At 39.2% G+C, this 573828-nt stretch overlaps 2 protein-coding genes across 2 annotated transcripts; one reads left to right on the forward strand and one right to left on the reverse strand.

Moving 5' to 3' along the window:
• Positions 1 to 42576: 42576 nt before the first annotated feature.
• On the reverse strand, positions 42577 to 358324 carry DPYD (dihydropyrimidine dehydrogenase; the record flags this gene model as incomplete). The annotated part of the gene is made up of 23 exons (XM_079535506.1): positions 42577 to 42747; positions 44967 to 45107; positions 52704 to 52847; positions 86253 to 86432; positions 104219 to 104361; positions 128330 to 128449; positions 129351 to 129471; positions 144507 to 144590; positions 148257 to 148325; positions 169312 to 169476; positions 196353 to 196568; positions 203743 to 203927; positions 211665 to 211875; positions 215651 to 215820; positions 218973 to 219080; positions 256132 to 256219; positions 259360 to 259441; positions 263024 to 263220; positions 270630 to 270791; positions 281777 to 281864; positions 318803 to 318885; positions 338240 to 338350; positions 358286 to 358324. The coding sequence occupies 23 exons, from the start codon at positions 358322 to 358324 to the stop codon at positions 42577 to 42579; spliced, it is 3078 nt and encodes a 1025-aa protein (XP_079391632.1).
• A 160778-nt stretch (positions 358325 to 519102) lies between these two features.
• SNX7 (sorting nexin 7) lies at positions 519103 to 545839 on the forward strand (the record flags this gene model as incomplete). The annotated part of the gene is made up of 9 exons (XM_079535638.1): positions 519103 to 519270; positions 524305 to 524487; positions 526139 to 526249; positions 526571 to 526735; positions 527471 to 527672; positions 529219 to 529418; positions 532671 to 532757; positions 539424 to 539576; positions 545759 to 545839. The coding sequence occupies 9 exons, from the start codon at positions 519103 to 519105 to the stop codon at positions 545837 to 545839; spliced, it is 1350 nt and encodes a 449-aa protein (XP_079391764.1).
• Positions 545840 to 573828: the final 27989 nt, after the last annotated feature.

A 573828-nucleotide genomic window follows, 5' to 3' on the forward strand; every position in this document is an offset into this window, starting at 1 on the left:
CACTAATACTGAATTTATTTATTTATTTAGAATGCATGCTCCCTCATTTCACTTTCACCTTCTGCAGTGAAGTCATGCTTCTTGTGGCTGTGACCCCAGAATCAGTTGCTAGAGAAATAAATTTGGTGGCACAGATTAAATCACGGATTTCAGCACAGAATTGAGTGCATGGACAAAGGAGAAGATAAGTGCCTTTCTAAAATAGATACATTTATTAGAAACATCCATTTGTTTTTGTCAGCTCTGTTTGAACAGATTGTTCCAGAATCAAAATCTCCACTTAATAGAAATATATATATATATTTAAATTTTGCAGTGATCTTGTGCTCCTGGGTCTTGCCTAGTTTCCACTTAGATAAGCTGAGAGGTTTATGCTACTTTCAATGGACTTTGTTTAAAACTTCTGTTAGAAACTCCTCGTGTCTGGCAATGCTAAACTGAGAAGGCAGTATTGAAAATAGGAGTTCGTCATGTAACTCACTTTCAGAGAACCCAGATCCAGAGTGTGCTGGACTCTGCTTTTCTATTCTCTCAGCCTCTCTTAATTGCAAAGGGAGATAATCTTTTCCTAGAAGCACTTAGAACAAGATTTTAAACCATGAGTGCTGAGGTATCAGAGTTCCTTTTTACCCAAATATCTGGAAATATGCCCTTCCTTGTGATGTTCCTACACAATTTTAGCACAAATGTAACAATTATATTTGCAAATGAGAAAAATATATTCTGCAATAAGACTTGCCTGGACTGCAAATTAAAATGTTTAAAGAACATCATTCTTTAGTTCTAGGCTCACCTGTAGTGGAATGTGATTTAGTAGATTCCTTGTCTACTTCTTGCTCAGCATTTGCTGTCTAAACATAGGATGTGCTGCTCAGGTCAATGTGCTTGCTTTCACTGTTAGGGAGAAGATGGCAGCTCTGAAGGGAGCAGGATGAAGCCAAATACTGAACTGCGTGCTGGAGGCTGCTGTTGACTACAGATGGAGTTGAAGTGATCAGCTGAGATCCACTTCTAGATGGGTAAAGCCAGGTGAGATGCATACTACCTCTAGAAAATGAGGAATGTGTTTGGAAACCTTTCTCTCTGATCTTCAGGAAAATACAGGCTAAGAAGCTGCAGTCCAGCTGTCAGACAGAAGGTTGCATTCTCACTGAAAGTGGGTTTGATACTTAAAGGGGAGATGGATAATTAAGACTTCATCTTCCAAAATATTAAATATTGATTTGTAGACATTTAGAAGCAGGCTTAAAGCTCTCCTGAGAACTGGCAGCAACTGTAAAAGATTATAAAAGATTTTAGTTCTCCATGTAGAATTTAGCATTTATTTTTTGTTTAAAATTTATGAAACGCGGGTAAAATAAATCAGGAGGTAATGTCTGGTCCTCTCTGTGCCTACAAGCCCTGCTGCATGTGACGTGGATGTATGGTGGGTTTTTTTTTTTTTTTTTTTTTTTTTTCAGTTTTGTATTGGCTTTTGGTTTATTGAAGTGTCAGGGGGTTTATAAGCTCTTCAACTCCAATTTTTATTGTTTTATCCAACTACTGTCACTTCTTATCAGTATTAAAGGCAGAAATCAAAGCACAGGACCCATGGGAAGCGACGTTTCAAATGTACACCATTGCTTTTCTTTGTCATTGTTCTGAACTATGCACCCTCTGCTCCTGACAGCATACAAGATAAGGAGTTGAGTTCACACTTTGTTAATTCATTTGTGAATTAAACAAAGGTTGTTTTTTTTGTCTTTTAAGCTAGAATGTTGTTTGTTTTTTTCCCCACCTCCCTACTTCTTTTTTTTATGATTAGGGGCAGTTGATGTAACACAAGAGGCCCTATACAGGACATCTTTGCCTTAGGCAACCACTTCATCTTCAGCCTTCCACTAATTTTCAGTTGGGAACGTACATGCTTGCATCTATTGAAGGAGGCAAAAATAAAGTATTCTAGCGTAGCTGTTTCTTACAGGTGACTTTCCCTGAGAAAAAATGACCCAGCTTTATTAATTGGGTTAGAAAACCTGGCTCTAAGCATGGAGTTTGTTGCTCTGAGTCAAGGCAAGCAGGTACTGAGCTGCTGTGCATGGGACACAGCCGTGTGGAGAGTTTTATCTGCGAGGTTACTTGGATAGCTGTGCCTCTGCAGGATGGAAGTAAGTTGAAGAGGAGTTGTTAAGAACTTTTTTTGCTTTTACCTTTTCTTTTTAGCCGTCTGTGTGATGGAAACCAAAATGAATTTTACCAGTTCATTGTATTTGGTTTAACAAGTATATTGAATTTAAGAGATGACATTTTCTGTGTTTTCTTCACAGTAGTTTCAAGTTGATCAAATCCGTTTCAGATTATTCCCTAGCTTATGCAGACTCACTATAAATAAGTGTAAATGAAACGTGTGTTCATTTTACCACTGGCTCCATTTATTAGGTTTTAAAGGTGCGTTTCCACTATGCCATCAAGTGAGGTGAAGGGGGGAAAAAAAGGAAGAGCAGTGAGAGAAAATCTATTTGAGAGTAAATTGTCTCTTTGCATATGTGTTTATATAGATATATGGGTTTACGTGGGTAATGGCAATGGCACTGATAGAGCAGAGCTGTTTTAGCATTGCAATGACAAATCAGATGACACACTTCAAAAAAAAAAAAAAAAAAAAGAAGTTTGTTGGAGGCATGATTATTTCCTATCTACAGCAAATGGAAAATTGACTGAGATGAGAGAAAAAAGCAAGTTAAGGTCCAAATTGAAACACTAAGTTATATACGTGTGGCAAGTAAGAAGTAATTAAAAAAAAAAAAAAAACCTCACTAATTTTAAAGGGAAGAAAGGAGAGTTAATACAATTAAACTCAATGTTTAAATCTTACTTAAAACTCTGCAATTGTCAGAAGCAGATATTTCATTACAAAGATGCTGCAGTGGCATAATCAGGGGGAAAGGCATTAAGGCAAGGCAGGCAGATCTATACATACACATTTCATATTTATTTTTAAATAAGCATACAGGATATTTTAAATCCTTGGAATTAAATGAAATTCTTTACCTTCTTTGACTATTTCAGCTGGGGTATTGAGCCAAGAGGGAAATATGCTTCATGTTATTTTCATTTTGACATTTTTATTGTCAAATGTTGTGCACTGAGTTGAATTTTGTTGTGCTCAAGTTTAGATATTTGAATCTTGAGGTCTTTTTATTCATCCTGTCATCTGTCATTGATGTAACTGACTTCTGTGACAGCACTGACAGAATTTATCCAAGAGTTTGCTTGATGATACTTTATAAAATCAAATATAAATAAAAGGGCCCATCATCTGGGGGATATGGAATTGGAAGCCAGTGGGTGTTGATGGTTCACATTTTTACAAAGAGCTATTCAGGAACTCACCCAACCACTTCTTACAGATTTATCTCTTTTTGTGTATGACCATGTTCATATTCCCTTCAGGTTGAGGTGCAAAATGTCATGTTTTTTCTTTTACTTTTCTTGTTCTTTCTTTCCAAAGACCTGCCACATGATCAAATATGTACCTGCATTTTTTTCCATGACATTTCAGAAATACTAAATATTGTATTCTGGTGATAATGCTTTCCCAAGAAGGAAGGAGATGGCCCATTTAATAATGTATACTTCATTTACAGCATGGAGTGTTAGCCAACTACTCGTGATGATACCTCTTCCAGACATAATACTGTTATATGCAGTGTTCTGACTACATTTTTAAATAGAACAACAACTGAATGATACATTCAAAATAATTCATGGAGAAGAAATAGAAGTATTTCAGCATGGGAGAATATTTATGCATTATTTAACAGCAATAATGTTTGAATTCATACATTATGCAAATGCCGTTGTAATCAGGAAAATGAAAGAACTTGGACTGCTGCAACATCTTTAAATCTACCATTAGGTACTTATTTGTGCATATCATTTAATACTGCACAGCGTTACAGTATGTCACTTGAAGAGAGTTATCAGATACCAACAGGTTATAGAAAAGAAAGCTGATGAATTCCAGATTGCTGCTTTGATGCTAATACCTATAAGTTTATCAGCAAACAAAAGTAAAGGTTTTAATGATAATTTACGTAAAACTCCTCTTGTGGAGACAAGTTACTGGGGTTTTACTTGCAGTTCACATTTTGCATTGTGATCCTTGCCTGTGCTCACCCACACACAACAGACCAGCAAACAGTGTGGGCTGACACAGAAAGAAAATTCTATTTATTTTCTTAATGTATCAGCAGCTCAGTCCCTAACTATCAAAACCAGCATGCCTGCTCATCTAATGCCAAATAGCTTTGGCTTAGTTTCCTATTGTCTTCAAGATAAAGTATAAAAATATCAAATAGCCTCTATTTGATGAAAGGCTTTTATAGACCTTCCTTCTTACTACTTAAATGAATTTTATCTTTGCTTAATTAAATATAGAAAACTCATGCATACATGTGTGTACTTGATTGCAGCATCCTTGAGTCACTTTTCTTGTATGTACCATTCTTCGTGATTTTGCAGTTTGAGTGTGCTTACGTGTCTTCTGTGGGAAGAGGAGCAATGGTTTGCCATGAACACTGCCCACCAAATTGGAAGTAAGTGTTGCATTGAATCTTATTTATTTCTCCTACCAAACTTTATCCATCTTTAGTGTTTTGAGAGGGCAGATGAATGAAGAAGGAGCTTCATAACCAGCCATTGTCTCTGCCAGGTGCCTTCTTGCCTTTTAGATCAACATTTGGGAAAATGCTACTACAAGCAGTCCCAAAGATTCATAGTGATGGAAGGTTTTTCCCCTGTAGTCCATGAGTGAACAAAATTTCTTCCAAAACTGTGTTACAAAACACTTAATTCTTATTAGTATTTCTGTTAATGATAACACTGAGAGCAAATAGAATTGAAGAACATCTGTACAGAAGTGAACAAACCATTTTTAAATGAAAGTGGCCCATCGCTTGTCATGGAGTTATTTACAGAAACGGTTAGTGGAGATAAATTTATATTCTGATTTCTATGTTTTATGGCAAGCAAGAAAATTTGCATGCATATGCCATCAATCCAGCATGTCTCATAAACACTATATTCATGTAATACCTCAGAAAATACTGAACAGATCTTCCTGCAAGTGAGTGGCATTTGGACTCAGTTTGGGTACTCACCAATTTGAATCCAGTCCACAGCATGGAATTTTTACTGTGCTACAGTCTTCCAGAAATTACTACTTTTTATGGCAGGCTGGATGCAATACAGTTTGCTCCTCCATCACAAAGACTGTGCCAGGGCTTCTGTTGTAAAATCTCTTACTAACAAGAAAACACAATTCAACCAATATATTGTGCTCCTGGCTAAGAATTGGCATACAAAAATTCATCCTGGAAATTTTTACTAGTGGCAAAGAATAGTAACTTATCAGAGTGCAAAATAACGCATGAACTCCCTTTTGCTGAGCGTTAACTAATTTTTATGGCATTGTAGTAATCAGTTGTTGTAAAGCTGGCTTGGAAAAGAGAGGGACAGTAGGATACAGCGGGCACCAATGGTGCAGTAACAACATGTACTCACTCCAGTGCCAACTGGAGATCACCAGCTGATAAGGGCAGCCCCAAGAAATGGGAGTGTCCTCATTTCAGCTGGAAAAGAGCTGATTTTTCCTTTGGAGTATCTGGTATGATTTGCTTGAAGAGAAAAACAGTGTCAATAATACACTGATCTTTCAGTGTGCTGAGAAGTGCTATAAAGGGCCAAGAATGTTGCAGTTACTGAGCTTCTATTGTCATGACAGTGAGGTGCTGAGAGGGGACAGAACCAGAGCAACTGACCTGAACAGGCCAAAAGGGTATTCCAGTAAGATATGGCATCATGGAAAGCAAAAAAAAAAAAAAAAAAAAGTGCACACACACAAACATGCAAGTTCTAACCAGAGGAAGGGTGTGCTTTGCTAAGAGAACACACCCTCTTACTGCAAAGTTATGAGCTGTTAAGCTGAATATACTACATTTCTGTAAATTTAGAAGAGGGTCTACTAAATGATGACCACAAATTGTACAAAGCCAGAAAAGACTGTGTAATTTGTTTGAGATATTGTTTAGCAGTTGAATAGAATGCCTGCATGTGGAAAAGGATCTCCAGGTTGCCTGCTTTCCTTAGGCCACCTTTTTTTCTTTCTTTCTTTCTTTCTTTCTGATTGTAGAAAACTGATAGTTTCTGATTGTACTCAGGACATACTCCAAAATCCACTAAAGTCAACAGAAAAATTACCTGGTAGCCCCCAAACACAATTTCTGTGATTCCTCCTCAAAATCATCAGTATCCATCCCCAGTATGCCAGAATAATTGTGTAAAATTAGCTCTGATATGAAAATCGGCACTGACTTCAAAAGATACCCCAGTGAAGCATGGTAATTTTTGTTTAAAGCATGATCTTAATGCATGTTAAGTTTCAAGCTGATAGCTTACATATTCTTATAGTGAATAAATAAGTGTATTTATGTATTCCATGATGTAATGGTAATCTCCCATATGACCATCTGACATTGTTTCTTCTAGGAAGATATAATGAATGCATCTTCTCTGCATCACAAGAAAAAGGCTACTCAATCTTAAGACAACATTTTAATCTCAGTCAAAAAGGGGCATCTTCAACATAAGGCTGTCTGCAGTCATGGTATGGCTTTCCTAACTTTGCTATTTCCTTTGGGCTTTATTTAGAAACACTTTAGCAACACTTCCTAAAACATGCAGATGTTGAGGCTTCTACTAACAGCATTATTAAGATAGCATCTTAATTCTTTTTTCTTTGGGGGCAATATGTTTCTCTTCCAGTTTATTATGGCAAACGCTGTAATTTCCACTTCTTTCAGTATCTGAAGCTTTCTGCTTTAATAAATGCACATATTAGATGCTATTCTTTCTCAGCTTGATAGGTGTATAGTGTCAGAAAAAAGAAGGTCACAGTGATGTTAAATTTGCTGCTGAGTAAAGGATCAGAGTGCAAATGAAATCTTGAAAGATGGGAAATGAGAATGTGCAAGTGTAAATAATGTATTAATTATTGACAGCTAAGGGACCAAAGACTCCTATTTAGTAATGACATCTTCATTGTCACGCTGCCTGACAATATCTCAGGTATTTTTACTTTAATAAAAGGTTTTCCCCCCAAGACAGTAAGTATTTCAATTTTCCTGTGTAGCTTTATTGATATTTTTTATTTTCTTTGGCTTTTCTGTATCTTACTGTATGCTAAGTCCTTGATTCAAAAGGGAACTGGGGGGGTAGTGAATTCCCCCCGGCAAGAGATTTTAGTACAATACAAAATATTTTTTGTTATAATAGATCACAATATTGAGGTGCAAATGGAAATTCCTTGTTGCTTGTTTATGAAAGTTAAAATACAGTTTAGGCAGAGATGTGGGTTAGGTAAGGGCTTGGTTTTGTCAGCAGGACTTTATGGTAATTACTTGTGCTTAGTATGCTGGAAGCTAAATTGCTTTCATTGTGGCTTCCCACGGTGGTCTGCTTTGCTTCCCCAGCTCACTGGAGCCCACCTGCAGGCAGCCCGGGGCTGGGGAACCCTCTGTGCAGTGCCCTGGAGGACAGAAGGTGCTGCTGAGGGTTGGGGTATAAAGCAAAAGGAGAGGTATTTACTGCAGGTGCTCTCTCTCCAGCCCACTGATTGCATTTTCTCTGTCCTTTCGGAATAGAGCTGGGTGACTGTCGAATCCTATTATCTGATAAAAAAAAAAAAAAAAAAAAAAAAAAAAGGCAGGTTCTGGTCTGTGGAATTATTTATCACGTTTCTATTTAATTAATTGTTAGGGATAAATTCTTGCATGTGGGAGGATGGGAAAAAAAACAACGACAATCAAAAGAATTCTAATTCATTGTTTTCAAAACATTGTTTTGATGGAATCAGAAAGACGGTTCATCTGAAGAAGTTCAATTTCTTTGCTTAAGAGATATTGAAGTTTTTACATAAGATACAACTTATGAAACATTTGCCTGAGATTTCCTATGTGTCAGTTGCACACAGCCCAGCTGTGTTTCCAGCCAACAGTGCTGCTTACCTGTGGAGCAGTGCAAGTGTCTCCTGGCCCGTGGTTCTGCTGCTGAGCTGTGTGGGGAAATAGCCATCTTGTTACAGGGTGCTCCCACCTGCATAGCCTGCTTCCAAGGTGTTACTTGTAGGTGTTGACACCACTAGGAGAAAATATGCTTCCTATTTATGTAAGTCTGTTGTTTCTTACAGGGCATGTCTCAAACGTTAACAAACATCATATTTGATGCTTCTTCCTCTGCCCAAGAATATAACTTTATCAAAAGGAAATTTCCTACTCATTTGAGCAGTCTCCATAGCAACAGCGCTGTACACCTGTGATATATGGGCACAAGCCATTACAACCTATGAACTAGCTGGAGTGAGCTGTGCCCCACCCCCTGCCAAAGCCAGAGTACGTCTCCCATGTATCCATGGCACCTGGTTCTCCGTGGTACGTATCTGCAGTCCGTGCGTAAGATTGTCGTGTTTGGAATCAGTGCACTTACATTTAGTAAATACAAACAAACACGCCGCTTACATGAAGTTATACACTTGCAAATATTCAATATATTCCTCTCCTGAGGGAGGACTTTATAATGCAAAAATTATACAAAAATAAAAGCTCATGCTTACAGTTGCTTCTGTAAGAGTTTCCTAATTCAAAAAATTCATAAAGTGCCTCACTCTTGCGGATCTGTCAACCTGTTAATAGTATATCATTAAAAAGAGAATAAAGCAACGCATGCTGAATTATTTAAATATTGTTTTAATAGTAAACTGGAAGTAATTATGCACCTTTGGCTATCAATATTGCAAAGAGCCTGTTGCCGTTCACTCTGTAACTTTTAGTGAAATTGAGCTCACTAGTAAGAAACAAATGGTTGCATTTTAAAGAAACCCAAAATTATTTCCCCAGGTCATTCATAAGGTGGGTCATTACACAGAAACATTTTCTTATGCAAAGGAAGGAGGAAAAAAAAAAAAAAAGCAAGTAGCTTACTAATGCAATGGAAATGGTGTTTGGAGCTTCCTGAGTTTATTAGCTTATTTAAGAGGAGGCAAATCGCAAAGAAGATGCTTGTTTGAAATACATGCTGTATGAAACCCTACATAATCATGGGCATTACTCTTCAGTGTATATGTATGGCTAAGCACAGTGCTTCCTGCCTGTTCCTGTGTTCCTGTGTGTGTCTGTGTGTTCTCATCTTCATCTTTGCTCTCAGATTTGCCTTTGTTTCGTTCTTGATTTGGTATTGCCCATTACTGAATGCAGGGCAAGCAAGAAGCAAAAGGAGTGAAATATGATGGAAGATGTGTGCGTATTTTCAAAACCGATAGCAGGCTGCCTGATTTTTTTTTTTTAGTATCACTCTGTGTTGCAGTGTTTTTTTTTTTTTCTCCCCAGTTTTATTACACTTCTCATTTTTATGCCAGTGGTTGTAGGCTTTCTGCTCAAAGAGCAAAATCTCTTGTCCTTGTTCGGCAAACAGAGTGGATAATATTGTTCTCCTCTTGTTGGGGAAGGAAGTCAGGGGCTGGTAACTCACATCACGTAGGCTACAGCCATTGAGGCAGTTTGGTTATGGTTGGGGACTGGAAGGGAATGGAGTTTTTGCCAGCACTTTAAGGATAGGAGACAACTATCTCCCATTATTCTTGTTTTTTATAATAACTATTTTTTTCCTCAAGTGTAATTGTTTTCAGGTTTTCTACTAGGAAATATCTGTCTTTTATAAGCTGCTAATACTCTGCTTTAGGCAGAACACAGTGCTTGGAGCTTATGGAGCCTGATTTCAGGGAAACTAGCAGCATTATTGATTTTCATTGGGCTTATTAGGATCAGCGTAACATGCACTTTTGCTATACTAGATTGTATTTGGCTTTCATCATGAAATCTCATTACACTAAAAAGAAATGGAAACAAGTTATGCAAGTAAAAGATTTTTCAGAATACTATAATGAAATTACTTTGCATATGTGAAAACACGCTTCAGATGCAGGTCGTTCAAACACTGAATGCTTCTGGTTAGATTCTGCTCTCTTTAACTTTTGAAAATTAAGAATAGAATCTCCAGCATTAGTGGAATTATTTCAGATTCATGCTAATGTAAATGAAGATCTAGCTCGGTCCTTGAGGTAGTCATGTTGTCTGAATCCTGAGAGTGAATCAGTGGGTTCCCAGGAAAAAGAAGCCCCACTTGTTTGCTTGCAGCTAGGGTGGAATGTATTATAGCCTTATAGAGATGTGTGAATTGCCTGTAGTGTCAAGTGCATGCTCCTTGTAAACCCCAAGCCAGGATGAGCAATGGACAATAAGCTCGTTTTCACCCTTTTGTTACAGCAGGGCATTGGCTTGTTGCAATCTGTCTGATGATGGCAGAGGAGGCATGAGCTGGCAGCTCAGCGTTGGCAGCAAGTCACAGATTCTACTCCCATTTGCCAGGGCTGCACTGGGAGGTAGCAATGCCATCCTCCTGCATGGGGTGGCAGCAGGCCTGGGGACATCTCCATGGGCAGACCTTGTCTCATGGTATGCTGAGCCAGTTCACAGGACTGAAGAAGAGACTTTTGTTCATTGGCTTTATTCTTTCTTTTTTAAGCACTTTAAATTGGTGGAATGGAAAACATTTTCCCCAAACCTATAGTTATTCTCTAAGAATGTCTCGAGATTCTTGGGCTGTCAGGAAAAAATATCCCCTGGCTTGTTTTGATGGTGTCTACTAGAATTTCATGTTTCCTAGTGACTAGGATGATATTATTTTTGGAAATGTTCTAAATTTGATTAAAGGCATGTTCTTTTGAGAAGGTAGGGAAAATTAATTTTGAAGAAATATAAAAGGTTATATTCAAGCTTCCTTTTCAAATTCATTAGCACACTTCAGATCATTGAGAACAATCTACGTAAGGAACCAAAACCAGCAGGCAGCACTCAGTTATAAACAGTTATACAGATTAGATGTCAAGAAGCACAAATTCAAGATACAAAGCTGCAGCTTCGAAGTTACCTGGAAAATCACCTAAACTTAGCATCAGTCTTTGTATACCCAGTTTTTGGGTAGATTTGAGTCCTTCCCTTTTTTTTTTTTTTTTTTTTTTTTTTTTTTTTTTTTTTTAAACAGAGAAACTTTTGTATCTTTAATATCCTGGGATGGATTGATCATGTCTTAAGCTGGAAAGCTCTTTTCATAGTTTTTCAAACATAAAAAATAGATTCCTATAGGGGAAGGTCTCCTAAATATACCCATGATTGTCTTATTTGTGAAAGGGATTTTCAACCTGCTGACCACACTGCTTTATGGAAAAGAGATCTCTTCCATTGTTGTAAATGACACTTTCCTCTAATGCTACAGAATAGTAATAAAAAGTGCCTAATCCATCTGATTGTCCAGCAGTCCAACAGTTTCCTATTGGACTTGGCAGACTAAATGAAAACAATTAGTAAGACATTTCAAGTAGAGACTCTCCTGCAAATACTCACATTCATGGATTTTAATATTAAAATAAAAGAGAGAATTGCACATCAAAAGAGAAGTCATCTCATTTGCTGGTGCAGCTCAGGGAGACCTATTGCTGATGTGTAGCAGGTGAGATTTAGTTCTCTAAGTGCAGGTAAGGGCTTCATTCAGATCTCAGCTTTAGAGTCAAATTAACTGAGTGAAGAAAGCGTCATCTTTCTGACCTCTTTCCAAACAAACGCCGCAAAAAGCTGCCTGAAATAAGGTAGCTTACTAAGGCGATGGTAACAGGTGCTATGGGTAGCTGCTGGGATTCTGTTTAATATTAATCTAAAATAATTTAAACATCATCTTAATAGCCTTATTTTATGTCTCTTATCTTGATTTTAAAAATTGGAGCATTCCCCTCAGTGCAGTTAATAGGGTCAGTCTGTGAGCCTGTGCTGGTTACCATGCCTTCAGTCATGTGGAATCCAAACAGCCATTATAATTTGTTTCTAAACAGATCAAGAGCTATTTACCATCTCAATGTTTTGTGCACAGCTGGGTGTCTGGCAAACATCCAATATCCATTAACATTTAAAAATTAGTCCCATAATGCATCTTTTCTGTGGCTTGAGGAGTATACACACTGACACATGTTGGGAACCAATTATATTTGCACCACCATTAGTCTGGCTGCATTCAACTTCCCAGTAAATGAGGGCTAATTTAGTTTCCAGAATGGTGTATCTTAAATTCATGCAATGACCTTAGAGAAAGCAGAGTATCTGAAGATATAAAGAGGAAGGAAATGTTCAGAAAGAATAATGCTTCCTTTTTTCTACCAAAAACATAAGAGTGTGTTATTATATATTCCCAGCATCCATGCCTGTCCCTGAAAACCAGATTTCTCTAATTCAATACTTCTAAAATTTGTAAGCAGGATTTATGTAAGAAGGAATCAGATCGATACAGTAAACTCCAAGACCTCCTTGCCCAGATCAAACCTGCTAATGGATCTTTTTACAAAAGCAATTGAAGGCCTGCTTGTAGCAGGTCTGACTCTTTGTGTTGCCAACTGGTTTTAAGTGTTCTATTTCCCACCAGCAAGAGAAAATAAGTAATACAGGCTTCACAGTAAGTGCTACCTACGCTGCTTGTAAAATATATTATAACAATGCCATAAAAATGAAGTGACCTCCACAAGTAGCAGTTTGGCAAAGAGATTTAATGAAAACAGAGGAATTCAAAAATATTTCCTGAGAATTGTAGTTTGCCAAACCTCCACTGCCATGGTAAATTCCTTCAATAATATCAGGGGTGAAATGGGGTGTCTAGTTTGGCTGGTGTGTAAGTGAGAAGAGGGATTTTCAACACCTTTCCTTGCAGTGTGTCTCTGGGCAATCAGGTTCTAGACTGATGGGCTTCTGCTGACTGCTGCAAAGTGCTGCACCAAGCTGAGCTCAGCTCGCTTCATCTGTGTCACGCTGCTTAATAAAACTAAATTGCTCCTGCAAACAGAACACTGCTCTGCAGCCTTTTGGAGTTCAGACATGGATCAAAAATGTAATTGTTCCTCAGAATTCCTCAGAAGTTAAAAACTCAGGAAAACAGGACTTAACTAACTGGGCATAAAGCAATCCAGCGAAGCAGGGTCTGAGTGATGAGTGTGTGCTTCCTGCTGCAGCGGTGAGCACTGAGGTACCTGTCCTCCTGGTACCACTGTCGAAGCAGAGCAGCTGAAGGAGCCTGGCTAGTGTCAGGCTGCAGGTTGATAAGTGAGTTTATGATGGCTTAATGTGTAAAAATATTTACATACCTTTACCATGCAGTATTTATATGTGTAAACAACTTCTCCCATTAAGTCGGTACAGTTCAGAGCTGGCCTTTGTCAGGTACTGCATCAGCACTCTTTTTCCTGTTTTTGGTTTGTGCAAGAAGTAGCTTTTTGATGAAATGTCTCCTTGCAGATGCTCTCTTGAAACCATTCATTGTGCAGTTAGTATTTACAGATGCTATTCATACTGCATTTGTCTCTAAATACATAGCTTTGTGCTTTATTGGTTTCAGCGGAACCCATGCTTGTAGTCCACAACAATAATATATTTTCATGCATCATTGGCAATACAAGGCTTCATTTAGACTATTGATTAACATTCCGATTGCATTAGGACTTGTTAGCTGTTCATACCTTTTTATTGTTTGGTGATTTCAAGAATTGACCTTTGCAGATTTACAGTATCCTAAGCAATTAGCCAGTAATAGATTAAATTAATAAAGAAGATTCTATCAAATCTGAGGGCTTCACAGATCTATCATTTAATATCCCTGTCCATTTCTTTGCATCATGTGCAGCCCCTGTTGCTAGCAGAAGCCCAGGTACGACAAACCCTGCAGGAGGCTCTTGAGGTGCACTCAGGAGATGTTGCTGAGAGGCACGATCGGCTAGCTGTGCAAAAGGTAGGCATGAGGGGTGGCAGGAAGGCTGCCATGTTTTCTTTTTCTGTCTTGACAGTCTCTTTTGTTTTTCATCTATGGATTTAACAAAACAAAACTCAAGCTAATTTTAATTTTTAATTGAAGTCAATAGCTTATGTTTATACTGATGTGTTTGGTGCAAAGAAGAATAAAAGAAAATACAGAGAGAATCTTGAAAGAGAAATGCATTTCTCCAGCTTAATTATTTAGTTTCCAACTAAGAAACAGCTCTGCAGAGGTTGATTATCCTTCAGGGATATGTTAGAATAAGTGAACAATTAGCTTGATTTTCTGTTGAATATGTAACTTGTGACTCAGTATGTGATCTATTAAAAAGATGATAATTCCTCTTAAACTATGTGCTAATATACTTGGAGTCTGTTACTGATGGTAAGAACTAGTGAAATAATCTTTTCCCTCATCATAAGAGACAGATTGCTGTCTTGTTGCACAATCAACGGGAATTTTAGGTCTTCTAAAGGGTGTATTGCTTATGCACCAAGGAAGAGAAAGGTAAAGCTTTCCTGTTAAAATGTAAACTGGCACACTACACAACGCTTCAGTGGCTTGAGAGGTGACTTGGAGAGCTGAATGTGTTAAAGGCTGTGGAGGGAGGCAAGAAAGGACATGGCTTGCTGTTAGCATTGAGCCACCAGAGGTAGACCTGGCCAAGACAGAGCTGTTGCTGGGGCCATCAGGCAGAGGTGCAGTGCCAGAGGCTTGGCATGGCCTTCACTGGACTGCAGTTAGCAAGAAAAGCAGGACTGCAAGGGAGATTTAAGAGTTGTATAGTAAGCACATTTCCGAAATACCACTACTAGTGAAAACTTGTACTGCTGTAGCGTACTGCTCCTGCTTCCATCTTGTGGATGGGTTGTAAATATCCAGACCACTGAGCCATTTTTTTAATGTCTGCTTCTGTCTTGTGGCTGGACTGAACACAGAAATTAACAAAATATCCAAATTTCACACGAGAAAAGCAGAACCCAGTTTTGTGGTTTGTTTGTTTGCTTCTTTCTTTCTTTCTTTCTTTTTTTTTTTTTTTTTTTTTTGTGGTACTGTGAGATGAACTTTACCACAGGGAGAAACCAAGATGTTTGAGCTTAAAAATGAGCTTTATGTAGGTGACTTGCAGGAAGACAGAGTTTGCAAAAGTACTGCTAAAATTCCTGCATACATCAGTGCCACTTTGCACACCTCAGTCTGTCAGACTACACTCCTTCAAAAAGCATGGAGCTGCGCTTGCCTGACATGGGCCTAAATTAGAGGGCAACCAAATTTTGACATTGAAGCTCCCGTGGTAACTGAAATCTTGCTCCTGGTCATATGTAGAATCATCTCAGTTCTCTCAGGACTGAGCAGTGTGGTATTGAAAGTGCGTGTCTTCATCTGCAGCATGAGCCCCGTGTTTTAATATACCACGACAGCAAAATCTGGGACTTGTCACTTCAAGGCCAGACTACTCTAAATGCTTTCTAAATCTTCCCAGCACACTAATGTAAGGGAGGAAAAAACCCAACCTTTGTTTTCTTTCCTGGAATTGTAGCAGAATGTTAAATAATCCCTCCCACACTTAACTTTTCAATATCGGATTCAAGGTCCTACATTAAAAAGAAGCAGTCACTGATGCTGATGTGGGCGTAGGTTGGCTCAGGGCAGTCACCAGCAATTGGCACACAATGGCATGGCCACCTTTGCCCCAGTCCCACAGTGTTGGAGGTAGCCTTGTTGGAAATGTGCCTGCATGTAGGGGTCAGACCAGCCTGCCTGAGAAGCCTCATCCACCTCCTGTGGCTTCTTCTGATGCTGAGGGGCCTTTTGGACCAGAAACTTGCAGGGTGGAGGTGTGCCAGGGAGCTGGTGGCTGCGCCTTTGGAGCAATCTACTCCAACTTCCCTTAGTTTTGTTTTGTTTTTTCTTTTTTTTCTTGCTATTTTAGCCACCTCATGGTGTCAGGAAGATGCCATGCTCCAGTTGCACTGCATCCTGCTGCCATGGGCTGTGTGCATGCAGCAGCATCACCAGAGGAGATGATTCCAGAGTCCAACACCTGAGCACGGCCCCTCTGTCCTCAGCACCACGCCCTGCCCTCCGGCTCCCACCTGAGGATTTGCTCCCAGATGTTGTGTCACAGAAGTCATTGGGAGGTAAAAGGCACATAGCCTGCATTTCTTTTCCATTTAAAATGTATAAGACGGCAGCTTTTTTCTGTTTCCCTCAAAAGATCCTCTCTGTTACTCAGGGCATGCAGCCTGAGAGGCAGGGGCTGGCGCCATTCCTGACCTACTGTGATGTTACTTTTTGGCTTCCATTTTCTGAAGGAAGCCAGTGATGAGGGTGAAGCTTGGAGGGATTCTCTGTGCTGGGGCAAAGTACACCTTGCTTAGCAGTACGCATCTTCTGCAGTTACTGCTTGTAACATACCTTTTCCTTTCGCTGTGGCTGTGCTCACTGACAGAGAAGGGCTCCAATCCCTCCCAGCTGTGATGTGCGGATACTGACACATCACAGAATGGACACATTTGCCCCGAGCATGATTTTGTTTGTTTTGGCTCAACTCCATGGATGGATTAAGCCCTGGTGGGGTAAGCAGAGGCTCCTGAGGAAGTTATGGTACATATTGGAGGCCCACTGCCTCAGAGAGCTGTGCAGCATGGCACACAGGAATCTGGGTTCAGGTGTGGGATCTGGTGTGAGATGGCACTGCAGAGCCACTGTGTTGGCCAGCACTTGTTTGTCCATCTACTTCCTGTAAAGCTGAAATTAGCTAGCGGGAAAGGGTCAACCTTTTTTTTTTATTATTATTGTTTTTTCATTTGCCTGTTTTGTTTCCTGAATAGTGATACCTGTGGTAAAGCAGCACTTGGTTTAGCTTCTGTATCTCATTGTAGAGGAAAAATTTTTCATGATCACAAAGGTTTTCTGACTCACTTTGAGGTGAACCATGCATTGCTGCAGCTTGTATCTCCACTCTTTAACAGTGTGTGGTGAGATCACTGCCTTGTATGATACTAGAAATTGTACTTGTATGTTTCAGCTTATTCCAGACTGGAATTTAAAGGAAGGCTCTTGCAGAGTACGTCTGTGTAAGTGTGCTGAGCTGAGGGTAATCAGTTGGAGCTGCAGGACCAGTAAGGATCATCTCTGCCACACATTGGTGTTAGCACTCTTAAACAGTGACCTCCCACCATCTGCCTGGGAGACTGAGTTTGATAGCACTCAAGTCCTACAGCTCCTTTGTTGCTTTTCTCTCAGTCTTTTTGGGCTACATGAGCTCTAGGTGTATGAGAAAATCTAGGAATGGTATTCTCAGGATAAGAAAAATTAAGTTTTCCACGTCATAATCTCAGCTGCAATCAGACATTGGTTTTCTTGTGAAAACTGAAACTTTTTGAAATACGGAATATGCTAACAGACAACTGAATGTGTGAGGTACCCATGAAAGGCTGCAATGAGCTGCAGAGCAGAGCTGGGATCTGTACCAGTACCAGTGACCAGTGCTGAAAGCCCTGCGGTCAGGGCACTGAGCAATGGGGCTGTGCTAGAGGTCCACAGCACACACACTGCATTGCTTTTAAAAGTTTTTATTTTACTCTTGAGGAGTTAAATTAGCATATAAGCCATTGCTATGTGTTTATGTTGAAATGTTACAGTGGAAATGTTCTGACCTGGGAAAGCTCAAGTACTCATTTTTCTTTAAAAGCTTTTGTAGACGAACTATGGCTTATTTCCTGTTGTGTATCTAAGAGGCTTTGCTAAGAGAGTTAAAATTGAAAAACAAGAAGAATATAGAAAAATAGGACCTCTGTCTATTCAGATTGATTCAGGCTTAAAGGTATGTTACAGCTGCGTTTTCTCATCAAGCATCTCTTTCATATAGAATAGCAGAGTGAAAAAAGTGCAAGGGTCTTTTCGATTCATTGAAAAATATATTTCTAATGTTTTACCAGAGTACTGAAAGGTGTTCCAAGGCAGTATGGAATTATATAAACATACATATATACATATAAACTTTATTAGAGGCGATTGTGGAGGAAAAAAGATGAATATAGAATTACTGTAAATAGCACAAATCCATTAAAGCATGCAAGTGCTAAGAGGCTTTTGTGTTGAATAAAGGTTCAAAAAACCTAAGGTTGCTTCCAAATACAGAACTAACCTGTGAGTTTGGATTTAGCACTGACTGGGCCTGTCACATTTCCCATTAATGAGGTTCAGCTCTGAAGAAAAGGAGAGAATAAAAATGGTCTGTGTGATGAGCTGTGCAGTGAAGTAATTGGATCAAGCTGAGACATCGGTGGCCTTTAAGAGCAGAAGAGGAGATTAATAAGAGAGTTGGCATATGCAAATAGTTTGTTCTATTGAATTCTTTCAACACAGTTTTTATCTTTTTTTTTTTCAAATTAGGATAGGCAGAACAATCGGGTTGTGGGCTCTGGGAACATTACCTATTTTACTTCTCAAACTGGTAGGACATTGGTGGTTACACCCTTACTGAAAGAAAGACCTTTCCATGTTGATTTTACCACAGAACTTTGGGGACCGTCTCCTGTGTGCCCCAGTGGCTGTAAGAAGGTTTTGAGGGGTCTGAGTTTTGGAGTGAGTGCCTACAGGAGGAGTTAGGTGAGAGCTGCACAGGTTGAATTCTGGCAAGTCCAGAACCATCAAGTGGATCTAGAAGTCAAGGCAACATGTGAAGCAGGAAGATTCTCTGTGGATGTTTTCCAGCTCTTATCAAAAGTTTACAGAGCATATGTCTAAGTGTAGTAGAAGTCAAATTTAAAAGATGCCAAGGACTAGTTTTTCCTCACGTGGCTTCTGAAGTGACTCCACATTTTACTCTATAAACCCTGAGCATCTGGGATTGGACCATTCCAGGTCAGCCAAGACAATACAGTTCTATCCCTGCCTATCTGCTGGTGCCAGTCTGCTATCCCAGCAGTGTAGTTTGATACAAGACCAGTGTCGTCCTGTCCTGTTCATTTAATCTTGTAGAGAAAGTTACCTTCATTAAAAGTCTGAGTTTGACATTTACTTTTCCACACACATAGGATTTCTAAAGCTGCATCCTGACTCCTGGCCCTCCCTTTACAGCTCAGCATCCAAAGTGCTACAGGCTAGCTGTACAGGGTAGGGGGCAGCAGGGCAGGGCCGATCACTTGCACCCCTTTAGGACTTTCTTGTTGAGTTAGTGAGCCTGCTGGTTGCCATGGGTGCACCCCGGCAGAAGGCTTCAAGCACAAAAACTGTGAAGACCCGTGCAGAGGTCCCGAGCACACGCAGCAGAAAGACAGTAGCCAAGAAGACGGTCCAGAGCCAGACTGAGGTCTGGTGCATGCATAGAAGAGAGAACAACGGTATGAAGTGTGTGGCGACTCAGAGATACCATCACGAGATGCTAGTGTGCAGGTCACTGGCTGTGTGGAGTGCCGCAGCCTGGCCTTTGCAATGCCACATGAAGGAGGCAGCACTTGTATAAGGTGTGAGCAATTGAATGACTTGCTCAGCCTTGTGATTAGCCTGAAGGAGGAAGTGGAGAGGCTGAGGACTATAAAAGAGTGTGAGAGGGAGATTGACTGGTGGTGTCAGTCCCTCTCAACCTCAGGTTCTCGGCACACAGACGAGGCTCCTCACGGAGCACGTCAGCCCCTGCCATCTTACAAACACCTGGTAAAGGGGAACCAGCCAGCTGACAGCATTTCAGCAAGCCCCCTGTCCTCTCTTCCCCCTAACAGCAAATTGAGAAGGGAGGAGGAGTGGAAACGGGTACCTGCTTGGCGGAGGAGGCATCCCCCATCCCGACCATCCCCGGCTCCCCAGGTGCCTCTGCGTAGCAGGTTTGAGGCCCTGGAATTTGAGGGGGGGACGAGTGAGAGTGCGGAGACAGGTTCACCCGTGAGGTTGCCTCAGGCGAAGCGGTCGCCCCCAAGCCTCAAGACTGCTTCTACCCGTAAGGACAGAAGGGTGATTGTCATAGGCGACTCCCTTCTGCAAGGAATGGAAGGCCCTATATGCCGGCCTGACCCTACCCGCAGAGAGGTGTGCTGCCTTCCTGGGGCACGGGTCAGGAACATTTCAAAGAAAATTCCTGGGTTGATTCGGCCTTCAGATTATTACCCACTTTTAATAATTCAGGCTGGCGGTGAGGAAGTTGATAAGGAAAGCCTGAGGTCTATCAAGAAAGACTTCAGGGGAATGGGGCGAATACTTGAAGGTGCTGGGGTGCAGGTGGTCTTTTCTTCTATGCCCGTGGTGTCAGGGAAAGGTACAGGGAGGATCCAAAATACCCAACTCTTAAATAGATAGCTTAAGAGCTGGTGCAGACGCAAGAATTTCGGCTTTTTTGACCATGGGGCAATTTACACTGCACCTGGCATGATGGCTGCTGATGCATGCAGCCTGTCCCTGAGGGGTAAGAGGATCTTAGCTGAAGAATTAGCGGGACTCATTGACAGGTCTTTAAACTAGGAATGAAGGGGGAAGGGGACAAAATAAGGGCTACTGGGGGTGAACGAGTCATTAGAGGGCTTGTACCAAACTCCATGGGCAATGATGGCAGAGTGCATAGGGAAGGAGTAGGGCAGGGGGATGCTGGGGATGCTGCTGTTCTAGGGGATCCTAGATCCCTTATAAAGGTGGTGAGACGGATAGCCCGGCTGAAGTGCCTTTATACCAATGCACGCAGCCTGAGTAACAAGCAGGAGGAACTGGAAACTGTGATGCACTCAGAAAATTATGACCTTATTGTTATCACAGAAACATGGTGGGATGACTCCCACAATTGGGATACTGCCATCGACGGCTATAGACTCTTTAGGAGAGATAGGCGAGGTAGGAGGGGTGGGGGAGTTGCTCTCTATGTCAGAGATTGGATAAACTGTGAGGAGCTCCCTACGAGAAACAGTCAGGAACAGGTTGAGAGCCTGTGGGTTAGGATTAGAGATGGGACTAATATAGGTCAGCTGGTGTTAGGGGTATACTACAGACCACCTGATCAAGGGGAGGCTGTTGACGAGGCTTTCTTGCTCCAGATGCGTGAGATGTCTGGCTCACGGGCTCTTGTCCTGGTGGGGGACTTCAACCATCCGGACATCTGCTGGGAAAACCACCCGGCGAGCTGCAAGAGCTCCAGAAGGCTCTTGGAATCCATTGACGATAGCTTTCTGGTTCAGATATTGGACAGACCGACCAGAGGTGAAGCGTTGCTGGACCTGCTGCTCACCAACGCTGAGGAGATCATCAAAGGCGTCAAGGTTGGTGGCTGCCTGGGCTCCAGCGACCACGCCCTGGTTGAGTTTGTGATTTCAAGCGATGTGGGCCTGGCAAAGAGCAGGATCAGGACACTGAACTTTAGAAGAGCAGACTTCAAGCTACTCAATGGATTGCTGGCCAAGATCCCCTGGCGTGCTGCCCTCAAAGACAAGGATGTTGAGGAGAGCTGGCTGCTCTTCAAGGATACCCTCCTGGAAGCACAAGAGGTCTCCATTCCTCTGAATAAGAAAGTGGGCAGGCGAGGTAGGAAACCGGCATGGCTCAGCAAGGACCTGCTGAGAGAACTGAGGGCAAAGAAAGGGATGTACAAGCTCTGGAAACAAGGCTGTGTCACCTGGGAAGAGTACAGGGATGCTGTCCAGACTTGCAGACGTGGGATCAGGGAAGCCAAGGCGCAGGCAGAACTGAACTTGGCAAGGGACGTGAAAAACAATAAGAAAACCTTCTACAGGTACATTGGCCAGAAGAGACAGGCCAAAACGGGTGTACCTACCTTGGTAAATTTAAAAGGAGAAGTGGCTTCAACAGATGAAGAGAAAGCTGAGGTGCTGAATGAGTTCTTCACCTCGGTCTTCACTGGTGGCCAGGACTCTAGTCTTTTTCACGTCCCTGAGCCCTGCATCCCCAAACCTCTATGTGGGGACCAAGGAGGTAAATCCCTCCCCACTGTAAGGGCAGAGCAAGTCCGACAGTGCCTCCTTAGACTGAATGAATACAAGTCTATGGGGCCGGATGGCGTGCATCCCAGGGTCCTGAAGGAGCTGGCTGAGGTGGTTGCCGAGCCGCTCTCCATCATATTTGAGAAGTCGTGGCTGTCAGGTGAGGTCCCGGACGACTGGAGGAAGGGTCACGTCACTCCCATATACAAGAAGGGGAGCAGGGAGGACCCGGGGAACTACAGGCCGGTGAGTCTCACCTCCGTGCCTGGGAAGATCATGGAACAGATCCTCCTGGACAACATGCTCGATCACATAAAGAATGAGCATGTGATCCGAGACAGCCAGCACGGCTTCACCAAAGGAAGGTCATGCCTAACTAATCTTGTGGCCTTCTATGATGGAGTGACGGCATTGGTGGACAAAGGGAAGGCGACCGATGTCATTTTCCTGGACCTGAGCAAGGCCTTTGACATGGTCCCCCACCACATCCTCATCTCCAAATTGGAGGGAAGTGGATTTGATGGGTGGACGACCCAATGGATAAGCAATTGGTTGAAAGGCCGCAGACAGAGGGTGGTGGTCAATGGCTCTATGTCCAGGTGGAGGCTGGTAACAAGTGGTGTCCCCCAAGGGTCTGTCTTGGGACCGGTGCTCTTTAACATCTTTATCAATGACATCGATGAGGGAATTGAGTGCACCCTCAGCAAGTTTGCTGACGACACCAAGGCTGAGTGGTGCGGTTGATACGGTGGAAGGAAGGGATGCCATTCAGAGGGACCTCGACAGGCTGGAAAGCTGGGCTCGGGTGAACCTAATGAGGTTCAACACAGCAAAGTGCAAGGTTTTGCATTTGGGCCGGAAGAACCCCAGGCACCTGTACAGGCTGGGAGGAGTGGTCCTTGAGAGCAGCTCGGCAGAGAAGGACCTGGGGGTCCTGATGGACGAGAGACTTAACATGAGGCAGCAGTGTGCTCTGGCAGCTTGAAAGGCAAGTGGGATCCTGGGCTCCATCAGGAGAGGGGTGGTCAGCAGGGACAGGGAGGTGATTGTCCCTCTTTACTCGGCTCTTGTGAGGCCCCATCTGGAGTACTGTGTCCAGGTGTGGAGCCCTCAGTACAAGAAAGACATGGAGATTTTGGAAAGGGTCCAGAGGAGGGCGACTAAGGTGATCAGGGGGCTGGAGCACCTCCCCTATGAGGGCAGGCTGAGGGAGTTGGGCTTGTTCAGCCTGGAGAAGAGAAGGCTGCGGGGCGACCTCATTGCAGCCTATCAATACCTGAAGGGAACCTACACCCAGGAGGGGAGTAAACTCTTCAAAAGGGCTGACAATAGCAGGACTAGGGGAAATGGATCCAAGTTGAAGGAGGGAAGATTTAGGTTGGATGTTAGGGGGAAGTTCTTTACAAGGAGAGTGGTTAGGCCCTGGAATGGGCTGCCCAGGGAGGTTGTGGATGCCCCGTCCTTGGATGTGTTCGAGGCCAGGTTGGACGGGGTCCTGGGCAACCTGATCTAAATGTGTATGTTTGGTGGCCCTGCTAGGCAGGGGGGTTGGAACTACATGATCCTTGAGGTCCCTTCCAACCCGGGTGATTCTGTGATTCTGTGATACAGGCTAGCTTACCTTATTAACACCATTTCCTATGGGTTTTGCATTCACAGAGACTTAATTTTAATTTGAGTGAGAGCAGAAGTGATAATGTTTTGGACAAGCAAATGAGCAGTTTACTAATCATTTACTAGCAAACCCGTTTTAATAGTAAAACTGGTTTTATATTTGTTTAGTGTGTCTGTGATACCATGTACTGTTTCTCACTGGTGGTTTTAAAGATTGCAGAGGTTGCACCAGGATGTTTGCCCTCTGTGCTCTAAGCACTTAAAATATACAGCAGAAAAAAAAGCTCAAAACATTGACAGTGACATTCTTTGCTTTTTATTTCTTTTATTCAAAAACTAAATGTAGTATTTTCCACTGTATAAAAATGATCGACATTCCAAAGTTGCCACCAATGACATTCTTGAATCCTCAACACTTCTCAATAATTAAGTTATTCTCACACAGCTTCTTCAGGGATCAAAGCAGTGCAGTTACTGCAGCTCCATTTCCCAAGGAAAGGAGAGCCATGCTCTCACGCTATAGACTTGTTAGCTTGCTGCTTTTCCTCTTTTTGAACTTTTCAGCTGTACCACAGAATTTCAAATCAACCTGACAGCATAAATACCTGAAAGACAGCAGGCTACCTCAGGCTTTGTGGCAATCTGGTGCCACCACGTAAGGATGTGGGGATTGGCACTGCCGTGAGGTGGCAGAGGAAGGGCAGAGCCAGGATGGCCCCTGGGGGATACCAGGGACAGCTGTGGTCAGAGCACGTGTGGTCAGCACAGCAGCAGCCTGGACGCTGCTCCCACAGGGGCTTGTCTGAGAGGGTTTACCCAGCAAGGAGATCAGGCAGTCGTCTTCCATGTCCTTCAGGTGGCCCATGATCGGTTTGTAAATAAGAACTGAAACCATACACGGTATTTCAGTGGATTTTTATCTCAATTCTTTTTTGGGAAGAATGAAAATATAATAATGTTATCACTTGGGAATGTTTAGAAAGGACTGCTGGCTCAAATTAGGCCTTTTATAAGCTCTAGATATTTATAACTATTTCAGTTGTTATGACTTTTTGTTTTAATGAGATGCAGTGCAGTCATTCCCAGTGAAGGCAGTTAAATAAATAGCGTAACATTTTGCCATGACTCAGTTTTTCATTCCGAATTATTATTTGGTCCATACTGACAGAAAACAAGATATGCTGAGAGAAACGTTGGGATGCTAGCGGTGCTTATGTATGCCCTTCTTACCAAGGTGTGGCCTAAGTAGAACAAGAAAACTCTTCTTATATGCAGAATTTCTGTTACGCCTTTGTACATAAGTGTTTGTAGGAAAAGAAAATGTGGATGCCCATCTCCACGTTATATTATATTACTATAATATTAGTCCTGTACTTTATCAAGCATTATTTTTTAAAGTGGTTTTGCCAAATAAAAGAACCCGCAACACATGAATCCTTTTTCACTTGTTTGACAAGTGCAGCCTATACCACCTCCAGCAGCACAGGCTCCGAGTGCTGATCCCCTGTCCCCAGCTCCATGGCAGCGGAGCACAGCCAGTGGTACACTGCCCCTTGTGTGTCATGTCTTGCTCCTGTGCCTCTTCTGTGTAGGCAGCAACAGCATGGCATCTGTTGGGGACATTAGCATACCCAAGCTGTATCCCTGCAATGCTACTAGACAGTATAAGGAATGTATTACCATGATGTGGTGACTTCCATTTGCATTTCACACTTTTAGCTTTGCTTCACACATTTCTTCCTCTCAGACATGATAAAGGGAGGAAGCGCTCTATTTCTTGTCAGGGTGGATGGATGGCACCCCTAGAAGAATATGCATTTGAAGCAATATGTTCTGCATCACTGACGTAAGCTAAGATGCTGTTAAGGCCCAGGCAGGTTTGTTTTCCCATTCAGTGCTAGCAAGCAGGGCACTCAGGGACTCGGTGTCCTTGAATTTAAAGAAGATTGAAATGTTGCATTGTTCAGGCTGAAGGGAACACGGATGGGAGTAGAGTGATTCTGGGGGCAGACAGTAAACACTTGATTGCAAGTGCGGTGTGAGCTTGGCCTACATTCTGAATCTCTCCGTGGTCTCTTTTGCTCACTCCATTCATATTCTCTGGCCCTTTCATCAGTCCCAGATTTGCTCAGCACCTTCTGCCATATTTTTATTTAGGTCTGTAATGCTGAATGTGCATCTCGATGGAAGAGCAGTTCATGCCTGAGCATTTATGAATGAGGAATGCCAGGGTAGTAGCGTATACAACATTATTTCTTTGTCAGTGCTTTGTCTTTTTAAGGTTGAAAACTGTCCTCATGGGATTCATTTGATAGACTCTGAAGTCATCGTTTAGTACCACTTTCCAGGTATCCAAATTTCAAGGTGCTGACATATTTCTGGATTTCTTAAAGTGAAATGCTACCCTAGCAAGCCCTGTCTCCTGCCCTGCCCCAGCTGCGTCCATCGTTTCTGTTGCTGGCCTCTTTCGCCTGGGTGCATCCCAGCTCTGAGTGCTCATCTCCAGCCCCATTTGTCATGTGCCAGGTCCCCAGCTTCTCCCTGTTTACTGCTTTTGTTGGAATAGCTGCCAAAACCTGCAGAGAAAGCTGTAGTAGAGCTCAATGTAATTCCTTTAAATATCCAGATTTTTCAAATCTGGCATTGGAGACCAAGAAACTGGAAAAATCATAGTTTAAGATAAGATGGGTAAGGAAGAATTTTTTTTTTAAACTGATATTAGACAGAAATAACCAATTTTTATTGCAATGGATTGCTCCTTAGTTCCTTGCTGAAGCCATGGGAAAGAAATGGAGACAAATTCAATGCAGTGCATTTTTTAATAGTGTTTTTTTTTTTTTTACATATTCACAGTGCTTATCAAATACTTTGTTCCTGCAGAAAGTCTCTAGAACAGTAAAGCGTAACTACATGCTTGAAGAGACTTCTGTACATTGAAGGGATGAATAGAATGGCAAACAATTATTACTTATTTAGCCTTTTGCCCTTTACATACAAACAATTTAGTCAATATCTTATAGTCTAACTCTAAGGTATTTGATAGATATATCTTTGGGAAGGATTATCCCTTAAAATGGCACCTTATAAATGTGTAAACTAATATTTGTTACTGTTTGCATATAAATGCATGAAATACAGAGCATAAAGAGTGTAAAATGAGTGGTACAAACCATGCTTTGATGTCTTCACTCTTTGAAAATAACAGCATCTGCCAAAGCATCTTTAAATTTCAATCAAGTTCTCTAGGATGGGCTTACAGCTAAGCCATCAGCCCCATGCAATTCCTGCAAATATTTCCCTGCTAATAGCTGCTACTATCACCCTTGCCATTTGGCTGCATAATGTGCAGGATCCTGGAAAAGATTAAAAATATCTCAGTATAGAAACCATCAACAGCTCTCTGATCTTCATTTTATGTATCTTTCAGGGACTGAAAGCAACACAGTGCTTGCATTTGCCAAAGCTGGAGAAAACATCAAGGCACCTGATAGTGAATTGCAGGCAGAGTGTCTTCAAGCCAAAAAAATGGGAGGGATCTGATCCGTGGCTCTGCTCTCTGGCCATGCTCACACTCCAGACGTGCCTTTCTTATGGCTGCTTAAAGACGTGTTCAGGCCTAAGCAGAAACCCTACACACACTGCAGGCTTGGGCAGAGTGGTTGGAAGCTGCATGGAAGAAATGGATCTGGGGGTGTTAGCCGACAGCTGGTTGAATGTGAGCTAGCAGTGTGCCTAGGTGGCCAAGGCCAATGGCATCCTGGTGTGTATCAGAAGCAGTGCAGTCAGCAGGAGTGGGGAGGGAATCATCCCCCTCTGCTTGGCACTGGTGAGATCATAGCTCGAGCACTCTGTTCAGTTTTGCACCCCTCACCAGAGAGGGGCCCAGGAAAGTAATTGAGATCTTGGAGTGTGTCCAGAGAAGGGCAACAAAGCATAAGGCTTATGAGGAGCATCTGAGGGAACTGGGATTGCTTAGTCTGGAGGAGGATCAAGTAAGAACCTATCACTCTCTACAGCTCCCTGAGAGAAGGTTGTGGTGATGTGGAGGTCAACCTCTTCTCCCAAGTAACGGCAACAGGACTAGAGGTAATGGTCTTAAGTTGTTTCAAGGGAAGCTCAGGTGGGATACTAAGAAAAATGTATCCATAGAAACTGTGGTCAGGCTTTGGAACAGGCTACTCAGAGAAGTGGTGGAGTCACCATCCCTGAAGGTCTTCAAGAAATGTGTAGGCAGTGGGGTAGTGTGCCTGGACAGCTTCCTTGTGTCAAAGGGCAGCACTTCCACTGACTTATGCCTCTTTGGCCTACAGTAGGTGCATCAGGATGACCCTGGAGGGTGCTAGTGGCAACATCACATCTTCCTGTCCCTCCATAGCCAGGCGTCGGGGGCAGCTCTCCTCTTGTACCTCTGCTAGGAAATGAACCAAAGTGGGGCTGACTGGGAAATGATTGCTTTGATGGAGTTAATTTTTTTTCATAGAAAACAATAGACTTTTGTTAAATTGATGTTGGATACAGACCTGAACATTCTGATTTAAAATGTTTTGCTTGGAATCTTTCTATTTTAGAAAAGGAAGCAATGATTTCACTTAAAAAAAGTTTATTTAAAACTTCTTGATTTAATATTGACTACGGTCATCTTTTTTTAGGAAATAATATAAACAACCATGTTTATCTTGCAATTTAAAAGTAATTACAAGCTCAACTGCTGAAAGGAAACAGACACTGGTCTAGACAAAACAGTGTCTTGCAGTGAGTTCTAAGAGGCAGCCATCCTCGCTGCTTCAGCAAGTGATCTGAAAACAGGAAACTTTGGACAGTTACGTTACCTGGTGATACCAACAGATGATGCAGTGAATAGAACATCATCACCTGTTAGGACACCATAACACAAAATAATTGACCAGCTAAGATTCAAAGTGAAAATAAGAAAATAGTCCAGATCTTTAGGAAAATAAACCTTTGTTTTAAATGAGCACAATCCTCCTCCTGTAAAAATGTTCTGCAATCCTTTATTGCACTAGGCTGGCAGTATGGCAGCATGGTCCAGCTCAGCTGAACTCCAAAGGAGTGTGAGCATTTGATGGCATATCGGAAAGCACAGCACAGGAGAGAAAACAAAAGCAGAATGCAGAGCAGTAGCCCTGCTTCTGTGGTGGGAGGAAGGAAATGGTTTCTCATCCAGCCACATGGGCTGGGACACCAGCTGGCTCTCTCTCCTTGGGGCTGCATGGGGTACTTCCATCCCACAGGGCTGGCAGTTCTCAACCCTGTACTGTGTTGCCTTGGGGACCTTGGGAGGAGAAACCTCATTGGAGACAACAGAAGCCAGCAGCAGGAGTACTCCTCTTGCATGTATCCTCCTGCAGCCATCTGCAAAAGGCAGAGAGCTGCGTGTTAGGTGCGTTACTGAGATGGTAATGGGGAAAAGGTTTGCATCATTCCTTTAGGCAAGGTTCTGCTGCAGCAGAGTTGAACTGTATTACTAAAGGCATCCAGAAGCCAGTGAGGCTGCTGGTGACCAGTCTCTGTGGGGCAAAATCACGGTGTGAGAGTTTACAGCCAAGATAATGTGCTGTGGGGTTGGCAGTGCTACAGGCCCCAGCCTACTGCTATGAGCACAGAGAGTTGCTGCCCGCCTTCTCCTAACAGGATGAGGTGTTAGGTTGGGTGGGAATGGGTTGTCACTACCCTGTACAGCCCTTGTGGGTATCTTTAAGGGGTTGCTGTTGAGGAGAACATGAGCTAACAGCAAGCATTGCTTTATGAGCAGTACACATGGTAAACAAGATTATCCATAATGAGATTAGCCTTCGCCAGGCTAAACCATGGCTGAGTTCATCTTGCTCTGAGGCAACCCTAAAGCAATTGCAGCACTAAGTGCATGTAAACATACACACAAAAAAAAATTAAAAAGAGGCAATTGGTTGGCACAGTAAGCTTGTGGGCCCCTCGCTTCAAAGGAAACTCTGTGTACCCACGTTAGATCTCCATCAGGATGGATGCAATTTCTTTGGAGGTGCTGTTCTCAGGGAGCAGTGCTGAGAGGCGAGACCCAGCCTGTGGTCTGGGAACGGCTGTGGCCTCCTGGCAGGCCCATGGCACGCAGAGCAGCAGGCCTCCTGGTGTGACTGATGTCCTATGCACTTATGCCAGCCATTAGATGTCTATGGCCTTATGGTGGTGCAAATTAAATTAAAATCTGTTTCCGTCATGCTGTTGCAATGAAGGACTGATCTGGTGGTGTTCTCAAGCCAGCATGGTTTGAGCCATCCAATCTGTCCCAGTAGCCCCTGCTGTGAGTATAACTCCCTTGGCCTCAAGATCCTGCTACAGTTGAACGTGCAGCAAAGGGAGAATGGCTGGCATTTTAGCAAACATCGTTTGCATCCTTGCTGCTACTGCTTGCAGGTTTTGGACTCTTTATTTTTACTTGGTCAAATCTCATTATCAACCATCAACTTGCTGATATTCAAAATCCAAAGTAATGTGATGATTTGTTTCCCATCAGATATTAAATGGATATTTTACTTTCAGTAATTAGTCTTTTAATGCATATAAATTCTCTTTTTAACAGAAGAAAAATATGACCTAAAAGTCTTTAATGCCAACCTACTCTTTTTTTTCCCCTGCTTCTTTTCACTAATCACTGTGTCTGTAGTGCCAGACTAAAATTATGCTGCTTAAACTTGGTAGAGTACTGGCTCAACAGCAAAAATGGGAAAATAAGACAGAGGAAAGGAGTGGAAAGCAAAAAACCGTACAGTACAGCAGGAATGCTTTTCTATTCCATTTCATATTATGCAGTGTGCAGAAGCATCCAATTTGATAAATTGACTCAGAACAAACTGCTAGCGAGAGAGCAGGAATAAAAGCAGACACCAACCTGCTAATAGACTCAAATTAAGTGAACTTCTTGCTAGCCCCGCCACCTTCCCAGAACAGTGCAAAGCTGAGAGTCAGGCACACTATCAGACAGTGTGTGTGCAGGGCTGAGGCCTGGCCTGGCCATGGGGTGGGTTGCAGTGCCCTGCATGGGCACCCTGATACTGTGCCCACAACCGGTAGTCACTGGTTGCCTGAGTAGTGGTGCCAAGAAGATACAAAGAGGTAGGGCAGTTGTGTGCATTGGGTTGGCTTGGTGCAAATCGAGAGTGTGTGTGTGAAGAGGAGGTATTTGCGTTAGTATTTGTGATATTTCTCTTTCTCAGAAGCCCTATTAGTAATCTCCCACTTCAGCACTTCACTTGTTGGTTAGTCCCCATTCTCCAAATGCTACCATGTCACAGAGGGAATATCAGCCCAGAAATAATTAGTATGGCAATTTGGCACTCACTCTGCAAATTACATCTAGCAGTTGCATGCAAAACTGTCTGGAAATAATCTGGTGTTTATCAAGAGTTAGTTTAGTAATGGAACTTTTTGTTACTGTTGCTGTTCTGTTGAAGTTTGTGGCTGAGGACTGTTGCTCTGTTGCTGATGCAAACATTTTCCAGCAAGAGGTAGAGATGTTAAACCTTTTCTACATCTGTTTGTTGGAGTGAGGTGTCCTGACTTAGTATCTGTTCAAAATACAAGTGTTCTCTGACAGTTACTCTCTGGAGCTCTGCCAAATTCTGTATTTTATGCACATGATAGATTATTGGAGCTCTTCCTCCTCTAATTAACCATTAATAGGTGCAGAGACAACAGTGAGATCTCCCACTACTAAGGTGGCTGCTGAACCTAAGCTGAACCATAATGCCTCCTGGTGCAGAGGAGCAGTGGTGCCAGGAAAGGCTAGAAGCCACTTCTGGAACAGGGGGCAGCTTTTATTGCTGAGAGGTATTGTGCCCTTGAGCTTGAATTTGAAACCTCTCCATCCATAACAAACATTTTTAGGACAATGGTGAGAGAAGGGCAGATTAGACTTCCTTCTGCCAACAGCCCCACCTTGGACCAAAACAGTGCCTTCAGCAAATGTGGGTTTTGCCCTACTCTGCAGGTGCTCTCTCTGGAGAGCTGCAGCTGAGTATGCTGGCCCTGGCCCAGCCCAGCTCCCAGTCACATCACTCAGTGTCCCCAGCCAGCCTGTCCATGGCAGCAGGAGCCTTTGCAGCACATCTGGCTGATGGGATTTAAAGAGGGGAATAATAGACAGTGGGCTCCCAACCATGGAAAATCCAACATCCTTGTAACATGGGTGGTACTAAGGTGTGAGCACTCATGGATTGAGGTGTTGGTCTAATTGTAATACTTTTCTTCTGGCAGCCTTTAGCTCCCTTCAGATTAGTGGTTCCTATAATAATTATGACTGCCAAATGAAGGCATCTGTAAACGCTAAAACTTGCAAGCTCTTACCAAGTTCCCAGCAGTCCTGTTTGTGAGATAAGTTCTGCATCTTTCCAGCTGACTGCCAGTAGAAATGCCCTAGTGACTGGCATGTGCCCTCTCCCCTTTCTCCAGAGCAGCCTCTCCTGTGCTGTCCTGGTGCCCCCCCCCCATTGGCCGCTGGGCTCCCTGGCACGTGCATGCTGGTGGCCTTGGCACGGTGCAGTACACTTGTGCCGGAGCCTTTCTGTAAACATGTTTTGGCAAATACTATAAAGGAATCATTTGACAACACACTCATTTGAACCCGAAAGGCTAAAGCAGAAGTGACAGCATAGCATCATCACTCTGCTACTGCCGGCTTATTATGTTTATTCAACTTATGTTGTTATTGAATTAAAGTGATATTTTTCAATTAACAAGTGCAGCAAAGAATGAAACCCTCCTAGCTCGTTCCTTTTTCTCTAGCCATGTGTACAGCTGCTGCAGGGTGCCCAGGCCGTGGAAAATGAATGGAGGGGCTGAGGACAGAGCTGGGGCATCACATGTGTCCTGTGGCCCTGTGGAGGGCTCTGGCTCCAGGGCATGGCAGTAAGCTGTGACCCAGGCACCTCCAGCCTTGTCTGGACTCTTGTGGAGGCTGTTGGACCCAGGGGTCATCCTGTCACCCTGCTCCGAGACAGCTGCTGGCTTCGGCAATACACAAGGTGATGTTAATTTTGATTTGGAGTGTGCAGTAATGAGCAAGCAGTGTGATTAATGCATAAAGCTGACAGAATGCACAGGTGTCTTCAAAGAAGCAGAGTGTATGAGGTCAAGAAAGATGTGTGGGGTGAAATGATGTTTCAGAAGCAGAAAGCACGCCTGGCTGACTCATGAGCTGAACTGTGCAATAATCACAGGTAATTATTGCACACTAGCCATCAGAGTATCTGCATGCATGCCACACTGACCTGCACTACAGTTCCCATTTTGGCTCTGGCATTCTCTGTTCACACTGCAGAACAGAGATGAGGAACCATTTCTAACAGAGTCAGTATTCAGGTTGTTTCCCCATCCTGCTCCCAAAGGTGGCATTGAGACATGTCCTGCAATGGTGAGGAGAGCCACTGACTTCAGAGCAATGGAGAGCGAAGATGCCTTTGTGTTCACCCTGAAATACATCTGTGCTACACTAATATGCTTCTGAATCAGTGGCAGGGAGGTTGCTTACAGTCGTGCTATTTTTACTGCAGTGAAAGCAAAGGAAGGCATGCAAGGCTGTGAGCACAGGTAAGGCAGGGGTTATGGGTTACTGGGTACAGCAGGCTGCAGCCTGTGGGCAGAGCAGTGAGGTTGAGCCCTGCTTTGGGCACCACAGTGGCAGCAGCCTGGGGAGTTCACTCAACCCAGGGGCAGCTGCTGGGGCTGTCTGTGAGCTCTGTCGCGGTGGGGAAGCAGCCTCAGCACCTCTTCTTTTGGTGCAATGAGGGCCCGTGTGAGGTTTGGATTTCACGTCGCTCCCATCCCTTGGTACTGTCCTGATGGGTCGGTGTTGGTGGCAGTGTGCTGATAAGTGAAGAACATCACATAGAGGGATTAGATCCCTAAGGGGTTGTTTGAATTTGGAGGATAGCACAGATTTTTTGTGTTATTTTCAGTCTTCAGTCTAGACACAGGCCTGGCCTTGGAAGAGGAGCAGATCTACAAGCTGGTAGTTTAAGGGCAGGAAATTCATCTTGTACAGTGAGTAGGGATTCCTTGGGCCCTAACAGCCATTTTGTTACCCCCATGACAGGGCTGCACACAACTTCAAAGCAAAGCTGGCTCTCACCAGGCAACTCAGGGGCACATCCTTTTGTGCTGCTGACACGCACCCCCCCCTTCAAAGCTAAGCTTTGGGCTGCATACATTACAGACAAAGTATTTGGAGCTAGCCTTGGAGCTAGATCCACGGATAGCCTTTTATCAGTGTTTCAAATGACGTGCTTAGAAACATAGCAATGAGTAATAATTAACATCTGTCTAGACCTATATGAAATCTGTACTATATAGAACATACGTATATAAACATGTCTATATTGCAGATGAGTACATATAAGGCACTGTTTATACACCTAACATTTCATGCAGCAAAATACCATTTCAGCTTAAGTAGCATGAAGTCATCCTCGTTCTGCTATAATACAGACATCTCTCATCTATTTTTAGCTCCGTCTGCCCAATTCAGCAGCACTGGTAAAACAGTAACACTTTCCTTTCTCTTCTTGTGATGCTAATTTTATTCTGGTATCCAGACCCTTGCTGGCCTCTTGCTTCATCCACACCCATGTGGACTGGAAAGTTCAATTAACGTAATGAATGGCCCCACACCTGAGTTGTTGCAGCAGGCAAAGGGGAGCTCTGCCAAGTCCGAGGTGCTGTGGTGAGCTACCAGGGGGAAGCAGTTTGCTTCTAAGGCCTCAAATCCTACTATAGATAACTGGGATGAATCCAGGCACCCAAGTAGAGAAAGAAATCTCTCTGAATTAGTTACTCATCAGTGTGTGCTACCCTAACCTGGAGGTTACACCTCTCTTCATTACTGAAGGGCAATGCAGATGGCAGGGACAGGCGATATTCGAATATTGATGTAAGACTGGAGAAGCGATGTCTGTCGCAGCACAAATGTTAGGATCGCAGGTACCGCTGCAAGCCCTCGGGCTGTTGGGGAAATAGTTAAGCTTGGAAAGTTCTGTTGCACCGAGTGCGCAGGCTTTCCGCGGTATTGGCTACGGGCTGTAAGGCAGGAGGTAGTTTGCATCTCGCGTTAGACTGCTTCTGCCTCCATTACCCGAGCCCAGCAGTTAGCGGGGCACCGCGCAGCCCGCAGCCGCTGAGCGGGCGCTCCCCTCTCCTCTTAGCGGGACCTGGAGAAACGCTGCCCTCTGCTGCGGGAAAGAGAGGCGGCCGTCGGCGCACGCCCGCAGCCGCTCTTCCCCCGGCAGCGGCGCGGCCCGGCCCGGGGCTGGCTCTGTTCGTAGGCGGCTGCCGGCGCTCTGACAGAGCCCTAGGGCAGCAGCCGTCGGCCATTCTCCGTGCCTGTTGCTGGGCTGTACAGTGTTTTTAGTGGCCCTCGTTCTCACCTGGTTGTTTGGCTTTGGGCCAGCCACCACGGCTTGATTTATAGAGGCTCCGCGCTAGATGGTGAAATAATATTCAGCTTGGAACAGACGCAGCGTATTGTTCAAGTGTTAATCAACCATACAACAGCCCTCAGGAGAGAGGCAAGCAAGTTTTTAACCTTCATTTTACAGATGCAGAAGGAGGTTAAGAGACTGCCAGGTTCCCCATAGCAGCAATGCTGATGGTGGGCACTGTGGCTCTGGGCAGAGCCGCTCATCAGTCCCGGGGGTCAGGAGCCTGTGCCAGGGAACAGGGAAGTGGCTGTGCAGCCTCATTGTTTGGGTGCCTTAGCTTTAAATGCTGCTATTTCTTCTCTTGCCTGGACAAGAGGAGTTCCAATGGGCTGCAGGTGAGGGCCCCAACCAAACCGCTCTGCCTTATTTCTCAAACATTGGAAGCACCTATCTGTTATTTTAAGAAGTGCCATGCTGTAGTGAAGGATAGGAGAGAATTGCTAAGGTTGAAGAAAACCCACAGGCATGTATGCGTCCTCGTGCCACTGCTAGCCTCTGTGTGCAGAAAGACCTCTTCTGTTTGGCTGCAGTGCCGTTGGAAACCACAAGCTCTTTGTTAACCACTAAAGGAGATGTTCTTCCGGCTAAACTTGCACCAAATCACAAGTTGCCCAAAAGTAGGCTATTGATTCAAAGGCTTATCATTAACGCAACATTCACTCATTCCAATGCCTCACCTCCAGCATCACAGTGAGCGCCAGTAAAATTAAATTAGTGCTGTGCTAGTGGACAGCTGGGAGAGTGCTCTCAGTGCACTGAGAAACAAAGGCAGGAGGAGGATGTGGCCCCAGTGCTGCCTGCAGCACGCACAGAGCCTTTGTGCTCAGGTGCTGTGTGCAGGGTGGGCTGTGGGCCTTTCCCTTCCCAGCTGCATAGCGGACTGCTCCGGGGGCTCGGGGCACATCTCACACAATGAGCCACGTAGGAGGAAGCACTTACCATGTAATTCAGGTAGGGAAAGCAGCACATGTGAGTGGCATAGAACCTACCGGCCCTTGTAGATTATATGATTTATACATTCACTCAAACAGCAATGAATGAGCAGTCTTACAGAAGGCAATATGCTATTGTGCAGTTACTTCTATGCCTTGTTTTTTTTAATGAAAGGGATTATACATTCAAAGTTAATTAACTCATTTCTCAAAATCATTTACACATCTGCTCTGTTTCCAGTAAAACTCCAGTTTCGCATTAGTAACTTTAGAAATCTATGAAGAAAAAAGAAGAAGACAACCAACCAACCCAACCTCCTGCATTAGCTACTCTGTTTCATTTGCAATGACTTCAGATGTGGAATTGTTAATACTAATGAATTTCACAGGCTGCACTTTGGCCCATGAATTTGCATCAGTCCATGCTTTGGAAGGGCAGTCACTTAAGTACTAGCCTGGAACCGGTGTCTGCCTGAGCATGCCACTACCAGGTGGCATGTGCCAGCTGAGGAGGTCTCCGATGGCCGACTGTGCCCTATCTGCCTTGGTAGTCCTGCTTTTCATCACTTCTACTGGCCAGAATCTGAACTGGAAGGGAGTGTGGGAAGGGGCATGCCTCAGCACAGCCACTCTCACGCTGCACCAGCTCAGCGGGGACAAAGCACAGAGGAAGGAGAGAAGTGGCCCTTCTTGAGAAGAGCAATGTAAACACAGGCTGGTGTTGCCTCTGCCATGCCTCATGCGTGGAGCACTCCTGCTTCCTTGTGCTAATGGTGAGCTTACTGTTTTAATTAAGCTATTATTTCAATAACCATCACGAAGTGTGGGCATGGCTTGGGAAACATTAAAACCAGGGTAAACAAAGAATGTAGCACTCCATCTGCTTCTCGCACTGCAGTTCAGCACCGGGAATGTTTGGGCAGCACACACAGCTGAGTACTGTCAGTATTTGCAGTAGGACTCACCACGCCAAGCCCAGCCCGCGAGTTGTGCGTGGGCAGGGGGCCTTCAGTATTTTAAATGATTTGTTCTTTTCTGTTGTGAAGAACACCTCGGCTTCCTTGTGCCGAATGCTGCCTGTGAAGTCTGCTTTGCCACTTAAGGGATGCTAAATGGAAGCTAGCCAATGAAACGGAGGTAAATTTAATTACAAAAATATAACATTCTTCAAAACCAACAGCTCACTCTCTCCCCAATGAGGAAAAATTAAAATAAAAGCCCTTTGGAAACGCTGAGGAAATATCAGGGGCTGAGGTGAAAGGGACACAGCTTGACAAGTACGCTGAAAGCTGAATGTGGATTACCCGTGAGTGCAAAAATGAATAAATGTGTTTTATTCCATTATATTAATGAAATGGTTAATTCGGTTGCTATAGCAACGAAGAACAGCCTTGCTAAAAAGCTAAAGGGCTATACATAATGCCTGCTACAAGGTCTCTCTAATTCTAAAGCTGATTTTCTTAGCTACAATAGAAGTGATATGTGTTTTCAATATCATCTTAAGCTTTTGCATCAAATCCTGAAGCTAATCCAATAAATAGACTGGTAGCATAAAATAGCATATATGTTTGCACCTCATAAAACTTACAAAAGGGGCTTACCTACACACAATCAAAAGAAAAGATCGATAGAGTGCAGAGTGAGGCTTTTTAAAAGACCGTTCTTCATGCGATGGTGAAACAGCAAATATGTACAATGGGAAGTTCCTGCAATTACACATCACGTGACTGTGCAGGAAATCACTGCAGAGCTGCCTGAGACACCAAGACACAATTTTGCTGACCGCCTCGATACATATTTATCCTTATGCAAAGTAGAATTTATTTCTGTTTCACTTGCATTTCGTATTATTTTATCAAATAATATAAATAATTCTTAAAGGCTTCAAAAAAGGAATTCCACAGTCCTGTTTTTGTTCTAACATCAAAGTGATGCAAGGGCTGACTGGGGCCCTGCAGCAGCACAGAGGACAGACTGAATCTCACGAAGCCAAAGCAGAGCACGACAGCCCTGGGCAGCCCTTGCATCCCCTACGTGGGGCAGTCAGTACCATATGGCCCTGTTGCCTCCATTGGGATGGGGATGGCCATGCAGCCAAGCATCTCTGCTCCTCGCTTTGCCTCTCTTGTTTGCGTCAGAGTTGTCAAACATACTATCACTCACCCTTCCTAAAATAAATGAGAATGCAGTACACCCACACGAGTGGCAGAAGCCTCTGACTGTCACCAAACTCAGACTTACAGATCTCTGGTGTGTACCTGCACAGAAGTGCTGCCTCTTATCTGCAGGCCATCTCATCTGCACAACAATGGGAGTTTAGTTCCCCACAAACCCTATTTCTCAACAATTACATGTGGAGACTTCAGAGACAAGCCCTAACCCTGTCTTCAGTGAGCAGAAGGAGGGCTGTGGCTCCGGACCAGGCAGGTGAGAAGTGTGGCCTTGGGGAGGCCTGCAGGCACAGACAATGTGTGCTGCCCATGGAGGCATCCAGTGTGCTTGCTTCTTTCTTGGCTGAAATGCAAGCGAAGAACTCCTGAGGTGGCTGGTAGTCATACCAAGGAGCAACCTTAACTGTGCTGTAATGTCATGTGCTTGGTGTAAAAAAAAAATGAGCTGGGAAAGCCCAGCCACAAAGGCTGCAGGCACATTCTCTTCAAGAAATGACCACAGAGTGCACAGTTCCTCAGAAAAGAAAAATGGCAACAGCAGAGACAAGTGACCCAGATGGCCCATAAGCAGCCTAATTAACTGAAAGGCCCAGCAGCCACACTACAACTACCAATCCAGCTGCCTACAGATTCTGCCAGATTGCCAGATGTTGCCAATGAAAACTTATCTTGCACAGTTCATCAAAGAAGTGGAGCATCCTAGTGAAGGGAAACTGTTGCCAATAAAATAAATACTTTATCTAAAAAAATATTTTCTACTAGGAAATGTCGAAAAATATAAAAATTTAACGTGTTCAACCTCACTGTTACAGTAGATATACATACAGAATGTGTTGGCAGGATCTTCTTCTTGACAAGAAATATCCATGCTTACCATTATATTTCTAAGGCTACAGTCTTGGACTGTGTTAAAAAAGGTAGTTTTATGAAGCATGGAGCTGCTGCCACTCAGTTGGGGTTTGGCTAGTTTGCCTGGAAGTAGCAAGTTCTTTTGCCACATTGAGATAACAAAGCTGGAGGAACCAACAGTGAGAGAAATACGTATGGGAAGATGGGGAGAGGGATGCAGGGGCAGTGAACGACTCTGGGGCTGCTGGCTGCCAAGCTGTCTCTTCCATGGGTGCCCTCTCCTGTGTCCTTGAAGAGACAATGCAGAAGACTCCAGACAGGTAGCCTGTGTGATTCTCTTGCCCAATTTTAGGGACCAAGCAAATGGGCGTCTGCAAACGAGTCCTCCTCCTCCAAGAAATGGTAAAGCATCAGAGCAGTGCGCAAATACATTGGCTGCAACGCTGGAAATATAGGCTGCCCATCAGGTTTGTGCACAAACACTGGTTTTAATTTTGCTAAGAGACCAAATTAATGTTTCATTTCAAATCATGAAAAATACATATTTTTAAAATCCTGTGTAATTTTTCAAGTGCAGCTATTATTGTTGCCAGTGCTGTGCCTTGGAAATACTGAGTATGTTCATCCTAGAGGCCAAAAACCAAACTGCCTCTATAGCCTGTTAGCAAGGCAAAACATCTCTTTTTCCAATGAAAGTGTATGAGTGCACTGGGATTCACACAAGCATATTTGGCAGACTTTTCAAGTATTTCTTGGACTGAAGAGCATGCACTGAACATGGGGAGCTTTTTCTGCTCAGGAATATGATGTGAATAAGAATGTGCTAGTGCGGCAGAGGAGGATGGGCTGTGGCATTTCTATCATTATTTAATTTGTCAAATACAGTTTACAATATTTTATAACAGTTATCAAGAGGACGTGTCTAAATGCTGTGAGGGTCAGGGTTGCAGTATCTGGCTCAGTATGCCTTTAATAATACATAATTCCTTAAATGTGCAGATAAATCATTGAAATACATGAGCTTAATTTGGAACCTTTTATGCTTTGAAAATTCATATCCCTTTTTAAATAACTGGCTACAGCATTTGCAAAATAGACCAGATTTTACTTGGACCAGATTTTACTGATTTGTTTCCTTGTTCTTGAATGTGCTCAGTGGGATGGATTCCCCAAGATGGAGGTATAAACCTACAGAACCCAGGTCTTTTGTATCTTCCTCTACCCACTGTTTACACCTCATCTGACTGATGTGTTAAGACCTGCAGGAGACCTAAATGTGGCCATTTCTCTGAGTTCCAGCAACACAGAGATATATCACTGACTGTCAGAGGTAGAAATTATCCACATTCCTTCAGGAATGCATTTCCCAAAACTGTTAATGGACTTGGGAGAGGAAGAGGGTGGGCGGGAAGAAAGAAATCTGAACAATATAACTTGTTATTCCTCTTTTAGGTTTTGTTGTTGTTGCTGTTGTTTTTTTAATGGAATTATAGTCTTGTTTCTCATCTTGACCCACAGAATATCACTAATTTTCCAAAGATTACTTTATAGCAGTTTAGGAACACTGGATATCCTGGGAATACTGATTATCACAAGAAAAGCTCTGTTTTTTTTTGCTACATTTGCGATGTAAAAGAAGTACCTGTGTTTAGCCACTTAATTGAATCAGGTCTCATGGCATCCTCTGTGTTTGAAAGGAGCCATGCTACCAGATGTGATGTTTTCAGTAGAGGAAGGGACAGCGTTTGAAGATTGTGATAGGATACCAAGTAAGAAGTAGGTGGTAGCAGCCTGGGATAGGATAGACATGGGTCCTTGTGTCTGCTAACTGAGCATATAAGAGCTACCTGCAGAAAATCTGGATTTGATTTTTTTCCTGCCCAGCTCAAGAGCACAGGTACTTATCAACCAGCTTTTCAGAAAGAAGACTGAGACTACCCAGATCTCGCCCCAAACACCGAATAACTTGTTCTCACTCTGAGTCTCCTATTACTCATGTGAGAGAAGGAGCTACCAGAAGACCAAGAGCTTGAAATGAGTTTCAGGCAAATATTTTTTAATCAGTACAAGTATCTGTTTCTACTCAAGCGTGAAGAATTCACAACTGTGAGGAGAAGTATGAAGACAAAGCTATTAGTGGAGACTTAGGGCTTGAGCCTGCCAGGGGATGTCACAAGGTGAGCCTTCAGCGTGGGGAAAAGGATGCAAAAGGAAGACACGTCAATGGGAGACAAAGAAACACCAAACAGGGGCAAAGAGCGTGCTGCATTCTGCACTACAGGCAATTAGTGGAATAATGTAAACGTAAATTAACTCATTAATGATTCCTGGAGTGCATTATAGAGATCACGAAACACCATCTGACAAGTCTCTGAAATAAAATTCTGCTTTGTAAGTAATACAAAAAAAAAAACACCAAAAAGTTGGTTTCAATATTTATTTGTAATTTGGAGCACAAATCGTAAACCAGGAAAGTTGGAATATTTTTAATCAAAGCTTTGGTCGATTACAATATGGGGTATAAGAAATTGAATGAATAGATCATTTATTATTATTATGAAACTAAAGGCTTTATGTTCTTAAGTGGAGTAAAGCTGACAGCAATGCATTCATATTAGAAAGTTCCTACTGTGAATGAAAAATGGGTTAATACTGAATTCAGTGAAACAGACAAATCTGTACTTCTTTTTGGTTGTGAAGTCACGGTAGCGATACGCAACCACTAACTATGAAGAATTGGCAATGGGGGAAATCATCTTGCCAGTTTGCCCTATACACGTATGTTTGGCAAACGTGGTTTGCTGGGTGTGTATTCCAATTGCACCTAATCAGATCTCTGACCTGTATCATGTACATTCCGGAACATTAATTGGCACAATTAAAAAGTTATTTAGAGGATGAGCTTGGAAAAAACATGTTGTCCCTTCTCCAAATCCTAAAATGAAACCCGGGCTTTGCAATAAGCTGGTTTAACTGTTTGTAGATAGATGTTACAAGTGTTCACTGGGGGAAAAAAGTAAGGATGACGGCACCCAGGCAACACCAAATCTGAATAGTTCAGCATGTGTCAGGGTACAGCAAATTTATTCTTATTAAGTGACTGGTGTGAGAAAGAATTAGAAAGGATTATAAAAATACACTACCATATGCTGTAGTAGTTGAAAGTGATTAATCCAGTTCTTAAATCCTATTTTAAATTCCCTTTCATTTCTTCCCATAGAAAAATGGAAGCAACATTGCTTTGTTTGAATGCTGTGTAGTTAATTACATCTTCTAAGAAACTCTTTTAAAATGAAATGTAATGTTTAATTACAAAATGCCTCCTTGAAAACTGTTAGCTTGTACATTGATTTGTAGTTCATTAAAAATGGTTTCTTAATTATATTTACAGCCAGAAATTACATAGAGATTAAACAGCCTACAGAGGACTTTTGAAATTACGGCACAAATCGCAAGGAAAAAGTTACATTTCAGACAGTGGACAACTGACAGCTACAACCACCTAATTGCTGCCTTTCTGTAATTTCAGAACCTAATTGTCATAAAAATAATAACTGGAAAAAAAGACAGTTCACTGTAATGACTCCCAATATCGCTTTTTTTTTTTCATAAAGGTTGATTTTGAGGTTTAATTAGAAGGCAGATCAGTGGCGGTGAGGCAGCGCAGGGCCGGCACGGCTCAGCACGGGGGGCTCAGGGCCAGGGGCAGCCCTCGCCGGGGCTCATACGGGGTGGTCCTGGGAACCATGCGGATGCAGTCGATGATGGGGCAGACGCTGAGGCACAGGGTGCAGCCTGTGCAGCTGTCTGTGACCGTGGGCAGGTGGGTTTCGGCATCAAACTGGATAGCCTGCGGATGGGAGGGTCACGTTATTGATGCCCCTTGCGGGAAAGGTCAGAACCGCTCCCATTTCAGTGCCTGCATTTCCTGCAGTGCAGCTCTTGGAGACATCTTGGCGCGCTCCGGTGCTGCAGCTATAGCAACTGTTGGGCTGGCAGGGAAGAAGCCCCCTGACTCTCTGCAATTAGGAACGCCATCCCAGCCTCCAGAGCGGGCTGTAATGGATGACTCCGGCCCCTGCAGCTCAGGCTCACAGGGACGATACCCTGTCCAGAGGCAGTGTCAACACAGTCCTCTGCCAGGGAGCACCGACACACAGCCGTAGCCGCAGAGCAGTGCTGACAGCAAGCACCTCTGGGCTATTCTGGTTTTTTATTGTCAGCAAAGCACAAGCAATTTAATAAAAAATGGGGAGAAACACACCATGTTGTGCCTTCTGATTATTTTCCTTTGCAAGTCTTCGAAAGGACTATCTGAGTTTTGGGCAGGCAGAGCTTTCTTTCTTTCTCACATTTCCATGCAGTGAATCCTCATTACCAATTAGTGTGATAAGTGAATTTGAATGTGAAATAACAATTGAAGTCTCAATGAAATAAGCTCCTGGTATAATGGAAATGGCAATTAAAAACATAAACAAAAGCATCACAAAACCGCAAAAGCTCCAGTGTCTAAGAAACAAGCCTAGGAAAGTTTTAAAAAAATAAACAGTAGAAAATCTAAGAGTTTTAGGAAGACAAGATCTTTCCTGGCCTGGAAACCAAACTCTCATGTATCTGCAACCAAGCTGGGCCTGCAAACGTCCCCAGGTACTGCCAGCAGCTGGGGAGCAAGCGGGTGGGTCTGTGGGGCAGCTCCAGGGCACACCTGTGGCATTTGGGGTTTTGTAGGGGGAGAAAGTGATGAAACGGATGCAGAAAAAGCAAGGGCACAAAGTAGGTACAAAACACCTTGAATCTGTGTGTTTTAATTCAGCTTGAGCACAAAGAAAACTTTGGTTTGCATTTACGTTTCCTTCCTTTCTCCCCAGTAACAATGTGCATCATTAAGGAGTTCGAAGAGACGGAGTCCTGGACTGCAGTGCCACCTTCAAGTTAGGGAAAGCTCTTCTGCTGGAGCCCTACGAGATGGTAGCTCTGCTGAGCAGTGTCGATATTTTGAAACAAATATAAGCGGATATTTTGAGGTATCTGTGGCTTCTGACTTCTTTGCAATTAATAATTTCTTTGCAATTCTCTGCAATTAATTTATTTGCCATTTCCTTAAACATTAAAGGAAAAATACTTTTTGTGCTAAGCACCTCCTAGGCTTTTACACTTTGGTGCCTTCGATACTGATTTTTTCCAGTTACAGAGAAGTAAGCTGCACTAAATATGGACACAGTCCTTTGCTCTCCAAGAACTATAGTCTCCCTTTTGCTGGGAAATGTGACACAAGGCCGTGAAGATCGCAGTGTCAAAAAGAAATTTAGGTAAAGACTACTCTAATCATCTAATCTTGTAGAAATGCAGCATTGGATTTCTCATATCAATGGAAAAAACATGTCTATCTTTGTTCTGACAGTTGTTTTAATCACAGGAACTGATTTTAGATGGGCAAACTTCCTTCTTTGGCTGTGTGTAGTTAAGTAAGTCATCAGACAATATTGATTAAACTGAATTAAGGAAAAACAAAAGGTCTTGGTGTTCTGAGGAGACTCACTGCTCAGTTAAAGTGTTTGTCTTTGACAAATCTTTCTTGTAATGTGATGAATGGAAGAAATACTGTGGAAATCATTGTTTAATGCACAATAGATTCCACAGAGACCCTGCTAAAGAACCTGTCCCCTTATAGCCCTCCTTAAGATACTGAAAGGCTGCTCTCAGGTCTCCCGGGAGTTTTCCTGTCTCCATCTGACCCTTCTAACATGGATCTCCTTCATTTTCTTCCTCACCGGAAGAACCCTGTTTCCACTTGTGGCAAGGGGAGGCCAGGAAAGTGACCCAGAGTAGAGCAGAGAGACGCGGTCCCATCCTTGAATAGTCCTCCAGGAGAAGCTGCACTGGGTGCTGCGGAGCAAACGGCTCTGACAGGGCTCATATGGCATAGCCTGGGAGCACACTGGGGTGCAAATGCGGTGTTTTAGACATCTGCTTTTGCCACCTGCTCATTAACAGAAGGTGGATTCTTTCTTCCCAGCAGCAGAAAGATAACTCATTGTGCCTTCCTGCTAATTACAGCTGTGCTCTTACCTGGTAGCCGGAATCATTACAGGTCATGTAACATTTGCCACAGTTGATACACATTTCCTCGTCAATCAGAGCCACAACTTGCTCTGTGTTGCAGAGCTCACCATATGTTCCAATATACTGCAGCGCTTTTCCAATTACATCCTAGGGAAAAAAAAATTATTGACTCATTTAGAAGATACCTAAGCTGTTTCTATAGCTGCACAGGAGCACTCTCTAGTACTTTAATATAGAAAAATTGGCCAGGCATTGTGAGGATGTTTATGATTTTTCTTATAAATTTCCAATTTGTCAACTCTCAAATATTCTGTAAAATACAAAGAAACCTTCATAACAGTACATTTTGAATGTAGGCAGCAGCTTTAAAAGTAAGTATCTGTATACAAATACATTATACAAATAGCTTACATATGTGGTACCTTTGAACATACTATTTTATCCGTCCATGTTTTACCATTACTGTGTGACATTTCAAGAAACAAAATGGTGCACAAAACAGGAGTGCCATGCTGCAGACAATCTGACCATCCTTGGTCATTTTGCATTAGCACAGATTTGAGAACTCAGCAAGAAAAGTTCGAATAAACCGAGAATAATAATTGCTTTTCTTTCTTTAGTAAGAAAGATGCACAGATGACATGAAGATCATCAGATTATTCCAAATATTGTACAGAAATAAGATGTAGGTCTTGTTCTGCAAGTTTGGGTTCAGTTCTTTTAACTACATAGGAAAGGTTTTTTTTTGGCATCAAGTGTGCACACCTGTGCTGCAAAAATAAACGTGCATGGCAGACGCACACAGTGTGGGTACACACCATAAGAAGAGGACGTGCCCTCTAAAAGAAATTGTTGGGGACCTACCTGACGCAAATCATTTCCTCTTTATGTAATGGGAAACTGCACAGTTCAGTGACAGTTCAACTGTGCAGAATGAAAGGCAGGAATGGGACAAGTCCCAGGTTCTATAGACAATAGATATCCCTCAGTCAAATCAGCTTAACTTGCGGAAGTATAGCACAGATGGTGAACATCACTGCATTTTACAAGATTCTCTCTGAGGTACAGTATTCCTTGCCTGGATATCTTCTGAGTTTGCTAAGTATGCTTTGACAACAATTCTCATGCTGCAAAACAAGCTAGATTTTAAGTGCAGGGTTCTACATGGTTAAAAAAAAGTTGAGCTCAATAAATTCACATTATGTGATGCAAGAATACATTCTACATTTGCTTTAAAAAGGGGCATAACTGTTAGATATTTCAAAAATCTTACTGAATTTTAGGTGCACAGACCTGGCTTCAAAGTCATGCTGCTGTAATAAATGAAGAAGTCATTATGATTTTAATTAGGGAAATTGATAAAAGTCAACTGAAAAATGCTAGAGATCAAACCAAAAATGAGAGACAAGTCTACCTAGAACTACAAGCTTCAAAGTACTTACCCTTGGTCTTTCGCTGGCAAGAAACATGATAAGAGTTTGTTTTCATATTGTTTCTCAGTCAAAAAAAAAAAAAAACCAAAAAACTACCAACCGTTTTCAGTGTCTTCTAGCACACTATAGTTAAACTGTATAATTTGTAATCACACACAGTGCTCACTATAGTTTTCAATTCTCAAATAGAAAAATGAAGATCTGGATTCCAGTACCTAACATTTTCATTGCATATGTTGTTCTGGGCAGCCTTACTTTCAGATGAACTAAGAATCACCAATCCTTCCTATGCCACATCAGAGGAATAAGGTAACACACAGCTTTATCAATGTTAATTCTAAAGAAAAGCTTTGCTACATGGATTAAATATAGAAATTGGTTCAACCTTTTCTTTCTGAGATTGCTGAGAGCTTTGAACATCGTCTCCATTTGCCTGGCCTTCATCAACTAAGTTACAGTCATGTCTTTACACCCTGAGATAAATCTTGTATCTCACTGGATGCAATGGTAGGATCTATGAGGTTGCTGTTAATTTCTGCTGAGGTAGGAAATTCAGCGATATCCCAGAAGAAGGATAGCGAAAATATACTTTTTTTTGTTGTTCCAAAAATGTTCAAATTTTTTCTCTGTGCCAAATCCTAACTTGCTTACAAGTGACATACCTTGGTTGCATTGAGCCAACGCTAAAAGCCTTCCAGTTCTCTGCAACACATAAAGAACATTAATGTTCTTCCAGTATAAAATATCTATGGCACACTGCTTAAGGCAGCATGATGAGTGTGGACAGATGACTGCAATTGAGCAAGTTATCACAGCTTAATGAGTTAGCACTCATCAACAGAGCTGTGCAAGCTGATTATGTGCACGGTCCAAATTCACTGCAAATTTGGAGTAAAATCTGTTTGCTTAAACCACTGTAAAAGGTCAATTAACTACTTTGAAAGTGTTTAAGCTAATACTTTTTGCTTTGCTATTGCAAAGGGCTAAGCTTGAACACACAGCCCTTTCGCATACCTCCTCTGATGAACACTAACTCAATCAAACATAATTCCTTAGGAACTGCTCGTGCCCCTGTGTTTTCTTTTTCTTTCTCAGAAGAGTTAATGGATTTACTGGGAATTGTTCAGCAGTTTTCAGGTTGCTACAATTCTCAGGTTTCTGCAGTCGTCTGTATCTGCTGAAAAATTGTACTTGTCAAATTCAGCTCCTGTTTGTTTCAAGTCTCATGTAGGCTTGTCTGTACCATACCTGTTAGAGGTTTCTTTGTGATCTACTGCCCTCAGCAATGCTAAGTACCCTGTAAGCCTCTCTCCTGTGTATACAGCTCCCAAACACTGCATGGCGTGCCACGTTTGTTGTCTACATTTACGGGAATGTGCTTCTGTCTTTTAGAATCTGAAGGAGTGATACAAAACCTTTGCAACATACGGAGAAGAAGCTTTCCATTGCCTGCTCACATTTTAAAAGGGTCTACGCGGGAGATCCCTGATAGTGAAGGGCTTTTTAATCTAACAAAGGCAGACATTTAAACAGCATAGGTAATTAACAATTTTTTCAGGGAGTTGCTGGATTCACATTTGTATACTTTAAACATGGTTTGGACGTTACAAAGGCCAAAGCTCTGGCAGGTTGCAGAGAAGGGCTGCTCATATAATCAGGGGGTGTAGAGCCTTGCTTACAAGAGAAGACAAAAAGCGCCTAACAAGATGTTTAGCCTAGGAAGATGAAGGCAGAGCAGGAATATGATGTCACTTTATATATGCACCAGGGAAGGAAAAGAGCTATTCAAGATAAGCAACAATGTTGGCACAAGAATGCATGATTATAAGCCAGACATGAATAAATTCAAAGCTGGAAATTAGAAAAGGTTTCTTTTAAGCAGGAAAGGAGTGAGGTGGTTAATGGCCTTCCAGAGAAGCAGCTGGGGGAAAGGATGGAAACAGTCCAAGATTTAGGATACCATTAGGTAAGCTCAGGAAATGGTTACTAAGCAGAACATGATCAAAACAGATTTTTCCAGCTATAAACTTACAAAGGAAATAGCAAAAACAATGCATATGACATGGTGATTTCTGAATTTGTAAGCAAGTCTCACTTCTCAAAGCTCACAAAATACCCTTTTGGGGACAGAGAAACCCAAAGAGGGAGGGTGCTGACATTTTGGAGGCTTGAAAGCGATTTCAAATGACTGTGTCAATGATTTACTTCTCATTTGTGCTTCTGGATGCTGCGTCTTTTATGCACTTCCTTCTCTCAAGGAGAAAGCACATCTTTATCCATTTGCAAAGTTTGAAGACTTTATTGACGAAAATAACACTGGTACTTAAAAGATGTTCTGCAGGTGCACTCTTTCACAGTGTCTCGAGCTATCTCTGAGTTTCTTGCTCCCATTGAATCATAAATGTTTGGAACAAAATAAACAGTGCAGCAAGAAACAATCAGCTTTCACAGTTTAAAAATGCAGTTTCACTCCAATAAGAGTCTGTCTAAAATGGCACTATGGGATTCCACACTTGGTATATCTCAACGGCCTCCAGATCAAATTTGCAGTGTTTACAGTATAATGTTTTTTTTTGTGCCAAATGCCAGACCTGCAAACAGAAGCCAGGTTTCGAACGTCAAGCTGTGCGCTTCTGGCTTGTACATTACCAGCAGCAATTAACAAAAAAATGAGGAAAAATCTGGAAGTTGAATTTAGCCCTAAGTGACACCTTTGCAATCACTGGGACCTAGAGCTCTCATTTGGTTACTGCTGTGCTGTCCCACTCTTCTCAACAAAACTGTACCGAATGAAATGGGAGAAGAATTTAGTCCCTTAAATGGAACTGGCAGGGAATTCAGTTGCTATGGAGAGAATCAGAGCAGAATCCATTAGTTTTATGTTACTAATGAGTGCAGAAAAAATTCATTTTGTCACTAAGCTAAGCAGATGTGGTTTTGAGTATACACAAGGAGCAGATCTGTTCTGTAGGATATTATTTTTACAATGCTACTTTTACTACCATAGCTGTATTTCTAATGTTCGTGTATCAAACATTTAATTGAGATTAGCGTTTCATTAGCCATCATATTAGTAAACCTATATTTGTAAATACAATTCACAGCTTAGGCGTAGCTCACCCTGATTCATGCAGATTCCACTGAAAAAGACCGCGTGCTCTGGAGATGCCAAACATCACAGTCCTACTTTAGTCTCCATTCAGAAGGCCATCACGTAATGCAGGCACTGTGAGCATCTCAGTGAGCAGGTCCAAGGGGTGCACATGTGCTCGTCCTCCTACGACATTTTGCTTCAGCACAAAACTCTTAGCATGGCCCACCACGTTCAGGAGAAATGATCACTCAAAGCTGACAGCAACAGCAGGTAAAGAAAGCAGGGAAATCTTTAGGTTAGTAGAAGTAAAGGCCTGCTGGTTGTGAGCAGCAGTCTGTCCCAAGGACAGGTCTGTGAAGCATAAAAGGAATAAACAGTCAGATAATTGGTGACCAAACATTACAGCATTGGCTCTCAAGCACAAGAAACTAGATTATTGAGAAATAAACCACAGAAATCACATAAGGAATAAAGATTAAAGAAAGAAGGTGGTAACCTGAGGATGGCAAATACATATGTGGGACCCGTGCAGAAGTGCAACAGAAAATAAAAGATCTGGGGCATATATCCACCATATGAAGTATAGAAAAGCGAGAAAGGAAGAAAAAAATCTGCTGAGTGTCAAAGTATGCAGTTTTGATTAATACTGAAAAATAGAGAAAATAAAGGGAAAAGCCATGGGGAAAGCTATCCAAAAATTAAATTAAATTTTGGATAATCACAGAGGATTTTTAAGTCTATAAAAAAGGCATTTTGGCAGCACGAGGACTTTAAACAAATGTTGGAATTTACATATCACCAAGCCAACAGCAGATCAGACAGATGAGGGAGTTCTGGGCAAGCATCAGGAAATCTGCAGCACCCTTTCAAAAATGCAGCCAGCCAAACCAAGGGTCGTGGCTGTTGCATGGGCAGCTGACTCCTAGGTGCTCCCAGCTTTTGGTCATATCACTGCTCCACAGGGCTGTGGTTGGGCTGGGATTAGTTATTAGAGCTGACCATTCCCACTCCCCTGATATGCCAGTCTGAGCTAACAGAATGTATTCTCCTTGCTGTCCAGAGGGTCAGCCAAGACGGAACTGCTTGGAGACAGTTTGGGATTTGTAATTCTAAATGTGAATACTTCTAGGACAGCTACAGATAAATCACTCAACTCTGAGCTCATCTGCCTCTCTGCAGAGAATCCCTGATCAGGGAAGGGTATCAGATAAGTCACCTTTTTTCAGTAAGCTTCACTCAGCTTCTGTAATGAATATTCTCAATCTTCCTGGCAGATTTTTTCCACAACGTGTTATGGATGGGTCATTTAATAATAAATGTTATCAACGCATCCTTTTGTAGAGTGACAAGCTCTCTAACATCAAGCAAAATCCAGGTATTCTGTTATTTCTTAGTGGATATCTCTCATTGCTGTTTTTCTCATTATGATTAAAGCATACCCTTCTAAGATGCTAATGCTGAAAGATTGTCTCAAATCAGCTGCCTTCTAATTGCCAGTCTTTTTCAGTCTTGTTTAACTTAAATGAAGGTGTGAAAAAGAGTCTAACCCAATTTGTTTTGGCTGAGAAGCTCCTCAAAGCCACCACATACAAAAGTATACAGTGCCTTCATGAACAAAAGTTTTCGTTTTTGGAATTCATTTTCCTCTTCCCTGCAGTAAGGCCTCTATTCTTTTTAACCTGTCTCTGAGTGCTTGGCTCTTTTTTGCTTTTGTAGTTGGAACTGGGCATGATAAATTATTGACCTCAACTTATTATTTATGTTTTTTTCAAGTCTTTATGTCTGTTTTTCCCTTTTGCTAAAATTTTTCCATCATTCAGTTTATTTGCTTTTGGACAGTATCGGTTGCTTTGTTTTTTTTTTCTCATTTTCTGCTGTTTTCAGAAGCACACTATCTCATCGAAAATGCAGTTATTGGCTGTTGTTTCTTCTTTCTCTTTTCTCCTACATCAATACTTTCCTGCAAAGAGAATAGAGCCATAAAACCTCTGAGGTCAAGTAGGCTTTGAAAATGTTCGTCATAGTGCAGGGAAAAGAAAAAGTACATTGCTGTTCTTCGGGACTTTTCATACACATAAAGAAGGGAACCTCTGCACAAAAGGAGGGGAGAGATTTTCAGTAGCAGGACTCATACCAAAATGATCTGTCCAGAATTGAAGGGAGGTCTACAGCAGTGGCAAATAATTGAAATTAAACAAGGTGACACAAAAATTCTCCTTAGCTTTTTTTTTTCAGTTCTAGCAGCTAACTTGGAAGGCTGCGCATGGCAGTAAATGTTGCAAAATTTCCTTGGGAGTTACATAATTTGAGCCACTGTCTGTGTTGTATGTTATGTTTACTTTTTGCAGGAATTCATACAAGACTGATCACACAAAGTTACCTATCTGTGAATCTGATATTCTTCCATATCTGATAAAGACTGTTAATAACTTCAGCAGATATTTCCACATGGCTTCATAAGAGAGCCTAAGGGAGATTGCTGATAAAAGTTTTCCTTTTGTATTTAATTATTTTTGCCTGATTTTTTTTTTCTTCTGTTTAAACATGATGTTTAAGTAGGTTTTAAAGAGAGTACCTAGAATGATTAGCTGATGACATTTAATTTTATTGGCTATTTAAAGGAAGGGAAAAGTTCCAATGTATGGACTATGCAGTAGATGGGGGCACAGGTTTTATTTTCATCTTGACATTTACTCATTGCAGAGGGTGGATCAGTTCCTTAGACAAACATCTTCCAGCATTAAAAGTTCAGTTTGAAAACCTAGGACTCAGCTCTCATGTGTATCGAACACCAACCTTTTCCACTGATTCTACATGAGAGATGGAATTGTTTAATACATCACAAATAATCAAGAGATATCACACAAAATGGAACTCATACTGTCGTGTTCAAATTAAGAGAAATTTTTAACAATTCAACTTCATTCTTCAAGGCATTCAGAGTGTTCTACAATTACTTTTACACTGCCTGAATATCTTGATTTTGAAAAATGACGTTAGGAAAACACCTATACCTGTACATCACAAATCATTTCCCATCGATTTTGGTTAAAAGCTAGAAAGTCTGCATAAATAGTTGTCTTTGATGCCCTCTAACAAGCTTAAAAGCCATAATAACTAAGTCAAACTGCTGGAAATGACTATGCATGTCAACTGCCTGATGGCTGATCACATCTTACATATAAACATACCCTTTTTTTTTTTTTTTTTTTTTACCTTGATTGCTGGGATGGGCTTCTTCGGAATGAAATGCTTTTTTTCAGGAAGCACAGCAGCTGTGCCTTGTTCCTTCAATTTCATCTTGTTCTCAGCTATAATTTTTTTGCGTTGTTCCAAGTAAGGCCCAAAACTGGGTAGTTTCTGAAAAGAAAATCAGGAAACATTATTAATATACTCAATAAGAGGGCATAATAAAATGAGTGTTGAGTGAGATTTGCTTCTTACTCAGGAGATTGAAATAAAAATCTGTGGGACTGTACCAGAGTGAGAAGTGAATAAAAATCAACCATGAGTTCATTCAGGATCTGACTTGAAAATCAATATTGAAAATTAAAATATTAATATGGTGCAGCAGAAAAATAGCTGAATTGCATGTCAGTGTCCAACAGACTTCCATTTCCTTACTGCATGCTTGCTTATATATAAAAATGTACCATGTTAAATAATTCAAATGTATAACTTCATTTCTATAGAAAGTGGAAAGGTATCACAAGACTATCAGTTTACTTAGAAGGGCTCTAGCTGTGTTTGAGACTACTTGTGTAGCTATTTAGAGATACCTGTGTATTTTAAAAGCATACAAACCTGTATTTCAGGTTCTGATACATCAGGTTCTGATGTATTTCAGGTCTTGCCCTGTCAAAGTAATGCTCACAAACTGGCTAACCAAAGTAAGGCTCAACAAACAAACAGAAACACATTCTAATCTCATCATTTATCTCCATGAAACACTTGTAGTTTTCTCTGTGACATTTAATCCTTGAGTTCAATCAAGCAAATCCTAAAGGAAAATTTCACTAAACTGCAGAATTCACATGTCACCCAGGAACATGGAAGTGCTTGTTCAGATTTCATAAACCTGCCAAACTCCCACATTCCTGAAAGAAAAAGTCCCTTTTTTGGCACAGCAGATATACGAAGAAATCTAGCTGACCACTCACAGATTTGATTCAGGTGAATAAATAATGGTAGAAAATATGGGTTTTTGCTTGATGCAACAGACTGTGCCCTTCTTGCCCTGAAACTATTTCTTCAGACTGCAAAAAGAATTTTATCCATCTGACTAGGGCCTGTTCAGAAGCTACTGCAGTACTGCAGAAACTAGCAGGTAGTAACAGGGGATACATAGCCTCAGTAGTTGTAGCATTAATTCACACTAATAATACAACCTCAAAGAGCATATCAAACAAGTTACAGTACTGCTGTGGTTATCAATTTTTAAAGAGGGAATTTCAATGTGAATTTTAAAAACAGAATTATTTAAAAATTCAGAAATTATTATTTTTTTAAATGAAGTAAATCCAGAAGAGGATACACTGCTTCACAAGAGAAAAATTCCTCAATGAGCTGTCAGTCAGGATATCCAACCAAGGGACCTCAGGCCTCTTGTTATGACAAATAAGAGCTTTCCTGGCTGCTAGGTTTTTGGCACACAGACCAAAAGTGAGGTCCTTGAAATGTTTCCCTGCTTCCCAGACTTGGTCTGTAGCTGCAACAGATTTTTATCTTCGGGCCAGAACATGCAGTCTCATGGTGATCTCCAAAGGAGACCTGCTGCAGGCTGGGAATGCCGTATGCTGGGACAATCTCTCAACCTAGGTAAATGCAAGACCAGAACTGAGGTGATGCTGCAGATCCCAGACACCATCTGTCCAAAATCTAGCTATAATTACCTGAATTTGCCCAATGATACAAAGCACTTTTTTCATCTGTTCAATGGGGACTTTGTTCCTATATGTCATGTTCAAGGGCGCCCTTAAAGATATCAACAAATCCTTCTTTTCTGTGCAGTTGCCATACATTTGTGATTCATGTTCTTGGAAATAAAAAGGTCTAGGATAGCTTAAATTAAGCTTTTATATATTACCACAAACAGCAGTAACATAGTGGCCTTATATACCAAAGGAACTAAGTACATAGAATTATTTTTATAAGGAAAATGAGTAGAAGTAAAAAATTTGTCTAATTTCAGTCTAAACAACAAGCTTTAAAGCACACAAACAAAGATTGGATTCTTTATAAAAACCTTTAAAAAGAACCTAAGACTTTTAAAAGAAATCTAAAAAAATACAAACTTTGATAGAAAACATTCATGAATACCTGCTAGGCTGCATCAATTAGAAACATATTTTGGCTACAAACAAGCAGTAACTGTGCCACTATTTTGTCTCCATGATGTATGTGCTGATGCCAGCAACTTTGGGCTTGAAAATGAAGCAAACCTGATGACAAAGCATATTTGGACTCTTTCCTGCCTAGCCAGGAACTGAACTGCAGAATAGGTAGCAAAGCTAATTTTGCTGAAATTTTCATTAAAGTAGTAAAGAATAAAAGACAGTTGCTCATGGCATGACTGATTGACAATCAACTTTGGGAAGTATGGCCAAGTCTCTGTAGAATAAAGCCTTTATTTTTCTATTCTCTTAATGTATACACAATCTCTTACTTACTACAGATACAAATGTTGAGCTCATTGAAATAAAATAGGTGATTTGAGGATAAGTACAGAAAGACAATCCATTTTGTTATATAAACAGAGGCAATTAATTCTTTTTCTAAGAAGCAGATTTTTCTATCTGACACAGCCACTAGTTGGAATGTGCAAAGGTTGCTCTGAAAGTAATGCCTCCTATTTGATTATGTTGACCCACAATGTCCGAGGTGGATGTTGGTGGTATGACAATTGAGGTTGAATGTTCCCATCAATATTCCATTTCAGTTTGCTGCTGTGTAACAGATGGCAGCAGAGGGGCAGCCTGGCAGAATGGCATCTGTCAAGTGCGTATGAAGCAAAGGTGTGTCACTGGATTCCTTCCTGTCCACTGACATTCATTGACGCTTGCAGAATGTTTATGGAAACCAAGGAGAGGATGTGAGCACAGTGAGATGGTGGGTGGTGCATTTCAGCAGTAGTCACAGCAATGTGAAAGACAAGCCATGTTCTGGATGACCTTGCAAAGCTGTCACATCACGAGATGAAGAGTGTCTCAGTCAGCTCAATTGTGTGTATCAGTGGATTATGAACAGGGAATTGTGTAATGAGCTGAATATTGGCTTCAGTGCCTTGGAAATAACGGTGGCAAAGTTGGAATATCACAAAGGTGTGATCCTTTTGAATTTCCTAGAATCTAGACAAATCATCATCTCTGACTGCTATATTGTAACACTGACTATACTGAAAGCTCAAACTTCCAGGGTCAGACCAGAGAAGAAGGCAACCTTTCTCTTGCAATATTATAATTTCAGGGCCAAACAATGGAGCACATTGCCAATCTTGGCTGGACTGTCCACCATACCCATCATATATTTTGGGTTCCTTCTTTTCAAGGCAATGAAAGATGGACTATACAGGCAACATTCTCCCAGCAATGATGCTGTCATAGCAACAATGAAACAGTGGGTCACCTCTGCTGGTGTAGATTTTTATGAACACTGCATGCAGGCTCTTGCTCATTGGTGATGAAAGTGTACAGCTAATGGTGGTGACTATGCTGAAAAAGAGCATTTTGTAGCCAAGAATTTTTTCTATGGAATTTTGTTATCTTTGTGGTCTTTGTAGCTGCTGTAGTTTCCATGGAAATATGGAGGAGGCATTACTTTTGGAGCAATCTACATACCACAGATATTTTGAAACGCATCCAACACCATCAGTACCATATCCATATTACTTCAGATGTTTTGTAATGACATGCATGTTGAATTAAACTATATAAAAACTGTGTCTTTTCACACTAAGTGAAGTGATTATTTATTTAGAATACTAATATCCAACCTGCGTTTTTGCTGTGCACTGCTCTATTTCCATCAAGAAATTGATTAAATGGAATGTAAAATAATCAATGGAACATCTAGATCTTCGTCCAATCTCAGGCATGCACAATGAGCTTCTACTGTCTTAACAGAAGATGACTGTGCACCCATACAAATGACCCGGTCATTTTGTGCTTAGAGTTTAGTGGTTCACAAGCAGCTAAGCCAGATTTCATCAAACAACGCTGAAAAGCAGTAATATTTTCTATAACAATAAATAATACATGAAAATGTAGCCTCAGGAGCTTGGGAAGGACTTACTGAAGGTTCGCCTTATGAGTAATGCACAGATATAGAGAAGGCTGATGAGACCTCTTGTTCAGACCTGTAGTTTCAAGCAGTTTTCAGACAAAGACCATATGAAATGGGAAGCAGTATTTTAACAAAGTGAGTTTCCAGATATAGCAGAAGTGAAGATGTTGAAACAACTGCTAAAGAGCTAAATATTTAAGAAATTTTAAAATAAAACCACCTCTGATCATTGTAGGGGATATCTTCCAAAGCACATGGGGGGATTTAATGGCACAGTTCCCAATGAAAGCACAAGAAAAGTGCTGGTGATTTAAATCCCTGCTTGTTTTTTAATTCTTTGTGCTCTATGTCTTGAAATTTATTTATTTTCCACATATCTCCACATCACCAAATTCTTTGTACACTGGTATCTTTGTGACATCAACATCTGCCTAGAAAAAAACAGTGTGAATATGTGGATCACAGCGAGTGTTTAGAAGATTGCAACAAGCAGAGTAATTAGATAATTCTTGTCTGCTTATATATCTGTATCAATGATGTCTATAGCTGCATTATTCCTATCCATCTGTCTCTATATAGCCATAATTTAATGTGTTTCTATTGCAGAGGATAACATCAATAATGGAGCCAAAATAAATATATTAAGTGGTTTTGTTTCATTGTTTATAACTGCATTATCACAAATCTGGAAGCTTGAAATATTATGCTGAAATATTTTACAGAAAGAAAGAAAAAATCCAACCCTCCCTGCTAAAGACTTCCAAAAGCTGCCTTTTAACTAATGAACTGTATAAATCTTCAGCAACATTGTGATTTTTGTTTCAGTAGTTTCTCCAGGGATTCATCATTGATGAATTTGTTCTCACCAGAAAAGCTAAATCCTACTCATTTAGAGATAACAGTATCTTCCACTAAAACTGTCTCTATCCAGATATAAAAAAGCATTACTCTGCCAATAGAGAACTGACAACATAATGAATCAACAATGAAACCTTAAGCCAGGAGAGCTTTAAGGTGAATAAGTCTGTTTTGATTATAATTTATTCATGGATCAATCTAAAGGTAATTGAGCATATTACGAACTAAAAAAAGTGCTTGTTTCCTAATGGTAAAAACCAGAGAGTATCTTTCACTTCAGATAGCTGTAATTTTTATGAGTGCACCAGCAAGTAGTGTAACTGAATTGGAGGTGGAACAGGCTAGTAAACAGTGCAATATGCTTCAGATAACCAAGTCTTTAAAATTGATATTCTCCTTATTCTGGAAAAGTCCAGCTATATCCGCATGCTGTAGTCATCATTTCTTTACTAAGGAGATGTCTCCAGCTAAGGGGCTGGATGATACCTGCTGTTAGAGAACCCAGATTTCTGCTAGCACAGGGATTCACCATCCTAAACCAACAATAGTGAGCAACAGTTTCCTACAGTACTCCAGCAGTTCCTGCTCATACAAGCTAATGAGATGAGGCACTGAAAAGGACACTGGAAATTAGTAATTTTCATGAAAGGGATTTTCAGGGAGAAGTGATCACAACGTAAATAAAGAACTTATAGAAGCAAATCTCACAATCACTGTCACGTGGGGATTTGGGATAGCAATATCTGTTAGCCATGAGGCAACAGGATTTAAAAATACTATTTCCCTCAAGGTTAAAGAATTTCTCGTTGTAGCAGAAATGCAAATTCACAGCCTGAAGCAGTGATTGAGCACTTGGTGAAAGGCAGGGCCAACCCAGGGGAGTCAGATGAGTGACTGGAAGGAGTGGAGTCAGGACCCATCCTTTCCCAGACCACATTTAAGAGCTGGCAGTGGAGGCAAGGATATCTTGCTGGAGATCCCTCTGTACCCAAGGCCTTCTGAAGGTAAGTAGCTCTTTTCCTACATTTCTGTGTCCACAGCTGCTGAATTTGGACTCATTCTCATTTGCTGTATCCAAAGACTTTTCCACCCTGCTATTATCATGGTACTTTCCATTCCATTATAGCATTACGCTCATGTTGAATGTATGAGGTATGTCTGAGGTACGAAGAGGTGTATGCATTCATTGTCTAAATTCCTCTTGTGCACTTCTAATTTGTAAACAATTTTAAGTGATGCTGTGATGTTTCTCATAAATCTGCAAGTAGATTGGAAGCCAAATTGTCTTATATAACATACTTCACGTTTTTCAAGTGATGTTCCTGCTTGCATATAAGAAAACTAGGTGAGAAAAAGAATGAAGACTGAATACTGTTTAACAAGCCAAATTGCTAAAAGTTCAAATGATGTACCGAGATACTATATGCTCACTGCAATAGTGATGCAACAAACAAAGGCCACAGACTCTGTAGTTATGCAAATGGGTGGATAATGAAGCTGGGGTTGACAGCTATACATCTCCCTGGCCTTGAAAAACTGGGGAAATAAGCAGCTGAGTGGGTAAGAACTAAGATGGAAAACTCCTGGGAGGTTTCTCAGTCAAGGACTGCCTCAGACATAGTGAGTATTATGAAAACTGCAGACAAGAATGAATAGCTTTGAAGGGGGTAATAGGTGAATCAGGATCCCTGAAACAGGGAGCATGGTACAGAAAGGCAATCAGATAAGGGAAACATTAACATTTAAGCAAGGTAGGCAGCTGCCCTCACCCAGAAGCTATGAGAATTTAAATCAGGTTTGTAGGGGTGATTTTATAAGCCCTCAGTACAAAGGTTTTAGTAAGGCGTGACCTCCATTTGTTCATATGGAAAACTTTCTATATTTGATGCATATAGTTTTTCAGAGAAACCAGTTTCTCTGATTTACTTTTAATGATTACTCAAGTTGCTTCTGAATCCTTCAAATTTGTTTTTTTCCAAAGTCAAATATGCTCAAAATGTCTGCATAAATCTAGAAGCCTTATTATGTGCTGCTACATACATGTGCCCTGACTCCACCTTATACTGCATAACAATTCCCCTTCTAGTGGCCTGCCTCCAGCCTCTTGCAACTTTACAAATACCTTTGGTGAAGTTTCCTGATGTAATATCTGCCTTCTTGCTCTCTGAGAATACAGCAAAACTTAGCTCTAACATTTCCAGAGAGTTAGGAAGCACAAAGTCCCAGTAGCCCAGTACCGAACAACAGCAATAATAACAATAGCAAAATCTTGTCACAACGTCAAGTACCTTGAGCTTCTTCTGGAAAGATAAGCAATAAAGCTAAAAGCTGAATTCTGTCCCAGCAAATGTAAATAATGTGTATTTGTATTCATGGATATATGGGGAAAGCATTTTGCACAAGCTTTTCCCAAGCTAAATTCTCTTATATGCTGTTCTGTGTTGGCTTGACAGTTCTAATGGATGGGGCTTTCCTGAACACTACACAGACTTTGCCTATGTCATGCAGGAGTCATCCAGATGCATGCAGACTTCAAGTCAAGCCCACATACATACTGGCACACTGAGATGCCACATTGTGGCATACTGGTCACATTGGCAAGCTCCACTGGGAATCCCACCAGGGGCCTCCCCATGGCACACAGGCAGGCAGTGTGTCATAGGGAGGACAGGACATGTCTCTCTGTCAGCCTCCAGCTGACAGAGTATCTTAGGCCAGCAGAAAATTTGGCCTTTGTATCAAAGCGCTCTCACTGCTGAGAGCTGAGTCATTATTGGCATCACTGCCTTTAATTTAATGATGCAGAACAGCCTGCAAAATAAAAGGCAGAACAGAATATTTCTGCAGAAAAAAAAAAAGAACTCTCTCTGCCTTTCAATTATGTTGATTCTTTTCCTTGGAACTTTTATTTGCTTTGTAAACAGTGTTGTCTCAGTAATCTGTAATTACTGCACATAGTCTGTGTGTGTACCACCACATTTGGTTACTCAACTATTCTGTCCACTCTTTAAGCCATGATTATTTAAAGTGAGCGAGCTCACCCCCAACCCTGCCGTAATTCTGAAGCTAAACGCAGCGTTAATGTGTGTTCTAAGAAAACACACTGCTGTCACCTCACCAGGAGATACGTGGTACCATGCTTGAGCATACTGATAAAATCATTACTGAAAATAACAATTATTTCTTCTTTCATCATATCTCTATCACTGCCAAAGTTTTCTCTACTAGTTCAGTATTGCCAATGAATTATTCTTCATGTTCTACCTCAAACACCTGGTTTTTAGAAGCTTATATTGAGTGAAATAAAAGATTTTAGGATTATGGGCTTACTATAGTGCAGGAAAAACTTACATTCCACAAATGTATTGAAGTCTTTCTGTCATGAAATATTCATCAATAAAACAAAAAGGAGTTAATATTTGAAGCAAGCTTAGACATTTACAATCAAAAGCCAGGATGACATAGATGATAAGGAAAATGCTACCTTCTGGGTTGAAGAAAAGATACCGATACACACTACTGTGCTACTTCATGAACATCTGGCAGTCTGTCACTTAACAGACAACAACATCTTCTCTAAACAGAAGAGCCTTGAATTCATCAGGGATTCCTGTAGTACAGTATGTGCTTAACTTAAGTACCTGCTTTCTGTGATTTCCATACATTACCATATTCATGACACTGTGGAGTGAAAGCATTCTTCTCACTCTCTAACCAGTACATGCAAAAGAAATTAAAACATTGGCAGGCACTTTGTCTCCAGTTTGTTGGACATGTGAAGAAAGGACTTTCCACCCATTTATGCAGATGAAATTCTGTCAGCTAAGCAGCAGCGTAACAAAGATGTCAGCAGAATGGCTATTAGCAAATATCTGACAGCTGAGAAAATACAACTATTCAAATGCATTTAGGAAATGTGGATCTGTATCAGTTGCCTTAGCACTGGAAAAACTTGGTGCAAATAACATTTTGTACTTCTACCGGTAGAGAAATAGAAATACATCAATCCAGCACTCAAATTTCCATGTGTATGTATATACTACACTGTTTATATCTGTATTTTCAGCTTATGTGCTTCCCATATCAATGTTGTAAATTACCTGATCACCTGAAAAAATGCCACTGCTAGGCACTTATAGCTGCTGGTAATTGAGCTTTTCAGAACAACCACAAAATCACCTGCTTCTTTGGGTTTGACCATCCTCTTCTGGTAGTAAATTTACTGAGGAGATTGTGCTCCAGCAGTACCTAATGGCTGTCCATTTTCTCCGTCCTTTCAAAGAAGCTTTAGAAGTCTAGCCATACTATTAGAAGGAAAAAAAGAAGTCTTTCCTTGCAGCTGTGAGAAGGCATGAATATCCCTGCTTGTACGGCTGCACTGGTAGCTACCAACTGTCCTGTCCATCAGAGATGCTGCTGGCCCAGCCAAGTGAGTGGAGCTGTATTTAGCAGACTTTGCTAATTCTGGTTGTGCTAGGTACCAGAATCAGCCTAGCTCTGTTTCAAGAACTGTGAAACTGTATCCAAAGTGCCTGTACAGTCCACATAACCTGTTAAAATGTTCCTTGAGTAACCTGATGTACCACACAGCCCGAGTGCAAATACACTCTGCACGGCTTACACAGTGGAAGTCTATGTTGCACCAGGGATGTTTGTAGGAAAATGTAATATTTAATGAGTCATGCCTATGAAATATGTGCTGTCAGGGGAATGGGAGACCAGGCAGAGTGAGTGACCAGCACTACCTCTTCCAACCTCTGGAAGAACCCTAGATTTTGAAAGCCATTCTGTGAAGCTCTGAGTCTATTCAGTAAAATAACCGCTGTTGTCACTGGGCATAAAGAGAAGTGCATTTTCACCATTGTTGAGTGTATTTTAGTTACAGGTTTACTTGTTAAATACTTTCTGCTAGCACAGGTAAACTTGCAAAAGAGGTAGGAGCACCCATGTTTTCCACTGCTGGAACCACTGCGTATTTGTTTCTTTCTTTATTTTAAATGGAAGCTCCAGATTTATTATCAACTTGCCTACTGTAAGCAGAGCATCATTTCAATAAATCTACCACATTTCTCTGGTAAATTACACACCACAAAACTAGTCATATATTATTGTATTAATAGATTAATTAAGTGCAAACCATTACTAATAATTTCTTCTACCACTTCAGCTTCATTGTAATCCATCTCTTGTCAGAGGAACTACAGCTCTTATCCTCCTTCTGCACAGATTACAATGCTTTCCTTCATTCATTTCTCACACAGTAATCCTTCCATCTTTACCTCACAAAATCCTAATTTAAATGTAAAGTATTCGGTTCAGATAAATGAGCTCTAGTGAACTCTTGAAGTTAAGACCAAGAAAACCACCACTATCTTTTAAAACCTTCACTCAACAATACAGTGTTTTTTATCATCACCTCGATAATCTAAGCTCACTAAATTTCATCCTAAGAGTCATAATACAAATAGTTTTCACATTAATATTAAATGCTTCCATACCTAGATAGTCCACCTGAATCAACGGAAGAAAACCTTGAATGTCCTCTTATGAGGAGTTTGGGTGTTCTGGCTTGAATGACACCTTCCAACAGCTTCCATGTGATATTAAAAAAATAAAATAAAATACAAAAATACCTGAATATATCCAGATTGTAAAATTGGAATGGTCCACCAAAAGAATCTGAGGATAAGCAATTTTGACAATGTGAAGTTATTTAAACTTTAAAAAAGATCTGCAAATAAATAATTGGTTAACTATTTATAAGTAATATTGTATCTAACTTGCTGCCAGAATAAAATACCAATAATGTGTTATAACAGTGATACCTTCATTAAACAGGGATAAATGTTTTATGTATCACCATCAAGCAGTGAGGAGATGCCAGTGTGTAAGTACCAAATTGATGCTATATAAAAACCTAAGTTACACAAAGAGAAAAGTACTCATAGAATCAAACTTCCAAGTCTCCTGTAGTGCTTCTCTTGCACGGTTATCTGCCTTTATAACAGCTAAAGTGTGATATCAAAAGTATAATTATATTCAGAAAATGACATTACAATAGTCATATATTCTAAAATGCTAACTTGATTAGATTTTCACTCAAGACAATTTGAGGGAGAATTTGAGTTTTAAAAATCTAATCTGCAAATCATTAGACATACATGTAACAGGCATATATCACTGTATTTTTAAAAACCAACTTGTTTTAAATTACTATAATAGCCTTAAAATGAGTTCTGAGCATCTTGTTACTACAAGACTTTGCTCATTTGTATGCACAGTTAGGCTTGCAAGTATACACATTCAGTTTTCACTCTGCTATTAACATGTAACCACAGTCATATATTGTTTCAACATGCCATCCACTTTTTCACTATCATTTGATCCTTACATGTATACAACTGATATATAGAACCCCTGTTCTTTACATAAAATCTTGACTGTGTGTTCATTGGGCTTCCCTTCCCTTCCCTTCCCTTCCCTTCCCTTCCTTCCCTTCCCTTCCCTTCCCTCCCCTCCCCTCCCCTCCCCTCCCCTCCCCCTCCCCTCCCCTCCCCTCCCCTCCCCTCCCCCTCCCCTCCCCTCCCCTCCCCTCCCCTCCCCTTCCCTTCCCTTCCCTTCCCTTCCCTTCCCTTCCCTTCCCTTCCCTTCCCTTCCCTTCCTTCCCTTCCCTTCCTTCCCTTCCCTTCCCTTCCCTTCCCTTCCCTTCCCTTCCCTTCCCTTCCCTTCCTTCCCTTCCCTTCCCTTCCCTTCCCTTCCCTTCCCTTCCCTTCCTTCCCTTCCCTTCCCTTCCCTTCCCTTCCCTTCCTTCCCTTCCCTTCCCTTCCCTCCCTTCCCTTCCCTTCCCTTCCCTTCCCTTCCCTTCCCTTCCCTTCCCTTCCCTTCCCTTCCTTCCCTTCCCTTCCCTTCCCTTCCTTCCCTTCCCTTCCCTTCCCTTCCCTTCCCTTCCCTTCCCTTCCCTTCCTTCCCTTCCCTTCCCTTCCCTTCCTTCCCTTCCCTTCTTCCCTTCCCCCCTTCCCTTCCCTTCCCTTCCCTTCCCTTCCCTTCCCTTCCCTTCCCTTCCCTTCCCTTCCCTTCCCTTCCCTTCCCTTCCCTTCCCTTCCCTTCCCTTCCCTTCCCTTCCTTCCCTTCCCTTCCCTTCCCTTCCCTTCCTTCCCTTCCCTTCCCTTCCTTCCCTTCCCTTCCCTTCCCTTCCCTTCCTTCCCTTCCCTTCCCTTCCCTTCCCTTCCTTCCCTTCCCTTCCCTTCCCTTCCCTTCCCTTCCCTCCCTTTTTTGGCAGCTTAAGAGAATCAGTACTGCACAACAAACAATGTAATTCATATTCACAAAGGAACTCCTATCCTGATCCTAAAACCTTTTGCACGTGGATGAACTCAAAGCATGTGGGGAGTTATCTGGGGTTAATCCCTGGAGGAAGAAGGACCACGTCCCACTGTCTGACCATCGTCCACTCCTCTTGGACACACGCAGTTCCACCTGACATCATCACATAAGTTACAGGCACCCAATGGAAAGTTAAACAAAATCCCCATCTTCCGTGCTGTTTGAAAAAGTCATGCCTTCAGCTGTTCTGCACCCAGATAGTTCCCATAACATACCTCTTTGTGGATGAGAGATCGTGCAAACCCCACAAGCTTCTGTACACGGAAAGAGTATTTTAATATCACATCTTTTAAATTCTAAAAAAAATATTCTTTATATTCTTGATATAATCTATCTTGCTAAAGTTATGCCAGATATTTATAGTGATCCAATGTACAGCTCAAAACTATCATCTATAGATAGATCTACAAAAAAAACAGAAAGGGAAACAAAATTTTCTTAGTGCAGCTTCTGTACATTAATGCTGCCTACAACAAGGCTGCTGCTATAAAGGTCACAGATAACATAATTTATATTATTATAGATAATCTGAGTCGTCTGTGTGCCCACATTTTTCCCTCTGTATTTTATAAAGGCGTTGTGTATTCTGATGGATAAAGCTCCTAGGAGAGCTTTAGTCTCAGGCTTGGAAGGCAGGTGCGGTCACCACACGGGAGATTTGTTGCTTCTCCTCCAGCAGGATAGGAACATTTCCTGCCTCCAGAGAAGATGCAGTGAATGACCTTGCATGAGCAATAAGTTTGCTCTCACACATCTTTCTTTTTGTGAAGACCGCTTTGATGAACCACTCAGCACATCAGGACAAGCTGCTTCCTATCACTGGGGTGTCCAGGAGTGGGGTGGGCAGGGAGATGTGCAAGGTAGCAAACCACATGGGTGGCCTTCCCATACTCTTTGACTGTGGGAAGTGCCTGGAGCACCTGCTGATGGGGAAGGGGAGAGGGAGAAAGCTGTGAAGAGAAGCAGGAGTCATATAATTATAGTGGTTGGAAGGGACCTCTGGAGATCAGCTAGTTCAACCCCACTGTTGAAGTAGGTTCCCTAGAGTAGGTGACAAGATGGCTGGTGGGGCTCTGCTGGGCAGCAGCAGCACCCCTCTGTCCCATTCATCTCCTGTGCTACCACAGCCACCTCAGGCACTGCCTGCTCCAATGTGACCTGACGGAGAGGCTTGTGCTCCTCAGCCACCATTTCAGGCTATCTGCAGACTCAGACAAATGTTTATTTGAGCTCAAACGCCAGAAGACAGAGAGAAAGAGAGGGCACCTCACTCCAACCTTTAATCTTTCTCCAGATGGATTATTTTTTTTCAACCTCTTATTTTGAAGCAGAGTTCTCTAAATTTTCCTGCACACGAATGTGTTTATGCAGGACTAAGAGAGCTCACTGTTGTGACATTCCTCAGTTACGTTCAGCTGAGATGACATTATTAAATGTGAATATAACCACTCCCCATCCTTAACCTGGGAAACATCACAAACAGAACTTAGTACTTATTACTAGAAAAAAAAAAACAGAATTCAACTTACTTGGCAACTTGGTTTAGAGGATTAGTCTGTCACCATAATACTGCAACAAATGTGACTTGCTAGCAGCATAAAGTGTGGGTGGGCATTTTTCTGCACAGCCTGCCTCTCACACAGCTGTTGGAGCAGTGTGAAGTTTCACAAGCCAGCTATAAAGATTTTCAATGGGTTGTTCATCAGTTTGTTCCATTCTGCTGCCAAGCCCTGCCACTTTATCCATTTCCTTTGCCTCCTGCTCATCGTGTGCAGACATAGGGGGTGACACTAGAAAATATGTTCACCCACTCCTACTTTATACAAATCAAAAGGTTTCTTCAATGTGGGCAGCTTGTGCTCGAGTCCATGATTTATCTTCAGGGAGAGGTTTGCTATTAGCAGAGTCCTTGTTTCTTGGTGGTTGTTAGCCTCTGGATTTCCTTTCTTTTTTTGTTATTCCTTTTACCACTGCCAGCTGTAACGCTTTTTGAGGCAACAGACTCTGTCTTGACATCAGTACAGCACCAGGCTACTGTGAGTCCCATTTTTCCACTGGAGATGTCTTGTCTTGCTCTTTGCTGGTTTCTTGAAAAGACTCAGCAATTTCAGTTCTTGACTCAGTTTTTTTACCATTTGACTTTCTGCAAGGTGATGATTGTGATAGCAGAGCTAAGAAGTAAACTAGATTTATATCTCCAGGTTATTTGCATGAACAAACCAGAAACATCCTATGCTCCACAGTTTCAAAGTGCAGTTCAGGTAGTGGGGAGCCACCCCTTCTGCAGGGATTGCTGCAAGGTGTCTGTTAAGCCACAGAAGTCTGACTGATACTAAAAGGTCAGGTTCTGAGATCTGCTATTTGAAAGTCAATTGCCCTACTTTTCCTCACCGTCTATTGAGAGCATAATGAGTCTTTATGCCTTTCCCTTCTGTTAAGCCTATGTTTCTCCAAGGGTAATACACAGCTCGATGCTCCCAGTATACAGTCCTGCTTTTGAATGGAGGATTCTGTCCCAGCACAGCTGTGGCAGATGCACAATGGCATTTGTGCTCAGTGATTTAGGTGCTATAGCCTGAATTCAGTATTGTAGACTTCCGCTCACCTGCAGGGTTGCAGTATTTCAGGAGGCTGATGGAACTTCCCCTGCAAATATGGCCAACGTGAAAGATCGATAGGAATTTAGCTCATTAGGCATGAGCTAAATCTTTGCTTCATTCAAGCAGGGTTCTTTGTAGCCCCTGCCTCAAACTGACAAATACCTGGCTTAAATAATATTTATGCTGAATTCACTTTTCTTTCCTATTTCTATTACTTTGAAAATCTGACATTCTTGTTCAACAGTACTGTTTCTATGCATACCTCCCTCAAACAACAGTGCCTCCAGCACCCTGCATCCTGCAATAAAATGGCCTCTGCATTTGCATGCTGCAAAGCTGCGCTGTGGGATATTTTGTACAACTCTGTTATGTGTGAGAAGACTGCAGGGAATTACAGTGGTTATATTCATAGTGTGGTTTTGTTTAGTAATCACCTCAGGAGACTGTACAGATCTGAAAAGCTTGGAATAGTTCTGTGAGATGGTTTATGAATCCTACTAATCTTCAAACTGACTTATCCATTTTCAGGTGTGGGTCTATCCTGCATGGTTTTTACTTTTTAGGAGCTAGGTAATAGCCTTTGGGAGGTCAGCAATTATCCCAGTGCTCCAGGAGTCAAATGCAATTTCATCTCATTTTATTTCATTTTAGATTTATTGCCTTGGTCATTTCAAGCAGATAGATGAGATTGTAATCATGACCTGCTACAGCTTTTGCTGTTCTGTTTCTGCATCTGTACAGCTATGGCAGCAATCTCAATAATCCTCGTTTGCTCTGCTTGCTTATATTGGTGGTATTTTTTACAGAAGGTTTGATCTCAGATTACTTTTTCTTCCACCTGTATTGCCCCCAAAGGTTGCTCAAAAGGTTCTGAGGTAGTTACTTTCTTTAATTCTTATATCTAATAATACATTTGCAAATATTTCAGTGTTGCATCAGAAACTGACACTACTTGTACTTCTGTGAGTGGTAACCTGCAGGTCTGTATATTACTTTGCTTGAATTGCTTACGAATATGCATATGTGCCTCTCTTTACAGCTGGCTGGCCTCCCACGTCACCTGCAGCTCTGGAAAATCTCAGCAATGAGACTTAAGTCCTCCCTTCTCTAAGCACAGAGGATGTTCTATTAAGCTAGAGCTCCACTGGCTGCATCCATTTCTAGCTCTTTGATGCTGGCAGGATGTTCTAGACCTTTAAAACACCATGCAAACACTGCTTCAGGTATCTTACAGCTTACTGCCCATTAAAGTTTTCTGGCTTTTTGCTTCTGACTTTTATGAATTTCTTGCCCCAGTTTAGCCACATGCTTCATTCATTCTCTTGTTTCAGTTAAAAGCAGTGTATCTGTGTATTATTATTTCCTGGTATTTTGTAATGTGTCCACTTCTCTTTGGTACTGGTCTTGTAATTTACATTGTACTATGGCTTTGTCGATTGTTCTATTGTGTAATGGTAATCTATATTTGTTTTTCTGCAGTTGCAGATTCTCACAGAAGACCTACACAGTCTCTGTTATCTAACATTTACAGATGCTCAATTGGCCAACTGGCGCTCAGTCTCTTCTCTGTTTCTGTGCTGCTGCTCTCAGTTTAAAGTTCATGCTTGTGCAAATAGTACCAAAATGTTTTTTGTTTTTTTTACTGTTTTGTAGTACATCAAAGCCAGATACATTCAGAAGTAAATTTTCTCAGTCTGTTTTCTTTCTACAATACATTTTTATTTATCTATTTTGCTATTGTGAGCAAGCTTTGGTGAAACAATTTTCTTGCTAGTCCATAGAATTCCATATGCAAAAACACTACCAACTGAAGCATGGGCTTTCCTTCTCCGCTTTGTGCTAATGCATTTATGCTTGCACAACATCTTTCCTGGTCTAAGCAAACATATTTTCTGCGTGGTTAACAGCTCATGTCTCTGCTCCACTGCTGGCTGGCCTTGGCTTGCTCACTAATTGCACACATTAGCTCTGCATCGCTGTGGTGCTGCTGCATGAGCTCTCCAGGAGCCACCACATTAGTGGTTCAGTTTAAATCAGGTGTACACTTCTGAAGGGAATGTCCTGATTATCCCCACATACAGCGCTTTGGTTCTCAGTGCAGAGCAGTCTCAGAGAGCACAAACTTGGATTTTATTTTGGATTAAATGAAACCTGAATGTGTGCTGCAGCAGCACTGCTAAAATGAGCTCAAGCTACTAATGGGCATTTAGCTCACGAGGCCAGACTAGAGCTAAAACACAGTAAAACCCCTCTGAAACACATATTGTATGGACATCAGTCTATAGCAGCACCCATTTCATTCTGCAACTCCATTCCTACTTGTCTGCACAACTTCTTAATGTAAAAATAGCTTCTGAGGGCTCTCATTTGAATTACTGCAACTTTGTCCTACTCTTACTTACAAACCGAATTCATCCATTAGAATGAATTCAGGGGTTAGCTGTCTTATTCTATTTAGAAAGGTAGTGAGCTATAGTCTTTCTAGACTATCCATACTTGGATTAGTCACATCATACATAAATATGTGAATTAGTCACACATATACTACATTACATTAAATTCTATTTTATTTCAGATAGCAGATATTTTTGGAACGCTTCTAAAAATTCTCACTGGTTTTCTTGATTTTGGAGCCTCAGGCTGTGAGAGTTCTTTTTCCCAGTGCAATTTTCACAAACTCCCAATATAGCTCATTTTTATGTCCATCTGTCCGTTGTTCGTGCCCACTCATATAATGCCATAATCACTGCTTCTCCCTTTCTCCCTCTCTCTCGCTTTAATACTGTTGTAAGAGTCTCAGTCTATATTCTCAGTAGTAAACAAGTCTGGAAGTGTTCCTGGGCAAAAGGGTGCTGTCATCTATCCTAAAAAAGTGTTACAACATTTTCTTGTCTGCTCCATGGCCTGCACTCACTATCAGCATCCCAGCAATTCCTAGAGAGGCTTTGGAAGTCGGCATGCTCCAGGAGCTGCTCCCAGCAGGCAGCCTGCCTGCAGCCAACCTGCTTTGGAGACTAACAGCTTCTGATCATTGGCACAGGCTGCATGGTGCCAGCTGGCCTCAGTACCCAGGAATATTCCCGGGCACGTTTAATTTGAAAGTACAGTCATCTCTCTACTTTCTGAAGTTAGGTGCCTACAGGAATCTAGTCACTTCTGATGTCAGTGCCCAGGCAGATTGAAATAAAACACTGTAACATCTAACTAGTTTCAATAAATGTAATTCCTTGTCATTAGGGACTTCCTGGAACCAAACTCACAAGACTTAATTTATAACCATAGAAAGTAAGTCCTAGCGTGGCATTATTTAACATAGATATCACTGCAGTTTTTAACATTTAAGGACACATTTTTTATCTTCAAAAATGGGAGAAGTGTAAACGTCATTTTCTTTTTTCAAACAAACAAACAAACAATAAAATGAACAACATTTCAGCATAAGCCAAAGTCTGAGATATATCTTCAGTACAGTCCTAAAGTAAGCTGCTTCTCCAGGTGTGTCCTTGAGGTACATGATTTCTCAATTTACACCAGGGATTCCTTGCATAATCTGCATAACGCCAATGTACTATTAATTTGGAAGCAAAGCATCATCAGGATAGCATTAAGTTTTCTTTCAGGCACATTCTCACAGGTATTAGTGGCACTAACACTGGCACAGATAGATTAAAAGGTAATAATATTTTAAATTGATCTCTAAGTGAAAAGCAGTTTAAAAAACATAGTGTAGCTTCCTCCTTTCATGGGAACTCAGTTTATTTAATATAATTTGCTATTTTTTTCCTTAGAAAAAAGTTGCTTCAAAGTCTTTGTGTATTTTCCCCTGTAGAAATAAGTTATAGTGGGAGTTCACTGATTCTTTTTATAACAATAAAACAGATCTGAGCTATGCCAAACACTTGGCAGGTTCTAATGGCAATACCAGGAGTATGGACAGTATTGGAGGAGTAGCCCTGCCACCTGGCCTGTGTCTTCAAGAATAAGAAATACTTCGAGAATTCTGGTCTAATGTCTTACTTTTTCTCTGAAAATAACACAGATTGAGCATGCACAGAATCAGCCTGGGCAATGGAATTGGGAACTAATTTTCATTTCTTTTCAGTGTTTAATTAGGTTTTTTGAGCCTGCCTCTCATGTCTGTTTCAGAAGACAAAAGAAATGAGATAAAATGGACACTTGCTACATATTGCTGTCTCCTCTTGCAAAAGTTTTATGCCACCTTCATCACTACAATAGTGTCTGCTAACTAATGAACTCCACCTATCTTACATGGCTCACCTGCTCTCTCATTTCCATTACTCCTGTCCTCTCTCATTACCGGACAGGCTGTTTTGTTTTGGTAAGATTTTGCTAATTTCCTTCCTGTAAAAAGAAAAGCAAGCAGCAGTGCAGATACGCTCCTGCAGAGATAAGGCAAAGTTGAAAATGTGCCTTTTAGTCTCAGCATGAAAGGCAAAAACACTAATTGATTCTTAAATTCTGTGGGAGCTTGTGTCACAGCTTAGGACATGCCCTTACACCACCTCAGTCACCTTGGACAGCTGTATTAGAAAAAGAGCACTGCTGAAGATCCAGCAAGCACATGGAATGAATGGAGTCATGGAGTACAGTCTTCACCCTGAGTTTTAAGCTAGTGTGTAAAAACCAAAGGATCTTTGGTACTGACTGTGCTGCAGAAAAGAACAAGACCTTCCTTGCTGTTCTGTCCTGGGACAGCTCACCAAGGGCTGCCACACCACCACCATCCCAGTTTCTAGCTTGTGCTGGGAGGTGGGGAAAAACAAACATGCTGAAAAAGTGGAGGTGATAGAGGAGGTTAGCACTTCATCTGAGATGGCGGATGGGTCTTCCCTTTAATAGGTGCTGAACCTTGCTGCTGAAGTGATGTGCCAGAAAATGCTGGGAATCCAGCCTAGAAAACAGAGGGAGGATGGGTCTGGTGAGCCTGCTGTAACTCATGCTTTTGAGCATTTGCTGCACACTAAAGTTTTCTAGGAAATAATTACAACTGCTGCTACTTTATACTTTCTTTTGCCTCACAGTGGAAGGTAAATCACTGCCATAAATCCTTCTATATAAATGCAAAACAGAGCTAAAAATGAAATTGATGTCACAATTTTAATTTACCTCTTTCGTTGTTAATTTATACGCAAGCAGTGTGCCATAATTTTCCCTGGAAAACAGTCTAATTCATTTTAAGCATCCTCCCATGAAAATCAGGTGCAGGTACTCTGGGTTTCATGTTGCATTTTTGTATATATTAATGGACGTATATTATCTCTTTTTTTTTTTTAAGTTGTGGAAAAGAACGTACCCCTATAGTGAGACAAAGCAATGTAGATTTCAGTGTTAATCTGAAGTTTCTGCTTGCTGCTATATAAGATGGAAAATAACCTAAGTAGCCATCTTAGAGTCTTACTATCCTTATGTATATGTGCTATCAGGAGCAAAAATAAAATCAAACTTTGGCCAAGCTCCCTTCACAACTAGAAACTTGGTTCCAGTGAAAACCACTAAGCTAAATGTTATCTTTCAAGAATTCCTCTAGAACTTAAGCCCAGACAAACACTACAGCATAACATTTTTCCCTCTCTTTCTAAAGTACGCTTTACATGCAGTGGTCAGGACCAGGACATGAGATCCACCAGCTTCAGGACAGCAGGTTTCATGGTGAGGTGGGCAGGAGCTGGCAGGAGTGCCATGCAAGCTGAGCCAGGAACAGCCACTATGGCTGTTGTGGGACAGAAAGCACTGAAACACAGTGAATTCTTTTCTGTGATTTCCATGAGACTGTTTTCCAAGAGAAGAGTTCATGTGTATCATGCTCCATCTTATTTTGGAGAGAAAAAATACCCACAATTTGGAATGAAAATTTTGAGGTGCAGAAATTCTATCTGGGAAAACATAGGTAAACTATGCTACTCTATGTCTAGTCAGCACATTATCCTGCTGCCCACTTTTATCTTTAGAATGATCATTTTGTATAACATTCACCTCTAAACAGAAACATGAGGGCAGCATGACCGAGACAAATCATGTCGTTTTCTCTGCTGGGTTTCCAGAGAAAGAGGACAGATTTTGGTTTGAAACTGATTTCAGATTAAACAAAATATCTACAATTAGGACACCACCATCACTGTATTTTATCTTTCATTGTAACGTTGCTTAATTAATTAACATTTCAATATATGTGAGTGAAAACTTTCATGTCTCAGCTAAAATATTTTCGCAAAACCATTCAAAACCTTTAAAAATAATCAGAATCAGATTTATACAGAATTAGCTAATACTAAATAGTTTTCAGCAAAGTTCTGAAACTATGTGTATTTAAACAAATGTTTACAGTTACTGTTAAAATCAGATTTCTTCTTAGTTTTCTTAACTCTAAAAAATAACTCTACCTCTTCGTAACTGTAATGGCCAATTAGAAACCAAATGCTAGGAAACTATCCCAGCCTAATATTTTAATTCAGTTCAATAATTGTTCAATACTTTCTATTTCTTTGCATTATTTTTACTTTATTATCCTTTTATAATACCCTCAAATATATCTATAAAACTTTACAGCCCTTTTCTAGAGGCATATGGTGTATGTTGTGAAGAGAAGCGTGTTTATGAGCTGCAAGAAAGGAAGAAAATTATATTGCCCTTGTGGGGCTGAGACAGAGAGAGCTGACGATAGTTATGAGCAGAGGTACTGTTGTATCTACCACTACCTACCAAAGTCTTAATTCTCCAAGTTTTCATTGCAAGAGAATTGTCTTGGACACTGCACTATGGAATTACCTTGTAAAGGACTGATAGCACTGTACAATCTTCTGGTGCTCGAAACTGAGTCACGTAGTGCTGCAACACAGTCCCTCTGACTGCAGTACCAGGCTAAGCGGACACACCTTGCCTTGAATGAATTTTAACTGAACTGACATTAATTTCACTAGAGATGGGGAAGTCAACATTCAGCACACCTAGGCACTTTTGAAGAGTGACTTGTCGCATATTGACCCAGCTCCACTTTCTAAACAAACATCAGTCAGTAGGAATAGGCTCTAATAGCAGAGGCTTTGAGTTAGATGTCCCTAAAGGTTTTGGTCACAGTTCTCAGATCTGGGTTTCTAAAACAAACTTTCAGAATGTATAAGAAGCAAATCATGTTTTTCTAAATGAAGGCAGACTTACGAGCTTTTCAGACTGTAAGTTCATCCTCAGTGTTGTAATAAATAACTTTGCAAACAATTCACACTATGTAGACTAAAGTACATCAGAGATAAACAACAGAAAAATAAATTAAGTCTTACGGAAAACTGTAAACACTAACTTTCTCCTCCATCTGCTTTCTCTTTATAATTAAGGCCAAAATCCAGCAGGCGCAGAAGTCCACCCACAGATCAGACACGGAAGGTCAGAACCATGCTATGACAAACTTGCTAATAAAATGCCTGCAGTCTATCAAATAAATGATTATGACTCTGCTGTGAAGAGAAAGAGAGGAATCCTGGAGCATGAGACAATAATTAAATGTGCTCCGTACCACCCAGAGCAGCAGCCCCAGAAGACCATGCTCCCTCTTCCCAGATGCTCTTTTATAAATGTTGCTTATGAATACCACGCTGACGCTACATTCACCAAAGGATTCTTGGTGCTATTGCTTTAACAGGTACGTTTAGAGGCTTCACAATGTCATTTATGCAAATATAAATGGCATGTGAGTTGTTCATAGCTTAGTGATGCATTCCGAGTAAAAGAAAACATGTAGAAATATTTGTGCTCACAGGGCTTTGTGGTTAATGTTGAGCTTCCTGGTTTTCATAATGGAAATGGAAATTTTTGAAATGGACACTTCAAGATGTCAGAAGCTGTCAGCAATTGAAAGAAGGCTCAGTAAAGGTACTGAAAAAAGGCTGGTGAGCCTGGGTTAGACTTCTAGCCTGGAATTGGAAAGGATGCATTTTTAGCATATCTTTTATATCTTGCATGAGAACATAACTATTCAGCAAATAGTAAGTAATGATTAGCATTTAGGATGCATTGCTCTATGGCGTAAAGACGGGTAATATAAACAGAATTATAATTGATAGGTTCTAGAATTGATCTATTTTAAACTCAACTGCAAGGTCTTGGATGTAAAAAAGATGTAGAAAAAACATGCACTATTTCAGCACTTTGCTTCTGGGTTTCTTATGAATCCAGACACACTGTATAAAATAGCAAGGTATTTGATAATTTTTATGTATAAATAAATCAGCAACTTGGAAGAGATACTACATAGTAATAGCAAAATACGCATTAATTATTCCAAGCAGACAAATAGGAAAGAGACAAAATGTATAACAAAAGAATAGATATGCAATATGACATATCCTGAGTAATGTATGGGCTATAAAATGACTTAAACTCAGTAGTTCCAAATGTAGCTATCAAAAACAGAGATGTGGCATAAAGAACAAAACGGAGCTATTTCATTAAAACTTGTCTGCTGAGTTGAATGAAGGGCGAACAAGGTCTTACCTATGTGAGGATTAGACCCACCTTCTTAATAACAGCTAGTGGAGGTGTTCTTAAACATCAACCATCGGAGTACCCAAGTGCAATCAGTCTGAATGAGATCCCAGGAAATCAATAAAATTCTTGCCAGGCCCCTTCAAACTATTATAGAGCCTCAATGTGCTACAGAGCTGCAGATTACAGGCTGGCTGTAATTGCTCCCTGGAACAACCCAAACACGGTTCCAGGGCCTTAATGAATTCTGTGCAGCATGGATAGGTCAGCAAAGTACAGAAACCTCTTTTCTCAACTCCTACATGTAGAAATGGTGTGCCCAACGTTTCCTTTCACTTACAGGAGGCAGTTGCAATGAAAATAAAAATGCGTGGCAAAGATCATAATCAAGATCCTTAAATATGTTCTTAATCTTTAAGCAGAAGGACATTTCAATTGCACACTGCCAGGTACAGTTGGCTCCAATGGTTTACACTGAGCCACTGAAACACTCTGTTAGGATGCAGTGGCTTCCAAGGATAGCTGCTAGGGCTCAGCTGAAATGCTCAAAGGGCCATATGCTAGCACGTGCATATCAGACAAGAAAAATCTAAAGCCCAGCACATACACCTGGCAACCTGAAATGTCTCCTGGCAGGATTTTGCCAGACTTCATGCATTCAGGTCTTAAAAGTCCTCCCTCCCTTTAATCTCAGCAACACAGCATGAAGCCTCCATCACTTCAAAAAGACTTGCCTTCCAATCAGGATATTTTTTCTGCAGCTTTTCCTGAACACGTCCTTTTCTTTCAATTCAGTGTTGGCAGAATTTTCATTCTACATCATAAAATTCCTTACTCTCGATTGATTGTAAACTTCAAATATTTGTAGATTTGAGTTCTTCACCTGTTATGTTCCTGTGCATCCTTTAGAAAGAACATACAGTCACTTTCAAGTTTAGTTTCTTTAGCCTCTCCCCATAAGTCACTCCTGGATTTCTGATACATTTGTGCCTGTGACTACACTTAGGGCTCCTAAATAAACCTGTTCTGAAAACAAGAGATGTTTTAGTCAAGAAAATAAAGTGAGAAGTCATAAAATCTCTCTCAAAAGTAACCCAAGAATAATACAGTTATTAGAAAACAGCCCGAAAAGCAATATTTAGTCTGCTATAGCCAATTCTACAGATTTTGTTTTGTTTTTTCCTTATGTGAGCATTGTGGCTCACAAAGCACCTTTCTAAGTAGACAGCTTCCTCAGGTGCTTGAGAGGTAATTTTGTTTCAGAGTCTAAGATCCCAAGTCTTTGCATGCACATCAGTAAGTGCATCTGTGACTAGTACCACAAACAAAATGGAACATGTAAATAAATGAAGCATTTGCTAATAATAGTTACCTGGAGGTACAGAAGAGACATTTTTGTTTGGCTAGATATTTGTAAGTCATCTGAATATTGGCAGGATATAACCTGCATCTCCTTAACACTACACCTCAGATAATATCAAGTATTTTACCAGTGCTTAATGAACAATAAAGGTAGTTAGAACTACTGCTTAGAAATACACAATATTGTTTATAAATGGCTTGGCTCACTAGGGGTAGATTCTAGAGGAAGAATTTCATATCATCAGGTCCTCAGACTTGTAATTATAGCTTACATTTTGAAAGGCACAACCTTGCTTTCACAGATGAAATTTGCATCAAAATCTGCACTTACAAAATCAGAGAATGGTTTTGCACATATAAATTAATTGCTGACATTTTCTGGTGCTTGAACTGCAGACAATTAGCTATCAGTCACTACTGACCGGGGCTTTGCCCAGCAAGGATGCAAATGCAAAAAATAAGGCTCTGTGACTAATACCAATCCCATGAATACTGCAGTGTCCTAAACATCGCCAAACTTGGTGAGTTTCAACTCACAAAGAAAAATCTCTTTGGCTGTAAAAGCTGATACAAAACCGAAGGTTGGAAGAAGAGGGTGGGGGAAGGGGAGAGAGAGACTGATTTGCTTTCAATGAATATGAAAAAGCTGATCTCTGCCATTGAGCAAAATTCTTGCACCAGCAAGTGCTGACTGATTGCCATGAGGAATGCTTTATCACCAAGATCCAGACACCCTGTCATATGGTGATTATTATTCCTGTCATGACCCTCTGGTCATCAAGCCACAGTGTCTTTTGTCACGAAACAACTATCCAATAAGGAATAATCTAGGAATAAGCCTGTGGCATAATATCTTCTACTTGCTTATACACACAGCAGGAGTAGGAAAATCTTCTTCCTATGAGTTATTACCTGCTTTAATCCACTTTGGAAAATAGCAGTATTTCCTTAATTTTGTGAAGCACGCAAACATATTTTTCACAAGCCACAGCAAGCTGAATAACTCAGCCCAGAGCTGAAATAAAATCTCAGCGTTCTCTGAGGTAGAGACAAACAGTCCAACATCACCATCAGATCCACACAGAAATTATCAAACGTTCCCATTAAAACTTAATAAGGACATGTAAAGGCTGAATTGGGCACCATCTTGTTCTGCTTTTAATCTCACATTGTCTACAAGGCCGAGGTCTGGCCTAAATCCTGCTTTTGGAGCAACAGCTCTGACACACAGGAGTAATGCATGTTCAAAGCCCCAACAAGCACATGTACCACCTACCAATCTTAGCTCTGTTTTCATTCCTAAATGCTAAAGCAACACTAAATTCTTCCCCATTATCCATATTAATATTATCTAACTATATAGTTCTGCAGAACTCATCAGAGCTTTTGTGCATTATTTCCCTGACTTTTCTAATTCTACTCTCTGAGAATGGAGCCAGCGCTCTGCAATCACAGACAGCACACTGCACTGAAAGCATCCCAGGAGGAAGGGCTGGACAGCCCTGCTCCAACAGCAGACGGGAGAAGCCATGTCTGGCCATGCCAGCCAATTCTTTTCACGTCTTTTCTGTCCTTATTGCTTATGTAGATCACCTAACACAAGGACTGTTTTGAACAGTTTTATCCAACCAGCAAGATAAGTAACAAATACAACAATACACACGCAACTGTACAGAATAAAAAATTAATGGTGTTAGAGGAGGATGATGCACACAGACATTAAGTGTGACACTGGGGAGGAAGTGGGGGTAAGTGCGCATGGTTAATATGAAAAGATGTCAAAAAAAAATGAAGCATAATAATAGTGCAATTTATCCTTGCTAAACGTACTGCGCCGTGCTATAATTAAATATGAAAACCTAAATTTATCTCTATGTTCGGCTGTCATTAACTTAACAGGGAGTGCACATGTTCTAATCTAATGGCTGATTTTTTTCTCCATGTGCAGCATATTAAAATGTATATTAGCCTCAAGGTGCATAAACACAAAATAATAGACCAAAGGTTTTGGCCTGTGGAGAAAAAAATCCATGCTCAAAGGCCGTCAAGTAGCTGGTGAGGCAGGGGAGACACTCACTTAGCCTCATTAAGCCAAAGCTCTCTTTTGCTTGTCTTTTGTTCTGCATGACAGCAGCCTCTTTGTTGTATAATAATTCATTCCAAGTTCGTTCCAAGCTACCGAAACTGGTGAACTGTGGCCATTTTAATGAGCAGTATTGGTGGTATGCATAATCTGGAAGCCACGTGGACCAGGCAATCACAGAGCACTGCAGCCAGCAAAATGAGATACTGTCGAAATCACAAATTTGTCAAGTTGTTTTTGGACAGGGTATTATAATAAGCACTAAAATATGCATCTTATTACTCTGCATCTGCCAGTCAAAGATCACTGTAATGAATGCATGCTGCAGGGTATGACCAGGCCATTTTCCTAAGTAAAACAAACTGCAGAGTACAAAAAAAAGAATTATGCATTTTTGGCAGTGCCTGGATTTTTTTTTAAATCCTTTTGCAACAAGAGCTGGATTTTCCCGGCATGGTGTCTGTTGCCAGCAGTGAAAGCACTAAAACCAACACAGCCAAGGAGTTAATGTGTATACACTGTTTCTTAATAGCCACATTCACTAGCTGTGAATATCAAACTTTAAACTCAGTGCTTAAAGCAAATTTAGCATACAGTACATATAAAACCTACAAAGATTAAACTTCTTACCTTTACCTTAATAATCCTAGTTCCTTTTGTTTTATCAACTTCTACTGAAAATGGTTTCTCTGTTAGGGAAGATACATTTTTTATAAGAAACTGTGGACTGCATAAGAAACAACACTGTAGATAATCACAACATAAACTTCCATAATAGACCTGTTAAGAAAAAACTAACGTTAGAGAGGCTGTTTCTTCACATATTGTTTAGGTTAGTGACTTTTATCTAGCCTTGCAAACTCTGGGGGATTTATCAACAATAACAAAGCCACGTGACTGGTACAGCCAGATGCAGAAGGTTGCTCTGCTAGTGCTCCCTGGACCACTCCTGAGGATGCTCCGCAGACAGACCATCAGACTCCCATGGGGAGCCATGTCTGGGGAGGCCCTTCTCCACCCTGAGAGAGAAAGTGAAGAATGGAGAGAGGGGAACAGGAGGAAAGGACTTAATTTTTCATCTGTCTGCAAATACATTTATGTAAAACCGTATTTTTGGTCAATCCAACAAGCTAAAATAGGCTAAAATAGCCCCTGAGTGCGCTGATGCACAGTCCCTTTAATACCCTAAACAAAGAGCCCTTCTTTATCAACAATGACTTACACCTAGAATCATACAATCATTAAGGTTGGAAAAGACCTCTAAGATCAACTAGTCCAACCATCCACATACCACCAGTACTGTCCACTAAACCATGTCCCTTAGGAAGCTGTGACTGGCTAAAATCTATATTTCAGGTGCAAGCATTCATGAATAGGAAATCGAATCAATAGCATCAGCCTAAAATTCATCTATTCTGTCTGAATCTTCAGAACTGCTGATGGGAGTAAGGGAAAGGTTTGTTTTGTAATGTGACCTCTAAACTACCATTTGATGAAGCGGTCTGCGTTTCTGGCCAATGGCAAGTGCTGTAAACAAGAGGGCAGTTCTTCACCACTGTGGAAAACTGTCTTCCCAAACAACAGTTCACAAAGGGCACTTCCAAATATAAGGGGTGATCACCTCTGCTCATTGAAGGTGGTCAGAGGTCTTGGAGAATCTGAAAGCAGCCAAAACTTAGTGCATGCATGGCAACAGTGTCCTTATGTAGCTGGCAGTTTACTTATATAATAAAAGAGCCGATGTAATATTTCACATGAAGCCTTGAAGGTTTTGCAAAATTTTCTCTTTGCCCTGTAAAAGCCTGTTTAGATTTGACTGCAATAAAGTTAAAATTCAGCAGGCTTCTAAGAATCAGCTTCTAGTACCCACTGATATGCAATGGAGAGCATGTTTAGTCATAACAGGAAGTCCTTGTATTTAGAGAATAAAATGAGCAGTCTGTTAAATTTAAGTTACAAGAATTTTCTAAGAAGTTCTTACACTGAACTGTGCATGCTCAGGATCACTCTCTTTCACCTCTTCACTGAAGACACTGTCTATGTTTTTACCAGATATGGAGTTTATGTTTGCATTACAACACAATCCCAACAGATGAAGATGATCACTAGGATAAAGAGTTTGTTTGGGTTTTGGATAATTCTGAAATGTAGACACTTCGGTTGTTTTCCTTTTTAACCTTTAAATACAATCAAACAAATGCCATTGGTTTTCAAACTTCTGGTGCTGAAGAAAAGGTATGAAATGTCTGTACATATTTACTCTTTCCTATAAACCCATAAACTGCCACATGTACCTGGCATGTGCAGAGACCACTGTGTTAAGTATGATTTTTATAGCTGACATTAGGTGGAAGTTTATAGAGAAACACTTCTGTTGCCATCAGCTGACACCAGTGTATTTCTTGGACATAATCACTTCAGCTCCCTGGAGTAAGATCAGTGAGCAACTAATAAAAGATTCCTGCAATAAACAGACAAGGTGAGACAGTGACTACGCAGAGGAGATCAAATTGCACCTCTGGGGAATATTGTACCCTGTCTAGATGCCTAGTGCGAACACAGTTATCTTTATCACTCCTGTTGATATATCTTCCTAGGAAACTCAGAGATATTATTCCAAAACACAATTCAGTTAATTTGGAATTATGAGATACTGTAAATGTATAAATATATTAAAAATCCCTCTCTTAAGCAGTCACCCTAATAATTTCAGGTTATAAGAGCATGCTTAATTGTCTGCCTCATTGCATCATGCTCTGATCTCTATCTAAATTCATGATGAGGCAAACGTGCTCTTACGAAAGTTCTTCCTTGACGGAGTCAGTGAGAAAGAAGTGTGGTGTCACCATTACCTTGCCACTCTCTCATCTCAGTGTCTATATTTGCAAGCTGAGATTATAGCTGAGGCAAGCTGACAAGGTTTATTTCATGCATTCAATGGAAAGGTGATTCAGGGGGGATATTAATGACAGCCACCTGTGTCAAAGTTTCAAATGTCAGGTGCTCTCAGAAAAAAACACCTAAACAAGCCATCAGAAAAGCAATGAGGAAGGAAGCCCTGAAAACTGGCTTTGCCCACTTTTGTGAGGCTGATGCAACATGCATGCTAGGAGTGTCTTTGGAATGGCTGTGGATAAGGCTGCAGTCCTGGTAAAGTGTGAAAAAAATTAGTGGAGCTATGCGAAGCTATGGAAGCCAGTGAATAGAAGCCACAACTGGGTTTAGCATTTCTAAGTAGGAATCTCATTGATATGACAGGTAGTGTACTATCACAGGTCACATCTTGGGACAATGGCAGGTACTGACTGCAGCAGCAACCACTGCATTAGCAAACACAGAATGCTAATGTTACGGAAGAGCTATTGGTAAATATACACCAGCTGCCTCAAAGACGATGCATTCAGAGTCTACAGACCAAAAAACACATTATGCAATGTTGCAAAGCCAAAAAGCAGCACTTGAGTTCCCAAAATATTTGTCAGAGCTATGATGCTTCTCATTTGTTAAGGGCTTGAAATTATCAGATGCAAGTATTTCTAGCATTAATGTAAAAGCACAAATAGGTACTGATCAAAATCATTCCCCTTTTAGACGAAGATGGGTGTGTCTGCTCTTAAACTGCTTATTCACACCACTTAGCACAGCATTTTTAGTACTCTTTCTGTTTACAAAGGAAATGATTGTGATAAATGTAACAACCAACAGAGATAACTGTTCATTTGGCCGTTTATCTGGTGTCTGCAGGGCAAGACAGCTTCGCTTTGATGTCAGGTGCTCTGCTTAGAAGAAAGTGTTTATCATTTCATTGACTCTGGTCATCAAATACTAAAAAAATTCATGACAAAATTCTACTGTGTCACTCTCCTGTGGCAACACTCTGCACTCAGCATCTATTTGATGCAGATATGAGGAAAGGACATGAATTATCTAAAGACTAGAGCACTGCTATATAAAAATATGGACATTAATATTCAGTATTGCACTGTGAGTCCACATAGATACCATTATGAACGTACTTAATAAGGAATAGGCCCAGTCCTAATTCTGCAATAGACTGAGGACTGGGAAAGGCTTAATGAACTTTTATACAATCAGAAAGCAAGTGGTTCTCAAAGCTTTTGAAAATTATACTTGTTCCACAGTTCCTTATCATTAAATTTTCAATTGCCTGAATAATCTCTATGTTTCCATATGAAAATCAATAGGAATTTCATCACCTACAAAATGGAGAATTGTTCCTTTATATTTTTACGTTTACTGCAAATAAATCAACATTTTTAAATGGAATCTTCACTTTTTAAAATGCAAAACTTCATCAGTATTTGCTGTTTAGCTTCTTAAGGGGTTTTACCAAAGAAACTGCATTTCATCTCACAGTACTGCTAAGAGAAACTTGGACATTTCCTTGGAAGTTTTTAATAACTGGAATGAAGGATTCTGGCTGTCACATTTTAGTGCACGTGTAAGATATGGTCATACATTATTTTTATCAATGAAAACATACACACCACATCAATAGGCTATCTCCTCTTTTTCAAGAGGGAGTAGGGGTGTGCTTTTCAGTGAATTTATTTTAGAAAGAAAGTCAGGAGTACATGTTATTACTTGCTGCCAAGCAAGCTAGATACTTGTATTTGAATCTAGATGGAACTGCAATACCTAACTGAATTTGCTAGGCACAAGTACATGAAATCCAATATTGATAATAATTTATGAAGGTAAGAATACTGATTCCTATAGTATTGCTAACTTAGTTTATGATAACATAATTAGTTACACTAATAACACTGCTTAGGCACAGTGCAGCTAATTATGATATTATAAATATTAATGATATCAAGCCTTTGTATTTGATTGCCCCTAGTAGGATCATTTATCACAGTACTTCCTTTTACCCGTCTGGTGTTATTTTTCTTCCTTTTCCCTTGAATGCTTATTCTTGGACAGTCATCCTGAGCTTCAGTTTAAAAAATATCACTGCTTTATCAATGGTGCAGCTTTATATTTTATTTAGTAGCAATGATCCAGTGATATAATTCTATGCTAAGGGCAATCAAACACAGAATTGGTTATATTCTGAATATCTTGCCCTTTTTAAATGCCTAAAAAAGCCAGCCAGCCACGATTACATCGGGCTTTGTTTTTCATTCTTTTTCATGTTACTCGTTTCAAGTTAAGATTGCTTTGAATTATTAAGTGCTCCCTTAAAGCATCTTTTCACACTACCTTTTTCAATGTTAACTATTGATTTAGTGACAAGCAGAAAATTATAATCTTTTTCTTATTCAAAAGGACACTAGAAACATCTTTGTCAATGGCTGTCTGTTTAGTAAAATGCAAACTTAATTCCAAGAACAGAGAGTGCTGCTTTAAAGAATTGCAAAAAATCTGTGTCACATGAATTGAAAATGCTGTATTTCTACAGGTGTTACAGAAAGGAAGTTTGGATATAACCCTCTGAGACTGGCTTAACTGCTTAGCTTAAGTAGATGAAAATGAAACTGCTTATATCTTCTTTTATTTTTAAGCAGTGTATTATTCAGAGCTTTAGGAATGGGATTGTCTTTTCTTCTGAAAGGTAATGTTATAATTTTCAGAGCTCCACAGAGAACAACAATTCCGGAGTCTCTAATCTCCTGCTAAATCCAACTCCAGTCATCAGCAATGATAAGCAGAGATTTGGAGGCATTTGACACTCCAAATCCTATTCTTTTGTAATTCTTTACTTTTTACAACATTTTCAACAGTGTTATATCAGATTTTTAGAAGGATAATCAATAGGCATGATGTATAACTGAAATCAGTCTTCAAAGGGATCCCCTCTAGTAACCAGAAACAAAAGCTCTGCCTCCCCGCTGTGCAGATATTTTGCTTAAAGCAGTAGGCAGCAGGGCGTCAGTAGGAAGCTGGTTACACCTCCCTGCTTCTCAGCGAGGATCAGCAGGTGTCCTGGTGTAGGGGTGAGCAGCACTGGGGCTGCTGCAATCTATTGTATCTAGCAAAAATCTCCAAAGATGCTTTTGTAGTAGGGAACTACTAGAGCAGAGAGGAGGGACAGTCCAGAGGTTAGGAATTCACGCAGACCATAGTTTACATTCCTATTCCACCATTGACTTTCTAGATTTAAATGATCTCATGGAATTTATTAAATCATTCAGTTTTTCTGTTCATCATCTGGACCTTCCTGTCTTGTAGTAGGTATGGGAGTCAGTATCCATGACAGACCACGAGGTGCTCAGGCATGATGACTGTAGGATCATCTCCTACTTGATGGAGCGTTCCAACTATCAACTTGGTTGTGACAGAAGCTGTTTCAGATGGTCAAGTCTAGTGCTAGGGGCCTTTCATATCGCCTGAATATTTCATTATGATGGAACACCCTGGCACAATATCAGTATCTGTCTAAATAGAGTTGAGTTTCACTAAAACAAGCAGTCCAGAAATTGTTCCAAAGCATTTGTTATTTCACATTCTACACATTAAAACACTACTACAAACAGAGTGGAGACATCATATTCAGAGTAAAAAGTTATCCCATATCAAGGCATTTCAAGTCTGCCTCCTTAAGCTGCCCTTAGATATTTGCTAATACACTGAACAAAAAAAAACAAAAACAAACAAACACAAAGCAATTAGCAGAGACTGTGTACAGTGAAGATGGAAATGCATAGACATAGAGTTATACAGGAATAACAATGATACCTTTCCTATCAGATCAGCAATACTGGATACCGGTTTTCCTTTCTGATGGCGCATGGTTGCAGGACTCTGTCCATTCCAGTCTCCAAGTTCCTCAATGCTTTTCAGGTAAAGAAGAGCTCGCAGTCCAGTGCAGTAGTCATCAATAACAGTGAAATCTTGATTCTGGATTGCACTGCACACCTATGAAATGTAAGTCCAGTTATCAACAATGTCCAGGCACAAGAAGAGCGAGCACAAGAAGTTAGCAAACTTTTTGGATTTATTGATTACTAGATGACCCTCATAGCAACTAAACTGGCAAAGAACAATTGGTATTTATTGGCTGCTTGCTCCTATGTCAGTTCAGGAGAAGAAAGGACTGTGTAACTCCGATTATGTCTAGGTTTCCTGATGGAAGACTTTAGACCAGATCTGAAGGCTGTTTAGAAGCAAATCTGTAGGCCTTGCCCTAAGAGCAACCAAAGTGCAATTCCAGGACTCTGCAGCACACACAGATGCTACCTGCATATGCTGCGTATTCCCTAGCCTGCTTGTTTGGGAAGCACAGATAAATAGATTTAGACTCCAATCAAAGAGAGATTCTGTAGACCAGCCTTCCAGCTCAGAGAAAGGTTAGTCAGAGGAGGCTATTCAGGATCACAACCATTTGGGTTTTGAGTATCTCCAAAGACACTCCACAACTTCTCAGGGTTTACTATCCAATTGCCCTTACAGTTTTTTTCATATATTTAAATTGAACACTCTGTATTCCAATTTATGCCCATTGCTTTTGTCCTTTCCCTGGATATCACTGAAAGGATACTTTAGGTGCTTTAGAAACACAGGTAGCAGTATAGCTTCATAAGCATACAGAGCAACAATCCCTGATGTGCAAAGCTTAACATTTAGACACAGAACTACTGATAGCATACAACTGCCTGCCTGACAAGTTGCAAGGTTTTTTTTAAACTACCCTGTGGGTATCAGCTCTGATTGAAAACCACAGAGATCCCAACTAAACTGACAACAAGTGAATAAAATGCTCCAACTCCTCTGAACACATTCTCATTAGCTAAATCCTAACCCACCAGCGGAGAGATACAGGGTTGGTTGACTACTGCTAATTGTCATTCCCTGGAAATACTCATAAATTCCAGATGTGTCAGTGTTTTCAGATTCTGATTCAGCTTTTATTCTAAAAACTAAAAACAATGCTCCTGATAAAACTGGCATTTACATACACACATAATGAGCATAAAATTGAAATAGCTATCTATCGATCTTTGAACATGAATGTATGGATGTGCACAAATGCAGGCACACTCTTTGGATAAGAAAATATACTTCAGACCACGTTTGGTATCAACACAATAATACAGGGAAAATTAAATGCAGGAACTATATAATTCTTTTTCATATTTAAGATATGATAATACAACTTGCAAATTTGCAGAAAGGTGCACTTCACATTGTAAAATACCATACACTATTACTATGCAAGAGAAAAAATAAGGACAAACTACAATTTAAGCAGAACATTTTCTATGCAGTGCATTTACATTATACAAAATCTGTTTTTCTGCAGAAACAGCGTGGGCATTAATTAGGTCTGCTATGCCTTCCTCAGACTTCAAGACTTTTTTATTATTATTCCAGAGAAATTACAGAGAACATCCTAATAATTTCTGGTACAGGATATTTAACTGCAAATCTCAACTGCTGCTTATTTAAACCTCTTTGTTCACCAACAAATTTTCTATTATTTTTGTGCACAGGTACCCCTTTTATTAACTGTGGTTAAAAATACTAAAACTGTAAAAAAAAAAAATCAGTCAAAAGCCACATTATGTCACTTGAAATAAGTTCAGGCACTGTTGTCAAAATCTTGAAGTATTTTGACAGGATGTATACACATGAGATACACTGGAGGATACCTGTAATAACCTTATAAATAAGGAGGCTTTTACTGTTTTCTATCTTATGGTGCAGTGTTACGAACTGCAACAATATAAAAATGTGCAGAAGATGATATCACACTAAGACTAACTGGGATCAATCCGAGTTCCATGTGCATTGCGCTGCTTGACTTTAGTGGGAAGCCAAGAAGGTTCCAGAACTGAAGGCAAAATATAGTTGTTGTTTTTTTGTTTGTTTGTTTAAAGAATGTAAATCACTGCACTGAGGAAAAATATTATCTGAAATAGAAAGTCTTAGAAACTGAATTAGCTAGTGTTTTCAGACAACCTCGTTCTTCTATAGAAGCCTTATGACTATGGTGCCCAATGGTGCAGATAATTCCCCAAAGACATGCTTTTCACTGATTTCACTGTGATAAAAGCAGGGGAATATTTTTACAGGCTTTTCCTGGAACAAGGAATATTCAAACATCAGTGCATACAAAACCAACAGAAAGAGTTTTGGTCATGTTTCTGGAGAATTCCAGAACATTTTGAACTTCAAAATTTCTTAGGCTGTATATATCAGATGGTGATAGTTGTGTTTTAGTCTTATAGTATCTTCCATTGATCTTCCAATCAATGCAGAAGGCTTTGTTGCCTTTTAGAAGGGGTTGAAAAAGAGAAAGGGGCACTGCACAATGTTAGCCAAGACAATTTCTACACTACAGAGATAGCTATTTAGCATCACACCTGGCTGCCTCTGTTTAGATGACACTGTGCCCCCTTGTCAGCACAAGAGAGGTGGCAGGGCAGCAGACTCAAAATCCAGGAAAATCTCAGAACTGAGTTGACCTGTCTCACACATCACCAGTGCCCCTGCTTTGGTCCTGCTGATTGCAGTGGGAGCAGGCGTGCTCACTCTCCTCGCAAAGCTGAACGTTGAACACTCACTTCTGCTGATATCTTATTTTACAGGTGTGAAGAGCAGCAAAAGTGGTCCAGCTATAGCTGTATTTAAAATGGAACTGCCTTTTGATTGCACCATCATTTAATGTCTTATTAAACCACCTCAACAGGAGATTAATGCAAACAGGGTGCTACCCTGACAGATGCTGTCAGTGCCTCATGCTTGAACCTGATGGAGAGCAGCCCTGTCTGTCGTCGTCCCCCCGTTAATATCAAGCTTTTCAAGACTAAACACAGTGAAATTTATTTCCCTTTAGATCCTGAAGCAAAAGCCTAAACTTCACAACTGAGCACATACGAATGGTTATATTGCTCCAGACCAGCAGCCCAAAACCTGTGGCCAACAGAAACTGCTTATGGACAAGAAGTGGGTTGCTTATTTGGTTGAACATCCCAGGTTTTGGAAAGCAAAGGTGCTGGGACTTCACGTGGCAGAGACAGCATCTGTTCAATGTCCCTTGGTCCTGCATAATTCAAGTGAATCACTCTTGTGAGTTAATTAACATTCAGCAGTGCACTGACCCAGGCATTCACCTGAAACAGTTAGGTAGAAAGTAGCCTTTTCTTCTTCAGAAGAGGAAGGTCCTATAAGTAATCAAGGGCTTTGTGACTATGTGACATCCTTGACAGTAAGATCCCTTCTTTTTACCTAATTCAGACTCCTCTTTCTTTCCAGCTGTTATCCTTTGCTCCCCAAAAGAAATAAACAAGCCGACATACTGTGTATGATCAGTAATACTGTACCCTTAATATTCTGAAATATAACTGTTCAGCATAAGTTGCAATGGTAGGTAACAATTCTAATCTATACAGACACGTCTGAGATACTGAAAGACACACAATGCCTGCTTTGCTGCTGGTAAATCAAACATACACAGCATGATCTCATTGGGGAACGTGGGTGCGAAATGAATCACAGACTAAGGCTCTAAGTAAAACTGCTCTGCAGAATGCAGCAATGGAGGAAACATTCAAAGGTCCATGCTGATGTCTTGCATACAAAATGACCTGTCTGCTCTATTACTACATAAACATAAATAACCAGTCTAGCTTTGTCAAAGGATCTAGAGCCATTACAAATCTTACTTGAGGAACTGGAGTAAACTGTCAGGTTGTTATTATTGTGTAAAAGGAATATTACAGAATACATGATTTTTTTTTAATCATTCACATCAATCTGAAACTTTTAATTTGCATACTATGAAGAAAAAGTTCATTATCAGTGACAGGTTCTACTACAGCAGTTATACAACACTGTAAGTGCCTCTGCTTTTAGCAGAATCATTACACAACAAAGAGAAGGCAATTTCTGAAGTCTTTCCTGAGACAAATCCCTTAAGAGATCTGTGTAAGAACTTTAAGGTTTAGCTCATAACCAATATTTCTAGCAGGAACAGGAAGAATATCCCCACACTGCATTATCATCCTGCCCAAACTCTGGCATAAGCCAGGTGGCTGTATGCAAGACCTGTGCCATTCACTCAGTGCTCTGAACAAAGCGGCACTGAAGCATTTCCAGCCAGATCATCCACTGAAACAATTTCTATCCAGTGCTTTTCTCACCTTTTCCAATGGAAGATGTTGCAGATGACAGAATAACTTCTATGAAACTAGAAAGAAGAAATCAGCAGGTCACAGAATCAGGTCTGTTTAGTAACGAGTTGCTTTTCAAGAAGTCTTCTTGGTGTGATTAGATCTGTGAGAACAAGAGCACTGCAATGTCTAGCAGCAGTCATGCTCCTATTTGAAACTGTCTCAAGATCACTGTTAAATCCCTTTGCATTTGTGGTAGGTGGTTTAAGAGACAATAGCTTGGAGAAAATTTTATTTTTTACACCCTCTGAAATATATACATGTAGCTCTCTTCAGAATACAGGTGTAAAATAATTATCATCTTTAAGAAACCAGAAATAACAGTAAGGAGATACAGAGTAGAAGTAAGAGGCAGAAGTAAGAAAATTGATGGGTATATATTTGTATACAGAAATGCAAAGCACATAGTTTGACTGTTCTACCATATTAGTTTCCATTTGCTGTAGCTGTACAACATCAAAGCAGTGATGCTCTCATATACTGCATTTAGTGATAATATAATGGGCTAGCAATATATAAATAAATAAATAAATAAATCAAATAAATAAATAAAATCAAAGTGAGAGTTTCTAAGTAGTTTCCTGGCAATTGAGACAGCAGGCTCTTTCATCTGTGCTGTAACTGTGGCAGTGCATTGATTTAAACTCCTTCTGAGATCTCAAATGCTTTTATATTCTTAGGTCTTGCTGGCTGCTTTCTTTTTGCTTTTTTTCCTCCCTTCAAATGATAAAATTCTAGCATTTAGCAGAATGCCATCTTGCTTCCCCAGAAGACGGAGACTTATTTCAGCTTTGGTTCTAAACTGCACAAGATCTCTAAATAAAATAGCTCTCAAAATGCCACCCTATTAGGAAATCAGTCTTTGACTTCACAGTTTCTAATATTCTTATCATAGCAAGCGGATAAACAAATATTATTCCTCTTGGATACCCAGGAGAGGTTTTACAATGAATTAACATTTATTTCCTATTAATTTGGCTGTCTTTGAAATATCCAAATGGTAAAGAAAATAATTATGCACTGTTTTGATTTTATATTATAATATATATTCTATTTTAGCATTATCTATCACCATTTTACAGAAGCTTTCTTTTTCTACTAAAATGCTTCCTGATAACTACTGAAGATATAAATCCTCCTTCCTGTTAGAGAAATATTTATGAATGACTCTAAGGTGTATTTCAATATACAGTTCAGGCTACTGATTTTTTTGTTGTTGTCGTTCTTTTTTTTTTGTTAGCATCTAAGGACTAAGATACTGGTGGAAGAAGACTGAAAGCATAAATGAATGCATGGTGCTTCAGGAAGGATGCTATTTTTGCCTATCTACCTACCCATATAAATCAACAGCCTTTAGAAAATTAATGTTATTGTTGTGGGCAAAAGCGTGATTTTAATCTGGGGAAGATATACATAAAATTTTAAAATTATTCTCAGTAGCAACTGGGAAAAACTGACTCAACTAGAAGGGAGATCTTACTGGGCCATGCAATCGATCTGCTGCATAGCCCTTGGCTATGGAAATTACAGTGTATGCTTTCCAGCTCCTCTACAAGAATCTACATGTGCCCAGACATGCAAAGCAAAAAGCAGTACACACTGGTTGCCCAACACAGTGCTCAGAATAAAGTGGAAAGAGCTGCTACCTGACAGAAAGGAGACATAAAATCTTCTCCAAGGGGGGTTTCTGTACTTACAATCTTCAGGATAACAAAGTCCATGGAAAAGCTGCCTATGTAGTGGTGGTTCTTCCTCCTCACGTCTCAGTGAGCACTAACTTAGCAGTACATGAAATGCATAGCCTAAATTATCCTTTCCATCAGTAATTATTAGTTTTGCTGAAGGGTTGTAGGATTAAGAAATATTAGTGGAAGTGGATTATCAGACAAGGTGGTGCACTCTCTGGAAAAAAAACAAGATTCTTTGTTACAAAGAATAAATTTGTAACTGAGCGAAAGCTTTCCAAATATTGATACAGTACAGATGGAATGATTTGATTCATTCACATTAGCTGCTTAAATGACTCTAGAGATATAGGTTAGCAGATGGGATGTTACTTAACAAGGCTTCAGCTACTGGATCAAGATGCAAAACTGATTTGGATGATGGCTGATAGCCTTTTTAAAACGTTAGAATTGAGCTACATGAACTAATAAACTACTGTTTGTTCCAAAGTCCAGGACAGCTTTCAGAAAGCAATCTGGTGGTCTTCTATACTGTATCTATGAATGTCCTGAGTTGTGGGAAAAACAACAAATCTTTTTTACTGAGTTCTAGGCCTAGCATCCTAATAAGCAGAGGGCTTAGTGGCAGCACTGAAGGGGAAACATATAGCAGAAAGATTCAAAGATGCTAACTGCTCTGTGATTTGCAAGTAGGCAACCACTCACATGCAGGCTTAAGAAACCTATATAAAAAAAAGACTGAATGGTAAAACATCATGTGAGTGTCAGTAATGAAATATTCTAGTTATTTTAGTTATGCGAAGAGAGCTCATCAGTGAACTGTTATTCTAATCAAAAGTATAGGCTAATATCAGTAAGTAATGAAGCTCAAAATGAGCTCAAAGGAGATGAAGGTCTTCAAGAAAACTTGCAGGATAAGTGCTCTACTTCTCTACAGCTCAGATCCTCTCTAGTGCTGAAGTGGTATTGAGCAAAGCAGAGCTGACATTTAACGAGGATGGGCGCAGGCAGCACAGGTAAGGGAAGCAGGCAGCTGTAGGTGGGCAGCAAGAAGATGCACACAGCTCACTGCAAAACCACAGAAGCCTGCTGAGATAGGCTGTGAGGAAAAACTGCCTTAGCACCAAGGTGACATCTTTGCTGGGACCCTGAGTACAGGGCACAAACCTTGTCTAGCAACCCTGGGCACTAGTGAGTAGCTAGCAACGTCAGAGAAGAAGGCTAGAATTCACTGGCATAGCAGGAGATAAGAGCACTGTAAGGGAGCTATTAGGCATGTTATTCGATGCATTAATTCATAGCCTGCTCCAAAGTACCCTTCCTCCCCTAAGTCTTCTATGACAATTAATGCATATTTCATCTAAATACCTAAACTGGACATTTAGAAGTGGGAAACTGGTACTTATCAAAGGATTCTGAGTTATACAGTTCTGTATCCCAAATATTTGAGAAGAAAAATGCAGAAGAAATGAAGAATTTTCAGAAGGCTCCCTGTGATAATAGTATTTTGGCTAATTTTTTTTTTCTCCTGTCAACCATCCCTAGAGGAATGGTTATATTTCCTTATCTCACTAGAGCATTCTGTCAGTACTTGGAACAGCAAAGTGGATCTTTATGCAGTAGGTGGGCAAATACACTGATAAAAGTGCTGATCGTGATCATCTTCACCCAGAAAACAAATATGATTCCACATGCCTTGAGCACTGAGCAGTGTGGAGACAGCCTCATAATCAGCCATCTACAGCAAATTGTATCACTGTACTCTAGATCTATAAAATGAAAGATAGCGTTGAAAGCAGATGAACTAACTCCCCTGTGTAAACAGTGCAATCACATGCACAGGCTCTCCATCTTTAAATATATTTTGAATATCACTTCATATTTCGTTCGTTAACACCTAAAGGTCTCACCTCTCTCTTGCAAGTTGTGTTGTGGAAAATGAAATCTTCCCTTCCTCCCAGTGGTTCTGCAACTGCTGGCACAGAATCAGGAGCTGTGCCAGATAGATGGAGATTTACTCAACGCATTTCAATGTCCTATATCCCTCCAGTTCCTCAAAAGGTATTTCTAAAACAGGTATTAGTTAAATTGCTCAGACCCAGAGGTTTGATGTCAAAAGCCAGACAGCCCCATAACACATTTGGTCAGAAGTCAGTAACATTTTTAAGATTATTTACTTATTTATTTACTTTGTGAGCTAAACAACAAAAACTCCATCCTGTCTTGACTGGAGACAGTAAGCTTTTCCATTTTTGGAAATGCCTGTTTGTCAGAAGCGAGAGTGGCTCTAGGTAGACACGCTTTTCAGAAAGGAACTGTATCCTGAAAAAATGTGTGGAAAAAGTTTCAGAATTGCCAATATGTGCTGTTTGACAACATGAAATGCAACAGCCCCATTTAGCTTTAAAATGTCTGTTTTGCAATCTAAGTTAATTGGAATGAAATGTCGAAACTAAAATATGCTGCAAAGCGATTGAAACAAAATTTTGATTCACTTAAATAATATTTTTTCTTTAACACACTTTTTTAGAAATCTTATTATCAGTTAAAATGAAAAAGCATTTCCATCATGAAACTTTCCTGTGACAGAATAACTATTTCTTGGTCATCGGCTTCTCCCTGTGCATCTTTCTTGTGGCCTCTTATCTGCAGGAGGGTAAACACATCGGCAAGGCAGAGGCTCATTAATGCGTAGAAGATTCAGGTTAGAGCCTCTGATTTTTTCAACCCAGGACAGTGAATCAGGCTCAGCAGGGGCTTGAACCCAGATCTATTTTGATTAAATAAAATTTGTCAATGAGGAACAGTTTCCTCAAAGAAGTTTTTAACAAACTCTAATGAGAGCCATCTACTAAGGGACGTCATCCTGTGACCAGAATTCTGAAAGCTTCCTACTTCTCCAAATCAAACAGAAAAGCAATTTTTTCATTTTGGAACCTCAGTTCAGTCCTGCAATGATTAACCCCTCATCCTTGTGAGTCTTTCTCTCTACTACTGTCACATTTTATTTCAGTTAAAATTACTTTCATCCTTTATCAGCTTGCCTGTACGAATTTGTGCAGCAGCTGCTGTGTCCATTGAAGAGTGAGATTCATGTGAATAAAATAGTTCTGACCCTCTGAGTCCTCCATGTCTGAGATAAAAACCCACTTCCACATTTCCTTGGGGATTGTTTTACCTATCTCTGTCCAAAAAATAAATATCAGCAAGAAAAGCAGTGACATAACTCAGATACTGAAGGAAATTAAACCTTTTCTTAAATGTACTGCCAGCTTCAGAAAAATGGTTTCTCTGTTTGTTTCTTTCATTCAAATCGCGTGGATAAAAGGGCATCTCTGCAGACAGATCAAGTTGTGTCAGAGGGCTTATGCTGTAGCAAGAAAAATACTTCAAAAGGCATTGGGGCTCCCAATCCCAGATTGCTTCCTCCATCCTGGGCAGAAAAAAAAGACTCTTCTACCTCTGAGGGAACCAGTGGAATGGTCACCTGGTCTTGTTAAACTGCAATCAGCCCTGCACCAATCCAAGCTGGTGCACAGCCCACAGTCTGCAGGATCAACAGAGCTGTGACAATACAAAATGGAAAATTTCTTGCTTGCGTACATTCTTTGTACGGCTGATAATGTTTCCCAGAAAAACGTCTCTGACAGCACAGCTTTGCAATCCTGAATGTTTTGCGTTTTCCCTTGCAGGAAAATCAAGCCCTCTGCCAATACAATAAGTGTAATTTAAAAGAAAATACGGGAAATTCTCTAATTAATGGAGATGGCAGTAACAAGAAAAGAAACTCAGCATTTTCCACTGTGCTTATCTTTCCTTCTCTTTACATTTTCAATATCCAGTATGAGTTGGATATATTTTCAGTTTGATTTCCAGTCACTTCCATGTTGAAACCCAAGAGTAACTTCGTCTACAACAAAACTAGAAAGCCAAATTTCTTTTGAAAAGTCATCTCCATGTTGCTTCTACTTTGTAAACTTCTAAACAAAATCACTTGACATCAATTCACACCATGTCCTTTTATCTGCAGAGAGGACAGGTCTGTGCTCGTTCAGACAGTGGCAGTGTGAATCCACACCAGAAGTGTGTATCCACATTAAAAATAGAAACAGCATTGAAAGGAGAAAGAGTATTGTGGATCCTTGGGATACGGAGGTAGAGACAGCGCTGCTAAAGCAATTATTATTTGCCTGTCTTCAGCTCTGAAGTCACCAAGCCACCAGACCCAGGGTGGACACCTGGGTAGAGAAGGGAAGGGGAAACTCAGTGTCCCCAGTTGCAAGAGTGAGGGACAGATCCTCTGCAGGGGCTGGGAGCAACTGCCACAGGACAGCATTTGAACTAATGCTCCATTGAGACCTAATTTTTATTAAATAATTATTACCATTCAGTGATAGTTAAACCTACTTTGCATGAGAATCCATTATAAGAATGAAAAATGGCAATTGTTATGGAATGAGCTTGAATTCATTCTTACAAATTTATGAAATAACAATCCTATCTATGCAGGCCTCATTTACTAGCTGGTAAAATGAGTAGAAAAAAAGGAAAGCTAATAGAAAAATCCCTTAAACAGCTCCAAACAAAATGTAAAACTACTGCAAAACTGCACAAAATAAAAGGCGTTGTTAGCTTGGAGTTCAGTCCAGAACTTTATGACATGATGATTTGAATACTGAACCTTATCATTAAAAGTGGCAAAAAAAATAAAAGTAAACATCAATAATGAAAACCTGTTACAACCTTATATTTTTATCTATGACCAAGGAACTTTCTAGAATTTTTTGTCTGAGAAATTGAGATTTCCACTGAAATGAATTCTCACCAGCAATTAGCAATTTCCATTTCAAGTATATTTAACAGAGCAAGTGTGGCAGTCCTCTAATGACTTTTTTTTATTAACAAAAGAAGACAGACAGTTGAGAACAGGTTGAGTTTCTCTAATTAGCAGTGAGCAGAGAAAAAAGCAGAAAATAACGAAATGTTTATTAGAAGGATCACTGTATGTATCTCTGTCCCAACTTCTCTCTCTTTCACATCCCTTTTTCTTTTGATTTTATTTCGACATGTTCAAACAGCACTTTGTTCCCTCTTTTGTTTCTCCATGTACTGCAAATTTCAGCTCTGCAAAGAAGGGCCACTCCATTCAGTGCCACAGCCATTGAAGACTTTTTTAAGCATGCGGCTCTGTGAGCAGCAGAGCTAATGATACCTGGCTTCCAGCAGGTCTGTGTCTCCTGGTTGGGTTCTCTGACGTCTAATAAGGCGTGACTGCCAATTAAAGGCTTTCCTGTGGCTGACACAGCCCTGGCAGTGCTGTCCCATGTGGATTCTCAGAGGTCTAATGGAGGTGAGCCTATAGCATGATCGTTCTTACAGTGAAGGAATGCAGGTACAAACTCTCCACTGAGTGACTTTTTCATTTTTCCAAAACTTGTTATTGTAAAATAGTTTCTATCTTCTGCCAAATTTCAAATAAAATGGCTGCAAAGTTCCAATGTGTCTGAGGATACTCAAAAGGATGTACAAACACATTGAGCTTCTTTGGGAACACAGGCTTTAGCAGTTTTTAAATCTCTGCTTCTACCTGAGGATATTCTTATCTAAATCAAAAGACTTACATGTGAAAGGTGTGTTTGCCTTAAGTGGCATTTTGCTTCCTTAAAATTATTGGTCTATAAAAAATATTAAAAATATATAAAAAATAAAGAGCTATTTTTTGAATCTGTCTGACTCTCAGTTGTACAGTTCTGGCGACCTGCATCCAGCAACCTATTCGTTGGCGAACAGCTTTGTACAGGTTTTGTTCTTCTACCCCGAGCCACAGTGTGCATCAGGTGTGTGCTGCCAACTGATGCTGAAGCACACCTGTTCTCTGTCACCATGAGCAGAGCTCTCTGAGGCAAACCTCCCTGCCAACATAACGAAAAACCTCTGTTCCCCAGTGCAGTGTATGGGTGGCAGGGGCTGAGTGGGGTGGGCAGGAGAAGCCCAGCCATAGAGACTGCACCCTGTGCTCGAGACTTGCCTGCAACCTGACTTCACATTCCCCACACAGAGCTGAGATTAGACACAGGGAATCACTGAGCCCTTCTTCTGCATTCAAAGTCACTGTTATTCAACACAAGATGAAATAGTTTTCAAGGTAGAAATTGGAACTCCAAAACAGTGGGCCTGTTCTATCGCTGCCCTGCTCCATCAGCCCTGTGATTATGACCTCTTACTCCCCATACCACTAAAGGGCATAAGCAATAATTCATTTCTGGATAAGATATTTTTGGCCTCAGCTAGTCCGCACTTATCTCAATATCAATGCCTTCACTGACTTGAGCAGACACCAAGATGTGCTTAAAAAACCACTAATTAAGTGCAAGAGAACTGGCTCCCTGTTTCACAGTTCTGTAGCCTATAAAAACATGGAAAAATTGCATCAGAGACCTTAAGAAGAATTAAAAAAAAAAAAAAGGGGGGAAAATATGGTAAATCATTACAGGATACATTTACTTCAGAGATTTTTTTTTTTTTTTTTTTTTTTTTTTTTTTTTTTTTTGTATTTTTGCGCTTGGGGATGAGAAAATGACAGCATTTAAATATTAAGACATGACATAATCTTTATGACTTTTTTCGTATCATTTTAGTGATTATATTTTCAGAGCCTTGCTTGTGTTTTCTGACATCCAGGACACTTTATATCTCATGGAAGGGTTCCTTGCAGGGTTTCATATTTGTACAAATAGAATAAGACCACTCACTCGGAGTTCATATCCTACTACTTTGCAATGGGAAAGCTTGTTTATTCATGCACAAGGGGCCACCCTCTGTTATAAAATCTCCCAGCTAAAAACTTCAGTAAAATGCCTGCTGAAGAAAAAATAATGATCTAACTGTCCCAAATCCCTTGAGACTGGCTCCACAGAGGTACCAACAAGAAATCTTACAGAAAATGTTACAGAAAATACAAGCAGTCTCATAGAAACAACTGTGTTCCACACTGGGGGCAGATTTTATCTTGCAGAAGCAAAAAATGGTGGTTTCCCATCTGGAAAATATTTCCAGAAGGGGTTTTGATCTTGGTCTGACCCCTGAGATGCCATGCAGAGCTAGCATGGAGAGGAGGGCACGGACAGAGCCAGCCTCACACAGCTGCCCCAGGGTACAGGCACTCCCACAGCACTCCTTGCCTGTGACAGCAGGTCCTGGTGCAAGGAGGGTGCAGCAGTACACATTGCCTTGCTGCACTGCTGCAGTGCCTTCACCCAGCCCTGTTCCAGCTGGATGCCATGAGCAGGTCTTGGGGTGACACTGATGGCTGCTCTCTGCCAGGTGGGACCATAGAAGAAGGCAGTAAATGGGTGGATTTTCAGTCTTGGCTGTGTGGTGGAAAAACTGGGGACAGGTATGTTGTCCATTTTAAAAGAACAGAAATATGCTTGAAAAGAAACACATATTCTTTTCAAGTTAATGACTAAAATTTGAGATTAGCGAACGTGTTCCATACCAGAATATAATGTTAAAAGACTCTGCCATGAAAAATGTATACTTCAGAAAGTACCCCTTTGTTCTACTTCTTTTTTTTTTTTGTTACAGCTGCTAGAAATAATGACTACAGAATCTCTTTCAACAAAAGGTCATTTATGTCAATGGACAGAACACAGAGGATCAGATCACCTGCGGTAATTGCAAATTAATGCTCTACTGCTAATGCATTAACTACACAATATTGATCTACAATTGAATCATACAGGCTACTGTGAAGTGATTTTTACTTTAATATTTTTATGCTTTTATTGCTTTTTCCATAATGCATTTTCTCTTTCCAGTGGAATTTTCTATAATTGTCTCTATTTTTAATTTCCTACAGCAAGATGACTTTGAAAAATGCAAGTCTGCTTCAAAGCCTTGTAAAAATCTGACAAACCATCAACGTGTCATGCTAAATCATATACATGACGCAAAAGATGCAAAAAATTCAATATACATCTTATTTTGATTAATTGTGGCTTTAAAAAAAAGCTCACTTATAGAAAAAGCACATATTTCAGCCCCACTGGAAGCCTATAGTAATGAACTGTACATCAAAAAGTTGCAGCTAGACATCTCTGGAGCTCTGGAGCTTTGTGTATATGAGGAATGCAGGATTGGATAAAGGAGTGCACGACAGAGTTATTTTTTTATTCCAAGCTCATACTTAAAAGGCGTTGCAGTTTGGGTGCCTCACAAAGAACTACCATCCTAAGGAATCAGCTAAAATATCACAAAAACATTTCAGCATTTTACTGAAAAATGTTAAAAAATTGTTGCTTTTTTCCCTCACTATATCATGATATGGAATAATACGGATAAATTGCTGTATAAAATTTTAATTTCAGCTACAACTAGCTACAGTGATCCAGTGTGTTTTAGAAAGCTGATGCAAAACTTCCTCACATACAAACATTTTGTCAGTAGTAGCCTAAAATGCTGCTCTCTGTTTTCTAAGGCTGGAGACAGAATGCACAGCGAATGCTGACGTTCTTTCCCAGAACCATTCCCTAACATACCTGATCAATACCATTTGAGGCTGTTAGAGTATGCATCAAAATACGGGTTCATCACCTGACTCCTTACTTGCATTCCCGTGTACTACAATTTTGTAAATGGAAAATTAAGAATTTCCATTTTGTTAACAGAAAATAAATCCCCACACTTTAAAAGAAAAGCTATTGGAAAAAACAAACAAACAATGGAGAACTGATCACAGGTGAAACAGCTGCAGAGGCAAACCTGATCTTGGTTTTAATGGGGGTACATTTATTATTCATAAGCTTCTTCTCTAAGAGAGACCACATGGCAATTAAATCAACTCACACAAAGCCTTTGTATTTTTCTTGCTTCTGAACATCATCCTCTCATGGCAGAGAAGACACTGGACTCTTGTCCAGGCAAAACAAAGAGAAGTCAATGGCCACAGAAGCACCGCCATCCTGGGCTCTCTAGCTGTCCTCTGCAGATGGATCACTGCAGTCTGTGCTGCTTAATTATATCAGGCATGTGTTTAAATGCTGGATGAACTGACAATTTGCACCCCATTAAAACATAGCTAACAAGGGCACATCCACACACTGTTCTTTGTAACAAGGTGGTGGTAGCAGGGCCGGTGGGCAGATTCAGGTTTTTAGCTGGGAGCAGGTGAGGAGATTGCTCTCATTTGGCACAGCTGAGTGCAGAATGCATGTCCACACTGCCAAAGCCTTGGCTGTTTGCTTTCTGCCTCTGGAGCAGTCTATCACTTTTGCTGAGAAAGCAAAAGTGACCTGTCAAAGCAACAGGAGTTTTCACTGCTCAAGACAAAAGAACTGAGGCATTTGGTACCAAGGACGTTTTAAGAGAAAAATTGGGATTCAAGGAGAAGTATGTTAGGCAGCTATTTGTATGACCTTGACGTCAGAAATAACTCGTTCCAAAGATAACTTGTGAAGATGAGGTTGCCTTCTTCTGTTTATCACAAAGTATCTTGCCTGTGCAGCAAATGGATGTCTCAGTCTAGCCCCAGAGAAGTGCATTCCTTGTATAAATGTCTATACAAATTACCTGTTTCCCTCACTTTTCCATTTGCCTTTCCTTAGATGAGAGAAATTTATGGCATACTCACAATCTAGCATGACGTTTTCTAAAGACTTATTTTTAAATAAATGTAATTGAACTAGTTCAGACCCTTACATACGCAGCACTTTTACAATCCATTTATTTCAGATAAGTTCAAATGACTGCCTTACTTCAGAGAAACCAAAATAAGCCACTCAAATTGAGGATGGATTTGATCTAGAGGAGTTTTAAATCAGTTCTGGAGCTGATTAGACTGGTGAAGTCTGAATATAGTGAGAGTTTTTTCATCATCTCTGGGAAAAGCCAGAAAGGAAAAAGAAATTATTCTCTGAAGCATAGAATACCATATAGATCCATTTCTGGAAGCTAGTTCCAGAGAATGTAAATATTAGTTAAAAGAAAATAATAATAGTGCATCTAAAGGGAGGCTAAAGGAAAGAAGGGGACAAACTCCTTAGCAGGGTCTGTAGCGATAGAATGAGGGGAAAAGGCTTCAAGCTCAGGGACAGTAGATTTAGGTTAGATATAAGGAAAAAGTCTTTTACAATGAGGGTGGGTGAGGCTCTGGAACAGGTTATCTAGTGTTGTGGTTGATGCCCCATCCCTGGAGACTTTCAAGGGCAACTGGTAATCTTATCACAAAAGAAAATTATCTTTACCATTGTCTCATTACCAATGGTGCACAGTAGAAGAAAACAAAAAAAAGAAAAACAAAACAAGAAAATAAACAGCTACACAGTCTATATAAAGGAAACATACATAAAAGACATTTTAAAACTTCATTTTTAGTCATCCAGAAACAGATGTAGTAGAAGTAGAACAGAAAATCATTCTGTTATGTGTAGTTGAGATCATGTAACATTGTAATTGACAAAGTCATCAAAACTGGAGCATTATTAGCAATAATAAATGAAATACATAGCACTAAAAACATTCCCTTGCCAATCCTACTTCTTTGTTGACAAATGCTGCTCTGTAATTTGTACCATTACTTAGCACTTAAATTGAAGCTCTCAGAACATTGTGTAAAAAAGGTAGGTCTTGTGTTTGTTCATGAGAAAAGAAGTTTGAAGCATTCTCAAACAAACTTAAAAGATAGGAAATAGTATTAACAAAGCTAAAAAAAATGTAACAAATCTATAGAATACCAGTTGTCTTCCACTTCAGCTCCCCAAAATACTAACTTTAAGCATATTAAAAAAACAAACAAACCAAAATACCAAATTGCCCTAGAGTTTTTAATTATTTTTAATTGATATAGTGAACATGTGACTACTGTCAGTTGTCACCATAGCTGTGCATAAACTGAATCTAACACTGAATCTAATTCTTAATGTTGCAGTGAATTGTGAGAATGAAACCACTCCAGTCATCCCATGGAGTGACACAAAGCCAGTATCTACAGCTGCTGTTGACTTTGATGGGAACTCCACATAGAGGGGGACAAGTACCTACCAGAATATAGTGCTATATAATGGAACTATCTAACTTAACTACCATGCGCTCCTTATCGATCTGTCTAACATATGCTGCAGTGCTGCCCTGACATACCTATTAGAGCAGATAAGGGGCTGATTTCCAGCCAATTTTCTGGTATCCACATTAACAAACAAGATTCCTTTTCACAACAGGGACTACCTAACCCAGCCAGTTTGTTCAGGGCTTCACACTAACCCATCAGGCAAAGTAAACAGCTTCAACCACTGTGTGCAATCCAAAACCTTACTCAATACTATGGCCTGCAATAACAACCCCATATGCAGGAGGTGCAGCTCTGCACCTTCTCTTACAATAAGCATGCTTAAGAGGCACAGATTCCCAGATTAAGAAAAGTTACTTTAAATTGACTCCCAGTGAGACTCAAGTAATGTTTTTTGATATACTTCTCTCCTTGAAAAGGCTCTTTGCAGAAGACATAAAACAAGAATAAAGGATGATTGAACAGCTCAAGCTTAACACTGTGTAGGCCTTGCTTGTATGGAAAGGGAGAGATGTTTGAAATTTAAATCCTACAGATTATAGAAAAAAGTGATGACATACTCATGGACAGCCTTTTCCCATATTGCTATTGTAGCATCCAAAGTCTTCTGTTGGAAACTCCAACTTAAAATGAATGTCTTTTGGCAAAAAATATGTCTAAAACTTGAAAACTGCTTTCAACTGTTGAAAAAAGGCCACTATGATAATATTTGAAAGGAAGATACATTATAGCTTTAATTAAAGTTATTTTAATTTTAATGTATTAAAGAAATAAATATACCTGTAAAACAGAAGCTCCACTGTGCAGAAACTGGAGCCCACTTTCAGCAGAGTCAATACCTCCAGTTGCTAAGATGGGAAATCCTGGAAGAGCACGGGCTATAGCAGACACTGCACGGAGCGCGATGGGCCTAATAGCATTTCCTATAGAAAAACAGAACATTGTATTAGCAGCATCAGAACACCCCCTTTACACTCCCTCATGGTAGAAAAATCAGGAAATTACATTTAATTATGAGATGCAGAGGTTATATTAATTATAAAATGATATGAACTGGGTTTCAAGTGGTATCAGTGCATGAAAAGTATTACGAACTTGGGTGAAATAAACCAAATTGCAAAAAGATTTGGAAAACATTGCAAAGCTGCACAGCATTTTTGCTGTTGCTCAAAACAAAGCTTAGCAATATCTGAGACAGAAAACAATATTTTACCATACACTGTAGACAAAAGAGATCTATGCTTTTACATAAAGAATCAGGTTGGTTTTTTTTGAGCACATATGTTGTACAAGTAAGAGGAAGCATCCCATTTCTTTATGCCTGACTAAAAATTGTTTAAAAGCACCATTTCACTGCACTTGACACTTCATCTGTCATTTAATATGTTTTCCCTTTGAATGTTTGTAGATTCAGATAATCCTTTAAGTAAGGCCCCTTAAACTATTAACATGACAGTCAGAAGCTCAAAAGAGTAAATTCATTTATGGTTGAATCTCCAAGACCACAGCTTACATTTTTCAAATGCTATATAGAGGCTGAGTCAGACAACTCCCTGCCACATTTAGAGGAATTATGATTAAAGTCACAATTTGGCTACAGCCTATTGATGGTATGCAACTATTTTAAATACTCATATAAATGCTGCTTTTTAATTGATATATGACATAGGCAGTTGATACATTTAGCAATTTATTTTTAGGCTATTTGGGATTTCTCTGAAAAATTCCCGCATTCTTAAAAATTCTACATTATGTATAGAGAATTTTTAGGATTATTTCATGTTATCATTGGAAAACACCGTAGTTTAAGGGAGGGATACATTATTCCCAGAGGAACTGTCTGGCTGTCAACCTACACAAGGAAATGGAAATATACTGTGTCAGGTAACTTGGGGAAACGCTGCGATGTAAAATACTTCTGAATACTTTTCATGGGTATTGTTATAACCTTTAAAGATTTAACCTTCTAGAAGGGCAAATAACCAAAGGGTAAGAAAAAAAGAAAACCAACGCAATGAACAAAGCAAGTGGAAGAAGTAACCACAATTAAAAAGTGCAGGAAAAGAACAAATGTAAGATGATGCATCACAACTCTGCTTAAATGCCTGACAAATGTCCTAGTTTTTTCAGACAAAACTTTCTTCAACCCGGCTGATCTGTGCTGATATAATTTCTCTACCTTTTGTGAAGCAGAAGGACCACAGTTTGCCAGCCATTTAGTAAAGGAGATGACTTGTCAAGATATTTCTCCATAGCAAAAAAATGGAAATTTGGTTTGTCTTAACCATTAAAAATATTCTGCGTTCAGTTCACATTGCCTTTTACAACATACCACTGTCCCTCACTACAACTCTAGCAGACAACGTTGAATGAACAGGTGATCCTGGCCTATTGGTATTATGCACATTCACATTCAAAAGCTCAGCTAAGCAGTCTCTATCAACAGCTGACCTGGATTCAATAACAAATTGCCTTCTTAAACAATGGTATCTTCTGGCTTAGGACAGACACTGTTCTCAACTGCCAACCTTCCATCAGGACTCATGTGATATACTCCAGTGCCCATGCCAGTGACCAGGACTACTCATAGAATTTACACAGATAGTTCTTGCTGTTTTAACAGAAGCTACAAAGGGAAATGATGTTTTCAGCTTATAAACTGCAATTTTCTTCAATGGGCAGCCTAACCCAACATGAACTATCCTTTAGTTTTGATGGGATACTAAAGCCTAGTTCATAAAAATTACAAATCTCATTAAAAAAATAAGGAATCTAAGTATATAACAGAAAGGATCACAGAAAGGAGCTGGAGCTAAACAGGAACTTTGTTCTGGATGATAATGACTATTTGTCATCATTTGAGCTAGATCAATTGTAATGAGTTTCAAAAAGGAACAGAACAATTCTCTGAAAAAGGATGAATGCTAGTACCCAAACAGCAAATATTACAACAGAATTGATGGACCAGTCCTAAAGAAAGACCTGAGACAAAAAAAAAAAAAAAAAAAGTAACCTGGATGGTACTTCTGATGAATTTACTTGTAAAGTCTTTCAGAGGCCATACATGCTAAGACATACACTACACAGCCAAGAGTATTAAAATAATCTCAATGAAAAACACCAGCTTGTAAAATTTTTCCATGTTTGAAATTGAGGCTACAGATAAGTATTAGTCTTGCTATATTGCTTTCAGGCACTGACACAGCTACTCCAGTATCTCACTGTGATGTGGTAGTTATTTTTCACAAGGGTGAATGTACGCAGAAACTAGAAACTTGGAAATTATGTGTCTATAGGGAAATTTCTTCCCAATCTGCATGAGCTAAAAACTGACATATGAATTGAGACATGAAGGTTTATATTCTTTCATCTGCAATGTAACTCTAAGAGTTTGCATTCTATCAGTTTTTAAGTCTGACAGATCCTTGACCTAAATTATATCCCACAGAAAAGAGTTCCATAAGAAAACATTTACAGGATATAATTGTTCCTTTTCTCAGTCTGATTAAATTAGCCACCTTTCCACTTAGATGAAGTTCTCTGTACCATGGTCAGTGAAGAAAAAGGAACAAATGACAGTTTATTTACATTTTCAGCACAATAGATAATCAGAAAGGCCTCCAGTCAGCCTAACGAAAACAATTACATGATTTGATGAAGCCTAGTAGATGTGGCAAAGAAACTTAGAACTTCTTAAGGAACGCATACTTTTTAGAACTACCTGCACTTGATATCCAAAACATAAGTTATTACTTACATTTGGTAATTAGTAAGCCGGTGAAAAATTGGTACAATCACAAAAGTATTCCATTCACCTCTAATTCAACTAAATTAATTTAAAAACATTTCAGGAGTGCTTCTGATGAGTGCAAATAAGTGGCCCTACTGACAATTAAAGGGTTGACTGAGGTTCAGCATTCATCTCAGCATTTTTCTTCCTTAGCATTTGAGTCTACAGAATACAACAGAACACAAAACCATTCTCCTAGATGTTCATCTTCATCAACAGTTCAGGAGCTTCCTTTCTGTAATAAAAAGCACTGTTCTGAAATACAATGTGGTTTACTTGCAATAGCAGATGGACTGCCTAGTGAAATGGTGAGAAAACCTTCAGATTACAGAAAGAATAAAAAAATGTAGTGGAGCCAAGTTATCAAGAAAGAAACAAAAAGAAATAAAATAGGTAATGAATTTGACCTAGAGTTTCTATTTTCCTGCATTTTCATTAGAATATCATAGAAAGGTGATAAATTTAATTACAGAGATTTGTGGAGAAGGAGTTTTTAAAAGTGAAATAAAGGAGATTTAAAGCCAAATTTTAAAGGAGTTGTAAGTACTGGCTGGAATTTACAGAAAGTTATCTGATAAATCCAGTGGTATTTTAGAAGCTGAGATCCAAATAAATCCATTTGAAACAGACTTCATATACTAAAAAATAAGTGTTCACCACATACTTTGACATGCTGAGACCTGTAATTTCAATAGCTAAGCACCCGTAGCAAGAAAACTGCTGGTATGGTACTGTCTTGATAGCAGTGTTACAGATGCTACTAGACACTACATATGTTTATCATTTGCCCTGCTATAAAATAGATTTAATAAACAAAGTCAATTTATCCAAACCTAAAACAAGGGGTGAGATTGAAAAAAGAAGACAAAATTATGTGGTGGAGATGCCATGCTATTTTATGTCGAACACTACTCTTTCCAGTCTCTCATTTAGAACAAATACTGTTACATAAAGACTTCAGCAATGAAAAACTGTATAATGCAAAAGTCCATGATCCATTTTCTAGCTGTACAACAAAGTAGGGTTTTGTTTGTTCCTTTCTGTTTTTCTTTTTTTGTTTGTTTGAATAAAAGATCAGATTTTTCATTACTATCAGGGACTGAGATAAAGGAAATTCAAGAGGCAGAACAGACTGCAAAGTAGAAGCACAACATACACCAGTCAAAAACCTTGACTAGTTCAACACAGGTAGGCAACGCTACTTTTGTCCTAAGGACACAAGCTGATGGTAAACTGATGAGAGATATTCTACCTGCTTATTTGTTTGATCATTTAATTTTCCATAGGAAGTAAAAAAACACTTTACCAATGCCAGAAGACATGTTTTAGTAAGACTTTATAATTCCTTGGAACCTCTGTAGAACTCAGTTCTGCTAAGCACCAAAAACGTTCACTCAATTGAGGCTTGAGAGCCAAACTTAATACCTTCTTCAGAGAGAAAACTAATGTTAGCTTCAAACAACACTGTAACTTTGGAAGTTCTGAGAAAATTCAGAACTTCTTGACCCCACTGATTCACCCACGGGGAAAAAACATTCTCAGGAATCTTGAACACTGGGCTATATATTGTCACTTGCAGTATTCTGCACCAATTTGAAGTCTAAAGTCTTTAGGATAACTGCAACAGCTCTAAATAGTTTAGTTAAAAGTGATCCACAACCAACAGAATTGAGGTGAGTTAGTTCAGACTAATAACATGGTGTCTGAATTTTGAAACAGTCTGAATTGTCTTTATCAAACTCTGCATCTACAAGATGGACAGATTTACTGGAAAAGGACACTCACACCTTTGACACGCTTTGGTGAAAGCAAACATTGTTATCTATGGTTACTAAATGGAATAAAGATTAATTTGGATCATAATTCTCCCCATTCCGCACACTGCAAAGTGAAATTTATTTTTAATTTGAATTATGTTATACTACAGTTCTGTTTTACAAATTTAATATCAAATTTAAACCACAAACCGTAAATATTGCAGAGAAAAATAAGCTGATACAGAAAGCAACATTATTTGTGTTTAATAAATTATCGCTAAACTCTGTGCTACCAAAATAATAATAGTAATAATAATAATAATCTGAGCAACATCACTCTCCTTGTTTCTCTAAATTCATTCTCAGAAGACAGCTGATGTTATTATCTCCCTGACAGATAAAATTAATACAGCTAATGACAACAGAAGCCAATGACTTCAAATACCAGATTTGGGTGAAAAAGCTTTACACAAGGGAATTGATATGGGAAAGTACAGGCACTCTAGATGAGCAGTCCAATCCTGCAGGAAGCAACTAGATAAGGAAGTTTGAGAGTTATGAAATAAACACAGAAAACAGATCTTTTGAAGAAATTTTGTGCCAAATATGTGAGCTGCCTCAAACTGGTGATCACAGTACCATGTATACATCTATTACCTGTATCTGTAAACAGTCAAGGGAAATGTACTGTACATAAAAAATTCATTTGCACGACGTTTCTTGCAATTATTGCAATTATTCTGTATGTTCTTTCTCTCTCCCACCTGTAGGTGGCCACCATAAGCTACACTTATCAAATAACTCATTAGCAGGGTTTTCAATACTGTCATATCCAGATAATTAGCAATTTATTTAAATAACCAATTTCTGTGGAAATAATTGCCATGGAATGCCCTGAACCTACTTTTTATAAACTATAATAAAAGTGTTAAGATAATCCCTGACATTTGCAAATGCCATTAGTTCACCTTTCCTTTTGATAGTGCTGTGGCATTATGTTTAAACAATTACCCGATAAGGCAGCAGTTTAATGAAACAGTGTAGCAGGCATATTCTTCAAAACGGCCAGTGAATGCATTGATGTAGGTTGCTCTGAAAGTAGTGCCTCCTATTTATTTCCTTGGAATTTACAATGGATGCGAAGAGAACTGTAACACTATTTGGCAGAACAAATTCTCAGCTGCAAAACACTCCTCAACATAGTCACCACCATTTGCTATGCATTTTCACCAGTGATGAACAAAGAGTCTGCATGCTGCACTCGTAAAAGTCTACATGGCCATTCAGAACATGGCTTGCCTTTCACACTGCTGTTGCCACTGCTGAAACACACCACCCACTGCCTCACTGTGCCCACATCCACTGTCTGGTCTCCATAAACATTCAGCAAGCATCAATGAATGTCAGTGGGTGCCATTTCTTTCCACATGGAGGAATTCAATTACACACCTTTGTTTCACACACAGTTCCACATCTGCTGCCATTTTGTCAAACTGTCATTCTGCTGCCATCTGCCATATAACAACAAAATATAGTGGAACATCGGTGGGAAGGTTCAGTCTCTACTACCATACCACTATCATCTGCCTCTGATGTCATGGGCCAATATCATAAAACAGGAGGCATTACTTCTGGAGCAGCCTTCTTTATTGCAGAAGAAAATCCAATGAATAAACATTCAGAAGGAAAGATGATCCACAAAGAGGTCCCAAAATAGGGCACTCAATATTCAGTGCACTAAAAAGTACAGGGTGTGCCAAATAGCAAGCTCACGACAGACCTTGCCAAAGCTCTGATGGTACACAGCCCAGTGTTTCTTGACTCAGCTTAGGACCAGGACAAGAGTCCTATCACTGTTCCTTATGTCTTTTACAGCCTATTCAGTCCATTTTTACTTACTCACTGTCATTTGCCAACATCAGTAATAATAATGCATGATTTATTCTGGCTCTGGATATTATCCATTAGAGATTTTATTCGTTTAACAAATAGATCATTTGAGATGTTAGTCATCTTATGGCATAACAGTAAACCCCATCTTCAAATCAATGGCTGGCTAAGATTTCATTTTTTTGATAATTTTTGAAGGGTGGTACACCAACTCCTCCAAATCAATCAAAAAAGGTTCTGGTGACCATAATAAACTCAGGATTTCACCATTTTTTAATATCACTGCCAACTCTGGTTCTAGCATCCACACTGACTGATTGCATTCTTCTAGTTTTCGTTAGCATATCATAACTACATATAACATTCATGTACTGGGATGGTGCATATTTTCTCCAATAATTGTTTCCCTTCTTTTATTTTCCTTTCTTTTTTTTTTCTTTTTTTAATTAATTTCAATGCTTACTCATCATTTGATTGTATTTGGAATATCCTAATAATAGTAATAATAAAAGTACTGCTGATGACTGAGGTGTACTCCCAGCACAATACAAGGAAAAATATATGAATTAGACTAGCATCGAAAGGAGATGGACCATCTAAGGAGTACTGTCCACACTTACTAGACAAGACCACTGCAACTATCACAGTAGCACAAAGAAGCTCATGATAAATTCTGCTGAAAGACATGTTACCCTCCAGCATACACTAAGATTTCCAGCCCATCCATCCCAGTGCAGAGGCAGTTGTGCTTAACTCAAAATCCAGTAGAAGTGCTTGTAGCTGTTTACCCAGAAGCTTAGAGATTTGTTCAAAGGCACGGTTGCCCCTGTCAGCTTCAGAAGCAGTACTGCCTTTGTTTGAGACAGCCTTAACCTCCTCAACAAACAACTACAGTGGTCAACATGACCCTGGTGCCAGGAAGCAGGATGTGTGTGTGCCCAAGCGCCTGCGTGGGTACTTTAGTGCACACAGAGCTCAGGTCATACAAAGACAATGTAGTAAGGACATGCTGGCAGAGTGGCAACTGACTGCTGAGCTGGACGTTGAGGCTCATTTTAAAAATAAAGACATTACTGAAAAAGGTAGTAATGATCTTTGCAGCTTATCTACAAAACCTGAAGCATACCTTGCACTGTTCAATACCCATTGGTCCAGAAAGTCCCTTACAGCAAAGGAAGCAGAATGTAAAAAAGTACAGCAAACTAAAGAAACTAAGAACACAGAAACCTTAAATGAGTATTTCCCCCCCTCTTCACATAACCCATTATCATGCTTATCTCCTTATGAGGTTTACATATTTTATTTCATCCACTTGGTACTACCCTGTAACATGAAATTATATGTATGGATGTATTTGTATCTATTTATATACACAATATACATACAAAATATATTAAAAAAAACACATTGGATGGCACAAACAAAAGTTTTGTTAAACAAGTTACTTCAGTTCAGCTGAAAATACAGTATTTGCAGGTGTAATAGCATGTGTCTATGCACACATCTGCCATATTATTATTGCATATCTATATAATCTGTGTGAATATATATATACATGCACACTCAGTAGATATATTTCCATATTCACATATACATAAAACAGTGGATGACACGTCCCCTGATAAAACCTGTTATTTCAACACTTCAAGTGAAAAGTGTTAAAATAAATGGCTCATCACATACAATGTGTTAAAATAAATGTTTATTTCAGCACTGTGTGTATCATAGCCATTTATCTCAACACTTCCCTTTTCTCAAGACTCACGCAACCAGAAGTAGGAGAACTGATAGTTTTAGCTAAGGTAGTTGAAGCATACAGCCTTAGTCACCTACTTGCCATAGGATGAGTAGGAAGTTATCTGACACTTTTTTTTCTGCTGATAAAAAAAGAGAAACTAGCTACCTTGATTATTCATGGAGAGCTGCACGTGTCTACAAGCAGGTGGGGCACATCATCATTTGGAAAGATAAATAGGCACACCAGAGTCTGCTGAGATATGTGGAAAGCAAGCTACTGCTGTCAGGGTAACGTTTAGGAAGGAAGAGTAATGTGGTGCCTTTTGGAAATTTCACTTTGAAGCTTTTGACACAAAGTGATTTGGGCAGATAAAGAGTCAGGTGAACAAGAATGAAAACCAGAGCAGTTCATAATGAATGCTGAAGGTGATATGATTTTTGATGATCAAATTATGAGCAAGGAGAAAACAGCTGATAATAGTTTCTTGGAAGGATTCTCCAAGTCTCAAGATTTGTCTTATTTTAATACACAGTCTCTAAGATCTGGGGCAAATGCTTTCCAACTTTTCCAACAACTGCTAGTTTAAAGTACCAATATAGTCATTAACGTGTTAAAATGAGATCAGCATGTCAACTTGTTCCTACAAGCTGAGCTTGGGCACTACATTTATGGTGGTGTTAAAGTAACATTACTTTCCTTCTCTGCCTTATTCTGGGAGGAAGGCACAAGAAACTCACATTCCCTAGCAGCCTCCACTGGAGCTGGAGGCCACTCTACTTTTATAGATCAGTTTCAGTAAAGTCACATCTAGGGTGAGGGTGGAAAAATTTTAATTCTTGAGCAACATGCACAAATACTCCAAAAAGTACACTCCCCTAAGAGCGTTATTTATGGTCAACTTGCTGCAATATTTTCTTACGGCTTTCCTCCTTTGAATAACTCAAAAAGCCTTGCCTAGGCTCAAGCAAGACAGCATGGCCTTTAGAAGATAAACACTTGGTGGGGAGGTTCTCACTTTTTTTTTGTCGTACATTTCTTTCACTGAAATTGCAGATCTGTGCAGAGCACAAATCCACAAACTAACAAAAAATTAGTGAAGACTTTGCAACCAGCACACCCTGTCAGAAGACTGCTTTGCACCCAGGCAATGAAAGAATGACACCACAGTTCCATCAACTCACAATTAAAGTCACTGCCTCAAGTCAAGCCATCCCGCAGTGCTAGTTGCCTACATTCAAACATCACTCTTCTTGTAAAAGTTGTGTTTGTCCAGTGTCATATTTGGCAGATAACATACTATATTAACTCAGTAGCAGAACAGTGTACAATGCAATGAAAGTTCTGTGGAATTAAATAAGGAAATAAATGTTTCTTTCACTCTTTCACTTTCTTCAGATGTGATTTGTTCCAGAAAAAGGAGGTATCATCACTCCTTTGAAGGCACTGTAGGTTATGAGATTGGCCCTCAGAAGCTGGCAACATGTAATAAAAGCGCTTTACTCTTAAACATCAATCAGTTTCAAGCGTGGCAGTTGCTCACAGAATGGTAATAATGGAAATATTCAGCTAATAACTACTGTAGACATTAAAACACTCTGACAGATGTGAAGTACTCCTTACACAACCAACACTTTCTTATAATTACAGTTTTATAACTAGGTACATAAGTTTCTAAATATTTAGTTCCTTACAACTCTGTATTTTTATAATGAAATTTGCATGACAATACTTCATTTTCTGTAGAAGAAAAGGCCCCTCCGCCCCCACAGAGTGTCAATATCTTGGCATTAGCTGAGACCTTGGCTGTGCGTGGTTGACAGTTGTAAAGAAAAACTTTTTCTTCCATTCCTTCTTTTTAATAACCTTCGCAGTTACAAGAGGTTTCATGCCACTTCTCTAGCTGAGAGCGTACAGTGAGCTGAACAGCTAATGTCTTAATGGAAAGCAAAATAATAGCATGTCCGTGCTGCGTAAACCATCCACGGCATAAAGGAAGCACATACCTTATTTGCGGAGGCCTTTACTAGCTCTGGATATATAATCAAGGGCTAGTAATTAAAACACGTTTATATCAGTCCTGCCTTTGTATCAACCATGCAACTCAGTGCTGATTTCAAGATGAAATTACACACCTGCATCTTAACACTGCTTTCTGCATTAATAAAAAATAACAGCATTAATAGGCTTAAACACTCATTTGTTTTATGTATTCAGAGCAACAGAAGGGGATGCTAGGGAATTTAGTGTGTTGCTCTGTCAGATCATTTTAATTGTTATCCAATGAGGGCAGCTCAGAGGGTGAGTATGGGACTTAATTTATGTACTTACTCATCCCCTTGGCTTCCACTGAAGAAAAATGATAGTAACACAGCCCTAAACTGCATTCACTGGTCTTCAGTGATCAAAGTAAAGGGCAATTAATGCAAAGCCAGGGACCCACATGTGTTTGTTGATTTTAAATACTGCTCAGAGCACACATAGCTGCTACCACAAAGAAATTAATAAAAACAACCGCAATATTTGGCACTTACGCAGTGTCTTTTAGTAGAGAATATCAAAATATCATACAAAGTTATAATACTTTTATCTCAAAAGAGAAAAGAACAGGAGGAGACCTGGAGAGGAAATGTGTGTGTGAACAGTAATTTCATCTGGAGAGAAGAGGCAGCATGCAGTCCTCCTGGTTACAAATCCTTTGTACCAGGTCATCATATTGCTCTTTTCTCTAAAATTGTTGGTAATTTAAGCTATACTATTTTACAGATAACCTCTCTAAATCAACTCAAGCAGGCTGCTCTTAGAACTAAATTGCATACTAATGTCCCAGACCTTGGTACTTTATTCTGTGCATTTTCATGGGTGAATTTTTATGCCCACTCAAAACACAACCTTAAGCTCAGAAGTCTACTTCCTCACAGAATAATGCAGGATTGTTGTTACTCATATTTCCCACAGAGAATTATGTACCCCTTCCTTCCTGTTTTCTTTTTAATCTAAAATAAAACATACCTGAAAATTGATTCACTCAAGGGTAATATCTTTGGGTAAAACTGGCTCGCTTCCTTGTCCTTGGTGATGGAGAATTATGAGGAATTCTTAAGTTTTAAAACAGTGAATATAGACACGATAATGAAGAGATTCCATTTGCATGGGCTATCACTAACGCAATGCTGAGCGTGGAGTGCTCAAAGAGGAAGACTCACAAAAGCATAAATGTTCCACAGGAAATTCTAACACATCTGCTTAGCACTGAAAAGCCAGTATTTTAGTCCAAAGCACTAGAAAGCATAGACAAGTGCATTTTTGGAATCAAAACAAATGCTGCTAATTTAAGGAATACTATGAAGCACACAAAGACTGTACAGTGCCATATGTTGCACAATGCATCTGGTAATCAATTTAGTCCACATGCCAAATTTACTAAAGCCCAAATAGGCTTAAGTTCTTTATTCAGAAATTCAAAAAGTAAACCAGAAACATTATAAACATGCTGCACTTACAATTAGGGTGGGAAAAAAGGTGGATTTTTCTTTTCAGTTACATAATATAAATAAAAATTAATCTCCTAAATTATATCCCATAATGAATACATGCCCAAGCTTCACTTTTGATCAACAGCTTTTACAGCCTCACAGTTTTAGGACATGGTCTGTTACCCAGCATAAAAGAAAAATGTGATTTTTAAATTATTTTACATGCAGTGTTTGCTTCCGTTCTGAATGTTAGAAGTCATGAAGGTTCTATGCTGTCTTTTGTGATTCCATTCACAATACATTACTGAAGGTGTCAGCAAACACAGATGCACAATGTGTTGCTGTCCTAAATCAAATATGAATCCAAGCTTACAGTTTTAAAAATACAGTGGAAATCCCTAATATAAGTGGTCAGTGTCACCTATAAAGCCAAAATAAATGGAGTAGGATAATAGTTTTCAGATTTGGGTTACAGTGTCAACGCAGAGACTCGAACTGTGCTACCTCACCAAGCCAGGTCTTGCTTGCCAGAGCATGCTTGTCAATATTTAGCACCCAGGGAGTGTGTCACAAGCCTTTACAAAAACTAGCTTAAATACAAAATACTATAACAGCTGCTGTGATCCTTTTCCTAACACTGAGATTAAACTGCTGAAATTTGTTTTGAGCTTTTTAAACCAGAAAATGTGTGCCATATACCTACTGTAACAAGAATATGAGAAATGGCATTAAGGGATTGCAATACTGTTATTAGGGTTTATTAAAATACAGAAGAACACCAGATGCTTTACATTAGCTGACTGAAAGATATTTTAACGTTAAGCACACAAGTATCACTTTCTATGGTGACATCAGATTATAAAATGGAGTATGCTAAAACCAGAAACATCTGTGTTTTTAGGAAAAAAGTATAATCCGCACCAAAAAATGATGAATCATGAACTTGCCTAAAAAATGCAAGCCTAAACTATCTAAGCCATTTGATAGGAGTACCTAAATTAAAAATATAAAAACCTGATGAAGTCAATGGAGAGAGAAAAAACCTTAGCCCTGAGAATGCCCATCTCTTCCATAGTGACAAGGCAGAAGAGTAAAAGAAGCCTCCCAGACACATGCATGTTTCCTGGGTAAATGGTGAATGAAGGTGTAAGCAACCTCTTCAGTCTTTCAATAATCTTGATTGTATCAAGTAGCAGGCACTCTTAAAATAATTCTTAGGGAACCACCAGCTCCTCCTTGGAGGTCTGAATTCTTTAAATCCCGTCTTTTATGACTTCTGAAGAAGCTCCTTAATTTAAAAGAAAAAGCAGCTGATTCTTAAGTAGCCTCATCTGGTAACACTTTCCCTGAAAGTGCTCCTGATAAAACAGAACTTATCAGGGACTAGAATGAGAAGATTTATCTCAGTACTCGCTATTAAAATCCAAATAGCTCTTGAATGGGCATATATTCAAAAATCAGTTAAAACGCTGCCAAAGCTGGTGTAATCAGTACACAGGCATCTTGTCTAACATTAATGGTGTAAGCATAACAGTAAGTGACGAAGAGAAACAAGGTCAGCCCAGTCAAAATGTGGACTAGAGTAATCATACACACTTTTGAAAAACAGTATGTCACTTGGGAGGGCCATGAGACATAGATAAACAGCCAGACACAACCGTAACACAGTTAACAACATCCTCATTGGCAGGTCTGCTCGTGGAACAAAGGAGAGTTTTTCCTCTTTTTGAGCTGTCAGAAATGAAGTTCTTCACAGCATCAGCCTTACCTCTATGCTGAGTCAGATGTGATACCACAGGTTTATTCCCAGACCTCATTGGCATTAAAAACACCCTTCCTACACACATCTGCACCATGGATTTGGGCATCTCATTCTGAAACAATGTCTGCTACACTCAACAGTTCTCACTCAGCTCTCAAACTAAATAATGGAGGCTAAATCCCTCATTCAGAGCATCCTTTGGGATTTAAAAAGGACTTTGCAAAGATGGCCATACATTGCATGTTAATAGGGAAGATATTTGCAATTATCTGGCAACATAGATATTGTAAATTGTGCATACATTGGAAAAACAAATTACTACAGCAGACTTCCTGAAAGATTTTGTAGGAGATGTTTCTATATACTGTTTGCAAGCACGATATTTGTATATCTCCTATCATGCAATGACATACATGCATGAAAATACACAATAAAATGCAGATCCTTTACCTGCCTACTATACAATTGTTGCATTCTTTTGCAAGGCAAAAAATAAAAAATAAAAACGAGGTAGTTGTGAAATACTTTTTTTTTTCTTTTCATAATAACCCATGAAGGGCGAAGTAATGTCCACTGAAATACAAATCCAGGTTCTTCCAGTTAAACAAACCTGCTATAATTTGCATTCTGCATTTCACATGTGAGGTTGACTTTAGGATTTATTCATAACTCGAGTAGGACACTAAAAATACAGAATGTTAGTAGGATTTAGATGAGTAAAAATACATTCACTATGGTTAGTTCATCATAAATCATAGCAAACCAGCACTGTGAAGGTTTCTCCTATGTGGAAGCAGGACAGCAGTAATAACTGTTTTGGCATAGGTGGATGTAAAGCAAAGCCCTGGGTTAGTTGTTCCAAAGATCTACTCCTTTTCCGCAAAATCCCTTGTATCTGATTGTCAGAATATCGTGCAACTAGATTAACTTAGGCATGTTCAGTTTCTAAACACTTCCTGATTCAATTCTAAAACTCATCAGTCCAGAGTTTTGTAGGTAGGGAGAATAATGGGAACTCCCAACACTCTCACAGTGATGTTTAAGACACTGGGGTTACCAAAGCTACTGAGCTAGCGAGGCAGAGGAGCCAGCATGCTGCACACAAGTTGGGGTGTACTGTCCAGAGCAGTGATATCTTGAGACAGTAGTCAGTTGGCCTTTCTTGATGTCCCACAGGAGGGAAGGATGAACAACATAAGCTTCATGGTAACAGGTATCAAATAAAATGACATTTTACAACCTTTTTGTTAGCTCGTATTTTGACATTAAATATATAGCAAAATCTTTATTTTTCAACTAAATCAACCCTGCAACTGATTCAGATACGAAGTCGAAAGAAAAATGGCAAATGGCAGAAAAGACAATTATAATCCCTGCACAATCCAGCAAGTAGCTTCTATCACCAACATATATTCACATAAATTCGGAACCAGTTTCCTTTGTCACATCTTTCCTTCTGCGTCCTACATTGAAACTCACTAAGGTCTCATAACCTGTATTCACATCTGAATCCATTGCACAGCTAATGCTGCAACAAAGCTTTGCAACTTGAACACTGCCAGCTAAAATAACCTTCTTGTGCTCTAAACAAGTCATATGTTTAATTGTTTAGAATCACTGCTTCTATATATAAAACATTCTCCTATATTGTCTGCAGCAGTTAGAGCAGAAGGCTAGACTGACTTGCATGACTGCTGGAGACTGGTCAGCATGCCAGAGTCATCCTTCCTCCCACTTCCTAAGTTGCCACTGAGATATCATAAGGCACTCAGTTTCTGCAAGTTATGCACACTTTTATAGTGAGCAAAACTTTTTACCAGGCTTAGGTCCATTCTCTGAAAGCAGATATGCGTTTCCTTTGTATGAAAGACTTCAGAGTTGTCTCTCTACCTTGCTCAAGGTAGACCTTGCTAGAGTCTCTCAACCTTGCTCAAGCTGCGTTTGGGAATTAAAATACATTTTGACTTCACTGTGATTATCCACGGAGAGAGGTGAGAAAGATCAGACTGAGAGAGCTGCTGAGACTTACTAGTAAACAAACTCAGCAGTGAGGGCTTTCTCTATTTTTATCATTTTAATTATTATCTATTTGAAATTATTGTTAATATTTTAATGTTTGTGCTAGAATAAACTGAAAAGTACTTAAATGGCAAGTAGTTTTCCAATAAATAATTCATTAGATTTTTTAAATGATTATACTTAAATAACTTTCAATATGAATTGTATGTTTTTATGAGAGAAATACATGTTTTTGTCAATACAGTGATCTCCTAAAGATATGGCATGAAAATACCCTGAGAGATATTTCTGTGAGCAGTTGCTTAAAATTGGATGAGGTGATCATAAGAGGAAGAGATAACATTCTCTCCTACACCTGGCAGACACAGAAAGACAATCAACCAGTGCTGACAAAGACTATGCTAACAGGTTCAGTCTTGATATTAACAGTTATTATTACCAGGTCATAGCACGCATGTGGTACATTCATCTCTGCCCATTACTGCAAACAAGTTTCAATTCAAGCATCTGTACTATCAGCCTGCTTTAAAATGCTTCCACTTTTCTCTTAATTCATCTATTCACTTCCACACTTTGTTAATGAGAGTGTCTAAACAGTTAACTGCAGAAGCATTTTTTGCTTACCCATGGCAATCTCCATGATCATATGAGCTTCTCCAATCCTTTCCAGTTGCATCTAGTTGTGTGCAGAATAAAACCACAAGCTCTTTCATCCATGCTTGGACAAGCTAGGTCATAGTTTTTCTCTATTTCTGCTTTTTTTTCACCATATTACATCTGAGTAAAATTTACAGATTTAGCTGAATCATCATCTGCATCAGCCTTCGGCAACTATCAGTAAGATCTGAAATCCTAATGGTTATCTACTCATAAAAGCAAACAAACAAACAAACAAACAAAAACCTAAACACCACAAAACACATTCTTTTGGGAAATGAATTGTTTCACCTGGACATATTACATACGACTTTAATGTAAATGGCAAATCCTGTGTGTTCAACAGCAGTGGTTTAATGAAATTACAGGCTATTAAAGCAGAAGAATATGCCCGGTTGCATTTTAGAACACCGTACCAGCAAAGGTTAATGATGATTTGATGGTTTTCTAGGAGTTTTGAACAAATACTGGCTTTTAGTCTGAGAGTAATGCTGGACATTTCTGTCTGATGCTCAGGGATTCAGCCAACTAACAGATACATTTGGTGAAGAATCTCATTCTAGTCATGCCCTCCCTTCCTAATTTCCCTTTTCACTGTTTTGTCGTCTTTGCCTGTTCCTCAGGGAACTGAGTGATTGATAGCCTAATCCAATGACTGTATTACAGCTGCCTCAACTTGGACTCTTTTCCTTATCATTAGCAGTTAGCCTATGGTTAAATTCACAGCTCACTGCTTGGTACAGCCCCTGAGATTTAAGGGTCTGGCCTTTAGAAAATATTTAACATAAAATTGAAATCTTGACATACTGAGAATTCAGTTCTCTGCAAGGCTTCTTTAATTAATCCAATGTACTGTACCATTGTTCTATATGAGACTGTGACATGGTGAACTGTTACTGAAGCTCACAGAGATGTGTAATTCTAAATTAAACACTCTTTTACATGTACTACACTGCATTTGTTTCCCAGGTACAAGTGCACGAATGTGAAAATTTAAATGCAATTTATAACAATAATAAAACACAAACCAATTACATTTCAGGAATAAAGACTTTTTACTCATTTCAACCTCAGAATGAGGGATTTTTGAAGTAAGAGAAGAAAACATGGCTTTGTTTAAACGCTTTGTGAAAAGACCTACGCTTCATTCTTTTTCAGGACTCATTTAATCTTTTGGCAAATGAAATCAATTACGATCATTTTTAATCAGCTACAAATGGCACCTGTGCTAGAAGTGTAAAGTGTTTTCTTTGTAGGAAAAAAATTAGCTCAAAAATACTAAATGCAAAGAAAATGTGCCTAGTTCTCTGACCCTATCTGGAAAATAATACTTATTTATAAATAGCCATGGAAGGATGTAGACCTTGATCTACGCTGTAAACCTTTGCCCTACTTCCAGTCAGTCAATGAGCTGCAAGCTTCTATGAAAATGGCAGCTGAGTCCCAGATGAAAAATTATGCATCTCATAAACTGCTATTCTGCTGAAATGTCAAGCTATGGCAGGGCTGTACCTCAAACTCAGCACTTGGCATTTTCCTTCTGTCTGCTTTGTTGCCATGAAGCAAACATGAACAGTGAGGATTTGTGTAGGGCAGGTAGCAGGCGAGCTCCCTGTCAAAAATCTATTATTAGGGCTCTGATCTCTTCTACACAGACCAGTGACGGCAGAACTCTAAGAGAAATCAGACCGCTGCAAGGACACCACAGAAAACAGAAGACTCTTTATGAATACTGACATAATATATGCAAATAAGGGCTTTTAATGGCTGAGCTACATTTAAAAGAAATAATAAACCAAAATTAAAATCGTACTATGATGTATACTTGTTTTCTTGTTCCCATCTAAACTGTTTTATAAATATATGTTAATATAAATAGCATTTAACTCTCAGTAAATATTTACACTAAACAGAAGTGCATATGCATATATATATTTTGTTTTATTTCCAATGATGGGCAGCTTTTCATTCTCTGGTAATGACCAAAATCAACAGAGCAGTCACTGAGAGAACTGTGATTATGACAGTGAATACTCTTGGTTATTGTTTTTTTTCCCCACTTTTCTTTTAAAAGGCAGCTATTACTATTATATTATTAAATTTACCTCTTTCAGTTTCGATCATACATTTCAGATTATAATATATGCTCCTATTAATAATGTCAATTATTCATATAATGTATATAATTTATGAAATAACACCTGAAAATATTCCCTTAAAAGTCACAAATGCTGTCTGATAGTATTTTTGTGTGTGAGGTTTTTTTTTTTTTGTTTGTTTGTTTTTAAGAGACAGCTTCACTAATACTTCAAAGGTAAGTGAAATTAACCACCTCTGCTGATTTTCAACAATTATACTCTCCCCCATTTAATTACAGAATCTGCTAGCCAGCTATATTCTTTCTGACCTCTCTTGGGGTCAGCTATGAGAATAGAACCACAACTTTCTGAATCTCTCTTGTTTTGGAAAACATACAAACATGCACACATTAATATGCTGCACCATATATCCATGCAAATAATGTCAAAATGCTACAGCACATAATAATTGGATAAATCTGTAACAGCACACAGGCATGAAGTGTTTCAACTATTACTGTAAAATCCTGCAACATTTTTGCAACAAAGCATTAATAGGATACGTAGTGAGTGCACAGCAGAGAGATATGCTTTTAACCTAAGTTTTTTGCTAAGTCCAGTCTATGGTTTTATAAATTTATTCCCTAAGGATCTGGATTCCAGACAAAAACAAAGAAACAAACACGCGACAAAGAAGAACAAAAAAACATGGAAATTCACACAGAAGCTCTATTTTGCTTGGAATAAATATCCTATAGTGCTGCAATGTGATGTGTGATATAAAACATATCTGTAATATGGAAGTACGGTACGAGTGCTCACAAAAAAAAGCTTTCTAAAATTAAAATAAATTTAAAGGAAATAAATGTTAGGAAAGCATGTAGCTGCTGACAGTATGTTAGCATTTCTCTGGGAAACCTGGCATCCTACTCTAGTACCTACAAAACACATTTTCAGAATTATATATATTTATACCGATGAAATAAACTCTTTCAGAGACGGTGATCATTATTCATTGTGAGGATAAATAACAGTATTAGCTTCTTTTTAAGAAATGAATACTCTGTACTGCATGCATAGAAGAATCTAATGTATTATATATTCTCAAACCTGAAATACTGCTGGGTCAATTGTAAAAGCTCCTTAATGGAAATCAAATGATGCCTCTACTTCTGCAGGTATGATAGTAATACAGTCTAGGGAGCCATATCTTAATTGCAATGTTTTTCTTTCATTCCAAGGGCTTATTTCCATAGCTATGTTTTGGAGGCTTTATCAGGACATTTTCACTTTTTCAGTAAGGAGTACTTCCTGGAAACCTATAAAAAAAAGGATGAACACCTGGCCCCTTTAACTGCATTGTCCTCTCATGTAACAGGTCCACAAAAATGAGAAGGGCTACAGTAGCCCTTGGGCTCAGCTGAAGCTCTGTGGTGCCAATTAGAAAAGAATTTTCTTCAGAAAATACAAATTCGTCAAATTTACTGCGACTTTTTTTCCCTGCAAAGATTTTCTGGCACCAGAAGAGAGGTAGAAAGTGCAGAAAAACACAGGAGATTTCACCATGTTCAATAGTCAGGGATAAACCTTGTGTCCAGGAGACCCGGGTGGGACTCACATCAGGGATTTAAAACTCGGTCTCCCAAATCACACAGTCATACAGGTCAGCAGGCTTTGCTACAGATACTGCGTATCCTGTGAGAGCTGTTTCACTTTGTATTAATAATTCAATATTTGCAGGGAAGAGGGGGAGATAGAGAGAGACTAATTCTACAGTCCAGTGGCCAAACGCTCACCTGGGATACTGAAATCCTCCCTGTCAAAACCACCCACCACACAGCAGGGTAGGATGGAGGAAACAGCCGTGCTTCTCACAGTTTAGTAATTTTCAGCTGATCGAATTATATCAGAACAGGAAGGTCACTTCCTGAGCACTGGCCGGGAGGCAAACACTAATTGTGACAACTTTAAATTAATGGGGTTTTTAACTAATCTCATTAAGTCTACGCATCTTTGAAATACTTATGCTAGAACTTAAAAAAAAAAAAAAAAAAAAAACAGATAAATGAATCTTTTCCCAAAGACAATTCAGAATCTAACTGTTTTTTTAGTTTTTATTAATGTTGGACAAACCACAATAAACAACCTGTCACTTAAAAAGCCAATCCCTTTGCAGGGGTGATCTGTTCTAGGAAGAAGAACAACAACCTTCCTGCACTGCTGCCTCAAATGCAGCTGATGAAGAGCAAAGAGGACAAGGGGAAGGCGCACATGGAAAATCTTTGTTCAGTACATCACCATCTATGAGCACGTTTTTAAACAGTGGAAAGTAGGGAAGACTGCAAGTCAAAATGTCAGGCTGCTGCCAGGCAAGGAGATTAACAGACTTTCATTATTTGCACTTCTATGGAAACCTTCATCAAACTCACTAGAGTGTTACACTCACCTGGAGAGGGTAAGCCGCACTGTATTAAGAAATGTGTGGCCATTGTGAATTGATGACATGGTGAAGAACAGCTGTCCTCTAAGTGCCCAGCTTCCACAAACACTACACAGCCCCGCTGCCGGGTCCCTGGCAGCGCTGGCCACCATGTTGCTCATCCCTCCCAGCAGCCTGCTTCAGGCTGTCAGCAGAATCCTTCAGCCAGTGGGCAGCAGCCAGTCTACTGCCCTGTGTCTGAGCGTAGAACGTTGGCCTTCGCACTGGGAGCTGAGGGTAACCTCAAGCATTCCATTGGCCACCTGCTGCCACTTCCACTGCAGTGTCCATGGTGAAGCACTGGCACAGGTTGCCCAGATGGGAGAGATGGTGGGTGCCCTGTCCCTACAGACATTCAAGGTCAGGCTGAATGGGGCTCTGAGGAACCTGATGAAGCTGTCAGCAACCCTGTTAATTGCAGGGGAATTGAGCTAGATGGCCTTTAAAAGCCTCTGACTTTTTTGGGGAGTTGGGGAGTTTCCTACAAGTCATATATAAAGATAGTGGGGAAACACAAGATAAACTTCTTTTAAAAAAAAAAAATAAATCCAGCTCAATCCAGCACCAAAAGTCCATTATGAACCATTCCTCACAACCAAGTGACCCCAAGGGCAACCAGCTGCAAGCTGCGGTGGGTTTCCAGACCCCGACAGGTGCCCTCATGAGAAGGCTGCCATCTCTTGCAGCCATACCACACTGCACTGGCAGTGCAACAGCCCTGTAGGTGCAGGACCTCACCTCATCAGCTCCTGTGCTGTAGGTCCCTGCCACGTAGGGGCCAGCTCTAGGCCAGAAGAGAAAGAGAATCCATGCAATTGGAAAAAATCCAGAAAGCAAGACACAACTTGGCTGTGCTCTGTATCTGCTCTAGATTTTTGCTCACTGGAAAACATAAAACAGCCGTGCTTTGGAAGAACATGCAAAAAAATCCCAAACTTATCACTTCTGTAACAACATTGACTTTCACTACACTGACTTTCACTTAAAAATGAATTATATCTTGAGAGGAATTATTTGAAACAAACAACAAAAGCTCATTCACTATATCAGACAATACAGTGGAACAAAATAGAACAACAAGTTTAAACAAACGAAAATGGGAAAGCGACTTTTGTGTGAGGAGCACAAGGCACTCTCTGGGGAGACTGTAGGCACGTAGGTGGTGTTACTGCCATTTAGCTGACAGGAGAATGGCGCAGCAAAAGGTCAAGCATCTGCCTGCAGGCCATGGCCAGGGACAGAGCTCAGGACCATGGTCGCCCGCCCCTTGCTCTGACAAGGCCAGTGCTTTCCCATTTTTTGCCTTCTCACAAGCATGCTAGCTCTCCTGATTTAAAATTGCTGTCCTAGTTTTGAAAATTTGTATACTATTATACCTGATCACTGAGCAGGAAATACAGCGATGTGTGTGCAGCATCTATTGAATTTATTGGCTATGTGGCTTTCTTTCGCACAATGAGTTGTGGGATTGGAACCTACTGATGTCAATCAGTAAGAACCAGCAAGAAACCTTTATTTATTTGTCTGCAACTGTACACTCTTTGAAAACAGCACTTCCAATGTTTTTCATATTTTTTAAATATGCATCAGATTTGCATCATAGGTAATAGTGCATTCCAAAAAGTCACCTTCTATTTCCTTTGATATGTGCAAAACTTCAGGAAGAAAAATACATTTCTATACTTACATACAAGCACCCACACATTATATAAATAAAAGAAATGGAGAACTTTTCCTTGAGTCTCATTTATAACAGAATTACAAAACATGGAAATGCTGAGCATCCAGGTACCACTATAACTTACACTACATGCATGTTTTAAATTCATGACATGAGACACACATTTCATACGGCAGCCATCTTATAGATTTTATTAGACAGACTTATGGTTGGAAGGATTATTCAGAAATTGCAACTTAAATGAGAAAATGTGAATGGTCTTACTTATATAAAATACTACTGCAATAGTTCTTTTATTAATTTTTAATGCACAGCACCCACTGTGACCTCCTTTATTCTTTTCCTGTCAACATGGCAGGCTAGAGAAATTGAAATGGGCTGTAGCCATTCTTTCCTTGTTCCCCTTTTCCTCCCACTTTGCATAATATTAAAATTATAACATCTTATTGGACTGTCACTGTGAAATAATCATTATGCAATAGGTATAACATTTTTTTTTCTGATTGTTATCTGTCTCTTGCCTTTTAGCATTCTCTAAAAAATTCCAAATTCCATGCAGTTATCTAAGGCAATAAAGCAATTTTACAATGAACATACTTGTCTGAATTAAAGTTTGTTTAAACGGTGTCTTTTGCTGCATTTCTTATGGTTCTCTAAGGATAACATCAGTTGCATAAAATAAAGCCTTTTTTTTGCCTGTTTGATTTTTTCTGATTATGTTTTTGGGGTGCAGTGAGAGGCGGGCCTGATAAAATAATGTTTGACAATCATGAGGACACTATTACTTCTGTTACATTTATTTACTGCTACCTCTATCACCAAGGAGACTAATCTCCATACCAGTGAAGTCAAGAAGTTCACAGTATTGTCTTTGCAGGGCCAAGTTCATGTTGTCACAGCAACAGAGTGCATAGGGTCAATAGATTAATTCATTAGTGTGCAAAAGCACTGAACTGGAGTGTAAGAGTTTTGTTGCTGGTTTTAAAATTAAACTGTGAAGCAGATTTGGAAATACAGTCTATGCAAGTTCTGAATATATATTTCAAGGAATAAACTACAGAAAATGCATATATTTGCCTAATACGATATATCATTTTTCCCACAGTAGGAAGAGGATGAAATAATCTACTTTGAAGAGGTGCATTCAGTGGGAAGGCAGGAGGATAAGCCAGAGTTCGGGCTATGAAATATACACTGCATTTGGATTGTTGATATTTCCTCCTACAATGCCCTTTCATTAGCCTCTGTCTAACGCGGGGCTTGACAATTGTGACAGAATGAAAAATTTGAGGAAAAGCAAGGGTCACAAGAGAAGAGATTTTGCTCCCTCTCCAGTGACCCTATCACAGTATTCTGATGCAGCGTTTTTACCATTAAGGAAAGGGCAACACAAGAGCCTTCACACTTAATCTGTTCCATCTGTCATGACTATTAGAAACATTGACCAGCAGTGAGCTTTAAGGACTCGGTGCGACTGCAGACATGATATTCTAGCCCACTACAAGGACCTCCTGATGTTCTGAAAGCCTCCAAGGAAGCAGTATGCATCAAAAAGGGCAACACCTACCTGACACGCCACCATATGTGGTCCTCAGTCCTGCACCAACTGCTGGCCAAGGTGTGCCGTCTGCTTTCAGTCCCATCAGTCCTGACACTGTGTTGGTGGCTGTAACACCATCTGCGCCACCTGTGAAAGAGAAGGTCAGTCACTTTTTGTTAAATAATGAGTATAAGAACAAGAGAGGAAAAAAATACAACAGAAAAACGGTGAAACTGTAAAATAACTAGAATTTCAAATAAACAGCTGAAGACAGAAAGCAACAAACTGTACAGGGATGCGCAGAAGTGTCCTTAAAACCAGTCCAGAGCTGACAAATTTAACGTTAGCTTTTCAGCAGGCTGCATCAGTTGAAAGAGGTGTTAAGGTTACAAGACTGCACCAAGGAAATAGGGGGAGACAGGCAGATCTCTGCAGTTCAGCTGTGTGAGTTGTAATCTACTACAGTGGCTGTTTGACACTGGAAGGTACCCCAACACTGAGGGCACCCCCTCCAAGCTGCCAACAGCAGCTCTTTATTGACCAGGCAGCCCTTATTCTATGTTCTTACTGTGAGAAATACTCAACAGATAAAGAATGACTATTTCTAAGAGATGGATTAATAAACCTACTTTTAAATTAATTTCCTACCCTGCTGTATTTTAAGCTGTAAGGAAGGAAAAAAATATATATGCCCTCAAATGTTGCATCTCATTTCTCAGGACACACTATTTTTACTACTAAACATAAGAATAAGGGAAAGTTCAGTGGTGTGGTAAACACATATGAAAACAATAATAGAAATATGAGTGAGCAAACAAAATTATGTTTTAATGTTAATCTAATATAATTCTCTTTATATATCACTGTATTCTATAATAAAACGTGAACAAAATTAAGAAACATTTGATCACAGTATTCATCTAAACGTCAAATAAATTGTTTTCGTATTTAATTCTGTTATCTGTTATTATTTCTGCAAGTCTCCCATGTCCCCTCCACATCCAGCAGATTAGTAAATCTGCACAGCTTGTGCAGTGGAGTCAGTTACCTTCCTGTGCAGCCATTGCAATATTCACAATATCAGTGACATTTGGGGTCAGCTTGGCAAAGAAAGGAATCTGAACAGCTTGTCTAACCCAGCGACAGATGTTCCGCACCAGCTCTGGATCCTGTTCAAATAGGTCAGATAAATATAGAACATAATTAAAAGTAATATGAACAAAAGGTATATCAAGGCAATAGAAAACACTGCTATAAGAGGCTGTACTGTGATTTTCTGAAATTACACGTCGGGACCAAACATCATCTCACTAGTTAGCTTATTTAAGACACATCTAGTAACTGCATATTCATTACAGAAAGGTTAGCCCATGAAAAGAAGAAAATTTCCTTTTTTTGCACAAGACAACAACATCACAAAATGTTCCCTTGCCAGAGTTGGGAACAATATATTTTGGAGAGAAAGAGAGTGTCCTTATCCATATATTTTAAATATTACTATTCAACTTTAATGGCTTACTTTACGTAAGGTGAGATGAAAATAATCACAATCATGTCAAATAATGCAATTCTGAGTATTGGCTGATTGTGCCTTGATCAGAACAATAAGGATGAGTCAAGGTTGAAAGGCTATCAGAATGTAATTCAGCATTTCTGGACTCTTTTCTGACCAGGCAGACTAACTCGGGACATCCAAAATGTAAATGAAAGATCAAAATCTGCTCTTTTAGAGCACAAAATCAAAATCAGTTGTTTGCTTTTTATGACTTCCAGGCATTTGATTCACTTATGGGTACCATGCAGACAGTAATCTATCCTCTGCTATCCTCTGCAATGAAAACACCACAGTGAAACTGACACTGTGATTCTGGCACACATTCTGGCTCAATTATTCTCCAATATTATTAGGGTGTGTGCTGCTGTTTTTTGTTTTTCACTTTTTTTTTTTCTCCCCTGTTGCCTATTAATGTTTTTCAACAAATATCTTAAAATTTGCAGCACTAAAGCATGTAGAACATGATGCACAATCTGATTCAAGAAAAAGAACTGTTACAAGATTTACTACAAGTATAACCTGTGGGTAGGTTAATTGGTATTGCAGCAATTATTTACATTTGCTAAATCTTTATCACTCTCACAGATAATTAGGTCTGTCATAAAAGAAAAATTCTCTCCCATTTGGATATTGTAAAAATTCAGAAAGCTGCATTGTTATGAAAATGGGATAAAGCTAAATGAAGTTTAGCTTAAAACAATCCAGTGCAGATCAAGAATCTTTTCAGTTTAGTGAACACACAGGTAACGTTCTCTTGCTGTTTTTGTCATTCCACATCAGCAGTAAAATGCAAACATAACATACAGGCTACATTCAAGAGAGTACACAGTGCTGGATGTGAATAGTAAAATCTTGACTTAGCAGAGCCATTCCAATAGAAATGGTCATCTCCCTACTCATGAGCTTCGATGAAATATGGATGAACACTGCACTGGCAGTATGAAAGTAGTTGCATCTTTGACTTTAATTTCTCTTTTAAGATTTCTTGAGGCTCAATGCAGAAATGAGAGACCCTCTAGAAGATGTGAATTGTATATTCCTTATGTAAATAATTCTCCTCAGAAAACCCCACAATAATGTTGACACTGCATAACTCCTTATGCTGACTTCATGATGGCTGTAGTGCTGTCATATAAAATCTTATTCCAACACACATTAACACTTTAAAATTTTAGTTATTTTAATCTGCATTCAACAATAACTCATTAACAGACCTCTTCAGTTCACATTAGCCCATTTTCCACCCTATCTAAGACAGTGTAGCCAGTCCTTAAGAGTTCATCTTTGGACAGAGAGGGATTTGTAGAGTTCACACTAGAAGACAGCTTTTGAGAAAGATTTAAGTGATCAAAAAGACAGAATTTACTTCTAAGTGCAATAATTGACTAAAAAATTATCCCAATTTGAAATGCAGTTCTAAATTTAACTTTTCTAGGAATTTTTATTTTTATTATATTCAGTACAGTTTTAAACTCAGGTGCAAAATTAACAAGGTAAATAACCTGATACCAATCACTAGTTTTAAAGCGGTCATATACAGACTTAAATTTACTTACATATTTTGCTGATTCAGGCCAATTTACAAAGTCCATTTAATCATTCTTAGCAGAGACTGGATTTATAAAACATTCAAAGGATGAGAATATAACTTGTAAGGAAATGGACCCTGAGGCACATAAATTAGGTTACAAAAATCTCCCCTAAAAATACTTATGTCACTGCAAATGCAATATAAATAACTATAAATACTTCTTTTTTTTTTTTTACTCCAATTCAACTTTATGACAATGCCTGTAACTTTTATCATGATAAAAATGATTTGTGAAGCCTGCAAAGTTAAGAAGCATTTTCTAAATGGCTTGATACGTAAAATCAGCTATATGTGCAGCTATGAGCTGTAAAAACAATTGGGCATTTTCATTTGCAAATCAGCAATCAACTAAAACATTATTCTGCTTAAGCTAGTCCCTTTTTTAACGCTTCTATTATACATATTTAGGTTTTTAAGTTTTGTTATTAATGATTATGCAGTGCAATTGATATAGAATTTGTACCACAGTTTTGCTGCTTGTGTTAATCCGGAATGACCAAATACTTTGATGGACTTGAACATCTATTGCTACCACCCTTAATTTACCTGCTGCACCTTTATTTTTGTTTGTTTTTTAACCGTCTAAATGAAACTTTATGAAGTTACTGTCAGCTAAGACATAATACTGATTCATGCACTGTATCTACAGGAATCTGTTGGTAATTTAATGTCATATGTACTCTCTTTTGGTATGAGATGAACATCAGTGTGTTTTCTGTCTTCCTGTTCTTAATCAAATATTGCTTGTTTATTCCAAAGGCACAGGAGATTTTAATGTTACAGAGGTTGTCTTTTTACTTCCCCAAACAGCAGTACAGATTCATTTTTTCCTGAATATTCATTATAGCCTTGGGCTAAAAGGAGCTTTTAATCCTAACTACTCATTGCCAATGGGTAGATATACTAGAGGAAAAACAACTAGTCCCCTTTTTTTTCTAAATGATCACGTGATATCTTTAACTACAACAATACCTATAAGTACTCAAAAAATTAAAGCAGCAAGTTGCCTTCTGATTATATTTGGCATTGGTAATGAGATGAATCCCACATCCTATTGTCCCTAAGGCAGATACATCCTGAATATTTAACAACGAACATGAAAATGCTATGCAGACAGTATGTAACCCCTCCATGTATTTCATGGAAATAAATGAAACTATGAAGAGATTACAACAGAAATGTCTGGCTGTACTAATTCTAAATTTCAGAGGATTCATCTTGCCTTTGAATTAATTTAAATACCATAAAGTTGATACGGGTTTCTTATATGTGGTTGATAGTCAAGTGAGGTGGCGAGTATCCCTCCTCAGTGCAGTCTTGTGGTGACAGACTTTCCTTCTGTAGTGGTTCTCCAGAAAATAAATCCTGTATTCCTCATACACCTATTTCCACTGGAGGAATTTTTTGTGATGTGACACTTGTACACCACAGTAGATACATTTTCCAAAATAGTATGGATTGCTACAGGACATGGAAAAAAGCTTTTATGTTCAGGAATGATGACACAAAATGATTTTGAGTAAGAATTTGCAACATTGGGCTTTTAAATTTGAATCATGTATAATTCTCACTATTTCATTCAACAATAGACTGAAAAGGATGGGTTAAATCCGTTATCAACTCAAGTTCTGTTTGAGAGCCCACTAGGTCTGACATGCACTCTCTCAAAAAGAAGGAAGGAGAAAAGTCTCCGCCATCTGCAGCTACCATGTAGATTTTCTTAGAGGCCATGCTATATTTTCCTTGTCAACGTTACAGTGGCACTACCTCCCACAGTCTGCAGTGTGAGCAGGTGTTGGTGAGATACATTTGCAGCAGCTTTAATGAGGGAGTAATGACAATTCCTATAGATTACTCATCCATTCAATTCACTCCATAAACTAAAAATGTAGATCTGGAGAAAAACTTTTTACAGAGATCACATATATCCTATATATCAAGGCCATAGGACTTGATAAGCTGATATGCTTTTTTTTTTTCTTTTTTTTTTTTTTTAATGTCTATCACGTATTTCATTTCCAGATCAAAAATGGAGCTAGAAAAAAAATTAGGAAGCAATAAATAAGTAAACAAACAAATAAATCTCAACACTCTTCATATGTGAAGAATTACTGTTTTGTCATTCCTTCAAATATGAAGGAAAAATTAAAGTGTGGGAATTTCAGCTTAAAGCATTTCAAGTTAGAATCTTTAACAACCATCTTTTTCCATATTATTCTCACTCTTTTGCACATTGTATGGAGCAAAGATTGCTTTTCTCCATTATCCTCTGAAATGCCCAACATTGCCCTCATAGAACTGACTTAAATACAGAACTGCAATCAATCAGCAAAGGAGACATTTCTGAATATCCTAGTTAATTTTACTTTTGTTATCCTAGAGAGGGGCGCTTTAGTTTGTGTATTCATACAATTTCAAGCAATTAAAGCTAAAAATTTGTTTGAAGACTGTCAATTTAATGGGAAGGATTTCCCAAAATAGAAGACAAATAACTCTCGTCTGAAGAAAAAAAAAAGTTTCATCATTTCTCAAGAAATTTGACAGCTTTTGGTCAACATCTATTGACCACAGCTGTCAAAAAGAAAAAATTGAGGCAGTTTAAGTCAAGGCAGGAATAACAGTTTTCACAGTTGTATGTGAAGATACATAAACAATGAATGCTCTGAAAATAACGCCCCTTATTTTATTATATTGGCCCATGACATCAGGGCAAATGTTGGTGGTATGGCAATAGAGGTCAAACCTTCCCATCGATTTTACATTATATTTTGTTTCCATTTTGCTCTATCTGTTGTAGTTTCCAAGGAAATAAACAAAAAGGCAACACTTACGGTTAACTTACCTATGTGTATGAATATATATATATGTATATACACACACACACACCTCTTTGGAGGAAGAATTTCTAAAAAAAATCAATGATGAATGTAAGAAGAATCAATCAAGGTCCACACTGTCACCATTTTGCTAAGCTTTCAGAGTGATAATATGCACCATGACTACTATTTACTGCTTTAATTCATGAATATACCTATCTTTTTTAAAATGCTTTTTTCCTTTAAGAAATACTCTAAGAGAAGTCTGCTAGGTAAATGTATGCATTTACATATATATACTTTCACTTACTGTCGGTTCTTTTTATGATATGAATAAAGCCAACAAATCTATTATATCTTTAAACTGAAGAGATATCATGTGGCTTCTATGAATAAGCTTGTAATGCTAATGAAATAAGCATATATTTGCTTAGAAAATATGGTGAACTAAAATGTAGAAACATAGCTTGGAAAATTCTTCTTAGGTTTCCCAGCTTACGTTCTCTCTTTTCGTTACAAAAATTTCATTTATGCAAAAACATCACCATTTGGAAACCACATACAGACTCCATTTGTGTTTATATTTATTTCTATTTAATTTTATTTCTATAGCTTAAACTTAAATTCATTCATATCATTTACTATACACTTTATCTATCTTTGTATACTACGTATTTATTAAAGCCTCTTAATTTGTATCTGCTTTTAACCATGCACAGTTCTAAGCAATAACCTCATGACTTTATTCAAAAATTATTTATTTTCTCTTTTAAATTATATGAACTGAAAAAGCCCTCCCTCTTAGCTTCATTCTTACATGCTAGGACATCATTACTTTAAAGTGGAGCTGCAAGCATGGCATTGTGATTTCAGCAGCTTCTCTTCAGATCAGTCATTACAAGTTCCACTTGAGAGAGCCTAATGTAGATTCTCCTTTTTTTTCCAGTCGTACCAGTGTGCCACTGAACAAAATCAAGTCACTCAAGATTAGGTCCAGGCTTTGGTCATGGCTGAGCAGAGAAGTCAAAGCTCTGAAACCAAGTCTACACTAGCAGAGATAGCAGAGCAGGTATTGAGAAAAGCCAGTGATACTACAGAGACTACTGTATTTCTCATAATTAGGCTACTTCAAAAATTTGAAAAGAAATTTGGTGCATGTAAATAGAAAACAGCTAGCCAAATCAATCTTAAAAGGCTAACAAAATGTTTTCATAGAATCTGAATTTCAAAATAAGCTCCAACTTCAGCAGATTTCCATCCTGTTCTTTCTTGCCCTCATTTGGCATCACAGTCACCATTTGTTAGTTCTCCAGCTCTTCAATTATAAGGTTTAAAAGATGTTAAAAGCATAGTAACAAACAGCCTTTGATCACCTCTCTCTATCCCAGATGAAAAAAATAGGCACAATAAATTGTTACAGCATTTCCTTCTTTTAGTACACTGCTAGATATATGCCAATGAACAATGCTTAACAGTATGTTAAGGAAAAACACTCCAAACCCACCCACAGAAAACTGTACGGATAAGTGTTTAACGTATTTCATCTAATAGCATCCAGTATTAACATAGGTCAGTATCCAAACTCAAAAATACATTTATCAAAGGGCTGTGTGGGAGATCCACTTTGGATTCCTTATTAACAGGATGGTACTCCCACACTTCTTTCACAGTCCTTTTCTTAAGGACTGTGAAGATAACCAACATGAAGACAAGGTCAAAAATGAGCTGGAAATTTTTGATTGACCGATACACAACAGTACAGAACATAGGCTTGTACTGGGGGTGGAGAAATGATAAGAGGGATGTCAAGATCAAAAACAAGTGAGACTGGAAAGGTTTGTGGCTGTCTCTATTTAGTCAGCTTTGCAATTATTCTCTTTTTCATATCATGTAAAAGCTTTTTTGCTTTCTCCCCACCACTGAGAGAAAGACAACTGAATTTATTTTGAAAACTGAGTCTTATTTTTGAGTGGATGGTTGAACCATAACATTTTTCTTCATTCTAAATTTCTTTCTTTTTTTTTTTTTTTTGTACATTAAAAACGTAATCTAAACAACCAGAAGAAACAACATTGTTAAAAAAACAATCTACTTTTAAAACAAACTACAAGGCTTAAGAAATGCTATAGGTATATCTAATTGAGATAGGTCAGCTAAAACTGTAGGAATCACTATTTACAGCTATTGATTTTAATGCAACATAACAGGACTCGGACATAACCATTATTTTTCTTGGTTGTCAGAATAGAGGTTAATAATTGTTGGCCTGAAAGGGTCAAACACAGACTGCCAATTCAAATCAGATTTTGTTCCGATACCAACTGTGTCTAAACCTTCAATGAAATATGTGAAACAGCATACTTACCTTTAATAAGCATCTCAGAGACACTAACAAGGAAGATTTATTTATCAACAGTGGTGGTGTTGATTAATATGTACAAATGCTTTTATGTCCTTGACAAAATATTTTATCTTGGTAGTTTCTAGCAATCAAAATATTTTTTCTCGTATCACTGTAAAAAGCAGTACACAGAATGATTTGACAATATTTCACTTCCTTAGTTCACGCAGAGTTTACCTTCTAGAAAGCATAAAGGTCTGATAAGGTTTACATCACAGGCAAAAAAATTTCAAAGGAAAGCATATAGCTTGAATGTGCAAGTGCTGCAGCTACAAGTAGGTTTTGCCTGTGGTCATCTTGGTAAGCTCTTTGTCCCTCTTCTATAGCAAAGAGGCAGAAAAAAAACAGAAACTTGAAAAAACAAAAAACAAACAAATAAAACAAAATAAAAAAACTATATTCTGAGGATTTCCCACCGAGTTTTAAAATAATAGTCATATGGGCTCTAATTCAGATTTGATCTGCTGTAAATAGCAAGCCCTCTAGTGCACTAATTTTACTAGAAGGTGAGGCAAAATTTTTCAAGTATGAATCTAATCCTGAAAATCTTCCTTGTAGGCAGGGAAGAAACTTTGTTAATTACTTTTATCAAATGGTAGCATAAAACTTTGAGCATAGAAGGAAAAGCTATTAACATGCACAGTGTAGTTAACTTTTATCGTGCACCAAGATGAACAATCTGAAACTGCTTTGTTTTATTTGCAGATAGGTACTTACTGCTGATCTTTTCTTTTCCTGTGTACTGGACATGCTAGAAACAAATGCAGCATGTTATGTAGCAAACACGGATCCAAAGGCAAAGCAGCTGACAGGATCAGTAAAAAGACAAACACTTAATGGTTGTAGACCACAGACCCGAATTTTCTATATTTCCCTTTTCTGAAACTTTCTCAGTGCATGAAAACACAACTGCATGAATAAGTACAGGTTGCCATTTGTTTTTTAAGAAAATCATGCTTTTCCTTCTTTCTGGAAAGCACCAACAATATATTCTGTCACAGTTAGGCCACTGAAGTGCCATTAAAACAGCCCAAATCTTTTTTATTTCTTTTAAAAAGAGTAGTAGCTCACTTATATTTTGGAGGAACTGACCTTCTTTTTGACACTTGTTATCTATAATGTGAACTTCAGCTGAAATGCTTCCATCACAGTGAGACTGAAAATAAGGTTATCCTCAACTTACCATCATATCTTCATGAATTTCAAGAAAATAGAATAATTTTTGCATTTTCTAAGAAAACTGATTCTATAGAGAATGCTTTCCATATGCAAACAAAAATCATTGCACGCAAAAAATATGCAAATTTTTTCAACACCCACACCATGTCTTTAAAACACTGCAGTAAGGTGGTAGTGCTGTTAACATTTCTTCCCAGTCTATAATCTCATTTTTATTTTCTATTTTGAGTTTTGAGAAATTCAATTAAAATTTTTTCAAAGTAATAGGGGTGGATTAAATGTTGTCAAACAGCAATGTAAAATACAGAATGGTTTTCTGATGATGAAGTTATTAAACTATGCATCTTAATTCATTGCTTCTCAAGTGTATGAAAAACAGAAGTCTTAAGACAAAATAGCAATTAACAGCCATAATTCATTATTAAGCATTGTCTCCTTTTATGTGCTGCAAAAAAGCAGAACACACGAGCACTAAAAGGACATATGGAACTAAAGACGTGGAAGAAATCCATTTAAACCGCGACATTTCCTCGCCCCTGGATCCCACGAGACCAATAGGAAGGGAATGGAAGACAGGTCCCAAGAGAGGTGGCTGAGCTCACCAACCAGCAGTGACCACACAGTCAGGAAGCTCTTTCTCTTGAGAATCAGCCCACAAAACACACCTTCTGGCTTGAGAAAAAACGTGCATGAGTTGAAAGAGGGAGCCGGCAGCAGCCTTTCTCCTCACATGCCCCCCATCCCCTCAGCGACATGATGCCAAACACTCTGTCCCTGCAGTGCACCAGGGCCTCCATGGGCCTGTTAGCACTTTGCTGCAGAAGATCACCTGGGCTGGGTGGCCCTTTGCTCTCTGACCAAAGTGCAGGACTGGTGAACAGCTCAAGGAGAAGCAGCGCATGCCATCACCTCTGCCTGCAGTGACAAATGAGCAGCACCGTCAGCACCTCAGCTACAAAATCCTTAGTCTGAGTCTGCACCTGGAGATCTCACCTCCTGCGTCTGACCGAGCTTTCCTATGCTCATACCCATCAGTTAAGGCAGTAGACAACTCTTCTTCTCTGCTCAGCTGCCTAGTTTTATGAAACTTATGGAAATGCAGCATCTTTGAAACAGTTTCGTCTGTGAGAGATTTGACTGAAACAGGTCACTTGGCTAAAAGGTGCCCCAAAGTAACAGAGTGGACTGAAAGACATAAAGGCAGTTATGCCTTATTCTCTTAAGACCCAAAAATGATAAGAGCAGTCAATGCTGGAGAACAATACAAAGCCTGAAACCTCATCACAATCATCAACAGTAACCACAGTTCAGTTACATGGGATTTTGGGGGGGAGAATGCTATCACTGCTGTTACAGCACAGCACAACACCACCCTGCTGTACTTTGCATTAATTTATTGCAGTAACTGATACAAAAGAGGAGGAACTAATTCTGCCTGCAGGACTCAATGAATTATACTTAACCAGCATATTATTGTAGGGTGATACTAGAATGCCACATGAACGCAGATATAATCAAATTCTGTTTGGGGCATCATTTATTTAAAATACTTCAAGCTCCTTGCTGTCAGAGCAACAGCGAATTATCATGCTATGCTGTGCACTTCAATTAAGAAACAGCCTCATCTTTCCTATTTCCAAGGTACAGCAGAGCAAATCTAATTGTTCCATGCAGCTAGTTTTCATCTTTCCAGAGTAACCAGGGCTTTTGTTACCCTTTTTTTTTGTTTGTTTGTTTTGTTTTGTTTTTTTTTTTTTGTTTTCTTTGCTTTTTGTTTTTTACAGACTTCTCTTCTTCTGAAAGAGGCAATGTGGGCTTTTATGAAACTTGCATCCTAATTGCAGGCAATAAACACAAACACAGCAGCAGAGCCTGTAGCAAGCAGAGTTTAAGTAAAACAAAAATAAAGGTAAGAAAAGATCTACGAAGCAAGCTCATTTTACATGTGATCTGAATAGTTAACTAACCAGGATCTACATTTCAGTGCTCACAAGAGAAATATATGTCTCCTTCAATATAAAATAAGAAAACCAAACAGTCTCTCTAACCTATAGTTTTAATGCTGAGATAGGCAGATATTTTATATATTAGAAGTTCGATTGTATGACTAATTAATGAGAAATATTTATCAGCCAGGATGTTATTAGTTTTTAAAATATTTGTTCATGGCATAAAAAAATCTCTGTTCTTGTACTTAGGCTTAGATATTTGATTGTCTTTTTTTAAAAAGTATGGAAAGTTCCTGTCTGCTTCGGAAATGCAACTAATGTGTTCAACTTGAGATCTCTACTTCATACTGAAGATCTCACCCCAGTGAACAAGTATTTGTGCCTCCCCTTATCCACAAATAGGTCGCTGTCTCTGATAAAACAATGCAATACCTTTTGATAGAAATTCTGTAGAGTGAAGCCACAGAAACACAGAAATGTTGGTTTGAAATGACTTGTGGAGGTCAGCTAGACCTAGCTCTGTACTGAGTGAGAACAATGCCAACAACAGATGAGGTTAGCTACAGCTTTACCCTAAGCCCTGAAAATTCCAGAGATGGTGGTTACACAGCCCTGCCGGGCAGCATACAGCAATGCTGGATTGCCTCCTGGGTGAATTTTTTCCTGATGCCCAATCTGAAACATTCAGGCTGCAATTTGTTCCTTGCTATATCATCTGCAGTACACCTTGCCTACTTCATAGCTACTCATCTGGCAGCTTTGTTACTGCCTTTCCAGTAGCTGCAGGCTGTTCTGCTCTTTTTCTCCATGTTGTTTTTCACTCTCCGTTTGGCTACAGAGACTTACTGATATTTTCAAAGTATTAATGTATCACTTGTCCCACTCAATTTTCTTGAGATTCTACCTATATGCACAGTGCAAATACTAAGCCTGGGGTTTCATCTGTATGGCAAAGAACAACACAAAACTTAGCAGGAATGCAAAATAAAACCGAGGTTATTGACTCAATTCAACTATTTATTCATTCTTACCAGAACAGCTGGAGGGAACAGTTGACTTTTGGACTAAAACCAAAAAGTCAAGCATTGAAATTTGTAGATTTCACATCACAGTAATGGTCCTGAATGTTTAATGCCACTTCTTAAGATTAGTAAAAGAAAAAAATTGAAAGAATCTTTAAATGAGGCAAAAAGCACATCACAAATAGAGCACCTCAAAAGTTAGACACTGTAATGTGAGTGCTACCTTCTGAGGCATTCAATTGATTTATTATTTTTATAATTTTCTGCTACAGTTACTTCAGTAATAAATTATGCTGTTTTTTTTTTTTAATAATCTGCTGTTCACCATATTATCTTCAGGTTTACTATTCAACACATAACGTTATTTGACGCACAGAAAATCCTTGCCTTGGTGTTCTTCAGGCTAATGATGGAAATTCTGTTACAATTTTTAGTGATATCAAACTTCTATACAGTTGCAGATTGTTATGAAAGAACACAAACCTTGACTTTATTATCATTAATGAGCATTAGTAAATATAATTGACATTTTATACAGAACCAGCTTTAAGTAACTTACTGGCAGCGATACAGATGCCTCTTAATATTACCCTCTGGCTAGCGGTGCTGCTTAGGCGCCAGAGTGTCTGCACTAATGACTTGGAATTAAAACCAAATAAAACCTGAGAACTGTAATTCAGTATAAAGAACAACCATCCTTAGCACCAATTCTTTTTATACATTATTTGGATATGTCTGAATTTTTTAAAATTTACAGTGGGTATAAACAGCGGAAGTGTTTGAGAGTAGATAAAAAACCAAATCCAATGTTCCCAGATTTCTACGTTCCCCTTAGGCACACCACAGGAATTGAAATGAGGAGAAAAAGTAGACAGTATAATTAACCTTTCCTTTACCTTTAGGAAAAAAAAAAAAAAAAAAAACAGAAAAAAAAATCCAGAAAGAAAAAGACAGAAGAACATTTTAGAAATTAGAAATAGTAAAAATATGCATGCATGTTTTTCTGTCATTACTCTTAGCTGAGTAATTTCTGTAGTTTCCTGAGGATTTTAATGTGCTTCGGCATGAAAATGGACCGAATAAATTAGAAATTTTCCTATGAAGATGTGGAATATTTTATCAAACAAATTTAAGAGAATCTGCTCTACTTGAAATCTGCTCTATCTCTCAAAATCTCACACCCCAATTTCTAGATATCTCACGTTTGTTTTTTTTAGTGTTCAGAATATATCTGAGCCTTTTGCCCCACACATTACTTTTATATGACCTATTTGACTTCAGCTCAAGGGACAAAAAAAAAATTACGCATGGAGCCAAAATGGTTCCTAGCACTTTGGCATCTATACTGGGGTCCTCCAGGACCTCCACACTGGGTAGACCCACAAGGGCTACCATTCATCCTAGCATTCATCATTATTTTATCTGGTCTATCCTCATCCTTTGCTTTGATAAACTACATTTAAATTTATTTTAGCCAATTTAGTGGAAGAACCTCCGTATTTGGCCCTCTAAGGATCACTTTTATTCAGTTATTTATCTAAAGAGATAGATTCTTCTCTAAACTCTCATTTTTAGTAAGACATCTAAAACAGCATTAATAAATTTAAGTGAGGTAGTATGTATTAAGCATTCAAACGAATATCTATATTGTATGGGAAAGAAATATTGTTATACAAACACACACACACACACACACACACACACATATATATATATATATATATATATATATATATATAATGTAATCTTCTTGCTTTGGATCTGATTTCTTGCTTTGGATCTGATGTCCTCCAAGGAGAGCCACAAATCCACATGATAGCCCTGAATGCTCAGATTTTGCATTTGGTTCTCTGATTTTACAATAGCTGAAAGATATGTAAAAACTCATGTAGCCAGACAGCTCCCTACTGACTACATATTCAAGCAACTTCACATGCATATATTATTCTAGCCAGTGAAAGCAAGAAATAGCGCATGCCAAAAAGGGGAAAAAAAAAAAAAAAAAAAAGAGAGAGAAAGAAAAATTAAAAAAAAGAAAAAAGCCTCCATGCTTGAAATGAGCCTATTTCAGCACCCATGTAAATTTTCAGGACACTCTCTGGATAAGTGCAGCCTTCTAGTGAACAGTACTGCAATCTCATGTTGAGACAATCCAAACTACTGGGTTATGCAGTGCAGAGTGAAGGGTGGGAATTCCTTCATAAATTTATAAAAATGACCACTACAGCTGTTTGTTGTTAAACAAGCTTTTGAAAAAGAATTAATAACTGTTACTATTTTACTAGTGTGGTCCTGGAGGGCTTTTATAATTTGCTTCTCTCCTGTTTTTAATCATAACTTTGGAAAATAACCACTGGCTATGACAAGCATCCATATTACTTTCATTAAATACAATGATCTATAGCATGGAATTGATTGGCATCATTTTGATAACAAAAATAATAAATTAGCTCCATGCACTGTGTCTGTCAGTACTGTTATGATAAAGCTTCAGCTAAAGTGTGCATGCTGCTGCTTTGGAATGATTACAGCTCCTATTGTCTTCCTGCTAATAGTTTTACAAAGTTAATGGTTTAGTTATCCAACCATACCATTCAAGTTTTATGTTTAGCTGAGGAAGTGAGGATGAATTAAGACGTCTACTAGCACAATTTGATGAACTGAATAGTATATGTTGATTTTAGCACATGCAATCACGATTTCCAATCTTCATTTCCCTTCTCTTTCTTTCCTCATCTCAAAATGTAGCAAGATGGGAAACTGAGTACTCAAAATTCAAGTCAAGCCAAACAAATGCTCAAATACACAAACTCGTTATTACCCTTTGGAATGCATGCAAAGGTAAACAGACTTCAGACTTGTGAAAATTTAATGACCAAACTCCAGAAAATCTCTCCTGGTATCCTATGTGAACCAAGATTTTTAAGAGAATTTCCAAGTTCACTTCTGAGCACGTTTCTGAACCAAAACAAATTTCAAACTATGGGCAAAACATGCAAACATCTGAAAACTAGAAAAAGAAAGGAATATGGGAACAGGCTTTGGAGCATGCTTGTTTTCTTTTCGCAGGCAAAATAACATGTATGCTCCCAAATGGAATTATAGGATGTATTGAAAAACTGTATATCATGTTTCTGCATGACAGAAACGTGTGATATGGATAATCCCAATCTAAACTGTACACATTCATCAAATCTATAGGTTATACAATGCAGGCTAATAAAAGAGACAAAGTTAACTGTAGATGGCACTACCAGAATGTATGCTCTGTGATTCAAGAGTACATTTAGGTTCAAAAGCAAAACATTATAAAATGAAATGCCTGTATATCTCATGTCCTTCAAAATCATTATTGATATAGGCAGTTTGCAGCAGGTTGTGATCTCAAAGATATCTACAGAGCTCTGCAATGAAACCAACAAATTCTGTCCAGGCACTTTCTGGAAATTATTTGTTTTTATATTGTTCTCTGTCGAATACATAATGCATTTTTGTTCTGAGCAAAACTAAGCATTGTTTATATTCTCAGCTTTTTTTTTTTTTTTTTTTAAATGCAAAATATTTAAACACATTCAACCTAAAAATCTCAGGCTAGTAATCTGCTGCCTTTGTCTTCCCCTGAAGTATGACTTGCAATGTGTTGGTGTAGAACTGCTGAAGAGACACAAAAGAGATTGCTGTTGCAACCTACCTGCCCACAGGCCAGGCCCATGCCTCTCTCCCCCATACCATGAGGACATGATAGATTTAACTCCAGTGCATCTGCACCAGCAGCCTATGCAACATGCAAAAGAAAAAAAAACCACAAACAACAAAATTAACTTTGAGTAACCTACTCTTTCCTGTGGCATTTATTTCTAATGTTAAATATATTTCTTCATATATTATTCTCCTTAAGATAAAAAGAGAGAGAGAGAAAGCTGTTGTGATAAACTGAAAAAGAAATATGTTGGCCATTACAGGGAAAATTTTCAGACATTCATATGGCTTTCCAAAAATACAAAGGAAACTAAAGTGAAAATAATGTAAATGACATCACCATAATAAAGAGTTTGTTCTGCATAATGCTAAAAACAAAATATACTCACAGTGCCTTATTCCAGCAGTAAGGGCAAGGTTCGGGAGTCAGTGACACAGGGAATGGCAGCTCTGAAGAGCTGGGGTTGAGGAATAAATTTCCCCTTTCTGCTTTAATGCATTTTTTTTTTAGATTTTGTTCAGATGATTGCACTGTGCTATACGTTTTGTTATTAAATATTTTTGTTTCTGAAGTCGAGCAAGATTATTGGGAAAAGTGCATGTATGCTAATTTCTCTTACCATCCTCTATTACCTAAAATAAAAGGGAAAAAAAGCTGTGGTGTACACTGGTAGCACACAAACACACTTCGCTGAATTGCATGGGCCTGAGCTATGGAGCTCTCTGCTTATGTTCTGAATGGCTGTAGCTGGCATTTTGCTTTGCATTTGCATTTTGTTGTTGCTTATTGAACTTCTGCCTGCTGCATGGCCAAGGCCTCATAGTGCCCAGCGTAAGGAATCACAGGAGCAGCCAGAACGCACCTGAGGTCCTTTCTTGCCTGGCTGCCCAGCAGGTCAGGCCACCCTGCAGGCCCAATGGCAGCATGGTGACAGGACGACTGTGTGAGCAGGTCATGGTCCCCAGGATGCTGCTGAGTCATGGAGGCTCCCACTGGGACAGCCTCAGCATCGCCTCCTCCACAAGGCCTCAGGCATGTGATAAAACATGCTGCCCTTTCAAAACTGTGCAGTACCCAGTGCCTTCTGTGGAGTGGGGGCAAGCAGCAGCCTTGCAGCAGAAAGGTATTCTACATATGGTGCATGTTATTGCGTGCACTTGAATAATTTCTTTTTTTCCTAAAAGGGGCAGCATAAATACAAACAGATGAAAATATTTGTCTTAAAACTGGAGGGCAGAAGAGAAAGAGGCACAATTCATCTCAGTCAGCTTAGAAGCACCGGGGCTTGTGTCAAGCACATATCCCACAAAAGATTTCATGGTCAATTGGGTAAATACAGGTATAATATGGACTACCATTGAAGATCACCAAGGCACTTAATTATAATGTTTAATTTCACTTCCCTAAGTCCCCAAAGTGATTTTTTCCCTCATAGGTTTAAAACACCCAGACAACAGTGAAGTGTCTTCCCAAATAGCCGTATGAGGGTTTCATACACTGAATAAAGAAGAAATGATGTCCAAATGTACATGTTCAGTTACATGGAAACAAAAAAAAATCAAATGTCCCACTCTTGTAATAAGTATTATAAACATGTAGGTCTCTCTGAAAGTAATGCCTCCTATGTATTTCTATGGAAAGTACAAAAGATACAAAAATCACAATTAACACTATTTAATAGAGCAAATTCTAAGTGACATAATGCTGTTTTCTGCATAATCACCACCTTTATCGGTGCATTTTCACCAGTGATAAACAAGAGCCTACACGTCAGGCCCATAAAAATCTAACAGCAGAGGTGACCCATTGTTTCACAGCTGCTATGATGGTGGTGCTGCTAGGAAAATGTTGCTCATGCAGTCCATCATTCAATGGCCCAAACAGATGGAAGAAGGCAGTACCAAATCCTGACTGTTTGGTGGGTGTGGCAGGACAGTCCAGTCATGATTGGCAACGTGCTCCATCGTCTTCAAACTTGTATAGGGCCTGGCCTTATCATGTTGCAAAAAAACGGTCATCTTCCTTACTGGCCTGGCTGTGGAAGTTTGAGCCTTCAGTTCAGTCAGTGTCATGATGTAGCAGCCAGAGTTGATGGGCTGTCTGTGTTCCAGGAAATCCAGAAGGATCACTCCCTTTCCTATCCCAAAAGACAGTGCACATCACTTTACCCACTAAGGGCTGCATCTTGAACTTTTTCTTCAATGGGGAATTCACATTCCCCATTCACCTTCCAGGCTATAGTGGTGACACCATGTCTCATCACTAGTAATGATGCAACGCAGGAAACCATCACCTTAAGACTCATATTGGTTCAACTGGCCCTGGTAAACTTACAGACTGTGGTCTTTCTGGTCCTGCATGAGCACTGGTGCGATCCACCTAGAGCAGACTTTGTGATATTCCAATGTTGTCATAGTTTCTGACACATTGGAGCTGATATTCAGCTCTACATAGTTCCGTGTTTGTAATCCGCAAGTTCATGTGGATGAGCAGTTCATTTTGTGGTGTGACAGCTGTGTGTGGCTGTTCAGAAGGTGGCTTGTCCTTCATGACTCTGTCACCACTGCTGAAATACACCACTCACTACACTCACATCCACTGTTTAGTCTTCATAAACATTCAGCAAATGTTGAAGCATGTCAATGGCTCTTCTACATGGAAGAATTCAAGGGTATAACTTTGGGTCATACACATCAGATGCCATTTTGACAGATTGCCCCTCTGCTGCCATTTGCTACACATCAACAAAATGCAACAGAATATTGGCGAGAAGGTTCAGCATCTATTGCCATACCACCAACATAATAACATAGGAGGCATTACTTTTGGAGCATCTCTTGTCTAATACTTACAAAACATATAGATTTCTGCTAATACTATCAATAAATTAAAAAAAAGCAAACAAACAAACAAAACACATTTTTTCTTTACCCAGTGTGTTAGATCTTCATTCTTTTTTTCCACTTTAAAACATGTTTTTATTTCCAGTAGATAGTTTAATCTATAAGGAAAAATCTGTTTCACCTAAAAACAAGAACACTGTGGTACATTCAGATATTGACACCTTTCTGAATGAAAGTATTACTGTGTTAATCAAATATTTCTTACACTATTCCCTATGGACACAAGTACATGTTTTTAAGTAGGGTTTTTTCCTTCAAACTGAATCAAGAATTCTGATGCACAATCTCTTTCTGTAAGATTGGATTTATATTATAGGAAGAATGCAGGCTGCTATTATATATGTTGGCTTTCTCTGCTATCATTTTTGAAAGTATGTATTAAAACTAGAATAGCATTAAATGAGCCTTTTATACTTTAAATATTCAAGAGTTTTATATTCAAAATTTCTTTTGGTGCTGTCAAACTAGTGTGCCTGTAGGCAAGGTAAGATCAAGTTAGGTTCTCAAAGGTAGAATTAAATTTTATCATGGCATCCGTCATAATATACAGTTTGCTTAAAATGCAAATAAAAAGTATATAGATTCAAAGACTAAAGGCTTTCCAGGTACAGCTTAAAAATCCAAGGGACCATTTTTATGGAATAGATTTACTTTAAATTTACATTTCCATCATTTTAATGAAAACATAGAATAAACAAATTATAATGGATGTGCTTTAAATACTCATTTTTCACTTTGAATCTTTTTTTTTTTTTCTTCACAAATTCCATGTTACAGTTCTTGTTTTTAAGGAGAATAAGGAAAGATAGATGGAACAACACATTTAGGAAACCATTACCTCAGCCATTTTTGAAAGTTCAGTCCAGTCGTCCTTGCTATAGCTGCACATGATGCTGGCAATCAGGATCTAGAAAGAATATAAAGGCAATAATTTTCAGCAGCGCTATCAGATCCTTTAACACCATACTTCAGCGTAATTCTGAACATTAACTACCTACATGTAGAAACTGCTAGCTGCATACACTAGCAAGTATAATGAAATAGAGTTCTACATTTCACTGACAATTAGAAAATGCACAGGAAGTTACATTCTCTTGAGCACATAGAACCCGACAAATCAAACAAAGGCAGTCCTAGAGAAAAAGTGTCAAGCCTACTCATTTCTGAGGTCAGAGCAATTAAACTATTTACTATTTATAATAGACAAGAAGTAGTTAGGGCTTTTCAGAAATGAGTAAGATGTAAGCGTTGAGAGTTTATTGTCTGAAGTGACAACAAATGACCCAATATTCCAGCTGAATTCAGGAAATATGGACACACCAAAAGCAGCCCTGAAATCCCTTGCTATGCAAGTTGAGCACTGTGACAGGCAGCTGGGAGTATTTGGTGTAAATGAAAACGGGATGAGACTTTGAGGAAGTAGGGAAAATCTGGAAGGGTCAAGAGAGAGGCAGGAAACTTTGAGTTTTAAACAAAAGGGGTTCCCAGGTTTCATGGTTTCAGTTCCCCAAGGACAATTTCTGTATGTTGCCCTACCACCCCACTGCACACAGCACCTTCCAGGTCCAGCTGCTGTTTGTAACCATGGCTTATTGTAATACCTTTGCTGAGGTTAAAGTTTTTTGGTGGATCACTCTGAGTTCAAAGAAACTGCCAGAAATGAGAGAAGAGAAAAAATTTGGCCACATTCTTTCCTGTGTATGAAAGATTTGCATGTAGGTTAGATTCACAGCTTTTTTTTTTTTTTTTGACAGACGAAAACATTGTCTCTTATGTACAATACTTTTGTGTATTGCGAATAGCTCTGTAGGTAAAGTTTATGAAACAGAATTTGCTCTCTATTACTCTATATTATTATTATTTGAGATAATTTGAGTACTCAGAGATAAACACAAATTTCTTTTAAAAAATTCTAATAATTTCAAAACCACAAATCATTGTGAAAAATCAGTTTATGAAAGGGTCTATGAGAATTTTAGAGTTAAAATATGCACTATCTGGAAGTTAGCTAGAAAGTATATCTTGTCAAATTCACACTTCTTATGCATTAAATAAAGCCAAAAAAAAAACCCACCAAAACAAACTCAGACACTGACAACATGATAAGGATCTTCACAGATTGCAGACATAATCCAAAGTATATCAGAAATCTACAAAATTGAGCTTTAGTATATACCAAATTTTTCAGCAGGGAAAGTTGTAAGACAACGGTGATTGACTGTATTCACAAGTAGCTGAGTTGGGTTATGCCAAGTATAATTAATGAAATTTGAAAATTCTGCTGGGAGTGTACAAAAGAGGAGGGAACAAGATCTGTGTTGTTTCAAAGAGCCATTAATTAAGACATGTTTAATTAATATTGATTAGTTTTAGCATTCACGTTGAAGATTAAGTAGATACTTTTGACAGAAGCAGTGGTTTACAACAAAAATAAATGAAAGCAAACATTACATTTCTACTGTGTACGTTCACATGAAAACTATGAGCTCAGAGGGAATTAACAGAAATTTAAATATGGTAAGAATTTTATTCTCTCTTTTTTTTTTTTTTCCCTGGTGTTCTCATATCTTGAAATTGAACTCAATTCCTAGGTGGAGCACCCCGCACTAACAAGCTGTCCTTCCTCAAGTGGCTGTTCTTCCGTCAAATGCCTCTACAGCTTTTTCATTTGAAAAAAAAAAAAAATAAAAAAATAAAAAAAACCTAAAATAAAACAGCAAATTATATGTGGACATATAGTGGCACTGCCTGTGATGCCTGAGGTCAGAACCTACTCATAAATCTTATTCAGGCATTTAAGAAGGAAAAAACAGAATATGATCTCTTATTATTTACAAAAAGAAGTGCAAGGCAAGTAACAATAGGAAATGATAAAAATCAGTGGCCTTATTTGAATGTAATAAAATATATCACATTTCAGTTGATTTTTTTTAACAGCTTTTCAAAAGCATCCCTGCCTGACAAGCCATGTACCACATTGGAACCCCTGGAGCCAGTATTCCACAGCCCACCAATGCATGGCTCTGTGCAGGAGGTCCCCAGGCAGCACAGCCTTCTCTTGCCAGATCCGCAGTGGCAATACTGATCTGAGTTTATGTGCAGTTGTTTGAACCAATACTGCAAGGCGAAACAATGCCTTCCTGCCTTACAAAAGGGGACTCTGACAGATCTTCCAGTTCTGCCACTGAATTGCGGTGAATGGTAAATGAAATGACTAAATTGCAGCTTTGTCATTGCTTGAATGAGGGCTGCTGTAAAACTGTGCACTACTGAAGCACAGTGGGATCCCTGGCCCATTCCTTACTCCAGATCTGAAGCTTGTCTCGCTTGTTCTCCTCACCCAAACAGCTATTGAGCCACAGTGCAGAGACACTGCCGCACTGCCCTGTGCCCACCCAATCAGAGAGATGGTCATCACTATACAAGTAATGGGCAGTGCCTCCTAATATCTGTAAAGGGTCAGATACATGCTTGTGACATCTGACCTTATTCTCTGGAAGGGAATTTATTACTGAGGGAAGATCTAAAAAATAAAATTTTTGGTGGAGGGAAAGAGATGGAAAGGGGAAGGTATATAATGTACCATTTAGACATGATCATGATAGCAATATACTGTAGTTAAGCACATAGTAAAAAGCTACATTTCACACAATCCTGTAACCCACACATTAGTAGCTATTCCACTTAAAAGGACACCAACAAGGTACTTTCCACAGTATTTAAAATACTTTTTCTCCGTTTATAATAATCCCCCTGAAAGCTTAAACTAGAATCTATTTCCATGAACAAAACACGGAAACATTCCGTGAATGTTTTTCTTTTCCATTATCTCAATATAGATGTCTCATATTAATGCAATAGCATTTAAAAAAAAAAAAAGATGAGATTCACCGTTACATATGTTTTCAATGATCTTTCTTCCATAACACACCCAATTCACTGCAAGAGGTTTCAAAAACAAAAGGCAGGAGAGAAAAAATAACTGGGCCCACTTTTGATCAGTTGATCTTGAGAACATCTATTTAAAGCCAGAAAACAGCAGAACTCTAGGCAGACAATTACCATTTGTCCTGTACTGCTCTGTAGGGAATAAAAGAGTTTCAGGACACTCAGAGTCTGAAAAACTCTCAGGGGGTTGGATTTAAGTGAGAACTCTGGCAATTCCTGTAAATTTAAGAAAACATGATCCTCTATCCTCATGCCTTCTAATATGGGCTCTTAGCTATTCCTAAAGGCCCACAGCTGTTTCTAAACCATTTTTCCTGGCTTGTGCATGATCTACCTACACTTAAGGGAGCTCAGACACCCTCAGCATTTCTGCTTCTCACTGATACACCAGGTTTGAGCATCAAGTGTGTGCATGTGATCCATTTTTACACTGCTGCTGGCTTCAATTGGTGCCTCATTCCTATTACTCAAACACTTGCAAAATCCCCAGGATTTTGTTTTTGATGTTCACAGTCCTTGCTGAAACAGATTCTGAGCACTTTCATTAGGAGATTTTTCCCCTGAAAGCTGTAAAATCAACAGGAGTTTTGAAGAAGGCAGAAGGATTAGTTTTGTGACGGCTACCTGTTTGGGAGAGAAAGATGTGAAACAAGATTAGTGCTCAGACTGAAGGCTACATGAAGACTCAGATTTCAAATAACCACAGAATTATTCTTGATTGATCTAAACTTCAGAAGCTATTTGTGATTTGGTCAGATGGAAAGATAGCAATCTTCCTTTCAAGACATTTTTCTGATTCCTACATACCACAGCACAGCCTTGCCACATGACCTGCTCTGTCTGAACAAACCTGAGTCTTCTTAACCAGAATTCCCCAGGAGGAAGTATTTACTGGGAAGAAGCTAAGCACTGAACATACTATCTGTCTAAAACAATAGCAAAAATAAAATATTTAATTCATCACTCACCAGAGGAAAGGATATCTACAGCTACACCAGCAAATTAGGACAAGAGTTGCTCTTGGTAGCTGAACTACTATGTCAAACCATTAAAATCCCCAATGTCTGAATGAGGATATGCGCCCTCATCTCTGACCCACATCCTCCCTCACCCATGCACAGCAACAAGTTGGCGCATTTGCAGCCTTTCCTGAAGGTCCAGCACATGCGTAGGTGTGCGCCAGAACCCTGGTCATAAGTTAACAAAAAACAGTTGACTGAACATTCTTTAGCTGTTTCAGTGAAACAATAAACAACGCTGCAAATATCTAACTGAAAAATATTCTTGCTGCATAGAGACTTTTTTTTTTTTTTTTTTTGTATTTGTATACTAAAATGAACAAATGAAACCTAGGCCAAACTCTGATCTATCCCCCAGCATCCCAGGACTTCAGGGGTTGGGAGAGATTTTCCACCTCACTGAGGCTCATACTGCTAGTCTGTTTTTGAAGAACTATAGAGTCATTACGGTTGTAAAAACCACTAAGATCATTAGCCCAAACATCAACTCATGTCTGTGACTGCTCTAAACCATGTCCCTCAGTGCCACATCTACCCTTTTCTTAGAAACCTCCAGGTATGGTGACCACCACCTCCCTGGACTCATTCCATCATCACTCTTCCAGAGAAAAATGTCTTCTAATATCCAACATGAATCTCCACTGGCACAACTTAAGGTCATCACCTCTCATCCTATCACTAGTTACCCAGAAAAAGAAGCCAACCTCCACCTCGATGCAACCTCCTTTCACGTAGTTGTAAAGAGTTATAAGGTCACTCCTGAGCCTCCTCTTCTCCAGACTAAACAATCCCAGTTTCCTCAGCTGCTCCTCAAAAGACTTGTATTCCAGACCCTTTAACAGCTTCATTGCCCTGACTCCCACTCTAGCTCAGCATCAGAAGTTGCAGCTATGCCACATTTTTGCCAGCAGAGATTTTTAGAGCTTAATTCATCTGCCACTTGCAGCAGTCTGCCGCTTTTCCAAATGGCCACTGGTTGATGAAATAATCATCCATGAGCTCACCCAACCAGAGAATGTACAGAACGTTTCTAATATATACCTCACAAGACAGAGGATTACTTCAGTAAATATTCCATATTGCACAAACATGCTTAAACATGCAGTAGTGAAAAACAGTACGGGCACAAAGACATATGGTTGTTAAGTTGACCCTCTTTAAACCAGCTCAATTTTGATGCTTTGTAGACTTAACTAGGTTCCTAACTAGGTTATCTACACTTTCTCGTAATTTTTGATTTGCTGCAGAACTGAAATAAAAATAAGCTTCTTATTAAAAACTACCTAGAACATCAAATCCCATTCAATAGGAAAGTTAACAATTGTAAACCCTGTCATGTCTCTGAGAAGCAGAGGAATTATCTTGTTATCAATTTAATAATGGAACACTGAAGTAAATGATGCCATCCACTGAAACCAGTAACACTGTATCTCCTGGGAAATTCACGTCTGTAGAAAATGTCAATCTAGATGGATGTGGACATATTAAACATTATACCTTCAGTCCATAAATCTATTCTTTCTATGCTGCCTTAGTAAAAAGATTCTGCATGATGATAAAGTAATGAGGAATGTCTTGACATTGCTGACCCATAATTCTCTTTCTCTTCTCTCTTCTCTCTTCTCAGCAAATAGAGAGTAAATATTTAACAATTGCTAACTATCCACTGTTTTACTCCTTAACTTACTACTAAAATGCATTTAAGATAATTTGAGTAAACAAAAATAAGACAATAGGGGATATTAGTACAGTTATTATGTAGATTTTTGTAGAAAACCTCTTGAATAAAGCCCTATCTTTAATATATGACTTTATATTGAGCTCTCCACTGTATTTTTCATACTGAAGTGAAAGTAAGATACAACAGATGTACACAAATCGGCCAAACATTATCAGTGGGCAAATATATTTGGAGAAGTTGATGATAGGAGTACAAAAATATTATCATTTGCTCACCCTATGACACAGGCAAAGTCAGTATGAAGAGGAAATAACAAAGGTTTTCAGGCTAAATAGAGGTGCTCATGTTCAAAGGCAATTATTTTCTTATGATGACTCTACTTCTATACTACGTATGAGATTTCATATATTTAGTTATTTAGTGGATGTTGGTGATGTAGGATCTAATGTCCTCAGAGAAATTTTAAAAAGCCTACTTCTTTGGAAAACAACGGAATGCTGTGGCTTTGACAGGAGCACACAAATGCACACAGAATTGTAGGAGTTGGAAGGGACCTAGAGATATTTGAGTCCAACCACCCTGCTAAAGCAGGTTACCTATAGCAGGTCACATAGGTACAAAGCTAAACAGATTGCCCTTTAGGATTGGCAGCACCAGTAGTAGAACAAGGGAATGGCTTGCTGTAACTGCAATGTAATTGCTCTGCCACGTGAAACCCGGCTCTGCATCAGGTGGCACTGGGGCAGGAGTAGAGCTACACTGTCTTTGGCCTTACTAGTACACATAAATGTGAAGACAGAGATACCTCTCACAGAAGTGGCTGCTAAATGAAAAGCTAAGTTTTCATTAAAACATTTCAAGAGAAACTTATCAACTTAGAATACAACTAAAAGTAAAGTGAATGGACAGAACAAAAAAAAAATCTGATGCACTTATAGCTCTCACACTTGAAGGTACTCTTGATTAAGACATGTTAATTCTTGAGGCAGGATAAGTGACCCTGAAATGTAAATTCTCTAGACAAATACCTAATGAAAGAACATGTAGCTCTTGTAGAAAGCAGTTCACATATTTTGTGGGATTAAAAAAGTATGTCCATTTCATGACGGACTGTTGAAAATTTCAGTGCCCTTCAAATTCCATTGAAAATTATCCATGCAGCTGAAAACTTTGCAGAAAATTCAGCAGAATTGTTAGGATTTCATTTTGGACAAGGAAAACAACGTCCAAATTTTAGTCTCTTCAGTAAAGTGTGAAATTGAATATGAGTGAATAGAAATTACTGAAAGGAAATAGCATTACTGAAAGGAAAATATTCAAGTTAACAAAGGCAGAATCCAAGAGAAGACAGATACTCATTTTCAGCCATACTCCGAGCAAAGAATATCTATAAACCCTTGTGTGTATGCCATACCCCTGATGTATTTCTGTACCTTCTGCACTGTCTTAATATAAAGGGAAACCAGAGGAGGCCAATACAGTATTGGAGTAGCTAATGGACAATGGGTATATCTAATTCTATATTTCAGATGCATGCTACGACCTGTATCAAAAGCTTTACACCAGGATGCTGACACACTATTTTTCCTTAAAAAACACATGGAAAAAGCACTCACAAGAGGCAACACAAATTTGTTGATTTTTTTTTCTTCCATCTATAGACACTTTTTTCTCATCAGATTTTTTACTGAGATATATCCACAGTCCTTTTTATAACAGTTATAACAGTACCTCACTAATTGTTACTGTTTATTCTCACAGAAGCATGAGCAACTTTCTGCAGGGTGCCCCTCTGAGGGGGAAACCAACTGGAGATGAATATGTGCAAGGGCTATAGCCTGCTCCAATAGAAGGAATGAGCAACCATTAGGTGAAAGGTACTCTAAGATCCTTCCTCCAGTTCCTCCAGGCTCTAATTCCTTCCAGAAGCATGCAGATTTCATAAATTTCCCCTATTACTTAGCAATAAAGCTGCCTAATTTATTAGAAAACAAATTCAGTTGAAAATAAAAAGAGACAACATGTACACTGAATAACTTTGTTAGAGTTTGCTGACTCCTGCATTAAGTCAGCCAGCAATTCCCCAGGACATATCTGTCTCTTTCCATCCCCAGGAAGTCCATCCTCTCTATTCCCTTGTTCCATCACCCCCAGGGCTTCCTTTAATTCGCTTCCTTGGATTTGAAGGCTCAGGAAAACTAGCAGACTCTGTGCAGGTAGAAGAGGAAAATGTAGCTTAGATGAGGAAGAAAAAAACCCTTCCTCCTCTTTACACTCTACAGCTCTGTGATTTACTTCATCATGTGACATTGCTAGTGCCAAAACAATGCTTGCGAGCAATAAGTGATTTTGTCAGCCTAGTTGCATCCTCCCCAGCTTTTCCACTCTCTCTTTGCTCTATTACTGCTGTAGCAATACTCTCAAAAGCACCAATAATTACCTGATTTTTCACAACCAGTTCTTAAGCTATGCGATTCTGATAGATGAGGGTATGTATATTCATCAAGATGGTGTGCAGGAACAGGCTGTAGGTTTTGTCCCCTTTTCAACAAATTATCTGAAGGCTTTGCATGCCAGTTGTGTGGGAGAGATCTGTTGATCTCCTAGCTGTTTTCTCCTTTCTGGTTAGGTATCTTCATAAAGAGAACTTCCTTGCTCCACAAGATCTACCTGCTCAATGGGACTGAAGGGAGACAGACTGTAAGTGTTCACAAGGTTGGAAACAAGATGTTTTCAAAGGCCACAGTGGGACCTGAGGGGTGCATCTCCACCAGAATTTCACTGAGAATCATTTACAAGAAGTCCTTCTGGGTTACTTTCCCACTGAGCAGTACAGCAGAGTGCTGCAGTGCACTTAACTACGCAACAACAACTGTTCTATCATGTTAGTGATGCTTCATTTTCTTGTGACACTTTGCCTATTCTTCTAGAACAATTCTGCTGAAGATCACTTAAAATTGCACTTCTTTGGGTATCTTCCCTGAATCAGTATTGCTTTCTCTGAATGTTTTGATTCCATAATCACTCTGCTTTGAGCAGAAAGTTGGACTAGCTCACCTCACTTCCTGAGGCCCCTGCCAAATCTCAGTTTTCAGATGATCCCATGAACACTCCCTGCACAGATATGCATGGTTTTCTTCCCCGATTCTCTTCAGAATTATCTCATACTCTTGCATTAAGCATAAAGCCACCTATCTTTACCAATTCCAACATTGTTGAGACATTCCCTAGCAGAGGACCCTGCTGCAGTCTTGCATTTGTTCAAACACGTCTTTTATGTCTATATTTTGCTCTCTGTTCTCTCACATAAACTTCAGCCTATCATCTCTGCTCCCTTTTGAGGTCTGCTTCATTGCTGCCTGTACTGTTTCACTCTGTGGTCTTGCAGGGCCAGTTAATTTTTCTTCATTGTTATCTACTTCTGGATTTTGTTCTCCCTCTTTACTGTGTACTAAAGCAACATTCTTCAGTTCTACTTCTGCTGTCACAACCTGAACCAACGCAGCTCATTTTAATAAGAATCAGCTGTTTCAGAGACAGAGACCCGCAACCTAGCAGAAAGTCCACTTTCACAACTACAGTGTACCATTCACCTCCCTCACACAACACACAAACCTCACATTGCAGCAAAGCAAAATACCAGGCAAAAAATACCAATACTTCACTCACTCCTCCTCAGATTTCACCTCTCCAAATGAACATCACCTCTCATCACCTGGAGGAAGACAACCAGTTCTCATTAAGCTCACATTAATGGGAACCCTAGGCTTATTTAACAATACACCTGTATCAGTAGAGGTAATCCTGCGGTGCCTCAACAGCGATAGACAGCATCAGACTTTGGCACAAGTGAAGTGCTATGAGTTTTATAAACGCTATCTTGAAATTTAGGGCTATGACTTTTCCAAACCCTAACTCCTAACTATTCTGCATAGGCTGAAACAATACATGTAATTACGAAAATGTTAGGTATAAAGATAATTAAGTGAAAATGAAATTTGGAACAGGTTGGAAACAGTCAGCTTAAAAAAGAATAATATGTAAACATAGGCCAGCGAAAAACATTTTTTCTGAGGAGCTGAGACTGACAGGCCCAGCAGCAGGGAACAGAATAGAAAAATAGTGCTTGTTTCTTACAGTTCATATTGAACTTCAGCGACTCATAACAAAGGATGTATTTAAGTCTACTTGAACAAAACCTTGGTTTTACTTGTTTTAAACATTTAGATAATAGGTACATACTGTCACATTTTCCTTTGCAATTAAATAACTGTTCCACCTCCACTAGATATGCACCCATGGCTTATACATACAAAAACATTTCTATTGATTTAGGAGTTACCTAAATCAGAGCACCTGCAGCAACTGACTATTTCAGAGCTCTTTCAAATTCCATAAAATACCAGACTAATACCATAAGGTGGTATTAGTCTGCTTTTTTTGGGCTGGCCACCTAATCTTACTTGTTTACTACTTGCTACCTAACCATAACAGTGAGTACAGTTCATTACTTTCAATCAGAATTTTAAAAAGGACTTGAATATAAAAGCAGAGTGAACTGATATCTAGAATATGGGAATGTGACACCTACAAGAAGTTTCATGACTACAGTTTTGTAGAAGTTTATGATCACAGTTCTTAAACTTGGTGTGCATAAAAAGTTAAGAGGATATTAACGGTGTTCAGGATACAGACTAAGATCAGTTCAGAGCCTTGTAAAAATTCTGCTTATCTACATCTTTCTCTGAGGATAAATATACATACATACATAAATATTAAACTCTTATTCCCATATTTTGAAAGGAATTTGAGATCTTTTCACAACCCCCCTTACTAGAAAGCACCAGGAGCTGGGATAAGGTCCAGCAGCTGTCAGTCAGAGAATGGCTCCAGCTGTGGTGGTGCCTTTGCCTTTCTGGTCTTAGCTGGAACATGCCTGTGCAGAGCTAGCTCTCCTCCTGTAGTGCAGTTCATATTGGTGAAACAAACACTTTACTTGATCCTGAATAAAAATAAACTCTGTGATGGTATAGCTGCATCTACACTAGGGTTCTGCTAGGACAGTAGTTAGATGTGATTTTATTTTTAGTGTTTCTAGCCTACATAAGTACATGAGCAAGACTTTTAAATATAGATCTAGCCTTCGTATTTTTCTTCATTAGAGCTCTAGCAGAATGCCTAAAATGCAAACCACATCATAGAAATTAAGTGCAGAATATGGGCTACAGTTACCACATACACTTATTACTTTTACCAAGTATAAATTTGCTTTATTAGCATTGTAGTATACAGTTTGTAAAAGAGAAAAAAGCAGAATTATCTAAATCATATAAGCTCAGTGCCTCATAAAAGACTAAAATCATATCACAGCCACTAAAAATGAATGTCGCAGCTGCTGTGCATTTTAGAAGATCAAATTTGGTAATGTAACCCAATTGTCTATGAAAAGTTTGAAACAGAAATGAGGAAAAGTACTAGGGGTGGGGAGAGGTAATAGTGCTAGTGGAATTTTGGCACTTTTGAAAAGTTAAGAATTTAATTTTGATATATCACTGATTGCTAATGATTTAAAACCAAAATTTTTTGCCTTTTCTTTCTTTTTTTTTATGCATGATGCAATTCCATTTTTTGCTGTTTATGGAGGACATTTCTAGAAAGAGTGACTGCTCTGTCTTACACACAGATTTCGCAGATCATTTTGTAGCACTTCATTGTGTGCACAGTACCCTACAAACCCAAAAAAGCAGTAAAGTCTTTTTATTTTCTGTAAATAATAGTCTATACAGAAAAATAAGAGGAAGTTTAAGCCTTAGTGAGATGAATAAAGATATACAACTATTCATGTCATGGTCAGCAGAATTACATTCTAGAATATTTTTTTTTATCCTCTTTGCATTTTTACATTTAGTGCATCTCCTTCATTGAGATTTCTGATTAATGACCACTCTCATCTCTCTTCAAATAAGGAATTTTTAGCAATGGCAATGGCCAAAACACACCCTGAACCAGCCCCAGCTGATGCTGGCCATTAGGGAGTTTGTCTTTTCCAATAATCATGAAGATTGGGTCATTTTCTAGGAGATAGCTGGTGAAGTATTTCAGAAACTGCTTTAATTTTCTCCTAGTTCTTACCCTAAGGCTAAAGTTTTAAAGATGAGCTCACAGTCCTCACAGAATTGTGAAAATTGTTCTTTTCTTTCAGAGATCAATAACTCTCTCTCCAAATCAAAAGGATATTCTTAGCATACGTACGAATAGTTCTCTGCCTTACTGTGCTACTTACTATTTGTCAAACCATAGCTGTGAAGGTAAAACAAACAAAATAATTCATGGCTTTATAATGTACATAGTAAGAAAGTACAGCTCTGCACAAAACTAATTTGACAGGTTTCTCAACAAAGTGGCTGTTTCCAAGTGCAGAACATAAAAGACCTTCTCACATTTCTCCTCAAGGTCCTAATTTGTCACCACCAACATGTACATTTGAATCAGTGATTGTCAGAATCTCTCTGAATTTACTGTGAGGTCATACTTTCATTACAAATTGCAGTCTGCTGAAGAAGGTATGTGCTTTATAGAAATAAAATTCTCTTGAGTTGGTGGTAGGAATGTGTGTTTCCAGTCTTTGCCAGATTAGCAACCATATTCTTAAAAACAAAACCCATTTAGAAGGAGATTAATATCGTGGCAGTTGGGACCAATTGATCAGACACATAGTGCATGATCGGTTGAACACACACAAACACACATTATTTCTGGGTACATTTTTAGCAGACTTCCTTGTGTTCCTATACATGAGATCATTGATGGCAACCATCGCCTTCTCTAAATAATTTCTTCCAGTAGGTTTTTTTTTTTGTCCCTTTGGCATGAGTAGTGCCCTCTAAGAGCAGGTCCCACAGTCACTGGGAAGCGTGCAGAAGCATATCCTGCCACTTCCTTCCACTTCTCCCTTCTGGTTCCAATCCGGCTGCTGAGAAAAATAAATCTGAACTGCAGCCTATTCAAAACATAGAAGTGAAATGAACCAGTACTGTGGCATAGTGAAGGTTTTTTCTTTACTCTCTCTTCCTTTCCTATAAATTCTGTGTTTGATATGCTTTATTTCAATGTTATTGAGCATTAAGCTGAGATTTTCATAGCTCTCTCTGCTACAACTTTAGTATAGCTAGCTTAGAATCAATCACTGTATATATAAATTTAGAACTGTTTTCTTCTACGTGCATCACTACATTTGTCTTCATTTAATTTTATCTGGCAGTTCATTGGCCAATCACTCAGTAATGTAAGATCCTTTGCAATACCCTTATAGTTCAGCTCTTATTCTTTGCCTACAAGACTTACCATTACCAGCAAAGTTTACATTTTTTAAATTCTCTCTCTTTTCCAGACTGTTAATAATTATTTTAAATAGCATAGAACACAATACAGATCCCCAGAGAACTTAACTGCAGCTCTATTCAGTGTGAAAATTAAGTATTCCTTAATATTGTTTTCTGTCTTTAACTAGTCATATTTTCATGTGTATTTCTCTCCTGTGATCTTATAGCAGCTTTCTTTCGAATCTTTCAGTGAGGGACCCTGTCAGATGCTTTTGGAAACCGAAGCTGCCTTCATCAGCAGAATCTCTTTTGATCAAATCACATTTTTTAAGGTATGGCCTACCACAAAAGCTCCTTCCTCACCTCCCCCTCCCCCCCCCATCCTCCTTTCCCCCTTTTGTTTTTTCCTTTTTAGTAATTCCATTGTTTAGAAGAGCATTTACAAGTTTGCATGCAAGGTCTGAAGATCTCTCCTGGAATAGAAGTGTCAGCTGACCACTTGCCAGTCCTCCACTACTTTTCAAGCCTCAAGCAAATTTGCTACAGATAACAATATTGTAAAAATCAGAAATAAATGCTGATAATAGATAAAAATTTTCCAGTACTATCTCATTTCTTCACTAACACATAAGCGTCAAGAAGAAGTTAAAGTCTACAGAATCATATTTTGAATCTCAGTCCCATGTCTATTAATATTTTGTTCATATGATGTTTGAGAATTTATTATGAACTGTGGAAGTGCCTTTCCCAGAAAGTTTTCTTCCTTATAAGAAAATGTGGTCTCAAAAGCCCAATACATCAACATTTCTGTTGCTAGCTTCTGTTTTTGTTCACGTATTTTTGAAAATAGAAATTGCTGTGCCTACAGAAAAGGACTTCTGGTGTAAACCCAGTGGGTAAACTGAAGTTCTCGATGAATTCCTCCGTAGACTGCAAAGAGGAAAATACGTTCTGCAAGTTCATGAGGAGCTGAACAGGTGTCAGGAGAAATGAGGACAGCCTCAGGAGCTGGGAGAGTGAGAACTCCCAAGGAACATGCAGAGGTGTATTTTTCAGCTCTTCTTTACAGCAGCTCTTTTCTCCCCTTTTCTAGGTAGCATTTTTCATTCTCCTTTTTCACTGTGGCGAAGGATGAAGGCAGAAAGGGAAGGTAGTTGTATGTTCCATGCTCTGAGGTCTCTTCTTATCTACCCATCACAGTGGTCACAGGATATTGATAAGTCTTGGCCATTCTTGCACCCCCCTTTGCTAGGGACAATAGATTTAGTCCCTGGGCAAGGTAGCTAGTATGAGCACTTCATTGCAACCTCGTCCTCCCTTTTCAGCTAGGATTTCCTCTGATGTTAAGGGACTAGGCCTGCTGCCAGCTTTCTGTAGTGAAAGGGATCTTTTCCATATGGTGAATTTAACAACTGCTGTGTGGGTTTTTTCACCTCCTACAAAGCATCCATGATGGTTGGCTTTAAGAAATTTAAGCTGCAGCAATAACAACTTCTGCAGTTTTCAGTGTGATTAGTGAACCTGAAAGCAGAGAATCCAGGTAGCTGCTCTGCACTGCTGGGCAGTTCCATGATAAGCAGTTGATGTACAAGGATCTTCTTTGGGGCATTTACACATGGCATTTGCAGTCCTCATTCAGGTCTACAGCACATGGTTGCTGCTGGCACAAGGTGAGGTCCACATGGGAACAGCCCCACCTGCTTATTTTCCTCTGAGTTTGTAGATACATCTTCCACAGTTAAGCTTGTCAAGGTGTCTGTGACTTTTCAAGCGGATACATGTATGCATCCACTGGAGTATAAAATATGGTTTCCCTGTGTGGAAAGCTATACCTATCTATACCAGCCCAAGAAAGAACAGGTACGTACGGAAAAAAGCCAGCTGATGATTTGACCTTCATTTTTTCCAAACATGACTGCTGAAAACACGGAGAAGGTTCTGCCTTTCACTTTCCCTCACTACAGAGATTACAAACGTTGTTCTGAATTCCAAATATAAATGTTAAAAAAATTAATACAGTACATAACCCGAACCCATCATAGTGACTGCTATGCCAAAATGTAAATAGTGTGTACAGCACACAACACCACACAGACCTCTAAACACTCACCAAAAGTAAAAGTCATAACAATGCCTGCAATAATATTCAAATTATCCCTAACATGCCTACTGAGAAAGACAGGCTATACCTGTTCTCACAGTAAAAATGTGATGCCTATGAATCCTCTATATATTAAAAAAAAAATTTCCAACCTATATCCCTTTTACATTTCAAAGAAGAATCATAGGAAAGATTTTTACAGATACATTGGTCAATTCCTCCCAGTAACCAGATTATAGAAGGTCTACTGTTAGTGCAGACAGAGAGGGTAAAAGTTTACAAATAATACAAATGTTTTTCATTGTACTAGTTGTCTTGTTTCATATCTGCATAGATAAGTATAATGTAATATAACATTACTAAGAACTTCAAGACATTTTTAATCATTTTTTAGACAATGCTGCAAATAAGTCAGTTATCAGCCTGGAATCCAATGATCTGCTCTTCTCACTCACACTCTGGCATGGCTATTCCTGACAGGTGTTCCTAGGACGTTCTGAACAAAATTGTTGAACAAAAATATATCTTTAACAGTTTCAGCCTTGAGAAGCTGCTCTCTGCTGACTAACTGTCAGAAGGACTGTCAGCAACATTCCGCGTGCAGCAGAACAAACATTAGGAGGACAAGATGTTTCAGATTAGTTTTGGGGTCCTAAAGTACTGACTGTTTCTGGCAGAAGAGGTTTCTCAATTCAACACGTCACGACACCAATATCTGAGTTACAGAATCAGTGTCACAGCTGACAATCTGGTATCCTATATAAATTCCTTAGAATCATACAGCAGCTCAAACTCATTCATGCTCAGAAAGGAGATCAAAAATTTACTTCTAGGACATCAGTATACAAATACAGCAATACTGAAAAATACTCAGTACGGCATCTTCCAAGATCCCAGTTCTTCATTTTTCAAATTTCTCAGATATTTTCTGGTTTGTGATGGACTTCTGTCAGCCCTGTGGTGAATGACATTTCCCAAGCAATCTATTTTTCTTCTTTAAATATCATTCCAAAGGCCTTTATCAGCAGTGCTGTAACCTCCCCTGCCTGCGCTCAGACACAAACAATCTATGTATTGAAATTTTTTAAATGAATTTGCTTACTTTTGGGTACCAATTATGGGTTTGGGAAGGTGCTGAAAGACTCTCTGGTAGTTGTGCCCACCACCATCACCACAATAATTGGTAGATAAGTGTTTCACTGCTTTCAGACATTTGTCTCCTCAAGTTTTTCTCCCCAGTGCAAATGCTGAAGAGGCTCCAGGGTGATATGAAGCCCTAAAATCTTTGACTAGCTACAAGGTATTGTAAATACACAGACCTGCTTATGGGAGTGGAAGAATAGACATCTGTGTAAGTAGCTGATTAACCAACTCAAACGAGCAGGCTTAGCTATGATAAGCAAAAGTTTTGGATGAGGGCCAGCTTGTAGGCTTTTTCTGAAGAAAAAAGTGCTACCGGCAATATACCCGATTCCTCTGCAATCACCAAAAATGATTCTCCAGACTTTCAATTCCACTGTGCATACAGCTCCTGGTTTTACTGGCACATATAGATTTATTGCCATGACAAGTATTCACAGTTCCCAGCCCAGATAACAACTACGTTGTAACTGATGTCAAATAAGTGAATATTAAATATCAGCAATAAGTTCTCTTGCAAGGTTCTGTAGTCCTTTTTCAGCCAGTTTCTACTGATTATTATAGCTTGCAGACTTGCATAAGTGATATTTTGCCCTTCATATTCTTTGTTCCTGATCATATCACAAGGTGAAGTCTACTTGCCCAAATTCATATTTCTTAAGTCTCCTGTTTCTTGAATATATGATAAAATACCATTTTGTCTAGGAGTACACCAATACAGTGTACAGTCAAGTAACTCCTCAATAAATAGAATATGAAAGCTAGACATATTACGACATCAGTGTTAGATCTCTTGTCCAGCTATCTAAAGCACTTCAAATATCACATGTCCAAGCAAACAAATCCTCAGGGAGCATCCACGCATCAAAAACTGTAGGGAAAAAATTACCCATTCTTGCCCTTTCCTAAATCCTATTCCTGAGCAGAATATCCCCCTGTTTAGTTTTGGTCAGCTGTCCCTGCTGTGTACCTCCAGGGTCATCTTGCCTGTTTGCTGTAGGGCAAAGGAAGAAAACAGGAAGGCCCTGACACTGAGCAAGCACTGCTCAGCATGAGTTGAAACACTTATGGGTTACCAACAGTGTTTTGGTCACAAATCTACAATACGGTGCCACACCGCCTGCCATGAAGAAAGGTAGTTCCATGCAAACCAGGCCTGGTACATCAACAAAAGAGGAACTCTTCACCAGGAAGGGAGAAAGAATGGGTCTGTTGTGGGCTATGTCTGCTTGAGTCTTTGGAAAATCTCTCATGGCCATTTCAAAAAACTCAAAGTAGACCTCAGGTGAAGTCTTCCTTGTGCTCGTTATGATGTTGAGGTAATATTTGTATTACACAGTGGCAGCTTTTATTGATCTTGCCCCAAGTAATCCCCCTACAGCAGGAAGGAGTGAGAACAGGCTACCTGACTACTTGAGGTTGCAGAAGACATTTATCTCAAACAAGTGCCAATTAGTATTCAATCAGAAAAGTTTGATTATCAGTATTTTTCCTTCACTTTTTTTCTTGAGCTTCAGATTAATATACCATGTGACAAATAACTTGCTACCTTTTGGGAGGGAGATGCAAAATTTACCAATAAGGGATCAGCTTTCCACTAATTCAGAAGGGATATTTTCCTATTATATTTAGGACTGTGAAGTTAGTAACATCACTGTTCTGAGTTTTCTCAGTGCCAAGTTCTCAGCCTCTAGCACTAAATTAAAAAAAAAAAAAAATCAATTTTAATCTGATTATTAATTTCAGAGAATGATAAATCCTATAGTGTCAGATACTCTATGTGGTTCTCAAAATAGAGAAAAATAGAAATATTTCATAGACGCATCAAAAAAATTCAGTTAACCATGTAAGGAAGATGCTTGGATACAACAAAGGCAGGCCAATATACATAAGTAAACACAATATCTGGGAAAGAAAAAGAGATGACAAACAGAAAAAGACCTATTTCTTTTCACTTTCACAGCTCTCTGACTGAAAGGATGCTTTCTGGGCATACAGGAGATCAGTGGACACTTTTTCATGCTACCTACTTTGAAAATTTAACTATAAACAATGATGAATAAAACCATATGTTTTAAGTGGTATCAAACAAGTTGCTAAAGTAATAGCTCAATGAGAGGACTGAAGTAACAGAAGGAAAACAATCCCATCTTTAACTGCAAATCTTAAACAGAGAAGCATCTAATGTATTATAAAGTATATACGTTTATTGGGCCTGTGCTGCGAGTAACACCTAATTACTTAGTTTCTGTTGTTATGGTTTTCTGGAAAAAGAAACAACAGTAATAGTGATATTGAATTAACTTTAGGGGGAAAAGAAAAAAAAAAAAAAGAAAAGTTGAAACAGCAAAGATTTTGATGATATTTCAAAAAGAAGCCTTCAAAATCCAGATCATTTTCCCTTCTTTCTCCACTGCTTTGACCGTTACAATATTTAATTAACACCCCAGTAGTATACAAGCAACTTTTTGCTGTGGGCAGCTTTTGCTCAGATCCACTCAAATTCAGGGTCAAAGAAGAGAATACTGGGAAAGGCTGCAGACAGAGGGGACTCAAGAAGGAATCAGGCCGCCTGCCAAAGGATAGCAGACAGCATGCTTGTACAATCGGGGCGCTAATTCCTGATCTATAGAGGCAAGAAGTCGCAGCTACCTGATATTTTCCATCGAGTTCTGCCAGGTGGCTCTCTTTTGCAAAATCCCTTGCAAATTTTACTTTAAATCCTAGGCCTTATTAGGGGAACTGAGTAGCTTCTTTTGCATTACAGATTGCTTCTTCCTAAAGGCACGTAATATGATGCAGTTGCAATACTGGCTCCCAATGAGGTAACTATTTTGCTTATATCTTTCTAACTTGTACAGAAAATTCGACTTTAAATTGCTTGCATTACAGAGCAGAAATGATTATGTAATAATTTTGATTCATCTTCAATATTTACTGTAGCAAGGTAAGTTTCTTTAGTTACTAGTGTCCTCATCTGCACTTAGCTTTTACCTGAGTTGGAAGTGTCATTCTCTGTTTGTTAATCAAGCTCACCCAGGCAGAAACTTCTTTTAGTTTTAATAAAATTAAAGAAACAAAAAAATAAAAAAATAAAAAAAAACCAACCCAAATTACATCAAGTTTAAAAAGCCTTTTTAGAGGAGAGAACAGGATTTAGAATAATAATAATAATAATAACTGCAAGCTCTAATTATTCAGAGTATTTCAAAATAAGCACCAAGAGATTTCTACTCGGCAAACAAAAATCTGTTTAAAGTTAGCAACAAATTTACCATTACAGTTATGGCAGTTCTTAGTTGAGTTCATTGGCACATTTTAACAATCTCCATGAGGAAAGGCAAGGTGCAGTGCTGGGTGTTGTGTTCCCTACCCACAATATCAGCCGCACGAAATCCACAGCAGCAGCCACAGCAAACGGGAACTTAATGCACAATAATCCACATCCAAAGGGAAGATCAAAAGATGTTCACCCCGGGAACTACAGAAGAGTGGAACTTCTTCACATCACACATGCAGAGATAGGTCTTCTAAAATTAGGATTTCCTTTTGAAATGGTTGCTAGCGCTTTCACTCACGGAAGAGAAGAATTTAGTCAAAAGCACAAAGTTCCATGAAAGAATTTTGGTGAAGACTGCAATAGGAGACCATTCCCACAGCAGTCTGCCTACCTGCAATATCTGGGACTTAGACAAAGGGTGTTAAAGTCAGAGAATTACAGCATTATCCTTTGGTTCACACTTTCACTATCACAAAGCCCAGCCATGGTAAATAAAGTGATGTGAACCTGAGCAAAGCAGCACACAGCCCACGTATAATGAAGTAGGACATACTATGCATGCAGCGTTTAACCTCTACTGTCAATAAAATGTGTTTAAGCACTCTTATTTCAACTTCAGGAAGAAGAGAAAAATCTGACTACTTATATGCCATGATGTACTCAGGAATGTTCTCTTATTTTGTTCGTAGCTGAACCACAGAGGTAATAATTTAAAGACAGAAGAGACCCAGGCTGTGGGATTTCAAGCTTTACCATTTGAGATGATGATTGAGGTGAATTTTACTTTCCACCTTGCTGTTCTTATTCAGTAGAACTGGATCTAGCTGGCATCACTGCTCACAACTTTCATTATTACCTTCTAGACAGATATTCCCCATAGCCAAGAAGGCTCTAAAAAACCTCTCTCCCTGTAGCAAAGTTAACTTCAAGTCAGTGTTGTTTCTTTCCTCCTAAAGCAGGCAATTACTTATCTTTCATATTTGGATTAACAATGAAAAGAATAAAGACTGCTTTCACAATCAAATTCAATTCACAATGAAAATGAATACTGTAGGTTTCATCTTTACATATGATCTTAAATACAAACTTATTCACAGAAGCGCTTGATAAGCATCCATACTGGGATCAGCTCTTTCATTATTACATACCTGAACATAAACATGAGCCTAACTGAAAGCAATTGTCCTCTGTTTGTGGAAAAAAGATTTCACAGCATTTGCTGTCATAGAAATTATTTGGATGAGCTTATTTGTTTTGTTTCGTTTGTTTTGTTTGTTTATTTTTTAATAACAATCATCAGTAGAGAAATTGGCATTCTAATTACTAAACATTAAATAGATGAGCTTTTACAGATCCACAAATGGGGGTTTTTAGATATACTTCATGATTGAGTGGTACTTACTTGTTTTGGAAAGTCACTCTTCAGTTCAGTAATACTTTTACACCAATATGCTGCTGTTTTCTCACTGATCAGTTCAATGTTTAGAAAAGAGCCTTGGCCTGGGCCATAGATGGGACCCGAAGTAACTCCACGCACAATCCTCGGAGAAACGTTGGTCACAATATCCTGGAAAACAGCGAGGCCTGATGAGAAGTCAGAGTCACAGGTCCGGTCCTCAGCAAACCCGTACATCAGACTTCACATACAAAGTGATACGATTAAAAGAGATCAAAATTACAAAATTGAAACAGAAGTGGTTCAAATTAAGATCAATGCTGCAATCTACAATATTTCTGAAGGTAAATATGAGGTTAGCAAACAATTTTGAAATATACAGTAAACACGCAAAATGTTGACTTGTTTAGTAGGCTTAATTAAGCTACAATGTCACCATATCTATATTTACAAAGGACTGTAAATTCGGATATTATTTAAACCTAAAGAGAAACATATATGGTAAAACATTCTTTTTGCCAATTTCCAATTAAAAAATAATTTTGACTAAAGGTCATTTATTTACAAATGTATTGGAATTATTTGTTTAAGTATCCCTCCTCACCATCTTGTCATTTTTAGTGAGATAACATGAACCTCCATTAGTATATAGCAATTAAGGTCAATTTACATATTTTAATTAAGAACCATCCCATATAAAACAATTAGGGTAATAGGCATACTAACTGGATTTCATAACATTTGGACGTTTTTCCAACTAGATAGACAGGAAACCTTAATTAGCATTAATTAGCACTGATCTGCATATGTTTGATAAGGCATACCCTTGCCACAAAAGATTATTTATTCCTAAATCTGCCAAATGCTACAGTTACAGAGGATAAAGGGACTTTTCTTCACACTGTATGTAAATTTGGGATAATCTTCATTTGTTTATAAAGTTGAATTACTTATTATACAGTAAATATGCATTAATATTTTACAGTGATAGTTAATTACATGTCCATTTACATATGTAGAAATCATTCAAAGTAATCTCCCTAGTTCATCTAATTTTACGGCCTAATAAAAAATCTGAAACCTGGGCATCACAATAATTCCTAATTTTCCTATTAAAACATTTTCCCTTAATCACAAAAGCTTCACCTCTCTCTCAACAGTTAAGATATATTTTCAGGAAAAAAAAATCTGGAACGTTTTTGGAGTTGATGCAAACCCAAAACAAACTGCAAAGTACACTCCTCTCATTCCCAAAACAGTTTACACAAATTGCAGCTTATGCAGAAGAACCATTTATATCAGTTTGCAGAGGAAATTGCTATTTGACTCCATCCCAGAAAGCTATTCCTACATATAGGCCAGCGCTATCGCACCATCCAGCATGGCAAAACAAGTGAAGCTGATAAACCAGACTCCTGCGAGCACAGCACATGCTAATTTCCAGCAAGTGGATGTTACTCTGACCGTGCTTCAAGTTGCCTGGAGCTTTATTCTCCCTTTCTTCTCACTCTGGATGAGTCAGAAGCTTTGCAATCAAGGAAGCACTAAGTCCATGCCACCAACCCATCCTCTGGGTAAGTGGATGGGACACGATTCCCACCCTGTGGCAGACTTGTGGCTGTGTGTGCCAGGCAATGCTTGGAGCCCTCTATGGAAGTATGGTTGTTATCTTAACATATGCATGTTTTGTTCTCCTTCCACTCTCTCATTTCAGTAAAGGTAAGAATTCAAAGTTTGACATATTACAGCTTTGAAAAAAATGCTTGTGGGACAGTCACAAAGCCTCATTCTGCTTCCATACAAAAACACTCTGAAGTTCCTGCATCTGCCTTGGGTTTCCAGGCAATCTCTTCTAAGAACAGAGACCCTTGTTGAGACCTTGCAACTGTTGTTGAATCCCTATGGCTTCAACTTGCTTCTTCCTGCAGTCATTGCCAACATCTGAGGACCAATTTATCTCTGCATGACTCCATGAAGCTGAATCAGGTAATGCACAGACTTTGCAAACTGTCTCAAAAGCAGCCACCCTTCACATTAATGACCACAAGAGATGCGCAGAGACACATGAAACAGTAAACACACACGCTTTTTTTTGCCTAGATTTCCTTACTCTCTTGAATTTTCTTTCAGATTCTGTGAGATCCCCTTTGGTGCTCAGAGCCCTTTCCCTGCTGTCCCCTGCCAGCTCACAGCTGCTTTTTCAATCAGCAGCTCCCACTGCCTCCGCACCGCCTCAGTCTCACAGGACCCCTCTGCTGTGCCCTGCACCACTTTGTTATCTTTCCTGACCAAGCTGCTTCTGCTTCCAAAAATCCTTCTTTGCTTTGAAATCCAAACATTACCACCTGGCTCTTTTGTCTTGGTTCCTCCCGAGAGGAATGGGCTGTCCTTTTTCAAGATCCCATTACTCATTTGCCTCTCCTAGCTCAGAGTGAGCAGGATGGAGAGAGTTTGTAATGACTGACACGCTGGCACATCTCCTGGCTCTTGTTAGCACATGACAGCCCCAGACACAAGGAGACTCACAGTTCAAGGAAACAAAATGGAATTTATAACTTATGTGATGATTCAAGGAATCTGTCTATGTACATACAGAATGAAATCACACAAGCGACAGAAAATTGCCTCTTTGAGATAAGTGTGAAATACCCATACAAAACTTGCCTTACAGTTGTCTTCAGTCTCCTGCCACAGCTATGAGAGCTAAGCAGGAAGATAATCAGGCGAGGCATCTAACTAAGTTTGTTTTGCTAAGGCCATGTTAGACGGACACTCCTGGTGGTGGGCCAATTGGTAGGGTTTGTCCCCAAAACAGCGGGCAAGGAAGCTGCAGTAACCACTGTGCTCCAGCTCACCAGAATTGGAACATGGAGTCTTTGGTTGTTCTGTTTGAATTCTGATTTTCTCTGTTTGTAGAAATGGGGTGAACAAATGCTGGTGCTCATCATTGCTCTTCTGAAACTTCAGGAAAAAAAGCAGAATTTTTCCCCAGTTATGCACACAACCCTTTCACTCTTGATACGTGAATAGAAGCTACCACAGAACTGACGCAAGAAACTTGAGAGAAAACACTCTGGCATATGAACCTACAAACTTTTTTGACTTTAAGAAGAGCAGGCTGCTAAAGAGATGACCCCACTGATAAATTGGTCTGGACACAGGTTAACAGTATATGTCTGCATATAGAAATAGCAGAATGTTCTCAAACTCCAAAATGAAGCAAATATTTCTTACCTACCTATGAGAACAGAAGCAATAAACAATCGATTGGAAACATGGCACAAAGCTTTCATGTACCATGAAGTCTGAGGATAAAAAACTTCTAATGAAGTGCTACTGTGAGAGGACAAATCTTATCTCTGACCACACAAAAATATGAAGCTGCAGGAAAAAAAAAAAGACTAAAAAATTAATTGGTATTGGCAAAAGTAAACAGAACAGTCCATAGAAAATTCATTCATTTCTTGGGGAAATGTTGCAAATTAATGTAGATTTCAGGATTAGGAAAATTCCACACTAGACACTAACAAAAGAAATTACTGTTGGAAAGTTAATGCAAACCAGGAGGAAACAGAGAGAACAAATGGAATCAAGGGCCAAACTGTGACTCATGAATATTTCAGTTACTGATTTTTTTCTTTTGCTTCAGAAGTTCTTTCTCTTCCCCAGTAGAGCACACTAACAACTGTACCAAATCCTCAAATATTTCTAGCTCAGGAGATCAGCAAAGCCATTATGTCAACCAGATCAAAGTGCCAATATCCTTCTGATTCAGAGTCCCCTTTTCTGCCTGAGAACAATTCTCCTATTCTGATGACTTTAGATTGTGTTAACTTGCATTATACATATATTTTTGTTCCTGTTGGTTAATTAAAACACTAATAATAATCTGAGGCATTTGTCTTAATAATCCTTGAATTCTACAATTGGATCCTTGAATTACAAACTACTTCAGTCTTAATCGGTAAGTTTTGAGACAGGATCTTTTAGATAAACCCCAAACACATCTATTTTCTGTAAGCTACATTTAAATGAAAGTGGAAATCAAGATAGAAGCCTGCATCTTACTATTCCCTCTAAAACTTGTTCTTTTTCACATTTTGTACATATTTATAGTTGATGATTGCCACAGATTTTTGTATTGTCAAGACATAACCACGCTGTTTAAGCATGAACAGACCTTTATGTTTGGCCAGCAGTGACATTCTGAGTTTTAAGGGATACAATGGGATGCCAGCATAGCGTTAGATCAAGCGATACACACATTTATTGTGTGTTTCTGCTAAAGTGATCAGTAGAGAAATAATTCACATTGTGAATATTAACATTGGCATCCGTAGGCGTGAAAGTTAATGACCCGTAGAAATGAATCAAGCCATTCACTCCTCTCTCAGAGTTATTGTTTTGGGGGAATAAAAAAACAGCTCTTCATTAGCAGGGTTCACACTTTTTTTCCACAATCATCTCTGATAGGAATTAAAAATAAAAGGGTTTGGAGAAAAATGTTGCTTGAAGAGATGAGTTACCGTGAAATATAAAATAAACACAGTCTCCCAAAAGGTATATCATAGCCTCATACCAACACAATTAACGTAGGTATATTAGGCAAATATAAGAACCACAAGCGTAAAGCTATATTGTTTTTCATATCAAAGCTCTAATATGTTTCTATTAATTTGCAGATCTTGAAGCATTCTTTTGCATCCATTTTTTCCCAAAATATTGTAGCTACTTGTATTTTAACAAATACTCGATATAATAATAAAGTAGCTTTAGAGAGCACATGTATTTGTGACATGGAAAGAAAACTAGAAATGGTACCTTAAATTGATACATTAACCAGTTGTGCAAATATTCAGTCCTGAAGTACGCATGGTCAGCAGTACAAAGATCTGCAGTATAATTAAGGTTCCTGGTAAGATTTAGGGATGTTATAAATGCATTGAAAGACACCATACCAAGTGTTAACTTTTTTTTTCACCCTGGAAGGCTTCTGAGACACAGAAGATTTTGCCTCACAGTGTTGGCCTTCAAAGTCACTGAAAGTCACAAAATAGTTCAAGTATTTTTCAACTTTAACTTATTAAAGCAGATAGGATTTAGTGACCTTTACCAATTTCTTTTCATTAATATGAGAAAAAAGATTTAATACAATGACTAGATTACTACTTTTTACAAAGTTAATTTGACCTTTCTTTCTTCCAGTGAGCAAGGACATTATGCTTGCCAAATGAAGTATCTGTCTGTACAGTCCTGGGGCTGCAACTCACTTAATGTCAATATCAGCCAGGATGCAGCCACACTGTCCTCATCATGATCTAAATAAATACCTTGTTAAGAAAATTGCAGTTGAGTATCTTAATAAAGCATACTTCAGGTTAGTAGACAGTAAGCTGGGTTATGAATAAAAGCCCATTTGTAAATTTCTGCTTTGTTATATTCAACACACAACCTTCACTGTTCAAACAACAAAACACATTATATGAAAAATGCAGGTATTTAAGCAAATTCGAGTGGACTCCTTTTCCCCATATAATCACAGAACTATTGAAAGAGCTGCACAGATTTCAAAACACAGTACAAGTGAAACACTTTTAAAGTTCATTTGCTAAATGCTCTTATCAGTCCCTCAATATCAAGTTTTAGTTTTCTCTATAGTTTGCACTAATTACAGTAGAACTCAATGTACAATTTCACAAATGTAAAAATAAGGAGGAGATGGAGAGATGCCCTTTTCTGCCTAATATCACAGTCGTTACAGCATTCTGGAAATCTGGCTCACTACTGTTTGAACACCCTCACAGATATGAATGGCATCACATACTTATGTCCTCATAATTCCCTGCCAACTCTCATTCGAGGTCTTGTGATGATCTGCCTCTTCTGTGACTCAGCTGTCTAGCCAGACTGTGTCTAGTATCACCCCTTCTGGAGTTTTAACCATCTACAAAAAGGCAAGTGAAACCTGAAGCAACAATACTACTTCACACAGCACTGTTCCTATACATCCTCTATGAGTTGTTTGCTTTATCTCCCACATCGGAGCTGTGAGGCATGTGATATTTCCATAGGGTTGCTTTTCTGAGGCTCAGGTTAGGGACTTGCTCTCTTGAATTTCTCCATAGCATTCTTTCAGCTGAGCTTGTCTGCTCGTTTTAGCAGAAAGCTCAATCCACTGCAAGCACCTTCACAAACAAATTCCATCCATTCTATCAGGTACAACCATTCAGATTAATGGAGCTCATTAACTTCAACACAGACCTTACCTGATTCTGCTGGATTTTTATGATGTATTGCCAGACTGGTTCACAGAGCAGGGCAGGTAGATTCACTTATGACTACTTCCCAAGGAAGTTAGGCATGGCAGATGGCACCTCGCCATGCACAAACCATCGTGCTGTTTCGTTCTCCAGGTTATGTTGCACACACAGTGCTACCTGTTGATTTTCTAATGTTTGTATGAATTATTTTAGTTTGGACACGGAATTAGACAGAGATTATGTTATCCAAACAAGTAAAAAACCTCAGCAAAGTCGCTTCCGCACTCTCTCCTCCTCTTCCCCTCAGAGAACATATAAAAAACAAACAAAACAGAAACTACCTTAACAGAAAAACTTATCTCAGAACATCCCACCTTGCAGAAACTTCTCTAATCTTTCCACTGCCATCTATAAGCAATTTAGTGCTATACAAATGCCTCCTTTTTTTTTTCATCACATTTGTGAGTGAAGTCTAAACTTAGCCTGCTCTTTCCTCTTCACTGCTTTGCTTCTCTTCATGATAGAATGATGTAAAATAATTTTACATCATTTTTACAAAATTTTTTAAGTTCTTCAGTGAAAACAAGAACTGTATTAAAATCTATTATTTCCTCAGCCTTCCACGATTGTTCACATTGGTGATTTAAAGCATGAGAGTGCTGATCTCTCCACTAATATAGAAAAAGATCTTGAAAAAGAGACATGCTTTAATTTAGCAATTACACTTCTTCATATTTTACTTATAAGATCAATATGCTACAGAGGGAAAAGAATACTTCAATATATTACTATTTGCCTTTTGATGGATGTTTGTCATGTGCTTGCAACATAGGGTTAATCTGATTTGCCATTTGTTGTTGCTGGCTTTTTTTCCCTAACAATGAAAGCATGCAAATATCAAAAGTCTGAAGTAGAAACAATGCTTCTAAATTTTCCTTAATATTACACTCTATTTCTATACTGAATAATCAGTTATGCAAATAATGAACAGAAAAAAAAAAAAAAAAAAAAAAAGAGCATTACTTCATCATAAATGTTTTTAAAACATTAAACTATGCCATTTGTGTTTATTAAACCAATTTAACATTAGAGCTCCAGCAACTAAGCTAGCTTTAGAAATCAATAAGTTAGCAAAGAAGACTGGAGCCCCATAAGGGAAAAAGTAATGCATCAGGATTTTGCAACAGAACTGCTGAAGCACTTACACTGTGTGAAAGACAAATGACAGCTGCTTAGAGGTTTCGTTACCATGCATTTGACATTTTTTATACTGTCTCATTAGTGCTTTAAGATATAAATGTAAGAATTCATGAGAAACTTCACAATTTACAGATGTCTAACTTAATTTCAACCTAAGCTTTTGCCTGCTCAGCACACCACCTTTCTTAGCAATGCATTTCAGACAGCACGCCATCACTACTGATAACTTATGATTAAGAAAGCAAAAATCCAACCTCTTTGGATAATCTAAACAGACCAGAGTATAAGGGAAGAGTTTACTCTTAGAACAATCTCAGGCCAATGCCATCCCCATTCTAAGTTAAGTAAGAATCATCTGCTGCCCTGTCTTAAAACAGCAGCAGTCTCCCAGTGCTTCTTTAATTCATACATGACAGTTTGGCTGGACTTCTTAATTTTATAGCCCAGAGTCCCAAAAAGTGATAAATCAGGTTAAAGTACAAAACAAAACAATTTAAATTATGATGAAAAGTTTTTTAAAAAAGAAAACAAAAAACAAAACCCAACAGCCACACAAAACCTAAAGCAAACAAACCAAACATGGAACAGTAACTTGAGCATTTATGCCAAAGGTACTCCAGCTGAGTTATTTTACATGAAATGTTGTTTTGAATCTTCCTATACAATTGCATTTTCTCGGGTAGTTGTACAAAAAAAAACCTTTTTATAATGCATATTTGTTTCACTTTAAAATTAGTATTTAACTAATATTTAAAATAAAGTTTAATACATTTCTTATTTTTGACATATTTGTTCTTCTTTTTAGACAAGAGAATGCAGAAACATTTGTACTGTAACTACAAAAGATCATTTTTAAACTGTATTACATCCTACAGTACTTTGCCTTGAAAAACAATGTCTAGATATAGCATTCAATAGAATACAAAAAAAGCAATCTTTATCACAAGGTTAAAATTAGTCTTTGAACAAAAGATGCTTTCAAAGCAAACCCAAATTCTCATCAGCTTTATAGCAGTTTCTCTGGGAGAGACAGAGAAACGAGGGAGGAAGAGAAGAGAAAGAAAAAAAAAAACGTGAAGGACATCTGAAAAAATTTCTTGCTAATGTGTGCACACACTTTATCAGTTTCCTGATAAAGGTATAAGTGGTAGGACATGATTAAATTTCTGCTGTCAAACTGCACTGTGGTCACAACTTTAGCTGTGGAAAAGATCTGCAGCTCAGGAGTGAGAGTTCTATCTGTATTCACTTTCTTTTGAAACTGTTTCTTTTCGGTGTCTAAATGAGCTCATATCTTTGACTAATGATAAAAATTACTCTAAAACCCAATTTTTTCCTTGGTGCAAGTGTTGGGTATTTTTTTGAAGGCTTTTGTTTTACTTTAGTTAAGCAGTTCTTCCACAGCATAGAATTTTATTCTGCGCTGTGCTCTGCAATTCCATGAAATACAGTCACTGACAAGAAGTCAGCAGCAGATGGTCAATGCTGCTTTTGTAATTGAAGAACAAAACTCAAGAAAGCAAAAAAGTATCACATTTGGAACTATTTGAAGTAACCACAGGAATATGTCTGCAATATGGAATATTGTATTATAAGGATTGTACTGGGATCTACTAAGAAACAAGATATTTGAGAAATCATTCGTTCAGACTCTGTGAGAATTGAACCTACTCATAAGCAACTCACAAATCCCATTCAAAATCAGCTGGGAAATCTGGAGGCTGGACCACCAAATATTTCTGGAAAAGAAAATTTACTATATAAATTTATATATAAATTTACTATACCTAATCAATGTTGTGTGGCCAGTCCTGCATTTCAGCATAGATCTCATTTAGAATTAATGAGAAAAGAGCTCAATGTTATAGAAGCAATTGTTAGCTGCCTTCATAGCCGAGTAACCAAGTCAAATGGGTGGAACTCAGGAGAGCTGGCAAAGTTAGCTTAAGGCAGAGCTATTATTTTAGCACCCATGCTGGCATTTGCTGACCAGGAACATGCTAAAATGTTGATCTGAAGCGGCCACACAGCTGTAACTTTCCTGTTTGCTCACTTTGTCCCAACCAATCAGAGACATGAATGCAAAGGTTGAGTTTTGCTGATGTAAAGTGTTTTTGCCACTTGCTGCCTGCCCGAGGTCTTTTCTGGAGACCATATTCTCTACCCCACATTGTTTAACTTGACGTCACCGTTCACTTACAATTACCTTCCCTCAGAAAACTTCTCTGACTCTTTCAGACTTGCGAGATGACATTCTTACGTTACCGTAATCATTATTTAATAATTCCCCCAGAGCTTAAAAAAGAAAAAATAAATCCACGAAATGCCTTCTTTTTTTGGCGCCGCCAAGTAACCAGAGTTTAAATTTTATCTAACTCAATTGTTTGCGAACCATTCTCATTAACATCGATGTCATCCAGATGGCAACAGTAGAAGTATAAGCCTGTGCAAATCCATTTCCAACAGCGAGATTCTTGAGACTATCTACAATAAAACAAAATGCTATATAACAGCAGCACAGATAATCCCTGAAATACTAGGATAGCATAACTTGAAACTATGTAAAAACTCAGTTTACTGTCCTGCAAGTTATATATTTGCTGCCAACAGGCTATTATTTGTATAGCTTGCATGAAATACCTAACAAGCTTTATCTGTATCTGTAACTCACTTTTGTTCTTTAAAATAATGATGAAGTATTTCTGGAAAATAACCCAGAGAAAATGCTTAAAAGCGATCAAATGGATTCTAATATTCAACTAGAAGCAAAGCAAAGCATTGCAATACTAATTTGAAGGGAAATTAATGGAGTAAAATGGGAACACAAGTATCTGCATAGACTTTATCTTTTGATCTGTATCCTTCCATGAAAACGATGAAGCTTCCAAGGCCCTGTGAGCAAATTTTGAAATTTAATGCATATTAATTAAAATATGTAGTAGTTTATGACGCTTATGATGCTTAACTTTAGGAATTCTAGACAAATACTAATGGCCCATGAAATGGGGAGGAAAAGGCAGTCTGAAAAATCTAAGAAACAAGACATCTAATGCTTCACAAGGAGATCTATCAGAATTAAAAATAAAATAGAGAGAATCTCAGGTAACCTCATAATTCTAACAACATTTTTGAAAGAAACAGCAAACAATGAGAAAATGCAGGTGACTATCTAAGAGAATATACTACAAGGATTAACAAAGCTGCTGTCAACAACTCTGGACACCTATATCAAGCTCACTTATTACCTAATAAAATATTAACATGTCCTGATCCAATCTATGGTAAAATTTTAATTACTGTTTTCTCATAGGGAAACCATATAATCAATGTATTCATAGCTATTCCTAGGGGCTGTTTTGTAAAGCTCCATTACTAAATTGTGAGCCAGCACTAAAATATTTTCCTCCAGATTGCTTTAAGTAAATCAAGACTATTATATTCTCCTAGGAGGAGGGGAGAAAAAATAATTTCCTTTCAAGGTAGAAAAATATGATTTCTTTACTAAACAAGAAGAAAAATGTTTTATGTACAATCCTATTTAAAGAGGAGTTAAAATTCTTGCACAAAGAATCAACATTGGGGAGCTACAGAATACTAAAGTTATATGAAATTTATGCTTAATACAAAATATTTTTATTCCTGGATTAAGTAATTAAGAGAAAAATCACATGATTCCCTTAAATTATCTGCTGAGGATGAATTACAAATATGAAGGTATGTCTTGAACATACATGAAGCACTCTCTTTTTCCACTAAGAACGCTTAAATACTATAAGAATTGAGTCATATCTGGCTGTATTTAGGGGTTAGAAATTCAAGGAAATTATATCAGTTCTGTTTGGAACATTATTTAAGTAACTATTATAATTATCAAAGTATCCACTCCTCAGATGGCACTAAACAATTTCAAGTTATATATAAGTACACAGGGGTGGTGGAAGGCTTTCTGCATCTAGGGGAATAATGTATTTTACATTCCAAAGAAAATCTATCCATAGAGCTTCTACTTTGGTAACACAAGCCCCTTAAATGTAAACTTTTTTTTATAACGTAGTCCTTTCATCTGTGCATATGTTCTGTTGAAGCCAACAGATCTTTTGCCTGAGAAGAGGATTGCAAGACTGAGCCATTTACTGCTCTCAGAGCCTCATTAGATGTGGATTTGGACACTTAACATAATTGTGGGGAAAAAGAAATTGTGAAAGTATTAACCAGCACTTCAATACCTTGTATGAGATTCAAAGAAAAAACTAATTCAGAACTAGTTTTAGATAGGATCTGTCAAATAGATTGTGATTTTTGCTAGAATGCTCAGCTACTTTGAAATTCATGAAATAGAACTAGTATTCTTAGTCCTCTCTATGTGCTGGCTATGAAAACGGAGGGGATACATAAGACTACGTAAACTGTTAGAATTTGTTTTTATAGACATAAATGCAGCTGAAAGAGTATCAGAATAGTTTTAAACTAAATAAATGAAACTGACAAGTTGTTTTTTCTAAATTCCTTTACTAATCAACTTGCCAGAATTCTCAACTCTTTTGCTCTGAATTGAACTATCAATCTGAGTTAGTTACATTTTTTTGAGTGACTAACAGGCTTTTTCTGACCCTCTGAATGATGTTTTGATTTGTGAGGATGCAGAATAGCTCCTGTCAGAAAGCTGGGAGTGAACTCATGGCACCACATATACAGTCCTGGAGAGGCTTTGGGAATGCAGGGGCCAGGTGGGCTGTATTCCAAAGGGCAGAGCCAGCATGAAACTTGCTTTTTCCCTATCTTGATTATTGATAATTGTATTCATGACAAATAAGTGTCATATGGAATACCTTCCCATCCTTTTTTTCCTATCACAGAGATATGGGGTTTAAAGCACAGGTCAATACAAAACCTCACTGAGGAACAGGAACACTTGCTACTGATACATACTGGATCAGACAAGCATTCTCATTCCTCCTTTCCAATGAAACAAAGTTTGCATAAGGACCAACAAGAGCTCCATATTACATAGATTTATAATTCAGCGCTATAAAAAAAATCATTGATATTTGCTTCTCAGACCAAATTTGTATTTGTATTCCCACGTACATAGATTAAAATACACAGTACAGCCAGCAATCACATATCTTAACAAGCAAAACAACAAAGTATATAGGCAGGCATGGACCGCATGCTTCTGTTTTTGAAGGCAGTAGGAAGTTTATTTTTACATCTTCACTTAGAAACTTTCCCCTAGATGATGTATTGGCTTGTGAAGCCAGTACAGAGCAGGCCAGCACAGGCTTCTTTGCACACAGTGATGCAGCAGAAGCTTTATTCCTTGTGATATTTGAACAGTATTTTGTAAACTGCAATGCAAAATACTCAAGTGCACTACCACAAGAATGTCAACAAATGTTTCAGAAAACTCTTAAACAACAGCCAGAAACTAGAGTTACTGTGGGTGGTAAGCCAACTGGGCATTATATAAGCTCTTAATGACACACATCTTTTCAAGACGTGCCTTCATATATTTGAATTTTATTTAAACATGCATGTACTATATATACATATTTGAAAAATATTTTTCATAATTTTCAGTTTGTGTAATTTGTACTCCAATGAAACATCCCTTTACTTTGCTGTTCCTTCATCAAAGCATGCATATGTAAATACAAATGCTGCTTGTATTGCTGTTCTTTAAACACAGAAGCCGTTTTGTTCTGTAGTAACGCAATGCATTTGGTTTGTGAAAATACATGCATAAACTTTTTATTTACAGGAAATGTATTCCATACCATGAACTCACCTAATTTTAATTATGCATCATTACTTACGTATATAGATGACAGTTTCCCCCCAACTAAATTGTGAATACTAGCACTTTGAAAGAAGTTGTTTTTTTTTTTTTTAAGTGAAGATAAGTTACAGCATTAAAAATAAATGAGCTATTTTTGTCAGTTGATTGGACACTGAGTACACATAATAAATCACCAAGAGAATAGTCTCCTAGTCTGTGTGCTAACCCTGAGCTGCAATTTTTCTATTGCCTGCAATTCAGAAGACAATAAGATGTTTTACCCAATCAGCTGATCAGCTGAAGGAACTCAAAAGACTGAAATGGCTTAGAAATACACAGGCTTTTAGATATCAAATTACCTCTGGAACACTCTGCCCAGAAGTAACTCTAACAAAACCCATTTGAAATACAGCTTCAATATTCAAAAAAATCAATAATTTAAACCACAGGTTGAACATTTTTACTGCTTTCACTGCAGACTGCTGGTTTTTTTTTTTTTTTAAATGAAAATGCTAATGGCACCAAAGGGAAAGCTTCAGCCAGAAGAAATACATGTGTGTAGGCATGGATTGGCTAGGAATGCTGGTTTGCCCTCCCTCCTCTCAGTTATGTTCACATAAGATCTCTTAAAACCAAAAACTCTCATTTCTATCACTTTGAAAAAAATATGTTTTACTTCCCTGCATTTAATTCTTCTGTCCATGAAAGTTTAGCTATGTCAAGATGCCCCACAGTAAACATTCATACTGAATACAAATGCTACAGCCTCAATCATGCCATTAAATCACATTGTTTTGCAACTGTCACTAGTGTCGTGATTTTCAATACCGGAATTGTAAGCTCTTGTGCAGAGACAGCAAAGCAGGAATGTGTGTGATGCTGTGTTCCAACATCTACATCACAAGTGGGAAGCAATACAATGCATCCTGAAAAAAATCAAGTACGGATGGTCTGCTGCCTGTAATAAAAGCAGCAGAGTCTCTGGCACTATTTTTTCTTTAAGTTTTGTTAAAGAAAGAATGTAAGAGGATAAGAAAAATAAAAAACAATAACATTTACCCAAGACAGTGCTTATGTATCTCTATGTAGGTAGCTCCAAACATACAGTAAGAACAATTTTTGTTGCAGCAGCAAAGCATTACTTTTATTGATTAAGAGGTACACAAGAAATTGCGAGATGGATGGTCTATGGTTTATAGTTTCAATGCTTTATTCTCACATATGTACTCATTCTCTCCTTAAATACTTTTTCAGTGTTCTCCAATCAGAGGGCTATAATGAAAAAGAAAATCTAAAACATATTATGAGGTAAAGGTGCTCAAGCAAAGAAAACTATGTATTTGGATATATATGGCTTTATTGTAAAGACTAAGTTGGCACTTCCAGATTAAAATTTCTGTTTGTAGAAAAAAAAATGATAATATATATCCCTTATGAATTTTCTGACTGATAAATTTGTTCAATTTTTGTCCAAGATAGATGCAGATTTTTGCCTGGAATAAGAAATAACAACAGTATAACCATTACAAAAATGTGACACTCAAAAATGTGTACTCCAGAACTTCAGAGATGGACTCCAATATTCTGCTGTTCCCTGAAGGCACAAAATTTCTCTGGATGTCAAAGAAAGAAATCCATAAATAAGCAGAGAAATTCATCTGAGTTTAAATACAGCAGACTACAGGAAAATAAGATTTTGTTTATTTATGTGCTTGAGATCTGCATTACCCTCATGTGCAACCACCCATTCCAGGTACCCCTGGCAGGCCTTAAAAGTTCTCTCTAACACAACTAGCAGCAAGAAACTGACCTGAGAACAATGCCCCTGGCAGCAACATAAAGAGTTTCCAGAGTACCTGGAAACTCAACATTCATCCTTTTCTTAATTTTGCAAAGCTAAGGAGGAAAAAAAGTTCCTCAAGTTTGCACTGGAGTTAACAGCCTGGCTGCTGCAGATCACCCTGGTGCAAGAGCATATGCATTAACAGTGCTCAGAGGAACTGCCAGCAACTCCTCCCCTTCTGGCCCAGCATAACTGGAACACCAGTATGGGTAGGGAGGATTTAAATTCCCCAGTGAGGCACCTCATAGCATCAAGGCATATAGTTTGTTACCACCAACAATATTTGGATAGATTTAAAGAGTAGTTCCATATAGCAAGCACCGGCAGTAGTTTAATCTTGAAATGCAAAGCATGGATACCTTTAGCAAGGCCTGCATTCAGAAAATAAAAGGGGTTCACTCTTCTGGCTCTTATCTGCTGCTGCAGTTACGGCCTGCAACAGAACTACAATGCTCAGCCGGAAGGACTGATAATTCTCTTGCTGTAGCCTCTGGATATTTCCTCTAACAATCCTAGCATTAGTCCTGTCTTGGCAGGACTGACTTTTGCTCAGCATGCTCTCAGCCATGCCCCAGTCTCACACAAACACTGAATAATGCAATCAACTGCTCAAGCTAAATCAGCTGAGAACTATAAGGCTGAGTTTCGACATATTGAAAACACTTCAATCAATGACACTTTGCTAAACCTTCTCTATGGCTTGATACACACATTAAATGAAAAGGTAGTGATCAGGAACCTCCTGAGCCACGTGTGGAGAGAACCCGATGAGCAATGTACCAGCATGCAACACCAACAGCGCACGCACTATGGGCTCCTCCAATGCCACTGCTTAAGCACCAGGCTTTGCCAATGGACAACAAAAATGCTTCAGGATAGAACATGGCTGGGAAAACACTGCTTGCAGGTACTTGGGAAACGTTTCCTTTTTTGATCAAGCACAGAATAATACGCATATAATAAGATGCAGCTACAACTGCATATGAAAGCATTAATAATTTTTGAAACACAATTCATCAGAACGTTGTTAATTGCTATTTAAGAATAGCATTATTGTATTTTCTTTTTAAGATTTTAGGAGTTTTACATATATATATTTACTACACAATGTGAATTACCTGATGCATCCTTTATGTTTGTGCAATTTATTACATCAGAGATCATAGTAGCATGTGCCAGAAATTCCTTCAAAAGCATGCAAAAAGGTAACAATTATCCTCTGAACTCCTTTCTCTGTCTTCAGAGAATAAAATGCATTAGCAACATATCCGTTTTCTGCCCCATGACAGACAACGAAAGCAAGTGTGATGGTTGCACTTTGTGCTTTCAGCTCCTGCAGCTGGCTGGTGAAGTGAGCTTTGTTCTGACTGTGCTGTCAGAGACAAAAAGAATAGTTTCTCTAATACTTTTAAGGAACAATTCTTAAAAAATAGGAGAGAAAAATGCACTGAGGAGGTCTGCTTTTGCACATGTGCAGATGCATACGGAAATGCATGCATGTAAACATCAAATACAAATCTAAAAAATGTTTTATTTGAAAGAAAATTAGGCACGTTTAGCTTCCTTGGATACTTTTGACTTGAATCAATGAACTACATTGGTTTTATTTTGTGAAAAGAATCTCAAAACCTCATGCAGAGGAATCAGAGTGTTCTGCTCTATACAAATAAAAACAGAGAAGCAGCATAGTAAGTATAATTATAATCCCCTCAGATGAGGGTCAAGGCCCCTTAGACTGGCCTCAGTGCTTGGTCTCACATCTTATGCCTGCCACAGCAGAAATCCTCTCAATTGCTCATGATTTTGTTTTGTTGTTTTTGAAGGAAAAATCATAAGCAAAGCCACACAACACAGACGGAGCTACACAAAGGCACTGTTAACTGTGGAGGTGAAGCAAGAAGATCGTGGCATAAAAAAGGCTTCATTAATTCAAAGAAAGCATAATTTACACCCTTACTATTTTATTTTATTTTATTTTTAAAATAATTGTGTGGAAAAAGACGTGTTTAACCAGCAATCGAGGTCTGGAATTCACCTTTTTTTTTTTTTTTTTTTTTTTTTTTTTTTTAATTCCATTAAGATGATGACATTGTGCCTAAACAAAATATTGCACTTGCTAAAATGTAAAAAGATGGACACCTATGAAAAAATATATAATTCCCAAGACTGAAAGTGGATATCATATTTTCCTTTGCTTAACTGACATCAAAGCATTCCTTGTGTGTGTGTGTGTATACATATATATATGTACACATATATATACACACACTTTCTGAGATTGTTTAGGATACAGAATTATTTTCCTTAGATTTGCTGATACGTGGCTCAAATTAAATCTTTGCATTATGTAAAGACCCAATCCTACACCGCACTTTCTTCTGATTCTGATAATTAACTTTACAGAAGCATATATATGAAGGTACATTTCTGAATTAAATTTAAATCACAGAGAACTGACACTTTTGCTGAATTGGTGTCTACGCTCCTTTACTGTCCAGACTCTCGCTGTTTAATACTCTCAGCTGTTTCCATGGTCTTTGGGTCACAGCCTGGAATCCAGATACTTTCATTAACTGTATTATAGTTTAGCATAACTCACACATATTTAATTCAGAACACCATTATGACCTGCTCATACTCTGTCACATCTAGGGATGGATACAATGACTAATGAGGATTCAGAATATCACAGATGATGGTTATGGTGGTTGGTGAGTATCCTTATTAACAGTCACCCCTTTTCAACATCAGCACAAAAATGGAGTATGCGCGGGACTCCACCAAACAAATCACAATGCAGCAATTATTGCCCTGGTAAACTGTACTGTTTGGTGATGTTCTTTACACAATCACTCTAGCATTCTCTGTTAATTAGCCGAAATTTTAAAGGAAACCACGTAACATCCAAATTCTAACTAACACATGAGAAGAATACATGCTACTGCTTTTAGATTACTACACGCTTACACTGTATTTTATTTACAGCTTCCAGTAGCTTTCAGATAAATTTCTCATCAGGCCTGCTTCCATGTAGCTGGAGAAGGCTAACAAACCCCTTGGTGCTCACATGACAACCTTTGTGCAAACGCATCCTTATTCTGTCATCTGCTGGCAGCGTGCTTCCCAGTCCTGTTCCCTGCCAGTCCTTACCAGTTTGCCAATTACACAAGCTGCTTCCCCGACATCAGACAAAAATTCCACAAGACTGCTGTGCGAGTGTACCCTAATTAACCATCAGCTTAATTAGACAATTTACTGTGTAATTAGCAGGCAATTAGTCAACACCTCTCAGATCTTATTGACTGCTGTGACAGCCTTTCTTACTCCACACATTCCAATACGCTCCCACGACCACGATCCCAGCACCATCCTGTACAATAGCAACCTTTGCAAAGGAAGGGAAATCATATTACATAACAAGGGAAAGGGAGGAAATCAATATATAGCCAGTTCATTTATCGAATTGACTTCCAGCCAAGACACCTTTTTTTTTTTTTTTTTTTTTTTTTTTTTTTTAAAACAGCAGCAGGTCAGCTGCCAATGAAAAATCACTCTGCTACAACATTACTTTATGTCATTTTCTTTTCTAATGTGTTTTTGTGATTTTTTTGCTTGGAAACTCTTACATTCCACTGAATTATCAAAGAGGTCAGTCAAGAAAAAACTCACTGTCAGTTTATGCATATGATAAAGAACAATGAAAACGTATTCAGAGCTGCTTTTCAAAGCTATAGCTAACATTGTAATTCACTGTCTCATAGTCCAAGTTGTGTTGGCAAAGTCAGATGAGAGCAGATTAGCTTTAATAATAAAAAGTCAAGATACAACAATAATTGTGACACTAGTGTAACTCAGTAAAAATATTTTAAGTAGTATGAAATCCTTCACACAAATCTGAAGTTGTATGCTTTTACATTACATGATGTCAAAATGTACCATTAAATGATAACATAATACATACATTAAGAGTATTAAAGATGTGTGTTCCCTTTTCTGTAGACCAAAAATTGGATTTTGCAATTATCTGTGACAACTTATAGAGTAATAATTCCAGAGTTCATGGAATGGAGACACTCGTCTCCAGCCACAATTAACTCTGCTACAGACATTCTACATGCTACAGACAAAAATCCTACACTTTCCTTCTGAAGGATGGAGTCCTGTAAAACTACAGTTGACTATGTTCTATATTTAGACAATGGCAACACCTCAACTAATGATAAGAAGCATTATTTAGTATACAGTGACATACGTATTTCCATTGATAATATGTGTTTTAATAAAGGAACTTCTCAAGTTTTAAACATAAGAGACTTCGTTCTGGTTTTATAAAAACATCATCAGGAGTAAATGCAATTATATTACTGTGAGATTCAAAAACCTGCTCTTTGTTTTCTTAACTTCTTGTGTGGACAAATGAGCATTAAACACAGCCCTACCAGTTTCATTTACCAATTGGGAAATCATGATCTGAGCTAACCTGAGGTTTAGATGATGCATGCTGCCCGCATCAATACGAGGCACTCTGGCATAAACAAAAATCACTTGAAAAATGATTAAGCTAAAACCCTGTAAACCCATGTGTGGAAATACATGCTATCTTGCAGACAGTTCCCTCATTTCAGCTTATGTCTGCAAGCGTGTTAACACAAGTTGTGTACCTAAACATACATGTTTGAAGTTAAGATTGTCCACAGAGAGTCAGTTTGGGACATTATTTCTGCAGAAGCTCAAAGGCTGTATGGGATGCTTCAACTCTCTTTTTCCTGGTGCAGATAAGTTCTCATCCGACAGACAGGCTGCCATTTACCATGTGCAGAGCTGACCAAGAAACAACTATAGCTGATGCCTGGGGGAGAAGGCATGGTGTCAGAAGTATGCCTTCCTCAACACATCTGCAGCCTATAGTATTAGTAAGCAAAGGTGGAGCCCCAAGATTTGTTTTCTGTTGTTTTCAGTAAAACAAAATACTAAAAATTGTCTGCTATAACTCTTAACTGAGACTGAAAATTACAGGTAAAAATTCTAAATTTCAGAATTACATTTGGCAATTTCTGCCCTACGCTGAAACTGTCTTTCTGACACAACATTACATGAAGTAGTGTCAAAATCATCAATAATCTGACAAGGGCATAAGAAATAGCTGAAGAATATTTTGTCTGGATAATATTTGACACAAGTATGTTATGTACCCGATTTTGCTAATCTTGTTTATTCAGGAAGTGATATTCAAAAACACTGAGTATTCAGATACAGCTATCAGGAGCTGCAGATTCTTAGCAGTTTTGAAAAAAGCATTCACGTCTGTGTTCTTTGTTTCTCTCTCTCTCCTTTGCTCAATATTTGAAAACATTTTAAGAAGGAAGTAAATAAAGTAAGGGTAACAAAGAGCAAAGCATCTTCCTCACCATAAAATTAATACTGGTTAGACTTTTAGCTACTCGTCAAAAATCCATTCTGCTTTATTGGCTAGTAGTCATGCTGTTATTAGAAAAGATGTCTCCTCTTCACTACTGGTCACTTGGCCAGATGACACATTATGCAGAGGAGGAGTGTTTCCTCCTAACTTACTTTTGATAAGTATTCCTAATAGAATGGCTTATGTAGCAAAATACTCAGTATTACAGTCTCTACCCTTTTCCAAATTTTACTAAAACTCCTTCTCAGTTGTTCTGCTTTAAGTGCAAAATGTTTCATGAAAATACTGGTTTACTACTATAGACTTCTATATACAAGTTGTCCAAATTTAATTGTCAAATTTAAACTGTGTGTTGATCCATTGCTGCTATAGTGTTTTGATCTATTGGTTCAAAAAGGAAAAAGAAATGAAACACAAAACATCTCCAAACACCGTGTAAAAAAACCAAACAGATTAATGGAAAATGCATCCCTAGACAATTACAGGTGAGGAATCTGAGCGTACCAAGAACTGGCTTCAAGAAATACAGTTAACTTTAACTTCGATGGCCAGCTCTGTGTTACAGCCTTCAGGAAGGTATGTTATTGCTGGACAATGGCTCTATGAAACTTATGAAATGAGCTCAAGATGCAGACGACAAATGTTACAGCCAAGCTCACTCTGCCCCTTGAGCATGAATGGAAGGAGAAGGGAGATGCAGAAAGCTTTTGTTTTGTTTTGTTGCTCCACTGTAGAATCCTTTCCTTCAGCATTAATGTCAATTTACTGACACACTGCTCACACCCATGTGTGACAGATCCCTCCTTGCAATCCACTGACGTGTCGTCACACTGTGCTCCACACCCTGGCTAACAAAGTTCTCCACAGAAGAGCAAACTGTGGTGCTCTGTGCAGAAGAAATATATCTTTGCCATATTTAGTGCTATGTGGTTAGACATTTGTCCAAAGGTTTTTTGTTGTGGGGTGTTTTTTGTTTTGTTTTGTTTTGTTTTTTTTTTAACTAATAAAGTCCCTTTCGTTTATAAACTAATATATTATAAATTCCTGTCACCTTCTCAGATTTATAGAATGGTTTGTTTCTTTTTGCAGCAAAGTAACACATTTTCTATATAAAAGTATTCAAGCAAAATAATAATGTTGGTGTTACAGCATCTAAAAAATAAATGCACCCAATTTCATTTCTATGGCCTCTTACCTCCTGTGTTAGATTTTGCTAGTTACATGAAGAGATTTAAATAATGTAAAAATTGGAAACAATGAAGACAATACTTTTTATTAACATTCCTTCAGAAATACAGAACAAAACAATGTATGTAAAGAATATATAAGAATATTTAGACCATTCATAATCATTTTAAAAATTGTAAAAACAAATAATTCAACCTACAGAGCTTTATATGCAAAGGAATCCTGTAAAATGTTCATTTTTCTCTTCAAATAATGCAGTTAATAAAAGTTGTCTGATGTTATTTAGTAAGAAGGCAAACAGTCCTTTTTATATTTGACATTAACAATCTGATCATTTGTCTCCCCAAAGAAAGCCCATACAGCTTTCATACAGACCACACAATGAAGAATAGTAATATTTCTGTTTACTGAGATATCAACTGGCATTTAGTTGCAAGTCAATGGTCTATCTTTGCTACAGCATACTAGACCTCAATCTGGCACCTACAAATGTCAGGTGTACAAAAAAAAAATAGGTTGGAAATCAAAAGCATGTTCTAAATTTCTAAAAAACGAAACAAAGTTCACCTAAACATATTTGCTGCAGAAATCAGTACAATATTCAGCTGTCAATCTCAAAAAACAATGAGGAAGCGGTGCTGTCAGTAGGACAGGATAATAACATTTCAAGCAGATGTTCAGGCAAGGCTCTAATTCTCACTGAACTCCCTTGGTAAGCATTTAATTTCTTTATCATATGCAAGCTAGGCAAATTGTACTTCATCAAAACTGTATTGTGAAATATTAATATTTCATATTATAGAAAAACTCCATAGAATAACCTTTGTCATATTAAGAACATCAGAATTTCAAATGTCATGGTTCTGCATTTTAATGCATCTTAAACAGCATTTTGGCTTGCCACCATAAATTATAACTAGTTTAATCTAAATTACTATGCTGTAATATCATACAAAAATATATATTTTTAAAATACAGATTCACTTCTGTGAACTACTAATGTTACGGAAAACAATATGTCATTGTTTTATGATTTTTTACCACTTTCAATTATAAAGTGAGATGCACATAGTGCAAACACACAGAGATAACTGGTTGATGGCAGAATCTGCATATTGAAATAACAGCATATAGATATGCTTATGTATCCTGTGTAAATTAATGAATTCTCTACCAGGAATGGTTTTCATTTAGAAATGGTTCTGAAAATATATTGCAAATTCTGCTTCAGTGATTGGTATAAACATATATTATGACTAGAAAGTTTTCTCTGGTATGGGTTCATTCAAACATAATCTAGTTTTAATTGTAGCTTTGTTTTTAAGATCATGCATGCAATTTGCTTCATATACAATGAAAATACATTAAAGATTAGAAATGAAGTTAGTCTGCATGTTGATTTCTGCCTGTTCTCATAATAAAGGCAACTGCTTCCACATTATTGAAAGCGACAGCATCACAAATCAATGCATGTCACAGCAGAATAAAGACAGATGTATCTGATTAATCAGAATTAAATTTTACAAGTGAAGGAAGCATCTAAAAATCAAAGCAAATATTGCTGTTATCCCATGCTTTTTCCTCTTTCTAAGCAGCCCATACAGTGCACTAGGAGAACAACAAAGCTGAGTTGAGTTGATAAAACCCAAATTCATAGATAAATTCAGAGTGGTAGTGGAAATGTCTAGAGAAAAGGCATGCACAGTTCATATAATCCCTGGCTTGTTTTGATACTGTGTTTGTACAAACTTTCTGATTAAAGATTTTAATGCAAATTTTATATACTAACCAGTATTCAATAATAAATTCTAAGTAAATAAACCAGCTCAGTACAACAATTCTACTAAAAAAACCTCCCACTCGTTGTTACTTGTTTAATTAACACAATATTTCTCATTCTGTAGGTAGTTTTGTGTTCTTCTAAAAGAGGTAATGATTGATACTCATTTCTTTGTGGACTCTACGATATGCAGCTTTTCCATTCCCCTTCAAATAGCTTGCTGACAGAATTTACAAATAATAGTTTGTAGCAGAGTTATCTGAATAAGACAGAAGCTCTGTTTGAACCAACAGAGCAATGAGTTATTGATTCTACACTGAAAGAGTGAAGACATGAGTATAGAAGAAGGAGGGTGTAAAGGAGCATTTTTATTCTGCTACCGCTTTTCTTGCCTAGTGATAGTCCATGTTAAAAGCAGCTATTCTAATTTCTGGAAGAAATCAAATGTACTTAATATTAATGGTGCTATGCATATATGATTGCTTTCATAAATAAAGTTCTGCAAATCATGAATCATGACCCCCTCCTCTTCTAAAACATATAGACACATACAGGCATAGCACCATGTAATTAATATTTATATTACAAACTGTAATATCCACCATTTTCTAAAATACTCCCTATGCTATATACCTCCCATGTACACCAAAGCTATGCAAGACAGATAATGGCTGGGAAAACTTGGGAAGTAAATTATGGTCCAGCAGATACTATTGCTCAGTTGCTCTCCAACAGTTGGCCAATATAAGAACGTACGGCCTTTCCTGGGCTTCAGGTACCCCAGCCTAGTGTTTTACAAGACTTTGATGTGCTAGGCAATGAATGAGGAAAAAGAAGTTCATGTGACATGATCCTCATGATAATCACTCCTCTCCAACTTAAAATCTTTTCTCTCTTTTCTTGGATATCCTTCTTCCGTATTTCATCCTGCCTTTCTCTCTGATTTTATTCCATCACACTGTACTTAATCCATGTATTTCAGCTGTATATGCTCTTCAGTAGTCAAATGTCATCCAAATTTACCTCGCATCAGCCACTTTTGCTAAAGTGCCAAATGACACCGGCACTCAATAGGGAAGTCATTGGTTTCCCTATCAGAGACTGAACATGGTGGTGCATTCAGCAGTCAGTCCTAGAAGAGGGAGTGTTTTGACTGCTGCTAAGCTCCCACTGTTTCACAAGCAGTTAAATCTAGCCAGGACATATTAGACAAGGAGACAACAGGGATAAAAGCAGAATCCTGATTGTACCACATACAACCAAGGCTGAAGTAGAAAAGCTTCAGCTGTCACAAGTGGTCAAGCAAGCTCCCATTCTCCCTGAAACTCTTCTTCACTTCAGGAAACCTTTGTTTCTGGCCCTTCTGCACAGTCAGCTTTTACTAGCTTGGTAGGAGAGTGAAATCAGAAATCTCTGCTTCCATAGGTACTGCAGCCCATGAGAGCATACTGTTCCCTTCTAAACAATGCATAGGATTTGTGTCTATGCAAGCAAAGCTACGTGTTTTTCGGTTGTTTGTTTTTTAAAAAAGCACATTATGCCAGCTTACATTAATCAAAAATCTATTCCAATTATTTGTTTCAGCATTAAGTCAACATAGCAGTCTTTGTGTAGTATTTGTGGTTCAAAGAATAACTGCTGTATCTCATTGTGCATTTCTTCTCATTTGAAATATTTATTTTTGTAGCATTAATTTTCATGATGCTACTGTAAACCAAGCAGTTTTATGTCTTCAGCACCTTCCAGCCAAGCATCTCAAATCATTACAAATACTAAGGCTTTACTGCTATAGGAAGACTATTGGGAAGACTACAGTGGTAGAAAAACTTGTTAGTATTTGTGTGGGACAGTGTTACTGCACACTGCAACATACAATCCAAGACATCATCTCTCTTGAAAGATCTCCATTGGAATGATACATCCAGAGCACGGCATCCAGGGGCACTGGATTTCAACCACTGATTCTGAAAGGATTCTGAGAATCTGCTATTTATTGGACTATCACCATCACTTCCTACAATTGCTTCCTTCTTTCTTTCTGAACTACTACTCAAATCTGCAACCAGACAGTATCTGTTTAGCTCTCAAAATACCCAGCAATCAATGTGTTGTCTGAGAGAACTGCAAGCATATCAGAAATAACATTGGTTAATACATAAATCTCAGGACTTGCTATAAGTTACCTTCAGCCTAGGCACTGAATAATTACAGCTGACAGTATGTTATGCACATAAGTCAGTTATAAACATACTTGAATGACATTTATGTCTGAAAAGTGTTTTAATAAGAAATCCTGTAAAATAGACTAGAATCTCCATTGCAATCTATAGGAGCACTGACTTCCTTGGAATACTTCTAGTGTGAGAAGAAGCCACTCTGACATCTTTTATAGTCTTCTCTAGTAACACAGTCCTTTGTCCTTATAATTTCCTGATGTTGGAAGGCTACCTGCTGAGGTAGCAGAGCCAAAAGCCTACTTTTTCTCTCCTGCTAAGGTCTCCATCCACCAATCCTCTTTTACATTTCATATCTGAACAAAGAATAAAAGTCTCTTCCTTCCAAATACATCTCAAAAGCTCTCTTCACTCCATGATACCCTTTGTCACTAATTGACAATGCATTACCACCATTCACACCATTACTGAGACTTTACTTTTGATATTCTTCCTCCCAACACCAGCCGAACTGTGTCTATGCCCCATCCAAAATCTCATTTCTTTCCTCTGCAATACTTTTCTCAAAATCACCTTTTTCTTTCACAGTCTAAACTTCTTGCTCAGAATCTCACTTTGCTATTTTGAATATTGTAACAGAAAACCCACTGCAAACGCAAATTGTAGATCAAACTATCCTTCACCCACTTCAGGTTAACACAAAATACTTTGTGTTAACTTTGTGTGAGGAATTTGTTTTAGGTGCCACACGGAGCCAAAGTCTTCAAGAATTTATTTTAACTCCTTCCTCTTCCACTACATCTTACTGAAGCTTTGTCTCTGAGCTACAAACCTCCAACAGAACTACTTGCCTCTCCATAGGCTTGTTTTACAGTGCCTCCATCTTCCTCATCCACTCAGCCTCAAGCTCACGCGTGCATTATTAAACTGGAATTGGAACTCAGTTTCAATGGCTTATCCTGGCAGTCCTTGGCAAAGTAGCAGCCTTTCAGGAGTTGCTTGATAAAGCTGTCATTCACTCCCTCTGAATTCTGATCTCTCACAGAAAACAATTTCTCTGCAATTTTTATGACAGTACCATTACTGTTATTAGCTCACTAATATTAAAAACATTGTTGAGTAAAAGGGAAGAATATGCATTTAATAGCAAAAACAAACAAACAAACAAACAAAAACCCAACAAGAAATAAAACAAAACAAAACCCTAAAACCAAATCACAAACAGAAATTATTTTACCTTTAACCTGCAGTGTTGGAACTTTCAAGATAATTTGACTTACATGATGCACTGTTTCCCTGCTTATCCGTACAGCCTAGATTGTGAGACTTCCAAAAGATTTAGACCTATTTCAAATATACAAAAAATTAGTTATGTGCTAAATATGACTTGAATTATATTCTTACCTTGTCCAGGGAGAATGTTTTAGTGACAGCAAAGCCCCATCCAGCTTCAAAAGCTCTTCGAATCATTGAGGAACTAGTAGCAGGAGTTGCACTGGCAATGCCAAAAGGATTTGGAAACTTCAGTCCAGCCATTAATACAGTGATGTCTACTAAATCTATGGGAGTATAGAAGAGTGGTAGTTCTGGAGTAGTAGAAACTGCAGCACCATATAAGGACTGTAAAAAGAAAAATATCACAGTAATTTTTGCTGATTCATTTTTATATAATTTACTATTAACCTTGATAAGAGTTAAAAATATTAATAATCATCATCATTCATACATAATAACTAAATTTCAATTATTCTATTTTATATTCAAGTATTGCAAATCAGCAAAATATACTAATCACTTGCATGTGGAACATGTTCTGTCCAAATAGCCTTTATGCTGAAATATTATGTCACATGAAGAACTGTAATAATGAAACAGTTATTTCATATCCTCTACTGCCTGGTTTAATCCAAAGGTTTGCTGTTTCGTTGTTTTTTTGTTTGTTTGTTTTTTTCACCATTCTGAATAGCCAGTTCTGTTCCCTACACAGTCAGTAATAGTGAGGATTAAAAAGCAAAAAAAAAAAAAAAAACCAACAAACACCAACACCAAACACGTACAGACAGGCCCTTTCTAGTGTTCTTCCCACGTGGTGACCTATGAAAACTGTGTTTTAGGAAAAGGTTCTGCATCAGAGGGTGGTGGGCATGGAACAGGCTCTTTAGAGCAGTGGTCACAGCACCAAGCTGCTGGAGTTCAAGAAGCACTGGGACAACACACTCAGACTTAGGGTTTGAAGTTTGCGTGGTTCTTTATGGAGTCAGGAGTTGGATTCAAGGATCCTTGTGGATGTCTTACAACTCGGGGTATTCTATATCCAGTGTACAGATTTCTGGAAAATGAGGGAACGAATCCACAGGCAAGATCACTCTGTAGGCTTTCACCCCGACTCAGTATACTTGGACTTCATGCACTTTTCTGTGCCTTGGGATACATATCAAAATATGCAAATCTACTAACAAACATGAATACTTCAAAAGTGAAAAAAATTAGACTCTGATTCAAGATCAAAGAAGAACATACACATTATGCCTGTGACACCACAGTCACTTTTGTTTTCAGTTTTAAAGGTGGCAATTTCTCTGGAGAGTCAAAGTGAAATGCTTTCAATGTAAATGTTGCATTTAATATTGCAAAAATTGTACAGACAGAATCTTCCTTGTACAGATGCTGAACAGCATCCTAATCAGGCTGCAGGAGGCAGAATTAAAATCTTTACTCACTTAGAAGTTGGAGCTGATATAACCACAACAAAATAAGGCAGATATTTTGAGTACATAGAAAATCCCCACGCAGTCTGTTTCTAGGAAATCTCACCACAACATCAGCAAAGTAAGACAAAAAGGAAGAAACACTGTAACAGCATTTGTTAGTGTTTTCTATAGCAGTGAAAAACCTCAACTTAAAAATTGCTACCTCTGTGTTTGTTGTTGTTACTTATTTACCCCTCTTCATCCATGAAAAGTAATAAGCATGAAGAGAATGAAGCTTTTCCATTGTTTTGTTTGATTTTTGTTTTGGCATCTTTTGTTCATCAGATTGTTACCAATCTTCGCAGTTAATTTGTTGGTTTTGTCTCAGAAATGCCTGGATTCTTGTCTCAGATTCTGACCTTGGATTTCCTCGGACAGAGAGCACACATCTGTGGGCCAAATCTTCCGATGGCATTAAAAGCCACTATGGAAAGTAGTGAGATTAGTCTAAATGATGTCAATCTGCACATGTCCCTACTGGTGGCCATTTTGTAGAAAGCAAATTTTTGCATAACTCTACCACTTGACCACTACTCCCAGGCAGCAGCTGATGTAGTCACTTTATGATCCTTCTGGATCACAGAACAGATATATGAGCATTTTTTAAATGGTAGCACTTTTTTCTGCTATATATTTGCAAGCTGCGATACCTGCTGAAACCAACATCAATATATTGAATTCTTACACTGAACTCTGAATTTGAATCTGGCAGAATGACAGCTAAGAGACTTATGGAAAAGCTTTTGGCCAACTCCCCCGCATTTGCACATTTGAGCAATAAACCCAATTTTCCATTCTGAAAGCAGCCATTTGTTAATTTATTATTACTATTATTATTTGTATCCAGAACTGTACACATGGTCTGTGTGGGTATATTTCAGTGGATGATTCACAAATTACTCCATCATTGTATAACTGTAAATATTGATTGCCACAGAGAGATACACAGATAAATAGGTGAAGTGCTGCAGCTTAAGTTACATTGTACCGTTTCTTTTCCCAAGCAGGACAATATAATCTCTAAAGCTGCTCTCAGCTAAAAGGAATGCTACATGAAAGTGAATCCTAATAGCAACCCAAAATGAGCATCCTGTGATAAAGCAAAATAAATATAATGCAATAGATGCATAAATAAACAAAAATATCTACTAAAGAAGAGAAAGACTCGAGTGAGATTACTGAATTTAGCCATGCAAAAATAGGCCTTTCCTCCTGCATGTAAATTGGTCACAAGCCACTTGCCCAAACATTTCAAACAGGCCTATTCTTCCCGCTGAACTATCCTCATGAAGAGCAAAACCACTAGCAATTTCATCAAGGATCACTGAAGGACCTCAAAACGTGCCTAACCATTTGTTTGTGTTGGGGTGGCCTGAGTCTGCCCAGGTAGCAGAACAGGAGGAGAAAAGAAATAAAATAAAAAAAGTGGATGAATCCAGGTCTTCAAAAACAAACAAAGGCAGGATGGAGCTGGAGGTTCAGTAGCCAGTAGCTTTATATCCCTGCAGATTTATCTTCCTCCATCCTATCACTTCACTTTTAGTTCTATTTATTTTTGCTGTTCTTTCCTTTCAGCACAGTGCTTATAAAAGAAATAAATTTAGTAAGCCCTGATGTGTTGTTTTCTACAAAGCAAAACTTTTGGCAAACTATAATGTTTTATAGGTTCCTGAAAGCAAAATAATCTTTATAATGAAGGATTTCCCTGACAACGCAAAACAAATAGGAAAAGAAAGCCTGCAGGCAAGAGTTTATTTATAATAACTCTTCCCTTGATTTTTAAAAGCAGAGGACAAAGAGCGTGGCTCACTCTTCCTCTAATTTGATGCCAACCAGCAAAGCTAACAATATTGCAGGTACTTACTTTATTGTTTCAGTCATGGCAATTTTTTGGACACTGCAAGAGCGTGGTAAAAAATCCCCAGCACACAGTGTGCAGTGCCCCTGCCCTGCTCTAACCAGGATATGCCCAGAGGCAAAAGCAGCACAGCCTGTAGTGCAGGGCTGAGACAGGGACCGAGCATTAAACCTGATAGAATTTGTGACATTCATTTTCTTTAGATGGAGAAAATTCTTAACCACAGTGATATGGTCTAACTCTATTTTTGTGCCTTTAACAAAGACAGACTATGAGAGTGAGTAGTTGTATTACTGGTATTTTTCACAGAGAGTCTTCTCTACAAATCCTACTGCTTGGGAGTTTTTCTGAAATATTTTCATCTCATTCCTGCTTTCACTCTCTTTTTAATTCTCCCTTACTTGTATATCTTCTAACCTTTTTCCAATTATCTGTTATGTGACTTTGTTTTATACACCTTGGCTTTATTAAATATGTTATTTCACAAAAAAGAAAAATCACAGAATGATTGGAAGGATGCCTGGAGATGATCTAGTACAACATCCTTGCTCAAAGCAGGATCACCTTGAGCAGGTTGCTCAGGGCTCTGTCCAGTCAGGGATTTTCTAATGCTTCTTTCAGGCTTTCTCTTTCCGGAACAGACATATTTTTTAGTCAATAGTAATGCAGTTAAAATACCAGGTTCCCTGCACGTGCACTGTGTCCAACTTTTTGAAAATGTTTTCTTACTTGTCTCCATGCTAGTGTTTTACATGGTGGTTTGCAAGACAAGGGACATTCATCTCTTTTCTTTCAGTTCTCATGAATAGAAGTAGAGAGTGTAATTAACAGCTTCAAAGACAAGTTTCCTGGGAAACACCCACCTCTGGTATCGATTATGAAATAAGGTACTTTCTTACATGCTTGAGAAATATATGAGAAGGGTCAACCTTCAGAAAAGAATCAACAGCTATACTCTTCAGATTTATATTTTTGACAGCATAGATAAAGAAATATAATAATAAATACACAACACTGGTTCAGAGTTGCACAGAACACAGAGATGTGTTCAAAATTCGTATTTCACCTAAGTGAAGTACAATTTATATCTGATAAGATCTGGTCCTCTATTTCTCAAGTGCATAGTATACATGCCAATTTCAAAATATGAAAGATACTGGTCACACTGGGGCAGTAAAAATATTAAACAAATAAACAAAGAGATTTACATTTAAAAAAAAAAAAAAAAAAAAAAAGGATAATTATGGGAAAGAGTGGGAAAATCATTTTGTTAGAAAGATTTTAGTGAGAATAAGATGTCGTATTGACAGCCAAATATAGGAAAATGCTTCTCAGGAAAGTGTATGAATGAATGGAGGAGGAATACAGAGTCAAGGCTGGTGTCTAAACCTTCCTGGTCAAGAAAGAAAACAATGCAAGAACTGTGATGGGAGAGCTGTCTTGCTTTCAAAGCAGGCACAGAAAATTATTAGTTAGTCCTGCAATAATTGTAAATTATCCTGACTATAGCTACTGTGTAATAGTTAATAATAAATCCCATTCACTGATCAAGAAGAAATGGAAGAAATGGATGCTAACTGAGGCATAGAGCAGAATAGCAGCCTATATTGCTCTGCCCACTATTACAAAGTTACCTTTGGACAAAAGCAAGGGCCATTATAATCCCCAAATTAAATTCCCAAATTAAATAAATCACCAAGACTAATTTAAATATGTTTTTACAACATTCATGGAGTAACAAAAAAGTCTGAATCCTGAAAAAATGGGAGTAGTACATAGTCACATTAATTGAAATGGTTGTGTTTGAACCCCTACCGACCTGTAGAGAATCGTTTAAAGGAGACTGCATTTTCAAACAGGTTCTTCTTCATCTGCCCTTGGTTAGGTTTTGACTGGTCATCTTTATAGAAACTAAGCCAACACAGAGCTGCAGGCAACAATTTCTGAAATTAACCCATGCTTAGCAGAGTGGGCAGAAAATGTTAAGAGGCAGGAGACATTTAGGCAACTAATGATGGAAAGTTTCCAGAGAAAGAGCAGCCAAGAAGCTTCTGTAAATAATTCCTGGTTTTGAACATAAGGCATTTCTACTGGAGAGTTCTTGAGTCTAGATCTCATGCTTCACTTGACCGTGTGCCAGAGCTTGAAATGATTGGAGTTTTAGGGCACATAGCTAGCCCATCTGTTTGTTTAGCCTTTTGTCTGGAGTAGGTTTGGATAGCAGGAGCATACTGTTCAAACAGGAATTTCTGCAAGGAGTTGGGGTGGTGGGGGGTTTGTCTTGACTTGGTAGGTATATTTTATGGAATATTTCTATTTTACTAAATACTGACTGCATTATTTATAGATTCAATTACTGAGAGAGCTGATGATTTTGAAAACGGCTACCTATTTCTGTAACTAAAATGCAAATGAATAGATGATAATGTGTTTAATACCTATCATGCTAAATTCAGACACTCAGTTCATACAAAGATTGCTTACCTTAAGAATCTCAAAGTAAAGAGAAAATAAGGTACTTTTAAAAGGTTTTTCTTCATTTCACATGGAAAGTTTTCAGAATATAGGGCAGTGGAATGACCATGCAATACACACAAAAGTATGCACCCACATACGTTATCTACCTCTATAGACATGAGGGTAACATTATCCTCTCATAAACAACTTTAAAATACAAACCCTCCTTCAGATCTACCAAGTCCAAGAACTGGTAAAGCAAACTGCCAAATTACAGCGCACTCCACCACAGCAACCAGATTTTACAAGGGCTGCACATCCAAATAAATGCCCCTGGGCTACCCATTCATCTAACAGCTGGAAAGGTGACACTTGACATTTGGAAACTTTCCTGTGAAGATTGCTGTAAGGATTTCCCATTAGCTTCCTGGTGAGATTGTAAGGTCGAATAAGCTGCCTTGAAACCTGCAAAGGGTAACGGAAATTCTCTAATATCACAAGCCTGCTTGCTTTAAAATTCTAATTCTCAAACCAGACTATTCAGATTTCCTGCAAAGCATTCAATACGCACCAGGGGAAAAGAAAAAAGGGTCATGGTTTTATGAGGAAAGTTTTGAGGAGGAAGCAACATGAAAAAGGAGGGGTTTCAAGTGATAGTTGTATTTATAGGGGTTAAAGATGAAGGAGACTAAAAAGGAGATGTCCCAGTATCACAGTTACCCAAATTCACTGTGTACTGAGAAATGAAGCAAGTACATCAGGGTTTAAAGATGTTTCACACTCAGCATTTTCAAAGGGTTGAAGAAGCCAGGACACAAATAGTGCTTTAGATCAAGTGGAAAAAAAAAATGCACAGATACTAACAACAAGCTTTCAGTTGAAGTATTTTTAGGAAGTGAAATCAGACCCCAACAGCATGAAATTGCACAAACATGCAATCAGAGAGGCTTTGAGCAGATGGATGGGGGAGAAAGACATCGAGCTGTTACAGTCCCAACTTCAGTTGTTGAAATCTCTTTTGGTGGAAGAATGAATCATGTATCGTATTTCTAAAAAGTTCCTTACACAATGAACACAGTCTTTGTCAGCTGGCTGTCTGCACACAGGCTGTATCTGTCTCTGACAGCTCCTCTGCAGTTAGTGCTCTCTCCTCAACTAGAAAAGGCAGGGCTAGTAGTTACCAGGTTTTTCAAGTCTGTACCCCTAATATTTTCATTACTCAGATAAATTCTCCTTTCTGTTATTTTCCTCTTTGCATTCAGTGACTATTTTGTCTTGTGCTTCCGTTTGATCAGCCTCAGTAAAGCCAACTCTGGTTCTCATGTAGATCACGGGAATTCTCTGTAAACTGTTAATACACTTATACTCCAGAAATACTAAAACAGAAATACTAAAAAGAAATACTAAAAATGTCTGCCATCAACGATGGCGGTATTATTTTTTACTTCACGCGGTATTGAGATATTTTACTTTTTTAATAACGATGGACTCACTTCCTCTTTCCCAATTACCAATCAGGACTTCTACTTGCACGGTGTATTTTCCCTGACTGGAATTCACAACTGGAGTTCAGAAATAGTTTCTTAGATTTCAGTGTTAGGATAGTGTAAGAGGGCTGGATTCAACTCCTCAAAATCAAGTATGCAATCTAAGTTGAATGACTATGTAACGTACAAATCACCAAATAATCTAGACTTGCAAATTTAACCTATAATAAATAAATAGTTACCTGTATGTATCTGTGCATGTACCAAGAGGCTTGTTTTCCATCATTTACTGATTCCACTGTAGTGTTAGCATGACCAGTGATATCACCGCCTGCAAAAACCCAAGGTTCACTCGTTTGCATAGTTTCTGGATCTACTTCAGGAAGACCCCATCTGTTAAACTTGATAGGTGCCATGGCCTCTCTGACTGCAATTAAAATGAAGGACAAATATGTTAACAGAAGAAAGAAAAAAATGTTGCCAGAATCTCTCAAATACATTCTGATAGCAATTAGAAAAGGAGAAAAATACTAAGGTCTAATTTCTTTCACTTAATTAAATGTGAGTTTATGACAGAACTGAAAAATTACTTTCTATACAGAAACATTTATGTTGAGGTAGTAGAGGTACATAGTAGCACAACTCAGAAGAATATCATCTACTATATGGAACAGTTCTTTGGTAACATCAGTAAGTGGTTGGTTCCTCTGTGCCTCCAAAACCAGACGTGTGTACAAAATACAAAAAGACAAGAGTCACAAGAAGTGACTGGCTACGAGAAATAATTGCTTTTAGTGCTGTTCTGCTCTCTCCCTGAAAAGAAACAATGTACCCCAGAAATTACAAAGTCTTTCACACTAATATTATTTACATCCAAGGAAAAAAAAAATCTGAAAATCCTACTAAGAACAAAGCTAACAAAGGAAATTTTTTTCCCCCTCCACCCATGGCTTTGTGCTGTACTTTCCACATCAACATGCTTTCCACCTGAAAACTTAACATATTAACTCCTGCACAACTTAATATACCATATATGATTTCTGAGGTTTAAAGACAAAGACGAATGTTTATGATTTTTAGAAACTGATTCAGAATTTACTTCACACATTCCTTAATGCTCACAACAGAAATGATACACTGCTACTTTTCCATAGGTCATTATCAAACCTGATAGAAAACTTTTATATGCAACATTTTCCCTACCAGGAAATGTTATGCTGTTATGCTTTGACTGCTTTGGTTTTGACGAAGTGTATTGATTTAAAGCTTCTTCTTTTTTTTTTTTTTTTTTTTTTTTTTTTTTTTTTTTTTTTTTTTTTTTTTTTTTTTTTTCCTGGAAAAGATACATTACAACAAAATAGAAAGCATACTGTATTGATATTTAAGCTCAGAACATTCTGAAATTAAGGCTCAATTTGAAGCAAATATATAAAGAGTGAAATTATAGAAACAATAAAAATAAAATGCTTACACGAAGATGATCTTTCCTATATTTGTCACTGAAATTTCTGAGTATTTAGATCATTAAATACCTTAATTTTTTTAAGCCAGTAAACAGTATATAGGCATTCTGTGTGTGAACTAATACTGTCCTTAAAAACAACGTGGATGTAATGACTAAAAAAATCAGACAAACATTTTGACAAATGGCACTGACTACAAATAAATCATCTTAAAAACAATCTTTCTTTCTTAACATGATTTTGATTATGCAACTTCTAACATTATTTTATTATCGCTGAGACACTCCAGAACAGCTTCATGAACAGAATCACATTTTCAATAAATATTTTCAGCAAATGTTGATGCCATATATCAGAGTGAGTTATTTTTATGTGGCTTTAAGTCTAAAGGAACTGAAGATTTTGCAATAAAATGCAGCTTAAAACTGTGCTGTCCCTCAGGGATATACCGCTAGCAGATGCAGATTGCCAAGGTCAATTAAACTGATGTTCTTGTGCTGTCATATATGTAAAAGAGAAACCTGCCAGCTTAAAACAAGAATATTTCTCCTACACCAACACAAGGGCAAATTCACACTACTGCCCCAGTGTACACCCAGGTGTACAGCAAACTTCAAAGACATTCTCACACAATGTCATGATGGTATTTTCTTCCCAGGCTCTGCATGTCCCTTCGTCTCCAAATCAAATATCACAAGGGTATTTCAAAGAGGAGAGCTGTGTATAATAAGGGGCAAAATAATAAAAACAAAAGCAAGATACAAATATTTAAATCTGCTTATCCCACCTATGTTCTCCTTTTTACCCTTGGCAAACACAAATGTCCACAGGAGTCAAACCCAAAATTTTGGATTTTTTTTTTCATCTGCTTCAGAAAGCAGAATCACAATTTTAAGCTGAAAGCAGAAACATTTAATCTATATTCAAGATGTACTGCTTGCACAATCCCTCCTACCCTGCAGAGTTTTGGCTTAATTTGGCAAGAATAATATTTGCCTACTAGCAGAATCAAAAAGTTACAAAATTGCTTCCTTTAAAAATATTTAAATCATTGAAAGGTCACACCAAACAGAACCTTCAGAGCGAGAGACTTTTCAGTCTGGAAATGAGAGTTTGTTGGGTTGGGTTTTTGCTTTTGTTTTGCTAAGGAAAGTGCCTGTGGTTGCTGATAGTAGTCCTATTATACTTCAGTAATATTTATAAATCGATACGTTAACTTCCTCTTTATGTCTCAGACTGTACGTCAAGACAACTTTCAATCATCAATCAGCCATACATAGGATAACTTACTGAGTGCAGTGGTGCCATCTCAGCATGTGGTCCAGACAGTTCTCACAAGTCAAATACATACAGACTTGTAAAGACATGTTCAGAAGAAAAAAAAAATCACAGTGGAAAACTTGCCACAGCAGGGTTTGGTACTGGGGTTGGGATAGATGACTTTTTTTTTCTCTGAGATGATACCAAACCACAGTCTGTGTATTAGAGGGCAACACACTACTGTCGATGCAGTTTTTCCACAGGAAATTATTTACAACTAAAAGTTATGACTGCTACTTTCTTTTCATCGTGGGAGGAAAATGGGTATTACTTCGGCTATCCCAGATCTGCTGCTTTTCTCAAATTCATCTTTGGATTGTTTTGTGCTAAAATAATCGTATGGCCATAATTATATCAAAAGCTTTTTGAGTGCCAAAAAGTCCAACATGCATCTGCTTGAAACACCTCCCCCAGGGGAATGAGGATTTATCTGCCTTATTCAGTGTTTTTAAAACTGAGAAAGCACATTTCCCTTGTGGTACGGTTGACATGGTATCCAGCAGCTATTTCCTTCTGTTTTTCTTATAATCTCCAAGATTTAGGCTAAGTAAAAATAAGGACATGATTCAAAGCCATCTTATATGAGTTCCTAATGTCCTTGGATCTTATATCCAGGGCACTTGAAGGGACTACTTTCTGCACTACTTACTACTGCCTGCAAGAAGGGAAGAACATTGGTCTTCCCAAGCGGAAGCTTTTTCTGTGCCTCTGCAAGGTGTAAGAAAAAATCTTGGATCCATTCCTGAGCTTGTAAGAGATGAACCTGGCTATCAGTTGTCTGAGCTGCTGTTTGCCATTGAACAACAAGCTTTCTGCTTTTGTTGGTGCTCTCTTTGGGACAGAGTAAGGAGACGAGTGTCTTTCTAATGCTTTCAATCTTACATTCTTTAAAGTTCCAAACTAATACAGCTTTTTTTTTTTCCTTCAAAATTCAGCATGCAATCTTGTGCCTCTGTTGCCTTCTCCTTTATAGCCTGATGAGATATTTTACATAAGTTGCTCTGAATGTAACAAATCCCATTTATTTCCATGGAAAACACAGCAGATACAAAGAGTAAAACAATACTATTTGATAGAGAAAATTCTCAGCTACAAAACACCATTTTTCAACATAGTCAGCACCATTAGCTGTGCATTTTTGCCAGCCATGAAGAAGAGCCTGCATGCTACGCTCATAAAAATCTGCACTAGTGGAGGTGACCCACTGTCACACAGCTGAAATTCACCACCCACCACTTCTCACATCCACTTTCTTCTCTCCATAAATGCACAGCAAGCATCAGTGAATGCCAGTGAGTGTCATTTTTTTGGAGGAATTCAGTGGCACACCTTTACTTCATATGCACTTCCATGTCAGATGCCAATTTGTCAGAGTGCCCCTCTGCTGCCATCTGACACACAGCAACAAAATACATTAGAATACTGTTGGAAGGTTCAGTCTCTGCTGCCAGACATCACAGACCAACATCTGTGATGTCGAGGGCCAACATAGGAGGCATTACTTTCAGAACAGCCCTCATCTACAATTTGAAATAAACTTTCTGTATGAAAAATAACATACAGTTGAATTATTCTAATGCTATCAAATGATGCTAAACACAAATAATACCAAACAAAAGGACAGGTCTGAATATATATTCTCCATTTGCTGTATTCAAAGAGCAAATAAACACAAATGGAAAAGCAGCAGCAAATTATTGTGCTTGCAAAAACAATATTAAAATGTAAGTGAATACAGAAAAAATATTTTAATTAACAAAACAAATCAAATGGAAAAGATTCCTCAAATAAAGCTTTAAAAGTGAATCTGTGTGTTTGACTGCCATGACTAATTATGTATCCATGTAATGTGTGTTCAATTTGGGCTTATTTAAATAGCAGAAATGCTCATTAGCTGCAGTATATCTGTGAAGCTTCAATAAACAGTTTAATGGTTTTTATGTTTAACCAATTTCATAAGTTCCTGTAATTTTAGCTTTAGTAGCTCATTAATGTTATTTTTGATATCCATCTTGCAGACTTCCCTTACAGTGAGTAGAAGCACTACTTCAGAAAAATACAAATACACTGTATCTTTCTTAATCTGAAATGTAAAACTGTAACTATCACACACACCAACAGTCTCATTAACTGCTGACACTGCCCAGTCTGGAGGCCCAGAAGACAAAGGAAGGCACAGTCATACTTCCCAGCATCTCTGCTCCACTAATGTACTGCAACAGGAATAAAAGCACTTTAACTGGGCACTTTAAGCCCAGGTAATACTTTGAGAGGCTCCTACTGAAAGACTGCTGCCAACTATTTTCTGCCTGTCACTAGCTTGCTGATCAGAATGTATGTTGCCAGCCTCTACACAGTACACTTGTCTTGCACTCTGTTTGGGAGCACGTTCTGACCAACTGTACTATTTTCCACAATTTTTGTCATGGTTCTCTACATAAGGTCCAGGTTCTTCACATAAATATACAAGAATATAATGAGAACAAAGACATTTCTTCCAGAGTAAAATTCTGCTGTCCCGAAATGTTGTTCCCTTTTATTTATCAGAAAAAAACAAAAACAAAAGCAAAAAAAGTACTCGAAGTTTAGACTTTAGAACCAACTAGACCTGTTTTGAATAGGATGTTGAGGCTGCATGCAGCACTAGGATGTAATTAGCATTACATGTGTATATGTTGATTAGCTGCAATTTAGAATGGTGCCAGAGATATTTCAGTAATACACTGCAGGCCTCCAAAATAATAAAGCAGGCAAAAAAGCCAGAGCATCAGAAAGGGTACAAAATTTTCTTTCGTCTTTTGATTTATGTTAATCAGTTATGATGGTTGAAGAGTTTGGTAATCTATGCAATAATTAAAGAATTTAAATAAAAAAAAAAGAAAAAGGCAGCTTGTGCTTGCAAAATCTTTTTATAACAACAAAGAAAAACCTTATTTTTACTCTATCCATAGTAGATCGATCTTTTTCTTTTTTTTAAACTGGTTTCAGCAAAGTGCCAATGATCTTATAACAGCCTAGAGGGCAACACTTCTGCTTTGTCTATTAGCAACTTCATGAGCATAAAATGGATTTACAACTGATTTCTTTCTAATGAATGATGCATTTATGTGATTTCCAATGGGAGGATGAATATTTACTGAACTGTTTTTTAAAAACACAATTAGCATATTATTTAAGAAAAAAGGAAAAGACTAAACATCTACTGCGAGTGCACAGAGTTTTTGGTGGAAATGTAATAGTTACTGCCCTAGAGAATATAAACAGCTTGATGAGGATAATAGACTAGAAAAAGCTTTCTAGTGTATAGACTACTTCTGGTCAGTCCAGCAGCACACAAGTCTTTGTGTTGCGTTAAGCAAAACAGGTATATCAAAGAATGTCCTACACTTCACTGAACAGGAACTAAGTCTCATTTCATTCCCTTTGGTTCTCATAGCATTTTCTTTATTCTTACATCAGTAACATCAGTATTAAACATTATTAATAAGAAATAGACAAATCCTGCTAGTTTAACCCATACCAATAGTATACCACTTATACCAGCATCCATTATTGCCACAGATGCCTTATAAATTAGATCATTGACTGAACTCTGCATGTGCAACAAATAACATGCTTATTGAACATGCATGTGAGTCATCTAGAAATGGAAAAATTCAGACTGCAAAGGCCCTCTGGAGATGGCCTAGTCCAAACTTTTCTTCAAAGTTAGATCAAGTTCAAAGCCAGACTGAGTTGCTCAGGGCCTTGTCCAGTTTCAAGTATTTCTGGTGCTCTCTTCTCAAACTCTCATTGGAGAAATCTGAATATTTCCATCTCTTGAATACAAAAATATGGTGCCTTTTAGAAAGACATTAAGAATATAAGATACTGGGAGGTATTATATATGTGTCTTGCTGTCGCTCCTTTTTGTTCTATATGTCTGAAGATTTGGTTATAATTCAGCTCGATGGTGAAAAGTAAATCGAACTTTTGTTAGGCCAGCTTAGGCAAAAAAATAAAGGTTTAAAAGCAACTGAAATGGTGTGCTCAGAATAAGTACTTTATTCCCTCCAGTCTTAGTCTTTTCACTTTCAGAACGTACAAAACAAATGCTGATATTTCCTGCCTCTTTCTTTATAATTTGATTTCCATCTTAATAGCAGTTTCACCAAAAATACATTCTGAAATTGAAGAGTGTTGGTCAAACCCAAGGGCAATGATTCTTTTCTTTCATGGTCAGATTGCTACGTGATTTTTTTTCCCCTCAAATTTTGTGTTCATATTTAAAAACCTCACAACATGTCATTTAGAGGGTGAATGCACAGCAGAAAATACAAGGCTGGCACATTATCATGGCTAAGCAACACAACAAAGTTCGCCCTTTTAGATGAAGCAGTTTGCAGTGTAGGAAAAAACAGAATCACTCCTTTATCACAAGTTCTATGAATCACAACGAAACAAACTGATTGCATAGACTAATATTTGATTTATCACATGAGGTTATAGAAACCCTTCCAAAAGACTTAAACCAGGGGATTTTTAAAAATTATCAACAACAAAACATTCTAGAATTGTTCATAAGTTTTTACTTTCAAGTCACCTTTGTTACATGCATCTGAACTCTTTAACCTGTGTCAGAGAACACAGTCTGAGCTTTGCTCAGTTCTTGTGTTCTTAGTTGAAATCATTTTCTTCTGCTCTCTTTTGCATCTGAGTAAAATGTTGAGACACTGAAATGCCAACTACATACCAATTTCTTTATACTTATTACTGAACTAAATACTTGCTTTCCCTTTTTATTTATTTATTTATTTTTAAGACCAAAGATTGTAATGTACAAGTAAACAATGAGACATGCTGAGAAAAGCACAAAAGAATTTAACAAATTCTGCATGTATGAGAGAAGCCACAGTCCTCTTGGGTACGTATAAGAAGTGAGTGATACCCAGAGTGGCTAAACCAGAAAAATGAATCTGTCTTAATTCTTAATTAATTCTTAATTCAACAGGTAAAAATGGTTTCAGAGATCAGATCAGTTCAGTCTGAAGTTGTAGTATAATGAGTTTCTATAAGGTTAATTAGTGAGTCCAGAAGAACTTCCCAGGAGTATCCTTTGTTATCCCTTCTGCATTGAGAGGAAAGCAAGATATATACTGAGCAATTGTACCTCTAATTTGGGTTCCTGGTCTAGACGGTAACTTACAGAACACTGATGTTAATCATACTCTTAGTTTTGTCCTAAGAAACATAATTAAAGGGCAAAAAAAATTCTGTTGAAAGGACTGAGTCACAAGCTTTATAATCTCCTGAAGACTCATTTCGCAAAACCGCCAAAGGACACAAAATGGCTGCAGCTGAAACAACAATTGATATCTATGAAATGCATTACTCAGGATTACCTTCAGCATCACGCAAAACTGAACCAAAGGCACTGATCACCACGTCAGCTTTCAGACGAACAACCTGATCCTCATCTTCTTTCCAGTTTCCATCACTGTCCTGTTCAGTTCGAACAAACTCCATTGCAACAATACGTCCACTTCTAAGTACAACTTTCCGAAGGGAGAGGAAAGGCAGAAATTCACACCTCTCTTCTTTTGCAAGTTCCATCTGTAGAGTAGAAGTAATAAAATAAATAAGCAAACATGCTAAGCTTTATGAAAAGTTCACTCAAGATGTTACCACACATTCTTCTTAAGCAGAAGGCACTGAGTATGTTATACTGATAGGCATCTTAATACTGATTTCTGTGCTACTCGATCAATCAGTTTCTAGACAGTGGCGCTTGTTAGATTTGCAATGCAAATGGTTTTCTGACACATTTACGTCCTTTTTAGGAAAGACAGGCTGGTGAGGTGAGGTGATGGAGTTGCTCTTCATGCGACAGAGGAACTAGAATCTATCAAGCTCCACCTGGGGGTAAAAGTGGAGAGGTTGTGGGTGAGAGCAGGCTAATACCAGTGACACTACTTTGGGTGTGTACTAAAGGCCACCTGATCAGAAGGAGGAAATTGATGTGGGCTTCTACAAACAGCCGGAAGGTGCCTTGTGATCCAGGGCACTGGTACTTATGGGGGATTTCAATCATCCTGATATTTGTTGCATAAAAAACAATCCAGGCATGCACGCTCCAGGAGATTCCTGCAATATATTGAAGATAACTTTCTAACACAATTGGTGGAGAAGCCAATGAAGAGAGGTGTGCTGCTTGACCTCGTTCAGACTAACAAGGGAGGGCTCATTGAGGGTGTAAAAGCTGGAGGCAGCTCAGGATGCAGCAATCATGAGATGATGGAATTCAGGATCTTATGTTGAAGAAGCAAAGCAACAGGAAGGATTGCTGTACTTCAGAAGAGCCAACTTTAACCTCTTCAGGGACCTTCTTAGAAGTATCCCATGGGCTAGAGCATTGGAAGGAGAGAGAGCCCATGAGAGTTGTTTGACACTCAAACACTGCTTCTTCTAAACTTAAGATCAGCACATCCATAACAGTAAGAATCATAGAATCATAGAATCATAGAATCACTAAGGTTGGAAAAGACCTAAAAGATCACCCAGTCCAACCGTTCACCTATTCCCAATAGCTCCTACTAAACCATGTCCCTCAACGCAACATCCAGTCTTTCCTTGACACCCCCAGGGTCGGTGATTCCACCACCTCCCTGGGCAGTCCATTCCAGTGCCTGACCACCCTTTCTGAAAAGTAATACTTCCTCATGTCCAGCCTGAATTTCCCCTGGCGTAGATTGAAACCATTCCCCCTGGTCCTATCACTAATGACACGAGAGAAGAGGCTGACCCCCAGCTCACTACAACCTCCCTTCAGGAAGTTATAGAGAGCAATAAGGTCTCCCCTGAGCCTCCTCTTCTCCAGGCTGAACATTCCCAGCTCCTTCAGCCTCTCCTCATATGGCCTGTGTTCCAGACCCCTCACCAGCTTCGTTGCCCTTCTTTCAACACGTTCCAGGGCCTCAATATCTTTCTTGCAGTGAGGGGCCCAAAACTGGACACAGTACTCGAGGTGCGGCCTGACGAGTGCTGAATATAGGGGAAGACATTAGGAAAAGGTGATAGGAGACCTGCATGGATGGGCAAGGAGTTCATTGATAAACTCAAAGGGAAGAAAGAAGGTCCAAGAACAATGGGAAAAGAGCCTGTCCATTTGGGAAGAATACAGAAATATAGCCAGAGCCTGCAGGGATGCAATGAGGGAGGTTAGGGCCCACTTGGTGTTTAATCTGGCAAAGGAGGTAAAGGATAATAAAAAAAGGAGGACTAACCACATGCATCAGTACAGGTTAGGGGCTGACCTGCTGGAGATGAGCTCTGCAGAGAAGGACCTAGGGGTCCTGGTGGTAACAGATTGGCCATAAGCCAGCAACATGCCCATGTGGCCAAGAAGGCCAATGGTATCCTGGAGTATATTAAAACGAGCATGGCCAGTAGGTTGAAGAAGTTGATGATCCCCCTCTACCCTGCCCTGGTGAGGCTATATCTAGAGTACTGCATCCTGCTCTTTTGAACTGGGGAGCTAAAGACAGGGATCTCCTAGAAAGAGTCCAGCAGAAGGTGACAAAGATGGTAAAGGGCCTGCAGCATCTCCCATATGAGGAAAGGCTGAGAAACCTGGATCTGTTCAGCCTAGAGAAGAGAAGGCTGAGGGGATCTTATCAATGTTTGTAAATATCTAAAGCGTGGGAAGCAATTTGATGAGGCCAAACCCTTCTCAGTGTAATGATAGAACAAGCAGCAACAGCCAAAAACTGGAACATAGAAAATTGCACACTAGAATCCACAGCACTGGAACAGGATGCCCAGAAAGGTTGTGAAGTCTCCATCTTTAGAGATATTTAAGATCTGTCTGGATGCCTAGCTGTATGCTGTACTGTAGAGTAACTGCTTTAGCATGGTTGGACTTGATGATCTCTAGAAGTCCCTTCCAACCCCTGCAATCCTGTGATTTCCTAATTATCTTATTCTTCCTTGTCATTTTGAATAACTTCTTTGAGGGCAGAAGACCTACCCTTTGCAACTGTCTGTGCTTTAAGAGGCATAGCATTAACTAAGTACATGATCCAATTTATGTTTTCAAGATTGTGTTTATTATCAAATGCCAAATACCATGTGCAAATAATAGCATGACTGCCAATACTTAATATTCTCTGATGTGGTAAGTCTAAAGTTAGTCTAAAAAACTAAAAAAAAGTCTAACAGCATGCCTTAGTAGAGACTTCAGTATTTGATTGTCTTTACTTGACAAATAACGTAAAGCTAGAATATTTTGCATTACATGATATCTTATAAAGTGTTCAACCTGACATTATTCTAGCCTGGCCATTACTAGCTAAAGCTATTTTTAATATATTTTTTTCAAAACTGATGCATGATGTGATAACATGAACATTGATAGCTTTTAGGAATTGACCTAGGCTGCTAACAAAGATTTGGGTTCAGAGTGACAGCTGATTCTTAATGAGGAAGAATCTGAATAGCATGAATCTTTGCCACAATGACTTCAGTAATTTCACGGTGTTTAGATGTCTTATTTTAAGTGCAACAGAAACATAATTATGCTTCCACACATCTGTTCTTTCTTTTTCCACTTCCATCCACTTTGTATAAGATCTCTAAGACGTCGACCTTCTTGGAAAGAGATTATCAAATTCCCATAAATCCTTTTTTAAAGATGCAATTGAGGTACTGCTAGCTAAAATCTTTCAAAAGTATGGAGGATGTACCAAAAAAAATTATAATGGAAGAAGCACCAAAATAAGAAAATCTAACCAGAAAAAAAAAATTCTTGCTATACAGATAATTGAGGAGGCGTAGCCAGTTTCAGAATTTGCAGAAGTCCTGATAAATGCCAAAGTGCAAAGTCAAACTAAAAATCAGTTTGAACACTGAAATATGTGATTAATGTCATCTCTCTATTGCCACTGGCAGTGATTCAAACAAAAATCATCATAAATAATTTCCTTACAAGAATTTAGAGACTCACAAAGCTGTGTCAAGATCACTGAGATTCACTAGGCAGCAACCATAAAGTCCATTCCTTGGACCTGAAGAGCTACCTATAATACTCCAATGCCTCATGGATCCCTGGGTGCCTCCAAGATTTTCAGACCTTTACAGATTTCTACTTTACAGGAAATTTTACCCTTTTTAGGCATCTCTCTGACTTTACAGGGTACAACAGAGAAGTGACTTCTCCAAAGACTACATAAACTGAGCTTTAGAGCTTAAATAAACTTTCAGATACATTTTAAGAGCATTTTTAAAAACAAATATTTTAGTAGATGTCTTTTAAGTACCAACACTGCACTTTCAGGCTCTACAGAAATAACAACCATTATTCCTTCTTATAAATAGTGTTTTTCACTTTTACCTCTTCTGGGACAGCCCTGATATTAGTGAAGCCCTTTCTGAAGACCACAAACACACGACGAGCTCCACAACGTAAAGCAGATGTTGCACAGTCAAAAGCAGTGTCTCCCGCCCCAAGTACAATCACAGTTCCATGTATTGATGGCAATGGAGAGTGACAGGCACATATCCCTGAAAGATGAAAGGAAAAACCCCATATTCAAGTATGAGAAACCATTTCTGCTTGACAGCTCAAAAGGTACTTGTACTCAAAGCAGTGTAAAATTGCATCTTACAGTTTCTAAGCATGGAGTGTCACTATCAAATTATTCTGCTTCACTGAAAGACAGTTTTATTCCCATTTTTAAGATACGCTCATATACATAATTTTATAGTCAGAACTCTAAGGAGCAGCACCATTCTATCTGGAAAGGATACAAATGATGCAGTTCTAGTTTTGTGAGTCCTTTTGGGTAGAAATTAGCATTGTAATATGTTTTTATTCAAAAATTAAGCTTCTCGTATATCAGACTCAGTACCACGATGGCTTAAAAAAAAAACAACTCATTACAGATCATAATGAATATCACTTGCTTTTTTTTTTTTTTTTTTTTTTTTTTTTTAAGAAAACTTTTCAGTGGTTGATAGATTCGGATGATAGCTTCTCAAAGTTAGCCCCTTAGACGCAGTTTTTCTGTGAGGCATTTATGCTGACGTGGTTCTCAGAAACTATTCCCTATGACAGCTGAACATCAGGCAGAAAGATTATTATTATACTAATGCCTAAATGTTGCACTGGGAAAAATAGTTGATCTACAGTGGTTTTCACAAAGTGTTTGCAGAAAGTTACATGCAGAGAATGTTGACATTGTGTGTTTGTTACCCATAGCTTGTATTTTCGGATTCACTCTGTGTATTGCATTAAATTCCACTTTGCTATCAGTTTAAGTAGAACTATTTATTAGGGAAACTACTGCAATTTAAAGACAATGCCATAAACAATATAATGTTACATTCTCAACCAGCCTGTGATAATTTCAGTCAGGAGAAACTAACCATATAATCATTGTACTGTGACTTGAATATCCTGCTACAGCACTAGCAGATTTTCAACATTCTCAGTTGTACAGAAACACACAAATTATTCAATAAAACAGTAGTTGTAATTTAAACACAGAAATGGATTGGAAATATATATCCTCTCTCTGCTTGTAAAATGCTTGATATATGGCAAATGCTATCATTTTCCCCCACGTATATGGAATTGCATTTGCCATTTACTTAATAAGACTCCTATTCTCTCCAAACTTTTTTATTTTGTTTTATTTTAAAAGAATTTAATTCTCCACAAAAACTGCACATCGAACAACAGAAAAAGAGCAGGTGCAAGAGTGGAATGGCATCTCAAAATGCCATGCAAACCTAGCCTAGAGTGGACCAGTTGTGCTTGCCCACTTTGTTCCTTATTTCTCCAATAGCCCATATCTGTTTTCTGAGTATTTTCAGAAGGCTGGAAGGGTGCAGTGAAACAAGAATTTGAAATATAAGCCAATGGTAGCAAAGCCACTCACAAGTTAAATGACTGTATTTACCAAGGGAATCCCTTTGGAGGAAAGTATAACAAGCATGCAGAGTACTGTTTGTTTTAAAGTGGGTAAGTCTATCATTCAGAGAAATGTCATAGTAAATCTGAGGACAGAGCAGAATATACAACACATGTATTATATTTTAAAATTTTGTTCTTTAGAGATCAAGAGGTGACTACAGCAGCAGAAAGACTAAAATTAAGATAGAAAGATCACATCAATTAGCAAACAACACTAAATAGCAATCTATTACTGCCAGTCAGAAAAAAAAATGTTTATTCTTGTTTTTATATTTCTTTTAGACTTAATATGAAAAATATCATTACATATTCTGATAAATTGGGAATGCTACATCACAGCATTTAAAAAGATGCAGATCACAGTTTTATAGACCCTCGTTCAGGAAGATGCCTTCGAGTACCCTATTTGTGTGCACGTATATAGAATTCTACGAAGCATCTTTAGTCACATTATTATGAGGGGGAATTGCTTTTAAAGATTTGCTTTGCTTTTGTTAATCAAAAAATGTTTTGAAGTGTATATTCTCAACCTGTTTTAAACACTTTCCAAAAAAAAAAAAAAAAAAAAAAAAGGAAAGGTAAAGAAAAAAAGCAACTTTTTCTCCCAACTCATTTGAGCTCACTGAGCTTAAGAACATATATAGAAAAAAGCATTTGATCAAAACAGCAGAGAGATAGGATAGATGGGGATAGGCGCATAGGGAATATTTCCCTTCCTAAATATTTTGTATAAAATGGAGTAATAAACTTTACTTCTACATGCAGAATACTTTGCCACAGGAGGTATATTCTTTAACACGCTAATAAAGTCTTCTAAATAAGCAGGCAACTCTATCTGATGCTAAAAGAAATTTCAGAATGGTTCAAATAAAAACATTTTGCAGATGAGAGTGGCATATGTGTATTTATATTAAATATGTGGTCACCTGTGTAAAAACATATACTACACTAAGAACAGACATAGATATAGATCCAGAAAATTATACGTGAAATTTCTTTTATTTTTATCAGCACACTGGAGAATCTAGACTGAGGGAACGTGGCATAAAAATCACAAGTCCCACGTCATCCATCCTTCCAGGGCTTATGACATCACTTTCAGAGCCACCGAAAGTATCTATACTCCCTGGGTAGAAAAATCAGGCAGGCATTTCTGCACTCGAAACAAATCTGTAAAAGCACAAAAGGCTGCATTTGTCTAACTACGATCATATTAATGCTGTCCTGAGGTTTTTTGGGTAGGGAACTACTGACCCTTTAAATTTGCTTGTGAACATTCAGCGCATGACTGACTTGGAATAATGGTGCTACAAGTAAAACAAATTATCAACAACATACAAAGTAGCTGTTTATGTGGGTCAGCAAAGATTTAATATCAGATTTCAAGACCATCCTATATTTACCATGTGTAATTTCTATCAATATATACAAATGAGAAGCTTTTTATATCTATAGAATACAATTCAATTAACAAATGTAATTTATTGTGGGTAATAGATTGCCAGGTTCATAGATTTTTATATATGACTATTTGCTTTACAGTCTCTGGAACTGATGTTAGTTACCACACTCTCCTGAGGTTGCAGCTCCCCAGGAGAAAGCCTTGGCCCAGAACTTTTCACAGGGAGGTGCTGTGTAGGTGGATGCAATGCTGTATAATCACCTGTGCATTTTCGTACCTCAGGAGCGGCTAATGACTTACTGAATATGTTTACAACAGAAGCAAAGTATCACACACCTGGCTTACTTGCCACAGCTACCAAAGGTAGGAAGTCTTTTGATGTGTAAAACCCTTGATCCATCTTCAGCCCTTGGAATATACTGTCTCTGTTTGGTTCTGGTAAACCTGAAACAGATATGTTAAGGTAGATCAGAACCGTCAGGGAAATTTCAATAATAAAAAATATTTCACATTACATGAACACTCTCAAAAGTAAACACAATACAGGTAGTCCTACAAAACCTCAGATGTTCAAAAAAAAGCACACAAACAAAAAACATCACAAATGACTGCAGCATCATGTTTGTTGTCAGCAGCACACAGAATGGTTGATCTGTTAATAGAACCAGCATTAGAAAACAGGGTTGTTGAATAACCTTTGCACTCAGATTAACTTATACCAAAATAAATGCAAAGAATAGGGTTAAAGAAAACAAAACATACTGGATGCAGAAGTAGAGAAGCTACTGGGAAAAGCATGACTGTAATAAACTTTTCCTACATAGCTTTACTTGCATGCACAACTCAAACTGCTGGGAATCAGTTTCATTCCCTTTGTTTTGAGGTATTATTCAATACAGTTAGATTCCAGGTAACACAAGTGAGGCAATAGGGAATGGCCTAATTTATTAGTAATGGGCATGAGTGGTGATGCTGTTTAAATTTCTTATCTCTGACTACTTGTATATCATCTTTTTTTTTTTTTTTTTTTTTGTCGTGGTTGACCATTTTCTCAACACACTGAAGTCCTTGTTTGCCGACATCTATTTGTAGTTAATTAACCACACAAACTTATCCAAAAGCAGTAGGATACAGTGATACTCTTCACAACCAATGAAAGAAACAAACATCTTTTGATTAAAACAAAATAGCAAAAAGTATCTTCCAATTGTCAAAGACAGGCTTTGTGCTGCTGTTAATACATTTGTTTATACATTATACAGCACAGAAAACTGTCCACCCAGCACAGAAGTTAAAACTTCTTTTCTTGCAAATGGAATAAATTAGGGTATTTTCAACATGGCTTTGACTTTCACATTTGAATCTTAAAAAAAATAAATAAATCATATTCCCATGAAAATATACCAATCAATAATTACCTATTGAAGTGAAGTAAATGTCAATATTTCTTTCTCGGAAAGCACAGAGCAACCAAGGAGGCCTTAGAACCAGTAGGCAGAAATGGAGTAAACAAAGTAACACACTTCGCTCCATCCCCAGACATGGATGGCAGCATTGATCTTTCACCTCTTTGAGATATATTGGCTGCTGGTAGAAAACCTCAATAACACTGCTTTAGCACCAACAGCAAAGCAGGATTGTACTTTGAGGAATGCTATTTCGAGTAGGAAAGGGTTAGGACCTTTTTCTATTACTGAAGCACCAAAAAGCTGCCTCATTACTGAAGGATATCAGGACTCAGTTGTAAGAACCCCAGGATTTTCTCAGGAGTCACCTCACATGGGGTAAATTTTTTGACCTCCCACATCTCTGAATGAAGTTAGTGTAAGTCAAGGGGAAAAAAAGTATATATTTAGCTTCAGCAGTTTCTGTGAAAAAAAATGAAATTTGACCTCACTGAATTTAGAAGGCGGGCTTACAAACCAAAAAGCAAATGAAAATCAGCTTCTATTTTTTTAATTTTTTTTTCATTTCAGATATCTCATGGTTTTGAGTACTTTCTTGATCTCTGATGATAAACAAAACTATGAATCAATTGCTTTCTAAACAGTGCTGCTCTATAGCTGGATACTGAGAAAAATAAGGTTAAAAAATACAAGCTTCTACTGAACTTCAAGAACTTTGAATGCTGTACTTGCTATGTAGACTAGAATATCAGTTAATTAAGAATGAATAATGGATATTTTAAGAGGCTGACAGAAATACTTTATGCTACTGAAACTATAATATGTAAGAGCCATTAAAGAAATTATCTTTAAAAAATGCATAAAACCTGTATATATTGCTAAAGTACCTATGACAAGTGCACCTTGGCAGAAGTTTTCTGTGCCTACTACAGGCAAAGGACAGAGTAGTGTATCTACTGCAATTGATATAAATGTAGACCACCACAGTAGTCTCACTTTGATTTCAGGAGAAACATTTTTGTCACCATTGGGAGGTGCAGAGTGAATTAAAGATATTCTCCATTCTATCTTTTGTCTACCCTCTGTAGAACACATGGCGAAAATCTCATAAATATTTTCCCACTTTTGACATTTACATAATCCCCCTAATAAAAATGATTCCATCTCTAACAACATCAGTAGTTCAGCTCCCACCGATTGAAGAAAAAAACAGAATTAAGAGAAAGTTAAAACATCCAGGGTTCAGGTTTATCGTAAGTGCAACGCTGCTGAAATCAAAAGACTTATATTATGAGTGTTCTCAATCAAACAACATTTAGTCTGGCTAATATAACCAACCAACAAAACAAAGCTCAGACAGTATCCATGGCATTTTCTGCTATTTATTTTACTATTTTCATTTTGAATATAATAACATGAAAATCCATTCTAAATTTTCAATATCTATATTTGAAGGAAATGCTGGGAATTTTTCTCTTCTTCCTACAAACACCTGGCACAGTTTCACTGCAAGTTGTACTGGATTCTGATGTATCTTATACAACTGCTTAGTATTTGCCTTTAAAGCGATAGCATTTAGTTCTGTTAAAATAGAGATTATGTACTTTCTAAAGCTAAAAGCTAAAAAACTAAAAAGCTAAAAGTCAGGCAGACAGAAAGAGAACAGAAACTGATAAGATTCACTTTTGAGGGATGTCATCTCACAGTAAACAGCCACCTTACAGAAGTGTGCTTTACAGAAGGATCAAATATTGATAAATAGCCAACAGCCTACCAGGAGAGAGAGGGTTTGATGAAGACAAAAAAGCTACAGAGGAGAAATACAGTTTTGTGCAAATAATTTTAGAGAAGAAATAAAATTTAAGAACAAAGCAAAACAACAGTCATCTATGAAAGACATAATTTAGGTCAAAATAACAAAGGAAAATAAATACCCTTTGAAGAAGAATCAGATAAAATCTTTAGCAAAAGGGAATTCATGCATCACAAAATAGCCAAGAGCCACTCAAGAAATGCTTGTGAAAACATGAGGTCTTTCCTTTAGGTTTTAGGCTAAAACCAACGTTAGTAATTTCTCTACTCTCCAAATCCACCGGCAAGCCACCTAAAAGTGTTTATTTATTGCTTGATATTTCTTGTACTAAAACGATCTTTCGCTGTTCTAGATCTCTTGTGTGTAAATAACCTATACCAAAATCTAGTGATAATAATTTCCTTCACTGAAACTGAAGAACAACTCTTCTGAAAGGCATCCAAAAGGAGGTAGCCTGGAATTACAATTCCACTGCTGGCATTGCTACATGACTCTGCAAAAGTACAGAAGCATCAGGCTACTGCCCAGATCCCTGCCTACAGCAGCCAGAGCCCTGGAGCTCCTGCAGCCTCAGTCCCTTTACCTGCTGATTCCAGGAGACAAACTTCTGAAGCAGCCAATATCCAAACCACACACACAGGCTACAGGACAATGTCACGTGCTAAGAAAGTACAAACATTGTGAAAATAACAACTAGCATGGTAGATCTATTTCAGCTACCCAAAAGCTAATCTAGATAGTCCCAGTGTGGTTCAGGTATGGTGTAGAAAACAAATGAACACCACTCCTGACCCCTTGGTATTCCATGTCCTGCCTTCTCTCTCCAGGTGCTCCAGCTATCTCCCAAGAAACATCACCCTAAGCATGAAAAATCTCCCCCCTTCTTTCTTCCCTTGAAACACCATAATCCCTTCTGCAGTGGGTTGTACCTTAACTCTTAGTCCTTCTATCAAGTCTGACCTATTATATAATTTCTAAAGTCATACTGGAGGCATTGTAAAACACAGGCTTTAACCACCCATTTTCAAAATCCATTATGTACATACATACATACAAACAAAAAGATAAATAAATATTAGAAGAAACAATATCTACTTCTTATCATTTTATTCTTTGTTCTCACAATACAGATACATGCTAATTTTCTTTACTGTAGGTGTCAAGTTCTCCATCTCCATCTGAAGAGACACAATTTAGACCCTTTTACAATCCCCTAGTCCAGATGAAATATGAATCACAAAATTATTAGAGTCTGCGAGATATACAAAGGCAATCTAAAAGAGTGATGCATACACAATGTAGTGGATTGGCATGCAAAGAAATGCACCTAGTCCACTTGCTTGCTGCACCAAATAAATCAAGGCACGTCAACATATCAGTCAGCAAGTCTAAAAAGGAAATATGTACTGCTGCTATTACTGCAAACATTAGCCTGGTCTGGAGAGGAAAACTGATGTGGGAGTAGAGGCACAGCATGTATCTCTTTCCTGTTATGATCAAATCCCCTCTCCCCAGAAACAGGACTGCCTTCTGAACCTGAAATCACTGTTTGAATTACTTAAATCTGACATGTTTGGGCAGATTTGCAGTTTCATATGAACTTCCCAGCCAGTCTTAATAACTGACATACAAAATAAGTCTTGTTCCTTGAAAAGGGTCAAGTGTAGTTTTCATTGGCAGCTGACTGAAAACAAATCTCCAGACAAAAATAAATAAATAAATAAATTTTTAAAAAAGGAGCTGAAGTTGAAGTGTAAACATATAAAAGCCTATGGGGAGCAAAGTTACTACAGCACTGTGAACTTTTCTTCTTTTCCCCACAGCAGGCACTGGTGGGTTTTTGTTTCATTTTTCGTTGTGTTAATACAACATTCTGGAATAATTTAGGCTGCATCAGGTAAACAAATGAGGAACTGGGGTCTGTCAAGTAAAGTTCCCATTCGTTGTCTTAGCTATTGCTGTTGTGAGAATAGAGAGTTTTCAAGCAGAGGGCTGGTTGAATATTTTTACCAACCCCACATTTAAGGTAAAAATGTAAATTCATTTTGGCTAAAGCAATTTGTTTGAAACACACTAAGAATTTTTTGTGTTTTTTTTTTTTTTTTTTTAAAGCAAAGATGCTGAGTTTCAACATTTTTAAATGAATCTTTCAACTGCCTCAAAATGACATTACGTTTAGAAATTCATCCAAATTTATTTCAAAAGAAAACAAAGAAAATTGGCTGTATGCACATACTTTTTTTTCTTCCTTTTTAAACCAGCAAACCAAAACCATCATCAAACTCCTTTCACCCGTTTGTAATTTCTTTTTAAGTATTTCTATGTCAAAGAAACATGGAATATTAGACAGAAAATCGTAGGACTAAGGAAATCTTTGAACATTTTGCTGTACCTATGAAAAAAGAGATGTTTCTGAGCAAAATATGATTTTAAATACATGTTTACAGGAAAAATTCTGCCAGACAAAATAAATAAATAAGGATCCCTCTTCAGGGAAGAGGTAACACTTCTGATAGCACTTCTCACTTCCCAGAGACTTACAGCCACAGATTCCATACAGTCAGAGTGACTACGAAGGGGCACAGCAGAAAAGAACACAGAGTAAATTCCAAGCACATCCTTCAATATTTCTGAATGCTCTGTTCTTCAAAAAGTCTGGATGCATTCTAGGGATGTGGAGATCAGAATCTATGTATAAAAGGCAGTTTTATTCTACATCTCACAGTTCATGAATTGTATAAATTGGACCATGAATTTTAAGTACATTGAAGTGGTCACTTAAAGATAACATCAAAACAGTAGATTCTTGTAACTGTAAAATTCATAGTATTCCCTTGACATGATAGAACCTAGTTGTATTCATCACCATACACAGTATTTATAAGCCATGTTCATTCATATTAATATAAATAAAATTACTGCCCATGGATCAATTTTAAACAATACTTTAAATATGTGAACTCCACTGAAACACAATACACAAATATGGCATCAGAGCTGTGCCACATGCCTGATTACAGCAAGCGCGCCATTACAATTCACGCTGTTCTATTCATAAGAAATGGAACATAAAGCCATCGGTATCTGGAGAGCTGCTTTCTGTACATTTTAAAGGTATTTCTGAAAGAATGAACGCCCAATAAAGTTGCAAATGCTCTGCAGGTGCTCAGCTTCTTTCAAGGTCAGTCCATTAGTGATTAACACATTAGTAAATGCATTCAAGGCCTCTATTTCTAAATGATATCTCTCTCATTTTGGTGGACGCTCGGTGCTTTTTCTTTTTAGGTGGCAGCTTTGTTATTTCCTGTTGTGAGGTTCAATAGAGTATGTTTCCTAGGTGGTTGGGTTTTTTTTTTGTTTGCTATGTATGTTGATGGAGATAAGTGTTTTAATTACTTTTTTAATGTCTATGCTTTTGTATTTTCTTTTTCTCTCCATTTATTTCCTGCTGCTGAGATTACTGCCTCATCTCCACAGCAGGTGGCTCTTTCAAATTTGTTTTCTTTGTAAGCCTGGTAGATTTATTTTGTAATATAACTTCTTTTTGCTGTTTATTTTTTTTTTTAAAGTTTATTATTAATGATTTCTTTGCTTTGGAAGAGGTGCCCTAGCAAGATCTGTAAGGTAAATCCCCAGTGATTTCTAAAGGCCTCATTCATAGAAAATAAAAGTAAGGAGAGAAAAGCAAAAGAACTACAGGACACTTGTGTTAGCATTTTCTTACCCTCATGTTAGAATGAGTAAATGTGAAAAAAAATCCTTCACATTTATTAGCAAAATCCCTATACAATTGTTGCAATGCACTGTAAGTTGAACAGCATTGTTCACACCACAGTGTCTTCTAGAAATGCCTAAATAAATAGCTGAACCTGTAAGTAACAGTCCATATGTCTCATATGTTACTACATTATTAAATTGCAGTAATATCTGAGCTCTTACAAGTGGTATTGAAAAAAATAAGACTGGAATAGTCAGACCAGGAAGAACCAAACCTATTTTTATAATCTAATTGATGTGTGAACCCAGTTGTCCTGTCCTAATTTAGACATAGCCAAAATTTCACAAGATGTCGCCAGGAATCAGAAACTGCATACAAGAAGAGCAGATAGTTTAGAATTAATCCATGAGTGATAGAAAATTAGGATTAGTGTTGTATTTATGAGCTTTGGTCATAAAACACTGCAAAATTATGGTTTGTGCTCACAGCACGTAGTGTCCACTATGATCAGATTAGCTTGAAAACTAATGTCGTAGACATGTTAAAGGTAAATGACAACACTTTAGCCTCCATTAGACATAAACGCCACCCTTAATTTGATTTTATGATCATCAATTCAGATTTTCACAAACCTTCAGTCTAACTCCCCATAACCTATGTCTGAATTGTTTTTCTCAGTTTTATCATGGGCAACACAGGGGATCTGCATTTGGGATATTACTGGGGTAACAAACAAGTGTGGCTAAGGTAATTTTTTAGTGAAAGTCATCATTGTCTCAGGATGATTTAATAAAGGTCTGCAGAAAGAATATGGCAATTATGCAATCATAAATATCTGGGTATTCAGCTAAGCATCACAGAGATTTTCACCTCACAGTTTGACCTGAGAAATTATCCTCCAAAAGATTTTTTTAATGCACAACTCTGAATGGAAGCAGACAGTATCACTAGAAGGTTTTAAAACATAATTTTTAAAGGACACTAGAAAATCAACAGTAAGTTGGACAGCAATATTCAGGGTCCCAAATTAACAGAAGATAATTGCATGAGGGCTGCTCCAAAAGTAATGCTTCTTGTTTTACTATGTTAGTCCACAATGTCAGAGTTGGATGTTGGTGGTACAGCAGGAGACACAGAATCTTCCCACCAATATTCTGTTACATGTTGTTGCTGGGTGACAGATGGCAGCAGAGGGGCAGTCTGACAAAACGGTGTCTGACATGGAAGTGCGTATGAAGCAAAGGTGAGTCTTTGCATTCCTCCATGAGGAAAAAAATGGCACCCACTGACATTCAATCACACTTGCTGAATGTCTATGGAGACCAAAGAGTGGATGTGAGCACAGTGAGGTGGGTGGGTGGTACATTTCAGCAGTGGTAACAGCAGCGAGTTACCTCCACTGATGCAGATTTCTATGGGAGTAGCATGCAGGTTCTTACTTTATAATCCACAACTAATGGCAGTGAATATGCTCAAAAAATAGTGTTTCATAACTGAGAATTTGCTCTATTAAATAGTGTTATTGTGCTCTTTTCATCTGTTGTAGTTTGCATGAGAATAAATACGTTACTTTCAGAGTGACCTATATAGCAGTTCTTCTTAGATTAGAAAGCAATAATCACAGAATTGTTACTCACATTTGAAGTAATCGCCATGCTAAGGATGCCAGCAAGTTAAATGGTAGTTCTGGTGAAAGACTTGCTGAAATATGAAGATTGCCATGAAGTAAACCTCATCATAGAGATGGACGAATGCAGAAATCTGTTTACATTGCCTCTGGTTCTATTCTGCCTTGTATTGTTTACTGCAGGTCTTAAAGCACTGAAACAGTTTGCTGTGAATCTTGATTTGCAGAACATAAGAATTCTGTAAATTCTAGCACAAAGTAACTAAAGAAACATCTCCTATAAAAATAAAGTAGAATATTGCTGCTAACCTTTCTTATGTCATCTTGGCAACATTTATTATACTGGCTACAAATCTGAAAAGGTCACTAGCTAAAATGCATTTAGTAGTTTCAGTCAAATCCATCTCTCACATAAGAATGTGCCTTTCCATCCAGGAAAACAGTTCTTTCCAATCAGCTTACAACACAGCTGAATTTGATTTTTAGTCCTGTCTGGAATTTGGCCACTTCACACCACTGGCACAAGCTGTCATTATTCAGGAGCATCCTTGAACTGGCATAGCAGGGATGCTGAAGTTTAAGATTTGACATGTTAATGCTGTCAGTTCCTTTCTCTCTTCCTTCTACAAGCATGTTCCTAGCACTAACATGCCAAAGGAAAGACACAGGGGGCTGTGTTTCCTCCAGACACCAGCCAGATACTATTTGTCAGTGTGATACGCTGCACCACACTAGAAGGGAAAAAAGCCACAAAAGGTTCCTCTCACTCAATACAGTGCTGAAGAAAACTGGCTGCAAAAGCAAGAAGCTTGCTTCTTTGGGGATAAAATTGCAAGGATACAAAAGTAAACTTCAAAGATACAAAGAGCCCACCCTAATATCTCAGAGACTATGTGCCATGTTAAGGGTATTTAGACACAATAGAGAAAATATGTATATGTGTAGAAGTGAAAGCAAAATAAAGCAAAATAAACTGGATGGAAAAGAAAGAATATACAGGAGCAGAAGAGATCTAAAAAGTAAAGAAAGCAGAAAATATTAAATTGTTGTTGGTAATAGAAATTATAGATTTCCTCCATGATACGTGTCCAGTATTATAGGCAGTCATGTTGGCACATTGGAATAACCATATCCAATAAGAATTTACAAAGAGAAAATCAAATTTACTATTAGTGTTAAGTTTGACATTTAAAAAAAAAAAAAAAAAAAAAAAGGAAAAAAGATCTTGGAAAGCCAAATTGATAGAAAATGCATATGGAAATGGGAACAAAGATCCAGGAAAACACTCAAAGAAAAAGCCACAAATAATTGGCATCAGATAGAAAATGTTATGCCTCTGCAAAGGAACAGTAGAAAATCCATTATAGACATATAGTTACATATTTCCTCTGGAAATATGAAGAATAATTAATTCATTAATAACTTGGAATAACATCTTCAGTCAGATCTAATGCAGTGTACAGTGAGAAAGCTGCACTGAGCTTTACTGAGACAGTTTGTACTAGCTAAAGTCTCTTCCTCTCCAACTGTAGTATAAGAGCCAATTGGTATTAAAAGTGTTACAAATACAGACTGATTTTTATAATGTTGTTTCCTGAAGCTGAAAAAAGCCAAATAGGTGAGATTACAGAAAACATCTAAAACACAGCCATTCCTCTTATACTCACCGCTATTACTACTGTGGCATGCTACTTCCATAAGATCCTTGCTGTGTGAATGTAATGAAACAATAGGCTACACGAGAGCCATATCGGCATCCTTTGTCAGAACTGTATCTTCATGAAATACTGATAAAATCCTACTTCTCTGGACAGAAAATCTCCCATGCTGAATATTAGTTGCAAAACATAGGTCTTTCTGGTTATTCCTATTTTGGAAATGTAGTAAAGATTCATTCAAACTTTTAATTTTTATTTTTAATTCAATTAGCCTTCAGTGTAAAACAGCAATGTCTTATAAATCCTACTGAATAATAAAGTACAACCTGAAAATTCAATATAGGAAACAAATGCTTCTTCCTAGTTCTTTTTAACATGTTAAATCAGCTCATCTTAAGTCTCAGAGTATTAATAGAGTGGTTTTGTCCACACGAAGGAACAAAAAGATGCTATAAAGCCTATTCAGTAATTACTCCCATATCATCCCACCCACGCTGCATTTTCAAATCACTTCAGGTAAACCATCTCTACAGATATTTTAAAGTTATGCCTCATAAAAACACTTCCAAACACTATTCATTTTTCTGCAGTGCAGATCTACAACTGAAAACCTATCATCAGTGCATTCTGATGAATAGGTAATAATTAAATCTTTTTTTCCTCTTCTCCTACAGCACATTATTTGACCCATGATAAAACAACCTATCAGATTTCCATTTATTATTTCTACTTGAAGGTCTTTGCCAGCTCACACAAACATAAATCTCCATTTGTCAGATTTAAACTGTACCTGTCCCAACTGCTATGAGGGTTCATAGCTCTTGTCCCTTAAAAATTACCAAATAGCATCAAACAACATAACCTCCCTCCAGCCTCTGCTGACCCTTGCAATCAATAATATTTGTAACCTGTACGCACACAGTTAAGTAGAACAGAAGCCATGCACTATCCCAGTTAACCACATTGAGCTGTGATACTACAATCTGCTCCCTTGTGTCTTGTGTGATCAATTTTAATCTCTGGACCAAGAATAAAAGAACGCAGCTCCTTGTTTCTGAATTCATCTGAAAAGGATGTTATAGATTTGCAGGGAACAGTGGATTTCATACAACCAGCAGTTCAAGGAAAGAACACATCTAGGTTATCATTCATTTTCATTATCCTCGGTGTATTTCAACTCTTCACAAGACAATACAAAACACAGAAAACACACATGTACCAACTCAAAGAAAGCTCTCTTTGTTATAATACCATCAGGAAACAGTTATTGTTGTAGCTGTATCCATTACTGCCACTGTGAGCGAGGTGAAGGTCAGTGATTACATTATGATCATTTTGGTTAAAGATTTATAAACAAACTGCCAATACTCATTTCTTCTGGAAAATGTCATATATAATAAATTAAACAGCCTCCCTCCCTCAAAGTTATAAAGCCTTGTTCTGCTCTGTTAAAAATAAACAATTATTATGGAAAGAAAGAGCAATTCAGGTTTCTGATGATATTTGTTCTCTCTCCTCCAAACTATTTTTGTTTAAAAGGAGGAAAATTTGCCAACCAATTAGTCTAATTAGGCAACTGTATCTGAATGTATAACAGAAAGAAACGTTAGCTTCTGCAGTAGAAAAAGTGCTTTTTGAATCTGTCACACCACTAGAATATGCTTCCAGAGTTCTCAAAACTGCATATTTATAGGCTTGGCTACAGTGGCTCCTTGACAGCAGCTCAAATGCAATGAATCATCTATCAAAACATTTGAGAAGATTTTCTTACTCTTTTTTTTTTTCTTTAAAGAAACATTCTGCAAGGATACTTTTAACATGATTATGCTCCAGTGTTCACTATCAATTAAAAAAAATAGCACACACTTTTATAATTGATGATGAATAGTAAGTGTGCATTGTCAGAGGCATTATCTTCTCAGATTGTCACATGCTGCATAACAGTATGGAGTATGCTGCAACAAATATGACATTCTTGTAGCATGCTGGAAGGTCAATGAGCTTTCTCTCTCAGGTCACTTACCTACTTCACATGTCCTTATCATTAAGCACATATTTATCTGTCTTTCCTTTTAAAAGCAGCTGTAGCAAGGGATTTTATGTAAATACCTTGTTAATGTGGCATTCTCTTATGCACGTAGATTGCCTCAGAAATATTAGACAACTACAGGTACCCCCTGCGCACTTTTACATACTGGAAATAACTAAGCATGATTTTGCAATGTCCAAACCATTTCTGAGTAAGGGTCAATGAAAGAAAGAAGTCATAAGTTGTCCTTTAGGTTTATTTAACCATCAACTACATCTGAATTCTTTTCCTAACATCAGCATTGAGAATTTATATGAAGTTTGAGACCATGACTTTTTTTTTTTTTTTTTTTTTTTTTAGCTAACTGCACCACTCTTGTCAAATGCCTGTATTTTCCATGGTGTTTCTTGTATTGTGACAGAGCACTAAATTTGGTGCTTTGGGTCAGAAACATAATGCGGTTGTATTTCAGATGTTGTAAGGCTACTATCTGAAATAAAAGGAAAAGGGAAATGATGGGGATCTCCAAATGTCTACACAAATCACAGAATGGCCAGGGTTGGAAGGGACCTCAAGGATCATGAAACTCCAACCCCCTGCCACATGCAGGGCCACCAACCTCCACGTTTAATACTAGACCAGGCTGCCCAGGGCCCCATCCAACCTGGCCTTGAACACCTCCAGGAACGGAGCATCCACAACCTCTCTGGGCAGCCTGTTCCAGCACCTCACCACTCTCTCTGTAAAGAACTTCCCCTGACATCCAACTTAAATCTTCCCTCCCTCAAGGTAAAACCATTTCCCCTTGTCCTGCCAAAGCTTAATGTTAAAGCAAATGAAGTGAAACTTTGTCATAAAAGCTCTTGGCTTGTAAGGGCAGCACTCTGCACACGTCACACGCACACTCATTTTAAGCCCATACTTTAGGTGGCCAGTATGAAAAATTAAAATGTAAAATCCACACTTCCGAAATTAAGCAACTAATTTCTGAGGTACTAAACCCATCAAAGAGGCAGAAGTCTACATCCCATTTTAGTCCACAAAGCAGTAGCCAGATCCAGAGAAATGACTATTACAAAAAGTTAAAACTAGCTGCTTAAACCAGCCTGCATGCAACAGTGTAAATACTCCCAATAGAGCATATAGGGTCCCCCTGACACAGGCATTTGACCCAGGCTAATGTCAGGCCAGTCACATAAATGTATCAAGGAGTGAGCACAAGTCCTTAATGCTTTCTTGGTGCATAATTTTGTGTTTGTGATACCACAGCAGGAAGATTCATTCCCAGTGGAGCTACAAATGGTAACAAAAACAAGAAGCGTCTGATCAATAAATAGAAAATCAAGTTACACGGTCCCTGTAGAGTCCTCTAACAAGGATTTCTTTCCAAAATGTTCCTGCTTGTTTAATGCTGCTGATTTTAATCCTTTCATACCAGTGGGTCCTACACGCGTGCATTAGTGCTAATGTAAAACAAATGAACATTTTATACAAGGATATCCATTCTCCCCAAGTAAAAGGGTTAATAACAAAGTAAGGTTTAGGAATGAAAATTATTTTCCCCATGTGAATGAAAAACAACATGAGTTATTCATTTAAAAATTATTAGCATATAAAATCATTATTATCTCTACAGTTAATGTACAGTTCACTGACAACCTTTTGGACCATTACAATTAAGAAAGGCAGCATCCCTAATGAAGTTACAAAACACATTGTTTATTAAATAGAAAATTGCATCTTTAATTACTTTAAATTTTATAATCTGATGAAAAATTATTTCATAAACCTCAAGACAAATTATGTCATAGATGGAGTATGCATTTTGAACTTCTATGAATCCTAAACAGCACTTTCAATTTGCTTGCAGGTTTCTGTTGTATGCAAATCTACTTCCGAAATTGCTTTCAAGTGCCTAAATACAATGCCACTAGCAGAAACTTAAGAAGCAGTTTTTGTTCTTCTTTCTTTTTAAACAGATTTAATTTTTATCAATTGTAGAAATTTGCATTTCTACTAAATGCGGTTTTTGTATTCATCCTCCAGAAGAAAACCAAAAGATAGATTTCTGCAAGAGTCCTGAAATCAGGTTGACTGAAATAAAGGCAATTTGGGGTTCTACTGTATTTTATTATATTATTGATCTACTTTGAGCTAAGAGGGAATTTTGTTCAAAACCACCAAAGGCTTTGAAGATATGCTGTAGCACCAACAAGTACATACTAAGTTTTAAATATTCTATCTTCTTCATACAAAGTAATCTCTATGCATTGTCAAGACTTTTGCTGTCTGTCCATCATAAGACCTACCTGCTTAATGTGCTGACCAAGCTTAGAAAAGGGCTGACCTGCACACTGTATTGCCTACTAAACATAGGGCATTAGGCCATCCACTATGCTTTAGATCAAACCTAGACAAAAATCAGTATTAAAACACGTTGATTTCTGTATCACTAAGATGAAATTAACGTAGCCACCTTCACTTACATCAACTTGCTATTGAATATTTTGTTTGGAAGCCCCAAGAGATATTGGGCTTTCTCAGACTAATCAATCAAATCAGAAAAGCACAGAGATTTTCAATTCCTTTTTGCTAAAAAAAATTGCTACACTAGGTCCATGCCTTTTTGAGAATAAATATTATCTGTGCAAATCATGGTAAGCAAATATTCTATGTAGTGCTATAATAGTAAAATAAAAAGAATAACTAAGAAGGACAAAAGTCAGTGGCCAGTAATTGATACGCATTTTATAGAAGTACAAAATGCATTACATAACTATAAAACGGCTAACACTGTCTAGATTTAAATATATATATCCTAAAGATCAAATGATTATAAGCACATTCACTTGTGCAGTTAGTACACAAAACTTGGAACAGAGTAGTTTGTTCAGAAACATACTCAGCAGTTTCAGAGCAGTACCTGTGTGCCAGAGAAAAATCTAGCTGGGATTTTCAGGCAAGTGAGATAGTGAAAGTCAGGCACATTTGCAAAAGTATTCAGAACAAAATTAAGTTTTGAAAAAAGTTTTCCTGCAGGGATCTACTGTTAACTGTAAAATAGCTAAAGATGTGGAAAAAAATAATTCAGCATTTGAAATAAACTCCTTCCTGAGTGTGCACCTGCATACTCTGGTTGTTTTAGGCACAAGAATCTCTGAGGGTACATCGACTTCCAAAAGATCTGTCTGAATCTACATTATTGACATGCAACTCGGCAGAGAGACTGCCTTGGAGGCAAAGGACCTCAGGAGCACAACATTTTCAGAGCAAGCCTTCTTACATATTCAAAGATGTTCAAAACCTGACTGGATACAGTCCTAGGCAATCTGTTCTAGCTGACTCCGAGCTGCAGGGTTAGACTAGCCAATTTCCAAGGGTCCCTTCCAACTTCAACTCTTCATGATTCTTTGAAATACTCCCTGTTGACGTCCTAAGCCACTGCGAGATTTCTGAAATTTTTATTTGGGATTGGAAAAAGAAAACCTACTAACATACTTAAGTGAAAGAAAAGTATTCCCAACTAGAGAATAGGTGCCAGACATTCACATAAAATTGAGAGAAATTCACAGGTATGCACAGGCATTTCTTTGCCGCAAGCCCCATACGTTTCTATTACAGAGACCTTGTAGCCAGGGGCAGTGTACCAGAAATCAGACCCTTCCTTCATCTACCCTCGCTAAAGAAAAAAGGCACAGGGAGGGAGAGCTAGAAAATACGGCTTGCACACAATGTTGCAAAGCTAATTTTTGAAACTTCATCAGTTCAAAACTACCTTCTTCCATGCTTTCACTTCATAATTCACTGACTTGTTTTCAGACACCACATCTTAGCACTCACAGCCACTTTCCCAATTTGTAATGGAATTGGGCTTTGCCTTATTCATCAAGAATACCCGTCTTTTGAGACAAGAGCGTACAAAATGGCCAAAGGCTTTATATTAAAACTTAATTACAATTCCATTATCAGATGATTAAAGTATTACAATATAAATGCTTGCTTCGAACTGTTGCTGCCTATAGTCATTGATGTTGCAACGTGTAAGAGTAATTCTCACTATAAATCAGAATAATCTTTTGATGTCATTTTCTAACAGGTCTCAATTGCTTTCTATAGAAAGTTCATGAAAAATCCTACTATCCATTAGAAAAACCTAACATTGCGCATCTTTTGCCACATCAACAAAATTATGTTTCAGAAACTCAGCATCACCAACTGTTTGTATCAAATCAAGATTTTCACCCTAATATTTTAATGATAACGTTGATTAGTTTTACTACTCATACAAAACAAGATCATGCCTGCCTGAACACTTGCTACAGTATGAATTCATTTAACTTTAGCAGCAACTATAGTTGTATGGGAATGAAGAAATGGAGTTAAAAGGAATCCTCTGCTAAAAATAGAAACCCCACCCTCTGCATTCTCGTAACCACCAATTTATTTATGATACCCACATATGTAGAAAACAAGTATTCCGTTACGCACTCGTGCAAAATCAGCTCTGTATATTAAAGGCAGAGTGTGTGTGTGGTGAAAGCTACCGGCTTGATAACCCCACGCTAACAGTCACATCACCAAGCAGCTCCCTACCTGTAAATATAGTTCTAAGAGCTCATGCCCTCGTATATTTGAAGGGAAGGATTAAGATTATTAGATCTCTTAACTCTGCAATCAAATGCTGAGCAGATATGTATTTATATATCAGACAGACACTTATGTCACGGTCACATCTATAATCAATTTAAGATAAAAAAGACATTTTCAGAAACACATAGCCCAGGAACAAATTAAACTAATTTTCCGAATATCTGAATGAACAAACAGTAGAATAGGCATGGAAAAAAAAATAAAATACAACCCTATTTCTAAATGCAGTTTTCTAAGATTAAAAAGAAATTACTCTTGAGGCACCACAGGGGAATTTTGGGGGACTTTACTTATTTATTCACTCGATCCTTGCACAAACAGTTTAATGCACTGTGCTGAAACACAAGATTGCCAATTACATAGATTTTACAAAGTAGAGGAATATTAATGAAATTTTATTCATAAATCCAAGTAAGATTGCTTGAAAATCTGAAAAGAGATAAACAATGATACACTCAACAAATCAGAAATATCTCATGAATTCAGTGCTACTGCAACATTGAACAAGGGAAGAAACAATATTTAAAGCTTTAAATATTTAAAACTTTCCAGAGCTCTTTCCAAAGACCCTCTTAGAAATTGCCACATTCACCATGACCCAATCTTCTGCTTTACTCAGCATGGGACACACATTCTCTGTCTCACTATTATGAGGCCTGACCTGAAAGCAATGCCTCCTATTTTATTATTTTGACCCATGATGTCAGAGGTGGACGTTGGTGCTATGGCAGTAGAGGCTGAACCTTGCACCAGTATTCCATTACATGTTGCTGCCATGTGACAGATGGCAGTGGAGGAACACTGACAAAGTGGTGCCTGACATTGAAGTGCATATGAAGCAAAATTGTGTCAATGAATTCCTCCATGCAGAAAAAATGGCACATTCCGACATTTGTTGATGCTTGTTGAATGGAGACCAAAGAGTGGATATGACCACAGTGAGGCAGTGGGTAGTCCATTTCAGCAGTGGCAGCAATGAATCACCTCCACTGATGCAGATTTCTGAGCACAGTATGCAGGCTTTTGTTCATCACTAGTGAAAATGCACAGCTAATAGAGGTGATGTTGAAAAATGGTGTTTTGTACCTGAGAATTTGCTCTATTAAATAGTGTAATTGTCTTCTTTGTATCTGTTGTTTCCAGGGAAATAAATAGGAAGCATTACCTTCAGAGTGACTTTCATAATTATTTGCAAAGTGTTGATTTTTGAAACCTTCCTCGTTTTAATGAGTGGAATCTACAGACCACGTGTAATTCTCTTGCTGGTAACCTGCACATAGCGGACACAGGTAAAAAGACTCATGCATAGCAATGGACAGCCACAACTTCTGTCTTTAGGAGTCACATGCAAATACCTAAGAGTGATACACTGTCAAAGAGTTCTTCAGAGAACAAATCAGAATTTGTACCTAGCTAAAAGTCCTCCTATTTCCATTGACTCTACCTAGAGTACTAGGAGCTCAACAGCAGAAGCAGAGCAGGAGGTGATTATTTAACAAACCATGTATTTGAATGAGATGGTCATTTGTTGTCACCACAGAAAATAGTAACCTTCCTTCAGGATTACTAGTTTTCATTATCTTTAAAAAAAAAAAATTCCTAATTATGTCTTCTCTTGCCTGTCACCTAGCAACTTTAGCTGTGATTTAATTATGTTTTGGAATAAAGTATACAGTGACTGGCACAATAAAATGCTTATTCTTTGAGTTGACAAAGTAATATAATGAAAATCTATGTAAAAATCCTTAAAATATGTACATTTCCCCCATTTTCTAATTTACTACAGCTGAAAGAGAAACATTCAGAATACGTACTTTCTCAACTTTAACTGTTACTTGACACTGGATGTATGTAACAAAAGAAATTGTTGAAAATGTGGATAATTAACAAGTATGTTGTATTATTTTAAAAATTCAATTTTTTATTGTTTTTATGGATATTTCTCATGTCTTCTAGCTTTTAGTTCTTCTATTTGCTTTTTTGCATACAATTTTTTTCAGCTTACATATTCTAATATATCAAGTTTTTCTTCCTTTACATTTCCATTATTTTCTCAGTCCTAATTCCCTATGATTTTCTTGTTTCCCTCCTCCACTCTACTCATTCTTTCCAACTCTCCCTCACTCCCTTTAAGGTTTTTCCCTTCAACCTTTTCTTTCCAGGCTCAATCATCAGCATCATCTCTGGATCAGCCCCAAGCTAACAAGCACCTCTTGCCTGGGGGCTCAGGGGTTTGTTAGCTAAAAGATGCTTTGTCAAATATACTTTCTTATTCCTTATTTATATAACTGCCTTAAAAAAAAAAAAAATACCCTGTAATACTGAAAGCATTTCAGATTTCTAATTTGTGGTATCAACAATGGATATTAAAAAATAAAAATTAAGACCAAGGAAAGAAAAAAAAAAACACATATCTTTGTTTTTCTAGCAAAGCATGAATACTAGGGGAACAGTAGTACCTCATGCATACGATTTTGAACTTTCCCAATATGTAGATCACTACAAGGGCTTGATAAAGCTACAGAACTGGCTCAGAGAAGAAGTTACGATGCTGTAACAGCTGCATATGGCAATATCTGTCATTGAGTGTTATACCGTAGGAAGTGTAGAGATGGCACGAACATATTCAACACAAGCAAAAAAATGTCATAAATGCTTTGGCAGGTGTCCCATTGGCTTAAAATTCTACATAAAAAGATGTATAGTTTATTATTATTTTCATAAAGCAAGATCTTTTAGAAGTTTTATCAATCATTTTTCTGCAATAACACAGGCACTGCTACTGCAAACATTTACAATTCATACTGAAGACTGTGTACTGTATGCTTAATTGTTCTACTGACAGTATTTGCTAAGGTAGACCTTGAGTCAAGACCAAGTTTGATCCCCATGAAGCAAACATAGTTCACATAGCTGTCATTCAAATGGGACACAGTGCATGACATGAGTACAGCCACTCCAGTTGCTATATCAGTGCTATGTCGACATAGCCATCAATGTCAGTGGAACTACTTGCATTGTAGAAAGTGAAGTGTGTGCATAAGCTTTTGTTAAAACAAGGTCTAACTTTGTTTTTCACATAAAAAACATTTTACATGACTCCTCCCACACTCCTTAGAACTGCAACTAATTATGGAGCATGGAAATCTACTATAAATGATTGATGTTGTTTTGTATGTTGTTATGGAAACAAACCAAGTAGAAATCTGTGCTTTGCGTATAGAATTTTGAGACAGATTTTACAGTAAATAACTAGGCTTTCCACTGTATAAGCAACAACACCATATGGCCATTAATCTCCACCCAAATACCATATCTTTACGTACCACCAGTTGTTAAAATTAAGGGCTTTCCAGTAAAGCAGTAAAAATCAATGGACCTGTTCCACCCTGTCACTGGTCAGTGAGAAAAAAAAAATGTGGTCATCTCAATTAGGCATGCTTTAAAACTGGAAATATTTGACCAAAAAAAAAAAATCATACAAATAAAGATTCATTAAAAAAAGTTTAATTCAAACTCGGTAGCTCTCACAACAGATCATCTGCCCCAAAGATGCTACAACCATACAAGGGACTTATAGAGTCTAAGTTTTCATTGGATAAAGGATATGTCTACATCAAAAGATATTAATTCATAAAACATTTTTTATTTTGGTATTCAACATGTGACGTGGGTACCCCCAAACAAAAAGTAGACCAATGTCACCTAAGGAACTTACTACACAATGACCAGTCACTCAAAAAGTTTGTGAGTTAAAGGTGTGAGACACATGAAGAACAAAAGCATCAAAGGGGTGCAGCTGAAAACGAAAAGAACAAAAATACTTCTACTTCTGTTGGAGACTAAATGACTTGGACAGCCTGTATCACAATTCCTGTCCTCATCATTTTCAGTTTGTGGGTATCGAGGTAAACTTCAGCACATTATATCTAAATCCAGAACTTACCTCCTCTCCCTGCACCTGATGAAGGTACTGACAGTCTCACTTTTGTTCCTCCTTCAAAGACTATTGTAATCTCACAAGAATACTCTCTACCAGCATTGAAGAGACTATCTCTTAATCTGTGCACTCCTGGCTATATTCCCAAGCAGATAAAAGTGTCTTCCCCAGTGTCAACCAAAAAGGGACACAGCATCCATTTCCTGATGCACTGTGGTACCAAATAACTTGTTTGTAAGCATAGTCCTAACCAGCTCATACATCAATGGAAGTCCAGTAATAATTTCCTGTCTTGCCTATCCTGTTGTTCTTCTCTAGAATCACACTAGACACATTTCTGAGTGGCCCAAAGTGATCACTGTCAGCTCTAACGTACAATAGCAGTTTCCTGTCTGCTAAGCAATACCATAAGGACTTCACTTGGCCTAAGAGACACAACTTGATCCAGTTAAAACCCATCCTTCCTGTAAGGCTCATCAGTAAAATCCTATGGTGACAGACTGTCTTGTTTGGTTCCAGTGAACGGTCATAAACACATCACAGGTCCAAACATTTGCATTTATAATATGACGTTGTTTCTTTGTCAAAAAGTCATCCACTGCATCCCACAGAGCATGAGCACTTCCTTTATTTCCCAGGGATCTGCAGGAGAGAGATGGAAACTGCTCCAGTCTCATTCCACAACCATCTTGTTCAGGCTCTGGTTCTACTGCTGATCCTAATTTTTCATGCTCATATTTTTGTTCTGAGGAAGTGTCATATCACTCTGGTTAGGGTGACAAGCTTCTTCACCCATTCCTGACCAAGAGACCCTTTTGCCTGGAAAAACACTAATAACAAGTTTCTTTTGACACTGGATATTTATGCTGCCCTAGCGCCCTTTGCTTCATCCCTGGGTAATTTCTAACCAGCCTTTAATGTGATCCCATTAGTTATCCTGCAGCTTCAGGGACCTCTAATATACACCCTGCCTCAGTACAGCTACAGATGTAAACCCTATGGTTCTCTGATGCCTACTTCTAAATTTTCTTACTGCTAAATCAGACATCAGATTGGAATCTTTCTGAAAGACTGGGCCTAAATATATTTCAAGGTGCACAGAATAACATTTAGTCTATCACCTGAATTGATTATGCAAAATGTTTTTACAGTGAAGCATTCAAGAGGTCTAAGCAAAATAAAGAGTTGCTTTTTGTTCAGGCTTGTTTGTTTGAGCAATGCTTTACAATCTTAGGGCCAAGTATTTCTTTTTATATTAGAAGGGAAAGCAATGCCTTTTAGATGGCACAGGAGGTGAATCATAGGTCTTGTAAAATTACAGAAGGCATGTAATAAGAATATTATAGGGTGTTTTATAGGTGATATAATTGCAGTTATTTTTGATAATAAAAATCCACTGAAATTAGGATTTGAATTACACATAAATGTAGCCATAGCGCCGTGCTTCTAAAATCTCAGCTGAGCACTCAATTCTCATCTAAAAGTGAAACCAGGATTGAATAACCAGCAGCTAATACTATTTCCTCTACAGTAAGAATAACTAATACAGAGGGAGTGAAATGAAAAGAGCTAGCAAAGCATTTCCCCCCCAGCATATCAAGCAGGTTTTCATACGGAAGCAGTGGTCATCAATCACTACCTCATTACCAACCTGTCATCTGGGTTTAGGCTAAATGTATTCTGGCTTGCTGCCATACTAAATGTTCAATGAAACATCCTTAAGGCTCTCTACAAGTTCAGCTGAAGTCGCACATGCTATACATCAAAGAGGAACATTAGCGTTATCATAGCTTAATAAATAGTGCCATTCTGGCAGTGTAATCCTGTGTTCTAGAGCTATCTTCCATTCCCAGTATTATACTGCTTAAGTAAACAATCTTGCTGTCTTGCGTGAAGTTTATTTAGTGATAAATGCATGCGAAGATAATTAGTCATATTGTTATAGAATACTTCCAATCCTTGCTGAAGAATGTAAGCAAAAACAGCATAGAATTTTTAAAAGCAACCAATGATGTTATTAATTTTGTGTTGCAGCATTAGCTCATAATTTTTGCATATTGTATTTTTCTGTCCAGGTTCCACTGTGTTGAGAAACCATGATGAAAGCAGAAGGACCCAAAATCGTTGTCTTCTCAAAATAATATTAGCTTGAATAATGGGAACTTCTGCATACTTCTGGGATGCAGTACAGCAAACATAACAGCAGTAGAAATTCCAAGATCTGTGAATGATACTTGCTTTGGGATTACTCCACACTTCTGTAAGAATACTCATAATTATTCATTCATTTCCATGCACACTTGGAGCACTAAATTCTGAATTTGTTTTCAGATTTGAAAAAGTCAGTAAAAATACATAGATTCTGAATAGACAGAAGCTTCAAGAGACTCAGTTAAAAAAAAAAAAAAATAGCCCTGAATACCCTCATTTTTATGTGAACCAATTTTGCCACTAAGAATTATTTTAAAATCATGCAAAATGAATCGACTCTGTGATAGAACTGGATATGAAATACAAAGTCCTTACTTCAGAGTCTCAATTCGTACTATTATGGAACAAAGATTAAAAGTATAACCCATTTGAGAAGTGGGGAAGAACACTATAGAGATTTATTTTCTTTTACCTTCAGACTGCAAAGAATATTTCCACATTCCAAAACACAGCTCAGGCTTTTTATTTTCTGGCATGGACAGTGTTAAACCCTCAAGAGGGAGTTGTACCAAAACCAACAGTCTGTTCTTTTCCATACTTTAGGAATGATGTCAGACCAAACTGCAAATTCTTCAGGGCACAGTTTACCAATATCAGTTTCTCATTATGGAAGGTGGAGAACTATGCTAAGCTTTCTACACATTCTCTTCACACAAAAAAATAAAGCTTTACATTGGCTTGTACCTTTTGTATATCACACAGCTTATAAACTTAGCTGCCTGACCAAGGAATCTGCATCCAGGCCCTTCCATGCAGAATCAGGTCCCTCCATCTCAGATATACTGTGCTTCAGACAGTTTCTGCTTCTCATATTGCCTGTTAGACTATGTCACTGGAACATGCATGTAGCATTACTAAAAGTTCTGATTACTTAATTCTTTGAGTTTCTTTCCTTCACATGTTCCCTTACTCCAACACACATGCATCTGCCTACAGAAGTACTTGGATCAGGATCCTCTGAGAGCTCAGATAATGTCCAGCTGTTCTTCCATTCATTCTCTAGGCCAACAACTGCTGTAGAGATACTACCAAGATCTCATAGTTGGCAAGCTGCTCTCATTCCACTTACTATTAAGTTGAAAGGTCACTCCTTTGATGCACTACATTTGTCGCTTTCACATCAATGAGAGGGAGTTGCTATCCTTGCTGGAGCTCTGTTTCATGAAATCCAGTGACAGTAAAACCAGATGCCCTCCATTTCATGATTCCCTCACCTGCATAGTAAATCTTAGAAAAATAACTTCTACTAGCTAATGAGAGGATGAGACTGCATCTGCATCAACAAGAGAACCTTCTAACTCAAAGCTATGACATTATGCACAGACCTAAAAGAACTATCTTTGCAGTCGTCTGAAAATTTCCTCATGTTATTATTTCAGAGTTACCATGAAAAGAGAATTGCAGATATAGAGTCCCACGATAGAAGAACCTGCAAGATCAAAAGATGAATAACTGAGTAGAAAAGGCTCTGACTGAAGAAAGAAAGTGTGATGAATAAGATCTACCAGGATCTTAAACAAAGCTACTGATAAACAATGATGACCCTAAGTGTCTAAATACAATGCGTCTACTACACTATAGTGTGCTTTAGCACACTAAGTCCCACAGAGCAAAGTGTGAAAATAGATTCAAGGGATATAGCAATATACCATACAACTTTACTAAGAAATGTCAGGCCTTATTAAAAACTTTACCAGGTTACAACTTTCTTTACACATCAGGAAAATGTTTTGATTTTTTTTTTTCTGGCTGAAGATTATACATCTGTGCCAAAACCCAAAGCAAAAAAACACTTCAATACTTCAGATGCTTATTGAATTAGACTGAACAGAGATGTAAGAGTGTGGGTTAAGGTCCACACAAGTCGTAGGTATATATTTATGGAACAGTGTTTCCAGACCACAATTTCCAAATATTTCCCTGATCTCACAGAAGATGCTAAAAGAGGAAAACAGGCTGTATCTTTCTACTGTCCCACCTTATCCATATGCAAAAACTAGAGGAAAGACAGTTTTATGTAATGTAAGACTCAGGGCAGTCCAGTTGGTCTGAACATACATTGTAGTTGCATGGAGGTAAGTCTGAGCCATCATTAATTATCTATGTGCGACCCAAACTCCACAGGAGGTCTGAGCAGAACCAGGGGACCTGGCAGCAGATCAACACACATGGAAACATACCACAGAAAAGAGGCTGCTTTACAAACTACTGCAAGATTAACCTGGAACTGCAAAAAGTAAAATCTTCATCTACAAGTCATTGTTTTGTTCCAGACACAGAATTAACACAGGTGGTAGAGAATTACACCCTTGTTCTTAGAGCCTCTGTCGTAGCAAATGTAAAAAAAAAAAAAAAAAAAAAAACCCACAACATTAATGACACTTTCTTTTAATGAAATTACAGATTAATGAAATGAAATTTCCTAATTTCATTGTTGAAATTGCATCTATACAGTTTTAAGCTTTTACTGTATTTCTAAGAAATCAGCCTTTGTGCTCATCTGCACAGTTTAAACAGCTGTATATAATGCAAAATGCAAACATTCAAGGGAAGTTCCAGCATATTAAGCTTAATCCTCATTTCTGTCTTGGGTGATAGATGCAGGGATTCCAACTAGGTTGACTTTATGAACCAGTTAAATGATTTGTATTCAGAGCAACATTAAAAATCCCCATGACAAAGTGTACTTGAACAAAAATACCCTGCTTGTGACACATCCTTTACAACTAATGTGTTTTCATTTTTCACATGTTGCATCTCATTTATTTTATTCAGGCACACACAGTTAAATCTACAAGATATGGTAAGCTTCCAATACCTTTGAAATAATAAATCATTTCTCACAGACGTTTTCACCCACTGCAAGGCTGCTGCTCATTAATCAAACATTATCAGTATATATCACTGCCCAGTGCTAAAGTGAAAAGGCACCTCATTCTAAGTTTTGACTTTTATTCACTGGTTAGTCCCTGACCCCTGTACTACTACATACTTATTAGAAATGTGGAACTCTGTATTATATGGTAGATTTTACTACAAGGGATTTTAGAGTTTTACGTAAGAGGTTTTTTGTTCCTCTCTGAGATCTGGAAGAAATAAAGTCAAGCTACTCTTCAAACATTGGCAACATAAATGCAGTTATATTGACTTCAATTATTATTTTTGACAAGTGAGTAAAATGCTATCATGTAAGCAAACTATTTCTGGACTAGATCTTTTCAAATTTAAATGTTTAAATAAATCTGTATTAGACATTATGCAAGATGTGTTCCATTTTAAATTATTAAAAATTATTTCAGAAAACGAGTTAGATTATATATCTCTAACAGAATGATGTTGAAGGAAAACAAAATTGTGCAAAGTAAGAAGTTGTCATAAAAAATCTCAAATTCCTCAATTATTCAGAATTTGACAGATTTGTGCTCATTTATCAAATTTGTGCTCCCTTTATCAAATTAAGTTTATATTGACTCACGTATTATTTCGATTGCCGTGCATCTTTTTAAAAATACTGGAAAATAAATGAAATTTTAGTGGAACAGCACGCGTTGCAAATAGCTAGGAATGGTTTGAATGTTTGATTGCAAGTATACAGTCAAGAGACTTATTGCACTTCCAGTGCTGTCTCTCCATTCCCATTAGATAGCAGAGAATGAAGAACTGAGCCTGCCAGGAGGCCAGTAGCTGACAAGGAAGCATAAGGCCAACAGGCTGAGCTTAAGTCTCATGCTCAGTAGAGCACTACATCTCATTGCTTCTCTCTGTCGATCCACCGTAGTGCATGATTTATATTTTTGTTATTAACCAAGTGAAAAATTAAAGGAAACAAACATGGCTTCCAGTTAAAAACCACCACCATTGCCTGCCACAGCTGCAATTCACTCAATTCTCTTTTAACTAAACACTTTGTTTGCATATTCTATAGCTTTCTGAATGAACACTGAACACCACACTTGTATCTATGATTATTCACTCTGCAAGGCTGATTAAACACATTCCGTTCTTGCAAGCATGGCAGGTCTACAGAAGTGACTGAGCTACAATGTGTATTTTCTATGCTTCAATACAATAAAGGGCACATTCAGCACATGCAAAGACCCATATTTGCATCTGAAAAATAAGGAACTGACTTGCCAGTGTAGTGGGTGTATTAAGACTCCGTGTCCCCATGATTCAAAAAATGCTAAGATTTCAAGATTTCCTTAATTTTTTGGGGCTTCCCAAAAAAAGCTATGCACAAAGAAGGCATGGCTGGTAACAATCAGGGTGATTTCTTTATACTCTATGTACTGGAGGAAGGAAACCAGTTTGTTTGTTTTTTTTAATGTAAATTAACTCTTAAGCTTTACTAATAGCTTTGAGAGCAACGGAACAGGCAGGAATTTTCTGCCAGACACAAGTGCCGACACCACAGCTGAGCACTTCCTGCACAGAGCAGTCAATGTGTCCCCCAGCCCTACAAACTCCTTTCTGCTATCAGAGCAGAAACTCTGAATACAAGGAAATAAACCAGCAATTTAAAATTCCATAACATGGGACAACTTCTGGATCTGTAGTAGTCTTGAAGTCAAATTCATCACATTCACCCCTGACACGTAATGCCATTGCCATGCCTGTGGTTCTGTGCTGAAGCTGCAGAGGCAGCTGCTGGCACTGAGTACCCATGCTGGAAGAGTTCTCACAGCTCCCAAGGCCATCCTCACCCACACATGGAAATAGCAACCTCACTCAGGGCAGGATGAAAACACAATAAGCAGTCTAAAATCTTTTCAGAGCAAGCATCACAATGCTTCACAATTTGGACTTTCCATTTTAACTTAGCTACCAATGATTTCTTCTACAGTACAGTTGCAAAGCATCAAGCTGAAGAGCTAAAAGCAACCTACAAATGTAAACAGCTGTTCTTTGGTTGACCAAGTATGTAAACACTTCTTAGGAGCATTTTGCTTTGTTTTTAAAGCAATTCTTACTGAGCTCTCGAAATGCTAAGAAACCTTCTTTCAGATTAAAAATTTAACTATCATTTCTCTTATACAAAAGATTTGTATTAGTCCATAATAGGGCATCAAGCCTGTCTGGCTGTGAATAGAAAAGCAATCATGCCTAAGTCACTTGTAAATTGATATAATGAATTGCAGTGATTTACAGTGACTAAATGCTATGCAATATACTAACTATAAAATTAGAATAACTTTCTGTTGTAAGACATGTTCTGTTCTCATGAAAAATACAATAATTTGAGAAAAAGCAATACATTATGTTATTGAGAAATGGTCTTTGATGATGGCTAATGATGCCACCTAAATTTACATAACAACCAGGCACTTAAATTTCACTACCTATTAATTGTTGGAATCTTTTTAAAAATACACATTATATTCAAGTAAACAGCCATCATTAGTCAAAAAAAACAACAATGAATTGTTGCTAACAAGAAAATCTTAAGAAATCAGCAGTGAGTTACACTGTTTGCCATTGCATTAATGAAACAGCAACAAACAAAACCTTGACAACTCTTAGAAATGTAGCAATACACCAAAATTTCCTACTTTCTAAGTAACTGGTAACAACTGGCATAGTGGCAGCATTACCATTAAAGATGAATTGACTGAAACATGTTGATCTCTAAATTCTCATTACCAGTTATTTCTTCCTATGAAACTAATCACCAAAGATCATTAGAGGGAATGTTGATTTGTCTTACTGTCTGTTGAAATGCATTTTTGCTTTCTCTAATGGTTCATATTCATCTTTCTACATTTCTAGCTCAAATGAATGAACAATAGCTAAAGGATTGCTTGTGAATGAAAATACTGTCAAGGACAATGTTGGGAAAATATTTCCCTTGTTAGATAAACATGTAATTTAAATTAGCATTATCTGAACACTCTGAATATTTAGTATGCTTATTTATGTCTTCTAATCTTGTAAACATTTCATAAATATAGTTTACCGTAAGTTTAACTATAAAAAGTGCACAAAGGACTACGTGACTTACAGACAAGGGATGTCAAATTTGGTCTTAACACTACACAATACCCCAGCATGTTACCCAAACCCAGATAAATATTTACATACATTAAACTTGCTTTTAGAAGACTTGCCAGGTGACACTTACTACAGTAGTTACATGTGCTATTACATGTACATGTGCTATGTACTACAGTAGTTACATGTCTTAACACTACACAATACCCCAGCATGTTACCCAAACCCAGAGAAATATTTACATACATTAAACTTGCTTTTAGAGGACTTGCCAGGTGACACTTACTACAGTAGTTACATGTGCTATCCTAATTACATACAAAGTATTAGTATTCATTATTAACATACATATTTCACAGTGTCTTTTAATTTTAATTTCACAGTAAAAACAATTATATGGCTGACATATAGAAGAGCAAAAAGTGATCCCTATCCACTCAAAATTCAGGAGACAGCAACAAAAACTCTTGCATAGCTTCAATTAAGATTATTTTCTTCACTGAACATTTAAAGCTTTATTTCCAGATATTTGTTACCATTAAAAGTTTCCATCCCATTAAAACCAAAGTGATAACATACAATGCTGGCAGGTAATGGATGTTCTTTCCCATAGTGGTAGAAGCTATTACACAGTAGGAACACTTAAATAGTATTTTAAAAAAATTACAAATACTTATGGCTTCTTATGTGATGATTTTGAAGGACAGAAGGATTCCCACTGGCCCAGACTGAGGTGAAGGAAGCTACAGGTCACAGGCTGCCCTGTGAATCCCACCCAGACAAACAGAATCACTAGGGAATACCCCAACTGAAGGACCAAAAGGGACTTCAAACACACCAACGTGTCAGGAAATTGACCTGAAACAATTTAACTGCCTTAATTATACCAAATTGTTTCTGTACCAGCAAAGGTTTGCTAGCAAAAGGTGATAAAAACAGAAGCAGATGAGTGAAAAGTGCAAGACGGAAGTTGTGTGCCCCACCCATGCCCAGGAATGGATGCCTAGGCATCAGTTGCCCGTAGCAAAGAAGTGGTAGAGCAAGGTGGCTTCCCGTGATAGTTTCTAAAAGTACACCAAGTACTACCACAAACCCAAGTTTCAACTAAACTTGTCATTTCAATCCAATGAGCACCTTTTGTGAGTGGACAGAAAAAAGAATGTGAATACAGAAAGAGTACAGTTGAGGTATAACAGTGTACACAAAAGCTGCTTAAAACCTTATTCGTTAACATCAAGAAGTGCTTGCCATTTTTTCATCAATTAAACAAGCGGGACTGATACGCTTCCTACTTCAGTACAATCCTACAAATAAATGCTAAGATCGCAGGATTTATCTAGCCTAAACAAAATGAAGTTAAAGGATTTCTGAACTCATTGTTTAAATTTTGTATTATGTCACTCCTCACACAATGCAAAGAACAACGTTTCACGAGATGTCTGCTTACATTTCTATTGGACCAAATACATATTCCTTCCAGGATAAGAAAGATCAATCATACTAAATGGGGATGTATCAAGTGACATCTAGGTTGTATTTTGGTCATTAATTCTTTATCTGGAAACAAAAGTGGAAATAGAAAGATGGCAGCATAACTAATACTTCTATCATTTAGATGTGCAAGTAACTGTATTGCCCACATCAACTTTTGGAATCAACTTTTGGAAAGAACAGATAAGCAAGGATTTCTCTTCATATATGAAACAATGACAGGTATAATATCAAGAATATAAAAACACAGTATCTAACATCACTGCTCTTCTTCAGCAATTTTTTATGCATTTCTCAGATATAGAAATGCACAGAAATAGCTGCTTGACTAAATTCCGCAAAACTACTAAATAATCGCAATTAATCCATATAGTTAAAAATTAACTACTCAAAACAATATGTACAAAATTGATTTTGTCATATTTAGATGAGCATTTCTTTAGGGAAACAGTCTGACATCTTAGGAGGAGACAGGAGAGAGTTTTGTAAAACATGTGCAGCAGAGATTGTTATGCTAAGTAGTTGTCTTCGGTGGGAAAGATAAGCAAATAAGAGCATGAAAATCTGCGTAATTTGCAAGTGAATAAATTAAGGATGCCCAAGGGTAGATTATTAGTATTTTTTGAAAGTTTCCTAAGATTATTAATAATAAATAAGCTTTTGTGTGCATCTGAGCCCTAAAAGCTTTCAACTGCCTACTGCTTCCGATGTCTATTAGGAACATTCCACCAATAACCAGAGCAGCAAAGACCACAGAACTGGAAGAACAGATTACTACAAATGCCAACAGTAGAAAAAGATGCCTCAAGCATAAAAATTCTTGGATGTATGTACATCATTGGACTCCAGGAAAGATGGTGCACTGGGAATAGAAGCATGTTCAAACATCTGTTATAAGCATGTAAGAACAGGTTCTTTCACAGATTTCCTTTTCTAATGTGACTATATTCGTTTTGTATTTTAATAATCTTTTTAGAGCCAAGAGTTACAGAAGATGGGAACACTAATATTGATGATAACTTTTGTATTAGAAATGATTTATGGTGCAATTCACTTGTAATACTCTTTCCATGAGATACGAAAACCTATTAGGAATTGCAGTATTACAGAAAAATGCATGCATTCTCCAAATCTGTGAGCCACCAGCCAGGGTTCTGCAGGAGATGGACTACAAAGACTGCACAATCTTATGCAGACCTTCTTCCTTCAGAATTGGTTTCATACAGTTGTAGTTCAATGTGCAGCTCTGATACTGTTTTCCACTAAGCTGCAAATGCATATATCATTAGCCTCACATTCTTTATTGAAAAAAAAAAAAATTAAATTTCTTCATCTTATAATTTACTCTCCTTACTGTGTATTAGTATTAAAATATTTGGAATTGGGTTTGCCCAGATCCTGCCACTGCTATCTTTGCACCATTGCTCTTCAAACAGTTCAAAATTCACTATGACTTCATGACTCAACTTGATGACTTCATTCTTATAGCAAATAACGAAGTCTCACTGCTTCTTGCAGTTAAATAGATTTGAGTATTTGCTTTTCTCACTACTTGAAAGGAGGTTGTAGCGAGATAGGGGTCGGTCCCATCTCCTGGGTAACTAGCAATAGGATGAGGGAACAGCCTTACACTGCACACTAGGGGAGGTTCAGATTGGATATTAGGAAGAATTTTTTCCGCAGAACAGTGATTAGGCACTGGAACAGGCTGCCCAGGGAGGTAGTGGACTCACTGCCCCTGGAGCTGTTTAAGGAAAGGCAGACGTATTATTAAGGACATGGTTTAGTGGACAATATTGGAGGCAGCTGAATGGTTGAACTAGATCATCTTAGAGGTTCATTCACAACCTTAATGATTGTGTAAAAACGTAACTTTAAGAGTTTAGCTTGGTTCTGCAGCCTGTTTTATCTTTTACTGAATATGGATAGTAAGGTCTGTAAGGCCAATTTCTCACCATTTAAACGCTGAGTGAGAAACTGCTGTAGAAATATTCTGAAGCAATCACCATCCTTATCTACCATTGATCTTAAAATCAAAAACCATCAGCACAACCTCCAATATATTTTTCTCCCCTGCTTGCCGTATTTGGTCTTTGGGGTTTGGTTTTCTCACAGCAAAAACTGCATCACCTCCAAAGCAACAAAATACTTCTGAAATTATAAAATAATAATAATCAACACCAAAAGTAATGTAACCAAAAATCCTAGAATGCTAAGGCTGTGCAATTCTCTGTACTACAGATACATCTTTAAATAACATGCATTACGTTTTGTGACTTTCTACATTACTGCTTTGCAAAGAGGCCTAAAATCATAATTTTGGGGGTCTCTTACATTCTAAGAGAAAACAATTTTGAAATACAATCAACAAATAAATTCTAGATACAGTTTCTAGACTTTACCCTTTGGAGTTGATAACAAAAAAAAAAAAGATTCATGAATATAAGGTAAAACAAAAAACAGAGAAACAAACAAAATTCTATTCATAACCTGAAATGAGAACCGTTTTGAATATATTTCTCCCATAAACATCTGTGTTGGCCATGGGCCTATGGGCCCCATACACAGATTTCATGTTCTCCAAATTTAGTTTATGAATCAGGAATACGATGCACAATTTTTTCCTATAGCACAAGCAAAATGAACATCTGTTCACTTTTTGCCACGTAGGTTTATATCTGTGTGGGTGGGTGTGAACAGAGCTCTTGATGTGTAATATTCTTCCCATCTGCACACCAGGTGGCACTGCATAGTTAATCAGAAGATAATAACAGGCATGAAGAGATTACTTACTTTTTTGGGGAAGAGGCAGTAAATCAATCTCAGAAGTCTTTTTTTTTATTATTATTAAAAACAAGGTACATCATTGCTTGACTTTTAATTTGTGTGTGCGCGCGCACAATTTCATTCCAATCAATGAAATCATCTGATTATATTATTGTTTGAATGCTATGTTAATTAACTATGAATGACTGCAATTATCACAAAGGTTCTTTCCACAAGGGATTTATTTATTTATAGCTTTAACCCTTGCAAGTAGGAGATATAATTTAGGATACAACCCAGTAACAGTCTCTTGAATTTAATCTATATGCTCATGAAAGCTACAATTCTGCAACATTTAGTAAAATTTCTAAATATCCTAACAATAGAACTGACTACAGCAATCCAAATTGACAAGATGGAGGAAGAAACAAGACAGACTTGTTACTAGTTGCAATTCACACTATAATAAAAAATTAATTAGAAAGTTAGGTAGGGCTTCCTGTTTACTTGCAAGCCTACAGACACTAGTGTCTAAGTTAAACATTTATAGCTTTTTAAATATATTTTACATTATCTTCAAGGATTTTTTTAAAAATTATTTTATCTCTATAAAGAGAGAATATAAACATTACATAAAATCACTACATTATGACAAAACGCTACAGAATATGTACACAGGTTTGTGTAAAAATATGTAGAGAGTATCTTTATAGTGATATAATTTCTATGTATTTGTTTTGAAAGTTACATCAGACATTCTTCAACACATCCAAAGGTTTAGGTTACTCATTTTCATTCAGTTAAATAACTGTACGAACATTTCACAAAATGCTTTGTGGTGTCTTAAAGGAGAGTCACAGAAACCTGTTTTGCTAACAACATAGCTGAACTTCAAGAAGGTGAGTAGTAAAAATACAGTAATTCCACATTTGCTCTGATAGCTAAGTGAAAAGCATATATGCAGTTTGGTGGGTTTTTTGGAAAATTTAGGTTTAACCCTGAAATACACACTTACCCTCAGTTAGTGATTATGAATAACGACAGAATACCGAAAGACATAACAGGAAGATGAACTGAGTTTTAAAAAGATAATTTAAGGAATTTGATTTAAGAATCTCTTATCACTCTTAAGTTATTGTATAAGAAACAAGATAACATCTGCTGCCAGATGTTTTTAAAATACATGCCTTTGTACAAGAGGAACTGAGAGAATACAAGAGTAAATGATAGACAGATATAGCAATTGGACAGATCAATACCATGGAAAGGGCATTACAACAAAGGTGTGATGGACTGGCACAATAGAAAGGTACTATAAAGGAAGGGAAGGAGATTGCTCACCTGCATCAGAAGATTCCAGGTTCACAGGGGAATGCTTTACCAAGGAGGGATCTTCAGAAAGAGATCCTTCCCCAGTGGCAGTCAGCCCTTCAATGAGGTCTAAGAGAGATGCAGTGAGGCTCCAACCCTTCTGGTCACACAGGTGAATTGCCTTCACCCGTGCTCCCAGGGCTGACTGGGTCCTTTCCCCATGTGCTGAACCAGTGGTTCAGGCATGACTCAACAGTCCCCACACAACAGGGAAGAGGGAATTAGCATATTGGTCCTCTAGAAATTAAGAAAAGTACATTGTTAAAAACTAGTTGGATGGAATACAGTTAAAAAAAAAAAAAAGAGAGATTGAAGGCAAGAACTCAGGTTCTGTTACATATGGCTCCCAGTGTGCTACTGCCTAGACTTGATCTCTTGCATTACCACTTATCCAGTTAAGTATTAAAGCTTCTACTCACAGCTAGTCACCTAGCTTTGTAACTCCAAACTCCACATCAGTCTCTGGCACCTTATATACACATAGCTGCAGCCCATTTAGAAAGTTAAGATGGTGCAGAATAAAACAATGCAGAGATAAGGCATAACTGTCAAGCAGAGACACCAGAAGTTTGGTGGCATGCAATGGCCATCTGATCCTCTTCAGGTCTAGTACATGAAATTTTTCTGAGCTTCAGACTTACATCCTAGAGAGAAACTTTCACCTCAAGATAAGCACCACTGTAGTCTCAAATGCCACTATAACCAAGGGCAATGAAACTATGTATAACTTTATATTATTAAGTATGTTAGAGCAATGCTATTAATGTATATCCTTTAGGAAACTATTTGGGAACTCTATGCTTTTCAAGTCTGACAAAGAGAAAATATATTGACTTCAGGACACTTTCCAAATTGCATCAACAACAGAAAGAAGAAAATATTTCACAGGAAAGCAGGCTGTAGAGTTTTAAGCCATGCAAGTCACACAGCTCTTATTTCATTAAAAAAAAGATTGTTCTTTTTTCTTTTTTTCCCCTTCACATTAATTTCCTTTATTTTCAATGCACACAGCATAGCTAGAGTTTTGGAGAGGTGCTTTTGTTATTTTTATTATTATTGTTGTTGCTTTTTCTGACAGTGCAGAAACATAACTGTAGTAAAGAATAGTGAAGTTGCTGCATCTGTTCCCACAGAAATCCTTCATTATTCATTTATCCTCAGTATGGTCACTTGACTCAGTCACCTTGACTTTCACACATCTATTCCTTTTTTTCCTCTCCTCCACTACTAGGGAAAGCTGAAAACTACTACATTTATAATTCATCAAGTTACATATTCATTCAGAGCCAAATCTGCAACTTCTATTTTATGTAAATAGTATCCTTTAATTATGTCACCTTTAAGATTCAGGGAAGTCCACAGTGGCATTGTCCTAAATATACATATTTCAGCAGGCAAAAAAAAAGGAGAGAAAGCATTTTTACCTTCTGTTTACTAATTACTCTGGTAAACAAGTGGTTTACAGGAGAATTATATTTCAGATAACTTCTCTTGTTTAAAGCTCTGTCTCTGCCCCTTTGCTTAGTATCTGCATGGCACAATACCTACATAAATGGTTTCTGGTTAGAAATGAATATTAGGATGACTTTATTAAGAAAATAAAGCCACGTATATAATACAGTACAAGCCTACTCACAAAATTCTCATTTACCTATTTTGCTAACCTTTAAATCAAACATTTTAAATGCCTGAGTCATAAATTATGGGTAAATCATGCTGAGATTCCAAAATCTGCTTCAGAAAGCAAACATTCATTAATCTGTAATCGGTGAAACTTCAGAAAGCAGTTTAAAAGACAGATTAAAACAATAAAGATATACTGGGTCCATTGCCTTGCATACAACTATGTCAAAACATCACACAACAAAAATTCATTCACATATATCTCTAGCTATGTGAGGATGTAGGATTAAATAAACTACAACAGTCTGTGATCACATGACAGAATAGACCTGCAAAGCTTATACTACATACACAGATGGTAAACAACAACAGTTGTCGCTGCACTAAGAATTACATCTCTGTAATCAATAATAGGAAGGAGGAACAGTTGGACAACTTGTTTCCTATTATGTTCACTTAGGCAACGTCTAGATCAATAAAGAGCATTAAGCCTCATACCAACTGCAGACAATGCCTGCTCAACATTCCTATCATATGGTAGCAATAGGTCCAGCTGTACTTCAAAATACTTGTAAATGGATAACAATTCTAATCTAACATTAAAAAGAGACAATGGTTCAAACAGGAGGCAGGTGCGAGAATTTTTAAGCATATGAGAGAAGACAGACCTATCATGACAGTTTTAGTATAACTCAAAGTCAGCTTATTTTGTCAAAGTATCCCATAATTACATTTTGCCACACTATAAAATATGTAGAAGATGCCACATGTTTTATATAAATGAAAGAAAAAGCAATCAAGCATGGTATCACTGTCTTCCATATAGACTCAGTAATTATTTGAGCATAGTAAGTTGTTCACAGAAATTGAAAACTGAACTTGTACATCACTTTTAAGCCAATAAGACAATAAATTACAGAGAATTAAATTTTTCGGTTTATCTATTTTTGAAATCTTTAGATTAAAAACAAGGCATTCTACTAAATGCTTGACTTACAAATCTATCATGCCCATATGAAAATTAAAACAAAGTGCTATATTAAACCCTCAGCTTTAGCTTCTTCGAAGGATAAATAAATCACAATATATTGTTTTCTTAATGTATCAGATTGCAGTAGTCTAACATCATGTTATGAGTCTTAATTTATTCTTGGACATTCCTTCAGTTTAAAGAGGACAATACAGGAAAATGAGTTGTTCTTACCTATTCCAATGAAGACTGCTTCATAGCCATTTTCTTTCAAGGTATGGAGTGTCATTCCATCAACAGCAAGGCCTTTACTAAAAATTATCTGGAAGAGTTAAAATTATTTGCTTTTTATCTGATAATATGAAAATAATTTCTACCATGTCCTGAATATTGACATCTTACAGAATCTTCCAGTGAACAACATTATTATTATTATTATTATTATTATTTTACTCTAAGCCAGGCTCAAAAGGACAGATCAGCTCTGATTTAAGTGGCCTAAACTAGACCTGGGCAAAACATCACTTTCAATCACCTTCATACGCAGCCAATGTAGGCTAGCTTGGTTTCGACTGTAAGCTAAAAGGGATAATAAAGCAATCTGAACAAACAAAATCTGCGCATGGATTGCAATATCGAGGTAAGGCTGAAAACGGCAGTTTTCTACTGTAAATAACTCTATTCAGTGTTGACTACAAAAGGTAATATTTCTAAGTGAAAATCAGAATTTAAGAAATATGATGTTGAAGCAGGAACCCAGCTTAGGGAACGTGCGTGCTAAATGGAACAATCACCCTATACAGCAACCGAAAAACCCAAGCGATTTAAGTTACTGCAAAAACAGCAGTAAGAGTATGAGTTGCTTACAGAGAAGTAAAGAAAATAAAAGACACCACTATTCTGCGTTAACAAGGGTTCTGAACAGAAAAACAAGCTGTGATTCTCCACACAATATCAGGCACTTGGCATTTATGCAGAATACAGCATCAGGAGTTTCTTTGTGTTGTGCCTTGGAAGCTCATAGCCTTAATTTTTCTCTGAGATCACTAGCTAGCTAGAACACTTTTACGCCGAGAAAACACTGGGCAAAATAAATGGTGTTTCTGCAGATTCAGACCTGAAAAACTGGGCCAGAGATGGTCAAATCTGAAGAACACTCTGTGGAGACTGCAGCACTCCCTACTTACTAGCAATGATGCAGGCTAGTCTGTGCAGTAAGGTAACAAAGATTTTCAAAATTATAAAAGAAATCAGTTTGGATTTGAATTGACAATTGTTTAATTTTAATTCAGCAAATAACAATACCTAGACTGCAGTCACTGACATTGATTTATTGAATAACTGCAAAGTAACCTTCCACCTGCAACCTTGCCTTGAGCAGCCGCTGCACAGGTGGTTGTGGGTCTACAGCTGTTTTGAGAATGATGGGGAGGAGTGTTTGCTGTGTGTTCAGTGAGGCAACTATAGCAGTCACCTGTTGGAGGTCATGCAATTAGAGATGCACAAACCTATTGTACATTTCTGTCAAACCAAGGGCTTTTGAGCGCTTGTGATTCCTCTTCTGATACTTCGTGCTTTTTGACATGGCTATGTGTCTCTATCTCCCAACTTCAGACTCTCTGACTTGAATGTTTCCCCCAGATTTTTGATAAATCACTTCTGCATTCTCTTTATCAAAATGCCAAGCTCCATTGTATAAGAACTGTGCTTTGTGATCTGAGTTCAGTTCTTCATGTCATTGCATATCTTGTTTGATGTTGAATCTACCTATATTCCATTTAGTGTACTTTTGAAAATGTGCTTTCCTCATAGCTGAAAAATGACAGATATAAGACACAGCATAGAATACCTAAAACACTGACTCTTTTTTCCTTTTCTGGACTATTTTCTATCAGAACTGAAAAAGCCAGGTACAGTTGTAATCCTTTCAAGAATACAGGCTACAAGCTCACTGGCAACAAAACGCATTCCATAAATTGTCATTACATTTTTTTTTGTCCTATTGTGTACATATGTTATGAAAATCTAATGAAGGAATTAAAATAGCAATATTGTTTTATGTAGGGATTCATAATACTCCTAGGGCCCAGCTCTCTAATCCTTATTCACCTGACTAATTCTTACTAATTTCAGTAGAATTACTTGAATAAACAGCACGGTTGAGCATTTAGACAATAGAGCACTTTCATTTGAAATGCTTTAAATAAACACCAGAAAATATTTCCAAGCTTGTAGAGGAATAAAGCTAAAGTACTTAACCAGCTTGCAAAAGGGTCAATTGCAAACCAGTGGCAGAGCTTGGAAGTAAATTTATACTGAAATTTTCTGCAGCATCTCAAAACAATAAAGGACTTGCACATCAGGATGACACAATAGCTCACCTGCAGGAGACTTTGTCATAGAAGAGCACTCCGGGGATCTGAGCTTTGTAGAGGCTTCCAGGAAACAATACCCAGCAAGTTCATTTAAAATACTCTCACTGCTTTGATTTTTACAGAATTCCCAACTACATGTCCAGTCTGTCAGCCTTTAAAATTTGCTTTGTAACCCAGGAAGAGTGAGAAAATGGATCTGTAGCATTTAAGGCTTTGCCTTACACCTAATCTGGGCACTTATGAGTTTCTCACTTAGGTCTTGGGATAACAGTTTTTACAATACGAACAGCTTTTACAATATGAAGATTTTTACAGTATTTTCTTGCTTGACTGAATGCTGTATTATTATGCTAAAAATGTTTTTACCCCTCCTGCTACTGTAAAACTTGTTTTAGTGATGCATTCTGTGCTCCTATTAGAATGAGGAGCCCTCATACATACCATCTGAAGTTTAAGCTCAAGACATATATTAACAATAGAGTAACATGCCCATTATTTATAAACAATACTCATTTAAAAAAAAAAATGTGCAGCAATTGCTTTCCAAAGAGTCGAATGACTGCTATTGTTTATAATAAATGATCACATTAACAATTTTATAATAAAATGCATCAAATTAATAAAGCAACTCATATACAGGACTGTATTATAAGCCATTAAGGGAAAAAAAAAAACTTGGGGAAGAGGGAAAAGAAGAGAAGGGAGAAGTATAAAATATGAATGTCTTAAGTAGTGCCAAACTTGCATGAAAAAACTCGATTAAAAAAAAAAAAAAAATCAAATCATTCCAGTAGCTACATTGAACCCCTAAAGCAATTTAGGAATTTGTTTCTTACAGACAATTAATCACATGCAGACATGTCAGATGAGAACTATTGATTGCCCTTTTCTAAACTAGTGGCATTCAGACGGGAGACAGACAAATGCCCTGAGCAAGAGGAAGCATCTTCCTGCCTCTGTCTAGTGCAGCTTTTAATTGTTCTTTACTAATGTGCATGACATTTTGCTGTTAATCTTTGGCAGACTCCTTGTTCTTTTTTTTTTTTTTCCTTTGAGCTACACATAGGCAGGATATATTTTTCATTACCTTCACTCCAAGATCCTTCATAAGTTCAGCTTCAAAATTCACTACATCGTATGGCAATCTGAACTGAGGGATTTCAGATGCGCTGAAATAAATAAGGAAAGCTTGTGATGTACTTCCAGCTATAAGGAAGAAAGATGAGTGGCGGTGCTTTTTAGCTGTTAAAAAATTAATACCTATAACATACTTTAGTTAATTCGGAGGTATTTGAATGGAAACGTTTTTGAGTCTTGGCTTTTTTAAATCTTTAGAGTGACAAAATAGCACTTTTCACGCAATACTAAAAATCCAGATCAGAAGTAAGTTGAGGTCAATACTGCACACACTTGTAGATCATTACTTAATGAACGTTAAGCTCTGGTACAAAACAGCTTCAGCTCCAACGCCTTTTGTTCACCAGTCGTATTTAGCAGTAGATAAACTTATCTTTCTAGGACGAGGTCTCGTAGCTAGAAAAGTGAGGTCCTAGCAATCATTCAGAAATTTATTCAAAAAGAATCAAATTTCCCCTACCTAAAAATAGCAATATGTTATTTGGAGCAATGGTACTTAAAACTGTACCCTTGTCCACTTCTAGTTCATAACTTCCACAGTCTTTCAGGAGATACAAAGTCAGTAATTTTCTATCAGCTCTTAGTTTCTTGTTTTGTTTGCTTTTTTTTCTTTTTTCTTTTTTTTTTTTTCTTTTTTTTTTTTCTTTTTTTTTTTTTATTTGGCATCTATTAGTAGTTGGCTTTTTTTCTCTTGATTAAGATTAGGAATGACTTTAATGTCCCAGCACCATAGGTCTCCAGTAATGGAAAATTGTACCAACACAGAATCCAACTTCATATTCATTGGTACAGATCTTTATCTCCAATGTAATGACACATAAGCACATGCCAGTTTTCTCTTATGGAGGCAAGTTATAGGTAAACACAGTGAAGATCTATTTTAGATATTTTTGCTTGAAGGAGATAGAAAGACAGAACATGGAGAACAGTTAAATTTTCTCCGTTAATGGATCAATTATTTCAATAACAAAGCATGGTTATAAGAGAAAGGTTTCAGTCTTATTTTACATCTTGCTAGTGACAACCCCACCTTTATAATCCAACATTGATGGGCCAGAAGGATTTACTTAGTTTCACCAACTTTAATTATTTTGATGATAAATTGGTGTTCCTCCTTATTGTTTCTAATGCTGACGACCTTGCACCTTTTCTGACTAAAGCGCAAAGAAAAATGGTCTAAATATCAAATATAATGGATATGAAATGACAATGCAACTTTGATAGGTCATGGTAAGCAAAAAAAGCTTTCTGAGGAGGAAAATAATGCATCAGTATGATACAGTTGAGATTGAATTAAAAAAATCTAATGAAAAAAAAAGGGAAGTTGTATTTTATCAAGTTGTCTGTGCTTTTGTTGAAGGCCTGTCGTTTCTCTAACTCTTAAAAAACTCAAAACAGACCTGGCTGCGTTATGTCACTGTCATAATTTGTAAATGCTTTCTTGCTCTTAATAAAAACTTAGTTACAGTTTCATTCTATGGAGTATAGATTTACACACGCCTGTCCTGTTTTAAACTGGAGTTGGTTTTATTTTTTTCCTGATAGTGTCTGGTGTCGTTTAGCTGCTTGCCAAGTTAAACCACAACGGTGTTCACAGAAATATGCCTATATGCGTATATGCAAATACGCATGATCCTGTGGGGAGCCATGCATGCACATTTATGATGAATTAAAAAAAACCTCTTATGAAAGTCAACTTTTAGCAGAATTACCGACATACAATCTCTTCCAACAGACCATCTCTTCAGTGAAAATGCAGAGATAGAAGAAAAAAGCAAAGGTACAGGAGGATGAAGAACAACAGTCTTGGATGAGAACATAGTCCCACGAATTCATCTCTTCAGCAATTTCATATAAGTTAGAGGAACTCGGACAGGTACTTGGTATTTCTCACAGATCACAAGTTGCTTTTGCCTAAAGGACATCCTTCTAATCTAGCAAAAGCAGGATTTTCTTATCCAAGTTGCAACTTTACTAGGAGGAATAGTGAAGTTTGTTCACTGTCTCTAAACAAGAGTATGATCTGCTCATGTCTTCTCTAAAACAAACTTTACACAAATTAATGAAATGTAAGAAAATCTGCCTATAAATGTGAAAAACTGACATGTCCAAACAACTACAGAGTTTTACTGGGTTTAAATACAACAATACTGAAACTGAAATCACTAAACAACTTTCCTTTATTGAAATATTTGTAAAACTATAATCTGAGAGACACACACACAAAAGCACTTCCTAGTTAAAAACACTCAAAAGGGCAAAGCAAATTTTACAAGTACCAAGCACTGCTCTTCCCTAGTAAAATTCCAAGTACAAAATTAATTCAATCTTGCTGGTAATTTGCAATTTCCAAAGCCTTGAAAATATAGCCATCATTAACCTAAGCTTCTTAAAAGATCTACTGTAAAGATATACAATTCCAGCAATGGGTGATTGCTGCCTCCTTTCTGTTCCAATATTAAAATCAAGATGAGTAAAACTGATGCCTTAACCAAGTTGTGAAACTTTCTTCAATGAATGGAAATAAAATTTGATTGTGACTGCTACATGTTCTTAAAAGTAAGATAAAACAAAATGCACTGCTTGACCATAAAAACACTAAAACAAAAAAAAGTGGTGAAGGTTCTTTTTTCAATAGGACAAAAAATTAAGATCAATTTTAAACTCAAATTAAAACAAAGAACAGGTGAAAATTAAGATAACGTTCCTTCAAATATGAAAGCAGCAGGGAATTGCAGAAAGTACTGCATTTTATTCTTGAGTCAGCACAAGTCTAACTTGCCATCAAATTTCATTTTTCAAAAAGAGTTCATTATTCACTATCACTTTTCAGCAACAAAACTGATTTTAAATCCAGTATTCATTAAATATTATTTGCTACCAAACAGGTGAATAGGTATTTCATGTACTAAATATGAAATCATTTTATGGCAACTAGTTCAAGTGAAAGAGCTTCACTTGGTTAAATGCCCATGCATTAAAACCTTGATAATTACATAGAATACTTTTGAAACTCCCTGTGAAAAAAGTAATCAGTTAAACTTTTCCAGCATTGATTCTCTATCTTCCAGAGCTCTGAATAAGTATTTGACAGTATGACATTATGGATCAAATTCATTAACAGTGTCAACTCTATTGATTTCAGTAATGCTGCAATGAGAGAAATGTTAGTGCATCACCCTACTTTCTACTTTTAACATGTTTACAGAATAACAAATAAGTGGCTCCATTTTCAAGGTGTAAAATTTAATTTTGATTTTGAATTGGTTTCTCAATGGCTTCTGAAATACTTTCTCTTTTATTTTGCAGTTCCAATGAGCTTGTAAGATATGACTTCAACCATTGTTAAAGTGGTAAAAATTCATCTTCTAGTACAGAGGATGTGATACTGAACCTGAATCATGCAAATATCAGCCAAGTGCTTACCATGTAGGCAAAATGCAAAGGTGCCCTCCTTTGTGTTCTTTACAATTTGTTGAAGGTTAAGAATTGCAGGGGGTTGATTTCAGTCATTTGCATTTTAAACAACTACTAATTATTTCACTAGGTAGAGCTACAAGTACTTGTTTTCAATGTGTTTTTTTTTTTTTTTCTTTTTTCTTTTTTTTAATTACCTTAAGCCACCCACATACTCCTGCTTCTCAAATATGGTGATGTTTGAATAGCCCAATCGAGCCAAAAAAGAAGCACAACTTAAACTTGCAGGTCCTGCACCAAGAAGCGCAATCTTCACATGATAAGCTTCAGGCATATCTTCTGGAGAAGGTAAGGAAGGGTTTCTGATCTGAGGAATGTTCATGGCTTTGAACACCTGAAAAGCAATACATTCAAAGGTTACATACATACTTCATACTCCCTCTTAAAAATTTTGAGTAATGTGGAGGAAGTTTCCACTGGTACTGTCACATGGATGTAATATTTCAGAATGCTTCATAAAACATAATCAAGACTATCATCTGACAATGTGTGCATTTATGAGGAATGCTATAGTTAGTTTTGTACTTCTATGGTTCTTCTTGCCTTAAAACAGTCTGAAGTCAGCTCTTTCACTACCTTAAACTTTAAAAAAGATGGGACAAGTCTGACAACAAAAGCATAGTAACACAAAGTCAGCCAGATGGCAAAGACCATCTAGAATATCAAACATTTCCTTCCAGAAGAGGTTCAGACTACTCTTTCACCTACTAAAATAATGTTATTTGAATAATGAAAAGCCCTGCTTTTCATTAAAGTTAAAAAAAAAATTGAAAAGTTGAAAATTATTTTCAATAATGAAATGCCCTGCTACTGAAGGGGCTCTGCTTCTTCCAGATACATTCTCTGTAATCCAGCAAAATTATTTATGGTTTGAGAGGACAGGCAACCAATACATCACCGGGTATCTTGAAACTTTTATTAGAAAATGTCTCTTGTCTTCAGCATTATATTTTCACAGTTAACCCCTACTGTAGATTTGTCCTCCTACATGATTCTAACATTTCAGATTAACTGACCCTCTAATTCAGATATCAAGCCAATATCATTATAACTGAGCGTCCAACGGCTGTATACATGCCTGAAATTTCGGCTGCTCCCTCAGTGCCTCAATTTTTCAACTCTTAAATAGAGATGATCTCCTCCATTCTACCTTAACTACTAAAAGTACTTGGGAACAGCCTCTGACCATTTCTCTCTGCACAAAATTCTTACTGCAACATCACATTTTATTCCAGATTTGTTCTAAATCAGTTCTTCATACACCATAAAGGTAAGAGGATAAGGCAGAGGTGTTCTGGCAAGATTTCACCATCCTCTGTATGTACATACACAGCGGGGGAGGAATTGAGTCTCTACCATGTATAACTTGCAAAAAGTACAGAAAAGACCCATGGCCCTTATAGGCTACTAAAGATCAGGAGTATGGAAGAATAGAGTAACATCTTCATTTTATTTTAGATATTAGTGAAAGTATACAGATCCCAAAGAGTATATCTTTATAGCAGAAGCATAATATTGTACCAAAAGGATACAAGAGTTCATTGCATTGGGATTTTGAGTCCTATCACAAACACTTCAAAGGCTGCCCTTGGATACTACCAGACTTTTTCCCACTTACTTCAACGCAGGAGTGCATTATAAAAGCACTAGCTAGCCCTTTAAAATACATAATTTTTATTTGTCTTATTAAATAGCTTAAATATGATATTCATTAAGTTTACCTAGTTGTTTTTTTTTTACTGTCCTTAAAATTGTAGAAGCAGTTAAACTTTCAAGTTAAACTTTGACAATTCCTGTCATGAATAGAATTTTTCATTTATGTTTTGAATCAATGTTCATTTTCTTCATGCGCACTTGAGCACCCATGCTAGGTAAACCAATCATTAGTTTCTTCTCCCCACTAAACTTTGTGTCAAATTCCACCAGTATTAGTAAATTGACATAGCATTTTAAAAAACTGCAAGAAACAAGAGACAGATAATTGTTTTTAAAAAAGAGTCATTTCAACCTGACAATTCATACAATATGGGAAGGTTTAATGTGGTTATTAATGGAATTTACAGGCTGAAAAGCTTAAATTATACTGTGAAACTAGACAGTGATAACAAAAATGCAATAGGATATTTATAAAATGTCTGCTTCATTACATTCACATAGGAAAGGCTTGAATTATACCAAATTTCCATTGAAGTCTCATGCAGTTGTTTTAGAAGATTACTCAGTGATGCAAATTGTATAACTTGTATATTTAATGTCCATATTGATCACTATGAATATGCACACAGTTAATAAATTTTGTACTGAATTTGCATTGTTGATATTATTTTTATATTTATTATTGAACAGTCATACCTAACAACTGAATGTTATACTAAGGCCCAGTAGTACTCTAATACAGTGCTAGGCTTCAGAACCAAGCACTCATGTAGGAAATGCTAGTAGTTCAGGACGAATGCTCAACTTTAATTCTGCCTATTTGCCAATAGGTTGAAACTGCCTTTATGCAGCAGAGCCAGCTTGTGTGGCAATATCTTGCCATCTGGAATTCAGTGGCAGTTTTGCATATTAAGGCTGGCAGGGTAACTGTGTGAAAATAGCAAACTGCTTCAGTGCATTTCAAAAGATTTTTACTCACCTCATGGTGAAGTTTCACTACACTGTAATTCATCTAATTAAATATCACTGAATTCTTCAGTGCAGTACATTTGCGTACAGAAATAACTGTCTTGCTAGTATGCGTTCATTACCACATTACATGCAATTGCCCTCTCCAATTCTTTTTATCCTATAGTCAGTAAATCCTAATCCTTTCTTCTCGCTTGCCCAACTTTCTCTCAAAAATGCGATTTCATTTTTGTTTGAAGCTTGTTGTTTGGTTTTTTTTTTTTGCAATCAAATCATTCAGAAAAATGAGTCTATACACTGAATTTTAAAGCTCAGCCTTTCAGCAAGAAGACTCAGACATCAACCCCATATCTGCCTTCCAGTTCTCTCACAGAAACAAAACAAATTAATAGCATACTGTAGAAAAATTTATATAACTTGCCCAAACATCAGCAAGTCTTCCACGCTCAGCATAGGAAGCCAAAACACCCCAGATTCATCCCTGAACTATCATGCACTCTCCATCAAAATAATAATAGATTACAATCTGACTTAAAATAGGAAATAACTTAAAGACATGCTACAGTAGAAGCTAATGCCAGGAAATAGAGCTGTCTTTCTGTCTGTCCTGCTGCCTCAGCTCTGCAGAGCAGTTCTCCTCAGCCAGGGCAGCGCGCCCACCTCTGCAGGCGGTGCTGAGGGGCCTGCGGCCGTGTCAGGAATCATTCATCCGGGTGCAGCATGGCAGCAGCCAAGAGCCAGCCAGCAGCTGGAGCTCCAGGAGAACCACCACCTCATCTCACTTACATGAAGACTCGCTAAAGGTGTCAATGTACAACTAAGAGCGGCCCTGGGCCTATGGGACTCACTCTGTCAGGGTGTTCCCTCGGGGCAGCCGCTGCCCCCTCAGCCGCAGTGGGTGAGGGAAGGATTGGCCCTCAGCACAGCCCTTCAAGCCCACCACCCTGCTGAGGTGCCCCAAAGGTAAAGGCATCAGGAGAAAAAGAGTATCAGATTTCCTTCTCCAATTGCTTTATGCTGTAACAACAGCCAAAACACATCTCATAAGGGGAACAAATTACCAGAGCTGTAGCTGGTATGAGTCTCACAGTGCTAAACAATCTAGTATTGAAATTGAGTATGCAGAGATTAAAATAATACATTTTCTATTTAGATTGTGCTGCTCATTTCAGAATGATTAACTAGAAACACGAGAGACACTTTAGATTCAGAAAAACAAAATGTTGAGGCTTCTTAGTAACAATACTTCAGAATGCAATAGACCATGTTTCCTTTTCTTCAACAGTCTTACAAACTTGTGTTCCAGTAACCAGTAATTTCAGTTTATTTTGTGGGACTGACAGTCATATAACTCATGCCCACATGTATTGTCACTGCAGTCTCAGTATATTTTCTCTGAACTTGTGTTCCAAAAAAACAGAGATGTTTCCTGGTTCTTAAGTACTCAAGCAAAGGAGACAGATAAAGACATTAATATAATTTTGACCTGTGCAGCAGCAGGTGTAACCTGCGCTTGACACTCATCATTTATAATAGTGAGCTTTTACTCCATGTTATTCTCTAGATGCAACAGTTACCGTGGTAACTGCATCCCAGTATACACATGCTATATCACACATAAACGGACATTTCCATTAGTATGTTTGTTCCTCTTTCCACATTTAATTGTCAAAATCCACAATTTTTCAGACTGGATTATAATTTATTCTGAAAATGAGGTTAACATAGTTACAAAACTATATGAAAGAGTAGAAGGAAAAAGCTTGAATGTAAGGTGCCATGATTCTTGCTCCACCATGTGCAAGACTAATATTTAACAATTAGGGAGTTTTATCTGCAATATGAGCAGATGATCAGTCATTGTTCAGAAGCACAAAGGGGCATACATTTTTCATTTTAAACCTATATTCCTGCTTTACTGCAATTTTATCTTTCATCTTAGCTAGCAGTTGTGCCTTCTTATTATTGCTCTCTTGTAATGCAGCAAGTTTAAGATCCTCAGACTAATTCCAAGGGAAAAAAAAAAAAACTAAAATTGGCTTTACGCACAATGGAGTTTTCAGTAAATAAGTCCCTGTGGGACAAACTATTACACAGTGCATGAGAATTATCATGCAGCTCTCATTAACAGTACCACATGTTGCATACCCAAATCACACAATTTGCTAAGTTACTCATATAGGTAAAGCAATGAACATGCTTCATTCACCATATCTGGGACAATTTCTGTATTAGCAGTTACAAGTACGATTTTCTTGAGTATTTAAATCTGTATTTTAATAATAATTGCTTCATGGAAGCCCTCACGCTATTGGATTTCCTGCAATTATACACATATTCAGTGTAAAAATTAACTGAATGAAAGCTAAAAAAATATTTACTACTAAAGTGAGTGCCTATTATTTCTAACTGTAAGCGCACTATGTATAACAGTAGAAAAACAGTAAGGAGAGTAAAATTTACTAAAATGTTATTTGTTAGAATGTTAAGTAAAACTGTACACTGATTTTATTTTGCTAGAACTGTTGACACTGATATATCATTTAAACAAACTTGGTATATCATGAGGAAATGCATTCTGAGCTATTCATCCTTTCCACCATTTCATATCAATCATTTTGCTAGCAATGAGCTTTTTTAATAGATTTCTAAAGATTCTTGAAGAAAAATGGTAGATATTTAGCATTATCTATCAAGCCATAATTCCTCTCTATTAATCATAGCATTGGGCTTAATAGGCAACACAAATCAAGTTTTACCAGATATTACTTGCATTTCTTTCCTAAACAGTAATATTTCAGTATTATATTTATTATCTACTTGACAAACATTTTTTTTTTTCTTTATAAGTTTTCTGCTTTTCAGAAAACATTAAGTTTTCGCATATATGGAATAAAAGCCATTAGAAGCATTGATAAAATAATCTCTTAACTGATAAAATTCAATATATAGGTGTTCAATATATAGGTAGAAAAATGCAGTTCAATGTCTACAGCCTCATTCCTGCAAAAAAGAACTTTGATTCAAACTATACAGATTCTTACTTCTGTATGTTCAAATCCCATGCACATTTAAGATCAGTACTTAAGTAACATAGGCTACAGAAGGTTCAGCTAACAGAAAAGTTTAACAGATGCTCCAGAAGATTTACAATCTCCTGGTAAGAAGAAAGATCTACAAATAGATAAAGAAAGCTGCACCAGGTAGCAATATTTGCTCAGTGAATCACGACCCACAGTCATTGAAAAGAGGATGTGAAATCGACAAATGACAGAAGAATAAAAAACTGTTCTTACAGACGTATCATCTGTTACTTCCAGATGAATTTACATTTCTATTTTGGTCTGTCCTACAAAGACATTTTTGCAGTCTTTGTAAAGGTGACTGGCATGTTGTCATATGTTTGTAAAAATAACCAGTCAAATGGCTCAAGATACAGAAGAGGGGCACAATCATCAGTTATGGATTGTATAAAATCTGCTATTTCAATATATGCATATGCCTTTTTTTTTTTTTTTTAACATAGCCAATTACGTAGACTTCCTCACTTGCACGGAGATCAAATGAGAAATTTTACACAAAGATACTTCAGGCAGATCAGAAGAGGTACCACACGAGGCCATCAGTTAGATACAACCTCTCCATGCCTTCAAAAGAACAAGATGTTGCCTCCACCTTCTTCATGTAAATCTCAAGCACTAAAATCTGCACAGAGGCATAAATAACACACGCTCTCCTAGCAGAAACCTTTGAAAAGCATCTTATCATCAAGTAGCAAGTAACGACCTTCTGTGGCTAAAATTGTAAAATCATCGAATTGTTAGAGCTGGAAGGGAGCTTTAAAGGTCATCTAGCCCAACTCCTCTGCAATGAACAGGGACACACACAGCTAGATCAGGTTGCTCAGTGTCTGGTCCAGCCTGGCCTTGAAAGTCTCCATACATATTTACATTTACTAACTTATAAATATATAAGTATATACATGTACATCTACATATTTCTAAGTAGATGAACTCAGACATGTATTTCAGGCCAACCTGAATTTATTTACACAGTTATTGTCAAAACAGGTCAGTAAAATGTCTAAATCATCTGAAAGTTTTCCTTTGCCCAAAAGAAAATACAAATGCACACTAGTCCTGCACTTGGGGGAGAGGGAAATGACAAGAGAATAGTTTCAGGAGCTGCCACAAATTTGTCAGTATGTACCATATTACACTGCATATACATGTTAAGGAGAAATAAATGACACCTTGTTTTGTCTGTACTACTAGCAGCACCTGAAATTACTAAAACATGCCCCTTTCTGAGAAGTAAATGAAACCAATACTTGGGCATGGATATCTCTTTTTGCTATTGATCCTCATTGAAAACAGCAATTTTGGGGTAAAATTTAAATTGATTTTTTTTTTTTTTTTTTTTTTTTTTACTTTTCAAAAGCATGCATTAAGTTACATACAGTAAAGCTTTGTACATATATAATAATAATAAAAACCTCTCAAAAAGAAAAGATGTCAAAGCAACATATCCATAAGCAACATTAAAACAAAATGAAAGTTTTCATCAAGGGGATGAGAAAGCCAAGTACTTCTGGATAGTAAATAATACCTACCAGTTTGTAGTGGGAGAGCAGTTCTCCCTTTATCACCAGACCTAGCATTCTTGTAGAGATGTGAGGCTTCACAGAGAAGGGTTTATTACAGTCAGAAGAAGTTAAATTCTGTTGTAGGAATTACCATATGCTCAGAAGAGTGCTGTAAATACTTAGTGTGCAGCTACAGATGCAGGTACATTTGATCTTTTTCCCATTGCAGCCTGCCTCAGTAAGATCCATGTTTTAACCTGGTTTATATAAATCTTCCATTTAAAATAAAGTAACTCAATTTCTAGTGTTTCTTGTTCACATCTGATGTTCCTTATGTTCCCATAAAGTGTTCCATTAAAAAAGCAGTTTTAAGCTTCTGAATGTGCTGCTAGATAAAGGATAATTATTATGACTTCCTACGTCTTTATTTTATTAATACAACTTTTTTTGTTTAATCATTAACAAAGACATTCACTTAGACAATATCATTTGGTAGATACAAAGCATTTCAGGCATTTGCAAGTCCCACCTACCTCAGTAGCAAACTGCTGCAATCCACCAATATTAATTGGCCCCTCCTCAGTAGCATACAAATTGCAGCCACCAACGCAAAGGTCTGATGTGGGACACACCATTCCACATGTCAGACCAAGTGGATTGTCAGAAAAAATCATTTTGGCAGCTCCATAATAGTTCTGGAGAAAAGAAAACAAAAGAAGAGTCACGCATCACGGAAAAGAAAAATCGATCAGATATACAAAATGTTTCAATTGGCTAGTAGAATACTATATAAATATAATAAATAAGGCTGACATTATTTAAATGCACCACATTACACAGAATTTCAAAGGTTCTGCAAAAAAAGAGTCAACAGAATTGTTGATTATGCAAAGAAAACACTTTTCTTTTTAGCTTGCAAAATTATCATAAACATCTTCAGATTTAGGTAGTTGTAGGATTAACAAATCTGTGTTAGACAACTTGTAAATACTTTCTCCATTTCTAGGTTAATTAGGCAGCAGTTGAGTTGTAACCCTTGTTGGAGGTCTGACCAGACAGCACTAGTTAGACTATCAGTTCTTTACACAGGGAATGAAAGGTTTATTTTACACATCTGTGCACCCTATCTCTGCAGATGTGTCTACATCATATCACATCAGTAGCATCAATTGTCCCAAGCCTGTGATTCCTACCTAATTGCCTGCAGATTTGAGCTACTGAATTGTTTGAACTCTTTTTCCTCACTCACAGGCATATAAGAGCAAACACTTATTTCCCCATTTCCCTAAGCAGCAAAACAGGGGACTGATTAAAGATTCCATGTAAAATTTACAATTTAACACATACTCAGTATTCAGTGTACAGCTTCAAAAAAGGAATGGTTTCCTGATGTATATGATAACTAGTAAGTTTTGTTCCCATAATAAAAAATAATGAATATTCACAACCTTATAGTGTCTGATGTAGTCAGAAAGCAACTTTTTTTTTTTTTTTTTCTCCAAACACTGAATAATTCTCTTAAAAGGGAGCATTAGACAAAACTTCAGGACTGAAGTCTTATTTGGAGGGAGAGAACTACTAATGAACATTCTGTACTTATACTACATTTACATCATTAAAATTAGGGTGTAATTAAAGCAAACATTTAATATCTTTTTCTTCTATATGGTAAATATAAAAGTTAATTTAATTGTAGGCTCTGTTTTTGTCTTCATTTTACCACTTCTCACCTCCCTCTAAAAGCCTTACCAAGGAAAGCCCATAGAAGAGTTACTAATTTCTTAATACGAGAGTCTCTTTTAAAGGCAGCTACAGTTCAGAAGACTGTAACAGTATTTCTTAGAATCAGCCCATAGTTGAGGGTTCCACAAAAGTTTTTTAGTTGAGAAATTAATGCAGGGATCTCGTTACAGCTATTTCCAAATCAGTAATAACTGAAGGATGAAAGAACAACATGTATTCTTGTTCCGTCCACTTCTTCCTCATTCCAATCTTCAGTAATCATCACTATCATGAAACTGTTCTTGTAACAAATCACTTTATCACTCTGTCCCAGGGCAGATGATGCAGAATAATCCAGGTGTAGAATTCAAAGGACATGAAGGACTCAGTCACAACAGACCCTCTGCAATGCCTCAGTGCTACTGTGTGCCACGTAAGCTAATGTACTGAGAAGCATTTAGTGAAAGTGAATACTATACCAAGGTGAGCAAGAATCCAGTTATGAATAAAAAGAAGTTATCAAGATCTGACAGTATAACAAACAATGGGCAACAGGACTTCAGGTAACAGGAAACTCAAATTCACCAGAAGGCATATCAGAAGACTGAATGTAAATTTTTTGAAGTTAAATCAGATGCTAAAGACTCCGCTAGAAATTCCCAAAAGAATGCCAATTTTTAAGAAATATACTTAGACAGAATTGGAACTTTTGCTTACAGATGCACAGCATGAGAGCTTGTCCATCACCTGGAAACACAAAACAGCTACCCAGTTGTATTTTAATAGCGTCTGAGAAAATCCTATGAAAATCCATTGAAATTCTAGTCCTAGCTAAACAAGCAAACCCTTTACAAGACTGTTCTGGGAGAATTTCTTTCAATCATTTTGCCTGTAATACCTGTGGGCATTACCATGCCCAGTTCTCATTTATTCCAACATAAAGAAGCATTAGATAAACATACATTCCAGATATCAGCAAAACCTTTTGCTCTGCCAGATAGATGTTACCAGTTTGATACATCAGAGACTGCAAAAGCTGCTAAAAACAACCAGTAAAGACATTATAAACTCAATTCATAAGTTAAAACACAGAAGTCTAGTTATACTGGACATATCTCTGACATAACCATGCAGACAGAGGTGACAGTCAATGTAAGAGCCCCATGCCTTTTTGAAGCAGCACTCAGAGGCCAGCCTAGACACCACAGAGCATTTCAAATGTCAACAGACTCCTGTTCCTCAGGCAATTACATCTAGTTATTCCTTTTCCACTCCAAAGGGAAAAATCACAAACTCGTTCTGAGGACTTTCCTTACCAAATCAAAGAAGAAACTGTTTAAATAATGTTTAAGTTTGATGTCTCCCAATGTATGAAGATCATGTTTTTCCTTTCTGTATTTTTAAGGATTATTAATTTTATTTTCTGATCCAAGAAAAACAATTATTATCACGTACATTTTTATTTAAGTAACTTCATTACAAATATGTTCTACATTTTTAGGCCTTGTAATTAAAATCAATGTACAAACCTAGTCATTATACCTAAAAAGTAAATCTGCTGTATTATTTCTATTTAAAATTAATTTATTATATATCTGTTAAGTATGTAAGGATGTCACACTTGAGCTGTGCCACTACAGGCAGTGTCAACACAGCTGGCACATTTTACTTGCTCTGCAAATCCAAACTGAAATTTAAGTACAGCTATGCCACAGAGCAGATAGATAGGACCAGGTTCATTGTGGATATAGGACTGAGATCACAGCTTACTAAGGGAACACCTACAGAAACCTGCCTTAGGACTTCACGTAAGTCCAGCAAGTAGGCTGAACTCAAAGTAAAGGAACTTAGGCCAACTGCTGCTGGACTCCAAATCAGGAGGAAGCATGGTGGAATACAATAAGGCAAGGCTCTAATTTGAGGAATTATGAAGAGCTGCTGCCATGATTGTGAGCTACTCATGCCACCACTAATAGCGGCATCACCTGAGCAACTGATGTTTAGGAACCCTTACTCCCTAAAGAGAGTACTGAAATATATATAGTTCACACTAAATATAACAATCACAGAGGTAGTAAGGAACCTTTGGTAATCATCTAGTCCAACCCTCCTGCTGAATCAGGTTTTTTAGACAAGTTTGCACAGGAAAGGATAGTGGAGATTCCACAGCCTCTCTGGTCAGCTTGTTCCAGTGCTCTGGAATTGTCAATGTAAATAAATTTTTCCTCATGTTCACATGGAACTTACTGCATTCCAGTTTGCTACTTGTCCTGTCATTGGGCACCACCTGAAAGAGCCTAACCTTACCCACTTGACTTCCACCCTTTAGATATTTATAAGCATTGATAAAATTCCCTCACAGTCTTGTCTCCTCCAAGCAGAACAGTCCAAGGTCTCAGCCTTTTCTCATAAGGGCTCCAGTACCTTAATCATCTTTGCAGCCCTCTGATGCACCCTCTAAAAGTTCCCTTTCTTTACTGAACTGGGGAGCCCAGAACTGGACACAGTACTCCAGATGGGGCCTATGCAGGGCAGAGTAGAGAGGGAGAATCACCTCCCTCAACCTGCTGACCATGCTCTTTTTAATGCACCCCAGGACACCATTGGCCATAGGGGCACACTGCTGACTCATGGCTGACCTGTTGCCCACCAGAACACACAGAGCTCTGCAGAGTTCATCTCCAGCAGGTCAGCCTCCTAACCTGTACTGATGTATGAAATTATTCTTCTCCAGGTGTAGGACTCTAAATTTGCCCTTGTTGAACCTCATCAGTTTCCTCTCCACTGAATTCTCCTGCCTGTCCATTTCTCACTTCTGGCATGTCAGCCACTCCTCCAAGCTTGGCAACATCAGCAATATTAAGACATCAGGTAAGTGTATCAAAGAGCATCTCTCTCTTCTAGTCTTACATCTGAAAAGTCTTAATGATAAATTAATTAAAAGGCTGTCACAACTGAAGTTCAAAGCATTCCCCTTATATTTTGGGAGAAGGGCAATACTGACAGCAGGGCAAATCTTCTGTGTTACTTCACTAGCTGTGCTAAGGGGGACACCTCTAAAGATGAAGGGGAAGTACAGGTTAAGCGCTGACTTAATTTCTACATTTGCCAGTGAAAAAGCCACCACATTATATATGTAGAAGAGCTATAGCTCCCTAACTGTCCTACTTCATGCCCTGTTCCAGCTTTCACCTTCCAAACCAGCAGTGTAACTGCTGTTCCCACTGATACTGTTCACTGCCAGTGACAGAATATGGTCTCACGCTGCCATTATGACTATACACAGCGGTCTGAGAGCAAGCCTGTCTGCAGCCCTTGTAATGCTCACACAGGGATAAGGCAAGAGCAGGACCAGGAGTTCTAATTCACTTCATTTCTTTGTCCTTTCTTTCTGTTTATTTACTCTGCTTTCACTGTGCTGAGTTATTATCCGATATTGCAAAGCTTATTCAAAAAAACGTTTTGCAATATTTCACAAAAACTGAAGAAATAAATTCTAGAAAGTTACACTAAATGGTGTTATATAGACTGTGCAATACCACTGCAAACCATCATTTGCTGCAGTAGAAATGAGTATTTTCAGAATATGGGCAATAACTTTAATGTTTAGTTTATGAACATTTTGGGCTTATATATTTTTTCCCAAATTGAAAATATGTATTAGTGATCATTACAATTATTAGTGACATTTAAGGCAGAATACTCAATTCACTATTGATCATTTTATTTCCAGAAAAACAGGGTGTTAGCTAGGCTGCACACAAAACAGATGCGAGGCACAAACACAGCAAGCTGGTAACTGCACACCAAATGCAGTATATGAGAGCTGAGTTAAAGGCAGGCAAAATTCATTAAAATCACTAAGTTACTCCAGCATATGGAATGATGCAAACTATCTTAATAGTTTGGAGTGTTTTCTTAGCTTCTGAGACAATGACTCAGTAGGCTAGCTTCTTACAAGCATCACAGAGGAAACAAGCCTAAACCTAGAATGAAACTAGAATGTTTCCGAATTCTTAAAGGAGATAAATGTCTGCTCATGCCTTTGTTCATAGAATTTCTTTTCCTGTGCACTTCCATAGAAATAAATTAATCTAAAATGGATAGGATGTTTTGTGGTTTCCTACATCAAAATGTCAATAAATACTACATTGCTAAAATAGGGAACAAAAACAAGCCTTAAATAGACATCAATAATCAGTAGAAACCAGGCAAAGGAGGATCTCCACATGTATCATTTGGAGACATTATATAATTTGCATGCAAATGAGACTGTTTTTTGCTTGGAAAAAAAAAAAAAAAAAAAACTATTAAAACACATAGGATCAATACAGAGAGACCAGAAGAAATTGCATTTACTATCAGGAAATGCTTATAGCATCTTTTCTTTCATTTAATTTAAGAGCTTTTTCTATAAACTCCTTATGCATCAGGGTATTTTGATATTGCAGTTTTCTCAAAAAAAGATACACATTATTGTGCTTTTTGCAATAAAAATGAAAACATTGACTTCATCAGGATTATGGGATAGAGTGAATATATTAAAAAAAGAAAGAAGTAATTTCCTTTTCTTCTGGGTGAAGCTTAAAAAAAGAGGCATACAAAAAAAATGTGGGAAAATTCCACCTCCATCTCTATCCACATTCATGCTTCACAATAGCCTTAAAATTTACTCAAACTCTGCTGGATTAAAATGTCCATGTACTGAAGAACCACTATTTAAAGTACATTGTTGTATAAATAGCATTTTTCACATTGACACACACCAGTTCAAACATAACAAGAAATGCCCCCAGTCTGTCAGCTCCCCACCAAAATGTCTTCCCAGAAGAATGAGCAAAACATAACAGCTAACCAAATCATACATATTCTATACAATAATGTGGATGATTTTTAATCAATCCAGAAATCTTTCACATCATTTGACTTATGTCATCATAACAGGACTGTAATTTCACACAGTGTCACTGTCTTTTTATAAAAAAGAACGGAAGAAATATCTTGTACTGTCATTTTGTCCTTTGTAGTCTAGAATGTGAGAGATTCCTTAATTGACATAGTGTCATCGCAAAAGTCTATTCTACATAATTACACTACAGCAACTGAAACCAGCTGTCAGCCATTCCATTACACTAAGTACAAACAGACATCTCAAGAAAAGTCATTGCTTCAAGTACATCAATTTAACACCATTACTACTTTTCCTTTTAAATGTTTTGTGTATTCGGTGACCTGAAATACACAAAGATTAACAGAGAAAGCTGAACAAAACAACAATTTCAAAAGCCTACAGAATCAAAGTAGTACTCAAAAATTAATTGTGATGCATATCTGTATATAATTATCACCAATCATCGAGCAGCTTTCTGACTTCAACAATATTTCATTGTATTAACAGTATCCCTCTTACAGTATTTTACATATAAACTTATGATCTTCTACAGTCTTTCCAATATCATATAAGATGTCCTTTGTTAATTTACCTTGAGTTTCTCTAGAACAGAAGAGCCATTATTCTGTTTCTCTCAACTGTCGTACTACTAAGTCCTACCACCCTTTTTCTCCTTTCATTTTCTTTTAATGATCCTACAGTTTCCTGTCTTTTGTCTTCCTTTGTCAACACACTTTTTCTTCTTTCTCATTTGACATATATTACCATACACATTTTCTCCTTTAATCCCTCAATCTCCCAAACTTTGGATTCATCTTAACCCCTTGGGTATCCATCTCCTAGCCTCCAGTTTGTTTGGTCCTCCATTTCTCCTTTGAAAATACTTCTTTCCTTCAATTTCATCTTAACCTAAATGTTTGTCTTAAATCTAAAAACTTGATATTATCCAGAAGGTAATGCGGCTTTTTTTCCCCTCTATTAGTATTTTTTTATTATTATTTTAAATGATTGCCAGAGACTTATATCTATCTACTTATGGAGCCTGTTAGAAAACGGTTGACATGTCAGCTCTGACCACATACAGGAGGTGGCCCTCCTGAACAAGGAGAAAACTGCTGGATCAACATCAAGAATCAAGATACTACTGTAAGACCTGAGAAAAAACATGAGAGCTTGTAACATGGGGGTGCAGGGACAGAGTGTGACTTTGAATATCCATACCACAAAAATATTTCTGCATCCTCAGTTCTTCATTATAGACTCAGACCATACAGGATGAGTCTCTCACTCCTTATGTCTATGTCATATAACACAACTTAATATCCCTATGTCTGAACTGCACCATCAGTTTTTCAATGCAACTACTCAACCATGAAGGTGTCCAGTAACAACAAACTCCGAGACCGACTCACTGCACATTACAAAGTTAGACTGGTGAGCAGCTGCTGGCAGCTTCCTCTGGCACTCTCCTAACAAAAGGAGAGCTGGACAGGCAGCCCTTAGGCTGAGAGCTGTAGGATTTCACGCTGCTATAAAACTTGGTTGTGCAGCTCTAAGGGATAGAGGGTGTTGGAGTTCCATTTTATTAAGTTCTTGTTGCTTTGATATATCAACATAAGGAAAGAAGGGCAAAAATTCTTAAGTTCTCTGCCAATACTATTTCAGAGGAGATAAGGAAGCAGGGGAAGCTTCCTTCTGCAGCAGTTAAATGCATTTTCTTTTCCCTTAGTTTTTTGTTTTGTTTTGTTTTTTTAATTTTAAAGGAAGAGAATGAAGATGGCTCTTGTCCATTACTAAACAAAGAATTCACTCTTTGCTGTGTGAAGGTTGTACATAAAGGCAGCACATCACCTTCTGTTGCTCAAAAACAAACGTAGTGCATACATGGGGAATTTGAAATTTGGTCTCTGAGACACACGCAAGCAGTCTGCAAATGAGAAAGGATAACTGGGAAGACACAATAGACTAGATTAGACCTTTATAAAGTGGGGTTGTAATCCAGTTTGTAAGGAGAGGGAGAATGAAAGTTGTGGCCTCAACTGTACTGAGTCGCAGTGGCCTAGCACAATGCACCATAAGTGACATCCTTTTCTCAAAAAGGCGCAAGGCACACTGAGCCTGGCAACTCAATTACCCTCTCAACCCAGAAACAATCATTCCTTCCCTTTCTCTCTTCTACTCTTGATCTGTAGTCTAACAGCAGAACAGCAAGGAATGACTACATTGTACATGGTCTGTAAACATCTAAAAAGCTGCAGGCTTTAGAGAACAAGAATCTCTGACCTTTTATGATTACTAGAGCAGCTTTCCAACAAAGCAAACTGCGTACAACACAGCTCTCAAATACCTAACAAAGTAATTCATTTTTAGTATGCTGCTATCCACATACATGTGTATTAATAATGAATAATATTTAAGTACCTGAGTAAAATACTGTTTACTGCTTAGACACATAGGAGGTTGAGGAATTCACTGAATTGCATCTCCTATAAATACCTAAACTTGGAAAACTATCTTCAAGGACATTTAACAAAACCTTGACAGTATTTACACTAATACAAAAATATTCAGCAGGCATATTGCTGAATGATATCTAAATGATCTTTTTAATAAAAATTCAGAAAAAATATATTAAACTACTGAATAATTAAGTGAGAAATTACTTTGTTGCCATTATAAACTTTCAAAATTATAAATCAGAAGTTTCAGTGTGGTTTCCAAAAATGCACTGCTCTTGTCTTCTGTCTCCTCAAATAGCAGATGATGCAGGTACCTCAAATACTACAGAATGAAATGGGAGAGAGGCCAATCCAGTACCAGCCACACCGGCAGGTTCTCATGTCAGCTCTGCCAAGGCCAGGACTTCAAGTGAATCATTTCAACTTTCTGTATCTCCCTCTTAACTTCCACCTTAACTCTAGCAATTAACAAAAACATAGAATACTCCTATTTAAAAAAAAAAAAAAAAAAAAAAAAGTTGTTTTAAACTGGGTACAGAAGCTACTGCCAGGGATGGGGTCCAAAAAAGAAAGGCTGTGACTACATTTTGGTAATCTGAAATACTTGGGTTTTTCTTTAAGGAATAAGTCTCCCAGAAGAATAGCAGTATACTGCAATTCTTTTCTAAAGCAGGATTTCCTGATAAAACAGCAACTGATCGTATCAAATGCTCAGAGCAAAAGCACAGGCTTACCTAGAAGCTGAACCTTCCAAGATGCTTTAAAAGTTATCAAAAAGCCAAATTCTATAGGGTTGACCTGACTCACTATCCACCTACAAGTAAAATCTGTCTCTATTAAAATCCTGAAGAATGCATCCATTGTTGGTAGCATGATAAAGACTTCACATCTTTAAGGTAGATTCCTTTTATTATTCCAGTATATCTTTGCCAAAATCTAACACTCCAAGCTCTTCAGTCAACTCATCTTGACTTTCTCTGCTCTGCAATGGATTTGCAGAATTCAGAATGAATCAGCTATTAAAATGACTTGCCCTTTCTGGCAAATCACAAAAGGGCATCACATTTCTGATGGCTATAAGAGTTTAAAAGGGCCACCAAATCTCATTCCAGGATGATGCTGGTGCCAGTTCTTATATCTCCTGCTGTAATATTCAGTTTGCCTTCCCTGACTTTTTACTCCCAGCTTTCTTATTTCAATTATCAGGCCCCTATTTTATCTTCAACAACACATCATCCTACCATAGCTACTACCTTTTAGACAGTAGCATAACAAATCCTTGATCAAGTACAACTCTGGTAAAACACTTTCATAAAATTTGCTTTACACTTCCTAAGGAAACTACTGCACAATTACAAGACTAGAGCTTTTACTGCCTTGTACCTTCCCTGTTCAGTTCATCTGCTTCACAATGCCTGGAGGATATAATAACAACCAATATGGCACATGTTATACTACGGATGCAAACAGATGCTGGCATTCATGGAAACCAACGCCATGCTGACAAAGTATAGACACGATAAGGAAACAGTCTATTTGCAGATGCTGATCACAATGCCAATTACTGTAAATCACATCAATTCTACATTATAATTTATGCATGTATCCTAGATCTCTTATCCTAACATTTCTTATGAAGGTAGTGCCAACAAAGCAGCTGTCAACTCATGCATGGCCACACTGCTGCCATTCACTTCTGTCCAGCTCCACCTGTACAGCCACTTCCAACAGCACCCAACAGCCAGGCACAACACAATGCGGGGCCACACAATCTTCATACCACCTCCAGAACATTGTGAGTTTAGATAAATAAAATTTCTGATAGATAAATCACACTGCAGATAATGATTTCACAGATGGAAGAAGGTTTCAAAGAGTAAGATGCATCACTATCCAGTCCTCTTTAGGCTGTCCCAGACTGCCCATGAATATTTTATATCAATTTTGTAGGCATCTTTGTTTATTCCTAGCTCATGTAGTTAAAGTCATTTGTAAAACACGAATATAATATATATTTTTTAGGATTTTGTTACGATTATAGTAAAAGGCGGTGGCACTATACCTCCAAAGAAGAAGTTCAATTTATTCCTGTAATATTTTCCTGCTAGTCTACGTGACAGACCACATTTGCATTAAGCAGAAATTCTTCAAGTAAAATGAGAAAACATTGCTTGAGACAGCCACCTTCATGTCATATTTCTGCCCAAAGCCAACTTAAATTTTAATAACACGTTCAACAACAATAACATCTTTAATGAAAGAAAAGTTTGTACCTGTAACAGCTCAGCTAAGATCGAAGTTAAATTCTTACACTGTAATACTCAGTTTTTTGAATACAAGTACATTTGAAAACCATTGAAAGCAAAAACCTTCACAGCAAAATTGACACAAAGAAACGGATTTTCAGTATATGGTATCTCTATTAATACAGAACTGCCGTAAAAGTAATTAAAAATTATATGACTTGAATTTTAAAGCATCTGTTTTTAAACACTTTATTTCATTTCTAAAACTTTACAAAGATAAACCTTGTAGTACAATAGCACTAGCCGATCTGCAAGCAACTGCTGCTCTCTGCTTCTATGTACCACTGCCAGTGTGATTTTACCTTGTTTGCAATGCTTGTGATGAATGACTTGATGTCCAGATTAGTTGGGCAACTCTTCTGACAGGGGGCATCTGCACACTTCAAGCATCTGCAGGAAGAAAAAGAAAATGTGTCACAGAGATATGGAATACCAATGCTGCCAACAGCATAAGGTTTTCAAGTGAGCGTGGTAGAAGATAAGCTGCAAATGAATAATACAGAGCATATTCATAACATTTCTGTTTAAAAACTCAAAGTGTTACCTTGTTATTCTTGAATTAATTTGCACATACATTAACCGCAAGAATCCTGCAGACAATACACACAAAGAAATGAAAAGTAAATTAAAAAGAACAAACGAGATTGAAATACCTACAGTGAAAAACTGGACTAACTTTGTCAATCACATACATTGCTTTTGCTTTTGTTTGTTGGCATGCTCTTTTTTTTTTTCAATTAAGGGTGGAATAAGCGAAAAGGCAAAGTCTGTTAAGTAAAAGATTAATAAGCCTTTCATCTTGCTATTCATTATCATCTAGATGGGCACTGCAGACACCATGGCACTAGCAATACTGTGGCTGAACTTGAAGGCAATTCTGGTAGTACTCTCTGATTTTCCTCACAGATCTACTCATGCAAAAAGGGTCCCAAAGGAAACACTTAATGGCAAATAAGTCTGACGGATGGCAAAGGCTGGGAAATGTGGTAAAGCCAGACTTCAGGTTCAACAGCATGGCGGTTACTAGTTCAACTAGCCAGGATGTCAGAGGGCTCTAGCAGACAAGTACCAGCAGATTTAGCTGTGGCTGTTACATGCACTGCTGCTCTGCTCAACAAGCATGTGTTATAAATGCCTTACCCAGAAAAGACAGACCAGAGAGAACCTCAAACTGTTTGTGTGCCCAGAGATTGAGCCAGGATGCTCTTAGCATTCCAAAGAGATGAAAATACAGAAAAGCACTAGGACTAGAAGCCAGGAGAACAGGAGTTACGTAGAAAAAATATCTGACTTGATAAGGGCTTGGATAATCATTTTGTCTATGTAGGCAGTAAGGAAATAAGAAGGGGAAAAAATTAAAAATTTTTAATCACACTTAAAAAAAAAAAAAAAAAAAAAAAAAAAAAAAAAAAAAAAAGCAAAGATTAGGCAAAGATTTCATTATGACTTTTGGCTCTTTGCTTTCCTGAACGTGGTTTCCTTTAAAAATGTAACAGCCCTGTACCCAAGATCAAAAGAACTGCATTTAATATAAAATACATTTCTACAGGCTATATATAGAAAAATCTCATGTCAAAACTGACTAGAATGGCACACAGCAGGATAAGCAGTACAGCGGTTACCAGTTGTGGCTATTAAGCATCTTTGTCGAATTGCATCTTTTTTGAATTTTGAGCTGGTTCACAAATAACAGCTGTTGAAAATGTCAGCTACTTAATAGAGAGCGGGGGAGGCAACTCCAACTTGAATGCTAGCTTCTGGGGAGGAGGGGAGAGGGCCATGAATATGCCAGTCCAGACTTTCTCTTATAATAATACCATCTTCCCATTCTCTGAGCACTCTGCAGACTAAAGTGCACCAGGCTGCCATTAATCCCACTTATCACCCTGACAGCTCTGTAATTACACTCCTGCTATAGCTAGGTACTGTAAGGTACTGTAGTCCTAATAAAACATCAAGCACTGTGCAAAATGCATGCTGGTGAGGTGTTTTATTAAACTTGGGGGGTTGATCATCAAGTGACATTCATGTTGACCTATTTTTCTATTTGACAATAAATTATGCTTTGACCATATCATAATAGATATTACAGAGTGGATTTGCTGTACCAAGGAGCAAAGGTACTGCAGTCTAGTGAGCCAGGCAAAACGCATAAATACAACTGCAGAATCATTCACCAGAAAGTTATTACATAAATTGCTGCAAGTGATTGATCCTTTCAAAAAAAAAAAAAAAAAAAATATCACAGACAAAATACCACGCTGAAGAGAATGTGGCAACAATTATAATGAGCTTCAATTCAACATGCACATTCCCATATAAAGAAACATTAAGTATTACATTTCTTTTCTTTAACTGCCTTCCCATTCTATGAAATCTCCCTTTCAGTTTAAAAGGTTATTCTACAGGTATGTTGTTAGCTGAAAATAACATTAAGAATATATAAATTCTTTTTTTCTAAATCACCTAATTTCCACCAAATGTAAGTGAAGAGCTACATGCTTACCAAAGTTACTTTTTTTAAGTGGTCATACTATTCTAGACTGCATAAACTTGCAGGGCATTGGACAAAGCAAAATCTACGCTAGTCTCTGAGAATAGTCATGTCAGCATTCGTTAGTATAAAAAGAAAAAGTAGCTGTCGATTATCAGAGAACACTCTATTGTCAATTACCTCACCTTCATAGAACAGAATCTCTTTCAGATACATATGAGCTATACTGAGTCTTAAAAGATACTGCGTTCCCCTCCAGACTTCTGCAAGGTCTTTGACGTTGTCCTGCAACATATCCTTATCTCTAAATTGGAGAGATATGTATTTGAAGGGTGGATTATTCAGTGGATAAAGAGTTGGTTGGATGGTCATAGACAAGGCGCTGTGGCCTACGGCCTGTCTGGAGACTAGTCACAAGGCATGTCCCCTAAAGGTCAGATCTGGGACCCCCGCTCTCCAGTATCTCTATCAACCAGACAGACAGTGGGATCAAGTGCACTCTCAGCAAGTTTGTCAATGACACCAAGCTGAGTGATGCAGTTGACACAATAAGGCAGCATACCATCCAAAGAGACCTGCACAAACTTGAAAAGAGGGCCAATGGGAACTAATGAGGTTCAAAAAGGCCATATCAGGGCAATCCCAGGTATGAATAGAGTCTGGGAAAAGAGCATATAATAAGCATCCCTATGGAATAAAGTTGGAATGGCTTTAAACTAAAAGAGATGAAGCTTAGTTTAAATATTATCAGGAAATTGTTTACTCAGAGGGTGGGGAGCCTCTGGCACAGGCTGCCCAGAGAAGCTGTGAATGCCTCATTCCTGGAGGAGTGCAAGGCCAGGCTGGATGGGGCCCCAGGCAACCCCTGGCAGGTGGCAACTCTGCCATGCAGAGGGGCTGGAATGGGATAAATCTTTAAGGTCCCTTACAACCCAAGCCATTCTCTGATTCTGCCACATTTCATTTATTTCCATGCAAAAGGCAACACACTCTTTGTACCACTATAAACCCCAACTTGAGAAACTCGAAGAAAGTTAATATTCTTCATTTTGGAAGCATTTACCTGTTGGTTCAACTCATTCTTATTGAAAAATGATAAATTAAGTTAGATATAAAACTCCTAAAAGTGCTATGCAAATGTTGTATATTCTTATATTTATGCAAATATCATTATTTGGCAAAGCCATACAGGCTTGCCCATGATTATATCATGACAGAACTTTGTTTCCACAGATCTAAACTCAAAATTTACATCTCTTATTGAAAAGTGTTAAATTACACATACGTATCCCCAGTGAACTTAACATCTTGGACTTCTTGCTTTCAAAAATGTTGCAACACAAAGGTTATTTAATATTTAAGGTGAGAACACTTGTAAATCTCTATCAGGAACAAAATTCCTTATATGAAAGATATTTACGTAGTAGCCCAACATTATCAGCTATCAGATTTGTACCTAACAATTTTGTCAGTGAAAAATTGGCACCAGAAATTGTGTCCTCACACACAAATCTCATTCAATCCACCTCTAATATAGCGTAAGACAAACAAAATAACCCACAACAGCAACAAAAGCAACACTGAGAACAGTAGATTTCAAATGTCTAAAAGCAATAAAAGGAAAAAAAAGCACTTCAGAAGTAGTGATTTTTGTTTCAAAGCAATAAAAAAAAAAAAATGGAATAGACTGCAGATTTCTGGAACAAATACTACTCTTTGAGGAAGCAAAAAGATGCAAGAGAACCATGAAATCTGTCTCGTATTTAAAAAAAAAAAAAATGAAGAGAACACAAATGAGGAAGAAAAAAATAAAGTAGTAACTAATTCCTGTACCTTCTGTAAATTCTGTAAATTCTTTCCTCTGGGACATCAGAAAATAGTTCTATATTTTTGTTTACAGAGGGGAAAAAAAAAAGGAACCATAGCCAAAGCCAATTTTCAGTTTACTTTCATTTGTCTGCTTGTGGAAACATTTTTTAAGTATTTTATTTTACATCCAGAATATCTGATCAGACTATAACATGTCTTCACTTCTAAACAAAGATGGGCAATTTAGTTATTTCATTACCTGAAACTGCAGGGAATAGTTACCTAACTAATTGGCAATAATACATACTATCTGAAGTACAGTCATGTTTGCTGAAAGGCCAGGGTGGAAACAAATATTCTGGAGTAATATCTAACAGATAATTGCTGATAACCTATCAAACTTTCATATGTCACCAAAAAAAATCCAACTAAATAGCATATATCATGGTTACTGTTGGCAGACACTTAGAAGCATATCAAATCGTAATCCAATTATGTGAGTTCCAACAGGACAAACACCAATTTTGAAAAAGATCTTCTAGCTCTATTTGGAAAATTTTCTAAAACTTTAACTGCTAGTCAAGGAGATAGCCCTGATAGTCAAGACACTTACAGAGATATTTAGTATATACATCTTTTGGTCAGCCATTCTAAGAGAAATGGCAGAGGAGTTGACTCCACTCGACAAATCTGAGAGCAGTTCACATTCAGAGATTTGGACATATATTAATTTAAGAGAGATGCTGGGATAAAGATCCATCAGTTTTTTCTACTGCAACGATGAGAGGCTGGTAAGAGCCTACTTTTGTCTTACTTTGCATTTCACAGGGCACAGAAGAGCAGAAAGATTATAAAGCAGCAGGGAGATTTTGTTGTGAGGTGTAAATACTGAAACATAATAAAAATTGATAGCAAAGTTTGATGAGTTCCAAAACAAATGAGACTTAGAGGAATTGTGTTCATTCAAAATCAAGAAGCAGAAAAAGAGGCTAACATGTAACACTGAGAACTCCGCTGTGTACGTGCACTTTTGACAATGAAGACAAAATGATTCCAGAGTCAACTGCAAGTACAAAATTTTGCATAATGCCTCTAAATGTAAGGAGCATTAGAAACTGTACAGAAAAGCAGTTAAAATAGACCGTAAAAAAAGTATTTTGGTTCTGGCTATGTACTACTGGCATCCCAGAAAGACAGTGAGCCTTAAAGGACTGATGCAGACAGGCAGTAAAATGCCACACCCATGGTTTGAAGCGATTACTGGCAAAGACCAAGCAAGAAAGAACTCGTAAGGAAAACAACGTATTAGAAGGAAATATATATAAGCAGGTACAGAACTTGGAAGGAGACTTACAGACTGCGAGAAAGAGGGATTGCAAGAAAATAGTAGAAAAAGCAGCTTGTCTTCACTTGCCTATGGCTTCTGACACTTGCATTTCAATAATATTTTTTTTTTTTTCATAAATAGAATAGCATATTTAGAAATACCCAGCACACCGTGTCTGCCATGGCATAGGACTTCAAAATGTTCAATATTACATAAATTGGTATTAAAAGTTCATATCTAAAGAAAGAGAAGGAAAGTTTCCCACATCGTCTCTTTGGCAACCTGTGGATTCTATGAGATTTCTGCAGACTCACAGAAAAAGACTTCTGTCCGCACATTAAGATGACCAGAAGCAGCAAATTTTAAAACAGGCAGTCCACACAATCAGAAACAGGTAAGATGTTGCTGCTGGCAGCAGCAGGAGGTATAAGGGAAGTACTCTCCATTGAAAGGACAAAATGCTAGGTGAGAGTTAGCCTTGAGAAAAGAAAACCTCCTACCCAAGTACAGCATAATGGCACTTACAGACAAGGTTATTTTCAGATACATAAAAGACAGTGAATCGTATGGACATAGATTCCAAACCATTCAATTCATCAGTGACTCATCTTTCTTCCTTGGTCTCCACAGATGACTGCATTTTCTCATCCACTTCTGAATCTCTCTTGACAGCAGGAACCCTTCTCTTCTCATTATCCTGGCTGTCTTCTTGTGTTTTTTTTTTATATTCTTTTGTCTCCATTCATCTGAAACTTCTTCACTTCTGTTCTACAACTTCTAAATTACTGTTCACTACACCTTTATCTTAACAGATGATGCTAATAAAAAAAAAATATGATCCAGTATCTGACAACAGATGTTTCTGACAGTGGTGTTAGAGAGCGCTTGCACCAGCTACTTTGCATCTTCTGATTTCTTGATACTACTATTTCAATGTTACTTCTTAAAATGTGTTCCTTCAAGTCCCTGAAAGCAGCACTTTATTTGCCATCCTGAGCACTTGTGGCTCAGCCACCCCTAGTCTTAGAAGTGTTTTAAACCAGTACATTTCCATTCACCACAATAGTGATCCCTTTCACATAGAAGACAGCTGTTACATGATGTTCAATATCCTTTTAATCCTCTATAGACCTTCGACAGAATGGGTTGACAGAACTGACAGTTTTTATTATAGCTTGCCCTGTACACAATAATCTTCTTTCACCTGGACTATTCTCCCAGAAGTGATGCTGACTTTTTGACTTATATCAAGGATTACCTCTAGTCTTTATAAGAGAGAAGAAATTATTTTTATGTGGCATGACTCTTATCCTGTGTAAGTTACCTTTTCAAAATATGAAACACTTTGTTTGTCTTAATGTCAATGAAACTCTTTTGGGTTCATGTCAGGAAAAATACAGTTCACAAGTTACGTTACAAATACTCTCTCACAAAACGCTTCCATCACCTACATCCATCTTACCAGTGGCACCATACAACACATTGTTAACAACAGGAATTCAGATCTGACACTTGTTTGTACTGAAAACTTTTAATACAAACATTTAATAAAAAATAAGAACATATATAAATAATCATTGAAAGTAACTGAAGTATAACGCACGCATTGGTAATTAAATAAAGTGTTCTCAGTTCAAAACTACAAAGCCAGAAGAAACATTCATTACAGCCACAGAGATCTGAACAATTAGACCAACAGTGCTAATGCTGATCCATCTTGCTATTTAGGCACATCAACAATTCCAGCACAGTTAAAGCAGAGACTTAAAGAAATTTTGTGAAGCAGTCATCTTGGAAAAGGCAGAAACAGGATAAGCTAACATTATCATTACTTTTAAGATCTGATCTCCAAATAATCCTTGGCTCTTTTTTGTTGCCTTGCCAATGCAGACCTGATACCATGTTGAGACTGATTCTGGCTTCATCCAAGGCACACTTCAGTGCTCTATGTACAGTGAATTCCCACCATTTCCAAAGTCATGATGCTATTAGCAAATGGTAGGAATCATGAAAGAGGAAATTGGGTAAAAGACCAAGGAGATTTGCAGATGCTGTCACCTGAAGATTTGATCCTATGTTGAGCACAGTCTGAAGCAGACAAGAGCGGGAATTACCTCATTGAATTCTGTATTCAAAATAAGAGTTCCAATTTGCCTTGTATCCACGCTTGGAGAAAGATAAAGCATTTTTAGCTAGCACTGCAATTCATAACTTCAGAAAAATTACATGTTCAGCCATATTTCCACCATGAACCTGATAGCTTCTTCCCATGTAGGAGGTATTCATCATCCCCAGTCAAACAGCTTTTCCTTTTTTTTTTTTTTTTAATTATTTTTTAAACTGCTAGAGAATCCTCAGTAAAAACTCACTCCTGAAAGACAGCGAGCACTCTAATTCATTATCTGACTGCTTAACTGTTCTTTATTTTAATATGACTGCAGTCCCCAGTGGAACTCAGACCATTCCTTTGCCTATAATTTAAGCCCTTAAGGGATTTGTTAAACCAGCCTAGCACAAGACTTCCAGAAATGAATTCCCAGAGCCCAGTCTAGCAGAAACATCTCCAGCATCCTCACCCTTATTCTCACCTGAAAATTGAAACAGCTATATATTTGAGAATGACATACTGCTCCTCATGTCCATTCCCCGAGAGGATTCACTAATGTGGAAACTGCTAGGATTGAGGAGAAATTCTAAACCTTAATATTTTTGATAGAAATTGCATGTGTGCAACCACAGTCTTTCATTCTCTCCTGCAGATAAAGCTTTCTCATGCGACACCTCACTAAGTGACACAGGGTAATCATGCAATTTTTTATTCTCATTTCCCAAACATGTCATTTTTCTTTATCCATAGCAAAAAAAAAAAAAAAAAAAAAAAACATATCCCTGTTTAAAATATATAAACATCTTAAAAACGTGGCATTTCCTCACATGCTTTGCAGTTACAGAAATATTTTTCTCCTCTCTACCTTACATTTCTTCAAAAAATAAAGATTCAAATCAAGAGTCCTCTTAGTGGATTAAACCTTCATGGCAGAAATCACATGAGCAACTACAAAGGTCAGCACAGAGCAAAGGAAGCCATTTATAAGGTGCAACAAATCTTGCATTCAGAATACCATGAGTTTAAAGATAAGCAACATTTCACAGTATATAGTTTTGTTTGCTATAAGTAAATACTCTGGCTCATTAAGACCGAACAAATGGCACACACATGCTACATCAAGATTTTGCTATAATCACCTTCACTGTAGAATATTTTACAGTATTCACATTACTACAACATAAAGACAGTCAACAGTCACTCTTCAGGCTGTTGGCACTTACACAAAAAAAAAAATAAACATGAAGCTTTTGGGGTTTTTTTGTTTGTTAGTTTTAACTGAGAACTGATGGAGATAGCAGTGGTAATATGAAGGTTGACTTCCTATGAATCTGATAGAACAAGCAGATTTACAACCTGATGGAAAGGCTGATTCACAGAACCATCACACTGCACACTTTCTCTCCTGTCGCAGACTGATTTGTCAGGAGTAGAGAAACTCCTACATGCAGTCTACTTGATCAGGCCTATAAGATAGCTGGCCATTCTTTAACCCTCAGGGTAAACCAGAGTTACTGTAAAGATACCTGAACAGAAGGCTAGTTGTGATGACCTAACAGGTTTAGACTATCTTTAGAATTTTTTCCAGTGTCAGATAATGGCCTTTTAAAAGGGCAAATTTATGCCTGCTTATCAATCTGCAGTTGAGGTTCTGCACGGAGGTAGGTTTAAACTTCACAGAATTTAAGAGTATACATATTTCAAGTTTTTTAGTACTACAAGAGTGACAAGTATCAAGTAATATTTTCCGTATACATTAAATACTTTTTTTTTTAAACCATACAATCCAAAATTAGGGGAAAATAAGAATATTGTAGTTAAAATAACAGCACCCAAAGGATCTAAACAGGTGGCTATTATACACCAAGATTTTCAGATACAATTGCCTGAAAACACTCTTGTTTGATTTCTAAAATTATCACAGATTTTAGAGGGAAATATATCAGAAAAGAAAACTCAATTTAGTGGCTAAATATAGGATAGGCACTGACCTACTAGTGTCAAGCTTGAGTAGGTGTGAACTAGATCACAATCAGCTCATCTGCATTTGCAAGAGTAGTATAAACATTTGTTGCTTTAAGGAAAAGGTGGAAGAATTTTCTCTCCCCGGGAGAGAAAAACCTTTACAACCTGAGTAGAAAGAATTTTCACACCCTCTTAAGAAGATTATATAAAGAAAGCATTGGTCACATTTCCTCTCACGCCAAAGGTAATGGCATGAGAATGAAGACATTTTCTGGAATGGTTCAGCATCATTTTGGCAAATATTTAAGAGAAGCACAGCTTAGAAAAAATTTAGGATGCATTAATGAGAACAATCTGTTAATCCAGCATTGGTTTGATATATCACCTGTTCTTGAGTATGGGGCATTAAATCACTTTGTGAATTCTCAAATCGTTATCATCATGTCAAATACAGCAATCCCAGGACTGCAAATGTAGTGCAATTGAAAAAGTGTACTTTTCCCATCTTGCAGAGGCACTGCATTTTCAAAAATCTGCTGGAAGAATTTAAATATTCTCCTCTGGTAGTGTCTTTTGCTACAAATGAGAAGATGTCTGCCTTTAGGCAATTCTTTTACACAGTTATTTGAAAACAATTACAGAAAAACATTAAAATTGATTTATGTAAAAAGTACTCCTCAAAGGTCCAAATAATACATTCCTCACACAGACAGCCGAGGAATCAGTATAAAACACAGCTTTTTTTCCACCTTTCCTTATTACCTGCTCTCTCTACACAAAAACACACGGTACTGATGATTAGCAAATTCACAACTGCTCCTACAACCTAAGTTGAGATACTGTGGTTTTAACATTTCTGTTTTCTAATGCAGAGGCATTAAAGTTTCAGTGACCAGATCTGATAATTTCCAGTATCTTCATGCCTCAGGTTTTCAAGAATGCTGTTATACAGCCTGTATTATCAACACAGTCACCAACCTAACCTTCTTACCAGTTTGTCGTCTTTAACAGCAAGGGCTGCTGGTTGCTTTCTGTACTACATTGGAATGCCAAAAGAAGTGGATACGTACAGACTCGTGCAGCTCCTATTAAACCTTTTTTGCAATAAGAAACAGAGGCTCACAACCACGCATTTTTACTTTTTTTCCATCACTAGACAATCATCACTCCATTTTGTCCTGAGCTCTAGTGTGGCTAAAAACCTTCTATGATTCCCTGGATCTCAGCTTTCACTATGGAGGAAGCCAATAGGTGAATATTCTCAATGGTTTCAGTCCCTGGCATCCTGGCTCAGGAAAGTCAACAAACTAACGTAATGTTCTCCTCTTCCTCTACTAGAGCCCAATTGCATCAGAATGTGTTCAAATCTTGGGTTAATGTAAGAATTTAGACGGTGAGCGAGGCTGCAGCTTCACCAGATTACTTTGTCAATCAGGACATGTCTTGCTAGCAACTTCAAAAGCAGTTTGCTCACCTGCAGGAAGGCACCTTGATAACATCTTCTAGATTGCAAGCATCAGTATTTTCTGTTAGAATTCCATTTCAGCTACCTTCCAGGTATATTCTGGGACTATATTTTCTATGAGAATGTGAATACCATGAAATTTTTCAGTCAAGATAGGCACATGAACGACCTGGTTCCAAACTCAGTTACATAGTTCAATGAAGGACACCAATATAAATTCAAAAACAATATTGTTAAATTATTTATTGGTTGTGCCATTGATATATATTTGGTTATGAAACAGGAAGCAATAGAAAAGGAAAGGATAAATTAGTGTAAATACACTTAGTCAATAGTAATTCAATCAATAAAATTTGCTTTTCCTTCACAAGCCTGGAAAAGCAGAAAGACACAGTTACTCTTTAATTACCCAATTCACTACAGGCTTAAAAAGTACTGGATGTGCATCATGACCAGTAGCATATTCTTGGAAATAGACCCAACATATTTTAAACATTTATCTGGCCAAAGCATATTTCTTCATAATCAGAAGACTGTATATTTTAGCAATTATCACAGGTATTTCATTCTGGATAAGAATGGAGAAAATAAAAAAAAAAAAAAACATTTTCTTAATAACTTCATTTTCATGACTAACTCCTATGAAGACCAGGAGATTTACAGAGAGAGAAGATGAATTTGACTGCTATCTTTCAAAGAGAAAAAAAATCAAAAACCCTCAGATGCATAAAACTAACAATAAAACAATAAAAATAAAGAACAAAAAGGAAACAGAAGATTGAAACAAAAAAAGAAACAAAATTATTAACAAAATTTGTTTGCATTTTTGAAAAATCTCTCCATAATCAATTTTGGTGATTTCTGTGTACTGAAATCCTAAGGAATTCTCCTATTTTTTGTTTACAAAATACCAGTAATGGACACAAAGCTTAATCCACAGTTTCAAACAGAAGATAAATACGTACAGCATTAGATAAGGTAATATAACCCTCCAACTTTTTAGCAGAGGAAGCAGTGACACTGCTCTGTCAGTGTTTTACCACCTACAGGGCATGGTATTTACTAAAACATACCTGAGTGTGCCTTCTAGGTTTCGTAGTACAGCGCATGACGACGCACTGCCATCAATAATTAGTGCTGAACAACAAATGTCAAAAGAGATTAAGTACATTATGTTGTGCATTCATTTTTGCTTGTTCTCTTGCTCATTTGCACAATTCAGTAATTCAAAAAAGGGTCTTCCTATCATTAGTGTAAATTAGTAATTTTCTAGAAAGTAATTAAATTTACACTTTACAGTGTTGCCTTTGTAAAGATAACATCACACAGTCAAATGAAATTCTAGAGTGATTATTCTGAACCTGAAATCAGCTCTAGATAAACTTCTGACATATTTCTCAATATTAACCTGATAGGTGTACAGTATTAACACCAGCAGTTTCCTGATTGTCAGGAAAATATATTATTTTTATTAATTTCTCCTGAGAGTGCAATCTATTCATATCTTTTAAACTGAAGTCATTCCTACTCTAGGTGAATCCTATTACTTTCAGGCCACTAAAATCTCATCTGTTCTACTCCTTCTCCAACACAATCTTTCTACAGTTAAAGCCAAAGTCACTTACAGAAATAAATCTCTAGGATCAGTAAGTTCCATCAAAGAATTTAAACTTCAAATTCCATTTTTAGATTGAGAAAAACTAATCCTTCAACTAGTACTTCACTGACTTCTAAGAGCAATGCCGCAAATTTTGGAGGGATGGGTGCCATATTTAATGCATCTATCTCATTAATAACAGAGTTCATAATACAAATATTACAAATAATAATGAATAATTCAAGCAACTTTCACCTATAAACAGAAAAAAATCCAACTAGTTTTGAGATATTGCAATTTAATTTTTCCTTTCTAGATATTATGACACAAAATCATGAATTCCAGTATTTTCTACATACTCACAATGCAAGCAAGGTAAGTTACGGAATACACATCATCTTAACTGGAGTTAAAAATCAGTTCATTTGGTATGTGTGATAAATGCCCTCAAGTACTACACTTTTGATCTAATCGGTTCGTAGCTGCTCATGCTACTGTGTCATAAATACATCATATTTAATAATTTACCATGACTATAAATGACAACTAAGGACTAAGGCACAGAACATTTTAGCAGCTTTCAGCAGCCTACACCTTGAAAATCTCTTGTATCCAAGCATCTTAGCCAACACCAGAACAATTTCTGAGCACTCCAATGGACCATTATGCTATATACTGTTTTCTTAATCAATTTAATTCCTGATTTTTTTTTAAGCTACCATGAATCAACAGAAGAGCCCTCACTCTGCTGCCACATGTAAGCAAAATCACGGTTGCTTCGTTGTACCCTAAAGTAAAATTACGGCAATATTTTCTGCTCGTTTACACTCATGCTTGTTCTGAAGAGTGAAGGCAACTTAGCAGCTACTCTAATTTTAGCATTTTAGAGGTAAATCATTGATCATAAGATAGCTGAGTTTCAAATAAGCAGCCCTTACTGAAAGCGCTAATGATGATTAAAAAGCAGTAATTTTAGAAGTCAGTGAAATTCGAGTTCCTCAATGACACATTTCTGAAATATCTTTTGAGAAAAAGAATAGTGATTTAAAAAATAACATCAATTACTGTTTCTCATATCATATAATTGTGAATGAACATTGACCAGAGCACCAAAGTAACTGTACTGATTTTAATGCCTGCATGAGAACAAGCTGCATGCAGCTGTTAAACAACAAACAAATGTTGTTAAGGACAAGAGAAAGTTTCTTTCTAGTACAAAATCATTAAGCACTGAATACACCATTTTTCAGATTTTGCTAGAGATAGGAGTAGACTCAACAATGAATACCATTGTAACGACAGATGATAACATACTTTCCATTTAGAATGACAGAAGTGTTATTTGTGAAATACTTCATTAAAAGAAACTTCAGAAAAGATTTTTTTGCTAATAGTTCAGAAAACTCCTATGACAATCACTGCTAAAATTCTGACAACTTCAGAGATGCACAAAACAGCTACTGGTATTAAAAGAAATTAGTTTATTATTTAGCATTTTTCATTTTCAGAAAACTAAGAAGTCTTATTTCACAGAAAAGACATTTATTTGCATTTTTAAATGTATGAAGCAGAAAGTATGTTTGAAATTACCAATAATGAGGAAAGACTAGACAGCTTTAAATTGTTCATAATATTCAGTTCACTCAATATTGTCTCCAGTGCATATAACTACAACATTAATTATTGCAAAAAACAGTATGTTCACACACTAATGAGAAATCCTACAGATTAATTTTTAACATACCTTTCCCTAAATGATTCTCCTATCAACTTGATCTCTTGGATCTAAATATCAAAATAGCAATCATACACAAAGTTTCTCTATTCATTTCAAAAAGAAAATAAGGTGTAATTTAGCATGTACACATACTACATCATAACACTAAAGAGCCACTTTATTTTACATCTAATTCTGTTGGTTTTTTTCCTAAAAATACCAGAAGGGTAACGAATGTTGACAGACTGCATTCAAAATATGCTGAACAAGAGACAGTGATTTGTACACTGTGATCACCACATGGAATAACATAATTTAACCCACTCAATATGTTACCAAATATATCAGAAGCAGTGTTAGCATAAAACTTTTTTTTTTTTTTTAGTTAAATAGGAAAAGAAACAGTATGCATATATTTATTAGAGTAACAAAAAGCCTTTTCCAATTGTATGGAACACTTTGAAGACATGCTCTGCATGGTAAAATCTCACTTTTTGTCTGAATTCCATATTAGCTAATTTTCTACTCAATTTATAACACTTTGTTACAACATACTACTGTTCTAACTGGTATTTATTGCACACTGCAATAAAAGAAATAAGGATCCTTCTTGTTGATAAAATAAGCTGTGATTGAAGACTGCAAAAATGTGCACGTTTGTTTACAATAGAAGGCACAAATCTAATGTTTTATTTGTATTGGGGCTGGCACAAATCATTTGCAAGCATTAGTGCTATCCTGAGGCTGCAGTCTGCAAATAAACAACTTTGAAGAGAAACTATCCTGAAGGAAACCTCCACTTTCACATGTCATATAAAGCATCCATCTGTCTCATGCAAACTTAAAGAAGTGCAACTGTGCCATCCAGTAATTCTATTGAATAGCTTTGAAGGTATTCAAGAGAAAGGGAGTTTGTAAGTAGCAAACAAATCCCTTCTATCTACGCAGACTTTTAAACAGCAAATTCAAAGTACAATTTCTAAATTAAACAAGCTATGGTATTTCCACAAAGAGAGGCACAGGAACACAAGACCTTTGAACTTCCTTGTTTTCTGCCAATATGTTAACAAAAAGATCTTGGTTGCGTTTACCCTAGGAATAACTAGAAAACAGGGCGCCCCAGAGAAGACTGCCCTATGTATGCCCTAAGCCACCAGTCCCTTCTGAAAGCTGAATTTAAGGGTTACTTAACAAGTTACTCCAATCAAGGGTAACTGAGCAGGAAAATGGACAAATTATTGCAAATTATATCACCAAGTGAGCTTCAAACTGTTTTTAAGAAATTCTTTACTTGGAGATCATAGAATCCTTGGACTTAGGAGGGATCTTTAAAGGTCATCTAATCCAACTCCTTTGCAATGAACAGGGAGAGACACGCAGCTAGATCAGGTTACTCAGGGCCTGATCCAGCCCTGCTTTAAAAGTCTCCAGAGATGCCCCCTCCCTGGACATCCCACCACTTCTTTGGGCAACCCATACCAATGCCTTACCACATTCACTTTGTCTTTTTCCTTGTATCTAATCCAAAATTACCCCCTTTAGGCTTGAAACCGTTTCAGCTTATTCTATCACTACAGACCCTGCTAAAGAGCCTGTTTACTTTTTTCCCCTGTAGCTCCCCTTTAGAAACTGAAAAACCGCTATCGGGTCATCTGGCAGCCTTCTCTTCTCCAGGCTGAAGGGCCACAGCTCTCTCAGCCTGTCCTCATAGGAGAGGTGTTCCATCCCTTGAATCATTTTCCTGGACCTCCTCTGGATGTGCTTCAACAGGTCTGTGTCTACCCTGTACTGAGGACTCCACATCTGGATGCAGTACTCTTGGTGAAGTCTCATCAGTGCAAGCAGAGGGGCAGGATTGCCTCCTTCGTCCTGCTGGCCATACATCTTTTGATTCAGTCCAGGATATAGATGGCTTTCTGGGCTGCAAGGGCACATTGCTGGCTCATGTCCAGCCTGCCATTCACCAATACCCCCAAGTCTTTTTTGGCAAGGCTATGCTCTATCTTTTCATCCCCCAGCCTGTATATGTAGTGGAAAAAGTCTTCATGGATGTCCATACAATGGCTAGTGTAAGAATGATTTGCAAATTTATTGAATTTACGTATTTTTCAGCAAATATTTCTAAAAGTAGAAATATTTCACATTACATTTTTCTGAGTTCCTACGAGTAAAACAAACAGCTGATTTCTTTTAAACCTCAGAGGTAGGAGAAGGTAGAAGGAAGCTATACACTAAGTGAAATGTCTTTTGCACAGTCACAAGTAGTTTTGGTTAATTACTTCTAATGTGTTAGACTACTGAAGTTTTAATCAACACAGCCCTACTCTGGTGCAGATGTTGACATCTGTAAAAGTTAGTGCAATTTTACCTCCTCCAGGCATTGCAGCACCTGGAGAAGCCATAGGGAAGGCAATGTGGATTCTTACTGGAATTAAAGCGGCAGCTGTCAGCTCAGGAGGAGGTACATACCAACATGAACCATAAGGCAGCTTTGCATGAACCCGCTCTCTTCTTAAATACACTCTTTAAGCAACACTGGGAAAAGCATGATGAGAACACAACTTGCCAGACGACAAAAAACTAAGGACAAATATACTTAAAGTTTTTAAATTTGCCATGTAGATATATCAACATCAATTTTGTACAAATTAATATGACAGATGCATAACAATGCCATACACAGCTTATGGCAAAGTAACTTACGTGGAATGACACAATTTCTTAAGATTCAAGAACCAGGACTTTGACATTTCCTCACAGTTGTTGTTTAATTCCACAACTATTAAGTAAAAAAAAAAAAAAACCTCTTTTTTATCCCCTCTCTTTTTTGGTTCCCTACAACCAATAAATGAGGAATTATAACAGACTGACAGAACATGAGTGCAAGAATCTAGTAAACATACTACTAGATACTACAGAAGCTGTTTTCCTTCCTGCAGTCCAGTCTTGGAGCAAAGAATTCACTGACAACCTACACTTCTGTGGCAGAAAGGAAAAAATGCAAAGCTATATCACCACTTGGCCTTTAGTTTGTCTTTCAGGTGGTTATGCAAATGCTTTCTAATGAGAACAAATGAAGTAGGGATTCACAGGAAGGCTAGCATCATCAGCTCTGTGCCCTGGAACACTTGAAGTTAAAAAAAACTTTAAAATAAGCTAAAAAAGCTTTCTATAACTTCATAATACTGGAATGCTACAAAATAAAGCCCAGCAGAATACAACGATGGTCATTTCAATATGCATCCAATATCCACCTCAGTAAAGGCACAGCTCATCATGGCTCACAAACTTAAAGTAATCTTGCCACGTATCAGTGCAAGAAGAACAATATCTTCCTTGCTTTTATAATAACCTACTGTCAACTTCTTCCAGCTTCTACAAAAATACTCTGTGAGCATTTCTATTACACAGTAAATAAGCAGAACTTTAAGAAATGCAGTAAGTTTTACTTTTTTTTTTGTTAATACTCTCAAAGTCAATCTACTTTTGCAGGGAAAAAGGAAACAGCTTCCGGACTACCATTTTGCAGAAATTTGACACAGTAGGCACAAGGGTTTAGAAAATATTTCCTAAAGATTAGACTGATTTCTCAGATTTAGGGCAGCACTACAAAAATTATCACACAGTGATCAACTTCCAGTCTTAATCTATGAAAACAAAAGATCAAAGTTGAAAACTGTCCATCTATATTCAAATATCCACTGATCTCAATAGCATGCAAAAAAAATCAAGAAAGAATATCACATATTATTGAATTCACAGATTATCCGCACTACTTGTTCAGAGCCTACTTAGCATCACCTGGAGGGAAGCATACTCTTCAATTTGTTAAATGATGCTTTACTCTACTGTGGCTTTCACTCATTTATCTACCTTAACTTTACTGTTTACAGTGATGTCAGCATGGAATTGTTGTATACACTTCTAGCCATTTTTTAAACTGTTTTCAATGCAAATCTCCATGGCAGCATATAAAAAAGATGGCACTGGGATGGCCTCTATCATAAAAGCCCTCTCCTGTGGTCCATGTCAAGTACTGCATCCAGATAATTTATTTTTAAAACTTAATACTAATGGCTTAATGAAATTATTATATCAAAAGAATGGTTCAAAGATGGCTGTATTCAAGTTTTGGAACACAAAACTGTATCACATTTTTACTTTGGATGAGGTAAAAATGGGTTTACCTAAAGTTATCATTCTACTATCATTTGAAGATTTTGAACTGAATTTATAAATAGAAACAATGATCAAATACAATCATGTCTTATGGACATAAAAGTAATGCTTCTCTTACATTAATCTTTGCTTCTCCTTTCCCTTTTGACAGGATCAATGGGGAACAAGATGACCCTTAGTTTGGAAATTCACTGCAGAGTTCATTCAACCTTTAGAACATGGGTGCCCAACTTTTTTGCTTGCCTCTGCCATATCAAGTGAAGAGGAATTGTCTAGGGCTGGATCTATGAAGGTTGTTCCAAAAGTAATGCCTCCTATTTATTTCCATGGAAACAATAACAGATACAAAGAGCACAATAACACTGCTTAACAGAACAAACCTTAAGCTACAAAAAAAAAAGAAAACACTGTAACTACCATCAGATATATATTTTCAACAGCAATGAATAAAAGCATGCAGGCTGCTCTTATAACAATCCGTACCAGCAGAGTTGACCACTGTTGCTACATTTGAAACAGACCATCCACCACCTCACTGTGTTCACATGCCCTCTTTGGACTCCATAAGTGTTCAGCAAGGACCAATGAATGCCAGTGTGTGCCATGTTTTCCACTTGGAGGAATTCAATGAAATACCTTTGCTTCATATGCACTTCCATGTCAGACAGCATTCTGTCAGACTGCCTTTCCATGGCCATTTGTCACACAGCAACGACATGTTGAACCTTCCCGCCAGTGTTCCGTTACATCTGCTGCCATACCACCAACATCCACCTCTGATATCATAAGCCAGCATAATGAAACAGGAGACAATGCTTTCATGATCAGCCATCATAAAAAAATATATTACAATTAATGGTATATAAGTAACAATTTAATTTCTAATGTTTTCATTATTAAACATGAAAAACAGAGCAACAAAACTACAAAACTAGTTTTACAAATGAGATTAAAAGATCCCACCAATGCATCAGTCAGGTTGATGGCAGCAGTTGCAATTCATAGTGAGTTCTCAAGGTGTTCAGAGATTTTGGATGAAGTTTTACTCCCCTTGTGTTTCATCCTTGAAAACAGCTGTTCACAAATGCACACACTGCCAAAAGTGACGACATGAATAAGGCATGACTGTGAAGTGAGAGAGATTTCTCCCTGCTAAGACAGGGCTTATACAAGTCCGGAAAAGAGACATGATCAAATTTTGGCTTGCAACTCTACACATTCCATTTGAAAATTCACATGTAATGCAATATCAACTGAAAATGGAGTTGCAAATAAGCTGAAAAATTGGATTTTTTTTTTCTTTTGCATCTTAAAACCTGCTCTGAAATGTATTTATCACAACAGAAAGTAAAGCTGCATATTTTTTGCTGTTTACAGGACTGCATTTAGGCAATGTATCAAAATGCAGAAACACAGTTACCATCACTTGAGTTAGCACTGCACTGCACCCTCCCCATGCCCTGCTTTCAGCCCAGAGAGGGTTAATAGCACATCAATGTCAGGCTGGGGTTGAGTGATGGCTGTGCACTCAGGCTGGGTCACGTGGCAGAGCAGAGCTACAGCCATAATGGCAGCATTGCAAGCTGTGCCAGGCTGCAAGCAGCCCGTGGGCTGGACATGCTTGCTCTTACACTGCAGGGTAGCATAAATGCTCACATTACATGGTTTTAGAAACTTGTGGAAGCAACACATAAATGGCTTTAATCACCACCAGTCTCATAACTGCCAGTTATTTTTTGACAGAGCTGGTCATCTGAAAAACTATTCTCATGTTAATAACTTTCTCAATATAAAAATTAAATAATTGGCCCATTTAACATCAATATTTTTATTGTCAATAACTTTTAAAAATACATATATTCTTCTGAACAAATGCATATTATCTCAAAATCAAATTATCAAAGGAAAAAAGGTCCAAACTAACACTTCCAAAGATGCGAGCTAGATGTTGCATTCAATAGATGTACCTATTTCTACTTAACATGACATGAAGCACTTTTAGACACTGTTTTAATGCTATATATATAGTACATTACTCATTGAGAAATACTTAGCATAATATTTTACAAATGGAAGAAAATAGCTACTTGCACATACATTTGTGACTCAAAGCCTTCATTTAAACAATGACACCCATCCATCACAAGTATGCCATGGTGCATGCTTTTTACAATTTTTTTTCGTGAAATGAGGGACTGTAAATATCGAATATGTTTACAGCACATCAGGCATTCCTGCCTGCACATCAAACTGGTGCTGATATTTGACAATTCCTTCAAAGTATCTCAACTATTTCACTGTACGTTAATAACTCTATGGCTTCCAAAAAGAGATGGATAATCTTTTCTTGAAAGCCAATACAAGACTGTCCTGATGGGTGCCAAATATGGGTGAGCATCCCCCAGTAAAACACAAATGAGAACTGATTAAGTATCTCCTTTATTTTAGAGCACCATGGAAGGCCATTAAAAGTAAAAGCACACAGAAAAAAACAACCTACATCTGCCTGTATGTGGATTCACACACACACAAAATGCAGTTTTGTTAGACTACATTTTTTTAATGATTAGTTGCAACTATATACGTATATATATAGTTCCTTCTCCAGTTTTTCTTATCAGTTATTCACCTCTGATAGGTACATTACTTGACAGCTAAAGACAGATCTTTTCTGAACACTATGAAATTTGACATAACTCCATTACTGACGGCGATCAAGAATTCCATATGCACATGATCTAAAACTAGGAGTAGAGTGGAATGTAAGAGAGCCATGCAGGTTTTACATTCATGCGAGTGTCTTTTAGTCTTGAAGCACGGATAAAACATGCTTAGCCTGATTTGAATTATTGCAGTGTTCTTGTTAAAAACTACCATCTGTCAGAGATTATCCAATTTTACACAGAGGAAACATACATTAATTATTAATCCTATTTCTTAGAGAAATGTACTTACAAGATCAGGACTATCCTTGGTGTGACAGCAGCATTAGTGTTTATACTGGATAATCTCGGGATGAAGCTCAGGATGGATCCCTTGAACCCTCACAAAGAAAACCCAAGCTGTGTCAGGTAGGGCACTGGCCTCACAGCAGGGCATCATCACACGAGAAGAAAACACTATTTCCAGGAGCTGAGTTTATCTTCATGAGCCAACATAAAATCAACATGTAGATATTTCACTTGCAGAGTTAAGTACTGCAGCCCTACATTATACATACACCAAAGCATTTAAGTTTAAGCATTTGGCTTAAATTAATTTTAAGTGAAAGATGTAGGAGTTCTTTGTTGTTTCCCAAAGTGCTCAGCACTTTCCTGATTCTTCCACATGTGCTGAGGAAAGAGATTCATATATGCAAGTAGCACACTGATGTGCAGATTTAATTTATCCACAACAAGAACCTGATGATTATTAATAGCAGAAAAAGAAAGCTCTTTAGTGATCTCAGGGAGGGACAATGAAAAGATACCTTTTCCCCCAAGGAATTCCCTAATCACATATTTTCTAGAGAAGCTGTTAAGATTCATGTTTCTGCTTTAAGGCTCTTTTTAATGTTTTGTTTAACCTATTCTCTACTGTTTGAGTGTACAATGTCATATATTACCTATATTACTACTTAAGTATGTTTTCTTCGTCAGAGGGAAATTGCCCAAAGCATTTTTGCAAAAACTTCTCACAGGTTTAAGTATTTCCATGAGAAAATACTATTTTCTGCTCAGTTGTACAGAAAGAATACTGAGCAAAGTAATTAACAAAGAAGTGCGACATAGAAGTAGCTGATATCTAAGAACAACTCACAGTCCTAGGCTGAGTTAGTAAAATGGATGCCAGAAGTTCTGTCTATCAAGAACAAAACTGAAACTGATTCCTCAAACTCAGTTCGTCAAAACAAGAAAACTGAGAATTCTAGATGAACTGAAATTATACTAACATCATTGATCCTGAAACTTTCTATTTTTGAAGCCATTTCCTGTGTTACAGTGCATCTTCCTGGGCAAGGAAGAGGTTAAAATCTTTCTAGAACCAGAAAATGTTCTACTGAAAAGGTGCCTAAGCCAAGCATGGAGGGATAGTATTCCAGTTGGAACTCATTACAGAGACAATCCAGCCAACCAATCCAGCTTTTTATTTATAGCAGAGGCAGAAATGACATGAACATCTTTCTATGTAGACATAGAAAAATACTTTTGCCCTGAAGCCAAAGATCATAACATTACCAACTTTGTCAAAATGTAAAAGATCTGTTTTTGCTTGTTTCTGTTTGGTGTTGGCTTCATTTTTTTTTATTTACTAGGGTTGAGGAGTGGTGTTCGTTAGTTTAGTTATTTATTTTTAATACTGATTTAGAGAATTTCCCCTGGAGAAGAACCATTACATTCTTCAAAGCACAGATAATGTTTAATTTTCAGCAGCCCAGCGTATAGAAATAGTAGGCTCATCATAAAATGAGAAGACCATAGTTTTTCATCTGGCAAAGAGAGACAAGTTCAGGTAAAGTTATTTTTAAGTTTCATTTGGTAGGTGAAACTTAAAAAGTGTTTTATCTACATTAGCACATATCTATATCCCTCAGTCATGGGCTGTGATAAACATGAAGGGACATTCAAAGTTCCATGTCAAAAGTTCACCTTCCATCAAGCACAACTAAGGACTTCTCCCATTCATACATGGTACATTTGCCTTCTAGAACACAGCTGGAACACAATGAAACAAATGATGTCAATTGTAAGAATAGAATAATAAGTGTGCTGTCCTTAGACACCCTGTCCCTTGACACTGCTGAAGAATGATTTTACTCACGTCATCATTCAGCAAATATGCACACCCTTCGGTACTTACAATACACAATATAGCTCAGATTTAAGTTGCACACTAGTTTAGGTTGCCTATATCTCTAACAGAAACCATGAGAACCTGCTAAAAGACCAATCCAGGGCTCTGCAGAGGTTTGCACTGACTATACAGCAGGAAATCAACTCCGTTTTTATGTAGGTTTTGACACCCTGTAAGTAACTAGGTATGGATCTGCTTCCCTAGCAGTCAGATCTAGGCTTTAGTTCTCAGTATACTTTTGCTGAGCACTTTGAGCACTCATTATTAGCTAGAGACTGGAGGATGCAAGATCAGCCCAGAAAGTCACAGCCTTTATGACAACTACTCCATAAACGAAGGTGGCTTAGTCCCTCTTAATGCGTGAAGTCATAGCTGGCCACATGAATAACAACAAAAAAAGTATACTGGGAAAAAAAAAAAAAAAAAAAAAGGACAAACACAGGTAAGCAGGAGTATCATAATTTTACAAGGGCGAGCCAGAAAAAGATCGAAGTGCTTTATCTTAAATGTGGGAGGTGGTTTTCTTATCCAGATGGTTAAAACCAAAATAAAGCCCACTTCCCCCTCCTGGTTCACCACCAGGGTAGCTGAAACTGGCCACTGAGCAGAAGAGAAGAGATTAGAAATCCACAAAAATACTGAAACACTAAGACAATTCCCTTATTTGAAAACCTCAAAGAGAACATGTCACATGCAACACAAAATTATCACTATTAGTCCAGTAAGCCTATGAAAACATAAATAAAATACACCAAAATGCATACAATCATGTCTACTGGCAAGTAAATCATTCCTAATTATCAATGCACAGTTTGCCAGGCATTTTTATGCAAGCAGTTTTGGAGATACATGTATGTAAAAATGAAACAGTCCATCATATATTTGAAGATTATTGTTATTATTCATTAACATGAATATTGGTAATATTATGAAAGATTATATCGATACAATATTAACATGAATAATAATAAGCAACAGCTTTATTATATTTATTTCCATTAAGAAAATCTTCTCATTACAGAATACCTGAGCAAAACTGCTTGTTTGGATCATCAGGCCTATTAAGACAACATTTGATTTTTATGAACCATTTGAGCTTCTTGCTCATTACTAACAGCAGTGAAAGTTCCCCACAGTACTACAACAACACTCCCTAACCTCCCTGCTCCATCCAAAACTGGGCCAATGAGCACACCTCTGGTGACTCTAAACCTTTAATTACTTGCTTCCACAAGGTTGACTCTTAAGAACAGCACGCAAGGATTGCAGCAGATTTTCCAGAAGCTCTTAATTAGAACAAGCTGTTTCTTCCAAATGAAACTTATATGGGTTAAACAGCATCAAACCTGAACATTGCTGTGGTGTTAAATAGTGGCTTAGCTCTTGGATAACTAGAAGTGATACAACAGGAGGGTAAAGGGAGGGAATTTTTAAAAAGTAGATTTCTAGAGTACTCTCGCAAAGTCTCACTAATATCCACAGTAATTAGTGACCTCCTCACACTGCAATAAATATACTTATCAGCAAATCTCTAAAAAGAGCGACATACAATAAATAGAAGCCATTCCATGAAGCCAGTCCATTAATTACCATACGGTTTTTCACCATTATTCATCGTATAGACAATAAATGAGCAAGATCATAAGGTTTACTTATCTTTTTTTTGTCAAAAAAAATATCAGTAAAGTCTTCATCGGTGTATGTGTAACCTACAGAAAAACAATGCTTTGATGGGGGACAACATATTGCTTTGTAATTTTGTGATTGTATAGTTTTTCAATTTCCTTAAAGAAATGGTATCAGAAAATTGTTTGTTTGAAAAACACTAACATATAAGTTGCACCAAAAGTAATGCCTGCTATTTATTTCCAAGGAAACTACAACAGATGAAGTGCACAATAACACTTTTTTTTTTTTAATATGGTCATCACCATTCATTGCACATTTTCGCCAGCGATGAACACGAGTCTGTACTGCACCAATGGAAGCAGCCCATTGTTGAAAAAGCACCACCCACTGCCTCACCTCATTCACATTTGCTCTTTGGTTTCCATAAACATTCAGCAAGCATCAACAAATGCTAATGGATGCCATTTTTTCCCTCATGGAGGAATTCAATGACACTTTGCTTCATATACACCTCCATATCAGACACCATTTTGTTAGACAGAACTACCAGAACTGCTGCCATCTGTCACACAGTAACAAAACGTAATGGAATACTGGTGGGAAGGATCAGCCTCTACTGCTATACCACCTACATCCACCTCTGACATCACATAATAAAGACGTGTTACATTCAGAGCAGCCCTTGTATATTTGAAGAGTGACACACAGAATATCTATTTTCTTTATACTCCATTATCATTTGGGTGTTCCTCCTCCTGCCTCAACAATTTCTCTTCAGTTCTTTTCATAACTTCAAAAAAGATATAGTTATTGTATGGGAACTGCTGAATCACAGCCTGAACCTCTGATTGATCACCTGAGGCAAGCACTGAGTCAGCCACGGGAGCACAGGCAAAGGCAATTCACCTGTGCTGCCAGAAAGGGTGGAACCTGGCTGCAGCTCTCCTAGAACCATTTAAGAGCTGACTACCAGTGGGGAAGGATCTCTTCAGGAGATTCCTCCTCTAGAGTTTTGCAGTGAGCCCAGGTCACAGGAAAGCATTCCATCTGTTCTCTTTTTGTTATTATAACTTGCTTAGCCAAACTCTCTTGTTTATTTCATAATCATAACATCTTTATATTCATTGATTATACAAGTATCTCACTCATAAGAAAAAAAGGTGTAATTACAATTTAACGCAAATTTGCAAGATCTCTGCAGCTCAAATCTCGGTGATTCACTACTGGTATACTTTTTGGAAATGCTGAGGACATAGTTCCTTCATAACATTGTTCATATTTGTGTTCTCACAAACATGCTTATCAAGCTGTGCTATACTTCTGTCAATGCAATATAGCACAAACTAGGGAAATCTAGCTTGTAAGCTAGCAAATTTTTGAAAATGCATCAAATTTAATTATTTCATCTTTGTTTACTATAAAATATAAAATAAGAATTAAAAAACAAAATCTATCATTCTATTATTAGGATTATTTTTCAATGAAAGATCATTGAATACTTAAGTAGAAATGAAGCTCCGATCTTCAAAAATCTTGTACTCTAATGAAATTTACCTTGCACTCAATTTTGATAATTGGAAGTAATCAATATCTATCCAGATTTTTACTTGGTTACAGATTACTTAATCAAGTGCTCATTCATTTCATATAATTGTAGCTTTATTTTTCTAAATGATTTGTCTCTGAAGTTTTCTTTCTTCTTTAGATTTTAATTATTCTCATCAATTTTGAAAATCTGGTTGTTAGCCACTTATTAAAATGGAAATTTTAAAGGCAGTTGAAGGTGATATATCCATACATAACTGCAAATTGCACATCTAAGCTCCCTGTAGGAATTTCTGAAAATCCCAATCGAAGGATGAAAAAAATCGTTGAGATGTGTTTCTGAAATATGTAACTCAAGCTGTAGTCTCTCAAGAAATTATGGTTTAAAGCGATACAAGGAGCACCCATGCCAACTCCAACACAGTACACGGTGGAAGACAGAAGACCTTGTCTTCTGTCATTATCATGCTGCAGGCATTGTTTTATTGCTGTTATAGTTGTTTTTACATACTAGGATAGTACCTTAATCTTGCTCCAGTCATATTTTCCTACCAATTTATATAAGAATACGCAACGTAATAAAAATAATCTATCCCTTCCACCAAAGTCTCCACAAAGTGGCAGCAAAGAAACCTGAAATCATCCCTTAATAAAAGTAACTATCACAAAGCTCCCTTCTTGAAGGAAACATCTCAGTTTCACACTGGAAATAATGGAAAACTAAAAACTTGATTATTATTTTGTTAGATTAGCATACAAACGCAGCTATGATTCCAGATGATAATAGACAGCAGGGGACTTGGGGATGGGAGTAGGTCTCAAGTATTTGTGGCTTTTTTTATTTGAAGACATAGCCATGTTTAGATCTCAGTTCAAAATTCAAAGCACAGCTCTAGTACATAGTACATAAAGATGTCTCTGTAGCACAAAGTACTGAATCAGAGAAAGGAAAGCACATCCCATCCTACAGTGGTGACATGAGTTATTTGCATAGTTGCCACAAAAGTAATAATTACACTGTAACTCAATGGGAACAATGGTAATTTCACAGTAGCTTGTGTTGTTGTTATCACCCTATATCCTGATAACTGTGAAATTAATTTGTGGCACCACTGTATGTGTCAGCTTTAAGCTGTTCCCTAGGTAACATTACGCTACCATAGAGAAGGAATGCTTGGCAATAAAATGGGTAGCAGCAGATTGATTATACAAAAAGAATCTTCTCTCTACATACAAATAACTTGGCAATCAGTGAAGATGAGAAAAATCCTTCTCCTAAAAAAAAAAAAAAAAAAAGCAATAAATGTAATTCTATTAACTGACCATTATCCACTGACTGAAAAAATGCAAAGGTAAAGCAAAACAAGCAGATTGTACGTAGTGCCTTTGACCCATTGTTCTAACTGCAGCCAGGAAGCAGAATAAAAATGCTGAACATTTCTTCTCCCTTTTGCTAGTCATTTTCCACATTAACCGCTAAATGACAATTTAAGTGCAAATACAGAGCACTAAGTTGCATACTCAGGAAGGCAACAACAGCAAGTTATGTTTTCAATAATAATTCTAACTTCAGCTAGAGAAGCACTGTCCTTTGACCTCCTGAACACTCCATGTTATTAAGCGGTGCTACTACCACAAAAATGAACTTCCACACTGAGTATTGAGCATAATGGATGACTTCTGCCACGCATGGAAGCGATTATAAGTTTGCTGGTGAAAATTCCATGCAATAAGGACCGAAGCTCAGGAAAACATTACATTACAGGATTGAAGAAGGGCACATATTTCGTAACAATAAATAAAATGCAGAGTTTAATCTTTCAAGTCTGCTTGGGGATGCAGTAGTTATGCATGACATTGGATGGAAGATAGATAATTTTACAAAGATTTGGATGGCTCTTGCTTTTAATCCAGGCATGTTTACATAGCCTTAGAAATCCAAGTTGTAACAACGTCTTTCACTACATTTTCAGCCATAAGAAAAAAGTGGCAAAAAAAAATCACTGCATGTTACATACACAGACACAGTGGTTCAACTGGAGTTTAGTGACAGAAAAAGCAGCACCTCTGTGTCAGTGCCAGTCATCAAAGCAAACCAAGGTGTTGAGCAGATACTCTGATCCAGGATATCTAGGGACAAGCATGTTTTGTTGCTCTGTAGTTTTGATCTTTACCTCTGACTGATCCTCCTTTTGTGATTGCTACCATACAATATTGTTCCCAAAACCCCTGACAGGTGATGTTCAAATGCGTTGAGTTATTTTGTATGTGCGGGGGGATATTTTACCAACCTGAAATAAAGCTTTCAGAGCTCTAAAAGCAGCTGTAGGGGCATCAAGCCAGCTTGGAAGGTCTCAAGTGTGTATTCTTCATTAAATGTTGGCACATGCCATGCCAAATTATGTCACTGCTGAGAGGAAAATTTTGACCAACCTATACTCAATTATTCATCTGGAAGGCACTCTTGATCACTGCTGCTACATACCAAGTTCAACCTGTATTCTTGCCAAATCAGCACATGCCCTCAATCCACTCAGCTCTCACTCTTCCGCCCCTCACCACTGTGTGAGCCAATTCCAATGAACAAGGACCCTTAGACCCAGACAACATTTATAACACACTTTTGCAGCCAGCAAGCTCACTACATTAACTGCGTGGACAGTTGGCTTGTGCTCTTGATGCTGGTAGGAATTACTGAAGGATTCCCTTTAGTACTGATCCCTTCTTCCAGTCCCATTAATAGCTGTCCACAGTTACCTCTTTGTTAGCCCAGTGCAGAGCCTTGATGCTTGGCTAAACCACTACTCACTTTTCCCTCACACACAACGCTGTCTCTTTAAACAGCATTGGCCAAGATCGTTGAATTTTTTTTTGTTATAGTTTTTTATTTTTAACCCTGTGATTCTTCTGGGTTTTTTTTTTTTGTTTTTTTTTTTTTGCATACTTATACATGTTCAGATGTCAGAGCTGAAACTACCCCAATCAGCTGAAACAAATATACTTCCTGCAAAGATAAATGCTGCCAGTGACAGTCTTCCACTTGCTGGATCAGTGCTGTCAAAGGCATCCAGAAATGCTTCAGAAAAAGACGCATGTATGGAACAACAGATCTTTGGAAAGCTTTAGAAGCTAGTAGCAGTTACTGCTTTTACTGTAAATCCAAACTCAATATTATAAAGAACATTTCTGTAAGTTATCAGATGCTCTTTCTAGACAAAAAGATTGAGAAAAGTAGTAGGGTTTCTAAAAAAATATTTAAGATTAGAAATGTTACCTTTATAATAAAATATAGCCCAGCAAGTGCAGAGCTGATATAATTACCTATAGCAGCACTCAAAAACCTGCTCAAATTAAATGATATCCTCAATCCAGCTCTCACAAAAAAAAAAAAAAAAAAAAAAAAAACCATCAGGAGCTAAACACCAACACCTTTAAGGACCGATTGTTCCACATTACTCTTTAAACAAGCTGGAAGATAGCAAGGAGGAGCTTTTAGAAGCATTCACATGCTATTTAAATGTGCATATTTTCCTGACAAATAATTCTTCAAAAATGTAAATAATATTAACACACCTGCATGGCAAAAGGTGACAATGACAGAACCTTCTAGTAGGATGCAGACACTACGGAGCAGCAGCAGGTAACAAAGAAGGACAATTGTCTCAGCCCTTGCAATGACTGACCAGTGGCAGTTCAAGAGGAGTGCAATCTCTATCCAGACAGATGCTGCTCCCTCAGCTGCCAGCCCTTAAATGAGCCCTCCAGGCTCCACCTCCTCCAGTCATTCAGACACATTACTTGCCTGCCTTCTCACCTGATGCTAAACCATTGGGTTCTGGCTGTGACCTGGCAATTTTCTGTAGCACCTTTGAGGGAATTGTAGTGGGTTGACTGCTAAACCCAGTACAACAGTAACATTGTCTGCCTTGAAGTTAAATATTTATTTGGGAAATGGCTCTAACATGATGGAAAAGATTAATAAAATTTATACCAAGAGCTAAATTATAGGAGATTCTTACCTAACTCTCCACATCTCAATGGTAAATGGTAAAGTCGCTATTGAGAAAGATACCTTGCAACCAATGGTTTCTTCATACCTGTCAAATTGCTGATTTGTTACTAGCTCTCTAAGCACCAAGAAGAAATGACACAGCCTGTTGACTTTTTTTTTTCAAATAATTTGACCAAATTAATGGAGCAGTTCTTTCAAGTTTCATCAGATTCAGCAGGCTACTGGAAGAAGAATGTATGTGAGCTCTATGCATATATAAATTATGTTCAATTGCTAAAAGTGCAACATTGTAAATGCAGCATCTACAGAGACACTTGTTCAAATACCTCTTAGAATACTATTATGTCTCAAAATTAAGATACAAACTCTTTGCAATGAAACATCAAATAGATTTCATAAAACAATTATCTCACACATTCAACCAGAGTTATTAGCCAGCACATGAAGTCTTAGAGTAACTTCCATTGCACTTCCAGTCAACTGTAAACTTGATACATTACCTTGGAAGAATGCCACATTTTCCACTGTGCTAAACTTACTGAAACAAATAGAAAGCAGCATTTCTGCGTTACATCCCTACTTTACTATTGTGTAATTGGACCACACTGCAGGAACAACACTTTATTTTATAAACATTGAGTTACCATTATCAACTTTTGGTTTCACACTCTCAGCACAAGAATAATGAATTCTTATCTTACACTGAGAATTAAATGAATATGATAGAGAAAATATTAAAAGAGTTACATTTCAAACCTCTGTTTGCAGCAATAATTTTAAGAAAAAACACATTTCATACATTATTACATTGTTATATTATTGTACACAGTAAAATGTTTAGCAACACCAACATCAAAAAATTTCTCAGGCCTTTCCAGTTTAGGGGTAAATTCTCTACTCATCTGATACCTGAGTAGAATTTTTAAAAATTATTATAGAACCAAGGAATATACAGCTTTACATTCACTAAAATAGATATATTTCAACTAGAAAGGAGCAAAAATACCCAGCAGGAACTACGCAATAAGTAAATGGCTTCCTGTATTAGAAAAGAAATTATCTGCAACTAGATGAACAGTGGTCCTCTCCTGGAGTATTTTAAGCATGATGAACAATGTTGTTCCCCGTGACTTTGCCAGCTAAGGAAGGAACCTCTAGAGTGGCTAGGAGTCTGGTGACACCACATCCCTAGAACAGCTATACCCACTTAAGCAAGCCACATGGCATCTGAAGTGGTTCAGGGCTTACCTGAGTGCCAAACAAATTTTCAACAGCAAACTGATAAAATATGTTCTCCTTTTCAGTAGTTCCTTTTCAGCACTGCAGATGGAAAGTGTTTCTCCAAAATTTTGTAGTCAAATAAGCAATGGTACAGTACTGATATTATTTTAATATTTTATACAACTAAGTTATTGAAAAAAATAAAGAAATAGGGTCTTACTATTTAAATTTAATGTTCCACCAGAACATTGCTTCATTGAAAATCTCTTCTTACTCTCCTAAATAGCCTCAAGTATGTAAACAGGATTTAGGTTCAGAAGTCCACAGGGGAAGCAGAGATTAATTTTGATGAAAGCTAAGTATCTCGGGACACACAGTTGGACCCAATTTAATCTCTGAAACGCCTTCATCCCAGTAAAGAAAACATTTCTAAGAAAATGAAGACTATTTTTTTAATTAATAAATATATATTTATATCTCCAGAACCCCAGCACCCAGTATGGTATAAAGTAGCAAAAAAAAAAAAAAAGTATGTATAGCTACTAATTTTCATTACAACCAAAGTATCCTAAACAATTATGATAACTACGATCTGATGACAATGAACCAAACAAAGCAGACATCACCAGATGATAAAGCATTTCTGAATGAAGATTATTTTATCCTTAATACCAGCTCTGCTTTGTATGCTGAAGTCCAAGGCGAATAAAGTCAGAGATGCCCAAAGCAATGCAAAGCCCAATGACTTTAGACAGGCATGATGGAGATAAGAGGAAAAGCTGATCATATTATCAGAGATACTTGAAAACTACAGTAAGTGCCTGGAAAGAAACCAGAGCAGATATTTAAAACAGTATTTGTAAGGATGGACTGCTTTTTTGAGTACGTGTGTAGGCTGTCTACAGTAGTGATTAAATTCACAACTTGCAGATAAAACAGCATGAGCTTCCATGGCTTGAACTGAAACATGAGGCTCCTTTGACAAAGCTGTGACACACCCAGCTTCTGTTTGTGCCCCAGACATTTTTTTTAAACGTCTAAAATGCCATAAGCCCCCTTCTAACTAAATTGTCCAACGCTCCACAACATAAAAGAACAAATGTCAATGATCTACAGAGAGCCATTGATAATGGTAGCAAAAAAAAACAAATGTAAGAAATATTCCTAAAACCTTGCATTTTAAAAGTAACAAAAAGGGAATCCATAGAGGGAACTCAAGATTTTCTAATGCAATTTTCTGCTCTCACAGTTTGCAGATGAGTGACTATTAGTCACTGAAAAAGGTATGACACTGCACCCACTGCATGGCATCTTTGGAGTCTTTGTGGTAAGCCATCTGCCACAGTGGTTTTCAAAACCTCTTTCAGAACCAACATCAGACAACATCTCCTGCAGTTTGCTAAAAGCAAAATTTTTGACTGTCATCCATTTTTTTCTTTAAATTATAAAACTAAATGGCTCAAAAGCAGAAACAGGCTCCCTCACCCTTGAAGTGACACAAAAGTGAGGTGTTTTTTTTTCCTCCTCTCCCCCACAAAACAGTTTGCAGGGACAGTACTGATACATTTGCTGTGCAGAGCAGATGCAGAAGCCCAAACAAGTTCCTCAACATTTTGTAGTTTGCACTGCACGCTTGTTTTTTTTTTTAATCCCCAGGCTTCAACTGCAAACTAGTGTGCACTCATGAAATCACGGAACCCCTTACAGTGCAATTTCTTTGGGTTTTGCCCAGCCATAGAAACTATTTGTCAAATACATCTGAGAGTCTAGACCATATTAAAAGCAGCTTGATTATTACTAACTCCAGCTTATACAGTTGTCAAGACAACAGAGTGAATATCATCATTAACAGAAACTGCTTCTATAAAACTGGAAATCATAGCTGAAGCTTCACTCCCATGCTCACATTATCCAAAATATGCAAATATATGAATGCAAAAGAAAGTTCCAAATGAAGTTTGATGCCTTTTTAGACTGATCTAAACAGACAAGTAAACTTTCTCTCTTCTTTCCCACTTGTAAATATGAAATGTGTTTAAATCTTTATTAACACAGAGACTGTATAAAAATATTCAGCTTTAATTTTCACTTGCAAAGCTTTCATGCATACTAATTCAGCCAATGTTCACAAGACAGATCGTAGATTTATGCACCTACAAGGAAGACCCATTCACATATATAACATCTCACCAGTCTCACTGATGGCTCGCTGCCATAAGCCGCCACACTGCCAGACTCGCAGGATGCTACCCACTGCGGCTTCAGTTGTCTGACACCAACTTCATGCAACCTACAGTAGACATAGGCCTAAAGCATATTGCCAGTAGAGTGTTCAGGAGCAAGGTACCATAATTTAAGATGCAATACAAAATGCATTGCTTGTCATGAAGCCATGCCCCTCAGGAAGTCTACAAATGGCCAATACTCTGTGCTGCTTTTCAGAGGGCATTCACATGCTCACAGAAATAAGCTAACAGGAATCTCATGAAGTTCAAAGAAAAAGAGGTATGTTATATCCTGCCCCTGGGGAGGAACAACTGCAGGCAGCTGGCATCCGGAAAGCAGCTCTACAGTCAGATCCTTCTGGGCCTGGAGGAGAAGGTGAAAGTCATCCAGCAACACCTTGCAGCAAGGCCAGCAGACCCTGTGCCATGCTGGGCAGTACTCACCAGCAGGCCAAGGAGGGGGATTTACTTAAGCTTTGTCATTACATTAAAATATAATAAACAAAACTTTTAGACTATATTAACAAAAAACACACACAAACTGAATTGAATGCTTTATAGGATAAAGCAAATAAAAGTAAACTGAATTCTTGCAATACCACTCTATCCCAACTAATCTCATTATTTGATTCAAGGTCTAAAATATTGCATGAAGTAAAACTAGAGAAATTTCACATTTTATGATTTTCCAGAAAGTTTATTTTTGTATATATTTAAATATAAACAAGAGCAATGATTTTCCTCTACTCCTTAATTTCAATATCATCTGAAGATCTGGAAGAAAACAAGACCCCACTAGGTTATTGGTGTTTGTGTGAAGCACAGTAACATTCATAAGAGAGAAATATACTGAAATACATATTAAATTGACCATTTTTCTCAAAGAGAAATTTAAAGCAGAAGGTCTAGATCCAAACAGGAGCACTAGGGAAAAATGTTCATTGTTTCTCTCATCAGGCCAAACAGTAGTACTACTTTGGGAAATCAGAGAGGATTTGGGCAGACTGCCCACTCAAGTTATGGCTCATCTGAGATTCACCTATATCTGCTTAGCTATCCAGCTAAGATTTTCCATTGTTGTTTTCATGTCCATATGATTCCAGTGCCTTTGTGCAACACAGAGCCCTCTCTGCCTTCTTCCCCAACCGAAAGGAGGCAAGTGTCTCAATACCTGTGTCAGCAAATCTATATCCTCCCACACCTGATCCAAAGTCCACTACAGCAATGGGAAAGCAAAGTGAACTTTCATCTCTCGAAGATGTTGGGAGACTAAAGTAGGTTGCAAGTAATCTTGGATCCAAATAGAGAAAAAAAAAGCAGCCATCAAGTTGTGGTTTAACCTGGCAGATGACTCAGCACCACACATTTGTTTGCTTACCCTCCCCTTCCCAGTGGGATGAGGAAGAGAATTAAAAAAAAGCCAACAAAGTAGAACCTGTGGGTTGTGATAAAACTGTTTACTAAGATAGAAAAAAGGAATACAATAGAAGTTATGACTGCATATTATCTACAAACACATAAGCAATGCACAAGAATTCCTCACCATCCTCTGATCAAAGAACTACATTACATTGAGGGCAATTAAGAGAACTGCAGCACTGCACAATATCTGTCAAACTTTAAGATCAATTACTATTCCTCCAAACGGTTTGTATGCTACCAAAAATGACCAGGATACAAATGTATGGGTTAGTAGTGTGCTTTCTATTTTGTGCGATGTAGAAAATTCTTGTGATCTTACATGCTCCTTGTAACAGATGCATGACCTTTGAAACACTCAAGATCCCTCCTCGAGTGAATGTTTATCACCAAAGAGCTGTCAGCTACCAAGTTTTTAAAAGATTAACTATGCTGAGTCATGTACTTCAAAACACCACAAAACCACCCATGGAATATTGTTACTGGAGACCAGCGACAAGAAATCCAGCTTGGGGAAAATACTAAAAGTAGCTTCACACACCATATGTTCCCTAAATCTTTATTATAAGTCATTTTTCATTTACTAGCACTACAGGAAAGATCTATATATACAGAGGACTGACCACACAGTCAGTCCTTTAAGTGTAGGAAAGAAACAAAGAGCAAGAAATCAAAATTAGAAAGGCTAATGACTTTCAGAAAGGAAATAATATAATTGGAAGGTAATAAGTAAGGCTTTTAAATAGGCAGGTTACATTTCACACAGTACCTTTACAAACAGTTATTCATAGCAGTGTTCATAAGCCAAGAGCATCATGAACATCAAGTCATTCAGAGTCATGAAAATAAAGTCATTCATAAATGTAAAGGGATTACGAATAGAATCAAAGCAAATGGCTTTAATTAGTTTCGAGTTTCTCCTCAATATTATTGTTGTTTGTACTTTTTTACTGTGCAACTCTAAGAAGTTACTTATCAGGCAAGTGAAATGATTTACTGTTTATTACTACCCAACTTTCAAAACTTAATAAAGCATGTTTGCCCAATTTTATCACACACAAATAATACTAAAATTAATAATATTTCTTAATATATTTAGGAAATTATTTTAGAAACTCTTTCTCTATTCTGTCTCCTTTCATCCACTGATCATTCCCTATTTTGGGCAATATAGCTCGAGTTTCTTTGGAGTCCTGTACCAAAATATTCGGCAATGCAAATAAGGGCAGCAAGAAAAGACTGACTTACTGACAACTTTTAACCCCCTCTAAAAAGAATTAGATGATATGAAAGTATTAAGCAGAATATGCATCCCTACAGCATACAAAATACCAAATGCATTTTAAAATTCTATTAACAAAACCAAAATCATGTAAAAACAGTGATCTGAGTACATAGGCCACCATATACTTAAAAATCAAATCCAATCTAGAAGCAGGCACAGGTTTGTTCAAACAGCATTGTACAATTTCTTTAACACTTACAGAATTTAGATGAACAATATTTTCATTCACTCACAGTTTAGTATAAATATAAAGCAAGGCACCCCTTAAGCATTTTAAATAACAAATTAAACATTTACGTTTTTTACTGTGCAGTCAGGCTTAACATTTATGCAGCTTCAAAACCAAAGTACAGCCTCAAGGGAAGCCTCTCCACTGACAAATTAATACCTTAGAGAATAGAGCTGAATGGTGGCAATGAACTCATTTGTTCCCCCAATAATGAAGAATGACTCTTTCTTTACCACATCTGTGACTGTTGCTATGGTGACCCAGACTTACCTCATTGCTTCTCGAAGTGCTCCTCGCTCACTAAGAGTCGTGTGCTTGATGTCATCAAAATTATTTTCTAGTTTCTCACAATTCTGCAACAAATGCAAGAACCCATGTAAGTCTCTGCAGCAGTATATTGTACATGTATTACAACTGTCCAGCATCATGCAAACAAAACTGATTTATATTATGTAATCTCACAAATTATGCATTCTGTTTTAATTATACAGTAGTCATTAAAAAGGCACTGAGAACTCAGAAACAAAGTAAACATGAATCTTCTTACATGGTTGTCATGGAAATCTTATAAATGTTCCATAATTAAATGTATAGATTTATCACTTAGAGAAATTAAAATTCTCCTTTACAAATACACAAAGCAACACAGCATACAGAAAAGAATAAAATCCTAAATGTGAATTTAAAATAAGTTATGAATTCTGTCCCAATGAAACAGGCAGTGTTGTTAGAACAAGCCAAGCTTTGTTAACACAATTCTGAATATGGTAAGAACTAAAAAGATTGTTTATAGAGACCTCAATCACTTAATATATTTTCCAGATTAGAATTCATCAATATTTCTAAAGCTGGTATGAAGACAAACATTTTGTGACAATAAAAGAAATAAAATCTCCCTATCTTCTGCTGTTTATTTTTAACTGTGCAAATGGTTAAGTTACTTCAGAGACACTTTCCTTCCACTCCCATACAGGCAGTAAAATTGATTCAGAAGATACTGAATAAAACAAAAATTTGCATCTGTACAAAGTGATTGTGAAACACAGCAGACAAGTTCTCTAATCATCTGCATCATCCATAGGATTTTATACACTCGAGGCTCTGAGGTATTGCCGTCCTCTGCAATACTTTCTGCCAATACCAAAACTTACCTCTGGGAGGCATAACTTTGCCACATGGGTTGAGAAGCAACACAAGTTGCAAGCACCATTAGCAGTTATCATTGCTAACAACTAGAAAGGCAGCATTATCAGGCTCTTTAAATAGAACATGTGAACTGTTAGTTGGTCATATGCTTCCACACATCTTAATATCTGAATTAATTTTGAAGTCCATACCTAAAGTTATAATAAATAACTTATCTATTATTTCTTGTGTATTGATTCCTTATACTCAATTAGAAGTTACAAGAGCATTACTGGAGAGGAAATAATTAGATATTTGTCAATGATCTAACAAAACATCTTAATTTGTCCAGTTATTTCTAAATTTAATTGTAGATGTTTTAATACAAAGTTTTAATACTTTAACAATACGTTTCTGAACAGTAGAAATGAAGAAGTCTACATTCAGAACTCTCCATTCTTCTCTCCCATACAAAAATGAAAACATAAAATTGTTAAGATTTGGAAATACCTCTAAGTTGATCTACCTCCAATATTACCACTAAACCATGTGGTTAAACACCACATCAACCCTTTCCTTAAACATATTGAGGGTTGGTGACCCCACACCTCCCTGGTTAGCCTGTTCCAGTGCCTCATCACTCTGAGACAAAATTCTTCCTAATATCTGATCTGAACCTCCCCTGGTGCAACTTGGGGCCCACTACCTCTTGTCCTATGATGCATGACTTCAGTAGCAAATCTTACGGCTAATCTGATTGTAATATGAACAAAAATATCAGATGTCCTTTGTATGTCAAAATCCTACCAAAAAATTCAAAGGGATTTCACCAAACAGGTAAGCTCATTTAAAAATACGCAAAAGAAACCCAAACTGACAATGCTAATATAGAAAGAATTCCAGATTTATCAGTACTAAACTGAAAGCATCTGTGCAAGCATACAATCAAATTTCGCATCCTTCAGGAAAACAGATCAAGGGAAACAACATATGGAATATTGCTCCAAGCACTGAAAGACTAAAGCCCGTTTATTAACAGTCTTGTGCCACTGGCAACTCACCACAGGTTCAGGAAAATCTGAGCATCATGCAGCTCATTTCTCTTGACGTTATGATATCAAGCATGTAGAGAACTGACAAAGGATCGAAAGCTCACAAGATTTTATCAAGCAGAAATCTAAATCCTTTCTATATCCTACAATCTAAAGTAACTGATGGTGTCTAAGTGGGAAACATGGGAAACACTAAATAAGTCACTCAATCCTTTTCAGTTGGTGTTTCCCATTTGCCTATATGGACCATTCTGTATTAATCAGTTGAAGGGCAGCAAGGGTGGCCAGCACCTAAAGAAAAGTCTAATCACATACACTTGCACAAATACTCCTTAAAACAAAACACAAAAAAACACATAAGAATATGGAAGTAAATAGAAAACACAGAACAAACAATGGAACATAGTTTAAAGATTCAAATAGTAAATGTTATAATAATTCATTTGGGAGGATGATGATTTTTTTTTTTTTTTTTAAACCAATTTCACAAGCTGTTCTAGACAATATCACATCTACCTTTCTCAACTACCTTCACCTAAATAGTTCCCATCCAAAATACAGCAGCTGGAAAGCCTGTAGTTTTGCCGTTAGGAAAAAAATGACCTAAACACTAAGGCAGATGCAAACCCACTAAAGGAAGATGACCTCACAGTATAATCACTTACTGCTTAAGTATTGAACAAGTGAGCAACTACTGACAGTAGCTACTATTATTTTCTAGTTACAGGTGCAGTAATCCAGTAAACCAGCGTGGATCTCCCAATGAAAAGAGAATAGCAGTCTGAAAGACTAAAAATAAGCACAGCTACATGTCTATTAATGTTGTTTCTTCATGGGTCTGAGCATCAGTTTGCACAGTATGTTTCTAGGCATAGATATGTTTTTAAGATATCTTAAAAGGATATCAGTCGATAAGAAAGGCCCCAATATGTATGAAATTCTGAGCACAATAATACTCTGAAGAACACATAAATGGTGAAACTTCAGTAGACCATGACCAAGATGAGTTTTGCATTTCTAAATATTAAATCAGTAGCAAAACCTGCACTCATTTTATTATCCACATGTAACACGATGGAAAGTGTAGCAGTGGCAGCAGAGCAAGGTTCTAGGCTGCAGCAAGTGAGGACTTGGTCAAATGTAACAGCCATGGGCTCAGAAATAAGGGAAAGAAGCTGTTTACTTTAGGAAGGCTTTAAATACACAGGGATCTCCAGCAAGATACCTTTACCCCCCACTGGCAGCCCTTAAATGAGGTTGGGGAAGCAGCAGATCCCAGCTCCTCCCCTTCTGGTCACCCAGGGGCATTACATGCACCTGAGTTCCCCTGAGTTGGCCCTACCTTCCACCAGGTGCTCAATCACTCCAAGCCATGACTTGCATTTCTTCTACACCATGCTACTAACTAGATTAATATGTGTATATACATCTTGCAAAGAGCAGAGTGTTTTGGTCCATCATACTTTACAGATTTAAGTATAGTGAGCAATTAAACCCCCAAGTGTTCAGTTTTCAGCAACAATTCAAGTAGAAAATTCAAAATACAAACAATGAAAAAATTGATTTCAGAAGCTTACAGCCAATTAATTTCTTTGGGTATAGATAACATCTAGAAATTTTAACTCTGCAGTTGAATAATTATATTTTACTTTATACCTCCTGTATGCTATCACTGTTGGCAGATTCATAGTATGTATGACACTAAACTAAATAATACCTTGGAGAGGTTCAGGATGAAAAATAAGTAGACATACAGTTAGGGACACTGCTATCATAAATCAAACTATCATTGCATGTCAAAAAGCCACAAAAATCTAAATACTTTTTTCCTATAGCATAAACACTTTGAAGTTTTCAAATGAGCCAAAAATCAAGAGAGAGAGGAACAGTTTTGATACATGTAAGTGAAAAGCTTATTGATCATTTGAGATCTTAACTAAAGCTACATGATAACTAGTTAAAAAGGCAGGTGTGCACTAGATATCCACAAGTATTTGGCATTTCATACAGTGTACTGGTGGAGCACCTAATCAGAAATCAGAAAGATGAACAATGAGAGTATGAAGATAATGAAGAAGCAAAATTAATGCACAAATTGGAAAGCTTATTTTACTATAAACATAAGGCAATGACTTTCTTACTTCAACTTATTCCTGTTAAAAAAGCAGTAAGTTTTTGGAGGAGGAACTATGTGCTCATAAATCTATTTTTTCAGACATGGCAACTGATAATTGTAACATCCTGGTATCAACTTCATAGTATTCTGTTTTTAAAAGTCTGAAGTCAGCAAATACCAAGTTGAAAATACTCATACTTGTTGGTACTTGTTGAACTAACCAGTTAGTTCACACAAATATAAACATTCACTTATTTCTAAATACAATTCTAGGATTCTAGAAAAAGTGAAGTCGTACACTTAGAAAAAGGAGTCCAAATGTTTGTCAGATTAGTTTTCTTATTTCCCTGTGTTTGTCAAGCCCTCTTTTCTTGACTTTGTCAGAGAAAGACAATTGTTGATTTGGGCTAGTGGATCAAATGCACAACTCAGAAAACAAATTTGGTCTATTGCCAGCTTTCATCAATGAGAATCAGCATGAAACACAAAAGCATTGCTGTGACAGGCCTAAAACCTTCGAGGCCACAATTTAAATTCACCCATTCTGCAATACAGGTCTGATAAAAATGACCCCACTTCCATCAAAATCAACTACAAATCTTCCATCCAGGCAAAGAAGAACAAGATCACACTGAGCCATATACTGCTCTATCCTGAAATACTTCACATAAGACTTACAAAAGCATTAGTATTACAGATAATGTCTTGGACACATTTCTAGATAGTTGAGAAATAAAATCTTTTGATCTGACAACAGAGTAAGACCTATTCTAAGACAGCCTGCAACACCAAAGTAGAGTAGATCTTTTATCCTAGTTGATACACTGCCAAATCAGAAGCCTTACTTAAAATACCCCTCCCCCCTTTACGACAGAAGTTTTTAGGTAAGGAGAACTGCCAAATTCTTAGAATTTATTGCTTCCACATGAACTTTGGAGAATTTCTAAGGAAGCCTATTTGTAAATATAAATCTCAGATTTATTTTTACTGTTGAACATTCTCTGTATGTAAACCATAAGAAATGAACAGCAACAAAGTTAAAAGAGCAGAAGAGCTCTCACCTGTTAAGTTTTGGTTTAGTACCAATACTAAGAACACTTTTTTCCTCTCATTTTTTCATTTTTCCTTATAATATGTTAGAAAAGTTCTGACAGAGAACAGTATCTCTATTTTCTAATGCTCATACAACCAGTTCTTAAGATCTTTACATTGAATGTCTTCGCATCCAGACTTCAGATTGCTTAAAATGAAACTGACTGAATCAAATGGTGAAGAACATTGCCATCTCTCTCTGATGTTTCAGTTGGCTTCCTTTAAAGGCGGTAGACTGTAATGACAGGTTTCCAGAAGAAAAAAAAAACTACACACATAACAAATTCTGGCCATGTTAGCTTGCTCTTCTGAAGATATTGACTATACTGTAGAAAGGATTTCTTTTTCAAAAGCTGACTTTTTTCAGGGGCAGTATAAGAAGTGCAGAATGGTTATTTCCATATTGATCTTCTTATTTATATATAAAATGTTAACACCAATAGATCAATATGGAAACTTGTGTTATTCTGGAAATCTGAACTATCAGCAGAAAACTTTAGAAATAACTATCTTGTGTTTTATAAACCTAAAGCAACATTGTAATAGTAATCTAAACTGTAATATATTGCAGCAAAGGATAATTATTAAGGGAAAACACAGCTGACATTTTCTGATTTACGCACACAATCAGAGATGGAGTCCAAGGACTGTGACATAATTATCTCCATGCTAACAATTTTTGTAAATCTCTTGACAGAATTTTTGCTAATTTTAAAATGCCTTCTGAAGATTAGCACTTAAAAGTGTTGGGGAAAATAGCACAATTTATTAGCCAGGGTATAATTGTAAACCTTCCAAATACTCATTGTGAATATCATTTAGACAGTAACTCCTGCTTTAGCAGCTGGTATATAAGACTCCTGTTTATTGAGTCTTGAAACAACAGATAGAGTAGAATCTAATTAAACAGGATTACATACAAAAGAAAAAAATATTAAAAACAGACTAATATACAACTGCTATGAATTTGGAATAGCACATCTAGTTCTTTTGATGTGAACTCATGAAACATTGTGCTTTATTACAATAAAACCTTATGAAATACTCTTACCAGACCTCTCTTGATTTGGAACAGGCTGTCTTTCAACACTGAAGCAACACAAAAAGCTAAATGGTTCCATTGATCTCCTCTCACAGACTTAAGCACCCATCTGCTATTAGATAAAATGTCTTTCTGTTGCCTTTATTATAACATTGGTACGGCAATTTATTGAAGTTACTCAGCCACTAGCAGTATTTCATACAGGAAGCCCCTTTAAACTATCTTTGTATTGAGCAACTAAACTAACTGGATGCGAAGGGGTTTCCAAAGGGTTAATAGCATTTGTTTCATCTACAGAGCACTGTGGAAAGCTAAACAAGAAAGCAAAAGAACTGATTGATTCTATCTAGAAGATGTTACAGTCTACACAGTATCACCTAAGCTCCTCCACTCCATTTGTTACAACTCATTCTCAAAGGGTTCAGCCCAAACAGCGGTAAAGTAACTTAAAACTGATACCTGAGCAATTGTCCACAAAAGAAAGATATGTATTTTTAAAAAACATATTCTTAATATCTGAAGAAAGTATACTGAGCCCTCAGGTATTTATATAACATTGACAGCATGTCATTCATAATATATGAACATTTGTTACAGCCATTTTTTCCATCTTGTGACATAAACATATTGGCCAGACAGGCTCTTTGAAAAATACATATATTAATATACCAAAAATAGCAGGCTTCTATCAGAAAACCACCCCTAAGTGTTAGCAATCAAAAAAATCAATCGAACAAAATATTAAGTAGAACTGTGGGAGGCTGTAATCAATGCTTCCTTAGCATAACCATATTAATTCTTTTCAGTTTCTTTACAGGAATATTTTTAAGATATACAAGAATATAACACATTTTCTCCAGAAACAGAAAAATATTGGTAAGGCAGGATTGAAGCTCCAGTGCATGAGGTACTTTCTGAAATTCTGCAATTGTATTTTGTTATTAATTACCAGAAATACTGCTCACGTAATTCTGAAGTGGAAGCTGGCAATTTCAGAGTTTGTATTGCTCCCTCAGCTTAAGTAATACATATAATCCTTAAACACAGGTAATTATCTGGAATATTATTACTAAACATACATGACTTCTTAGTTTGCAATGTTACTGGGACTATGAAAGTTCTTCTGATCTGAAATGGCACTTTGCAAACTTCCCTTTCATGCTGTTTCATGCAAAATTTCAAGCGGCAACTTTATAACAGCCTTTGTGTTCACATGAGGTACAGAATCTTGTTTGCATTCAACCTGCTGTTTTCAGAGCAGATGCAGACACCACGTGTTTCGAGAATAACAATACATTTAGTAGGAGCAATATGGGGAAGACAAGTAAATAAACGGAAGATGAGTGAAGACGTAACGAAAGCACCAAGCACAACACAGAATAGCGGGCAAAAGAACTAAAAAAGGATAAAAATCTGGAGTCATGCAAGACAGCAAAGGCACAGTAGAAACAGAGACAATCTCTACACAAGATTTCTAAATACACTATTTTCAATTGACAATGAAAGCTTAACTGAATAAAATTTATCAAGAAAACAAATACCCAAATGCCATACACCCTTTTAGTATTTTCCTGTACCTCAACAGATCTTGCTTTTCCTTCTGCATTCTTTATTCTGCGTTAGCAAATATTGTTCCCCTGATTTACTGAGATTAAATAAGTGAATGTGAAGAGCTGAATAATATTGAGGAACAACATTTGCACAGCTCATAACATGGAAAAAAAGAATCTTAAAAATGTAGATAGAAACGCACTCCTCAGAAACAAATTGTGCTCTTGACCTTCAACAAAGAGCACAAGAAAAAACACATACTCAAAAGCTCAACCCCTTTTTTTTTTTCATTTGCTCCTGTTATTTATTTTTAAAGAAATGGAATGACCAAGAATTTAAGGAAATAATCCCACCTATATGAGAGTACCAACTTACAGAATCTCTCTTATTTTCCATCCACAGCAGTGGAAATACTGAATATAAAAGCTTTCCAGAAATTAAAATTATTATTCACACAGCACTTGAAAACACCCAGGATAAGTATTATAGCCTCAGGTCTCAAGTCCATTTACCACCCACAGCACCTAACAATCCAACACTTCAGTATTACACTGCGTCCTCTTTAGTTCTGTGCTCCATTTATTGTCCTTCCTTTGGAAGATTTCATGCTGCCACCTGAATAGCTTTCCTCTCCAAACTGTTCTGGCCTGTCTTTAGACACTCAGTATTATTGTCCTTGTTAGCATCTTTAAAACTACTGTGTTCAAGATGGGGTGAGCAACACAACATGCCATGCAGCACCAAGCAAACCCTCTTCCCTCAATTCTCAGGTACCAAGTGCATCCATTTTACAGAAGAGAAGCCTGGAGCAACACTCCTGCTATAAGCACTGTTTGGAGAAGTCCAGTTCAGTCTCACCTTCAAGACACAACAAAACTGAACAGCTGTGTATGCAGCACAGCTCCTGCTGGAGTCTCTTAGCTCTCATAGCATTTTCCTCACACAACTATGTTATTTTCAAGTCTAGAAATGGGGCCAGCTATTGCCAGAAAGGAGCTTTCAGTTCCCAGAATGCTGAACAGGACAGAGTTGTTGCTTGTGTGCTTAACTTGGGGAATTTGAGCATCCCATTCCTTCCCTGCAACCAGAACTTATCCTGGTGCCCTCCGTGCAATTACCCACATTTTACAATAAAAAGCAATAACCTAGTTTTGAAAATGCTATTTTCAAACTTACACCACAGAATATTTTCTAAATAGCACAGAATCTTAATATGAAGTATTTTTCCTTTCTACAATTAATATTGGACCTACTAATCAACCTCTTGCTCCTGAGCATCTCCACAACCATTGCACATGTGCAAGCAGAGCAATAGGAGAGATCAGGGCAATGGCAAAGCAAACAAACAAAAATTATCCTTTTAAACAATTACCAAATTTTTTCTTTTTCTTCCTGGAAACATCATTAATTTCAATTTCTAAGCCTTATTCTTATGCATTTCCCCTATTCCCCTCATGTATGCAGTGTTTAAGATTCCAGTATTTAATTTTTATCCAGTCATTTTCTTCTCTTCTCTTTTTCTCCTCCTTCATTACTTGGATTTTTTCCCCTACTGCTCTATTTTCCCTTGTTTAAATTTTCCCCAGTCCCTTCTAATTATTTCACATCTTCTGCTCTGTTTCACTATGTCACAGCTTTCCCTTGCCTTGTTTTCCTTAATGCATTCCTTTATCCCACTCCTGCAGCTCTGTGCTCCCTTCCCTACCATAAAACAGCTCCAAGCAGGACACGCAGCTGCAGAACAGAACCAAATCACTCATGGGGCACCTAGAAAGGCCTGGTGCCTCCCAGAAGCAACCACAGAGGGTCCCACACCAACTGCCACCTAAGGGTGCAGGTAAGTGCAGAGAGCACTTCAGAAAGAAGGAAAAAATTCCAAGAGTGAACAAACAGCAGCACTTGTGCTGCCACAGAAAACCACAATTTAACTGTTGGGGGCTGCCTTCTGCTTTCTCAACTATGCTGCAATGCACTAATACCACCAACGGTACAACTGTGAAGAAGAATGTTAATGTTTCTCACAGAATTTTGTGATACATACACTTAACTACTGTAGCCTCTAAGGCTTTCCCAGGAGTTGTACAGCTCATTGTTTTCTTACACTCCTGCATAGCTGTTGCTGAAAGCTTTGCAGCAAAGTGAGTAGTTGCTTTTGTACATTATAGGAAAAGTGGTCTAGGCACTATAAAGCCAGAAAAAAACAGTGAAATTATTAAGGAATTCTGTTCCTAGAGCTGATACGAAGAATCTTAAAAGCTATTCAATATCTTATTTCCAATTACTTCAGATGTGACAGAAGTAAAAGTTAAGCTTTACTTTTTATTCTTTATCTCTTCCATTCAAAAAAAAAAGTTTGCTGGGCTCAGTCTTCAAAAGATAGAAACAAATGCCCATTAAGTCCATACTTTTAAAAATGTCAGTGGTTCAGCATCAGCCAGACAGAGTTTCAAGGATAGGTACTAAGATAGTCTCCCCCGTCCTTTTGTTCCACAGCAGTGCAAGATTCCATCCAGTCAGCAGCAACTTCCTCAAAAGAAAAGTCTTCAATTTTGGGATTGAAATAAAAGTTTTTCTTAGGAACTAACATTTTAAGGGTACTAGGACTTCTGGAATGGGAATCAAGAAATAAGAAATGCTACAGCAGAAGATAAATGCATAATTTAGCTGAGCACCCATCTGTGATGAAGTCCTAAAGAATGGCAAAAAATATTCAGCTTAACATCCATCTTTATGAAGGGCATCAAAATCAGTGCTATTACTTGGGAATTTCAGACATAACTAAATCTGCCCCAAAGCAGCCTGATGTCTGCATAGCTGAGCACTGGTAGATATTTAGAAGAACATGAATCAGAACGCATATCTTAAAAAAAAAAAAAAAAAAAAAACACATTTAACTGTATCAGTCTACATCATACAGCTACAAATCATTACATAGTAAGTAGAAACTTCAAGCAAAATAATTCACACAGGACAACCTAACATTCAGGTAGAAAATTCCTGTTTATTAATCTTATTCCCACAGCAGTGTCTGTAGGAATTCAAGGCTGAAGGGTACACAGAGCTGGATGAAGAATGAAGCAGAACTCTAAGTGATACAGGCCATCAAAAAGCAAACTATGTCAATTAACTAAATTCAAAAATAGCCTTAAAGTGTTGCTCTTCCAAGACTTGCTTTGACCCCTTCACACGCATGCTTTAAAACACTGGGTTAATTACTTGACAAAATGCTATCTTACATAGAACTGCTGTCTGACTGGGCAGTGTTCATGTCGTCAGCAGCCCCGCAGCTTCATACTTTACACGCAGCCTTTTTGTGCTTTGTGTGGCCTTAACTGAACACCATTCAAAACCATACTTAAAGGCAGAACATATTTTTCCTGTGATTGTTTCAATGGCACTCATCACTTTAGTATCTTAAGTGATTTAAAAGCCATTTACTCATCTGTATTCTACAGATATCCTCTTTTGACAGATAGCAATCAGAACAGAAAAACTATGCAATAACTGTGAGCATGCCATATCAGACATCTATGGTACAGAACTCTAAAATACATAGGAGACCAAAAGTGACAACTTGTGCTAATGGATTTACTCCCCCGCTTTTATGTTCAGTTGCATTATGCCATCTTTTGCATGTGCAGTTAGATGTCCCTTCCCCACTACCACTACAGCGAGGCCACAGCACAGCATACCTCTGCTCTGAACATCAGTAACATATTCACTCTCAGCCTTTATTTTCTGGCAGCAAAAGGGTATATTCATGTTATTAATGCTAATGTTACCCACAGATTATTAAAAAAATCCATAATTCCCTGAGCACAACAGTGTATAGTTTTGTTCTGCTACACTATCCACGCTCTTCTAATCTCATCTCAATAAACAGCCCCTTGATAACTGACAGTTTACTGGGATTACTGAAAATAACAACATACCTTATGTGTCTAGCACCACCAGAAGCAGTAGGTCTGATTACCCCAGTACCACACTTGACTTTTTTGCGTTCTCATCCATTTGATGGAACAACCACCCTATAATCAACTGGTATTTCTAAATCACCTTCTCTCTTAATTTCAACTATTAACTCCTAGCCATCCTTGTCCTCAAGTGCTTGGCTGTGCAGTCTCCTAACGGCACTATGAAATCTATTCTTACCTTTTATTATTATTATTATTATTATTCTAACTCCAGAGTTATACAGTTCTTCTTCTGATGATAAACTTCCTTCTGTATTAACAATTCCTGTTGACTTTTTTTTGTAACATGCTCCTAATATTTACGTCAAGCTCATTAATAAAAATATTAATCGATATGAATCCAAAAACTGATCCTTCAACAAGCTCTGTTAAAAGCCCAAGAGCAGCTATTTCAGCAGTAGACATTTCCTTAAACCAGGTCCTTATCCACACTGCTATACTAATCCAAGCAGATGATACTTACCTAACAGCTTGTCATTGCGTCACATTCTACCCTTAAGAGCCAAGAGAGCAAAATGTATTGTGATTTATCTTCCATTTGCTTTTAATACAAGGCTAATGGAGCTACAGCTGCCCATCAGCTCTTTTCAAATATAGAGATAGGATTGACTATTCTTTAAATATGTGCAAAAGCACACAGCTTGATTTATTTAACAGTCTCACACTTAAGCCTGAAATTTCAAATGTCAATTTTTCTGTGATTCTTTCATGGTCATTTTTCTGTCCTACTAACTTCAGAGATCAAACTTCTCAAGTTTTCCTCTGGCCTGCTTAGGATAATTTCTATTTCTGGACTTGTTTGCCCATTAGCCATCTCTTGTTTTAGTCTCATTTTATTGGAAATGAGACAACAGCTTAAAAAGATTTCAGACAATACCTAGGACATATAATCCTATCTTCACACAGGTTTTCCTTGTTCTTTTAAATACATAGCTTTAGAACCTTTTACTATTTGTTTTATATAGCTGAATAACCTTTTACTATTTGTTTTAATTTCTTTTGCCAGGTGTGAATCAACTTGACTTTTCAAAGTTATCGCTTTTTCCTCTGTACTTCCTGCTTTGCCTATCAATCCCATTTTTCCTCCCTTGACTTATCATACCCTTAATATTCTTTTGGAAACTGTTTCTCACATTAGTTTGAAACTCTTCCTTACAAGCTGGGATGCTGATTCCAAATAACTTTTTACATATTTCACAAAAATAACCACCTTCTCAAAATTCACGCCCTCGAACAGGTTAGTTCAATTCAAAGATCTGAATATATTCATCTCCTCAGTTTTACAAAATAATAACTTAAAATTTGCTTATTCTACTGCTTAAAAAGCTTGATTAACATTATTTCATGTGATTGTCTATTCAGAATATTAATCCTTGCTAAATTTAAGACTCCAGTCCACTCAGCTTAACATGTGACTTTATCCCTTCTGATTTAATGCCTGAAGTTTGTTGGTTATTAATCAAAGAGTATCTGCATCTTACCATTATTAGAATGTGTGTTTTTTTTCCCCAGACTGAATATAGAAAGTTCAACTGTCTGACAATAATTTGCCTCTCTAATAACATTAAGCATAGAAAGTTGTGAGGATAACAGGATGAAAACAGTGGACTTCACAGATATTGGATCAGCTGAAAGATATACTGATTGATTAAAAAAAAAAAGCAAAATAGAGAGCAAAACCAGAAAGACAAATTAAATACACATTTATTTCTGAGCACAGCTAAGAAAAAAAATGTGCTTAAGAGAATTTTGTGATGATACCACATCTCCCCTATGGCCTTAAAATCAAAATCGTGAAAGCAGGGAAACTAATACACACTTAAATATACACATTTCTAAGTACAAAAGCTAAGGCACTAAGAAATTTTCAATTAGCAAAGAATGAGAAGCGAGAAGATTGTTCTATATAGATGAGAAGTAAGAATTAGGAGAAGTAATTTATTTGGACTGGCATGTATTCAACTTATGGCTTCAATGCTAACCCCTCAATTTCTCTTGAGTTTTAAATTCTTATATCACCTTTTAAAAAGTTAAATATTTCCCCCTTCTCCATTTCCCTGACCCCACCAAACATTACACTAGTAGATTAGTATATTGCTTTCCTTCAGATATCCAAGAACACTTTTCAGCAATTGACAGAAAAGTAGGTTTTTTTCAGTAACCTACTTGCACACTCACTGGATATTGTTTTTAAATAGACTAATTTATTATTGGCTTATAACAACAAAGTGCAGAATACTTATTTTAAAAAGTTAAGATGTATAAAATATATATAAAACAAAAAATTCAAGGATTATAATATGCATTTCTTTGAGCAAGGATAAATGTTATCATATATAAACATGTAAACCACTTTATTCTACTGAAATGATTGTAAATGCCAGCATATGGTATCGATACGAGGAAATGCAGAGTAATTAGTTAATCTAAAAAATGCATGAGCAAGAATTTGACTGCTAAATGATTAAACTGGTACATTTTAAAATGTATATTAATATTTAATTATTGACACTGTGAGAAAAGAGAAAATCTCTTGATGTTACTTCTTATCTTTTTCTGATACTCTAAGTAACCCATGTATTATTCATATGAATAGTTTGTGCATATACAGTCAATCACTAGTTATATAAAAGAATCATTCTCAAATTCCCTAATCACCTCAATAGAACCTAATGCAATATTTTCCACATTTGGGAATCAGAGTATTTTATTTAAGAAATGAGCCTGGCCATGATGAATACAGTGCAGTCTGAGCAGACATCAGTTCAAAGAATCAGATGTCAAAGTGCTCCCTCTAATGTCCCTTAATCATCACACCAATTAGTCGTTGAATAGTGATGTGATTAAAAAGACTGCTGCTATCCTACACCTATTCAGACTAGTAGATTTCTACATATGTTCTACCAATTAATGTTTGAATAGAGCAGCGATTAGAGAGACATCTGCCATTGTATATCCATTCAGAAAAGAGCTAAGCTTATATATTCATATGCAATGAAGACAAAAATAAATATTTGCAAAGGTAAACTGCACATTTAGATTATATATATAATTGAGTTGATTTCTGTTAATAAGCATTCTCTATTTTACAATATGTGAGATTATTTTTTATTTATAAATATATACTCTTTCATCAGTACAAGTCTAGAAATGGCCAAATTATTCATTGAGTATTTATGCATTAAGGTTCCTGGTTTTAGGCTTTGGTGAACCAGGCTTCATATCTTTTTGCAATTTGCACTATTTCTGCTTCCACCCATCAGTTATACGAGAACTGCTAACTCAATTATTCAGTGATATCTGATTGGGCACAAAAAAAAAAAAAAAAATCACATGACATTTTTCCACCTAATTGTAAGGCAATGCTTAAGGGTAACAAATTGATCATAGCTGTGAGATAATCATTTATATCCGTGTTTTCCTATACAAGTACAGACATCTGTATAGCAAACAGTCCAAGTGAACTTTTTTGTACTTTAAATAAGGGTTGTTTTTTTTTTAAAAAACAGATTTTTGTATAGCCGCTGAAATGCTGCCAAAATTAAAAGTAGTTTGAAATTTTACCCTGTAATCATTACTCTTTTAAGGGAGTAAACACGTCCTCTGAAATTAAAGGGCAAAATGATCTGTCGCATCTTACAGCTAAGCGCAGGTCTCAGCACAAACCAATCTGGTAGCTGCATTATAACATTGCACAGAAGACAAAGCAAAGAATTTGGCTCTCTTCGATGGCTAGAACAAACTACAGAACAATGAGAGAGTCTTGTCCCAAAGTGATGTCACTGAAAAAAAAAAAAAAAAGCTGAGCTTAAAAGTTGTTTTGTTCAAGAAAGAAAAGTTCATGTTGCAAAATGTTGATCAGGCTTAGCAAATGTAAGGACAAAGAACAATGCTACTACTGCCAGAAAATCAATACTGTTACAGGCTATGGCAATTAGCTACAAACCATTTTAAACTCCATTTCCTTTGTCTCTTTTTAGTTGAAATACTTCCAACTCTTCCATCTGGAGCAACTTCTACTATTATTTTTTAATGCAGAATCCAAAGAAATTCTGAATATATAGATTTGTATCATCTTCTACACTAAGTAGGTACCTTAAGTTGTCTTTCTTTAAAAAAAAAAAATGCTGCAATACAACATCCTACTGAATTATCCAGCAAGAAGTGAATTTATAATATTTCTATAAAATTGTACAAAAGCCACAAATCTGCACATGTACACATACAAGCAGAATTCAGCCCATAATGCTTAGAAACACTAATCACAAGCAAGGACTTCAGCATGGTGCTAGCTGTAATGCAAATGCACACAGTAAGTGCCCTTCTAGCTCCTGAGTAGTCATCAAGCATAAAATGCTCACCAAAATTGAAGAACAGCAAGATGGCAACCATAAATAGAAACATAAATCTGATATCTAAAACAATCCTGAATTGCTGAGGAAAATCCTGAAATCAAAGTATCACCAGAATCAAAAACTCACAGCATCCACAATTCATTCCTTTGCTCAGGTTTTATCTATGAAATTGATGATCTATTGTGACCTAAAGTTACCATCCTTTCCAAAGATCTACTGTCAGTATAGGCACCTCAGAACTTTGCTGCCTTGGATTTCCTCTGACAAAATGATCTTCTTTCCCCAGCCACGCTCCTGAAATTTATGCCACCTTCCAGCATGACTCAGAAGATGCCAACAGAGCTAATGTTTAGGTTTGGGACTGCTACCAAGGGTGACCCATATACTCTGATCTAAAGCTGACAAAATTTCTGAGGTTGAATGATTGTGTATCTACAGCAATAAATCACTTTTACAACAAAATTTGGTTGCTAAACACACTAAATAAACAACAGCACTTATTGAAAGTGTAACTGGGCCATCCTTGAAGAGCACTGATGAAAAACACTGACATTCAGTTTCCACTTCAGAACTCATTTAATGGGCAAAAGTGTCTCAGAGCAGACGAGGAGTTAAAATTTCACTCGTATAATTATTCTGAAGAAATATTTAAGTCTGCCATCTGGAAGTACATTAGACATTACCAAGTCACTATGTGCATGCCTCAGCAGATGCAGCTTTTGTTCAGAGTTTTGAGAGCTGTTAATTTAATTAGTTTTGTATTTTCATACTCCCACCTTCCCTCTAACAGTAATTCTGCTAAGACAGCATCAGCCACATTTCAAAAGAATCCAAAGCTAAAAGACAAATTCAGATTTTAAGGAAATGCAAAGTATCACACTTCCTTCTGTGGTCTTTCAGAAGAGCCTGACCTGTCCATTAAGAGGCACAATTGTTACTGCCAATGGTTTTTTAGACTATAACAAGAATTATGTTCTATATACCCTTTCCTACATTATAGTTTTCATACAAGGCCAGGAATGCATTTGGTTGTTCTTGCCTACTAATCAGTGATGACCTGGAGAATGTAAAAGTGCCGTTGCCCCACAGATCTGTATGCAGTAATGCAGAATTCCAAACCAAATTGCTTCTTATGAGGGCTGCTCTGAAAGTAATGCCCCCTGTTTTATGATGTTGGCCCACATCATAAGGAGATGTTGGTGGAACAGCAGGAGTGGTTGAACCCTCCTACCATTATTCCATTACATTTTGCTGCCCTGTGACAGATGGCAGAAAAGGAGTAGCCTCACAAAATGGTGTCTGACATGGAAGCGCATATGAAGCAGAGGTGTGTCCTTGAAGTCCTCTATGCAGTAACAGGTAGGTGTCCCACTAAGTGGCATGGTGGTGATGGATTTATGCTTGAACTAAACGATCTTAGTGGTCTTTTAGACCTTAATGATTCTATGACATAAGAGTCATTGCTTTCAGAGCAATCTACATAGATTGTAAATCAATTAAGAAATACCATCACGCTATATTGGAGGACATTCAGAATTTCTTCTGAATCAAAATTCAGCCAAGACACACAAACTAGCTATGACCTCAAGATCCATGCTGTTTGCACGGCCCAATAATTTCAGGACTTAGGGCTTCAAGAACTTTGAAGACAATGGGGTACACATAACTAGAAGTAGGAATGTGGGAAGATAGGGAGCTTCTAAAAAGCTAGGCACTTTCAATTACCAAAAAAAGCTTTAAATATCCAGATTTTATGAACTGAAAGTACAAAGATCAAATGGAAAAGTCAGAGATAGTAACAAATTTGAAGGCTAAGAGCTTTAGAAAATGTGTGCATATTCATCAGAAAGATATATATGTGCACTATAACTGGAGTTTCAACCAACTATGTAATGAATAATTTCCATAGGAACAGCTGATGAGGTAACTGCAGAGGTGCCTGCTACCCCTACCACATGGATACCTAAGCCTCTTATGAAAGTTTCTGAAAGCACAGGAGTTCACAAGCTCAGTATTGATTTCAGGCCACCTGAAAACATCAGTATGTAAACTGCAGCTGCCCAGGAGCTGCTTACTGAGCAGCTCAACTACCTGTACAACATCAAAACAGTTGTGGGCAATAACTGCACTGGACATCCTAAAGAAATCATCCCTATTCACAAACCCAAGCTTTATGTTATTGTTGTAACAACTGGGAAAAACCTAAACTAACAAATAAGAAAATAGGAAAGCTAGCTACAGTAACACAGATTCTTGTCATTTTACAAAGGTAGGAATCATGATTAGTAGAGGATGGCTGGAATACTAAGGATATCCTAGGTTGCTTCTTCCCACAAATATTTGTTGGAGTTCTTTATTTTGAGAAAATTTATTTACACTGGATTTCTTTATTTTGAGAAAATTTTGTTTAAAAAAAAATTAGGTTCAAGTTAACCCAAATTAGTCGCAGAAGGTGTTTTGGTAACACTATTAAAACAGATCACAATTCTGTACACATAAGGGAAACAGTTTAGAGATGCAGAAATAGTACTCTGGAAGTAGGACTTTACTCCTCTGAATTTAGAGGATTATCTAGCAGAATCTGTAGAAATACCTTAAAAGCCCTACAGACCTTCTAATCAGCCAAGAGATCAAAGAGACAACCATGTCTGATTGGATTAGCCAAATATCACACTGAGACTAGAAAACTAAATACCTAGAAAGAAAAAGGTGATATTTAATGGCAGAAATTCTAAACACTATAGCCCTTTTTATGATGCAAATACATTTATTTCAATACCTATTTCCTGAAAAAATACAAAGTAAAAAATTTAGAAATTGAGAACTGTGTTAATACCAGTCTCATTTATTTATAAAATATATACATCTTCATGTATATATATGGCACGTGTATATATATTACACATACATATAAATGTGTATTGTTTCCATATTTCTGCACTGAATGAACAGTTATAACTCTCAGGAAAGAAAACCAACAGAAGTGCTACTCTTCCCAGAGTTACTCATGGGAAACAGAAACAAGAGGAGCAAGCAGGCAGCAGCCACGCAGAGTGGGAAGAAGGCAGCCAATGCTGGCAACCCAGAGCAAGCAGCCCTGCAGTGCTCAGGGAAGTGGTGAGCTGGATGCCATAATCACAGGTGCTCAAGGCTGATCCGACTCCAGAATAAGAGGAAAACAAGTTGCTTCAAAGATGTACCAGCTCCCCCAAAAAGAAAGATGCATGGCATGTACTGGTTCTGAACAACCAGTAACAATTTATCTGCAGGAGCAGAACTAGAAGACAACTTTGGCTACAGAACACCACAGCAAATTCAAGTTTGAATTTCCCACGCAACTGAGATTCCAGCCTCAATAATTTGTTGCATATTTCAGATGCAATAATAAATGTCTACTTACAGAACAACTTTTGTCAGAATTCCTTTTCCAATGCTTCTTGACTAGTTTCTTCGTTACAGTTGAATGAAGAGTTGCATGAGTCTGCGTTCGGGGGTTTAAAGCCAGGAGGTTCTGTAGAAAGAAAAGAGAAAATACAAAAAAAAAAAAAAACAGATTTGAATTTCCAAAAAATACATTTGAAGCCTCTTAAATCACACCAAGTATTTATTTACACTGCTATGTAAAACCAGAACAACAGTATTTTAGCATAACATCATAGGAATCTGTTTAGATTTTCATTTTCCACAATGCTTACTTTCTGAACATTTAAAAGGCATTCCTGGGATATCTATAAAGCAGCATTACACCCAGCAGCCAGCCATCCCTATGATAAGTTTCCACTCCCCAATGTTTCTAACCTAGGCTACACGGAAACATGTGATTCTACTTCATTATAATGCTCCAAATAAAAAGTGTACAGCAAAGCAAAACATGCAAAAAGATTTTAAAGCACTCATGCTGTTTTTACACATTTTATCACAACAGTGGGACCTCCAGCTTTTCCTATACAAGAACTTGCTTTTGCACATGGTGACCTGATAAGTTACCCTCATTACAAATCTTCCTTTCTTCAATGTTTTCACTTGCAAGGATGCAAGTGCTGGAATACAGCAGTACTTTTAAGTGGCAGTTGTAGCCAGGAAACATGGGCAGACTGAACTTTGTAAAGTCTTTCATTAAAGAGTAACTTGAAAAATTAAGTCAGCCTTTTGGAACTCAAGCTTTTCTCCAGCTTAGGCAAATGACAGGTTTCTGTACAAAACTGACCTCGTATAATACAAAGGGCAAGTGTGAACAGTATGCAACTGACAGATCAAGAACCAGATCTAAGATAGGGAACCAAAACAGGCATACTCTTTGTTGTAACTTTTGAAATTGGTTTTTGTAAGATTTCCTTTAAAAAGATTCCACTTTAGCACTGTACATCTAGGCTGCAGTGAATAAGGTGTACTCACTGTTGCTATGCATCAGAGACATGCAAGACTGACTTATAGAGCTAGAGACAGAAACTAACAAATGCAATAGGTTATGTATATCAGAATGCTTCCTGATTTTAAAAGTTCACTTGAGTACATCTGCTTGTGTGGGTGATAAAGATGAAAAAGCAACCCGCGTTGCATTTAGCACTGATGCTTATGTAGTTTGGGTTTTTAGGGGTTTTGGATGTGTATTTTTTCTCCCTGTGTTTGGGTTGTTTTGTTGTTGTTGCTTTTTAAGGCAAAGAGGTAGCATTTTAAGGAGGTGCTTACAGATGCAGCTCCATAATCCCAGCAGGATAAGTTCTGCTCCACCTCTGGGTGTTCCCCAGCTGAACATCTCAGGCAAGATGTGGCAACCAACTGCATTCAGTGGTGGTTTATGCTAATTTCTTTCATTCTTAATTAAAACAGAGCAGGGACATTCACATAAGGGATGTCACTTACAGCATCTCTGCTGCTACATTAATTTCTCAAGCTGATCAAACTCTGTTGTCAGAGCACATCTGACTCACTGTTGATAGGCCAGTGAGTGCCCAAACCACCCAAACTGGACAGTAGCTCTTGAATCACGCATGCACTTGAGCAAAATCTTGCCTACTATCTTTTGTAATTGCTTAATGCAGTACTCTTGGCCATGAATATTATAATTATTTTAGCAAGCTCTGAAATGAATTGCAAATTTCTAGTAATAAACCGTAACAGATGTACTCCACTGGGTACAGCACCAGTTGGTTTAAAATGTGGAACAAATGGTGGGGCAAGCCAAGGACGGAAGAATCCCCATATGTTTGCTCCTGTTGGAATTCTGCAACAGGAGTATGGCTCCAAGTGCAACAGTTGCAGAAATCCAAAAGGACTGCATAGTCCAGTATGTTCCAGAATTAAATCTGAAATAAAATTGGCACACTATTAAGAACATACTAAATCACATATACAACATAAAAATTGCTTATATTCCCACTACTTAAATAATATACTGCCTAAATCTGGGATTGCTGACCTAGGTGACTATTTCAGCTAGAAGTCCCTGATGTTTAAAAATAACTCAGAAGTGAAGTTAACTGCTTGAATGGAAAAGTAATGCAAATGCTTTTGAGTCTTTTTAACTGTCAGAAAGGAAAATTAGTGAGGGTATTTTCTTCCTATTCATTTCATTTCCCTAGTTGGCTTTCAGCAGCTTATGGCTAGTCAGACATTTAGTAAATTTAACAAATACATTCAGGTAAGTGGAAAATTACTGAGAAGAAAGTCCTGGAGGGACTGTTGCAATAACACTTAATATATGCACCTAGCTAAACAAAAATAAATTGCATGTGCAAGAAAAGAAACCTGAGGCCCTGTTCTTTCAAATACACTGGCCATCAGAACAGGGGAGAAATCTAGAGGTAAAGGTAAGATTATCTGGACATCTGTGATCTTGCTTGTCCCACTCCCACACTTATTCTGCTAAAAAAACTCTCTCTTGCCAGATAAGCTGTCATTTGATCTTTCCCGATGTTGTAAGGACAATATTCAAACTCCCAAATGGAGCTGGTGGATACATGCTACATCCCTTTTTAGAGTACTGTGAAGACTGGACCTCACTTTAAGATGCTATTTGACTAGTCATTAAGTACCAATAAATTATATATTTACTTTTAGTGCAGGTGATTATACTTATAAAAATAAAAACAAAGTAGGCACAAATCCATTTTCATTAATAACTGCTAATCTGAGCATAAAGCTGCTGCATTTTCACAGAAATCTGTTTAGGTACTGTGTTGATGAAGAAAGAAACAGGGTTGTAAATACACAGAAATATGGCTCATACTGTGTACATCCTCTTGGCAAAGCTGAACACTATGCATACTGGAGTTAAACTAGCAGCCTTGTACCACAATGACAGTTACTGGCACCACCAAAGTATTCTTCTATTATTTACACAGATGAGTTAGAATAATGCCTCTACAGATTCACTCAAAATCCAGTACAGTAAGGAATTTAATAATCATCCATGACAGTTTGCTCATTCATGCCTTTTACAATACTAAGATAACCTAAAAATACTAAAGAATAGTTTCTTTTTCTGATATATTCCAATATTTTCTAATATATTCATTTCTAGAATGGAAGGTATTTGTTGTGAATAATGTAAACTAACTTAAGTTGCAAGTACCCTAAAGCACTATAAACTACTGATATCTAACGTACATGTGGCACGTTTAAGTCATAGCTACTGTTCTTAAATTTTGAGAAGTTAACAATAAATGGTTTATGTTGATCTGTGCCAACACTGCTTCTAAGAAAGAATAAACTTGCCATAAGCTATTCATTAGATGTTTATTGCTCAGTTTCTACTTTAAAGGCTATGATTAACAAGTCCACATGAAAAAAAGTTATCTAATCTTCACTATCATCTATTAATGAAAAGGCTACAGAAGCTTTTAAAACAGCATGTTATACTTCAGTGAGTAATTTTTCAAGTCTTTGATTTAATATTACTCCAAAATAAGTGATTTCAAGGCAGTCACTTGGGATAGAAACACATTCTATTGTTGGGAGTCTTATTTCTGGTGCAGCATTTCCAGATAATTCAAGACAGATTTCACATTGTCCTGCAGTAATCCAGTGTTAATATAATTCTCTACACCAGATATTTATTTCATTAGAAAGTGTCATAGCCATCTTATTTCCATCTTATAAAGTCATCCTTTCAGTTGATAATCTTAAGATCAAATTTAATTACAATAGCTTCTTTAATTAAAAGCATATTCAGAAAAAAAATAGAAAGTTTTAGAAGCACTATGCTTGTTTGTAATGTTTCAACACCAAGTAGGGAAAGGTAGAAGGGGATCTGACCTCCAAAGATGATGATGTTCTAGCATGACATTAGGGAAAAAAAAGATTTGAGCAATATTTTCCTGCTTTCTTACTGAACTTCCTAACTGAAGGACGGGAAAAACAGTAAAAAGTAGAAAATGGTGAGTGAGAGAACAGGGAGGCCCAGTTTCTGTAGACATTTTCACAAGTAACAGGAAATGTGTTCTTTAGCTTGAACTCCTGAGCTCTGAGTTCTGCCATGAACAAACACGGTGCATACACAAAGGCAGACTTTCTTCTGTATTGTCTTAAGGTAAATTCCTGGAAAATTTTTCTTCTTGCTTCTGCTTTCAAACTGGATTGCAGTCTTTTATAGAATGATGCCACTTCTACTACCAAGGCATACATTTTCTTATAGCATTATATTGCACTGAGGCTAAATAGCCTTTGTTCCTGACAAGTTAACATATCAATGATAAGTGTGAAATACACAAGGCTCTTCCATCTTCCAAAACCCACATCCTAAGATTGAAGTCTGTTTCATGGGCCAAATTCAGACAACAGTGTTAAGAAAGTACAATTTACATCATCAATGGGACCACAGTACCTTCAAGGCAGTCTTAGAGAAGTCCTACTCATCTAGCACAGTCTTTGTAAGATTTATGGAGTTTTAAAGCTTCTTTTTTTTTTTCTCCCCACAAACTCACCTTTAAGTATTCCACATCTTTTTCAAATTAACAACCCTAGCAAGACATCCCAGTCACCTGGACCTTAGCTCTCACTTAAAACAGAAAGCCTGGTTAAAAATTGAACACTGAAGGTTACTCTCTGCCTCTGGAAGAACTACAGCTGACACCAATGAGTTACATCAGGAGTATTTATTCCTAAGTGATCCTCATTTTTGCAACTGGTAAATCAAAGGTAGAATAGGGATCAAAAAAGACCACTTCAGGCTCTGGCACAGGTCACAGCACTAAAACTGTATAGGTTTATTGATAAGACAGAATTATTTTCATGGCTTATGTCCACTTCCTCCAGCACACAGGGAAGTTTCTTATTAACAGCCCCTGCTGAGGCTCACCATAGATCAATGAGCATAAAGCCATAACAAAGTCACTGAAAATGCAACTGTTCATATACAAAACATGAGCATAAATCTGATCTCAAGCGTTATTTTGTTCATTTTACCATAAAGTTCAGTTCAGCCCCTGCAATACACAGGTTGTATCTTATTTTACTCCAGTTGCTTTACTGAGCATCCTTAGCTAAACTGCTTTATACGAGGGATGCTCTGGAAGTAATGCCTCCTACTATGTTGGCCCACAATGGCAGAGGTGGATGTTGGTGGTACGGTTATAGAGGTTGAACCTTCTCACCAATATTCCATTACAGTGTTGCTGTATGACAGATGGCAGCAGAGGGACGAATCTGAAAATTTGCATAAAGTGCTGTGCACTGTCTTATGGGGTAGAAATGGGGCGGATTCTTGTCAATTTCCTGAAAACTGGACAAGCCATCAACTCTGACCACTATCTTGTGATAAGGACAAAGGCGAAAGCTCAAACTCCGAAGTCAGATGAGAGAAGACCACCTTTTCCTTGCAACATGATAATGCCAGGTCCCATACCGGTTTGAAGACTGTGGAACACACTGCTAATCTTGGCTGGACTGTCTGAAAGATGGACTGTACGGACAACATCTTCTTAGATAACAACTGTGAAACAGCGGGTCATGTCTGTGCTGGTGCAGGCTTTTACAACCACAACTTGCAGGCTCTTGTTTATCACTGGTGAAAGTGAATAGCTAATGGTAGTGACTGTGTTGAAAAATAGTGTTTTATCACTGAGAATTTGCTCTAACATATAGCTATATGTATCTGTTGTAGTTTTCATTAAAATAAATAGGAGGCATTACATTCAGAGCAGCCTATATGTATATATATCAATTAAAATTCAGCATTGGGCTAGGCATGCTAGGGAATGCATGTGGAGAGCAATTTAACCCACCCCATTCCATTAATCTACCCAATTTCCTTAAAAAGAGTTGTAATCTTCCTCACAGCAAGTAACATTAAATGTATTGCAAGGTACATATGTTCACCAAGTGAGCATAATGAGAACATATTTATTTTTTCTAAGAGTAATGAGCATACTAAACAATTAATTTCAGAGCTATGCAAGTGTTGAACTACTGACAGAAGCAAGTAACTAGTGTCTTTCTCCTGTTATTTTCTAGTACATGAAACTAATTTTATTAAGTGCTCATCAGTGAAAGACCAAATAACCTGAAGTAGAAGTATTTGTTTTCATGAGATTGAATGACCCAGAATAATGAGTGTTTAAGAATTCTGTCAGCTAACAAAAAGATGACTCTATCTACTAATACCTCATTTTGCATTGCTTAGTTTACTTTATCTTTCACATCTGCTAGGCCTTCAGGAAAGCTGCATGAAGCACTAACAGATGCAGCACTTCAGCCATCATGCAAAGTCCCTAATGGCTACAAGTACAAATTCCACCACCAAATGAGCAAGGAAACATCCTAGTTCAAAAACAATTCAAAATATTAAAAGATAATCAAGATTAAAAAAAATAAATTGTCATGATACGTTTTCTAGAAGCCAATTCTACATCATTTTTTGTTATCTGAGGACATGGGGAAAGTTGGGAGTTTCTCTATCCTGCTATTATATAGTATCATAGAATGGTTTGAGTTGGAAGAGACCTTTAAGATTAAGAGTAATACAATAGAGTGCCTCAAACAAATATTTGTGTCAAATTTGTATTATTTTTAATGGAAGTCTTGAACCAATGAGAAAAACGTTATAATCTACTTAATATATAGATAATATACAGCTTAGACATTTGGATGACTTCCTGAGATATTTCAAAAAAGAACAATGTGCTTTCACATTAGTCAGGCCTGATTTAATTGTGAGATGATGATGTCAAATAAAGTCAGACAAAATGGAAAACTACGACAAACATGGGAATATCATGGTCAACCTTCAGACATCCCTAAACCTAGAATCAAAAATTATCCCAGACAGCAAGGAGTTTGAGAGAATCCCCCCAGAATTTTTTTCTGTGTGTTACTGGATACATTTCTGTTAAGACAAACGGCTGCATGTATGGACAAAGGCACACACTGGCTGTGATCCCATTTATATTATAATGTATCACAGTGTGGCAAGATACAATCCTCTCTATAAACCAGGATAAACTCCTCAGGTAAAATTTTCCATGGCCAATGATTTATATTACCATTCTATCTTCAAATAAGAGTCCTCAGCATCCAAAGAGTTAGAAGAGGGGTTCCCTTCCTGGATGGACAAACAGCTTCTGACCATGTTTCAAGCCAGCAAAGCAGACACGCTGCAGGCAGATGAAGCGAGGCTGAGGAGGGGCTGGGGTCAGGCACTGAGCCCTGCAGCACACTGGGCAGGGCAGTCAGGCCATACCTGGGACAGCATCCCACTTTGAATCGCAACACTTATTTCTTCTCTGAGCCTCATGAGTTCAGAGACTCAAGAAAGATCAAGAACTTGATGTCAGTGCATTATCTTATGGTAAGCATGTTCTAACTCCGCACTGGTCACTGGCTTAACTTAGCCATTAGATGCCACATTTTCCTCTTCGCATTTCCAAGTAGTTTCATATTTGCCCATATGACAGACTGCTTTTATATCAGAACAAACTCATTCCTGGCATCTTCCTTTCCTAACACAGCCTATGCTCTGTAGTGAGAGTAGTTTTACTTTATAGCAATAACATCAGAGTGTGCAGTCATCTTTGAGGTGCAGTCCTAGATCCAGTGTCAGTTATGTAGAAAGCAGCATTACCATTTTTACCACTAGATTTCACCCAAATGCACATTATGTAAATACTGTCTCTTAAATTGAGCAATTCTATAAATCACCATCAAAAGTGAGTTCATCAGTGAAGACTTATTTTTGCATATACCTATGTTAACAAAATATTGAATACCTCTGGAACTTCGTTATACAAGCAAACTTAATGCTTCAGCAATTAACAAAGAAGAAATATACACAACCATATGCACAGTCTGCCTAATTTTGCAGACACATTAATTTTGACATTAAGAACTTGATTTCTCCACCTCAGCACTGTATTTATGCTAGGTACTACTGTAAAATATAAGAGGTTTATTAAAATGGGAAACATAAGCATTACTTGCTTCCCATAGATAACAAACACTGTTCTCTATTAGGAGAGCTCTGGGTGGTAAATTACTCCTTTGGAAGCTCAGCATGCGCTTGCCTTGACATAACTCATCTCTGCAGAAGTGCCTTGACCCTCACAAAGAAAACTGAAGTGAATACTCACCCTCTGTGCTTGAAGTTAAGCATCCAGGTAGTATCCCAGCATTCAGTGAATTATTCATATATTCAACACATTAAAAGCTATGCAGATTGAAGTGGGCTCAATGTTATAGCACCGCAATCCAAAGTCCTCAGACCTGAGGTCACTCCAGAGCACCCTGCTCTGTGATAAGGCCTCACTTTCACATCATAAACAATACACCATATCAGAAGCTATTTGTGTTACCACATGAAATTCTGAGAAGGCATAGCTGGGCACAGTTTTCAGAGGTTTAAAAGTTTTTAGTTTTTCAGGTTTAAGTTCTAGTGCAGTTGTCCTTCCAAGCCTACATTTAACCTTTTAATACATTTTATCTCAATCTGTATAATCTTTAATCATCCAACTGATTGAATAAGTGCAAAAAAAAAAAATAAATAAATAAATAAAAGCACATCAACTCATCATCACAGCCAACTCTGGCTCCTTCACTGCTATTTCTTTCAAAGCAAGCACAGGCATAGTCCCCACAACCTGGTACCTTCTTCATCTTCCTGATAAAAAATATCTTCCCTCTTTATATTTTTTCTGAAGCTTTAAGTTAACTGCTCACTCATACAGGAAGTCATTTTAAGTCCATAAGATCACCATACACATACATTTACATTCTACTTTCACTTTCCTGCAAGATGACAAAACAACTGATAGAGAAGACAAGCTCGATTGCCTTTGTAAGTAGCTTTAGTGCCAAAACCAAAAGTAATCCATTGTATCCCAACAATCGAACCCCTCAGATTAAACCTTCACTCAACTGCAATTACAGGTGTTTGTTTGCTTAACCAGAGAGACCAAACTCACACTGCAGACATGTCAGTTAATGAAAAGTGAATGCTCTGCTGACTTTTGATCATAGGAGAGAAATTAGCATTAAAGTTATTATTGCTTTAAATTTAATCATTGGCAAAAACAGCAGAACTAATTTCAGCTGAGAGAAGTAATGTTCTGAAAACTTTGTTAAAGGTGATTTTCAAAGTCCAATAAATGAACTTGAAATGCAAGGATGATGGTGACAATACATATGCGAAAGAACTAGTACATTCACTGCTTGACGCATGTGTGAAGGGCTTTTATACTTATATCAGTGTGTCAAGCATATCTATGTTGACTTTCTAAATCTGTTGCAACACTAAGCAGCAGCAAATGAGAAAATTTCAGTGGCAACTGTTTAATGCAATGGTAAAATACCAAACTGATGCTTTCAGCTTCCCTACTGTAGTTTCACTACTGATTTCCTAGTAATCTTGTGCATACAAAAGAGTATTTGGCCAAAAAGGAAATGCTAAGCCTGTAGAAGCAAAGTCAAAACACGAAGAGTTTGATAATTGTTTACAAGGAGTAAGAGATTGATACTTGAGGCTACAAATTAAAATATTTTTCACTTATCAGACTTTCGATAACAACACAGTTTTCAAGGAATAAAAACTGGCATCCAATGCAAGTAAGGCAGGAGGACACTGTGGCCAATTTTTCCTTTTTTATATCTGTTTTCCTATGCAGAGCTACAGATTATTCCTACAGTCACCTTTAAGCAAAGAAATCCCATATGACACTCCATAAATAAATAGGGTGCCACACGCATTTCAGATGACAACAAAAATGTATTGATAATGGGGAAAAAGAAAACAATTCCTTGGAGTTCTTCACTTGTATTCAACAATTTTGATTTTTTTTTTTTTAAAGCTGACACTAAACATTACTGAACACATGGGCAAGAAGCAGTTGTGATACTCAAAAAAAAAAAAAAGAGAATAACCCGATTAGGGTGCTTAATCTTAAAATATGACAGCAAACATTTGGGTTCTGATCTACCCTACTTTGTCTCATTCTTATGGACAAAATTTTAAACATTTTATGAAGAGCATTGGATGTTGTAGCATTATTTTTCAATCTTACTTAATAAGCCAAATTACATTTGTGTGATGAGACCTCTGAATGGGGAAGAATTATCACTTTTATAGTTTCTAAGTTATAAATTTCTAAATTATAAAAACACAATCAGTTATCCTATAAATGTACAGTAATGATTCTAAAGCTTTGAATTTCCAGTTGCTAAAAGGCAGACTTTAAGCACTGGATCTTCAGAAAAAATAATTCCTCTCTTTTTAACAAGACAAAACCCTCTCCCCTGCCTTTTGTTACTCTCACTTCCATCTGTTTAGAAGAGCTATGTACAAGCTTCATAAAACTGTTAGAATTTTGAATTTTTAATTGGAACTGAAGAAAAGGCATTATCAAATATGGTGTTAAAATAGAAGCAGAATTCATAGGTCTGGGAATAATCTCTAATCACCCACCTCAAAATGTTCCCATCAGCACGCACACACATAAGTGTGTGTCCAAACTCATACAAGAGTATGCTGCCCCTCAGAGTTAGAAAATTGCTGATATTGACAGGGATGGAGTTATTATGCCCCTAAAACTGATGAATACACTTATCAAGGTTGAAATCAGATCCTGTATTCACATGTAGTTATATTCCAAAATACTACACCACATGCAATACACAGATTCTCACACCAATTACCGAAAACATTCCTTGAGAGTCAATACAGGGACCTAAAATGACATACCAAGAAAAATAAGATCAGCCAGTTTGAAATCTGTCAGCAGTAAATCAGTGGCAAATCTGGTACTCACTCCCATTCTTGCCCTGAGCAGTAAGTGATGGAGCGCTTCTTCAACGCTGATTTAGTTTACAATTAGGGTGTAGCCATTGCATTTAGGAAAATTCTATCTCAAAAACCTCATTTCTAACCTTAACATGTGACATAATATGAAGACTGCTGACACAGATAATTGACTGCTTCGTTATAAATAAGAATACTAAGAATTTTTAATGCCTCATAAATCCATATCAACTCTATGCTATTGATTCCAGAAAAGTTCATTTCATTTTCACAGCAATATTCCATGATCCGAGTACTTTAAAAAAAATCACTTTTCTCAGTTTTAACTGTCATTGAAATATCCTTCATTTCAAAGATATCAAGAAATTATCACTATTCATTTTCAATACAAAGCCTCTTACATTTCAGCTGTCATTTTCAAAAAAATCATACTGAAAATAGTGTTTCTAAGCAGAGTTCAGTTGCAGCGTAATAAGTAATAATTTCATCAATTAGCAGTATTCAGCATCCACTGAGAGTTCTCTCACTATTATTTTATTCATAGAGTCCTTTGTGGAAGTAGCATACTAAAAAGATCCATTTATCCTTCAAGGTTTTTCATAAATGTGTCATACATCTTAGAAAACAATTGGTTATTATTCTCACTCAATATAAATAACTATAATAACTTCCAGGTGTAAAACCTCTTTTTATACCTCCAATCTTTTTTAATCACATTATGGGTCTACATTTTTAATAGCCTATTCTAACACTTCTCCCTACTTTTACACATGCATTCTGGAGTTGTGCATAGATGCTAGACATGCCTGGATGGGAGGGGAGCTGTCTTATTGTTAAGAGCAGAATAGAAAGGGGTTTTGTACAATGCCCTTCAGAATCAAGGCAAAAACAGGCATTTTATAATGAGCTAGATGGTAGCATAGATGTTAATGATGCAAAGGCTGTAAAGGAAAATGCTGCAATTGTTAAATTCTGCGATAGCTCACTTGCAGCCTTGCAGATAAGAGCCTATTTTATTTCTCCTTCCCCCTGGATCCCTCCACACATCAGCCCATTTCTCCACACCCACAAAGACGCATCCTCACTTCTGTCCTTTCACCTCAAGACTGAAAAGTTTCCCCTTCAAAGCACAGCACCATTCTGTAACGAATGCTGGAAATGTGGCTGAGCAACACAGTGACCTCTCAGGGCTGGAGGAGAGCACAGTACAGAGCCAGCAGCTGTAGCTGGAAGGAGCCGCCTAGAACCCAGCAGTGCTGCATTCACTCCAAGTCACTGAGATGTCCTAGTGGCTGAGCAAATCCTAACCAGGATAGCTCATTCCAACAGAACGTTCATTTAAATAAAAACTGAGAGATACTTTAAGTCACAAGAGCATAAGAAAAGCATGTAGTAATATATTAATATACAAAGCACCACAACAATGCAACCATCTGAAAATGGCACAGTCCAAACTCCATAATAAATATATTTGCTCATTTGCCCAATACTTGAAATAAGAGCATCGCTGGGAAGAAGAGATTAACAGTTATCAAAGCAGCTTTCAATTTTTACACCTCATTTCCACATTCCCAAAGCAGCATGCACAGGTACATCTGTTAAAAACCTACACACACCAGCACAGTGCGTGTAAATCAGACAGTCTGGCTGCCTGGATAGTTTTCCCTTTAATTACATATGTAATTGGTTTTGAACCCAAAATTAAAATGTTGGAATACATCATGATTGCTTTTAACTAATGACTACCATCCCATCTACATAGAAATATTTAGATATAACAGATATTTTTTTAATTAGCTTGAAGTCACAAGCAAGCATGTCCATCTTCCCCCATTTGTGCTGCTAATGTCAAGTCAGACTGGAAAGGCCAACCATTTCAGTGAACTAAAGGAAACGTAATTTTAAGGTCAAGCCACTTGTAATACTTCAGGCAGCAAATGTCATACTGAAAATAAAATTGAACCTTGGCTTGAGCAGAGATGGTATTTTCAAGGACTTCATTGTGTTTATCGCTTTAAATTTACTAATAAAACAGTCATCGCATATTAATATTTATTGTGCTATTAAAGCATTCTGTAGACATGCACATAAACACTGGAAGCATTTTTAAAAACTCAAAATACTTTTATCCTTCATCCATTTTTTAGGCTTCATCCATTTTTATATCATGATATCTCTGCTGGACCCAAAAACACTCAAAATTTGACATCTGCTTAGACAGGTATCTGTGACTAGAGTAAGAGACCAGGTATTTCATACAACTAAGTATTACGACAGAGGGCAGAAGTGAAATTGCCCAACTCAGCCCACCTCCAAACAAGAGGTTTATTCTGTTTGTTCTGAAGTTACACACCAAAGGTCTGGTAGTATTTGTCCTGAGCAGCACTACCCAAGCACTGCCCATCCTATAGTTGTAGAGAAAGTCACTCCAACACCCTTACTGTGCAGGAGTCAGGGACGCCTAAGCCAGTTGAGACTTCTCATGCCTTTTCCTGAGGCTGATCACTGTTTAAACCACTTACTCTAAACTCAGAATCGCCAAAGCTGGAAAAGACCTCCAAGATCATCCAGTCCAACCATCCACGTGCTACCAACATTTCACCAATAAACCGTGTTCCTCTGTACAACATTCAAACATTTCTTGAACACCTCCAGGGACAGTGACTTCACTGTCTCTCCAGGCAGCCCATTACAGTGCCTGATATCACTTCCAGAGAATGTTTTTTCCTAATATCCAACCTGAACTTCTGGCACAACCTGAGGCCATTCCCTCTAGTCCTATCGCTTAGTTATGTGAGAGGTCAGCTCTCACAAATGCACTTATTGGTTTGATATAGACAAGAAACTCATTCAGATGATGTGGTCGTCTAGTGTTGTAAGGCAGCTGTGGAAAGTTAGAAAGTGATTTCTTCACATTGGAATTGCTTTACAAAGATTTGCATTCCTACTACTTGCAAGAATGATTGATCCCTTTGGGCTGAGGATGGTGACTCTACCACAGCTTAACTATGTAATAGCTTATTGTAACGTTAATATTAAGAAAAACTATACATATCTTGATCTAAGTAGTCCCCAGATGTACTCACTTTGTCACTTAAACCTTAATATGTTTTGTGATTTTTAGTAATGAAAGTGTTCTCTGATATTTAAAGCAATTTGTCAACTTGAATCTTATGTTCTTTGTCATTTGCAACAGCAAAAGAGATTTGGGCATTCCTCATAGTTGTAGCAATCTATGAAAAGAAAAACAAACACAATTTGAAGTTAAAACTTAAGACCCAGTCCTATTTGCCTCTAACTTCATAAACCACAACCAGACAATTTGAAGGCAAAGTGTTCTTATTTCCTTGCAAGAAGATAATCAGAAGATTTATTTCATTTCCACCACTCAATTCTTTAACTTCATCTTAAATTATGGCACCACATTTGAACTGCATACAGACCACCAAGATCTGCATAGACCTCTCGTCATTTAGCCAGCTGACGCTATGTTTAAGGATGCCAGAGATTTATGCTGTTCTGATCCACAAGAATTCTGCCCTTGACGCAAAAAATGATAGCAAATGAAAATGAATTGATTTTGAATAACATGCCCGCATAAATGCCACTCTCCGAGTTTGATAAGACATCTGTAGCCAAAGGTTTCCTAACTCCAAATCATCCTTGCCCAAGTCTTACATAGAGGCACAAATCCTGCTCTTCACAAAGGCAACAGCACAGGGCAGGGAGCAGCGCATGTAACACTGCACTGATGAAATAAAAAAAGGCATAGAAATCATATGCTAATAAGAGCCGGGAGGTTGCCAAGCAACCAGAGAGGCAGAGAAAGCTGGTTTGATGTGAGCCCTGTGCTGCCAAAGGGTGAGTGCAGCACAGCAGGCAGGGCACGCGCAGCCCCCTTCTGCTGGCAGCGGTGATTCCAGCTCTTCTCAATGTTTTATGCAGAAGCGTGTCCCCAGGTCGGTGCCAGCTGTTTGTGTTTCCAGGGTCATTTTACAGACATGGCCACAACGTATATGATAGGATGGACAACGAATTTTTAAAGACACGCTCTTCTGAATAGCAGCAGCATGTGCTTTTGGCTAACACAGATTGCATAGCACATACATACTGGCTTGTAGGATGGAGACAACCTTGGGTGCAAGCAAATGAGCTCCAAAAGCTCCACAGACTGCCTGCATGACAGCCAGTCTCCTCCATGCTTCCCCCCAGCAGCCTGCACCCTGCAGCCAGGCACAAACTCAGCCCCACAGACCACATCTTCCTTGACATCAGAGTTCCACTTAAGAGATGTGGCAGCTCTGCATAGTTACAGAAACACTGACAGAAGAAAGAATAATACTCATCCAGTCTACATTAAACCATCACGAAGTCCATTCATGTAATAAAGGAGAAAATGAATTTGTTCCTTTTTGTTCTCAAAATTGTTCACGATAGCAAAAACTACCACAAGTCTCACCAAAGCAGGCATTTCTCATAAATACCAGCTACGAGAAAGGGTGGAAATAGCAGGGTTTTTTTAATGCTATCTTACAAAAAAGAAAATTTTTTAAAATGTAGAAAAAAAATTGAAAGTTTACTTCATGAACAGCAGTAAAATTCTAAGGCTGAAGAACAACGAAAAACAAGTTTTTTTCTTTCAATATCATTGCTTCAGAGGGCCTGAGTGAATTTCAACACCGAAATTTTTGCAGACTACCTGCAGAGGAGGCATGAATTTACATGTCTTTGAACATCGGCAGGATTTGAACGTGCAGCATGAAAGGCCAGAAGCGCCACTTGCAGAAGCCTCCTTGCCACACACCAACCCAGGCTTTCACCTCAGGAGTACATTGTGGTGTTCAAGACATACCTGATCACCATGGTCTATAACAGCTTATGAGGCCATCATGCAGTCACTGCTGTTCCACTCAGCTGAGACTATTACAACAAAGCCACTCACACAATGGAAGCTTCAGAGAAACTCATCAAACAAAAAGGGAGTTTTGTTTCCTCACTGAATGACCCTCAGCAGATGCAGCTATCAATCAAGAACAGCCATCTGATCATCATAGCAAGCTACAAAGCATTTACCTAAAAAATAATTTTATGCTTTGAAACTTCATTATGGAACTTCAAACAAATGACAGGTATCTTCAAAACAGAGAGAGACTGTAGCAGTTGGTGCTTTTAAAATAAAAGCCTGGCCTCAATCAAAGAAAGCTTCAGCTATTTATTCACAACCTTTCCCTAGCAGTTCTCAGGACCATGCTGATGGGCAGGATTCCCCATCTTACTAGAGGTTTCCTGAATTTTATTCTTATATTTTTCTTTATTTTTCAACCCTTACCTAAGTTATGGTTTACAGGACTTAGGGCTTAGCTCTCAGCTGTAGCTTCATTTCCTATGCTACACACAGTGTTTTCACACTTCTAGTCCATCTATCCTTGGAGAAGAATAGACATGTCAGGGGAAACTTGCTTAACTTGTTCTCACAGTGATGGAAGAAGGAACTAGAAGGAACAAGCTAAGTAAATATCCCAGCAAAAGAACCTTCACTGCTGTCAGGTCTGCTGCTTTAAGCAGTGCGGGGACTGCACGTTACAAAATAAAACTTACTTCAGGCTGAAAGACACCTGGTAGGTAGCAGCACAGACCATGGGACCAGCAGGCCATTTCCCACCATTCTCAGCCCTGGGATCAGCTGCAGTCCCAGAGTTCAGGGGGTGCTGACTGCACAGGCCATAACCTCATGCAGCTCCATCAGCAGTCCTCAGAGAACAATGTTGAGCTGAGCAAGATCACAGCCTACCAGCCTGGACACTGAGCCTCCTGTGTCCTCCCTTAGATGAGCACCCTCAGGAAATTCTGCCTTTACCCTGCAGCTAATGAATCTTGTGAAGCTTTGGATCACAATGGGCAACAATTTATTTATGACACCATCACAGAAATAGAAGTGCAGTACAGCAATAAGTAAGCAACCATCATCTAACATAAAGGCAAATAAAAGTATGCAAATGAATTTTACAACAACTTTTCAAACAGGTGTTATTTAAAAGCTATCTAGACTTTCTAAAGCCAAATGAAGAGAAAGCTAGAAAGCTATAGGGATGACATTTGTTATTTTACACATGCCATAAACATAACCTGGTAACTCTCAGATGACCAACAGACTGCTCTCAGAACATGACCTTAGCAAGAGATTACAACTCTCCAGCATTCCACCCCTCTACATGTCAGCAATAGATGATTCATTGCAATTGCTGGATTTGTGGAACCCCAGCACACCCTCTCTCCACCCACTACAAGAATGATAATACTGTTTCACACTGTGGTATGTAGTAAGGTGGTTGCTAATTTGCTGTCAATGCTTTAGGTTGATGAGGACAGTGTGACAGTATTTCTACTGTGGCAAGGAGGAGCCTTCACCAAGGAAGCTTGAGAGTCCTGCTCCAACTGACTATAGAGTGGTCAACAAAGACCCAGGAAGGTACCAGCACCCTAACACCACCAAATGAGAGGACAAGGAGGAATGCAGCAACCAAGACCTGCCAGCCACACACACAGACTGCCCTGAAGAGCAGGCAGTCATCTGCTGGGCAGTGTTTGATGTTACTATGCATCCTGCTTGAAAATGTCCAGAACTCATCTAAAAAAAGCTCATTATTGTGGTGAATCTGGACTTTGACTGGAATGCAATCAGGAAAACATATGCAGTTGTGTTGGCTTGCTCAAATTCAATAAACTGAATTAAGATTCTAATCAGCATTTTGTAGTTTTAGCAGTTCATTAACTCCTGAGTACTGGATCCGACAGCTTTAAAAAAATCCTCAAGTTTCTAAAAGAAATAATTGTGAACGGTTTGCACACATTGACAAAAATATCTTAAAAAAGGAAGGTACGCTTTCCTAGAGTATGCCTGGAGGAGGTGTGCATGAGGCCCATAAATAACACCTGGATTATTTGCAAACACTGACAAGAAAGGAATTATTTGGGTTTCATGGGTCTTTTCCTTGTTGGTGGTGGTTTTTGCTTTTGAATTCCAGGGACAAAGTATATATATATTTTAGTTGTGAAGTTCCTAGACTTACAGAATTAGAAAGTAGATCTATAGAACAATATCTCTGATTTCATTATCTCCTTCAGTAAGACAGCGGCCAAAGGATTTCCAGGACAGGATGCAGCTGAAGCTACTGGCTAAGCCAACCAGGGAAAAGGAGATTCCTCAGGGACAACTTTCTGGATTTACTTATTTTTAACAATGTGAGAACTGGCTGTGATTTTAGCAACTTCTAGCACAGCTTCTTTGCTCCTCTTGAGCCAGTGATATCAGTCTTCTTATATGGCCTTAAGTATATAAACAGGTAAAGTAGCATCAGCACTACAAAGGTCACTTTTCATATGTTAATTATATGAATCGCTGAGGTAAGTATTCTTAGAACTCTAGTTATTGAGCAGAGGAGTGTGTCAACATGAGAAGAGGCAGCAAACCCTGAATGTTTTGATCACCTTCTGGTCTGCAATATAACAGCTGAGCAGGTCATTTTATGAAAATTGTTTCTCTACAATGATATCAGTTTTACTAATACACACTTTCCCAACTTCAAGGAAAAAATATACTACATTATTATAGAAAATATACTAATATACTAAACATACATTCTTTTTACCCCAAAAAGTCACATGCAGGGAAAATAAATAAGAGTTGCAAGTGGACTATTAATAATTATTGATATATTCATCTGGGAGACAAATCATGTAGTGACTAAATTTCATCAACCAGACAGGGAAAGGACAACACATTTGGTTAGAAGTAGCCTGCCACCATTTTCATGGCAAATGAAATGAGCACTGAAAGAAAAGTAACCCAGGAAGAGCTGACCAAAGTTTGTAACTGTAACCTGAGAGCAAAGAAAACACTGGTCTTTCTCAATATCCACCTTCTAAATCACATTGTGCTGTATACCATTATAAACGTTATCCCACATCTCATTATTCTTTGAATGAGTTGCACTTAACTAGAAATGCAAAGTAACAATCCTCGAAATATTCTGAATTTAAAAAAAAAAAAAGTAACCAAGAGAAGTATTCAAAAGCCTTTACTACTAAAATCAAATGGAGAACTGAACTCCAATACAAAGAAAAATCATAGATTAGCTGCTTTGAAAACACTGAGCTGATAGAGCAGCACCAACTTCATACCACAGTGCCACCCTCCCATCCAGGAGGACTTCCACAAGTTTGTTCTTCCGGTCCATTCCACAGCTCAGTTTGTCAGACCACTTGTATCAGTGTTGAGGATGTTAACAGAGGTCTGAGTAGTAGCTTAGTTAGGGGATGGACTGGGCATAAAAATTCAGGAAAACTGATAATACAACTGACACACCTGAGCCAGAGTGTGGCTGCTGTGCATTTTTACACATGCTGACTCCTTAGCAAGCAGTACACCCTAAACCTAATATTTTAGAATTCAAGATATGTTACTGTAAAAGTTGTGTCACACAAGAGAGGATGAAACTGCCGGCTACAAGTGGTAATATTGCTGCTGTGTTTCTGCTGGACTCCCTCAAGCAGCTGAAGCCCACAGACAGGCAGGGTGCAGCAGGCAGGAGCAGAGGCAGCACCCACTGAGCCACTCACCCTCTTCCCTATCTCGTGCCGGACCACGTCCAGGCCCCGTTCCAAAGCTGCAGGCTGACTCTCGGCAAACTCGCACACAACTTCAGGGCCGCGGTCTCAGACCAAGGATGCCGCTGCGGTCCCGCTGTGCCACGCGCTCAGCCTGGCCCGCAGAAGGGCACCCGAGGGCAGAGACCCGCGGGCAGTGCAGCGGCCCCCCCGCGCCGCTCAGCCACGCTGCGCCGCACCAGAGCACCTGACCTCCTCCCGGGGACGCGGGCCCGACCCTGGAGAACGGGGCTGCGGGAAGTGTCGGGCTGGGAGGAGGGAGGCACCGCCCCCACACACCCATCGGCTCGCAGCCGCCCCGTACATCGGGCCGAGCCTGGACGCCTCTCGCAAAACGGAGCGGCGCCGCCGCGCAGAACCAGAGCCGCCCCGACGGGGGCTGCGGAGCCGGGAGCTGCCCCGGGTCAGCACGACGAGTGGAGCCGCGGAAGCACGGAGCTCGCAACGGCGGCGAGACTCTGCCCCCCGCAGCCAAACTTCGCCGGGCGCTCCCGGCCGGGCGGAGCCCCCTCCCCGCCAGCCACAGCCGCCCGCCCCGGCAGGGCGAGTGGGTACCTCAATGTCCACCGGGTCCCGGCTCAGCACCCGAGCCATGCTGTCCGCACCGCCACCGCCTTCCCCCGGCTCCCCGCAGCTCCGGAGTGGAGCGGAACGGGGGAGGAGGCGGAGCCGGCAGCCCGGGCTGCAACGCCCCAGTGGGCGGGCGGCCTCCCCGCAGCGCCGCGCGCCTCACGGGGCGCCCTGAGGGCAGGGGCCGGGGCGGCCCCCGCGAGCGGGTTCACCTCGAGGCCGCGGAGGGAGGAGCGGCCCGGCCCGGCCCGCCCCCGCCGGAGCTGCGCGCACCGCCGTCATGCACGCGGCAGCGCCCCGGGTTCAGCTGGCACGCGCGGCCCGTCCGCCTTTGCCCTCGTCCTTCGCGTCTGGCTCCCCGGGCAGCAGCGAATTGCCACCGGCAGGGCCTGTCGAGGGCCTGCTGTCTCACCTCCATGAGAACGTCGCAGCCAGCAGCGCTTGAGACGGCCGAAGACGAGCCTTCCCCTCCTCAGCGAAGACTAAACCTTCCCTGCGCCCTCGGGAACAGCTCCGGCCCGCAGCAGCAGCAGCCGTGCCCAAGGGGTGCCTCAGGGTAGCCAGGTGCTGCACCTGTGCACTCTGAAACATTCTCTTCTCTCCAATAGTTTGGTGGTTTGACACCTCGAAGACAATATTTACAGTACCACTGAAAAATACATTCCCACTGTAACACTGTATGCAAAGGGGTTTGTCTTCCCTGCTACCTTACAGCACCAGAAGTATTCAGCATTAAAAAAATGCTGAACAGCTGATCACATCTGTTTCCAGACAGTACATCCAGGCACCACACCTGTGATCTCAAAGCACTTCAGAGCAGTTTTTTCAGCTTCACAAGGACAGAGGACTTCAGTACATACTCAATCTTTGATTTTCCTATTTGTGTGCCAAGAAGTTTACCACATACATTCTCCTTGAGAATCTCAGATCCAGCTCTCAACATGTTTTACAGCACTCATATTATCCAGTTAACTTTTGACCCTACTTTTTGTTATTATAGCTTTATCAATATTTTTAAAATTTAAACTCTTACTTGCTGAAGAGGTGCAAGTAGCATCACTGGGGCCTTTGGGTACTTTGATTTTCTTCCTTTCACATATCCTGAGAGTGCCTCTTAGAGAGCACAAAAAAAAAAATCATAACTGTAGTTACAATAACATTACACCTACCTTCACAAATGAGCACTTTTGAGATGCCCAGTGGAGAGAGCTTACCATATAAAATGTGGAGAAATAAGGCTGTGGCCCTGAGTTCTGAGCAAGAGCTGACTTTCCCCAGTCCTTCTCAGCATAACACATAACAGCACCTGTGAACAATTGTCCATGCCAACCAACTGAAGTGTTGACAGGAGAACTAGGAACAGTGCCCCTGCATTGCTAGCATCCATCTGTAACCTTTCATTAACACTGGCTTTGCTGGATAGTCAGTGTGGGTGTGCTCCTGACCCACAGATACACATTGGATGGAAGAGTGCATTAGGCCCACAAGTCATTTCCACAAGGGATATTTTCCATATAAGTGAAATGCATTGCTTAGCATCCAGCTGCCTGCAGCTCACATTCTAATCCAATTGTTCTAAATACAGGTTGTATTAGCAGAGCCAAGCAGCAGCCAGACTTCAGCTGTTCTGCACCCTGCCAGGTTCCGAGCTGTCACAGGTAACAGCTTTTCGAAGATCTCCCACTTTTGGGGGAAGGTGTCAAAGCCTTTTTCTCTCTCTCAGCAGGTTACAAATCCCTGGTTACTTTCACATCAAGGACCAGGTACCCATAAGACTATTGCCCCACTAAACCCAATGAATAGTAACAGCATTTACATGGATTCTTAGTTGTAGCAATTCTGCTCTTACCAGCACTGAGCATCTCTACAGCTGAACTTTGTTTCAGGAAATAAATGACCAGAAACAGGGAGGCATGTGCAACATCCCTCAGAATACACATACTCTGAAGTCCCCATTTTTCTAAATTAAGAAATTTTGAGAGGTTCCACACAGCCTAATGTACTTTTAGCTACATTTTTCCTGAATTTCCAAGCCTCTGGTTTCCCCTCCTCCTCTCCCAGAAGGGTTTCAAATGCAGAAACAGAGCATGTATGCTAAAAACCAAACTTTCAGTGCCAGCATGAAATGCCATTGAGGCTTGGTTGAGTTATAGGCTTTTGAAAAATTGCCATTAACCTTTTGTTCCACATGCTCTTCAGGTAAAATTCACTCACATGTCAAAGAAATAATTGCATGTGAGCTTTCTATGAAAGCTTCCAGCCACTGCCTGTTGCAAGGACAGCTGCTTGCTGGGAGGGCAGAGCAGCAGCAGAGCAAGGCCATGCCCTTCCAGTCTGAATGGTTCCAGGAACACAGCCTGCAATCTAAAACAAACTATTCCTCCTCCAGCCACTGCAGCAGTTAATCTGTGAGTTTAAAGGGTAAGCTGTAACTCTGAAAGTTCAGCATTCAAATTCTGGCAGTGATATATTAGTGAGCCTAGAGGTCTTAGTGTACTGACATCTCATGCAAACAACTCCCCACTTTTTCCTCAAAAACTGCCCATAATTCACATCAGTTCAAGTGTCAGAAATCAGGATATTCCAGACTATAATTTGCTGTGCAGTTGTAGCTTGGGACAGCTATACTGTCTTTAATTACACACTATCTTTACTGTAGGATCAGTCTCCTCATTGCACACAAGAAGTGACAGCTACAGTCTCATAGATAGCACCTCCCAGCTTCTAAACTTTTGATTTCTCAGCCCAGATTATTCACCTGCAGGGAGTCATCTTTCAAATTCACAGGGTTCAAGACAGACAGAACTGGACCCACATTGCTCTCCTATGCACTCTTCAGCATCTATGAGAGTGCACAGATTTGTAACTCTCAGTTTTCTTCTTTTCAGTCTGGCTTATTAACTCACACGTTGACAAAAAATATTCAAATTAAAACATCCTCACCAATGATCTTGCCTTTCTAATCTGCCCTGTTACAATTGAGCAGTGTTTTTCAGAAGGAGTAGCGCACAGAGTCACATAGGATGCATCACAGTACAGGAGTATGAACACACTAAGTGTGGGTTGTAATTATGAATTCTGTTAGGGGGAACCCCTGACCATTACTCAGGCATAGCCTTTAGGCATGGAACGGTAAAGCCCAAAAAGATGAATAAATAACAAAATGGCCACCATGTGAGCTTTGATAAGTGTCCAAATGCATTTAAAACTAAAATGAACTGTTCTTCAGCAAGTCCACTAATTTATTCCAGCCATCTGTGCCACTGTAAACAAAAGCTTCTTTCCCTAAACTGCTTTATAATTTTTTTTAGATGTAGCAAGGACTACAAGTTTCAACATGATTATCTTGGGAAAAAATAAGCAAGAGGAACCCACATATTTTCACACCACAAACATCTTTGATAATCACTATCAAGCAATTCAAAGAAATATTAAAAAAAATAAAGCTTGTATCTGGCATCACATAATGTTTTCCTATTTAAATGCCACCAAATGTTTCTTTAGGATATTTTAGGGGACAGAAATCTGTCTCTTTTTCTTCCAGTCTCTAGTGATGACACCTGTAGACAATTCCAGTATTTATTACTAAGCTTGAGAACTGCTAAGTTGATGTTCTGGGTTTGCACTGGTCCAAGAGTCTTTCCTTCATATGCACCTCATCCTTTTCAGTCTCATAATGTGCTTCCCATATCATTGGACCTAGTCTAGGTAGAAGAGTCAGGCAATTCCCACATTTACAAGTTAGAAGATATATACATCTAACAGAAGGGTCTCCTAGACAAAAGCACTTGCAACTCTCAGGTTAAGATGGGACTGACTTGGGAGCATTCACCTCCCTCTTTCCCAGGTCTAAGGTACTTTACAGGAAATATACAATGAAGATCACTTTAGAGAAATTGAATAGTTGCCCAGTTACATCAGACCAGATTATCCTTCATGCACAAAAAAATATCCAACATAGGATCTTAAAACTTGAAAGCACTAAATTTACACTGAAACATCCTCTTCCAGTGCCAATTTTTTCAGTCCTGGAGAGTAAAAGCAAAGGCCAGCACTTTCCCAGTCACACACTCCTCTGGAATAAGAGGAGTATAAAACAAGCCTTGTTTCAGAGGATAAGACCATTTGCATCAAGGCTCAATGCAGTACACTGTCATTTGCATTTCTCCTCTCCCTGTGTGCAAGTTTCTGACAAGGGTCAGGTCTGCCCTTCAAGTGTTTCTGCCTGGTGCAGAAACAGTTCATTGTGCTATGGAAGTATAGCAAAATGATACTGAGTTCACACCAGATGCAGAAATCCTCATGAATTCCAGTGGGTTTGCCTCTGCGACAACCATCCTTTCTACCCTCACTCCCCCATGTAGAGAAGGTTTCTAAGTTTCTAAGAAGTCAGACTGCAAAGCCACTAGAGAAAGTCCTACTGCATGCCTAAGTTCTGGCAACAGACTCAGGTAAACACTAGAGATGGTGACTTACAACATAGCTTAGGGCCATGCAAATCCAACTACCATTCTTACAGTTTCAAAGGGAAGCAAGCAGTGAGATTTATTTATTCACTGAATTGCTCGTCTTGTCTGAATTTGCCTTTTTCAGCAATTGCAGGAGCATCAACAGAAGATTTTTGTTTTAAATAGTAGTCCTGTAACTGTTTCTTTTCAGAGACACTGACAAAGTATGAAGTGACTCTTTGAATTACTTAGCACAGTTATGTCCAATCTACAAGTCGCATGCAGCCAACCCCTGCCCCTCATTTCAAAGTCAGAAGCTCTTGCATGCACAACTATTTAAATATGACCTGCACATTTTCATGTTTTGATAGAAAACAGAGTTGTAAATATTAAAAAAATGATTTTTTTTTTGCAATCTTAAAATCTGTTCTCATATTTCTTCATAAAAACAGAAAGCATAGCTGCATATTTTTTGCTGTTCACAGGACTGTGTTTAGCCAATACATGAAAATACATGAATTTATTTGCCATAACTTGTGCTGGCACAGCATCCTTCTTTCAGCCCATATAGGGTTAGTAGGACATCAATGTTCAGCTGGTGCTGAGTGACAGTTGCATACGGAAGAGATGCACCTTTATAGTGAGAGGTAGGGATGGCCAAAACTTTAGCTGTGCCAGGCTGCACGAGATCCAGAGGTTGAACATGACTGTTCTAGTCCTGTGATAAGTCAACATGGTAGGCTCATTTACCAAAGAAATCAGAGTTGTAACAGTAAACACAACAGTTGCCACATTGCCCAATTTCCTAACACGAACATTTTCTTTCTTCCTAGCACATCTATAAATGCATTGCATTCCCAGAGGACACACTGCTTGCTTGCATAGAGATGACAATTTACAAGTCACACATTGTTTAACTATGTGAGAGCATATGTTAGGGTTACCTTAGCAGACAACTTTCTATGTAGAGTTATTGTACACAAAGATTACATTTGCTCCACATTACTTAACTGCATGCTGGACTGCCATTAAAATATTAAAGCTTTCTTCCTCCACTAGAGCTGTACATAAATACTGAGGACTCCACATATTCAAAGAGCTCTTTGCATGCCCACAAGTTACTTCCCATAGAGACTTTCAATTCTTTGCAAACAATTGGTTTACACTGCCTGTGACTTTAGAAGTCACAGGCCTTAGACACTGAAAAGCTTGTACTGCTTCTTTGGAGAGATTTAAACAGCTGAAAAGCATTTTCTAAATAGAAGATTAAATACTAATTGATAACTAAGCAAAAAAGTGTTTTCAGACATGTAAGAACCATATTTTATTAATGCTTACAACTTTTTAATCTGACCCACTAAAAATGGCAAGATGCACAAAAAGCATAAGGTTACAGTGATGTGCACATTTAACTCTCATTAAAATAGGAAGAGGCAAGCTTTACTAGGAAATTTAAAATATTTGCACATGCGTATATATGTGCAGATATATATACTTATACTATGGATATTCTTTTCTTAGGAGCTGGAATGAAACAATGAATACCTACTTAACAAGCACTCAAATAATTCTAGATCTGTCCTTCCACCAAGGTAGAGAAAAGCAGAAATAATGTATGCATAATAATTATTATTATTTGTTGTTCATAGTTACACATTCTAACTTGATTTTTCATCTTAGGCTATCATTCTTTCTGCTCAGTGGATTCAAGAAGGTAGGGCAGAAAGGGTAAAAACTTGACTAAATTCCCCATTGGAGAGCTCAAGGAAATTGTTCTTCTCATCTTACTGTACCCATTAACTACTCAGGCCCCCTGAATTTCACTTATTAGTCATGCATGTGGCATAGCTCCCACTTGTCTAAGCTGATGGATAGAGACTAGACACAGCCTTAGTAGTTGACTGGAGAACTGATGTTCAGATAATATGAACATCCTCTGAGTGTATCTTTATGTCCTTGCTAAACTTTTAGGCTGATGGCAAGCTGGTTGTTTGTCTTGAACTGTTATGAGCAAATTCCAGAAGACTATTTCACCACTTCAGAAATAGCTAGCTTCACAATCAGCAATAGTTATTGCCTTCTTGGCAAGGTTGAAATGAATATAAGAAATTAATTCCTACTCAAGGTCTCTGAAAAATATGGGAAGACATTAATTCACTTGCACCCTATCCTAAGATAGAAATTGTCAATAGGATGAACAGCCCACATCATCTTTCTCTGTAATTTAACCAAGGTCACATAAGATCACTACATCAGATCAAGTAGAGTCAATTTGATCAAAAAACCTTTGAGTTAAACCAGTTTCCTTCTGAAAATTAATCCCTTAAAATAAACATTATCCATCAGTGCAGAACATTCCACTGGAAAAAAAAACTGCAGTAGAAGACAAAGTATAAATGCTCTCACAAAATGAAGAGGAGATTATCTAGTCTTATACCCAAAATTGTGAACTTTATTCATGTTGAAAAATGTAAGTGTTGCTTTTATTTTTGTTTCTTCTAAAACCAGTTCTACATTTCTATTCTTCTGTACCTATGGTTAACGCCCATAAAGCCACTCAACCTTATGACAGCTTTTGTAGAAAAGCATACATTGAAGACATTTGTCTTAATTCCTCATCATCTATCTTTGAAGACTATTTTCTTGTTACCACATACATTATTTGAAGACTCATATCACAAAACATCTATAATGGGGAAAAAAAAAAAATGTACCCTACAAAACAATTTTATTGAGATAAGCACGCAGTAAGATTTTTAAAAATATGTATCATAGTTCTTGTGGATCTGTCAACTTCTTACACAAAAGAGCACTGCGATAAAGCGTTTGAGAATTAGTACACATTTGGTTGTGTTTTTTTTTATTATGCACAGTACATCTTCTCCAACTTCGTACTAGTTACCACTCTGCACATCCAAGATGTTACTCAAACTGCATAACAGACTCCTACTGTGACAGATTTTGTCTAAGTTGCATTCGCCTTCCTGCAGAAATGCCTTCATCTGACTAGTCTACAACCACAACAGCTGGCTTGCAATGTCTGTTTTCACCCAGCTGGACTCATGGAGAGAGAGAGGCAGATAAAGTCCTGTAAGCCCACACAACAAATTCCTGCTTCAAACATTCAAAAAACTTGAAGGATCCCTCCTACATGCCTCAACACCTACACTGATAGCTTCTATAGCAAAAACATTTTTTTAAGCTTATCAAATACTGACAATTAGATTGTATACATATGCATACTTGTCATTTCACACTTGCAGAGAGAATGTGTATTTCTGACAGGGGGTATACTCACTATAAACCTGAAAGGATCATAATATCACAGGATCTAAAAGGTGTTTTTTCCCCTCCATTACAGAAGAAATTAATCAGTAGCATATAAATAAAGTTACTGTAAACACCAAACTCAATTGAACTATGGCAATTAAGATTGACTAAGGAGTTCCCCCCCCCCCCCCCCGCACACAGCCAGACCTGCAGTTGAACCATGTTGTAACAGACTGACTAGCCCATCTGTTTGTTATTCTCCCATCATATACTCAACTGTCAGCTCTGTTTTTGGGTTATACGACTTGCAAGTACATTTTGGCCATTTTAAAAAAATGAGTCAGGGCCCACCATTTAAGCCACAGTAACAGAATCTGTTAGATCTGATTTTATGCTGCTTGAGTATTGGGACACTGAGCAAGTGCTTCTCACTACAGATGTAGGTTGTAATCCTGAAAGAGACAAGCCTTAAAAACAGCAGGATGCATTGGAGGGGATGTAGAGTCATGCAGAGAAACATAGCTGGCTTTGTTTCCTCCAGTAAAATTTTTGTTCAAGTCTGCACCTCCATCTCTTACTTTTTCCACAGAACAAAATCAAGAGTCAAACATTTCTAGTCTACCAGTCTTAAGTGTAACCTTGAAGTATTCCTGGAATAGAAATATACTTGAGTTAACAAGTGCTGTAAGTTCTACATACTTTTATTAAGCTTTATTGAAGGTCTTTTTTACTTTTAAACATGAAACAGAGCACTTTGGAACAAAATACAAAAATCCTTAATTCAAACCATATTTAACTGGAGAATATAGTTTCCAAATTAATGTGTCACCTGCTTTGGCAGTGGGGTTGGAGTCAGTGGTCTCTAGAGGTCCCTTCCAACCCCTAAAATTCTGTGATTTCTGCAGCTTCATTTATTTTCAGATATAATCGGTTATATTATTTTTGCTATCTATCAACTATGAAATATTTTCCCACCAAAATTATATAAGGAACCAGCCGTTCAAGATTTGACAGCATGTATACCAATGAAGTTGTAATTTCCTCCTGCCCATGGTTGAGAGCATTTTATTTTACTTTCAAAGCATATCTAGCACCACAGAAAGTCTTTCTAGGTGTTTGATGATAATTGGCTAGAAAATTTGAGCACTAGAAATGTTATTCATCAAAATACCATTGAGTCCTGGGAAGACCGTAGACCTTAATCAGAAAGATTCTCAAAGGCAGGCTGCTTGGTGCATCAGGTTAAAAATCACATAAAATATTGATTAGCGTCTTTCTCAATTAACTTCTGAGAACTTAAAAGGTAAACTGGACTATTTGCATGTTATTTTACAGGATTGTCTAGCTACAGATTCATCTCTCTGTTAGGGCTCAGCTGTACTACTCCACAACAGTTTGAGAACTTGCTGATGAGAGTGATTATTGCTATTCCACCCTGGCCCTGCAGGCCTCAAAACACAAGTAAAATTGCCCCAGAAGGTAACTTATTGCCCTTTGCTGTACCTTTGAAGTGACAGAAGAGGAGGTACAAGTGAAGAAAAGTAGTCAAAATATGAACCTTATTGGCTGTAAGCCCCAAGTTTTAATATCATATCAATTTTGTTCTTAAATTGCTCATGAAATTTCTACAATATAGCTATCAGACATTATCAATATACAGACTACACAAGTTTTCCTCCCTTTTATGCTTTCTAAATTACTTATAGCACACATTAAGAGCACTGAATCAAACAACTGAGCCTCAAGACAACAGTAATATTAAGCTGCATAGCAACTGGACAGATCAATATAATGGGAAAGGCATTACAACAACGGTGTGATGACAGTAGGACCAGCACAATAGAATGGTGCTATAAAGGAAAGGAAGATCACTCACCTGTATCAGAAGATTCTAGGTTCACAGAGGAATGCTTTACCAAGGAGGGATTTCCAGAAAGAGATCCTTCCCCAATGGCAGTCAGCCCTTAAATGAGGTCTAAGAGAGGTGCAGCCAGGCTCCACCCTTTCTGGTTACACAGGGGAATTGCCTTCACCTGTGCTCCCAGAGCTGACCAGGTCATTTCCCCAGGTGTTCAGTCAGTAGTTGAGACTGTGCCTCAACTGTTACATCTATTTGTGCTTTTTGTATCTCTGCATTAACAGAGCCGTAGAATGTTTTGCAGAAACATGGAAGTATATACAAATAACAGAACTTATGCTTTTCCTTACTCTTTCCTAACTTTTTTCTACAGTCTGTTACACCTCCTTTTCTTCTGATCATCTTTACTATCTCTGAAAGTTAATCAAACCTTTTCTGCTTTGTCACTGAAATAACTCTGGCACTGCATGTGCCTCTTTGGCATAAGCTTCTGCCTTTGATACACTTGCTCTTCTTTTGTTGTTTCTCACAGCTGTTTCCATTCTCTCTCTTATTCTTTAAGATCTCCTCTCACTTGATCTTTCCATACCACATACAGCTTCTTCTCTTCCAACTGTCACAGCATTAGCAGCTTCAAATTTTCTTATTCTCCTGTAGTAAATCACTTACATTAGGACATAAAGTCAATCTACTTTTCTTATTTTTCAAGCATACTAAGGCTGCTGCTGTAATGTTTATTTTAGTAATTAGTCAGCCTACAGGACACAAAGACAACTCCTAAATTGAAATAAATCCTAAGTAGTGAAGGAGAAGAGTCACCTTCTGTCTTAGGGAATGATCTACATCTGCTTGGAGAAGGTTCGGGACACTGGAGAAGAGAAGGCATGTCATGGCCAGACATCCTTCTGATAAAGATGTTTCAAGTATAATGAAATCAATCACAGTGCATTGCAGAACAAAGAGAAGTCTTTTCCACCCAGTTCATCTTATGTGTCTTCATTGATTCCAGGTAATTACAGAGAAAAAGGAAAGCTTTTAGTAGAAGGAAAATACTCTTCCCCAACCTTACAGGCATAGGAAGTATTTTTTCCCATACCAAGATACTCTGCACTGCATTTCACCTCATATTACCTTAAGCACTATAGCAGGCTGTGTTGTTAAACTGATGTAACATATCTTTTTTTTTTTTTTTCTCTGCTCCATGGGGAGCTACAGCAGTATGTATGTGTTAAACTGTTATTAAAAACATGAACACTGAGCATCTGTATGCCCGCATTCCTTGTGATCAGGGCAGTTCAGCACATTTCTTCTTAACAGATACTCAGAGAACAGTGAACTAATCTTTTTTAGTAAAAAAAAAAATAATAACAATGATAAAACCTAAAGCAATTCAGGTGTAAATTTAAACAGCCAGCACCTCAGTTAAACTTCAGCCAGGCTCTGCTAAAACTGATGCAAATCAACACTTATTAAGAAGTTGGTCTAACATTAGAATGCAAAAACAGAAAATAAAACCAAGAGGAAGACTTTCAGATATGGACAGTGATCCTCGTAAGTTGTACAACAGAAGTGACAAACGTTCATGCACATAAGAAAAGCACTTGGTTCACAACAAAGCAGGTCACTTCCTTCTAGATCCTCAAAAATCACAACAGTGCAAATACTACTGAATTGAGGAGGATAAGGTTTTTCATTACTTTTCCCTATGACTTTAAGTTATACAAATAAATGTTATATAAGTTACATATATACATATAAGTATATATATATACACTTATATACATATAAGTAATACATAATATTATAATAAGTAATACATAATAGTAATATATCACGCATATATTATTTAGAGATAATTAATAAACAGACAAAATAACTAAATATATCTATATGTAGTCATATAGAAATATGACTACAATGTTACCATCAAACACATCACAAAAGCTGAAAATTTAAAACCCCAGATTCTAATTCAGTTGTAAAACTTACCTCTAAATTAGTGCCTGCTCCAAGTCAGTAAGAGTCTAGCAGAAACTGGAGAACTGATGAAGAAGGGCCTAACACAATGGTATACCTTTATTACTTCTTCTAGCTAGCCTTCATGGTGGAAAAAGCCCTTGAGCCAATAAAGAACTATTCTTCCTCCCCTTGAGCTATATAAGCTTTTTGGTCCTGCTAGGCTCTTACTGATTTCATTGAGAACAGGTGTTAGTTCCAATTCATGACCATATGTGGGAAGACAATCAGAAGCATCACCTGGTTTAGAATACAGATTTTCTCTAACCTCATCTACTCCTAGGGTAAAGTAAATGATATGAGAGAAAAGGGGTAGAAGCTTTGACGTTGTTTTCTTTTTTTTTTTTTTTTTTTTTTTGGTAACTTGAGAATTATACAGAAAGACAAATCCTGCCCTTCTGTGCTTTCCTACTACATTCTGCCCTTTGATCAATGGAATGTTGAGTCAAAGGCTTGCAGGCAGTACAGAGAGCTTGTGTGCAATGAGCATGCAATGCAGCAGCTGCATACTCCTGACTCATCAGCTGTAAAGTAAGAGTAGTGAGTCTCCACCAGTATGAATCCCGTGAACATTGTACAGCTGCTTTTATGTATTGCTCCTAAACTCTGTCCTAGAAACAGAGGATTAATGTGGATCATGGTATCTGTCTAGGGTTGCACAGAGAGGTAGAACTCACTGATGTTTTCCATGTCTTCTCAAGGTCTTTGTGCTCATCATTTATTGAATTAGATTACATAACAGGACCCATTATAATTCATTTCCTCTCTTAAGCCTGTGTTTCAGATCTATAAGCAGCATCTAAGAGATCCTGTTTGCTAGCTTCTTGTTATAATAAAAATTACTTGTATAAAACATTTTTAGGAATGGCAAGAAGATTTTTATTACATGCAACATAATATCAACTATTTTACTTACTTCTTTTTTTTAACCATGTGGATTCAGCCAGAGTTGCACTTACATAGTGCAACATGTATGCTGTGATACCAGAAACATGCACTTTCTACTCTTACTGTTCTCTCGCTGTAATAAAAATATGTTCACTCAGAATTCTATATGTAGGCTGGGCAGGCATCCCTTGTAAATGCAATTCTTAGGAGAGAGCTTTGTTTATGTGATACTGCATAACACAGTATTTCATGTGCTTTTGTCTTTGACTGAGTCCATGGGACTTCAGAACCGCTCTGCTTTGCCTTCTGTCCACATGTCTCCCAAAAGTCTGGCACACAGCAGGCAACTGGGAAAGACTCAGTAAATAATTAGAAAGGGCCCTCTTATGCCAACACTTTCTCTGTAATTTATTTTTTCATCTGAAGTATAGTTCAGATACACTATCAAGAAAGACGCTGTTCACCTAGTATCTTTGGCATAATCAGAAAATGTGTTAAGGTTTTCTAATAACTACTATAAAATGGATTTCTTGAGCAGAATAATGTGTTATCTATGGGTAATTTCCCATGAAAGTAGAGACTATAATTCTGATTAGACATGGATATTATCTTTTCCAGTATGTTTCTGTCAATGCACTGATTCAGCAACCATTTAGACCCCAAGGTCAGGGCTGTTCATAAGTCCCATTGATTTCAAAGATGAATGTCTGCCCAGGATTAAACACAAAGAGTAGTGTTTTCTTAAATCAATTTCTTTAAGTCTGTACGTAAGTGCTTTATTGAGTTATGGCCCAAAATCAGCAACAAATCAGAAAGGATAGTGAATTTGGGACAAATACAAGGTGTATTTTGGTGGTCAAAACACATAATGAAGCAAGAAATATCACTCTTATTTGAATTTGAGCCACAGTCCCCAAATGTATAAACTCCCTATATCTTTAGCTTACATTTCTTTTGGAGCTCTTAGCTTCAGTCTAAATGGTGAAACAGGTTACACTGGATTGTCCTTTAGACGTATCGTGCTATGTATATGGACCTACTTCCCAGAGAAGTTACAATATTAAATTGAGGGATGACCATCTCAGGATGCCTGCCTGAGATTTGTCTTGTGAGGATGATAGAGAAGATATACCCAAAGCCTAGAGCAGGGAAGGGCTCCAGGTCCCAAAAGCTTAGGGTTGAAATCTTTTATTCTGTGCAGTATCTTCAAACGGATGTTTATTTTGGGTTCCAAATAAAGCCAATGGAAAATCATCTAAGCAAACATGGGAGATTATGAGTTTGACAGAGCACAATGTAGATCAAAATGGTTTTAATCATACCCCCTGTTTTAATTATTGCTTGACACATTAGCTCTTCTGTCCTTCTACAAGTCTGTTCTGTCTTTTGAATTAAATATTAAAGGCAAGTCACAGCTGAATATATATGCAGTCTAGAAAAAAATGGTTTGAACTATTGGAAATGATTTATTGTCCACATTTCTTTATGAATATTTATTTGCCATAGTGAAAGCAACTCAATAAAAAGAAACCATGAGGACCAGTTAACTAAATATTTGCATACTCTAAGAAATTGAAAGAAAAAAATACAGTGTATTAGAACAACACTAACGCCATGTTTCTCCTATTTCCAGTAATCAGTTCCAAATATTGCATATCTGAGAGCAAAGAGCTATGACTAAGGCTTGCAGGAATTCAGATCCTGAAGAGCTTACAAACAGTTTACCTAACTTTATGTGTTCCTATTCAGAAGGAAATAAATGAGATTTCAAGAGTATTGTTAAGGCCAGGGTGGAGTATATCCTTTTGTTTTCATGCTGCTTCAGGTAGCAGGCTATGAAAGCTTGCCACAAACGTACCTAACCTAAGTTCTCACCTGCCAGGGCCAAAGACCCCTGGCTCCCTGACGCTTCACTGGAAGCAACAGCTATGCATGCTTATCTAAAGCAGATGTGAACATGCTGAGTATTCTGTCATGTAAAGCCTTTACTGTCTAATCATTGGTACATGTATCACAAACAAGATTATCCATGAAACAGAGATGCTGCTTTCCAGCACTGTTCAGTAGGGAAACAGTTTTTCATGTTATTTGCCCTCATTTCACCCATCTTGAATTATTTCCATAGACAAGAAAGCACTATGTGTTAGACTTGGAGACAACTTTGTTCCTCAGAGCATCTTAGTGATATTCTGATATGCAGTCACAGATGGGCCCTTGACAGATTTTGTTCTGATTTTCATCATTCCCTTTTTTTTTCTTTCTTTCTTTTTTTTTTTTTAAGCAGGATTGTCACTGCTTGAGGATTCAAATGCAAATGGAGATGTTCACAGGCACTGCTTCATAAGGAAGCTCAGCTGCTTGGTTTTTAGAATTCATGAACTGAATAGTATGTCACATACAATATTTGGAAAAGGGCACACTTAATACACTGTAATTCTGTAGAAGGATGGTTACAGCAGTAAAACAGACTTTGGACAAATACATAAAACCTCTATGCCTCAATTTTCATTTCAGAGCAAGAATGATGATATATATTTGTAGCAATAATTATCATTATTATCTACCTGAAATCTAGCTGCAAGGCTAGATCATTAATATTTTCCAATTACTTCATGATCCTCAACTGGAATTTGTCCTAGAAGTACTAAGTATTGTAATTTGATCTATATGCCTATTGCATTTTTTCTCTGGAGTAAAACACACTTAATGTGTTTCTCTCTTTATATTTTTCCAAATATCACATTCTAAAATTCCAGCTGTTGAGATTTTCTAGAAGTTAATAACATGCACATTCTACAATACTGTATTTTTTGCTTATTTCTTGTTCTTTTCTCATAGCATTTAACCCACACCTAGATACTGTGGTGGCCGATCTGTACTGTGCAGATACACCAGTTGAGTTATACATCTGCTACTTTATTTACTTGCCTGAATTTGGAGCTAATAATATATCCACATCTGGGTTCTACAGGATCTGAGTTCTCTGGACACACGGTTTAAAATGTATGGTGGAAAATTAGGGAGTTTCTTTAATTTATACATAGTCAAAAGCTGACACGTATTAAAAGTCTGATCATATCCAAAAAAAACCTTTTCCTTCTGGCAGTTCTCAAATTACTGGCAACAATATATCAGTTATTCACAACTGAAGATTTGCAAGTCCATTTCCTCTGGTTGTTATCTGTTGGATAGCCAGATGGTGATGGCTAAAATCTACATCTCCCTACATAAAAGCCACAGGATACGACACTGATATCTTGTGATCCCAATCAGCCTCCCAGTATTACAGTCCTACTATTTATTTAACCACACTTTTAACAAGCTCAGCCTGCCCAAGCCACACTCGCTGTTCCACATTGCATTTGTGCTGTGGGTAGCGACGGAGATGGTGGTGTTGGTGGTGTGTGGGCCGTGGCTTGGGGAAAGAAGGCAGGTGGGCAGGCAGCAGTGAGTGGGGTGAAGCTGGCACTGGCAGCATCTCTGCTGGTCAGGGTGCCAGCTCATGGGCAGCTCCATGCAGCGGTCGGGCACACAGGATGTTGCTCCATCTGCGCAGCGTGGCCGAAGTCAGAGATTGCCGATCACAGGCAGGTCTGGGGCTCACCTAGAAAATCACAGGAAGAGATCAAAAGCAGATTTGCTGTCATGCATCCACCAACAGCTCCCATCCTTTGCGCGTGCCCTCCTGCCCTTTGTGCGTGTGCCTCTCCCTAGGAACATCTAAGCCAGCGCAAGCAGGGAATCATTCAGATAATTTTTTATAGTGTTTCAGAGGTGCAACAAATCTCGGTAACTGTCACTTGGTATTTCAACGCTCCCAACAAAAATTAAAATGAATTGCTTGTATTACATTAGTAGAATGGGAAACACTATTTCCTCCTATTAGTTTGTGCAGAAAGGAAAAATGCTGGAAATGTAAAGTGAAGAGAATAATGACAAAACAAGCAGTGGCACAAAGAGAGCTATTTCTTGTCTGTACTTTTGGCTCTGCCTGTGAAGATTGGGCCCAGCAGTGCCAGCTGAAGACAGTCAGCAGGTGGCCTGTGTGCGTGGTTGATTTGTGCTCTGAGGGACCTCACTTGCAGGAGGGGTCCAGAGCAGCAAACTCATGGGATTCTGCAGAGGGGCTCAGGAGCAGCTGGTGTGAAAAGCACAGATGCACTGCTAGGGGCCTGATGGACCTATGCTGGCTCTAGGCTGGCTGTGCAGAGCCCTGACTTTGCCAGGGTGGCTTGGTGTGACAAAAGTTGGTCCAGGGAACAGCACCACAAGATTGTAATAACAAGATAGGTTGAAGCCTCCATCAGCCAGGACCATCCCTGCAGGGCATGACTCTGTCCTGTTATGACTCTGGCTTAACTTGGCTCAACCACACTGTCCATCCTATTCCAAAGGTCCTGTGCTTTGTCCCAACCCATAATGACCAGGAGGTCGGCTCCCAGAATGTCCAAAATGGATGCTCCCAGAGCATCCAAAGCCCAATTGTGGGAAGAGGAAGGAGAGCAGGTGCCAGATAGGCAGTTTGGGCCTGTCAGTACCTGCATTTCATGGCTTTCTGCCAGTAAGCACAGCCTTCCAGGACTCTCTTAGCTGTCTGCACTGAGCATGACAATATGTACACCATGCTAATGGAGTGGTGTCATCCAATTCTGATTGTCAAATATCCCTTAATGTCTCAGGCAAGGGGTCTGTCACTTTCACTGTTCTCTTACCTTTTTTATATCAAGTTTTACATAGAGTCATCAGGAGTGAACTGATGATAGAAAATTAATTTCCATATTTGACTCAGTAGTAAAATGTGTTTTTTAAGTCATCTAAGATAAACACTTTAAAATAAGCAAATGTCCTTCTCAGTTTACAGCGGACAATACCATCATAAGGGTATCACTTCTGCATGCTAAATCTTTGTCTTCACCATTATCAAATGCACTAAGCAAAACCACTATAAGAATATACGTTTACTGTAAAATTGCTACTGTAAAGCTGCCAGCTTTTGTATTAATACAACAACAGACCTATGGCTACTGAATTTTACTACAAATCAGAATTCCTACGAGATCAGAATTCTTATGAGATCAAATCCATGCCAGTGTACTGTGCAAAGTTTCTATTAAAAAGTTAAATTATAAACTCTCTTCAGACTCCTTAACAAAAAAATAAATAAAGCTGAAATCTAATGAGATTTTCTGGAAGCATTAAAGTAAGCAGGCACCACAAAGAAAAAGGAAGTATTTACTCATTAGAAGATGAATGCCTTCTCCCCCAGAGTTTAACCATTTTACCACAAGGATTTTTAAGAAAGAGAGAGGCAGAGCACCAGAATAATTCCAAGCTCCTACCCTCCGTCTATGAGACATCATATTTGTTCCTGATCAAAGCATTCCCATCCTCGTGCAGGCTTTTTTTTCTACTGTGACCGAAAACTCCTCTCTCCCCACCTTCCATCTGTTCAGGCTTGGGTTTGGAAGCAGCTACCACACAAGAAGAAGCCTGAGCCCTCTTACTTCGGATGTGTTGTTGGAGCTCATTAATATTCCTCTGGCAGGTACCCTGACCCCAATGCCCTGAAACATGCTTGAAAACATAGGGTATGCCTGAGCCTTTGTCCCTGGGAGGATTAACAGGGTTGCCCTGGAGCCAGCCTGAAGGTGTTTAATAGGTAATATGGGTGGGCTGCACTGTCTGGCTGCAAGCCTTGCCTCAGGCTGCCCCTGCTCAGCAGTACGGATGCAGCTGTTGGAATTAGGGGGTAGAGCGTGACTACGCGTATGAGATGGAGACTGAATCCTAAGAATTTCCTTCCCCCTGTGAGGCAGGCATCCAGGCTAGAGATCCACTCTGCTTCTGCCACAACCACCTCCTTCATCTCTGAGTCTGTTACTCACTGCTCTTGCCATTCTTCTGGCTCTTCAGCTTATAAACTGTTTGAAGCAGAGATCATGGCTCTCTATATGGTTTTGCTGTGCTTGGCACAAGCAGGTCCCAGTCTCAGTTGGGTATATCTGGGTACAAGTAAATGGATCCTCTGGGTATATCTTTGTAAGAGTAAATGGATAGATAATAGAAGTAACAATGCTTATTTTCTGTATGAACAATAGGATCCTAATGGGGGAGAAGCCTTTCCTCTGAAGTGGTTTTTATCTACAAGTGAAGGTCTCTCGTTCCTTGCTCAGCTGGAGAAGATACTGCCTTTGTAAATCAGACAGAATTTATCATATAAAGTGGAACACATCTTTGATTATACTGAATGCTACTTGCTGCTGCAAAGGACGCAACATGATTAAGCTAAGAAATGATAGACTGAACATTGTGTGTTGGGAGGGAAAAAAAGGTATTTCCTTTCTAAATAGGAAACAATCATCAACAAAGCAGTGAAAATGTACAAAATGTTTCTACATACAATAAGAAGTCACCCTGCTGCCTTGAATTTTATTGTTGCATTTCTTGGTCTGATTGCTGCAGCAACTTCCCCCGTAGCCTACAACATCACATATTTTAAAAAATACCCTACAAATGGTCATGATTTTTAATGAGGTGAATATCTTTCTTCTCCTCCATAAGCGCATATGTTCCACCACACGCTCGCTCTGCCAACACTTTCGTGTCTCACTGGGTGAGTCCAGATTCTCTAGAGACATTACTTAAATTGTAGATCTGTGCTGTGTATTTTCCTGGAGCTGTTAAAAATATTGCTCCTTCACTTAATAACAGTGTTTAGCAGTACAGGATATCACTTGTCACTGGGTATTCACCATGTGCTCTGCACAGAGGGAGAGGGGTCATTATTCCCATTTTACAGTCAGAGAAACCAAGGCATTGCGTTTGGCAGTGCCTCCCCAAAGCATGCTGCAGATCATGTGACCAGAACAAGGGCCAAGTACTCTTCAGATCACGTTTTATTCTTCAACACTCGATTCTACTTTTTTCCATTGCTATTACCACCTGCAAAGCTATGCTGTCCCAGCAGCATCGCAGAGCAGTCACAGCAGAGCCAAGTGCTTTTTTGATAACAAATTCAGAAACTGCAGCAAACAATGCAAGTAATTTTCCCAGTTTGGGGATGAGACTTTGACATGTATGGTGTTTAGCGACTTCTATCGTGTCTGATGATTTCTGGGTCTGATGCCAAAAGTGTGATATGTTGCTATCCAAATTAGCATATGATGCAATTTGTGCTAATATTCAGACAATAAGATCTGTTTGATGTACCCATATAGATGTATCTTTGACAAGAAGAGCAGTCCTATAATAAGCCCAGGATGAAAAGCCCATCAATTGAATTGGTACTGCATTACTATGGCAACAATATAATGCTAATGAAATTGTGACTGTTGAACCTTGTTTATGGAATGCTACAAAATGGGCTTCATAAAAGGAGGAATCTTGTTGATGACTAAATGTTTCAAAGCATGATAAAAACCTTATAACCGCATATGTTGCAACTTAATAGCCATGTTATCACCTTCATTTGAGATAACACACTGCTGTTTGTAAAAGCAAAAGCACTGTCAGAGAAGCAAAATTTTACTGTAAATCTGTTCTTTTCTGGGTTCCATTGTATACCAAGTGAAGATTAACTCACCTCCATGCCCCAGTTCAAAAGCCAATTGGCATAGGTACATCTCCAGTCATGCAGTTGTTTCTGCTTGTTTAATCTCACAGAATTTATAAAATATAGTGCTACTATCAATACAGCAAACACCTTTTCTGTAAGAAAAATATGGCTTTGTTTCTATCAGAACATTCTACAGAACTCCACCCCATGCACAGAGGAGGCATGGGGTAACAGCTGTCTCTGGTCTACCCCTACCTTTCTTCTCACCATTTGGCACCACTGCTGGGCAGCCTGGGGGTAAAGGCATTCAGATTTTTGACCGTGTCTCTGGGAAGCCAACAGGCTTCTGGTGAGCTGCTTCACCTCCATGCATTTGGGGCTCCAACATCCGGTTTCATACAGAAGAATTGTGTTTTTAGCTAATGGATAATCTTTCCCACTGCTTTCACCTTGGGAATAAAAAGTATAGTTCACCCCTTAAAGTCCACTTCAGAACATGCTAGGTAAATCAATAGGGAAGAGCAGGGGAACCAGCAGCCATGAGACTGGTGAGGAAGGGGGCAGGAAACACGTGATAAAACATCTTTCCTTGGGCAGACCAAGAATACTGCGAAATATTTGCCACAACACTACTATGCAGATATTTAGCACAGGCAGAAGGAGAGAATGCTGCTTGCTTTAGTGAAGTCCTGGCCTACATGGCACTGCAGTCAGCATGAATCCTCACCGCATTGCATTTAATGGGCTTTAAATCAGGGCTTTAAAGGGTCGTGTTCGAAAGCCTCACTTTTCAGACTACTTGAGAAAAGAAGCGCTGTGTAACATTTCGTTATGCCCACGGTTTGTGGGAAAGAAATGCACGGAATTTCTGAGTTGATCTAAATGTAATGTAATGTAATGTAACTTAATATATATTTTGCACTAGCTGACAGTTTTATTAAGCAGAACCAATAATCATCATTATTCAGTGTAATAACCACCTCATTAGAAACGGTCTAATTTTCCCTAATTTTAATTTACCTCTAGGACGGAGCTGTACTAGAATTACTGAAGTGGCTACAGTTCAGTTTGGTAAGAATTAAAAGGAAAGAGTCTTCAGAAATCTACTGCTGGCTGCTGCTTTGTGAGAGGTTAAGTACAGAAATCCAGTTTGGGAAATTACGACTCCACCTTTATTTTCTTGTTGTCTTTGGAGTAACATTGCCACACTTTTTTCTGCACAAACAGTGACGATTTTTTGATTGCCTGCAAGTCTCACATGCACTTGTCTTTGATGAAGGACCTGGCTAAGGATCATGCTGAAGAGTGCCAGTAAGGAGGAGATGACAAGAAGGAATATTTCTTATAGACCCAAAGAAGGAGATGAAGACACCAATCAAGTTTCGTTATCCTCCAATGACAATAGGATGTAAACTGTGACATTCAGGCAGATTACATATTCAGGCAAGCAGATGTGAGCAGAAAAATGTAGATGCTAAATCTCACCAAATAGGCTTAGCTCATGGATTACCGTCAATGACCAAGGCTATGTTAACTGTAGCTAACATAAAGGATATAAGAAATATGTATTCATAAGGCAATCTGGGGACATTCCCAGCTGTGCTGAAGTTAATGCTCTTTGATATACCTTGGCACATCCTAAAAGCACTTCGGGTGTCATACACTTCTATAGAGTCATAAACAGCATTTCAGCATATATCTTTAGCCCAAAATTTCAAAGGGGGCTCTGTTTTCTTGAAAAATGTGTCTGAAAAATTTTATATTCCAACAGCACTTCTGTGTACAAACTGCTATAGTTTCTTGGCTCCTTGATTTGTTCATGCCAGTTCTGAAAGCACATTTGATCAAAAGAATATTGTTGCAATCACAGAGAGAAGTAACCTCATATGAAGAAGAAAGCACTTCATAGGTTATGCTATAAAGTAGACAAACTGTCTAAAAGATTTATTTATCATAAGATGTTACTCTGTGCAGTTCCAAGTCATTGAAATAACCACATTTGCTTTTAACATTCCCCAAAAAAACACACAGAAACCCTTCTCTCTCCTGTGGAAGCTCTCTGTTCATGAAAGCTCTTTGAAATTCTGGTCCTTTGCCAGCTGTAGTATTATTTGCTCAGCTATCAGAACACACAGTACAGCACTGAAAAGCATTACATTATTATCCCAAGATAATTTGATAGTTTGTAAATGTATTTTCCTGCCTGTGGTTTCAGGTATTATGCTCATACTTGAAGCGATGATTTGCAGTATCTTATACAGCTCATGTTCACCCATGTTTGTTTTGCTTTTAACGTTTACCTGCTCAGTACAAACAGGGTCGATTTGCAGATTGTACAAGCTCGACTAGAGCCATGATGTTTGCAGGCCAGAAAGACAATGCTGCAGCATGCTGACCACAGACCCCGGGTTCGGGAGGAAGCTGGGCAGTGACTCATGGTGGCTTCCTGCTGCCTGCGTCAGTGTTATCACACCTGTGCATCAGCATGAGTCTGCTGGAAATGCTGAATTTTAAGTCTGACATAAAACCACAGCTCTGGTCTGATGCAGTCAGTAAATATAACACAGTACCTTCCAGAAGTACTTACCCCACTGCTCACTTTGTACACAAGGCATAGTAACTCACCTTCAATTCCTCTTGTATTTCTGGAGCACACAATACCACTCCTCCAAGCTTTCCCGTGCTAGATGGGTTGTTCTCTTCTGATGTGTCCACACTTCAGCATGATGCAAGTCCCTTGCAGAACTGGTAATGTTAGTGAGCGTGGACATGAGGCTTTGGTTTTGGAGGGGCTCAGCGATCACCCCTCACCCTCTCTCAGGAGCCTGTGGTGGGAACAGATTTATGTGAGGTGGCAACAGTCTGCTCCTGGCCCTGAGCTGCTCAGCAGCAGCTGCAGCCCTAGGCAGTGGTGCTGGCAAGAAGAGAGCCTTGTTAGGGAGAAATGTTGGGGTATGTCCAGGAGCCACAAAGCCACTGAGCAGCCCACTTCCCTGGGCATTGCTCAGTAGCACAAGACACAAAGTATGAGCTATGCCTTCTGCCTCTACCCTTATAACTTCTGGATGGAGGCCCTGGTTGGCATTTGGAATGGCAGGGCAGTGGCTTTGTGGCAGCCAGCAGTGAGGACAATGCAGTCAGCACTTCTGGCTGCCACCGAGCCACTACCAGCCATGGTGCTCCTCATTCACTGCACCTGGGCCCAGAGGACACCCTGCAGCATGGCACCAAGGCATAGTGACTGTGTGGCCATGCTGCGCTCACTCAGGCACCTTCAGCAATCTCCTGGGGTCCACAGAGACCTCATGAGTGTCTGTCAGGACCCAGGCAGTTCCCAAGGCAATTTCTCCACTGAAGGCACTCCAAGTCTACTAGGGCCCCTTTTTTTGCTGCACCCATCCGAAAATAAGAAGGCAACCGCTGCACTGAGTGCACTACTCTGACTCAATACTCCCTCAGGATCCAAAAATCAAAGGCCTAGATAACAGATGAGGATCTGGACTGATCAACAGATGCAGAGAAAATTTGTAGCTATCAATGATGAGAATTTAGGAGCAATAAGACAGCAACTGACTCTGGAGAACAAGGCCTGTAATGTCACTGTTGTCAAGACACCTTCAGAAGGCACAATAAATCTTGCCTTCCTTCCTCATAGATGCCTTATAAAGTGATGGGTTAAGATTCAAATAAAGTAATAAGGGCAGCATCTCAATTGTCAGAAGTTATCACATTGCTGATTTCTCTTCCCTCATCCGTGCATGGCATCTTGGATCCTGCTGTGATGGTTCAGCCAGTTACTTCAAAAATAATAATAAACAAAAACACAGCAATAATTCTGTGAAGGTTAGAAAGACTACTTACATTATGCTGAAAATCTTTAAGGTTCCTTATTCTGGGAGTAAAAACTGATATTAAAATTGTCTTCCAAGGACAGAGTGAAGCTTAACACAGCAACACTTTTTAAAAGTCCAAGAGACCCAGTTCACCAACCTGATGTCAGCTTATAACATTTATGACATTAATATAATGGATTATGACCTTTCTTGGCTTATCTGACTGATAGGTGCTCATATATTACATGAAACTTATTACCTCGGTCCTTTCATAACAATAATCACTTCAATTTTCTGAGTTGTGTCATCAAAACACATGCTCATAAGTGCTGATCTCATCTCTTAGAGCAGAACCAGGAGTGCCTTTGGAGCTTTGTGTCATGTAAAACCTAGAGTGAAATTCAAGCCTAATTGCAGAAAACTATCCTGTGTCTAACTGTATTCCATAGGCTGCGTAACAGCAGCCCTTATGACTTTAAATGCTTTACTGATGCCAACTAAAATAGTGTCTTTCTGTATGGAAGTTATTGAAGTTTAGAAATGTAATTACAATTACATGTTATAATTACTTACCATAACCTCCTTTTTTTTTTTTTTTTTCTCTCAGAGTAGACAGAATAAAATATATTTTCTTCAATATTCAAGGTAAAACTTTGCCATGCAATTTATATGTGCTTCAACTGTGCCCATTTCCACTAAGCACGGTGTCAGTATACTCTTTTCAGATTACAAGTTTCATACGTATCATATATAAAAGATGACAGAGGAAGGTGAGAACTTTTGGTGTTTCCAGAAATCAAACACTTAACAAATACTGACATCATTTGGGTGGATGAAGTGAGGCTCAGAAGACATAGGTTATGCACTGATGTCTGCCAAACCCTTCTCCACAGCCCTGTTTCTCTGTTTGTGTGGGGCTGCCTGGCCTGCCACTGTGACGCTCCCTAATGTCCCAGCTGGGCTCAGACCATGACTGCAAGAAAGACACTTGCACTGCAGGGCCAGAGGCATGACAGCAGCAGCTGGGTTAGTCAGCACTGCTCAGACAGACCTGAAATTGCACTGGGTGCCTCACAGCAGCAGTGGAGCATTGCTGTGCCATGCAGGCAGCAACACACAGCTCTGGCACACAGCAGGTCAGGGTGCACCCCTACACACAGGGAGCAGCACTCCCCGTACACTGCAAGGCATCCTCATGCACGCGCAGGGAATCAGCTTGGCAATACACACACCCATCAGATAGCAAACGTTACAAGCCAAACCATTGCATGTAAATGTCCATGGGCCTCTGGAAAGTAAGATTAAGTGCCAGCAGAGACAGGATATCCACATTCAAGACACATGCAGATGCAGATCTCACCCTCCAGCCTTTACTTCTCCCTTGCAGCAACACACTCTTATCCTGGCACAAGCATCCTGCTGACAGGAATTTCCGGTTCAAGTAAGCACAAGCCTGCAGCTCAGCAAGGTGAACAGCCAGATTTGTAGTATAGCTGCACACATAGCATTGGGTACTGTCCACTAACACAGCAGCTGAGAAATGTGCCGTGGTACTCAGTTACCACCTTCTGAATCTGCCGTGAAAATGGTGAATCAAAATGGTTCCTCAAGAACAGATCCTGGCTGGGTTTTTCAGTCTGGGTGCTGACAAACAGCCATTTCCATCTCTGCATCTGGTGATTAGTTTTATTCAGCTGAGAGACATGTAGTTGGACATTGCTCATGGTTTCTGTGAAAAACATGGGCTCATTTTCTTGGTCTATCGAGTGGGACATATGGGAGCTGGATTCCATCTTTCATTAGATCTTGGAAATTGTGTCCTCCTGCAGCAATTAATTAGCATGATGTTCTTGGCTGCTAATGTTTGCTTTCAGATTTTAGTGGCAATAGACTTGGCAACATAAATTTTTGGAGGATGGTCTAATGGTTAGCCCAGGCCTGCACACAGCTTTCTTCAACCCATTAGCTTTTATAGAATTCCCTTATGTGTACAGAAAGGTCCTTTAATTTCTGTCCTTGTCTCGGCTCTTCCTCTGAAAAATAAGTATATAATAGTTCTTTCTTGCATCCCAAGGCAGATAAATTGCAGATACTGAGCCCCCTTCTACTACAGGAGAGGTCAAGTAGTAGCAGGTAGTCCTCCACCTCCTTCTCAAGATGGAGAATCTATCCTGCAAAGCATTTCTTTAATGCTTCCATGTTTGAAGTATTTGCACCTCTCTGTTTGCTCACTTTCAGTTTGTTCACTGTAGACATTTGGAGGCTGTAAATATCTTTATCTGTAAAAAGGACGACTATGGAAAAAGGCATACTTCTCTATTTCTGTAAGTAATTTGGCTGAGGTTTGTATGAGGTATGCGTCCCTCAGGTGATACCTCCCTTGTGTGCTCATGTCCAAACTGTCTCCTCCCTAAACTGCTGTGACGAATAGCAAAACCGCACAATTTTAACCTCCAGATGAAATCCACCGATGTCATCCATAGCTATGTCAATAATATTTATAATGTTATATAATTATAATAATTCCTGGCTGAAAAATACTTATAACCACAAAACATTTCATGTTTCATTTATCTAGGGGAGATGCAAACAAAACATAAAAGATATAGCCAGATGGTCCTACAGAGAATAACACATCTGCCATGGGGAGGAACACAAAGCTCATCTTTGGTACCCACTGAACACTAACGCAGGGGCTGAATTTTCAAGGGGAGGGGAAAGGAGGAATATATTTCAATGCACAAAAATATGAGTGCCATTTTATAGCTGTGCTGGTTAATACTCTTGCAAATAAGTAGTTTTGTGTGTAGCAGCTCACTTAAGTGGTCATTACTGTATGCAATTCAAACTCACAAAAGGCATATTACAAAGCTTTTTGAAACAGATGTGCTCCTCCCTCCATTTAAAACAAAATTAGTCTGTGGTGTTAATTTAGGCAACCTTTGCAGTCACTAATATACAATCACACACTATTTAAACATGTCTGAAAAGGAATTAGGACAAGAAAATGAAAGTACCACTAAAGAGTAGTTGCAGTGTTTGATGTTCCTTCCAGATAGCTTGTTCTCATTTAAATAAGAATGGGCTGAGAAAATGCAAAACATTACCGTAGGACTGTCTCCTCACTTGGTGTAGCGAGGATTTATAACAAACACTCTGGGATTGAGCCTCAATTTCACACCTGCCAGACAAATACTTTCCAACCCTCTATTAATTAAAAACAATAATAATACAAGAAGTGGAGCTAAATAATTGATGACGAACTAATCCTGTACAACCAGTATTTTAATGCAACACTTTTTCACACTTGGTGCTCCTGCCCTTTCCAGCCCGAGGTACCAAGGGCAGGAGCACATCCTTAACACAGCACTGATTCAGCAGCCTCGATTTCTCCCATCATTTCAAGTGCAGCAGTCTGCTCTGAGCTGGTCCTGTACTCAGCATTCAGACTCCAGCTCTGTAACTATCAGAATTGCCTTTTACAGATCACCACAGAGGAATTTGCTGAGCACTAGCTGAAAGACTTATTGTACTACCAATAAGGAAGGTTTAAATACCATTACAATTCTGACTTGTACTTTTAAATGCCATAAAATCCCAAGTTAAGACCCTGCCTTGCTTCCCCCTAAGTACTGCCAAGGCGCACTCAGATCACAGGCTGCAGCAGCTACTGCATCACACAGCACTTTGGGCAGCTCTAGGTTTTTGCTCAAGCTCCTTTCCCAGCAGCTTGGTCACCACAGGGGCTGCAGAGGAGAGCACTGAAGAGAGGTTTAAGCACTGAATTATAATTCCTGTTAAGCCTAACTCTTCAGACTATTCCTTTCAATCACTGATAGAAAACAACTTGGTGAGTACATACATTTATATAAGGCAACCATGCATCTTCAGATCCCAAGTGGCTTCTGGGATAGAATTTTAAGATCTACCATGTGGATGTAAGTTTATATTTGAAAACTGAAACCACAAAAGGCTGTATAAAAAAAATCCTTATGATTAAGAATTGTAGAGCATCAATGTATATTACCAACAGACAAATGCAGACCCTTAATTTTACGGGAGAGCAGCCTCCCAGTTTGGGCACAACAATCTTCAAAAGCATTTGTTCTTTTCTTTGCATTTTTCAAACTGTAATTAACGAGATATGAGAGAAATACTGTTAGATGTAGACTATGGGACTATACTACGCAATGCCATAGTGAGAAAAAGGGCCTGAATATGACAGCAGAATTGCTCGCATAGCCATCCACCAGCCAAAAAGGAACTGCTGTCACTACGGGTATCTATGCATTATGTAAACTTCTTTTTTAGTGAGGGTGGCTCAGTAACTTCTATTGCAGGTGAGCATTACAGCCTTAATTGGTTTCTAACGGCACAACCTGTATCCTTCACAAAGATATGTCCATTTTGCAAGGTTATTGGCTTGCAGTATACCTCATAAGACGTTCTAACGAGACAGATGTTTCACACAGATTGATGCCTATTGACATTGCATTAGTTCATCGGGGTTACAAATCATATTGCATTGCACTACATTTCACATTTGCTGTATCATGACAAGAGGTTTATAATATTCACTTTGGGGCACAGAAAGTGCCTGCTACCTATCTCTTGGATAAATAATTTAAGAAATTGTTGGGAAATCATATCTAATTAGTAGGATCTGCACTCAACAAGTGCCCTTTGATTTAAATTGTGTTTGTATTTTGATAGGTATTGATTTTATGAGTAGGAGAAATGAATAATAGATTTTGTATTTCTCCACAGTTAGCAGCAATACTGAGAGAAATAATGGAGGGAAGCTGCCTCTCTGGGGACTGGATGCCTTTTGCTAGAAATCTTTGGGGCAGTTAGAGGCACCCCTAAATTGCACAGAGTGGCCTGATTCCTTTTTCTTTTTGCTGCATCATCTTGAACACATCACTCAGCTTCTCAAATTTCCAATTTGCAGGATGGAAATGGAATGGTTTCTCATCGGTCTGCAAATGGCTGTAAGATACAGGTAGAAAAGGGATACCTGCATCCACACAGGCATTATTCAAACCCAGCATGCCGTCACCACAAGGATGTATGGTGTAGTCATGCAGCAGTGAGGTAGGGAGCCAGCAAGGCTCTGTTGATACTAGAAGCACACTCCATCACCAGGGTAATCTTGTATACTTTCACAGCAATGGGGTGGCATGAACATCATGTCACATATTTGAATCTAACTAAGCTGCTTCTGCTCCTGCCACCAGCTCTGGTTATGTTAGCTACATACTTCCCTAAGTGAATTCATTAAAGAAAGATTATTTTGTTTACTGTGACTGGACACCAATCCTTCTGAGCAGGAGCAAAGAACAGGGCGCAGCTGTAGCACGCAGATACCCCTGCCATCTCCCAGGAGAGCAACCACCCCACCAACAGATCCATGACCCTGCTCAAGCATGGTCAGAGAGAGAAGCAGTGAAAGGCAAAACATTACCAGAATTAAAATGAAATCAGAACATACACAGGTGTATACAAACATAGGTTTCCAGCACCCACTCACTATTACAAATGCAGACCTCTGAGATAACCGTAATTAAAGAAAAGCTTTATTTTTTTTTCCCAGTATGCCAGCTCTGATTAGAAAGAAAAACTGTAGGCTCAACTGTGCTGCACAATAAGCATGGCATCAGAGCAAGCATCAAAGTGGCCCCACAGCTGCTGGCAAACAGTACCATCATAAGAGAGACAATGAAAATACAATCAGTAGAAATAGCATTTCCCCCGTAACATAAACACCACAGACATTCCCTTAACACAAAGAGAAGAGGGATCAACAGTGACAGCTTTAAATTTGCCAGGTATCATGGGAGGACTGCAAAACACATCCTCCCTGAACCAAGCCGAAGGAGCAGAACGAGCCAAGTCACTCTGCTCACAACAAAGACATCCCTTTCATACATCTCAGGGAGTCAGCAGGCTTAATTTTTTGTTTGTATTTAACATCTGCTTCAGCAAGATGTGCTGAAATATCTATTAGTGCCTGTTTGTGTAGACACAGCCCACTGCCATCAAATCACTTTAAAGTCTTCAAAGAATAGAGATAATATTTAAAATGTTTAATTATTGTTTGAATCAACAGCTTCCAAAAAGGGCCCGAAACAGCCAAGTGGGAGCTGGGGCCCACAGCCCTGCAGCAGAGGGAATGCTGCTGCTGGAAGAGCATCGGAGCCCTCAGCCTCACAGGGGAAGGCTTAAATAATGCATGGCAGGATTCTTTGTGATGTCTTTCCTCTTTTTTTTTTTTTTTTTTAGTTAATATTTTACATTCTTTCAGAAGTATTACCTGTATGTTAAGGCCCATATTCATATCAGCGTGAACAACAAGCAACTGCTCTGCTTCCCCTATTTAATTCCAGGCAGATTTAGAGAAATAGAGGCCTGGCAACACGCAGCTGAGGTGCACAAGAGCACAGAGAAGAATGGGTCTGCTGGAACAATTTTTTTTTTCCTTTTCTCATTAAAGTTTCATCTGAAGAATTTTTGTGGGAGCCTTAGCAGGTAAAACAGCACTCTTCATTTCTTGGTTCACAGGCAGCAGCAGCACAGAGGAGGCCAGCATCAGGCAGACAGTATTCTGATGCCCGCTGTGCCTCCCTACAGCAATCATTTACCCTCCTCAGGGTCTTTTCACAAGAGATGAGCAATATTAATTATATTGAAGTATTTTAGGAGGGTGGATACTGCAGAAGCTCTCACTCATTTCACAAGATATTTCACTTTCCAAGTAAATTACAAATGGTCGCAATGATCTTCCCTTTAAGGGAACGCCCGATACCTCCTGGGTAACCCAGCTGCACAGTTCAGTCCCTAGCAAAGCCAACATGAGAACCATATATGCTTTTATGAATGCTGAAATGGTCCATGAATCTCAAATACTATTGCACCCTGCTTTAGAAGTCTTTTATGTGCTTTCCTTCAATAAATACATGTATTTGGCTCTGGATCTTAAGGCCCCTTTCAAACTGCGTATCTCTTAGAATCTTAATAGAAAATTACTGACATGAAGCTGAAAATAAATGCTTTTAACAAATAGGAAAATTCTATATTTCACTAAGGAAAGTGTGATTTAAAGGAAAACACAGGCTTTTGCGACATCTAAACCCTGCATATTTTCTGCAGAGCATGCCACAGCTATTGACATACTGTTGGTTTTATACATCCCAGGATGCATGAATTATTACTGTCGCTTGACATTTTATATTCCTAGTTCCATAGCCTATAGCAACACTTACCGCTGGCTGGTGCAGACTATAGCAGACCTCTGGCAATGCCTCTTACTGATCAAGCACTGCTCAGTATTTTCCTGCTAGTAATGCAAAGACATCCTAATTCTCTAAGACAGAAAACCCACAAGATACTATGCTTGTGTTCTCCACTCCTTTTCAGAGATGTGAGACATGAAACACATTACAGATGCCTTCTCCCCCATTGGGAGGCAAACCGATAGTTGTCTTATAAGCTTCAGGTACTACAAAAAAGACATACACCACACAATAATGCTAAAGAACAAAGCTGACTGAGTACGCCTAACGAATAGTGCCAGCATGCGGGCTGGTTATGAAAGGGACCTCGGGAGTGAAAGAAGCATCCTGATGAGATTCAATGGGCTTGTCCTGACAGGTTTATTAGCTTCTTTAAAAAGGACCTTGCAAAAGTGAATAATACAGAGACTGCAGCAGCAGAAAAACTACATCCGAGGTGTCTGCATTTATGGATTCACAGGAGGTGAACTAGCTCAGTGCTTACCTGGGTAAAATCCCCTGAGGACGTCTAGAACATGAGTTAGTGTAAATAATAAAACAGGTACTGCAAGTCACAGGGTAGCAAGGGCACCATGACTACACAGAGCTACGGCAAGCTGCCCAGGGCTCAGCACACAGCCCTGCAGGCAGAGGGCTGCCCTCACTGCCCAGAGCTTCTGCTCTGCTCAGGGAGCATCCAAGCAGCCGCAGCTCTGTGCAGGGGCAGAGGGGAAAACTAGAAAAGCAGCAGGTGGAGAATCAAGGAGTGGCAGGTGTTAATGCAGGCACTTTAACTCCTTTAGACAGAAGCTGCTTTATTTCACATCTCTGTGTGGTTTTTTTGTTTGTTTGTTTGTTTTTTTTTTATTATTATTATTATTTATTTTTTTATTTTTTTTAAATCTTCAAATTCTAGCTGCAGAAAAACATCACAAAATAGAATTTGTTACCAGCATCTCTGTTTGTTACATATGCATTTTGCAGTTGCTTTCTGAAACTCTTTGCTCCTTTGCAGCAGAGCATGAGCTGGATTCACTTGATGCCAACACCTGGCTAGGGCAAACGAGCACAGCACCACAGGTGCCCAGAGGGGAGGAGCACAGGGAAACATTGGCCTGGCCAACCTGAGCCAACTGAGAGCTTGCCCAGGGCCAGGCCAGGTTCTGCCCTGGCCTCGCGGTGTCTTTCCTTGTGGCATACCCTGAGAAGCATCTGCCTGCTTGTCCTGGAGCTGCAGCATATCTGTGCCTCACACAGCACTCCCTGGTCACAGAGCCAGTTGCACATGTTTGCCAGTGGCCAGCTTCAGTGTAGCCGTGCAGTGAGAACCCTGTGTGTAGCCCATGTCCCTGCTGGTTGCCACCCTGATCCTTCCTTTCCTTGAAAAGCCAGCTCACTCCTGGAATGTGGCATTGCCAAGGGCTCTTCCCACAGCCCTGAGGGCAGCTGTGGGTCTGCCATGGAGCAAAATGGGCTCCTCTGCTTGGTCCATGCTTCCTTCCTTACTCTCCCCATTGTCCTTCCCCACTGCTTCCCACAGTATTGCTCCCGCCCGAGGAGGTCCCAGCATCTCTTTGTTCCCTGGCTCCATCCCTTGGGAGGCATCAGCGGGTGATGAACCATTTCATCTGAGCGCTGACTGCATCTGCTGCCTTTGCACAATGATAGACCGGCTGACGTGCTCCCAGCAAACCACTCTCCACCGATTTACCCGGCAAGTTTTTTTTCATCACTTGAAATACAGCACCACAGCTCTGCATCTGCAGCCGTCCCCGGAGTCCCAGCAGCACGGCCATTGGGACGGCTCCGGTCGAGCTCGACTGAGCGCAGAAGGTGACTTCTGTCGCTGAGGCATTTGTCATCGGGGTAAGCGGGCAGCGCTGCACTAGCGAAGCCTCTTCTTTGACATCCAAAGAGGTAAGCATGGCTGCACATGAATTAAACACTTGCCAGCAAACAAAAATATTTTGCTTTTCCAAGACATCATTCCGGTGGTTTCGTTGCTGCCTTTTGAAGGCATGGCATTTACTCAACAAATCTGTTCAGCTCTTGAGCCCATCTAAGAGGAGCAGGTTAATGGCAAAGGCCGCCCAGTCAGTCCCAGGAGCACATCGTTCCCCAGTGGCTGCCTTTGTCCAGGGGGAAGCAGTTCCCCACTCAGTCCCACACTGATGAAATGCACAAACCTACTGCTGAGGGCAGCTCTCCATTACCCCCCAGGGTTCACCCATCAGCCTCACAAGCCCATGGTGATCACACCTGGCACAGCACTACTCTGGAGCACACAGGGCAGCCCACAATCACAAGAAGGGAAGAGAAAGAGGAAGCTCCTGCTGCAGGTCTGCATCTCCAGTGGCTGCCATAGCCACACCATGAGTGGGACAGCCAGGGAGGCTGGGACAGGCACCAAGCTCCACATTCAGTGCAACACCATACATTGCATAGCCCAACACAGCTTTTGGGTTGCATAGCACAAGGCAATGTGTGTATGTACAAACACATATAGTTACATAAATGTACTTTACGTGCATGCTCAGCCATGCATCAAATATACGTGTATGGCACACGTGACAGTAGCCCTAAATTTTCAGTAAAATATAGAACGCATTGTATGTATTTGTGAATGTGTATGTGCAAACAGATCATAACATCTGCAGATAGTTTACCAACTGAAATCAGATTTTTAAAGCTTTCCAAATCCCTACTTTAGAATCTTACGTGTTTGGAAAGAATCTAATTTTGTCTCAATAACATCAATTATCAGATATCATTATGAGGATACAAGAGCTGAGGCCCACCATGTTTTTCTGTGAAACTTTATATCAAATTGGATAAAATGTATTCAATTTTTTCATGAAGTGCCTTTCAATAAAATACTTCATATTACTTAATGATTTGTAGTTATGTTTATGAAGATTAAAAACACCTACTGTATTTCCATGATTGATAATCAATTTTTAAGCAGCTGTTATTTTTACTATAAATATATGAAAGTATTCTAAGCTACTGAAATCCTATACATACAGCCAAACTATGTAGGTTACACCAAAAGTGACTCCTCCTATTTCCATGGAAAGCACAACAACTCCAAAAAGCATAGTAACACTATTTTATAGAGCAAATTCTTAACTATGACATACTATTTCTCAGCACAGTCACCACCATTAGATGTACATTTTTGCCAGTGATAAATAAGTGCCTGCATGCCATGCTCATAAAAACCTACAACAGTAGAGGTAAACCACTGCCACCGTTGCCACTGCTAAAATGCAGAGCCCACTGCCACACTGTGCTCACATTCACTGTTTGGTCTCCATAACCATTTAGCAAGTATTGATGAATGTCAATGGGTGCCCTATTTTCTGCACAGAGGAATTCAACGACACCTTTGCTCCACACACGCTTCTGTCAGACACCATTCTGTCAGACTGCCCCCCTGCTGCCATCTGTCACATGACAACAAAAATGTATGGAATATCGGTGGGAAGGTTCAACTTCTATTACCATAACACCAGCATCTGCTTCTGCTGTTTGGGCTGACATCATAAAATTGGAGGCGTTACTTTCAGAGCAGCTCTTGTATTTCATGCTCTAAGAAAAAGATTACACATGGGGAGGTGTGAGATGCTAGAGTCCTAGGTATTTTGGACATACTAAAATCTTTGGAAGATGGAGGCCATAGGCAACCCTCCAGCAGACCATGCAGTAAGGAGGAACCTGAATAACAATGTTGTTGCCCATTCACCTGGAGACATGAACCCACCATGCCTGGGGCAGGTGGTTCTATAAACAAGTAATGAAATCTAGGAATAACGATCTCCTAAGTGCATTGTGAACATTTGTGTCTTCTATTTGCAAATGTGATGCTTCAGCCAACAGATAAAAACAGAGGAATCATTCCTCTTCCACCTGCAGCTGATGGGGCTTTTCCTCCTCTTCATTTCCACCTCTTTCTGCCCAACTCCTTCACCCCTCACCCAGGCTCCCTAAGCTTCCTACCATGCCAGACTTTAAAGCAATCTGTGCTAACCTATTGTGGCTAAAGATGCGCTTTGTCTTCCTGCAGCTTGGCAGGAAGAAAGTGCAGTGGTGCCACTCTAACTGATCAAGGAATGACTCAAGCTCATTCAGAGGCTTTATCATGCAGCCCTGTACAGAGCAGCAGCCCTACACCATACAGACCACTGTGGTGTCTGGCAGCAATGTCAGCAGCCCTACCTTCCCTGATCTGGGCAACTTCACAAACATTAACTGCATTAGGTTGTTATTGCTACACCAGGCTGTGCCCTGGTCTCACTCTGTGTTAGAATGGCAAGAGCTGGTTGGGCTCAGCACAGGCACTTCTGATGCCTGTAGATCTCCTGTCACCCACACAGTAATGCTCAGGTCCAGACAGTGTGCACCAGCACACACAGTAGCTCGTAAGCACAGCTGTATTGTTAACATCGCAGAAGCCATCACTGTATCATCCACCTTTACGGCTTTCCTGGAATATTCTTTATATTCTGTGGTGTGTGCAACCAAAGGCTGCACCTGGAACATTAACTCTCTCTTAGCAGACTTGACGCGTTATTCCTGCCCAGTGAGAAATGCATGGCCTCCCTGTTAAATATAACATATTGATTTTTAAATCGCTTTGATGAGTTGGAAAGTGATGCGGAAATGGGATCAGAGCATTTATCAGAGCTCTCCTCTGTGAGAGCAGCTGATGTTTCAGATGATCCAAGGACAGCATCTCCGAAAGACAAGCCCAAGGCACACAGAAGATGTGCTATTAACTGTCATCCAGCCCAGATCCAGAGCTCACTCCCAACAGGCCGAAATGCTGAGTGAAACATTTTCACATCTCATCTTAAATCTTTGTATGGACACTTATTCACGGCTGAGGTTTGCTTTCATTTACAGCGGTAGGGTGGAACTCTTTGGACTGCTCTGTCACAAGGATACTATCAGTTTACTCCTTACTGAAATTGATTTAGTCTTTGACATTTTTTAAAGCAAGAGCAAGTAATTGCATGGGAACTTGTTTTCATCATTCCCATCTGTAATTATAAGAGGGCACAATAAGAACTGATATATTCTACAAACATCTCAAAAAAAAAACAAACAACAAAACACTAAAACCTTTTGTCTTTGATAAAAGTGCACTGATTTCAGTAACCTGGTTATCACCAAATCTTTGGATGCACTGAGCGTATATTTAATTTTAAACCCTCAGCTCCTCTAAATTACAGTAACTTTTTTCTTTCTGACAGTAACAAAACACATCAGATAGCTCTTCTTTTTTAAATGGAGGGGAAAAAAAAAAAAAGCACCAACAAAAAGACCTACAGCTCAGTGTGTGGCCAGACAGGACATTACTTCATCTTTTGTGATGGTTTTGTGATAGATCTGCAGAGATTCAACCAGGACCTGGTGTCTGCTCCTCACACACCCTGAGCTAAAAGGAGAAAATCTCCTGCAATAGCACCAAGGGCTCCAAATCACACTGTGCTCCCACCTGAGGAGTGGGAAAACTGAGAACTATTGAGCTCTGTCCTGTTTATCCATTATTTCATTTTTCTTTTTTCCCCCTCTCTCATTTTCATTTCCTTATCTCTATTTCTTTCTTTTCTGCTTTCTCCTATCTCTTCCATTCCTCTGCTATTTCTAATCACTTTCTTCCCTACCGCTTTCTCCTGCTCGCCCATCCTATTCTTCCCTTCTGCTCCTTCCTCTAGAGGCAAGGTGGGCAGTGCTGGGAATTTGCACCACTTCCTCACCTAGCCCAGGACAGGCCACAGTAACAGTGATATGGCAAGTAGTGCTTGAAAAATTTTACAGACCTGCTCCTCCCCTCTCCCCCACAGAGAAAGGCAATTTTTAATTTACTTCAGATCAAAATTCAGAGGTACAACCCCTGTGCATTTCAGCCAGTTTGAGAAGACTATGGGACATGAGAAATGTTTCTTGCACAATTCTGCAAAATTAATCCCAAGAATTATTTGGTAAGCTCTATCACACAGACCGTACTCTGTCCCTTCTCTTTACATATTTATTCAAAACTGAATATATAGGTATATATACAGAATATTTACTGGAGAACGTCTTCCTAAGAATCTAAATGCCACCAGTTCAATTTTCTTTCTTAAGTCACACCTGGGACAAGGCAATAAGAGCCAACAGGAGCTGCCACAGGAGCCCAAGCTGCACTCTAACCACCCCCCACCACCACGCCTTTGCCCAGGCAGTACTGTACATCTCAGAGTTAACACCAGCAGTGCATTTGCAGGTACAATGGCGCCCAGCTAACAGCATTCAGACACACAAAATGATGAAGGTGCTGGCAGGGTTTTATGTGCTTCCTTTAAGCACAGGAGCTGCTGCTCTTTGTCCCTCACATCCTTTGTGTCAGAAGCAGTGCGACGCTAATAAATCTAAAACATTTTGAGATTCATAGCAAGGGCTGCAGCCTCCGGATGGAATTCATAAACATGTGCTGTAATTGCTTCTGCACAAGGAAGCGCAGGGAGAAGGCATCTCTTTTCCCTCTTCATGAGCACTCGAGCTGGAAGCAGCTCCATTTCCCTGCCTGGGATGTCCCTGAGAGCCACAGCTCCAGTTACACCCAGTGGGTCAGGCTATCACCAGCCCACAGGGGCAGCTCCACTGCATCATGCTGATCCACTCAGAGAGCAAAAGAGCTCATTGGGATGCTGCTTCTGGGAGTATTCATGACTATTTATATAAGGCAGCAGCACAGCTTTCAAATCTGGCAATGCTTAGACTTTGCAGTACTCAGATCTGCTACACAATTTGGATTTGGGGTTAGATTTCTTTTTAGAGACTTACATAACCTCAGACAGTGCTTTGCTCAGGCTGTCAGTCATACAGTTCCCAGAATCATTACTTAAACATTAGGGAATTTCACACCCAATGTACAGCAATCTGTTTTACTCTGAAAACTAGACCATGCTGTAGTAAACAGGTTTTTTTCCTGATCTTGTGCCATGTCATTCGGCAGGAATACTCAGGTGTTGGAGGCTTGCATCCTGCCTGCGGGCACAGAATGGTGCTTGGGTTACACTGGGGGATTGGGACAGAGGGAAACATTAATTTCTTGGCTCATCAGACTATCTCCCTCCACCTTTCTCCACCCACTTGCCAATCTGGTACCTCCAGCTTCTCAGTGAGGGAGTATGAGAAGGGAACTGTAGGGATTTACTTTGTATGACAAACGACTTTGGTTTAGTGAATATAGGCTCATACCTTTCTATGGATCTGCCCTCTAGGAATAATAATCAGATTTCCAGAGCTTTGGAGTAGATTATCCAGCACTATTAGGGAATCCATCAATAGAAACATTGGCAGGTCTGTGAGAGAGGGGATCAACCTGCAAATTCTCTAAGAGCCTGCTTTTTCATGTTTCCCAGTGACTTCACACACTCAGACATTAAAAGCAATATTAAATTTCTGGAAGAACACTAAGTTATGAATATAAACATTTACCACTGAAAATTATTTGTTGGCTTTTTTTTACCTCTCTGCTTTTTACAATTAAAAGAAAATATAGGGAAATACTGGGATTGTGAAATCACAGTTTGAACTCCAACCAGCATGGCTAGAGGATGCCCCTGGCTGCTGCACTGGCCCATTGGACACATGCTGTCAGGGAGCTTGGCCTTCACTGCCCCACACAGCTGGGCCACACATGCTGTGTGTACGGCGCAGCCTCACGCATGGGCGCACACTTTCTGCAAAACACAGTGGTTATTCTTAACACAAACTTGTTGGAATTGCATAACACCAACAGAGTGCCTCAGCTTGAATAAAAAGTCACATTTTGTATCCTTTATCAATCACAGCGCTCAAGTTTGGAGCATCCAGATTGCGTACTCACTGGTTCTTAGTCAGCTCCTGCATTTGCATTTTGACAGTGTTTTTCAGCCCAGGAGCTGGAGCAATGAGCAAGCTATGATCTGGCACATTAAAAACAGGAACCGCTGCTCATGTGTCCTGTGCAGCAGCAGCCCACCTCCATGAGGACAGCCAGGCAGAGCTCCCAACAATGCGTGTGGGATGTCTGCCCACAGAGCGAGGCTCTGCCTTGTTACGTAGGGACAGGTTGCCACACTGACAGCCTTCTGGCTTGTTACTGTCCAAAGAGGGAAACAGCTTTCTTACCACTTTACCCCAAAGCTGTCCTTAGGAAATAATAGTAGGTAAAAAAAAAAAAATAATAATAATAATTAAAAAAAAAATCAGTACATGATTTGTTTTTCTCTGTAGAGATATGCAGAAATATCAAAGGATGTGGGTATAAAGGAGAGTCAGGTCATGCTCACCATATTCCAGGTTAGCCAGGCATAGCCATCCATGCTTAGGTCTGTTTTGCAGACTGTGGAGCCATCCCAGCCAGCACTCCCCACACACCACAGACCAGAGTGTGGCAGCCCTACACCTGTGCTGGCTGCAGGAATGCTGGCACTGCAGTGCCTGCTCCTAGCTCTGCTGCTTCCCACCCACAGCACCAGGGAATGGGCCCTGTAGCACAACAGCTGCCTGTGCACAAAATGACTCAGAATGCAGACCAGGCCTGAGAGGGCTATAGGATCATTGCTTCCAGCCAGGGCCACATCTCATCACTTCCACACAGCTCAGGGATACTGCATAACAACTACCTCTGTCTGAGGCTCATAGAACAATCTGGGCTGGAAGAAACTTTTCCAGTCTTCCCAGACTATACCATTTCCAGCAATCACAGCATCATTCAGCAGTCCTAGATTCACACAGCAGGTCTACAAGATACAAAATAGCTCTGTAAACCCAATGATGCAGCTGAAGGAGGGCAGGAGCATGAGTCCCCATCTGTTCCCTAGCAGTCAGCCTCAACAAGTGAATGACCCTCAGTGCTCCACTGCAGCTAACTGCAACCCTCAGCATTCGGTAGCTTTTTGTTCTCTATTACCTCTTCCCGAGGAATCTGAGCTGTTACATCTATTTTTCCCCACCTCTTTCTGAAGCAAAGCGTCCACAAAAGGGTTCACAGTGCATCAGCTGTCCATGCCCAAAGAAACAACTGTGTCCTGGTGACAGTTGGGTGTCACGGGTGCACAGACACTGGCAAGGACCTTGTCCCATTGAGAAGGGCAGCTCTGAGACCTGAGAAGACACTGAGGTGCACAGAAGGGCTCAAAAACACATAGCCCCTCCATAGGAATCTGCAGCTTAAGGCCAAGCTGAACCTAGGGTGGCTCCTCCACAGTGGGGACATGAGGAAAGGAAGCTGCTGCACACTGAGAAGCCTAATTGCATTTGCTCTGCAGGCTTTGTAACATCAGTCAAACAAGTATGCCACTGCTTTTACTGCTCTGCAGTTGCCATTTACTATTTTACTGGGAAATTGTCCAGAAAAAGGGATGCTACCTAGAAGAAAGCATTATACCAGCAACAGTAATGTTTCTGAACAGCCCTACAGGTACAGCGTCAATTCCCACACCACAGCAGAGCTGCAGAAAAACCAGAAGAGCCCCAGCCACTCAACTTGCGCGTGAGACCTGGGGCAACAGCAGAGAAGGAGGTACCTCAGGACCCCACAAGCACACCTGAGCCAATGTGAACCAGAGCCATGACAGCCCACACAAAGAACATGATTCAGTGATAAAGGGAATAAGACAAGCCTGAGCTCCACAACCCAGAACCACTGGGGTTGCTGAGGACTTGAAAGCAGATGCTGCCCACCCCTCAGCCTCAGCACTGTGCAGGGCTGGCACTGTCCCAGGAGTGCAAATGCCACAGAGCAGGCATGAATTTGCCAAAGGTATCTCTTCTCTCACAATGGCTCCTGCCCTCTAGAGAGCTCACCTACTATAGGCAGCACCTTAATTCTTAATTATCCTTCTGCTAGAGACTCAAAGTGAGCATTAGAGTTATTTAAATTTTATAACACTTCAACAAGGTAAGGATGAAAAAAGAGAAGAGCAGTTCTGAGTCATCCCATTTTTATCACCATTGTATTTTCCCTCCCAATAAAAAAAATTAATTAATTAATTAATTAGGGCATACTTCCCTTCTCTGCTCCCCACAAGGAAACACACATTTACCTGGTCTACTTCCCATCAACACCTAAGCAGATCTTGATCAACCAGTCAACATGTTCCCCCTACACAGATAACACTAGCCACAGAGCAGCCTCTACTTATGGGCTCGGCAGGAGGGAGCAGGGGTCATGTTCAGCACAGGTGAGAGGGCACTTCCTTAATGCAGTGCAAATCAGCTTAGCCAAGAAAACCTGTGCCTGTTACACCAACACCTGGCTCTACTTTGCCAGAAAGATCAGCATTCGTTTTTTTTTCTGACACATTTTCGTTTTCATCACCTCATCCCTTGTACTCAAAGCACCTCTGCAGAAATGTTCAAGTTCTTGTGTTGCGGTACCCAACCATGGCACTGGGCAGAAATAACACAGAACTCAGCAAGCAAGAGAAGGGGACAAGGAGGCCATCACAGCTGCTGCCCAATGCAGAACAAATTGCTCTGCCCAGGGCCAGATGTGAGTTGCTGTGGATTACAGAGCTGTGTTTGTTGCACCACAGGGGTTTGCATCAGCTGGATCCCTACACCCTCCATGTTTTGCTGGCTCTAGCTGAATAGCTCCTGAACACAGGCTGCTTGAATTAACATTATTTTTTAATTTTGAACAAAATTAACCCTTTGTATTATTGTCCCTTTCTCCCTCTGTCTCTCAGATGGAATTTCTTAAACTCATGTGAGTTTATTATTTTCATAGCACATGTTGTCTGGACTAAGCTGTGTTTGAATCATCAAATGATGAGAGGGAAGCGAAGATTTAATTTCATGGTGGAATTAGGTCTGACATTTCCTTTTAACTTACACTACATCAAGGGTTAATAAGGTTACTATAACCTTAATCTTTGATAGCTCAACAATAGAATACTCTGGGATTAGTGCAAAAGCTGGATTTTAACTTTTAATCTCATTATTGTTGATAACCTTATCAACAATGCACCCCACCATGGAGATGGAACAGGGAAACCTTAGACTCGACAGTCTCTTTCCATGGAGAAACATTTGGAGTTTCAGCAGAAGAGCTAGGGACAGTTGCTTGGTTGATGCCTGTAGTGACGTTCACAGTTTGCAGTAAGGCTGAAACACAGCTTTTAAACTGCTTGTCAGAAATCTTTGCCAAGAAAAACACTGGTCCAGTGGCATATGTTGGTGGAGCAATGCAAGGTTGCTCTAATTCCCTTACTTTGTTTTTCCCTCCTCCCATGCGGCAGCTACTCCAAGAATCAGACCGCCAGTCTGGAAAGTTGAGATCCAGAAACTTACTGCTAATTACCGTGTTTACAATTCCCAACCTGTTTGTTGGTGCCAACAATCAAACTGCATTCTCTTGTGTGCACCAAAAGACACTTGCTGGCAGGAGCTTCCTAAGGTTCCAGGCTGGCTACATTAATTACTGTTAACTTAATTTTTGGGTACTGAGAGGTAGCTTTAATTAGCAATTTTATGGATTAAAATGAATTTCAAGAAACTGTGGTTTGACTTACAGACTGCTTACCAATCCTATAATCCTACAAACTTTATATAGAAACACTAGTGGTAGCAAATTTATATGTGGTCTGACAAATAAAATAGGCAGAGGTTTAATGAAAATCACAGCAGGAAATGAAAGGTTATACCTTCCTTTTGAAATCAAATAAGCAGCTCTAGAAAGGCGGAGACATTTTTTATCACTTTTCAGCAAACATTTGACCAGACAAAATAAACCTAATCCTCACAGTGTATCGTTGAATCAGAGTATTCAAACCTTAGGTAATTTATCTCTGTTAATGAATGCCTTTGGAAAAAAAAGTCACATATTCTATGAACTCAGTGAAAGAGAGCCCCAGCAGGGATGATGCCATCTATGCCCTGCAGGTCCTAGGCTGGGACTCCTGAAGCCATTTCTCTACTTAAGTACCACCAACTCAATTAGGATTCATTCTAACAAAAGCGCGGATCTGCCAGAATCAGCTGAGAGCCACGCACCCCACAAGGGCCTCAGGGCAGCATGGGTGGAAGGGTGATACCTCAGAGCCCACCACCACTTTGTCTCTGACCCAAACCTTCCACAGCAGGCCATGGTCAGGCTCTCTTTTTGTCCCATAGAGTATTCTTCACCCTCTCACCCTAAGCCTCTCCCAAGCAACTTGCTGTGCCTCTGGCATTTCTCAGGCTGTGGCCAAAGCCAGAGCCCTGCGTCATTGTCCTGAGTGTGGGACAGCACTCAGCCACTGGGAAACAAAAACTCCAGGACAAAATTTGGTGGTGAAAATCTGTGTGGGACTGGGAAAGCACAGATAAAGAAGGCAGTAAGCCAAAAAGTAGAGTACTAAAAACCAACACCAGTTTTGACTTACAAAAGGAAGAAATGAAACAAAACATATCAGTGCTTCCAGAGAGACAGCCTGGATTTACCCTGGTCCTGCAGGAGGGATTTGGAAACCAGCACCTGAGAGCAGCCAGCTTGTACAGGGTGAAGTGAATACACTGAGCAAACATATGCCTCTTAAAATGGTCCCAGAGGGGCTGATGGACTCCTGCAGCATAGGGATGCTCTGGCCTGCAAGCTGTGTGTGTGGGATCCATGGGGTTGGGGTTGCCCCTTCCACACACCACTGCCATGCCCTCAGGCAGCCCCTGGCCCAAGTGCCTGCACCCTGTGCAACCTGCAGGCCTCCGGAGGGAGTCAGCCAGCCTCCACCCCATTTATAATGCAGAAAGCAGAGAAGCTTCATTCTTCTCATTTACATAAAGCAGACATAAAACTGAAAGCAAAATAGCTTCAGAGCATATGGGCAAAGCACACAAGAGCCAGTGAGGAGAGGAGTGAGAAAGGACACAGCAAAATCTCTTTTTAGGTTGAGATCCACTGGGGGCTTTTGCGTGTCTTTACCACTGCTAAGCTTGGGGACAGTGGCCACCTGCCCCAAGAGTCTGTGTTAGTATCTCAGCTCAGCCCTGTACCTCTGCCCTGTGCCACAGTAGCCTGATGTGGGATGGGTCTTAGTCACTGATCCACTTTTCTGGGTGAGAAAAGCATGACTGTCGAAAACCTTCCACAACAACACAGCCAAAAGACAACAGCAGGTTTTAAGCTGGCTGCACCTTATCACTTTTTCTCTTGAACTCTCCCTTTCCTCATACAACACGGCAGGCCTTCTCCTCTGTGGGAGAGGCTGGGCCAGCAGTCAGCAGAGGGGCATTGCTGGACCCTGTCCATGCTCCCCATGCCCTTCTCACAGCACAGCAAGCCTCAGCCATGTCTCCTGTCCCACATACCCGAGCCATCAACCTGGCTGCCAACAAAAGCCCCATGGAAGCTGGTGGAGCTGCGGTGCCGCCCCAAGCCATGTGCAAACCCAGTTATTTCCTCCAAGTAATATATAAATAGATGCCGTCTCGTTATTGATGTACATTGTGCAGACGGTTGAGCTGGGGGTGAAGCTTGCTTGCTTTCCTTTTATGGCTGAGAAGCAGGATCCCAGAGCCTTTATCTGAAATCTCTGCACATGTCAATCAAAGCTCACCAGGAAGGAGATTTTGCACTCTTAGGTCCTCGTTAACTGCCAGGCACCACTACAGCCAAGTGGCCATGGGAAATGTCCGCAGGAATAAAATGCAGCTCTGTACGTGTGTGCATGTGCATATAAGCACATTTACATACAACAAACTGAAACAAAGCTAAAGCAGAACATTAACATTTTCAGCCTAATTTTTTAATTCTTTTTCATATCCCAAGACCAGGTTGTAATCTGGGCACAAATCTCATTTGACTTCATTATAAGCCACTGATTTTCACTAATGGCAGAGCTGGAAAAGCAAAGCTCGGAGGATGGCGCCAGGCCCAAGCCTTCTCCCATCCTGTGGCTGCAGCGCATCAATACTGTGAGTTCAATTTGATGGCGAGCTCTAGCAAAGGCAAGTTATCGATATTTCGGAAAGCTGTTCCTCACACTTCTGAGCAGCAAACGGCCCATCACTAAGAAGGCCAAACCCTTGTCAGCATGAGCTGACTTCTATGAAATGAAATACCGACCTTACTGCTAGCTCCAGAGCTAATCGCAGAAAAGAGATTTTATTAGAGAAAGCAGAGCTATTATTCCCAGTCACTCTACAGGGCACATATATAAGTTTTACATCCAGTGAACGTGGAATACTCCAAATATAGCGGCGTTTGCTAAGAGTCAAAACGTAAAAACTCCTGCTAGGTATTTTGTGCAGGGCTTTGTTTGTCTCTCATTACTCAGATTTTGCATCAACCCATTCGGGCTCCTTCCCATTGCTGGAGTTTTCCTCCCTTTGTAACAAGGAACTGGAGCTGAGCAAACAGCACCGACTCACTGCAGCTCCCACAAATGAAAATTAAACATCACTATTTTCAGCTCTAATGAAGGGTCTGCACCAGCCCTACCTCCCGCACTAGAAAGAATATATTTACATACACACAAAAGACAAGCATCTGAATACAGACAGGAAAGGGAAAGTGGTTTTGTCTGTGGCTTCTGAGAGCAGGACTCACAGGTCCTGTTTCACTGAGGACTCCGTGAATGGCTGAAAACGGCTGCATTTTTGTCATCGCATGTATAATAGCATCATAATGTCATAGCACAACAAAGGGCCATGTGATATACACAGTCAAAAAGAAAAAGAGTACACTGGAACCTCAAAAGTAATCATTTTACCATCCTGTATGTAATTCAGATCCATGGGAAACATGCAGGAAAGCACAACTCTTTCGTAAAAATGGAAAAATCATCGCTTCCTAAACTGAGGGTTGAGAAAGTTTCTTCTGCTCTTCTCTACAGCTCAGGACATTCAGAAAAATAACTATTGGAATAACGAAATAAATACTCTCTTAGAGAGTAATTGTTGAAAGTTTAGATCCCAGGTGGACTGATATAACAGTGCACCGAGCCTTCCTGCTCTTACTATTTCCCACCTAATTTAAAAAATAAAATAAATCCTATGGAATGCAATTACAACAGTGGTGCATCTTTGAATTTTCTATCAACTCGTTAGGAGAATGTGAATACTTATAAAGATATAACTATCAGATAATCTGAAAGAAGTTACATGAAATCTACTTTATTTGTGTAAACACCTCTGTAAGATGCAGTGAGATTTATTTTTTGGTAACAGGCTGCATAATTAGGTTCTGCATAGTTCTAGTTCAGAATGTCCCTCGATCTCCAATTAGAGAAGATCAGTCCCACAGCATTCACTTTATCATTGATTTTGAGTGATGTAAAAGACAGATCAGCCCTGTGAACATTATTAAACTTAGTGATATTGTCCTGTCTTCGCAAAAGATCAGCTAATATTCCAAACAAGGTTATGAATCAGCAGTTTTTAATATTGAAGATAATTCAGCTGTATTGTTCCAACATTTCATGCCTAACATATAATAAAGTGAAACAAGTGTACATTATATAAAATTCAGATGAACTGATACAGAGCAGTACTGTAATGACAACTAATGAGAAAGCAGATAAAAGGTCAAATCCAACCAATCTCTGAAATACTCCATGAGACTAACCTGGGAAGTTTATGTTTGCCTTCTGGGCCTACCTCTTTCTTCCTAACAGTAGCAAGTTCTGGAGAATGATCAGACCCACAGCAAACCCACAGAACAACAATGCAGAAGCCAAAAAGTCTCCAGCCCTAGCTCTCCACATGCAATGCCTTGACCAAGCTCATTTTCCAGCGCCCAACCAAGGGGGTTCCTGGCTGCTAACTGTGCTGTTACTTTCTATTGTCTCCGGTGCTCCAGCAGCTTCAGGTTCCCCGACAGGGGCTGTTCTTGCATAGCTACACTAAACAGTCCCCCTGCACGGCCCCTCAGTTTTAGTGCGCACACCAAGCTGCCTGGTGGCTTTCTTGCAGACCAGTAGCAGTCCACCCCCATACAAATCAATGGCAAAATTCCTGCAGAGGTCTGGAGAGAGATTCTGGAGAAATATTTCAGTAGCAGCCTGCTTATTTCATTTTTCTGTACAAGCAAGATTATGTAACTTTGGCTAGGTATTTGTATATAAGTACATGTGTATATACAGACACACACAGACACATTGCTTATTCTAGCTTAATAGTCAGGGCTCTTATTTTTCCCAACACTAGTCAACCACTCCAGGTTCTGGGACATTTAATCTAATTTTCCTCCGGCTGTTTTAACTAGATTTGGTTTTACCATACTACAACACTTGTATAATTCTGTGGCCATGGTTCCCATTGCTGGAGCACATCTACCCACCCTACACCACACCACTACCCCACACCAATTGCAGTGGCTGGCTCTGCAGCCACTCCCAGCCATCACCTCCGGGCCCTTGCCTTCCCTTGGAACATCTCTGCCCTTCCATGTCAGGCTCTTTCCATTACCTCTTGAGCTCTACCTTGGGTTTTAACTTTCAGAGGTCTTATTTTTGGCCAGTCATTTAAATTCCTTTTGAGTCACTGTTATTATTGTGCCAACATTTATAAATAGCTCTGTGAACTGCAGGTACATGATAATCAGGTCCTTTGATTTTTTTGTGCAATTTGGTTATGAAATGATAGCAATAGAAAGTGCACAAGCATCAAGGGATGTCCCAGAAATGTTTCCATAATTAAAGGTTTGGGGAGACGGAAACTAATTTGGTAAAAATTATGTTTAAATATTTTATATGATATATGTTACCTTTACACCGAAAAATGGTGAGGTGCCATAAAATGCTCTTCCGTTCCCTCTTCCTCCCCCCCCCCAAAAAAAGTTAGTTTTTTAAAAGAAGAAAAGAAAAGAAAAAGCCTTCCATGTATGTGACTATTTATTAAAAAATGCATAAACCTCCAGTTGTACAGATTACTTCTAGTGTGATATTAAAAAAAAAAAAAAAAAGAAGTAAGGAGAGCAAGGACAGAGAACTTCTTATACCTGCAAAATGTGTGTATATCTGTGTGTATATACAGGAATTATTTTTTATCCATTTCTCCAAGAAAACTCCACTATCACTAGGAACCATCTAATCTGACACAAAAGGCAAAGACCTGCCGTGGGAGGAAATCTTACACACTCTTCAAAGTCAGGCATGGTCTTGAAACTGGGAAGAGCAGACCCCATCCCAGCGAAAGGCACCTGCAGAAGCACATGCATTGGCATGCAGTAGTGCATATAATTCTTTTAGGGCACTTTGCATGCAGCAGGAGGAATCCCTGCACCAGCCAAAAGGCACGTGGAACCTTTGCAGCCCCTGCTGAGGCGGGTGGGGGGTTTGCCTCTCAGAGTCTGTAAGAGGGGGGCTCTGGGTGCTACGTGCTGCCTACCTTCAGAGGTACATGCATATGTACGTATGTTCCTCTCAGAAAGAGAGATATATAAGGGCTGTAAGGCTTAAGTATTTGTGGGAAGAGCGTGTGAAATCAAATGGAAGCCCTCACCACGCAATTTGGGGTCTGGCTACAAGGAGCAGCGCTTCCTGCTACACACAGACCCAGTAAGATCACCTCTCACCCACACAGACACCTGCACCCAAGGCCTTTTGCCTCTCTCTGCTGGGGGAGGTGGCCATGGGGACCGCCCCTGAGCGGGCAAAGCCATCCAAAGTCAGCATAGCACAGGGGCTGCAGGGCTGCTGCCCCGCTTCCCACTTTGCTGCTGCTCCAGGGCCTGGCACAGCCGAGACTTACAAACGTGAGCAGCCTGAAGGGCCACTACAGCACACAGAGAGACCCAGAAATGTTCAGCTTTGGAGGACCGCGGCCTTTACAAATAGGCTAAGCTCAAGTATTAATTTTGGGGCTGGCACTTTATTTAATTTTCTACCAGGATGCAGATTACAAAAACAATTTTAGAACAGGTATTTAGTATTCTAAATTAATTAAATATGCACTCATCAAAATAGCTGTTAGCACACAGTGCAACCACAAACCTCATTCTAAAATGTCATCTCGGAAAACTCGCATACTGGTACAATTAAACACCCTTATTTATAGAGCTATTTCTTATTATGTTGCTCTACAGACCTTCAGTATATATTTTGCTGTTAATAAAATATCATTAGACTATTAGAGGCAGGGGGCCTTTAAACTCATTTTTTAGCACACGGGATTCTGGATTTCTAAAATAAAAAAAATAAGGAATGTAGGGTTGTAAACATCCCTTTCACCAGGAGTCTAATCTTTCCCACAGTGAAATCGACTGGGGCTTTGCTGTGGCATTGAATGGTAGGGATCTGGCCTCAGATATTTTGGATTTAACATGAGCAACCTGTCCTCAGGCTGAGCAGCCACCAGAAGCTCCGAGCATCCATGGGCTCAGGTCCACAGTACAAGCAGCCTCCTCTCAGGGGTATGGCATTCAGAACCCAGTGCTCCTGCCCTTGGTAGCCCTACGTGGTGAACCCAGGATTGCTAACAAAACTGTGGAGAGCAATTGTGAGATCGTGACACTGGGAAACATCACTCTAAGAGCCTGCATGCTGTTGAGCGTTTAAACAGTATTTTACAATTATTATCACGAGCATATCCAGTAGTTCTCCAATCAGACCTTACAGCTATCCTCTTTTAAACCCACAACATGACAATCCACTGAAAGATTTTACAGAAAAGAAATCTACAATAATCAAAATGTTAATTTTGACTATGACAAAGAGTGCATGTATTAAAAATGCATTGGCTCTGTCATTAAGGCATTATTCAGCAAAAACAGCTAATCATGTTAGATGGAAAGCAATGACAGGAAAACTAGGTATAAAGAAACATTTTGTTAAGCTTGTGTTTATGTGGAATAGTCCAATCTGTACTGCCAGATACTCAACTGAGCACAGAGCTAACAAAACCACAGCCTTTATGTGATGAAATCGGAACTCCTGATAATTCTCTCTGTCATGACTCAAGGGAAAATGTCAACCGAAAGCTCAGATCAGAGGAAGGTTTGTAATACAAACCTGGATGTTTAAAATAGTGTTTCCATCGCCGTTCCTGCAGCACTTGTGAATGTGGATGCGTTACGGCGCTGAACTGACTATGATTTAGCAGCTGATCGTGTCTTTAAAGCATAATTTAACATTATTTCTGAGGCTGTTGAACATACTAAACTACAAGAAAAAATCTGCTTTCAAGTAGTATTAGAGAAACACGAGGATCAGAGTGCTAGCATCAAAGATGTGTCTATAGAATAACAGATCCATGTCTGCGTAACAACGAGAGCTCCAGTCGCTACTGAAGGCAGCAGAGTAAGAATCCTTTGGCAGTTGCTTGAAATAATTAAGCAGAATATATATGGCCTTTCAATTGCTAAGCAAGAGACAGAGGAAGACATTCTCCATGTTGCCGCCTTACACTCACAACAGAGCAATCCCCCTACATCTAGTTTGCCCACATTAAAAATCATTCTCAACCTCTTCACACTGAGCCTAGGGAAGAAGCCATTCAAAAAGGCTAGCTCATCACAGTGACCTCAGTCCTGCCTTAAAATGGCTTCTGATCTAATTCATTTAAGCCTGGAATCTGGTCTCCCACTTGCCATTATGTGGCAATGAGACCTGGGATCACAAGGTGTGCAGAGAGGTCTCTGAAAAGGGAAAGGCAGGGGCCATCACTCCTACTCCATATTTAGCAGACTTGAGGGTACAGGAGTGGGAAAAAATGCTATGCTTGGGTTTTTCTAAGCACAGCATCCAAAAGGCTGTCTGGGCTTTTAACCAGAGCCCATGCCCTGCTGCTCTGGCTGGCAAGAGGGATGGAAATATCCATCCTACATTAAATAAATGAGGCATGGTTGGGACGGTAATGGTAACGAACAGCCTCTTGCTTATGTCTCTCACCTGCATCTACCTCTGGGGAGCCCTGAGCCCTTCAGTGGGGACAAGGAAGCCATGGCCTGAACACCAGTGGGGAACCAACCCTTCAGCCCTGGTTGTGGGCATGCGTTCTAGCCCAGCGCCTCAGGGACTCAAGAGTGAGCAGCCAAATTCTGCCCTCACAAGGCCATTACCGTGGGGCAAGGGTTCTCTCACCCCCCGGAAGTGATCAGCCACAACTGGTTGTCCCAAAGCATCCTTGCCAGGCAGTTGGTGCCCTCTGCAGCCGAGGCACAGGGGCAGGGTGCGGGGTGCGCCCGCCTCACCAGCCTGCTGCTTGCCGGCTCCCAGCCTTTCTGGCCGCAGTGGGCACGGGGCCGTACTCTGAGCTCGGCAGAAGAGAGGAGCATTCCAGTCCCGGGTACCGCCGGCTGCGGACGAAGCCGCTGCCCCTCGGGTAACCCGCATCTCGGGGGTGGGACCCTGCTGCAGGTGGGCCGGCGGGCTCGAGTCCCCCATTCCCTCCCTGCTCCCCCCCGGCGGAGAGGGGCAAAGGGCCGCGGGCTGGAGGCCGAGCGAGCCCGGGCGGGGTAGAACCGGTTTCAGCTCCGCAGGCCCCTCCCGTAGCCCCGGCCCCGCACTTTGCTCTAACCCCGTGCTCGCTCCACGCACACACGCATCCAGAGGGCAGCCCCTCCGCGGGGACGGGCCGGCCGAGCCACCCCCGCCCGGGTAGAGACACAGACAGAGCGACACACTGCGAAGCGAAGGAAAAGATGGAAAAGGTGCTACCTTGGCAACTAGAGGCTGTAGGAGCCAGCTGGAGGGCTGGGGGCGGTCGCGCTGCCTGCCTGCCTGCCCGCCGCCGGTACTCTCCTCGACTACGCGTATTCTTAAGCAATAACAACGTAATCCGTATTATCCACCCAAGAATACCCGTCACCGAAGAGAGTCAGAAAGCTGCTGCTGCTGCCGCTGGTGGAAGTGCTGCACCGGGACAATAAATCCATAACTATAATTCCCCTCTTGAAGAAGGAGAATCCACAAGGGCTGCGAGATCTCGTTCCATATCCAACGAGCACCGTTCCTCCCCGTCCTGCAGAGGCAAAGGAGAGGACGGGTGGTGAGCACACGCGTAGCTCCCTCTGCTCCCCGCCTCGCTGGGGGCGAGGGCTCGCAGGCAGGGCGGGGGGACATAAATCAAAGTAAGGCTGAGTTTACCTGGTAATTGCCTGGCGTCTCCCCCTGAGCTTCTCCAGCATCCTATTCCCTAGCTGTATGCTCCATCAGTTCTCTCTGGGAGCTCGCAAGAGATGTCACACACGGCAACAGATTCCTGTAGAAGAGACGCACTGTTAAGCACACAAATATTACAAATCTGTTTGCATAGGTGGGCTTGGAAGAGCTCCGATAAAGCAGCAGCCACGCCTGAGAGACTTTTCATCTGGGCTTTGGAAACGTATTTTACAGGTCTTGGCTCTCGGTGGGCTGCCGCGAGCAGGCAGGGCGGAAAGCAAAGCGGTGAAGAGAGAAAAATCAAAGAAAGGAAAAGCGGAGGCTCCGAGCCCGTCAGAGACGCTGCTCCCCGGGCCTCCCATCGCCGCCAGCACCGCTCCGAGAGCACTCCGGGCCAGGCCCCGGCCCCGCTGTGCCCGCGCAGCCCCGAGCGGGGCCGCCCCCGCGCCCACCTGCAAAGGACGAACCGGGAGAAAAACCCGAACGGGGGAAGTTCTGTCCGAACCGCGCCCGCGGCTCTGCCGCCCCCCGCAGCCGCTCCCGTAGCAGCAGCGCTCGTACTTGGGGGAGGCGGGAGGGGGAAGCTTTGTCTGGTGATCTGCAGCGGCGATAATAAACGTTTATTGTTCTCCAACTAAATAGAAAGGATCTCTGCAACGTCACGGCACGGCGCGCTTCGCCTGGCGGTGAGGAACTTCTCCGTCTGATCTCAGCCCAGCTCCCTGCGCTAGGGACGGCTTCGGCGTGAGTGACGGGAGGGGGACGGGAGCTGGCGGTGCGCGCTCAGAGCCGCGCAAACAGGGGGACCCGCGCCCCCCAGGCACCGCGCGGCGCGCACAGCCCTCATCGCACAGCTCTCATCGCACAGCTGCCCGAGACCTCTCGGCTGTTCTTTGGGTTCTGAATGGAGCTGCCACGCGGTTCTGCCTTGTACTACGTGTTCCTTCCTCAACACGAGCTCTTAGCTTCATTGCCATAATACCACTATAGCCCCTATAGCACCGAAAAGCTACGAGAGGACAGCATTTGTTTGTGTAAATTTGAAAGAAAGGAGAAAAACAAAGAGAAACAAGAATACCTTGATAGCCAAAATGCCTTAAGTGAATAATAAGAAAAAATCCAGCTCCCTCTCCTCTATTTTAATCTCATTTTAGGCGCACTTTCCTATATTTCTCTAACACAGCAGGCTTTGAAGTTACGTTTGAAATGGCACCTAGAAAGTAAACAACAAACACTGCAATTTTCCCCGCTGTGCAACTGAAGGCTGTGGCTCCATTCCTAGCGGTAGAACTAAAAGAACCGATTCGGCGGGTTTTCTTTAACTTGAACAAAAGCCGTTTGAAAAAGTAAAATACACCGAGTCGTGGCAAAAGCGCTCTACAGTGATCCACCTAGGCTTGTACTCTCCAAAATCCAGAGGCGCTCCACATACGCATCAAGAATTAGGCAGAAATCCAAACTTTACGGTTGTGGGGTTTTTTTTGTTTGTTTGTTTGTTTTTTGTTTTGTTTTGTTTTGTTTTGTTTTTTTGAAAGAAAGAAAAATAAAGAACGCAGTCCTCGCGGAAAAGAAGCCCCGCGCGGCTCCTGGCTTACCCTAGCTCCGTCCATCCTACGCCGCCCTTCCCTCTTCTGTAAACATCCCCCCGCGAACACGGCACCGAAACTTCCCCGCTACCCTGCCCAGCTCCGCACCCACCGCTCGCGGGCCTTCAGCACCCGCCGCCCGGACAGCTCCTCACCCCGCCGGTCTCCGCCGCCGCCCAGCGCTCCCCGGCGCACGGACAGGCGGACAGGCGGACAGGCGGACACGCCCGCTCCGGGCACGTTCAGCACGCGGAGGGGCGCCCCGGCGCGCTGCCCACCTCGCCCCGCCGCATGCGGGCAGTGCCCGTGGCGGCGCGCCGCGCGTTAAATACCTTTGTTCGGCGGCTCCCGATAGCCATGTTTATCGGCGCGGCCGCCCCGCTCCCCGCCGCCAGAGCCCGGAGCCCGAGAGAAGGGCCCCGGGGCACCGCCACCGCCCCTACCGTGCCCGGGAAGCGGGGTACCGGAGGGAGGAGAGCGGATGGGGGGAATTAAACAATTAAGCTGCCAGGAGTGGAGCTCGGGTTGGTCACGCAAAGCGAATTTCAGAGGGGGGAATATCGATCCCATCCGTCAACAGAGAGCCGCGATGTCTCCCCATGCAAGAAATGGTCCTGATTTTTTTTTTTTTTTTTTCGGGAGGGGGTGGGGGAGGTGGCGATGGTAAGGGGTGGGGTAGGGGGGATCGTGAAAAAAAAAAAAAAAAAAAAAAAGAAAGAAAAAATGAAAGAATAAAGGAAGGAACAAAACATTAATCCTGTCTTAAAGGCAGCTCTTTTCAAAATCGCCGGGAGCTTGCTCTATTCGCCACCTACCCGAGTAACCACCAGAAATCCACCTCTAGTGAAGCGCTTACCCTTTAAATCCAGGTTTCGAGCAGAACTCCAACCGTGTGTAAAACCAGGGAGTCATCTGACGTGCGCTGGGGACGGGCTCCGGGCGGCAGAAGCTGCTCCCTCCCGGCGCCGGATTAGCACGGATCCACCCGGGCAGGACCCGGCGCCTCCACGGCCGCGGCTCGCTGCTTTCGCACCTCGGCGGCTGCTCTCGCTTCCCGTGTCCCCGGCGGTCGCCTCTCAGCTGAATGTGGGCTTCCAGAAAAGGAGTCGGGGGGGAGAGGAGGGAAAAAAATCGCCTAATGCAATCAAATCGATCTGATCTACACCATCTGTCGCCTGCCACTACACACAAGCGTTAAAATAGGAAAACGGGAGACACTGACAGCTCAGGAAGGTTGTTCTGCAGAGTTCATTTTTAGCAGAGCATAATTGGGTATGGACAGCATACAGTTACCAAAGCTGCTGTTAACCATCCAGTAGAGGATCCCAAACATGCTAATGGTGGATTAATTGAGGAAGATCTGACGTGCAAGCTTCATAGTCTCTTATTCATGACTTCCCAACGGGAAAGGACCAATGCCGTGTGGGACTATGGTAACGCAGAGTCAAAGAGCTGCTAAGAAAATGGCTCTGTGTTCATAGCACTTCTCTCTGATAACAAACATATGTCGACCAGAACCGTTTAGCAGGATGGGGGAAATGAAATTTCCTTAGCCGAGGTTAGCAATTCCCATCGCATGCACTTAAAGACAAGTAAAAAATGGACTGCGGGTCTGAGACGCTTTCAAGTGCTGGTCCCGGGGTTCGCAGCCAGTGAAAGCAGACGGCTCCTGCCCAGATGGGGGCTTAAACCCCAAATCCCTGCCTCCTCACTGTGACCAAAGTGCATCCATAGCAGTCCCTAAACATGCGGCGCTGCTAATTTCATCAGGAATGACGCAAGGTCTTTTTAATGCCAGGAACCCTTTTGACTTTTTCCAGCGGGAATTGCTTTTGGGCAAGACATTTCCGATCACTGAAATTTGACATAATCTCAGATAAATATGATTGGGGGGGGGGAAAGAGAAGAGGGGGGGGGAAGGGGGGGGGAAGAGAGAAAGGGGCGGCGAGTTGAGAAGAGACGGAGTGTGCATCCAGACCTGCAATCACCCCTGCTGTCAACACTCCGATTTGCTCGCGTTTTCTAGTCTTTCCTGAATAATGAGGTTATAGAGATGTATATGTAATTATTAAAGCAGTATATGCACACGAGCCGCAGACGTCTACGGCTGTCGTGTCTGCACAGGCAGACGGGGAGACAGAGTACGCCCGTCGGGGTGCGCCTTTCCGCTCCCCAACAGCTCCCCTACCGAGGGGGGACGCGCTGCCGGGGGACGCCCCCAGCCCCGGCCCCCGCCCCCAGCCCCGCGCCGGGCGCTGTCCACCCGCCCGGTGCTGAACGGCGGCGGCCCGGCCCCGCGGCGCAGACAATGGACACGCACGAGGCGCCGGGCTGCTGCGTCCCGCTCGGCCGCGTCCTGCCGAGCGCCGCAAGTCGGGGACGCTCCCGTCCGCTGCCACCTCGCCCAGCTGATTAGTGGAGAGCGATAACGGCGCTGATACAAATCCAAACGGCTGATGTAAATGTGGCAGTAAACAATCAGTGTTTAGGGTTATTCTGGAGCTAACCGCGTGCCTCTCCTGGAAGTTTGTGTTAATCTCTTTAGAATAAATCTAACGGTTATGAATTAGATTAGCCTTGAAAACGTAGCCTAAAGACAAATCAAACAATTTACCCGTTCTTTTGTTTCAATATACATTAATTAAGCGCCGCTGCCTACCTACACAGCGTTCTTGGGTCCCGGCCACGGGGCCGAGCCTGGAGCTTCGCTGCCTTTTGTCAGCATTCGCGTCCAACTATTGCCCTCTGCAGGTCAAGTCCTCGCCGAGCTGCGTGCGGCAGGAAGGGGCTGCCGGGCCCAGCGCCCCAGGCCCCCTGCCCGGAACAGGTCCGACTTCTCTTGGGATCGATTCCTCCCCGCGAGGCTTGGATGTGTTTCTCCAACAGGGGCACGGGGTGATACAGAGCGCTGCTGTTCGGCTGCCCTGCAGCCCCTGTTCCAACCCCGGCTGGAAGAGATGACAACAGAAGAGGCAAGGTGCCACTCTGAAGACACCTTGTTTTCTTGCTCTCCTTCTCCCCTTTTGATTAAGGGAAGCTTCCCAGTCAAGGCCTGCCCTTTCCCCTCTTTTCCCAGTTCACCTTTAGGAACAAGGCAAGATCTGAGCACCAACCAGGGCCAAGCTGGTACGAGCACCCAGGACCCTGCCCAACCACCTCCATGCAGGCAAGTTTCCTACCAAATGCAGCTCAAGAGCCACAGCTTGAAGGGGTACTCCACAGCAGACCCCCACCTGCCTAAAGAGGACAGTGGCAACTTTCAGCAATGCTACTACCCAGAACGGTTCGCCATCTCTTACACGGTAATGCACAAAATGCTCTAGTGTAGCAAAAAAAAACAACAAAAACATGAACACAACGTTAAAACGATGTAATTATTGTTGCTTAGAATTCAGGAGCTTCAAACCCAGGAAAAAAAAATACAACAACAACAAAAAACAAACAAAAAAAACCAGTTCCCTCTTCTTCCTCCAGTAAGTGAACAGAGATGTTTAACGACTCCCTTTCTTCCCCCCACTCCGCTTGCTACCCGGGGTAACACCGCTCACACAGGCTTTGCAGCCCCTCCAGCCGGCACAGCGGCCGCTCCGCCCGCGCCCTTCCGCCCTGGGCACCCAGGGCCGCCACTGTGGCTCTGAACCCGACTCTGACCCGGCTGCCTCTCGGGTCGCCGCGGGCAGACCCCGGCCCTGCCGCGTCCTGCCCGGGGACAGGGTGGCCCCGAGCTGCCGTGGAGCCTGACAGCCGGCGGCCTTTTGTCTCTCCGCCGCCTCGCCCTGCCCGCATCGCCCTTGGGTCACGGCGGCCTCACACCTCCCGGCCCGGCCAGAGGCCGCGGCGGTGTGCAAGAGCTCAGTGTGCTATCGGCCCGACCTAGCGGATCTGCGGCAGAACGCTCGCCTCGGGGCGGGGGCCGTCGGGCGGCGCCGGGCAAGCTCTCGGAGCAGGGCCGAGCCGGGTCCCCGCGGCCGCAGCTCATCCGCACGGCGCGGAGCGGAGCGGCGGAGCCCCCTGCTGGCCGTGCGCCGCCACACCGGGTCGGGACGGGTCCTGCTGAACGGGGCCGCCGCGCTCCTCCGTCCCCGCCTGTCCCTGGCGGTGGGAGGCAGACTGATCTCCAGCAGCGGGAAAGGGAAGAGGCGCAGGTGCTTGGCTGCGCCGCGAGCACTCAGCTCCAGGTGCAGCGGTGCCTCGAGCTGCTTTGTCTTTAGCCCAACAGTGTCACGTGGGAGCAGGTAAGGGTTACCTGGAGATGCTGTGGGTCTCACGTGCTAGGGTAGAGGGAGAATCGGGGAGCTGAAGGGGTTCTCTCAACGGAGGAACCTAAAAAACAGAACATATGTGGCACAATTTGATACATATCGTGTCTGGCTACTTCTCTTTCCCAGAACATCACCGAGGTGTCCCATCGTGGTGAAGTTCTGGATGTTACTTAGAAACCTTGGCCCAAGATGGTAACCCTGGTTTCCCAAGCATGATGCCCACTTCACAGAATGATCAGGATCCATTTAAAAAGCGTTTGCTGTCCTGGTCCCACTATTCCCCTTGGAAGGCTGTTTCAGAATCTCATAACTCAGCTTCTTAAGATTTCCAGCCTACATTTATTAAGGGACCCGTTTATATCCATTTGTTCAGATGCCAATTTTGTCCTTGAACTTAATTAGTTCTGATATTTACTCCCCTCACAGTGTACTAATATTCCTTCTCATCATTTCCTTTGTTCAAAATCAAGCTTTTTAGTCTTGTCACATAAGATAGAATCTTCATTTCCCTGATTATCCCAATATCCTAGCAACTTAGGAAAACTGGGTCGTGCCCAACACCCAGAAAATATGGGTTTCAAAGGGGTTCATTATATTCCATCTTTTTGCAGCTTGACCAAGACACAAGCAGGGGGAAGGATTAGCATAAGGTCAGACAAACCACAATTCTCCTGACTTCAAGCTCTCCCGCAATCTGTCAGGGACATGAGTTCTGAAAGGCCTGTGGTTTGTAACTTGGCTTTACATCAATGCACATTTATACATCTATAGATCATCTTCTGGAGAGGAAGGATGGCCTTGGAGTCACGAGGGACACCAGAAATCTGGAGGTTTGGGTTTAAACATAGGTCTGCCTGGGTTTGGGCAACAGAAGTAACTTTGGCAAGCCCCTAAATCTTCTGCTGCATTTCCATAATTTTAGAAGAGGGACAGTAACACTCCTGTCCTCTCCTCTTCTCCCCAGCACACCTGCCTGCCCTGAGTGCTGGCAGACCGGGTGCCTCCTTCTCCCTGTGCCCGCCACCCTGAAGTGCAAATTCATCCAAGCTCTTACGCTGATGGTTAAAAATAGCCATCGGTCTTATAGATTTTTTTAATTAAGCTGCAGCCAGTGGCCAGCAGTAAAGTCAGACACATTAACTGCAAAGCTGACTCCTGATTCTCAAGTCTTTGCCTGGCTGACGACAAAGTCAAAGCTGTATTATTATTACACGTTATTTAAACATTTGCACAATTTGACACATTTTCTTTGCCAGTTTTCGTTTCAGATGGCAATTTTTGATCAGCTAATACAGCACAGAAACTGGGCCAGAAATGGAGAGACCCTCAGCTCAGATGGTCACGGCAATAACAAACACTGCCATCGTCCTTCCACCACCGCCAGGGCCTGGAAGGCTGGGACTGAGCACAGAGACAGAGAGCACTCGGCTGAGCTGAGGTGAAGCAACGATATTTATGGGAGTAATTATCACAGAGAAAAACTGGAAAAATATGATTACAGCAAATTGTAATTCTCTCCAATATGTTCTTCGTTGTTAGAAATAGCTCAGCTGAGACCAAACCAATATGAACAACAGCCCAGGAGCACCAGACACAGGTTCTCTGGAGGCTGATACAACCAGAGCCTTAGAGCAGGGCAGGATCCAGCTTCAGTGTGCTGGGGAGTAGGGTGTCACAGCCTGTGCCTATTCCCAACCCTTCTTGTTGGTTGAAGCCAAGCCAACAAGGGAAGTGTGATTCGCCTGCTGCTGGATACTCTGACCAGGGCTGCTTGTGGCTTTTTTTTCAGCACACTTCCACGACAGAACAGTTTGCATGCTTTCATCTTGCAATTGGTGTCTATCAGTTTTTGGAGGCAATAACCAAGCTCATGTAAAAGCCAAAGCCTCATTTAACAAAGAGCAAAATATTCTCGTTGAAATGTACCTACCCCATGGATCACACGCATCAAAGTTCTTCAGTCATCTCGAGAGCTCTGTAGGTGTTGTTGCTGCTCCCAAACAGTCTGTGTGAAGAATTATAAATGGTTTTTACCTTTTAATTAAACAAAACATCTTGCAAATTAAACACATGCTCCTGCACATCAAAATTTAGTTAGCATCCATTTTTATTGTGCATCCTATGGCTCTCTGACAGCCTATTGAGTCCACAGAAAAATGTGAACACACGTTGCTAGTTCCTTTTTAACTTACATTTTGGGCATCATGTGCAAGATTTTATCACATATGAGGTGAAAAATCCTTCTGTAATTGACTGAAAATAGTTAAGCAGACTCCTGCTTAATATTCTTGTTGCTTAAAAATAAATAAATAAATATATATTGGTGTGTCCTGGCAGTGGCAGAAAATCAGTTTTGGACACTTGCATGACATACATCTTATTATCTTATGTAGAAAATTTGACAGTGAATGACAGAACACCTTAGAGGGATTTAAGAAGATGATAAAGGCAACAGCTTTCACATGAATACAGAATCTAGTTCCTAACAGTTACAAGCTTTTTTTACATGCATCCTTGTAATTTGACATTTATAATTCACTGTAGTGCTGGATCTCTGTCATTTTCTCACTGCCAGGTTCTCTATATGTGGATGTACACGTCCTTTCTAATTAGTATATGTATTTGATCCTTTAATAGCATCCTCTCTCCACCTTATTATGCAGTTACAGTTATCTGCTCTGTACCAACAAATACTTCTGATAAAACAGAAACAGTTCCTCATTGCGTTCTCTTTAAACAGGTGTTCAGTGGTGATTTCTTTTTTCTTTCTTTTTTTGGGGGGGAGGCGGGGGGATGGGGGGACTATAAAATAGTTTAGTCTAAAGAAAACCAGTAAATCATAAAGGATTTCCTTCTAGGTAAAAATAAATAATCTGTGGAGGAACACTAACCCTCTGTCTATCTATCTCACATGCATCTCTTTTTGTGCATCCCACTTTTCTCACAGGGAGCACCAAAGATCCTTCTGGAGGCACTGATGCCGTTGCAGTATCAACGATTGCAACGCCTCCCTTAGACTGGAAGGACCAGCACAGACTTCCCCCAGGGCAATTTCACAAACAGTGAGGCAGCTGCAGAGCCCTGGGTCAGCACACTGCCCTGAGAGCCTGCAGACACACACTGGGAGAGACGAGGTTGTGCTGCAGGCTCCTGGCCCAGGGCTGACCTCTCACCACAGTGTCTTTACTGAGCTTTAGTAACGCAAGTGGTGCCAAGCAGTTCCCAATATTGCAAGTTATTAGGTGACTTAGTTGAGATTTAATGCAACTGGAATGAAAGCCTTTCAGTATCATGTTGAAATGGGCTGTGAAGGGCATACCTTCCAGTAATGCTCATATTGATGCTGAAGTCAAAGGAAGTGCTTATTCCAAATGTTTTAAATATTATGGCTTGATGTTTGAAGCTGGAGATGCTCAAGTGTGTAATGCAGAGAACAAAATAGAGTGAGTTGTACTTACTTGTGTGGTCACATTGAAATGTTACTTTCACTGGTATCTAAAGAGGTAAGATAGGAATGAATTCAAAGCAAACTTTTCACAGTTCTCTGCTGTTTGGAAGTAAGCATAGTAATACTAACAACAATTTTAAACGTTCACAATGTAATTTCAGGCTTTGATAGATACCAGGCTTACTTTAGGAAGAAAACAGAATTTAGGATCAGTATGGAGAGATTCACCCAGACTGCTGAGTGCACAACAGTGATAAAGGCTATTTTTAGGAGTCAGACATGGCTGCATGTCCCTTGTTTGTGCCATTCAGACAGTTGCAATTGCCACCAATGCAGGCTTGGACCTGTGGACCTGCCCCTGCCTGCCCTGAGCCCTTTGCTGCCCATCAGGAAGTTGTATTGGTGCTGCCATGTCCCTTCCTGCTGCTGGCACAGAGGTCCCAAAGGGGACAGAGGCTTGTTGAGGCCAGCAGTGGCCACAGAGATCAATCACTACCTCTGCTGCTGTGGAAAATGCATCTGGGCATCAGCCGAGAAATCTGAAGTATTTTTTCCTTGGGTCTAATTATTGGTATGTGATTCTCCACATGGTTTACAACAGATTAATGCAAGAAGTAAAAGCTTTGCTTTCAGAGCTCGCTGGTCTGAGTGCTTTTCCCAAATGACCTCAGTGGGTACTGGTTTGAGGTTTATCTCTTTCTATCGCTTGTAATATCTTCCAAAATATCACAGGTCAGTAGTGGCACCCATTGAAAAAAATAATCTGATGAAATGCTGCTGTAGATAATACAATCAAATGGCATCAGAATGTTTTAATTACTAAGTGTGGTGAAAGTGTCTCAGTTATTTATGGATTTAAAATAAAAATACATGCATTTGTTTTCTATTTATATTCTCAGTATATTTTTCTGTTAATCTTTAAGAACCACAATAGAAATTCCAGTTCTCCTTTAGTTTCTTACTTTATATAGACTCCCATTTAGGTAGCGAGGACTTCCAGCAAGCAGAAAACAATTCAGGATTTCAGAATCTACTGCCTGGGTCAGAGAGCTCTTTGGAATCAGCACAAGTACGTGAAGCTTCAGGATTTCTTCCTGTGGAGATTGAATATGAGTTGGAGTGTTTCCAGAGGCAGGAAGAACAACGCCTTGCCCTGGCTGTGCTTACAGAAGGGTACTGCCTGGTGTTGAGAATCTATCATCTTTTTGACGGTTTCAAGTACAGGATTCTGGGCAGCGTAAGAAGGAAGGTACAGAGTTGGTCATGAATGCCACAGAAATGCTATGTGCCTGAAGGTGGGCAGCCCCAGTGCTGTGGGTGGGAGGGCTGCAGGAGCACATTCGCTAGTGTGAGTGTATACTGCATTCTCTTTGCTATATATCTTCTATTTTCTGATCCCATTACTTCAGATTAGCTCTAAGTCTTATATCTAAACATGCACTCCGAAGGAAAAGTCTCTATTTACAGGCTGGATTAAGAGCTTTAACAAAGGGAAAGGCAGAAAGTGATTCATTTACAACATAAGAAAAAGGACTGCTTTGTATTTTATCACTTACCAACATCTCCCAAATCCTGTTCCTCTCTTCTTCTCCCACCCAAACACAACAGAGGCGGAGAGGTTCCCATCTGACTGTACAGCTGTGGGAAGCACAACATGCCTCTGCCCCTCGCTGCCTGCCAGGACTCTTCTGCTCCCACCCAGTCTGCTGGCAGCATGTGGGCAGCCCAGCACTGCCTTGCCAGTCCTTTTTTTGCCCTACTGCTTTGTGGCTAGCCAAAAGTTACAGCATGTTTCTGAGGGCATCATCCAAACGTGTCCTGAGCACTGACAGGGATAGGGGCATCAACCACCTCAATAGGAAGACTGTTCCTGAACACCATCACAATACAGACATCTTCCTAATGTCCCAGACCTCCACTCTGAACCTCCCTCAATGCAGTATCATGCCATTCTCGCAAGACCTACCACATTGTGCTTAAAACTAGTTAGCAGTGTGTAAGAATGGACTTCCACAGAAAAGCTGTGAGTGCTATTGCTGAACTGGGGAAAGTGGTAGGAAAGCAGAAAGATTACTTGTTGAGTCTTTACCCAGGCTAATTCCCAGCATGGCTCAGATCTGCAAGGTTTGGCCTAAGTGAGATTACAAAATAATTTCTCACTAACTTTTACTCCTGTACCTATCCCAGGAACAGTGTAGCTGTGTAACTGTACAGTGTAACTGTAGCTAGCCAATGAAGTCCAGCTCCCACAGCACGGAGGCACAATCCCTAAGCCACAGCAGCTCATCTCTTGCTGCTGCCGTGCACCCAGCAGGACAGCACTGTGGGATCCCCATGGGAATCATTTAGCATAGAAAACAGACACATAGAACTACTCTACGGCATCCTACACAGACCTTCAGCCCCCACAAGCCCCCACCTCTCACATATACTTGCTGTGTTCTCCTTACAACTCAGACCCAAAGCTCCTCTGATCAGTATACGTATCTCACTTTCCTGTCCTGGCAAAACTCCCCTGCTCCAGATTCTATCTTGCCAAGTACAGCTGGCCTGAGTGACTCAGAGCCTGCTAGCCTCATTACTGTGAGTGTTAACCCAAGGCACCTGTGTAGGAGCCACCCAGGGTGGAAGATGATTGGATAATTCTATGACTGATTTTATGATCCTCAATGCCCCTGCCCCGGTGGTGGATAGCACTATCCTGGTATCTTAGGGTGTCTTCATCCAAATAGATGCTCACATGCTCAGAGTTAATTGTGTCATTGTGGTGGCTGGTTTCAATAGCATTCATTTCTCATGGGTGCCTGTGTAGTTTATCCTACTTTTATATTCATGATTAAAAGAGTTACCAGTTCCAAACACTGACATTTCTTCCATATTCTCCCATTTTTTTTTTCCTTAATTCATCATGACAATGGTGGGGGTTATTGAGGTAACTTGCTCCTCTGTGAAGTAGGGCTCCAGCAAGCCGTACATGTTTTTCATCTAAGACCCCTAGCAGAAGCCAGCACGTGGCTGCTGATTTTATTCCCACCTAAACTCTTCTAATGGCTGCTGTTGGTTTCAGTCTCTTGCTCTCTATCTCCTTTGATGTGACGCTCTGAGAGGTTGCACACAGTGGTGTTCCACATCCAGGCACACCTGGCTGTAGCGGAGGGAGCCACCTTTGGGGTTCAGCTCATGATGTCCCCTGGAACCTCCCCCAGACTCCAGCTGAGCTCCTGCAGCACCTCCACTTATTGCAGCAGGGTATCTGCCCAGGATGAAAGCATCTCTTGTCCTCTTCTTTCCTCTGTCCAAGCTTAAAGAGCTACAGGACCAATGGTCGCTCTGCTCCCAGAAACAATAACAGAAATCCTTCATTTTGTTGTACTTTTCTTCTCAATGTGAATTCCTTTAATATATTGCATAGCTTCTCCTTTTCTTAAGTCTGTTGCCTTTTTGCAGAGCTAGAGGACCCATTAATGCTTCTAAGTGGTCACAGGCAATGCAAAACAAGGTAGTATATTCTGCATTAAATCAGCATTGTAGTGAGGGATGAATGCAATCAACCCAACAGATATTTTATCATGAAAATTATTAAAATTCATAGCTTAGAGGTGTGAATGCTTCTTTAAGAAAGGTACTTATGTTATCCCCAAAATAGCACCAGTACCATGTGATGTTCCAGTTGCTATGGTTACCACAAATTTGTTATTTAATAGCAAAGAAAATAGATGCACAAAACATGCTAATTATAACTGGTACAAATTTTTCTAAATGTTTTAATATGAATATGCATGCATGTTTTATGCATAAGGAATAGGAATCCCTCTTTCAAATAATTCTGCAAGTTTTTAGAAACATTTTAGTGGCTGGCTGGGAAGTGCATTGTGTGGCTCTAAGCAGAAGGAGACTGAAAATTTGAAGATGGGCTATTTGTGTAAAACAAAGCAGCTTTGTATTCAAATAGCAAGAGAATCCAGAAAACCAAAGATGTTTAAATTTGTTGAGACCTTATACTTTCCTGGTGGCATTTGCTTTGCTTCTTCCTCTGCTCCTCACTGCACTTTAAGCGTTCTCTCTCTGGTTGGAATTCTCCAGGAAACAAACTGTAGAAGGGTAGAAGCAAGGTTCTTAAATGTTGATGTTAATACGACTCAAAGACAGAGACTGAGGTGCTCCATTCACCAGATCCAAGCCTGTTTGAGGCTGCCCCAACCCATCTCCTGGTCTCGCTCAGAGCCCCAGGACTGGGCAGGTGGTGCCCTTGGTGTGCTGGGCCTGGGCATGTCCTGCCTGTGGGAAGAGTGCTGCTGCAGCCTGAGAGTCCCCTCGAGGCCAGCAGCTCAGGGGCATTTTCAGCTCAAAGCGGTGCAACCTGTGCATATGGCAAAGAGGAATACATCAAGCTGGAACCAGGTGGGGGGAGGGGGATTCACCCACACGTGAAGGGGTGGGTATGAGAACAGATCTCTTGCAATTCCCTTTTCCTTTCTATTTTCCACCAGATATTCCCAGACATAAGTCTGGGAGACATGGTGTGTGCAGCACCATGAGTGCTAGAGCTGTGAAACAGGTTGAGGCTAATACAGCCCCAGGATGGCCGGGAGAAAACTCACTCCTTCCCTCTCCAGTTCTTGGCCATGCTGAAAAGACTCTTGATCCAAGCCTTCTATTAAACGTACCCACATCTGCAAGCTGAGGGTTTGGCACTGGGCTGCCCACCTGTGTCCAGCTGTGCTGTGCAGTGCCATGCTGTGCTCTCACTGACGAGCTTCTGGATCCTCCTGGGGACAGGAGATGGAGCACACCCCAGGGCAGCAGCATCGTATAGGAGACCCTGCTGCAATCAGGGGCAGCTGTGGAAAATGTCATCGCTGTCACCAGGAATCAGGCTCTCTTTCCTTTCACAGGATTTCAGCCCTTTTTGCAACGATGCAATGACTGCAGGCAGAATTCAAGTTGTGTGCCCATGTTTCACTGCCAAATGACCACATGCATTGGCATGGATACTGAAAGCACTTCTTTATGCCACTGGTTTTTCACTTTCGCACCCAAAGCACACGCTGGTTGGTTGCTGTATTTCGGATGATGCAGTGTGTCAGTGGAGCTGCCCAGAAAAACATTCTCTGTAGCTTGCTGTCATGTCATGATTGATATCGGCTGTAACAAGATAAAATGTTATGGTACTGTAATTCTGTCTGATGCAAGGTAGTCTTTGATCTTTACCATTTTGAGATGATTATAATATATACTTAGTTTGATAAATAATACCCTTTCACCGGAGTCACAAAAAGTGGAAGGAAAATTGGCATCTGAAGTTTTGAAACTTCCCCCTTGAGGATGCTGATGCTTTTAAAGTGAAAGGCTAAATAACAGGGAGACAGTCCCACTCACCTCACTAGGAGTAGACATAAGAGTCATTTTCTTGATTTTGTTCTGTATTTTAATTTGAACAGTTACTTGAGCCATGGGAAAAATGAGCAAAAATCAGCACCACAGCCATCAGAAAGTGTTCTCATCAGGTAATCATTTATTAAAACATTTCAACCAGCTGGTATAAATACGATTGTCATCAGAACACAACAGGCAAATATGTGCTCCCATCTGCACAAGCAAGTCAGTAGCAGTCCCTTCATGTCCTCTGCCACCTGTTCAGCCTGTGCCCAGCACAGGGACGCCAGCATAGGGTACCCAGCAGGACCCTGTGCCCTGAGTAGGACACCCAGCAGAGCCCACCATCTCACCACTACTGTGGAAGGGCAATGGCCCTTCAAGTCGTGTGGCAGGATGCAGCCCTGCAGTGCCTCCAAGCTGAGGGACTCAGGGGGACCCATCAGGCACCACTAACACTCTGGGGCACGTCTGGCAATGTGGTTGGGCTCTGCCAGGAGCCTGCAGCCTTCATGGCCTGCACTGTCCCACTGACAGCTGGGCTCAGGTTTTGGCAGGGCTGTGCCAGCGCTGTCTCGTGGGGACAGTCGTGTGCTGGCAGTGGGTTTTGGCATCAGAGGGTGCTCTGCTAAATACTGAAAGATTCTGCATGGCAAGAGTAGGGTGTAACTCCAAGGCTGTGATTGTTTTCCATGTAAATGTCTGTTTTGGTTTGTGCTTAAATGATTATCTGTCATTGATTTGTGTGCCTAACTACTACTGCTTCAAGCTGTTTTCAATTATTCTGTTCTCAATACGCTGCAATCCCAAGGATTAGCAATACTGAGTGCCACAAACCACCTTGCAGCAACAGAGCCATAAACTGAAGAGGCTAGAAAGGATTTTAATGGGAGATTAAAGGCAGAAGTGACTCACAGAATGGCAGCGGGGAGGGAGCATGCTGCCTGGATGCAGCAGCGCTGCTCCACGGTCCCTCAGAGTGCCCTGAAGATCCCAGGTTAATATAATAATTCTTTCCTTATCATGCAGATTGCTGGTAATGATTTCATAATTAGGGATGTGTTTTAAAGAGAGCTTGAAGTGAAGCATGTGCTCTCCCTTTTGCTCTAGGAGGTGCGGAACTGCAGTGTAGCATTGTGCACGGCTTGTTTCCTTGCCTGCTGAATTTTCCATGTAAGTTTTGCCTGCTTTCTCTCTATGTACTTTTAATTGAAAAACTGTACCATTGGAAAAAGCTGCATTTCCCTTTGGCAGCCCTCTTTCACCACAGCTGGTGTTTTTAAAACAATGTGTCTCAACACCAAAACCAGTGAACTGAGCTGGAAGGGGCTGCTGCACTGAACAGCAGTGCGTCTTTCCTTATTCAGTTGTAGGTGCTCAGACATCAGTTGCCTTCAAAGCTAATTTTTATGCACTGCTCTTTCAGCCCTGATGTACAAGGGTTGCACACACACAAATGTGGGGGATGGGTTGGTGGATGGTGGGGGCCAAAGATTTGGCTGGTGGCACTTCCTGCCCCATGCCACTGTGATGGGAGCCTGTAGCTGGTGCCACCTAAATGTCCCTTGGTGGTGCCATGACCTTGCAGTGCTGTCCTGCGGGTTTCTGGTTTGGTGGGAGAGGACAACCGAAAATCCAACCCTCACTCCTGGATTACACACCATACTGCAATGTTGAGCTGCCTTAAGATTTACCTGATAGTAATATAAGCAGGCTTTTTTAGCTGTCAGGGGCTGAGGGTGCTTCACTGTTTCTCCTCACCTAGACAAGAAGTTTCGCTATATTTCATCTATGTTCCTAATTGTTGCAAAGTAATCAACTACTTACGCTCATGATGCAGCCATTTGTGAAGGTATCCTTCAGCTGGGAAAATGTTACTATTACTGAATTTCTAAGAACTACCATTAATATTCTGACTTTGAACCAATTTAAATATTTGAACTTTTTGAGAGCATCATTGAGTCGAATAATGTGGAGAAGCACACTCAGATTAAATCCTCTCTGGATTTTATCAATACAGGGAGTAGGAAGAGAGAGAAGCTATTTGTCTGACATATATACATGTTTATAGCAGATAAAATCAAATACGTTATCGCTATGCACTTTGCTATGTATATTTTAAAACATTACAGGTGGATGGGTACATACACATCTCTAGCTTACAAGAGATATCATCATTAATTTCCACATCACTATACATTTTCATGGTCCTTTTAACCTTTTCATATTAAGTAAAATAACAACTAAAGCACTCATTCATGTCCTTGAAAGTACCACACTTGCGCACAATTCCTGTTAGGAAGGCAGGAAATGCCCCTGCAGGGAAGGGGAGTGCTCAGTCACCCCCAGCCTGAGTTTGCAACAGGAGCTTTTGGGTGTCAGAAATCTGGTGGCAGAACTGAGAGGTAACAGGAGACAGCTGGCTTACCTTGAGTGAGAAACTTCTTATATGTTTTTCTAGGCCAGCATTCAAAAATCTATCGGATCACTTTAATCTCTTGCATTTTGAGAAAATTCAGGTAAAATAAGCAAGTCCCCAAAGCAAAGCTAAACTCTAAGTATCCTGGTACTGAATCTATAAGATCAATAAAAACACGAGGGATGTCAGCAGTAGCTTTTGCAGAACACAGAGTCATTGAGTCTCAGGCAAAGCATTTGTATTACTAGGCTTTTCCCATGGTACACCATACCCTTATAATCAGTCTCCAATCTGTCCTTTAACTTTCAATAATATTAAGCTGCAACAAAGCTCACCCAAATGAAAATAAAAGATGTACTCACAAAGGACTGAGCATCCTCATGGGACAATGGTAGAAATCATGGTGTGAGACAGGATTTCTAATCTGATACTTTCCTGTTGTTGTATCAGAGGGATAGCTGAAAACTATTCTCAAAAAAAAAAAAAAAAAAAAAAAAAAGGCAATCCCAGCTGCTTTTCAACTATCCTGGTTCAACATATTACCATATTTAAACTGAAGAGAAAGTCAGCCTGGATCCCAGAAGCAATTAGTAAGAGGGACATGGCTGAATAACTTAGGGGGACGTTGGAATTCCATCTGCAGGAGGAAATGCCGAAGTAGCATCACTTACTTGTGTTCTCCAAACCAGTGCCAAGCTTTGAGTATCACCATGTTCAGAATAGCAAATGCCACTGCAGCTCAGGAGGTGGCAAGCCCATGGAGCCAGAGGGCATCTTCCTGAAACAACACAGCTATGGTTGCTTAGAGTTGACATGAAAAAGACCAGAAACATCTCAGACATGCACAAGTATACATGTCTCTTGAGAATGGGGTAATTTGCCCTTAGAGGTACCTATTTGTAGGACAATATTTGTTTGAGAAAACTCTTGAATCAACTAAATAATTTACAAAGCAAAAACTTCTGTTTTACTGAATGTTTCATCACAGTCTCCTCACCTTATCACAGAGCACCACTGCAGTCACAGCCACAGGGCTGTTAGATAGCTCAGTCCTGTGATACACTATAATGGGTGTCATTCCTTTTTAGTAAGTCTAAACAAAACAGTTAATAAATCCTCAGGGCCTCCTATCGCTACATCTATAACTCTTGGCTTTCACTTCCTCAGTGGGGTTGATCTTCTTGAAACTCATGGCATTCTCATAATTCTCTTTAAATAACGAGCTGTGTTTCAGGCTCTCATTCAGTGCCGATGTGTTTTCTGCACGTTTGACTGTGCAGTGTCTGCTGATGAGTCACATCTGATTTACACCCAGCTAAACTAAATCATCCCTGGTGGCATGTGGCTGAGCACAGCACCCTCTGATCCTCTGATGGTGCCAATGTGGTTTTCTATCGCTGTCGGTTTGTAGGATGTCACCCCACTTTGAGTCTCCATGGAGACTGTTCTGAGATGCAGGAATCCCCCAGCTATTGGCTCCTAACGGGACCTGCTGGGCCCAGGATTTCTCAGCAGGGACAGGGGAGCACTGTAAGAAATGGAGACCTTTGCCGTGGTATAGGGGAAACATCTGGGTGAAGATAGCTCTTACACGTGTGCTGTGAGTGAGTCTTTCACAGTAATTTCTCCTTTTTCTCTTTGGCAATTTTTAACATTTTTCTCCTACTGCTTTCTGGTGACGCTGCAAAGCATCCACAGAAAGTACATTCTTTTAGGAAAGTAAAATAGTGAATAAGTGCATTTTAAGCAGAAATCTAATTTATGTCCAAGCACTGGCCAAACCCCAGAATGTGAACAGCAACTCATGGGAAAGGCAGCTATTTCGTACCCATCAAGAATGAGAGCACAAAGTCACATCTCAGAATGTGCCAGAATAGAAGCAAGTTTTAAAATTTAACTTTGATCTGACTTATATTTTTAATAATGTAAACCCGACATTTTCTCCAGTGCCACAGTGACAGCAGGTGAGGCTCACTATAGGTTTCCAGAGACCCTCCCCAGCCATCCTTGTCACAGCTCCACTATTGACACCATGGGCTCTGGGTCCAGGTGGATCTGGCCCTCAGAATGAGCTCACTGATGTCACATCAGCTTTAAGTTCAGATTTTGCTAGGGTGGGCCAGTTTGCTGACTGGATACTGATGCTCGCAGCCACTGGAGGGAACAGGAGCCTTCTGACACGTGTCATACTGTGAATGAGTCTCCCCAGCACATTTCATAGGCTATGCAACACAACAGCAGAACTTTTCTATGATTTCACTTTACATCTGTAATGCAACCTGTCATGCCAGATCTTATCTTTAGGGTGAAAAAATAACGTTTGAAATCCTATTTTCTAGATCAAAGCTTCTCTTGCTTGTTTGTAATTAAACACTTTGACTCTTACCTTAGTTTCATGTTCAGATTATCCAAGAATTCAAGTGTTTCATTATGACAGAAGAGGAAGTTGCTTTGATCTAGAAAATAATTTGTAATTAATAGCTGGAAAAGTTAATTATTCAAATAACAATAATAATATAAATGTTGAATACACTAAAATAGCAGAATATTAAATAAGCCATAAAAAGGCATGACCTGATATATGCTGTGCCATGTTCTCATACTGACAATATTAATACAGAACAGTGGTTTATATTATCGTGTGTTTGTTTCATGCATGAATATAAAGGACTTCTGCTCAAGGAGGCCTGAGTGGGGACTGATTCTCAAAGCATTAGGCAAAATAAAAAGAAGGTGCCTGCTGGAGAGGTGGACAGAAAATGGGAGCGTGATGGGCTAACAAAAGTGTATTTCCAGTATTACTTTAAATGGGCACCAAAAGGCCAAGGCTGCATTTGTCAAGGCCTAATAAATTAAAAAAAAAAAAAAAAAAAAAAAAAAAAAAAGGTGACATTCTAATTGAGGCATGGTTAAGAAGAGGAGAGACAAGGGTCTTTGTCTTGGTTCTGACCAGGAAAGGCTTCCTCTTACAGATGCTAAGCAGGAGGGGTCTGTGGGATTATGCAACAGCCGGGATGCGTGGACCAGGGAGAAGGGTCTGAGTCAAAGCTGACACACAAATTATGGGCCTGAATGACAGGCGGGATGGTGAGGATGTCCACAGTGATCAAAGAGGGGAGTAGCAGGGAAGACATGATGTGGGGAAGATTACAAGGTCTGTCTCATTCACATTGAGTCTGAGTTGACAGACAGTCATCTACAAGAGACATCAGGGAAGCAAGACCAGATCTCAGTTGGACAGAGGAGACAGGTTGTGAGCACAGGTGGATCCGCCACTGGCTGCACAGTGGTGGTACCTGTGTTCGTTTTTGCAAGTGAAATTACCCATATATATGGAAAGGTGAAGAAAGAGGATGCAAAAAGGGCAAGGTTCCATGCAATCACCACAGAAAATAAGACTGCTGGTGACATGCATCAAAATGAGGTTAGAGCAATAAATACTCAAGGATTTTAATGTCAAAATTGCTTCTAGCTTGCAATTTCATTTTACCAAATAGAACTTCCCAAATAAATAATTTGAAAAATATTCTTTTTTTTTAATTTATTTAAGAAAATGTCATCAAAATTAATGTAATTTCATGTACCTAGCATTTTAGCATAAAATATCTTTTGCAGGAGAAAAGATGTTTCAACAACAAAAGACGAAATTTGGAGCAGCTTGCTTTTAACTCTAAACATAGCATCTTCTACTGTCAAGCAACATATTTCATTATCTTCTTCATGTCTCAAACTGCATTAAAAAGAGTAGAGAGGTTTTGCTGATTCTGTTGTAATCAATCCTGTCAGAGTTGTTATTGGATTTATCTTGGAATCTGAACAACAGCATTTTTCATTGTTGTTTTAGATTTTCTTTGTGATTGTACAACTAACATGGTTAAGAATATAAGAAAATCTAAAATATGCTAATCTGAACAAATAAAATTGCTAAACGACTATAAAATTACCCATGAAGCCTCCTTGGCTCCGAATAAACATCCATGACTCTTATTTAGTGGACTTTAATGAAATGCAGGGTTATCCAGGTATGAATTAATTCTAGAATTATGTCAGGGTGAAGCGGTCTCATATTTACCTGCCTTCATTTGGCATAAAGGTATTTAAACATTTATCAAAATAAAAGCATACAGGCATAGCAGAGCCAAGTGGCGCCGAGAATGAAATTGGGCAAAATTCTGATGCTGCAGAAAAAGCAGCCCCAGAAGGAGCCTCACACGTGCCTCAGCCTCCCTGAGCCCGGCATAAAACCACTCAGCTGATGCACAGCAGTGTTTATAAATCACGCACACATCTCAGAGCCTTCAGTGCAGCACGGACAATAAAAGAGAATTAAGATGCTTAATGAGGTGAGATACTTCCTACAAACGGCAGTCTGTCTTTCCTTCCTTCTCATACTCTTTGGGATATCATTTTATTTTTTTTTCTGCCCCTCATCGTTTCTCTTGCTAACAAGGACCCTGGCTTTTCCTTCAAAAGAATGTGATTAGCAGCAGCACTAGGCATACACACAGACAGTCCATATTCCCATTCCCAGTGCATGGATGTGCCCTTTGAGCCCCAAACTGCTGCCTCTGTTGCACAGGTCAGCAGACACTCTCCAGTGCTCAGCCTACGGGGACCGGAGCTCCAGTTGCCCCTGCCCACAGGCACAGGGGGGATGCCCCATGCCACTGTGCACCACTGTGACACACAACGTCATGAAACCTGCATCAGAAACAACATGACAAAATAAAACTGAATTACCACTCTAGGATGCATCTTGCTGGAGCATTAATATGTTTCTTGGGCTATTGAAGTCGTTTAGTCTTCACAAGCACAGCTCACAATGGAACCAATGTATTATTAATGTCCCAGCAAAGCACACCCCATTGTGTCTTAATGCTACAATGTAAGATGCCTGCAAAGGAAACAGTCATGTAAGACAGGGAGCAGTGCCTGCTAGGAGGATGGATGGACATGATGGCATTGCCCGTGGCTCCAGCAGTCTCAGAGATGCCTCAGTAGTGTTTCTCCCTGTATCCTTCTGCAGATGATTTTTTTCCAAAGCATTTCTAAACATCTATTATTTATAAAGCACTGTTGCTCTACGTGGTGCTTCATGGGCAAGAAAGGAAATGCTGCCCTGAGGAGTCTGCAGGGGCTGCTGGCAGTGCCATGGCCATGCAGGCAGGGCAGACACGGCTTCCTCCTGCCTGCAGCCCCTTCCCATTGTGCCTATCTTCCCACTGCAGCCCTAGCAGGGAAGGGCCCAAATAAACCCTGTTGTGCCAGCCTTCTCTCCAAACCAATTGCTCAGGTAACCCACATCATCACACAACTTGCTGCTACCTGGATTCCCCCCAAAACAGCTGTGGGTCAAGCCACCTTCTTGGGCACCTGGAGCTGGGGCCAGGTGGAGGGAGGGTGCTGGGTGTAGGAAGTGCAAAGAGCAGTAGGACTGTGCGATGGGAGAGCACTTTGTGCACTGCCCAACACACCAACGGCTCACACGCACCTCAATCAAAGCCTCCTTTATAAATAACTCTGGGAAGAAGATCTCCACAGTGACAGCTGAAAAGATCTAAAGCAAACCTTGCACAGGCCAGGCAGCTCTGTTCCAGCAACAGAGCATCTTCATTGCTTGGTTGGAGATTGGTCATAGGCATGTCCAGACTGACCTGGGTAAGCCTTCTGGAGAAGCCTAACACATTGAATCAGGAGGTGGTGGCAACCCAGTATGGAGACGAACTTCAACCTCAAGGAGCTGATCTTCCAGGAAAAAAGGCAAAATGCAAGAAAAGAGATCAGACAGATGAATAGTGTTTGGGGGCAGAAGTGAAAAAAATGAGAATCTCTACACTGAGCACATGATCATGCTGGGCAGAGCTGAGCAACGACAAAGGGTTTAGTTCTGGGACTGAAGAATCTGTGGGGCAAAACTGCTTCAGATCAGTTAGATCTTGTAATTCAATCCAAGACAGAATGTTGCTTCAAGCTTGAGTATTTTAATCCTTTCCTATAATTTTTACTCTTGTGGTTCAGTTCATAATTGAGAAATGCATTTCAAGGCAGAGGAGTCAAAAGGCTCATTTTTTGAAATGTCAGAGTGAACTGTCTCAAGGATTTCGGCATCTCTTGCCACTTCCCTGATATTTTTTCATTGGCTGAAAATTTACCGAGCCTCACCTAATTTGTTAACAGTTTAGATACCCCTAAAATTCTTTTTTCCAGAAAATTTACTGCTTATCACAAAACAAAGTGAATTATTCCCTCCACCCCCTGGGGAGAGGCAATATTGAAGTGAGTGTATTGTGGCCAGTTGTGAACGTGGATGGGGAAATTGATTAGCCCAGATGCTGGTGGGAGAACCTCCCATGGGGAACTGCAGCAAGCAGGGATAGAGCTGGGGCCAGCTGAGCAGGACAGAGGGATGTCAGGAGGCTGCTTGTGGAATGGGTTCAAAGGGGCAACCGTGACAGCTGTGGATGGGAAGGGATGACAGTGGTAGAGCCACCAGAAGATGAGTGGCTGGATAAGAGCTTTGGCAGTCTGGAGAGTGAAAGCTGTGAAGCACGCAGTGGTTATAGAGGAAAACCTAGCAAAGGAATGACCTGCTCAGTGAATAAAGCATGCGGTAAGCACACAGTCTGTGCTCCGTACTGTAAAAAATATCGTAAAGCAGCTGCTGAAAGAATGCAATGATTAAATCAATATATTCTTCTCCTATTTCCAAAGCCTTTGCTTTCAGTAGTTTTCTAGTTCAATAATGTATGTGCTGTGACAGATACAGAACAGTCAATATTAACAGCCCCCTCCGGCTGCAGTTAAATTTATTTAAAAATCTTCACATTTTCATATATGAAGCAGACATTTGAAATTGATCAGAGTTTTCAGTGTATTTAAATTAAAACAGCTCCTGTTTTATCAGGCTCTTCTAACCGCTCCGATGGTTAGGGCCGTGTCCTTCAGCTACAGATATAATTGTCCCCTGACAGGTAACCGATTGCTGCATATGCAGACTTTGCATGCAGAAATGAAGACCTCCGCTCTCTGGCTGACCCTCTTCCTTACTGTTCTGCCAAGCCACTACATCCTGACACTTTGGCATTGAGCAGCACTTTGGAGAACAGTGCTCACACCCTCCTGCTGCGTGGCCCAGGCTCCAACATTACCCTTGGTTAAAAGACAGATGCATGATCAGCGGCACATGTTCATCTTTCAGCATGTTTGCATGCTTCTCTAGTCTAACCCCTACAAGAATTGAGCTGCCTCTTGCTCAAGCAGTGGTTTGGCAAGCCCAATCCCACCTCTGAGCCTTCTCTCCTGGGCTACAGCCCTGGGCGGCATGCTGCCTGCAGCTCCTGGGCTGCTGGGACAAGTGGCCAGGATCACTGAACTCTCAGAGTGACAGGTGATCGATATGCCTAACAATTAGTATCAAATATACAGTAAATGATGCATAATATCATTGGTGAAAAATGTTCTATTTAGGCAGAATGTAGATTGATGTCAGAAAATGCTCTTTAGTGTGTGAAATAATCAAGTCAACTACTTGATGGATGTACTCTATAGTCTATTTACATAGCTCAGATTCAATACACTTACATGATATTTGCATCAGAAACATATCTATAGTCAACCAATGGGGAAGAATACATGATTTTACCAACATGCTTATACATTAATAATATTACTTGGCAATCTGATGTTTCAAGACCCAGGGTGAATTACTTATTAAAAACCCATATACAGCTATCTGTCTTTATCTTTCTTTCTGTGTGAGCCATAATGGCCCTGATTGTTTTCAAAATTACATTTGGCCAGGATATGACTGTTACATGAAACCTCTTAAACCAATATCATTTCCCTCACTGATAAAATACATTATACTGCTGGATGCATTGAGCCAAACCATTAACGAAAGAAGCTTAACCTAACCTTTGTGCTTTGTGACCAGCCGTTATGGCAAACTAACATTTCAGAAATTGTTTCAAAAGTGAAGTTGACATGATTATGAATATGTATATTAAGTTCACTTATAACTTGGAGCTTCTCCTATCATCCTCATTTTTAATGGTTTGAGTTTTGCAGGAGACTTAGTTACTCGGGAAGATAGAAGGAAATGTACTCCATTTAGCACTGTTTAGGAATGCAGGCCCATGATAAATTAGCTAGATAAGGTCAAATTAAGCAAGGTCGGCTTTAAAGCTTGAATTCAGGATGCATGGGAAAAATAAATACATGTCTTCAGTTAAAATTTAAAAAGAGATGTGGCGGAAGTCATAGAGCAATCTCAAGTCAAAGTGTTCATAACAGTTGCAGTATTTCAACAAAGCATCTCAAACTCTGCTGTCTCTTAGAGAAAGGCAAGACTCTCAGACCTCCTGGCCGAGACAACAGTGTCTGATAGAAAGCAGGTGATGCAACATCAGTGAGAAACAGTGCTTTGACAAGGAAATAATGAAGGCAATTTTCTGAAGCTAATAATGAACTAGATGTTCTAAAATTATTCTATGATTCTAGATCTTCATCTTGACTTCTCAAAACAGAAAGAGGAGACTTCATCATTTTCATGCTCAACAAGATGATCCACAGAGCAAAATTAAAGCGCAAGACCCACCTGTAAGCAACAACAAGGCTTAGCTTTTTTTATGGTACCTTTTCTCTTTGAGTGTCTCATGACTTTACAGAGTATGGCAGGACCTGTAAGATTTTGGGGGCTGGCTCATAGTATGTCCCCATGGCCTGGACACAAAGACTGGCTCAGGATCACCAAAAGAAGAAGGCAAACCCAGGGATTCCGGAAGAAAAGCTGCATAATTCATTGTATTTGCAAGTTAAAGGTACCACAGAGTGTTGCTGTCTTGCACAGCAGTCTCAGCCCACCATTCTGAACAGTTTCCAGAGGAAAACCATTGCAGAGGCTTGCTTCTCTTTATTTTTGTCTTTTGTTTCTGCTATTCATGTAGTCTTTTGTCATTTATGAAAACATTAGAAGCACTGAGTACATTCCCGATGTAGGCAGACGAAACAAAGGGATGCACTGCTAATTGTAGGATACAAAAGGTATATAACAGCTTCTGTACTTGGCAGGACAGAACGGTGTGTAATTTTAGTCTACATGCAGTTTTATTGGTACAGATAACCAGTTTACAGCAAGTAAAGCATGGGGTTGACTTGTTTGTTTTATCAGCCCTCTCTAAGAGCCCGTGCTCTTACAGCCTAGTTTGAACAGGTTAAAAGCTGTTACTGAATGTTCTGGAGGTGTGAGGGACACACTACATTTACAAGCATTTCAGTGGCTTGATGTCTGATAACATGAAGAGTTTTCTGGTGAAATTCAGCTCATCTCTATGAAGGGCACTGAGGACTGGCAATCCACAGGAGATTATGGAGCTTTAGGCCATGTTGTGCTTTCCTGACCCTAACTCCTGGGAACACGCTCAGACTCCAAGCACCTGAGTATAACAAAGGTGGAGAGGAGTGCAACATTACAACATTACTCACTTGGAGGATGACCATGAGCCAGAATGAAAAAGTAAATGCTGCTTCATCTGAGATGTTTCTGGTTTGAATGGAAGGTGGTAGCAGTAGAAGATGCTGGTAAGATTTGGTTTGAAACATCTAGTGACTGAGTACAAGAGCTTTAAGCAAATGATGTGCAGAAGCATAGTTCTGTTCCTGGGATTTATCAGGTCACTTCCTGGGATTTATCAGGTCACTTGTGATTTAGTGCAGGAGCTGAAGCCAAAGAGATGGACTTGATGAACCCAACACTGGGGAGGGACAGGGAGCAGGACGGCTCTGTGTCAGGATAAGGAGAGGCAGAGAAATGAGCTAAAGGACAGCACTGTTGTAAAAACATGGATTTGACACAGTCATGGGTGCTCAGTAAAAACTGTAGTAAAGGACACCTGACATCCTCTCCACTCATGTTCACCGTCTTCAAAGCAGCACCCACTTCCCTTTCTAACTTCTTCTCCCATCTGCAAATGATGCTCTGAACCCCAGTCTAGTGAGTTGCTGAAGCTGAAACAGAGGGATGCTCTTAGTGCTCTAGTTAGTGCTGTCAAGCAGTCTGAAATGGAAGCTAGCAGTTGTCTTTCCAAATGGCTATAGCTACATGTAGCTTAGAAGTGGTAAACTAAAAAATCTTTTTGTATTTGAACTCCTTCCAATTTCATTCAGCAGGATACTGGCAGACAACTTTCTGTGTTAATTATTTCTGTCCCTATTGCCTGACCATACAGAGCACTGGATCGACAATATCACACTTCACCATTTGTTAATACTTCCAGCTGAATACAGAAAATAAAGGAATTACACCCAGAGACAAACCTCTGATAGATGGAGAAGGGGAGAGAGGATGCCACTGGAGTCAGAAGAGACACATATCTCACCGATCTGCAACAATCTCTCCTAGTTTTAGAAATCCTTAAGAGCAGAAGAATGACACATTGTATTAGTCACTGGAAAGCGCTTAATGGGTCTGATCCTGGAATGAATTACGCTGGCTTAAATCTGGAGTGACTCCAACAAAGTCAGAGATTAATCAAGAACTTTTAATGCCTGATTAGGAAAGACTGCCTCTGTGTTGCTGGCAGGTATAAATGAGAAGACCCGGGCATAAAATTACCTCATTGCTCCCACAAATCAGTGAGCTAAATGGCTACATCTTGACATTCGCACCATCAGTAAATTATAGTGAGGCACAAAAATCTGGGAACAATTCAATGCGAGTGCAAAACAGAAGCTAAAAGCCAAAGTATATGAAGCCCACTAACACAAATACTACCTGGTAAAGCTCTGCATAGCACCAAGTCTCTGGGAGGGCACGAGGAAACGCAAGAGACAATGTTATCCAAAAAACATGTCCTGGAAGTCCTTTTACAAGACCTTGCACCAGGACTTTCCCATGCTTTGTGGAGAGTCTCTTGTTGCACGGCACTGACATGCCCCGCTACTGGATGTACCAGCAGGCCACGGCAAATCTGGCAACCCACACATGCTGCATGCACTGTACTTCTACCTGTTGAGACAGATGTCACCTGAGACCAGCAGAATTCTCACAGAAACACACAAAATTAACTGAAATTGTTTCAACTCTGTGGCACATCCTGTAAAACAACAAGTACTGGTAAGAGAAAACTAAGCTCCCCTCTCACACACCTAATCTATATAATAATTAAATTACTTCGATTTTGGAAGCTAATCAGCAGCATTTGGAATTAAAACAACAACAACAACAAACACACACACAAAAATAACACAAAAAAAAGATGGGTTGTTTTCCGACAGGCAAAATCAGTGATTTTCTCAATAAATTTTAAAACTGCAGTTGAAAGGTTCTGGTTAGAAAGATTGCTGTCTCCTTCCAAAGAACAAGCTCCTTGTTTTGACAACGTGTGGAACAAAGGGATGCAAAGAACTTGATGATATTTTAAAGCAACCTCATAGCCCTCACCGTTATTGCTCTGGAGTTCTGTGGGACATTTTCAAAAAACAGTTCAGAGGGCTGAAGGAGTCTTGTTCACACACAAGAAGAACACATCTTGGCCAAAGCCAATTTCTTTTGGAAATCCCAGTGAAAGCTTATCGCTGTGCTGTTGTGTCAGGGGGGCTGGCTTTCTCCACACAGCTACTGAACTGAGGCTGCTTCTGATACTCTAGTGAAAGTACTCTAGAAGTTATTTGGGAAAGATAAAAAAAATAAATAAATACTGGCATGGCAAAGCATCAGGAGCACCACAGTGCTGTGTTTTCTCACCCATAATGCCTACATCACCCAGCCAGTATTGCTTTCCATCTTGAATCCTTCCTCAGGACTTTTCTCCTACTGCAGTAATTCAGCCAGGAAAGTTTATAGTAGTAATTACTTCTACTGGGAATAATAATTTGTGACTTGATAAGCAGGTGCCACTAAGGAGTCAGGAACCGATTGCTGCCCTGCAAAGCCCCTTCCCTCAGTCCCAGCTCCCACTTTCTGCTGACTGCATCCATCCTAGTGCAGACCTCTGTGGTCCACACATGGTGTCTGAATACAGGGTTGTGCTTAGTGCTTAGAATAACAGAAAGAAGAGTAAAGCAGGCTTGGCAGCCCTAGAATTTACTGCCCCAGCACAGGTTTCCTTGCACCCAGCCTTGGACATCACAGGCACACCAATGTGTCACAACGACGTGTCATACTGATGCGCCACCCCACTACTTTCCAGAAGGCAACACCTCCCTGTGGCACACTGTGACAAACTGCATGTGTAGGCGTGTGAGGTGGAGATAAACTCGTTAACGACTGTGAGTTGCCCATTCACTGTACTGTAGGAATTTTGTGGATACTGAGGTTAGAATTTCATCTCTTCTGCTTTCATGGATTTAACTAAATCTCACCCAGGATTTTGAAACATGCCAGGATTAGAGAACAAACTCTTTAAACATAAGCCTATTTCTTACACTAAAATTCCTCCAGCTAGGATCAGCAATAGAAGGAACATTTTTGAGGTCTCCATCCTCACTGTGGCAGCCTGTAACAGGCACAGATTGGGCCTCGGCAGTCAGGGCTTTTACTGACCTTAACCTCTGGGCACTGGGTTCTCACTATGGGGAAAGCCAGCTCTTACCTCAGCTGAACCCTCTACCCCCACATACAAACTATTTGAAGATAAATACAATCAGCTGACTAGACTGTAAGCTCCCTTCCTCAGGAAATCATTTTGTCTCAGTGCTCATGAATTTGGATGGAGCACAGGTCAGCTGCAATCACCTAGCAAGCAGGATATGTGAGCAAAGAGTAGGTCCTTGTGGAAAACCCGTGGAGCCAAAATCATCCTTGAAAAATGCATCCACAGTTGTAGACTGCCTACTCAATTTATGGTAGGAAACACATCTCACCTTTCAGCTGCAATGAAAACCAAGTGTGAAACCTTGCTCACAGACAAGAAGGCTGCTCCATAGGTTGGAAGAGGCAGCTTATACAGGTCACTTTGTGAACCTGTTCTTTTGTCCCTGTGGCATCCAGCTGCTTAGAAGCCCAGTCCCACCAGACCTCCTTGCCAATACTGGTTCATTTTCACAAGATAGTTAAGCCCTATGTCTTAGTGTGCCCAGTAGCCCCAGCTGCACCCAGAGAAGTGCCCAGACATTCAAGGGAAAGAGTGCTCAGTAGGCAGGGTTTCTTCTCTCAGAAGTGATGCCTCAACTACCTTGGACATACGCACAGCCACGCACCTATAAAGGAAGGAGCCACAAGACTTATGGCACAGTCCTCGTGGTGCTGCCAAGGCTTTCCCTACTGCCAGCTCATTGTAGAGCTGGGGGGGGTGTGCTATGAGCTCTCACCTCATGGCAGATGTCAAGCTCAGTCTCTCAGCATAAAGTCTTCTCTGCCCACTGTCCCGTACCCTCATTCTGCCTTCCCTGGGGCTCGGGGAGAAAGCACCACGGCCTGACAGCTCTGTGCAGGAGGTCTGCGCTGCAGCCCTGGAGAACAGGAGTGGGGAGTGCAGTGTGCGCAGAGGCACTGAAGTCTGGTTCAAACATACTTCAAAGCTCGTGGAAGCCAACAGGGGTCTTACACGCTGCTACTGATATTCACATCAATCCAGAGCACTTTGTCCAAGTCCACACAGTGGGATCTCTACAGAGTTATAAATAGACCCCAACTCTCACAACTCCCCCTGCCATGCTCAGTCCTGTTCTTATCGTTCCCTGGCTACACATGGCACTTGTGGATATTGTGTCTCATTTTTCCATTGACTACAATTCATTTCTCATCTTTCTAACAAAAAAAGGTAAGACCCACAGCTTTGCTGGGACACTTGTTCATCTTTCCATCATGCTGATCCTTATTGCAAAAAAACTAATTGGGCAGACAGACGGCTGAAGGAGAGAATCTCACCAGAACATGATGAAATCTCAGTATCTCTGAAATCTCAGTAAAAAATGTTCATAGAATTTTACCAGCTGACTTTGCTAAATGCTGATACTCTTGTGTCCAGCATTTCTGGTTACTACAGGTAGATTTTGTGTCAGATTCATGCTGTCTGAAGACCAACTCCACACATGGCCAAACCAGGTGTCTGCTGGATAGTCCGAGTACACCTGGGGCTGGATACCTCTGGTCTGCAGCTACATTACTCTTGTTTTCAGTGAGACAAGGACAAAGCATTGTGTGTTCATTGTACTTAAAGCTAAGCATAATGTCTAGCAACAGAAACAAAGAAAATATACACTGCAGTCATTTTTATCCAAATTGTTGCAAGCTTTTATAGAACTATAAAGATCTGCAAAATGGTCTTTGTGTAAAACACTGCAACTCCAAACATAATAAAACTAAAATCAATGAACATTCTTTAAAATGAGTGAATACACCCACATAGTTCTAATTTCATTGTGTTTAGACATGCAGTAGATGTTCTGATACATCAGCTTTGATTTTGCCTTCCCCTCCTCTCAGATATTCTTTTTATCAGGTTTCCTGTATGAAATACATTGAACCTGGGGGGCTGGGGGAAAGGAGTATTTGGTCTTAAGCATTCATTAAACATCTGTAGGAGTTAATACAAAGGAAGAATCTTTGAATAAATCTGAAAAATTAGGAAATTGTACTTCTGATCTTGACTTCATCCTCATGCATCAACTAACACATTTCAATTTTGTTCATCTTTATTGTGTTTAAACCAAACACTGAAAACAACAACCCTCATCCAACTGTTATATATAATTTCTAATGACAGGGTAGCTTTTGTTCTCAATGCACATGTAAAAGACTTTCACTTTAATATTCTAATTCTCAGCTCTTTAACTTAAAATAGTGCTTTACAAGTGATCTCTACTGATAATGACATACATTTACATTAGAATTCCAACTCGATTTTCTACCTTTCATAATCTACATATATCTTTTGTTTTGTTTCAGATTCTTTTTCCTGCAGGTTATGTAGATTTGACTGCAGTAGATTTTCCCCCCAAAGAATATCCAAAAATACATGTCTGCATATTACAGAGTTGGAAGAACTGTTTGTCACAGTCTGCTTGACAAAACAGGTCCTTTTTCTGTGTGCAAATTATTCAGAAGGCATCCAAGTAGTACAAATGCATTCATTATTAGAAATTATTCCATGAATTTCATAATTTGACGCCAAAAAGGGACTATTAGTTCATCTACAATTTGACCTCTTGTACCAGATGGGCCACTACTTTCCTCCCACACACTAAACTCAAATACTTCATTAGACTAAAGTATTTCACTGTGCTTCACTGGTTGAGAACAAGACAAAGCTGCCAGCAATATTGAAACCCCCTGCAATAGCAAAGAACTATTGAGACATGTCCAGATCATCCCGGTAGGTGAGACATAATTTTAATGAGCAGTAGGACATAGATATCTGAAGAAGATCATAGGCTGCGCTATAGCAGTCATCTACTCTTGCCTCAAGGCAATTAAGGAAGGCTGTGGGTCTCTAAGCATAAATGTCTAGTGCTACTTGACACTTCATTTGAGGTATCCTGGTTTGTCTGAATGCAGGACAGGCAGCACAGCAGCAGCACAAACCTGCACACCGGGGAGGAGGCTGAAGACTAGATGTGCAAGGCAGCAACAAGTGGTGGCAGACCCTCTACTTCACAGCTGCTATGAGTCCCTGCACTAAGACTCACAAGTCCAGGTTCTCCATATGCGGCGCCATCGAGACTTAGGCAATATATCAGAGTAGCCCAGAAAGCTGTTCAGCCCACCCAGGTGTAGGTACCAAAGCTTAGCGCGCAGCCTGACAGACTCTCTTCTCTTCTCATTAGCTCTCTGCCATCCAAATCACCCTGAACTTCTCTAAGGCTTCAGAAGAACGTGAGGAAACAGAGTCCAGGAACCTCCAGGCAGAAATGCATGCAAAAACTGTATTCCCAGACCAAGAAGGTGCCTGGACAAAGCCCCAAAGCATGAGGTTTTGTTAGACACAGCGTCTCAACCGAGGAAATGGAAATGTAAAGATAAGGCCAATGGCAATGCTGCCAATCCCACCAAGCCCATTGCAGGACAAACCAAAACTCACTAGATCAGCTAAGCACACCTAAGCCCTGCAAGCAAGTGGCATTCCTGTGACCTGCTGCCTGAACAATGCATGGCTTACTAGTACCCTGCCTACTGTGGATTTCACTTGCAAAGTCTTCCCCTCACTGAGACAAGTGAGAATCTCAAATACTGCCAGTCTTGTGACAATACATCCTTATCCTTTACACCTCAGGCACATTACAACTGGCTTTAACAGTTTGGTCCCTGCCTCTTGTAGGCTTTGATATTTATGTTCCCTCTTTTTCACTACCCTGCTGTTGTGGGTTTGCAGATTAGGCCTGGGAGAAAACAAGAGTGTGCCCATCTCTACGTACAAAACACTGTTTCTCCATGGCAAACAGTCAAATTTCACAGTCTGTGAAATCCAGGAAATGTGAAAATAGTGCAGTTGTGCACAGCTCTCCTCTCAGAAGTGCTAAGCAGAAAGCAGCTCTCCATAGCCCCCACGGCTACACATTTCCATAAAAGACAAGAATCGAGACCTTACCAAGCATTAGAGTTCTTTAAATCATAGGTAAAACTAATCTGTATTCCAATTTGAAGAAAGTCTCTGAAAGGACAAAACATGCATGTTGATGGCAGAGAGAAAAATCATATGTCTGTTCATTGGGAAAAAAAATCCAAGAATATTTGATGTGTGAAAATAGGACTCCAGTTATGCTGTTAAGAATAATGAAATCTAGGGTGCTAAGTACTCTATGTGTTGCTGTACAAGCTAAGCTGCCTGAGGCAGTTTTAATTTCTCTAGCCAATTTTTCTTAAATTCTCTTTAATTTACGCATTGACGTGTCCATCACAGGCAGAGGAGTGGCTGGACAGAGTACACCCTGAGGCACTTCCTACCCCAGCCAGAGCTGAGCAAAGAGAGATGGAGCCAGGGTACCCCAGGAGTAGCCTCTCTACATATGTATGGGGCTTGATACACGCCCTGGCAATAATAAACCTAATTTCTTTGCAGGTTTGGGTGGGTATGGTGTGGCAGAGAAGAGGTGAGAGGGCTGAGCAAAGCAGCAGGAGGAGCAAACAATCCTTGCCAAGCTGTGGAACCAGCAGCTCCATCCACTGCCTCGTCCTGCTGCTCAGCTTGCTTGGGTAGGGCTGCAGAAGTGCAGCCATTGCACTGAAGACCAAGGAAGGAAATACTTAGACTATTCTCATACTGCTCATTTAGGAATTTTTATTAATATTTTGCCTTTTTTCTGGTCTTTTGGTTTAGCCTCTAGGCACCACCACACAAATTGGCTGCTCCAGGGCCCCCTGCCATTTCTCACCAGCATAGATGTTACGCACCTTTTTTTGGGCAAAAAAGATGCACTTTGATATTAACATTTTCAGTAGTCTTAGAATGCAAGTAGCTTGCCATACAATATCATGCTATTACCTTGTCGGAGCATTTCACTCCTCTTTTTTTTTTTTTTTTTTTTTTTTAGTTTATTCCTTATAGCTATTTTCCTTGTCAAGAACAGGCTGAAATTAACTTGTCAAAATTATTAAATTTGAGAGGCAAACATAATTCAAAATTGGATAGACACAAACAAGTGACAGCAGCAGGAGTGTGCACTTTGGGGCACACACGAGGCATATTTGCATCTTACTCGTGAAATATGTATTTATCTCTACAAATCAATGTGGAGCTTGCTGGGGTTTCACTTTACAAGAGTCATTGAGTTTAAGTCACATACCGACTGTTTGCAGCTTTGTGGGTCTGCCCAAATGCCATCAACAACCTCTGCAGCTGGGATTTCTTCTGGCATGCACCTGAAAGAACAAAAATGGTGATTGTGAGATGGTGGAGACCATCCCTTTCTCTCTCCTGTGTGCAGTCAATCTTTAATGAAATAGCCCCTAAATACGTGGTTTGCCCATAGACTGCCAGGAAAACAATACTTCAGATTTACACAATTTTCACTGTTTGTGCTCTACCAGGCAGAGCTGCTGTGCTTGCAGCAGCACACAGATTAAAGAGGAAAAGCTGCGGAAGGACCAGAGTGTGTTCTGGGGGAATCCAAGGGCATACCTGGAGAAGCAAGGGCTCATGGTGACTTCCTTATGGGGTGCTCCATGAGGGAGTCAGAGCCCTCCTGGGCAGCAGAAATGAGGGATAGGTAAGTGTGCATGGCTTTGCAAGGAGGCATGCACAGTGCTGGCATGCAGGCATAGCAACCATGCTGCCCTGAGGCTACATGTGCCCACTGTGCACAACACCAGCAGAAGCAGCAGTGCTGAGCAGCATGTTAACACACCCCTGGGCCTGAGCAGTTCTCCCACTCACAGCAAGCACGGAGGGAGATGCAGGGATAGAGATGCACAGTATGGTCAGATCAACACAGTTCTTCCCATTAGCAGCCAAATCTGAAAGCACCCAATACCTTTTTAGACAGCTCTCCATATTTAACAACTGAAAATCAACAAACTATTGGCACTGCAACTGCAAAGAAGGACCTACTCAACATTCTCCATTTTCCAGAGATGAAAACCTGAGTGAAACGGGTTATGGATGTTTTTCTCTGTTTCAGTGCAAGATCTCCCTCTTCTTCCCCACTCCTATCAGCAACCAGAAAACGTCCTCAAAACTTGATAGAAAGACAAGACACGTGAGATAGTATGTTATTCTCAATGGAGTTTTTGGAGCAGCTGAAGTTTTGAGCTCATCTACTGCTCTCTCTCTGATTCAGAATTGCATTTCTCCAAAATTTCAACCGTGATGAACTTTCCCAAAACAGAAGCAGCAAGCTGCTTCCCACCATCACATACTTGGCCTGTATCCCGTCTATCCATATGCAGCAGATGTAAATATAATTTACTGGCACAAGCAGCTTTCTGCACATGGCAACATTCTAAGTCTTCTTTAGCATCCATGTGAAGAAATAAACCATTCTACTGGTACACTCGAATGCCCCAATAATGCTCCATAATGACCTGTGAATTGTGATCTTTCTTAATATGCATAGATCAATTACTCACATAATTATGTCTCACATCATTTTGCTGAATTGTTAATAATTCTCACCAAAGCAACAATGGTTTCTTACAGACAACGTAAGTCTGCACTTTGCTGACTTCCATATATGGTAGGCCTGTGCACAAATAGACTCAGCGCCAACACCAGTTGCATCAGTTAATTTTGGGCATGACCTCTTCCAGCTGTGCCCAATTACTGCAGGTAAAGCTTGAAAATTCTCCCAGCACAATAAGGATGTTCAGAGATGCTTTGGTGAGCAAATTGGAGCAAATGCAGATGATCTATCTTTCTACCATATAGAAATTAAATGGCCAGAATGATGGTGCCTTAATCAGGGAGAAGAAGACTATAAAGTCAGAATGAAGTGTTCTGGATGGAGACAACCTGTCTGGTGGCGATGGGAAATCCTGCGCATCAGCACATTCCTTCTTGGCTTTGTCCCCACTCACTGGATGTGACTCAAAGGAAATGCTGGGCTTCAGTTTCTTCATCAGCAAAATGGGGATAATATTTCCACTTATGCAAGTCACTTTAAGTGGAAAGCGCTGCATTCATGCAAGATAGCATTATCGTGCCAGTACACCACAGAGTTTTTCACTTTCTGCCTGGAACATTTCATACAAATCCCTCCACATATGGAACAGAATGAGGATTGCAGACTGCAGAAAATGTGATTTTTCGGGAGCTGACAGTGCCACTTACATTTGTGTGTTTTTGCATTTCAAACAGTCAGCCTTGGCAATGACATTTGCATCATCTGGTGGCTGTTCTGAACTGAGCTGACCGCAGTGTGCTCCTGGCAGGGCTGGGCAGCACAGGGCTGGCACATGCCATGCAGCGCCCACATCTTGGAGCAGGGGGATCAATGCTTTGAGTCCTCTTACCTCACGGGCACTGCCGTAATGCCTGGCTGTTGCCCCATGTCTTCTGAGCCTGCCTGGCCCCATTGGGGCTACTCATGAAGCTCAGTGAAGCTCTGTGAGCTCAGGACTAGACTGAGGACATGCATCATATGTCATGTGGCCATCAAAGAAAGAGGAATTATATTTTAATTACTGTATTTATCTCAGAGAACACAACGGTTAGTTTTTCTAATGAAAATAAATGCAATAAAGGCTAACAGACTTGTGGTAGTAGAGCCATTAAATGTTCCATCTAAATAGGGCGTAGATATCTGGGGTACAATTAGGCTCCCGTGCTGAGTGCTTCTCAGCGTAAGTGTGCGGATGCACTCTAACCTGAATCTAATTCTGCACAGAGGCCAAAGCAGAGGAGCTCTATTTGTGTTGTAATAATTTAGTAGAAATGGGCAACATTACATTTCAGCTCCCTTTTGGTCAATGAGCATGTTAGGACTTTCAGTGCACACTACTCAAGACCTAATTGCTTTTAGCAACTCCTGCATACAGAAGATGCATCATCACAGTAAATTCAGTGCCTTGTGTGAAGCAGAGACAGAGAGAAGCAGCAGCCACCAGCAGCACACAGCACACAGTACAGGAGCCTTGGAGCTAGCTCCAGTCACAGGTATCCCACCACAGCTTGTAAAAACAGAACTGAACAAATAATTCAAAATGAATAATCTATTTGATTAATTTTGCCTCTCTTTGATCAAAGAATACACAGATACGTATAGATATGCATATATATGTATATATATAAAAGTCAATCACACCATCTTGGATTTATTTGTTATTCAAATATATTCGGCAACATTCTTTTTCACTATATATTTTGTTTAACTTTATGTATTAATCATTAAAAATGCACTGTCTTGCTGTGATTGGCCAGATGTGCCACATGACATGTTTTCTTCTGTGAGCAGCTGAGGGTGCCAGCACTTCTGGAGTAATCCTTATGGATGCAAAATTAAAAATTCAGTTTTGACAAATATTTGCATGTGCATCTTTAGAATTCATTTGCTGCCAAGAAAACTGTCAGTAAAATTCAGCACTTCTTAAATTTGTAAAATGTGAGAACTAAAACATGCATGTTAACATTTGCATTTAACTTAATTAATTTTTTCCCCTAGTTTTATCTGGAACTTTTAGAAGAATGTATCTCCCCTTAAAGGCTCAGCACTGCCCACTCTGACAGAGTTACATTTCCAAGCCACTGCTTCTGCTATCGCACAGCTCTCCAGCTATCAGCTTTCCTAAAAGATGGCCTTTTTCTAAATGGGCAAATACTTCATGAATTGTATGGAGGCTTTCAAAAGTCAGGTGATTTGCCCTGATGGATGATACGTGTGTTGTTTCTGCATTAAATATTCCCTCAATTATTGAACGGTTCCTGTTGCACTGTGGATTTGAGAACAACTCACTGAATGCATCCACGATGATTTAAGTATCAGATGTGACTTAAGGGATAAAGCCAATCCACCAGAGAAAGTTCTCCTCTTGACTTCTTGCTTTACTGAAGCAGCTGCAGGAGCAGCACTCACTGCCCTGCTCAGGAGCCCCCTGCACTGGCTCCAGCCCCCATGGCTGTGGGCATCCACCATCCTGGCCATGTTCCCAAAGGCTCCCAAAGCAGCGATCACACGGCTGTGCAATAAGCACAGTGCCTGCATGTGTGCGTTTGCCAAAGAACTGGTACATCTAACTTCTGGATTTGTATGTTAATAGGTTTATCCCTAAAGCAGCCTCCTGGTGTGCACGTGCAAGGACATGCATTACAAAAATTAAGGTCCGTCTGCTCTTCAGTTACACCTGACCCACTTCTGGCTCAGGGCAGGGTTGGAGCAGAATGTCCCTAACTGCACCCAGCAGAGCAATAACTCTGTATTTGTTAAGATCCTACGGGATCCATGGCATGTCTTGGCTCAGCCTCTACTGCCCTGGATACACACGATGAGCACTGCCTGAGGCCCCATGCACTCTGCAGGCAAGAGAAGGGCACTGCCAGTGTGGCGGAGCAGCTGGAACATGGCAGGGCTCTCTGACATAGCAACAGCCAACAGCTGGCCCAGGCGCATGAGGGTGTCCCATCAAAGAATCATTCAGTTTTGAGAAGACCACTAAGATCATCCAGCCCAACCTCAACCCTTCCCACCATGTCCACTAACCATGTTCCTCAGTGTCACATCTACACAGTTCTTGAACATCTGCAGGGATGGTGACACCACCACCTCTTTGGGCAGCCTATGCCAGGCACCCCACCACTTCTTCTGAGAAGAAACTTTTCTTCATACCTAACCTCAAGGATCAGCTACAAACCCACGGTGGGGCATTAACTCATTCAGCAAACAAATCTGGTGCTTCAGTTGCCAAGCAGGACGATTTAAGTGCCTTAATTTACACATCACAGCAAGCTTTTCCTACCGCAAATCAATACACTTGCATAGGATCTTAAAATAATCAGCACCATGCTCCTGCATATATTTCTTAAATAGGCACAAATTCCTTAATGAAAGCAAGAATCCCATTGCCAACCTCATTTTCAGCTCGCCTGCAAGCTGCGCTTACAGTGAAACACAGCTGCACCAAGGCCCTGGCAACACAGCATCCCGGGCCATGTACAGGTGCAGAGGGTCTCCTCATACCATCTTCAGGAGGGGAACCAGCAGTGGGGCTGTGCCCAGAGCACCCCTGCCGGGGGGCATGCAAAGCAACGGAAGGATGGACAAAGCACTGTTCCCCCTTGGAAAGAAACCACCCTGATGCTTGCCAAAACCCAAACTGAAGCCTCTACCCATGGTCAGCTCACTTTCAGTGTCTTGTTTGATTTCTTGCTCTTCCACCTAGGAACGGTGCAAAGAATCACTGATGTGGGAAAGAGGTCCCTGTGGTGGCCATTTCCTAGCAAGGTCCTGCTTGGTCCCTCATCTCTTTGCATTTCTTGTGCTTAATTTGGTTTTCACTGAATCACTGTTGTTGTTTTTTTAATATTTATTACTCATGGTTGAAGCATGTCAAACTTGACAAAACTTTAAGCAGAGGGAAATGATAGTAGTGTGCTGAAAATCCTATTTGCCCCTTAATAATTTAATTCTGCAGAAAGGGAAATCAAAGCATCACAAATTGATTGCTATGAAACAAATTACAATTATTTCCACACATCCAAATAAATCTACTAATTTTAGGCATCTGACTTCAGGCATTAGATGGAATATGCAAATGCACATGTTGAAACGATGGCCGTGTCTCTAGAGCTCCTTTCTGATCCCTCTGTTCTTACTGGATGCCTGATCATTCTAGACTGCTATTGAGACATGCAGTAAATTAGCTGCTTTATGCTTTGCCTGTTAAAAATGTTAAAAAGCGTGGCTGCAAAGCTCCACTGACAGCTTTAGGCACCCAGCACTGGCTCCTCTTTTCTGGAATGCAGACGCCAGTGTCCATGGCTGCTCTCCCCAGCCGTGCTTCCAATTAGGCCATTCTGCTGCTGCAGCCATTAGCCAGAGCCCTCTGCCCTGCTTTTAGTAAGAACAGCGTGCAATAAAATGTCCCTGAGAACACAACTTTTCCACATATATTTTAAGAAGTGCACTTGTTCCGCTGTCACACTTCTTCACGTAAGAGAAGTCACCTGATATTGTTAGTGACATACTAGTCTAGTGTGGCATTTAATATTAGGCTTCGTATAACTCACAGGGATGGCAGAGCAATCTCAGGTAATCAAAATAAATGAAGACAGCCTGAATAATGCATTTGTTAAATCTAAATAACACACAGTGGACACCTTTTTCCAGGAAAATGGGACTCAGGTGCTGTATTGATTGAGAAGATAAAGACAGGTGTTTTCAATTCCTACACTGGGGAAGCAGAGAGGACTTTGATAATGTAACAATCATCTTTTGTTATTTTGCTGCAGCCCAATACAGCTAAAATCAATTTTTCATTGTACTCATTTACAGGAAAAGGGGATAATGGCAGGGACAACATGGCTTTAATAGAAAGAATAAGTCATGATTTAATTCAGATGTTGTACTACAGCTACAAGTTGGAAGATATATTTGGGCATACAGAAACAGTACAAAGGAGGCTGCACGTCTTCAAATAGAAGTCATGGCTCCACATTCCTATTTATTGATAGTTAGGTGGAATGATGCAGCATTATCCTGACAGACACAAAAAGCAAGAACCTTTTAAAGCAAAAAATATATATGTATATCTGTAGGATTACGAGCAACCTTTATAGGAAAATGAAATAAAAGGCAGCAATAAAGGGCACATTTAGGTCTTCATTAATATTTGTATTTAAGTAAAAATGACAAGCAGAAAAATCTGAAGGAAGGCCGAGTTCCCAATCAATGTGAGGCTTCTCTGCGCAATTGATATCTTTCACAAATATCTCAGGCATTTTTTGATAAATTTTGTTCTCATGGAAAGTATTCAGGATGATGATAAAATAATGATTTTTTTTTTTTTTCTGGCAAAATAGATTGCTTCATGACTTCTTGAATGAAACACAAATCTAAGAGCGATAGTGGTTGGGGCTGGATTAGTCCCCTGGGGTTACATCCAGTGTATGAAATTTCATAGCTTTTCCGGGGAGTTCAATAGTGCTCTTTTTTGTGGTGAGATGCTGTCAAACGACCCCTGAAAAACTGCCCCATAGGCTGAGCTTTGGAAATGCTATCACTGGAAACCACCAGGAGTTAGTTTAGCCTAGGTATAGCCCTGAAATCTTCTGCATGGCACATTTCTGGGCAGAGCTCATTAGGCCCATCTAAATCTGAGTTTCATTGCTGACTTTGGAGTAATTCAGGACCCAAAGTCATGCTTTAAAGCTGATTTCTACATCTCATAGATCTGCAACTGAATCTTAGCCACTGCTTTTAACAAGCAACTTCTGCAGAAAAGCAGACAAAAGGAGTAAAATCCTTGCCTGGCATTTCAGGCTTTCCCTGAAGAGGAGCCTGGTCCAGCGCTAGTGCTCTGTAAATCTGAGCTCATGTTTCTCTCTGAGGAGTAAGGGAAAATGAAAAGAGCAAAACATGAAAAATCAGAGAGCAGGATTAACCCCTTCTCCAGCAGCAGCATCTTCCTGCTGGAGGAGCTCCAGCTCTGAAATGGCCAACTCAGCGCTGTGTAGAAGGTGCAGTGTGGGACAGCTCAGGAGAGGTGCAGGTGTCCAACCAGGTGGATCTGTCCCAGCTCAGGGGCACCATGCTGCAAATACCGAAAATCTCAAATACAGCAAGGCAGAATTTAAATTATTTTGATTCTACACAAGCACAGCCTCACTGCCTGCTCCTGGCATAGGATCTCAATTCATATTGCAAGATAGAATAATATAGCATATCCACTTTTTCCTTACTGTCTCAGTCCAGAGGTGGGTATCTGTCTCCCCATGGCATATGAGTAAGGACAGGCAGCTAGCCTCTCCCCTATGCCCTTTTCAAGGGCCTGAGGCAATTGAAGGAACAAGCTCTTGATCACTGCCTGTCCAGCAGCTACAATATTACCTGACAAAGACGTATGGCCTTTTACATATGTAATACATGCCTTTTAATAGAAGAAAAAACCCTCCCTTCACCATTAGAAGGGAAATTCCAGCATTCTTCACTTCCTCATCCTTGAAGGCAGAGTTGTCTTGTTGGATAAACTTAATCTCTTCTTCACTCCCTTTCTCTCCTCCCCTTTATTTTTTCTGTTCTGTCTCCTTTTTTCCTCCTCATTAAAGGTTTGTTGATATCAGTGCATAACACTTAGTTTGGAATAACAAAGTCCAGGAGGGAATTCCCCACAAAAACAAGTTCTTGGGGAGGAATTGGCATTCAGGATAGTACCTGATCTCACAAGTCAGGAATTTCTCTTAATCCTTTCTTAACGTGGAAGTCTCTAACCAGCTCTGACCCCCTCCAGCACATGAACATGGTGAAAGCTGTGCCCTTCCAAATATTGCTCAGAGCTCCCAAAAGACCCTTCATGCCCTGTGCAACTAAGTAGAGTTAATTTTAACAGGAAATTTCACACTGCAATCAGAAGATAGGGTAAAATAATTAAAAATAAAGTAAACTTTTCATAACTTGGTTCTGTGCCACTATCAGTGCCATCAGTGATCTGAAGCATGTTAACAGGCACACTTCCGAGCTAGAAGGAATCAAAGATTGACTTCCTCACACATACAGGTGTTCCAATTTCCAAGCAAGAAAGCAAAACTGATACAAAGCACACAAAGGACCACAATATCAGCAAGAATGTCACTAGCAGTGGAATGCATTAAAGATCATTGCGACAAATCAGGTTCCTAAGCGTGACTTTCCCTTTCACGCAGAGAATGGACTGATTAGTTCCCCAAACAATGGAAAATTTCGTGGAGGCTCTGGAACAGATAGCTCTGTTTGCTCCATTACTCACAGATCAGCTCGCCACACTGAGCAACAAAGGCAGGGGCCAAACTCATCTTATTTGTTGTCCTCAATTCATGAAAAAATAATCTAGCTCATAGGCAATAAGGTGCTTCAAAAACTTGCTGAAATGAAAGCATCTCTCCATCAGTATAGATTCAGCTTCAACATGACTCATATGATCTATGCACTACTATGTTACACTGTCTTGACCTGTCTAAGAGTAATTGTGAAGATTTTACAGGATTTTTCTTTTCTTTTTTTTTCCTGCTAGAAAAGAATACACTTAAACACTGTTGCCTGACTGTACTTTGACTGGAGTTACAGATCTCAGTAGGACATGGCCATCACATTTTTGGGGTATGGGTACCCACTGTACGATATACAGTCCAGTGACATGGTCCTGAGATATGTGGAGAAAGTATCACTTCCACGTGCAAGACATTTCTGTGCACCCACAGCATGCTCATTTTCTATATGTTTTGGCTACCACTGCTCATGATATGAATATGCAAAAGGAAAAATATAGACTTTTCACACCTAATTCATTCAACATTATTGGCTTCACACAGGAAGCCCTCAGCAGCCCACTGCCCGTAGAAGCTCCATGCCTGGGGGTTTCTTTCCATGACCACACACTCCCTATAACTGCCTCTCTTTGTGCCTTGTTTCAACAGCACTGGAGAGACTATTGAAGACCAGCCACAAGGCACAGCCGATTGCCCTTTTCCCAATTGAATTTAGCGAAACCTATTGCCTAGAAAAGACAATACATGAAAGGAGATCATTCTTCAATCTGCTTACAGATGGACATAGAAGAACTGGATGTTCACTTTGATCAGAAAAATAAATCTTTCAGAAACAAGTTCCGAGGCTCTTAAAAATATTGAAAAAGCACAATCCTAGGAAAAAATTCCACAGTTATCCACATTTTTATTCAGAACATTTTCATCGTTAATACATCAGATTTTGCTTTTATCTGGCTTATGCTCAGTTATACAACAGATAGTGTTTGCATACAGAGGAGTAAGAAAGGAGCACTACAGCCAGTGGAAGAAAGACGGAGGATGGCTGGTTGGATGTTCTCACTGGTAAATAGTGAAATTACATGAAATTGTAGAAGCATTCAGGTGCATCTTGTTTTGCTTCCATATAACTAAAAAGGACGCAACTGATTTGCAGCCTGGGATTTGAAATAGCTGATAAAAAGCCAGAAAATTATTGATGATCAAGTACTGCTGAGCAGCTGCAGCATCATGCTACAACCTATTGGGCCAGTGCCAGGCTACCTGCTTAATGTCTGGAGATGCAGAGCTGTTTGGAACCTGCTGAGTGACAGTCTGACAAGGTATGTACACTGCCTGGACCATAGACAGGCCTAGGGATAAGATTCTTCTAAAAAAATTGCAAGTTCTAATTTAATTTAAGACTGATCAGCAGTCTTCTGTGTTGCTCATTTGTTATTTTCAGACCTGAAGGCAATCTGAGTGCCTGTTGATAGCTTTCCTGAAAAGAAATCTGTTCTTTGTCTCCAATGAATTCCGGTCAAAGCCCTGTTTGAGATGCCCAGAGAAATCGGGGACACCCAGATCTACAATAATCCAATGTATCCCAGGCACCTGATTCCCCCTTTTTCCTGCTCTACAGCATGCCTTGTGTTCAGTTCTCGTGTAGAACATACAAACATGCTCACTCTCTCCATCAGAGTTCAGGGACCAGAAGCCTCCCTGCTCCCAAACCTGCCAGCCCTGCAGGCTCTTGCAGCACCAACCCAGACTGCTGCCCAGACAGATCTGTTCCATGTCACCCTTCCTGCCTCTTGTGTTGGCAGTAGCACTGTTCTGCCTTCTGCACAGGACACAAGTGATGGTAAGACCAATGGTGCTTCCAACAGATGCAGATATGGTGCTTCCAACAGATGCAGATGGGAGGAAAGGATGATCACAATGCTGTCAGACACTTAGCAGAAATGCTCTTTGGGGAGACTAACATGTAATGAGAAGGCACGTCCCTTACCTGCTTCAAACCGCATCTCTTGACTGACTCTACAAAGAGCCAAGGTAACTAAACTCCTATTTTAGGCTCTCTTCTCAGTAGGACGCTTGGCAAAATTGAGCACATGACTGTGCACAGAAAGACAAACCTGCAGCTGCAGTAGTTGTGTTGTCTCAGCTCGTAGCACAAGGGTGTTGCAGGCATCAGCTTGAACATCACTTGTGTCATACACGTGTCCCATACACGATGTGCAGTACCAGTGCCTGTGCTACTGGGCTGCTCCTTGCTCAACTGCAGGGAGGCTTAGAGGCACTAGGCTAATCCAGGTGCTGCTGCACTCAATTTATTGTACAGACACAAGCCTGATGTTATTTCACAGGAACCCTGTGCCTGCCCTGAAGAAAAATGTGTGTGGGAGACATTCTACATCTGCAGCTTCACCTCAACGTCATTACTAAAACAAAAAACAAAAAAACAAAAACAAAAAACCAACATATCACAATGAAATAAAACAGATAGTTTTGAGATTTTTACATACATACAAGTGTACACTCACACATAGACAGGCTTGGGTGAAAATTTGTTTTGAAATGACTACCTGATATCTCAGCACCACTGGATTTTTCTTCTGGAGAACTCAAGCATTATTTCACTAAAGCAAGTAGTAAAGAAGCTGCTCAACGACTTTGCTGGCATTAACTCATGCTGTGCTTCACCTAACCTTTTTGTTTTCAGTATTTTCAAATAGTAGAGATGCAGAAAAAGATGGAGAATTCTAGCCTAAAAGCCAGTTTCCTCTGTAACAGAAAGATATCACTGAGGTCAAGGATTGTCTGAACCAACACTAATCTCAGTAGCCCCATTTGAACAGTGAGTCAGTTCACATAATCCAACCTCTTGTCAGCTAGAAAAGAATGGTTTTGGAAACACTTTACAGTCATCTGTGTTTCAGAATTTACTCACAGTAAATTATTGGATATCAGTCCATTGTTGCAACCATATGTCTTTATGCAGTAGCAATTTTTCTTATATTTTTCTCATGCTTAACTGCTTATTGAGTATTTTTATATACCCCTTATTATTTTCAACTACTACTTAAAAATAGGTACTGGATTTTTTCCACCTACAAAAGACAAGTGGCTCAATCCAGCCACAGTTTGTAAGTATGTTCCAAAGGTAGTAAATGCGACAAAGCATTCAGCTGCCCCACTATTTCAGAACTCACGATGACTTAACCTAGCTGAATTCTGACTTCAGAAATGCCTTTGCCTCCCAAGCCAACTGCATGAGCCATTCAGTGCTGGCTGCTAAAATACTGTCAGAACAATAAACATTGCTATGTATGCCATACAGCATGGACCATCTGAAGAGTTATTATTATTTTTTTAAACAGGGATTGTCTCAGCAATTTTATGTGAAATCAGAAATCAAACTAATACGTGCTTTTTTTCCTTAATAGTTGATTTTAAGGGAACATGAAACCTGATGGGAAACAATACAGAAGTAACTCCCTGCTGAAATGTGCCAGCAATAGAAGAGATAGTGACACGCTATTTCAGGCAGAAGGCTATCAAAACTGACACCAAATACGATGCAGAATTTGACTAATACAAGGTGAAATTTGACACAAACATCAAGCCAGGGGGATTTTCAAAGTTGTGTGAGCAATGCAAATTATGCCAGGAGCACTCAGTTCTTAGTGTGGATATTTGTAAGACTGTTATACCACAGCTGGATTCTGGCAGCCATGCTTTCTGGCTCCTTTTCAGCTTCTGTAAATCCCAGTGATTATGAGCTACTTGATAAAGCTACCTTCTTACTTCTCAATTGGCTGCTGTGGAAATAGATATTCCAAGTTAAATTTCACGTTGCTTAAAAATCATCCTCTTTTTTGCTTTGGTCTAAGGTCAACAGACTTAAAAGAAGGCTTCAGACAACCAGAGTGAAGGAAAGCGAAGCCCCAAGCTGAGCTGTACAGCTTCAATGCCTCCTGCCCAGGCAGGTCCCTTGGCTCCAGTGGTTTATTGATGACACTATTACCGACTTCATAGGGATGGAAAAGGAGGCATGGCTGGACCTTGACAACTTTTCATAGCTCCTTTAGAGGGAGAATGGTTGTAATTTCCAGAACAGATGGAAAATCTCAATGTTGCAGTGAATTTCTGGAAAAATGAAGTGGTTTTTCAATGTATCCACTTAAAACGTACAAAAGCATATTCCTCCCCTCTCCCAGTAATGGGCATCAAAACTGGAGGGGACAGCCAAGGACCGGGGTTTGGCTGGCCGTGTATGTGGGCTAGGGTTAGGCTCACTGTGTGGTTTGAGACCCTACTGTTACATTCTACTCTTTCAGAGACTTTTCTTCCTTGAAAAACAAGACCAAAGTTGTAAATATATTCAGAGTAAAGAACCAGACCACTTCATATTATAATTTTATACTTGCATTTCTATGAGTGTATGTATATTTATGCATTTGTTAGTATTTTATCTCGCCATCACTTAGAGAGTCTAAAGAAGAAACTCTCATGACTTTTTCCACAAGTATTTCTGTATGGAGCAGTGTAGTGAGATGTAGGACTTCAGTCAGAGAAAGAATGTTCTGCACTAATCACTGAATGCATACAAATGCATCTGTAAACAGGACGAGCTTCTTAGTTTTTGAAACAGATCTCCAAAGATTATTCCTGCTAAGAGCTCTTAGGTGAAACTGCCCCATTGCTGCTTTATGTTTTCTGTCTGCTGCTTTAAATTAACACTTAGAAAAAATATGCATTGCAGCTCCATCTCATTAATGTTTGATAACAGAACACAGTTTTTAAGCTGGCCTATGTACAGAATTTCAAGAACAAAAGAAATCACTTGAAGAGTTGAAGAAATCAGCCATATGCGCTGAATTCCAGCTCTTCAGAAGGACAAGTGGCAATAAGAACATTGTCTTCTATTTAAAGCAACAAGACCTGATCCTCCACAACACCCTGGTAATTAAACAGGCTCTAACATCATCAGTAGAAACCTGAACAGAAAGAAGTGCCTGGTTCAAGGTCGCAACAGCAGGGCAAGGAATTGAGCCTCATTACTTTAGATTGCAAGCAAGGTATTTAGAGTGATAATTTCTTCTTTCCTCTCAGCTAAAAACATCCATGCATAATATGAAATCATAGCATCCTAAGTGGCAGGGCCATCTTTCTGCCTTTTACAGTGTGGAAAGCTCCTAACTTCCTTTTTCTGATTCCTAAGTCATGTATAAATATTGCGACCAAATTTTAAAATAAAAATATGAAGTTTTCTTTACAAAAGAAAATCCTTTTTTTTTTTTTTTAACTAGTTTTTATTCTCTACAAGTTTGCCCTGTGAAGAATGGAAAGGGCATTAAAAACAATCACCACTTATTCTAAATCTCACATGGTATAGATTATTTAAAGAAATCACACTGCTTCTATCAATAACAAGAACTATTCTGAAGAACGGTACAGTACAGAACAGCTCTCACGTTGTTAGTTGCAGATCACTGTGTCCCACCACTTCTCAGAAGATACCCATTGCTTTACCTCTGCACCACTCTGAGAAAAAGATGACAATCGTTGTTTGCTACTTGGGCATCTCGCACTATCTGCTTCTCCAGCAATACAAAACTGAAGGCAAGCACATTTCGCACGTGAGCTTCATGCTCTACAAGGAATGAAAGGTCAAAGGGTAGCAGGCAAAAGCTATTTGCCACTCAGTTCTAATTTCCCTCATAAATTATTAAGCCATCCCTTACACATTTCCATCTTTGATAGTCTTGTGGTATGAAGCGTAAGTCAATGGATAAGATAATTGCAATAAGCAGAAGTGATATTTAATGCACTGGACACTTTCAATAGCAAAGTAGTTCTAATTAGTGTTTCTAACTGATGTGACAGCAGTTTACAGAGCGCCAAAATAGTTCCTCATTTGTCAAGTGTGTCTGAAGCTTATGGCAGCTTTCTGATCATCTCCCTTGCCGCAGGACCTGAAAGCACCTTCAAAAAGCTCTCTCTCATTGATCTTTAGTCAGATGCTGACTGAAAGGCACACAGCTTTGCCAGAAAGAAGATAGATAGATGCTGCACCAGCATGAAAATGTCACTTGCTTAATGAAAAAGAGTATCTGCTCAGAACCCCTCTGTATGCATGTATATGCACACACATGCACATACACAAGCCCAAAGTTATGCAGAGGCAGTTTTATTAAGCAGATGAATATACAAAGTGCCGAGTAAACCTGTTACATCAGTTCATATATGACAGCACGCACACATCTATATATACACTATGCATGCACAGAGATGACCATACAGCCCATGACTGAAATGCAGAGTTTTGAAAGGCACATTACGTTCTTCCCTCTAGACTTTTCATTGAGCATTCGGGACACAGTGCAGGCAAACTTCACCATTAGTTTCAAAATGTCAAAATTTACTTTCCTTGTTTATGATTTTTCTTCTAATATATCGATAGTTCAGCTATCCTACTGTTCCCTAAGGGCTGAGGGAGTAAACGATGGTGTGTCAGATAAAGAGCAAGTATTTGCCAAGTAGTGTCAAAAAAGTTCAGAACAGTTTTTCCTTTGTTATACTCATTTTATAGCCATCATTAAATAATTAAATATTGCGATTCATTATGGGAAAAACTATGACAATTTCCTGTGCACTGTGGATAACACTCAATAGGTCCCTACAAGCATTTACAAGAGGGAAGAAAGAGGGACTTCCAAAAATTCTTCATAAATCTTCTGCAAAGTAGGTCTTTCAAGGCCACCCTTCTACTAAAATAGGTGCACCAGATGGCAGGAGCTGGGCTGATGCAGTACAACTAGAGTTGTTTTTGACAGCACAGTGAACAAACTTACTGGAGCTGAGTAGCTCTGATGCAAGCACAGTACAGAAGGAAAAGACTCTCCTGTCTGAAGAAGAGGCTATTGCCTCTCTCAGTAGTGCCTACCCCTGCAAATATTCAGTAGGTTGTAAATACGTGCTTTGACCAGCTGTACTAGCACAACCATTTCAGATCAATTGTCAAGGCAGATGCAGATAATTCTTTCCTCTTGCAGGAGACCACAGCTCATAAAAACATGGAAGGCAACGTCACTTAGTGCAGCACAGGTAATTAGGAGCATGGAAGGGACTGGCTCAGAACACAAGTTAGGAATAATAGAGTGAGCACTAATTGGAGAAGTTTTTTATTAGTACTTGCACATCAAATTAGTCAGATGGCTCAGGCACTCACAGAGCAGCAGCAAAGGGCCATGCGCATGGCCCATCCTGCTGCCCCCTTCTCCTCATGCTTTCTGGGCCCAGGTTCTCTTGCAGTTCCTGTCTGTGTCAGCCTAGTCACCTTTCAAAGCAGGTGATGAATCTGCCTAGCTAATGAAGGCCATAAGAGGGTGCTGGGGGGTTTTTTTGTGGGTTTTTTTTTTTTTAAGTTTTTTTTTTTACTAAGTCACCAGCTGGAATTCATTATCATGCCAAATCCGAATGTCTGAAGCCTGATAATTTCACAGTCCAGCTGTTCTTCAGTGTAAGGGAGGCAAGGCACATGCAGGGCCACAGGGTGGCATGACCTACCCCCAAGCTCTGCACACACCATGATAGGAGATAAAACCAGCAGCACCTGGATGAGGGATACCTGACAAAGTGATTATCTCCACCAATAAGCCACAAACCTGGTCTGAAAGTAGTAGGTGCAGAAAGTTTTTAACCTCCATCACAACACAGGCGCTTCAGAGGCAGGAGAGCCTGTGGTTACTAAGCAAGGATTTGCATTTGCCCTGATTTTCTTTAATTTTAGGTGTTTTCATGTTGGCTTTCATGGGAGGCAGTAGGCAATTAATGGCCTTTCCTTCCTTTGAAATTCTCATATTGATTCTATGAAGGATCCAGAACGTCAAGCAGCACTGTTTAGATTAAAAACAAACTGCCAGGAAACTTGCTTTTGTAATACAAGTATGCTTTCTGCTGCTGCTTCTGATATGTGTCTTTAAAAAGCAGACAGACAGCAAGCAGTGGAGGAGAAGCTGCTTCACAGAATCCTGTTCTGGTCATTTCCCAAAGAACATTATCACAGGACAGAAGCAGCCAAAGCATCGTTTTACCATGGTTTAGGATATTATTTTGGACAGAGACCCAGATGTCATGAAGGGACAAACAAGCTCTGCTGTATACGAAGTTGCATTTTCTATTATTTAAAAAGTTATCTTCCTGTTAATTCTCAGACCTCCGCTATTTCACTGTCATCTTCCCAGTGCTTTCTGCCTTGTTTTCCCTATATTTTAGGAATTTGTTCTTTTACCATTTGATCCACTTATTGACTTTTCCTCTGATCCTATTTTATGTTGTCCCAATGAGCCTCCCTACTCTTTTATCAGCTGAGGTCCTATATCTTCACGCTAATTTCTCACTAAACAATAGCTCTCCAATTTCTTTTGTAACCCTAGATCTGTTGTGAATATTAATAGCTTCTTTCAAGTTCTACATTTATGGGAGAGAGCACTAGTGTTTGATCTCTGGCTTTTCTTGAATACACTTGTACTTCTGCAATGAGGGCTTGGCTCTCTTTTATGTTTTCCTACCAGATCCCTCGCTTCATTTCTATCTTTCTGTTTTATTGCAGAGATGGAAGCTGTGGTGGACCTTTAAGCATTTTTCCTTATTAAGCAAGCCTCCTCACACCAGCACAGTCTGTGGTGATTTCTGCCCTCATTGCGGACTATTTCTGTACACTCCCTAAAGGCATCAAGCCATTCAGGTAGTAGCATGTAATTTGTTTTGTACTGTGGAATTCCTGCCATGCCTATATGTATTTAGACCACAGGCAAACCAATAAAGTTGTCATAGAAACAAAGCATTTCATGAATAAATCAATTCATAATAAACTTGTAAACTTTGAAGAACCTGCTGTGCTTTAACAACACATCTATTATATACACGCTAATCACGTTTGTAATGAGCAATGTACATACACTACACATGTCCATTTGTTTTGTCCTGTTGAGCATCTTATAAATATTCTTTAACACTTTCCTGTGTTGTGCATGTCTCCACAGTAAGGAAGGATAGAATTGGATGCTTGCATAATAACATAGCAGCAGGAATTTTTCTATTTCTTTTTTGATGTGTGAGGTGGAGGTTCAGTAAACTGAAAGCTTTTTTTTTTTTTTTTTTTTAAACAAGGCAGTAAGGATTGAAAGTATCAGTGCAGTAATTCTTTTTCTTGGCACAGACAACTTAGTAGGACTTCATCTCCTGTTCATGTAATTAGAAAGAAAGCCCAGAGACAACAGGAGCCTGATAAAAAGCAGCCCAGCCACGGAGGAGCTTAAAATCAGGCAGGATAGGGCCCCAGGCAGCCTGCTCTGCTGGGTGGCAACCAGCTCACGGCAGAGGCTTAGGGCTTGATGATCTTTAACGCCCCTTCCAACTCAAGCCATTCTGTGATTCTACGATACCCATTTCAGATCACAACATTACAGAAGTAACACTCACTATTAAAGAAAAATGTTAGCATTCAAGCTGGATAATTTCTAGCTAACAGGCACACATGATTAAGAGATCATCCAACACAAGGGCAGCCTTATGTGTTTGGTCAACATGGGGGCCCAGGGGCCACCACATGTCCCTCTCTAGCACCATTCCTCCCACACCTGCACAGCAAGGGGCAAGCTGAAATATCTCATCATAAAGTGTTGTCTGCATCCCCCAAAGGGCAACACCGGTGGAAATACAGGAATAGCGGGCCAGTCCTACGCATCTGTCCCATAAAATATGTCAAAAAAAAATCAACTCATAACAGCTATACATTAAAGTATGGGGATCAACCAGATGCAAGGCAGTTTCAGTCTACTGATCCCAATAATTAAACACTAACTTATAGGTCAACACCCCTTTATAAGCCATTAATGTGGTTGCTCAAAGCTGGTATTTGTAGTCATCAGTATAGATCTGTCTATATACCACGTCAAGGTGCCATTCTGAAACAACAAGGAAAATCTGAACAAATTGGAGGAATGTTTTATAACTACAGGTTTAGAATGGCCTTTTCTTTGCAAGAAGCTGTTTTACTGCTGTTTGGTGTGTTTCAAATATTCATTGCTTGCCTTGCAGTTATAATTATAGTCTGGGATATTTGCTAGTTAACCAAGCACAGTAAAAGAAAACTCTGAAACATTTAGCGACCCACTGCTCCACAAAACTCTCCCCATTCACAACAGGAAGGCTACAGCAAAAAAGCAGCTCCCAGACCCCAGCTGCATGTTGGATTACTTCTGTAGAAAAGAGCTCCATCAGCACAGCTCAAGAACACGCTGTAGGAAGAAAAACTGGAAAGCAAAAGTCATCTGCCTTTGAATGCACAATGTCTTGTTTTAACTACATATTGTGCAGATATGTTACTTCTGTAGAACAATACATTATCCAGTAATTAGGTTCATTTATGGAATCAAATCAAGGCTGTCTACATTTCTGCTGGGTAATGTTCTTCACAAACAATCCTCTCTCCTGGCTCCTCTGATTATTTTATGATTCCTCTTGCTTCTTGTCAGTACAGATTAAAGGTAACACATACTGCTGGGAACAAACAATTTTCCAGTGGTAGCATTTTGTTTTCCTTAATAATTAACAAGTGCTGCTGACTAACCTTCCAGTATAAAATGTGTACCTTATTGAAAGGGAGCAGACACAGGTTAGGACAGCTCACTTGGGATATCAAAATAAGAAGTGTGATTAAAGCATTAAAGATTTAGAGGCTGACATTAAGGGATGAAAGGTGGAATTACTGTAAATATAAAACTGTTCAGCGTTAAATGGTATGTGTTGCACTTGAAACAGTCTTTCAAAGTGCTAACATTTCAGCATTAATTATTAATAGAAACTGGCAGCTCATTTTTAATTTGAGCCTAATGACAAGGTTCCTTAAAAGATAAATACAACACATGGGCCCAGAGGGTTTGTGAATCTTTTTGAAAGGCTCTAGGTTGTCTAGGCCTTCATCTACAAAATCATTATTTTATAACATGCTTTCCTTAGAAGTTAAAAATCCCACAAAAGCAAAAATCAGCCAGCAGCCCATGCTGCAAGTCCAGCAGAGCCTGGAGAAGATCCCCAGGATACACCCCAGCCTCTGCTCTCCCTTCCACGAGTCAGGAACTCTAGAAAGCAGCTTCAGAGAGCTTCCTTAATCAGAAGGCAAACACTGTTCATCCACTGCTAATCACCTCGTATTTTTTTTTTGAGGGCAAACAGCCATTTCCTTTTCCTATATGTCACCTTTGCAGGTTGTCACCAAAACAATGAGTTATATGACCCAGTTCTGATCCCACCTCAGCTGCATCTTATAGGGGCGAAGTCACTACAACTAGGGACCCCAGAGAAGACATGCACTTCCAGTGCACTGCTTTAGGGTCAGGATGGCTGGAAGCACCTTTGCTAAAAACCACTGTTACTGTATTTCCTTCACTGCTCAAAAGGAATTTTGAAGTGTCAGTGATCAATAAACAAAGCATTTGTTGTTTCTTCTAATGAAACATTTATGCCTAAATTCTTCAACGCAAAAAAGACATGTAAGAAACAGAACAAAGTATATTAGATAACATTTGTATTATATAGAGTTATATTCCACTTTTTTTTTTTTTTAATAGGAACATTTGTAGTAAGATCTCAGATGCTTCTTGGGGACATTAGAAATCTGCTGAGAGTGTGAAGCTCTGAATAACCAGGCAGAATGAGGGTCAAGCTTATCTCATTAGCTTTGGCAGGTGTAAAGGCTCATGAGTGACAGTGTACTTTTCCTTCCAGTCATGCAAACGATTTGCAGCAGAGACTAAGTGAAGATCTATGGCCATTGCTTTCCTAGTGGGAAAGCAAAAAATAGGAAAGAAATCGGATGGGGCAAGGTAGGGGGAAACAAAATGTAGAAGAGCACCCTCTGTTGCAGGATATCATCAAGGAAAACATTCAGAAGTAAGAAAACAGAACAAATGCAATGATGGTTTATCTGCTTTTACCAACACATCCAGAATTCCTCAGGGGGGCTGGAAAGAAATAAAGCAGTTTGCAAGCTGGGCTTTCACCATGCTCAGCCCTGTCATACAGCACGATGGGAATTAACTTGTGTCTACTATGAAAAAACAATACTTGGCACAGAAGGGCATTGAGGCCATGAGGCTGTTAAATTTAAGGGCATTCAGTGGAGAAAAGTACTTGTACCCTGATTTAATTCAACCATCAGTATAAATGAAGAGGAAATGAGAATAATACAAGAAAAAAGCAAGAGAAAGTGTTTGAAAAACCACCAAGATTTCACCAGAAAATCAGTTGATTTACTCTTTCCGGGCTTGGCTTTTTGGTTTACTTAGTGCTTTTGCCCTGCATTAAAGGCATTTGTGCGGGAAGTGACACTTAAGGAGTGTCACTTAAAGAGTACCAGAGGCATAAGATGGCTTCTGAGAAAAACTTAAGGCTAAAATCAGCTAAAATACTTTAAACTTCACTTCTGGTATGCTTGGTATATGTGTTCACACAGTTCTTACTTGGCATGTGCAGCTCTTCAATAACTGATAGCCTGATGAATCAGAAGCTTCTCCCCATTAGTGGAAACCTAATTCTACCTGCTCATGGTAGCACTTAGATACAGTGTGCCTGGAGTAATTTATGATTTGGGAAGTTAACATCAGAGGTTTTTACATGTCTTACATAAAATGTTTCTGTAGATGATCTCACCCAACAAAGCACACTTACACTTAGCAAGAGCTAAGAAAATTATAGCAGGTTATGTACAAAATAAAATTCCTAAATTCCCTTCAACAAAGTTTAAAGCAACTTATTTTTCCAGGCATTTCTTAGTACTGCTTGCAATTTAGGAGTTGTTAGACAAGTATGAAGTATGCCTGATGAAACATAGCTATACAAAAGTCAAGGGCTTTTTCAAAAAATATCATTGTACAATGAAAGATTAGCTTTTAGAAATACACATAGCAATATTTTTACAAAGTATATCAAGAAGTGAAAAGAAAACATGATAGCATGCTGTTTCATTGTACATTTCCTTGCAGTCTTGAAGAGACTCAGCACATCTTTTCTAGGAAAAAGGACTGTCCTCATTTGATTCAATTCCAGGGGTGACCAGGCAGTTTGCAATTTCAGAATGAACCACATGATTTTTACAAAAGGCAGAAACAACAGCTTCAAAGGGCCAGCTCATAAGCATGAAACACTATTGAAAGTTTGTCTTTTAACTCCCAAACAGCTGCTTGAATAAAGTGGTTTCGACACACACTTTGCTTGCAACAAGATTTACACTGCAGGCTGCATAATTGTCCTGGCAGCATCTCATCTTGGCTTTGAGAACCTTCCAGGTTCCCATCATAGATTACATATAAGCCAAACCTAAAATGCAGGTTTTCAAAATCCTCAGAAGTACCTTCATGTTTAATGGGAACATGCGTGTGCCATGTCATGTACTAGGGGCTACTCACACTTCAGCATGCAACTGCGTATTTACTTGCTAAGGACAGGATTTACATCTGTTTTTTGGCCCCATAACAGATGCACACCACTATAGGGTCCTAATATACTGCCTACACAGCCTACTCCTGCAGAAAGAACAGACATCCCATTTTTACGACATTTTAAATAAGGGCAGCAAGTGTTGATTTTGCAGATCTTACTACATCACAGCCCTGCAACATCCTCTTGAGGGCTTTTAAACTAGCAACTCATACTCTAAGTTATTTGCCTTGCATGCAAACTAGAAAACATCCCACATTTCTCACCCCTCCTGCCTTCACAACAATCTCAACCAAACTTCTATAGAGGAAAAAAGGTGACTTTGAACAAAAGAGAAGTGGCAAGTGACTGTTCAAACCTTAGCTGGAAGAGACTCGAGCTCTTTTCTCATTTATCCATTGTGCCAAACAGAAGTAGACCAGCAAGTCTCGCATAGTAACAGGGTAATGCCTCATGCTAGGATTTAGAAGGGGCCCTAAGTTCATGGACAAAAAAAACATTTTTGATAATAACATTTTTGATAACATCAACGAAATATGTAAAGTAGTTCTGTAAATACAAAGCATTATTGTGCACAGATTTCACATTGCAGCATTGCTTCCACATCAGCAGTGAGTTTCCATAAGAGGTGAAGTGGCCCCATTATCTATCTCTTTGCTTAGACTGCAGTCCTCACTGAAGGCCAAATCTTCAGCCTGCACAGACAGAGACTATATCACTTAATGCTACTGGAGATTTTCTGCAGTGCTGTAAACAGATTTGGCTCTTGCAGCTCTGGTGTACATGATAGCTGTTTTCAGTACATGATGCTTTATGGAGACAACATAATGCAGACAACTCCCTGCTCTTTGAAAGGCAGACATCTCCCACCATCTGACTCTAAAAATTTATGTACCTTAGGGAACCCAACTGAAATGGCAGCAGAAACCTTTTTATTTCATTTTGTTAAGATTAGATTAGAAGGTATGCATTTTGAAGTGGAGCACAAAGGCTGTAGTAGTGGGAGTTTCAGAGGCTCTGCCAAGGAGGGAGAACAAACTGCATTTGAGGCACTCAGCAGTAGGTTATGTAAATCTCTATGAAGTAGCGAGACATTGAGGGAGATGAAATCAAGCAGAAGACAGCTGTGAACCCTGAGGACAAGCAGAGAGCAGTGCAGGGAAACAACCTGGGAGAAAGACAAGAATCTGAGTACCAGTCCCTAGTGCTGAAGGGCAAGGAGATGTCAAGGCAGAGCTTTCTGGGAGACAGTTGATGCTGAAGATCTAAAGATTTGGTGTGGAATAAAGAACTGATTGACTTGAGAACTGTCAAATAGGGACTGCAGGTTAAATCACATAAAAGAATTTAGTAGGGAAATAAATGGTCCTGCAAGCCACAGGAATCAATAAAATAGTTTAAAAAGAGATGCTACTTATGGCAATGCTGACAAATAAAATTGGATGGGACAGTGAAAACCAAGAGAGTTCAGCAAATAAATATAAGACCTAGTATATAGACCTAAATACAAGATGTGTATAAAGATCTAGTATGCATTTCCAAGAGATGGAAAGATGCAATCTTATTCAGCATAAATAGGCAGAACTCACTGAAAGAGAAGGATTCCCTTCCAGTCACTGAACCAGACACCTTCAGACATCACAAGGCTTGTGGTGCAGTTCCCAACACTCTGTTGCATGCATCACAAACACAAACATACAAGGCTAACAATGGTCCCCCCCCCAAACCTTAAGTGTCCATAAACAGCATGTGCAGTAGGTGGCAGAATAGGAGGAAAAACATTGGTATTGACCTTCATCCATTACTGATAGATGCTCCCATAAAGAGTAAAATGAGGCTTATTTTGTAATTGTCATCTAACACAATGATTTACTGAGCAATATAGCAAAGCTTACCATGTAACTTCATTTTCGTACTCCCTGATTTACTGTGAATACAGCAGAGCTTATCACGATGTAACTATTCTGTGGGAAAAAGTTGGCACCAGCTTGGGGTAGGGTTTCACAGACCATTAATGACTGACAGGTTCATTTCAAATGAGTTATAAAAGAGTTCACTGCACAAAATTATCATGCCTATGTGATATTCAGATATTTTTACTTTATGGCTGTGTAAACATTCCTTGCTATCAAGAAACTATCAAACAAGCACATATATTACAGGACTGAATTGGTTTACATTTCTCTTGTATTTTGTACATTATTTTTCATAATCAGCCTCCTGTTTTTACAGCCTATATGTGACAATGGAAACATCTCCCCTTTCCTTCAAATTGGACTGGATACGTATAACACTCCAACCCTATTATGAAATGTTAAATGCTCTCAGCTTAAGTAAATATATTCACAAAAATCATACATTTGCAATTCTGGAGGTTAAGATATCTGTAACAGACAAAGTAGATGCCAGTTAAGAGTCCTAAGGCCCAGAAGAAAAGGTAGACACCACATAACTTTTCACCTATTTTTCCTTTCCTCAGTTGATCTTAGCAGCGTTGCACATCATATTTGGACCAGCATGATAAAGCCCTGGTCTCCACTGAACTCCTGTCCCTAAGGGGTCCTTGCCAAGAGACTTGAAGCCAGGTACAGACAACTGTGCATGAGATGGAAGATCTGATCAGGTGTGAGAGGGTCTCTTTGGTGCTTTTTGTACAAAGCACAAGAAATGGACAGAGCAGAAGATAGTCTAAGTTGTGTTGAATGTTGAAAATGCAGAACTGAAAAGATTATCCAGCAGCTACTGTGAGTGCACCCCATTCACTGCCAGGCCTTGCCTGCAGAACCAGGAAAGAGGACAGCACTTGAAGTAGTCTGCAGGAGTCAACAGCTATTCAGTGTGCTTGTAAATACCAAATTCACTTTCCCTTCATTATCAGTAACAAAGGGCTTCACACAAGATAAGCTCTTCATCTAATTCAGCCACACTACAAATTCTATATTCTGCAGAGGAAAATCTCACGTTGCTTTCACCTTGCTAAAGTGAGAAAACAAAATATCAAAAAGGTACCTGATGACCATTTTACTTCTAAAACCTGTGCACAACATTTTACAGCGTGATTATTTGTCTATTGTTGTTCAGATAGATAGATGACAAGATCTCTGTTCATTCTGGAAAGAAGTCAGACTGGTCACAGGCTCTAATATCCTGGGCACACACGCACTGCTAGGATGCCCAGCTGGGACCCAGGAACTGGGCTCCCCTAGGGAGCAATGAGCAACCCACTGAACATGAACCAAACGCTCTCAAGACAGGCCTGAGCCAACTGCACTCCAACACCCTGCTCAGTGCAGATACAAAAGGTTACTGGCCCTGTCCTGAGCTAATACCTAGTCCTCTTCCCACTACAGTGACACACAACCTGGTCTGCGCCTGGCAGCAAAAGCTGTAGCTGAAACCAGCAGATTGTGGTCATCATAGGACGTTAAGAAAAAATTTATTCTCTGAAAGAGTGGTGGAGCATTGGCTCAGGCTGCCCAGGGAGATGGTGGAGTCACTGTCCCTGGAGGTGTTCAAGAACCGTGTAGATACGGTACACAGGGACATGATTAATGGGCACTGCTGGTAATAGGTGGGTTAGGTTATCTTGGAGATCTTTTCCAACCTTAGTGATTATATGATTTTTTTTTTTTTTTTTTTATCTCCAGCAATTTGTGCTTTGTCCTCAATTTAAGGCAGTCTCTTAAGTACCCAGTGATTAGGCAGTGTGAAGAGAGGCGTGGTAAAAGAAACTGTCTGCACAGAGGTTTTCACACAACCCCTAGACAATGGAAGCAAGTAGATTCTTTAAAAACAAGTTAAATCTGCTACAAAGGTGTTTCCAGACTAGTATGTGCCAGCAACACACATGCTTCAGCTCAGGCATGTGACAAACTGTTCTACAAACCAGAAGCAAGAGCACATCAATGCATGCTGCAGGTCCTTCCACAGACTATTGCCCTCCAGCTTCCTCATCTGCTGACATGATTCACTATTTTGCCACAGGACTGTCTGACCTATTAAAAATGTATCTGGACACACAGCTGTACCCTGTGATGTAGTTAACTCCAGTCCATCAGACTGATTTAGGGAAAAGGAATATGCTTATCTAGGAAGCTAAGAACCACACAGTAGAGAAGAAACAGCTGGCAAGTCTTAAAGACAAAGAGAAGGCTCTCTTCAGACTTTTCTTGTATAATTTATGCTGTAGACATTTTACTCTGCCTAATTGCCCCATTTCAATTTAGGGTCAGTTAATCAATGACTTCTGCATAACAGAGATGAGCCCAGGATGCAGAACAAACGCATAAATTTGGTGTGCCTTTTTGCAGGCTCTACTTACAATGCTTTATCTTCTGCATTTGCTTTCTGGAGTTGAGATTTCTTCTCTTTTGACTCATCCCCAGCAAACACCCACACTCTCCCTCTTTTGAGTCACTGTTTCTGTATTTTTAAATCATGATTACACTTCTGTAAAATGTAGATTTCTGAAGTACCTCGCCATTGCTTTTTACTATGATTGTTTTATTATCCTGCTATTTTTATTTGGAAAGTCTGTTTCTCAAGCCTACCCGGGTGGTAAGATCCCAGATGTATCATGAAACAAACGTTGACTTTTTGCCTACCTTCCAAAGTCTTGTTTTCATGCTTTTCTTTTCCTCACACAGTACATGCAGCAGAACTTTTAAAGTAAGAATATATTAACCCATGTGCTTGGAAGAACCCACAGATTTTCCAATTTGCTAGACTAATCTGTGTAGAGCAGCTGGAAGCAACAACATTCAAAGATTACGCCAATTAATCCCCACATGTAAAAGGTCTCACTTGGCAGGTACTCCAGGCGGCAGCTTTATAGGATGAGGCCTGTATTATTCCATTTTTACACTAACACTGCATTTGAACAATATCCAAACCCCCTTGTAGATGTCCTGATGGAAGAAGCTGCACTACCCCAGATGGACAGACTCCCCTGCCTCAGCTTTGCCCTATAAGAATCTGGTGAGATAGTTTTCTGTAGTTCAGGAAGTCAGAACTTTAGAGTAACAGTATTTGGAAAGCCTGACTGAAAAATAGTTTAAGTGACTGAACAGGGTCACTGAAATCAATAGGCAGTTTTCCCCCACCTTCCTCTAGAGGCTAGATTAAATTCAGGATTGGAGTTGTCCTAACAGAGACACCACAGAATATAGGAAGAAAGATGACATCATCAACCACATTTCTTCCACACATCGGAAAAGAACTCAATAAGGTGTTTTTTCCTCCCTTTTTTTTTTTATGGTTTACAAATTCCAGTTGCTCCGCTTAGTGCCTGAAAGAGTGCCATAGATTGTACAAGAGCTGATATTAATTGAGAATAGGTATTTTAGGGACTCTTAGCCAATCCATTATGCTAAAAATCACTGGAGTGACTCTCCTGAACTTCCTAGGATTTAGATCAACTTATCACTGTGTACACAGTATTGAAAAGAGCAAACAACTGAAGCATAACAACCAGCTTTTTCTCAGCTCTCAAATAAACTTACATCCTCATTTCTGATGTAGACTCCAAGGATTTGTCAAAAGTTTCTCATGACTGATTAGAAACCAAAGATATATTTGGGCATTGGAGCAGAAGAGAAATGGCAGCTTCAGGGAAGGCACACAGTCAGATGGCATCTCCCATCCCCAAGAGTGGGAAAGGAGCTTAGGCTCACCAAAACTGCCTTTGGCATAGTAGACACCCTGAGATATTAAACTTAGCACCTATAAGCAGTCAGCTCAAAATATAAAAATACAGACAGGGCAGATTCTTTGCAGTTAAGAACATGTTTAACAGAGTAATTTACCTTAGCTAATCCATACCTTACCCCAGCAGGACAGAGAAGCAGGAACTGAGAGCACCACCAGGCAGATCCATCCCATAGTACCAAGCCAGGAGAGAAGTGCAGCTCTGAGGATAGAGCCACCTTCAACCACTAGCCTGTTACTAGAACAACTCACAGGATGGCACAGGTCTGAAGTCAAGATAGGCGGTCAACCCACTATGCAAGATCAGAATGAAAGATAATCCACAGACTGCCAGACATATCCACAGGGACAGGGCAGATCTGCAGCTCAGCCAGGAGATCTGTGAACAAGCCAGGGTCTGTAGGCAACTACAGCTGTAACTAAGCAGAGAACCCATGCTCCTACAGCATTATGAAAGAGAACAGGTGCGCCTGGGCTGAGGTTAAATAGAGCTCCTGGGCCCATCATTAGGGAGTGGGAGGCTCCAGGTGAGGCTGGTCAGGGTCATTGAAAGCATCTGCACACCTGACAGCTCATGAAATAATAAACATCTCTGCACATTTACAGCAAAGCAGTGTTTTAGACTGTATTATGCTATGTTCTAAAATAATAATAATACCCTAGATACCCTGTGAAAGTGTTGAAGGAGGTGTCTTAAAAACACCAACAGTGACATGGGGCCTCAGTCAGAATTTGAAGTTTTATTCAATATTTCTCAGCAGAATTCAGAACTGCTCGGGGAGATGCAGCACTGCACGATAAAAACATCTTCTTACTTACCACAACAGACTATTGTACTGCATCAAAATGCTTCTGGTACCAAAAATATTTAATATCAATTTTGCAATTGAAAATCACAGCTCCAAATTTTTGCATGTTTTATCAACACATATTATTATTATTCAACACACACTGAACCATTATGTTCCTTGTTCCAAAGTGGGCAAAATTTGCCATAAAAGGTCTGATCAAAATCCAACGAATTCAAGATTGCCCTTTTCTTTGGAGTGAGTAGAATAGGACTACCTGGGGAAATTTGTTTCTATTGCCAAAAGAGAGAATCAGACTGATGATGGTTTGGCTAATCAGGAATATGTATAATGTATTTCATCTTCAGTTTTTGAGAAAACCCTGTGTCAGAAACGTGTGCTGTAGGTGGAATAAATTCAACACTGTTTAAAATTAGAAAGCATTCTGAGATCACATGTAAAACAAACACGGTCAACAATAAGGTTGTTTTAAAAGCTATTGAATTTGCAGTAATATTCCTCTTTTGAATACACTGCAATTAGTATTTTATTGATCCAAAAGTTCTCGGTATTTCAAAGGCTCTGATTACAATTTTTTCAAAATATGAGAAAAGAAATATTGTGCCAATTATGTGAGCAATCTGAAGTCTATAGTGTGCATCTCCTTTACAGGACAAAACAGCAGCAAAAGGAAATAAAAGCCAGTGTCAATCTTTGATGAAATTAACACAATTTAAAGCTGCTCCAGGCAAAACAATGAAATCTGTAATTTATCAGCACTGGATAACATCACCAGGGGAATTATTTAATGATTAACTACAGTGGGCTGGAGCCTGGGGTGAGGCGTGGTGGCTTATGGCTGCACTCAAGTGTGTTGTGCCTCCAGAGCCAACACGGCTATCCATTTCCATGGGAGAACAGCCCTAGCATGTGCTAAACCTTGTACATCCATTCAATGGGCCAGGTGCAGGCTGAGGTCAGCAGGGAGGTGAGCTCTTGGCTTTGCAAGTGTATGAGGATGCTGGGCTTATGCTGAAAGCACGGATGTATTAGGACAGCTTTAAATGCAAAACCAATAAAACCACTCACCGTGCTGAGGGTAAAAGCAGCTCTGCCGTTGATGCAGATTTTATCATCGACTCTTGTAGAGTCGAGATTTTCACACCAAGTATTTTCTGCTATAAAGAATTGAAAAGGTGAAAGATCTACTTGCTACTATTTAATATTGTAAGTGTAAGTACTGGCAAATTACATTTCTGCGCTTCATGGAAGCAATCTGCTTCTGTGACTAAACAGATTTCTGTGGTGGAGCTTAATGACAGGGCTCAGAATGACCGAGAGGAACTGTGGGGAGATGTGTTGAGTGTTCCACCCTCCCGTGAGGTGCAGAGACACAGGCAGGGTTCAGAACTGGAGGCCAAGAACCTTTCTGCAGCCTCCGATATAAGGAAAGCTGGACTGATTATTAATCTACTGGAATTAAAGGCAGGCAGAACTTAATTAACCAAGGAGGAGTAGTGGCTCAGGAATCTTCTCCCAGCTGCAGTTGAGCTCCAAGACATGCTCCTTGTACTCTCATCAGGGTTTGTCCACAGAGCCACCTGTGCTTGTCTAACAGCTTGGGTGGCCCTCAGATGCTGATTTGGTCTTGGCATCTTCCCACCAGAGTGTTAGGGCCTGCATTCTGCGTGTGGGCATGTCGGAGCCTACCATGATGGAGCCACAAATCTTTGGAGCAAGTGCGCCTCTTCTCCCAGGAGCAGTGCTTTATGAAGCTGCACGACTTTCTACAGCAGATGAGCAAAGGAAACACTTAATTCCCTACATTATGTTTCTTAGCCTGAAAACAGTGGAAATGATGAGCCAGAAATATCCTCGATCAATTTATGCATCATGGTAATCAAATAGCACATGGGTTGTTGATTTAATAATACATCTTTGCTATAAAGATATTGCAAGTGTGGGAAATATATCAGTTTTTTAAGCATTATAGTCATTATGATCCATTGGGATGTTAGCTGCATTGTCTTGGCCATTTTGTGTCTGGGTTCTCTTGAAATTTGTCATTTTTATGCACCTCAGAAATGTCTTCAAACTGGCAGATGCTTTGTCATTATAACTATTGTGATGAACACCAAAAAAGTTCTTGTTGCTGCAATTAACAGAAGTAAGGCTGTGTCCCCAAAGTCGGTCTGCAATATTCTTTATAACACAGATTGTACTATTCCCCCTCTAAATCTTGCTGCTGATTAACAGGTTTGTTGGTTTGTTCTGTCGTTTTTTGTTATTTTTCCTGAAGAATATGTTGTTTTCTAGTTTGCTACTAGTCTCCACAAGTAACACTGTGGTCTAGCTTTGTGTCTCCAAGCCTATAGTAAGTGAGAAACATTTTGTAGAATTTTCTTTTGCTTTTGAATTTTTCAACATGCACATGGGATGAGAATGTAACAAGGCTCCAATAGAATTGTATAATTGGATCAAAACACACTTCACCCACATATGAGCTGGATTGGTTGTGATAGATGTCAGGAGAAACTCTAAGGCAACACTAAAATTCTTTTATTCCATAACTGCCAAATAAAATAGTACTAGAAGCCTGTGAGCAAAAGCCTCCTGGTTTGTTTGGTGTAAGTAGGAAAAGAGCAATCAGATAGCTGATAGGGCATCAGTGAAATCGCATTATGGGAAGCCAAGTGACAGGACTGCCCCACCTTCCTCCCTTTTTCATTTCTATTTCAATTCTGAACACACTAATCATGGTTAGGTCATTTGCACCCTCAATCTAAACCAGGTATGTAGCAAAACCCCAACAAGGTGTGCATCAAGGGAAAGCTGAGACCTCTGCACCATGCTGCAGGGCAGCAGTTTGCAGAGTCCCCCAGGTTGCCTCAAGCTGGAACCTACAGATAATGTCCATTCCTACATGGCCCCTCCAAGCAGTGCCTCAGAGGAGGATGATGGAGTGTGGCAGTGAGGGGAGGAGGTGAGCGGCCACTATCTGCCTATGGTGCGCAGCCAGGGTCCTGCATCAGCAGCTTTCCTCTGTGAGACTTCCAGGAGAACAAAGTGGGGAGGGCAGAGTACTCGCCAAGTCCTACCAGCACCCCGATGAAGCTTATGATTATTGCATGTGGTGCCTAGATTTTATGTCAGCGATGCCATACAATTAATTAGATTTAGGCTAGATGAGAATACATTAGACACAGTGAGACGCCACCTTCCTGCCTGTCCATCCTTGGAGGAGAGGGGCACTGTTTCTTTCCTTATGCATATTCCCTTAATAATATATTTGTCACAAAGATTCTTCCTACACCCATCTGGTATATAGATATTTTCCCAGATTTGTCATTTTTTATGTTCCAAAACCTATTTTACTTCACATGCTTTCATAATGAAGCAGCAAAAGCCTGCCATAACTTGATATATGGAGCAGAAATCACATCTGTGCCAGGCTTTTCTAATCAGATAAAGCACTGAATACCCGCAGTGCTTATTCTTCTGGCCTTTGACTAGATGTACCTGAGTGACTTCCAGTGCCAGTCTAGTCTTGTATTCACAATTAAACTACAAAATACCATTATATGCTTTAGCTTTTGGCTAATTTCAGTGCTTTTAAAGCAAAAGAAAAAAAAAGGAACCATCATAAGTGCCTACCATCAGCCCCCTGCATGACACACACCACGGAAACCCATTCTGCAGTTCAGGCACCAGCCCAGCTAGCAATTCTTGAACTAGAGCATACCTTTCAGAGCGCATCTTCCCTCACCCTTCCTTGCACAGCGGACATGCACAGCACACCGTGCAGCACTCTGTGAGTCAGGACCTGCAGCGAGAGCGCACTGCAAGTGGGTAGCAGGGCTGGGGGCTTCAATGACATTGAGCTTACCAATATGAGCCCTGAATAGAAGGATAACCAGTGTGGCAAGGAACTTTGTTTAACCCAGACAGTCACAGGGAGGTGCTTCACCTGCCCTGCTGTGACCTGGCTCCCCGCCACTGCCTGGCTGCTTTGCGTGCACGTTGCTGTCAGCCAAGATGGATTCTGCAGGAGATAATTTCATCTGAAGCCACATTAGCTCCCCAGATGTGCTGCCTGCTCCTCATGGCACATCCCAGGAGAGGCCACTCTGGCATGGCAGAGACAGGAAGGATGATGGTTTGTGGCACTCCCCTACACCAAATCCCCAGAGAGAGTTCCTCCTACTTTGAATTTCCTCTGTTCATATAAAGCAAAAGGACAATCTGAGACACTGCTCTCAGTATAGTTCAAAACACAGTTTGAAGTGTGAATTTTTCAATATTTGAAGCATTGGCTTTTATGATTTATTTATTAATATTCCAGGACAAGCATTGCAGAGTGTAGCTGGTGCCTACTCCAGTTCCGACATCGACTGAATGAATAGCAATATTTTCACAGGCATTTTGTCCATTGCTATGCAGATAGACTGTGCCTCTGAATAATAACACAGGGATATCAGCAGGTAAGATCAAGCATTCTGGAGAATCAATTAAAAAAGGCTCTGAAACACAACAGCTCGTACTGTTTCATTTCTGGCAACAGCAGGTATGAGCAGGACCTGGCGTTACCCCGGGTATGACTCAGGCGTGGGAGGTGTGCGGGGTTGGCTGTCTCTTATCCCTGGAGTCCACCTTGTAATATTGCCGGTATCCGTGTGTAACAGATAGTGTTGTGCACTGGGCTGGAAGATAATAAATAGATGTGAGCCGATGATTTACAAGAGGGTGCTTGGAACTCCTTGAACCACTGGGAAAGGCAAACTGCGCTGCTACAAGGTTGTGCTGTCAACCTTGCAATAGTTTTTCTTCTCTCCTGAGGGCAATTTCTCCAAGATGTAACTTGCTTCCTGCCTCATCATCTGGAAATTCACAAATCAGAGGAATTGTGGTTAATTACTAAAATGGCTGATCCATAGATCCTTAGCTGTCAGAGCCTGTCGGGGAGGAGGGGTTTAATTGTTGTTTTTCTCTGAAAAGGATTTCTCCTAAAGTGATGAAATAACTCACATTAATGAAGATTGCAAATAGAAGACATTTGTGATTATTTCTAGTTGTTGAAAGAATTGCTTATTTAAAATGCATTGCTTTCTTCCATGAAGAAATTTATATTTCTTCAAACTGCCAGAATAAATTTAGCCCAAAAACATTCACAACGAAGGATGAATGTGTATTCAGGCTAACACTGTATGTGATCTCTGATCATACAGTAGTTAAGTTATACAATCACAGTGATTTATGGTACTAAACTGTGGAGCCTCATATCTGCAGGGGTGTGGGTAAAGGGGTGGAACTCTCATCAATCAAAAGACTACACTTGTTTGGCACTGGGATAATTAAAGCAGACAGTAAAAAAGCAGGAAATAATATTTAAAAAATGAAATCTGAATTTCTATCTGCATAGTGTTATTAAGCAATACAGTACTGAGCCACCTCTTTAAACAGCCTGCCTAGAAATCCACTTATTACCTTGTAGCTCTTGATATATGTATTCTTCATATTCATGCTGAAGGTATGCGTAGAGCAGTTATATAATGTGCACACTGTCCTGGGCTTAAAAACCTGTGATTACAAATAATGGCCATCTTTCCAGTTTATGCCTAGACAGAGTCAAAATGAGAAAGAAAAGAAAATATATATAACCAATATTGAAGTGCAAATTTCCAAACTGTCCCTCATCTCACTATGTTTCTTCTGGTTCACCAATATCAGGTAGAAAGAGCTGGGCACAGCAAGGGGATAACACAGAGGAACTGTATTAATCAACCAATGTTTTTAAAAAGTTTAATTAACTGCATATTTTGTAAAAGCCACATTTCATTACTGTTTGTTAGGAAGATGGAAGCATGCACTGGAAACACTAATTCTAATTATTACTTCAAGTGGGAGTTTTTGGCACAAGGTCAAGGAATAATAGAAGAATGTGTGAATCTGCGCTACAGCGTAGCAGCAAGACTAATCATTTGAATAAAGCCAGTTGCTTTTTCTTGGACTGTCTGTGTGCTGTTCAATGTTCTGGATGAATCTAACACAATCAGCCTGTTCTCTGGTGTATATCCACTTCCTGCTGACTCAGGGCAGCTTGCCTCTTCTGCCATTTATTAAAATGAAACATTCCCATTAAAACACCATTTTTCAGAGAGATGACCAAACAGATATTAGTAATGACATTATTAAAACTATTTTGTTTAAAATGAACTGTCACACTTGTGTGTTGCAAAGCAACACAAACAAATCTATTAAATTTAGTGAGAGATTGCTTTGAAGAGCTGGCTTGCTTGCTTTCTATTAGAAGGTATTGCAGAGGGGATGTGATGTGTGCTCCAGGAAAACGCCAGCTTTTATAGCCATTAAAAAAGGAGTACTGTTCCTAGTACTCGCTATAGCAAATAATGTATAATTCATGGATTTCATTAATATGCAAATATGATCCATGGTCTCCTATGTTTATATCTCCTAATAATCTATTAATGGTTTTAAAAGTAAAGGGTAATAGAAACATTTTCTATGAGCAACATTTACTCAGGCTCTCTGCGCTTTTCTCTAGTTGTATCTCACAATCTCGTATAGAATTAGAACAGAAACAATGGAAATTAATTTACCTATGATTATTAAATAAATATTAATTGAACATAAGGCCACAGGCCAAGTATTTTGTGATTCTGTAATGAAAGACCTTATTATCATTAGATGTCAACGAGTCTTAGAAAAACCCTGTGCTAGGGAGATGGAAAGGTACTTAAAATGACCCCTAGATCTGGAAATATAATTTGGATTTTGATTTCAACTCCCGCATCAAACACGGGCAGACATAAAAACAAAAATCAGATTTGTTCTGAAGACTTGGAGTTTTCCATTTTTTTCTTAGTAGGAGTGAGTTTCCAGTCTCATGCAATCTTGTCCAGCATGTTAGGATCAGCTACTCCTCACTTCCATACTCCAGTCAAAATGTTAGGGGTATTAATTTGAAAAAACACCAATACCCACTTTGTTATCATCAGTGTTGTTTCTAAAGCATTGGTGGGCAGACAGTTCCAGATGATGTCTGTTTTCTGCCCTGGGCTCGTGCTGCTCGCAGGTTCACTCACTCTTCCTCCTTCCTTGCAGTGCCGTCTCCGTGCCATCACACAGCCCCAGCACTTCTCCCTGTGCTGCCACTGCACAGCCCCACCAGCGCTCTCCTTTCCTTCTGAGACATCACTGAGAGATCTGCCAGGCAGTGACTTCACTCCTGCACTTATCAAAACAAAGAGAAACAGTGCAGGACATGGGCACATCTGCTCTTTGTAAAAAAAAAAAACCACAACAAAACAACAAAAAAAAACACATATAAAGCAATCATGCTGTAGGCAATAATAAACCACTTTAATTAACTAATGGAAAGAAACATCCTGCCAAGGACAGTTTTGATGATTTTCATATTACATCCCATAAGCACCGGGCAATATTTTAGATCAGGGTCAAAGACCTTTTGTCCGAGCATAAGGAAAAAAGGCAGCTCAGAAAACATCTATGTGCTATGCATATTGACCTAGATGTATCCATAAAAACCTGATATGTTTAGTAGTGGCTACCTGTCAGTACAAACAAACACAATTGCATTCACAGGGAAAATACACCCATTTTACAACAAGAAAGCCTGTTGGTACATACACTTCACAGTTCGTTACAGACTTTCCTAATTAAATGAATATAACAAGTTGATTAGACTTTAGAAGCTCTGAGAAAAGTCAGATCCACTTATACTGAAAAGTAGGACTCAGAAATAAATTATTCACAGTTGATTAGACTAAGACAAGCATTTCTCAAACATTTCTCAATACTTCAGAAAAAGCGACATATTGAACTCTATTTTACTGTGAGGCTCAAAATGGCAATTAACAGTCCTAAGCTGCATATAAAACCCACTATGAACCACATTTACAAGAACATTGTGCGTGAATCAAATTACGTTATCTTTGGTTTGAAGAACTTAGAAATAATTGCCAATAAGTATTCATGTATAGGACCAATTTTTTGAAACAAGTTATTTTAATTACTGCTAGTGTCAGGAGTACATGTAGGCGATTTTATTAGATTTAATGTGTTTAGTGAAGCTCCCTGAACTGTAGCTGGTTTATTTCTCGAGAAGATCATATATTTAATATATCTTTATTATTCTTACTTTCTAATATTGTATTTATTTGTAAATGAAATCTCAGTATCTTATGCTTACAATAATTTCATAGAAAATACCAGTGTGAAGCACGGTAATGTATCATCACCAAAGAAATCAGAACACCATGTAGATCTGGGTTTCTATACACCACACTGATAATATAAATATCCTTCAAACTGCATGTCTTTACAGCCATCTGCAATTGTGCCCACACTTGGATTCAGTGATGTACAGGAGCCTTTCCATGAAAGATATAACTGGAAAAAAGGAGAGAAAGAAGGAGAAGGTCCATAAGAGGGGAATGTCTTGGTCTTGAAAAGCAACTGAAATCATTGCTGATTTTAGACCATCCAGGTAGCAGCTTTATCACTTCTATTGTCCTCGCTCTCAAAAATGGAATTCCTTGAACCCACCACTTTCACCTTATCTAAAAAAATATCGAATGATATCGGTATTGACTTTGTCAATAAATGATCCGAAAAGGAATGCCATTGCCAGATATTCATGCACACAAAAAGAGCAGTCTTAACAAATACCATGCAACCCTTCAAGTCATACTACTCATGGATATGATTTCCTTTTCTTGTCTTTCCTAATTGCTGAGAGCATACATCCAAACAATTTCAAACTGCAGTGACAGTCAAAAAGCATAGAGCAAACCGCACAGACCAATCCATGCAAAAACGTTGTGCTGTGCACCTGTAAGCTGGGCTAGGACACATCCTGCCTGGCATGCCAATATTTAGCACATGACCACAGGCACAGTACTGCTACCTCCTTCCCCAGAGGGAGCAGACATTGCTGGCCCTAACAGAGAACAGCTCGAGGAACAGGGCAATAAAGATAAAGCAATGAAGCTCTTTGTGATAATCAATATTTTACATTCATCCAATTTCAAAGCTATGCCTATTTCTTAATATGCAATATCTTGAACACGTCAATCCCATGCGAAGGTTCTACAGACATCTGCACATATTCATACTTCAAGGACACAATACTTAAGCACTTTCCTGAAGTGGTATAAATAAATACAGACAGAAAGAATTGCTGGTATATACAACATCGAAGAGCCCGAAATAGACGTAGTGAACTGTGGTTATAAAAATAAATTTCTAAAAAGAAGAGAGAAGAGAAAAGGAGACGAATGTTCTAATCTTACCTTCATCATAATCTTATTAGCATTTCTCAGTGAGTAGTTCAAGTATCAGTCTATACTCTTATGAATCTGTCTCATAAATATGTCAAGTGCAAAGTATAGTTATTTTAATAGTCTGTGTTGGTGGGCCATCATGGATTTAATTAAGAGACAACTAGTGTATGAAATATGACACAAAAGCACCAGACTAAATGGAGAAATGTTTTACTGCAGACTTAAATCAGGTCCACAGAAGTAATGATGATCTGGCCTTAGAAATCCTACTTAAATTTAATTAATGTGGACCAGTACAGACCTGTTCATATAGGAACAAAAACCAGCAGCATTAAAAATAATGATTTAAGCTATACTGTGTTATTTATAAAGACATTTGCATTATCCCCAACTGCATTATGTTATTTATAAATGTGTGCTGGTCTGTGGCTCTTCAATTAATTTTAAGAGGCTGAAAAGGCAAGTCCAGAAAAAACTATTAAAATACTGTCAGCTGCTTTTTGTATTCTCTCCAAAATAAAACCTTCATTAAGGTCTTAAGTCTTATTTTGGAGGTTCTCTGGACACTCAAATCATGATGCTACAAAATTGTAGATACCCTTCTAAGTCTGCAATAAAAACTGTATTATTTTCCATCCAAATCTTCTCATCTCCTCTTTCTCCATCTTTCTTTTCCTGTCTTCTCAAAAAGCAGAAGCACAGTCAGCACTATAAGCAGGCAGGATGAGATCTTCCAGCACTGCACAATCCTTCCTGCTACCATTTTGGTGCAGTGTTTTGACTTCCTAGGGAATCTGGCAAGATACAATGGTTTTCAGAACTAATGCAAGTGGAAATTCCCTACTACTTCTTTGAGTTTAATATGATTTTAGAAAGAATCCCCTAATTTCATTAAACTATTCCAGTAGCTCAATCCTAGCTTGCAAAATCACTGACAGACAACAACTTCGGTTGCACTAAAGTTGAAAGGAAGGCTTATTATTGATTTACAAAGGCACAGAAGTAGATTCTAAACAGATGCAGTTAAGCATATACCTGTCTGGCAGTAAGAATTGATACCTTGGTCAACTATCAGGATTATGTTATGTACAGTTTCATATCTAAGAATTCTCATTTTCTTAATCTGATCCAGAAGGTACCAGTCATTGCATGTTAATTTTTTTGAGTGGCTACCAGTCATTTAGATCTAAATAACCTTTAATTGGTTGGTTGCTTGAGCAGGCCATTAAAGTATTCATAGATTTTATTAACCTTTTATTACTATTGTAGGAGAAAAAAGGCAGTGCCAGAAAGCATCATTAAGTGAACCTCATCCCTATTTTCAGAAAACTCTGAGCTGGGGACTCTAGCTGCTCTCCAAACACCATAATTTGGACTGCCAGGAATGTAATAAAAACTGTAAATTGACACAAAAATGAAAGTGCTTGGGAGAAATAAATTCATAACTACTTTTATTTTTTGGTGAAGAAAACATCAAAGGTTTGCAACTCAGCCTGGAAGGCAAAAATGGATAAAAGGAGAGTGCCTATAGTTTCAAAATATTTTTCTCTTTAATGAACAGTTGAAAATATCCATAAATCTCTTCCAGTATCACTGTATTTAAAAAGCAGTCAAGTCTTTTGTGCCTGACATGTTTATAGTAAATCTATTCTCATCTGTCGTGTTTGCATAAATTGTCCAAAAGTTCATCCTGTCTTGGCTGTCTTTCTGTATTCATTAGTCATTTTTTGAGTAAATGAAGGGAAAAAATGCCCAGAAACTCAGGTAATGCATAAGAAAGAACCAGATTTCTGATGACTAACAAGGCAAATACAACTTTATTCAGTTAAATTTACAGAAATTTGTTTCTTATTGCCAGGGATGAACTAAACAGTATGAATTATGTGTACAAGTGTGTAGTAAATAAATATAGGCAATCAGAAAGAAATTCTGAATAATATATGATAAGGTAATAATGTAGTCCCAAACAAGCACTTACAGTGAACACCCACCTAATCAGAGAGCTCCTGACAGAGGTCTGGTGTGAGCCATCAGACGGATTTAGGATACCTTTGCACCTTACTCTAATAGTAAAATTTACAGTGCAGCAACACGATGTCAAAGCCAATCTTCATCTTCTTTCTCAGTAAGTGAGACATACATTACAAAAACAAAGAAGTACTGCCACCCGGTACAGCCTGAAACAGAGGGCTGGTTGATGCCCCTGGGAAAAGACGAAGGAAGGGTGACTTGTTTTTTCCATGGGATGGAAGATTGAGGTGCCAGGGGTGTAAGGGCCTGCCCCCCACCTCTTGCCCCCTCTCTGCCAGCCATCCTCCCATCTGGCAGTTTGCCCAGCTCCCATGGCCTGGCTTTTGCTGCCCAGCGGCAGTGGCTGGGGGTGACCCCATGGCCTAGAAGCAGCACAAAATATTCACTTGATGAGAAGAGATGAAGATCAAGGACATAATGTGGTCAGTTGCTCAAGTAATCAGGTGTACAAGTAAGAAACAACCACACAACTGCACCACAGCCAAAGAAACAAGGCAAAAGAAACTTTCCAGTCTAGACTACCATGGAATCAAACTTGAAGATGTGCAGACAGAAATTTGCTGTGGCCTACTCAGCACACAACACGCTCATTAGATTTACGAGTAGTAGGGCACTGTATATCTTTGCCCCAGGGAACGTTTTCTGTGATTGCCATTAAAAGTCTTGTTGACGGTGGATTTTTTTGCTGAAGTGCAAATATACAATGGTTTTGTAAGGAGTTTTATATAGAAGGTTACATTCACAGAAAGCCACCCACACCTCTGTATCAGAAACAATTTGCAGAATTAAATATTTAACAAACGAGTTTGAGATCTGCAGTGATTAAATTATTGAGGTAATTAGCACAATATTTAAGGTTAATGTTCACAGGTAGGTTAATTATATCCTTTCCCAAATTTCTGTTTTCATTTCACTTGCTACGCGTTTCAATAACAGTGAAAGTGAGACCACACTTACAGAGATGGTAGATGAAGCAGCACGTATCACCAAAGGTTTCAAACAATAAACGCACACTTCTGAGAGAAGTTTCCTTCAGCACCAGGTCTTAGAGCTTTATATAAATCATGTACCAACAGTTCTCTTGTCTTCTGGAGTGAACTTGAATAATACTTCAGATCTGCATAAAAAAAACAACAAAAATTTTCTACAGGACTTGCGGGATTTCTTAGCTTGCAGACTTCATACAGCTCTTGCATTAATTACAAAAGAGATAGTGTTTAATGCTTTATATTGAATTCAGTCCACATGCACAACTCCTATTTGCAATATTGCAGACCATAAACAACGTACAGCGCTGAAATTCTCTCTGATTGGACTTCAGTGAGATTACGCCACATCTACTCTAATGAAATTACAGTAAAAATTTGCTTCGATTATCAGCAGAATGCCTGTAAAGAATAAAGAAGGGATTCAAGTACTACAATGAAGTTTTAGGAAACTGCTCAATGCTTACTCATGCTGAGACAATAGGACTCTGCACCCGCATTTACTTACATAAAGCAAATATCTTCTGCTTTTCCTCAGATTGACTCCCAGACCAGCATCTCTTCACACAGGCTCCTCAGAAGAGTGATCGCTGCACAGCCAGGCCCGGTCTGTTCATCTTCTTGTTTCCCTTTAACATGCTGTAATAAAGCTGTTATTGAAAAAGGGAAACAGACTCATTGCTCTCCGGGGGAAGAAGGAAGCCATGACTGTAAGAGACAGAAGAATAAAATGTTTTGTGTAGAATTTACCATTTTGCTGAGCAGAAGGATGAATCCGGAAGTCTACAAAGGATGTGTTTTTTTCCACTGTTATGACTATAAAAATCAATCTTCTGTGTAGAGGAACAAATCTTTTAACTGTAGCTAGGAAGAACATCTCATTTTCACATTTCATGATGTAAGAAATTCATAGCAGCCTAAATTGCAAATTTGATTTTTTTTTTAATGCAGAATTGTATTCATCGCTTATTTTATTATTTAATTAATATCTTATTTTTTATTTTATTGCAGTATGGTGCTGTTATTTTCTAAATAATTTGATTATTTTGCCACAGCATTGCAAAATGTGAACATGTTGATGCCTGCTGGACCCTGCTGATAAGCAGGCTTGCAAGAAAGGAGCCGGTGAAAATCAGTCTCTGTCCTTCTGAAAAATTAGTTGTAGTAGTTTCACACTTTTACTTTCCCAAATAGACACTGCAACAATTTTTCTTCCTTTCTTATTTATTGTTCACACCACTGCAACAAAAACATATGCTTCTCTATCCCACATACACACAGCTACAGATAGAGCCCTCTTCCGTATCACGTCAGTGGCAAGCACAAAGGTAGGGATGCTCTGGGCTGCACTGTATTTGCACAAGTGGCTGCAGTGAGTATACACGCAAGCAGAGAAACTGATTTGTGAAAAGCAGTTTTAGATACTCAACCAGCAATTGTGTGCACAATTACTGTGATTACACATGTAATCATGGTCACTGTGCTTCCAAATGATGCATATGTTATTCTAAACATTCGCTCCTGTATTACTAAAATTAATGGGAGCTTTTCTGTCAGTTTGTATTGATGGAGGATCAAGCACTGCATATTGTAAACAGTAGCCTTGATATATCCAAAACCACTTGCAATTTTTGCATCCAAAATGCTCACTTTTCATTGCTCCTCCAATTAATAAAAGAGAGAAGGACAAAGTTTTTTAGAATGTGTAAGTATATATTTATTATGCATTCACAAACAAATTATCATTTTTGAATAGGGTTCTGGGTTTGACTCAAACTCCATTGATATTAAAAGAAACAGGAGTCTGTATCAAGTTCCTCCTTTAATGTTTCTGCTTAGTTTAGGTCACAGAGCTGTGTGTACATCTATTGATGGCAAAATCTTTCACTTTTGACTGTCTTGGCTTTCAAGAGTTAACTGGGATTTTGTAGAGAAGATGCTGTGAGATACAGTAGGCATGGTGATAGGTAGTATTTCACATCTAGTCGTTGTCCATGTTCTAACAATGTGCATCAAATGTCTTACTATTGTCTCTTTTTCAGATTAGTTTACAGCCCTGTAGTTCCAGCTGTTTTATTCTGAAACTCTAAAACCCTATCACTAGGGAGTTCTGTGTAATTGACCATAATATGCACCACATTATCCATTTCAGGAACTGTGCTGAAAGACAGCAGCAATAAGGGGTTTTCTAAAGGCAGTCTGGTTTACACTAATGGATCTAACAGGAAGGAAATGCAATTTGAAAGAAGCTGATGCATATGTTCTATTGTTGAATATAATGTTTGATTTAATTATTAACTGTCTGTGATGGAAAGTCAGATCCTGCTCAGTTCTGCTTACAGTTTGGTACTCTGCTACCAGTGAAAACAGACAAGATTCAGTCTGAGGATTTAAGAGTCCTTTGTAAAATGTTGACGTTTAATTGTGCTTTTCTAAACTGTCAGCTGAGGAACCTCATTCACATGCTTCTTCCATAAAGGCTCGCTTACTTTTATCAATCCAAAAATACAATATGGAACCTGACTCTTCCTTTTTTCACTTGCGTAAATCAGGAGATTATCCAAGCTAATGAACTGCTGTCATTATTTAAATAAATACCATCTGAATTGAGTTTATATTCACTGCTGTTCCTGAAACTTTTTTTTTTTTTTTTTAAATGCATTTTGTGTTGCATACATAGCACTGCAATCAATCTCCTCCTTTCTCATTTAGAAAATGCACAGTGGGCCCACAGTAAGTTTTAGGAAGGAGTTAAAAAGTGCTGGCATAACTTTACCTATCCTTCTTTTATCAGAGACAGAGGATTTGGCAGCCAATTTCAATCCAATTCTATTATTGGTGTTTTGTGATTTCTAGTAAATTGTTGCATTGTGTTACAGAGGTCCTTAATTCCATGTGTGGGCGTTAACATGGTGTAAGGAGTGAATTCATTATGAAGATGTCTTACCTGAAAATCCATTATTCCTTTCCTCACCATGGTGACTCCTATCAAACTCACACATAACGTAGTCTGGAAAGAAATAGGCATTCATGCTAAACTGCTGCATTTTCAGAGGAGTGTAAAGGTAAAAATCACAGCTCTCTTGCATGATTCGGACAAAAACAGTCATTTAACACCACCAGAAAAAACAAAGTAGTTGGGCAAGGTAATTTCAGTTTTGCAGTTTATATCGGTCTGGTGAGATTATTATCTCTGACACTGTCTTATGCAGATGCAGGACTGGAGCTGGTATTAAACAATAGTAAGGATATTTGGAGTTCATCCAGTATGATCTTCATTGTTTGTGAGAGTGGCTTCCACGTAGTTATTTGATCCATAATTTCTCATCTTTCATTAAACATATATTTCTACATACACTGCACGCAGCTCTGTGGGATGCATTTTCCTTTGCAAAGTCAAAAGGGATTGGTTACACTTCTCATCAGGATGAGAAATTAAGTTCCCAGAAAATACACTACCACATCTCAAACGCTTAATTGATTTAGACAGATTAAGAGAAAATAGAGACCCCCCTTCACAGTGTATTCCCACTCTTGGTGTCAATCAGCAGGCTTCAGTCAAAGAGCTGCCACTGCAGCAAAATCCATCTCAGATTAATCCGGAGAATTCTGCTTGTAATCTGTTCTCAGCTGTACGGATCTGAGAAGATTTCAGAGCTTTTTAAAAACCTCACATATTTTGAATATTTTGATTTAAAGAAATATTTGACATCTGAGATCAAAACACACCCAAGCTGCTTTTTTTCCTGACTCTCACCAACAAGGATTTCTGCTGGGTCTTTCCTGAGTCAAAAATACCACAAAACCAACATTTCTTGCCCTTCTTCAGGACACCTGCTTGCCACAAACCAACAAATGCCAAGATACGCGATTTTTCAAAAGTGAATCAAGCTCAACACAGGTGTGAGCCAAGGTCAGCTCTAGCTTTGGCTAAAGCTTTCTCTTAGTTTCACCGTTACTCCCATTCCTAATTAAAAGTTTATTGAAGCACTTTGCATACTTTACCGTATTAAAGAAGCAATTATCAGAGTGAAAAGAAAAACTGTCAATTCTGAAAATAGCTTGGACTGTTCATGTGTCATTCTCCGTATATGCTGAAATATCCAGAAAAACATGGCTCACACTATGGATTGCACCAGATACCCACACACACACAAGTAACCCTCCCTCCGCCTTCTCCACCCGAGGCTCATTTTTTGCAAAACACACACATAGAATTGAGCTGTGCTTTCTGCCAGTGGAGTGAACTACGATGGAGCAGAGCACAAAGGAGTCTATTTTTTCTGTGGCATACATAGGATTTTCCCGCAGAGCACAGTGTGAGAATTAGGATCAGATGCTCCTTATCACCCGCACATTGCAGGCTCAGGGGGAAGCAGGCTGGTTCTTATTCATGGATCTCATGACCACACCTCAGGTAAGGTCCCATGTAAACTGAACATTTGCGAATCAGGAGTACCAAATTTTTACCCAGCTCCTGCCAGCTCATCCTCCTGTCTCAGCCGTGCCAGAACTCGTCCTGCCTGAGCCGCCAGTGCTCCTATGCCATTAGAGTTGGTGCTACCAGTTCACATTCCCTTCTCCTTCTCAATGTGCAGCTCCTCACACTGTCTGTGCTTTGTCTCCATCTTGAAGTACTACCCTGTACAGCTCACACATGTCCAAGAGGGAGACTGAAAAGGATGTTAGTGGCTACACACAAGGGCAATTGAAAAAGCATGCTATGGAAATCATATTCATAGGGAAAGAAAATGAACTCACACAGGTGTTTCGCTACTTCTGCTGTGACTCCTCTAGGCATCAAAACAGGTGAGTTTGCTGCATGCTAATCAGGAAAAAAGAACATCTGAAATATGCATCTGCACATGAGCATCTGTGCAGAGTTTCTCCAAAGCAGTTCTCTAGTGCATTTCTTTTCCTATGTGGGCCTCTTTTGTACTTTTTTGTGCCAAGAGGCTTATTTTGTATAGGTGAAGAGACCCACATCCACCAGCCATCAGGGAGTGCTATTAATATGCAACATCTTGAATGCATGAGCTGAATGACAAGCTGGCAGAGTTTGAGACTGTGTGGTCCAAGTTTATGTCTCTCCCTGAAGAGGTGAAAAGCCCCTTCCCCATATCTCTGCCAAACTGTGCCAGAGCTAAAAGAAAGAAGAATAGGCAACCTATTATTTATTTATTTATTTATTGCTTCTCTCTTCCTAATACCTTATTTTTCCTAGCCGCAGTCAATGTGAATTGGCCTGTATCACACAGGTTGCTACTTTTTAATTTCAAAACAGATCACAATAGCAGAGCTTGTGGTTTTGCAAACTGTGGAACAAATCAGAAATATCTGTTAAGACCTCTCATGCATGTGCTGTTTTTTTGGATGTGTGAACACTCTCCATGTTGTGTCCCTAAAATACTGAGTTAAATTATGGTCTTAACTATGTAAATAGGCATGTTTACAGTTTTCTTTTAGTTGCCCAGTGTCGCCATGCAAGGCTTAACTTGCCTACATTTTCAGCCTATATTATTACATGCCTGCATAGGTAAAAAGGGCAATCATGGTATTCTGAGTAACTTTGTCCTATCACCAACTGCTCAACTTTGAGGCATTAAGAAAGAATTAGAGAAACAAATAGACATAAATTAAAACAATTGCTTCAGAATTCTGCGATAGAAGAGAGAGAACTCAAATGAGCTGGCATATGTCCACCTAGCCTAATGGCAACATCTAATATGTGAGTAGGACTGAAACAAGCCCATCCTGGACAGCTTCCCTTGGTGGGGTATTCCCACTGAGTCCAAGCGGAATGGCTTTCCACCTGTGAATGGCAGTGTGGAAGCATGCTCCAGCTTTGCTTTGGAATCTCACAAGCCAGGAATTCCAGACCAGCAACCTGTCAGAAACATCCTTCTTGCTGGAACATGGCCTGATCAGCACAGTCTACCCCAGCCTCCATGCAGAGGTACCAACAGAAACAGCAAACTGGCCTTTTTCAGATACCAGCTGTTAACCTGGCATCCCTGCTTCCCTCTGTGCACGCCTTTGTCATTCACTGAATCTCCGCCTGCTGAACAGCTCTTGGAATGAGTTAAAATGACTTTTGGAATGTTTTCTCTTGCCTTAAAGGACTCATCTGCTTGGTTTTTTTTTCCCCCAGTCACAGCAGAACATAGAAAATGATCTACCCAGAAAATATGAAAAATGGTTTCTATGTAAATTGAAGGCAATGTCAGCCAAATTAATTTGTTAACTTGATGTCTAAAAAATCATTTCATATTCCACACTTACAACTCATGCTCTTTCTTATTTTCTACATAGTTGATCCTCTTTTTAACTGCTGCAACCATTTTTCACCATTCCACAAAGCAGGCTCAACTTTAAAATGATGCTTATCAATCACAAGGGAAATATCATCCTTTATTCCTTTGTATGAGACTTAAGTACTATCCCTTTCCTGAGAAAATTTCCTAGTATCTTACACAAGCAAAATTCCTTTTGATTCAGCAGTGAGGGGTCATTGGGAAGGTCAGTGCTAACAGAGAAACAAAATTACTAGTCAAAGAAACCATTTTGTGGAGCAATGTAAGAAAAACAGAAACTTAGATTTGAGTTTGGTAATGTTAAAACATATTTATGAATACATATTTTTATAATGTTATTGAAAATAAGTCTTTTTTCAAAAATCACTCATACAAATGTATTAAAATTTAAATAAGATCAAGAACCTCATAAAACAGACAATCTATTGATAGGCTTCAGCATGGGCATACAGAAGAGGCCAGCAAAAAGCCCTCACTTGTACTTGAAATTTAGGAAGTATTGATTTTGAGCAGCTTGCCCGCACAAATAGTGAAGATATTTTCCAGCAGAAGAGTCACCGGGGTAATTTAAACTTGGGCTGATGCATCTTTGTTGTTGTGTGCATGTAACCTCCTGTGAGATCACAGACTGATGCTAGGCGCAGGCCTTCCAAAGAAGCAAAAATCAAAGCTTTGAATCATGCATTCATGGGCTTCTTGCTGAGAGAGAACTGAAGTAATTTTAAATAAAATTCCTAGGTATTGAATAAACACTGTGGCAGCATGGTTAGCAGCAGCAGAAGCCAGCGGTCCCAGGCTGCTGCCCTGCATCATGCGGGCCCAGGGCAAGTAGCCTCTGCAGCAGCAGCAGCACCTGCAAGGCTTGTGGCTACCAGAGGGACCTGCTCTGCATGAACCCACATACCCTGCTCAGGCTGTCCTCTCGTGCCATTGCAGCAGGGAACACCTCTCCTCTGCACTTGCTGTTGGCAAGACAGCTGTGGATTTCCTTAAAATAAGAGGCCTGGAAATAGAAGGATATTGATTTAGGTCATCTTGTCAATCACAAGAAAGAACATCCCAGTAGGTATTACTTAAAGAGTATGTGTAACAGGATGCCTTTGTTTCTAGAGACCAGTGGATATAGCTATTTTTAATGCTGGTCAGATGAGCTACAATCTTCCAAAAATTTCATCTGAGACAAAATATTTTGCAGGATTTAAGCAAGACCAAGCAAAACAAGTTTTTGGCTGGGCCAAAATAAATTGGTTTCACCAACAGCTTCACTGGCACCTTGCGTGGCAGCAGTAGCTGGAGGGAATGCTGAGCAAGGCACTGCCCAGCTGTGCTGAGCTCGCAGAGCACCTGGGCTCACAGCCCTCCCACACTGCTGTTGGCACCTGTATTGCCCAGGTTCCTGACTATGATAACATGGCAAGATAGCTGCTTTTTCTGAAATGCTACTCAAAGAATCACAGAATCATTAAAGTTGGAGAGACACTAAGATCACCTAGTCCAGCCATCAGCTCATCACCACTTCACCGCTAACCATGGCTCTCTGTGCCTCATCTTTGCTTTAAAAACCTCCAAGGAAGGTGATTCTGCCACCTCCCTGTGTAGCCTGTTCCCACAGTCCACCACTATTTCTGAGAAGAAATTTTTCCTACCATCCAATGTGAACCTCCCCTTGTGCAACTTAAAGCTATTACTTCTTGTTACTGACACAGGTCAGCAGCCTACCACCATGTGGATCATGCTACATTACTCCCTATGCATAGCAGAAAGGACGCTGCCCGCCCAAGGCCTGCAGCACCACAGTCCCTAGTATGTATGGCCAACACTGGCACTTGCTGCCAGCACAGACTGGGCAGCACAGAGACACACAGCACAGAGCTGCACAGCCAGGGCCACCAGACCCATGGCACAAAGGACTGCCAAGCAGCTATACTGAATATAGCTTCAAAGCAGAAAAACTACCAAGGACCTCCAAAAAATAGAAACAAAAATGTCCTTTTAATAGTCCTACACAGCTCTTACCATGAGCTCTAAATGCTTAGTGAAGAAGTGACCTTTACAAAATTATTGTTTATGATACCTAGATGTGTGCCAGCATAGGCACAGAGAGTATTCCAATTTATTTAAAAGGTTACATATCAAAACTGAATATGCAGTACAACCATGTTATCACATTGTATAGCTTTTACACAAGAAATCCTATCCTTTGCATGCATGCCTTCTAGGCACTTGGGCTAAATTCCTTCAGTATCAAAACTAGAGATGAAGTAAAATGTAACAAAATAATTTATTCATTCTTATTTTCTTGTTTATGAATTGTCTACAAACCTCTTAGAAACCTCCCCAGATAATTTCTAGTTTCAAATTACTCACAAATTTCTTGCAATAAATAATTTTCTAGCTTGCAGACTATTCAAACATGGGATTCAAGGTGCTCAGCACCTTTGCAAGTGAAGCATGCTGAATAATTCAGTTGTCTGAGTTTCAGAAACCTGATCTGATTTCTTTCAAGCTGCATGACCCTCTTAGGGTACCTTATGCATCATAAATAACCTTCCCCCACCCGCTGTGCATTGGAGGCTCTGGCTTTGCCGGCTGAGGGGATGACCCAGCCCACCCAACACCTGCCCTCAAGCTGGCTCCAGAACTGAGTGGGAGCAGTGTTCTCCCTACACAATACTTCAGTTCTTCAGTCCCCAAGTAAGAAAGTACCCAAACCAGCCACAGAGAATGTGCTTTTCATTTGACAGGATAAAAGATGAAATCAGGACATGTTCCAGCAAAATAAATGGCTAGGCTCTTAGAATCTCATAATCATTAAGTAAATTTGGAAAACACCACTCAACCATCTAGCCCAACCATCATCCCATCCCACCATGCCTGCTAAACCATGTCTCTCAGTGCCACATTTTCACATTTCTTGAAAATCTCCAGGGACGGTGACTCCACCATCCTGGGCAGCCTGTTCCTTAATACTCCGAGAAATTTTTTTTCATAATATCAAACTTCTTATGCACTACACTGGCAAAACTCAGAAAAATAAAAACTAAACAAAAATTGAAAAAGCAAACAAACAAAACAAAACCAAAACCAAAATTATAGACTGCAATTATTAACAAACACCCTTCCTTGCCCTGGCAAGATCAGCAGCACAGTGGGCTGGTGCAAATTTTGCCCAGGCTATTCACCCCCAGCAGTGCTCCTTCCTTCCTTGGGGTGTTTCAGCTCACCTCCTCTGAGCCAGCTCAGGGTCCTACAGCAACTCCGCAGGCTCCTGGAATCTTTACATGTCACAGTTCAGGTCTTAACCTGTTCTACCCAGCCCACAGAGGGGTCAGGTATACTCTCTTAGTGTCTGGGATACAAACATCAATGTGCCACAAAGGACACATCCTGTCCTTGTACTCACACACTGACAGGTTTCTCCCCCTTGTCACAGAAGAATTCCTCAACTGTCCCTTCTATTGTACTCCTTAATATGAATATTTTTTGCAGGTCATCCTGCAAGCCACAACACACTCAAGATCACGAGATCACGCTTAAACTTGATATACCACAAGAACTATTTTATATAAACATCTTATTGGATTTAGAGCTTCTTACAAGTTAAAAGAAACTTATAGAAACCACAGATCTCATTTTGGAGTCAAATGACAGTAATCGATCACATGCATAGTGCTTTTTCTAAGCTACTTCAAATTATCAGCCTCTCCACTCTATCATGACTCCTGTGTCTTAAGCAGTTAAAAACACCCAACTACTTTCTTAAAATGATTCTGACTGGACGTAGTCATGGAAAATACTGGTGACAATTTCCTGACAGCACAAATGAGGAGAAGCCAGATTCTAAGATTCACTTCATGCTCAACTACAGTGTTCAATACATTAAAAAAAAGAAAATCCTGAAATAGAAATCCACACTGTTTCTTATCTTCTTACATTTGTTCTTCTCATTTGTTTCTTCTCCTTGATGATTCTCACAGTTAACAAAGTAAGGGTTCATCGATGGTCTCCACACAGACAAAACCTACCTTGTGTCCTTCAGATATGCAACATGGTGTGAAATTCAAATCTCACAATTCTAAGAATTTGTTGCTAAGCATTTATTTTCTGTATCTGAAAAGTCTAATTGAAAATATGTCTTTGCAAATATTCATGAAAGTTAATTTCAAGTGCTTATATGCTCACAGACAGCAAATTCACCAGAAGTCATAGACATGATCAATTTGGAGTTCATTCCTGAATTGTAATGAATATTCATAGACATTTTCAACTATTCCTTTAACTTCAGTAGAAACTCATCAGCACTCATTTGCACCTCGTTTTTATTAGTGCAAATCGGGACTAGAAACACTGAAATCAATAGTTAAAATTATCTGGAAAATGCTTAAAGAACAGAATTGAGCCATAATTTCTTATCTTCAAATTGAATAAATCTCGTTTCTTTTTTATTAAAAGCTGAGAATAATCTGTGATCTTCTGAAGTTATTGTTCTGCTGTCAGCTAGAACTATTTATATGCTCTGATACCAAACAGTTCTTTACTTCTTCCCAATCCCTAAAAAATTATTCATCTGCAATATTTTTCCCCATTTCCTTGGATTCAGTTTAAATAAAATTTATAAATCTCTAATAAATTATCTGAGTTGGTTTCAAATACTGCAAAGTTGAATATTAAGAATTCTTTCATCCATGAAAACTTTGACAAAATCAAGAAAATGGTGGAAAGTATTTTAGACAACAAATGTAAAAGGTTGCCAGTCACTTCATTGTTGAAACACTTTCCTAAGGAGCAATAATAGTAATACCTATCAGATTACTTACACGTTTCAAGTTGCTCGTGTGACTTGCTCTATGACAATCGTATGACAAAATTTTAAAATCACATTGTTTTGAAAAGCTTTAGACCTGGAACTTTCCCTTCTTCTCATCTTATGATTTATTTTTTCTCAGTTTGAATGAACTTGGCCATTCCTCATTTTTCTTGACTTTAAATTTATCTTGAAATTTTGGGATGACTCCTCAAGCTGTTTAGAAAGCTGGGACTGTATTAAAGGTTGCATTTTCAAAGATATTCTAGATGATTTAGAAGTATAAAGGTCTATTGACTTGTAGGCTTCAAAATACCTTAGTCATTTTTTATAAGGGGACCATATGTCTGGGGTTACTTGGCAATTTCAGCTTTCTTCCCAACATTATTTCATCAAAGTGATGCACAATGACATACATTGAGTTACATCACAAAAGCTAACAAAGGTAATTATGTTAGAGCTAATCAGGCTTGTGCTCTACCACATCAGACAAAACCCCTTCCAAAACGCCAGTGATGAACGCGATGCCAATCATTCTTGAAGACTAACTATGCCCTTCTTCATCCTTTCTCACAGAAAATAATGTGAAAAAATGTCTTTTAAGAGTGTATTCTCCAGTATTGCTGTACAGTGTAGAAGTCATAGATGCAATATTCGTAGTTATTGTTTGCATTTATATGGAGCTAGTTCTTTCCCTACAAAAGAGTTCTCTTGAAACTCTGGGCACAAAACCAAAGCTAAGAAATCCAAAATGAAGTAGAGATGGGCTTTTTTCTTTTTTTCTTTCTTCTTTTTTTTTTTCTTTTCTTTTTTTAGGTGGAACCATTTTTGTTAGATTATCCTAACATCTAAAATCAATATTTTTCTCCCTACTTACTCTTTTTCAATGCCCAGCTTCTGGGCATGTTTTATACAAAGCAAAGTGAAAGGTTTGGCTTTGAAGTCGCAGAAAACTCACTGGCCAAGTGCATCAGCAATTCACAGAAATACACATGAAGGCATAGAGCAGATATTTGGTACAGATCAGAGAAACTACAGAAGCCACTCTTTCAGTTCAGCCTCATTTATTAGAAAGAATTGACATGATACTCTTTGTTGGAGTCCCTGCTATATTACTTACAGAACAACAGGTCAAACTTTATGAGTAATTTCTATTCCCGCCTTTTGCAGATGCAAAGGTCTTTACCACAATTGGATCACTTACCTCCCCAGAGATAAGGCATTGTAATTCCATCCAGCCTGATTGCTCTTCACCTTTATTTCTCAGATCACATTCTCCTGTTTTGCAATAATCACTAATTATCTACAATTCTGAAAATACAATCAAAACATGACATTTATTTCCTTGAATTTCCTTGTGTTGGAACACTGTGACATGCATATACTTCTGATGCTGACTGATTAGATAAGATACACCTTAGTTGAGGAACCTGCTTTAAAACAGGCTTTAATTCTGACTGCAAAATTATGCAATATTCTTCAGTACAAATAGCTTCCACCCTTGTCCACTTTCCTTCCTTATTCTCCCCGTAGCCATTTACTCAACCCTGAGGCTCTGAAGATTGTAGTAGCTGTTAGTCTACATGAAGAAACTGTTACATTCACACCAAATATGATATGCAAATACTCCATTGTAATTCATCTGTTTCTTTAGGCTAATTTATATTTTAATGAATTTGGTCACTGGGAATTCAAGTACTTTAGCTTCAAAAATAGAGCTTGTTGAAAACCTTTTGCTGAAAGATAATTTTCAAGCAGGTTTTTAGCCAGCTCAAATCATTGCTGCCTTATTTAGCGAAACAACACTTCAATAAATAAGACAGAAATGTGACTTAATATAATAGCCTTTAATCTTGCATGTGAGATACAGAGATAGCAGAAAAACCATTGCACAAATAGGGTAATAGTCAAAACTTCTGAGGTACTGTGTAGTTACAAACCATCTTCTGAAAATTATTCTAAGATGACTTTGTCATTATTTTGTTGCGGGAGTAGCTTTTTTTTCCAGAAAATCATTGAAATTAATTTCAAAAATGCCATCAAGATTTAATAGACAAGCTCTGCTTAAGCAGCCGCAGGAATGGAATGACAGGAACAGCCATAAGGCGAAAGCAGTGGTGCCCTGCCTGGAGTCACCATGGCTGATGGGAACATCACCTGTATCAAACCTCCTACTGACCTGAAGAAACTGTAAAGAGAGCACAGCCCCAATATGGGCAGTGACACGGTGTTTGGTGGGGATATTCAGAACTCACCTGGTAAAGCAAATTCTGACATTAAAATTTCCTTGGGCAGGGATGTAAGCCTTGCCCACACTGGGTGTGGCACTGTCTAGCTGATCCTTCTGAGTTCACACAAAAGCTTAAAGGCAATTTTCCTATAGAAAAGCACCAAATTTGCATTTCACCTGGGCTGAATTTAGTCTGACGTCTGTACAAACCAGATTTTCCATGGGCAACACTCAGCTAAAGGAAATCTGAGCTTCTAAAGAAACCCCTCACACAACAGACATTTTGGAGCTCATTCATTCGCCGGGGATTGCTGACGGGTGCTGCCTGGAAGCCTGTGGCCAGGCTCTAGTCCTGCAGGGTGGCAGTTGTTGGCTCTTTAAATAGATTACTTCAGTCTTGATGGAAAGAACATGCAGATTCAAGATCATACTCGGGAGGAGGGGGAAAGACAGAATGAGATTTAAGAGAGAGATCACTAACAAACCTCACATGCGGAAAACAATGGCAGTAAAATCCCAATGACAGAACAATCATTTATGTCATACCAGTTTGAGAGAGCATCGATTTAAATGGTGCAATCAGATCCATTTATTGCAAGAACTAAAAATACATGGAAACTGTGAAAGTAGACACAAATACATCCTTTGCTATATTTTAAACCAGTAGCATAGCTTTACTCAATTAGAATGAAATTCATCTTTTAAGAAATATCTAATTGGGTATGGTAAACTTATTTTATTTTAAAAGAAAGACATTGATGACTCCTAATTATACACATACGTGTTCCCTAAGTAAATTAGTTATTGTTAACGCCATTAATGCTGAGCACGGCGTTATACAACAGTGTCATCTAGTGGTCAGCGGTCAGACTCCCCGCTTCAGCTGGAAGATGGGGACGGTCAATAAATAGGTAACAATGCTGTGCTCGTCTGTTTGTTTAAAAGATTGCATTGTTTCATATAGCTAAGTAAATCACCACTTATTCCATTCAATATGGTGGCAGGTATCTCAGCACGCTGACAGGAGGCACAGAAGGACCAATACTTGGGCACTGGGAAAAGGCAGGGCACGCCTATGCTACCCATCACTGAATGCAAGGGCTGTGCCAGGTGCTTCTGCCATGACAGCAACAAGGCAGGCTTGGTTTGTTCCTCTGCCTCCAGATTTGCTTTCTGAACTCCTTTTGCTCCAGATTTACTGCTGAGGTTGGGGAAGTTTGGGGCCAGCTGGGGGTGTACAGCAGAGAGGGGTCCTGGCATGCCCCAGCTACCCCTCATCACAGGGTTCAGCTCACCTCCTGGCTCAGGTTTGCAGTCCCTCACATTGAGCTCTTCTGCTTGACACCGTGTGCCCCTGTTGTATCCAAGAAAGCTTGCTAATACTGTGTTTTTTACCACCCAGCCAGCCTGCACTGGGGGAGGATGCTGTTAGCATGTGCTGCTTCCAATTGCCACATTTGAGACAAAACACACAGCGGAATAAATAATTGTATTTCACAAACCTGCATCCTGGAAGTGTTTTGTAACTGATGGGAAACAGAAAAAAGTAATGTGATAACAACACGCCTGAAAACCTATGCACCACCAAGTCCCTGAACAATCTGCCATCAACACAGTTCCATATCTACTGGTAGATCACACTGCATCAAAAAGAAGAAATGTATATTCTAGAACTTGCTAAAATTTCTGGATAATGAAATGACATTGTGAGTGTAGTTTTGAGAGGGACACCTCCTACAGGATTTGGTAAAAGCTGTGTTCTGTTAGTTATAGACCTTTAAAATGCAATACTGATAACATACAGACACATAGAAAAAGTATTTCTCAGCTTATTTCTGTAACAGGTTATTCTTCCTCCCAGAAAAGCCTTGGGGCCTGATACTAGTGATCTTGACAAATCAGGACAATCTGACATCACAAAGTTGTCAGACTGGCAAGCTGTGATCTTTAAGATAACCAAACAAAATTCAGATTTCACCTCAGTTTGCAGTTTGCAGTTTTTTTCCAGACGAGTCTACTAACTAACCTAACATTTTCCTGAAAGAATTGAACCCTTATTTCTTGACACAAAAATATTATTGAGATCATAAAAAGTCTGGATTACATTTGGAATGTGTTGTTATGTTCCACAAAAAAAAATCAGAATATATTATACACAGATCTTCAGCATTAATCAATTGCAACCAGTGTTGTATTTAGTACTCCCCCTGATCAATGATATTATGAAAAGAAAGAAAGAAAGAAAGAAAGACATGGTAGAAATCAGCTTCTTTGTCATGTTTTTTGGAGGTAAGACATAAATCAACAGCCAGGTTTAATGTACCAAACCTGATCTCAACCCAGTGTGGGCTTTTCCCTCTTCTCCACTGCTGGGTCCACTTACCAGGATTTTTCTCTCAATCCAACACACCAATAAGGGTTTCACTAAGTCAGCATTCTTCGACTGGATTGTTCCAGTGATCAATAGAGAAAGGACAATGATTTATTTATAAAACAGCAATGCAGCACTTCAAGAATTAATTCTCTTCTGGAAATGTTTCCATTTTATGCATTCCCCACATAAAGGAATGCATAGTAAACTTCAGTGCAGATTTGCAGTGCAAACCAAATCCTATCCGTATCCTTTCATTTGTTTCTCTTTTGAAGCATTTCTGTGCTTTGGGTTTTGTGTGCGTGTGTGTATGGTTGTTTGTTTTTATTTTTTTATTTTTAATGTAAAGCTTGTTTTATATCGATTTAGCAAGGAATAGGTAATAGCCATATCAATTTTCTCATAGTGAGATGTATCGGTAGAAAAACAGTTTTATAACTAGAAACAGAAATGACTAATCTATTGACTGTTACAAGCTATTCTGATTATACTTTATATAGATGATAAATAACATAGGCAAGTTTCGTATTCGTTTCAGCTAATGCAGACAGCATTGTTCAGTAACAGAAAAGTCCATGTCTGCAGTATAACGCAATAGAAATTGATATTTTGCATAGGAAATGACATATATGTCTTGGAGTTTCCTATGTTGTAGATTATTACATTTGGAAGGAATAACATTCTGTTTTATGTTTTATGGCAATTTGTGAAAAATAAAAATGTATCTGAATCTTTAAAAAACAGAGCTTATAGCAATCTGAGCACATACTTAGAGTTTCACAAAAAGTAAATGGGATAGAAAGTATGTTTTACGTCTTCAAAAGGAGAATTTTCCCCTTTTGAGTTGCGTTTCTTCATAATCATCATTTTGCAATATAATGTCAGAATGAAGCACAAAAGGGATTTTTTTTTCCAACAATTGGAATTGCCATGGCAACACCCCAGATCTCAGTTAAAGTTTGGTCCTGTACAGATAGTCACATTAGCATTTGTTTTTGTGCTGAGTGCAATGCTGCATGTGAAAAGCACTTCGGTCTCTTTAGTTAAGTATATAAGGTGTAATTTGATTATTTCTGAAATCTGAACTGTAAGATTTTGACAGCTCAATAAAAGGCTTCATCTTGAAAATCATGTATTTTCAAAAATGACACAAATCATCAAAAGAACATCAGGTACAGCTATCAATACCAAGAGCAGTTGTTTGCATCTCTAATCTCAATTATGCTGAATTTGAGTAACTATCCACTGTCTTTTTTACAGCAGCTCTTAACTTTCCCAAACATGTTAATCCTGCTGTATTCACAAGCACAAATACACAGAGACAGGTGAAATTAAGTGATGCATTTAAGCTACTAAAGAATCAAAGAAACTATTTTTTCCAGACATCTTTATGAGGATCATTTCCTTCTACTATAGCATAGAATCAGTTGAAGGTAAATGCAGACATTTCTTCTCTGACAATTCAAAATCCTATCCAAGCTTTAAAGAAATTTCAATCCTTTTCAATCAAAAGGATTTTCAAAAAAATTTCAATCAAATTCAAAAATATTTCATTCTGGTAACTCTACAAATCTGCAGAGCATGTACATGTAAAGGTATCTGGATGTGTTCATGAGGCTTTAACACCACTCTTCAGTTACGTAGAACAAGCTACCAGAAATAAAATACGGAGGGAGAATAAATGACCACACTAGCTGGAATTTGATTCCTCCCCAAGCAGAAAACAAAACCAGAAAATACTTTCTATCAAAGTAGCATATAGTTCATGTTTCAATTACTGATTTTTCAAATAGTGTGGAGATTGTTGTCTGAAACATGCTAGAAATATATGGGAGATAACTTGAATTGTTCCTAAATAAACTGGCCATTAAATAGGCAAAGTGCCAAAGTACCTAGTACAAATTTTGACAGTTCTGATGATAAAATAAATTATCTAAAATGCAAGATGAGACTGAAATCCTATACAAAAAAAAAAAAAAAAAAAAAAAAAAAAAAAAAAAAAAAAAGAGAATTCAGAAGATTTAACCATTGGGCAAATGTTACGAACCACACAAACGACACAGTACAAATCTGTGGTCTTGATATACTTAAGCAGATATTACATACTCTGGGAAATGTACAGTGAAGAGTGAAACAGAAATTACTTTCATGCAGAGAGGAAATAACTTAAAAACAAGACCTGTATCTGCTTTCTCTTTAAGGGACAGCTGGATGAAGAGGACTGGCTGGGAAAGGGTCTCCAAGGTGGACAGTTGGAGTGGATAATCTTAGAGGGCTTTTCCAACCTTGGTGATTCTATGGTTCTAAAACATGGCATTTAATGAGGTGGTCCTGGTTGTTATTGGAAAGAGCCTAAATTCTAACATTTTGTGAATATAGAGTCTGCTTGGAAAATACGCTGGTGTTTGAAGTGTTATATCTTCCTGTTCACATTATAGATACCACTTCCGTTACCTTCATGGACCCAGGATGACAAGCCTAACTGCTCAGATTAAAAAAAAATAGAAGTGACAAAGTATGAGATGTATTTAAGGGTAGAATTAGCAAAAGTAAAATAAAAAATGATAAGGAAAAAAGCCCGTGGCCAGACAGTGTTAACTGCTGTGGGACTGTTTCCAAGCACCCATCAGAACTTTAAGACCTATTTAATTGCCCTAAGAGGTGTGCATTTCTCTCCACTCATAATATTGCTGCCTTAATACACTGGTGTCCTACTGGACATACAAAGTGCTCAGAGCCAGGCAATGTGTTCCCAGATGCTTTTAAAATCAACAGCCTCAGCTGCTGCAAACCCCCTGGCAGATGAGCCCTGTGTCCCAGCCCTGAGAAGCCAACAACCTGCTGCATCAAAAACAACTTCAGTGTGATCCATTTGCAGCTGGATGTTAGGATAGAGAAGGAAACTCTTTGCTACAGTTCTTCAGTATCATTTCACTTTGTATAGGAAATAACTTGGATCAGCTTGAAGACATTGGTATGTTATGAATTTGCTTTTCCAGACTTCGTACTGCTAGGCACAAATGATTATTCCCCTTAATGAGAGGCAATAGATGAGCTGAGCTGTGAGAACTCCATACTTTGAAGACTGTAAATCAAAACAAAGAAGAGGGAGGGAGCTGGGAAGAAGAGGCAGCCAGCAGTGAGACCACATCACTGCGCATCTGGGCTTTTATGCTTTTCCATGCTGCTGTACAATTTTTCTACTAGCTCCTCTTTGAAGGAAATAATTTGTAGGTAGCTGTGTCACTGGTAGCTCTGTCTGCAACCATGCGATTTTATTATTCAGAGTTGTGTTTTAATAGTCATTTGAAAGCGTTATTGAAATATCTCAGTGCACATTATAGTGACTCTTGTACCAGTAACTAAAGATGCAGCCCCCAGGAAGTGCCATTTATTTCAGCAGAGCACAGCTGCACTAGAGGAAAAAGCCTGGGGCACCCGCAGCAGCAATAAGGAAGCAGAGGGAATCAGCAGCTTCTGTCTGTTCTGAAAGAGGAAATATCTCCTTTAAAGTATTTATGTGCAAACACTCTATATAATTACAGACATTTCTAGAGTTGCCCCCCATTTGCTTTATTTCTGAATTTATTTTTCTTCAGGTGTTTTGATGGTTTTGCTAATCTTTTCTTCTGCAAAGAAATCTATTCCTTGTAAAAAGTCTAGCAGCTTTTTTTGGTATCCAGCATGCCTACACTTGGAGGTTACACGCTCTGAAAAGCATATGCCCCATCTGATTTGTGCTTGTGCTCTAAGGAAGGAAAAGCAGTGCTTGCAGAGATTTTCTTCCTATGCTTTTTTTTTTAACACTTACAAAAATTACAATGATAATTAAAAAGTATTATTTTTTAAAAAACATTTCAATGAGGTTTACAATAGCTGCTGGAAATAGTTATTTACACAGAGAAGCAGAAACGGGATAAAAACAAAATTCAAGTCAATTTTAAACCTTCCACCTATTCCTAAAAATGAGGGTTACATTTCTGATGACTCCAAACTTGGTACGTTTGGCTGTGTACCTCCTTCTCATGCTGTCAAAGTTGTGTGTTGTGATCTGCAACAGGTCACCTAATCTATATCAGCTGTTTTTCTTCTTCCTTCCTTGGCTGCCTACAAATACAGTGAAATAATCAGGATGGACAATAGCACTCCACTGCCGATACAGCATGGAGAAAAATGAGGCATGATATTCTCAAAGACAGTGCTCAATTATAATACTGGCATTAGAAATTCTTTACCATTTTATGATGCAAATAAAAAATCTGAGTTATGGAGGCTACATTTACACGTATCACAGAAGCACAATTAAGAACAAGCAAATACATGACAAAACAGGAATCTGAATAATGATTAAACTTCATGGGGATGAAAACCTGATCACGAAGGACACTTCCTCCCTAGTTCATAAGGGGGGGGGTAATGTGTATTTATTTACTTAGGTAAATTTTCAGTGTGTACAGTTTCAGTAACTAGAAATGTGGATGCTACAGTTACCATAAAGAAAAATAAATAACAAAAGTCACCAAGACACATTTTTTCTCTTGTGCATTTTTAAAAATGACTTAGATTTCTTTTCCTATTTCCTTTATATGATGTCAAGAGACTAAAGTCCAAACCACCTAGCTATATCACTGAGAAAGTAAGTCATATGACACGCTCAATTTTTAGAGTCATTAGCTATCAGCAGACATCATCTTAAGCAGTGGAGTTAAAAAACCTGAAGAGAAAAAGACAGAATATATTTGAGAGTAAAAAGCCTCTGTGGGTGTTGATGGAAGTATATGGAAGAAACCAGCAAGAACAGTGGATAATGGAAGATTGCTTGTGCAGGTAGTGGGCTTATCTATATGACAAATTGATGAAGAATGAGGAGGAAAACTATGTTGATTTAATGCTGGCAATTTGAAGCATAGGCTGCACAGCAGTTTCAGACAGAAATACCAAGATAAATTCAGAAGCAACCCTTGCTCTGACAGATTAATAAAATACCAGGAATTATTTGAGCTTCTTAGAGGAAGGGATCACTAAAGAGCCCTTCGAATACCCAAGATATTGCACATATGAATAAAGGAACGGCTCATCCAGCCCTTGCCTGCCTGTTATCAAGAACATGCTTTAAAATGATATCCAACCTTTTCTAGAAGGCATGAAAAATACATATTAGAAGTGAATAAGAAAAGAATAAAGTGAACATCTGCTACTGATAAAATTTTGTGAAAAAAAAAAAAAAAAAAAAAAATTGCAATGGTAGAGCCTTCAAAGAGGAGACCTAAGAATGGCTTACCTGAAATAAGAAAAATATATTATACTGGGTCTTATGTTTCAACTTATGCTTTCTAAGCTTGTTATTTGCAATAGGGATGTTCATCCAGCTGAATGGAAAACCCAAAATTTTTCTAAGTTAAAAATAGGACAAAATGACTTACTGTAAATATTTCACTGCTCCTTTAATCACATCTGTGAATGTTGAGTTTGTCGGCGTTTGAGCAAATACAAAAGACAACATTTTCCAGAAAAAAGGCGTTGGACAATTTCAGGTCTGTCAGGTATTAAATATGTGGTCTGTATGCCATGGCTAATAATGTCAGTATAACCCTGTCATTAGAAATTATTCTCTAGCACATTTTAACTAAACAGCTACTTGGCTGGATTTCTGAGAGAAAGAGTGACCTTACCAGCATTTTTATTTAATTCCAAACAATCCAACATTCTCAGAAAGCTGGTTGGCTCCAGAAACCCTTGGAAAACAACATGGATTAATTTACATACACTAAAAAATAAAAAAATAAAAAGATAAAATAAAATAAGTGGTCTTAGTACCCCTCTCCTTTCCCCAGAAAGAAAGGATTACTTCTCTGGAATAGTCAGTGTTTTGCCTTACTGATGAATTATTCACGGAAAGGTAGGACTCACTTTCTTTCCCAGGGGTTACACAATGTCAAGTTAAAACTTGTCGTTCTGCCAAGAAACACCAACGGTGTGGAATGATTCTACTGCAGATGACACAATCACTCCTTCTAATGATAAGCACTTGTGATGAGTGTATCTGAACTCCATATCTGCAAAGGATGCCAAGAGTTACCAGCAATTTGATATTTAATTTTGGGGAAACTGGAAGATTTAAAAGCTTCTATGAACAACTTCTACTCCCAGGTTTTATTTCTAATTTATCAGCATTGCCTAAACTTATTCATTGCACAGTCCTCTGCCAGCTCTATTTTCAACAGTGATAAGCACTGTAAACACTAATTTTAACAGTAAAACAACTCGTGTTCTAAAAATGCCCCACATTTTTCATCTCAATTCCATGAAGAACTGCTCAGGCCTCAGCCCAGTGGACTATCCCAAAAGGCCTGGAAGAGCACTCATCATGAAATGTAAGAGTCACTTGTGTTCTGGTATCTGGCTGAAGTCTTTAACTGTCCATTTTTTCATGCAGTGCCTGTAGATTTAGTACAGAGAATGAGGTATTTAGGATGCTTCCAGTCAAGCTGTTAGTTCTGATAGTCAGGAAAGAATTTCTTTTATTAGGGAACATTTCTGGAGAAGGTCTGCTGTGGTTTTACACCTCATTTACAATAGCATTGCTAAAATAAAAATATTTTTTTTCCTCTAAACAATTTGCTGTTTACAACTTAACATATGCTTAGTGCCAGCACAAGGCTTAAAGCACTTACTTTCCAGAACAAAAATGTGCCTAGCGAGCTCAACTCTTACAGGAAAATCTTTGTAGATTCAAATGCTTTCTTGGTAATCTCTCAATCACTCTGCAGAAGAAAGTTCAGATCATTTTGTAGAGCTAGCTGTTTCCATATCAGCTGGAAGAGAATCTCACAGAAACTCCATCATCTGTGTTCCATAATTCAGCTCTGGGTACTCAATGAGAAAGTAAAAAATTTAAATCCATGCTTGTACAAATCTTGATCTGCCTGTTCTGTACCAAACTAAGTTATGGGCATGGAGTTAAGGAGTAGTGCTAGACTGATCCATGCACAAACAGTTTAAAAAAGATGCCCAGTATTACCTCAAAGTACAATCTTATCAGAAGTGTTTGAGCCCACAGGCGTGGTAAAATAGGAAGAAATTTATCTTAAAAAAAAATCTATGCTTTTGGTGGAATAGGAAGAATTCCTTTCAAAATTTGTTTTAAGACCTCAAGATCAGACTAAAGACCTATAACCACCTAGACCACCTTTCCTTCTCCTTTAACCACTGTTTATTTGATATACATATCGTATATCAGGTAGGAGAGTTCACAAGCCAGCCCCTTCTTCTTTCTGGCCAGGAAACAGTTGATCACTGCCCTCACTATGCCCAAATTTTCACATTTTGTAGCTCATCTTGCAATGATTTCTTATTTTAAGGTCTGTGGACACATTCCTGTTAGGCAACTTCCATTTTCTACCGAAGTCAGTATCATCAGCTCCGGAGGACAGAATAAAGTATTTTTCTTACTCTTTAGGTCTCAGCTTCTGAACAGTGCTCCTATGCACTTCCTAGTAGTTTGTTTCTGTGAGCGCTTACTTAAGGCTGGTAATTTTATCATGCTCAACATCCGGGATAAGGTCTAGTTCTGCTTGATGCTTGTTGCTTTTTCAATTCACCTTATTCCTATGCTTCTTTACCTATTTCGCATAGATCTATTTGCTGTCAGACTTTTTTTGCAATCTTTATTTTATTCAGTTCATTTATTTTTATTATATAGCCATTTGTCCAGTTAAGAATTTTTTTCTACAATGCTTCCTTTTTTTTTTTTTTTTTTTTGTTTTGGGTATTAACTCTATATAGTTTTCAAACTTCTCAGTAAGAAAGTTTCAGATATTTCTGAGCTGTCTAGGTGGATTTAATCTTCCAAATCCATCTGAAATCCTCAGCTACAGACCTACTGGTCTTAATCCTATCATTTAACTTTATCTGAATCACAAAAAATACATTCCTAAATAAGTTCATCTACAGTATCTTCATTACTTAAGTGAAATATTAAAGTTGGCCTCTAATTAGAAGAGTGCCAAAAAAAAAAAAAAACAAACCACAACACCCAGAACAGCAAAGTCAGTCAGCTATTTCCAGCAGAAATAAATAATAATATTTATTTCTAGAAATTATGTCTTATTTCTTATTTAGAAATAAACAAACATTAATAGTATCATTAGTGTTTGTTCTCCCAGCTACCCTGAAGAAGTTAAGTACTCCCACGTGTAAGGCTGCCCAACCATTTGGTCACAACTGCTGGTCTCATTTAATGCTTTAACCACGCATAAAACATTAAAACATGGAGTGCTTTAAAAAGATTCCTTTTGGTAACTAAATCCAATCCAAGAATATCCTACAGACTCACAAGATCAGTAGAAATTTACTAGCCATCCTTCTCTGATTCTGAAGTGCTTTTCATTCAAACAGAATAGCTACACTAGTTACTCTTTAACCTACTGTAAAATTAACATGCTATCCTTTGATTGCTACGTCCCATTCATATGGGGATCTGTTTTCCCTCTCTCTTTTTCCAATCCTTCTAACACCCTGCATTTTGCTGCTCCAGCTCACCATATTTGCATAAAAACATTTAAATTACTCTTTCCTGATCATAAACAAATTTTATCCAGATAACTCAAAATCCTTCTGCTGGTTACAGAACCTAACTACAGCCTGAAGCACAGACCTGGCTTGTGCAAGCACTTGTCTCTCCAAACATCCAACACTGCCCTCCCAGACATACAATGGCTCCTTCTGCTCAGCTGCAGAGATGCCACATGCACTGGTGGCACTTATCACTCGTGGGTGCACCCATCAGTGCAGGAATGACAGAACAAGGAATCCATCCATGGAAACCCCAGGAGCTGGATTATACTGGCCTCCCCAACCAGTGCTATCCATGCCATTCTCTTCTCTTCTTGCTCTCCAAGCTTCCATGTCCAGTTAGCTCCTTCAGCACTGGAATACATCTGAACTCATCTTTTTGTTTACTAGAGGTAGGTTTGGCAGTTCAAAAAGCTGTCTTAACTCCATTTCTCAGTTTCAGGCTCATTTTACCAATTATGTCAATCTCAATCTCCAAAGGCAGTTTACCAATGCTATTTCCTTACTTTCAGCTTCCTTACTATGAAGCAGTATATTTCATTATTTACCTTTTGATCAATTCTGAGATTATTTGTATCCATTCCTCTCAAATGTCAGTTACCTAAAAATTGTCTGATTCATTTTTAAATGGGCATAATTTTGTTTTAAAGCTATTCACATTTCAGGCCATACTTTTACTGGTGACTCATTCCTTCAGTTTCTGTACTGAACTGTATATTACCTGCTTTTCCATACTACAAAAATAATGAGAAGGAATGCTTTATTCAATAGATCATACTTTTTTAATAGGACGAGTACCCAGAGGATTATTCAGACTTTTTCAGCTGGATTTAAATTAATGGCTATCATCCTTGTTTTGGCTATCTCCTTTCTCCTCCTTTCCCCGCATCTATAGGCAGATGTTTGCACTCAGGTGTGCAGGTAAATCCAAGGATAAAGGCAAAAGGCATTCACATATCAGTCGCATGTTCCCAAGGGAACCTCAGGCCAATTTCTTCATTGCTTTATGATTAAATTTGCATTGGTTCTACTATAGCATAGGAATCTTGTCAGAGGTTGTTCCTAAACCCTAAGAAGGCACAGAGATGGCTAAAGAGATTTGTTCCAATCTATCTGATAGCTCTTATCAAGCAGAGAAGATAGCTGAATGCCAGGACGGCCTTCTAGTGCTCCAGCATGATACCCAAACCAGCTTGAGTTGCCTTATCCTTATCCTCAGATAGAAACCATGGGGCTTACTAAGAATTACAGGAGATACTTTGGTGGAGCAGGAACCAAATGGAAGTCTTCTATATTTCACATAACTCCTTCTGGCAGCCACAATGGCTTTCTTAAGCACAGAGGTGCAAATTCAGGTGAAGACACTTCTCAGCTATTATAACCCAATAAAAAGTCGAAGCAATTCCCAGCTGATTCACAAACTGACAAGTTTACCTGTGATTGTTTTCCTATGCTTGGCCACTGAGTGCTGCATCAGCAGAGCTTGCTTATCAGTTCAAGAGAAGCCAGAACATATAAAGTGGAGCTCTCCACTAAGCAAACCCAGAAGTCCCCTTAGAAACGTATAAGGAAAATGAACCCTTTCCACCAATTGTTCTCTGCTCATTGCTGTGCTTAATAAATATCTGTTTTCCTCATGTATGTCACATAAGAACAAGAACAGTTACTGGCCTCAAATTCTAGCCTGCTTCATATACAAAATAGAAATGTGAAATTTGGTAGTACAAATCATTAAGTCAATTTAAATAGGAATTCCTACAGAACATCTAATCAACTCCTGTAGCACATTTGGCCACAGGCTGCAGTCTAATAGATATTCATTTGCTGTCTTATGTGATAGCACACAGAAAAAAAAACACATATTGTCTGTTTTGGATTTAGAAGTTCAGTGAAGTCAAACAAAAAACATGCAGCTTTAATTTACAGATAAGGAAAGCACAATGATACACCTATGGAAAGAAGAACTGACCTCTCTAGCTCTACCTCTTCCTTCCTCTTCCCACAGCACCCATCCAGCAAATGCTTCTCAGAAAGGTGAATACAGAGGAGACCTTTCATACGTGTACAAGTTCATCCAACATAGCAGGGATTTAACTCATAGGAGCTGAGAGGTACACCCACTCTTCCCTGCAATTTCGTCTTGCTTAAGAGCTTTTACTTTTTCTATCTGTGGAAAATAAGTGGCAGTGCTGCAGAACTACAGAGCTGGCTGCAGCCCACCAGAACACAGTACTTTGGCACTGTAGTCCATCCACAAATCTCACTGAAAACACAAGTTCTCTTGCAAATCTACTGGGTCAACATCTCAAATGCTCTGCCACCACATCATCCCTAAGTACAAAATCAGTTGAAGAAAATATGCATCTAATTCCATTATTTCCCCTGTAAGAAACAGGCAAATCTGGCCCTTCACATCTATGGGGCCCAGTCAAAAACTGCTGACATCTAGTAAATCAGAGCAAGCTGCAGAAAGCATATGACTGCTTGCACCACTACCATAAATTGCATCTATTGAAACACTTCCTTTCTGATGTGGTCTACAGCTCTTGCAGCTGCAGTCTGACCACGCTGTCCAAAGTCACACTGAATCCTGGATGATGTCTTGGCATAAAACCTTGATATTTAACTTGTTTCCTCGGCTACTCTTTTCTAGCATTTGGCACCGGTGCCTCTCAGTACTTGACAGAAAGTCTCCCAAATTCTTCACAGTAAAACCACCATGCTGAGAGGAAATAAAATGAAAGAATTTTCTTCATGTGGCTACAAAATTAGTGAAGCCTTCTTTTCTGTTTTCTTGCGTGCTCTGCTACATCTCAATATATGGCATTCCCCCCCTGATACATCACGTGCCTCAGATAATCCTAAGCAACACACACAGTGGTGACAGACCAGGGAGTAGCTGGTCTTTGTACTTCATTTGTTCTGAACAGAAGGACACAAATACTGTCTGGTGCTTCTCTGTCCACAAGGACCAACTGATATTTTTCATTTTCATTTCATTTTCATGAGGAAGCTATTTTGGCACACTCAAATACAAAATAAGGGAATTACGGTAGAACAGTTGCCTACTATGCTACTGGTTTCATGTTTTCCCAGTGAGGGATTGAGCTGGAACGTAAGAAATATTCTTACATCTACAAATCTGTCTTGGCTCTGTTTTGGAGTTAGGTATATCTTTTAATGGCATTAAAACAACGTTGAGCTATTTAACAACATTACTGCAAACCTTGCAAGGAGAGAAATTATATTCTGGTGGACCAACTGCCAAGTTATCATGCAAGAGCTTTTCCACATCTTAACATTTGGTGAGAAAACTTCTCAAATGTTGCAAACACAACTGTTTCCATTCTAGGGTCTACGCTGGGCAAGGTCAGCATTATAAAGTACTCTAATATTACCCCATTACATGTTTTATTTATTCCCACGCCTGCTTCTCCAACATTCTCTAACTGTATCGACTCAGACATACTTGTTTTGGTCACTTCTGTAACTTTCTGGTAGTCAGATTTTCAAAATAACCTCAACTATTAACTGGCTTGTATCATTTCTTTACAGGGAATAAGTAACAAACTGACACCGCCTTTACCTTGCAGGCTGCAAAAAGATGTAAATAAAAGAAACCCCACTCTTCATAAATGGCAAAAAAGGTAAATAAACTAAATAAACCAGAATTTACACCTGAAGACACTTCAGTTTCCCTGGCAGGCTGTAATTGTTTACTTAATCTGAATATCGATTGTAGTTAGACTGCTGGCTCACTTCTTTTGGCTGCAATTTTCATTTTGGCAATCTCACATATACGCTTTAAAATTCCTCTCTGTGGCTGCATTGCTTGCATTCTTTCCTCTCGGCCACAATCCACCATCCAGAAGTATACTTTCTCCTCTGCATTAATAGTTTTTTACATTTTCCGATCTCCGTAGAACAAAAAGGGACATACTTTACCAAGAATTACCCTGAGACACTGCCCTTTACAATAACACAGCACCCAGGATTTAGCTGCCCAAGCACAAGCAAATTGTGCCCATAGAAGGCTGAGAAGCTTCCCCGGCTGCAGCAGCAGGATGCATTGCCATGGGTGCCTGTGCACCTCGGGGCCCCTGGCAACAGCTGGTGGCTGCACTGCTACCCCGCTCTTGGCTGACTGTGCCAGACGGTGAGGCCAGTACAGGCAGTGAATTCTCCACCTATTTCTAGCCAAAAAGACTTCTGTAGCAGATTGCCAGCATTCCGTCAGGCCTACTGGCCCCGTGACACAACACCCAGATCAATTTGCTCAGCCCATTTCCACGCCAAGAGATTCTCGCCACAGATCACACAGGCTTGCAGAGCACTTGCAGACCACTTGCAGAGCATGTGGACTGCACTGCAACAGCTCAGGTATTTCATTCTTCAACTTCAGTTACAAGCAGACATCTGTAAATGCGTAACGTTCCTATCAGTTGCTGTCATTTATTTCCAGTTATTTAGCAGACAGGACCACACCTGGTCATAAACAAGCAATACAGAGGCCCAGTGTTAATCCCCTTCCTTCTACCAAAAGTTCAGAGCTCCCAGACTCGACATCAGGAAAAGTAAGATAAGAACTTCAATACATTTATCAAATTAATCTGATAAACCTTCAGAGGTATGTTAAGTATTAATATATTTCTTGGATACTTTCAGACTCAGAGGCACTCCAATATTTCACGCCATAAAATATAGATTGCTAAACACACTATTCATCAAAAATGAGAAGAACAGCAATTATTTGGAAAAATGAAACTATTCCTTCAACAGAAGAGATAATGCCACATCAGAACAGACTGACTCTGACAGCAGTTCAAAGTATTACCAAAAAAATCAATGCTTTCACATCCAATGAAGCTCAGCAACTGTTTTTAGATGTGGTAAAAAAATTACAAAACCCAATAATGCTTTACCTGGAATATTTTTATGTCTAAAATTTGGCAGAGTCACATAACTTAAAAGTATAGCAAGTCTCTAGGTATCGATCAGGGCTTTGTGCGTCTACAATGTCATAAAACTGATCTGCAACTATAAAAAAAGATAACATGATTATGAGAACACTACACTGTAATTTCCTTTGGGTAGTCAGAAAACAAAGACCGTTTGATGGTCTCTGAAATAAACAAGCCTGGCATTCACCCACCAACAGAAGCATTTTACAGTACATCGATAAAAGTACCTCCTATTCTTAGCATAGTAGCAACAACAAGAAGGCAATAGAAGAGCAAGAGTTACCTTTCAGCCTCAGCACAGCACGCAGTTGGAAAGCAAAGCCACGCACGCACATCTTACCCAAGAGCTTTAACACTCTGACTCTGCCACCAGTTCAGGCGTGGCACACAAAGAGTTAACCTGATTTTGAGCCATTATATGGAGCTTACAGTAAAGCCTGCTCTAATAAAGAGTATGATAGGAAGGTCAGCCCTTAATTCACCATCAAACTATCTTCTGGGTGTAAACGTAATGACTTCTGCTTATACATTAGATAACCCTGACAAGAATTCTATTTGACAATGCATTTTAGATCTGGAAAACTGTTCTCGTTTGTGCCAAGGTGTTGGATGTCAGCAGATTCACTAATATGCTTATTATTTGCACTTCAGTGGTGGAACAGTGTAAAACACTGTGAGCCCTCCGCACCCCCCATTGCCTGGCTAGGGAGGACAGGAAATCAAACAGGATTTAATCCCATCCATATCACTGTGCATTTGGTGAAACTCGACAAGTCAACATTAAGTATTCAAAGTGGTATTGTGCCCTAAAGGGATCACATGCAGCCTGCACATGAGAGCAAAGGAACAGCTCGGTTCTGCTTCGGTGTTTGTAAATTTAATTTGTTCAGGAAAAAGCAACTCTGGAAGGGATTACTAGCGAGGATCAACACTCTTAGCAAGGAAGAAGGGGAAATGCAAGCAATGCAACACTGACAATTTTGTAATACAAAACAGCTTTTCAGGCTTAACTGTATAAATAAAAGTTGGAGGCAACTGCAGCACAGCCCCTGCACATGCGAGTGCTGCACCCAGTGTTCCCCAGTAGGAGGGCCTGGAACACTTCACAGAAGTTCACAGCAACTGAACAGTTACTTAGAAAACACCATATTTTACAACGTATAACATTTCCTTGCCAAAATATTTCTAAGTATGGTCTCAGTGCAATAGCTAGTGTGGCAGTAACATTCACGGCATGAAGACTTCTGACATATTGATCTTTATTACCAAGACCTAAACTCAGGGAAGAATATTTGTGGTTACACATGCACATCCCCGGCACACACGTGCACACAGAAACCCAAGATCTACAGCAATGGACTTTTGAAATAGCGCAAGAGAAACTTGTGAATAGCTTCTGCTAGCTGTAACTCTGTGTTTGTGCTCCCACAGTGTCTCAAATATTCAGCTGTTTACAGTTGTCTCTGCTCCTATGCCAGAAAATTGGTGACGAATTCCTGAGTCTGTAAAGAGCTCTGTTTGCTAAATCCTGCAGGCAGAGAAATGCTGGTAGCTGGGCCTTACTGGGGAAGAGAGGATGTCCAGAAGCCACAGCTGGGTTCCCTGTGCCCTCCCATCAGTTAGGCACAGCTGGGGTAGGCATGGGACAGGCAGGTGCCAGTGAGGACAGGAAAGTTTCCTGCTGTGTTCCAGCACAGCTTCTGGTGATGACTGAAATTCCAAGGGACTCTTATATGCCAATTTTTCCCAGAGCAAAGGACAATGAATACCTTTTTTGCACAGACTGGTACCTCAAATATAAAGCCCAGAAAGCAAAGCACCACCGCTGAGCAATCTAAAAATACATCTTGTTAAGCTTGATTAATGAGATAATAAAAAACTATAAAAAGAAAAAAAATCCAATTAAAGTATATTCTCCAACAGAAATAAAGAACCCAAGAGAATGGTAAAACTTTGAAAAATTAGTATGAGAGAGATGACAGCCTTAGTATTCAAGACTGCAGTAGATCAGTTTTATACTTTTTTTGACTGCTGTCCCTTATTTATCATCCCTAACGCGTGCCGTCTGCATTTCTGGTCCTTGCTAAGTTTCCTTTTATTCCATTACTGCCTCACGAGTATAACACCTGAATTTAAATACAAACACATAAAAAACATGGCATTTTACAGGCTGCGGGTGCTTCATTCAGAAACACGGCATGTCTCTGGCACTTAGAAACAGAGGAATAAAAACAAACCCAGAGAGGGCACAATGCTCATCCATCACCTCTGCGGATCAGCAGTCAGAAGACTGCCCCCCTCTTACTGCCGACGTACGAAGAACCGATTAGAAAGGGAAGTAACCTCGCGATACCGGTTTCCAATCAGCAGCTGGTACACGAGGACAGCCGGAGGCCGGGAAGGAGCAGCACGGACTGCAGGAGACAGGCGGGCAGGCGGTGGGAGCGCGGCCGCACGGCGCGGAGCCGGGCGGAGCACAGCTGTAGCTCCCCCTGGTGGCGGCCGCCTGCGAGCGCGCAGCTCTCCGCGGGGCTCCACCGGCAGCACGCTGAGCTCCAGCTGATGTTTGTTCTCTATTTTTTTTTTCCCCTTCAAACATCAAAGTGTCTTGCTACACATTAAATACATATGCATACCCTCTTTCTCCTTAACACGGTTCAGTGAATATTCAGTGTTCATTTTCCCTCTATTTAAATCTGTAGCTCAACACTCCATTGAGAAGCCCGACATGAATGTCCTCACCAACTGCTCCGGGTGTTACGTAAACGAGTGGCTTTGGAAAGACCTTCATTTGATTATGGGTTTGGCCCTTTCTAATTTGACAGATTGAGAACCAAGGGGCAGTACACTGTACAGCCTGCCTGCTAGAGGGCCTGCAAAGGAATTCACAGAGTTCCCCCTCACTTTAGGCTGAGCCCACACTCCTTCTCATGTGATATGGTGCTAATGTGTCTAAGTAAAAGCCAAAGTCACCTCCAATTCTGTCATCAGGTTGAGGACCGGACCCCAGACCGGCCATCAGCAGAAAGGCCACCCAGAGCACGTGAGGGTCCAGGAGTAAGTTTTGCTTTCCGGCTGGGCTTGCAACAGCGAAACGGGCCCGGAGCAGGGAAATAAAACCCAGGCACACAGTCTGTGCTGAGACACTCCATAAGACTTCCCAGGAAACAAACCGGTGGCTGCTTCTCCTAAGCTCAACACAGGACTCACCATTTTGCAGAGACCACCGCTTTCACCCAACACCCCCGGTGAGCAGATACCAGCGGGTGGCCGAGACCACAGTGATCTCGGAGAGACCCGGTCATACGCAGCCGTCACCCCCACACCTCCACGAAATCACGTACGGGCGTTTTGAGCGGCCCCCACCTTCCAACCACCTCTACAGGGACGCCCCGTCCCCGCCCGCCCGGGGCACGCGCTCCGCCCCGGTCCCGCCGCATCCCGCCCCGTCCCGGCTGTCGGGCCCTCCCGCCACCGCCTCTTCCACTCCTGCGCACTGGGCGCGCCCCGGGGCTGCCCTGGGCCGGGCCGGGGTCGGCGGAGCGGCGGGCGGCCAATTGCGGCGCCCCGGGGAGCGGCTCCGGTGGGGCCGCCGCCCGCGCTTGTGGGAAGGATGGAAGCGGAGGGCCGGACGCCGGAGCCGACGCTGCCCCCCGCCGGCGGGGGAGGGCTCGAGCCCCTCGCGGGTGCCCCCGGTGCGGCCCAGACGCCGCTGCTCACCGCCTCCGCCGAGGTGTTGGCGTTCGACGACGACGAGGACGACCTGGAGGTGTTCAGCAAGGTACGGCCGCGCCCAGCCGCGCTCTCCCCCGCAGCGGGCGGGTGCGCGTGGCAGCCGGGACCGAGTGGGGACTGGGGTGGCTGAGGAACCCCCGCTGCCGACGGGACGGGGTGGGACGGGACGGGCGGGGCGGGCTCGCGCTCGGCCTCGCTTGCATGGAACCGCTCTGCAGCCCTCGGCCGGGAATGCCTGAAGCGTGGCGGCCCGGGCATGGCGCGGGGCAGCGGCTGCTCTACGCGTGCAGACGATGCAGCGGCTCGGCGGGACGCTGCCGGGCGCTCCGCCGTGCTTCGGGGCTGCGCCGTCCCCGCGCCCCTTAGCGCACTGACCGCACGGCGGGAGGCCGGGAGGCGCTGAGCAGCCGCCGGAGAGGGCAGCTTCTGCTTGGGCGTCTTCTGTGAGTTCCTAACTGCTGCGTTCCAGGATGTGCGACGGGGAAAGAAACTGCGAGTGTCTTTCCTGTTTGAAAATGGGATATCCCGCTTCTTCATTGGGATCAATTGTTACTGGAATTAAAGATATATCTCCTATATTTCTATGGAAAAGAAGCAATTTTTTGTAAATGTAAATAAAAACCATTGGAATAAGAGTTGATTATTGGGACCTATTTAAACTGACTGCAGTAAAATCCTGAAATTGATGGATTTTAAAGCCAAGGGTACTGTTAGGTGATATAATGGGCAAAAGGTCAGGCTAAATCTTACCAAGTTACCTGTGCTTTTCTGAAGCCTAACTAGAGTTAACTAAATCACATTCATTGAACTTGAGCACAAAACTAGTGCTCAGTACTGTTAGCTGTTTCTCACCTGGAGTCCTTTTTCCTTTTCCAGGCAGGTGCAAGCCTGGGCAGCTCTGCATGCAGTTTCAATGCCTGTCAATACAGCATACTGACATGCTTGCTTGTCAAGCGTGATGTTCCTTGAGAACAGAAAACAAAACTAGTATTTCATATTACTACTCCTGCTCTCGGACAAACATCTGTATCCTTAAGTATCTTCCATGCAGATTCATGCAAAATATTTCCTGCTTATAGTAAATCTTAACAATTTTTACTGCATGCAGAATGATGACCTTTTTCTGCAGACAAGAATATTCTATGTGCAAGTCTTGGGCTCCTGCTTTTGGTGGTTGTGTATCAGCCAGAAATTGACAGTTTGCTTTCAGCTTCAATTTGAGGGCTGATCTTTCAAGATTATGAAAATCTGTGGAGGTGATTTGGGATTACAGCTTGTTTGCATGCATCCGTTATACGAAAGGGACCCTGACAGGTTAAATGTAGTTTCAGACTGATTTTTGTAAAACTTATTTGTCTGTAACACACTGTCCTGAGACCTCCTCATGTTTAATTTACACTGCTGTCCTTAAGGCAGTGGTGTAACGTGGGCAGGCTGAACGGGATGCAGAGGAAGCGCAGTGCTCAGTGCCTGGTGCTGCATCAACTTCATTTTTCTAAGTTTAGTCAGTGGAACGGACCAACTATCTCAATGATGAAAAATGAGGTTCTTAAAAAGTTGTCAGCCTCAATACCCTCAGTTATTACTCAAGATGTAGTCGCCAAGTTTTTATTGTATGAAAATTCATAGACATTTGACCTGGCAGTGTCATAACCATTAAGCCAGCATCCCGTGACATATCTCAAATATTACAGACTGGCTTCTTAACTCAGCAGCTCTGATAAACCATTTTCTGATGTAACCTGCATTTCATTTTATCCAAGTTTCCGTCACCATGGTGAAAGTTCTGAGGTCATTTTAGCAGAAGCAACTTCTCAAGGTTGAATTATGAGTCACACCACAACCTGCTTTCTTTCATGAGTTGTGTTGCAATACTCACCCTGGTAGTCCTCTTGTTCCTTGTTCCTGGTGCCCTCGCATGGCATTGACAGAGCTGGTTTGGTTAATGCTTAAAATGTTTTAGAGTTGGTTCTCTTCCATAATCACAGAAAACTTTCTTCATGGTGCTTGTAGGAAAGATGTATGTGCCACTGCAGAATTGCACAATTTTTTTTCTGGAACAAGTGGATCAAGGATTTGAGCCTGATTTAAAAGTTGAGTGTTCAGCCAAGGAATCTCTCTCCTTCTTTGAAGAATGCTCCAACAACTGAGCTGTTCTCCTACAAGACACCCTGCCATCATGTCCCCTGATTCCAGACCTGCTTTGGATCCCTGGTCTCAGATGCATGCTCTATGTTCTGCCTGATGGCGATAGTCTTGAGCCAAGTGTCCATGCTCTGAGTAGGAGCAGTGTTTTGGCAAACTCCAGGGCTTAATGGTTTCCCCAGAGAGCTGCAGGCTGTGTGCTCAGCCCACGTTGAGGCTGCTCCTACTGCATAAGTGTTTCTATCCCATATTAATTTTGGAGTCTTAGTGGCCAATTTCAGTCAAATGAAAAATTTTTTAAACCAAGAATGGGAACATTTGCTTGTTTTCTTTTCTGCCACAAAATTCCTTCCACCCACAACAGATACACAAAAACATAGTTCCAACTTCAATGTCATAGCTGTATAGAAGAACAGAAAGCTAGCTTTAATTTTTTTTTTACCGTGTTCTTTCAAGAACTGCTGGAAGTAAACCTGAAGTAAAGAAGAGATGTGCTTAAAACTCACATGCACTCATTCATATGCAGATGACACAATGGGTGTAGAGCAGCGAAACAGAAGACTTGTTTGTTCCATGGATTTTTCTTGTTGCGGTTTTATTTCTCAGATCGCACACTTGTGAGCCCTTGCATATAAAAACATGCTTTCCAGAACCTGCTTGTACAACTTTTAGTAGCAACTGAGGAGGAAGGAAACATGAAGATACTGGTGACCTGTAGGAAATTAGACAGCATGAAACACATTTACCTTGATTAGGCTTTGAATTGTCATTATTCATCAATGGCCATTCAAATCCCATGCATGCTCACATGCATTTTTCTTTCCCTGGAAATTTCTTGTTTTCTCAGTACTTCACTTCACCCAAGCACATTTGGGAAACTGTGCTCATTCTCCACATAGAGCATAGGCAGCTGGTGCTGTAGAGCAGAGAAAGCACAGCTTTTGTATTCATCCTCCACTGCTTTGGTCAGGGCTGACCACATACAGCACAGAAACTGTGGGCTGGAACAGCCTGAGTAAAAGAAGTCAAGTAACTGACAGACATACAGTGAAGCACCTATATAATAAAACCATCACCTTTAATCACAGAGTTATAGAATAGAAGGTCTGGTATATTAATACTTTCAGTGCATAATTCCCAATATGATTTTCTACTCCATATGTGTGAGAGTACATTGATAGATTCAAAAGGAGAGAGTTTGCAGTAGAAAATGAGGGTCAGAGCAGGAAAAGGGGGAAGAACAAGTCCCTGAGATAGTTTTGGCCCCGTTGAAGCCAATGGAAAAAATTCTTGCCAGCCTCAGTGACACCAGTCTTGTACTCTTCAGTCCCACATGACAGTACACAGCTCTGGTTTGTGTGGACTCATACATTCCTACTTCTGACATCTTACAGTTTTCTCATCAGCAACATCTGTTTTCTGCATGCTCCATAGTCAGCAAGGCACTACGAAGGGCAATTTTTGCCACTAGGGTTATCTTGCTTGCAGGAGAGCAGCCAGCCTTGTGAACGGGTTGCTCAGAGCAGCTGCAGGTGCCCCATCCTTGGAGGTGCTCAAGGCCAGGCAATTGGGGCTTTGGGTAACCTGCTCTAGTGGAAGGGTTGGAACTGGGTCATCTTTGAGGCCCCTTCCAACCCAAACCATTCTATATTGCTTATTCATTGGCTTAGACAAGCAATTGATTTTATTGTGTTGTAAAGCAAGTGGAAAGGTAGCTCAAGCGAGCCTGAAACAAGCTGCTGATGTTGCAGAGAATTAAGGATGCTTCTGCCTTGAGAAGCCCCCCAAAAAGAAGGCATCTTCCATTGCAGGTGGCCAGTGAGGTGTTGTGTGGGGTGAGCTCCTCAGCACCCTGCCAGCTGCCAGCAGGGGCCTGGAGCTGGTCAGCCTCCGGTGCGCCAACCCAAGAGGCAGCTGCTCATCCACGTGCTGACCTCCTTCAGAAACCTTCAGCTTTTATTCAATTTTGCATATCAGCTTCTTAAACTTTTCAAAAGAGAATGCAATTTTCATGCTCTGTCAGCTTTAAGAAGCGATTTCCCATTAGCTGGGCCCATTGCACTATGACCTCTTTGCTTTAAAAGAAGTGTGTGCATTAAGCATGCTTCCTCAAGCAGTCTTACAGTTTATTTTTGCTACATGCACTTCTATTTTTTATTTATGTCTTGCAGATTTTTAGGAAACTTTCTGAAAACACGGATGAATATTAAAGTTTGTTGTTCATTGAAATATTTCACTGCATTTGATATATTAGAAAAGCTACATAAAATGTTTGATGTTTCAAATATTGTGATGATTTTGTCATTATTTTAAAACATATATTATTTATATTATGCTGTTTTCCGTAGTTAGTGGATTTAATTTAATTAAGAAATTAAACACCAGTTTTATACTACATGCATACCTATTTAAAGAGTAAATTCATGTCTCTGTAAAAGTTTTCTATTTCAAATTCTATTCTAAAATATGTGCAAACTGAAATATCTGATTCCAATAAAAACTCAAAATTGGATTTTGTCTTGGTCTTTTAAAGTCATAATTTCTTATAGTACAGCTTACTAGAAATAACTGAAACTTCCTTAGTCCTGAAGTAATGCTGCAAACAATGTTAACAAAGCTGGTAATCAAACTGCACAAGTACTGGCTGCTTGTATTCGTAACTCATTTTAGCATCCACAGGCAAGTTCTGTTCTATAGCTGTGCATCAATTTCTTGTCAGAAGGTACCGTTTTGCTTTGATCAGTGCTAGAATAAATCTCATTCCTTGTATCCTCACTGAAGCAAATACTGAAGAGAATAATAGACTTGTCACAGATCATATAATTCTTTTGTCTGTCCTAAGTTTTATTTTAAAACTTACCATTTTAGCATCCAAGATGTGTTTGGTTGTGTATAAATATGTTTCAATGTGGATGTTCTCATGTCCTGTCTGCAGGATACATCACTGGCTGAGGTGAACTCATTCAGTCCTTCAATGCCAATATCCCCCTCATCTATGATAAACCAGTATAAATTTGAAGATGAACCAGAATTAAAAGATCTCTTCATTACTGTTGATGACCCTGAAAGCCACATTACAGCCATTGAAACATTTATTACATACAGAGTAGTCACAAAGGTAAGCATCTATTAGATGAGGATCAGGGTAAACCTCAGTGCCTCACGGAGGTAGCAGTGATAGCATTTTCAGCCTTCTTGTGAACCATTCTCTGGGTTACTACCCAACTGAAACTGTGCTCTGACTCTGCTATGAGTTATAGACCACTGTAATCATATGTAACTGTGCAGTTGATTCTGAAAACAAAAAAATCAGTGTAAGTATATACACACATGTATATTTTTTATATTGAGAAAAGAGCTGCCTTGCCTGAAGCACACCTGCTGCAAAGTCTTTCAGCTCCATTCTTCAATAACTGTAGTGCCCACTGTCACCTGGAAGTTTGTTTCCAACCTGCAGTTGCATATCATTTCCCAAAATTCTCGAGTGAAAAAGTAATACTAGCAAACAACATAGTGCATTTTCAGCTGTCCTGAATGCAAATTGCTTACTGGAAATAAGGAGGAAAGACAGCACTGTGAGACCAGCCAGCTCTTTTGGGGTTACCAGCAAATATTCTGCAGGCTGTGATTTAAGAATTACTGTGTTCATTTATTTGACTTTGAGTTCTTTTTAAAAGATACATTTAAAACCAAATTTTCAAATGGGAATTATTCATCTTTAAATAGAGAACTTATCAATTCCTCATAAAATATTTAAAGGGTAGGAAGAGAGCTATGTTCATTAGGTTGTGAGCAATAATTTTCACTTCATGCATCTTTTTGTAGATGAATGAACATCTTTTCTGCAGGCAAATATGGAAGGGCTTTAAGGTGGATTGCTTTTGCTTCTTTATCCCTTTCATCCTTCTTTATCGTATTTAATTAGAATGCTGGTTGTTGATGATAAAGTAAAAGCATTCCTCCCACACACCTAGAAAGTTTATTCAGTCCTTAAAAATGTTTAGGTTACAAGAGTGTGAGTGAGTTCTTTTGCCATGTGCTTGCGTCACACTGTAAATCTCTGTGCAACAACTAATGCTAAACAGTGCATCACTTTGCTGAACACCTGGGCTCTTTGTAGCTTGACTCCAGAAGATGGAGCAATGATAAAATCCCATGGTTTGGCGATTTTGCAGTGCTGTAATAAGCATTTTTTCTAAGTATTAAAGATTTGTTGGCGAGCTCTGACAAAGGGCTACAAAACTGGGGTTGATGGATTGAAGAATCCGTTAAACAACATGGGCAATGTGCTACGATATGCTGAAGTTCTCATGCGTTGAAAGCAGGGATTGTTGGATGGTGTCAGCAGGCCTCAGGGACATATGTCAGCTCTTTCTGGTTTTTCCAAAATGCTAAAAAATGGGCTTTCCTCACTCTTTGATTTTTAACTCCTTCAGAAGTGCCCTAAGTGCAATGAACATAACTGTGATTGTTAAAAGGGAAACATCACACTACAGTAATGATCAAAATCTTTTGGAAACACTGTCGGACTGATTATTTGAAGTCAATCTGTTGTGGGTTTTTTTTTTTTTAAGTAGAACTTTGATTTCTTGAAAAAATTATGTTTTATCTCCTAAAACAATTAATCATTGTGCTTTAAAAACTGCAAGCAAATAGCATGGGCAAACTAGAATTGTGTATGTAGTTTTATTCAAGATGTAAAACGATACTGTGCTTTTTAGTCACTATTCTAACTTCATGGACCTGTGTTTTCTGTTCATTGTTTTCAGACATCTCGTGGTGAATTTGACTCCTGTGAATATGAGGTCCGACGACGATATCAGGATTTTCTTTGGTTGAAGAGCAAACTTGAAGAAGCACATCCAACACTAATTATTCCTGTTCGTTTGCTAAAACATATATTATTTTTATTAATTTGTGTTCTAGCCCCAGCTTTATACAAAGGTGTTTGAGGTCTTTGTGGGGTTTCTGAAATCTGACAAACATTAAACTAACTTTTTCGTTAGTAGCTTTATATGCATGTGTATGTGATAATTAAAAATTCTGCAAGGGTACTTCTTATGTTTGTCTTTGAAACAATTTGGTTTTTATGTGCTGTTTTTTATAAGGTCATAGCTATGTTTTCAGCAAGTAGAAAAGCTATTATAATATCTTTGATACTGTGCAAGTTATACCGTATGTTTTTTTCTTTCTTTCCTTAGCCATTGCCAGAAAAATTTGTGATGAAAGGAATGGTGGAACGATTTAGTGATGAATTCATTGAGACTCGAAGAAAAGCTCTACATAAATTTTTGAACCGTATTGCTGATCACCCAACCTTAACTTTTAATGAAGACTTCAAAATTTTTCTTACTGCACAGGCCTGGGTAAAATGGCTTTATTTTTATCTACAGTTACATGGAACCACACGGTGTGTCAGTAGTGGTGTATGAGGAGCCTCCCTAGATTAGTACTCAACAGCATCCTCTGATGGCTTGTTACAGAAGGGTCAGAAGAAGATGTGGAATTTCTGGAATTTTCTTTCCCCAAGAAAGCCTTTTCTTCTGTGCATTTAGTTATCTTCTGTGCAGCCATAAGTATTACTGTATCTTCCACAGCACTTTTTGTTGCTGTGTTTGGATTTCTGTGGCAGATTCACAATACTATATGATGTATGTGAAGATCCGAGTTTTGTATTCAGAGCCATTCTCTGAACTTTAGGTTATTCTATCAAGATGTAAAAACTGTTCAAAAAAAAATAGCTGGATTGCTTCTTCCTGTAGGAACATTGTTGCTTTTCCCAATGCAATATTTACCTCTGTTTTCCTGTTCCAGAGGCTAGATTGCAAAGTAGTCAACTCACTGTACGAAACAAAAGGGTAAAGGTTTTCTGCCCCCTTTGGTCATTCTTTGTAAGAGCACAATGCACAATATCTTTATGTCTGTTCAGAAAATCTTAGAGTAAGATTTTGCCTCTAAAAAGACATCTGATTTGTCTTTTTTTCCATTGAGGTGTATGCAGTTTTTGTTTAAAAACAACAAAAAGCTTTAAATCACATATTATTATTTCTAAACAATTTAAATATGTATGTGCAAGTAAACACAGTACATTCTGGTTTTAGGAACTCTCCTCGCACAAGAAGCAGGGTCCAAGTTTGCTGAGCAGAATGGGACAGACCGTAAGAGCTGTAGCATCCTCAGTAAGAGGAGGAGTTAAAAATCGTCCTGAAATGTTTACAGAAATGAATGATTATATGGAAACGTTTAGTCACAAAATAAACGTACTGGACAAAATAGCTCATAGAATTTACAAGGAAGAAAGGGGTGAGTAGAAAACAAATATATTTTTAATGGGTTTAAGAAATTGGTATGTTGGCAAATGACTTGCTGTAAACAGTAAATTTGTTTTCATTGTGCCAAGCAAAATAGTTATTTCCAGCAAACAGAGGAAAAGGGAGATTTGTATTTGTACCATGTTTTCCAAAATAGTCATTGTTCTGGCAGATCTTCAAGTTAACTAGAGCAGCTTGGTAATAGGGAGGGTTTTAACACATCATTGACCTGCCAAAAGGGAACTTAAAAATAAGAAACATAACAAGTATGGCTACCTTTTTATTGTGCTTATTGGAGAGCTGTGTGACATTTTGTATTTTGAGTGGAATGTGAAGAGTCAGTTTTCTGTGCTGTCTCATACTGTTATTATGCTGTGTAGATTTTGGAACTCCATATGTGTCTTTTTTAGTTTCATTCTGCATTGTTTTGTTTTTTTCCACATGTTAGCCAAGTAGATTATTTTTTAATTTCAAGAGCTTTACTGTTGGCAGTAGTTTCTGTCATGGGAAACTGTGTGTGAAGAGTTTTAGAGAGAAGGATTACAAGCTCATACTTTTCCTTAAATAACAGCAGCCTGCACACCAACTTGCAACTCTAAATTATTAATTTTTCAAGCTTAACACTGGTCTCAGTCTAGGTCTGTTAATTACTGTTGATTCTACTGGTCAGCACTTAAGGGACATTAATGTGTAGAAGTTGAAGTGCTACACTGTGTTCTCTAATAACTGAGACTCAGTACTTTAGCGTGCAGAGCCAGATCTCAGCACATCCTTGCCTAGTTAGAGGGGTCTTAATAAGTGAAAATACATGTTGTTGAAAAGCGTTCTTTTTGATACGGCTCATTCCAGTGGAACTAGCTGGCCGAGGTCTTTAGATTCAAGTGATCAGCACCAAAATATTTCTTGGAAAACCTTATGAATTTTGACATGGTCCCAAAAGCTTAATAAATCTTCTTTCTAGATTTTCCAAATAGCAAAAGGCAGAGCACCAGTGTGCAGGGTGCACTGATGAGGACATGAAAATGTTCCTGCTTGTAGTATCTTAACATGTGATTTTCAGTTCCATCTTGCATGGATGCTTTTTTGTTGAAATGCGTTCATAGTAGATATTGGATTCTTCACAGCACACAGCTGTGTGTGTGTCCATCTTTGTTTGGATATTTCTTCATTATAAATTCAACTGTATTAAAATTATGCTTTCAATACATCCTGCTTTCAGGTCATATTCAGGCTTGCCCAAGCTAAGTTCTACCAAACATCACAGTGACTTTGGGGCCTTCCACAAATTATCTCTTGATATAGATGCACAAGAGAAGAAATTCTTGTGGCATCCATCTATTTAGATTAATAAAAACTTCTAAAGAAGATATCAAATACAGAACTGGAATGAACTTCCTTGTGTTGTCTGCACCTTTTGGGACTTTAAAATAAAGCTGCTGTTCCCTGCTGTGTTCACAGTAAATAGGAGATTGTGGTTAGTACCACTTAGACATCTGTTAGCGAACAAAAGACTAATCTGTGTCTGTGTCCCTGTTAAGAGTATTTTAATGAGATGAAGGAGTATGGCCCCATCCACACACTCTGGTCAGCATCAGAAGAAGATATAGCAGACTCCCTAAAAGGCGTCGCCAGCTGCATTGACAAATGTTGCAAAGCTACAGAGAAACGAATGGCCGGGCTCTCTGAAAATCTGCTACCAATCATACATGAGTACGTTCTCTACAGTGAAATTCTGATGGTAAGGTTTCATTAAGGATTGCTTTTGGCAGTATGTGAAGTTTGTCTTAGGCCATTGACAGATTCTGGAAGCAAGGCCGTAACTGATGAAAAATATTTTGTGGCCACCGTTCTGCTGTTAGTAAATGTGCACGGCAGGGGGATGGCTGTCTGTTAGCAGAGAATCTGGTTTGTCCCATTTTCCTGATTAACAATCAGGCAAGAGGCACCCATTTCAGACAAGAACTGCTTAGTAGTTTGTGTGGCAGGGAGCCTGTGGTAGCAGTACCAAAGTCTGGTTTTAGAGCTGTGTGTGGTAGGGCTGGAGCACAGAAAGGTTCAAGGAAAAGCAGCTTAGAAAGACCTCTTCTGACATTGCTGAAATATGCAGTAACAGATTGTGCGGGGGAGAAGGAGTGGAGAAGTTTCTCCTTTTCTAGGAGATGTTCCTAAATTACTACTTCTTTTTCTAGAACAGCAGGGAGCTTCCAGTCCCCGTGTCACAAGCCTGTTTTAGTCTCTGCCATAAGCTGATGCTCTCGGTTCCCTCTATGGATGTATTTTTCTTACACTTGGAGAGAATATAAAAAATCTGTCCTGATTGATAATCAACATAATTCCAAAACTAATTTTAGCATGTCATAATTCCCACTCTTCTGCCTTCAGAAAGCGAAAAATGTCTACAAACACATCTTTGTGGGATTTGCCATCCCAAGGCAAGCTGCAGTATCCGTTTTTGTCTCTGCTCGGAACCCAGCTCACAGGGCAGCAGGAGTGTGCTACAGGCCATGCGTACAGCAAGGCCCAAGATAACTCAGCCAGCAAAGGCTTTTACTGGCACTGGGCAGAACACTGTCCATTTTTCAATAGTTTTAGCTTCTGAAAGTTAGAAACTAGTGCTGCAGTGATTAGTTTCATTGAAAGAGAAACCATACAAAATATTCCGTATCTCACAGGCTGTATTATTTAAATGTACATGCAGGTAGGTCGAGGTAGGTATTAATGTACTTAAAAGCATGAAGAGATGAGTATCTTAGCAAATTGCAGTATTTCCTCCTTCAATTCTTATTTTTCAGAACTTCTAAGTCTATTACCTGTGAGCCTTTCCATCCCTCATGTTATTAAAGACCTGTGTACAGCTTGGCTCACTTTTGTACAGGTCCTCCCTTTTGTGCCTAGCAGGGAGATTTCTCTGTATAAATCACAGAATGACACCCTGGCTCTTACTGCATAAAGTGGCAAGTTTCTGTTGCTCATTGCTTATTTTGTTTTCTTTGTTTTCATTTTATTTCTGGTTGCAGCGTCCAAGTGCTTGCAACACAATGTTAAGTTGCCAGAGGATTAATGAGGAAAGTCTTGCTCCTCTAGCTCATTCCTGTTCAACCACTGCTCTTTTCCTTTCATTCACCATGAATTTCTTTTTCCTATAACTTACTTGCCTCTCACAGTTTGGAGAGGGGGCTGCTCATATTAAAAATACAACAGGGGAAGTCACACACTAATAAAACCTGATTTCTGGGGTGTCTTTAACCCCTCACTGCAGGCACCTTTATGTGCTGCTTCACTAACATAATTGGCATATGTGCAGAAGGTACAATGGATTAGACTTTGTATTTTCCAGTGCTGTGAGTTTAGCTGAAAACTGAGGGCAGAGATGAATTTGTAGCTAAATATTTACATCGAGACAGGCTCCTTTCTAGCTGACTCACAGCAGAGGCAGAGCAAATCTGGAGAGTGTAACTCTGTCCCGCTGAGCTTCAGCATATAGATTGCAGCAGTAAGTTAGCTATGGGTCCACATGCAATTATTTGAGGATTTTTGTGTCAGAATAGCATTAATTATACAAAATATTATAAAAATATGATGATATGTTTATAAAACACAGTCCCTCTATTTGCATTTGGAAGTCAGAACTTGCCTATGGTTGTAACATACCAATATTAAAATCATTGGGTTTTGTCTTATAATTTAAGGAGTATTTGTGATAAAATTTAGCATATAATCAAAACAATAATTTTTTAAAAGGGCAAAAGAAATACAAAAACAGAAAAAAAGAAAAATAAAGCATTTGTAACATGATGGACAGCTCTTCCAGACCTATTTATTTTGTTTCTGTGCTTACAGCTAAACATTTTCTATATTTATCTAAACAAAAGATTTTTTGAGCTACTGAAAGGTAGATTTATGTGAGTATATACTGCCAGTGTATTACTCAGAGCTGTCCAAAGTCAGGTTTACCAGGCTTTTCTAGTGAATATCTGTTCTAGAAGAAATATTGAACAATTATTTAAGAATTCAGCTCCTATTTTTTTATTCCATTTTTTATGTCGTTTGTGTTGAACTGAGAAGATATCAGAAAGAACACAGTCAAACAAGACAGCTAGAGAAGGTAGAGCTGCTTGGGTCCTCTGCTGGTTCAACATGCCCTATGCTAGAGGTAGATACTGGAAATCTGTTAGTTATATGAAGAAGTAAAATCAGTTGCAGCAAAGTAGTGTAAGAGGAGGTATTTTAGATTTGTAATTATATTTGTCCTTCGTTTGATTATTTTTTTAAAAGAACTAATGCCTTCTGTGAGTTAATCACACCTGAGTGTACTTCTGCAGATGCGGAAACTCAGGTAAAGAGAAATGTTCAAGACTTGCTCAAGGTCACAGAGCAAATGAACATCAGAAATAAAAATTTAATCTGTAATACCATTCCTGTTTAGTAGTCTAACAACAAGTAGCATTTCCTTCCCTATCTATTTTGACACTATGCTAAAAATTCAGTACTTGTAAGGCAGTTTTACAGGAGGAAATAATTTCATACACTGGAAATAAGCACATATATCAAAGTTACTATAGCTACCATTTTCACGATAATTTTATCTGATTTTACTCAAGTAGAGTTCAGTACTCAAATAACTCAAACAACATACTTTGGATACTGGGTTGCACAAACTCATGTTGCTTTTTCAAAATGAATACATGGTAGGTTGTGTTGATATGAAGTTAATTGCTACTGCTGGTTTCTTCATCCAGTTAGCAGTGATACCTATATGGCAGATTCCTGGACTTTTGACTCACTAAGACTCTTAAAAAAACATGCAAGATAAAAAATAGATAGAAATAAGTATTCACTACATGATTTTGAATTGCTTTTTAGGAAAGTACTTGTATCATGCCAAAGTTCTTAAATTGTGTCTTGTTTAATTTATGTTGTGTGGTTTTCTGAATATATTCACTTTGTCTTTCTTCTTTTTGTATTTATGTATTTATTTTTTTATATTAAGGGTGTTTTGAAAAGGAGAGACCAAATTCAAAGTGAGCTTGATTCCAAAGTTGATGCTTTAGCCAATAAAAAGGCAGACAAGGATCTGGTGAGTATGTCTTTGTACAGAATGCTGAAATATTCCAGGCCTTACTCTAATTGCAGAAAGTGAATCCCCTGAACAATGCATGTCCTGTGAAGCCATGCACTGTAACTGTATGGTGTCTCTGTGTCCTGTACTTCCTCTGGGAAACCATGGGACTTTGTAGCTACACATGCCAGGCAAAGGCAACCTTGAGAAAAAAGCAAAACTTCAGTGGATAGGCAGCTACAGCAAAGGACACACTCCCAGTGGAGCATGTGTTGTCAGTGCAGGTGGCACAGCAGCTTATTTTCAGCATTCTTCCACACTGAGAGTTAAAGTAAGACTTGCTGCAGTGCTATTGTGGCTGCTGCTCTGTTGACATAAGAGAGGAATAGGAGGTAGAAAAAGCAAAGCCATTCATGAGACATATTTAAAATGAAAATTTCTTGATCCTTTCTTCCAGGATTGGTTATTTTTTAGGATATTTTTTACTAGCTGACACCTTCATTCTAATGCAGTCATACCTAATTAGCACATGGACTTGAGCATCCTCAAAGCCATCACCAAAGCTCAGCAGGTTGAGTTTGCACAGCCTCAGTAGCTTGCCTTCCTGCCACTGCCACCAGCTTGCTTCTGGTCTTGGTCAGCTTGTGTGCAATGCAGCACAAAGCAGTGCTGGTCTTGGGATGGTTTCCCACACTGCTCTGCTACCACCTGTGCACATTGCAGATCCGATGAAGAACAGAACTGGCATTTTGAAAACTTTATTTTTTAGCTCTAACACCTAAATAATGTCCTCCAGCTGTTAGCACCAAGTATCATACAGTATAAATAATATATAAAAATGACTAATAACTAGTGATTATTCACTGCAGCTTTTTAGTACATTGAAGAAGGTCCTTGACATTTCAGATATTTTTTATTAGTTGCTGCAATTAGCTTTCATGTAAAGATGTGCCGTTTAGATACCTTTTGGCAGTCGAGGTGTGTATTTTCATTTGATTTCTTGTCAATTAAAAGAACAAGTAGGAATATATTATTGCTATCTGATATCTGTGATGTCTGCACTGTATTTCATAATAATTTGCCTCTGTATAATGCAACAGCCAGCAAAAACTTACATTTTTTTCCTGAAGCAGAAATTATTTGCTTACACTGTCCTTTCATTTTACTGCCTTTCTACTCTCTTATCTGTTTTGTTTCTCTTCTTCTCCTGCTGCTTCTCCTGTCCTTAGTGTGGGACACAGTTTGCAGCAGGCTGGGAGCTGGGCAGCAAAGATGGGTCTTGGTCCTCTGCTGCCTGTGGTTGCCAGCAAAGCCAGCAGATTGCCTTGCTGCCCTTAGATTGCACAGGCTGACCCGCTGCCCACTGCCCGCTCCCCACCTGGCCACCATGTTCTTAGCTCCCTGGCATGGTGTCCCCACCAGCTGGCAGCTGTGACCCCAGGCTGGCGGCTCCCAGCCGTCCTGCCTACCCTTGCAGGCAGAACACCAGTGCAAAAGGTTCAGTGGGTGCAGGCAAAACCTGTGAATCTGAAAGGCACGAATGGTGGCAGCCTCTGAGCAACACAGAGAGTGGAGGATGAAGGAGAGCAGGGGCTCGTATGGTTTCCTTGGCTCGTATGGGTTATGGGGATGTGTAGGGGTATCACCACATCTGGGAATCAGCCTGTAGGACTCAGAGAGGTCACTGGCTGCCAGGAGAACCATTTCTGCTTTTTGCTTCTAAAAGTTTATAGGGAAACTACAAACTACTCTTTGTAATAAATTAACAAGTTTCGTAACACTAACTTCACATTTGTAGGAATCAGCAAAGACCATCTTCAAGCAAACTTTTACTTCATTATTTCTATTCTCAGTCTATCTACAAAATATATGTATCTATGTCCTGGCCAATTAACTGGTAAGTGAGGTCTCAAGCTGGCTGTATCACGGATCAGCTCTCTTAGTTGCACTGCATGTGAAGATAGAGTACATATTAAGATCTTCATCTGATCAGAAGACATGTTATAGGTCATTGCTCAAGTTATTTGTATACAGTTAGTTAAATCAATTTTGCATCAATATTGCATCCCTTTTATCAGTACTTCCCATCTGTATAGTTTGTTGCTAAAAACAGTTGCATTTGCACAGAGTGACTCAGTGCTCAAATGCAGTTCATAAAGCTTGGTTAGCAGCTTACTTATAGCTTATAATATATATAATAATATTTATTATATTATTATATATAATAATATTTAATATATAGCTTACTGCTATCTACCAGTGTCCAAAGGACACTGCCTGGCAGGACATGGCCTTCTAAGAAAGCATTTCTGGTATAATCTGATGGAGTCCTCAGACAAGATGCTGGCACTAGGTTTTCTTCAGCTGTTATAGACAAAAAGGAATAATTTTCCCTTTTGCATTGCATTGATTGTACTATTGATTCGATACTGACAACTTTGTGCTCCATAATGAGATGTTTGTCCTTGCTTCCACTGAACCTGGTCATTTTAACTGTTCCTGCATTTCCTTGGTACCGCTGTGGTAAAACCCTGTGGGTTGTGTGGTTACCCAGATGTACAGATCTTTGCTTTATCTTTCCAGCCTCTCTGTTTCTTACTCATTTCAAAAAATGCTGAGATCTTGACTCTTCTTACAGTCTCATCAGAGCAGCAAAGCAGATGTCTGTTAGTCTGATCATAAAATCCTGTCTTCTCTAATTGAGTGGCGGCTGCATCCTGCTGACTTTTTTCTTCATTAGAAGTGGAAGATTTTCTCCATTAATGGTAGCTTGGCCACAGAGACTTTTGCACTGCTATTTTTTAACTGTTCAAGTAACTTCTCACTGTTTTCTGAATCTGTTTTTTGCTGTTTTTTAATTTTTATTACATGTTGACTTATTTTCCTGACACTTCTATCCAGACTGCTTTCAGAATGAGAGGTTGGAAAAAAAGCCTGAAAACAGAGGTGCTGTTATTGGAATTGGTGTCAAATGCTGACTTTGGCTTTATTTGCACATTTCTGTTTTTAGACATACCCTATGTAGCTTCTAATAATCTCACAGACATCAGACTGGACTTGTCAGTGCTATCTGGTAGCCAGAAATTCTGCTGACAGTGACTTGCAAGAACTCTAATCTTATTTGAAGTATACTTCCACCGTAGATACGGAATCTCAGCATGTCCTTAGAGCTGATAAAAGGCAGTGAGATCTTTAGCAATGGTCACAGCAAACATTAAGTGATTTAGCAAGCAGGCAGTTATACAGCAAGAGAGTGCAAAACATTCCCAAGGTCAGTGCAGCTGACAGACTGTAATCTCAGATTAAACCTTGTAAGACATCAGGTTTATTGGCTAGGAATAAACATTTTCTTGAGACATGCTTCTCCTACTGGGCTTTTAGGACAGGTACCTGTGATGCTTCTAAAAACCCCCAAATTATCCTCCCACATCAAAATGTAGGTGTTGAAGGTGGCCATTATTCAAAGTACGGAAGGTCTGAAGATTGTGATTTTGGATGCAGCCTCCTGACAGAGATTTTTGAGAGGGGTGTTTGAATGCCCTCCCGCTCATCTAGGCCTTTCTTTCCTCCAGAGCTCTGGCTGTAAAGAGGCTACCATTTTGGCTTCACTGCTCCTATGCTCTGTTCTAAAGGAGTAACCAGTGCCTCCTTCAGTGTCTTGGGTACAGATTTGATACTGCTGCAAGTACTAATGCTAATTCTGACAAAAGGTTGGTATAATCTGTTCCGACAGAACCTGACAGGTTTAAATGCCGACTTATGGATTCTGCTATTCAAGCTTGAAGTGAAGAAAAGAAATGCTAAATGCTGATGCTTTCACATTCTGAATGTATATTATGTTTTACTCCAGGCTGAGCAGGGTTAGTATGTCCAAGTGAAGGATTAATTCATGTAGTAGATACAAGGTAATGCTGTTTGGCATATTGAGATACTATATAATTTTATGTCACCTAGCAGGTAATTTAGCTATTGCTGCAAGTCCCTTTGGCTACAGGTCACCCTGTTCATGTCTGGTAGCCTTCTGCCCTGGCAGGCCTGTCTTACTGCTTCTGTCCAGTGGTACAACATCTGGTAAGCACCATGCTGTCCTCCTGCAGGAACCACTGATGTAAGAATTAATTTGTTGCTCTAGATGCCTCAATGAGGTCAGTGTAAGAAAATGGATTTAGGATCTTATTTAATTTGTAGGATAAATTGTAACAATGTAAACCTTATAAAACAAGTACACACTACATGGATGTACTTGTTCAGAAACCAAGCCACTTGTTGATTTCTGCTTTCAGCTGAAGAAGATAGTATGTATGTTTCTTTTCAGCTGTGAAAAAGTAGACTTTAAACCTTTCTAGTTGAGATGAAGAAGTGTGGCAAAACTCTGTCTTTAGACCCTAACTTCAGCCCCCACCTTGATACACACTGGGGGGCTTTAGAGGGTGATGCTTAAACTGCATATCCAGGCGGATATTTTGTAGAACTGCCTGCCTGCCACATCACACTGTAGTTACACCATGGAAGAAAACTGTAGTTCCTAGAAAAGGCAAGACAAAAACAAACAGTAAAATAAATGCCTTAAAGATACAAAGGTCAAGATAAAGGGAAGATGATGATACTAGGACTTTGAAACCGGATTTCTTTAACCATGCAGTCTAGCTCATTTTTATATAAGAATTGTTTTTTCTTGCAAAAGCAGGAAAATGGATTCAACTGCCTTTCTTACTCTAAATCATCTACAAATAGTCACTATTTTCAGTATTCTGTGTGCATTCATTTTTAGTGTTAGAAGGAAAGGCAGTTAACTTGGGGCATGCCCAAGATACCTAATCCAGTTGCCTGCAATATCTTTAAAGGTAATTTCCCCATATTTAATCTTTGGATTAACCTTTTCATGTTGAATACGCTGTTGGTAGTTGATGAAATTACTCTTGCCCATAGTTTGATTACTGATTTAGCTGGATAATTGAACTTTAACTTTTCGGTAAAGTAGAAATAATATTTTTTTCATTTTCTTCTTAAATAGTGCCCAATATTTTATGAATCTAGAAATGTGGCAAGGAAAGTCAGTGTAGAAATAAAGTCTAACTAAAAATGTTTATTCCTCTCTGTATCGTGGAGTGTTGGAAAAAACATTTGGTTGAAATTTCTTTCATTTTTCCTAGCTACTCTGTTTTTGCCTAACTTGAGCATAAGGATTTTATTTTGTCAGACTCTGAGTTGGTTTTATACTGATTATATGGACTGTGAACAGGACTTCTGAGCACTGAATAGTGAAAATGTACACACACAAGAGTTACTTGGTTAAAACATATGTCTCTTCTTCACAACAGTCACACAAGCAATGTGTATGAGCTGTCATCTTCCCCTGATACCTCCAATTTTAACGATTGGGCTCAGGTTCCATCTCTGTTCCAGACAGAGTTGCTCAGTTTGTTTCTGCTATTTGCAGCACCTCCAGCTATGGCACCCTCTCTGTATGGTTGGAGCTGAAGGCTGTGGACCACAGCTTTCCATGTCCTTTTCTGAAGCCTGGTTTTCTTGCAATGTGTGAATAGCCTAAGCATTCCTTGAAAGTCTTATAGAAGACTTGGAAGTTCCTATCAATGAAAGCACCAGCTCTGTGGCACTTAACAGGAGAGCTATCCAACTTCACAGAGAAGTTGTATGATGAAAGAGCACTCTGCCTTATAGAAAAGTAAAAAGAATAAGAGGAAGATGTACAGTACCTGAGTTGCAATGGAAACGATATAAGGAGATCAGCTTTTTCTGCTTTATGATCCTTATAGATGGTGTTTGTGCCTGACCTCCCTAGGTTTGCTTCAGACAGATGCTGTGCAGTCCTAAGGCATTCATTCACACTGTAGCTGCAGAAGATTTGTCTCATTCTGCAACTGGGTGCCAGCCAGCACTGACACAGCTGATTAGCAAATGACAATAGGTACAAAATCAGTGACAGGACTAGAAGAGTCCCTAGAGAGAGGCCCTTTGTCTGTTTCTAATTCCCATTAGCTTGGAGTCACTTTGTGCATCTCCAGCAATTAGAGGAAAATAATGGCTGCATAGCAGCTGCCTTCAAGTTTTTGATTCTGGATCTCTCAAAAAGTCCCTGCTTTGCTGAAATCCTGCATTTTAAGTTCTTTCTCTACTTTGGTGTTTCTCGCTCCCTTGTATGGTCACGCCAGGGTTAGTTCCACACCAAAGGATTGCAAGGTGATGGGCAAGAAATCTGAGTATAATTTCTGCTGTTTTCCCCCCCATTCTGATTTCTCCTGAAGTCACCGAAAGTTCTATCAGAATTTCCTCAGTCTTCTGGCCAAATCTCATTTGTAAAGTTGATTTTGCTCCAGTAAAGCCCTTAGTGTTTTCCTTTTTAGACGCATTACTGTTGGGTGCCAGCAAAGAGGTGCCAGAGTCTGTAACTTCCCAGTCAACAAAAAATATTTTCAGCAACATTTTAGTTTTTGTCTCAAATTTCTGCTATTAATATTTCAGAAATTGTACTGAGCTATTCATTAGGAATAAAATTTTAAATCATTTATCACCAGGAAATGATGTGCTAATTTTAATTCCAACCTTGCTTCTGCAGTTCTGTTCACTTTACTGCACTACAGTCACTTGGTTCCAATCAATTTTAAAATGCTAACTCTACTGATTTTTATATTTTTATTTTTTATGTTTACAATTTGTATTTAGTTCTCAGAGGAGATTGGGAAACTTGAAGATAAAGTGGAATGTGCCAATAATGCACTGAAAGCAGACTGGGACAGGTGGAAGCAAAACATGCAGTATGATATGAGATCAGCGTTCACTAATGTGGCTGACAATAATCTCCGTTACTATGAAGAGGTAAAACCCTTTCTCATAGCAGTAGTTATTACTGACTGATTATTTCAGCAGAGAAATCATTGCATTGTATCTAAAGAATAAATGTTGCATTTTAGTCCAAACTTGTGTTAATTTCAGAATCAGTTTTTGTGGGAAGAAAGAGACCGTCTCCTTAAGTTGAGTTGTTTTAAGCAAAACATATTTTATTTGTACCCAAGTGGTTGATCCTGAGTTCATCAACAACAGAGGGCAGTCTTGTTTTACTAACCACAAGAATTTGGGAGATATTTTTGGGTTGAATGTCAGGTGCTATATTTCAGCTTGGAAGCCTTTTGCAGTGACTTTTGCAGTTTGTGTGAAGAAGCCCTCTGGAAGGCTTCACATTTATAAATTACTTTACATGGGAGAAACATTTAAATGTGGTTCCTTTTAAAACAGCACACTCAGACAGTTCTCATTGTTATTTCTCTGAGGAATGTGAACCAATCGGACTTTACTATGGTAACATCAATACAAGTTTGAGAAGTCAATATGAAAAGCTTATGGCACATTTTTCAAAATGCACAAATGGATACAGTTACTAAATCAAATCTTTTTATAATTGAAACTGACTGCTTTGGAAAGAAAGCAAAACGGTTGAGATACAATTTTAATTTCAGTTCAAATGGCATAGCTATCACTCTTGGTAAAAATTCCAAGTAAGGTATTCTAACCAGCAGAACTTGAATACATGTAACAAAATCTCTTAAGCATTCTGTGAAGTTTCTTCAGAGGCAACATGTTGCTTATGTTGTGCTTGTTTTGAAAGTATCCCAGTATCTTGATTTTTTTCAGACTCTCCTGTAGTAAAGCAGTTGCCCATCTACTAATTAAAAACCAGTATTTTTCACAGATATATGTTGATATCTGTGTCTTCCAGTCCCACGTTCCAATCTTTTTATGAGCTGTCCATTAGCCTCAATGTAAAATCAGTGCCCTGGTTTTACAAATCATTTTGTTAGAACATAATTGAAAAGACAGAGCTCTTGATCATCAAGTCTAGTTAATTAGGATGCAGCCTGTGAGATGTGCGGACATTGACAATCTGTTGTTACATATGAAGATCAAAATATTTTCTGAAATCAGGCAGCAAACTTTTGGCATCCTCTCACATTTTTTACAGCTACTGATGATCTCTGGTTTCTTTATCATGAATACGTCTGTTAAATCAGTGCTAAATATATTGGAATACTTTATTCATGAATGATTAGCTAAATCAAACCACAAAAATAATTCTTTTTGTCTCTTTCCTGTCTAAAAATGCTTTTCACTGAATTAGAGTTTCATTTCAGGATGTCAAAGCTCATAGCATACATGAAATTATTATCACTAAGTTAAATATGTGAAAAATGGTTCAACTGTTTCCACAGGTACCAATGGCTCTTTTTCAGTAGTCTCTGAAATACTGGACAAGTCAGTTTACACTGAGACATTGTTCTTTGTTGGTGCTTTTCTTGAAAACTTTAAATGGTTTTCCTATTATGTCCTGAGAGATCCAGATTTTAGAAAAAAATAATTGCTGTAATAACAAACATTAGGCTACCCTGGCTGAAACATGAGGGCTCATCAAGTTTTGTTTCAGTTTTTTTTTTTGTTTTTTTTTTTAGCAGAAAATCATTATCTCAATTCTGGCATTCAAGAGAATTTGGTAAAATTAATTTGGAGAGTTTGGGAAGTTTTTATCTAAAATGTGGTTGTTTTTTTTTGTTTGTTTGTTTTTGTTTTTTGAGACCTGTTGTTATTGCTAATGTTTAATTACTGGAGAAGACCTAATATTACAAATGATAGGTCCTACAGTCCTGAATACAATAGGAAACAAACAAACAAACAAAACATTAGCATCTTCCTGTGCTTGCTACCTAGAGGTAAAACTTTAGGAAGGGACTCTCAGAAATCTGAGCATCAGAATATGATTCTTATGCTTTCCATTAAAAATGAAGTCCTACCTTTAAGATAAGCATTTGAGTAAGAAGTGTTCCTTTGTTTCTACAGCTATGGAATCTCACTCTCTTTGAATCTCTCAGTGTAACAGACACTAATTAAAGCCCAATGTTTCAAGTTTATGGGGTGCTTCTGTGCCGACCTATGAGAACAAAGTCTTTCCTGTGATACTGTACAATCTGCACAATACATCTGCATATGATGCCATTTAACAGCCCAGTATTACCATGACTGAGCAGTCACTTGCAGTTCCTGTAGTTGGTCTCAGGAGTTCATGAAGTTTTCTTCTTTCTCTTCCAAAAAAGAGTTGAATACATGCTAAGTCTCTCCATATGCAAGATTTAGAACTTACTGTATTTAAAATGAGTGTAATTGCTTTGCTTAAGTAAGAAGGATTTTATGAAAAAAGAAAAGAGAAGGTTTTAATTTGAAATCAGGACCTCTCATTCTGAAGAAGAAAACATCAGTTTGTTTGCCTTACAGAAGAATCCTTGACTGAAGTGTGTCTCAGTGCCATACCCTTTCATTTACTGCTTTTTCCCGTGCCCTAGGTACAACACAACGGCCAGAATTAGCACACCTCTTAGCTCATGGGACATACAATCTTCCCAGTGTTTGCAATCACAAACTAACCACAGGGCAGAACATACAGCTGAGAGAGCAGATTGTCACCAGGTCTTTCCATTAAGCTAGGTACAGATATTCTCCAGTGCCCTTAGGACAGAGCATTACTCAAACCAAAACAAGATACAAAGTTCTTGTTACTTAACTAGTGTATCTGAAGTCATCCTGGTTCATATTAGCCAACAATCCAGGCACCCAGGAATGTACTTTGGCTTCAAAGAACAACAGCAATTAAACATTTACCAATTGTTTTTTCCTCATGTTTGCCATAATCTGTAGGATATTTGCATCAAGGAAAAAGAAGTATTTAATTTTCTCAGCAAAAAACTTTGTTAACATATTCAGAGAAAATAAAACAAGACTGGAGTAAGCAGGAACACTGTCCAAATACTGTTCAGACACTGTAAATCCAGCAAATACACCAGTTTGGTTTTTCATTGCTTATAAGGCACTCTCTCTCAAAAACAGAAGACTTCATTTGCAGATTCTAGTCTAGGAAATGTCATCACGAAGGATATTTTTAAGGTATTAACCATGGAAAACAGGGAACTGGAACACATGGCATATGACACATTGCTTATGTTATCATCCCTACTACATGTTCTATTTTTAAATCTCCTTTTTAGTTAGATTAGATTTAGTGCAATTGTATATGAAAACCTCTTGCTGCTATTTCTAAAAATGGTGTTGCAGAACAGATGTGCAGAACAGTAGTAATCAGAATACTTTAGGTAAAATAGCCTATTTAAGTTCTTTCATTTTGTATATTTAGATTTTCTAATGTATTCTGCTGGGCTTTTACAAATAATTGGATTATGAATTTCAACACTATGCACGCACGTTTAATTTCCAGGGTTTGGTTTTTCTTTTTGTCTCCTTTCTGTCTCTTTTGTGAAAGTGGACATATCCTGTGTTTAGATCTCCATTTTCACCCTCCCAGGAGAACTCTGTAAAAGCATTCTGTAATAAGGCTGAAGTGTACATCAGTAACAAAATGTCGTTTACGCAGTTCATGCTTCACGATATAAAAAGCTTGAGCCTAAGGCACAGAGACCTACTTTTGTTTTGGTACGGTTAATTATAAAACTTGTCAGCTGTAGCAGCACTGTGATGTCTGACAGTGAAATGAGCCACCATTGCTCTTACATTTTTGAAAATGTGTTCTGGTTATATAAATGGGGATAAATTAAAATCCAAATAACTTGTGTAACTGAAAAAAATGCTCTGCATCCTTGTGTGGAAAGACTGTGGTAAGTTGTATCTATCTGGAGAAGCAACATAGTGTGACTGGATTTTAACATGTGTTTTGGCTCAGTGTTGCAAAGATAATAGGGATCCATTTTTATATTCAAGACAGTAAAGATGATGTATGTACTTTACCACACATTACTGAAATTCCAAAATGACAAAATATGAAGTTGCATAGTATAAATTAAACTGTGGCTCAGAAAAAAAAAACAACCAACATTCATTCATTGCCAACAAAACACTGTTCAAGAAACTGATTATTTCTTGTCTCACACCTAGGAAAAGCTTAGGAAAAACAGATGTGCCTTGCAGCTTTCTAGGATGGCAGTCCAGTCTGGGCTCTAGCAAATAGAAATCTGAGGATGAGCACCACAGTGAAAACACATTTCTAACAGCTGGCTTATTGACATATTTAAACCAAGAAGCCACCTTGCAGCTCAGACACCTCAGATAGATGCAGCTGCCACAGTGTCATATGAAGAAAGGGAGACTCTATTGAACAAACCTTAACGGCTTTCAACAAAAGGTCAAAAAGACCTTTTAAGTCAGAAGCCGTTTTGCAATATTTGCAGATCACTGTTCATGCTAGCTAGCGTTACTTTCACTGCTCCTCCCTGATTTACCATTGCAAAATAACATTTCTCCAAAAGGCCAGTGAAGAAATGCAGATTTCCTTGTGAGTCTTATCCAGTTACTCCTCTCTTTTCACAGTAATTCAAACCTTCAGTGTGCTCTCAGCATCACAGTGTTGTGCAGTGCAAGAAGCAAAGGAGATTAGATCTGTCAAGATCACAGAAATAAGCTTGAGGGAGTAGGTTTATGGTTTATGTGGTGTGGAGGACAACATGCAAATAACATGACATATCTGATAATGACTTTCTAACATGTCTGATAATGACAAAGGACCCATGTGAAAGCAAGTTCCTACGTACTTTTTCTTCGTGATCTCAATCAAGTAGATGTTTTAATCTCTTGCATTATCATGCAGCCCCTTTTTGGTTTTGTGTCTTCAGAGGCACAACTGCTGCCATCTTTTGTTAGATTTTCTATTGACGTCCCTGATCCTGCCTCCTCATACCATCACGGATTCCAACAACTACATTCTACTTCCATTCATGTACCTCCTTCATTTTGCTCTTAAATTTCATAAATTATCATTATTTGTGACTGTCAGATCAGCCCAATTGTCTTCTTGCAGGTAGATGGGCAGTAGTGCATTATTGTAGCTTGAATGGCTTATGGCAAGAGTTTTCACTTAGGAAATTACGATGTTTTCAGGGCTGAGTTAATTCAAAGTTTGAATTAACTGAGTATGCTGTTCAGGTTTTAATATAAGAGAATTTGTTGAGATTTTCAGAAGAGTTACTTATGAATATTTCAGATTCTTCATGAAAAAACTGTACAGTAAGAAGCAGATGAGCTGCATTATCAATAGCAATAAGTATGAGTGTGTAAGTCAAAGTTTTATTAGAATGTTTCCATTTCAAAACAGAATTATTGCATGAGTTTGGCTCCACTGTTTTAATGACAGATGTGAAATGGCAGAAACATGGTATGCTGGGTAACAAGCATCAGCACATCATGGGTTACCCAGCAATAGGCTTGCCATGATCCTCAATACTAACTTCTGATTTATAAAGGTTTGACAAGCTGCCAAAACTCATTTAAGCCAAATTGAACTACAATTCATTTGGGGATTTTTATTATCATTATTTTTTCACTTATACTGCTTCTAATAATATATATATATATAATATATTTTATATATATATATATATATAGTTTGTACAGTTATTAATATGTTTTTCATTAGGAGAGAAATACATTTGCTGTAAATATGGCAGTCTCCCCTCAGCCCCCTGCCTTTCTGGTCCCATTTCTTTCTCATTACTCAGGGGAAAAACAAATTATCTGTGTATTTAGAAAAAAAATGTTTTAATTTAACTTGGAAAGAATTTTGGGTATGCTATAGGAATCCACAGAGATTACCAAGGAACTGTGTGTGACTGTGCTTTCTATTTGGAGAAGGTCTTTGCCTGTAACTAAAGGGAGAGATTAAAGAAGAGCATAATTAGTGTTAGCATCTCCCATGCTAACACATACAATTACGATGCTCACACTGTGTGCTTGTCATTATGTAAAAGTGACCTTTACAGCTCACCCAGCGTGCTGGCTAACATTTTGCATATCACTGAGCTGCCTAGGAAACCATATTTTGCTATTACCATGGTCCCACAAAAACAGCTTGTGACAATGCATATGTACTCTTTTTCTGCTGCTTTTTCTCCTTGGCTACCAGTTTTACAGAAGTCAGTCTGCTATATTAATATGTATCTGTGGATTTTTTTAAGTGCCTTGCTACATGGGAGTCCTTCCTAGCATCTCAAACAGTGGATCATCATGGGGAAGAAGATTCTGAGGACAGGCCTTGAGTAATATCTCTGCTTGATCTCTACCTTTTCCGTGAAGTTTTTCTCAACCAAAGAAGTGCTTTATATGAGATCAGATACGTTCTTAAATACAACTGTTAAAATCAGTGAAACGCAGGAAACCAGCTTATTGAAAACTCAGGTATTCTACTCCTGAAATACATTTTGGAACATGCTCTATATTGCTTTATATTGCTTAGTCATGATTTTACATATTTTTATGCAAGTGTTCACATTCAATTTTTTTCATACATTATTGCATAACTTGGATATAAAGTATTTTAAATATGTAAAATAAAGCTCAATTTTAATAAAAAGTTTAATAAGGAAAGTCTGTCTTCATTCTGTATTCTACTCTGTCAGAATTATTTTGGCATTGTAGCTTCCATATTATATTCTCTATACTGAGTAATTGCTTGTATTTGTAAAATTTTGTATCATGGATGTGAAGGAGCAGTTCAGGATTATTTTAATAGATCTAGTCACCTGATGGCAAAGTGGTATGGGAAGATGCTGTTCTGTGAGATTAATACTGCTTTAAAGTGCTGTTAATGCAGCTTACAGTTTGTATTATTTACAAGTCAACTAAGCATCTTTCATTTGATCTTTTTTAAAAGATAAAAGATTGACAGTTCATGCAGACTGTATATGCAGAGACATCATGTTAGTCAAAGCACTCATCCTGCCAATGCAAGAGCTGGCAGCATTGAGGCCAATGAATAGCCTTTTACTCCCACAGCTGACCTTCCCACTGTGCTTAACTTCCCTTTTCAGAGAGCTGGTATGGAAGTAAAAGGGAAAAGAAAGGAAAAGAGTTTTTTGCTAAAACGATTTGCTGCTGCAGCAATGCACTGAAAGATTCTGAATGATTCCACCAAAGGTCTGGCACACTGCACTTAGAACTGCTGCAGTTGTTCTTTTTCCTTGGCAGTCACAATGGGAGCAAACCTAAGTCTGAACCTGGGGAGAATGAAGCACAGAAATCGGACCCCGCCTCACTATGGCTCTGGCTTTGGGAACCAGCGTCAGCCCTCACCATCTTCTGGTGAGAATCTGTGATCCTGCTTGGGTCATTCAGCAAACTCAGCTCCTCAGCTCTCAGCTGCACTTGGCTGGCTGTGACCGTGCCCAGGCTGAATGTTGTAAGAAACAAATGATGAGCGTGACCTAGGCAGAGCAAGAAGATTGCTCTCATGCCACCCCTGAAGCTTTAATGAAAGTTTGACTCAATTTTCTGAGCTATAAAGTAGTAGTTAAGATGCTTGTGAAATACTACAGGAAGCATGGTTTCTCCTAGCCTGGAAACATAAGGAGCTCATCATGCAAACCAGGACCAGGTGCTCAGGTCAGTGCTCACAGGGCAGAGATGGTCAATGCAGTGATGTGTGCTCTTTTCCCACAATATCCATGCTGCTCTTTTTCTTTTACGTCACAGCTTCTATCAATGTGCTTAAAACCCGTAGTCCTTTTTTATTTTTACTGCATCTAAACTTTTACAATTTACCACGCTGGATATCAATGGATTTCAATTTGCAGGAAAAATCAAGTTACTGTGTGATTTCTGAAACCAGCTACAGTAATTTCAAATCATGCCCTCTGCATCTTAAACTGAGAGAAGAGCTGACAGTTGTTTCCTGTTTGACTACCCCATGCCACCGACCTCTAGCATGACTTCCAAGTACTGCCTCTTTCCCAGAGGAACTGCCTTAGCCTGATACCGTCTCATACAAAAGCCATTTCACATCCATGCTCATTGATGCTGGTTTTCTCTGTAGTTTCTAGTTCTGCTGCAACCAGTCATCAAAATGCAGGCACACCAGACATGAACACATTGCCACAATTATACTTCACATTCTTTCCTGTTTCCGATTCATTTTTTAAAGTACCACTGAATGCTGAGCTGCCATTTCATAACACTAAGAGCTACTCTGAAGGTTACTAAATAATTTAATTTCCATCAGTGTGTATATATAGGAGAATTGGCTTTTCCCCAGTGTGCATTAATTTGCATTTATTAATTCTGAATTTTGCTTGCTTTTTTTAGCTCCTAATCTCTCAGTAGTGTACAGTCCTATAAACAGGAATCCAGGCAGGACAGGCAGCAGTAACACTCTGAGTGCCAGAGAAAAGAACATTCAGGAAGGAGCCTCAGCAGGCTTACCTGGAAGGACTCAATTGTTTAAGCTCAACCAAAAATTAAGTAGTATGCATGTAATTTAAGCTCCTCTGAGAAAGGGCAATGCCTGGTTGGTTGGGATATGAATACCAAAATGTGCTTTGCATTGATTTTTACCAGCATGCTCTGCCCAAGCAGAGAGCTGCTCTCTGAGGCACTTGGAGATCAAAGCAGCAGCAGATATTTCACATCCTTCCTGAAAACAGTGGGCTACAGTTCATTATGTCGAGGATTTATTTTTCATTTACTTTCTTCTTTAGCTAGTTAGACTACTAAACCTTAGTAGTCATGTAGAGGTTTGAGTCAAGTTGTTATTCTTCTGATTTTCTAGTAGCAGTATCAAGGAAAAATGAGGCCTGTTATTAAGTACAATCAAACATTGTTCTTTCTGAGTTGTGCCAATACTTCCAATACTTACCGTTTTAGAAAACGGATTGTGTCTTTAGCCCTATTTCCAAAGATTTTTCTGTTATGGAGTTTCAGCTTCCTTAGGCTAATGCTTGGAAAGTGTTTAAACTATTCTATTACTCAAAGTCAATCTGCTTATAGTTTGGATATTCTTTCTGCTGTTTTCAGGTAGCTGTGTGCAGACTGTTAGAGCCCAACTATTTAAGATGATTTCTGAAGTGCCGAAAGTGACTAAGAATTCAACTTTCTTACATACAGCCAAGAGCTTCGTTCTGGACACCTCTATTTCCTTCTGCAGATTTTCCCTCTGAAATTAATTAAACAGTGAAGAAGTGATTCTAAGTGTCTAAAAAAAGCAGTGTGCATAAACAATGCAATGTCAGTGTCTCTGTCTGTGGAGAGCTCCAAACAACAGCTCTGAGTGCTAGAAAGTTCCCCATCCAGCTCAGTGTGGCTTATTCTCAAACTCACATGATATCTCTTTTTAAAAACAATGTCATTGTTTTATCATAAAAAAGAAAATTCAAAGTGTATCTGCAGTTTCCTAGCTAGGTAATCACCATCTAGAAAATATATAACCACCATAGCTTACAGGCTTCCTCTGGCAACTGCAGAGAACGGTTCCTAAGGACCTTCCACCCTGTTTCAAGACCTGTTAGAAGTGTTTGCCATGAGCAGTGAGCTCTGGCACACACAGAGGGACTGACGGGGGTGACTGCCAGCTGTGCAGCCCAGAGCCTCTCGCTGGGCCCAGCAGTTCCAGCTTTTGCAGTGATGCCTCGTCTGCCCAGTGCCAGGGACAGAGCATTGCCTCCCATCTCACTGCCATAAGATACTGGTCAGGTGCTTTTGAAGCACTTGTGACAGCACTCTCAACTTATGTACAGACACTTGGAAAGCACAGATCAAAATATTATTTAGAAGACTTTTTTTTAAGCTGCCTTTTTCTTAGAACTTGTGTGCAAACCTTAGCTACTGGTAAGCCACAGCCTGGGTAACCAGCTTCCTCAGGCAGCACTGTGATTGCACGGCCATCAGGGCTGCCACGTTTAGCATCTGTGGTCTGTGGCTTGACCATAAAGAGGGAAAAATTCCAAGAGACAAGAAAAGGTCATTGCCTCTTTCTGTGTTAGTGCTTCATAGCTACAGCCTGTAAACAATGCACTTGTCTTTTCTGCTGGACTGAAAACACATGCAAAGAAATGACCAAAACTCTTCTCAGCAACAGAGCAGATGAGCTGTAACCAGCACACACTGCCACTAAGAGGTACAGCAGAGTCTGCTGTGAGGCATCAGTGACTGCGAGCACCGAGAGGCTGCCTGGTGCAGACACTGTCCTTGCTAGGGATGATAAGCCTGAAGTGATCTGTGGAGAGTTGCTCACCCAGAGGAAGAGGAAATGAATGTGGGCTCAACAATTGAGCTGCGGACCCCTGCTGCTCTCAGGCTGCAGTAGAAGTAGGAACTTTTCAAAATATTCAGGCTTTATATGTGGAAATTCTTTCACATGCCTGATTGCTATGGGCAGGATTTCACTGACAGACACTAAAATAAGATAATGCTGGCACAAATCACTCATGAAACCAACCTTCCAGCAGCTTTGCAGGCTAGGAGGAATATGAAGGAGATTTCTTTCAAATGCCGAACTCACACTAAAATATTATTTATCAGCACTGCCTCCTGCATTGCACAGCAATCCCCTGTAGCTTAATGAAGAATAGATGAGGGCAGAAGTGTATATAAGAGGACCCTATGTCATGTTATTAAGATTACTCAAAGAAAAAGAAAATGGCCAAGTAAACCTGTTCTGACAAATGGAAGAGCACCTACCTGGTAACTGGTAGGACTGACTGGTGACAAAAGGATCAAATTGTACAGTCTCAGTGGAAAGCACCTGGACAGCAAAGCATACTTAAAGCACTGCCCAGCTTTCAGGCTCCCAGTGAGACCATCACAACTCACTGAGGGGCGGGCGTTCTGGTGCCTGTCTCCAGCCCTGCCAGCACTGAGATACGAGGAAGGGCCCTGTCCCACAGCAGCATCTGCTGAATATGGAGTGCTTCATTAAAATGCCGCCCAACAGATCCTGAGACTCTCAGGAAATCAGGGATGACCACACACCTGCACCTCAAGGGACAGCCACAGACTTCTGGGGCACTTCAGAGTTTTTGGAGACCTGGGAAGTGAAGCTGCATCCTGGTTTAGGTAAAGATACCATGGCTAAGGAAATGCAGAACTCCAAAAGAATGTCTTTGTTTAAAATGTAACAGGTGTAATAATGAAAAGAATAATGTCAATTTTCCTACAGGCGACAATACATACTTTGACTTCTGACATTTTTGATTTAGACTGTGACACAACAGTGGTTTTTAGCAGACTATTTCCTCCGATAATTGTATTGTTTACAGGGTTAGTTAAGAATTGAGCATTATTATGTCTGTATTAATAATCAAGAGTTGCAAGTAAGCCATTAGCTGTCAGATCCAAACCAAGATGAATTGTTTCCTTCCTTTTAATCATGGCAACATTGATACCACGTGGTGGGGAGGATTCACTGGTTCTCAAGTAATAAATCAACTTAAAGGGCAACTGAACTGCCTTTTGAGTTGACAAGAAGAATAAATGCTTGCAAAATTTTATAGCAGGATATTATTTCATCCTTAAAATTAATGTAAAGTAAATCATCTCATAAGGCTCTTTTGCAACTGAAAAGAAATAAGACTTATTATTATACATTGTCTGGAATTGCGTTCATTTAAATCAAGTGATTTCAGTAGGTGTTGAAAACCTTGTCTCTAAAATGAGAGCAGAATGAGAAGCTCTGTATGTGTACAACTATCACAAAGTTTCTTGCTTTCATGCACAGAGCTGTTCATATACTCAGCGCGCTGTGTTTGGCTGTTCAGTTATAAGCCAGAAGCAGACATCCTGATCACCTGTGTCTCCTGCCCAGGAACCCAGAAGATTTGCTGGGACTCCACAAAGCTTGTACTTAGCACAGAACACTGCATACTGCCTAGATGAGCAGTTTGAGGTTTCAAGATACTAATGCTTTTTTATCTCTTTTTTTTACCACTTGATAGTTCAGTTCATTCAGTTGTCTTCAGCAGTATCTCACACAAGAGTGCAAAGTTTCTAATACAAGCCAAAGAGAGACTCTTTGAACCTAAAACTCAGCCTGCAATTCCATAAAACAAAGCGAAAATGGAGAGTAATTCTTTAAGAACCATTAAGGGAATCTAGCGCCTTGTCTGCTTTGGTCCACTAGCAATATCTTTTGCAATAAATAAAAAAACCTGGCTGACAAAAAGGAATCTAAAGCAAGGGTAGAAAAAGATTTAATCCATTTTAAATTGGGTTCAAGAGAAAATAGCTGAGGCTGTTTGGAAACTCTGTGCTAATTCACTAATAGGACAGTACCGATTTTATGTGCAAATTAATTGTGACAGCTTAACGTAGAGAAGTAAGTTGTTCAATATTTACAGGTGCCTTTGAGCACATAATTTCATTCCTATGGTTGCACATATTTTGTTACCATCTCATTGCGCAGAAGAAAAATAATGAAGAATTACAATAGGAAAGTTGCAAGAACAGGAAAAGCAGCCGGTTTACATTCTGTGATGATGATCGTGCCCTTGTTGGAGGCACACATTTTTAGACAGCACACAACTGTTAGAAGAATGTAGAATTATTACACAAATACAATTGTGCCTCGTTCAGTCACGTATTGGTACAGCTGATGAAGAAATAGATTTCTGCTGAAGACTGAGCCTAACTTTTTTTTATACCTGCCTTTTCTCCATTCCCAAGTTACTATCAAAGCAGACTCTCGATACAGAAAAGCATCAGCCCTATGCAGAATATCTAATATTCTGGGTCAAACCAGCAAGTCTTATCTAACTCTTGTTAACAAAAAGGACCATGCCCTAACTGGCTAAAATGCAGAGGCACCAATATGAGAAAATCCCTGATTTCATTTTTCCTCTCCTTTTAACAAGCCTTTAGGGAGCAAAGCCACTTTCTACAGGTCACACACTGCCTCCTGCTCAGGCCTAGCACCTCTCCCAGGTTCAACCAGGGCTTTGGCAGCTGTGCTAGGAGAGGAGATAGGGCCCATTATGAGAGGAGCTGGCAGTGGCATGGAGAGCAGGGTGTGCTAGGTCAGGGCACCCTAGCTAGCAGCACCTCTACCATGGGCTAGAGGGAGCTGGAGGGCAAAAGAGCTCTTGGTGGCATTGCTCCATGGATACCACAGTAGAGGCACAAAGATAACTGTCATCTGTCACTTGCATTGCAGTCTATGTATAAATTTCAGAATACAGAAGAGAAAAAATAGTATGAAAGGAGAAATATACCTCCTATATAATTAATAGGTATTTGCTTTAATGATTTCCATTACATTTAGGTTGTGTTTTAACCCTTAACTCAAAATGTTCTTGTTCCTCATTTATACAGGTTGCTACGTATACCGAATGCATGTTACACCTGAAGTTTTAAGGGCTGCTATGGGAATTTTGGCTTCCCTGCTAAGAAAGTCATCTCCAGTTTGACAAAGCTGATGAAAATTATTGCTATTTATAGAATTAGAATCATCTGTTTTACAGCTGACCTTTATGGAAAACAACATTATATCTGCTTTTTACTTTATCAAGAGTATTTATTACAATAATATTGCAAGGTTCTGAAGATTTTCCTTGGGAATACCCTAATAACACAGATCCAGATGTTATATTGTTTTAATTCATTGCTTGTGGGCCAACTAGTTTATAGCATGCTTGTGGGATCACAAGTAACAGTTCATAAAATGGCCAGCCGAGCATCATATGGGACCACCACGTTCCCATAAAGCCAGCAGGTGATGTTTAGCTCCCTCATCCATGAAGGAAATATTTTTTATTTTTAGTTTCCAAAAATCTGAAACCAGCTCAGAGCAGAACTGAGTTCCCTAAGTAATTCTACCTATGCAAACCTCCTGTTTTTTGGTTTGTTCATTCATTCTGGCATACATGAATATTCCTGATGAGATTATTGAGCATTCTGTCACTATGCTGTGATCCAGAATCCACTGAAATGAAGGGGAACATCAAAGATTCTATTTAGCTGTTCTCATGTGATCTCCCTATTAAGCAAAATTCAAATTATTAATAGTATTTGGGGGAAAACTGCTCATTAAAAATAAACTGAAGCAAAAATATGTAACGCATATCTTGCCTTCATTCTTCTATCTGGTAGTGACTGCAGTGTTACGCCATTTCTCAGAAAAAGAGTAGGGGTATATTTAGGGAGGGGAATATTTTCCATTGTCTCATCTTAAGCATCTCAGCTGTTTTCCAGCAGTAGCAACATGCGTTTAGAAGGGAAGCAATAAGGCGTTAATTATAGGGCAGCGCAGCAGCTACAAATGCCTATTCTACTGCTACATGTTCTCCAGAAGGATGTAATCAATTCATACTGTTTTTGAATGATGTTACATATTGTGATCTTGTAAACAGACCTTAAAATAGCCAGCTTATAAAGAAAGCTAAATCTCTATCAGGAGATAGGAGGAAATCAGGAGAGCTTTTCAGTTTTCCAAATTAACCCTAAAAGTAAAGTATGAAGATGGAGGTACCACAGTTTGATTTTGTACCCCGTACTGAACTAAAAGAATGGTAATAATTTGAAAGGGCTTTATTTTTTCCTTTTTTTTTTTTTTTTTTTTTTTAAGTGCACAGTCATTAAACAACTCATGCAACAACTAAACGTGCTGTTAGAGATTAAATTAAAATGGTGTTTCTGTAATGCCAAATGGCCACAAATTATTTAGGGTTGTAAACAGTACGACAATGTTTTGGATTTCAGTGAAAAAAACAAGAAAACAGTAGTCACTGAACCAACTTTTAGTGGGCAGCACATTGCTTGCTTTAGTTTAGTCACTAGTTTACTTTGCCACATGCTAGCAAGACTGAGCAGAGCTGTCAAAAAGCTGACCAACACACTCAGAGCTTCTGCATTTGCTACAGGAGGTAATCATTTAAATTAGCGAGAGATTCTCATCTGGATCTCCTCTTTCACAAAACTTGAGGATCCCGACTATCTTTCTTATTGCTTTACAAAGTTCATAACTATGCTAATGAACAGGGCAAGAAGGTACCTCTATATGGGAAATATTTCCATCTTTTTTCAGTTATAAGCCCCTTAACAAAATGACCAGAACTAACAGAATTAACTACAAAGTGTGTTCATCTAATCTCTTGAAGTTGCCTATGACACAATGACATCCTTGCCCTGTGGCAGAGGGCAAAAAAAGCTTCATGCTTTTCTTAGTCTTCGACAACATGCACATAGGAAGGAGAAAGTCTGTCAGGCCTCTCAGCCTTTCCTGTATTTTAAGTTTTATAATGTACTTCTAGCATATGGGCATAACTAATTACATTTTCGGAGCAGATGTGCAAAACATGGATTGATATGCCAAGGCTGGGAAATGTCCAATGAGAAGACTGGTGCACCCATGACATATTTTGTAAAGGAGACATTTGCAGAAATGACGAATGTAAAGCATTTACGTCCTTTTAGTGTGTTATTCTTGAGGTCATGAGAACTATTTATAGACATCATTAAGTGGAACTTATTTTATTAAATCGAATTGAGGGATGGCATTTATCAGAGTGTGCCCCAATGGAGAAAAATATGTAATGCATCTCCCTTTCCATTCCACTTTTAGAATTTATTTTTTTTAAACTCTGGAATATGTGTTTTGTTCCTTTATTTAAAACTTGTTTCCTCTCTTCTCTCTTCCACTTTCTATGCACCATTAAAAAGGATGGTAACAAGGAAGGGATTTGGAAAGAAAAAAAGCTAACTGCCTCTCCCATAAAAACAAGATTAAAAATAAATATTTAATTTTGTAAATGTTAAAATGAACAGTCAGCTGATAAAACTAGTTAGAATCTGTTCACACTGCACCTGAGTGAAACAGCAACGAGAAATTAATGCCATTTTTGCTTGAAGCATTATGTCAGAGCAGATTTGCCTGACCACTCAGACATGCTTAATGGCACTGCTGCTAATGCTGCAGAATGAACCTACTCAGAGCACACCAGGAATCTTATGGAGTCTGTCTTCAAAAAACAAACTACCCTATCATGCTAGTTCAGTATTAAGCTGAAATTCACTTTGCAAACTAAAAGTAAAGCATAATTTGATATTCAAAATGTTCCCCTTCCCTCCTCCTCCCCCCTCCTTCCCCCCCCAAATGTTACAGCCATTTTGTATATCAGTTCTGCTGCTCTCATAATTCCCTTTATTCAGATTGAGGCGTGTTCTCACCCAGCTATCTTCAGGGGTCTTCTTTCATTTTTGAATAGAACCAAAGAAAGTTTGGGAAGTCCGTATATTCTCTGTTGAGAAAGAATCGAAGAGAATGAGTATTTTGCCTCTCAAAGTGATTTGTACTTGTCATATTTTTTCGCCTGGAAATCGCTTCATTATTATTCAGCTCTCTCAAATCTGGATATTCACCTTCACCAATTTTCAGGTGCTTTCTCTTCATAGTTAATTTCTTTCTTCATATCAAAATCTTTCATTTCCCTCCAGTACCATGTAATATTTATTATATTAACGGTAAAGCTGTATGAAAAATTCATCAACTATTTTGCCTCTTTTCTTAGTCAAGTGTGGCTCCTAATAATTTATTTGAAATATTCATTATTTGAAATATGTTACTGAACAATTTTTGCAAAAAGTTCTTGGTCTGTGTATCGTTCAGAGGTGCTTGCAAAAACCCAAGTGGTAATGATTCAACGCTTTCATCCACCAGTGAATAGAACACATTCCCCAGTGGAAACTCTTCTTGTGATCCAGTGCTGAAACTGCTCTTAAATATTTACTTACAAGGTCAGAAATAGAGAAAAATATACACACCCAGTAAGTGCATACTTTTAGACTGCTTGGAAAGGAAAGACATGGGAGCTAGTGGCTAAAAGAAACCCATTTAGCAGTGACAACATTACCAAGGAGCCTGCTGCCTGTCCTGTGACCCAATGAGCTGCCTCTGCTGCCTTCGTTCACGTGCTCCCTCCACTCCCCAGCACCACAGCACATGTTGCCTAAGTGACAAGCTCCTTGAAGTGAAATGCTGTACGCACGATTACGTAGCCAGCTGTGAGAAGCCTGAATGAGATAATGCTGCTGCTAAAAGCACCAACGCTGCCGGTTGTTCCCCTTGTGGGCACTGATGCTGGCACCAGCAGGAAGTCAGCATCAATGCTGGACTGGGGAGATTCAAATGAGAATCTCCAGCAATATTCAGGCACATATTCTTCAGATATAACTTGCAGCCAGAGTCTGGCGTTTACAGGGATGAGGAATACAGAGGGCTGAGCTTTCAGGAGGCTGAAATCCAGCAGGATCAGCAGGTTCCGTGCAATGCTCCTTGGCTGAAAGCAGCCCCGTCTGCTGTCACCCTCTCTCTCACCAGAGGAACAGCCACGAACAAACAAGTGCCCCTGACTATAAATCCCTCTGTTACTGAGACACTCAAGGGAATGTGGCCCCTCCCCTGGGAAATGCCTTTGTCCCCAGACTTGGGATTGTTTCTGCACCTTTTTAACAGGTGACAGCGCTTCCTTCATTGATTTGACTTCTTCAGTGAGAAAACTGTTTCCACAGGAAAAAGATGACTAAAAATTTTAGTAATATCATAGTTATTTCTTCAGGCAATGATGTAACTAGTGCACTTATTCAGATGGCCAGCATTCAGGGCAGGCGGGGGGGCTTGAGTTTGCTGCTACCATGGAATTAGTATTTACCTCTGCACACGTATTTTTGGTATGGCTCTGGGATGTAAACTATTCATGCTTAGAGGAGGAGCACGCAGTCACAGCAAATACAGGTCTAGGCCCCAGAAAATTGTCACCTATAAAATTCAGTAAATCTGTTTGCAAATATTGCCAAATACAAAGTTAGTTCCCAATGACATCTCCCTTGCAATGAAGAGGTTGCTTTTAATCTAATTGCCAATTAAAAGATCAATCATATACTGCTTAATATTCCCAATTTAGTACTAAATGAATATTAAGTGATACAATTGCTGTCAAAATCCCCAACCAAACTGGAAAAGGAGGCATGAGGGGCCATCTTTCCCAGTGTCCCGGCTCGCTCTGTGTAGATGCCAATTTTCCACCTCCTCCTTTGGTTTGCAGTGCTGTGCAGCAAGTGCTGGATCTCTGGGTTAGTTTCTCTGGGATAAAAATTGGGAAATTAAACCCCAGCAGTTCCGCCACGGCCCAGGGGGGGCTCCTGGCCTCTGGGAGTGTGGTCAGGGCAGCAGCAAGCAAAGAACAGTGAGGAAGAGGCTCTGCTACCACAGCGATTGGACGTTGGGGAAGACAGAAAGAAAGGTGCTCAGTTACACACCAAACAAGTGGGAGCTACTGGGAAGACAGCGTGGAAAACATGATCTTCTAATCATGTCTTGAGTACAGATATTTAGATAAGGAAGACTATGAAGTACGTAATTAATACTGAGCAGTAGTCTGTAAATGACTGACTACAGAAACTGTGACTTTTTCAAATCATGTCATTTTTTTTCTGTTAGGCTGAGCTGTCACCCACTGTGGCCAGATTCCACGCATGAATGTGCATCCTGCAATTAATTATTCTTTTTTTTTGTCTGACCGCAGGAGTTAGTTTTTATAAACTGCAAATTGTCAGAATCTGATTCACATTCAGTGCTCCTGACAGTGGTGATAATCAGAAGAATTCACTTAACAAACATGGATGATAAAATAAAATGTCACATTTTATTACATACTTTTGTTCCATCTGTCTGAGCAATTTTGAATGCCAGATTTAAAGACGTGCCAGCAGGCCATGTCTTTCAGGATGCTTGCACATGGCTGCACTGGCTTTTAGCATTTACTTTCCACTGAGGGAATCATTTGATAGCTCCGTGCTCTCTCTCATGGGGGGACATGCATGCTGGTAGTGGGACACTGACCTGGGCTGCCTCCCACAGCTGACACTGCACAGTGCTGTCCCAGCGGGGCTCTGCCTCACTTTCTCAGGTCATGTTCAAAGGTCAATATGAGAGCACCCCTGTGTCTGTGGGCTACATCCCCTGCGATGTTTAGGACTAAAGAACAGCAAGGCAGCTCCTTGCAAAGTTTCAGCCCATGGATCTTCAGCATTTGCTGAAAATAACATCATCTTTTATTTCAAATGACCAGCTGCTTGGAAATACAGGCCATAATATTTTTTTTTTTTTTTTTTTTTTTTTTTTTGTGGCTTCATGCAAATTCCAATTGCATCTCAAAGTTGAAATTTGCACTTATTTTCAAATATTCACAATATTATCTTCCTTTTTTTTTTTTTTTTTTTTTTTTTTTTTTTTTAATTTCTGTTATTTCAGTTCATTTAGATGTCTATGTGGAGATAGCTTCCACAGTGCCCTCACACTTTTGCCTCTCCTCTCCCTTGGGACTTAATTTTGTATATTAGAGTTTCTATATTAGAATTAGAGCTGAGCTTCCCAATAGCAGGAAGTTAAACATTCATATCTGTTTCAGTGAACTAGAAAAGAAGATGGCAAATCACTTTGGCTGGCTTTGAGACACCTAGTGTATTTTTCAGCCTTTCATTTACAAACTGGCTGTACAATAGTAATACTCAGAGGAGGAAGTAGTGGGTATTTACCAAGCTAAAGCTCATTTTAAAGAAAAATAGACCAGGAAATACAAATACAGGAGCCAAATCTGTCTCACATTTTAACAACCTTTGAGCAGAGAATTGCTGAAAGATGCTGAACTGAACACTTCATCCAACCACACCAAATCTTTGAGAAGACATGGATTTTTTTCCACATCTAACCTACTATCCTTATGCTTGATCTCTGCAAACAGTGCTAGAATCAGGACTCTTGCTCTAGAAGTAATGTAGGCTATGAAGGCAAGAAACCATACAGAGTACTGGGATTCAAACATAAAAACTTTGCTAACTGCAGGCTGCCATTCATTTTGCACCCTGCCAGTGAGCAAAGCAAGGATTAGCCTCACAGAAATCCCCCTGACTGCACTCCCGCCTCGAGGTGGGTTTCGATCAGACTGATTGTTCCACTAAGCTCCCAATCCGGTGAGAAGTCACACCAGTAATTTGCATGCTCATAAAAGAGTAAGCAGAGCTGTTGCTTTGAAGTTCAATTATCCATGTGCTTGTTTAAACCAGAATATTGAAAATGCATTGTGCTGTTTGCACAGCTGCAGAGCTAAATACACAGGATGTTTGCAGGTTTGCTCTGGGAATTTCCACACATCCAGGGAAACACAGAACTACTGTGAAGTCTGCTGGTCTAAATCACGGGCAGGCATTGAAGCAGAAGCAAAGCTCTAAAGAAAGTTTATAGCTTCATTTGTGGACGCTGAGGATCAATACAACAGGCCACTTAAGTGTTCATATTATGAGGTGCCAGCTGCAACTCTACAGTTAAGGCTGACTTTAAGGCTAACTTGAGCACTAAATTTAAATCAGAGTTTCAACTACATTATTTATGTGGATCACGCAGTTTCTTTTTTCCTCCCCTCCAAATTTACAGTACTTTCTCATTAAGTACATGATGGACTTCCCAGCAACTAGCAAGTAGGTCAAGTAGATAAGGGTTAAAATTTGAAATAAGATTTTGTTCAGAACACTACTGATTTTTTTTCACATTGTTATCACTGTTAAAATTGTTATATGATAGAAAAAATAGCTGACAAACTGATTGCCAGGTAAGCTACAGCTACTGTTGTCTATGCAAGTTACTTTATATGTATTTATTATTTTATTTACCTAGGTAATCGACATAGTACTTCATGGACCTCTATTTACTGCTTTTGGCCACTTCACTACATTTTGGCTGTTGCACTGTTGTTGGAGTTCCAGCCCAGCATCTGGGGATCAGCAGCTCTAATTTGCTGGCTGCCTGACTATTAATCAGAACAGCATCTTAACATCAAGGACTGCAGCCTATGGCACTTTTTAGGAGTGTGCTTCACTGAAACCTGAGAGAAACAGACAGATCAGATCACAGGGAAACAAAAATATTACAGTTCTGATCTTATCAAAATTAAATGACTGCCTTTGAACACACTACTCTTCCTTTAGTAAAGACAATTACAAAGAGAAATACAAGTAAGGAAGGCTTTTTAAAATGCAGTAAGGAATTAATGAAGTCTCATGTATGAAAATCCAGGGTGCTTTGTACAATTTTACACATTGACGAATCTTTGCCAAAAAAAAACAAAACAAACCAGTATTCCTTACGTTTACAACTGTGCACATAATTAAGCACATCAAAATTATAATCCATGCAAAGCTAGATTTGGGGTTGATCAGATATTCAGCAGTTTATTACTTTTGTTTATGAGTTATTGGAAAAGCATGAGGTCCAGGTGCCATAACAGCCCTCGGTTAGACTGCACACCAATACAGAAACTGAGCCAGTCTGTCTCCCCATACCAAACTTCTCACTCTGGCTTAAAGTGGAAACATTGTACATCTTATCCTGACTAGTGCAAAGCACATTAATGTTAGATCTGATTTCTAGCAATTGCTAAGCATCTCAGAGATGAAAGATGAGCCTTGCAACCTATGCAGAAGACTAGTAGGCCAAACTGATATTGAATGTGATAATATAGGAAGATCAAACAGTGCTCACCTCCAACTTCTTTATAGTCTCTTTCCTGACTTGTCAATATAAATTAAATGCAGAGCAATTGTATTATACATTATAAATGCAGAGAACATGAGATACCATGGGAGTGACTCCAATGTCCACTCCTTACATGATGCCCTGCTATGACTTATGTTATATTCTTTACCTGTTTATGTACAATACACTAATACTAGCTACATAAATCACTTTTATCCAACTTGCAATACTGCCCTGTTATAGTGACCATTCAGCCTGTACTTATATTACTAACCAAAACCACTTCTACAAAATAATCCAAACAAAAAATCTATCAGTAAGAAGCGTATGCATGTTTAGTGAGGCAGAAAGATGAAATGATGCCATGCTATTGATTTGCTCGCTTCCAATCTCAGCAGACCAAACTGTGAACATTTCTGTTAAGTCATAGCCAAATTCTGATGCAGGATTTAGAATGCAGACTAAAACCAACCCATGTAATCCAGTTTGTTATCTCTGGTAGGTATCAGTGCTGGATTTTCATAAAAGCTTGGGTAAGAGAAAATATAAAATCTGATAGAAGCCCTTTCTTCAGTGCTATGGTTAGTTCCTCAGCCTAATAGTTAAATTATATTGCAAAAAGCTTGAAATTCCATCTACAATAATCATGAACAATTTCATCATCTATACAACTGATCAGTTTTCTTAAATCATGCTAAGCTCTTAGCAGCAGAAAAATCTTATGGTAATGGATGCCTGGAGTTAATTTAAAAAGTCATCAGTTTTAAGCTTGTCTCACAGAAGAAATCCTTTGTACATATGACTGCAACTCCCTCAGAGTTACGGCTTCTCCTCCCTTGCTTATTTTCACCATGGCCTCTCTCATTTGTTGCCACTCTAAACTGAATGCAGGCTTACTTGGGAAAAATTTGGTTTGCAAAATTCTTACTTGAGAAATGGATACATTTGGGAGAATTCCAAATATAAAAACAAAAGCTAATCTCATTATATGAGTTATTCACTTCAATTTATACAGACTTTTCTGTGAAATTACTCTGTACTACGTTCTGAAGAGGACAAATTGATATAGTCTTATTTCATTATCTCAACTTGAAGCGTTAATATACAGCATTAGCAAGCAGGATTTCTGTGGGGATTTTGCACCAAGCATGGAGACTTACCATGTGCTATTTATTTTCCTTTTTTTTTTTTTTTTTAATAGAAATTCAGTTTTCTAGACAAATTGTTTGCCATGGCACATAGTGGAGTGGCTGTTGAACCACAGGAGGGGACAGGAGGCAGGGGAAAATCACCAGAGCAGAAGAACAAGCAACAAGAAGCCCCACAAGACCTTTGTAGAAGAGAGAAAGACTGTTGTGACACCCATGGGTACAGAGAACTGTAAGTGGTTATGAACACACACTGTGCTCACTACTGTCAGCAATAACCATTAAAATAAATACTCGGTAATTTGTTGGAAATAGCTCCAAAAAAGGAACAAGGTGGATGATTCAGTAAGGATAGTTTCCCCTTTTCATTTCTTGCCCATAAGGCTCCTTCTACTCCTAGCTCCCCTAAAAAGTGATTTTACTTTCTACCCTAGAGGGGAAAAGGAAAGATATATTATTCAGTTGGCAGCAAATTTAGTGCCACAGAAAATGTATTGATGCTGTGTCAATAAAAACAAAATCTCCACATGCTCTGTTTGGTTCCTCACCCACCAGGCTGTTTCAGGGAGGTGGTGTGTGGAGGGAAACAGAATAGTTTAATTGGACACTGTTACCTTTAAACTGCTAGGTAGGCCCCAAGGTGTTATGAAACCACCTGTAAAACAAAAAGCATCTGCAGTAAAGAGCATGGAGAACATCATTCTTCGCTTATTTACTGCTTAGAAGTATTCTAAATCTTGTTTTTATTTCCAAGTGATCTCAGGCTGTAAATGCACAATGTGCCATTATAACAGCTGCAGCTGACATGAAGAGAACAGAATTGCAAGTACACTGTGGAGCACTGCAGTGAATCATCTATGAGCACTGGAGTACTGCTCCTGCATTATTTTAAATGTGTACTGGCTATCAAATAAAACAAAAATATTGTTGCTTTCTGGTATTGAATTACAGCACCATGGGCAGGTGGGACAGAAACAAGGAAAGGATAACCAGGGTAATTCTGTAGTCACAATACTTTAACAAAGATTGTGGGGTTATGTTACCTGAAAAAAAAAAGACAAACTAATCTCAAAAGGAATTTCATTATATTAATTACACTATAGAAGATGCTCTGCTTTTGTGTGATTTGGTTGTTTCAAAGTGTAATTGCTACAGGGTTCTATAAATTAAATGCTCGATTGTTTGGACAAAGGAGCATAAATGATCACAAATGTTTTAAAAACTTTTTAATAAAATCTTGCTAGTTTCTGTGAATGACTGGTGGTGAGGACTGTAAAGCTGCCACTTAAATGAACACTTGAACATCAGAGAAACATTCTCATGCTTGCATATAAGCACAGATTTTTTTTCTAACATAGAATATTGTTCGGTAATGAAATAATGGTGGAAATGCCATAGTATGTCATAATCACTATTATCATTTTTTTCTATTAGAAGAATGCTTGTAGACACAAAGATAAGTTATTACAGCAGAACCATTGGTGCTTTCACAGTTAGTGCCTGATAGCATTTTCATATTAAATTGTTGTGTTTTTGTCCCCCAAGATGAGCATTTTCTGTAACTTGACAAATTTCCCTTGTGCTGAAACATGGCTCTAACCAACTAACAGTGGGGACCTCATTTAACAATTACTTCTAGGTACGTATTTCTAAAATGTCAGGAAAACTTGTTTTGTATGACTGAATCATGACAGTACGTAACAACCATTAAAGAAGCATAGCAAACTGATAGGATAGTCAAAATCCAGTTTGTACTCCAAAGCAGGTTAAATATTACCTTTTCTGCAGCATCATGAAAGCCACAAATATAGCTCTAGAAACCAGCTTTTGCTTTATGTCACCACTAAGAAAAAATGGTGGCACTGGAAAATATGAATGATCATGTTGCAATTTTTTTGTTAGTAAGTAAAGCACAAAGACTCTCTGTCCCCCAAAAGGCTGTCCATCCTACAGTAACTCCTCTTGGATGTGGGATGAGTCACAGGCTTTCACTTCCCACTGGCTCGCACAGGTTTCCATAGATAATACACATTTATATATATATCTATCTCCAGCCTTCAGCCTACATGCCAAACAGGCATTCAGCTCCTTCAACTTCTCTATCCTCCTTCCGAAAGATACTGGTCTACCTAAACTGAAAGTTTCAAAACAACATCAAAGGAAAATTAAGCCCTGTTGCTGTATTCTTTCTAGTTTCTTCAAAGACAATCAGGAGCAGAAATATTGCTAAGTAGCTCAAACTAAGTACACTGCAGCACAAAGGGATTTCCTTCTCTTACAGTGCAGCAGGAAAAGGCTAGACAGTAAACATAGTGCCATACATAATAGAGGCAAAATGAAGATTTCTTTATTTCACAGGCACTATTTCAATATAGGGCTTAATAGATTTAAAAAAAAATCTAGAAACTGCCATGTCAAAAGGATTCTACAGAATCCATGACGCTTCCACTTAAAATTCTCAAAAGAATAGAACAAACTGCACTTTTCAAAGGCACCTAAAAGTTAATCCGCCTAACTCCCACTGCAAGCTAAAGTTTTTACATTTCTAGATACTCTAGCAAATCTTCCAGCTATGGTATATAAGCACCTTTTATTGGCCCAAAGAATCTGCCTCCTGAAGAACTGCCCATTTTTGCACTGCACTGCTGGAACAACGTATAATCTCTGCTTTTACACTCTTCATTCCTGGGAACCTTTCCAGGATCATTTGTTCTGCATGGATTGTTTGGGCTGCCTCTGCCCCCACTATGTCACTGCCTTCAGCCCATGCTGGCTGTGTCCAATGAGCTCATCAAGGGTTTGGGATATATCCAAAATCTCAAGTTGAGCTCTTCTGAATGCATGGAAGTCCTTTGCTGTACCTGCCCTAAATAATTTATTTCCATAGCTCAGCATCCTATTTCTCTGTGTAGAGCCAAAAAAAGAAGTAAAATCATCTTTCAAGCTGATGTTGTTAAAGTCATTCCACAAGTGCCAGCACATAAAGCCCAAATCCAAGTGTTCAGCTTAATATTAACTGCTCCATCCAGATATAGTTTCATTCATTTAGATATGGGCAATTAATACCTTTGAAAAAATTACTAACCTTCAGGTGTTAAAATGCCTTTGAGAACTTTGGCCTAAAAATGCAGAAAGAAGGTAAAATTGCTACAAAGAGTTTAGAAAAGCCCAAGACAGCAGTGCTAGCACTGTGAATATAGTTCTACTAACATCTGTTCAGGCAAAATACAAGACCAAAGTAATCAGAAAGAGACCCATTGGTATAAAAGTAACTAATAAGTAAAATCATACACATTCAGAAGTAACATCTTCTAATAAGTGCTGAGAGAATTTCCAAGTTTGCAAAATAATAAAGCTCAGATCCATACAAGATAGGAATTAGAATGTGATTTTTCTATAAGGAAAGGCATTTAAAGCACAAGCTATTAGTTTTCATATTCAGAACATTGCAGACCAAACATCCTGCATAAAACACTCTTTCAATATTCTCAATTCTATACTCTCTCCCCCCTTCCCCCCTTTATGTTTTCAGAATAATAAGTATTTCATTTTATGTCTTTATTTCACTATCCCTCAGTTAATTCTATTTTCCCAAGACTCAACCCAAGGTGGAAGAAATATTAGCCATTAATCTCTGCCAGATATCAACCAAACCTGGAAATATGCTGCTAAGTAGGCTGCAGAGTATGCAAATAGGAAACAGAGGAAGCTATAAGCTACCTTTTTAAATGAACGTACGGTTCTCTTTTCCCACAGATGGAGCTTTATTGTTAATATTTCTCCATGCAGTTCTCCTTCACGGTTCATGAAAGTGTTTCAAAACAGGGAAAACATGAGACAAATTTCATGCTCAAAGAAGTCTGGACACAGATTCTGCATCTAGCACTCTTGTGCAAGTAATCTAAGGACGTGGGTAACAACATTCCCTGAGCTAGCGAGCCCTGATCCAGTACAGCATCACTGGATACTGAGCGCATGATAGCACTTCAGCCATCACCATTTTTGCCCAGTGACTGTCTTAGATTAGCTCCTTTAGTGGTGCATAGCAACATGATACCAGAGGGGAGAAAAAGGAGTGAAAACTATGTCATTCTGTTGGCAGCACAGAGTAAATTAAGCCAGGCAGAATATACTTGGAGTCTAGCCAGAAAACAAAGTGTACTACAGATCTTCTCATCAAAATGGCTAGGATCTTGGTCTGAAACTCAGACTAAACTCCATTTAGAAAAGCAAAAAACATTACTAGAAACTTACATCTGTACCAAAGGTGACCCTTACAATCCCATTTTTTAAGAATAGGGGAAGAAAAGGATGGGGTCAGTTCTCATTCGTGCTGAAATGCTTTGCTTTTTTGATAGTAGTTGAGACATGAAAAGCCAGAACAGAGAAATGAAGACAAGAATAGCATCCAATTCCAAGAGCTGCTTCTTTGCTACTGAAAAGAAAAAGTTTCCTAGGGTTTGATTCCTAGGTGTTGACCAGTATTTCACTGGAATCAGGAAAGACCAGCCAAGGGACAAGGCCCTTGTCTATCAACATGAATACATAAGAGCCAAAGTAGTTGTTTTGGTTGAAAAAGTAGTCATACTCCAGTATGTTCCTATTACTTGGGCAACCATGTTAGTCAACATCCAGCAAGTCAAAATCACCCACTGTTTAGATACCACAGTCACCACTTGTGTTAACAGATCACCAAAGTGGATGCTCTGATAGCAATTTCTCACACTTACAAAGGCTCATAAGGTGGAGTACCTACCTTGTTATTTGAAATGCTCAGTTAGCTCTTGTGCAGCTGTAGAAACACCTTCCTCAAGTCCCTTCAGCCACTGCCTGGCAAATCCGTCTTCTAGATCTCTTCAGAAACAAATGAGCAGTGAGAAACATTAAGACTGCTATACTTAGAGTCAAACTCCACCTGAATTGCCTGTTCATTTATCTAGAAGCTTCACAACTGTATAAACTATAAAGTTATTACCAACAGAGGCAGTTTCTCTTGCTAAGATAGGAAATACAGTTCTTTGGCTTTAATCTCTCTTTGCTGGAGCAATTCTGTGTGATAAGAGTCAGTGAATGAAGGATTATTTACTCATCACCTCCAACCCTGAAGCTATGTTATATCTAGCAAATATCAGGAGTTCCAGCAGCATCACACCCATATCCAACAAAACCCTTCTTGATTGCACACAGTGAGCACGATGGACTCCATTCAGGCAACAGATCAGAAAACAAATCTCTAATACATAAATACTGTAAATACAGTCAATTTATACTTTTGTACACTGATGACAGACTGCACTTTTCTGCACAGGATGGCAAAGCAAAATGCTTAGTCTAAAAAGAAATGGCAGAAATCTCTTTCCATTTCTTTGCATTTACATGGTTTCTTCAAGAAAATGTCTGAAAAGCTGCATTTTGGTGATTTCTCTTAAGCTTCTGTTTGTTTTTCTTTATTTCAGTGCACAGTCAGAATCTTATTGTAATATCAGAATAGCTGTTAATATTCTTAGCTAAATTTCTTTCTCTCACCTTTTACTGTTTTTGCATACAACCCATTTCACAGCATCACCATTTTCCAGCATGACAAGATACTCATGCATCCTGGCCTGTTCTTTCATGTGCACATTTTGGCCTGCAGCATCTCAGTGCCATGTCCACAGCTCCATGTCTGCAGACACTATGCACAGCAGTGGGACAGACAAACGTGTCTACCAAAGACTTTGATTGATATTTAAAGGTTCCATTTGTGATGAAATCTCAATTCAATGAGGTGGCTTGCAGGTACAGACAATTAATTTTGCAAAGAATCTACAGTCTAACAGATACAAATCACATCAAACTTGTAGCCAAGTAAGTAGTAAGAAGGCAAACTCAGTCATAACCAGTACTACCGCTGATATATATTGGTCTTTGTTAAAATGCAACTGAAGTCACAGTGGCTAACAGTAACAGGGCAGTCACCACAGGATGGGAGTAAAACAAGAGAAGAGAGTCAATATTGTTCTCCCTCCTTGGTACAAACATAGACATTAGTATCTGAGAAATGGATGTGAAAACAGATAAGACAATACTTGCACTGATAAAGCATCATGATGCACGTTCCAAAGAAGAGGTAGACAAGAGAAAATTAAAAAGCATTAGGCAGCCTCTGTGTTTCCAACATTACTTCTGATAAAGAAACAGAAGTGTTTAGAACGTCACAGTACAGCTATCACTGTACTGTACTGTACTGTACTGTATCACTGTCACATCATTTTGTACGGGAGCAAAGAGCTCCCAAAGGACCACTCTTGCCTGTAACTGAGCTTCCTCCATCTGTGTGACTGCACAGAGAGCCACGAGGACACTGAGAAAACACAAAAAGAGACATGAGCAAACTGCTGCCAGGACAGGGAGGGCTCTCCCTGCTTTTGGCAAGTCTGACATTCCTCCTTGTCTGTACCTCTACATGGAAAACAGAACTCATATCCAATCTCATGCAAAATAGCAGAACTTCCAAGTTCTGCCACTGCCACAGGGAGATGAGAGCCTAGATGTTACATGTGGACAGCAAATACTGATCTGCAAACAAACACCAACTGCTGCTGAAGCATAAAAACCAGAAAAGATGCTGAAGGAAAATGGAAAAATTTTAAAGCTAGATTAATGTATGACACAAAGCTCTTTATGCCATCTGGTAATAAAAGCAATAAAAGTCCAATGTGGAAGAGTGAATAAGTTCAAAAAGTAATCAAGAATAAGAAACAGGCACACACACACACACATATATATATATAAAAAGACAGCATCTGTTACAGAGAATTAATGGAAATCACATCTATCTCTTAGTCAGGAATAAGAAAGAACAGACTAAAAGCCTATTCTGACAACATACTGTCCTGGAAGCAGACTATGCTAGGACATCTTAAAGCTTCGGGGAGAAACAGCTGATAAATTCACATGATAAATCCAGTCTCCATCTGGCAGGTGAAAGAGCATTTCCCTGTTCTGGGGCTGGCCACTGATTGCACGACTTTGCAGCCTGCTGTCACAGCTAGGTCTATCAGGAAGAGTAATACCAATGTAAGAGTACAAATGTGCAAATACCCATCAGCAACTAAGACTTGGTCTCCCCCAGTCTGCTGTCTTGCTGCATACATTAGGTATCTCTTTTACCCTAGTTGGGGGGAGGATGGCTGCATATCTTTGCTCCATCTGTCCAACAGCAGTGACGAGGAAGCTGTATCTGTCCTGTGTTCTCTTCACAGCTAATGCAAAAGCTGTGTTTGGAGCCTTGCTAACAGCCTGTGAGTGCAGCTGGAGTGGAGTCTTGGGGAGAGGAGAGCTGTGCAGGAGAGGAGGTGCTGGATTCACATCCGGTGGCTTGCATTGGAGCTCTAATTGAAAGTCTGACCAGGGTAGGGTGTGGGTTTCAAGCAGGGACCTCTCAAATTAGAAGGATAAAAGTAGGCTGAAAGGGAGGAATGATGTTTCAGGTTTGTCTGTTGTCTCTTGCACATCTTTGGTGGTCTGATGACTTCCTCTGAGTAGCTCCACATAAGAAGCTTTCTTTGGAAAGCATCATATCTAGAGTTCTGCTTCCAAATATCACATACCTTTGCAAGAATGAAGAAACATATAGTCTTAATTGTAACAAATACAAAGTTGTGAAACACCCCTTACTACATCTCCTATTTAAAACTGGAACAAGGCCTCTGACTACCACCAGGAACTGCACAAATGAGAACAGACTGAGCATTATCTAAGCCTTTCTTGACCACTTTTGTTTTTCTGCTCGATTGCAGCACGCGTAATACACATGGCCCTGTACAACTTTGCCATCCCTTTAGTTTGTTGCTTTTGTGACACATTCAGGTCATTTTTTATGCCTGTAACACAACTGTTAGACCACTATCTGTAGGGTCTGCACTTGCTGGTCATTACACAGTGTGACACAGTGCTATGCAGCATCTAATGAGAAATACAGACGCCAGAAGCAGAATGAAAAAGTGAAGACAGAGCATAGAGCTGTATAACAGAAGGAGCAGATATACAGAAAGCCAATGAGGATGAAAACACGTTTAAATATTATTTCCTTTTGTGTTGACATGTATATTTCTCAGAATTTTTCCTTCCAAATGAAACAACAATCAGACTAAAGTGCTATGTCTGTAAATCAAGCCACTTGAGATTAAGCATGCCACAAAGAACCTTGTAGGTGAATGAAACCTTGTGATGCTCAAGGAAGGCTGGCTCTTCCTTTCAGCATCCAGATTCCTGAAGAAAAATTCCACTCAAAAAGCAGATTGCAGCCCTTTTATCTTAAATATGTTGTGAAAGCACATCATCAGAAAATAAAAAGCAGCCTAGTGTCCAGTGCCATGGGAGCACCAGCTTCTCTTAATCTGACAAAGAACTGAAGATCAAACATCTTGTATTTGTTCTCATTAAAAAAAAGTTAGTTAACAGAAATGTATACATTATAAGTAGAAAATATTCCCATAGGATACACAGGGCAACAGAACTGTCACATTATCAGCTGATACTAAGTCCCTGTTCACTTGGTTTACTTCCAAAAAAGACTCAGAGTGGAACAACTCTCACCCTCCATTGATAATACATAGTTTGTTTAGCATTTCTGTTCCTCCTCTTCTGCACAGTCTCACTGTCTTTGAGTGTGACTCTGTGGAACAAATATAATGCAAATAAGGACATTCTTTATTTGTCTCTGGAAAACTGTATGTTCCAAGACTACATCTTAACACTGTTTTCTCAAAAAAAAAAACAGGGTATTAAACTCAAAAATATCTATCACCATATCTTGGCAACTTTGCAAGTTCTGTCAAAAGGCAAGGGTCTCGCTGCACTCCTGCTAAGACTCGCTTCAAACCCTCTGCCTCAAGTGAGAGTCAAAAGGGCTTTTGTTTTGTTTTCCTAAATGATTGTTTCATTCTTATTGCATCAGACCTATTTTTAGAATATTTGAATAGATATGTTTAAGTTGTCAGTTGCTACTGCATAGATAGAGGTTGCTAGGAAGGAGTAGTAACTGCTGCTTTAAGAAACAGTAGCAAAAGAGAATGAAGCAGCAGACAATTTAATAGCAGAAGGAGTACACTAAGAATAGCACTTCTCTACTGCAGTATTTCAAAAATGTAGAAATGCCAAAATTTAATTTTTAATTAGAAAAATGCAGCAAATCTACCTGACATTTGTTAATGAGTATAAGAAGGCATTTTCCATGCTCCTGAAATTTATCCCTTTCTCATTTTATAGCTCTTTAAGTTCTTACTTAACACTTGTAGACATGATTACTCTCTTTCTTAAGGATACCTGCCTACTTCAGATCAATCCTGAATGTCCAAGAATCTCATTCAAAACCACATCAAAGATAGCAATACCATGAGATCCCTATAGGTACAGAGAATTTGTATTTATGCATAACACTTATTTAGTGAGAGATTTGACAGAAGAAGGGCTTGGTTTCTTATTTTTATTTATATAAATCTGCATGTTGCCAAATGAGAACACTGATGCACAGAATTTGGTTTATGGGACTGTAGTCCTTACTGGGGGCTCTTCTGAAGCCCTGTCTCAGAGGACAGGTTCAGTGGCCTCACAGGTGATCCCAGAATGCTATATCCAGTTCCATCCCAAGCACCAGGCAGTGCTTTAAACCCCACCTACTAAAAAAGCCTCCAGAAACTGTTTAACGTTGTGATGATTATTCTGCTGATGAGATCACTTCAGGAAGCTGGTTACCGCACACCGTGGCTTCAGTCACTGGGGAAGATATTAGAACAGCAGAGCTCCTCTGGCAAAATAAGAGGCTTAGGACTCATCCACATAGGGGGACAATACAGGACAAATCTATCTGCCAAGTTTCCTTTACTATTTTCCCTTGTGGAAGGTAAAAGGACTAGAGAAAGGCCTGAGGAGATGAAGTCACGACAGATTCCCACCCTTTTGTCCTGCTGGACCAAGAGAAAATGGCAGCCATCGGCTCCAGCTGCAGCCACACTCATATAGCATCTCAGGTTAGGGCTGCTATCTTGCCTGATCTGTCCAGCTTCTCCCTTCAGTACCAGAGGTACCTGAGGGGAGATGACAGGTGCTGGGGTGTGATAGGAAAACCTGGCACTCAGGTTAAATTAAAGCCAGATCTGATTTTGACCTCATCAAAGGCAGATCTCTCGGTGCACTTGAGAGAGGCTTCAGGGATCTAAAAGGGCTGAGGAGGCCTGCTCCCCCATCCCAGCCCTCAGCCCTCCTGCCTATAAACACTCCTGAGCATCCCTGAGGCCAAGGCAATGCAGATGGCAAGGGATGCATTTGCTCAAAACAGACTCAGGTTGGCTGTTTCTAAAATGTACTGCACTTCTCTTTCAATGTGGCAAGGCTCAGAAATACCAAAATTAGACTTCAGAAGAATATAAAAAGCTCCCTGCTAACATAACATGCAAATGGACTGCCACACTCGTGATTTTGGACAGCAACAAAATTAGACAGCAATAGCAAACAGCAGAGAAAATTGCAGCTGAAAAATAGCAACATTATCCTCTTTTAATACATATTGTTAAAATGAACATTTCTAAAAGCTGAAAAGATGTGAGCCCAGATGCTATTGCCGTATGTCTTATGCAGCTCATGATTACGAACAAACAACGGAATACGTACAAGGGAATCTAAAATGGTATGGATATGAGCCCAGCTGGTGTCCCCATATGCCTTATGAATTCCTCTTTTAGGAACACCGCAGCATATAGAATTAAAGATGCTTATCTTATTTACAAATAGAGTGGAACTGTTTAACTGAAGCACATATAGAAAGATTCATAGGGATCATAAAAACAAAAGGTCCACAATGATCATAGAAACAGATGCACTCAAACCCACTGAAATAGTTCAAATACCAAATTTTTACTGGAAACTACTTTGAGCTAGAATCTAATTACAGCAAGGGATGATGCTTGTTTTCTTCACTGCGATTTTTCTAAAAAGCAACCATAAAAAAGCCATGTTAGTTAAAAAATACCAACTTACTTTTATTTCGATACACTGTTCCTATTGAAAGTCCAGAAAGGAAGAGTGAACACCCAAGCTCAAGGGCAGCGGAGCCACTGCAACCGCAGGAGAGGTAAACTCTTACTCTTCTACAAATCACTCAAGGCAGGATCTGGAGCTTGACCTGTCCACATCCTGGAGGGAGTCCTTCACCAACAGGCAGAAGACACTTCTGCAATACAGCTCTTTTACTCCTGCTTTTCAGTGTCACAGAACAACCTTTAAGGGAAAGCAACTGAGAACTCCTTGTTAATTATGAAAATACATCACCAAATGCAGCTGCCCTTTAAAATCATCATTTCATTGTATGTATGCTATGAACATATATCTACAGCAGATATCTAAAATAAATACATTGCATATGATTGAAAAATTATTTTATTTAAAAATACATTATACAGCAGAGTGTCTCTGTTTTCTCACTGCTGGTTCACAGAGATAATATGATAAATTTAACCCAAATATTTGACTGGGAAAGATCCTGAGAGAGAAAGAGACCAGTTACAAGTTGATGATATACAGTACAGTGGAAAAGAGTCATCTCTTTTAACAT

Source organism: Tetrao urogallus (genome assembly GCF_951394365.1).
Source record: "Tetrao urogallus genome assembly, chromosome: 5".
In the NCBI taxonomy this organism is placed as follows: Eukaryota; Metazoa; Chordata; class Aves; order Galliformes; family Phasianidae; genus Tetrao; species Tetrao urogallus.